Raw genomic sequence first — 487,487 nt, 5'->3', positions numbered from 1 at the left:
TTATTATTATCATCATTCTTATCATTATTAGGTGCGGCATGGTGGTGCAGTGGTTAGCACTGTTGCCTCACACCTCTGGGACCCGGGTTCGAGTCTCCGCCTGGGGCACACGTGTGTGGAGTTTGCATGTTCTCCCCCTGTCGTCGTGGGGTTTCCTCCGGGTACTCCGGTTTCCCCCCACAGTCCAAAGACATGCTGAGGCTAATTGGAGTTACTAAATAGGCCATAGGAGTGCGTGAGTGCATGGTGTGTGAGTGTGCCCTGTGATGGACTGGCCCCCCAACCTGGGTTGTTCCCTGCCTCGTGCCCATTGCTTCCGCATTAGGCTCTGGACCCCCCGCGACCCAGCAGGATAAGCGGTTTGGAAAATGGATGGATGTGTGGTTTTTCATGTCTGTATGACTTTATAAGTTGTTGAATGATTGTATCATTAGTTCGCTGAGTTGATAGGATTCAATAGGTAAACATGGAGGCTCTGCAAGGGATTAAACTCATTTACATCATTTCTTATGGGGAAATTTAACTTGGAACTCAACCAAATCCTAAGTCGACCAGCCTTCTGGAATGAAGTAAGTTTGTCTTCCAAGGTACCACTGTATAACTGAAGTTCTAAAGCTCCTGATGGCAATTAAATGTCAAAGAATTGTACTACTTGCCAACAGAGTTTTTTATTGTGATAGTATTAACCGGCTTCTACCGAATAAGTATCAGAATGTAATCACTGATAAGACTTCTACCCACTTATGCAAGTCGCTCTGGCTAAGGGCATCTGCCAAATGCAGTAAATGTAAATCCAAATTTTGGACACAAATTTGTCATCCATCCATCCATAACCCCCAATTCCAGGAAACAGAGGACCTGAGGAAGGAGACACCCAGGCCAGCATCCTGGTTTATGGAGGCGTGAGGCCACAGTGCTGCCCACAGGGTCATTTTGCTGCCTGAAAATATGTTTTAGAAAATAAAATTGAGATAAAGTTTTGTGAGCCATTGGAATATAATAAACCAAAGCTCAGACCCCCCAGGGCTGTGGGCTCGATCCCTGCCGCTGGTTGCATGTGTGACGTTTGCTTGTTCACTCTGTTTCCTCCTACAGCCGACATTCACCCAGATGAACTGCTATCTCTCACTTTTTCACTGTGTATGTGTCTGCTGCGAGCTTTTAGTACTGATTCTAGTGTTAGACCCTGAAACTCACCATATCCTTTATGTAGCAGCTGTGATACACCTTCTTCAAGTCCTTTTCCACATGCGGGCACGCTCTGTCCACATGGGTCAGTAGCACCAATAGAGGCACATCTAAAAACATCAACAGAAACGTCTCACTAGTGACATATTATATGTTCTATGGAATAAGCCATCATAGCAATCAGCACACTGTCTGTCTTACTCAGAAGCACCTGCCAGCATCACTCTGCCTTTCCTCAATCCACATGTGTTCAGCTCAGCTCATGTTCATACCCTAATCTTCAGTCCCAACCCTTTAAAAGTGGACCCTATGTGAAAGCCCTCCAGCTTCTCACAGATGGAGCGGCTCTGTGTGGAGGAGCATCCAGGAGCTCCTTCAGTTACAGCATGAGTACCGTTTCTGCCAAAGCCCCGGAAAACATGGTTTGCCATTTTCCATTCCAGAAAGCTGCTCTTGTTTTTACTTTGTCACGTTCCTGTATGATTATTCTGTGTTATTCATGTACCCCTGCCCAACAACACACACTCAATAACAGATGCCACATTCCTCCCCACTCACTAACCTTGAAAACTAGTTTTCTTTCGGATTTCATCAACTTTCTTCTTCATTTCTGTAGCCATAATTCCTAATGTTGAGCTGTCTATCATATACACCACACAGTGGATCCTGTCCTTAATTTGTAACTCTGTCTGACCAGCACCAGGTTGCCATGGTGATGCAGGGTTGAACTAAACAGACAAAACGTTGTTAATGACACATTACAAACAGACATGCACTGACTTTGAGATCATGAGAAATTGAAGCAAAATGTTGTGTATCTCATATGACATCTGTGTAATTCCTTATTTATGTGAGAACAAATCAATGGATAAGATTTAATTTTGTCAGAAGAGAATGTAGGGAGAAGACAACCAGTATCTGTAAACATGTGACTGTTATAAGCCATTAATGGGATCAGACATGCATGCATTCATATGGCAGCTGTTACTGAGGCCTGCTTAGATACACAGCTCTTACCCAGGACCTTTTTTTATGCAGCCCTTCAGGATGCTCACAATATCTTCAATGTTCACCCCTTCATTTGCTTTTCTGAGATTTAGTTTCCTGTATTCATATAGCAGTTGTTTTTGAGACATGGTTAGATACACAGCTCTTACCTGGTAATCGTCCGGTATGTAGCCATTCAGGATCCTCTCAATATCTTCAGTTTTCACCCCTCCATTCGCAGTTGCCTCCAATCCCATGGTGTCACACAGGAGGAATCCCAGAGGCTGTCCTTCTCGACCTGCCTTCACCTCGTAAGTGCGATACTGGAAGAAGACACATGATGTCATTCATCTTCTTGGTGCTAATACACTTCAGCAGGCATCTCAAGCTCAAATAACATGGGGGCACTGATGTGGAGGTCTTCAGCTCAGGCAGCCCACTCAGATTTGCTTAAGAAAAACACCAAATGCAGATAATCTACTAAACAGGCAGCATTAATATGGTCATGTGTTGTTCTGTGGGCCAGATTTAATGCTGATTAAAAATCCTGTCAGACCCCTAAAGTACATGTTATTGGAACGATAGATGTGAGAAATGTCATTTATGTCTATGCAGGGTCACAGAAGTCCGGAGCATATCCCACAAAGCAGGGAATAACCCAGGATGGGGAGTGACACACACCATTCCCACACACATTCACACCTATGGACAATTTAAAAACTCCACTTCACTCTAAAATGTGTTTGGGTGATGGGGGAGGGAAGCCAGAGAACCCAGAGGAATGATGGGTAATGGCAATAAGCACATGAGGGTAGGACAGTGACTTGGTGGATGGTTTGGGGGTTTGAATCCTGCCTCCTGTTCGCTCTGCATAGGGATTACATGTTCTCACTGTGTAATGATTCATTGTGTGGAATAAATTTAGCAACTGAAATAAACTAAAATTCCCACTGCCTTTCCAAACTGATTGGTGTGAGGACCAGTGACAGACATTCCAGACTGATGGGCCATTGACAGTATGCAAAGGTCTGGTGACTCCAAAGTCACTTCAAAGTTATAACACTTTAGTATCAAACCTCATACAATTCTTTGAATTTCTCATTCACCTTTGTGTAACCAGCCCCTATGTCTATAAGCTTCAGAGCTCAAACGTCTTGGCTAGAAATGTTTATAATGTGATGTTTTACAATTTGTCAGCACCACTGAAAATAGGTTTTTGAAAAGTATATGTTTAAAGTAGATTTTAACAAAAAAAAATAGAATAATCACATTCTAAATGATCTCAGATTATTGGTGCTGAGTTTGTGCTGAATAAAAGCATTTGTAGCACTTTGGGATAAATGTTGTTTACATAAGTGAAATATTTTACAGTTTTTCTGAATTGCTGAATTATTAAAAATCATTTTGGGAACAAAACTGCCAATTGCCAAAAGTCGTTTATTGAATCAGTCACTTGTTTGGCAAAACTTTAAACGATGTTCACCTAGTTAGAGACAATTTGCAGATCTCAGTCACCCTTTTTGCAAAACTCAAAACACATTCTCATTCATTAAAACACATTTTGCGCTATGGTGAACTTTGATGCAAAATAGAAAACACAGCTGAAATATGCCTCTCATTTGTTTACATTTTGGCTTTGTCCTTGACAGTAACTTTTCTGGAGTACTTTGTACGGCAAACGTTATATATTAGTGTCAGTCATAACTGTACAGTATACAAATATTTTTGGTAATCGACCATACTTTTGTTTTTACTATACTGTAGTTGTCACGCCCGGCTCATATCCTCGTGTGTGCCACGTCCCCTGATTATTGAGGGGGGGGTTAGGCTTCGTGCTAGACTTTGTCACACTAAGAAATGGGAACAAACTGGAACACAGGCAGGAAGTAAAGGGGGGCTTCAGCCCTTCTCATAATGCAAGTGAAATTAGGAAAGCAGAAGGTGCATTATCAGGGTCATGGTGACATTATGCTTATGCTTGACCGGCTTGGCTGCGGGGCCTAACAATGAAGGGGGTTGCTGAGGGTCGCTGACGCTGCAACTCTGCAACATAACAGGATAGGATAAAAGGAAAAGGGGGTGGGTACTAACGCACAGCATGATCAAAACAAGAGTTGTATGTCACGCAACTGGAAAGGTTTAGCAGACTCCCTAAACGGGTTATACAAACCAGACACAGACCATAGAGAGAGAGCTTCCTTCGGTATGTACTGTTTGTGCATCTGAGTGTGGCTCCCGGATCGCGATCTGTGCTGAGAATAAAGAGAGCTGACTTACAACCATCCTTCTCCTCACGTGTGCATCTTTTCCTCATCAACGGACTCGGTGGAGTTGAACTCCAACATTATCCACGTGTGCTTCCCCGATCTAGCCCAGCTGTGTCTGATTATTTTCGCCCAGTCCTGTCTATTTCAGTCCATGTCTTGCCTTAGTTTCTTGTCCGTCATTGATGTTAGTCGACGTCTGATGTTTCCTGCCTCTAGTTTCTCCAATAAATCCCCGTTTCCCCGTATTCCGCTTGCCTGCCTGCTTCTTGCCCGCTCGCCTGCCTGAACGATCACCCTCTTTCTACGGCGATCGTGACAATAGTCTTGCGGTTTCTAATTTACATGCTAACAACAGTTTTGACTGGTAGCGTTTTCATTTTTTTGTGAGTTTAGCTTGAATTTTAGGGTTTGTGCTTAGTGGTTTAATTAAAGGAGAGGAGATTTTAGGAAATGTGTTTTAGCAATTCAGAAAAACTGTAAAATGTCAAGGCATGTCAGACTACTTTGAAAGAGGGTGAGAGGCCTCAGACACCATAGGGTTACAGTAAATACTTATTATGCTATGTTTCTTTTATGTTCCTCTATCTATCTAATTCCCAATCTATCTATCCAGTGCCACTTCATCATTCAATCCTCTATGTGCAATGTAGTGATGTAAAGTGCTGTCAGCAAAACAGCATGATACTACCACCACCCTGCTTGACCATTGGTTCAGTGTTCTTAGGTTAAGAAAGCAACCTCACCTTGATCCCCTGCAAACATATCTCTTTTCATTGTGGCCAAGCAGAGAAGTTACAGTTTTTTACGATTGTTTACACTGTAAAATAAAAATTTCCACACAATTTGCAAAAGTCTACTCCAAGGAGCAAAACACCGCCACAGATTTGCACAACATTACACACAATGTCTGCTTCACTCTTTTTGCAAAACATTACACACAGTGATTTGTAAAACTCTACACACATTTCGACAGCTTAGACACAGATAAGGATTGTGAGGTTACTTCCTTGTCATTACAAAGCCCCAGATTGCCAATGACCACACTAATGACCTAATTGGATAAGCACATCCACAAGGTGTGGAAGCACACATGTGCTAATTAGAAAACGCAGCACTCAGGTGTGCTATAAAAGGCAGCAGGTGAGTTCACCTGTATTCATCAAAAATGGAAGGAGCTAGAGGAAGAGTGAGAATGAGAGGGGGAGCTCAAAGAGGAGAAGAAGAAGGTAGAGGAAGAGGCCTAGGTAGAGGAAGAGGAGAAGGAGGAGATAGAGGAAGAGGCCTAGGTAGAGGAAGAGGAGAAGAAGAAGGTAGAGGAAGAGGCCTAGGTAGAGGAAGAGGAGAAGGAGGAGATAGAGGAAGAGGCCTAGGTAGAGGAAGAGGAGAAGAAGAAGGTAGAGGAAGAGGCCTAGGTAGAGGAAGAGGAGAAGGAGGAGATAGAGGAAGAGGCCTAGGTAGAGGAAGAGGAGAAGAAGAAGGTAGAGGAAGAGGCCTAGGTAGAGGAAGAGGAGAAGGAGGAGATAGAGGAAGAGGCCTAGGTAGAGGAAGAGGAGAAGAAGAAGGTAGAGGAAGAGGCCTAGGTAGAGGAAGAGGTAGAGAAGAACTTGAAGAGTTGACAGAACCTGAACAAAGAAGACGAGGACCAAATTTGACTCAAGAAATCCGTGCAACACTTATTGACCATGTTCTCAACCATGGACTGACACTGATGGAAGCTGGACAAAGAGTTCAACCAAATCTCAGCAGAAATACTGTTGCGTCAGTAATTCGGACATTTCATCGAGAAAACAGGTAAGCTAACCACACAGTACATTGAAACTTAAGCTTGCTGTACTTGTCATCAATATTGTTTACTGTGACATTTGAGGCTGCATGTGTATTTTTTTATATATACAGTATATTTTTCACATAGGATTGAGGGTCGAGGACACCAAGGTGGAAGGGGCCCTATGTTCACCCGTGCACAAGAGGCCGCCATAGTGAACATGGTTGTGGCCAATAATTGTATCAGGCTGCGAGAAATCCAAGCCAATATCATCAACGATGACCGTATTTTCAATAACATCCACCGAGTCTCTCTGTCAACATTAGCTCGAATCCTCAAGAAAAAGCAAGTACACATGAAGCAACTATATCGGGTACCATTTGACAGAAATTCAGAGAGAGTGAAACATCTGCGCTCTGAATATGTGGAGGTATGTATTGTTCATTTTACTGCTATGGTGTGGTATTGTGCACTGCTCATAATGTTCTGGCACAAAAAAAATGTGCAATAGATATTGAATAGCATCCTATTGTCTTTTACTGTGTTTCAGAGAGTCTTGCAAATGGATGCAGAACAAATTCAGCATGAATTTATATATGTGGATGAGGCTGGATTTAACCTTGCAAAAACACGAAGACGAGGGAGAAATGTAATTGGACACAGGGCAATCACCAATGTGCCAGGGCAGCGAGGGGGTAACATCACCCTCTGCGCTGCTATCACACAAAATGGGGTCCTCCACCACCATGCAAATCTGGGACCCTATAATGCAAATCTAATACTTGCATTTCTTGACAGATTGCACGAGATTGTCACAGCATTACACAAAGTGGACCAGATGCGGTACATTGTCGTTTGGGACAATGTCTCCTTCCATCGGGCTGCTCTGGTCCAGAATTGGTTCCATGGTCACCCTGATTTTGAAGTGTTATACCTTCCCCCATACTCCCCCTTCCTGAATCCAATCGTAGAGTTTTTTTCAGCGTGGCGGTGGAAGGTATACGACCTGCGGCCCTATGACCGTTTGCCCCTCATTCAGGCCATGGAGCAGGCATGTGATCAAATCGACGCAGCTTCTGTGCAGGGGTGGATTCGTCACTCAAGGCGATTCTTCCAACGGTGCCTTGCCAATGAAGACATAGCCTGTGATGTGGATGAAATCTTATGGCCTGATCCAGCCGGACGGAGAGATGAGGAATAGTTACAGTATTTGTGTTGCTTTTTTTTCCAGAGTCAAACTGTATGTACTTCAGGCAGTAATTTTTATTTGTCTACAGATTTTATTTGTTTCATTGATTTCATTGTTGGTTGATTACTGTAACTGATTATGGTAAGAAATACTGTATTTCTTGAATTGAAATAAATACCGGTACTTGAAATATTCAGTCTGCAGCATCAGTGTTGTGCAGTGCTTGGTAAGTTTATAGTAGGCCTATTTGTGTACATTCTCCCTATATCTCAAACTAATCATGAAGAATGTTGTGGGTTTGTCACTATTTTTTGTCATCGAAATGATCCCTTACATAACATCTGCCCAAAAATCTAGCACATGCTATTTCCTAAAATTAGTTTTTCTACACATGTGTTTTTTATTTATCACAGCAGTGTGAAACTGTCTGAAATAGTGTCTGATCATTGAGGACTGTGTTGGTTAAATGAAAACTAATAGCATTTTCACAAATATGTGTATATGTTTTGACTGATATGTGTATGTTTTGACTGAAGTGTGTCATTTTGCAAACAATCTAGGAATTCTGCAAATTGAGTGTGGTGTTTGGATAATTGTGATTAGGTTTTGACAAAAAGAACCTGCTTTTCAAAATTGTGTGTAAACAATCGTAAAAAACTGTAATGACACATTCACACGTCATTGTGACTGCCCCCCACCCCCACCCCGTGAATATGCAGCCATCAGCAGCCTTTCAGACTGTTAGCCAGACAGAACACACTAAGGAATGTGTCATTTTCCACTCTGTCCACCTTTATTCTCCACAATCAATCTTATTACTTTGTTTAGGCCTGTAATTAGTCTGTTACACATATCTTGGGTCACTCTCCTCTCCCATAATAACTCTATTGCTTGGACACGCTGCTGCTTTGTACCTGGCTTGGCCTCCTTGCGGATCAAGTCAAGTAGTCAAGTCAAGTAGGTTTTATTGTCATTTCAACCATACACACAGTATATAGAGAAATGAGTTACCGTTCCTCCAGGACAATGATGCAACACAGAGTAGGACAAAGACCGAGCAACATCATAAGCGCCGAATTAATGGTGGTATCAGTCTGGATACAGTATTTGAGTTACTGTATGGTAGCAGCGAGGGTTATTTGTGCAAAAATGCTGTGCAAAAATGCCGTGGTATAGAAGAATAAGGAGTTGAGTGGCAATAAATAACAATAAATAGAATATACAGATGTACATGTAATGATCCTTACTGGGGAGCACCCTAAGCTCCCAACCCAGGAGAGGCCTGCACCATGCCTGGGCCAGGAGAAGTTGCTACTGCACTAGATGCAGGAGAGGCCTTTGTCGCTCCACTAGCCCCCAGCCCAGGAGAGGCCTGCCCACTCTGTTAGCACCTGGCCCAAGGCTTCCAGCCCCGAGAGGGCTGCCCACCTTGCACCCGCAGTGGCCACCACAGATGAGCTTTCTGCTGCTCCCGGCTCCAAGGGCGCCACTTTGCCCATGCTCCCAACATGCCAGGTCATCTGCCTTGCCCATTTCTGGAAGGCCTGGTTCTACCCCGCTCACTGCATGGTGTCCTGTTGGATATAGCTTCACTCTCAGCTGCCAGGCCAGTGAGAGCTGTTCTGTTCTGCCCATATCTGGACGTCCTGGATCCGTTCTGCCTGTGTCTAGGCCTCCAGGTTCCCTCCAGCATGTCCTGCTCATCTTCAGCTGTCCCAGTCGTCATGCCCTTCAAGCTCCTCAATGCCCTCCTGTCCCTCCATCTCTCACCCTGCAGGTCCCTTATCCTCCTGTTCCTATCCTGTCTCCTAAGTGCCCCCCTGGTCTGGTTCCACTGTCTCTGCAGCACCATCTGACCCTGGCCCTGCTGTCTTCTTGGTGCCACCTAGCCACTCTGACCCCTCAGTGCCACCTGGTCCCACAAGTTCTCCAACCCCAGGAGGCTCTGCGTCCTTTAGTCTGCCCCCCACATCACAGGGTCTGGATGATCCCCTGCCAAGCCCTGTTCCCTTCTGCTCTGCCCTGCTTTTGCCCTGTTGCCCCTTCCCAACCGTGCTCTTCCCTAATCTGTGTCCCTTGTGGTCCTTTTTGTCTGCTCTGTGTTCCTAATGGTGTCTGGTCCTGTGTCCCTGATCTTGTCCTTGTATCTGGGGACTTTGTATGTCTATCCTGGTTGTAGACTCCACGGTCAAAGCCCTAGGGTGGTGTGTTCCTGTCCAGTCCTGTTTTGTCCATGGGTTCCGCGCCTCTAAAGTGTAGTAAAATCTGTCCTGTCCAGGTGTGACCTGTTTTATTTGCCCCCATCTCTTTCCTGGGTCTCCTTGGTCATTTTCAGTCCATTCCTGGCCTGGTCCCTACCTGGTCTGTGCCCCTGTCAGTGTTTGTCCTGTCCCATCCCGATTCTGGGGAGGGGTGGGGTACAGTCCTTCCCTGCCCATGATGTCTGCCTGATCCTCCAGTTTCCTCCCTGCCACTGCTCTAACAAACCACAACTGGTGCACGTTTTTCACCTCTTGTTCTTGCCCTCAGGTTAGCAATTCCCAACTGCCTCTTGTCTGGGCCCTCATTAACTCAGTATTTAAGTGCTTCCCAGTCTTGTGGTCCCCAGTTCCATCATTAACGTTGTTTGCCTGTTGTCCATATCCACACCTCCCCGTTTCTTCCCCTGTGATCCTGTTTGCCAGTTCCATTTCTATTAGTCAACCACCTTTTCTTTGCCCCTCCCCACCTGCTCCCCAAGTCTTTTGCCCTGGTGTACAACACAAGGAATTGAACTTAGCAAAGAAAAGAAAGAATGACTGGAATACTTATGGAGAGTAGACCATTTATATATAGCTTGTCCCAATGTATAAATTAGAACATTGCACCTCCTTTTCATTGAAGCTGTCTGTGATCATCTCTTGTGTATCACTCTGCTTCCCTTTTGCAAGAAGAAATAATTTCCCATCACTTCAGAACTATGTCTCTGGGTAAAATTTTTGTGACAATGGGCTCAAACTAAATTTCATACAAGGGATTCAGTACTGGGGGCGGCATGGTGGTGCAGTGGTTAGCACTGTCGCCTCACACCTCTGGGACCCGGGTTCGAGTCTCCGCCTGGGTCACATGTGTGCGGAGTTTGCATGTTCTCCCCGTGTCGTCGTGGGGTTTCCTCCGGGTACTCCGGTTTCCCCCCACAGTCCAAAAACATGCTGAGGCTAATTGGAGTTGCTGAATTGCCCGTAGGTGTGCATGTGTGAGTGAATGGTGTGTGAGTGTGCCCTGCGATGGGCTGGCCCCCCATCCTGGGTTGTTCCCTGCCTCGTGCCCATTGATTCCGGGATAGGCTCCGGACCCCCCGCGACCCAATAGGATAAGCGGTTTGGAAAATGGATGGATGGATGGATTCAGTACTGTCCTAAATGAGGGCAACAAAGAGCAACGAGTAACAAACTGCAAATAAACATAGCAGATGTGGAACAAACACTGACCAGAATGGTGGACAGCTGTATAAGCTAGTCTTTCATGTGAAATGAAGACTCGCATAATCACATTACCTTCAAGGTCAGGCTTGTTCCTACAAATCCTACGTCAGCTTGGCTTGTTATGTTGCCACGGAAGATAGAGTTGATGGAGTTGAAGAAGCTTGATTTTCCAGCTGTAATCTGACCAATGAGAAGAATCCGAGCCTGAGGCACTGAATCAATAAGGGGCTTGTAATCCTGTATGTATTTCACAAGGTCCTTTCTTGTGCTATAGGAATGGAAATGGGAATTAGTCAAAATTTATAAGAAACACAAATAGTCCTTCCTATATCTAATATACAACAGTTAGTTTCGACCAAGAAATCTGATTTGACAAAATGTTTTTATGAGTGCTGTTAGAGTATAACCACACTTGGACATTTCACAGAAGATGTATCATTCCGCTTTACAGGTGTATCTAAAAACCATTAAGCAATAACATATGAGAAGGAATGTGGTTGTACTCCAATATATCATCGCTGTGATTCGGTCATGCAGCCGAGTGCTGAAGATAATCACAGCCGTCATATAATGTAGTACTAACACACAACTTTGAGTATGATATTGCTTTTATACAACATTCCAAGTGGCATTTGTAGGTTAACACCAATAAGCCATAACGAATAATACTTGCTTGATTATTTATTTAAACCATGGAGTGTTTATCCTGGATCATTTGAAACAATATGACATGCTGCATGGAAATATAAAATGCATTCAGGCCGGCTTTGTTGTGACTCAAGACAATTCCTGAAAATAAGCCTACTGGATCCTCATGGAACGCAACTCTGGTGCTGGAATCATCTTCAGAGATGTTTGTATTAGAATATAGGTCCAAACTTTTTATGGCATGTGGAATCATAAACCTGAATGCTTTTTTGATGCATCAGCTTATGTCCATGAAGTATGCCGTACTGTTTCAAGTGATTGGTTTCAAAACAGAAAATATTACTCAGAAAAACAGGATGGTTATCTCATTATTTCAGAAAAACTGAAAATTTTACTTATAAAAACAGGGTTCTTATGTCCTTATTTTGGAAAAACAGATCTTTTTTTCCAAGAATAATGTAATATGCTTCCAGAACTAAAACTTTAAATCTCATTAAGATTTTTTTGCACATTTACAAATCTCATTACACACACAAATGTACTCTCCACACGCATTTGCAAATAATTTTGCTACAATAATAGCCATACTCATGGGCCCACTGGTGAAATCACTACCAGCCATGGGATTACAACTAGTGAACGTTTTATCATGGGTGCAGAGACCTAACCTGCAGTGCCACACACCACCATATGCAGGCTGTATGTGTGTCTGGGTGTGTTTGATAGCAGAAGGTTTACAGTATATTACTCATGAATATTTTAAAAATACAGGTATATAATAATAATAATAATAATAATAATAATAATAATAATACATTTTATTTATAAGCGCCTTCCTGGACACTCAAGGACACTGTACAGTGAATGCAAAAAACAATATAAATCATAAAACCATAAAATACAAAAAAATACAAGAATATAAAATATAGGTTAAATTAGACAAAGCAGAGAGAGAAAGCCAGCTTGAACAGATGGGTTTTAAGTTTCGATTTGAAGAGTGGAAGTGAGTCAGTGTTTCTGAGCTCTGATGGTAATGAGTTCCAGAGCCGAGGAGCTGAGCGACTGAAAGCTCTGCTCCCCATGGTGGGAAGACGGGCGAGGAGGACAGTGAAATGGATGGAGGATGAGGATCTGAGGGTGCGAGGGGGAGTGGCAATTTGTAGGAGGTCAGACAGATATGGAGGAGCAAGGTTGTGGATGGCCTTAAATGTTAACAGCAAGATCTTAAAGTTAATACGGAACTCAACTGGCAGCCAGTGAAGCTGCTGCAGAACGGGAGTGATGAGGTGGATGGAGGAGGTTCGGGTGATAATACGGGCAGCTGAACCAATTGAAGCTTATAAAGGGATTTCTTAGAGAGACCAAAGAGGAGAGAGTTGCAGTAATCTAAGTGAGTAGTAACAAGACTGTTAACAAGAATAGCAGTGGTATGTGGAGTAAGGGAAGGACGTAGATGATTAATATTACGTAGGTGGAAATATGAAGGAAATATGAGTGATGTTATTGATGTGAGACTGGAAGGGTAAGGTACTGTAGAGGATGACACCCAATTTGTTTAATTTGAGAAAGTTTAAAGAGAACCAGGACTTAATTTCTGCTAAACAATCAATGAGGGAGGAAGGTAAAATGGAAGAGTTGGGTTTGCTACTGAAGTAGAGCTGGGTGTCATCTGCATAACAGTGGAAATTGATATTGTACTTGTGAAAGATTTTGCCTAGAGGAAGGAGGTAGATAATGAAGAGGAGGGGCCTCAGGACAGAGCCCTGGGGCACACCTGAAGTGACAGTGGAGGGCTGAGATGTGAAAGATTTTGCCTAGAGGAAGGAGGTAGATAATGAAGAGGAGGGGCCTCAGGACAGAGCCCTGGGGCACACCTGAAGTGACAGTGGAGGGCTGAGATGTGAAAGATTTTGCCTAGGGGAAGGAGGTAGATAATGAAGAGAAGGGGCCTCAGGACAGAGCCCTGGGGCACACCTGAAGTGACAGTGGAGGGCTGAGATGTGAAAGATTTGAGCTGAATGAACTGAGTGCGGCCAGAGAGATAAGATTTGATCCAGTGTAATGGAGTGTTTCTGATACCAGTGGAAGATAATCTATTTACAAGGGTGTTGTGACAAATAGTATCAAAGGCTGCACTCAGGTCAAGAAGAATGAGAATAGTTAGTAAACCAGAGTCAGCAGCCATAAGTAGGTCGTTAGTGATTTTTATAAGTGTGATTTCTGTGCTATGAAGACGGCGAAAACCAGACTGGAACTGTTCATACAAATTATTGTGAGGTAAGTGGGAATGAAGTTGAATAGCTACTGTTTTTTCAAGAATTTTAGAGATAAAAGGTAAGTTAGAAATTGGACGGAAGTTACTGAAGTCAGTAGGCTCAGCACCAGGTCGTCAGTATTGGAGTTATGACAGAAGTTTTGAACGATGGAGGAACAGTCCCAGTGGTGAGAGAAGAGTAAATGAGAGACGAAATGAGGGGAACCAGAGAAGGGAGACAGGCCTTAACCAAATCTGAGGGCAGAGGGTCTAACTGACAGGTGGGTGACTTGGACTTACAGAGAATATCTGAAATTTCTGAAAGGGTGGGAAGCTGAAAGGATGAAAATGTCAGAGTAGGGGAGTGGAGCTCAAATGAGTTCAAATGAGGTTGATCCAATGGATCCTCTGTATTTTTTCATTAAAGAAGGACATAAGGGAATTACAGCGATTAGCTGAATAAAGATGGGATGGTAGAAAATCTGGGGGTTGGATAATATTGTTGAGTATCGAAAACAATGCCTTAGTATTACCCTTATCGGATGAAATTATATGGGAATAATAATTGGATTTGGTTTAAGCATTTGAATCCCTGTAGTATGATATATGGTCTTTGAACATCTCTTTGTGAACAGTGAGTCCAGTCTTTCTGTAAAGCCTCTCTAGTTGGCGACCTTTGGCTTTCAAAAGCCGAAGTTCAGATGTAAACCAGGGAGCAGAAATACAAAAAGAGATAGATCTGGTTTTTAATGGGGCAACAGAGTTAAGAATGTCGTGAAGCCCAGAGTTATAATAGGAAACTAACTCTTCTGGGGTGGATATATTGGGAATGTCCATAAGGGAGTTAATGCTAGAAAAAAGTAAATCCATGCCATTCTCCTACATAGGCTTGAACATGGGAGTGACACTCTCTTGGTTTAAATCTTACCTGTCAGATCGCTATCAGTATGTGAATCTAAATAGTGATTCCTCAGAACATGTCATGGTCAGATACGGAGTGTCACAAGGTTCAGTTCTAACTCCCCTACTATTTTCACTATATGTTACCCTTAGGCTTAGTTATTCGTAAGCATGGAATTAGCTTTCATTGCTTTGCAGATGATATACAATTATATATATCAGCCAAACCAGAAGATAGACAGCAACTTCAGAGAATGGAAGAATGTTTAATGCATATCAAAAAGTGGATCTCAGACAACTTCCTCCAGCTGAACTTAGACAAGACTGAGGTTCTTCTTACTGGCACTAAAGCCACCAGAAGTAAACTATCGGACATCACAGTCAATCTGGATGGACTACCTATTACACCAAGTACTGTTGTTAAAAACCTTGGTGTTATTCTAGACTCTGATCTTTTGTTCGATGTACATGCTTCTAACATTAGCCGTACCGCCTACTTTCACCTGCGTAATATTGCCAAGTTAAGAAACACGCTCTCCTTTCAAGGTGCAGAGAAATTGGTTCATGTGTTTATTACCTCCAGGCTCGATTACTTTAATGTCTTATTCTCCGGCTGTCCAAAGAGGTCATTAAATAAACTCCAGCTAGTCCAGAATGCAGCAACCAGAGTCCTCACCAAAACTAAAAAATGTGATCATATTACCCCAAATTTATCTTCACTGCACTGGCTGCCAGTTAGATTTCGTGTTAATTACAAAATACTGCTCTTAACCTAGCTTTAAATGGTCTTGCACTGCTGTATGTGAGTGACCTCATTTGCAACTACATTCTGAATCGTACGCTTAGATCACAAGATGCAGGTCTTCTATCCATACCCAGAATAAAGAACTTTACTTTTGGGGGAAGAGCATTTGCTCATAAAGCACCACAGCTATGGAATAAACTTCCTATTAGTGTTCGGAACTCAGACACAATCTCTGCATTTAAGTCAAGGCTTAAGACGTACCTCTTTAGCCAGTCTTTTGAATAGTTAAATCCCCTTTTCTAAGGTGAAGGGAAATCTGGAGATTCATAGTCATTTGATATTAAAGGTGAAAGGGGGGATTGGTGCTGTCGTCCTGCCACTCTCGCCGATCACTTAAGCTGTGGACGGCGGGTTGGCTTGACGCCAAAACCCCTGGAAACCCTCATGTCTGTGCTTCCTTCCAGGTCTCTCTTTTAGCCAGGCTGCCATAGTTACTCTAGTCCTGCCGGAGGTTAGGTTAGGTGTAGGGCAATAACTCTTCTCCATCTTCTCTTTTTCTGAGCTGATACCGAGCCGACTCTACACCATGTGATCCCGCACCTGGACTCCTGGAGAGAACAACATGAAACCAACTGGGACTTCATAACTATATGAACTCTAATGAATCTCAGTATAAATGCAGTTCCATGTTCCCCGGTGGCCCAGAGGAGGATGGGGTCTCCTTCTGAGCCTAGGTTCCTCTCAAGGTTTCTTCCTGCTAGAGGGAGTTTTTCCTTGCCACTGTCGTCTCAGGTTTGCTTGGTGGGGTTCTGGCCGGTTAAATGTAGTACTAAGTTAAGTGCTTCGTGACAATGACTGTTGTTAAAAGCACTATATAAATAAAATTGAATGGATGAATTGAATCTTGTAAAAGGATTATTATTATTGTCCATGTGTATATTAAAATCCCCCAACAACTATTTTATTATTATATTTGATGATAATGTAGATAAGTGAGTTATAAAAATAGCAAAGTCATTTAAAAAGTCAGCATTTGATTTAGGGGACGGTAAACAGTTGCAGTGATGGTAGGAGTAGTTCCAGACACTTGGCATACAGTGGATTCAAAAGAGCCGAATGCCTGAACAGACACCGGCGAGACTCTCCATTTCTCATGCTAAATTATCGTGAGACCTCCTCCACGGCCGGAGCCACGGGGTTCAGAGATGTAAGCAAACCCCACAGGAGTAGATTCATTAAGCTGAGAAAAGTCATCAGGCAGTTGGCATGTTTCAGTTAGACACAACTGAGTGTCGATCAAGAGCTACTGGATGAGATGTCCCTTGCTCTTAAGTGAGTGGATGTTTAACAGACCGAAGTTGACAGTTGAAGTTTCACGTAGAGTAGAAGTGTCAGTCGACCGAGCTTGGCTTGCTAGCACACTGTGGTCGACAGTCCTGCTGGAGTTATGTGGAGGACGACGGGAGCTGGATCACATGGAGTTTATTGTTTTCGAGGTGTCAGTCTGGAAACCCCTGCGGGATCCACAGTGAATGTATTTCCGGCGAGAGCAGAAAGCGATGTCCGGATAAAGCTGCAGTATAGTCAGCGAATGCTCAGACAGGTGGAAACGCAGTTGGAGGAGCTCAGCCGCTGAATACTGGAGCAGACCCGTCGCAGCTTGGAAAACAAGCGACAGTGGAGTCCAGATAAACACAAACCAAGCAAAAATGCAACTGATCCACATTGTGGGCGAGGACTCGGGCAACTTAAATGTCCAGTGGGTAGATCTAGATCTAGGGAAGACTCAATAGCCCAAACAGAACAGGAGGGCTAAAACATCGGTCTTGCAAAAAAGTAAGATCAGTAAAAGCAGAAAAATAACTCTTCCAGTCGAGACCAAATGCACATAAAACAAATTACCAGAGTTTGAATTAGAAATCAAAGGTTAGAATTTACCGGCGAGCAGTGGCAGTCAGTTCGCGCCAGCGTTCACACAAACAAGTCAGACTCATGCATAAAATTATGTGATACAAGTAAAAAAACAAATCAGTTGATTATATTGAACAAAAACGGGCTTCATACCTAGAGTTACACTCAACATTCCTCCATGGTTCGTTAAGGAGCTCTGGTCTCCTCTCCTGTTCCACCACAAGTTCAGTACTGCTGCCGACTCCCATTTTCCAAACACCAACTTCCAGACCTGTTCAATGAATGCATTGTATTTTCCTCATCCATTTAAACGCAAATTACATTTAACAACAAATTATAAATGACATTTCTTTACCAGATGGTTTAATCCAAAGTGACACAGTTTAGAAAGCATGATCAGCCACTCCTTGGTGAAACTAGGGTTAAGACTATTGCTTAAGGCTCCAGTGCGGAAAAACACTTAACCCATCACAGGATCGGCAACCGGCCAATTACAGGCACAGAGTCCTAACTGGTGAGTCACACACAGCCGCATTATCCATTGACATTGACCATTTCTACCATCCATCCATTTTCCAAACCGCTTATCCTACTGGGTCGCGGGGGGGGGGGGGGGGGGGGGGGGGTCTGGAGCCTATCCCGGAAGTAAAGGGCACAAGGCAGGGAACAACCCAGGATGGGGGGCCAGCCCATCACAGGGCACACTCACACAATTTAGGAACTCCAATTAGCCTTAGCATGTCTTTGGACTGTGGGGGGAAACCGGAGTACCCAGAGGAAACCCCACGACGACATGGGGAGAACATGCAAACTCCACACACATGTGATCCAGGCGGAGACTCGAACCCAGATCTCAGAGGTGTGAGGCAACAGTGCTAACCACTGCACCACCATGCCACCCCCCAGTTCTACCAATGTACAAATTTTCAAGAAGTGGTAGTACCAGGGGTGCTGCTAGAGAAAGCATATAATTTCAGCTGCTCAACACAGACCAATCCAATTATGTTTGAAGATTTTCAGGGCCCCTGTCAGTCAGGGGAACTTGGAAATCCACCCCCCCAAGGCACCCCTGGCCGGTATGGTGAGGACCAGTCTGCTTCTGTTACTTCTTCAGGTGAATTTTGCCAAGCTTTCTGGCACATATTAGTTGAATGATATTTTTTATTTTATTTACAGCAACATGTTCTTTCTTTGGGCTACTTACAATATATTACTACCAACCCCAATGGTTTGAGAAAATCGTAAACTTACATTTCTAAACTCACAGGCCTCATACACCATCATTCAGCTGAACTTTTCACAAAAAGACTAAACGTGAACAAGTCATAATACTACTTCATAAATATAAATGTATTAAAAAAGACAGGTATCTGTCGCCTTATGTCTGATCGAGTAACGACTGATTGCATTTACGTCCAAGGTTCATAGTAAATTATATACACCAATCGAAAGACGACTAAATGAGGATGTAGCAGGATGTTAATGGATGTATCACTTTTTATTATAAACTGTTATGATTTTATATTTACATTATTATTTGCTGTAGAGTACTGGGTGTGTATTATAGTACAGTAGCTACTGTCCTGGGTTTGACGTTAACCTGCATCCGGACCTGCGAGTGGATCTTCAACTTGCAGGGAAAAATTTTCTGAGGTTGGTGGTGGGACTGGCACTCCAGTCATCATAAAGCACTTCACAGCAGCTCAGTCTAAACAGACACGACTCCCTTCTGCTCTCCACAGGAGTAGCTCCGCTGCAGCCGCCCACAGTTAGGCTGCATGCATCATAAAGTGGATGGGGGAGCAAAGCCCTCGTGAGCCTCATCCCCGGGCGAGTCGAAACCTTCGGAGAGCTAATAGTGTCAGGCCTGTTGGGGATTGGGGCTGGTGTGGTGCTGGGGCGTCACCTGCTGCATGGCAGTACTTGGGTCCCAATTTGAGGCGGCCCATCCGGGTAGGTATGTAGAACGTCTTCTCAGATAGCAAAATGATTCAGTACTAGATAATTAAAATTCATAGATAAATTGCAACCCCACATACAAATTAGATTTAAGTAGACTGAACATGAGTGCTATTGAATTCATTTAAAATAATTAATCCCAGTCTTCTAAAATTTGTTCAGTTTATATAACATAAAATTGAACTGTGAACTCAAAATGTACATCCGTTCTTAGATAATTTAACTTTGTGTACTTACATCCAACAATATATTTTTAGTGTAGGTAGGTAGATAGGTGGAGAGGATGAAATAAATATTAATTAGAAATCACAAATAATTATTAATTAATATATTTATATAATGTAAGATTCCACGACCTTAAAAAATAGGCTTGATTTGATTAATGTAAGTTTTATTTAATACATACAACAAACATTACGTAAGACCAGAAGGTAATTATTAAATTTCCTTATATTTAACATGTTATTTGTAAGGCTGGGTGAACTATGATACTGGCAAATATGGGTAGAGTCTGGCCTGGATCCAGTGATCTTTAACTGTTTTGGATCCGTCCTGCTGTGCAAGTGGACTCCGATCCAGGCCAGTTATGCGGATCTGTTCCAGATCCTCCTGCTGGATCCGGCACCGAATCATTTCGCTATCTGGGTTGTCTCTCTGGCAAGATGTCCATCTTTCTCTACTGTCGGGGAAGCGTCGTAAAGTCCACATTTCAGTGGTGGCACTCTGAAGTATGCAGACCAGGAAGTGGCCAGATCTCTGCACGTGCGGATACCTGCTGTTGGTCTGGTCATTCTGAATGCTGCCATACTCAGGGTGTTGCTATTGCTAACGGCTCTTCCCTATGGTGTCTGACGTCACTCCTTTCAAGGAGCGTATCATGAGACTCAGGCTAAGGCCCTCCTTGGGTGTCTTATCAGTGTTTGCTCTGACTGCGGTGAGTGATGTCTTGTTGAGGGGGACATTTTACTCACAGCTTTGCTCGGTGGTTGATGGGTGAAATCTACAGGTTTGTCATATATGTGTTTCCCGAAACATTTTTAATTAAGTATATCTTCCGTGAAGATGGTCTGAGTCTCTCTTAGCTGTCTCTTATCACTGTTATTGACTCATATTGCTCATTTAAAATAAGACTGAAATCATTAAGGGTACAGTTTCATAACCAAACATCACTTAATTAAAAAATGACTGGTCTATATGGTAACATTACTTTGTCTGATACATGACTACAATCTTCGTTAGATTTCATCCTTGCGCTCTTTAGAGTCTTTGTAAGATGCTAAGAGTCACCGATATCAAGAAAGTGGGCCCTGGTCTTTGGCATAAAAATTCTGGGCTGAAAATTAGTCCCACTCCGTGTCTGTATATCTTTGTGAACAAACTCACTTTTTCCAAATGGCCCACAAAACCTGCATCTTTACAGACAATTGTGAAAGTGAATTTAGGAGTTGATAGGTTTTTTTTACATCAGAATTTTTTAATCAAACAGATTACTGTGGCCACACCACAGCAAATATTGCAACAAATCTAATTTTAGAGTTGTCATACAGTCGTTGACTTAAAACGCTGTGTTATGAACATGAAGGCATATACACATTATCTTATAAACTGCCTTAAAGTAAAACACTTGACAAGTGGATTCTCCTGTTTTTGTATCTGGTATATTAAAATGAACTCTTTTTTCTTTCTTTTTACAAAGGAACAATATAAGTGTCACGCCCAGCTCGTCCGATCCCCGTGTGTGCCATGCCCCCTGATCATCCACGTGTGCTTCCCCGATCATGCCCAGCTGTTTCCTGTTATTTTCGGCTTGTCTTGTGTATTTAGTCCGCGTCTGAGTCCATCTTCCCCAGACTTGTCATTAATGTTAGTTGATGTTAGTTGATGTTAGTTGATGTCAGTTTGTCGCCGTCTGCCCTGGCTCTCCCGTTCCCAAATAAACCCACGTTTTCCCGAAGATCCTGCCTGCCTGCCTGCCTGGTCTTTCCCCGCTTCCTGCTCGCCCGTCCAATCCCCAAACCTAACAATAGGTACAGTGGATATTTAATAGTTAAAGAATTTCTAGAATTGAGCCTAAATTATAATATTGATACAGCTGCTGAAATCTTACTTCACATTTATGAGTTCCCTAGGAAGATCCCCTGAGAAGGTCGGTTACTGTTCATTCTAGCCTAAGGTGTTTCAATACACATTGTTGACTAGGACTTTTCACAAACCCAGTAAATTAACTATTTATGGAGTTTTTTTGCACGCTACTGAGATATATTTTATAGATATTTCAGTGTTTCCCCTACCATTATATTAGGGGGCGCCCTGTCCCCCCAAAGGCACCTCCCGCCTCCCTTGAAGGTCAAGTTAATTTTATTTTATTTTCTATACAGTGCCAGATCACAACAGAAGTCATTTAAGGTTACCTTTCCTATAGAACAGGCCTATGCATTGTCACACACAGATGAGCACACTCTCTGGACCTGAATTACCCAACTCTGGTAATAATCCACAGAGAATTAAGAAAGGATAGGAGGAAGGGAGGCTGCAGCATTCCGATGGCTAAAATGACCTGCTCATCTTCTATCTCAGACTTGTGAAATGCGAAATGCTATTTGGTACACCTGGCGCTTTTGTTTCATTTTCGGGATACTTTGAGCCCCTTTTTGAATAGAGAGCTCCATCTAGTGTTGACAGAAAAAAATAGCAAAATGGTCCGAAAGCGTCATTTTGTCCATCACTACGGTTTGGCACATACGTGTTTGTTAAGTTCTGAAGATAAAGTATAGCCAGACGTCTCTGACTTCTCATATCAAGAGGCTCTAGAAATGTTCTTCCAGAAGCCCAGGAAGATGCACTGCAGTGACAAAAGCTGCACACTTTGTGGGTAACTGTCATAAAAAGAAATGTTCTGATGTTTAGTTCAGTTGTTATATTGACTGCTGTCATTAAAAAAAACATATGAACCCATGTCCGTTTGCCCCCCCCCCCAAGCTGTAAACCTAGGGAAAACACTGTATTTGTCAGACAAAATCACTTTTTTCAGTTCTTATAGACGATTGTGAAAGTGAAAGAAGTTCAAAAGCATTTTAGTCACACAGACAACAGTGATAAACGGTAAAATATGAATACATTTGTGATTTACCAGTTATATAATTACTAGAATAAGTTCTTATATATTAATACAGAAATTGACATCTTCTGTACATCTGCATGAGTCTCCTGGGAATAACATGATTCGAGAACAAGAGTAACTAACAGTTAAAAATATATTAAAATATTTCCACAGACGGACAAACTGAACGAGTTATTAGGATTACTAGCCTACGGTTTGTACGGTATATTTGCCTTTTTCATTAAACAAACTCACCTTTTCCAAATGACCTTCGAAAGCTTCAGTTCTACAGACAATTGTAAAAATGAAAGTATGAGCTCACAGCGTTTTATATAGTCACAGATATTGGTGGCCACACCACAGTTCATGAATATTGAATATTGCAGCAATTCTCATTTCCGGCTTGCCGTACAATTATTGACTTAAAATGCTGTACAACAGCCTAATGTAAACAGAAAAGCACTTACATGTCGTATAAATTGCTTAAAAGTGAAAAAAATGTCAAATGGAATCTTCTTTTTGTAGTTGACATTTTAAAATAAACCGGTTTACGTTATGTAACCATAGTTAATGTACACATTATTCCACTGATTTTTGTTATATAGGACTGTTATACATTTTAATATAAAACTAATATATATATTAGTTTCATATTAAAACAGATCGTCCATCTGCTTCCCAGCCCCCCTCTTTTTATTCTCGTTGGCCCTCTGTCTAGCCTCCCCCACCTGCAACTTCAGCAAATGGGTTTGGAGCTCTTTAAGGTCACTCTCCTCCTTCCCTGCCTCGTCCTTGGCCCTCTGTAGGTGGTGTATCACATGCCTATCCCACATGTGGGAGTCCGCACCTGGTAAGTCTGGGTTGTCCAGGATCGCAGCCCACACCCCCTCTGGAACCCCCTCCATTCTCGGTGCACCCCCTCCTGTCCGGGGTGACACCCGGTTTGCCGTCCAATCCTCCTTACACTTATCCAGGTATTCCCTAGGGTGCAGGGTTTTATCCCACGCCAGCTTTGGGACGCCTGCTCCAGTTGGAGGAGGAAACATTTCTCTCATGGCGTTCCCAATGCGCAGTACTACGGCTGTCAAGCTAACGTCATCAGGATGCGTCAGTGTTCCTGCCCTCTCTTCCACCTCCAGCAAAGAGTGTTTAGTCAGACATCTGGCTGCCTCTGCCCAGAAATCTCCCAGTGCCAACATCGTCCCCTGAGTGAGCTGGTCTAGCTTATCCATCCACGGTCCCCCTCCTTCTGCTGGGGGCGGCATTTTATCAGCCAGTGCCTGCACGTCTCCTATCGGGAAAGGTCTATATTTATCCTGCGTCTGGCCCGTCCCTCTTAGCAGAGGTAGTTGATGCTTTGGGGGCCTTGAGACCTTGTAATGACACTCCCCCTCGCTCTCTCCCTCTTCATCGAGGGCAAAGCCCTGAGCCCTCACCCTTTCCTCTAAGAGTGAGGTTTCCCGTTGTAGTGCTGCCTCTATTTCGGCCATCCGCTCCTCTACCTGGTCTGCGAGGGCCCTACGAGCCCTGTCCTCTGGGTCGTCCTTCCATACCCCCGAAACGTGACCCCACATTTCCACCTTTTTACCCTCCTCTAGTTTCCCTGTGTTGGTCCCTGCCCGCTGACCAGGCGAATCTACTCCCCCTTGTTCCTCTAACTGCTCCCTCCTTACTCGAGCTGCAAACGCCACCTGGTCCTGTCTGCCTTCCGCCCCCGCCGCTTTTTGCTTTTTCCTTTTCTCCTCCCTGCTTGCCTGTCTCTCCTTGGGTTCCCTACACTCTGTATCTATGTTCGAGTCCGCCTCCGATCTCCCACCTAATCCGGCGTCTGAGGGAGTCGAGGTCTCCCCCCCAGCCGGATGCCCCCCTTGTACATTTATCGCCCCGGACGTAACTGTGATCATAGGGCACATATGGGCAGGCGGGGCAGAAGGGGCGACCTTTTTACACGTATAGGCAGAGGGCCTGTCTCCCTCTCTCGGTTCCCCCTTCTCGGGTTCCGGCTGGCCCTCTCCTCTGCTCTGACCCTCACGATGTAAATGATCTGTTCCCTGCCTAAACAGGGCCAATTTCGCCCTCGGTCCCCGGACCTCTAACCCAAAATAATTACCTCAGAATCCAGGGTCCCTGACCCCTGGGCCTCTAACCCAAAATAATAAACTTCAGAATCCAAGGTCCCTGACCCCTCGTCCTCTGACTCAACCTTTACCTCAGAATCCGGGGTCCCTGACCCTGGGCCTCTGACCCAACCTTTATCTCAGAATCCGGGGTCCCTGACCCCTGGGCCTCTGACCCAAAATAGTAAACTTCAGAATCCGTGGTCCCTGACCCCTGGGCCTTTAACCCAAAATAATTACCTCAGAATCCGGGGTCCCTGACCCCTGGGTCTCTAACCCAAAATAATAAACTTCAGAATCTGGGGTCCCTGACCCCTCGGCCTCTAACCCAAAATAATAACCTCAGAATCCGGGGTCCCTGACCCCTGGGCCTCTGACCCAACCTTTACCGGGACTCCCACCCGGTAACCTGTAGAATTCGAGGGTCCTGAATTCCCCGGGACTCTAACCCAGCTCACTGGGACTCTAACCCAGTGCTTCTATTTGCTCGTCAGTGAATAGTGGGGCTGCCACACCAAGGACACCACAGTGGGACTCCAACCCAGCCTTAATATTCTTTTACCTACCCTCATTCGCCGCCTCAATGTACTGACGGCCCTGATGGACACTTCGGACTACTTTATTTAGTATAGCCATATATGCAGATTTTGATATAACAGGCTCTGCTTACCTTTTGTTAGTGGCGCCTGCAGCCTTCCGTGCCCATTCAGGTCTCGTCTGGTATTTGCCGAATGCCGACCTCTATCTGGATCCCGAGCCCCCAGATTGTTGGAGTTCGCCGTCTCCACCGGGTCCGTGGATGAGAAGAGATCACCCGGGGGCATTCTACAAGCAGCCCCCGCCCCTGTCCATACTTTTCCACTTTCAGGCAATTTCGTCTTATCTGGTGCAACATGTTGTTCTGTATGTTCCTAGTTATTGCGTCACCCCTATATCATTTGCCTAGCGACTGTCACCACAGCCTGCGTGAATAGATTACCCTTATTGCACAGAGCTTCCCTATATGTCCTTAGTCCCCTGCAGATATCGCTCTCCACAGAGGTGTGTCAAGAACTCATTTTAATAAATTAAGCAAGATCATATATATTTATTATCATGTCATATACATGCACTGTTAATTGTAGCTATTTTGTTTGTCTGGTACAGAAAACATCTGTGTATTACATGCTGTTGATCTTTGAATAAAAATACATACATGTCATGCCCCGATCGTCCGCTCCTCCCGTGTGCCACGCCCCCTCATTAACCCCGTGTGGACTCCCCGTGCCCACCCGCTGTTTCCTGTTGCCGTCCTTAGTCCAATGTATTTAGTCCGCGTTCCAGTTAGTTTCCCCAGTCCGGTCATTAACATTGTCCTACTGTGTGGTGTTCATCTTGCAATACACCCCGTCTTTTTGATTTCCGTGAGCCCGTTCCTGATTTCCTCGCTTCCCGCTCACTCATCCCGCACACGGTACATAACAATACAAGTATCACGGCATCCAGTTTTATTCTATTATATGGATGGATAGATGAAAATGGAATGTATGGATAAATGTAGGAAGACAATAATAAAAAACTATATGAACCTGAAGCAAGCAGTCCCCCAATGCCACATATGGGAATGATGTGGGCACATTAGATGGTATACTGCATTATGTGCAGTATGAGCCCTGCACCCCATTTTTGGGTTTTTCATCATTTAACTCACTTGATCTATGGTGTCAACTGAACACTAAAATAGCTAATAAATTTAAAACTATACAACAACACTCATTGTACTCTGTAAAGTGTTAAATGCTCCAGTCAGTGAAAGTGTGTCCCCTACCCTTAGACCCCAGAGGATTAAAATGGGGCAGATATGTGGAGGTGGAGACTCATTGACTTAACACCCTATGGTGTAAATTTAACACTATTAGAGTTAATAAAGATAACTGCTGTAAAAACAACACACTCAAGGCACACTGTAAAGTGTTAAAGGTAACACCGTATGCTGTGGACCCATATAAACACTCCAATATATAAACAGTGTTAATTTAACACTGGCACATTTTCTGTGTAGTCTTACTTCACTTAACTTTTTATGTCACTTTTTAACTCAGTCAAACTGTACTAACAACTTATGATTAACTGATTTCATTAAAAAAGTATTTTATGAGTGGAAGGTTAAAAAATATTAGGTGGTACATTGGGAGGAGCTTAATTCTCTCCCCGTCTATGATGTCATAAGCGGGAGGGGGACATATCCCTTTTTCGCGGGCGATCCTTGTTAAAATAACTGTCGCTCTCTCGCCATGTCGCACTTGTGCGTAGAGCCACGATCCCCACACACCACTGTCTTTTATTGAAAACAGCTGAGGCAAGTCGTTTTCTGAACTTTAAAGTGTGTATACAATAAGTAAACATGTAAAATAAGTATAAAATGTGTTATAAAGCATATAGCCAACGACAATTAATAAAGAATTTAAGCAAAATATCCCAGACGTACCATGGCCTATAGCTGGTAGAAATGGAGCTATCCTACGGCCTACAAGATAAAAGCATATGGCACCAAATTGGAATCAGTAGTCTTTAAAAGAATAAAATACATTACATGGATTTATTAATGCGATATTTTAAATATGTTTTAAGGCATAATACAATTTTTAACAATAATTTTTACGGGGTCACCGGATGCATCAAGCTTTTCTAGCTAGAGAGGAAAGAGGGTCTGGCAGTTTTGAATGGTAAAAGCAGTAGTTGTGTTTTGCTAACGGGGTATTTTTTTAAACAAAATGCACTATTTTATATCGGTAAAAACACTGCCATCCTATTTTTAGGGGGATTTATGCATATTGCATGTCTAGACATGTCGGTCTGCTAATGTCCGTGGCCTTGGGGAACAGGGCGTCGGCGCAAGAGCTTTTGGAGCCGTGAGCGATAAGCCTATGAGAAGGAAGCGTCAATGAAACAAAATGGCTGCGGGGTGTCTACAGAGTGACTGTAACATCTCGTTTAACCGATGGTCCTGGGTGTGAGAAGCACACAGCCAGCACCCCCAAACAGTCAGAAAGCACATTACCACTATCAATCTGTCTTATTTGTAAATATTATAACATAATATATTTCAAATTTAAATAAAGGTCAATCTCTAACACCACAGCTCTGGGGCTCTGGCATGGGCCCGGACGCCCCGCTGCAGGCCTGGGGCGTTGGATGAAGTATCTAACTACAATTGTTTAATCGGAGGGATAAAGTCCAATAACTTAAACGGTTGTATGACAATTTAGTATAAATTTTAAACCAATATGATCTAAGGAATATAACAATTTAGTTGTAGTTTGTTAGTTTTATTTTAAATAAGATGCTCCCAGTTTCTTATTGATTTAGTAGCTGTAGGAACTAGTGAGCAGTATTTAGCAACATTCATCAAAAATATCTTCAACATTCCAATATGGAAGGTAACCGACAACCGTCAGGGGGCTTTAGAGTTCAACTTTAGGTTGGTGATCGCGATGTGTGACCAAACCCAAAAGCACCCTAACTTAGTCATCCACTATGCAGTGAGACCAGACAGTGACTATATGCCCGATTTAACCGCTGGTCTTTATTTATTTATTTATTTTTTTTTTTTTAAACTTTGACAGAATAAAGACTTAGATATTTTGATAAACACACTTTTTTTTCAGTAAATGTTTGTTTACGCTCATGTGCACAAACACACACATACCGGTGGCCTGGGGGGCTTTAGAATTTAACTTAGGTCTGTGAAAGTATAGGACTGCGATGTGTATTCAGACATTTAACATACACTACTGTCTATTGATGAAGAAATTATTTAATTCTGGCCTGATCATTCATGTTGGCTGACTTTTTAAATTTAGTGCACAGAGGTTGAAATAAGTGCATGGTATGCAAGTATTATGACATGCACATAGTAAACCTTTAAATTGTATGAACGTTTTCAGTCTTAATAGCCAAAACCATAACTATTCTACACGTCACGTAACAAAATTGGACATCTAACACGTACTACTTTAGAACACTACTGTTTTTGCTAGCATCATTATTATTATTATTGTTGTTGTTGTTTTTAGGGTTATTGTACAATAACAATATAGCCACCTCTTGTGCATTATGGGATGGGATTACTTTGTAACAAACCATTTGCAACCGTACCTGTAATGAGCTCTGAGGTTGAATAACGTTGACTGTTCTGTGATACTGCTGTCACAGAAGTCATTGGTGGCTCAGTTACTGCTGGCTGAGGAGACTCTGAACATGCAGCAGTAGGAGAAGAAGGAGGTTGTTCAGAAGAGGATGAAGCGTGTTCGGGCGTAGAGGTGAATGCTGGACGAGGAGGAGGTTTGGGTGGGGATGGACATGTTTACAGCTACGCTGCCGCAGCCAAGGCCCAGCTCCTCCAATCTCTTGTTTGGTCTATTAAAAAAAATGTGTTTAATAGGGTGATCATTTTTTCAACCCTGTCAATCAACTCAAAAAAAAAAAGATGTGCAAAAATTTATTGAGTTCAGTTGACATTTAGGGTGTGCTGAAGCATTCTGAAATATTCATTTTTTTCCCAAAAACCCGATTAATAGGCTATGATTGGCATTAAGCGGTAAATTCGAAAGTCACTAACAAACAACTGTTCCGTAATGTCATTGCTACATTGTGCAATTTATTATGTCAGGCTACATTTCTATTCAGAAATCTGAGGTAGCTAGTGTTAACTAAAGTAATCGACGTTATAATTGTCATTCATGAAAGGGTTGATGGTTTACTCGTAGACGCAGAAAATCCCTGAAGTACAGACATCTTGTTACTGTCTGGGAAAAGCTTTCCATGCTCAGCAAACAAACTGTGTTTGTTCTTCACTATTTGTCAGTAAATCACTGTACTCCTGTATCATAGACATGCCTCTCTCTGCAGTGTCATTTGTCACCCACAGCACCCATACAGTTTCCTCAGCCTTCAAATAGTCGTCGTTGGTTATCCAAGTCTCAGGAGCACTTTGAACAAAATGAGTCTGGAACTGACAACACGTCGAAAAACTTCTTTGAATTCACAAAGTCATGTAACTGCATGGGGCAGCATGGTGGTGCAGTGGTTAGCACTGCTGCCTCACACCTCTGGGACCCGGGGTTGAGTCTCCGCCTGGGTCACATGTGTGCGGAGTTTGCATGTGCTCCCCATGTCATCGTGGGGTTTCCTCCGGGTACTCCGGTTTCCCCCCACAGTCCAAAAACATGCTGAGGCTAATTGGACTTGCTAAACTGCCCGTAGGTGTGCATGTGTGAGTGAATGGTGTGTGAGTGTACCCTGCGATGGATTGGCCCCCCATCCTGGGTTGTTCCCTGCCTCGTGCCCATTGCTTCCGGGGTAGGCTCCAGACCCCCCACGACCCAGTAGGATAAGCAGTTTGGAAAATGTATGGATGGATGTAACTGCATTTCATTGATCTGGGTGAAATTAACTGTTATTCATTTTGGTGGATCTTCAGATGCTGGTTTCTGAAGCACTGAAAGCATAAAGTTTTTCCTCTATGACATAAATATCTCTGTTAAAGAATGACAGTGTAATCAACTCATCACTAAAGTACCAGAGACAGACACAGAGCTTTGTTAGGGCACTTCTTGCTGCTTGTGAATGAAGTGAAAAACAGTATTTTCAGCAGATGCAGCTCATTTGCTGGAGCAATGATTGGCAGCCAAAACAAGAACCGCAATTGCAGGTAGACCTGAAGGCCAAATATGCAGAGATCTGCCAAGCCTTTTTGTTCATGGTTGGTAAGCTTGAAGTTAGAATATCGAAACAAGAATATTTTGTATGCATATATCAGCTTGGCCATGAAGCGAGCTTGATGCAATGCACCAGGTTTGGTAATATGAACACCATGGGGAGGCACAGCACCCAGAAACACAATGGCTAGTTCAGGTCGTTCTCTGTAGTCATGACAGGGTTATGCAGTCTGCAACTGAGAAACGTGTGACTTCTGCTCGGAAGTCGGGCACTGCTGCAGCTACTTGTGAGTCGCCAATTCCTGCCTTGTAGTCATTGTGAACTGAACTAGGCCAAAATGACTTGCAACGTTTTAACAGTCCAATTAATGGACCACTTGTTGGACCCATAACTCCTACAAATACTTCGTCTAGCATTAGTTAGTGAATGTGATGACGGTAAGCCAAATACAGCAGGTCTGAATTAATCTTGCCTTCAAACGACACACAGGCACTATTTTTTCGCCCAGTATTGCTCGCTGTGGTATCAAGACTGAGTGCTTTTATACGATCCTTAATTCCCCATGACTCAACCTCTTCCAGCATTGCATTAGCCATTGCTTCACCAGTGCTAGTGCTGTTTGGCAATGCAAAGAAGTCGATCAACTCCAGACCCAGACACAGTGATTGGAAGGTGGTCCACTGTTTGCCTTCAGTTCACTTGCTCTGAGAAAATTATGCTTTTGCATGCATGTTAAATGGAAGAGTGGTTGATATTGATATCGTTGACTTTCTGCCCAGAAGCATGAACAGCAGGGGAGAGTGTGTGCACTGCACTGCGAAAACTTGTTTTGGTGCAGCCAAGTGATTCTACAACATCAGCAGTCAGTAAGTTCCTTCCTCTCTTTCAGCTTATTTTGTTTTCTACAGCCGCACGTCCAAACACTCTTTATGTTGAATCAGAAGATTCAGAGTGACTTGAGGAGAGCGCAATACTTTGGTTCAACAAATCTAGTTCTGCTTTCTGTTTTTCTTCCCACTTACAGCGTTTATCCGGTTAATGAACAGTTCTGCATTTTTATTTAATAAAACTAAAGTGACTGTTGGTGGTAAAGCATTCTGCTACAGGGACCCTATACTGTGGAATGGCTTACCAGCCTATGTCCGGGATGCTGAATCGGTCTCAGTCTTTAAATCTCGACTGAAGACCTATTACTTTAGTTTAGCTTACCCACAAGTTAGCACTTAACACCGTAATTATGGCTTCTGATGCTGCTGTACGTGTCATTTTTACCTACCGTGCTTGTCCATTAATGTATCAGTGCACTCTTTGACACCTGCACTCTCTGCCTTCCTTCCCACATGTCTGGAGGGTGCCCGAGGGGGCACCTTCTGAGCTGCCATCAGGGTCTACAGAAGGGTGCCATCACAGATGTGACCTGCGATCTATGATGATGTCGGTGCAGCTTCCATCCTGCCACCCAACACAGGCCTATGTGGAGGACTGTCTCACTGATGGACTTTAACTAGGACCGGATCACAGTTTACACCTTGCTCTTAGCAAACAATCTGGCTACTTCTCTACCTTTATCCAGTAATGTTAGCATGCCCAGGGGGGTGGGGCTGCCAGTTGACCTTGGACCCCCAGAGGTTTTTTTCTCCCCACTTGGGAGTTTTTGGTTCCTCTCCTCCACTGTCATCTGACTTTCTCTTTCATTTTTCCATTTTCACTGTTTCTGTGTTCTGTCGTTATCTCTGTTAAGGATGTTCCGCAACACACTCCTGTAAAGTGCATTGGGGCAACTTTGTTGTAAAAACTGCTATATAAAAATAAATTAAATTGAATTGAATTGAATTGAATTTACCAATGAAATGTTACATGAGTTTGGACATATCACACAGCCATAATAGAAAATTACAATCTTTAGACAACATACACACAAACCACAGATGCTAATGGACTAAACTGCAGAGAATATACATTTTGATTCTATAATGCAGAAACTGGCCAAAAAGATTCAGAGTGACTTGAGGAGAGCGCAATACTTTGGTTCATCAAATCTAGTTCCACTTTCTGTTTTTCTTCCCACTTACAGCGTTTATCCGGTTAATGTTCAGTTCTGCTTTTTTCTTTACCGGCGATGCATCCACGCCTGCCATGACACCCTTTCGGCCTTGTTCACGTTGTGCAAGCAGAAAGGCTTTGTCTTCTTCAGCAGTAATTAATGACAATGCATCTGGTGAGCAATGTCAAATAAATCAGAGAATGTCTCTGTGAAGCCTTCTTCTGCTGTCTGCGATTCAGTCCGACGTCCTTGGTTATTCTTTAGCCTTTTTCCATTTTTAAGGGCCACCCTAGTGCATAATATAATCATAAATAGGGCTGTCCAAAATGAAGATGTATATTATGTGACGACAGAAAAATGATAACTGTTTTATTAAATATTCTGTCATTTATTACATTGTGTTGCAAATCACAGTTAGTGGTAGTACATTTTAAGCTATTTGATACATTTGAATGATAGACTAGACAAATAAAAGTTAACAAGACATAAGGCTATCCTTGCGGTCATTTTACATAAACTATGCTTTGAACCTACAGAAAATGTGCTATATCCTGGTATGTATCAACGAGATATGAAATGACCTAAAATGTCACATGAGTTTGGACATATCACACAGCCATAATAGAAAATTACAATCTTTAGACAACATACACAGAAAACACAGATGCTAATTAGATAAACTGCAGAGAGTATAAAATTTGATTGTATAATGCAGAAATTCTAAGCCTGAAATCTGCGCTTAATTCATTGCAATGAAATGGTGCAGGAAAATGACTGTACCTTCTACAACGATCTCCCCTTTGCAGCTGTCATTCTGGATCACTGGAAAACGAAGAGTCCTCTTCTATCGCCTTGGCATTTTTCTTGGCTTTCTCATAACTTTCTACGTACAAAATTTGCAGAGAAAAACAAATACAATCAGTGAATGAAATACAAAAACTTTTTTGGAGCTGAGTGGGTGATATGCCTCAATATAATGGTGCTGTATACTAACAAATTGGTGTTAACAAATGGTCAAGGTTAATTCACTGACACACAAACTTACCTGTTGAATAGGCAATTTCACCTGCATAACACTGCCAGGAAATGTCAGGTTTTACCTGATTGGTTGCAGCTTTTCTTATTTTGTCTGGCGAAACAAATGTTGGCCACGGACACTTCTTCTCCCCCTTCATCCAGTGTTTGCTCACCACTGCTACTTCTTCCCGCTCAGGAAATTCCACCACATAAAATTCTGCCATCTACATGATTAGAAAAAGTGAACTCTAACTGCAACAGCATATTAAACTATCCATCCATCCATCCATTTTCCAAACCGCTTATCCTACTGGGTCACGGGGGGTCCGGAGCCTATCCCAGAAGCAATGGGCATGAGGCAGGGAACAATGCAGGATGGGGGACCAGCCCTTCACAGGGCACACTCACACACCATTCACTCACACATGCACACCTACGGGCAATTTAGCAACTCCACTTAGCCTTAGCATGTTTTTGGACTGTGGGGGGAAACCGGAGTACCCGGAGGAAACCCCACGATGACATGGGGAGAACATGCAAATTCCACACACATGTGACTGCAGAGACTCGAACCCAGGTCCCAGAGGGGTGAGGCAACAGTGCTAACCACTGCACCACCAAGCTGCCCCATGCTGTGATTCATTTTCAATAAATGGTAATGCTGACCCTACGCTATTTATTGCAAAAGCTTACACTTCCACACAGCTTTCTGGACAAAAATCCATTGCGACATACATTGTTTTTACAAAATGAAATGCATATTTATTCATTAACAAGCTGTGCCTGCATTTTTCTATTATATGTATGGAATTAGTTTCAGCTAAGACTCATAATAGAGGGTAGTAGGCTACTCGTGATATGAATTAGTTTCAGCTGAGACTCATAATAGAGGGCGGTAGGCTACTCGTGATATGAATTAGTTTCAGCTGAGACTCATAATAGAGGGCGGTAGGCTACTCGTGATATGAATTAGTTTCAGCTGAGACTCATAATAGAGGGTGGTAGGCTACTCGTGATATGAATTAGTTTCAGCTGAGACTCATAATAAAGGGTAGTAGGCTACTCGTGATATGAATTAGTTTCAGCTGAGACTCATAATAAAGGGTAGTAGGCTACTCGTGATATGAATTAGTTTCAGCTGAGACTCATAATAAAGGGTAGTAGGCTACTCGTGATATGAATTAGTTCCAGCTGAGACTCATAATAAAGGGTAGTAGGCTACTCGTGATATGAATTAGTTTCAGCTGAGACTCATAATAAAGGGTGGTAGGCTACTCGTGATATGAATTAGTTTCAGCCAAATCATCTAACAATGAACTGTGTTACTCTGTGAGGGGGTTGGGAGGTGTTGCATCTTGGATATTTGTGCCCTTGAGAGGTAAAGTGGGCTATCCCACATTTTTGACCCCTACCCCCTTTTTATTGAATATTTTCAATTGAATAAGTTGTTATTATCTAAGTCATACCTCTGTGCTACCTATGATATATATCAATTGTAGGGTATAGACACACTGATTTTTAGAAAAAAATTCAACTTTGGAGCTCATTTTCTCAAAACCTTGTTTTTGTGGGATAGCCCACTTTACCTCTCAAGGGCACATTAGCAGGCTAGGTGCTGAGCTTTGATTATACCTTCTGCATCCATGAGTATAACGCTACACTGCAAGGGCATCAACTTCACAAGCACTGAGAAAGCTGTTATCGAACTGTTAGCTTCTGTCCTGTTCTCACCGAGCGGCCACACGCCACTTTCTTTCTTTCCACACTTTTAATGCTTTAATGTTAACGTTTTAACATTGTCAGAATGAACGAACAAACGAACGAATCGATGTCTATGGAATATAATCATATATAATCAGTCTTTCCTTTGCAGCTGCTTAAAATGGTTAGCGTTGTGATTTATTGTGCTGTGTAATTTTCTCATACTGTTAAATAGAATGCAAAGTCTTCATATATTATAGACCATAAATTTTCCAAATCCAAGTTCTCTGAAGTGGGTGAATCTGAATACAAAAGAAAGTCAAATGGGAAAGTCAAATGGTAACAAACCTTCACATTATCCAAGACATAAGGTAAAGATTAAAAACAAATCAAATAAAAATGAAACTAGTCTTTTTCAGATGATTTTCTCAGTCGAGTCAGTCAGAAACTATCAACATGGAAACGAATGACTCATTGGCCAAACGCACCCTGATCTTATAACCAAACTATTTCTTTGGTGCAAAAAGCGCCATCTAGCGGTCATTATGTGTCAGTGACAGTGTCCTTATCGAAAGACTTAGTGTTCTTATGACCGCCTGGCCGCACTATAAGTAGGTAAAACCAACACGGCGCTTCTAGTGTTAACTGTTTATTTGTGTTACTATTTGTGAGGAGTCTGCAGTAGATTGAGTTTCGGTGGGTTGTCGGATGGACAGGGTTGTGATAGGGTCACTTTTATGACTGCATGAAGTGCTCTTTTACCATGGTCCACAAAATGACAGGTAATTTATTCAATAGTGACACTTCAAATGTGGCATTTATTATGAGTGCGCAGGCTTCATCATTCACAGGCTTTTCAGACAGGTGCTCAAACAGGGGGGCATGGCCGATGGGTACTTTTTGCCGCTGAAAATATTCGTGATCGCGTGGTGGGGGATATGGGCAGGATTCAGTGTAGTGTAGCACCGGGGTGATCCGCGCATCCCAGCATGCCTTGCGAGCACTCGTGTATGTAGCCCTGTGTCTGTGTAATTGTAAATAGCCCTTGTATTGTTGTTGTTATGGTCAGTCGTTTTCCTGATCGTGGCGTGTATGTTTACCCATAACCAACATGTCTTGTGTGTGCCCTGTCCAGTCCTCACATGTTCCTAGCTTGTAGAACCATCCCATCATGTGTGCACCTTACAGTTTGCCGTCTGACTGTAGAAATTGATTATATTGACATTGAATTACTGGAAATATTTGCTTGTCCTTTGATTAATGATTGACACATTGACATATTGTCATTGAATCACTGTAAATACTGTATATGGTTAACATATGATTAATATGATTAACATAAGAACTACTCCTACATTTGTACTACCGTGTAAGATATTGTGTACGGCCTACTGCGACTGCTTCATAACTACAGGTCTTTGTGCACCAGTTGGGGCAGCTTCTAATCCCTTCATCCCCCTCCTTACTCTGCTGTTCGTCTCTCCAAAGTCTGATCTCTCTTCAGGGTCTGCGAAACCAACCGCAGGCAGCTCTAATGAGGCAAAGACACTTAGTATTTAAAATAATCTCTTCTTGCTTAAGGCCTAAGACATAACATATCATTGAACTATATCTACTATGAAAGTTACTGAAGGAACATGTAACAAATAACACAAGTGAAATACTGATGTCAACAAACATGACTTTCACCTCAAGTAGCAACTATATTTGTTAATGACTTGTACTTCAGTGGTAACGGTGTTACTACTAAGTATCTGTGTCCCCTCAAGCAAAGTGTGATCTCAGTTTCTTTAATTTGTGATTATGAGTTTATCATACTACCTATTCAATTATTTAATTATCATAAACAGGTGTCACAATATTATAAAATGTTGTATTCACATCATTTCCTCGCAATAGTCCTCTTTGGAATAATAGATATTTTTACGGAGGACTGAAATTATATTCAATAATCATTGGATAGAAAGGGATAGCTGGCCTATTTTTCATTTAATGGATCATAATTATGATTTGTTATATCACAGTCAATTTGTTCTAAAATAGGGGGCGGCATGGTGGTGCAGTGGTTAGCACTGTTGCCTCACACACATGTGTGCAGAGTTTGCATGTTCTCCCCATGTTGTCGTGGGGTTTCCTCCGGGTACTCCGGTTTCCCCCCACAGTCCAAAAACATGCTGAGGCTAATTGGACTTGCTAAATTGCCCATAGGAGTGCGTGTGTGAGTGCATGGTGTGTGAGTGTGCCCTGCAATGGGCTGGCCCCCCATCCTGGGTTGTTCCCTGCCTCGTGCCCATTGCTTCCGGGATAGGCCCCGGACCCCCCGCGACCCAGTAGGATAAGCGGTTTGAAAAATGGATCTTCTAAAATATAACATTACTTGTTCAGTTAAAAGATTTTTTTCCCCTCCCCCCTCTGCGGAGGACTGCTTTATTTCTATTAATTTATTTAGTTTTATTTATTTCCTCAGGAGAGGGAGGGAAAGAAGGAAGAAAACAGAAAAGAGGGGAGATAGAGATAGAGGGAGAGAAAAGAGAAAAAAAACACAGATAATCTGCTTTAATACCTGCTGATGAGAGAAAACAACAACCAACATCTGTACGAATCACAATGAACAGAAGCAACAGCAGAACAAGACAGTGTGTGTCTGTGACAACCTGCGTGTGTCTGTGAGAACCTGTGTGTACACCTGTATGTGTCTGTGAGAACCTGTTTGTACACCTGTGTGTGTCTGTGAGAACCTGTTTGTACTCCTGTGTGTGTCTGTGAGAACCTGTTTGTACACCTGTGTGTGTCTGTGAGAACCTGTTTGTACTCCTGTGTGTGTCTGTGAGAACCTGTTTGTACACCTGTGTGTGTCTGTGAGAACCTGTTTGTACACCTGTGTGTGTCTGTGAGAACCTGTTTGTACACCTGAGTGTGTCTGTGAGAACCTGTTTGTACACCTGTGTGTGTCTGTGAGAACCTGTTTGTACACCTGTGTGTGTCTGTGAGAACCTGTTTGTACACCTGTGTGTGTCTGTGAGTACCTGTGTGTACACCTGTATGTGTCTGTGAGAACCTGTGTGTACACCTGTATGTGTCTGTGAGAACCTGTTTGTACACCTGTATGTGTCTGTGAGAACCTGTGTGTACACCTGTATGTGTCTGTGAGAACCTGTTTGTACACCTGTGTGTGTCTGTGAGAACCTGTTTGTACACCTGTGTGTGTCTGTGAGAACCTGTTTGTACACCTGTGTGTGTCTGTGAGTACCTGTGTGTACACCTGTGTGTGTCTGTGAGAACCTGTTTGTACACCTGTGTGTGTCTGTGAGTACCTGTGTGTACACCTGTGTGTGTCTGTGAGAACCTGTTTGTACACCTGTATGTGTCTGTGAGTACCTGTGTGTACACCTGTATGTGTCTGTGAGAACCTGTTTGTACACCTGTTTGTGTCTGTGAGAACCTGTTTGTACACCTGTATGTGTCTGTGAGAACCTGTTTGTACACCTGTTTGTGTCTGTGAGAACCTGTTTGTACACCTGTATGTGTCTGTAAGAACCTGTGTGTACACCTGTATGTGTCTGTGAGAACCTGTTTGTACACCTGTATGTGTCTGTGAGTACCTGTGTGTACACCTGTATGTGTCTGTAAGAACCTGTGTGTACACCTGTATGTGTCTGTGAGAACCTGTTTGTACACCTGTATGTGTCTGTGAGAACCTGTTTGTAGACCTGTATGTGTCTGTGAGATCCTGTTTGTACTCCTGTATGTGTCTGTGAGAACCTGTTTGTACTCCTGAGTGTGAACCCGGACCCCAGACATCCAGAGGCCCCCCAGGGCATGGGAGCCCCCAGAGGACCACCGCAGGGAGAATAGCAGCCCCTCACCCAGAAAAGGGCAGAGGAGAGCTCCGGAGGGAGGCCATCCGGCAGCCACAGTGCAGGAGCCCCAGGGGGCCGTGGCGGCGAGCCCGCAGGCTCTGCCGGCAGCCGGCCCCACCAGGGCAGACCGGGCCCCGGGCCCAGAGATCCAAGGGCCCCCCCACCCCCCAGCAAGGGCTCGACAGAGCCAGGAGGGCCGGACCCCGTCAGGCAACTGTCGAGGGTGAGCCAGCACCCACCCGAGCATCCAGCCCCGGACATCGAGAACCACCAACGCACCAGCGGCCGGTGGCCCCATCCACCGGCAGGGAGTGTGGCGGGGGGGAATGGAGCCCGAGATGTTCTCAGGTGGAGTCTAGGACCCAATCTGACACGTGTGTATAGACAAACAGGCACACACATATACAAGCATACGTTCCCACATAAACAAATATTCACACATTCACCAAACACAGAGACACACAGAAATGAACGCTGTACACATACTCTCACTCCCCATGTATACTCTATGTGGACCCCTATTTTTCCTCTGGCGAGGAGACCAGAAGATCACCCCGGACCCCGCAGCCGAGAAGCCCACCAGCCCAGACCCCGACCAGACGGCCAGCTCTTCCTCTCAGCCCCCAGCTCCAAATGGCAAACAGAGAACAGGGGTGTGAAAAGACCCCATGCCCCCCTTCGCCCGCTCAGATGTGGTGTTGGTGTGTGTTGTTCTAAAGTGCTTTTAAAACAGGTGAAGGGCATGGCACTAACCACCCCCTGCCGACCAACAGCTGGTGTTAGCTCGGCCTCTCCCCAGAGCCCTCAATGTCTATGTGTGATTAAAATTGAGATGTGGGCCCTGGCACCAGAGGTAAGGCTGAATGAACAGACCGCCCTCTGGATGCCATTCTGTGTGCCCATCCCCAACGCCCTAAATGTATGTGTCATGAGAGAGTAAGTAATGAGAGTGTCTACGTTGTAGTGTATGAATGAGGTACAGGTGGTCGCGAGGGGACAGAGGAGGAATACCTACCCTGCATCCCAGCAACGCACCTACACCTCAAAGCCCTACATGTGTGGTGGTGTGATGGAGCGGGAGGAGGGAAGCATTTAGGGATGGGGAGGAAAGGAATGGGGGGGGGGCAAAGTACCTCCCCCCCCGGAGCCAGCTCCCCCCGCTGACCCCCATAGGCACCCCCATTCCCTGAAATCCACCCAGGGCGGGGGGCCCAGGCCCATCCAGACTGTGGCCCAAGGCAGCGGCACCACCGGGCCCCACAGAGCCCAAGGAGCCCAAGGCAGCTCACCAGAACCCACCACAGAGGAAAAACTACCCCCGCCCCAACAGTCTGTTAACTCCCAGATTGCATAAGACAAAAGACATCCAGGTTGAGTCCATCCTCCTCCTCTATTGGATTCCCCCCCCCCCCCCCCCCCCGCAGAGTGGATACCCCAAAAGCAGGGACCCCCTGCGGACAGATGCCCCCGTGCACGCACCAACCCACACCCCAGCAACACACCCACCAGGACCCAAGCCCCCCCAGCCCAGCCGGAACCCCAGCCCGGAGGCAGAGCGCCCCCAGAACCCCAAGCCCGCCCCGGATCTACCCAGCAGCAGCACGGCCACCAGGCCGGTAACCTACGTCCGCCGGCACAGGCTCCCCCAGCAGCGCCGCCTGCAGCTGCCAGAAGGACCCCACCCAAGAGCCACCAAAGCCCCATCCAGGCCAGGACCACAGACCCAGCACCGAACCCCCCCAGCAACCCACCCCCAGGGAACCCCCAGACGCCCCAAGCCAATATGCCCCCCCCCCACGCCAACAGCAATGACCAGAGCGGGACAAAACCGTGACCCCCCCACCCCCACTAGGTGATGGAGCTGATCAAAGGAGCCCAGAGAGATTGATCTAATGTGGCGGCAGAAGCTGTATCAAGACTAATATGGTTCAAACAAACTGTCTCTATATTGGTTGATATTAAGATTATTTTTATTTTTCCAGTTCATAAGGACAGTCAGGGGCGGCATGGTGGTGCAGTGGTTAGCACTGTTGCCTAACACCTCTGGGACATGGGTTCGAGTCTCCGCCTGGGTCACATGTGTGTGGAGTTTGCATGTTCTCCCCATGTCGTCATGGAGTTTCCTCCGGGTACTCCGGTTTCCCCCCACAGTCCAAGAACATGCTGAGGCTAATTGAACTTGCTAAATTGCCCATAGGTGTGCATGTGTGTGTGAATGGTGTGTGAGTGTGCCCTGCAATGGGCTGGCCCCATCCTGGGTTGTTCCCTGCCTCGTGCCCATTGCTTCCAGGATAGGCTCCGGACCCCCCGCAACCCAGTAGGATAAGCGGTTTGGAAAATGGATGGATGGATGGATAAGGACAGTCTTCTTAGCAATGCATAAGGTGGTGAAAGCCATGTGGGTTGTGTTAATCTCTGTAGTGACACGATCTAGGTCGCCCATGACTGAAGGAGAGGCTGGAATGGTACATTTCAGAAAGTGTCCTGTATATTTTAGGCAGTAATTTGGGGGTTTTCAGATTAAGGAATTCTGCCACACTTGGTGGTATTTGTAATTTGATTTGATTAGACCTTAATTTCTTTTTTACTATAGATTTAACTTTTTGATATTCTAAAAATCTATTCTTGTTAATCCCATATTGTTTAACTAATATGTCAAAGGGAATAAAGTCTATTCCTTCGAATATATGTTCCAAGTATTTAATACCTTTACAACTCCAATCTGGGAAGTTTATCATATTATTATTTAGTAGTACATCAGGGTTGTTCCAGATGGGAGTACGTTTGCATGGGATTAATGAAGACTCAGTCGCTTTTAGAAACTCCCACCACGCTGTCAGAGAAGAGCTGATACTGATGCTTTTGAAGTATTCGTGTCGTTTAATGTTTGAGCTAATGAATGGTAGATCCGAAATCTTTATATTATTGCATAGTGCTTGTTCTACGTCTAGCCAAGGCTCATCTAGGAGGGTATGTTTTAACCACCCTGAGATGTTTTGGAGGCTGTTGGCTAAGAAATAGTGGTGAAAGTTAGGCAGATCTAGTCCTCCTTTGTCCTTAGTCCTTTGCAGTGTTTTTACGCTAATACGTGGGGGTTTATCTTTCTAGAGGAATTTAGAGATGGCGTAGTCCAGAGATCTAAACCAGTCAGGTGGTGGTTTGCTCGGGATCATTGCAAATAAATAATTAATTCTTGGCAAAACCATCATTTTTATTGAGGCGACCCTTCCCATAAGTGATATGGGTAGGGACTTCCACCTAACCAGATCATCCTCTACTTTTTTAAAAGTGGGGTATGGTTTAGTTTAGTTAAATCTGCCAGCCTAGGTGAAACGTTAATACCTAAATATTTAATATCTCCAGAGTGGGAGAATTATTCTGGAAGGAGCAATTAATTGGAGAACTGTAGATTTTAACCAATTTATCGAATAATCTGAGACTCTTGAGAAAGAGTTTATTAATGTAATTACCTCAGAAAGAGTGGTTTGTGAATGCTAGAGAAAAAGTAACACATCATCCGCATAAAGACTTACCTTATGTTCTACATTCCTGCGTTTAATGCCTTTGATCACTATAGCCTGTCTAATTGCTGCTGCTAGTGGTTCAATAAAAGTTGCAAATAGTGAGGGGGAGAGAGGGCATCCCTGTCGGGTGCCCCTCTTGAGACAGAAACTGGAGGATGTTTGGTTATTCGTCCTGACATATGCTGTTGGGGAACTATATAATATTTTTAACCAGTTTATGAAAGAATTTCCGAAACCAAATTTGCGTAAAGCTGCAAATAACAGAGAATGGTTAACTCTATCAAATGCTTTTTCTGCATCTAGAGACAATATTGTAATTTGAAGGTTTTTATTGCATGAATAGTCTATCAGATTAAGTAATCTTTGTGTATTTGTTGATGAGTGCCTCCCTTTTATGAAACCAGTCTGGTCAGGATGAATTATGAGAGGGGTTATCTTCTCTATTCTTTTTGAGAGAGCTTTGCAGATTATTTTAAGGTCAACGTTAATAAGGGATATTGGACGATAGCTGGTAGGCAATGTAGGGTCTTTGCCTGGTTTTAGCAAGAGACTAATGTTAGCAGAATTCATATTTGGTGGTAGCCTATCATTTTCCCTGGTTTCTTGCAACATTCTGTAGAATGTTGGTGCCAGATTTGTCCAGAATTCTTTATAGAATTCTGCTGGAAATCCATCTGGACCTGGAGCCTTTTTATTGGGCATACCGTTCAGGGCTTCCTGGAGTTCACCTGGAGTCAGCGGAGAGTCCAGTGCCATCGCTTGATTGTCTGATAATTTCGGAAGGGTTATACTATTGTAATCGTAGTTATTGTGCACATGATATTTTGGATTATTTCAATTAAGTGTGTCACTGATTTATGTTATATTTGATCATTATGCTTTACAGTAATTTTATTTAATGTTAATATTTATTTACAATGTTGTGTTGAATGATTAGATTTAATTATTATCTTATTTATTCTCAGTTACAGTACTGTATTATTTCATGTATTACATTATCGTTCAGTATGTTCCCTTAGTTAATTGTAATATTAGTTCCTACTTGCCCTGGTACACGGGGGACAGTTTAGGGTGTAGCGCGGAGTGGAGACGGAGAGTGGAGCGCGGCTGGAAGGTTGTCAGTACTGTATTGCCGAGTGGTGCTTATTAAAGAGAATTGTAATAAGGAACTGTAGCCCGCTCATTACCCACAGCCCACAGAAGAGACTGGCACACGCTACCCAGTGTCAAGAAATAAGGGTTACAGGCTGGTGGCAGCGGTGTTTCTGTAATTCAGAATAATTCGCCAAGGCATTCAACTCTTTTTTTTTTTTGGCGCGGAAAATGGCCGCGGTGTACGCGCGTATTTTGTGAGTCGTTTGTGTAGTGACACGGACTCTTGCGCAGTTAATCGGGCACCGCCTGTAGTACAAAAAAGTGGAACGTATTCTTTTTCCCGTTAATCTTGAGTTGCGTAGTACTGAACTATGTCGCTGCAGTCGTTGGTTAATGATCTCGAGGACGACGATATGCTTCAAACCGACGGCGCGCACAGAGCGGCCCAGCGAGGCGCCACACCGAAGGCTGCGATACATTGCAGGGTGGAGCTGCCGCCATGTTTTCATGGAGACGGTAAGGACAAGGACAGTTTTTCTCTGTGGAAGACTAGGCTGGAGCTAGCCGTTAAAGCTTGCGCAGACGGACAACCCCTAGATATTGCCACTATTCTTCCCACTCGTCTTAGTGGGGACGCATTAGCCTACTGGCTATCTTTGCCACCACACGTACAGCAGGACTATGAGGAGTGTGCAGCTAAGCTGAATGAGGTTTTTGGCCGGAAGGAATTTTTGCTTCACTTCCAGACCTTTGTGAATGCCCGACAGCATGCGCCTAAGGAGCCTTTAGAGGTCTACGCGGCAGAAATCACAAGGCTGGTGTTGGAAGCATTTCCTAATTACGGTAAGCCAGCTGTTACTATGGAACGTTTTAGAAGATTTGTCGCTGGTCTGGATCCGGTCCTTCAAGCTAAATGCCATGAACATGGTGCTGCTACTCTGGAAGAGGCGTTAGCTGTGGCATGTAAGTGGGAACGTGCACAGGAAGCTTTAAAACTCCTTCCTCCACCAATGGTTTCACAAACGCCTTCATCTCCTACCACCTCCCTTGCATCTCAAGGGGAACCACTCTCAGCTATGGTACATACCAAACATGACCATCGTCAGTCAGACCAATCTGCAGACCTTTTTAATGTTGTTAAACAACTTTCAGATGATGTCCGTGCACTTAAATTGGAAGTCACTCAGCTTGGGAGATATCGTCCCTTCTCGGCCAGTCCTTGTGGTCCCCATGCTGATTTTCCCAGACACAAGTACGATCTGGCATCTGAACTGAGGCATGAGCGTGGAAGAGAACGTTCTCGACGCTCCCCATCTGTGTCTCCTGAACGGGGTATCTACTCCTCTGCATCTAACTACCATAGATCCAGTGGATCATACGGCGAACATCGCAACCCCAGGTACTCGCGCCGTGATGGACATCGCTCTCCTACACCCCCACCTTCCCCATATCATCAATATGACGATCGCTCTACCAACAGCCATAGTTATTACAGAAAGTACAGCACATATAGGCATCGCTCTCCTGACCCCTACAGGGAAAGGGAAGCACCCCGAGGCGATTCCTCTAGATATGCCTCTTATTCTCCTCCACGTTACGCTAGGAAACCCAGATATGACTCACCCCAGGCACGCTCATCTAGAGAACGATACCTTGTGAATGGGGAAAGGAGCCGTCGTGTGAGTTTCACGGAAGATCCCTCTGAGTCGGGAAAAGACTGGTAGCAGGTACTGAGGGCCAAGTGGCTGCTACTACGGGTGTTAAGGCCCAACATCAGGTGTTGCCTTCCGAATGCAGGACTCCAACACGTTATGTGATGACGGTTATTGAGAACGTTGCCACTAGAGTATACCTGGACACAGGTTCAGACATATCACTGATTAGTGAGGCCTTTAGAATGTCTATTCCATCTCTCCGAACAAAGCCCATGCAGCGCTCTCAACTCTTTCCCCGGTCGGTGACTGGTGACTATTTAGACAACCTTGGCACGCTTTCCATCACGATCAGACTCTGTAATGAGGTTTTCACCCACTCAGTCCAAGTAATCAGAAACATTACACAGCCGGTAATCTTAGGGTGGGACTTCCTACTCCTGCACCATGCTGTTATTGACTTGCGTACAGCTGTTTTTAAGGTAGGGAATCGCACTAGTGTCCCCCTCCTGTGCGATACAGAGACAGCTCTTCTGAGCTGCAGTGCTGTCACCCTAGCTCCTGTCTTAGTTTCCGCCATGTCACAGATGACCGTTCTAGCTAAGGTTCGGCCAGCTGTTGGCATGTCTGATGTTGAAGCCGATTATACGGGTATTCTAGAGCCAGAACCACCAGGCTACCAAGGTCTGTTGGTGGCACGTACGCTTGCTCCTGTACAGGCAGGACTGATTTACGTCAGAGTGATGAATCCAACTAATACTGACCTTCAGATTCCAGGTGAAACTAGGCTAGGAGATTTCCATCCGCTGGGAACAGACAGTGATCATGACTACTGTGTAGTAGAAGCTAAAGTAGCCACAGTTACTTCAAAAACAGGACCCTCCCTTCAGCAGTCAGTGCCAAATGTCGACCTGAATCAGACAGAACTTACTCCTGAGCAGAGACAACAGCTTGACGCTTTGCTGCTGACTTACAGTGACATTTTCAGTGTTGATGATCATGACTATGGACGCACTGACGTAGTCCAACATCGCATCAAAACCGCGGAGGTTCCACCTATCAAACAAAGAGCATACAGAACCTCTCCAAACATGAGAACAGAGATAGACAGGCAAGTGCAGCTGCTCCTTTCACAGGACATCATTGAGGAAAGTTGTAGCCCTTGGTCCTCGCCAGTTGTTCTTGTCCGGAAGAAGGATGGCAGCTACAGATTCTGTATTGATTACAGAAAATTGAATGCAGTGACCATTAAAGATTCATACCCCCTGCCACGCCCGGCAGATGCACTTGACAGCCTGTCCGGCGCATGCTGGTTCAGCACAATGGACTTATCAAGTGGGTATTAGCAGGTCAAGCTTGATCCACATGACAAGGAGAAAACTGCATTCAACACAGGAAGTGGCCTATATCAATTTAAAGTTATGCCCATGGGTCTTACTAATGCCCCACCTACTTTCCAAAGACTGATGGAGTTAGTGCTTCAGGGTCTGCATTGGAAAGAATGTTTAATTTACCTGGACGATGTCCTTGTGTTCAGTCGTTCCTTTGTGGACCATCTACACAGCCTTGGAGAGGTGTTCAGCCGGTTCCGTGCTGCTGGTCTCAAGTTGAAAGCCAGGAAGTGCCAAATAGCACGATCACAAGTCACCTTCCTGGGACACGTGGTCTCCAGCTGTGGACTCCAGCCGGATGCAAGGAACCTTGAAAAGGTTTGTGGATGGCCTACACCCAGAACAACTACAGAGGTGAGAGCATTTATTGGATTGTGTTCCTATTACCGTAGATTTGTCAGGAACTTCTCTTCCATTGCTGCCCCACTACATGCTCTCACCCAAAAAGGGGCAATATTCAACTGGACTGTCGAATGTGACGATGCTTTTCAGTCGCTGAAACATGCTCTCACTCAACCGCCTATTGTAGCACACCCCATATTCACTCAGCCCTTCTTGCTGTACACTGATGCTTCACAGGACAATATTGGCTCAGTGCTGGCTTAAAGACAAGACAATAAGGAACGTGTTATAGCCTATGCAAGTCACACGCTCAGCTCTTCTGAAAGAAGATGGTCTACTTTTGACCGTGAACTTTGGGCAGTTGTTTGGTCTGTGAGGCATTTTAAACACTTTTTGTCCGGTAGCTCTTTCACAGTGGTCACGGATCATAAACCCCTCCTGAGTCTGAAGAAAGCTTCAGTGGATAATGATCCGACTGGCAGACGCAGTCGATGGATACTCGAGCTGGACGTATATGACTACAACATTGTACACCGGGAAGGTAAACAACACGCCAATGCAGATGCCATGTCCCGGCGTCCCAACACTGAAACTCAAAGCAAAGCTGTTCAGTGTGTCATCTCCACTATCACCTCCACAGACAGGATTATTCCCCCTGTTCAGAGTGACAGGAATGACAACACTGCCTCAGTTTTCTCTGAAGTGCGTCACACCTTTTCAGTGGACTTCGCAGAGTTGCGGGACCAGCAAAGGGAGGATAGATGTCTCATGGAAGTTATTGCATGGTTAGAGGGAAGTGAGTCCAAACCACCGATAGGCCATTTGAGACACTCCTCTCCCACCTTGCGGAAACTTTGGCATGAGTTCCCTAGATTGGTACTTCAGCATGGGATCCTGTGCAGGAAGTTTAAAACAGGCCCATACGCACCTGCTTCTTTCCAAGTTGTTCTGCCTGCTACTCTCATCCCCACAGCTCTCGCAACGTTGCATGGTAACCCATTTAGTGGTCACCAGGGTGCAGAGCGTACACTGTTGAGGGCCAGACGCCTCTGCTACTGGCCATATATGTCCCGTGACATCCAAAAGTTTTGCACAGAATGCTTGCCATGCCAAAAACGAGGATCTCCTGTTCCACGTGAAAGAGCCCCACTACAGCCCATTCAAGTGGAGCGACCCTTCCAGAAGGTTGCTGCAGACATCACTGAGCTGCCTGTCACCACACAAGGTAACAGGTATGTGCTGGCAGTAATGGACTATTTCACACGATATGTTAACCTCTTCCCATTAAAGGATCAGCGTGCAACTACCGTGGCAAAGTGCATTTTTGAGGACTACATAAGACAACATGGCTTGCCGCAGTCTATCCACACAGACCAAGGACGGCAGTTTGAATCAGACCTCATTAAGCATCTCTGTTCCTTACTGGGTATTACCAAAACACGCACATCTCCATATCATGCGCAGTCCGATGGTATGGTAGAGAGACTGAACCGGACACTGAAAGATCAGCTTGCAAAGTATATATCGCATTCTGGTGGTGAATGGGATCAGTATTTGCCACAAGCTGAACTCGCTTACAACTCAAGTGTTCATACAAGCACCGGATTTTCCCCCTTCTTCCTAGTTCATGGCAGAGAACCAAATTTGCCTCTCGATATTGTGTTGAACTGTAGTCCAGCTGTGACTTCCCCCACACCTGGTTCACCAGCAGAATATGCCAAGCTGATTGCTGTGCGGTTGTCATGTGCTTTCAAGGAGGCAGCCCTGAACAGTGATGCGAACAAACAGCACCAAAAGACTCAGTATGACAGGAAAGTGGTGTTTCATCCTCATCAGCCGGGTGACCTGGTTCTCTTGGATGACCCAGCGCAGAAGATGAACAAGCTTGCTCCCAGGTGGAAGGGGCCATTTGTGGTCCAGCGTCGGTTGAGCAGAAACAGACACCCCGGTGTCACCTATGAGATCACCAACCCGGGGAACGCTTGCTCCCGGACATGGATTGTTCATCATAATCGGCTAAAAGCCTACAAAGGGACTTTGCCAACCCCTCCTACCGGTACTCTGGCACCCTCTGTGCCAACTGATGGGGACAGGGCAGTGATCTCAGCTCCTCCTCTTACTGCTTTGTCAGGTGCCCTGCCTTTTTGCCCCCCTGTTTCCCCACAGGTTTCTGCTTCGGCCAGAAGGCAGCCAGTGTCCAATCTACCCAGGGCTGCTCCTCTGAACCATGTCCCCTCCTGTTCGCAACCCCCCAGTCCTTGCCCCTCTGTCCCGGCATCATCGGTTGCCCCAATGGATGGTAGTACGCCCAGTTCATCACCTCAGGTGCCCCTGCGCGTCACGTCCCGCTGTGGACGCTGGATTCGACGAACAGCTAAATACAAGGCCTTTGTTACTTAGAAGGTTTTGGTGGGACACGTATGGTCCCTACATGTTTTTTTGTGTTGTGGTTACATATTGTACCGTCTGCACATGCCGGAAATATTTGCGTGTGTTTCAGGCCGTGGATTATTATTATTTTTTTCCTCCAGCGCAGATGCTCTGTTTTCGTTATCAATGTTTTCTGTAGTGTTGTGTTAGACAACCAAGACCTACTTTAATGAAGTCCACGGAATGTATGTATGTTGAGTTGTTAGGTACGGGATAGTTAGTCGTTGATGGCTGTATATAGGGTTTATCTTTCATTGTTCTGTTTGTACGTGTTGTGTTGAAATGAGGACATTTCTAGCCCAGCAGGGAAATACTGTAATCGTAGTTATTGTGCACATGATATTTTGGATTATTTCAATTAAGTGTGTCACTGATTTATGTTATATATGATTATTATGCTTTACAGTAATTTTATTTAATGTTAATATTTATTTACAATGTTGTGTTGAATGATTAGATTTAATTATTATCTTATTTATTCTCAGTTACAGTACTGTATTATTTCATGTATTACATTATCGTTCAGTATGTTCCCTTAGTTAATTGTAATATTAGTTCCTACTTGCCCTGGTACACGGGGGACAGTTTAGGGTGTAGCGCGGAGTGGAGACGGAGAGTGGAGCGCGGCTGGAAGGTTGTCAGTACTGTATTGCCGAGTGGTGCTTATTAAAGAGAATTGTAAGAAGGAACTGTAGCCCGCTCATTACCCACAGCCCACAGAAGAGACTGGCACACGCTACCCAGTGTCAAGAAATAAGGGTTACACTATCAAGAAACTGATCAATTTCGTCTTTAGATGGGTTTATCTGTGGTGAATATAAAGATTTGTAAAAGTCCCTGAAAGTGTTGCTTATTCTGTCAGGATCATATACTGTATCCCCATTTGAGTCTTTAACAGCACATATAGCTGTTTTTTCTTATTTATTTTTAACTGATTAGCTAAAAATTTACCTGATTTGTTACCATGTTCATAATTTTGTCAGCGAAGCCTTTGTGCTAAGAATTGAGTTTTTTTATTAATAATTTCATTTAATTCTAGTTTTGCTTTACGTATTTTATTCAGCATTTCCTGTTCCTGGGATGATACGTAGGCTTCTTCTAAGGATTTGATGGTTTGTTATTATTCCTGGATACACTTGTTTTCTTTTTTCTTTTTATGTGATGAGAATGAGATTATTTTACCTCTCATCACAGCTTTGCCTGCTTCCCAGAGAACAGATGCTGATGTTCCAGGCAGGTCATTATAGTCTAAATATAAAGCCCACTCTTTTTTAAAATAGTTAATAAAGTCTCCATCTTTAAGCAATGATGTATTAAATCTCCAGTTTCTACTTGGTGGAGTGGCCTTCCTATTTATTAGGGTTAAAGAAACAGGAGCATGATCGCTGACAGCTATAGGGTGTATCTCTGAGTCTGAAATGTCACTCAGCAGTGAGCTACTGACTAGGAAATAATCCAGACGAGAGTAAAAATGATGGACATGTGAGAAGAAAGTATATTCCCTACGGGTGGGATGAAGAGAATGCCATGCATCGCAAAGTCCGTAGTCGCTCATGTACTGTTTAACTATATTTATGGATTCCCAATTGCGCTGAGCAGCTGTACTGAGCCTGTCCATTTCTTTATCTAGTCCGAAGTTGAGGTCGCCCCCCAGAACAAGTGTGCAATCTTGGTATTCAGAGAGTTTGGTAAAGAAAATGTGGAAGAATGAGGGGTTATCAACATTTGGACCATATATACTAACAATACATAACTTTTTGTTAAGTATAGATAATTTAATGATTATAAATCTACCCTCTGGATCTATAATTGTGAAACTGACATTTGCACATGCAAATGAATGAGGTATAAGCGAGCGTGTACACGCTTGTGTGTGTGTGTGTCCTATGTGTCTGTGTGCGCTATGAGGTCGGAGTGGTTGTGTTGACGCTGACTGCATATGTACGTGGTCGTGCCGTGCAGATGCGTAACGACTGAAGGTATTGTGTGTGACAGAGTAGAAAAGCAGGTGATTGGTGTAGTGAAAGAAGGGGGAAGTGAGAGAGACATACAAAGGGGTAAGAGAGACATACAAAGGGGCAAGTTGGTGAGGGTATACATGGGGACAAGAGAAAAGCGTAAACATCGCTAGTACTATAGTGCTGCGGAGACTGACGGGAATGTATTCAGTATGACATCACGTTAAATTAGCAGATTGACATGTATAAGCTAGAGAGATGTTAATGGAAGAGGATTAGAGGAAATAAGAAAAATATATAACGGGTTCTTATCTGGACTGGCATTAATATAACCAGGGAGTGGTACTGGGGTCGCGGTACAGCTGCCCATCCACGTAGAGCCGGTCTACGGCGATGACAGCTCGGGAGCCCTTCTGAATGAAGTTACGTCGGATTGGGAACAGAACTCTGCGTCGCTCCAGGATCTCTTTGGGGAACTGGTCGTTTACGCCAAAGTCCGTTCCTTTCAGCTCCCTGCCGCGGCTCTTCACCTGCTCCTTCTGCTTAAAATGTCCAAATTTAGCCACAATAGGACGCGGTCTCAGTGCACCAGGCCTCTTGGCTCCCAGCCGATGGACTCTCTCAAAGCAGATGTTTTTCAGGTGGGTCTTCATAAAGGTTTTAACAGTAACTTCTGCGTCCTCTTCGGCAAATTCCGAGATGCCTGAAAACACCAGGTTATCACTCATGTTACAGGCCTGTAGATCAATGACAGTCTCTTTCGTTTTTTATTTTCTTCATTTAGATGGGTCACATTTTCAGTTAGAGACTTAACCGTTTTCAGCAGAGAGTTTCCACCTGCTGCTGGCTGAACTCCAAAGATTCCCTCAGGGATTTGAATTCCTGATGTAGAATCTCGACCAGAGCCAACCTCGCGTCGAAGCTGGACAATCGCTTGTCGATTGAATCCAGGATGTCGGCAAAGTCTTTACCAGTCGGCGATGCTGTGCCGGGGGAGTCTGCCGGGCGACTTCTTTTGGAGGACGGCGTCTCACTTTTGGCTGGAGAAGATGCATTTGCGTTCTTCTTCATGACTATAATGTCGAAGTACCAGTCGATGTATTCCTGAAGAGATTCCAAATTCCCCTTGCTGTCCTCGCTGTTCATTCCGATTTTCCGCCAAGTCTCCGGCGTCTGACGTCACCTACAGCATTTCTTTTTGCTTTAACAAAATGATCCTTATACATATTAAGAAAAAATTTTAACTACAGTACATTGTATATATGCCTGGTGATTTTTGATTGAGTTTGATTATCAAACTCTAAAGGTCAGTCCTTGGGGTGTGCACTTGTGTGCGTGTCTGGGGTTTTGTGTGTGTGTGTGTGTGCGTGTATGTCTGTGTGTGTCTGTGTGTGTGTGTGTGCGTGTGTGTCTGTGTGTGTGCGTGTGTGTCTGTGTGTGTGTGTCTGTGTGTGTGCGTGTGTGTCTGTATGTGTGTGTCTGTGTGTGTGTCTGTGTGTGCGTGTGTGTCTGTGAGTGTGTGCGTGTGTGTGTCTGTGTGTGTCTGTGTGTGTGTCTGTGTGTCTGTGTGTGTGTCTGTGTGTGTGTGTCTGTATGTGTGTGTCTGTGTGTGTGTGCGTGTGTCTGTGTGTGTGTCTGTGTCTGTGTGTCTGTGTGTGTGTGTGTGTGTCTGTGTGTGTGCGTGTGTGTCTGTGCCTGTGTCCTGGGGGTCAGACTGGAGAAGCTGGCGGAGGTGTCTGAGAGGAGATGCTGAAAAAGCTTCTCAGCATCATGGACAACCCCTCCCACCCCATGTACGCAGCCATGATGGGTCATCAGAGCTCCCACAGCAAAAGACTAACTGCCTCCAAATGCAGAACCGAACGACACAGGAAATCCTTTCTACCTGTGGCAGTAAGACTGTATAACTCTTCCTCATTCTGTAGGTGATTTTTTCATAACTGTCATTAATCCTTATTTGGATTGTGCAATATTACACATCTGTTTGGTATTGAATGTTTGTTCTATCCCATCATCACATGCTGCTATCTCAATTATTCAAGGCACAACACTAAGACACTTTTCATTACCACATGCACTAATAATCTGTTATTTTATATTTGTTATAGCTTAGTTACAGTTTTTTTTTTTTTTTTTACTTTGTACAGAGTATGAGTATTTATATAGTTATAATACAAAGTATTACTCATAGTTATTTGCACTATTATTTTCTTTACCTTTATTCCTATTGTTGCACTGAGCATGTAAAGGACAAAAGAATTTCCCTCGGGATGAATAAAGTTTTTTCTTATCTTATCTTATCTTATCTGTGCGTGTGTGTGTGTGTGCGTGTGTGTCTGTGTGTGTGCGTGTGTGTGTGTGCGTGTGTGTGTGTGCATGCGCTCGCATGAGTGTGAACAAACATTTACTGAAAAAGCTTGTTTATTAAAATAACTAAGGCATTATTCTACCAAAGTTTTAAAATGTTTTTAATGTATGTCACTACTGTAAATACCGGGCACTAGTTCCTATAGCTAATACATGTAATTAAATAAACCGGGGGCGACTTATTTAAAATAAACTAACAAAATACAGCTAAAATGTTTTTGATGCTGGTTGCTAAATGCCGCTCACTACACAGCAAATGTGCCAGTGTTACATTAACACTGCATGGTGTTTATATGGGTCCAGTGTTATCTTTCACACTTTACAGAGTGCCTTGAGTGTTATTTTTACAGTGTTAAACTTTATTAACTCAAATAGTGTTCAATTTACACCATAGGGTGTTACTGTAAGTCACCGAGTCTCCACCTCCACATATCTGCCCCATTTTAATATGCGCACAAGAAGTCATGAGGACCAGAAGAGCCGTCCCACATTTACCCACCATCATGAGAGAGACTCTGACCAAACAGGACCTTACAGCTGTTTCTTGGTTTATATTGAAGGTTTGCTGGCTCAGTTCTGGCTGATCCTGAAGGTTAGAGAGCTGTGGTGCTGGTGGGTTTATAGTATGTTGGTGTGAAGTCAGCAAAAATCTCTTGGAAACCGACAGCACACGTCTCCAGAGTGGTATATGTTTTAATGGGGTGGGGGTGTATTTGATTGCCAGTCCTGCTCTTGAATGTTTAGCATATGTGGAAAGGTGTTAGGACAGTTGTGATGCCCTTTTCTGTGCAGCTCCTGGTATGGTGTGAACCCATATAGACACCATGCAGTGTTAATTTAACACTGGCACATTTGCTGTGTACTTTTAATAAGTCAACTATTTAGCAGAGCTGGGCAGCTTTATAGCTATTCAGAGTTTCTGTCAGTTTTTGAAATCCCAATAAGCGCTAAAGTTTGCCATTGTTTTTGATACAATCCCTGATGGAGTAGTTATGTTGTTGAAGAATTTTGTTCCATCTATGGATCCTGTTGAATCTGCTGTTGGTAAGGTGTGTTTTTCTATACATGCTTTTCAAGAAATAATAATTAAAAAATCAGGACATTCTTTACCCAAAACTACACCTTCGTTCCATATGTTGTTTCATACTGGAATGGCATAGTGGATAATATACCTTGGAAAAAGGTGTGGACTTTACCATGTAAGTTTTTATTAACAAATAATGTAGAAGAAGTCACCTTTAAATTGTCACATAAAGTTTATCCGTCCAAATATTTTCAATCTAAAAGGATGAGAGAGATTGACACCAGCTGTTCTTTCTGTGAATGTGACTGCAAAACTAATGCTCGTTTATTTTGGTCTTGCCCTTTTTCTGAAAAATTCTACTCTGATATGCTTAACATGATACAAACAAATGTATGTCATAATTTTCAGTTTTCTTGTAAAGATGTTTTTGCGGGTTTTTGTGACTGGAAGAATACATGTCACGATCGTCGTCGGGCGAGCAGGGAGCGGAGAATCAGGAACTCCGGCTTATTAGGTAGAACAAACAGACGAGGCAAAACACGGAGCACGACGTCTATGACAGAACTGGGGATACATACTCTGACATGGACTTAAATACACAGGACTGAATGAAACAAGAAACATCTGATAACGTCGGGGTTCCACGTGAGGTTAACGAGGGGGGCGTGGCACACAGGAGGATCGTACGACCCGAGCGTGACAATGCAGATAAATTTAATACTACTAATTTTATATTCATAAATGTAAATACAATAAATCTAACCTATTTTTCCTTGTTCACAAATTAGACCTAATAAATTATATTAATCTAATCAGAAAGTCTAAAAATAAAAAACAATCAGAACTGTATCCTGATTTGATGCGTTTTTACCTGATGTATAGACATAGTGCTAAAATGTTCTGTTATATTTGGTATTGAGATGGTATCTTTTACTTTGTAATAACTCTGTCTGAATATCATTTTTTGTTTTTGTTTTGTTTAATGTTCTGTCTGTAAAATATATTACCTGTACTTGTTGAGTATTGGAATTAAAAAAAAAAAATGTGATTCAAGTGTTTAGTTTGACCTTTACTTCGCTACACCAGTTAATATATTTTGATGAAATTATAAAATTACACAGTTTTGTCTTTGACCCCCCCCCCCCAAATACCTTGGATTCCTCCATTTCTAAATTTCTCAAATCGCCACTGTTAATGATTTAAGTGTTACTGCAGTACCGCTTTTTACACGCACGATCATCCTTAATCTGTGTTATAAGGCCACTTAAAAAAAAATTGGTTCTCGTCCTTTTTTTTGGAGGGGGTGGGTCGGGGTGGGGGGGGGGGTGGAGGGATTTTTTATTATTATTATTATTATTATTTTTTTACAAATTTTGATGGACTGTTTGGGCTTTCAAATATGTAAGAAAATACATATTTGAAAATACATACCGAAGAGAGCAGACCTACTTAGTACGCCTCCTCAGTTCTTCCAGTTTGTTGCGTTTCAAATATATTAAATGTAAGAAAATACAAGAATGTAAATTCCTTGATCCATGTGTATCTCATAAATGCCTTCCCAACTATTGATTTGGATACTTTATGCTGATGTTTCATTCGTGAATATAAAAATGATACTATTTGAAACCAATATTCTGTTTGTCATTCCCATTCTAAATGAACAACCAAGATTTTAAAATATATATCTAGAAAGAAAGTGTATTAGAACATGTTAAAACACGAGGAATTTACAAAATACAGGAACCTGAATGGTTGAACAAGGAAATGCAACTCTACAAACAAGTACTTAAGAACATGTACCACATCACTTTCCCAGATTTAAATCTTTGCACCAGCCCATCTCAGGTAGAGAAAAATTTAGGTTCATGAAACCATTCCAAGACTAGGATTACACAATGTGGATCAATCGTCGATGTGGAATGCGCAGGAAATTCAAATTTCGTCATTCTTGGGCATTTTCCATGCGATTTTTACGAAATAGAAAAAATTCGGGTCAGAGGCATTTCGGCGGGTCGGGAGGGAACGAGAACCATTTTTTTTTTAAGTGGCCTAACCGAATTACGGTTATTGTTACTAATAGATATGGACCCCTTGTTAGTTTCCCATATGATAAATATTGTGTTCAATGTTATTATTTTGCACTGTTATTTGCATTGTTCATCTCTTGTGATGAACATCTCTTGTGTATCCACATGGGCTGATGGGTTTAGGGCAGGGACAACTGTGGTGCGATTCAGGCAGGCAGGGTAACAGGAGCGGAGCACACACAGGCACTTTGGCCAGCTCGCGGGGGGGGTCCACTGAGTGGAGTGCAAAGAGCGCATGCGTCATGCAGAGCACTCGACAAGGATCGCCGCATACAGTCCTGTTTAACTAGCGGGTTTTTGTGCTTGTGTTTCAGGTGAGCGAAACTGTTCAAAAGAAGGGGCAAAGTGAAACTTACTGTGTGATACTTACGTAACTGTTTTAGGATAAATGTAAATCGATCAGAACAGTTACGAATGAGTAATACAGAAATATTGATGAATATCAGTAAGGGAAAACCTGTAGCTACTCAGACCATACAGTTGTACGAGCTCGCCCGAACATTATCAGTGTGCGTATTGAGGAAAGTAAATCGTGGGATTATTGATTGTTTATATGTATAAGAACGAATGTGTTTATCTCTGTGTTAAGTTGTTTCGAAGCGAATAAATGTTTAAATCGACATAAATGTTTAAAAGTAATTGTATGTGTAAAAATGGAATGAGCGCGAGTGGAGTGCAAAGAACGCATGCGTCATGCAGAACACTCGACAAGGATCGCCGCATACAGTCCTGTTTAACAAGCGGGGTTTTGTGCTTGTATTTCAGTGTTTTTCCGGTGAAGTAAAAATCATCACATTATTGAAAAAGAACCCTATGCATGCCTGTAATTTATTCACCTTGTCCAAGTGTGCAACATAGACACATAGATAATATCCCCCCAAAACCCTACGAAGTGCCGCTGAGTCCGTGTCCATTTTTTGCATGAGACGGAGATGATCATTTCCTGCCTGTAAACGAAAGTGAAATTAAGTGTCGGCATTTTAAAGGCAGAGTCGCCATTTTATCAAAAACATTTTATCAAGATTCTGGAGTAATGTAAAGATATTCTATGTTTCAAGGTAAGAATAAATTAATAATAAAATTGATATGTTTAACACAGCCTACATATACAGCGGAATTTAAAAATTTCAATATAATTAAACATTAAATATACGTCCGTACAGCACAGTAGGTACGTGTATCAGAAGATTTTTCAAAGATTTTGCCTGAAGAGTTTTCAAATTAACATCAATAATATTTAATTACTTACGCTCAGCCATGAGTTCGCCTAATATACTGTGCTGCGTAACTATGGACCGGGACGTAGGCTGTAATATTTTGAAGCTATATTAAGTTTTTCTTTTATTAAGTGTTGGGGATTAATGGCAGTGTGCCGAAACATCCGGGTTAAACTCTATGCTTAACATTTTATTAAATCAAAGGTTTTACTACGGATCTGTTCTGTGTTCTCCAATCTGAAATGTGCTGATCTTAATTGCAGTCATACTTTGCAGTCGTATTTAAACCGTTTAATGCAAATAGTTCGCAAGTCTGATTTTAATAATCGGTAAAGAATAAGTCAAACGCAACCCACAGCGCAGCTGAATGACAGAAGGTGGTGTCACTTACTCCGCCAAACCGTGAGTAGTGTAGCCGACCAATCACAACAAATCATTAACAGTAATAAGCTAGAAAGAGATATCTCAATGGAGGAAACTGATGATTTTATATCGTCCAAGGTGTTTAGAGATTTTTCAATACCATCGATACGAGCCAAAATCCGGGCCAGCACAGAATCGGCACCGCCCGTGATAGAATGGGAGTCGTCGTCTTCCTGACCAGCGGATACTTGTCGAGCTGATTAATTAATTTTTTTTCTTGTCAGTGTGAGAACGAGTTGAGGAAAAAATGGGAAAATCTTTGTGACTTCGACATGGTTAAATTATATTCGGAACTGTTGTAATAGCGATTTGGACTTGTCATACTTTTAGGTCCCTTGGAAATCAGAATCAGAATCGGGTTTATTGGCCAAGTATGTGAGCGAACACATACAAGGAATTAGATTCCGGTCGATGGTCTCAAGCACAACAGTGTAAAAACAACAATCTACAATATGAATATGTATTATGGATTTATATTTATAAATATAAAGGTAAATGTAAAAAAAATGTATAAAAGTGTTATTTGTATGTATATGTTTATAATATTTATAAATGTAAATATATTTATGGATACTGTGTGTATATATATATATATATATATATATATATATATATATATATATATATATATATATATATATATATATATAGTATATACAGTACATTTGTATATATATACATACATATATACATACACACACATATACACAAAGTGTGTAAATAAACAATACGATATAGTAAGCAACGTAAATCTTGTATACAGAAAATACAAAGATTACAGAAATATATCCCACAGACTGTACATACAGTGCAGTTGCAGTGCTGTAGGTGTCTAGCAGTGTGACAGATCAGCTGTTTAGGAGGGAGATGGCGAGGGGAGAGAAGCTGTTCCTGTGTCGGGTGTCCTGGTCTGCAGGCTTCTATATCGTCTGCCAGAGGGCAGCAGCTCAGAAAGTCTGTGTCCAGGGTGTGTGGGATCTGTGATGATTTTCCTGCCATTTTCCTGGATCTTAAGAGAGACAGGTCCTGGATGGAGGGCAGGGGGCACCGATGATCTTTTCTGCTGTCTGTACGGTCCGCTGCAGTCTCTTCCTGTCCTGTTTGGTGGCTGCTCCATACCAGACTGTGATGGAGGGCAGGGGGGCACCGATGATCTTTCTGCTGTCTGTACGGTCCGCTGCAGTCTCTTCCTGTCCTGTTTGGTGGCTGCTCCATACCAGACTGTGATGGAGGGCAGGGGGGCACCGATGATCTTTCTGCTTTCCCTACGGTCCGCTGCAGTCTCTTCCTGTCCTGTTTGGTGGCTGCTCCATACCAGACTGTGATGGAGGGCAGGGGGGCACCGATGATCTTTCTGCTGTCTGTACGGTCCGCTGCAGTCTCTTCCTGTCCTGTTTGGTGGCTGCTCCATACCAGACTGTGATGGAGGAGCAGAGGACAGACTCAGTGACTGCAGTGTAGAACTGGATCAGCAGCTCCTGTGGAAGACTGTACTTCCTCAGTTGTCTCAGGAAGTACATCCTCTGCTGGGCCTTTTTGAGGATGGAGGAGATGTTGGTCTCCCACTTCAGGTCCTGGGAGATGGTGGTACCCAGGAACTTGAAGAACTCCACAGTAGACACCGGGCTGTCTGATATGGTGAGGGGGAGCAGTGATGACGGACGTCTCCTGAAGTCCACTGTCATCTCTACAGTCTTGTGCGTGTTCAGCTCCAGGTTGTGCTGACTGCACCAGAGTACCAGCCGCTCAACTTCCTGCCGGTATGCAGACTCATCACCATCCTGAATGAGTCCAATGATGTCGTCTGCAAACAGATGTCGTCTGCAAACTTCAGGAGTTTTACAGCTGAGTTCCTGGAGGTGCAGTCATTGGTGTAGAGGGAGAAGAGCAGTGGGGAGAGGACACATCCTTCAGGGGCACCAATACTGAGGGACCGTGTTTCTGAAGTGACCCCCCAGCCTTACTTGCTGCTTCCTGTCTGTCAGGAAGCTGGTGATCCACTGGCAGGTAGCTGGTGACGCGCTGAGCTGGGAGAGTTTGGAGGAGAGGAGATTAGGCACAATGGTGTCGAAAGCCGAACTAAAGTCCACAAACAGGATCCTGGCATAAGTTCCTGGACGGTTGAGATGTTGCAGGATATAATGCAGCCCCATATTTACTGCATCATCCACCGACCTGTTTGCCCGGTAGGCAAACTGCAGGGGGTCCAGCTGGTGTCCTGTAATGTCCTTCAGATGGGCTAAAACCAGGCGTTCAAAGGATTTCATGACCACAGACGTCAAGGCGACAGGTCTGTAGTCATTCAGTCCTGTGATGGAGGGTTTCTTGGGGACCAGGATAATGGTGGAGCGTTTGAAGCAGGAGGGAACTTCACACAGCTTCAGGGATCTATTGAAGATGCGGGTGAAGATGGGAGCCAGCTGATCAGCACGGGTTCTGAGGCAGGAGGGGGAGACACCGTCTGGTCTGGGGGCTTCTTGGATTTCTGTTTCTGGAACAGCCGGCTCACATCCGCTTCGTGTATTCTGAGTTCCAAGGGGGAGGGTAGGGGGCTGATAGCTGTGATGTAGGACGTGGTTTTTGTACTGTACTGTGTAGATGTACTTTGCTTAAGTCCATCTGCCCTCCCCTGCTCTGCTGGAATATCACTGCTGTATACAGTGTACATGCACCCACTGCAGTCATCTACGTTCACTGACAAATGTAGTATGACCAGAAGCTTCTGCGCACGACCGTCCACAACCCCAAAGCAAAAGTATGAATTTGCCCTGGGTTCCTGTGCAGTAAAGATGAATATTCTGGGATGGGTATTCTGGCATTGATTTTGGTGTTTTACAAGCCTGGATGGGTGTATAAAAAGGATAGATAGTATGGAAACATTACACTGCTCACAAACTAATGCAACAAATTGGCTAACTGTATTCTAAAACAAAATCCGAATTATTTATGTTTATGATTTAATCACCAACGATGATTTCATGATTAGCAATTTTTCTCCCGTTATTAATTATATTTTATATGTTTAAACATCCGTTCATCCATCTTCTACCACTTTTCCGGGTCGGGTCGCGGGGGCAGTAGTCTCAGCAGGGAAGCCCAGACTTCCCTCTCCCCAGCCACTTCATCCAGCTCCTCTGGGGGGATCCCGAGGCTTTCCCAGGCCAGCCAAGAGACAGTCCCACCAGCGTGTCCTGGGTCTTCCCCGGGGTCTCCTCCCAGTGGGACATGCCCGGAATACCTCCCCAGGGAGGCGTCCCGGAGGCATCCTGATCAGATGCCCGAGCCACCTCATCTGGTTCCTCTCGATGCAGAGGAGCAGCAGCTCTACTCCGAGTCCCTCCCGAATGACCGAGCTCCTCACCCTATCTCTAAGGGAGAGCCAGCCACCCTGCGGAGAAAACTCATTTCGGCCGCTTGCACTTGTTATCTTGTTCTTTTTGTCACTACCCACAGCTCATAACCATAGGTGAGGGTAGGAACGTAGATTGACTGGTAAATCGAGAGCTTTGCCTTTTGGCTCAGCTCCTTCTTCACCATGACAGACCGATGCAGCGCCCGCATTACTGCTGACGCCGCACCGATCCATCTTTGGATCTCCCACTCCATCCTTCCCTCACTCGTGAACAAGATTCCAAGATCCTTAAACTCCTCCACTTGGGGAAGGACCTCCTCCCCGACCCAGAGAGCACTCCACCCTTTTTCGGCTGAGGACCATGGTCTCAGATTTGGAGGTGCTATGCTCATTGCAGTGCTCCAGTGAGAGCTGAAGGTCACGTTCCGATGAAGCCAACAGAACCACATCCTCTGCAAAAAGCAGAGACCCAATCCTGAGGTCACCAAACCGGACACCCTCAACACCCTGGCTGTGCCTAGAAATTCCATCCATAAAAGTCTAGTCAGAACCTCACAGCCTCACTCACCAGCTCAGGCTCCTTCCCCACCAGAGACATTCCATGTCCCTAGAGCCAGCTTCTGCAGCTGAGGATCAGACCGCCAAGGTCTCTGCCTTTGCCCACCGCCCAACTCACACTGTACCCTACCCCTTTGGCCCCTCCTACAGGTGGTGAGCCCATTGGAGGGGGGGCCCACGTGCCTTCTTCAGCCTGTGCCCGACCAGGCCCCATGGGTAAAGGCCTGGCTCTGGGGGGGGGGGGGGACGGTGACCCGCATCCGGGGGAGGGAAAACGTGAATCCATGTTTTTACTCATCATAAGGGGTCTAATGAGCCACAGTTCATCTGGTTCCTCACCCAGGACCTGTTTGCCTTGGGTGACCCTACCAGGGGCATAATGCCCAGGCAACTTAGCTCCTGGGATCACTGGAACACGCAAACCCCTCCACCACGATAAGGTGTCGGCTCCAGGAGAGGATGGTTATACATATATTTATAAAAAATGTAGATTTGAAATTTTGCACTAAACCTCTTTACTGTGTAATTCTACACGTGGAATATAATAGAATGGAGACACAATTCATCAGTTTGATGTAAAAATGCTGAGTACTCAATATTGTTTGTTTATCAATGTATCTACTTACCCTTCATGTTCACAGAGGCCCCAGCAGGAATCATCTGGTCTGGATCAGCATAACAATGGATGAATCTGCTTCTGAAATGCGCCCCCCTGTGGGGTGTAACAGAAAGAGCCCTGAGAGGTAACAGTGTTACAGCCCACTAGCATGCATGTCTCTCTGGGTCTATAGTCAGGCCAGAACATAAAAGTAAACTGGGCTCCTAGCTAGGGCTGGTCAGTGGGCAGCACTTTAATATGTGTAGCTTCATAAAAAGACCTCGCCATCTTCTGTCTTCACCGTCTTCTTCCACAATCAGCCAGTTCTTTTATACTAGAGGCGAGTAACAGACCATCCCTCCTATACAAAATGGCCACATAACAAACTAAACAAACAAACAAAAACATATAAACAGGTAAAAAGGAACATCAGTCAAGTCTAGTTGTGGAGGTTTTTAACGGTCATACTAAAAGTTTCATATAATATCTAAATTTTAGATGAGACAATTTCCTTAACAGCTGACTGTAAATAAGTCTGTTTACATCAAGAGCTTCACAGCATATCAAAGTACATGAAGGCAGAGCAGAAGGCTAAACAGCAGTGTGATGCCGTCCCCATTGTATGAATTATATTTATACCATGAGGGTTTGTTTCCTCTCGCTGCCCACAGTGTCCTGATGAAGAGAGCAGACTCCCCTGTACCCAGCTGTGTTTCCATGAAGAGTGACAGGTCAATGGATCAACCAATCACCTTCAGAGAGGGAACTTTTCCTACAGATCAAAGGTAAATGTGCATTTAAACAAACACTGTTAATGACATTCAGACTCTCAGTCAAATGGCACAGAGACACATACAAGCTATGAGGGAAAAACATATTTATAATGAATGCACCAATTTTTACCTTTAACAGATTCTATCACCTTGAGAATTTAAACAAAAGTTTTGTCTGTATTCTATATAAATAACATCTGAGGTAAATGGATGAGGATTACTGTAAAACCTGACTTCCTGCGAGCTGGAATTGGAAGTTATTTAATCCCAAAGTGGATTTTAAATTTCAGTCCTCAACACAGAGCTGGAAAAAACTGGTTTGCCTGTTTCCCCCCCTGCATGTCCATTAAAGAATGACTCGACAATAGATTGTTGTCTTGTGAGACGGATGTTTCTGTTTTGATAACAAATAATTTCACTCCCATGAATTCATTAGATCATACTCAGACGAAGGCTTCAGTTTAACATGTTTAATCGAACTGTGTGGTTTAAACAATAAACTACTATCATCAGACAAAAATGAGAAAGACTATTGGTTTCTTTGCCAAAGGTGACGTTTAAATACTTGCTGATTCAGATCATAATTAATGTGACACTGCAGTGGTTCTCATCCCCTGAGTATAAAATAAGATGATTTGTTGATCCCAGGGTTAAATTCTCTTGCGTTCAGCAACAAAGTGCACAGATACAAACAAACAATGTAAAACAAAGACGACGTGCAAAGACAGCAGATATAGTGCAAGTGAGTAAACATTTTTAGTAATAAACAAAATTTCTGTAAGTTAACAAGTTTGAGAAGTACACAGTGCATTATGAAAAAGTCCTGAAAATACAATATTGTTCAAGAAATAAATAGAAATGTGTGTTATTTATATGATTAAAAACAGAGATCAGCTTTTACCACATTAAAATTGGACGTTACCGCTGGCTGTGGGGTCTGCACATCGACAGCAGGCATTGTGGTGTCTAACGGCAGCAGGCAGGAAAGATCCCCAGTAGCTTCTTAGCTCACGGTGGGGGAATGAGCCGGTGGCTGAAGGTGCCCCAAGATAGCGCCCCCTGGAGCCTTGGCTGGGTTATGGACCTGGCCAGTGGGGCCAGTGCCCTGGGGCCTCAGGACATTAGAAGCCGTGAGTCACAACATTTATAGTGCAAGCCATGAAATGCGCCCCCCTGTGGGGTATAACAGAAAGAGCCCTGAGAGGTAACAGTGTTACAGCCCACTAGCATGCATGTCTCTCTGGGTCTATAGTCAGGCCATAACATAAAAGTAAACATTGACTATGAGGGTTAACATTTGATGTTATTTATATAGAATACAGACAAAACTAAAGATAGCGCCCCCTGGAGCCTTGCCTGGGTCATGGACCAGACCAGCAGGGCAAATTAACCATGAGGGCCCCAGCAGATAGGGCTCATGCTGACCCCCTGGGCCCCTGGGGCCCTTTACACATACAGCGAGCATTAACTCCCAAGGCCCTCAGGCCTCCTGGCATGTAGAGTGGAAGCTGGCCCCCGGCGGCACTTGGTACAAGCTGGCCCCCGGCGGCACTTGGTAGACGCCGGCCACCTGGGGTACTTGGTAGACGCCGGCCACCTGGGGTACTTGGTAGACGCCGGCCACCTGGGGTACTTGGTAGACGCCGGCCACCTGGGGTACTTGGTAGACGCCGGCCACCTGGGGTACTTGGTAGACGCCGGCCATCTGGGGTACTTGGTAGACGTCGGCCACCTGGGGTACTTGGTAGACGCCGGCCCCCTGGGGTACTTGGTAGACGCCGGCCCCCTGGGGTACTTGGTAGACGCCGGCCACCTGGGGTACTTGGTAGACGCCGGCCACCTGGGGTACTTGGTAGACGCCGGCCACCTGGGGTCCTTGGTAGACGCCGGCCACCTGGGGTACTTGGTAGACGCCGGCCCCCTGGGGTACTTGGTAGACGCCGGCCCCCTGGGGTACTTGGTAGACGCCGGCCACCTGGGGTACTTGGTAGACGCCTTTCGTGGAACACCCCCCCCCCCAACAGGCCGCGGAGGGAGACCCAGAGTGTTCCGACTGAGACTGTGCTGGTGTTCACAAGCATCTGATCTAATTAAGCGGATGGAGGGGGCTGCATGAGTCGGAACTCTGACCTGGAGGTAGCCATCGAGCTCCTAAAGCGCACAACCCTGCCAGGCCCTGTCAGCTCTCAGGCTGCCTGCCCTGCATGCACAGCTTCCCTCACTGCTGCTGGCTGACAGACAAAAGGTGATCCCTGAAGCGGTTAGTATTCTGTAATACAGTAGGACATTTCAGAGGGAGTGGCGCACGCTGATGACATCATGCACATTATGTCCACTGGAATGGAGAACAGGTGCACGATCATGACACGTTTAATGTTTCTGCATTTTTGCCAGCAGTATCGCCCCGGCTAGTGGGGGTGTGGGGACCAGCTGGTACAGAAGCAGGGGGGCAGGGATGTGGGCAACAAGCTGATAGGTGCCCCCCCCCCCTCCCGGCTAACGCTACCTGCTCACCCGCAGGTCCCAGGCCGGCGTGGCCGTGGGCCAGTCGCTCACAAAGCAGGCGGCTCCATTGATAAGCAAAGCAGAGCCATATCGAGGGGTGGGGTAGTGGGGGGTGGGGTAGCGGGGGGGATTCACTGTTTGCTGGTTGCATACGAAGCTGTGTGCTCACTCTGGTGGGGGGGTCTAGCCCTGTACGTGCTGAAGGACAGATTCGGCCCATTAGTCCTGTAGGTGCTGAATTTAACCAACAAGCTATTTAACCAGTTTCTTGACTGAGGATTGTGAATCAGATGCTGGTATTTAGCTCTGCTAATCAAGTGAATGACTCTAAATGTCACTGGGTACAAAGGGCTGCATAGAAAACTGTCCTTCCTGCCTGCTGTGTCTCTGTGTGCTGGAGCCTGATGTCACTGGTTCTCTTCTGCTGTCATGAGAGAATCAGGAAGCCGCCCCAGTGAATAAAGCTTAACATGGCAGATACATCTTTCCAAACTACAACCCCGATTCCAAAAATGTTGGGACGTTCTGCAAATTGTAAATAAAATCAGAATGCAGTGATATGGAAATCTGATGAACCTGTATTTTATTCATAACAGAACAGAAAACATATCACATGTTCAAACTGAGAAAATGCATCATCGTAAGGAAAAATTTTGAATGTCGCAGCAGCAACACATCTCAAAAGTTGGGACAAGGCCATGTTTACCACAGTGTGGCATCTCCTCTTCTTTTATCAACAGTCTGTAAATGTCTGGGCACTGAGGAGATCAGTTGTTTGAGTTTTGGGAGAGGAATGTTGTCCCATTCTTGTCTGATACAGGATTCTAGTTGCTCAACTGTCCTAGATCCTCTGTGTCATATTTTTCATTTTATGGAGCATCCAAATGTTCTCAATGGCTGGAAGATCTGGACCACTAGCAGGCCAGGTCAGTACCCGGACCCTTCTTCTACGAATCCATCATGTTGTAATTGATGCAGTGTGTGGTTTGGCATTGTCATGTGGAAAATGCAAGGTCTTCACTGAAAGAGACGATGTATGGATGGGAGCATTTGTTGCTCTAGAACCTGGATATACCTTTAAGCACTGATGGTGCCTTTCCAGATATGCAGGCTGCCCCTGCCATATGTACTAATGCACCCCCACACCATCAGAGATGCTGGCTTTTGAACTGAGTGCTGATAACACGCTGGGTGGTCCTTCTCCTCTTTAGTCCGGATGACATGGTGTCCCTGGTTTCCAAAAAGAATCTCAAATGTAGATTCGACTGACCACAGAACAGTTTTCCACTCAGCCGCAGTCCATTTTAAATGAGCTTTGGCCCAGAGACGACATCGGTGATTCTGGATCATGTTCATATACGGCTTCTTCTTTGAATGATAGAGTTTTAACTGGCATCTGTGCATGGCAGCGCGAATTGTGTTCACTGACAGTGTTTGTGGGAAATATTCCTGAGCCTATTTAGTGATTCCATTACAGAATCATGCCTGTTTGTGATGCAGTGCTGCCTAAGGGCCAAAATTTCACAGGCATCTAGTCTGGTTTTCACAGAGATTTCTCCAGATTCTCAGAATCATTTGATTACATTATGTGCTGTAGATGATGAAATATTCAACCTCTTTGCAGTTTTATACTGAGGAACTTCTTTCTGAAATTGCTCCACTATTTGTCAGTGCAGTATTAGGGGGATTGTGACCCTCTGCCCATCTTTACTTCAGAGAGACACTGCAACTCTAAGATGTTCTTTTTATACCCAGTCATGTTACTGACCTGTTGCCAATTGACATCATTATTTGCAAATTGTTCCTCCAGCTGTTGGGTTTTTGTACCACTAACTTTTCCAGCCTCCTATTGCCCCCGTCCCAACGTTTTTGAGACGTGTTGCTGTCATGAAATTCAAAATCAGCCAGTATTTTTCATGAAATAGCAAAATGTCTCAGTTTAAACATTTGATATGTTTTCTATACTTTGTTATGAATATAATACAGGTTTATGAGATTTCCATATCATTGCATTCTGTTTTTATTTACAATTTGCACAATCTCCCAACTTTTTGGAATTGGTGTTGTAATATACCACAATATTATTCTTTATCTGCAGTAACAGCAATTTTAATGGGGAACTTTTCAGTCTTTCTGTTACATTTGTGTAGATGAATTGAGGACATTATGTTTCTGCCTAATTCACAGAGACCAAATGGAAGAATGCAGTTCAGATCTTCATGATAAATCGGGTTTATCATCCATATTGAAGGTTTGTATTTATTGCTGATATATCTTTTCTTGGCTGTTATGTCAATTAGCTTATATTTTATACAGCTGTATAATAAGAAATTCATCATGTTAAAGAAAATATGTTTTAAACTATGATTCACAAGTGAAATTCTGAAAAGGTTTGGTGTAAGTAGCAATAATAAACTGTCACTGTTTATTTTAGTCACTAGAGGAAAAAGCCATGAAGTTCCTAAAGGAGGAACTGAAGACGTTTGTGAGGTACCTAGATCAGAATTACCCAGAATGCTCTGAGCCTCAGCTGGAGGAGGACAATGACCTGGACTGTGATGGTCAGATGCAGAAGACCAGTGTTAGAGAGGTAGCTCTGAAGATCACACTGTACATCCTGAGGACCATGAAGCAAAATGATCTTGCTGACCTGCTGGACAAGAGTAAGAACTTTATAATATTATGTACATGTACAATATTGTGTAAACGTCTTAGGCAGCCAAAGAAAATGATGTTTAAATGGTCTTCATGTTGGTGTAGAACTACTATAATATGTATGTCAAAGTGTGTTTGCTATTTCAGAACCTCTCCCAACATCACCTTAATATTTCGTGCCGTATATCCATGTATTTTTTTACTTGACCACTAACACACCTCATGTGGCTGATCAATATCTCACTGAGTTTTAAACTAATTTAATTAATTCATGAAGTGAGCTGGTGGTGAAATTTAACAAATACATGGACTGGCTGTGGTGCCGCTGAGGAGAGGTTTGGGAAATGAAAAGGGGTTTTGTGTGTTTTTTGGTTGTGAGCAGATATACACTTACTACCCAGATAAATGGCTTTAAACATTTCCTTTGGCTGCCTAAGGCTTATTCACTGTCCTGTATGCGGTGTTCCAGTAAAATACGCATGATAAAACTTTCAGTTTCACATTCAGTCACAGGGAAATATCTGGATATGTATGTGTGAAGAAGTGTGTTTTTGGAAAATATTCTTCCTCATACTGCTCAGGATCTCGGTCAGAATTATTGCATTTTCCTCTCATTTCTTTTCAGGACAGCTCATGCTGCAACAGGAAATCAAAGGTAAACTTAAGAAGCAATTTGAGTGTGTATTTGAAGGGAAAGCTAAGGAAGGACAGCCAACACTTCTCAGTGAGATTTACACAGAACTCTACATAACTGAAGGTGGGACTGAAGCAGTCAATGATGAACATGAAGTGAGACAGATTGAAACAGCATCCAAGAAAAGTCGAACAGAAGTTACTACAGTCAAGTGCAAAGATATATTTAAGCCCTTATGTGGGCGTGTGACTCCTATCAGAACTGTACTCACTAAAGGGGTGGCAGGTATCGGGAAAACAGTCTCTGTGCAGAAATTTATTCTCGACTGGGCAGAAGGAAAAGCAAACCAGGATGTTCACTTCATATTTGCTCTTCCTTTCCGGGACTTGAACTTGATTAAGGGTGAATACAGTCTGATTGAACTGCTTCACCGCTTTGTCCCAGAACTGAAATCATTTCAATCCACTGAGCTGTTTAGGTACAAAGTCTTGTTCATGTTTGATGGTCTGGATGAGTGTCGCCTTCCTCTGGATTTTCAGAACAATGAGAGCTGGTTTGATGTAACAGAGAAAACGTCACTGGATGTGCTGTTGACTAACCTTATTAAGGGGAATCTGCTGCCATCCGCTCTCCTCTGGATAACCTCCCGGCCAGCAGCAGCCAATCAGATACCTCCTGAGTGTGTCCACCAGGTGACAGAGATACGAGGGTTCAGTGATGCACAGAAGGAGGAGTATTTCAAGAAGAGATTTAATGATCAGAGCCTGGCCAGCAGGATTATCACACATGTGAAATCATCAAAGAGCCTCTTCATCATGTGCCACATACCTGTGTTCTGCTGGATTTCAGCCACTGTGCTTAAGAGGCTTTTTAGTGAGACTGACAGGGGAGAAATTCCAAGGACTCTGACTGAAATGTACACACACTTCCTGATCTTTCAGACAAGTTTAAAAAATGACAAGTATATGAAAAACCAAGAAACTAAGCTTAAGGAATACAGCAAGGAATTCCTTTTAAAACTTGGTAAACTGGCTTTTGACAACCTGGAGAAAGGAAATCTCATATTTTATAAGCAAGATCTGACAGGGAATGACATTGATGTCACTGAAACTTCAGTTTACTCTGGAGTGTGCACAGAAGTCTTTAAGGAGGAATATGGGTTGTACCAGGAGAAGGTGTACTGCTTTGTGCATCTGAGCATCCAGGAGTATCTCGCTGCTTTATATGTGTTTCTGTCAAACTCATCAGCTGACCTGCTGAAGACTGCAGTGAATCAGGCATTAGAGAGCAAGAATGGACACTTGGACCTCTACCTCCGCTTCCTCCTGGGCCTCTCAACAGACTCCAGTAAGACTCTGTTACAAAAGCTACTGGGGCCGACAGAAACCAGCTCACATACCATTATGGAAACAGTTCAATACATCCATCCATCCATTTGCCAAACCGCTTATCCGTCAGGGTTGCGGGGAGTCTGGAGCCTATTCCGGAAGCAATGGGCACAAGGCAGGGAACAACCCAGGACGGGGGGCCAGTCCATCACAGTAACCCAATACATCAAGGAGAAAATACAGGAGAATTTATCTCCAGAAAGGACCATCAACCTGTTCCACTGTCTGACTGAACTGGGTGACAATTCCCTAGTAGAGGAAGTACAAAGATACCTGAATTCAGGAAACATTTCAGCAAATGACCTCTCACCTGCACAGTACTCAGCTCTGGCCTTTGTGATGCTGATGTCAGATGAGGAGCTGGATGTGTTTGACCTGAAGAAATACATCAGATCAGATGAAGAGCACTGCAGGCTGCTGCCTGTGGTCAAGAACTCCAGGACGGCTCTGTAAGTGACGTGGGGATGGGAAATCATGTCTGCTCTGGCAGTAATACATGAATATTGTTTGAAATGTGTAATATATATTATATATTTCTCCTCATGGATTAATAAGTGGGTTTTATTTTGATAATCACAGCTATAGCTGTTTGTATAGCAGTAGCTAATCTTGACCACAGCCTTTATAATGACTGAAGGTAGTGATGTCACTTTTTGTTTGTTACTACGTTTCCATTCCCATCCAGTCTGCCTCCTGATCACAGCACAGCATCCTAACCTGCAGTAGAAACAGTGAGGGCTCTTTATCCACAGGGTGTATCAGTGGTATGTGAGTGTTATTGTCAGCAGGCGTGTTCATGTGATGGAGCCCAGAGCTGGGAGCTTCCGTATGACTGCTGTCTCTGGCTGCTCACTGGCGCCCTCTGCTGGCCTCAGCTGCACCTGGCTGAGGATGTGACGACACATCTAGTCCGGCAGAGATAGATAAACATTGTTTAAAATATAAAATGAATATGTATATATGTAATTTATTTCCCCTCTTTTATCAACAAGGTTCCTTTTTAATCTAGTTTATATTAACTGAAGGTAGTGATGTAGTAAAAACAAAAAAGACAAGATTTACACGACCTTCCTTTGTGTAACAAATAACCAAAGATACAGCATCATACAGAATGGTCCAGTTTTCATTAATAGTGGGAAAACCACTCATATTTGTTTCAGTTCTGGATGCTGTAAGAAGCATTTCTGTAAATACTGGGTGTGGTGCGTGACTCTTTGGGTTTGGACTCTGTGTCCATGAGCGGACGGTCGCCGGTTCAGATCTTTTGACCGGCAGAGTGATGTCATCGCTGGGTCCTTGAGCTGCAGGGGCGCTGGATGCTGGCTGACCCTGCGCTGCGACCCCCAAACTTCCTCTCACCTGTATATGTGTCGCATGTCTCTTGGAGAGCAAGATGGGAGGGGCGAAAAGACAATTTCTCCTTTGGGGTGAATGAAGTATCGTTATTCATAAATCATTCAAACAAACATTTTTCCTAAAAGCCTATTTCACAGGACTGATAGCTCTCCGATTAGTGTATAGTTGATTAGGGCTAGGCGATAAGTAAAAAAATGTGTATGTGTCATTTAGTATAAAAATATCGCAATAAACAATCATTTTGAGTCTCCCCCCAAACACTGAGTGCAATTTCAGTTCAGTTCAGTTTTATTTGTATAGTGTGTTTTCACAACATTACATCATCTCAAAGCACTTTACAGCATCCCTGCCCAAAGCCCCCAGTGAGCAAGTCAGAGGGGACATTGGCAAGGAATAACTCCCTAGAAAGAAGAATCCTTGGGAGGAACCAGATACAAAGGGGGAGCCCATCCTCCAGGGGGCAGCAGAGGAAGCCCTAACCCTAACCAGACTGAAAGGGGGAGCCCATCCTCCAGGGGGCAGCAGAGGAAGCCCTAACCCTAACCAGATACAAAGGGGGAGCCCATCCTCCAGGGGGCAGCAGAGGAAGCCCTAACCCTAACCAGATACAAAGGGGGAGCCCATCCTCCAGGGGGCAGCAGAGGAAGCCCTAACCCTAACCAGATACAAAGGGGGAGCCCATCCTCCAGGGGGCAGCAGCAGGCCAGAAGGACGTCACAGATAGTGGAGACGTCACCGGCAGCAGGGTAGGCAGGATATCTTGAAAATGTGGGGTCTCCAGGCAGCACAGCCCAGGGGGAGCATAGAACAGGGCTAATATAATCAATTTTTTTAGTGTTTGTATGAACTCTGGCTGCTGCATTTTGTACCAGCTGACGTTTATGTGAGGATCCAGATGGGCACCCAGAAAGGAAGGCATTACAGTATCCAGCCTGGAAGTTATAAAGGTGTTACTGCATCACCAGGTAATGTAAACGATCGGTAGCGAAGCTCCCCTCACGGCCAATGAGAGGGAGTCTCACGATATTTCAGTCGAGTTTGAGGTTTTAGAGCTTAGTAGCCAAATCGCACAGAGGCAGGGACTATTGTGAGCACTCAATGAACAGAGACTGAAGTAGTGTAAAACTGGAATGATTTTACATCGGTTTGATACCAAACATGCCACACCAGCCTAGCGGTTCACACCGAATACCATCTGTAATGATTAATTAATGATTACTTATATTATGTCATTATGTTATATTACTCACACCAGTATATGGTACAGGTGGTTTAGGTTGTACCTCAACAGATATTACCCTTTATACAGACATTATATGACATATTCTCATGTCATAAGCACATCTTACCCTTAGGTAGGCATGGTAGAATACAAAGATCAGATAAGGGTTGCCGAGGAATGTGGAAAAGAAAAGGGGGGGGGGGGGAAGGTTTGTCAAACAAAGAAAAAGAATCTTTGAAAGTTAGGACACATTACAAACATAACCTATCTGTATATTGAGACTAGTAGTCATGGGTAAATAAATATACAGATATACAACAGCCAAACTTAAAAGAAACTTTCTTTAGGGTGTTGGTCTGTTGGGTGAGTGGTATGTAAGGCAGGATGTCTGGGGAGGGGGTTGTGTCCCAAGTCGAGGGACCCCTGTCCTTGAGGTCCACTCTGCTGTCTGTAGGTCGTTAAAACTTTGAGCAATAAAAGTTGGAGTGCTGGCCCCCCTTGTTATCTGTGTGTGTTTAAGTGTGTCTGCGTGTGTGGGGTCACGAACCCCCCTTTGAGGCCTAGGCCAATGTGTGCCTCTCGTACCAGGGTAGGCCTTGTCTCAGGCCACCTGGAATTTAAGCTTTGTGATATGTGCATGTGTGATCCTACACCAGATTTAAAATGGGTAACCTTAAAAGGGAAATACTGTTCTGCAAAGCAAGCACAGTTTGTGGAAACACGACCCTAAAGTCATAAAGCAGGTTAACAGAACTGCTTAGGTTGTTAAAAAGAAAGGAAGTTGGTTTACTTGTTTGCAGAGTGGAGGGGGTCTTGGCAGTATTAAATAATACCTGCTTTTGTTTCTAGTAGAATAAATTACTGTAATGCCCTCTTGTCTGTTTCACATCTACTGTTTCACATCTACAACGGGCCCAGAATGCCTCTGGCGGAGTGTTAACACGCACCAGTCACAGGGATCACATCTACAACGGGCCCAGAATGCCGCTGGCGGAGTGTTAACACGCACCAGTCACAGGGATCACATCTACAACGGGCCCAGAATGCCGCCGGCGGAGAGTTAACACGCACCAGTCGCAGGGATCACATCTACAACGGGCCCAGAATGCCGCTGGCGGAGTGTTAACACGCACCGGTCACAGGGATCACATCTACAACGGGCCCAGAATGCCGCTGGCGGAGTGTTAACACGCACCGGTCACAGGGATCACATCTACAACGGGCCCAGAATGCCGCTGGCGGAGTGTTAACACGCACCAGTCACAGGGATCACATCTACAACGGGCCCAGAATACCGCTGGCGGAGTGTTAACACGCACCGGTCACAGGGATCACATCTACAACGGGCCCAGAATGCCGCTGGCGGAGTGTTAACACGCACCAGTCACAGGGATCACATCTACAACGGGCCCAGAATACCGCTGGCGGAGTGTTAACACGCACCAGTCAGAGGGATCACATCTACAACGGGCCCAGAATGCCGCTGGCGGAGTGTTAACACGCACCAGTCACAGGGATCACATCTACAACGGGCCCAGGATGCCGCTGGCGGAGTGTTAACACGCACCAGTCAGAGGGATCACATCTACAACGGGCCCAGAATGCCGCTGGCGGAGTGTTAACACGCACCAGTCACAGGGATCACATCTACAACGGACCCAGAATGCCGCTGGCGGAGTGTTAACACGCACCAGGCACAGGGATCACATCTACAACGGGCCCAGAATGCCGCTGGCGGAGTGTTAACACGCACCAGTCACAGGGATCACATCACACCTGCTCTCACATCCCTGCACTGGCTTCCTCTGGCTTCTAGGATTGAGTTTAAAGTTCATTTGCTAATTTGTAAATATTTACGTGGTTTAGCTCTGTCCTGCCTCAGTAACATGACTGTAAGGTATGTCCCAGGCAGATCAGTCAGATCATCCGACAGTAATTTACTGATTATTCCTAAAACCCGGCTGGGGAGGGAGGGGGCAGCTTTTAGTCACTATGGGCCCAAACTCTGGAACTCTCTCCCAGAAAACCTGAGAGCTACTGAATGTCTCAGTACTTTCAAAACTAGGCTGAAAAAGCATCTTTTCACCAACGCATATAATAATCTATGATAATCAGTTTTATTATTTTATGCTTTTATTAATATCAGTAATTGTGGGGGGGCGGGCGGGCGGTCGCTTCCCCCAGAAGACATAGGGGCTAGAGGCCCCTTTGAGGAGGGGCCCTTAAAGAGGACATGGGTATTTAAAGTCCTTTATGATGGTTTTTAATTTTATTTTTTTAAAACATTTTTACTCTATTTTTATTTCTTTTGCGCTTATTGTTATTTATTCTGAGCTTATTTGAATTTCTTTTTCTTTTTAAATGTTTGCAAAATTCTTTATAAACGCTGTGGCTAAAATGCGCTATATAAATAATGATTGATTGATTCAGATAGATAGATGAGTGAGAGAGTTTACTTTTAACCACCTTTATTAAACAGTTAGCAACCAATCCTAATCACAGCCCTGGCGGGTCAGGGACACACTTAAAGCTGTGCCTGAGACTTAGACACAAAAAACTGAGCCGGGAAGCTCAAAATTCCCACCAGAAAGCTGCACTTGAATGACTGACATTCTGGCTGCTGACTCAGAGATAGAAGTTGGTGATGTGACAATACTGAACTTACAAGAATGGCGAACGCATGGTTACTGCAGGGACAATGCTTGTGAAATTCTGTGCAATGTTTCTTTTTAACTGCTTCAGAATCTTTGGCTAGAAAGCTGAACTGAAAGCAAATCATGAATCTTTCTGTTATCTTGCTTTGTATGTAGCCTAAGCGCGTTTCCCCAGCAAAGATATCGACACCGGGATACTTGTCTGATTACGCTCATTACCGATAATATCATCATATCACCCAGACGTAATTGGTGATTTGACATGTTCCCAGGTATAACAATACAGGGAGAAAAAGGATTTTACTCATGGGATCAGGAATCCAAGTGCCAGTTGCTGCTGCATTACATGCTGGGAATGTTCACATCTCCTCCTTTCAGTGATACGTGTCGAGTGTAGGGACACCTGGCAGAAAGATGGCTAAGGACTGCACTGGAAGCACTGGTCTGACTGTTATGGGAGGTTCACGTCCATCTTGCTGTTGATGTGTTCCTATGTATTCCTATAGCTTGTACTTAATGTTTTTACCTCTAGTTTTGAGCAAAGGTGCACTGACTCACAATTAGTGATCATGTGACTGCAGCAGATTGTCAGGACGCACAGAACACCCTGCAGACTATAATTCATTTTGAAGTGTAAGCTGTGCTGCTAATTATAATGAAAACAAATGCTTATTGTAATGCTTTGTATTTTACTAATGTGTAGGATGTGTATATGTCTGTGTCTTAAAGTGTTTTCTGTTTCAGGCTGAACAGCTGTGATCTCATAGATAAACACTGTGAAGTGCTGTCTTCAGCTCTCAGATCAAACTCCTCACCCCTGAGAGAGCTGGACCTGAGTGACAATGACCTGCAGGACTCAGGAGTGAAGCTGCTCTCTGCTGGACTGGGGGACTTACACTGCAACCTGGAGATACTGAGGTCAGTCTGACTGGGTATTCCACACTGTAAACTGGAGTTACTGAGGTCAGTCTGACTGGGTATTCCACACTGTAAACTGGAGATACTGAGGTCAGTCTGACTGGGTATTCCACACTGTAAACTGGAGTTACTGAGGTCAGTCTTACTGGGTATTCCACACTGTAAACTGGGGGTAGTGAGGTGAGTATTACTGGGTATTTCACACTGTACGCTGGAAATACTAAGGTAGAAAATAACGAATGATTTCAAAATAAAGCAGGAGTATCTAAGTCTAGGGGTTGACTTAAAAAATAACATTAGATTCGCTACAGTAAGTGGAATGTCGAAAGTAAGACTGCATTGGAGGTTAAGGATGACATTAAAAGTTTTTTCCAATATTTCAACTCCAAAAGAGCTCTAAAAGCTGAAATCACTCATCTGCAGGATAGTAAGGGCCTTCATTGAAAATGAAAATTGATATAGTAAATGAGTTTAATGATTATTTTACACGGGTGTTCACAGTAGAGGACATGATTAACTTACCACCATTTAGTACAAATACAGTGTCCTATATAAACAATATACAGTCCCTCCACAATTATTGGCCCCCTTGTAAAGATTTGTAAAAAGGGTTAGACAAAAATCCACCTTTTGGCGAAGCAGCTTCATCTCACACTGAAAAAGTGAGAAAAATCCAACCTTTCATTGAAATAAATTTATTCAAAGAAAAACAAATCCTTCATCAAGAAATAATTATTTTCAACAAAAACACATGTGCCACGATTATTGGCAGCCCTGCTTTTAATACTTTGTACAGCCTCCCTTTGCCAGTATAACAGCAGTGAGTCTCCTATAACATTTTATAAGGTTGGAGAATACAGACCAGGGCATCTGAGACCATTCCTCTTTACAGAATCTCCCCAGGTCACCCAGGGTCCTCGGCCCTCTCTTGTGCACTCTCCTCTTCAGCTCAGCCCACAGGTTTTCAGTGGGGTTCAGGTCAGGGGACTGAGATGGCCATGGCAGAAGCTTGATTCTGCGGTCAGCTGACCATTTTTATGTTGATTTGGACATGTGCTTAGGATCACCGTCCTGCTGGAAGATCCAATGAAGCCCCAGTTTTTGTTTCCTGGCAGCAGCAGCCAAATTTTGATATAAAATGTCCTGGTATTTCATGGACCCCATAGTGCCATGTACCCTAACAAGGTTTCCAGGGTTTTTCGAGGAAAAACATCTCCACAACATCACAGAACCTCCACCGTATTTTACAGTTAGAATAAGGTTCATTTCGTTATAGCCATCCTTCTTTTTACGCCAAACCCACCTTGAATGTTTATTGCTAAAAAGCATTTTTATTTCATCAGACAGTTGAATTTGATTCCAGTCAAAGTTGTATAATGTTTTGCAGACTCCTGGCACTAACATTTTAAGTAACTGACAGAAAAAGCTTCTTTCTGTCATAACTTTCAAAACGTCTGTTAGCATGAAGGGGGCATCTGATGGTTTTTTGGAGACGTGGTAACCCCAAGATTTTACTTTGTCTGGTAATTGACTAACAGTCATCCTTGGGGATTATTTGTCTCTCTTACGATCTTCCTCACTGTATGTGGGGGCAAAATAAACTTGGGTCCTCTTTCAGGCAAGTTTCTAACAGTTCCAGTTGATGTCCGCTTTTTAATTATTGCCCTAACAGTAGAAATGGGCATTTTAAGGCGAGTGGCTATTTTTAATACCCATTCCCTGACTTATGAAGGTCAGCACACTTCTCCCTCATTTGGTCTGTGTGTCTCTTATCTTTCCCATGTTGACGGATGACTAAGGGAATTTGGCCTCTGTGTCTCCTCATGTTTGTACCCCAGTTACTCAGGAAGTCATGGATTACAGCTTGAAGGTTCCTATTCACTCCAATCAACTCAAATATGTATAATTTACATAGGAAACATGCTTCAGTTACATTGTGTTCACTATAATTTGCAGGGCTGCCAATAATCGTGGCTCACGTGTTTTTGTTAAAAATAATTATTTATTGATGAAGGATTTGATTTTCCTTCAAATAAATTGATTTTAAGTAAAGGTTGGATTTTTCTCATTTTTTTCCGTGTGAGATGAAGCAACTTCACCAGAAGGTGGATTTTTTCTTACCCCTTGCACAAAGGGGTGCCAATAATTGTGGAGGGACTGTATGTATAACTGAGGCTGATGTGGTACAAAACCTAGCTAAGCTCAAAATAAATAAATCACAGGGTCCTGATGGCATCTTACCTATAGTTTTAAAATAGATGAGGGTTATTATTAGCCAACCTTTAACTTTACTGTTTCCGAAATCCTTATTTGCACGTGTGGTACCTTATGATTGGAAGTATGCTAATATAACACCCATATTCAAAAAAGGGGATAGATGTAATCCAGTAAACTATAGGCCAATTACTTTAACTTGCATAACTGGAAAAGTTATGGATACAAATAACCTGGATACAAACAACATTCTGAGGGGTAGCCAACCTGGATTTAGGAGAAGTAGATCCTGTTTAACTAATCTACTTGAGTTCTTTGAGGAAGCAAAAATAGAACTTGGTCACAAAAAGTACTTACATTTGCAGAAGACCTTTGATGTTGTCCCCCTCAAACAGCTCTTGCTTAAGCTCAAAGCTGCAGGGATTTTAGGAACTGTAGCATCTTGGATTGAAAACTGGTTAACAGACAGGAAGCAGCAGGTAGTTATTAGAGGCACAATGTCACAGTGGGCCTGCGTTCATAGTGGGGTACCGCAGGGTTCAATTTTAGGACCAATATTGTTCTTATTTTACATTAATGATATTGACACCAATACATACAGTAAACAAGTTAAATTTGCAGATGACACCAAGGTGGATGATGTAGCAAATACTGATCTAGCAGCGGAGAGGCTACAACGGGATCTTGATTTAATTAGCGACTGGGCTGATACCTGGCAGATCAAATTTAATGTAGATAAATGTAAGGTAATCCATGCAGGGAGCAGAAATATAAAGTACAGATTTTTTATGGGTTCCTCTGAAATAAAGGTAGCTGATTATGAGAAAGACCTCGGTGTGTATGTTGATGCTTCCATGTCCCACTCTCGCCAGTGTGGGGAAGCAATTAAAAAGGCCAATAGGATGTTGGGTTACATCTCTAGGTGTGTGGAGTTTAATTTAAATGAAGTGATGCTAAGATTATACAATTCCTTGGTAAGACCCCACCTAGAATATTGTTTTAATGTGAGAGGGGGATATAGGGATGTCGAAGGAACAATCAGGTTCGCTTTGGTCCGTTCAGAAATATTTCTTAAAATATACACAAAATTATGATATATTTCATAAGCATTGATAGGTAATCGGGGGCAGCATGGTGGTGCAGTGGTTAGCACGGTTACCTCACACCTCTGGGACCCGGGTTCGAGTCTCCGCCTGGGTCACATGTGTATGGAGATTGCATGTTCTCCCCATATCGTCGTGGGGTTTCCTCCGGGTACTCCGGTTTCCCCCCACAGTCCAAAAACATGCTGAGGCTAATTGGACTTGCTAAATTGCCCATAGGAATGCGTGTGTGAGTGCATGGTGTGTGAGTGTGCCCTGCGATGGGCTGGCCCCCCATCCTGGGTTGTTCCCTGCCTCGTGCCCATTGCTTCCGGGATAGGCTCCGGACCCCCCGCGACCCAGTAGGATAAGTGGTTTGGAAAATGGATGGATGGATGGATGATAGGTAATCCCACTAATTAATAAAATGAAAAAGTAGCCACAAGCCATCTACACTCGGACGTGCTATAATCACCCACCTTCACACACGGACTGGGGAGCCCCTTTCAGTCCTGGCAGGAGACCAACACATAATTCCTGAGAAGTTCCGGGCGATGCGCGCTCTATCCCACGGCTGATCTCCGGTCAGTGCTGAGCTCTCCCCCTTCCTTTATGCTAAATCTGGAGTGGTACGCGTGCGGGGAGGGGGTGAGCTGGCCAGGCTCACCCCCTTCCTCAGGGAATATGCTCTTTATTCTCCAATTCCTGTCCAGGTGAGGCTGTTTTGCGCTTGCGGTTATGAAGCATTTTGGGCAAGGCTTTCCCTTTTCCCCTGGGAGAGAAAAGATAAGCCTCCCTTTCCGCTGGGAAAGGCAAGATAGGTGTTCTAGCTCTTTCTGTGAGAAACAAGTTATATAAGTGATCAGTGAAATACATGTTTGTGCAGTTCACCTGTGGCACAACAATAATGTGGGTGAATCACGGTGGACGATGTATTTGAATCCCGGGGTGTTTAGTCCAAACACGATCAGAATCAATCCATACCTCAATCCCCTCATAGGTATGTCTGCTAGGTGGAGTTGGAGGTGCAGTATAATCCCATTATAACGAACTCGCTTATAACGGAATATCATCTGTAACAGACAAGGTCCGCTGGCCGTGCGCCTTTAAGAACCTGCAGAAAAAGCATCGCATATAGCGGACTACAATGGAATTTCGCTTATAACGGACAAACAGTTTGGTCCCATTTGTCATTTGCCGTTTGTCTGCGGCAGGATACATGTATGTGAGAGTGTCTGGCAGGGTATGTGTGTTTGAGAGTGTCTGTGACCGGGTACGCGTGTGTGTGAGTGTCTGCGGCAGGGTACGTGTGTTTGAGAGTGTCTGTGACAGAGTACGTGTGTATGAGAGTGTCTGTGACAGGGTACACGTGTCTGAGAGTGTCTGCGGCAGGGTACGTGTGTGTGAGAGTGTCTGTGACAGTGTACGCGTGTGTGAGAGTGTCTGTGACAGTGTACGCGTGTGTGACAGTGTCTGTGACAGTGTACGCGTGTCTGAGAGTGTCTGCGGCAGGATACGTGTGTGTGAGAGTGTCTGTCGCAGGATACGTGTGTGTGAGAGTGTCTGTGGCAGGATACGTGTGTGTGAGAGTGTCTGTGACAGAGTACGTGTGTATGAGAGTGTCTGCGACAGGGTACACGTGTCTGAGAGTGTCTGCGGCAGGATACGTGTGTGTGAGAGTGTCTGTGGCAGGGTACGTGTGTGTGAGAGTGTCTGTGGTAGGTTACGCGTGTGTGAGAGTGTCTGCGGCAGGGTACACGTGTCTGAGAGTGTCTGCGGCAGGATACGTGTGTGTGAGAGTGTCTGTGACAGAGTACGCGTGTGTGAGAGTGTCTGTGACAGTGTACGCATGTGTGACAGTGTCTGTGACAGTGTACGCGTGTCTGAGAGTGTCTGCGGCAGGATACGTGTGTGTGAGAGTGTCTGTGGCAGGATACGCGTGTGTGAGAGTGTCTGTGGCAGGGTACGCGTGTGTGAGAGTGTCTGTGACAGTGTACGCGTGTGTGACAGTGTCTGTGACAGTGTACGCGTGTCTGAGAGTGTCTGCGGCAGGATACGTGTGTGTGAGAGTGTCTGTGGCAGGATACGTGTGTGTGAGAGTTTCTGTGGCAGGATACGTGTGTGTGAGAGTGTCTGTGACAGAGTACGTGTGTATGAGAGTGTCTGCGACAGGGTACACGTGTCTGAGAGTGTCTGCGGCAGGATACGTGTGTGTGAGAGTGTCTGTGGCAGGGTACGTGTGTGTGAGAGTGTCTGTGGTAGGTTACGCGTGTGTGAGAGTGTCTGCGGCAGGGTACACGTGTCTGAGAGTGTCTGCGGCAGGATACGTGTGTGTGAGAGTGTCTGTGACAGAGTACGCGTGTGTGAGAGTGTCTGTGACAGTGTACGCGTGTCTGAGAGTGTCTGCGGCAGGATACGTGTGTGTGAGAGTGTCTGTGGCAGGATACGCGTGTGTGAGAGTGTCTGTGGCAAGGTACGCGTGTGTGAGAGTGTCTGTGACAGTGTACGCGTGTGTGACAGTGTCTGCGGCAGGGTACGCGTGTGTGAGAGTGTCTGTGACAGTGTACGCGTGTGTGAGAGTGTCTGTGACAGTGTACGCGTGTGTGACAGTGTCTGTGACAGTGTACGCGTGTCTGAGAGTGTCTGCGGCAGGATACGTGTGTGTGAGAGTGTCTGTGGCAGGATACGTGTGTGTGAGAGTGTCTGTGGCAGGATACGTGTGTGTGAGAGTGTCTGCGACAGTGTACGTGTGTATGAGAGTGTCTGCTACAGGGTACACGTGTCTGAGAGTGTCTGCGGCAGGATACGTGTGTGTGAGAGTGTCTGTGGCAGGGTACGTGTGTGTGAGAGTGTCTGTGGTAGGTTACGCGTGTGTGAGAGTGTCTGCGGCAGGGTACGCGTGTGTGAGAGTGTCTGTGACAGTGTACGCGTGTGTGAGAGTGTCTGTGACAGTGTACGCGTGTGTGACAGTGTCTGTGACAGTGTACGCGTGTCTGAGAGTGTCTGCGGCAGGATACGTGTGTGTGAGAGTGTCTGTGGCAGGGTACGTGCGTGTGAGAGTGTCTGTGGTAGGTTACGCGTGTGTGAGAGTGTCTGCGGCAGGATATGTGTGTGAGTGTCTGTGACAGTGTACGCGTGTGTGAGAGTGTCTGTGGCAGGGTATGTGTGTGTTAGTGTGTCTGTGGAATGGTACGTGTGTGCGAGAGTGTCTGCGGCAGGATACGTGTGTGCGAGAGTGTCTGTGGTAGGTTACACTTGTGTGAGAGTGTCTGCGACAGGGTACACGTGTCTGTGAGTGTCTGCGGCAGGATACGTGTGTGTGAGAGTGTCTGTGGTAGGTTACGCGTGTGTGAGAGTGTCTGTGACAGTGTACGCGTGTCTGAGAGTGTCTGCGGCAGGATACGTGTGTGTGAGAGTGTCTGTGGCAGGATACGCGTGTGTGAGAGTGTCTGTGGCAGGGTACGCGTGTGTGAGAGTGTCTGTGACAGTGTACGCGTGTGTGACAGTGTCTGTGACAGTGTACGCGTGTCTGAGAGTCTGCGGCAGGATACGTGTGTGTGAGAGTGTCTGTGGCAGGATACGTGTGTGTGAGAGTGTCTGTGACAGAGTACGTGTGTATGAGATTGTCTGTGACAGGGTACACGTGTCTGAGAGTGTCTGCGGCAGGGTACGCGTGTGTGAGAGTGTCTGTGACAGTGTACGCGTGTGTGAGAGTGTCTGTGACAGTGTACGCGTGTGTGAGAGTGTCTGCGACAGTGTACGTGTGTATGAGAGTGTCTGCTACAGGGTACACGTGTCTGAGAGTGTCTGCGGCAGGATACGTGTGTGTGAGAGTGTCTGTGGCAGGGTACGTGTGTGTGAGAGTGTCTGTGGTAGGTTACGCGTGTGTGAGAGTGTCTGCGGCAGGGTACGCGTGTGTGAGAGTGTCTGTGACAGTGTACGCGTGTGTGAGAGTGTCTGTGACAGTGTACGCGTGTGTGACAGTGTCTGTGACAGTGTACGCGTGTCTGAGAGTGTCTGCGGCAGGATACGCGTGTGTGACAGTGTCTGTGACAGTGTACGCGTGTCTGAGAGTGTCTGCGGCAGGATACGTGTGTGTGAGAGTGTCTGTGTCAGGATACGTGTGTGTGAGAGTGTCTGTGGAAGGATACGTGTGTGTGAGAGTGTCTGTGACAGAGTTCGTGTGTATGACAGTGTCTGCGACAGGGTACACGTGTCTGAGAGTGTCTGCGGCAGGATACGTGTGTGTGAGAGTGTCTGTGGCAGGGTACGTGCGTGTGAGAGTGTCTGTGGTAGGTTACGCGTGTGTGAGAGTGTCTGCGGCAGGATATGTGTGTGAGTGTCTGTGACAGTGTACGCGTGTGTGAGAGTGTCTGTGGCAGGGTATGTGTGTGTTAGTGTGTCTGTGGAATGGTACGTGTGTGCGAGAGTGTCTGCGGCAGGATACGTGTGTGCGAGAGTGTCTGTGGTAGGTTACACTTGTGTGAGAGTGTCTGCGGCAGGATATGTGTGTGAGTGTCTGTGACAGTGTACGCGTGTGTGAGAGTGTCTGTGGCAGGGTATGTGTGTGTTAGTGTGTCTGTGGAAGGGTACGTGTGTGTGAGAGTGTCTGCGGCAGGATACGCGTCTATGAGAGTGTCTGCGGCAGGATATGTGTGTGAGTGTCTGTGACAGGGTACGTGTGTGTGAGAGTGTCTGTGGCAGGGTACGTGTGTGCGAGAGTGTCTGTGGCAGGGTATGTGTGTGTTAGTGTGTCTGTGGAAGGGTACGTGTGTGTGAGAGTGTCTGAGGCAGGGTACGTGTGTGCGAGAGTGTCTGTGGTAGGTTACGCGTGTATGAGAGTGTCTGCGGCAGGGTATGTGTGTGTTAGTGTGTCTGTGACAGTGTACGCGTGTGTGAGAGTGTCTGTGACAGTGTACGCGTGTGTGACAGTGTCTGTGACAGTGTACGCGTGTCTGAGAGTGTCTGCGGCAGGATACGTGTGTGTGAGAGTGTCTGTGTCAGGATACGTGTGTGTGAGAGTGTCTGGCAGGATACGTGTGTGTGAGAGTGTCTGTGACAGAGTACGTGTGTATGAGAGTGTCTGCGACAGGGTACACGTGTCTGAGAGTGTCTGCGGCAGGATACGTGTGTGTGAGAGTGTCTGTGGCAGGGTACGTGTGTGTGAGAGTGTCTGTGGAAGGGTACGTGTGTTTGAGAGTGTCTGCGGCAGGATACGCGTCTATGAGAGTGTCTGCGGCAGGATACGTGTGTGTGAGAGTGTCTGTGGTAGGTTACGCGTGTATGAGAGTGTCTGCGGCAGGGTATGTGTGTGTTAGTGTGTCTGTGACAGTGTACGCGTGTGTGAGAGTGTCTGTGACAGTGTACGCGTGTGTGACAGTGTCTGTGACAGTGTACGCGTGTCTGAGAGTGTCTGCGGCAGGATACGTGTGTGTGAGAGTGTCTGTGTCAGGATACGTGTGTGTGAGAGTGTCTGTGGCAGGATACGTGTGTGTGAGAGTGTCTGCGACAGTGTACGTGTATGAGAGTGTCTGCTACAGGGTACACGTGTCTGAGAGTGTCTGCGGCAGGATACGTGTGTGTGAGAGTGTCTGTGGCAGGGTACGTGTGTGTGAGAGTGTCTGTGGTAGGTTACGCGTGTGTGAGAGTGTCTGCGGCAGGGTACGCGTGTGTGAGAGTGTCTGTGACAGTGTACGCGTGTGTGAGAGTGTCTGTGACAGTGTACGCGTGTGTGACAGTGTCTGTGACAGTGTACGCGTGTCTGAGAGTGTCTGCGGCAGGATACGCGTGTGTGACAGTGTCTGTGACAGTGTACGCGTGTCTGAGAGTGTCTGCGGCAGGATACGTGTGTGTGAGAGTGTCTGTGTCAGGATACGTGTGTGTGAGAGTGTCTGTGGAAGGATACGTGTGTGTGAGAGTGTCTGTGACAGAGTTCGTGTGTATGACAGTGTCTGCGACAGGGTTCACGTGTCTGAGAGTGTCTGCGGCAGGATACGTGTGTGTGAGAGTGTCTGTGGCAGTGTACGTGCGTGTGAGAGTGTCTGTGGTAGGTTACGCGTGTGTGAGAGTGTCTGCGGCAGGATATGTGTGTGAGTGTCTGTGACAGTGTACGCGTGTGTGAGAGTGTCTGTGGCAGGGTATGTGTGTGTTAGTGTGTCTGTGGAATGGTACGTGTGTGCGAGAGTGTCTGCGGCAGGATACGTGTGTGCGAGAGTGTCTGTGGTAGGTTACACTTGTGTGAGAGTGTCTGCGGCAGGATATGTGTGTGAGTGTCTGTGACAGTGTACGCGTGTGTGAGAGTGTCTGTGGCAGGGTATGTGTGTGTTAGTGTGTCTGTGGAAGGGTACGTGTGTGTGAGAGTGTCTGCGGCAGGATACGCGTCTATGAGAGTGTCTGCGGCAGGATATGTGTGTGAGTGTCTGTGACAGGGTACGTGTGTGTGAGAGTGTCTGTGGCAGGGTACGTGTGTGCGAGAGTGTCTGTGGCAGGGTATGTGTGTGTTAGTGTGTCTGTGGAAGGGTACGTGTGTGTGAGAGTGTCTGAGGCAGGGTACGTGTGCGCGAGAGTGTCTGTGGTAGGTTACGCGTGTATGAGAGTGTCTGCGGCAGGGTATGTGTGTGTTAGTGTGTCTGTGACAGTGTACGCGTGTGTGAGAGTGTCTGTGACAGTGTACGCGTGTGTGACAGTGTCTGTGACAGTGTACGCGTGTCTGAGAGTGTCTGCGGCAGGATACGTGTGTGTGAGAGTGTCTGTGTCAGGATACGTGTGTGTGAGAGTGTCTGGCAGGATACGTGTGTGTGAGAGTGTCTGTGACAGAGTACGTGTGTATGAGAGTGTCTGCGACAGGGTACACGTGTCTGAGAGTGTCTGCGGCAGGATACGTGTGTGTGAGAGTGTCTGTGGCAGGGTACGTGTGTGTGAGAGTGTCTGTGGAAGGGTACGTGTGTTTGAGAGTGTCTGCGGCAGGATACGCGTCTATGAGAGTGTCTGCGGCAGGATACGTGTGTGTGAGAGTGTCTGTGGTAGGTTACGCGTGTATGAGAGTGTCTGCGGCAGGGTATGTGTGTGTTAGTGTGTCTGTGACAGTGTACGCGTGTGTGAGAGTGTCTGTGACAGTGTACGCGTGTGTGACAGTGTCTGTGACAGTGTACGCGTGTCTGAGAGTGTCTGCGGCAGGATACGTGTGTGTGAGAGTGTCTGTGTCAGGATACGTGTGTGTGAGAGTGTCTGTGGCAGGATACGTGTGTGTGAGAGTGTCTGCGACAGTGTACGTGTATGAGAGTGTCTGCTACAGGGTACACGTGTCTGAGAGTGTCTGCGGCAGGATACGTGTGTGTGAGAGTGTCTGTGGCAGGGTACGTGTGTGTGAGAGTGTCTGTGGTAGGTTACGCGTGTGTGAGATTGTCTGCGGCAGGGTACGCGTGTGTGAGAGTGTCTGTGACAGTGTACGCGTGTGTGAGAGTGTCTGTGACAGTGTACGCGTGTGTGACAGTGTCTGTGACAGTGTACGCGTGTCTGAGAGTGTCTGCGGCAGGATACGCGTGTGTGACAGTGTCTGTGACAGTGTACGCGTGTCTGAGAGTGTCTGCGGCAGGATACGTGTGTGTGAGAGTGTCTGTGTCAGGATACGTGTGTGTGAGAGTGTCTGTGGAAGGATACGTGTGTGTGAGAGTGTCTGTGACAGAGTTCGTGTGTATGACAGTGTCTGCGACAGGGTACACGTGTCTGAGAGTGTCTGCGGCAGGATACGTGTGTGTGAGAGTGTCTGTGGCAGGGTACGTGCGTGTGAGAGTGTCTGTGGTAGGTTACGCGTGTGTGAGAGTGTCTGCGGCAGGATATGTGTGTGAGTGTCTGTGACAGTGTACGCGTGTGTGAGAGTGTCTGTGGCAGGGTATGTGTGTGTTAGTGTGTCTGTGGAATGGTACGTGTGTGCGAGAGTGTCTGCGGCAGGATACGTGTGTGCGAGAGTGTCTGTGGTAGGTTACACTTGTGTGAGAGTGTCTGCGGCAGGATATGTGTGTGAGTGTCTGTGACAGTGTACGCGTGTGTGAGAGTGTCTGTGGCAGGGTATGTGTGTGTTAGTGTGTCTGTGGAAGGGTACGTGTGTGTGAGAGTGTCTGCGGCAGGATACGCGTCTATGAGAGTGTCTGCGGCAGGATATGTGTGTGAGTGTCTGTGACAGGGTACGTGTGTGTGAGAGTGTCTGTGGCAGGGTACGTGTGTGCGAGAGTGTCTGTGGCAGGGTATGTGTGTGTTAGTGTGTCTGTGGAAGGGTACGTGTGTGTGAGAGTGTCTGAGGCAGGGTACGTGTGTGCGAGAGTGTCTGTGTCAGGATACGTGTGTGTGAGAGTGTCTGGCAGGATACGTGTGTGTGAGAGTGTCTGTGACAGAGTACGTGTGTATGAGAGTGTCTGCGACAGGGTACACGTGTCTGAGAGTGTCTGCGGCAGGATACGTGTGTGTGAGAGTGTCTGTGGCAGGGTACGTGTGTGTGAGAGTGTCTGTGGAAGGGTACGTGTGTTTGAGAGTGTCTGCGGCAGGATACGCGTCTATGAGAGTGTCTGCGGCAGGATACGTGTGTGTGAGAGTGTCTGTGGTAGGTTTCGCGTGTATGAGAGTGTCTGCGGCAGGGTATGTGTGTGTTAGTGTGTCTGTGACAGTGTACGCGTGTGTGAGAGTGTCTGTGACAGTGTACGCGTGTGTGACAGTGTCTGTGACAGTGTACGCGTGTCTGAGAGTGTCTGCGGCAGGATACGTGTGTGTGAGAGTGTCTGTGTCAGGATACGTGTGTGTGAGAGTGTCTGTGGCAGGATACGTGTGTGTGAGAGTGTCTGTGACAGAGTACGTGTGTATGAGAGTGTCTGCGACAGGGTACACGTGTCTGAGAGTGTCTGCGGCAGGATACGTGTGTGTGAGAGTGTCTGTGGCAGGGTACGTGTGTGTGAGAGTGTCTGTGGTAGGTTACGCGTGTGTGAGAGTGTCTGCGGCAGGATATGTGTGTGAGTGTCTGTGACAGTGTACGCGTGTGTGAGAGTGTCTGTGGCAGGGTATGTGTGTGTTAGTGTGTCTGTGGAAGGGTACGTGTGTGCGAGAGTGTCTGCGGCAGGATACGTGTGTGCGAGAGTGTCTGTGGTAGGTTACGCGTGTGTGAGAGTGTCTGCGGCAGGATATGTGTGTGAGTGTCTGTGACAGTGTACGCGTGTGTGAGAGTGTCTGTGGCAGGGTATGTGTGTGTTAGTGTGTCTGTGGAAGGGTACGTGTGTTTGAGAGTGTCTGCGGCAGGATACGCGTCTATGAGAGTGTCTGCGGCAGGATATGTGTGTGAGTGTCTGTGACAGGGTACGTGTGTGTGAGAGTGTCTGTGGCAGGGTATGTGTGTGTTAGTGTGTCTGTGGAAGGGTACGTGTGTGTGAGAGTGTCTGAGGCAGGGTACGTGTGTGCGAGAGTGTTTGTGGTAGGTTACGCGTGTATGAGAGTGTCTGCGGCAGGGTATGTGTGTGTTAGTGTGTCTGTGGAAGGGTACGCGTGTGTGAGAGTGTCTGCGGCAGGATACGTGTGTGTGAGAGTGTCTGTGGCAGGATACGTGTGTGTGAGAGTGTCTGTGACAGAGTACGCGTGTGTGAGAGTGTCTGCGGCAGGATACGTGTGTGTGAGAGTGTCTGCGGCAGGATACGTGTGTGTGAGAGTGTCTGTGACAGGGTACGTGTGTGTGAGAGTGTCTGCGGCAGGATACGTGTGTGTGAGAGTGTCTGTGGCAGGGTATGTGTGTGTTAGTGTGTCTGTGGAAGGGTACGTGTGTGCGAGAGTGTCTGCGGCAGGATACGTGTGTGCGAGAGTGTCTGTGGCAGGGTACGTATGTGTGAGAGTGTCTGTGGCAGGGTACATATGTGTGAGAGTGTCTGAGGCAGGGTACGTGTGTGTGAGAGTGTCTGCGGCAGGATACGTGTGTGTGAGAGTGTCTGTGGCTGGGTACGTGTGTGTGAGAGTGTCTGCGGCAGGGTACGTGTGTGTGAGAGTGTCTTTGACAGGGTATGTGTGTGTGACAGTGTCTGTGGCAGGGTACGCGTGTGTGAGATTGTCTGTGTCAGTGTATGTGTCTGTGAGAGTGTCTGTGACAGGGTATCTGTCTGTGAGAGTGTCTGCGACACCCCACCCCCAGTGCACTAGGTGACCTGCCCCACCCAGAAGCACAGGTGAAAAGAACCACTACCCCAAAGTAGAGGCTAGTTGAAGTGGCAGGAATGGGGGGGCGAATGAAGTCAGTATTTAATGTGAGGAGTCGTAGAGGGGAGAGGAAAAGAAAAGGAGATAAATGCAAAAAAGTAAAAAACGAAGGATTCTATTTATATATGATGATTGTGGATGATTGGAGCCGTAATTGTCAAAAAGAAATTAGTAAATAAAAAATTATCACACATATACACTCCTCAAAAAAATTAAAGGAACACTTTGAAAACACATCAGATATCAATGGGGGAAAAAAAATCACGCTGGATATCTATACTGATGTAGACTGGGTAATGTGTTAGGAACGAAAGGATGCCACATCGTTTGATGGAAATGAAATTATCAACCTACAGAGGGCTGAATTCAAAGACACCCCGAAAATCAAAGTGAAAAATGATGTGGCAGACTAGTCCATTTTGTTGAAATTTCATTACAGTAACTCAGTATCATACTCAGTAGTTTGTATGGTGCCCACGTGGTTATATGCATGCCTGACAATGTCGGGGCATGGTCCTAATGAGACCATGGATGATGTCCTGGGGGATCTCCTCTCACATCTGGACCAGGGTATCACTGAGCTTCTGGACAGTCTGAGGTGCAACCTGGTGGCATCGAATGGACGAAACATAATGTCCGTGGGGGGCAGTCAATGGTATCAATTCCTTCATCCTCCAGGAACTGCCTACATGCTCTTGCCACATGAGGCCGGGCATTGTCGTGCACCAGGAGGAACCCAGGACCCACCGCACCAGCATAGGGTCTGACAATGGGTTCAAGGATTTCATCCTGATACCTAATGGCAGTCAAGGTGCCGTTGTCTAGCCTGTAGAGGACTGTGCGTCCCTCCATGGATATGCCTCCCCAGACCATCACTGACCCACCACCAAACCGGTCATGCTGAACAATGCTGCAGGCAGCATAACGTTCTCCATGGCTTCTCCAGACCCTTTCACGTCTGTCACATGTGCTCAGGGTGAACCTGCTCTCATCTGTGAAAAGCACAGGGCACCAGTAGCAGACCTGCAAATTCTGGTAATCTATGGCAAATGCCAATCGAGCTCCATGGTGCTGGGCAGTGAGCACAGGGTCCACTAGAGGACATTGGGTCCTCAGGGCACCCTTATGATGTCTGTTTCTGATTGTTTGGTGAGAGACATTCACACCAGTGGCCTGCTGGAGGTCATTTTGTAGGGCTCCAGCAGTGTTCATCCTCTTCCTCCTTGCACAAAGGAGCAGATACCGGTCCTGCTGATGGGTTAAGGACCTTCTATGGCCCTGTCCAGCTCTCCTTGAATAACTGCCTGTCTCCTGGAATCTCCTCCATGCCCTTGAGATTGTGCTGGGAGACACAGCAAACCTTCTGGCAATGGCACGTATTGATGCGCCATCCTGGAGGAGTTGGACTACCTGTGCAACCTCTGTAGGGTCCAGGTATCGCCTCATGCTACCAGTAGTGACACTGACCGTCGCCAAATGCAAAACTAGTGAAAAAACTGTCAGAAAAGATGAGGGGGGAAAAATGCCAGTGGCCTCCACCTGTTAAACCATTCCTGGTTTGGGGGTCGTCTCATTGTTGCCCCTCTAGTTCACCTGTTGATAATTTCATTAACACCAAAGCAGCTGAAACTGATTAACAACCCCCTCCGCTACTTAACTGACCTGATCAATATCCCAGAAGTTTAATAGACTTGATGCTATACTCTGATTAAAAAGTGTTCCTTCAATTTTTTTGAGCAGTGTATATTAATACATAGATATGAATGTCCATACATACACAGACACACTTTCATACATATCTGTAATGACTGAAACATACAATACATGAATCAAACAGTAATAATAATAATTAATAAAAATAACAGCAAAAAAGTAAGGGGGCGGTGGGCGTTGAGGTAGCTTTTATTCACAAAATAGTTTGCTGCAAACATACATCCATCCATCCATTTTCCAAACCGCTTATCCTACTGGGTCGCTGGGGGTCCGGAGCCTATCCCGGAAGCAACAGGCAAAAGGTAGGGAACAACCCAGGATGGGGGGCCAACCCATCGCAGGGCACATTCACATACCAGTCGGGCAATTTAGCAACTCCAATTAGCCTCAGCATGTTTTTGGACTGTGGGGGAAAACCGGAGTACCTGGAGAAAATCCCACGACGACATGGGGAGAACATGCAAACTCCACACACATGTGACCCAGGCGGAGACTTGAACCCAGGTCCCAGAGGTGTTAGGCAGTAGTGCTAACCACTGCACCACCTTGCCACCCCCAGCAAACATTCAAACAACCAGAATTCTAGAAAAGTACTTTATATTTGAATGAAATAACAAATAAAACACTTTCAAATCACATGAGCCTATATTTTATTCACAACAGAACATAGATAATATTACAAATGTTCAAAGGCCGAAGACCTGTATTGGATGCCCGTGGTCTTCGGGCCCTCAGACGACTCTGCATCACTCATCGGCATGATTGTGTCAATGACATTACTAAATGGGCCCAGGAATACTTCCAGAAAGCACAGTCGGTAAACACAATCCGCCGTGCCATCTGCAGATGCCAGCTAAAGCTCTATCATGCAAAAAGGAAGCCATATCTGAACATGGTCCAGAAGCGCCGTCGTGTCCTGTGGGCCAAGACTCATTTGAAATGGACTGTTTCAAAGAGGGAAAGTGTTCTATGGTCAGACAAGTCCAAATGTGACATTCTTGTTGGTAATCAAGGGCGCCCTGTCCTCCGGGCTAAAGAGGAGGGAGACCTTCCAGCGTGTTATCAGCGTTCAGTTCAAAAGCCAGCATCTCTGATGGTATGGGGGTGCATAAGTGCATACGGTATGGGCAGCTTGCATGTTTTGGAAGGAACTATGAATGCTGAAAGGTATATAAAGGTTTTAGAGCAACACATGCTCCCCTCCAGAGGATGTCTGTTTGAGGGAAGGCCTTGTGTATTTCAGCAGGACAATGAAAAACCACATACTGCAGCTATTACAAGCACATGGCTTCGTCGGAGAAGAGCCCGGGTGCTGAATTGGCCTGTCTGCAGTCCTGATCTTTCACCTATAGAGAACATACAGTAATTACCTGTGACACCCATGGTGCACTGTGAGCAGGTATACAGGCCAACAGGGCATGCAGATAATTATCTGTCACACCCATGGTGCACTGTGAGCAGGTATACAGGCCCACAGAGCATGCAGATAATTACCTGTGACACCCATGGTGCACTGTGAGCAGGTATACAGTCCCACAGAGCATGCAGATAATTATCTGTGACACCTATAGTGCACTGTGAACAGGTATACAGGCCAACAGAGCATGCAGATAATTATCTGTGACACCCATGGTGCACTGTGAACAGGTATACAGGCCCACAGAGCATGCAGATAATTATCTGTCACACCCATGGTGCACTGTGAGCTGGTATACAATCCCACAGAGCATGCAGATAATTATCTGTGACACCTATAGTGCACTGTGAGCAGGTATACAGGCCAACAGAGCATGCAGATAATTATCTGTGACACCCATGGTGCACTGTGAGCTGGTATACAGTCCCACAGAGCATGCAGATAATTATCTGTGACACCTATAGTGCACTGTGAACAGGTATACAGTCCCACAGAGCATGCAGATAATTATCTGTGACACCTATAGTGCACTGTGAACAGGTATACAGGCCAACAGAGCATGCAGATAATTATCTGTGACACCCATGGTGCACTGTGAGCAGGTATACAGGCCCACAGAGCATGCAGATAATTATCTGTGACACCCATGGTGCACTGTGAGCAGGTATACAGGCCCACAGAGCATGCAGATAATTATCTGTGACACCCATGGTGCACTGTGAGCAGGTATACAGGCCAACAGAGCATGCAGATAATTATCTGTGACACCCATGGTGCACTGTGAGCAGGTATACAGGCCCACAGAGCATGCAGATAATTATCTGTGACACCCATGGTGCACTGTGAGCAGGTATGCAGGCCAACAGAGCATGCAGATAATTATCTGTGACACCCATGGTGCACTGTGAGCAGGTATACAGGCCAACAGAGCATGCAGATAATTATCTGTGACACCCATGGTGCACTGTGAGCTGGTATACAGGCCAACAGAGCATGCAGATAATTATCTGTGACACCTATAGTGCACTGTGAGCAGGTATACAGGCCCACAGAGTATGCAGATAATTATCTGTGACACCCCTTGTACACTGTGAGCAGGTATCAGTACTGACTACTTTTTATATTGAGTCACATGTTTTATGTGAATTACTTTGTACTGAACTGAAGGCCAGTATTTGTCACTGTGAATATGTTGTTGCAGATGTCCATCCAGAAATCAGAGCTGGGGGAAAAGATAAGGTCCTTATTCCAATAAATTTTTGGTACAAATATCAATGTGTCTGTCGCAGATGGAGGATTATATATTCTAGAGGTTTCTTTTTATTTTTAAGTTGCAGAATGTTGTCTCATCTGAGGAGGATTCAGTGTATTATGTGTGAGGTTCGTTTTGGTTTTGATGCTGGATTCAGTTAGTAAATATTAGAAAAATTGCTTATTCTCAACTCGTATTTATGGATTAAGTCTTCGAATGTCATGAAATGACTGTTACTGAAAAGGAGGTGGAGATGTGTAATCCCTTTCTGTCCCCGTGAGTGATAGTGAATAGTGATATTGTGAAGTAGGAAGGCCAGATTATTCCAGATTGGCATGTATTTACAGGGTCTGAGAGTACAGTTAGTGATTTTAATGGCTTTCCTCTGGGCTGTCAGTGCTGTGGAAATGGCAGCACTGTGTTGTTAAAGCAGTTTTGTTTCTTTAATTAAATTTTGAGTAAGTCTGCATGTCTGAGATTTTTACAGTACAGCTGCTCCTGCTGTAACCATGAGCTGCTGTTACTGCTGTAGTGTGACCATTTAGTTAAGTCTTGCAGTTGATTTGCTAAGTAATAATTAAGAAAAATGAGCTTGTAATCCAACTTGAGATTTACTTTTCTGTAATGTGGAATGTTTGATTTTGAGTTTTTGTTTTTCCAGCAAAAATGTGACATTAATGAGTTTGAAAGAATTTTTCTGAATTTATTCTGGACGAGTAATTTTATTTTTATTGATTTAAGTGGGAGACTCATCTATTGTTTTGAATAAGGGGGTGTAGTTGAGGGTAACCAAGTCAGACAGCCTGTGGGAGATGTAGATACCCAAGTACCGGATATTTCCAGTGTGAAATGGACCATCCTGATCGGCTGAATCCCAGGCATCTTCAGACAGTGAGAATATTTTGGGTTTTTTTCCAGTTTATTGTGTAGTTTGATAGATTTGAAAAGGTATTAATAAAATTAAAATTTCATATTTTGAGGGTTTCATAAAAACAGCAAGATATCATCTGCATAGAGATTAATTTTGTGTTGACTTATTAGTATGAATTCCATTTATTTCACTGTTCTGTCGTATTGCTGCCACAATTGTTTCTATGAAGATGGCAAACAGTGAAGGAGAGAGTGGGCATGCAGGCCGTCTTCCCCGTCGGAGTGTGAATGCAGGTGATGTGATCCCATCTGTGACACTGTAGCTTTGGCTGAGGTGTACAGTATTTTAACCCAGTGGGTGAACGATTCTCCGAAGCCAAATCTATGCAATATATTAAAGAGGAATGTCCAACTGACTGTCAGATGCCGTTTCTGCATCTAATGATGTAATCATGGTTTTAGTGTGGGTATGCTGAGCAGTACTGACTAAATTAAATAATCTATGGATGTTGTCCGAGGCATGTCTGGTCTTGATGAAATCTGTCTGATCAGGATGGATTATAGTAGTAATGACTGTCTGTAACTGAGTGGCGAGAGCTTTTGTAATGATTTTCAAGTTATTCATTAATGAGAGTGGCGGGTAACTGGAGGGTTGTGTTTAGTCTTTATCAGGTTTCAATAACACTGTAATGGTCGCTGCGCTCATATTTGATGGGATTTGTGATGCATGTTTAATTTCTCTTACCAGTCTATTGAAGAGTGGAGATAATATGTCCCAAAAATGTGTATAGATTTCTGCAGGGTAACCATCCGGTCTGGCGATTGGTTGTTAGGCATTTGCTTGAGGACCTTATGGAGTTCTTCTGATGTTAATGGTGCATCAAGCAGAGGTGGAGAGTTCAGGTGTAGGGAGTACAAATCCAGACCAAGATTTTGTTTCAACAAACCAGTTGAGTCTCTGTGACTGTGACTCTTTATATTCATCTGGTTGGTTGAAACAAAATCTTGGTCTGGATTTGTACTCTCTGGACCTGAAATCTCCACCTCTGGCATCAAGGGCATCTGCTGTTTCATTGGTTAATATGGGTAAGTCTAGATTATTTTTAAATGATTCTATATCGACTGGATCTGGTTCTGAGAAGTATAGGTTCTTATAAAATGTTCAAAAGATGTTAATTTTGTGTGATTATTGAAATATTTATTAGAGGAGTCACTTTTGCTTAAAAGTAATGCTTGTAATGGTCAGGTGATCTTATTTATTGTGGATTTTTTTCCCATGTTTCTGCAGACTGTCAGGCTGTAGAGTCACAGAAGAAGGCTGTTCTTCCCTGGCTTCAGCTCTGAGGTCAAACCCCTCACACCTGAGAGAGCTGGACCTGAGCTACAATCACCCAGGAGACTCAGGAGTGAAGCTGCTCTCTGCTGTACTGGAGGATCCCAGCTGTAAACTGGAGAAGCTGCAGTGAGTACAGAGTGTGTGTCTGACACGCTACAGATACTTATGCATGTATGTGAAGAAGAGGCACCAATAAATAAATGGATACAGCAGTACTATATCATTCTGCTTCTCCTGTAGTGTGGATTACGGTGGAGAGTGCAGGACCAGAGCAGGCTTACAGAAATGTAAGTGTCTTTGCATGTTTTTATTAATAATACCATGAATACTACTGTATGTTATGGTTGTATTCACACAATTGTTGTGATGAGTGGCTTTTTGCACTGTGTGTAGATGGATTTCCATGTTTGTGTTTAGGTGAGTTTCATGTCATTTTAGACAAACATCTAAACGCGAAACAAAAAATCAAAATCATCACCAAAACACTATCAATTAATTTAATCGGTTTTTAAAATATTTTTTGCAAATGCTTTATAGCTGCTTGTATTATCTTCGTGTTTGTGTGGGAGTGTAGGATGGTTAAATATATTCTGAATTAGTTATACATATTTAATTTCACAAAAAAAGAATCCTTTGCATTTGTTCTTTTTGCGGATGCCGTGAGTGTATGTGTTTTCTGTGAGAGATTCGTTAGTATTGTCCTAAGGAGGCACCTGTAGGCAGTGAGACCGGACTCTCTCCTCAAGTGCAAAATGTGAATTTGCATTTTTACAGGGTGGTTCTGGAACATCCTTAATATTCATGAGAGAATATTACTGATTAGTCACTGAATCCCTTAAACCAGGGGAGCCCAAATCCAGTCCTGGAGGGCCAGAGTCCTGCACATTTTTGGGTTTCCCCTCATTTAACACACCTGATTCATCTCCTTGTGCTAATAACCACACAGCTCTTGAGCTGAATTATTTATGGTGGAACAGGGAAAAAACTTTGGTACACAGGGCACCGCCCCCCAGGACTGGATTTGGACACCCCTGCTTTAGGTAGAAGAAACAGGCAGCACAAGTCGATGTTAACTGGCCAATGAGGTAGTACCCCTCTCATAAATATTAATCAGCCAGCCAATCGTGTAGGGCTTCGCTCATGAATATTAAAAAGTTCTCCTGATCCACGGTGCTAAAAGAAATTAGCGCCCAGGACACACTGGATGTGCGGCGGAAAATATCAAATTTCATTTCGGCGCCATGGTAACAGATTAGAGCGGCCGTGTGCGTGCGCGAGATGCGGGGCTCACGCCTCGCGGCAGCGGCGCAGCATCTACAGTCACGCGCGCGGTAAGCGGTTCTCTATGGAAGCGTATTGCATTCATCTGGGGGAAATTAATTCTGTTTTTCCGAATTAATGAGATAATAATCCCGTTTTTCAGAGCAATATTTTTCTGAATTAATGAAAACCTTTCTGTTTTTTATGATGCACGATCTGTGCCGGAATCATCGTTTATATCAGAATCCAGATCCAAATGTTTATTAAATATCACTTTAAACGTGTAATAATATTACTTAAATATTCTGTTATTGATGGCCATTTTCGAGCCGGATGCGCCGGAATTTACGGTTTGAAGGAAAGACACTGACTTTAGTATTGATCTCTGGTGCCGTTTTGTGGTAAATATGCTTGTGATGAATATGTCTGATGAATGTCGCTGCTTTGTCATTTTTTAATTAAATTAATTAAGCTGTTAGTTTAGCTCGTGCCCATTTTGGCGGCTCTTCCCGCCGCCGTCGCGCGCCCACTTTATGTTTCATAAACTTCAGTTCCCGCTTCGTTAGGGGAAGCTGTGCTGTTTTTATATCGTACAGAAACATAAAGTACAGGCGGCCTGATGGGATTAATAATTCTTCCTCCTGCCTACAGACTCCTGCCAGCTGACGCTGGACCCCAACACAGCACATAGACTCCTGTCTCTGTCAGGGGGGAACAGGAAGGTGACAGAGGGGGCAGAGCATCCATATCCTGATCATCCAGAGAGATTTGACTGCTGGCCCCAAGTTCTGTGCAGAGAGAGTCTGACTGGTCGCTGTTACTGGGAGGCTGAGTGGGATGGAGTTGCAGCCTGGATAGGAGTGACTTATAAAGGGATCGGGAGGAAAGGATGGAGTGACTGTGGGCTTGGATACAATGACAAGTCATGGGGTCTGAGCTGTAATACTGACAGTTACTCTGTCTGTCACAATAATAAAGAGACTCTCATACCCATACGGCCCTCAGGCTCCCGCAGAGTAGGAGTGTATCTGGACTGGGGGGCTGGTGCTCTGTCCTTCTACAGAGTCTCCTCTGATGGACTGACCCCCCTGCACAGATTCACCTCCTCATTCACTGAGTCCCTCTATCCAGGGTTTCGGGTTTATAGAAACTCCTCAGTGTCACTCTGACGTGTTGCTGGTTCTCCTGCAAAAAGGTAAAATCTCTGCTTTTTAAGCTTTATTATCCTTTTTACTCTGAAATGTACAGAACTGTGCAAAAGTCTGAGGCAGGCAAAGAAAATGATGTTTAGATTATCCTCCTGTTGGTGTAAAACTATGATATGATGCCTGTCAAAGTGTGTCAGCTTCGCCATTTCAGAACCTCTGCTAAAATCATCCCAGTATTTGCAGCGACCGTCCAGTGCAGCCATGTATTGTTTGACTTGACCACTAACAGACCTCATACAGCTAGTCAATCTCTCACTGACTTTTAAACCAATATATTTAATTATTTAATTGAGCTGTTGGTGAAATTTTAACAAAATCATGGAACGGCTGAGGTGCCCCTGAGGAGAAGTTTGGGAACTGAAGCGGTGTTCATCTAGCCATCCAACTAGATATCAGTAACTTTTTAGTAAACAGAAGAAATTATTACTAGTTTTTATTGTGTTACTCTTAATTTTCAGACGTTCTAATGTTAAATTTTGTTTTTTGTTCTAAGCCAAAGTACACTTGCTACCCAGATAAACAGCTTTAAACATTTCTTTGGACTGCCTAAGACTTTTGTGTTTGACAAAAAATAAATGACTGTCTTCAGTGAGCTGAATAACATGAAAAATATAGTTTTAATAGTTTATCTCTCTGACTAAAATGTAATTAAATGTAATCCTGATTGGGGGGGACTATCCCCTTCTCCTGTATATGTACATTTTATATATTGTATATTTATGTCCATTTACTGTATTTCCTCCCTGTACAGTGACAATAAAGGCTTTCTGTTCTGTCCTATTAATGTCCTGCTTCAGCGTCACCCAAAGCATAACTGAGTAACATAATGAAACCACAGTCTGCTGGATTAAGTTAAATTCACTGTATTACTGCAGCTGAACATAACTGACATAATGACTGTCAATCAATGTGTATAATAATCATTTAACTGTAGACATAACAGACCGAAAAAAAACTGGAAAATATAATTATGTCCTGGTTCAGTGGATTAAAGTAAATAAAATTATTATTAATATATTTCAATAAATAAAGAAATTTGTTTTGTTAAATAATTAACACCCTTGCCACCCCCACCCCCCAGTAATAAGTCTGGCTGCTCCCCCGTCAGACAACGGGCAGGTGCCCAGGATCCCTTACCCCCCACCCCACTGTAAAAGGTCTGGTTACTCCCCCGTAGGACAGAAGGGTCAGGTGCCCAGGCAGCCTTGCCACCCCCACCCCACTGTAAAAGGTCTGGTTATGCCCCCGTCATACAGAACGGGCAGGTGCCCAGGCAGCCTTGCCACCCCCACCCCACTGTAAAAGGTCTGGTTTTGCCCCCGTCAGACAGAACGGGCAGGTGCCCAAACACCCTTGCCACCCCCACCCGACTGTAAAAGGTCTGGTTTTGCCCCCGTCAGACAGAACGGGCATGTGCCCAGGGTCCCTTACCCCCCACCACACTGTAAAAGACCTGGTTGCCCCCCCGTCTGACAGAATGGGCAGGTGCTCAGGCAGCATTTCCACCCCCACCCCACTGAAAAGGTCTGGTTATGCCCCCGTCAGACAGAACGGGCAGGTGCCCAAACACCCTTGCCACCCCACCCCACTGTAAAAGGTCTGGTTTTGCCCCCGTCAGACAGAACGGGCAGGTGCCCAAACACCCTTGCCACCCCACCCCACTGTAAAAGGTCTGGTTTTGCCCCCGTCAGTCAGAACAGGCAGGCGCCCAGGCAGCCTTGCCACCCCCACCCCACTGAAAACGGTCTGGTTTTGCCCCCGTCAGACAGAACAGGCAGGTGCCCAGGTAGCCTTGCCACCCCCACCCCACTGTAAAAGGTCTGGTTTTGCCCCCGTCAGTCAGAACAGGCAGGCGCCCAGGCAGCCTTGCCACCCCCACCCCACTGAAAACGGTCTGGTTTTGCCCCCGTCAGACAGAACAGGCAGGTGCCCAGGCAGCCTTGCCACCCCCACCCCACTGTAAAAGGTCTGGTTCCTCCCCCGTTAGACAGAAAGGGCAGGTGCCCAGGCACCCTTGCCACCCCCACCCCACTGTAAAAGGTCTGGTTGCTCCCCCGTAGGATAGAAGGGGCACGTGCCCATGCACCCTTACTCCTCTGCCCCCACTTATCTGTCTGACTTATAAATTGATACACAGATAGATACTGAACCCCTCCCACGCCCGGCTGGCAAAAGCCACAAAATTTATCTGCATGCATTATTATTAACAAACGTGTAAAAATATGCACAGACATCCATTGACAATCCACCATTTGATTCATTATCTATTGCACATTCTATACAGTGACTGTAGTCAGTTATAATGTCTCTCTATCAAGCTGCTGCCATATTTCTTACATCCACTGGACACGTCAATTCACAGAAAAGCGATCATTCCGGAAACAATGTGTACTTTTCATGGACGCCACTAGGGGGAGACAAAACACAGATTACTAAATAAAATAGGATCAGAATTAAATTATAAGAAAGCGGATCTATGCGCGATATAAAATACCATGATTACTCCGTTTTAACGGAAAATTTCTTTTTATTCAAGTTTGTCATTAGCAGTCATTTGCGTTCTTTCATAATAAAAACAATTTTATGAGCCATAAATTATCAATATATTTTGCAGGAACAGATATCGCGCCGCTGAAGTTCAGCACTTTCCCGTTTGAGATGAACGTGATGTTGCCGTTTCCTGCGGGCGACCTTTAAAAATCCACGACAGCAGCGGTTAGATGCAGCGTGTGCAGCGACCATATTTACGGACAAAATCAAGCTGCTGACTAAGACTTAGTTTGTGGTTTATTAATTCATAAGTAACAGCGTAATACTACATTATTTGTGCTTATAAAGTGTTACCGATGAGAGAACACTTTGAAAATCAGTAAATAACATTTTCTCTTGCCTTGACTCTAAATCAGACCTAGACATGTTTGAGTAGATTACCAGGTTTCCTCTGGTTATTGCACTTACCGCACACAATATGAAGAAAATGTAAGTGAACCGAAATCTCCATGCAATGAATTAGCATCCTGTGAGTATCAAGTGCTGCAGGCCATACATTAGCAATGGCATCGGATCACTGTATTCAACAGGGTGAGGGGTTATTCAGGAAGGACGAGTGTATTATTATAAAACAGATTGATAAATCAGCTTGTTTAAGCAGTTATTACTGTACGTCTTGTTCAATAATCCAACATACTTTCCCAGCTGGCAGCTTTCAAAGAGGACTTACTCATTGTTTGTTAGGTTGAAGAAACTGTTATTAATCATTTGTTATCATTTCTGTATAATCAGCAATGAGTGTAAATATGTATATACATTATTTTGTTTTCCTTTACCTTCATAATTTAGATTATATTAGTTTACACGTATCCTGAGCACGTGTTTAAATAGTTGTCCACCTGAGTAAAACCAGAACTTCTTCTTACTCTCACAGTCCTTTCTTTGTTCTCACTCCAAGACCCCTGCCCCCCATTGACTATAAATAAAGGTGCCAAGGGGAACCACCCTTTGTAACACATTCCTTTGTAGCGCATCCTGCAGAGAGTGTGGTTACCCTTGTGCAAGTAAAACTCTAAGTGTGTTGTCTCGTAATTAATGGTGTGTGCAGAGTTGGAGTGGAAAGCCTGACGCTTTCTCCAACATTGTTCTTGCAAACCTCGACATTTATGAAGGCCTCTATACCTTAACAAGCTTACGGTTAAATGCAGCACGGCCCTTGATGTCCTGTCTGGATGTCTGGAGGTAATTTTCTGTACTGAGTTAGATGAAATGCATGAATCCATTTCCAAAAGCTGTTTATCTGGGTCCCCGCGATGGGGCCCCTTGGATATGGTGCCAGTATCTCACAGGCTTTGGACACCGAATCAATCAGGCATTTCTGAGTCGCATCTTACATAAGAACATAAGAACTATACAAACGAGAGGAGGCCATTCGGCCCATCAAGCTCACTTGGGGAGAACTAAACTAATAGCTCAGAGTCGTTAAAATCTTATCTAGCTCTGATTTAAAGGAACCCAAGGATTCAGCTTGCACTACATTATCAGGAAGGCTATTCCATACTCGGACTACACGCTGTGTAAAGAAGTGCTTCCTTAAATCCAGTTTGAAATGTTCTCCCGCTAATTTCCACCTATGGGCAAGAGTTTGTGTATTTAAACTAATGCTGAAGTAACTATTTGGTTGAACAGCATCTTTATTTGGCCTGATCTTTATTTTTTGTCTAGCAAATTTAACACAAACCAGTGTGTGGCCTGAATGACACACTAATGAAAGCTAATTCAGTGGCAGGAAAAGGTTTCCCGCTTATTTACATATATGTCAGAGGTTCACAGAGCTGCCAGCTTTGGTCTCCTGGCTGCTGTGACATTTTCAATTCGAGACAAATCTGCACACGCATTTACATGTGTCACAACTACGTCACGTGGGCCGAACACCACACTTAAGGTAACAGGGGCAATTGTTAGCACTATTTTAACCCAATGGTTAACCTAACCATAAAGCCCCCCAATAAACCTTATAAGCCCCGACTACGCCACCTGATGTTACCATAGGGCACCAGGACCCTCCAATTTTGGTTCAGACTGGTTGTGCTGGTATGAGTCGCTCCACAGACACCCAAACACCCGATGGTTTGTATTTTACCAATTTATTTTACAAAGAGTAAAAACACACTTTAAAATGCCGAGGCTAGCCGAGGGCATACAAAAACGTCATAAAAATTTAGTCCGTTCAGGGCCCACTATCAGATCAGCGGGGCCAGGCGATGTCCGTGCAAAAGATGATCCCCACAAGCCCGGTTCCGTCCGCCCCAGCCTATTGGGGCGACACAAAAACAAGGCAAGCAAACAGATTCTACCACAGCACGACCCACAATCGCCGCATAGGGATACCGAGGGTATCGCGACAAAGGCACACTACCGCACACTTATCACCCCCACAGGGCACCGCAATAATCACACACACAAATCGAAACACCCGTACACACCCACTACAAACGACACCATATCACGGTATCCACTACAGGGAGGATTGATAACCTGGTTTCGAACACCCGCCACTACATCAGCCTAAACCAGACCCCAGATCCGACGCCGACCCGATATTTGGCTCTGTCCAAGCGAACAGAGTTTTCACTTAACTCGCTGCGGGGGGGAATGCCCAGTTACTCTCCCCCGCTCCGGCGTCCCAGCGACTCCTTCCCCGACAGAGCGTCTCGAGACGCGATCGCCACTCGGGGTGCTCCGCTCTCCAGTATCGGCTCCCCTGTCCGCTCTCCAGTATCGGCTCCCCTGTCCGCTCTCCAGTATCGGCTCCCCTGTCCGCTCTCCAGTGTCGGCTCCCCTGTCCACTCTCCAGTATCGGCTCCCCTGTCCACTCTCCAGTATCGGCTCCCCTGTCCACTCTCCGGTGTCGGCTCCCCTGTCCACTCTCCAGTGTCGGCTCCCCTGTCCACTCTCCAGTATCGGCTCCCCTGTCCACTCTCCAGTATCGGCTCCCCTGTCCACTCTCCAGTGTCGGCTCCCCTGTCCACTCTCCAGTGTCGGCTCCCCTGTCCACTCTCCAGTGTCGGCTCCCCTGTCCACTCTCCAGTGTCGGCTCCCCTGTCCACTCTCCAGTGTCGGCTCCCCTGTCCGCTCTCCAGTATCGGCTCCCCTGTCCACTCTCCGGTGCGTCTTTTCCCGACGCCTCGTCCGGTGTCTCTTCTGTCCACTCCCTGGTGCGCCTTTTTCCGGTGTCTCCTCCGGTTCCCCCCTTTCCTTTCTTCCAGGGTGCCTTTTCTCTAATGCGATCCTCCCCCTTCACTTTCCCAACCAATCCCAAACATTGTTCCAGCGCCGCAATTGTCAAGGCAATTAATTAGTCCCGCGATCCCGGCTGACGTACCAAAGGCACCAGGATATAAACAAAACCCGCATGCCCATAATACCCACGTGACACATGTATGTAAGAGTTTTATTACCTTGTAAATAGTCTGTAGGGTTTGCAAGCTACCGAAATGCCTTTGATGTAACTAAGTATAAATTTATAATAGAATAATATAGAATTGCCTATCCAGGAACAATGGGCGCAGGTGGGAACGAACCCTGAGCAGAAACCAACCCTGGGCGGGAGCCAACCCTGGGGGGCACCAACTCACCACAGGGCGCACACACTCACACAGCCACACTCACACAAGTACTGGGCCAATTCAGAGACGCCAATCAGCCAACCCTGCACACCTTTGGACTGTGGGAGGAGACCGGAGCAGCACTGAAACACCTCGCTCCAAACGGGCTTCAGTGCAGGTAATATATTAAGGCAGTGTTATGGCGGGGCGTCTGTGATGGGGGGGTGAGAGGTGGTGTTCAGGCTTAATCCAAAGTAGATTAGTGGGTCTCATTAGGAACAGCGACGACCTGCCCTATAGAGAGGAGGTGAAGAGACTGGTGGGATGGTGCAGTGACAACAGCCTGATCCTGAATGTGGAGAAGACCAAGGGGATGATCATGGACTTTAGGAGGAAACAGCCCAGTCATTCAGCACTCGTCACTGACAACAGTGCTGTGGAGGTGGTCAGCAGCGTCAGATTCCTGGGGGTGCAGATAACTGACAGTCTGGACTGGTCACCAAACACAACATCACCGGTTAAATGGGCTCAGCAGCGTTTGCACTTCCTGCGCCGGATGAAGAGAGCTTTCCTCTCCCATCCTCAGCACCTTCTACCGAGGCACCATAGTGAGCGTGCTGACCAGCTGTATCTCCATCTGGTTTGGCAGCTCGAAAGCTTCAGACAGGAAATGGCTGCAGAGAGTGGTGAGGCCTGCAGAGAGGATCATCGGGACTTCTCTTCCATCCATCCAGGACATTGTGCACAAACACTGTCTCAGCAGAGCCTGTGACATCATCAGAGACTCCGCCCACCCCCACCACGGACTGTTCGCCCTGCTGCTCTCTGGGAAGAGGCTTTGCAGCATCAGGACCAGGACAGTCAGATTCTGTAATAGTTTCATTCCTCAAGCTATTAGACTCCTGAACTCTCAATACCTCATGGCAGCCCCCCTCCCCTCTCTCCATCCATCCACACGTCACTTTCAAGAGCTGCTTCTTTTTAATAGTTTAGTGCAATATGTCTGAAACGGCGATGTACACTGGTGTTTGCTGCTATAGTGCTGTTAATATATTTTTATGCATATTCTATGTTAATTCCACTTTATATTCTTTTTTAATTCACTCTGCTGGGCCGATGATGAGTCAATGCAACGTAATTATGCTCTGATGTGCACTAACCGGTGTATGTTCTGAATGACAATGAAGTAGCTATTCTATTCTATTCTATGTCTGGATAAGTATGGGCTGGAATACAGAGAGAAGCTGGTGGCCAAAGCAGTGACAGGTCATGAGTGGCAGATGCTCTGGGGTCCAAACAGGAGTTAGAGAGTGTGGTAGAAAAATTTTAAATATAACACTTAGAATAAAAGTCGGACCTCTCAGTTTGGTGAGTAAAGGAAATCTCTTTTATTCCAGCAACTCAGCAAAGCGCTCTCATCACACTCTGGCACTCGGTACCAAGTCACCCGAGCTTACAGAGCAACCAGCTAATAAACCATAACTCCCAATTCCCAATAAGGGTGTCTAAATCCTGATTGGTCACAAAACACCAACAAACTGAGCTCAAACATATAACAAACACAATTCTCCGGCTCTATTGGTTCACCTTGGCAACAAGGTAAAATCCACCCATTTTGCCAGAATTTTACCAGTTAGATGCAGCGTGTGCAGCGACCATATTTACGGACAAAATCAAGCTGCTGACTAAGACTTAGTTTGTGGTTTATTAATTCATAAGTAACAGCATAATACTACATTATTTGTGCTTCCTCGGGTAAAGTGTTACCGTGTTTACCAGAATATGTCTCAACTGCTAGACTCTACTTGAGATATGAATATAGATATTGATTATATGACACTGAATCACTATTAATGTTTGGGTGTTCCATTGATTAATGATTAACACATTGACGTATTGTCATTAAATCACTGCAAATACATGGTTAACATATGATTAATATGATTAACATGATTACTTATACATTTGCACTACCGCATAGCTTGCTATATATTGCCTGCCGCAACTATTCTATAAAGCTATAACTCGCTGTGCACCAGTTGAGGCAGCTTCGAATCTCTTCCTGCAAGTGGTTTCTCCCCCCCCTTTTGTTCTGCCGTCTGCCTCTCCAAGGCCCGAGCTTTCCTCAGGGTCTGCGGAACTTACTGCAGGCAGCTATCGCAAAGCCAGGTCACACAGTACTCAAAACAATCTCTTCTTGCCTAAGACATAACAGACCCAATATGCCTCCCCAGGGGCGCCGCTAAGGGGGGGAAAGTTGGGACAATTCTAAGGGCCCACGCCCTTTAGGGGCCCCCAGAGATCTGAATGGGTGTGGTAGGGGGGCCCAACCTCATATTTTGTCATAGGACCCAAAATTGCTAGCGGCGCCCCTGTGCCTCCCTCCCGGGCTACCAATGGCCAGTTTTACTTCCACATCTGTCTCAAGGTTAGAAAAAATAAAAATTTGACAGTGCGTGAAAACAATGAAACTATTACAAATACCTGTCCCACCATGTACTGTAATTCAATGGTATAGATGTAATAAATTATTATAGAGCCCAGCCTCTCAGTGACGAGATAACCATCAATTCATAGCAGTACTATCGAGAGCCAAGTTCATTTTGCCTTCTTTTCCCTCAAACATTGAAGAGCTCGGCAAAGCTTCAGTTAAAAGTCTTAAAAATTATCTTCTTGGTCCACAGCCTCTTCGTGAACTTGTGTGACAAGAGAAATTGTGTGACATGGATCATATGTTTTGCGATTAAAACCTCTGATGGCTCCATTCATGACTGAAGATCAGTTAATGTTAAACCTGCATTTCTTCAGATGGTTTATGTTGGTTGCAAGATCTTGCAAAATATCTCTTGCTGGCAGAGAACTTTGTGTTGTTCTTCAGGATCAAACAAAACACAGGTAGTTTAGCATGTGGCATTATGTGTTGTTAATGGTACAGATAATTGCACAGACAATGGCACAGAACTTCAGCACACAATTATATTTATTATATTATAAAGAGATTGTGATATATATACAATAAGCAGAATAAATTATCAAACTTCTGTAAGCTGTGTTACTAAGCTGTCATCTGTTATCCATTTAACCCCCTCCTCTCAGATTAAACATTTTATTGTTATTAGATTGTTATTTATTGTTATTAGAGTCATTGCACATTCCATGGATGAAGAAACGTGACAGCCAGCACCACCATTAAATATCTCAATACTGTACTAACCTTACGCTCTGGATGCTTGCCAGTGCGGCGTGATTCAGTTCCTCGTCATCAGAAGACACATCAGACAGTGCAGCCACTACTGAAAGGTAGTTATCATAGTTTGCTGGTTGATGAATCGTTGTGGTAGTTGAGGTAGAGGGTAGTACAGAACATGTACTTGGATAAAAATGCTTTGGAAGGGTGAGTTTGAGTTATTTTGACACATTAAGACAGTGGTTTTCAACCTGTGGGCTGCGACGGTATTGCAGGGGGGCCGCCAATTATTATTAATAGAAATTGTAATATTGTTAATATAATAAAAAATGTCTAGTCAAAATCAAATAAATCATAATTTGATATATAATTAAATAATGAGAAATTAAATAATAAACTGTTACTATGCGTTCACTATTCGAGCTCGCTGATTGGTTTAATAACAACCCGCCAACTTAGACTATCTAAAATAGTTTTGATTCATACATGCTGAAGCAGATTTAAAAATGGATAAATGGTTGACAACAGGATCGCTGAAAAGAAAAAATACAGACGTTTCTTCAGCAACAAGTAAGCCTGACACTGAAAAGCCTCAAAATAAACCTAAACGAAGAAAATATAGTAGCGACTACCTAGCGCTGGGTTTCACATATGTTGGAGCAGAGAACGAGCAGCTACCGCTCTGTGTTGTGTGCTCAGAAATACTGTCAAATGAAGCTTTAAAACCAATCAAACTACGACGGCACTTGGAAACAAAGCATAGTGAATATGCATCCAAGCCTATAGAATTTTTTGAGAACAAAGTTAAAGAGTACCAAAGCAGGAAAAAAACTCTTGAAACAGCGTTCTCTGGCAACGACAACAGTAAAGCAGTGGAGGCATCTTATCGTGTTGCAAAGCTCATTGCAAAGGCTGGAAAACCGCACACAAATGGTGAAACTTTGATTTTACCTGCTGCGAAAGAAATGGTTGGCGTGATGTGTGGAGAAAAGGCCCGCAAGCAGTTAAATTTGATTTCACTTTCAGATAATACAGTCAAGAGAAGAATCAATGAAATGGCAGATGATATAACTCAGAATTTGGTCAAAAATATTCGAGAGAGTCCCTTTTATGCCCTACAGTTGGATGAATCGACCGATATAGCAAACCTTTCCAACCTCCTTGCCTTTGTACGGTATGTAAATAATGGAGAATTACAAGAAGATTTCCTTTTCTGTAAGCCGCTGCCGGCGCAATCAACTGCCCAAGCCATATTTGATATTTTGAATGCGTTCATTGTTTCAAATGGAATGGACTGGTCTAAATGCGTGGGTCTGAGCACAGATGGAGCAAGAGCCATGGTGGGACATCGCAACGGAGTCGTTGCGCGCGTAAAAACAGCTGCGCCGCTCATGAGCTCTGTCCACTGCAGTTTACATCGGGAGGCGCTAGCTACCAAAAAGATGCCCACAGATCTCAGATGCGTCTTGGATGAGGCTGTTAAAATCGTCAATTTCATAAAGACTAGGCCCCTTCAGTCACGTCTGTTTCGACTACTCTGTGAAGAAATGGGAAGTGACCATGTTCAGCTTCTGTTACACACTGAGGTACGATGGCTTTCACGAGGCAGGGTGCTTACCCGTCTATTTGAATTACGCAACGAAGCACGGATTTTTTTATCTGACTCAAATTTTCCCCTTTCAGACCGCCTCAGTGATTTCGAGTGGCTTGCAAAATTGTCCTACCTTTCTGATATTTTCAATCACCTAAATGGTGTGAACTTGAGTCTTCAGGGCAAATCAGTGACAGCGTTTCAAGTCCAAAATAAAATCGAAGCCACAATAAAGAAACTGGACATTTGGGCCGGACGAATTCGCAAATCAAACTCTGAATCGTTTGAAAATTTGTCACATCTTTTGACAGAAGAAGCCATGAGCTTACCCATCTTGGTTAAAAAGCTGATTGAGGAGCATCTCCAAGGACTGAAGAGCCAGTTGCGTGACTACTTTCCATCTCCAGATGCTCAGGTTGCCTGGATGGAAAATCCTTTTGCAAACTTGTGTGAGGGAGCCGTCACAAGTTTAAGTGCAAAAGAGCACGACAGCCTCATTGACATGTCTTGTGACAGTGCTTTAAAATTGACGTTTTCTCAAAAAACATTGACGGATTTCTGGATTCATACATTCTCCGAGTATCCTGATCTTTCTGACAAAGCTCTTAAGTTTTTGATGCCATTTCCGACAACATACTTATGTGAAGCAGGATTTTCTGCATTGGTGGCACTCAAGACAAAATACCGGAATAAGCTTAACGTCGAGCCTGATCTCCGCTTGCAACTTTCTTCCCTTCAACCCGACATACAGCGCTTAGTAAATGCTAAACAACACCAACCTTCACATTAGGTGAGTGACAAAGATTGTTGTTTATAGTTTCATGTCTAATTGTCTTGTAAACAAGTTGAGATTTTCTTTGTGCATGTTATCCATTTAGCTAAATTTGATTCATGGTTGTTGTTTTAAATTTATTTACATATTGCAGTTCCGTTTCCCTTTAATGTGTCTTTTTTTATTTATTTATTTATTTATTTATTTATTTTTGCCTGCTCTCGATTTGCGCTTGTCACTTGAGTCTGACTCTAGTCTTGCTTTGTCCAGTGCTCCATTTCTCTGCCGGTTTTGACTGCTCGTTTCAACCCAGCTCTGCCTGTTCCCTCTGACGGCTCTTCGGCTCGCTGACGTTCTACCCGCTGCCAACCTCTGCCTGGATTTGGTTTTCCCGTTTTCGAAATGTCAACCCGAACCTGTGGGCGCTTGCTGATCCGTTATGTATATTTTCTGTTTATTCAATACATTACCAGTTTATTCAATAAAGACAAATAACAGCCTTGCTTCCGAGTACTTAGTTAACCCGACACAAAAAGCGGGATCGTTTAAATTCTTTTGCAGTGGGCCGCGGAAACATATGTGTTTGGCTGTGTGGGCCGTGAGTTAAAAAAGGTTGGAAACCACTGGTCTAGCCTTTGCCAAGTTTTATGCTTATTTCCCCTGGTTAAGTTAATCTGACTTGTGTGTTTAGGAGGGTCATACAGGCTTTTTGTTTGTAATGGAAGCACAGGGTCTGTACTTGCAGCTTATTTGCCATGCTAATGGAAGCATTTTACCTTCCTCTCTAATCTTTTTTTCTTGGCTCTCACTGCAGTCTCCTCTATGCTAGGGTTTCTCAACCCAGTCCTTGGACCCCACTGCAAAGATCCACAGTTTTGCTCTCTCCAAGCTCTCAGCACAGCAGTAAAAGGTGACTGTTTGGTTCATGCATGCAGGGATCTGGGACAGAGCAAAAACATGGAGCTGTCTGGTGGGCTGAGGAATAAGTTTAGAAATGCTGCTGTATGAAGTATTAAACAATTTGACCGGTTGGATAAATGTTAAAATGTTTTCTCAAAATATAAAAGGAGATAATCTTCTGTTTTGCATCTCATTACAAGCAAACTTGTTTTTTGTTTTTATGTCACTCTAGTATTTGATATCTAATTTTCAGTCTTCTGGCAATATAATCTGGTGAATGGGGAAAGACTTCCAGCAGGGGCTCCGGTTTCCTCCCACAGTCCAAAAGTGCGCAGGGTAGGTTAATTGGCAAATCTGAGTTGTGAGTGTTTGTGCCCTGCAGAGTGTTGACTCCTGCCCAGGGTTGGTTCCTGCCTACGCCTGTTGTTCCAAGGACAGGCTCCGGTCCCCCCCGCGACCTCAGTTTGGCTTGCTGTCTCCCCGCTTGGTTTTCTTTGGTTTACGTCTTCACTAGCCCCCTTGTTGCTTTGACTTGTGTGTAAGTTATGTATGTGTGATTGTATTGCTGTATAGGCAGTGACTGCTATTTTGTTTTGCAAGTGTGTGTTGGACTCTGTTTATTTGGTCAGGGAGTGAGGTGGAGTGTTTGTCTTTTGGTTTCCTTTTCTTTTGCACTTAGGTGAGATTAGCTGTGGGTCGCACTTGATAGTTGGGGATTTTGTTTGTTATTTTGGCTGTGGTCACTCCCAAAGTCTTTTGCACCGGGTTATTTGTTCAGTGTCAGTATTATACATGAAAAAAAAATGAAAATACAAAAAATATCCCTTTGTCCACTGGTGTTCCCTTCTTGCCCTCACCCCGTTTGTCCCTTTATCCCATTCCCCTTTCCCGTGAATACTGTTACACTCCAACCCTAGACAGGATATCAAAACAGCATCTTACCTATTGTTTTAAAAGAGATGAGGGATATTATTCATCGACCTTTATCTTTGCTATTTCAGAAATCCGTATCTGCCGGTGTGGTACCTTCTGACTGGAAGTATACACTGTAAAAAAAGGCAAATTCTGTCACAGTTTTTAACCATTTTATATCAGCCAATTTGACTGCAGTATAATTATTTGACATAATGTTAAATGACAGAAAGGTTTTATCAAAACTACATTGCATAAACATATTTTTACGCACAGTTTGTAAAATAACAGATAAACCCCTTCAGTGAAACTGGTCAATTTCTTTTCTGTATTTTTACAGAAATTACACTTATGGTCATATGCTTTATCTGTAAAATTTTAATGGTTTTATTGTATCAACATGTGCCTTCGTTTTACTAAAATGCAACAGTTGTTTTCTATAATTTTGCTTTCATTAACTTTAATTTTACATTCAGTGTACATAAAATCTACATTGTTTTACTGTCATAAACCAGATATCCACCATAATTGTACTGTGTTGTTGCATATATTTGAAATGGTTTGCATAGAGCTAAGGTTATAAACATAAAAAATGACTTAAAATTAGAAAATATAGACCCTATATTATAGGGAATATGCGAGTCATCGAATTGATATCAAGTACAATTATTTTATTGTATAATTAGTTACAGAATGCCTAATTCGGAGAAGTAAGTAGATAAAGCAGTTGCCATAGCTCAGTTGACAGCGTCTATATCTGAACATGAACAATCGTTTATAGTGTACGCCTAGTGATTTATAAATTCACAAAAAGTTTAGTTTGTGTTGGACTGCACGCCGCCGGTCGAAACTCGCAAATTCTGTGCATGTGCAGAAGACAGTGGAAAGTTTTTTCTATATAAAGACATAAAAATTTGCAGTTTAGAACTGATGGGATAATCTGAAAAATAATACTAATACAAGCAACTACAGAAAAGTACCAAAGAACATCAAGGTACGTATATTTAGACTTTTCAAAACCTAGTGGTCTATGCTTTGCTTGACAGTGCTGCTGTCAGTTGATACCGTGTCCTAAAACTGCGTGTGCACAGATGACAAAGGAAGAGGCCATTGGAAATCGTAGAAGTTATCAATCTGATAATTCGACGAAGAATAAAAGTACAACTAAACTCATAGGTCAGATAGGGACCGGGGAAAATTGGTCAATGTAAGTGTTAAGTTATTCTTTATAACTACCGGCTGGTTGCATTGCTTTATTTTGCAGTCATATAGATAATATGTGGCTGTGAATGAAAAAATTAGCTAACGTGTAATACTAGCGAATCATTTCTAATATTAACATGATATTGAAAATATTTCAATTTACACTGAACAAAAATATAAACGCAACACTTTTGTTTTTGCTCCCATTTTTCATGAGATGGACTTAAAGATCTACAATTCATTCCAGATACACAATATTACCATTTCTCTCAAACATTTCTCACAAATCAGTCTAAATGTGTGATAGTGAGCACTTCTGCTTTGCTGAGATAATCCATCCCACCTCACAGGTGTGCCACATCAAGATGCTGATCTGACATCATGGGTAGTGCACAGGTGTACCTTATACTGCCCACAATAAAAGGCCACCCTGGAATGTGCAGTTTTGTCTCACAGCAAAATGCCACAGATGCCACAAGCATTGAGGGAGCGTGCAATTGGCATGCTGACAGCAGGAATGTCAACCAGATCTGTTGCTCGTGCATTGAATGTTCATTTCTCAACCATAAGCCGTCTCCAAAGGCGTTTCAGAGAATATGGCAGTACATCCAACCGGCCTCACAACCGCAGACCACGTGTAACCACACCAGCCCAGGACCTCCACATCCAGCAGGTTCACCTCCAAGATCGTCTGAGACCAGCCACTCAGACAGATAATGCACGGCCCCATGTTGCAAGGATCTGTACACAGTTCTTGGAAGCTGAAAATGTCCCAGTTCTTGCATGGCCAGCATACTCACCGGACATGTCACCCGTTGAGCATGTTTGGGATGTGCTTGACCGGCGTATACGACAGCGTGTACCAGTTCCCACTAATATCCAACAACTTCGCACAGCCATTGAAGAGGAGTGGACCAACATTCCACAGGCCACAATTGACAATCTGATAAACTCTATGCGAAGAAGATGTGTTGCATTGCATGAGGCAAATGGTGGTCACACCAGATACTGACCGGTTCTGAGTCCCCAGACCCCCAATAAAGCAAAAAACTGCACATTCCAGGGTGGCCTTTTATTGTGGGCAGTATAAGGTACACCTGTGCACTACCCATGATGTCAGATCAGCATCTTGATGTGGCACACCTGTGAGGTGGGATGGATTATCTCAGCAAAGCAGAAGTGCTCACTATCACACATTTAGACTGATTTGTGAGAAATGTTTGAGAGAAATGGTAATATTGTGTATCTGGAATGAATTGTAGGTCTTTAAGTCCATCTCATGAAAAATGGGAGCAGAAACAAGAGTGTTGCGTTTATATTTTTGTTCAGTATAAGAAAGTAAGACCTACCGTTATCCTGTTACGAAATATTTGTTTATAGCTACAAATCATGCATTACGAAATTAAAAGCAACGTATGACTAAAATGAAAGACAATGTATGCCGCACAGTGTTGTGTATATTTTTGTTATATTTTCCTAAGTGTTTTGTCGAAATTAAATGATGAGAGACTTGAACTATATTTAAGAGGTCTGACATTTCTGAAAACCAATACATATTATTTATATTTGTAGATTCAGCTGAGAACAGAGGAGATTAAAGCACAGACTCACTTTCTTTTTAGAGATCATGGGAAATAGGGAAGGAACTGTTTGGCTCTTTTATTCAGTCTATTCTTAACCCAAGTGGACATCAACAAGTAGTGGAGGCTCTCCAGATATTAGGTGTTGAAGACCTTGAAGACATGAAGTATATACAATCAGGGATGTGGGTTGTGTGGGCCCCTGGGCAAAACATTCGCGAGCCCCACCACCACCAGCACCACCACCACAACCACCACAACTATAGGGTCAGGGGCCCTGGTAGGCAGAGGATCAAAGAATGTAGGCCCTCTAAAATAGGCAAACGAAAATACATTGTTGATAAGCGTTGCAAATTGTTTTGGGCTGGGGCCCCACGGGCCCCCTGCACCCCAAGGGCCCCTGGGCAGCGGCCCCGCTTGCCCGGTCCGTAATCCGTCCCTGCATACAATTAATGGATCTTCTTGGTGCCCTGAGGCCAGTAGAAGCAAGGAAGCTCATTGGTCGCATTACACCATGTAAGTACACCAATTTTTACCTGTCAGACTTTGCAGAGATGTTTGTACTTATTTCTAAACTGATTACCTTGACTTGTTTTGTTAAATTCCAGGGAATTCAGATAGAGCAATGAAGAACACTGAAGGAGCACTCAGTGACACTGGACTGGACAGCACCAGAGGCGGTTTCAGGGGTCCACAAAGCCCCTTAAGTGACCAATGCTCCTATGGTATGTTACATAAGTGTTTACTGCTGGTGTAGCATATTTGTTTTTAAATATTGGAATATTAACTGCATATTTCAGAGAGTAAAATCAACACTGTGAGTTTGAAGTGAAAACAGTTGGGCACACGAGTCCACTGTTATCTTGTGTTCGCCATAGAACAAAAGACAAAAATGTATTTATATGTTTTTTTTTTTCCCCACAATAGATGTGTTATCTAGATTAACCCAGAAAGGAGCTCCAAGGTGGAGAAAGGACCAAAAAGTCAAGCAGTGAATCCGAATATTCTGTCTCTTATTTCAAGAGTAGCTGACACTGAGTGGAGGAAGCAGCATAAGTTGCACTCAACATCACATGGTTCATCTCAGAACATTGGGGTTATGTATGTACTGTAAGAATGCACTGAGAATGTCATCCTAAACATTTATATTATGATTTACACTGTGTTTTGTCCCAGAGTAACTCTGCTGTCAAAACTCCTGTGTGTTCTCCTGTTTCAATGCTTCAGATAAGACCCTATCCGGGGCTGCATCTAAGCAGATCCACACCACCTTCACAGTGCCCACCCTTTACAGCTGGAGAAATAATTTTATTTCAACAGGTTCCTGTGATTAACTTACACAACCTGTCAGAGCTCAAAGAAAGATTAGCTTTCCAAACAATAAGATGAAGTATACAAATATAACATCCAAATTCAAAAAAGAGGATAGAAGTAATCCATCAAACTATAGACAATTAGTTTATCTTGCATTACTAGAAAAGTAATGGAAGCTGTAATCTGACCCAAAATGCTAGGCTACCCTTGGTGTGTATGTTGATCCTGCCATGTCCCACTCTTGCAAGCGTGGGTAAGCAATTGAAAAGGCCAGTAGGATGTTGGGTTACATCTCTAGGTGTGTGGAGTTTAGGTCAAGGGAGGTGATTTTTAGATTATACATTTCCTTGGTAAGAGCCCACCTAGAATATTGTGTGCAGGTTTGGTCACCTTACCTTAAAAAGGACATTGCTGCCTTTGAAAGGGTTCAATGTAGGGCTACAAGAATGATTCCTGGTCTTAGGGGAATGTTTTATGAGAGGCTCATGAGGAATCTATTCAGCCTCGAGCAAAGGAGACATGATCCAGGTATGCAAGATTCTAATAGGTTTATTTATTTTCCATTACTGCAATATGTCACAAATGATTATATAACAGAATAGATGAAATTCTACCTACATCTCACTTTCTCCCAGGGATTCACTATCCCAGTGAAATTCAATACAGTCAGTATCTACTGAGATGCTTGATATATTTTCTTTTTCATTGCATTTTTGATGGACACATAGGACATAATTTGGCTGAGACAATATTTGCTTGAAATTTTAATTTTATAATAAATACAGTTTAAAAATCCATAATTGTCATGACAGCGAAAAAGACTGCAGGTCATTACAGAAGCCCAGGATGATGTTTTCATCTATGGAGGTCTTTGGTGGCTGTCGCGACCAGTATCTCTGTCTAGGCCAGTGGTGGGTCTCATGATCAGGCAGGTAGAATGGGTCTTTATGCCTGTTGGACTCCCTGTGTTCCTGAGTAACAGGTTCCCTCCAAGATGACATGTTAGACAGAACTGCGGCTTCTTCCTCCCTGTCATTTACGTTCTGCGCCGCTTGTTGAGGCTGAGGCTGGACACACAGATGGAGTCTCATCCTCAAAACCAGTTTATTTTGCTGGCCTGTTGCACAGAAACATTTCTCTTTATTGTACATTGAAATATGATTACAGCAACTATTCTGCTGTTATTCAGTCAGTGAGAATCATTTTCATAGTGCCGACCAATTTTTTAAACTCCAATTAACATCAGACTGTCTCCAACTCATGTTAAAAAAAGCTCTGAAATACACACATTTGAATACTGGCTGCTGGTGATGTTCCACCCCAGCATCCACATCTCCAGTGCTGGTGCCAGCCTGGACAGAGGGAGGTGTTGTGGGTGAAGACCCTTCATCTCCCCAATCAATCACCTCATCCCACTTATTCCAGGCTGCCCAGTACTCATCATCAGTCCAGCTCACTGCTTTGTCCATTCTCCTAGTGCTAAGAGGAGAAAAAGGTATCGTCAGACAGGTTGCACTACAGAACACCAGACAACAGTAAAAACCTCTTAAAGAGCAAATACATAAGCCAGTTCAATCTAATAATTGTATTTAATAACAAAACAGTACTATCACCTAAGTTTTATCAATGTAGATGCCCAGAAAGTTTTACTGTCACGTATATATACACTTGTTATAGTGGCAGTACACATATGAACAATAATGCTAATATACTCACTGCAGCTACAGGATGTACATATACAGGGCATATGGCATACCGAGCATTCTCCTGTATGGTATTAATTCTAGTGGCGCCCCCCTCCCCCGGTTAACAAAATTTATCGCCATTAGTCTTAATGCCAACAAAGGGAAAGGTGAGTGCACTTGACCTTCTGAACATTATAACTGATATTTTTTGTATCTTATCATTTCACATAATGTCAAACGTTTAAATACAGTTTTGGATGTTCTTAGAAATCCATATTGCTCCCCCTCACGAGAGAGTAAAAGACTGCAGGGCATTACAAAGGCCCAGGATGGTGTTTTCGTCTATAGACATCTTCATTGGCTGCCACAACCAGTATTTCTGTCCGGACCAGCGGTGGGTCTCGTACTCAGGCACAGAGAATGGGTCCTTACACTCTGTGGGTCCCTTCTTCCCTGAGCAACTGGCTCCCTCCAAGCTGATGGTGTAGCTGTTGCCAGAAAATTGGTGGCTTATGCATATATTTAATATTTGTATTTCGTCCAGTAAATGTATTTTGTTTCATTTTGTTTCCAACATGTCATTATTTGCAATATTATTTGTAAAAGGTTTAATTTAGAGTGTTTCTGGTAACAGTGACTCCTACTGTTCAGCGGAAAGAGCCACATTTATGTGATCAAATGACCAAGCATAATGAGCAACAGAAAGGAGGCAAGGTTAGCTAGCAGATTGCAAAAATATCTAAGAAAAGAAAATAAAAAAGCATTGAAAGAAAGAGATGTTATAATGCAGTAATGTCTCCTAATTCTGGTCAGAAGGAGCACATAGTATGATACTGCTTTGCCTTTTCTTGTTTTTATATGTATGTTTGTGATTTTGTGCTGCATTAAATGCAGTAGAAACATGCAGATCATTGACTTAAGACCCACAAATGGTTAATGTATGGGTAATGGCGAAAGAATTTTCTAAAAATGGAGTTGTAATGGTAATATTCTTTTATTTCAGTTTTTCATAGTGTTTGATTTGTTACAAGCTGATGGTGGTGCAGTGGTTAGCACTGTTGCCTCACACCTCTGAGACCCGGGTTCAAGTCTCCGCCTGGGTCACATGTCTATGGAGTTTGCATGTTCTCCCCATGTCGTCGTGGGGTTTCCTCCGGGTACTCCGGTTTCCCCCCAGAGTCCAAAAACTAATTGGCTAATTGGACTTGCTAAATTGCCCGTAGGAGGGCATGTGTGAGTGAATGGTGTTTGTGCGTGCCCTGCAATGGGCTGGCCCCCCATCCTGGGTTGTTCCCTGCCTCGTGCCCACTGCTTCCGGGATAGGCCTCGGACCCCCCACGACCCAGTAGGATAAGCGGTTTGGAAAATGGATGGATGGATGATTTATCACGTCGATGGAAGGAAAAATGAAAATATCGTGCTGAACATCAGTTGAATCGTGATCTAATTTCTGACAGAAGAAAACATTAGGAGCAGTTATAGGTGGGGGGGAGTGTGGTTGCCAGAACTGGGGCTTCTTGTTCCCTGTCATGCACTTGGCTTTGCTGGACCACTTGCTGAGGCTTAAAATGAAGATTCATCCTCACTTTTATGCCTCTGGACATCCATTTCTTTTGCTGACCTGCTCACCTCATCCCATTTATCCCAGGCTGCCCAGTACTCGTCATCAGTCCAGCTCACTGCTTTCTCCATTCTCCTAGTGCTGAGAGGAGAAATAGGTTTCGGTCAGACAGGTTGCACTACAGCACACCAGACAACAGTAACAACCTCTTAAAGAACAAATACATAAGCCGGTTCAATCTAATAATTGTATTTAATAACAAAACAGTACTATCATATGATAATTACATTTATCAATGTAAATGCCTAGAATGTTTTAATGTTACATATATACATCCATTGTCTATTCATTTTGAGAGGAATTAGCACAAAAGTTTAGAATTTGTTTTCCCTTGCCAGGTAGCTAAATTTTTGTGTAGCAGTGCATGTTAGTCTTCCACAATAAATTTCTACCTATCTTGCAACCTTGTTCAGCAAATTTGGAAAAAGTTGGAATGTGCACAGGATATCTTTGGCTTGCCGAATGCAGAGCCTGGTTGGCCGCAGAGAGGTTTTCATTGAGTACTGTGCTGTAATCCTGCCTGGATCATGTCCGTCCAGTGCTTTTGACTACCAGCACATCTGCACATCTTTGGTAATATCAGTCTCTTCCTCTGCGAATTCCACTTCCGAAACCTCAACAGAGGTCTCACACCTACTTCAGTACTGTCCCTTTCTGTACTACTGCTTTCCAATTCCTGCAATACGAGATCTGCTGCTTCTTCAGGTGTATCGCTCCATGTCTCTTACAGAGCAGCACCTCAGATCATCCTCAGGTTTGGCACCAGTATAGGACAGTAAGCATCCTTTTCTTCTTTTATAAAAAAAATGTTTTTTTAACTGGTTGACTGAAGTGACAACTGTGTTTTCTTTGGCACACACAGAGTAAATCCCATTATAACAGAATTCAAGGGACCTGGAAAAACAGTCCGTTATGTCCAGAGTTGCTGTCTGCCCAGAACACAACTATAGGACACCTTTTACTCATGCCACCCTCCAGCAGACACACTTGTGGTATAGATTATCATATTGTACATGCAGTAATACAATTTTACCTGACCAGATGTGTGTCTATTAATAATCCCGACTTCTATCCTTTATCTTCGCTGGATATTTCCCATAGAAATGAATGGAGAGTCCCAGCAAATACAAAATTGTGTGTGTGTGTGTGGTGTAGTGCAAAATATGTATTTTGACAGTGGAAAATGTATTGCCTACTTAGAAAATACTTGCTATGATCACAAGGTATGAAATCTGTGTTACAAAGTACTGTCTGTCTGTGTGAGAGGCAGGGGCTGCTTGGCAGCGACCAGGAGGAAGGTCACACCGATAATTACAGAACTGCTTCTGATGTGTTCTGTGTGGTTGCACACAGAGAAGACAGTAACTGTGGTCCTTCTTTCTTATTACATACAATGACAAACATGAAGCAGAAGAATAAAGGAGCAGCGCAAAAAAAGAATTTTTGTCACTTCTTGTCTGTGGGCACGGTGTCCTGGCTCATTTGATGCATGAAATAACCAAATAGAAAAACTTTGCCGCCTTCATACCCTGTCTTTGGCTGTTTTTGCACCACAGTGTATGTGTGTGTGAAATTCTAATTATTACATTGTGAGGACCTTAATCAGTTGCTGCCATGCTCATTACATAAATTTTGCTTATTCTGAAATACTGCTAACCCACACTCCTGAAAACCCCAATAGTTATTTAACTGATAGTAGATGGTTACATGTAAAGCTCTTTTTGACGTAACAATGGTTTTTGAAAGTACTGGATAAGCTTCTATAGAACTAGATCCAGTATATTTGCCTTTTTCTTTCACTAGTTTCCTCAAAAGAAACAAGAAAAACTCGTCATCCCTGCACACAGCTTTCCTTCACACAAGCACACCCTATGGGCAACTTGGTTACTCCAATTAGCCTCAGCATATTTTTGGACTGTGGGGGGAAACCGGGGGACCCAGAAGAAACCCCACGACGACACAGGGAGAGCAAGCAAATGCCACAAACATGGAGCCATGGCTGAGACTCAAACCGAAGACCTAGAGGTGTGAGGTAACAATGCTGATCACAGTACCGCCATATACATACAAAGCTATGATAAGGTTTATAAATTTGGTAAATAAGAGATTGACAACAACATAACAAATGTTATGTGAATATGGTCTCTCTCTAAAAATATCTTATTGCACTGTTCCCACACTTCTTCATAAGTATTGTATTTTAAAATAAAGTCTTTTATTTTTTAAAAAAAGGCAGCTACTTGAACACAAGCATTGACATACGCCGACAGTATGACACCGATAAACGAGGCAGCAGTCTGACAGCAGGGACGTCTACTAAGTGACTAATGGGCAGGTTGCGTAGTGGATACGATAGACAAACGGATGATTGAAGGCTGGACGGTGCGAAATTTTATCATGGTTCTCAGAATGGTGTCCAATTTAAAACTTTCTGGAATTTTCCATTTAATATGTTTGGGCCATAGGTAACCAAAATCGTGAAAAGTGAAAGTGTTTGAGGACATTTATGACCTCAAAAGATTAAGATCTAGCAAACTGAAATTTAAGCTCAAATTGAAGACATTTTAAGAATTTTTATACACCCTGATATTGCATAAATAACAGTGATTATTTCACAGAAATAAAAAGATTAAATATTACAGTAATTTAACTCACCACTATATTATGCAGGGGGCTGAAAACTGGGCACCAGCTTCCTCTCAAAAACCTTTAGGTGTTTACAGACTGCACAAGGTCACCTGAGTGGCTCACAAGTGAGGCAGTCTTCACTGACAGGGATGCTGGTTCCATCTGTTCAGGCCTTCCAGGAGGCACAGCTGAAAATCCAGACTGTTTGCACTGGTACCTTAATGCAAAAACAAACAATATAGTCAGCAAAACCTTAAGCACAGTTTACTAGTTCTACAATGACTGCTGAAGTGTGTATGTTAAATAGCTTTGTGTTATATAACTGGGCATTAGTGAATAATATTTACATGAAATGAACCTGTCAGCCTGGCGCTCTTAGGATTAATTTTAAAGATCTCTGGCTAGTTTGTAAATGTTTACATGGTCTTGTCTGTCCCAGGCAGATCTCTCAGATCATCAGAGATAAATTTACTGATTATTCCTAAAATGCGGCTGAGGAGGGAGGAGTCAGCTTTAAGTCACTATGGTCCAAAATTCTGGAAAACTATCCCAGAACACCTGAAAACTACTGAATGTCTTAGTGCTTTGAAAACCAGGCTGAAAATGCATCCTTTTCACATTGCAAATAATGATCTACAATGATCAGCTGTTTTATTATTTTATGAATGCAATAAAGTCATCTACTTTTTAATGCTGATTATGTTATTTTCCTTCCATGTGTATGCTTAATACCTTTAAACGTATATAAAACACTTTGTAAACCCTGTGGTTAAAACAGTGCCATATAAATAGAAATTAATTTACTGAAGATTACTGTGAAATAACTCAAAGGAGGTGGAGCGCCTGGCACACCTGTAATCTACCAGGGTGGTCCTCAAAAGTGCACATAAACCAAAAAACAGACTTTCTTGGGGTGCTTGTTACTAAAATACTTCATTATTGTAGGAGTATGATTGGTGCCGAAAATGTTATCTATATGGCTTTATTAACCACCGTCACACTTGGGATGAAAATTACGATGTTGAAGTCTCACATAATTGTATTAATGCAACGGTGCAACTGCTCAACACTAAAACACAAACTAAAAAAGGCAGTTCACTATTAAACTTAAGGGATGCGTTTTAGAGGGGCTTTAGTGCTATCTATCCATCTAGGTTGATCTGCTGGGAGATGCCTAGTTTTTGGGATATCGGTCATAGGAATGTAGGTCTTCTCTCGAATATGAGAGTGAATGACATTCTTTCTGAGGTGATTAAAGCGCCAGAACAACGCATTTGAAAAATTCAACAGCAATATTTCTTACCAGAAATCAGGAACAGGTTAAGAAGATCCACAGACGTCGTAGCGAGCAGTTTAATGTACAAACTATTTCTACCCAACTCCACACACCAGTAACATTACTGCGCAGCAGATATCGCCAGGGAGCTCGTGCTTGTGTCTAATGCGCAGAGATACGAGTAGTGTACTTCGAAAGAAGCCCGACATTTCTACGACTGATATTTCCAAACCTGAACAACTCCCAGCAGAACTTTGATGGATAGATAGCATTAAGGCCCCTCTAAAATATCTTTTTATAGTTTTGGGGTGAACCTCCCATTTAAACGAAGTACATCGTGGTGCTCATGAATTTGAAAGCCTAGATGCCTCATCTCGCTTTTCCACAACGTGTCAGCAGCGCTAACCCTAACCCAAGCCCACCACTACTGCCCCCCCCCAAATTAATGTAGTACTGCTGATAGTATTGTCAACAAAAACTAATCATGCTACTATAACTGTCATCAGTTACTTTGATAGCATGAATTATATTTTGAATATACAGGCTACCTTTTTTGGTTATTTATTCGTTTTTGGTATTTGTTTGTATGCACATGTGGTATGCCTAGTTTGTATGGAGTATTGGAGCGGAACATTTGTTGGGAGTAACTTCCGGTAGGATATAATTTTGTGAGGGAACGGCGAGAAAACAAATTCTTCACTGTAACGGTGATAAAGGTGTTATTCTAAGCTGCTGTATGACGTTAATGTTTAAGATTTGTTCTGCAAATGCGTCGTGGAGGAAGCTGAAACTAGGAAGTGAAGAATTAGTTCCTTTGGTAATAAGCTGCCAGCGAGGTATGTGGTCTAATGTTTGTAATATTTAGCTAATGTAACCTGCTAGTTGGCTATGTTAATTTAGCGACATCTGTTCAATAAGATTAGCATGAGTTTGATTGTTGTTTTATTACCAGCTTTCACGGGACGAATCGAGCAACGAAGAAATAAAGGATTTCCCTGTATTTAAAACAAACTTCTTGTCTGCGTGTTACCGGGGAGCTACATGCTAGTATCCCGTCAGTGTCACAGGCTAGTAAACATGTTATATATGCATCGAGCGAACTTCGGGAAATATACATTTTATTGGACCATACCGCAGGTTTTTTTTTACCTGTGAAATGTGATTCCCTGTTTTCTAGTTTTAACATTCCTCATGTTGTTGCAGTTTCGAAAATAGTCGGTTCACTAAGAGATATCACTCTTCAATTTCACAATCGCCGCGCCAATATGGCGTATCGCCCAACGAGGCATCCAGGCTTTCAAATCTATGGCGATGCTGTCTACGCTACTACCCGTCACATGACACAGGAGCTACCGCTTACCCGCCAATCGGGAGCCGGCTACATTAACCACGCCCACCCGTCACATAAAACGAGGAGAGTGAGGCGAAAGAAGCGAATCAGTTTAAAAATGTCACCTTTAACGCAGTATTCAGTAGTTTGGAGATATTTTACACAAAATAAAGCTGTAGTATTTGTAATACAATTTGAAGATTAGCTATCCCCGAGGAGCTGACAGGAAAGCCAGGTACAGGTTTAGTCCTCATTAACCAGCTAGTCGGTTACTAAACGTCGCCAAATAAGCTTGCCTTTTTCTATGATTTTTTTTCAATTAAATTGACATTAAACGAAGTAATTTTGAGACCTGAGAAATAACATTAGCAACGATGGTCAGTTTTTACAATCATGGATATTTTAACATTGAGGACGTGTGTCTCGTGTCATTTTCACATAGAGGAAGTTTGTTTTTTCTGTGTCTGTGTGTCAACATATATCTATTTAGTTATGTCACTCAAATGTATGATTAGTATCGACATTTCGGTAGACTACTATGTTGTAATAAAACTGTATGGTCCTCTGGGAGTTGGGCAATAGAACGGAATTGTAAAGTATCAATAAGAAACTATTAATGAAGCAGCCGCCCTATCCTTTTACTTTGTATGGCGTGGGCATACAAGACACAAATAATGCAGTTGTACTGTTATGTATATAATTTAAAAGGTATACTTGCCAGCAAAAGATAGAGTTAATAAAATTAAATGAAAAGTATTAAGAGCCCTTGTCATTCATAGTATTATATACCTCTAAATTTTACAAAGACTTTTTTCTCTCATATTCAAGTTTTTGAAATTGATAATCTGGAAAACTATCCATTCTTGACACTTGGAATAGGAATTGAAGTAGAATCAAACAGCCTTACTCATAGCACCCTCTTGTGACATGCAGTAATATAGAAAACAGAACAATTACTAACTGAACGCAACATCCCCCCATTACTTATGTATTCTTCTTCCTGCAGCAGCACTGTATTCTATAAAAGACACGCCTTACCTGTAACATTTCTTCCTTTAAGGTCACTACACCAAAGACATAACCAATAATGTAAGTTCAACAAAATACATTGTGCTTGTGCCTTCCTGTAACTGCACAACCTTTTCACTATGAACTGCCTGTTTTGCTTCCAACAGAAATCAATTACAATTAGAAATGTTCCATTCACTGAGGACCACAGTAAGAGGATCTATGAACAGCATGAAAGGCTCACGAGTTGAAACTTCAAGAATAGGCACAGACACATCTTAAAACCAGCTTGGAAGGTGATGAAATTGTAACCTGGCTGTCTTCATCGCCTGATTTAATCCCCATCGTTAACTACGGGGCCTTAATGTAGCATAAGATTAACCACGATCACAAACATTACACTTCTCAGAGCGGCATCTGGGAGGTTGTCCTACCTGCTTGTGAGTGAGTGTGTGTGTGTGTGTGTGTGTGTGTGTGTGTGAACTGATAGCAGGCTCATGATGGTCATTAACAAGAAAGGGCATCAAACTTGGCAAAGGGGACCGTAAAGAATGGCAGATAGTTTGTTATTCTTTATATAAATTCAATAACTAAGTCCATCCATCATCTCCCGCTTAATCCGGAGTCGGGTCGCGGGGGCAGCAGCCTCAGCAGGGAGACCCAGACTTCCCTCTCCCCGGCCACTTCGTCCAGCTCCTCTGGGGGGATCCTGAGGCGTTCCCAGGCCAGCCGAGAGACATAGTCTCTCCAGCGTGTCCTGGGTCTTCCCCGGGGTCTCCTCCCAGTGGGACATGCCCGGAATACCTCCCCAGGGAGGCGTCCCGGAGGCATCCTGATCAGATGCCCGAGCCACCTCATCTGGCTCCTCTCGATGCGGAGGAGCAGCGGCTCTACTTTGAGTCCCTCCTGAATGACTGAGCTCCTCACCCTATCTCTAAGGGAGAGCCCAGCCACCCTGCGGAGGAAACTCATTTCGGCCGCTTGTACCTGCGATCTCGTTCTTTCGGTCACTACCTAAAGCTCATGACTATAGGTGAGGGTAGGAACGTAGATCGACTGGTAAATCGAGAGTTTCGCCTTTTGGCTCAGCTCTCTCTTCACCATGACAGACCGATGCAGCGCCCGCATGACTGCTGACGCCGCACCGATCCGCCTGTCGATCTCCCGCTCCATCGTTCCCCCACTCGTGAACAAGATCCCGAGATACTTAAACTCCTCCACTTGGGGGAGGACCCCATCACCAACCCGGAGAGAGCACTCTACCCTTTTCCGACTGAGAACCATGGTCTCGGATTTGGAGGTGCTGATTCTCATCCCAGCCGCTTCGCACTCGGCTGCGAACTGCTCCAGTGAGAGCTGAAGGTCACGGCTCGATGAGGCCAACAGAACCACATCATCCGCAAAAAGCAGAGACCTAATCCTGAGGTCACCGAACCGGACGCCCTCAACGCCCTGGCTGCGCCTAGAAATTCTGTCCATAAAAACTATGAACAGAATCGGTGACAAAGGGCAGCCCTGACGGAGTCCAACCCTCACCGGAAACGAGTCCGATTTATTGCCGCCCATGCGGACCAAACTCTGGCACCGGTCATACAGGGACCGAACCGCCCTTAAAAGGGAGCCCGGTACCCCATACTCCCGGAGCACTCCCCACAGGACCCCCCGAGGGACACGGTCGAATGCCTTCTCCAAGTCCACAAAACTCCTCCCACACCCGAGTTTTTGCCTCAGCGGCCGCCAAAGCCGCATTCCGCTTGGCCTGCCGGTAGCTGTCGGCTGCGTCTGGAGTCCCACAGGCCAGAAAGGCCCGATAAGACTCCTTCTTCAGCTTGACGGCATCCCTTACCCCCGCTGTCCACCAGCGGGTTCGGGGATTGCCGCCGCGATAGGCACCGACCACCTTACGGCCGCAGCTCCGGTCAGCCGCCTCCACAATGGAGGCACGGAACATGGCCCATTCGGACTCAATGTCCCCCGCCTCCCCCGGGATATGGGAGAAGTTCTGCTGGAGGTAGGAGTTGAAACTCTCCCTGACAGGGGATTCCGCCAGACGTTCCCAGCAGACCCTCACTATACGCTTGGGCCTGCCAGGCCTGGCCGGCTTCCTCCCCCACCAGCGGAGCCAACCCACCACCAGGTAGTGATCGGTTGACAGCTCCGCCCCTCTCTTCACCCGAGTGTCCAAAACATGCGGCCGCAAGTCCGACGACACGACTACAAAGTCGATCATCGAACTGCGGCCTAGGGTGTCCTGGTGCCAAGTGCACATATGGACACCCTTATGCTTGAACATGGTGTTCATTATGGACAGTCCGTGACGAGCACAGAAGTCCAATAACAAAACACCGCTCGGGTTCAAATCGGGGGGGCCGTTCCTCCCAATCACGCCCCTCCAGGTCTCACTGTCGCTGCCCACGTGAGCATTGAAGTCCCAGATCGCAGTGCAGTGCCGCCCAGATCGCCTCGCACCCGACCCCTATGGCCCCTCCCATGGGTGGTGAGCCCATTGGAGGGGGGACCCACGTGCCTTGTTCGGGCTGCGCCCGACCAGGCCCCATGGGTGTAGGCCTGGCCACCAAGCGCTCGCCATCGAGCCCCACCCCCAGGCCTGGCTCCAGGGGGGGGCCCCGGTGACCCGCGTCCGGGCAAGGGAAAACGTGGTTCCAATATTTTCATCATCATAAGGGGTTTTTGAGCCGCGCTTCGTCTGGTTCCTCACCCAGGACCTGTTTGCCTTGGGTGACCCTACCAGGGGCATAAAGCCCCAGACAACATAGCTCCTGGGATCATTGTAACACGCAAACCCCTCCACCACGATAAGGTGTCGGCTCCAGGAGGGGAATAACTAAGTCTGCTTTTATTATTGCTTCTCTTAATAGAAAAGAGAGAAAAATCCATCAGTTTCTTTTGTTTTCGTTTGTGACTAATTTTCTCTAAAAAAGAATTTACTTTTAGCAAGACAAAACTTCTGAATTCATTTTCCCAGTCTGTCAGTTTGCACACACAGACACACACACACACACACACACACAGTCAAACAATTCATAAATGTATATATATAGTCAGGAGTGGTACTTTCACCACGATATGTCACCCATGTGCACTGTCTTCGAGTAGTGAACCAGTTTTCAATACAATGGTTAAAAAGGCTCAAACCTTCAGTGCCTCGTTGTGCCATCTCTACCAGTGATTTTTTTCAACAGGGAAAATACAAGTTGTATGCTGGCCTTAGAAGCACAACTTAAAAGAATAGCTGCCATGCTTCTGCCTAGCATGGCAGAGGGAGTAAAATGGTATGGGACTGCATTGGTGCTGGTAAGGTGGGTGATTTACACAGAGTACAAGGTGCAATGAACCAGCAAGGTTACCGCTCTGTTTTACAACTCATGCCACCCCCTGTGGTCAGCACTTCTATCAAGCAGCAAGGCTGATTCAAAGCTCACTGGTGAAAGATGAGGAATCCAGAGAACTGTCCTGCTTGACTGGCCTACAGAATCATCACATCTCCAGCCTATCAAGCTCATGTGAGACCAGCTTCACCGTGAGGTCAGAGAAAATACCAAGCCAGTCCCACCTCTGGGAATAGCAGGATTGAAATTTCCCCTAATATTGTCATAAACGGACAGCTCTAATGGCAAAGGACTGCAAAGCTGTAATTGCTGCAAATATAGTTTTCATACAGTTTGATTAATTGAAAATGAAGATGAAACTTATTGCAATATTTATTATATCACAGAGTAGAAGGCAGCAGGGAAAAGAAAAAAAGAATCACCCCAGATGGGACTTAAAACCACGATATCCAGCTCAGAAAGTCAGGGCCGTGGGCGTTTGGCCAGTGGGGCAACCGGCAGACCTGAGCTTATGACCGGGACACTTGACTCACAATGGAAGCTCAGCAAATTATAAGCAAGCCTGCAAAAGTGACATGAATGGATTTGTGTAATCTATGGTAAAATGCATCTTGGGGCTGAGACATTAACACTCACAGTCCAGGAGAAGATGACATCCATCACTGGATCTCAGTCAAATGCGCTCATCGAGTTTCCGCTATGCCTTTGGCATTTAATGTTTTTACTTAGCTGAAGAGCTAACTGCAAACATTACTTGAATGGGAAATAAAAAAAAAAACATTTGCATTACAGCAATATGTCACACATGACTATGTAAGGGAATAGATGAAACCCTGAAATGCCGAACCTGAACAAGGTTTTCTGGATTACATTCATAATCCTTTGGATCATCGACGACTGTTCAGCAATAAAACCAATAGGTAATGGACACAATCCACTCACCTACAGTAGAGGGGAGCTTCTCCAACTGCGGTCGTCTATAACCTCATGGCCGGCAGTTGCTCTTCCTCCGGAGTTTCGCCTGAGTAAAAGAGGTAGGTGAGGAGGTGTACGCTCCAGACTGGGGAGGAGACCCTTCAGACCACCGCTACTCCCCATCATAATGGCCAATGTATGTTCACTCCAGAATAAAATGGACTTATTGCATGCCAAGTGTCGGGTGGAGCGGTATCACCTATGTTATTGCCCTGACTGAAACCTGGCTTGATGACACCATCTCAGACTCTGAGGTTAGTCTCTCTAATTTTATGATCTGGCGGACTGACAGGATGTCTCAGTCACGTAATAAGTGGGGTGGTAGGGTCGGCATATTTGTCAACGAGCGGTGGTACACGAATATTAAAGTACACCGCATTATTTTGGACACCTGACATGGAGATGCTGATTCTATCTGTACGCCCCTTCTACCTTCCGTGGGAATTCCCTACTGTAGTAATTAGCTGTGTCTACATTCCACCAAGCGCCAACACCAAGGCAGCGGCGGAGCTAGTGTGTGAGGACGCCAGCTCCATGACGGCAAGATATCGCGACGCCCCGGAGTTACTGCGAGTGATTTTAACAACTGAAATGTCAACGCTGTTTTGCCATCTTTTTATCAGTATGTGGATATTCCCACTAGGAAGCTTAATACTCTGGACTTATGTTACAGTAACATCTCTGATGCCTTCATCGCGCGTGTACATCCTCCACTTGGCCACTCTGACCACAATGTTGTCCTCCTGCTACCTCACTGCAAACCAGAACTGAAGTGCATTAAACCGCATGTGCACCTGGCCACCCTCTGGTCGGAGGAGGCAATTGAACGACTATAAGGTTCACTTGCATATACAGATTGGGACATTTTCCAGGGTGATCAAAACCATAAAGTTTCTGTAATTACAGACTACATCAAGTTTTGTATTTATTCCAATATTCCCACCAGAACTGTCTGGAGATATCCTACCTACAGACCCAGTATCACTTCCCATGTTAAGCACAGCTTGAAGGAAAAACACAAAGCATTTCTATCCAAGGACTGGTCTTCTGTCCAGTCACTCAGAGAATGAGATAATCAATGCCAAACTCAAATATAAGAATAGACTGGAGCAAGAGTTCAGTACAATGAACACCAAACAGGCCTTTTGGTTACTCACTGGTCAAATACCCTACCATGACCTTCATCCCATAGGCACTGATCTTACAACTTTTGCTGACTCCTTAAACTCCTTCTATACAATGTTCGATAAGCAGGACTACTCTGCTGACTGTGAGGAGCTGCTCAATGGCTTTCCCTCTGACGATCCTACAAACCCTCCCTTTACTGTAGAGGACATGAGGCAGCAGCTAAGCAGATGCAAAGCTGGCCAGGCCGCCGGGCCTGATCGTGTACCAGCTAAAGTTTTGAAGCTATTCGCCACAGAACAAGCTCCCATCCTTCATTCCATCCTCTGAAACTCATATAGATTGGTGATCATTCCTACAATTTGGAAAACTCCTACCATCGTCCCGGGTGCTAAGAAACCTCGTCCCTCTGAGCTAAATCATTACCGGCCAGTAGCACTCACATCGATAATAATGAAATGCCTAAAGAAAATTATACTCCGTATCATCCAGCCAGCTGTCAGACCGCAGCTGGACTCATACCAGTTTGCCTCCTGGGTGAAGAGCGGAACAGAGGGTACTGTAGTATGTCTCCTCCACTCCCTTCTCCAACACCTTGAATCTCCAGGCACCTTCGTTACTGTCCTCTTCATTAACTCCAGTTAAGCTTTTAATATCATTCAATGGCACCAGATGATCAAGAAGCTTCTTCAATTGAACATATCCCCATCTCTCATCCGTTGGGTCCATAATTTCCTCAGCAATAGACCACAGATTGTAAGGATAGGCACAGCCAAATCAGCAACTGTGATCAACAACACTGGACCCCCTCAAGGGTGTGTCCTCAGCCCCTTCCTCTTTACACTCTATACCAATGACTGCATTATTTTTCTAACTTTTTCAGTGTGAGATGAAGCTACTTCAGAAAAATGTACATTTTTTCTAACCCTTTTCACAAATATTTACAAGGGCTGCCAATAATTGTGGAGGGCGCTGTAGCTTCTCTAGCTATATTTTTATCAGTGAGCTCCCTTGCCTGCAAGTTTTCTTTTACATATTCTGCAGCACCACCTCCATTCTTGCTTATCTGGTCCCTACTATGTAAATGATTCTCACTGACTGAACAACATTGAAATAATTGCTGTAGTCATGTTACAGTTTACTATGAAATGTTTCTGTGCAACAGGTCAGCAAAAGAAATGGGTGTGCAGAGGCCTAACAGTGAGGATATGTAAAGACCACCATCCTCAGCCTCAGCAAGTGGTCCATCAATGTCAAGCGGATGACAGTGAACAGCAAACCCCAGTTCTGCCAACCATAGTTACCCCATCAGCTTGGAGGGAATCAGTGGCTGAGGGGATGAGGAAATCCACGGGGTGGAAGGACCCATTCTCTGTGCCTGAGTACGAGATCCACCACTGGTCCGGAGTGAGATACTGGTCACGAGAGGCAAAGAAGACATCTGTAAATGAAAAATCCATTCTGGACCTTTGTAATGCCCTGCAGTCGTTTACTCTCTCTTGAGGGGGAGCATTATAGATTTCTAAGGCTAACAAGATGTCCAACACCCAGAACTGTATTTAAACCTTTAAAATTATAAAATAAATTCAGTCTGATATTGTGTCAGCCAAATAGTGTCATCAATATGCATCATAAATATAACACTTAGCTGATGGTGGACCTAAATTTTCCAAATAAACCAGGAATCATACGAATCATGCCAGTGCACTTCGTACTGAATTGCACTAGTATAGTGATGTATGCAGGGTTTCATCTATTCCCTTACATAGTCATGTGTGACGTATTGCTGTAATGCAAATGAACTTCCCATTCATTTGTGTTCCTGCCACTCTATAGCTAAGTACAAACATTAAATGCCAAAGGCATAGCGGAAACTCGATGAGCGCATTTGAGTGAGATCCAGTGATGGATGTCATCTTCTCCTCGACTGTGAGTGTTAATGTCTCGGCCCCAAGATGCATTTTACCATACATTACACAGATCCATTCATGTCACTTTTGCAGGCTTGCTTATAATTTGCTGAGCTTCCATTGTGAGTCAAGTGTCCCGGTCATAAGCTCAGGTCTGCCGGTTGCCCCACTGGCCAAACGCCCACGGCCCTGACTTTCTGAGCTGGATATCGTGGTTTTAAGTCCCATCTGGGGTGATTCTTTTTTTACTTTTCCCTGCTGCCTTCTGCTTTGTGATATAATAAATATTGCAATAAGTTTCTTCTTCATATTCAATTAATCAAACTGTATGAAAACTATATTTGCAGCAATTACAGCTTTGCAGTCCTTTGCCATTAGAGCTGTCCGTTTATGACAATATTAGGGGAAATTTCAATCCTGCTATTCCCAGAGGTGGGACTGGCTTGGTATTTTCTCTGACCTCACGGTGAAGCTGGTCTCACATGAGCTTGATAGGCTGGAGATGTGATGATTCTGTAGGCCAGTCAAGCAGGACAGTTCTCTGGATTCCTCATCTTTCACCATTGTGCTTTGCATCAGCCTTGCTGCTTGATAGAAGTGCTGACCACAGGGGGTGGCATGAGTTGTAAAACAGAGCGGTAACCTTGCTGGTTCATTGCACCTTATACTCTGTGTAAATCACCCACCTTACCAGCACCAATGCAGTCCCATACCATTTTACTCCCTCTGCCATGCTAGGCAGAAGCATGGCAGCTATTCTTTGAAGTTGTGATTCTAAGGCCAGCATACAAGTTGTATTTTCCCTGTTGAAAAAAACACTGGTAGAGATGGTACAACGAGGCACTGAAGGTTTGAACCTTTTTAACCATTATATTGAAAACTGGTTCACTACTCGAAGACACAGTGCACATGGGTGACATTTTGTGGTGAAAGTATCACTCCTGATTATATATATATATATATATATATATATATATATATATATATATATATATATATACAGGTATGAATGCATTTGACTGTTCGTGTGTGTGTGTGTGTGTGTGTGTGTGTGTGTGCAAACTGACAGACAGTGTGCAAAGGCTCTTAATTTGGATATGTTTGTGAAACGTTCTGCTGCACAGCACAACAAAGAAAAACAACTGGTCAGTGATAATGAAAAGTACAATCAGCATTGTTTTAACCATGAGAGTCCAAATGCTTAGATAAATTGTCACTTTTTCAGTGTAAGTATGCTCCTGAGCTCCACGATTCTGAATGATAGTCGGTTTCTCACTGAACCTCCATGCCACTCTGTTAAAATCTCTTGCCACCCCATGTAAAATTTTCTAGATCCACCACTGTGCCAGAGTAAAGACTTACAGTAAGAATCTTGAGTATTATTTCAACATAAACTTTGCTTGGGTGCTTCATACTTTAAATTAAATATAAATTATGGCAACGTGCAAAACTATTAAGGAAAATGCAACGTATTTGTTTTTCATTTATATAATTATATATGTTGATTATGATTCTTTTTAGTTCCACAGTACATGCAGATACTACAATCCAAGCATGCACTCTTAGGTTAATTGCTATCAGTTTATATAAAGATTTATAGAAATTTCAGTCAGAGACTAGCTTCTGATATAGAAAGAATGTTTACATTTTTTTTGGCCATGGAATAGTTTTTCAGTGCTGCATGTAGTTTCTCTTTATTGTTTGAATAGGGCACACTTACACATCAACAAGTGTAGTGGCAGTTGTGATGTTCTCGCATATGAGAAAATACACGGACAACTTTTATTAAAGAAAACGAAAGGCTTTACTCTCCATACTCCAGTCAATTGCATGCATAGGCCTACTGCCGCATCTCACTTTGCCAACTTCCGCTTCCGTGCGGCTCAGGAGGATCTGGCTGCAGAACACTGGAAAGGGGTCCACAGCTCAAGGGGACCACCAGAGGACAGATGGAGTGGAACCGGGAACCAAGGGATTTGCCAGTGACTGGCACTCACTGTTGTTTTCGACTACAATAAAAACAGCTGTACTGGCTAAATAATGAGCATACAAAAGGAAAAAAAGACATGGATAGGAATAAAAAGGTAATTAAAAATAGAAAAACAACTGAAGAGTCATTCACACTGAACACGCGTCTCTGCTCTCAGGACGATGATCCTGCCAACTGTGCCAGACTGTGACAGACCGAACTACAAAACTGTAGACTCAGTGGACAGCTGACTACGCCACCCTAGGAATTTCATCCAGCTTTCCATTGAGAGTACAGTTTTGCAGTCTGTTCTGCCAAACAATGTATTAAAAAGTGCAGCGTTATACATGACACTGTAATTAGTTCAATTCAAGAGATGTACTATCAAGTTATAATAGTGTGATTATCATAATCACACAAATATATGAATTCCTCTGATACTGAATTAAACAACCCTTTATGCTGTCCCTTATGTGAATTAGTAAAAATTTCCACACCTTTTTCACTATAGCCAACCATTCTCTCCATAGTCATATGCAATTCCAATTCCCCCTTTTATTTATTTTATGGCAGACAGACAGCAGTGTTTCCCCTATCATTATATTAGGGTGCCCCCCCGCAGAAGGTCAAGTTCATCTTATTTAATTACATTTTCTATATAGCGTCAGATCACAGCAGAAGTCATTTACTGTAAGATTACTTTTACTATAGAAGAGCTCTATACATTGTCCTTTTAATAAACAGATTAAATAACCTTTTGTTATTATATCTTATTTGCACAAAAGCTTTTTCTCTCTATACCAGAGGTGCCCAATACATCAATCGCGATCTACTGGTCAATCGCAAAGACTGAGTAGATCGCATGACATAAAAAATAGAGGAAGGGTGACGCTATCAACCGCGCCAGCTGCTGCAAAACTCCAGTAAGCAACCGAGTCGCCTCCAATTTATTTCTACTAAACTTAAGAGAGGGTATAAAACTGAATGGGGGAGCAGGACCAAGTACCAAGCCAATAACCTACCACTTCCATACGGAATGAAAGGAGGAGTATTTTTCCCCACAAGGTCATATTCGAAGTGTGTTTGTTTCATCTGTCAGTCTACCATTGCTATTCCGAAGAAGGGAAATGTGGAGCGGCATTTTCGGACTGCTCATAAAAACTACGGCATTAACTTCCCTCCAAAAAGCGAGCTAGAAAGAGAAAGGTGAAGGAACTAAAATCCCAGTTCAATTAAAAAATAATGCATTTATGCCAAAGGGAAATTAATAATAATGATCAGAAAATATGTAGCGTCAGCCACCTGAAAAGCAGAGAAAAATATCTGCGTTTTTTAAAGGGTGATAAAGACGTTTCACAATGGAATTTTCTGCTTTAAACTATCACCATTTTATGCTATCAGCAATCGTTTTTAAAGCCTAACAGTTAATATATTTTCAGCTCGAGCCAAACATCCGCAATAGGTTGCCAGGAGACCATCTTGTAACTTGCATGCGGATCTCAATAAATAGGCCTGACGTTTCTGACTTCCCATATCAAGAGGCTCTAGAAATGTTATTTTTTTCCGCTTGTCCTGTCCGGCAGCTTTAGCAGAATCATGGTCTGAATGCACTGCTGTGCCAAACATGCTTGCTTTACCATGAGGGGATCTATAAACTCTGTATAGACCCCTCATGTTGATCTATTTCTTTTTATTTTAATTTTATTTATTTATTTCAGTTTTAACACATGTAAAAACATTGCAGTGGGTGAGCTGGCCGTAGTGGAGGGACATATTAGGAGGGGGAAAAAAGAAGGAAAAGGAGAAAAAAAAGACAGGAAAAAGAAAAAAAAGGAGTGATAGATTCAGAATGGAATAAACAAAATTATAGTGTGCAGAAAGTAACACAACTATACAAGCATATAAAATCTTAGTGTGTGCTTAGATGGGTGCGTGTGTAGGTGGGGATTGTGATGGTGATAAGGGTTAATAGGAAACACCTGTGAGGGGAAAGGAGGAACAACATAAATTGTCAGTGAAGGAGTAAGAAGGGGGGCCCCATATGCTCGGTGGTGCTTGGAGTCCATGCTGCAGCTGGCAGATGCGGAAGCGCGTGCGCTGGGGGGAAATTACTGCATTGTGGAACATACGGCGAGTTATTGGGGTGCGCGGAGTTGGGAAGCTAATGACGCCGGTCAGCGATTGGTGGCAGCGACATGGATTCCAGGCGCCACAGGAAAGGTTTGTGGTTCCTTCTAGGAGTTGGATTATGGTTTGTGTTGTGGGTTTTGTTTTCGGGGGATTGGGCTGTCTTCCCCCGACTAGTTACTTTAAATAATATTGTTTGATATAAATTGATTTTTTTTCCTTGTGTATTTATGTGTTATTTAGGAGGAATCACATGTGATTTTGGTGTTACTGGCCCTTGTGTTGATGTGAGCTGCCCAGGCCTTTTTATTGTACACGTGTGAACTTTAGCCGGGTGTTTTAGCTGAGTGTGAAGTGTTTTCCCAAATGTTTTAGAGATTGCTGTGCTGAGATCATTGTGTGGGGGGTTGTGGTGCTGCCTGGGTGCTCTATTCACTTATTGAGGCAGCGACACTGAATTGTGGAATCCTGGTAATAAAGGCTTATTGCTAGACTTCTGTTGTGAGCTGTTTCTTATGCCTGGTGCCCAGTTTAGCCGAGTTATAAACCTGCATCATTGGGGAAAAGTGATCCTCTTACAATTACATTGTGTTGATTACATTATAATGTTTACATTGTAATGATTACATCATGGATATTTGGCATACATTTTAATATCATAATACTTGTATTCTACGTTATATAGTGCTAAATAATATTCCATAAGAGCAGCTTCACTCCTGAGTCTCCTGCGTGATTGTAGCTCAGGTCCAGCTCTCTCAGTTGTGAGGGGTTTGACCTTAGAGCTGAAGCCAGGGAAGAACAGCCTTCTTCTGTGACTCTACAGCCTGCAGAGAGACAGACAAAAACACTCTGATAAATAAGATCACCAATACAATTATTACTTTTAAGTAAATGTAACTACTTTCCTATTGACAATGTGTTTCCTTTCAATAAATACAGTTTACTACGTGGACGAAATACTCAGTAATACTGGCCTCAGTTTCTCCAGTTTACAGTGTGGAATACCCAGTCCAGCAGAGAGCAGCTTCACTCCTGAATCCTGTAGGTCATTGTCACTCAGGTCCAGCTCTCTCAGATGTGAGTGGTTTGATCTGAGAGCTGAAGCCAGCGCCTCACAGCATTCCTCTGTGAGTTCACACCGGTTCACCTTTAGGAAAATGAAAGACTTTTAAGATTCAAGGTTCTTTATTTGTGACATGCGTAGTTATACAGGTACAACATGCAGTGAAATGTATCCTGAACTGCTCTTTTAACTGTGCAACATTAGAATAATTAAATTTTAAAACCACTTTTTGCATTGGTGCACTGTATATTACATCACAGTGAGCCGTTACATTCATCACAGAAGAGATTCTTTTAAACAATGAATTTATTGTACAGCTTTTAAGTGGCACATAAACACTCACCTCAGTTTTGACGAACATTATATTTTGTTAAACTCTGCATATTTATATTTAAAATTGCAACACAACCATCACTTTTCTTTGTCTATTAGCTGCTAACCAACACAGTGCTAACCATGACAGTTTGGTGTAAGATCAGTGGGTAACGCCTGAGTGAGGGTATCCATTTTACCATAAACGATGCTGAAAAATGGGCTGAGGAGGGATGTTGAATATCAAGAGCAGTTCTGTTAAAAGGATACAGCGACTGAATAGAGGGGAACATTACTGATATTAAAGGTAAGTTAAGGATTTTGACAGGCGTAGCCTAAGTGTCAATCTACTAGCTAATCAGCAAACATCAAAATATTCTTTGCAGCGTGAATAACTAACGTTAGTCATTAACAAGCTTGATTTATTTTCTGAGTTTACAATTTTCTGAGACAACAAGCACTATTATCCTGAGATAGGCTGAAAATGCTGGATACATATTACTAAACATATATGGTACATTACAGAGTTAATCAATGGGGTATGAATATATTTTAGGTCCAAGCAGAGTCAGGTACTTCACCTCAAATGGATCATGGGTTTTCACATAGAAAATAAAAATCTCCAGCCCCACTGTGAGGAATTATAGCAGGAGGCAGCTTGGTTATATGAAACATCCTCACTACTGTAAATCCATGATTCTGCAAAAGTGTGTTTTCTAAATTTGAACTTAGCTTCTAAGTGTCCCGGTTACAAGGAAATCAAGGGAAAGACAAACCTTGATCACATTCTTGTCTTTGATAAGATGTACATCCTAGTTCACAACAATATGCCACACTAGCAACAAAGAATTTTGTGGAATTCATCCCACCTCAGCCTTGTTTTCATTTTGAAAATGGTGACCTCTGTGAAATAAGCTAATAGCCCCCCCCCCCCAAATTCAGTGCCAGAACGTTGGAGTTCACCCCAGTGAGTGAGAGGGTTACCTCCCTTCCACTTCGAGTTGGCGGAGGGGGTCTGACTGTTTATGCGTATGCACCGAACACCAGCTCAGAGTACCTGGCCTGCTTGGAGACCTGGGAGGGGGGGCTGGGAGGTGCCCCCCGTGGGGACTGCAGTGTCCTGCTGGGAGACATTAACGCTGATGTGCGTAGCGACAGTGAAACCTGGAAGGGTGTGATTGGGAGGAACGGCCTGGCCGATCTGAATCCCTGTGCTGCCCACAGTGTGTCCATAACGAACAGCATGGTGGAACATAAGTGCTCCTGTGACCGGAGCACCCTGGGCCGCAGGTCGATGACCGATGGCCGTCTGATGGGACTGGCAATTTGCCACTTTTAATATCTCTCCTTAAATGTTTCATGTTTTTTTTTATTTAATTTTTTATTGTTATATTTAGTCCTACGATTTTACTTTGTGCATTAAGCATTTTATTTTTTATCATCTTTTCTGGAAAGCACTTTGAATGACCTTCTTGTATGAAGATGTGCTATACAAATAAACTTGACTGAAACCGACATAAAATATTCATTCTCTACTCATTTCAGCTTCTCCAGTTTACAGCTGGGATCCTCCAGTACAGCAGAGAGCAGCTTCACTCCTGAGTCTCCTGGGTGATTGTAGCTCAGATCCAGCTCTCTGAGGTTTGACTTCAGAGCTGAAGTCAGGGAAGAACAGCCTCTCTGTGACTCTACAGCCTGACAGTCTATAGAAAGGAAACCACAAAATTTCAGACAAAATACAGGCAGCAGTGACCTGTCAAAACACCAGTGCTGAAGTTGCCAGTGACTGGCCTGGACCCACCAGAGCAAACAGCCCTTCAGCCCCCCCCCCCCCCCCCCACCCTTCCCCCATCCCAGGTCTCCCTGTTGCTGATAAAAAGCTGCCATTCGGGGGTAATATTCTGCACTTGGGTTTGCCTGAGTGCCTCTGTTCCTGCAGCTGCCACACATTGTTCACTGAAGCTCACCTTTTAGCGTCACTGACTGTAATAACAGACATAAATGATCAGCTTCTAAATTAGACCATCCAGTGAGAGCGACCCACTGCATCAAAGAACTGGACTCTCTCATCCCCAGTCCTGCCAGAGGAAGAGCACTGAGGACAGAAAAATGATAGCAAACAACATTCAGCATTAGACTCTAAAACCGTCTGTAATGTCTGTGTTTATCCAGTGGACCATAAATTAAAATAAGCTTTCCTATTTCAGTTTCTTTTAGATGTTATAAAGTAATAAATAAACAATCATAATAATTAAACCATGTATTACTGACTATCAGACAACTTCAACAAGTTACCAAATGGATGCAAAATCAAAGATATTCATTTGCGCCTGGCACTAACCATGTATTCCTTCACAGTACTAAGCCATAGAAAGGGCCCCAATGAAACCCCTGCATTCCTACATCGCAGATACTCTAATCTCAGCATTTATAAGATTATATTTGTACTATCTGCCAATTTTTATATTAGATGAGACTAAAAAATTAGAAATATCTATATGCACAAGTAGTTTTTCCTGATAGGAAGGATGACATCAAGACTGTCAGCATTTACACATCGAATTATGACACATCTGAGTAGCCCAGACTGTCTGGAAAACAAAGCCATACAGCATATGTGGCTGACTAATGTACATACAGTGTAATAAGCTTATAATCAAATGGATAGAAAAACGCTCAATAATAGACAGGATTCAAAGGGTAAATAAGGTGCATCATGTGGAAGAGAAGTTAGGTGGCGTTGGGGTGCATTGTGAGTTTCATCTGGTAGCTAGAAAGGAACAAACAGGGCTTTGGGGGGGGGGGGGGGGGACTTCTCCGGGGGCTACATCGCTCTACCTTTTTGTAAAATTATTTATTTAAAAAAAATCTTTTCTCCTTACACTATAATGGCAGGTTTAGGACTAATACAGTACAGTCATAACCAGTGTCAGGGATTCTATGCATTGCTACACAGAGACAAGTCCAGATATTGAGCCCAAGGCTAAAATTGTGGTTTACTTACAAGTGCACTTTGCTGGGCAGTGGGGGTGTTTGTCCTTCTCTGCTCACATTTTCCCCTCTTATCCTGTCTTCTCCTCCGCAGCCCTTCCTCCTTCTCTCTGTTGCTCCTATATTCCCTCCCCTCCAGTCATCTATGTTCTCCTTCCTCTGCGGTCTCTCCTCTTCTCCCATTCTTCAGTTATACTGTCTTCTCCGCTCTCCCTATATCCCTCCTGTCTTCTGGTCCTGTCGTCTCTTCTCCAGTCATCCCCTGCTTCTCAGTCATCTCTGCATCTTTTCACTCTTTTGTTTGCTCATTGTTTGATTGTTTGTGTTATTTGTTAACCCACCACCCCATGCTGGATGAGTCTTGATGTTTTTTGTTCTTTTTAAAGTTAGGCTTCTTCCTGCGTTTTTGTGCCATATCTTCTGCCCTCTTCTGGTTGCGGCAGTGCATGACACGGGTGGAAAAATAGGGTTTATTACAACACACACATCAAAACCAAAAGGATCAGGATGGATCCAAAATAAACAGCAAATGACCAGGAATGAACTAAATGATGGAATAAACACAACTAGAGAACTATATACATACATACAACATACAGCTATAATGAACCATCAAACAACAGAAGCAGAACAGGCACTTAAATACAGAGCTAACAAGACACAGTGCAGGACAGTGAGAATCATAACCAATAACAAGGACTGAGGGCAACCCAGGAACAGGTGTTACAGTTAAACAGCACTGGTGAAATCAAAGTGACCTTTCAGCATGGTCAGCTCAGCAGCGCCCTCTGCTGTTTGCATTAGAAGCTGCTTGAAATTCCAACTCTCCTTACCAACACCTCGAAAAGCCAGGCCTTGCCGTGCCAAGTACTTAACTTCAGAAGATTTTTCCTCACTTGCTGCTGCTCTTTCCAGCTCATCTGAAGGTTGAATATTAACAGGATTGATCTTCTGAATCCATGTCATCAGTGCTAATCTGTGGCACTGCCTGTCTTTATGTGCACTGAATTTCCCCAGTGCCTTTTCCAGTTTCACATGCCAGTCTTCACAAGAGCTGAATGTGTCTTTCATGCCAGTTTAGACATTTGTGTTACAAATTATTTTGCACAGTAGAAACAAAGAACCCCCCTTAATACGAGGGGGGGCTGTAATGGAGTCCAGTGTGATCTTTAAACCATTTCTCCTGAAAGCAGGGTCTCCTGTTTGAAAGACGTGACATTTACATTTGGCTGATTTGGTGAAGGTCCAAGCTCCTCCCCCCTCCTCCCTAATACACCTTCATCTTCACCTGCCTGTCTGCTCTCTCTCTCTCTCTCTGCCATTGACTCACACTCAGTCCCCCTGCTTAAATGCTGTATCTGAAATACACACCACAGGCCAAACTAAGAAGCATATTAAACTAACATCAGGATCAGGCTGCTGTGACGTCATTATTCACTCTTAACCATCAATATTTGCTCCTTTTCTCACTCCCCTCCATGTCGCCTGCATTCTCTGCCGTCAGCAGCCTCTTGCTGTCTCTCCCTCTTCATCTTTACTCTCAGCACAGCAGAGTTTGCATGAAAGCAGTTATCAGTAAACAAGTGGTGTTTCTTGCCATGATGCTCAGGAATGGATCTCTCAGGATTTGTTATCTGAATGGGAATGATTAATATATGAAGAACCCTTGACTCACATACTGTATACGTCTATCATCTGACTGGCACTAATTATCTCACTGTCTCTACTTACTTTCCTGCTTTTCTGTGGTTGCCCAAAAACTCACGATTGTCACACTTCCTCTTCATGATGACAAGCTACTCACTGTGAATAAAAGCTGACTGTAATAAAACTACCTGCATTTAAATCATACATTAATGACACAAAATACCTTAAAGTATTACTTACTTACTTATTTTGCACAGTAGAAACAAAGAACCCCCTTTGGGGGGGGGGGGGGGCAAAGTGAAAGTGATGTGGAAAATCGCCTCTTACCACTGAAAGACATGGGGATGGGTGGTGCTAATAATGGTACTGCAGCCAGCCAGTAGGGGGCGCTTGACATTTAGGGTTTTCACCTATTAGAGATGTTATGGTCTCCTTGTTTTTTGCAGTCAATGCTTTGATCACAGAATAAATATTAAAGAAGTGAGCACTTCTGTCATGCTTTAGTAAGATTAGTAACACACTGCTTCAGATTTCAGTGACCTGATCTCTGCTTGCAAAGAGCCTGAGATGGACCTCAAAGGTTTAAATATACATTTGCAGATAAATGAAATGCTATGTGGCCCAGTGGGTGGCGCTGTCTGGGGATTTGAACCCCCATTACTGCATGTTCGTACCTTGTTTGTGCTGGTTTGCCTGCTGTTTCTGCCGCAGGTGAAAAAGCATACAGGCAGCTGAACCGGTGTCTCTAAACAAGCCATTGTGGGTGCGGGTCATAAGGCGATTTCCTACTGCACGAACTTGGCCCAATTGAAGGTCTTAGGAGGTAGTTCCTGAACCATGTTTTAGTTCCAAAAAGAACATAATTATTTCTCGACCAAGACTTACTGGGTGGGGCTTATAGTGATAAACTTTTCCTATTGGTTGACCACAAGCCCCAGCGCCAACTTGAAAGTTTCATGGAAATGCAGGAAAAGAAAAGTGGAGCAAAAATTGAGCAGATGTAATTTTTTGTAGCTCAGTTATACTAAAGGCATCAATGAGTAACTTTTTTGCTTCTGTCCCCATAGTTCTGCATCTGAAAATGCGATTGATAATGATTAGCGTAATGAAGAAGTGTATATTATGGACACTGGACTGGAGCATTGTCAGATAACCTCTCAGTTATCCTTGTGTGAGAAATATACACAGTCACATATTGAGATTATATTAGATGATGTGGTCTTGAGAGTGGGGCGGCATGGTGGTGCAGTGTTGCCTCACACCTCTGGGACCCGGGTTCGAGTCTCCGCCTGGGTCACATGTGTGCAGAGTTTGCATGTTCTCCCCATGTCGTCGTGGGGTTTCCTCCGGGTACTCCGGTTTCCTCCCACAGTCCAAAAATATGCTGAGGCTAATTGGACTTGCTAAATTGCCTGTAGGTGTGCATGTGTGAATGCATGGTGTGTGAGTGTGCCCTGCGATGGGCTGGTCCCACATCCCGGGTTGTTCCCTGCCTCGTGCCCATTGCTTCCGGGATAGGCTCCGGACCCCCCACGACCCAGTAGGATAAGCGGTTTGGAAAATGGATGGATAATAATAATAACAAATAATGATGATAATAATAATTGCACTATGTCCAATGACTGCCAGTTACTGTAAACAGTAAAGTACACGTAACTGGACATGTCTGTATTATTTTGGTTTATACTTATTAATCCATTTATTCTAACTTTTGTACTTTAAATGGACAGAGTACAGTTATTATTATTAGGAAAAGTATTGTGAGGGAACGCAAAACTATTGAGAGGAAACACAAAACAATTAAAAATATATTTTCTCGCCCTGACATCTAAGGGACTCCATATACTGCAGATGATCTATAGAAAACAAATCACAAATACATCACTATCAACAAATATGTGGTTTTATTTATGATGTATAAAATCAAAATTATTGGGATGCAAAAGAAAATGGCTCTTCGCAATTTTCTTTTAAACCGTAATCATAGGCTAATTGATTAAATATAAGTATTGATTTTATTTTGAAAGACCACTTTGTTATGGAAGGCCATTTGGGACTTAACGTCTACTTTGACGCCCATGTCAACACGTCAAACAAATTACGTCTTAACACGTATATTATTTACGTGTTAAGGCATTCGGACATCTTAACACGTCTTAAAACTGCATGTTAATGTGGCCAATTTGAACCTCTAAAGACGTTTGTACCTTTAATGCATCTATGCTATTGGTTGGCATAAACGTACACACCCCTTTTGACGTAAGGGCTATACGTATGCAGTACGTGCCCTGTACGTTGTAGTCACGTGGTCTCTACGTTCAGCCATGTGAGTCCTACGTTGTTAATACTTATAGGCAACATATGTATTACGTGTCAAACGTGACTGTGATGTTGTTTTCAGCACAGTCCATTTGTTGGAGGGGTGAATCACGGGTTTATTTAAACTGGCAGAACAGTTATCTTTAAATCTTTACAAAGTATAACTGGCAGTTTTAACATTTAATGAAACTGGAGCAAAAATGGTAATTCTGGCTAATACTGATTTAATTGCATTTCCACAGAATGCAGGACATAATTTAGGGTGCCAAACAAAACAGCGGAACTGCAGTATAGCCAATTATTTGTTTCAGTAGTTTTATAACAACTCGAACATAAAATGTTTGTTTTTCTTAGATAAAAGTCCAGTTGAAACAGACTTTATTTTTAAAAGTTAGATTGGATTTAAGAGATGGAACATGTTGCTTGTGTTAATACTGCTTTGATTTTGAGGATGAAGTCTGAAGTGTAGGTGACGTGTAACAGGTTGTTATTTTACTTTTAATTTATAATTATACAAGATTCTGTTTTCCTTCTTCTGTCTAACCTGATGGTTACAATATCCTTTAAACTTTCCCATGATGCTTTTGTCCTGCATCGCCCCTCCCTCTGTCTTTTCCCCTTTATAAGGGTCCCGACCTCATTTCCTCTTACCTTTGGTGTATTGCACACGCGGGAAGAGGTGAGGATCTAGTGGCAGGGTCCCCCGAGTTAGTAAATCAATTGTATAATTATGACCCATATATATTATATTTGATTTATTATTCATCATAAGCAGGGGATAGAAAACACGTCTATACATAAGTATATACATTGTTTTACTTTGTGCAGAGAGAGCGAGAGGGCCAGAGCATATGAAGTTTACCCCTTTCCTTATTGTTCCCAACAGGTTAAATAAAATCCAGGAACGACAACGGCGTCTGTAATATCCCTTCCTCCTGCACCCCACACACACCTGATAACACCCCAAAACACAATGCAGAGTATAGGCAGGGAATGACCGGTTACATAGGTACACTAGTGCGGCTTGTAAATATGCCCTTAATTTATGCCTGAATATCCCTCCCATATAGTGGCTGACCACATATCATGTGAAAGACCCGGAGAGAGTGAGTGTATATATATATATATGTATGATGTGCATGTGAGAGACACCATCGGAAGTCCGGTTCAGTTCCTCAGAGGCACTACTATGGAGGCGCTTACAGTAATAAACTAGCTGACCGCAAAAACTGGCACTATGATGGAAGTTATGCAGATGTGCAGAGTAGATGGAATAATTTTTGTACCTCCATAAGATTGTATGCCTTTTGCCTGTGTCTCCAGCCAGTGCCGGGGGTGAAACGCGCCTGCAATTATCAGCGGGATAACATTATCGTTCTTTTTATTCTGTGGAAAATGAAAGACCGATTTGCTGGCCAGATTTATTTATGAATCATAAACATGTTGTGGGCTATATAAGTAAAGTCAGGGCTCTCAAGTCTTATGCATTGACTGTGAGACACTTGCATTTCAACCAGTTCACATGTTCACGCGCCGCACCTTATGTTTGTCAAGCTGAGAAGTAAGGGTTAGGGTTATAATTATCAATAAATAATGTACTTCCCTGTGAAACAATGATGCTGGATGTTTATTTGCATATCATGATATGGTGCAGCCTTTTAATAGGTTTCTGTTTTTCTGTTAATCCATTCATGGTGTTGAATAAGTCAGCAAGCATAAGTGTAAGGCTAGTGAGTGACTGGTGTTTTCAGGGGAGACTCCCTAGAGCTGGAGAGAAATACCTTAAGGCACGGGATGAAAAATCCCAAATCTTCCAGGAAAAATGTCAGCATTATATGTATTTGCCACACAGAACAGAACAAAAATTCCTTAGGGAATCACACACCTACCATAGTCACTATACTACTCAGAACGCCTGGCAGCCACCAAATCAAACATAGGAATAGGAAAATTTATAGCTTTAGAATGTGGTAGAGACTAATATCCATAACGTACCATCCTAGAACACACTGTGTTCTAAAATTTAAGCCTAATTAAAATCTGAATATTAAATGAGGAAAATAATTTGATTTGTTCTTCTATCCCAAGTTGTGGTCTAAAAGCAATAAGACCACCATCCATTATACCTGCTTTGGGGAAAATGCACTCCTGTAGCCACTAGGGGAGCTCTCACCTCTTCTGGGCCCAGCTAAATAATTATGTTACGCATTCTAACAAGCTTTATTATCTGTGTCAATAAGCCCTGCTTTCACACTAACACTCCTGCTGAGAGGCTAGTTTGATTACCAGTCTTGCCCTTGTCATTAGGAACACATGAGAATTTGCGCAGTGCTGTTTCACAGTGGATTCTCACTGGTTTTCCCCAAGACTGGTACGATACATTTTATTTAGTTTCATACCACAGGTTATTGCAAGAGGGATCAATTGGTTTACTTTTATACTGGTGCAAGGAAACTATTATTATGATGGTTGGTTATCAAACACAGTAGCTGGCTACCTCAGACATAAGACGCCCATTACGTACCTGTGTATCACCTATATGGGCTTGGAATCTGTATATCAATTGAAATAATTATTCATAGCCCAGATAGCATCATGTTATTGTTTCAGCGTTGAAGTATAGTTAAATGCATTGAATTATGCTCAGTGATAAATTATCAGCATTGAAACTGAATAGATTTTTGGTCAGATGTTCAATATTGAAAAATTAATGGTGGCGAAACCTTGATATAAAGTGACTTTTTCAACATTGAAAATAAGATGCTGAGTTAACATCAATATTATTGAAAATAAAAATGGAAAAATGAATTTATGGGGGGCGGCATGATGGTGCAGTGGTCAGCACTGTTGCCTCACACCTCTAGGACCCGGGTTTGAGTCTCTGCCTGGGTAGCATGTGTGGAGTTTGCATGTTCTCCCCATGTCGTCGTGAGGTTTCCTCCGGGTACTCTGGTTTCCCCCCACAGTCCAAAAACATGCTGAGGCTAATTGCAGTTGCTAAATTGCCCGTAGGTGTGTGTGTGAGAGTCACTGGTGTGTGAGTGTGCCCTGCAATTGGCTGGCCCCCCATCCTGGGTTGTTCCCTGCCTCGTGCCCATTGCTTCCAGGATAGGCTCCGGACCCCCCACGACCCAGTAGGATAAGCGGTTTGGAAAATGGATGGATGTGCACCAAAGCACACACGTTTTTTTTCTGGTGGCTTAAACACATTTTTGTAACTACTGGCTATTTTGCAAAAACTCTGCACACAAATAAAAAAACCACCAAATCAGCAAAATGTTGTAGGTCTCTTGCAAAAGCTAATAAATCTTGCTTAACTCTTCAAACCTTTGGAAAAATTGTATTTTTGTACCAATCAGTTAACACAAACCATCATCTTAATAAGCACACAATGCACCAACTACACACTGATGGTAGGAATGGAAAACACATCTGGCTTTTGCTTTCTCTGTGCACGAGGTATGTCAATTTGAGGTCATACTTACAATTCAAGATTCAAATTTCAAGTATGAATGTTTATTCACATGCATCAAAACAAACACAAGACAACATACAATTTCACTGAGAGAGAGAAAAAAAATCATTCTTGTCGTCTCTTTGGGTCCGGCCACAGAATTTCATCAACATCACATGCAATGCTTTCTAGTCCAAGGCACCGGGGAAACTCTCCTGGAGTGCCTTATCCTGGCCTGACATGATGCCTGGTCAATATCCTCGCATGCCTCCTCCATTGCCTGTAAAAGAGCCATGCGTTGATGGGGATGACGATTATAGACCTTCCAGCACCAGGCAGAGAAGAATTCTTCAATCGGATTCAAGAATGGAGAGTAAGGCGGGAGGTTGAGTACAGTGAAGAGTGGGCGACTGTAAACCAGTTGCGAACTAAAGCAGTCCTATGGAAACTAATATTGTCCCATATGATGACATAACTGGTCTGTGAACATTAGTGAGCATATGATGTAGGCTGTCCAGGAATGTAATAATGTGTGCAGTGTTACATGGGCCCAGGGTTGCATGATGGTGAACAGCACCGTTCTGACTTATAGCTGCACACATAGTTATGTTACCACCACGCTGTCCTGGGACATTGGTTATGGCACTGTGTCCAATAATGTTCCTGCCATGCCAACGCGTTCACTGTTTCTTTCAAAAGGGACTCTGTAAATGTGCTTCATCCTGATTCTGTTGCATGCCAGTACACGAGATAATGCAGAGATGCTCACATTGTTCATGTTTTGGGAGATGGTGTCATCCTCTATTATACGCTGCTGTATTTCTCGTAGCCTAATGGATTTATTTGTGATCACCATATTAACTATATGGGTCTCTCGTTCTTCAGTGAACATTCTTCCTCTGCCCCCAGATTCTGGATGTCTAGCAGGTCTGTAGAGTAAGCTTTTCAGTTTTTACCTGTACAGCATTGTTGTGTTTCTCATTAGAGTATAGTACTATTACAAAACGTACTGTGAAGTAACTGTACTAACCGATTCTCATTTGGAACCGTCCTTATGATGCCTGCTACAGCGTAGCGGCTCAGGTCAGGCTGAACCCGTTGGCCAGCTTCCCTCAGGGTCATTCCATGGTTGATCACATGATCCACTGTTGTAGCTCTGATGACATCAGTTATTATATTTCTTCTTACCCTTCCTCCTTCCTCTTCACCTCCTCATCCTCTAAATTCACCTCCTAGTCTTCATCCTCTTCCGCGCCCTTCTCTAATTCTCACTCTTCTCAGTCTTCCTTCTCCCTCCATTGTTCTCCACACTGAAATCTTACTGTACCTGTGGCTTATTTATAGCGCTCATGCTGATTGCTAATTATCTAAAACCGTTTTCACATGTGGCAGTGTGGCCAGACAGTTGGCAAAATAGTGTAAACAATAGCCGTCAAATGTGTATAGTTTTACTAGGAGTGTGTTGGTCATTTGGAAATTGTGTAAAAAAGTGAGTTGTGTTTACAGTTCTGCAAAAAGAGTGCTGTGCAGTGGATTGTATTTACACATTTGCAAATTGTGTGTTACAAAAGTGCCAACTGAGTGCAAAACAGTGAGTAATTTTGCTATAACTATTAATAGTTTTATAAGAATCATTTTTAGTGTTTAAACATTCAGAAAAACTGTAAAAAAATTAAACGGGGGTAACTGTCCATTAAGCAAATCTGCAATCCTATTACACGTAGCATGACACAGTACTGTTTTTGACTTTTTCTTTTAATTCACCGCGATTGTGATGAATGGAGCAAGAGAACAAAAACCACAGAAATGGCTCTTTGCATGCTAGCCAATGACTACGTGAGATGGTATAGTCACTATGGTTTAACTAGAGAAGGCTTGGAGGAAAATGCTGTGGAAAACTGATTATTTTGTGTCTTCTCTATGCCTGGGCTCTCTAGGAAAAGCATAGAGACCATATGTATCTTTACAATTGTGGAGATTTCTGTGGGGTGCACATATATAATATATATCAAATTTATATTATATAGATTATATCTAAGCATCATTCATACTCGAGTGAGAAGACAATTATAAATCCATGTTATGAAAAGGTTTCTGTGTCGGAAAGGTACAGAAAGAGCCTAACGCAGGTTTACAGGAAACAAAGGTGTGGTGTAGAACACAAGGACATGGACAGAGAAAGGCAATGGCACAACCCCTCAATATGATCAATTCATCTACTCTGTGTCGTCCTCCCAGCTGTCAAAGTAATTGTCAGCAAATGATGTACTTGACACGTGCATTATTTACGTGTGAAGCCGTTCGGACGTTTTAACATGTCTTAAAACTACGTGTTAACGCGGCCAATCTGAACGTCTTAACACGTTTAAAATTGGGTGCTACCACTTTATCGGTTTTTGAGGGGAAGCCCTGCAGACAGTCATTGCAAGAAGAGAAAAATGTTCCTCGGTCACTAGATAATGACCTCAGGTGGCTGATTGACTGTCAGTGCCTGATCTGTTCCACGTTTTTACAGTTTTTTATTAGATTTGTTTAAAATACGTGGGAAAAAAATTAACAATGCAGTCACAGAATAATCATTTTGCATTTTAAAATAGTTTAATACTGTAGCACAGGAACAATACATGCAAAAGTATGGCAAGGCGTTTTAACATTTAATCGCTAGACTGGATATGTATTGCAGATATCTATCTTCCTAGTCAAAGAGAGCATTTCAGATATCCACAATGACATTCTTCCTATCCACAATTGTCATTTCAGATATCTAGAATGGCTATGCGACGTACATCCGGTAAAATATAAGGCAGCTAAATTATTGATGCCATTCATACTGTTGCTATGACCGTTCACTATAAACTCCTTATTACAAATAAATGAATAACTACATACGTTTCTTTGCTGAATATATAGTTTTTGCTGTTAATGCAGAACAGAAAGTGATCAAAATGATAAGTTTAGCTCATCTGCACTGTTCACCACAAAGACACCAGTGCAATTAAATCAGTATTAGCCAGATTTACCATTTTTGCTCCAGTTTCATTAAATGTTAAAACTGCCAGTTATACTTTGTAAAGATTTAAAGATAACTGTTCTGCCAGTTTAAATAAACCCGTGATTCACCCCTCCAACAAATGGACTATGCTGAAAACAACATCACAGTCACGTTTGACACGTAATACATATGTTGCCTATACGTATTAACAACGTAGGACTCACATGGCTGAACGTAGAGACCACGTGACTACAACGTACAGGGCACGTACTGCATACGTATAGCCCTTACGTCAAAAGGGGTGTGTACGTTTATGCCAACCAATAGCATAGATGCATTAAAGGTACAAACGTCTTTAGAGGTTCAAATTGGCCACATTAACATGCAGTTTTAAGACGTGTTAAGATGTCCGAATGCCTTAACACGTAAATAATATACGTGTTAAGACGTAATTTGTTTGACGTGTTGACATGGGCGTCAAAGTAGACGTTAAGTCCCAAATGGCCTTCCATAACAAAGTGGTCTTTCAAAATAAAATCAATACTTATATTTAATCAATTAGCCTATGATTACGGTTTAAAAGAAAATTGCGAAGAGCCATTTTCTTTTGCATCCCAATAATTTTGATTTTATACATCATAAATAAAACCACATATTTGTTGATAGTGATGTATTTGTGATTTGTTTTCTATAGATCATCTGCAGTATATGGAGTCCCTTAGATGTCAGGGCGAGAAAATATATTTTTAATTGTTTTGTGTTTCCTCTCAATAGTTTTGCGTTCCCTCACAATACTTTTCCTAATAATAATAACTGTACTCTGTCCATTTAAAGTACAAAAGTTAGAATTAATGGATTAATAAGTATAAACCAAAATAATACAGACATGTCCAGTTACGTGTAGTTTACTGTTTACAGTAACTGGCAGTCATTGGACATAGTGCAATTATTATTATCATCATTATTTGTTATTATTATTATCCATCCATTTTCCAAACCGCTTATCCTACTGGGTTGTGGGGGGTCCGGAGCCTATCCCGGAAGCAATGGGCACGAGGCAGGGAACAACCCGGGATGTGGGACCAGCCCATCGCAGGGCACACTCACACACCATGCATTCACACATGCACACCTACAGGCAATTTAGCAAGTCCAATTAGCCTCAGCATATTTTTGGACTGTGGGAGGAAACCGGAGTACCCGGAGGAAACCCCACGACGACATGGGGAGAACATGCAGTAATGGGGGTTCAAATCCCCAGACAGCGCCACCCACTGGGCCACATAGCATTTCATTTATCTGCAAATGTATATTTAAACCTTTAAGGTCCATCTCAGGCTCTTTGCAAGCAGAGATCAGGTCACTGAAATCTGAAGCAGTGTGTTACTAATCTTACTAAAGCATGACAGAAGTGCTCACTTCTTTAATATTTATTCTGTGATCAAAGCATTGACTGCAAAAAACAAGGAGACCATAACATCTCTAATAGGTGAAAACCCTAAATGTCAAGCGCCCCCTACTGGCTGGCTGCAGTACCATTATTAGCACCACCCATCCCCATGTCTTTCAGTGGTAAGAGGCGATTTTCCACATCACTTTCACTTTGCCCCCCCCCACCCCCAAAAGGGGGTTCTTTGTTTTTACTGTGCAAAATAAGTAAGTAAGTAATACTTTAAGGTATTTTGTGTCATTAATGTATGATTTAAATGCAGGTAGTTTTATTACAGTCAGCTTTTATTCACAGTGAGTAGCTTGTCATCATGAAGAGGAAATGTGACAATCGTGAGTTTTTGGGCAACCACAGAAAAGCAGGAAAGTAAAGACAGTGAGATAATTAGTGCCAGTCAGATGATAGACGTATACAGTATGTGAGTCAAGGGTTCTTCATATATTAATCATTCCCATTCAGATAACAAATCCTGAGAGATCCATTCCTGAGCATCATGCCAAGAAACACCACTTGTTTACTGATAACTGCTTTCATGTAAATTCTGCTGTGCTGAGAGTAAAGATGAAGAGGGAGAGACAGCAAGAGGCTGCTGACGGCAGAAAATGCAGGTGACATGGAGGGGAGTGGGGCGGCATGGTGGTGCAGTGGTTAGCACTGTCGCCTCACACCTCTGGGACCTGGGTTCGAGTCTCCGCCTGGGTCACATGTGTGCGGAGTTTGCATGTTCTCCCCGTGTCGTCGTGGGGTTTCCTCCGGGTACTCCGGTTTCCCCCCACAGTCCAAAAACATGCTGAGGCTAATTGGAGTTGCTGGATTGTGCATGTGTGAGTGAATGGTGTGTGAGTGTGCCCTGCGATGGGCTGGCCCCTCATCCTGGGTTGTTCCCTGCCTCGTGCCCATTGATTCCGGGATAGGCTCCGGACCCCCCGCGACCCAATAGGATAAGCGGTTTGGAAAATGGATGGATGGAGGGGAGTGAGAAAAGGAGCAAATATTGATGGTTAAGAGTGAATAATGACGTCACAGCAGCCTGATCCTGATGTTAGTTTAATATGCTTCTTAGTTTGGCCTGTGGTGTGTATTTCAGATACAGCATTTAAGCAGGGAGACTGAGTGTGAGACAGAGACAGCGACAGAGAGAGAGAGAGAGAGAGCAGACAGGCAGGTGAAGATGAAGGTGTATTAGGGAGGAGGGGAGAGGAGCTTGGACCTTCACCAAATCAGCCAAATGTAAATGTCATGTCTATCAAACAGGAGACTCTGCTTTCAGGAGAAATGGTTTAAAGATCACACTGGGCTCCATTACAGCCCCCCCTCGTCTTAAGGGGGGTTCTTTGTTTCTACTGTGCAAAATAATTTGTAACACAAATGTCTAAACTGGCATGAAAGACACATTCAGCTCTTGTGAAGACTGGCATGTGAAACTGGAAAAGGCACTGTGGAAATTCAGTGCACATAAAGACAGGCAGTGCCACAGATTAGCACTGATGACATGGATTCAGAAGATCAATCCTGTTAATATTCAACCTTCAGATGAGCTGGAAAGAGCAGCAGCAAGTGAGGAAAAATCTTCTGAAGTTAAGTACTTGGCACGGCAAGGCCTGGCTTTTCGAGGTGTTGGTAAGGAGAGTGGGAATTCTGATCCTTCCTGATCCTTTTGGTTTTGATGTGTGTTGGGGAAAGCGCCCGGCGTTTCCACCCCAACTCCACATTTATGAGACACACACAGGTTACAGTTTTACTTGCAAGGGTACCCACACTCTCTGCAATGCAAACTACAGCAGAATGTGTTACAAAGGGTGGTTCCCCTTGACTCCTTTATTTATAGTCAGTGGGAGGCGCAAGAGTCATGCAGAATAGGGAGGTGAGAGAAAGTTCTGGTTTTGCTAAGGTGGGAATGCTATTATTAATATAATCTAAAGTATGAGGCTAGGGGAAAACAAAATAATATATATACATATTTACATTCATTGCTGATCATACAGGAGTGATAACAAAATGATTAATAACAGTTTCTTCAACCTAACAGTCCCTCCTGTTTATCATGACAGTATGATCAAAAACATCAGTATTGTACAAGTTGCAAAAGCATTTCCAGTACAACTGTCATTTAGATCACATCATCATCATCCTAACTGTGGAGTACAGAAAACCATCAGGAGTCGTTCCTCCTGTTTATCATAGAAAAACATCTAATTCCGTTACTTCAGGTCCGAGCCCTGCACGGGTGCTTTCGGCTCAGCCGTCATTATGAATTACATGTCTTCTTCATCGCTATCGCTGGAAACAGGCTCTGTCTCCATATTCTGAGTAAGGGAGAGAAACATTGTACTGTGTGTCCGAAAAGCAGCATTAAGAGCTTGATTAATAAACATTTTCAAACATGGTATAACAGTTATAAAACAACAGAAAAACAAAATAAAAAACAAAACAAAAGGTAGGCACATTTTCATCAGTATGGACCACCATGTTCCTGTAACAAACCAGTCCAGCCAGGAGGACTGCGGTTGACTGTCCATGGTCATCACTTTTTGTAAGTCACGGAGGCGGTCGAGGGCAATTGTCATATTAGGTGAGTGCACGTTGTCAGGAATGTAAGTGCAGCACGTTTGATTCAGGAGGACACATACTCCTCCTTGTGCAGCTGTCAGTAGGTCTAATGCCATACGGTTCTGGATAACCATCTGTCTGGTTATGTCCAATTGTTCGTTTTGTTGTTGATCAATTAGTATCGAACTATTTATGAAAAGACCTAGTCTATAATTTAGAGTTTCTACTCGTAGCATGAGCTTTCCGACTCCTGCCCAGGGGAATAGGGACAGCGCAACTTTACTGCCTGTTCCCCACAGTTTATGTTCAGGGGGTACGTCTGTTCCCCACAAACTGTCATGGGGTTGTATTGATATCGAACGCTTCCTCCTGCTTCTGATGGAAACCTTACTTCCCTGTGCTATCAGGAAGGTGTGATCTGAAACAAAAATAGGAGCGCACACTCCAAACCAGTTCGGTGGTAGGACAAAGTATGCACGAGGTCCGCATAACCAAGCCACTCCGTCCACCCAATAAGTTCCATTACTGGGCCCCAAGAACGAGACAGGAGAGCCGTACATGCTGCTAACGAAGGTCGTATGACAATTCGTGGTATTGCCTCCGATCCACCTAGTACCATTATTCTGTTTGTAGCAGACTGAATGATTATATGTGGTTGGGTCTTGATATATTAGGACAGAAAAGGGGAATGATACATTGGTTTTAGTTACGTTGAAATCCACCCAAAAGTCTTGGAGACATGTGCCGTTTTGGAACCCAGGGTCATCTGGGTATATTCCTGTGGCATCTTGCACAACAGTTTTTACAGTAATATTAGCTGACCCATTAGTGGTGATATTAACATAGTCTCCATCTACGGAAAATATAAGTGAAACAATACTTTGGTACCCTATACCTGCAAAAGATGCAGCACATTTGGCCTGGGACATATTCATGGGTTTTCCATATACAGTGGGTCCTTCACTATGAGTAGGCATCACAGAACAAACATAGCAATTCGTCACATTTTTTGCTGTTACAGTGTCATGTACATATCGATACCAGTAGTTCTTCATGAACGGGTGTGAGTGGTCAGCAGGCAATGGGCGCAGATGGAAGTCGTCATGGGTCCATCGCCGTAGGTGTTGCAATGGAGCTAGTGGGAGCAAGGACAACCATACAAGTCCAACAACAAGAATGACCCCTAGAGTCACCTTACCACATCCCCACCCCGTCAGAGCCATCCTAATAGAGTGCAGCTCAGTTGTTTTCTTCACCGGGTTGAGACAGCAGCACCCTATTGGTTACTGTGCCTTTGTAGCGGACTTCCACTGCTACTCTGTCGCTGAGGCCTCTGATAAGGGCTTGATGGGTTTACAGTGACTTTTGTGTATCCAGGAAGGTCGTTCTGCTATTTTCACAGCTGTTGGTGTTGTGAGGAGGACTTGATAAGGACCGTCCCACCGGGGTGTGCTCCACTCCTTCCGCAACAGGACCTTGACCAGGATCCAATCCCCTGGCTGCAAGTTATCCTGTTGATTAGAAACAGAATTTACTGGCAGACTACTGGGGCTATGTTTTTGTTGTGATGATAGCAACTTTCGCATCCAATTAGCCAATGTATTTTCTCTGTCCGCTTTCCCTATATCACTCATTTCGGTTGCTAGAGGAAACGGCCTTCCGTACACTATCTCAAAAGGTGTTAATCCTGCAGGAATGGGAGTTATTCTCATCCACAATTTTACTAGAGACAAACATTCTGGCCACGGCCTTTTTGTCTCTTCCATTGTTTTTCTGAGCCTTGTTTTAATAGTGCCGTTAGTTCTCTCCACTAAGCCTGCACTCTGAGGGTGATAAGCACAATGATTCTTAAGCGTAAAACCTAATGCTTGTGAACAAAGGGACATGGTCTGATTTACAAAATGAGTCCCATTGTCTGATCTTATAATATGAGGTATGCCATAGGTAGGGAAATAATGGCCTACCAAACATTTTGCAACAGTCATTGCATCACAGTGCTTTACAGGGTATATTTCTACCCACTTAGAAAAGGTGTCTATAATGACTAGACAGTACTTCTTCCCTTGTGACCAAGATAATTCAATAAAATCCATATGTACAACTTGAAACGGGTACTCAGCTACAGGGAACTGGCCACGTTTTGGTCTCATGTTACCCTGTGCATTATGTTTACAGCAAATTAAGCATGTTCTACAAAATTTCTTTGCATAATCAGAAAAATTTATAGCATAAAAGTATTGCTGGATAATATGTACCATCCCTCCTGTTGAGACATGAGTATTTCCATGGCTCACTAAGGCAGCTGTTTTGTATAAGTTTTTTGGTAGGATGGGCTTGTCATTCATATAGTAAACTTTCCCTTGCTGTATTGCTCCTCTCTTGATCCAACTCTGTATTTCTGTTTTAGGAGCATGAATCTGTGCATCACACAGCACATCACTATCTATGAAAAGAATGTCTGCCACTGATAAGGTGGGCTGTTTCAGGGCCGCTTCTTTGGCAGTTTTATCTGCAAAGTTGTTTCCTTTAGCTATTGTGGAAGCATCGGTTTGGTGTGCTTTACATTTGCACAGTGCAAGGCGAGTCGGTAATTGTACAACATCTAATAATCTAAGTAGTAAGTTTGTGTGAGTTAGAGACGTTCCCTGCGATGTTTTAAAACCTCTATTTTTCCACACTCTTGCATGGTGATGAACAGCTCCAAACACATATTGACTATCAGTGTATATAGTAAGTGACTTATTTTTGAATAGCTCGCATGCCCTAATTACAGCATAGAGTTCAGCCGCTTGTGCTGAACAAGCAGGTGGGAGTGCATTGGCCTCTAACACTTCAGTGGACGTAACCACAGCATACCCGACCTTATTTTTTCCCATATCATTTTTTGATGCTGATCCATCTACATAAACAACCATTGAATCTGATATTGGGGTCTGTAAAATATCTGCTCTGGGTTTTGTTTGCTCTTCCACAACTGCTTTGCACGAATGTGGCTCTCCATCTTCCGTTGTCGGAAGAAGGGTGCTAGGGTTAAGAGGACCACATCGCTGTATAGTAATGTTTGACTGTGAAAGCAGGAGTGAGACTAAGGTCAGATGTCTAGCATGTGTGAGGAACGGAAGCGGCGTCTGCAGTAAAACTAATGAAACTGAATGTGGCACCTTCAGGGTGAGTGGGTGACACAACACTAATTCTGCTGATAATTTTACTGCTTCTGCAGCAGCTGCACATGCTTGCAAACATTGTGGAAAACCAGCTGCTACTGCATCTAATCGTTTAGAATAGAATGCTAGTGGTCTTTCCTTTGTCCCGAACGGCTGTGTTAATACCGCTTTCATATAACCTTGATTAGCATCAACACATAAGGTAAATGGTTGTTGATAATCTGGTAAGGCAAGTATCACATTTGTTTGTAGCATCATTTTTAAGTTTGTGAATGCCAATTCTCCTTCTTTTGTCCACTGAATTTTATCTTTTAAGGCCATGTCTTTCCCATAAATTAAGGTTTGCAGAGGTTGAACGAGTGCGGCATAATCAGGTAGCCATTCTCTGCAATAATTACAAAGTCCTAAGAAGGACATCATTTGCTGTTTAGTCTTTGGCTTTGGTGCCTCTTGTATTGCCTGTTTTCTAGTTTCTAATAATGATCGACCTTGTTGGGAGAGTTTATGTCCAAGATATATAACTTCCTCCCTGCAATATTGTAATTTTTGTTTTGATGCTTTATGTCCTGTATCATATAAATGCTGTAACACCAACAGTGTGGCTTCCTTACAATGCTGTTTTGTATCTGAAGCAATTAATATATCATCTACATACAGTAGCACTTGACTATGGGATGGTATTTTACAGGTACTCATAGAATATCTAAGGGCCATGGTATATACATGTGGACTTTCTGAAAACCCTTGAGGGAGTCTAGTATATGTGTATTTTTTTCCCTTATAGGTGAAACCAAATAAATGTTGAGAATCAGAGTGCAATGGTACTGAGAAAAATGCATTACTGAGATCAACTACTGAGAAGTAACTTTTATCAGGGGTTAATGAGTTGAGCAATAAGTGTGGGTTGGGCACGTCTGGTGCTGCGTGTTGCACTATGTTATTAACTGGTCTTAAATCCTGCACCATGCGCCATTTCCCTGTATGTCCCTTCTGGACAGGGAAGATAGGAGTATTGCAAGTGGCCTCAGGAGCCTCTCGCAATATTCCTGATGCCAACATATCCTGCACTACAGGGGCTATACCTTTCTCTGCCTCAGGTTTTAACGGGTATTGTCTAACTACCGGGCGGTGTTCTGATTTCACAATTACTTTGTATGGTGGGAACCCCTTTACCAGTCCTACATCAGTGGGGGAGGACGACCACAACCCTTCCGGGAGGCGATCTAGATCTGGACATGATCCCCCCTCCAGAACAGAAAAAATTTGTCAGGTTGGGTCCTGCAAGTGTGTGGTGAGAGTGGTTTGAACTCTCCATCCCAAAGGGAACCGCCACACATTGTGTTTTTTGTCATAGCTCCAACAGGAGCCAGGTACGGGTTGGTAGTCATTGTAACTGTGCATGGAATCTCGTAAGAACATCTCTACATCCCTCCACTGCATCTGAGGTGGTTTTGATAGAGATACGTGAGGTGTTTCCCCTCTGAACACAGCCTGTTGTTTATTAGATAAGATGACTGAGGCAGCAGAAAAGCCAGTAGTGGAGTTAACATACAAATGTTGTAAGGTAATACAAGTGTCTTGGAGGGCATGAAACGTTTTGTCATAGGCATAATCTGGTCCTGGGGTGCCTTTGTACCACATAGTGACGTGTAAGGCATCGTCAGGCATGAACTGGGTTTGTTTAGGGGACTGCTTTTCTCTAGTTTTTCGCAACAATTCTCGTGCCTGTGCAGTTCCCCCTAGGTCCAGTGACCAGTAATATTGTGGTGCTCCGGTTCCTTGCACAACATAGGCTTCCTCATTTATGATTGCTTTCATGCCAGAGTTTGTGGCAACTACACTAATGCCCATCTGTACCATAAGGTCACGGCCTAACAGATTGACAGGGCAAGAAGGGCTTATTAACACTTGTGCTTGACATTCAATCCCAGTTTCCTTATCTTTTACTGCAACTGGGTTTGTTAGCTGATGACTGTCTGTTTGGCCTCCTGCTGTTTTTATATTTATGACAGATGAGGAGTATGTGACTTCAGGAGGACTGGAGGTTAGGACAGTCCTACAGGCTCCAGTATCACACAGGCATTCGTATACTTTGCCATTTATGATTAATTTCCGACTTGGCAAAGTTCCCCACTGCCTTTCTGCTAATAGCTGACATACTGCTTGCAAATCTATTTCCTCATCCAGGAGGTCTTGTAAGGTAACCTCCGGTTCTTCCCTTAAAATGACCTCTGTTTCACCTCGGATAGTGTCGGCAACAGGGGTCTCCGAGGAGGGTCATTGGTCATTTTCGGTGGAGTTTGGATTAAATGGTCGCTTCCCTGACCTGCAGTCCCTGCTTAAATGTCCAGGTTTCCCGCATGTCCAACACTCTGTTTCCTGTGAAAACCCTCCTGTTTGTTTATTTCTAAATCTTCCTCGGCCTCTAAATCTTCCTCTTCCTCTACCTCTGAATCCCCCGCGTCCCCGAGGGATCGTTTGCACTAGCGCTACCACGTCAGAGGCGCTGAATATTGTATCTGTCTTTTGCTGTTTCTGCGCTTTCTGTGCGTGTTGGGCATATTCTAAGGCTTGTTGGACTGAGCCAGTATTCTGATGTACCCAATGTTTGTCGAGATATTTTCGCAATTCAGGCTTTAGGCCTGCGACAAAAGCTCGTTTTAATTGTTGCTGATACACTCCTCCGTCTTCCTCGTCGTGAGGAATTCCTGAATTTCCCCTGAACACCACTCGCATCCTATCCATAAAATCCTCAGGTTCCTCTCCATCTTTTTGTTTGCACTGCGCTATTCGCCCATAATCTGCGCGTCTTACGAAGGCTGTCTCTACCCTGTTTCGCAAGTCTCGTAATGCTTGTATGAGTTCCTGCGAGTCATGTGCTAAGACTTCATCATTATTGGCACCGTGTCCAGTGAAGTCGCCTGCCACACGTCCCCATTTATGGGTAAACAACTGTCTTAGGCATCGGTACATTTCCCTGCCGTTCAAATGAAAACTACTTTGTAATTCTAGGATGGCAGTCCAAAACTCGGGTACCCCTTCTTCAACCGGGGGTATTCCTTTTAAAGCCGCTGTTCTATCCTCAGCGGTCCAGGGTCTATATACTAACATAGTTTCGGGTCCTGCATTATTTGGCCCTCGATTTGGGTTTGCCACTTCTACGAGGGGACACTGCCATTCTACCTCCTCTTGTTCTGTGTTATTTTTTGGATGCCATTGTACTTTAGCTGTGGCCAAATCTTTTACAGGATATAGAGAGGGATCAGACCCTCGAGTTAACATGCGAGATGGTTCCACCCCCCCCCCTGCTTCTTGTCTATCTGTGGCTGGAACCAGCGCCGGTGCAGGCACCGGAATTTGTGGGGGCGGTGGAGGAGCTGGAGGGGCAGAAGGTCTTGCTGCCGTTTCTTCGTCTAGTGTGATTAAAGCCACCTGCAGTTTTTTCTCCTTATTTCCCTTTTTCTGTTGTCTCTTATTATCTCTTAGTTTACTCTGTTCTAACCATGCATCAGAGAAAACGTATTCCTTTTTTCTATCTTGGCCTTTTTTATTATTGGTAGTCTGTAACATCTCCAGTTTTAAGTTTCCCTGTAACTTTAATATGTCTGGAGTATGGAGTTTTCCTTCAAACCCATGTTTTTTCCTCCATCTCTGACTACTTATTTGTCCTGATCCTGGTTTATATCCTTCCATAAACTTCTCATCTCCCTCTAATTTGATTTGTTTACTCTGATTTTTTCCCATTGTTACCTTTTATTGAATACACTACAAAAAATAAAAAATCCTAAAAGCAAGTCCCTGGCATGAGACCTCAGGAGGACACCAACACGGCCTTCTACTGCTCACTATTAGAGCAGCGGTGTTAGTTTTCAGGGATGAAACCCGTCCTTTATCCTTCAGTCACCAGTATGTTGTTGCTTTTAGGGTGGATCGTGTAGGTTAATCTAAAACCTATAAAAACACATCCACATACATCAATATATATATTTCCAATAACGCCTACTTTCTCTCCCGGTTAATTTCGGCTAACCTCAACCACATGCATGTCTTGGCCACCTACTTATTTAGGTGCCGTATCTCTCACTTGGCCACCTATTCACTTAGGTGCCGTGTTTCTCACCTATGTAGTGTGCTCTCTGTTCCGTCACCGAGGTCCTTCAGACATCACCAGACGTCGAGCGCAGTTCTAACCACCGGCCTGATGACGAATTCACATCACAGGTCTTTCTTGCACCCGACTTCGAGTGGCTGTCGACAGACTTCGGTGTCGCTTCTCTCGGCGTACTGGAGACGTCTTCGGGGTTCCTCGGATCCGGCTCGAAGGACCAAATTCTATGTTGGGGAAAGCGCCCGGCGTTTCCACCCCAACTCCACATTTATGAGACACACACAGGTTACAGTTTTACTTGCAAGGGTACCCACACTCTCTGCAATGCAAACTACAGCAGAATGTGTTACAAAGGGTGGTTCCCCTTGACTCCTTTATTTATAGTCAGTGGGAGGCGCAAGAGTCATGCAGAATAGGGAGGTGAGAGAAAGTTCTGGTTTTGCTAAGGTGGGAATGCTATTATTAATATAATCTAAAGTATGAGGCTAGGGGAAAACAAAATAATATATATACATATTTACATTCATTGCTGATCATACAGGAGTGATAACAAAATGATTAATAACAGTTTCTTCAACCTAACAGTGTGTGTGTTGTAAAAAACCCTATTTTCCACCCGTGTCATGCACTGCCGCAACCAGAAGAGGGCAGAAGATATGGCACAAAAACAAAGGAAGAAGCCTAACTTTAAAAAAACTTCAAAAAACATCAAGACTCATCCAGCATGGGGTGGTGGGTTAACGAATAACACAAACAATCAAAGAATAAGCAAACAAATGAGAGAAAAGATGCAGAGATGACTGAGAAGCAGGGGATGACTGGAGAAAAGACGACAGGACAAGAAGACAGGAGGGATACAGGGAGAGCGGAGAAGACAGTATAACTGAAGAATGGGAGAAGAGGAGAGACTACAGAGAACATAGATGACTGGAGGGGAGGGAATATAGGAGCAACAGAGAGAAGGAGGAAGGGCTGCGGAGGAGAAGACAGGATAAGAGGGGAAAATGTGAGCAGAGAAGGACAAACACCCCCACTGCCCAGCAAAGTGCACTTGTAAGTAAACCACAATTTTAGCCTTGGGCTCAATATCTGGACTTGTCTCTGTGTAGCAATGCATAGAATCCCTGACACTGGTTATGACTGTACTGTATTAGTCCTAAACCTGCCATTATAGTGTAAGAAGAAAAGATTTTTTTTTTTAAATAAATCATTTTAAAAAAAGGTAGAGCGATGTAGCCCCCGGAGAAGTCCCCCCCCCCCCAAAGCCCTGTTTGTTCCCTTCTAGCTTCCAGATGAAACTCACAATGCACCCCAACGCCACCTAACTTCTCTTCCACATGATGCACCTTATTTACCCTTTGAATCCTGTCTATTATTGAGCGTTTTTCTATCCATTTGATTATCAGCTTATTACACTGTATGTACATTAGTCAGCCATTTTCCGGACAGTCTGGGCTACTCAGATATGTCATAATTCGATTTGTAAATGCTGACAGTCTTGATATTATCCTTCTTATCAGGAAAAACTACTTCTGCATATAGATATTTCTCAATTTTTAGTCTCATCTAATATAAAAATTGGCAGGTAGTACAAATATAATCTTATAAATGCTGAGATTAGAGTATCTGCGATGCAGGAATGCAGGGGTTTCATTGGGGCCCTTTCTATGGCTTAGTACTGTGAAGGAGTACATGGTTAGTGCCAGGCGCAAATGAATATCTTTGATTTTGCATCCATTTGGTAACTTGTTGAAGTTGTCTGATAGTCAGTAATAAATGGTTTAATTAATATGATTCTTTATTTACTACTTTATAACATCTGAAAGAAACTGAAATAGGAAAGCTTATTTTAATTTATGGTCCACTGGATAAACACAGACATTACAGACGGTTTTAGAGTATAATGCTGAATGTTTTTTGCTATCATTTTTCTGCCTGCATATGCTATGATTGGTGCAGTGAAATTTGAGAATGTGTTTGTGGTCAGTATCATAGCCTCAGACAACAAACCAACGCTGTAGCGTGTCACTGTGTTTACATGTGAGAGGGGTTCCAGTTACATAATGGACTCGTTCTAATTGTTTTGACGGAGCTCGACAAACCTAAAAAATAAATGCTGGTTTTATCAAAAACTATGTCATATAGCTATATTCCAGATTTATTACAGCCAAACACATCTCGGAGCTCCGAGGAACCTCCTTCTCCCTACATTTCCCTCCTTCTCACTCTTCCCTCAAATACTGTTACATTTGTCTTTTTTCCACACTCACACCCTGTCTTGATCATACTCTGACTGCATGGCATCCATATGCAGGGCAAACTATTTTACAGTCTTATCTAGTATAATAGGACATAAACATTGAATTTGATAGTTATCTTTTATTTACACATTAGAACACAACACATGAACATGAAGGGATCGTTTGCATTTGCAACCAACACCTCTGCAAACCCCCCTGCGGAATACTGGCCGCGGACAGGGGTGGGAATCCCCAAGCTGGAAGACTGTACTGCATCATGTTAACATTAGCTAGCTAGTTAGCATGGATACAGAGTGCACCGGACTACAACTATAAAGGACGTAAGGTGTGTGATATAGTAAAACACTTACTAACAGGTAATGCACGTTAGCATTACGTTAAATGACAACTTTACCTGTTACCAGAATAGCCTCCTACACGTTCGCCGAATGACAGCAGGCAGAAGGCGGTGCGTTTTTCAGAAACACACCGGAGTTAAACTTACACCGTGTTATTTACCAGCACTTGTAACACCAACATTTGCAGCCATTAACTCATATGTGGTAGTAACACTGAAATTACTTTCTCTGCGTCAAAATAAGGTAGCACTGTGATTTTGATACTTTATCATTTATACTTACCCGTACCTTCCTCCCATTCCTCCGTCTCTGCTTATTGACATTTAGGAGAGTCTCAGATATAAATTAACGATTCAAAATTATCAAACAAAGACAGACACAACACTGAAAAGATGACAAAGACACAGTTTGAAAAGTAAATATGTTTTATTGCAAATCTCTTATCTTAACATAGCCTACCTTATCATATGTTAACTTAGCCTATCATATTTTATCTTAGCCTATCTTGTCATATCTTAACTTAACCTATCTTATTATATTTTAACTTAGCCTATCTTATCATATAACTTAACCTATCTTATCTTATTATATTCCAACTTAGCTTATATTAATATATTTCGTCTTAGCCTATCTTATATTTTAACTCAGCATATCTTATCCTATCGTATCTTATAGCTACATTAACACTTAAACAGTATCTCTTTCCGTTGGGTCCCGTGGGATCCCAGTCCCAATGCAGGGCTCTAAGACGGGTATTCTAAGAAAAAGAAAATAAACACTTTACTTAACTTTACTTAAAGCAGTCACATAACTGCATTATACATACCCAATTAATGCCTTATAAATCATTTATAAAAGTATTAAAAACACGGCTGTAAATACTTATACAAAGGCATAACACATTATAGCTATCTTGATAATGCATTATGAATGCTCTGATCTATATATACACAATAAATATCTTCATAATACATTATATCGGCCATTAATCCATAATAAACATGGCTATAATGTGTTATGCTTTTTTTTCTTCAATATTTATACCCATGTCTATAATATATTTATGGATGCATTACAGTGCATTGTGAAGGTGTCAATAATGCAGTTATATTACTGCTTTAAGTCATTTGTAAACCTGAATTCACAACCTTATAATTACTGCCTCTTGCTACTTCTTCTGAAAGGCAGGGGACAGCAGAAGAAGCACCACTTCATCTTCTTCTTCTTCTTCTTGTGGCTCTTCTCAGTATCATCTTCAGAAAGATCTTCGGCATTCACATGGAATGATACTTCTTCTTCACTGTAGATCTTCTCGGCAGCATCAGCATCTTCTTTTGTTTTATCTGTCTTCATCACTTCAGTCTCATCCTCTTCCTCAGGTCCTTCTTCTGGTATAGTCAGTAGCTGTGATCTGTCTTCAGATGCCACCATACACTGAAACCTGACCAGTGTGGTAGCATCAGCATCTTCTGCCTGCTGGAATACCACATCAGCTTCTTCATTTTCCTCAGGTCCATCTTCCTGTAAAGTCTGCAGCCATATTCTGGCTACATATGCCGCCATGCACTGCCAACTGTCCACTGTGGCAGCATCAGTGTCTTCTGCTTCCTGAAGCTCCTCATCTGTTTCTTCATCTTCCTCAAGGTCTTCCTCCTGGATGGGTTCTAGCCAAGTTCTGCCTACTTGTGACACAACATATTCCACAACATTCCCTGTACTTTTCCCTCCTCCTCCCTTAACCTCCTCCACATTCACTCCCACCTCACATACATTCTCCTCACCTCCATTTAGCATATCCATCATACTAATACCAGCCTCTGTCCCCTCCATCACAACCCTGGAGGCCTTCCCCTCAAATGTTCCCCACTCTGGTACCTCCACATATTCCTCACTACTCTGCCCCCTTACCTCACCCTCCCCCCGGCTTGTCCGGTCCTTCCTGACTTTCTTTTTTTTGTTAAGGTAGCAAGTTTTATAAATTTCCCAGTCTTCAGATGAAAGGCCGTAATTACTCTGAAGACTTTGAGATGAAATACTAGTGCTGGCTAGCAGTCCATCCTTTCCCACACTCTCCCCTCCCTTACCCAAATCAGTAGACCCCCCCAATCCCCCCTTAACCCCCCCAGCCTGGACAGTGGGGAGTGTCACTGGTGAGAACTCCTCCACACCTTCTCCCCAGTTGATCACTTCATCCCACAGGTTCCAGGCTTCCCAGTGTTGGGTGTTGGTCCATCGATCAGCTCTCTCAATTCGCTCTCTGGGGAATAAATGAGAGATTAACCAGCACTTAAGAGAGATAATAAAATAAATAAAGAGCTGGAAATTCTTCAACCATACAGAAAATACAATTGTTATAATTATTATAATAAATAATTACAGGGTTCACATATATAAAAAAGAAAGAATAAAAGAAACAGCGAGCAATATTGCAAAAAAAATCTACTGTAAAATGCACGATACTGTAAGTGCAATAGCATATTAAACAGTAATGTCACCAAATTATAACTAGAATCAAATACGAAACAACTGTGCTCCACATCAAATGAATACCCAGATGAATACTACCAAGAACTGAGTTAACACTAACCAAGCTAAGAATATTTGAAAGTGTTAATCCTGTGTAACAATGTAAATAGATATAATGATAAACTTAGAAGCATCTAGCCTACTCCGAAAGTAATGCCCCAATTTTTTTTTAACAATTTACCTACCACCCTGTACAGTAGGGGGTCCCAACTTCCGGTCGGTGTTCCGGTACCGTCCGCGCGGAGTATTGCACCGGGCGGCAGACAACCGGGGGTAGAGGAGCCAGCCGTCCCGTTTATTAGGGGATCGCGCCGTTTTGGAAAGAAAGCTGCCCGTATTGATGTACGGAAATACGCCATTAGCCTCGCATGTCCGTATACACCGTCAATCTCCCGCCGCTCGGCGTGAGAACCCCCAAATTATACCGCCGTCTTACCCATCCGTGACACTTTTCTACGACGGAAACCAATCCGCGGACATCGAAAGGTTGGGAAGCCCTACTAAACTAGCATGTTTGAGATGAATTTACTAACCAAATAGTCTGTCATTATTTAAATATTAGCAACCACAGTAGCAATAAAAACCACTGCACTTTAAATGACGTTAAAAATATGTAATATAAAAAAAATATGTAATGTTTTTTATTGTATTATAGACATTTACTATGTCATTATAGTATAAAAGGCTAAATAATCGAAGTAGCACAACATCAGTTGAAGAATTCAAAGACATTTTGGAGAGCTACCAAGCTACTCACCTCTGCGCCATTTTCACTCAGTTTGTTGTGCTTCAAACGGTAAAGTTTGTTTACGTTGTTTCTATGGAAACTGCTCTGACTCTCCGCTTGACCGTAATATAAAGGCATGTATGCAGTAATTTTCTGATTGCAGATTTGATCCCTATGCAGTAATTGACCACTGACCTCTTGGACCCTCTGGGCTGCCTTCACCTGCATTGAGGCAGCTGTTACGTTTGCTGTCATTACATTCAGCCCAAAATATCAAAGTACAGGATTTAAGATTTGAATTAGTAACAGGACCGTGGGAAACAAAACATATATGTTATTGATCCTTCGAAGAAAGTTTTCAATTTTCTCCTTCTTTCAGTTCTTAAATAACGTGTCAGTTTTTGCTCTGTTTGGTTGGGATTTACCATTTTAACATTGTAGCAGTTCCTAGGCAATACACAGACAAATTCTTTTTTTAGCGTGGAATTGTTATGCTGTAAACGATTACCTTCACGTTTCAACAAAGGTACTTGCTTTTGATATATAATTTTTTGTACATGTGTACTCTGGTCATACCCCTTGTACATATGGATGGCATGGAAGGACAGTCACTGCTGTCACCTATACTCTCCCTGTCTGCTTTTCTCATTTAAGTGTTGATACGGCAAAAGAAGATGGACCTTTTGTAGAAATTTCCAGCCAGAGACTTGGTTCCTATATGAAGAGAATATTTTATTTTAATTCAGGCTAAGAAACTACAGAAAACCAGCTCTGCATGTGATCTCCCCTTTACTGCACAAGGAGGGCACACACATCAACAATTAGCAATGCAGCAAAATACAGATGAACAATTTCTCACAGTTTCAGAATAAATCAGATTTCTCTGTAATTCAGAGATTGTCTAATACTTCTGCTAGATCATTTTCTGCACTTGAACCTAATTTCAAGATAAATGACACCTGGGTCTATTAAAAGAAGGTGATGCTGCCTGACCCACCAACCAAGGCTGGGAGGAAAGGGAGGAATACTAGTCAAAGGAAGGAAGAAAAGCAGCCCACCCTATCTCATGGTCATGGATACAAAAGTCAGGGAGTGTTACGAAGAAGACACCACACTTAAGACCATTGGTTTTATGCACTGAATTACACCAGATAGAGTTTTTGCATTCTAGCTGTGTTACGTAACATTCCTCAGCCTTCATTTGTTTCCACAGAATGCAGGACATAATTTAGGGTGCCGAACAAGACAGCGGAACTGCAGTATAGCCAATTATTTGTTTCAGTAGTTTTATAAAAACTCGAATGTGACACGCTCTCCGCCGCGCTCGCTCCCCCACGTCCCGTGACAGAATGACAGACCACAACAAGGCTGCATACATCTCCGAGGAGGAGTACTTCCTCCTCGGAGAACAGGTAGCGTACTGGAGATCCCAACCCGGTATCACTGAGGATCGTCCAGCGTGGAGCCTCGTCCGCTGGTGTGAGAGGACCCTCGGGGAGCTAGCCCTCGACCTAGAAGCCCGCTTGGCCGAGGTGCTGCGCAAGGGTCTCCTGCGGATAGCTCAGCTCCGGACCAAGCGCTCAGTTGCTCCCAGCGAGCGGGGACCAGTCCTTCCGCCGTCCGCATTGGCGGACGTAGCTCCACCTCCCGCTGCTACCAAAAGCCGGAGGAGGAGACGGAAGGAACCGGCGATCGCCCCGACGATCGCCTTGAGGGCAAGTGCCCTCATCCCGGCGGCCCTCCCGGAGGAGGATCGGGAGGTCTCCCCAATCGCCCGGAAGGTCCCTAGCTCTGCTAAGCTGTCTCCCCAGGCAGCTTTTCCTGTCCGGAGAGCACCGGTCCTGGCTACGCCGTCTGAACGGCCACCGTTGCCGGCGGACCCCGCTCCCGTGCAGCCGCCATTGCCGGCGGACCCAGCTCCCGTGCAGCCGCCATTGCCGGCGGACCCAGCTCCCGTGCAGCCGCCATTGCCGGCGGACCCAGCTCCCGTGCAGCCGCCATTGCCGGCGGACCCAGCTCCCGTGCAGCCGCCATTGCCGGCGGACCCCGCTCCCGTGCAGCCGCCGCCGCTTGCGCAGCTGCCTTCGCAGCCGCCTTCGCCGCTGCCGCCGCCTGCGCAGCTGCCTTCGCCGCCGCTGCCGCCTGCGCAGCCGCCTTCGCTGCCTGCTGCAGCTCCCGGGCCGGCGCCCCCACTGCAGCCACCTGCAGCTCCCGGGCCGGCGCCCCCACTGCAGCCACCTGCAGCTCCCGGGCCGGCGCCCCCACTGCAGCCACCTCCAGTTCCTGACCGTGCTCCAGTTCCTGCAGAGGCGCCCCCTCTGCAGCCGCCTGCTGCAGCTCCCGGGCCGGCGCCCCCACTGCAGCCGCCTGCTGCAGCTCCCGGGCAGGCGCCCCCACTGCAGCCAGCTCCTGTTCCTGACCGCGCTCCTGTTCCTGACCGCGCTCCTGTTCCTGACCGCGCTCCTGTTCCTGACCGCGCTCCTGTTCCTGACCGCGCTCTTGTTCCTGACCGCGCTCCTGTTCCTGACCGCGCTCCTGTTCCTGTCCCGGCGCCCCCTCTGCAGCCGCCTGCTGCAGCTCCCGGGCCGGCGCTCCCACAGCCAGACCGCGCTCCTGTCCCTGGCCCAGCTCCTGTCCCTGGCCCAGCTCCTGTCCCTTCTCCCCCAGTGACTTTTTCTCCCTCGCCCCGGCGAACTCGACCCCGACCGGGGGCCATCATGTCTGTGTCCCGTAAAGGGAGGGGACACAGACGCAGGGCTGGGGTCCCGCCCGCCCTGCCCCCTGGCTCGCCCTGCCTCGCCTGCGCTGGGGCTCGGTTGGCGCCTGCGGGTCCTGGCCCTCCGGGTCGGCTGTCGCCTGCGGGTCCCTCTCCGATGCCTCGTCGCCCTGCCTCGCTCCCCCCTCCGGTGCCTGGTCGGTCGCCTGGGGGTTCCCCGACGGCGGCTCCTCGGTTGCCTGCGGGGCCCCTACCTCCGGCCCTCCTCCAGATGTCGCCGCCTGCTGCGGCTCCCCCCTCTTCCGGACCTTCGCCCTGGCCCCTTCCAGCTCCCTCGTCCCCTTCCCTGGTGCTCCCTCCCTGGCCCCTCCGCGGGTCCCTCGCCCTGTCTCCTCGGCCCCTCCGGGGTCCCCTCCGGCTCCGGCCTCCCGGCCGCCTGCGGCCCCTCCGGCTGCCTCCTGTCGCCCGCTGGGGCTCCCTCGGGCTTCACCTAGTTCCCCCTCCTTGTCTCCCTACGCCCCTGCCTTTGTCCCGCCTGTCTCTGCCCCTCTGTTTTCTGCTCGCCCTTTCGTTCCGCCCGTCTCTGTTCCTTGTGCCCCGGTGTACCTGCCTTGCACTCCTGGCCCCTTTGTTCCTCCCGTTCCTTCTGTGTCTCCCTTCCTGGTTTGCCTGTCTGCCTTCCCGACCCTCTGTCAGGTTTTGTCTTTTGTCTTGTCCCTCGCTCTGTTTTGTGCCTCGGTCCTGTTCCCTGTCCTGCGTTGATTCTGTTCTTGTTTTTCAGGTCCTGTTTTGCCTCGTCCCGTCCGTCGCCCCCTTCCTAGGCGCGCCCGGTGTAGCGCGCCTTTGGGGGGGGGTTCTGTGACACGCTCTCCGCCGCGCTCGCTCCCCCACGTCCCGTGACATCGAACATAAAATGTTTGTTTTTCTTAGATAAAAGTCCAGTTGAAACAGACTTTATTTTTAAAAGTTAGATTGGATTTAAGAGATGGAACATGTTGCTTGTGTTAATACTGCTTTGATTTTGAGGATGAAGTCTGAAGTGTAGGTGACTTGTAACAGGTTGTTATTTTACTTTTAATTTATAATTATACAAGATTCTGTTTTCCTTCTTCTGTCTAACCTGATGGGTACAATATCCTTTAAACTTTCCCATGATGCTTTTGTCCTGCATCGCCCCTCCCTCTGTCTTTTCCCCTTCATAAGGGTCCCGACCTCATTTCCTCTTCCCTTTGGTGTATTGCACAAGCGGGAAGAGGTGAGGATCTAGTGGCAGGGTCCCCCGAGTTAGTAAATCAATTGTATAATTATGACCCATATATTATATATTATATTTGATTTATTATTCATCATAAGCAGGGGATAGAAAACACGTCTATACATAAGTATATACATTGTTTTACTTTGTGCAGAGAGAGCGAGAGGGCCAGAGCATATGAAGTTTACCCCTTTCCTTATTGTTCCCAACAGTTTCAATAAAATCCAGGAACGACAACGGCGTCTGTAATATCCCTTCCTCCTGCACCCCACACACACCTGATAACACCCCAAAACACAATGCAGAGTATAGGCAGGGAATGACCGGTTACATAGGTACACTGGTGCGGCTTGTAAATATGCCCTTAATTTATGCCTGAATATCCCTCCCATATAGTGGCTGACCACATATCATGTGAAAGACCCGGAGAGAGTGAGTGTATATATATATATATATATGTATGATGTGCATGTGAGAGACACCATCGGAAGTCCGGTTCAGTTCCTCAGAGGCACTACTATGGAGGCGCTTACAGTAATAAACTTGCTGACCGCAAAAACTGGCACTATGATGGAAGTTATGCTGAAGTGCAGAGTAGATGGAATAATTTTTGTACCTCAATAAGATTGTATGCCTTTTGCCTGTGTCTCCAGCCAGTGCCGGGGGTGAAACGCGCCTGCAATTATCAGCGGGATAACATTATCGTTCTTTTTATTCTGTGGAAAATGAAAGACCGATTTGCTGGCCAGATTTATTTATGAATCATAAGCATGTTGTGGGCTATATAAGTAAAGTCAGGGCTCTCAAGTCTTATGCATTGACTGTGAGACACTTGCATTTCAACCAGTTCACATGCTCACGCGCCGCACCTTATGTTTGTCAAGCTGAGAAGTAAGGGTTAGGGTTATAATTATCAATAAACAATGTACTTCCCTGTGAAACAATGATGCTGGATGTTTATTTGCATATCATGATATGGTGCAGCCTTTTAATAGGTTTCTGTTTTTCTGTTAATCCTTCATGGTGTTGAATAAGTCAGCAAGCATAAGTGTAAGGCTAGTGAGTGACTGGTGTTTTCGGGGGAGACTCCCTAGAGCTGGAGAGAAATACCTTAAGGCACGGGATGAAAAATCCCAAATCTTCCAGGAAAAATGTCAGCATTATATGTATTTGCCACACAGAACAGAACAAACGCCTACCATAGTCACTATACTACTCAGAACGCCTGGCAGCCACCAAATCAAACATAGGAAAAGGTCCGGATTTATAGCGTTAGAATGTGGTAGAGACTAATATCCATAACGTACCATCCTAGAACACACTGTGTTCTAATATTTAAGCCCAATTAAAATCTGAATATTAAATGAGGAAAATAATTTGATTTGTTCTTCTATCCCAAGTTGTGGTCTAAAAGCAATAAGACCACCATCCATTATATCTGCTTTGGGGAAAATGCACTCCTGTAGCCACTAGGGGAGCTCTCACCTCTTCTGGGCCCAGCTAAATAAGAACATAAGAACATAAGAACTATACAAACGAGAGGAGGCCATTCGGCCCATCAAGCTCGCTTGGGGAGAACTAAACTAATAGCTCAGAGTCGTTAAAATCTTATCTAGCTCTGATTTAAAGGAACCCAAGGATTCAGCTTGCACTACATTATCAGGAAGACTATTCCATACTCTGACTACACACTGTGTAAAGAAGTGCTTCCTTAAATCCAGCTTGAAATGTTCTCCCGCTAATTTCCACCTATGGCCACGAGTTCGTGTATTTAAACTAATGCTGAAGTAACTATTTGGTTGAACAGCATCCAAACCTGTTAGAATCTTATATACCTGGATCATGTCCCCCCTCAGTCTCCTTTGCTTGAGACTGAACAGATTTAGCTCAAGTAACCATTCCTCGTATGACATTCCTCTAAGACCAGGAATCATTTTTGTGGCCCTACGCTGCACCTTTTCTAAGGCCACAATGTCCTTTTTAAGATATGGTGACCAAACCTGCACACAATATTCTAGGTGAGGTCTCACCAAGGAATTGTATAATCTTAGCATTACCTCCCTTGACTTAAACTCCACACACCTGGAGATATACCCCAACATCCTATTGGCCTTTTTTATTGCTTCCCCACACTGGCGAGAATGGGACATGGAAGCATCAACATACACACCAAGGTCTTTCTCATGATCAGCTACCTTTATTTCAGTGACACCCATGAAATACCTGTACTTTATATTTCTGCTCCCTAGATGGAGTACCTTACATTTATCGACGTTAAATTTCATCTGCCAGGTATCGGCCCAGTCACTAATTAAATCAAGATCCCGCTGTAGCTGCTGAGCCACTAATTCAGTATCTGCTACACCACCCACCTTGGTGTCATCTGCAAATTTCACCAGTTTACTGTATATATTGGTATCCATATCATTTATGTAAATTAGGAACAATAGTGGTCCTAAAATCGAACCCTGCGGTACCCCACTATGAACGCAAGCCCACTGTGACATTGTGCCTCTTATAACTACTCGCTGTTTCCTATCTGTTAACCAGTTATCAATCCAGGTCGCTACGGTACCTAAAATACCTGTCGCTTTGAGTTTAAGTAGGAGCCTCTTGTGGGGGACAACATCAAAAGCCTTTTGGAAATCTAAGTAGATGACATCATAGGCCTTCTTATCATCAACTTCCTGAGTAGCTTCCTCAAAAAACTCCAACAGATTTGTTAAACAGGATCTACCTCTCCTAAATCCATGCTGGCTATCCCGCAAAATGTTATTGGAGTCCAGGTAATCTATCATTTTCTCTTTGATTATAGCCTCCATAACTTTACCATAACTTTACCAGTTATACAAGTTAGACTGATTGGCCTATAGTTAGACAAATTACTTCTATCCCCTTTTTTGAAAATAGGCGTTATGAAGGCGTGCTTCCAATCAGAAGGTACCACCCCTTCAAAAATAATTATGTTACGCATTCTAACAAGCTTTATTATCTGTGTCAATAAGCCCTGCTTTTAAACTAACACTCCTGCTGAGAGGCTAGTTTGATTACCAGTCTTGCCCTTGTCATTAGGAACACATGAGAATTTGCGCAGTGCTGTTTCACAGTGGATTCTCACTGGTTTTCCCCAAGACTGGTACGATACATTTTATTCAGTTTCATACCACAGGTTATTGCAAGAGGGATCAATTGGTTTACTTTTATACTGGTGCAAGGAAACTATTATTATGATGGTGGGTTATCAAACACAGTAGCTGGCTACCTCAGACATAAGACGCCCATTATGTACCTGTGTGTCACCTATATGGGCTTGGAATCTGTATATCAATTGAAATAATTATTCATAGCCCAGATAGCATCATATTATTGTTTCAGCGTTGAAGTATAGTTAAATGCATTGAATTATGGTCAGTGTTAAATTATCAGCATTGAAACTGAATTGATTTTTGGTCATTTTTTCAATATTGAAAAATTAATGGCGGCGAAACCTTGATATAAAGCGACTTTTTCAACATTGAAAATAAGATGCTGAGTTAACATCAATATTATTGAAAATAAAAATGGAAAAATGAATTTATGGGGGGCGGCATGATGGTGCAGTGGTCAGCACTGTTGCCTCACACCTCTGGGACCCGGGTTTGAGACTCTGCCTGGGTCACGTGTGTGGAGCTTGCATGTTCTCCCCATGTCGTCGTGGGGTTTCCTCCGGGTACTCTGGATTCCCCCCACAGCCCAAAAACATGCTGAGGCTAATTGGAATTGCTAAATTGCCCATAGGTGTGTGTGTGAGAGTCACTGGTGTGTGAGTGTGCCCTGCAATGGGCTGGCCCCCCATCCTGGGTTGTTCCCTGCCTCATGCCCATTGCTTCCGGGATAGGCTCCGGACCCCCCGCGACCCAGTTGGATAAGCGGTTTGGAAAATGGATGGATGGATGGATTACTCATACAAACACACACATCTGAAGGTTCTCAACTCTAGGTTTATATCAAACACATTAAAGCCAAACAAATGCAAAAAGTCCATGTATCGTTTGTCCTTGGGTTTTCCAGTCCAAAACGAAATCAGGAAAACTAAACAACAGCAGCGATTTTTGGTTTTTCTGTCAGAAGGGGAAAAAGCGAAAAGCAGAAAACAAAAAATCAGGCTTCATATTTTATCCGAAAATGTAGAAATTATTACAAAAATACACCATTCTAAGGGTGGGTGTTTCCAAGCTTATGACTGGGACTGTTAATGTTGTAAGATAAAGTTCACATTAGGCTGCATCTTACATCTCCGGTATCTGTTAGATCTGAATTTACTCATAGAAAAGAAACAAAAGAAGGTGATTTTACGGTTTTCCCATTTGGTTTTAAAACAGAAAAATAACAAATTTATTTTTGTATAGCGCGTTATCCCAACAATACATTGTCTCAAAGCGCTTTACAGCATCCCCACCCAAAGCCCCCAGTGAGTAAGACATAGGTGACAGTGGCAAGGAAAAACTCTCTAGAAGGAAGAAACCTTGGGAGGGACCAGACTCAAAGGGGGAGCCCAACCTCCAGGGGCCGGCAGGGAGAGTCGAATAGAAGAGATGGCTAAGTGCCAAGTCACATTGTCCAAATCACAGGATTTGAGGCACAACCGGGGAGCAGGGAGGTGATGACAAGCCCGTGCCGACTCTCCTTCCAATCGCCAGGCAACCAGAAGTAATTAGGCAGCGGGTCATGCATGGAAGATGGCACAGGCAGAACGCGAGCTGGATGCAAGGACGTCATGGGTACATGTCACATGTAGCAGGGTGTGCTGAAAATCTTGATAGATTGAGGTCTCCAGGCAGCACAACCCAGGAGGAGTTGGGGAAATAAAATGTGCAATTAGTCAAAGTATAGGGGAGACTATAGGCAGTGCTAACAGTTAGGTGAGTGCAATATGAAGTGCAAAGTGCAAGCTCCGGCAGATATGGCAATGGCAGCATAAGTAGGAGGGAGAGGCAAGTGGGAATGCAGGCATGGGGAGTCCCTGAATGTCAGCACTCCAGTTCCACAAGGGATGGTGAAGCTAGAGTGACAGCCCTGACAGTTCAGTTTATCTAAAGCCAATGGCACCGATACCCACCCAGCTCTACACCTCACACTGTAGGTCAGACTGGTGGCAGCGGTGGGATCATTTCTTTCCTTTGTGGTTTTTCCGTTTAGAAACCTAGAATTAGCTTTAACATATCGGAGGCGGAGGACAGTGTACAATCTCCTAATTATGAGGGCGCTGATTGTCCTGTTATACGTGTAGAGAGTGTTTTCTCAATCTCCCGGTGGCCCCCCCTGCTCACCCAATATTTATACCGGAAACTTTTAATGGTGTGGGGCGTGAGTGGTCTGACTGGTCGGAACAATTTTATCTGGCGCCTGAGGTAAACAGGTGGGATGAGTCTCTGAAAATTAAGTTTATGTCTTTGCTGTTGTCTGGCCGTGCTAGAGAGATGTATAGTGGGATGCCGAGTGAGGCTAAAAGTAATTATGGGTTGTTAAAAGCGGCTATGGCAAGGTGTTTTGAACCTGGTGATAGTAATGATTGGAATAGAGCTAGTTTTACCGCCCGTCGCCGCCTGCATAGCGAGACGGCAAGGGAATTTGGTAACGCCTTACGGAGATTAGCCGCTAGGGGTTATCCCACGGCTGATCATCGGATTTGTGATCTGTTGGCAAGAGACCAGTTTATTACGCATGTTGCTACCGTAAGCAAAAAGCATAAAACTTGGCAAAGACTAGACTATGAAAAGGGAAGGTGAACATCATACTTACACGAACTTCTGCTAAAGCAAATGGACAAACCCCTTTTAACTGAATCAAGTTACTTTAAAAAATTTATAATCCAAAAATAAATCAATAAAAATTAAGAAAAACACAATCATGCTTTGAACTAATACTGCAGTCAGTCCTAAATGTTCCCATGACATTCTTTTCGTCACGACGCACACTCGGTACATACTGGTTAAAAACCATTTATAATCCTTCATGTACCAGTCTATGATGGAGCACCCCAACCTGGGCCACCCATCCAACATGGCAGATTTCTGCCCCCTGGCCCTGGAGACTAACATACCAACCACTGGAAACAGGGAACCAGTGGGACATGGGCCGCTGACTGGATGGGTGGCTCCAGAATGAGGTGAAGCAGAAGGTAGACTCCACAGCAGAGGACCGAGGAATGTAGACCAAAACCAGGGAACCTGAAGTGGCAAGAACACAAACCAGGACAGACATATAAAATCAAAGCAAACGCATCAGTGGCACAGCCCACCAGCTTGTGAAAGATGGCTACCTGGCATCATGAATCCCTTAATCAAAAACCTTTGTGATGGCAACTTTGCCACCCAGGACTGATCCCTTCTAAAGACCTCAAGTTTCAATGCAAGGTTTCCGAAATGTTTTGAAACATCAGTCCATGTGACTGCTGTGGTATTGTTCCAGGCAGGGAAAACAACTTAGGAGAAAATTTCCGTGCATGTTGGGTGTTTGTGGTACTGTTGGGCTGAGGGGGTAATTGAGTGACTATTAACCTTTGAAATCCAATTATATTAATTAAACAGGTTAGTAGTTAGACAGTGTGATTTAGATGAGGATAAGGATGTTTTATTGTCATTACAAAACGTGTTCTACATGAAGGGAACAAAATGAGGCACTCAGATCCGGTGTATTAGCAATAATAAAATAGAAATAAAATCGAAAGAACAATACAATGAATAATATGGTAACAATTAAAATAAAATAGAATAAAGACATTAAGATAAATTCCATTAGGAGAATTTAACCATGGATGTAAAGTGAGCAGGTGTGAGTGTAGCAGAGATTACTGAGGTCTGTGTGTAACAAAGTATATGTGACACTGGCTGAGGAAGCAGCAACGTGTGTGTGTGCAAAGTCACAGTAATAACCTGCAGCTCTGAAGGATCTATTGCAGCGAAGCCCTGACATGTAACACTGGTGATGAATAGCAGTGTTAGATATAGGTATAGTGAGGTACTTATAATTATAGTAGGTAGATTTAGTGGATTAGATTTAGTTAGAAACATACAGGGCAAATCTAGATAACACATACACACACAGATTACATATAAATATAAATTTAGGGGCAGTGTGTAGCTCAGTGTGCTAAGCCTGTGATCAGAAAATAGCCGACTTTAGCCCAGCCTGGGCACATCTGTGGGTCCTTCAGCAAGGCCCTGGGTGCCACTATGACTGGCTGCCCGTCACGGCCAGCTCACTCTGAGCAAGTTGGGAGAGGCAAAACGAAAAAATCTTGATTGGGATCAATATAAAGTATTAATTCTTATCCTACGGTCTGAGCATTCGGTCAATCCAAGTACAGAGAGTGGTAATGTGGACAATGCTGCTTGCATTTCCGGCCCAGCAAGGCCTGCTGCTGCTCCACAGCTATATATATATATTCAGCACTGACCTTTTTCCATTCAGTGGTTGTTAAAAAACTTTGTGTAGCCTAGTAATGGTGTAGTGCAATATTCTTTGGTTTGTAATATAAGGGATTAAATAATATCCTCCAAGTGACATACAGGCCCTCCACATTTTCAGTGAAAGGAGACCAGACAGCATGAAAGCTCTTCCTACATCTGCTGTATCTCAGATTTTCAATAGGTAACATAGAAAACACATCTTTAACCTATTGTCTGAAGGCAGGGGGTCTGGAGGACTTCCCCTGCGTGAGAGTTGTTCTTCCACCCAGCAGAGAGGAGAAGGCTGTGGCTCTGGCCTGTGAGGCGGTGTATTGTTTTTCTGCGGGGAGATGTGAGCATCGGGTGAGACTCGACTCAAATGCAGCCGCTTTGAGACAGACGTGGACTTTAAGGAAACACAGACTACACATGGAACAGCAATGACTGAGCTGGGGAACGCAGTGAGGGCAGACATATTTATACACAGCACACTAATCAGCGACAAAACAGGTGTACAGGGTTAGGATGGAGAACTATAATGGGATACAGGAGAATTAGGAGGGTTACAAAGGGCCAGCAGCGACCTCTGCTGGCATGAGTGGGAGGAGACATGAAAAAATAAGAGATTACAGGTCATGACAGGAGCACCAAGCACAGCAACAGTGGGGTCATGCTCAATTATCACACCACATATATGAGAAAACATTATGAAAATCTGTTCCCAAAAAATGTTCAAACATCAGCATGACCGAAACATACGACTGGTTGGATCTAGGCTACACTGGCACTGACAGCAGAGTGTAACAAATTACCAGCTACGACACATATCCAATGATTCAGAAGAAAGACAATTTGAAGAAAGAAAGTGGTTAATTGACTATTATATAATAATCAAATCACTTCATAATCATGTAATACATAATATGTCACGATGGGAAGAGGGACAGTCCAAGGGCAGCCTTGTGGGTTTTATTGCTGAACCAAAAGACATGAATAGAAACCAAAAGGAGGAGGAGAGCGCAAATAGGAGGGAGGGAGAGAGGAATAAGCAGGAGGAGTCGGGGAGAACCTACTAACACGGGGAGCAAAGAGGGGTCCTCCTCATTTTTGGGTGAAACTAATTGCTTGTGACATGGTAAGAGGCAACTTCTTTCTTGAGAGAATTTCTTTAAAGGGCAAGACAACCAAAGCTGTTAATCCAACAGGAAAAAATAGCCTTTGTAGAATTCTATGTGAAGACCCTCTGGGCCAGGCGCCCTGCCGCTCTGCATTGTTTTCTTTGCATGTACAACTTTGTACATACATGTACATAATTTTAATATTTTATCACGAAGCCTGAAGAGCAATATGAACTATATCATGCTTTAAGTAAATTGTCTCATCCATTATTAGATTTAAACACAGTCATAATCCACAGCAAACTGTACTTACAGCCTTCATCCTGCTCTTCAGTCTCTGACGTGCTGCATCTAAATGGGGACTCGTCAAAAAGCCAAGTGGAGCTGTCATGAATGAAGGCCTTGTTCAAGCTTCCCCAGCCTGACAGCAGGTTAGTCTCTCATTTGACTAAAGTATATTTAACTTCTACAGAACTTTGCAGGCTCATCTAGGATGGAGAATTTCTGCTGCTGAGCGCCTTAGAAAAGATTCTCAGAGGGAGATACGAGTCCTAGGTGCCTGCTGGGTACATATTCAGGACAGAGTTAGGACCGACTCCAAAAATTCTGCACTGTCTCCCAGATTGGGGGAAAAATTTGTATTTTACTGAAAATTTCATTTCTAATAGATGGAATCTGATTTACCTTAGACTTGGTCAGGAGTCATGTGGATAAATTTCAGAACAACAGACGGCCTGTGGGCTGGGAGGGACAGGCAGGTTGGCAGGTGGGGGCACGCGGAATGCTCCTGGGGGTGTGGTGGGTGTGCTTATATGATTTACAGGAGCCGAAGCTAAGAGAGGCACTAAACTGCACAAACATCCTCATATACGAAGTTTTACATGAAAAGGGGCCATGGGCTTGTTGGCGCTATAATTCTTAGCACCCTGACTTGCTCTCTGGGGCTTTGGGTTTTTGAGACAATATGAGAAGGGCAGGTGCCCATTGGCGTGGAATTTCTCCGATTTGTGTTTTTCCTTCTTCCTCTTTTTGTTTTCTTCAATTGCCAACAAGAGAAATTAATATGACAATGCCAAAGCGTCTGTAATTGCAACAATTTTCTGGAAGAAGGGGTGTGTTTTTTGACATAAATGCAGGGGTGCCAATATTTTTGGCCATGACTGTAATAGTTATTTGTGATTTGTAATCATTATTTAATTTTATCGATCCATCTACCTACCTACACTAAAAAATGTACAGTTGGATGTAATTAATTTTAAGACAAATGGTTACATGAAATTACTATCCAAGAACATTTTATTTTGTAATTCAAATTTTTCTTATTTTTCAAACCAAAAAGTTACAGCACTTCAGCCATTCACATTTATAAAACAATATGACCAATCACTAGTTCAACCTCCCAGCCATTTATCCTTCAAAAACATGGCCCTAGAAACGTTCCCACATTTTCATCATATCTTGTTTCCCATTTAGTCTGTCCAACATTTTTTCATATGAAGCTGCCTTAATCATCTCATCGGTCCATTCCTTTATATTGGGGATTGTTGAGGACTTCAAATGCCTTAATATTACCCTCATGGCAGTTATGAGTCCCACCATCACAGCCTTAAACTGTTTATTATTCACCTTTGGCAATTCCACTCTATCTCCTAGCAGACAGAGTCGGGTTTGCAGGGAAAAGTAAAGCCTAGCCATTTGTCCAGGAGATCAAGCTCTCTACCCCAAAATGGATATACCTGAGAGCACTGCCACAGCTTGTGTAAATAAGCCCCCACCTGCCTTCTAAAATTCCAACACTGATCAGTATTAATTAGTCCAGTTCTATTTAGTCTAACTAGTGTCCAGTACTATCTGTGTATAATTTTATGCTGAATAAATTTACCTTTTACTTCCCTATATTTCCCCACTCTAGAAAGTATTCTTGACCATTCATCTTCTCTATTTTAACACTCGTGACTCAATGCCTCAGTTGCAAAAACTTCCAAAAACTCCCTCCTCCTCCTACATCATACTTACTCTTTACATCTGATTATGACATAAACATCCCATTTCCAAATAAATCCCAAAGAGTTTTCACCCCTTTGGGTTGCCATTGTTTCCATACTTTTTCCTATTTGTATTTCAGGATTGTGCCAAATTGAGGAATATGGCTGCATGTCATGTGATACTTTAAGCTTCTTATGTATTTTGATCCATACATTCCTCAAAAAAGATATTATCGGGTTTGTGTTTCTTATATTGTCCCCCCATTGTCACAGAATGTGCAGAGGTTGAAATAGTGAAGCCAAATCGCTCTCGATAGCTATCCAGTCCACATCAGAATTCACATTCTTCCAGTGATAGTAGAGTTTCGCTATTTCAAATGACACGCTATATAATCTAACATCTGGCAATCCTAGACCTCCCTTGTCTCTGGGCGAAGTAATTTTAATCCTAGGTTTTTTTCTTTCCCAACAAAAATCTTTTACTATACTCTCGTACTGTTCAAATATCCTTTCCGGAATATTAAATGGAAGCATCATAGAGAGATAATTAACTTGAGGCACCACAACCATTTTAGTAACATTAACTTTCCCCCCATAAGGATAATTTTAATGCTTTCCATTTGTCCATATTAAGTTTAATTTTGTTCAATGAGGGTTCAAAATTCAGAATTATTATTTTGTCAATATATAAACAACAGATTTAAATTTCATGTTTATAGTTCAATTTTATGTTATATAAACAAAATAATGTTTAATACAGAGCATTTTTTTATTAATTCAACAGCACCCATGTTCAATCCACTTAAGTTTGGAAGGTGTATTGGAAGGTAACGCAAATATTTCTTAAGTGGGCATCCAGAGATATCGTCCCCCCTCCAAGCACCCCTTTTCTCCACTAGTTCTGTATGGAGCTCGACAGGAGGAATGGAGAGGTAGAGAAAGGGGTTAGTCTCACACATAATGTAATACAAAATAAAGAGTAAATACAAGTGCCATGAAGCAGAATTGAGCTCCAGCAGGCCTCGACTTACAGTAATGGAATTGTAAGGCAGACATGCTAACAAAACAGTTTTACATTCCCAATTCCAAACCATTAATGGGCAACCTTAGAGTGACGACGGCTAAAAAAAACCTTCGCTATAAGCAGGAATGAAACATTGTGAAAAGCCAAGACTCCACATGAACATGTTCTCCCCTTGCAGAGTCAGATCACGCATTTGAAGTGTTCCCAAGTGTTTGTGTGTTTTAGGTTCCTGTGAGTGAGGGGTCCTTTGCCGTTCTGTCTGACATCCAACAGAAAGTCCACTGTGTCCCTGCAACTTAAGCTAAGTCAGTGTAAGCGTGTGGCTCAGTAGCTCAAGTATTTGGGCTTGTAATCCAAAGTTTGCTGGTTTAAATCCAGATTCAGATGGATAACTGTATGTTTATGGGCCATTGAGTTACGAAAAATAATCAATGTAGTGAATCACTATATTCTCAAATTACTTGTTGTATTTTTATGAACAACACCATTTATTAAACAAACAAATCTGCATTGGCAGAATGAAAAATTAAAAATTAAAATAAACTATCATTTAAGAAACTGTGGAAAACTGAATTTACAATATTTGTAAAATGAAGGAAGAGTCCATTAACTTAACGGAAAATGTGCTGGTAATTTTCTGCCAGTACATTTTCCGTTTTTTGGTGGATTTTTTTTTTTTACAGTGTATGATGCGCTTGAATTCACTGAGCTCAAGTGTATGTGAAAATTAATATATTTACATCTAGTATGTTTCATGGCTTCACTGTATTTCCCTCTGGAATGATCAGTTTCATCTAACTGCTGATGTTAAAGGCAGAGCTGAAATTTAGTTTAGTCATGACCTCAAAATTTAAATTGAGTAGGTATTCTGTACAACCAGACGGAACTGCTGGTTGGGCTGGTCATCACCTGCTTTTTCTAAGTGAGGTCAAAATGTAAAGTTTCAAATTGCACAATATATATTAATCTGTTTTTAATGTTTTTACAAAATATTTTTTATGTGTTTGCATCTTATATTTTGTATAATGGGCTTGTACATTTGATTCTTCCTTGATTTCGGTGTAATGAAGTGTAACTAGTGAAAAAGAGAGAAACGTTTGGGAAGCATTATTGAACTTATTGTCCAGAGTCACTTGGGTGACAATTAAGGTCAATATAAATCACCTATTACCCACTGTAACCCTTTGTATTCCCCCCGCACACTCTGTTAACAAAATAAAAGGGTTGAAGTTAAATCAGGTTAAAAAGGTAAATTTGATCCTCCGCCTATCGCGGAAGATGCGTTCCAGACCCATCAGCGATAGGTGAAAATCCACGATACAGAAGGATCATATAAATCTTTTTGAAGTTTAAGCCTTAAAATACCCCTCCCACATGCTTTAAACACATGTAAACTCATTAAAACACATATATCGGGCTATGATAAATGTCGGGCTAAGGATATGAGTAACATAATAATAATAATAATAATAATAATAATAATAATAATAATAATAATAATAATAATAATAATTTTTAATATATATATACACACACACAACTTTCTCTCTATATATGTAATGGAATATATAAAAAATAAAACATATATGGCTCTTACACATTCTTTTCATCCTTCTTCATGTAGCATACTGTTGATTCATTCAAGCCATAATGGCGAACGCCGTCCGCATAACGCTTTCCTTCCCGAAGCACATCCAGAAGTTTTACCTTCTCCTGAATGGTCAACGTCTTCCATCGTAGGGCTTAGAACAAAACGAAAACAATCGGACCACAAACAATGTACGGGATACGCAGAGAATTGTGAGGCGTCGGAGGAAAATCCGCGATATAGTGGGGGAATCGCTGTAATGTGAAATCTGCCAATCCTGGTTTTCAGCACCATGGACAGAAACCTGTCGTTTGTAGGGACCTATTATGCCCATTTTCACTGTTCATAATTGGATTTTTATGGTCTGCTAGAATAGATTCACCCTTTTAATAGGTGATATCCTAGAATCCAATATATTATTGCAGGGCTGTTTTCATTTGATGTTAACCAAATGTGATATATTTATTTTTACTTTTGATATCTCGTCCTTTTCCCCATAACTGATAAGAGCCGCTGTCCGCTGAGACAAGCTGGTGTGTTTTTACTGCTCACTGAAAAGTGGGTGGTGCGGACATTGTGTATTACATCACACTCTGAGACAGTCACTGATTGGTGGGCTCTGAGGGGGCGGTGTGACCTGAAAATCATCCATCAATCAACCCAGGATGGGGGGCCAGCCCATCGCAGGGCACACTCACACACGCTCTCCTACAGGCAATTTAGCAACTCCAATTAGCCTCAGCATGTCTTTGGAATGTGGGGGGAAACCGAAGTACCCAGAGGAAACCCCACGACGACATGGGGAGAACATGCAAACTCCGCACACATGTGACCCATGCGGAGACTCGAACCTGGAACCCAGACGTGTGAGGCAACAGTGCTAACCACTGTACCGCTCCTGAAAATCATGAACTATTTTAAATGTTGAAGTATTTTTGAAATATTTATTAATTTTAAATATTTATTAAATCAAAACATTTGGCAGTATACATGTTATAGCTACTTATTAATGAATAAGCAATATAATAAGATTCAATTTTGCTTTCACTACTTAAAGCACCAGAACAACGTATTTGAAAAATTCAACAGCAATATCTCTTACCAGAAATCAGGAACAGGTTAAGAAAATCCACAGACTTCGTCGCGAGCAGTTTAATATACGAACTATTTCCTTCTACCCAACTCCACACACCAATAATATCACTGCACAGCAGATATCGCCAGGGAGCTCGTGCTTGTGTCTAATGCGCAGAGATACGAGTAGTGTACTTCGATAGAAGCCCGACATTTCTACGGCTGATATTTCCAAACCTGAACAACTCCCAGCAGAACTTTGATGAATAGATAACATTAAGACCCCTCTAAAATATCTTTTTATAGTTTTGGGGTGAACCACCCATTTAAACGAATTACATCGTGGTGCTCATGAATTTCAAAGCCTAGATGCCTCACCTCGCTTTTCCACAACGTGTCAGCAGCGCCACCATCTTGGAGCGGTAATTAGACATCAACAAGCAACATGTCAGGGTGTAGATGGAAAGATCTTTTTGAGCCATAACTTCTTTACTAATTAACGTATTTATATCTTACAATTATGTAGAATAAGTAAACAAGCCCACCACTACTGCCCCCCCCCCCAAATTTATGTAGTACTGCTGATAGTATTCTCAACGAAAACTAATCATGCTATTATACATGTTATGTATCTTATTTGACCGTACCGCAGATTTTTTTACCTGTGAAATGTGGTTCCCTGTTTTCTAATTTTAACATTCCTCATGTTGTTGCTTTTTCGAAAATAGTCGGTTCACTAAATCATATCTTTGAATCCTCTATTTCACAATTACCGCGCCAACATCGTGTATTGCCCAACGAGGCACACAGGGTTTCAAATCTATGGCGGTGCTGCCTACGCTACTACCAGTCACATGACACAGGAGCTACCGAATACCCGCCAATCGGGAGCCGGCAAGATCAACCACGCCCACCCGTCACATAGAGAAGAGTGAGGCGAAAGAAGCGAATCAGTTTAAAAATGTCACCGTTAATGCGGTATTTAGTAGTCTGGAGATATTTTACTTTAAGCAAGGCACAAAATAAAGTTGTAGTATTTGTAATAAAATTTGAAGATTAGCCATCCCCAAGGAGCTGACAGGAAAGCCAGGTACAGGTTTAGTCCTCCTTAATCAGCTTGTCGGTTACTAAATGTCGGCAAATAAGCTTGCCTTTTTCTGTGATTTTTTTTTTCAGTTTAATTGACACTTAACGAAGTAATCTGAGACCTGAGATATAACATTAGCAACGATGGTCATTTTTTACAATCATGGATTTTAACATTGAGGACGTGTGTCTCATGTCATTTTCACATAGAGGGAGTTTAATTGTTTTTATCTGTGTCTGTGTGTCAACATATGTCTATTTAGTTATGTCACTGAAATGTATGATTAGTATTGACATTTCCGTAGACTACTATGTTTTAATAAAACTGTATGATCCTTTGGGAGTTGGGCAATAGAACGGAATTGTAAAGTATCAATAAGAAATACTATTAATGAAGTAGCCGCCATAACCTTTTGCTTTGTATGAAGTGTGCATACAAAACACAAATAATGCAGTTGTACTGTTATGTATATAATTTAAAAGGTATACTTGCCAGCAAAAGATTGAGTTAATAAAATTAAATGAAAAGTATTAAGACCCCTTGTCATTCATAGTATTATATACTTCTTAATTTTACAAAGACTTTTTTTCTCTCATATATTTAAGTTTTTGAAGTTGATAATCTGGAAAACTGCTGCTTGGGATCAACTATCCATTCTTGACTCTTGGAATAGGAATTGAAGTCGAATCAAACAGCCTTACAGCACCCTCTTGTGACATACAGTAATATGGAAAACAGAACAATTACTAACTGAACACAACATCCCCCCTTTACTTATGTATTCTTCTTCCTGCAGCAGCACTGTATTCTATAAAAGACACGCCTTACCTGTAACATTTCTTCCTTTAAGGTCACTACACCCCAGACAAAACAATAATGTAAGTTCAACAAAAAACATTGTGCTTGTGCCTTCCTGTAAGTGCACAACCTTTTCACTATGAACTGCCTGTTTTGCTTCCAACAGAAATCAATTACAATTAGAAATGTTCCATTCACTGAGGACCACAGTAAGAGGATCTATGAACAACTGTTAAATATTTTATACTGAATCTCTCTTTTCCTTTAAGGTATCTCTTTCTAACCAGAAAATCACGGTCAGAACATGCATTTCATTTCTTTGTTTAATTCTGTGAAGTTCCATAGTCCTTGAGCCGATGATGGTTTGTGTGCCCTGGCTGCACAGCTTCCAGTTCCTTAGGCCATTCCAAGCTCAACTGTTCTTTCAGGACCAGTCTTTGGCAGGGCTGGAAATTTGGGAAGTCCACTGGGTACTGAGGCCAAATGGGCAGCATGCCATGCTTTCCCGTCAGCCAGGATGGGTCTCGATGGGTGCAGAGAATTTCTGATGCCCTTTTTGCACATGCGCTGGTTTCCACAGCCGCACTCTGTGCCCATCTCTGAATGAGGGACTGCGAGCTCCCTGTCTTGCATCACAGTACTGTTTCATGTGAGATTGGCAAAGAGACACCCAGCAATGCACTTTATTATCATGTCACTTAATTATCACTTATGCCCCTTCAGTATCAGGCCAAGTACAAACACTACACAAGCAGAGTATTCTGTGGGGAAAAATTAATGTCCTCAACTGCTGAGAGCAGCGTGCTGGTGATGCTCTGTGCTCATTACATCTGTGAGCTCATTACTCTGTAGTGCTTTTCAATGCTGCATTGAGCAGCTGCCAGGATGTTATGCTGCCTCTGAGGATAACTGTTTGTTTAGAAGTAGAATAATTCAGAATAATTCAGAAGATGGATACAGATTTTCTCTTATGAAACAAGACACTGGCTCACTCATAATTGTCCAATAAAAGGTAAGGAGCATTCCTATTGAACAATCATGACTTCTAGCTTAAGTTAACTCCGCTAACTGAGAAATCCTGCTTAGTGGAACACCTCCCAGGTCAGAAGAGAACAACTACAACAACCAAGAGTCACTACCTGGCTTCTGGTTATTGTGCATTAGCTCACAGCTCAGACTGGGAGTCATTTCATAATGAATTGACTCCTCAAGACCAAGCCTTGCAGTGGACTGCAAAGCATCCAGGGACACTGCGCAGCACGTTAAAGGACAGCTCTTATGGAGTGACCACTAAACGTAAAAGTGGAAAAATAAATCATTTAAAAAATTTTAAATGAATAGTTAAGGAAGATGTAGCATTTGATTATGTCCATGCATTTTATAATCTATTCAGTACAGGATCATAGGGGAGTCACAATAGGACATACTGTAAGGAAGGGGAATATTCTGCCAAGAAGGTCAGTGCATCATAGGACTCACTGACAGACACAGACACACACAGGCACAAGGAAACAAGCAGCAGAACATGCATATCACATGCAGAGCTCAGCCATGATGTTAAGAGCACGACACCCTGAGCCAACAAGCCTGTAGGACCTAAGAACAAACTTAGATTTGGGTTTAAAGTGTTCTATCTGGGATTTTCTTGCTGTTGGTACTACAGCCAGACACACAACAGTCTGTAGTCATGATCCTCGTTCCCCAGTAAAATACTCTTATTTTCTTTCATGCGTACTTTGACAAAGACATCAGCTTAATACAATGCACAAGGCTCACAAGTTGAAACTTCAAGAATAGGCACAGACCATGACATCACCTTAAAACCAGCTTGGAAGGTGATGAAATTGTAACCTGGCTGTCTTCATCGCCTGATTTAATCCCCATCGTTAACTATGGGGCCTTAATGTAGCATAAGATTAACCACGATCACAAACATTACACTTCTCAGAGCGGCGTCTAGGAGGCTGTCCTGCCTGCTTGTGAGTGTGTGTGTGTGTGTGTGTGTTTGTGTGTGTGTGTGTGAACTGATACCAGGCTCATGATGGTCATTGACAAGAAAGGGCATTAAACTTGGCAAAAGGGACCGCAAAGAATGGCAGATTGTTATTCTTTATATAAATTCAATAACTAACTAAGTCTTCTTTTATTATTGCTTCTCTTAAAAGAAAAGAGAGAAAAATCCATCAGTTTCTTTTGTTTTCGTTTGTGACTAATTTTCTCTAAAAAAGAATTTACTTTTAGCAAAACAAAACTTCTGAATTCATTTTCTCAGTCTGTCAGTTTGCACGCACACACACACACACACACACAGTCAAATGCATTCATAAATGTATATATATAATCAGGAGTGGTACTTTCACCACGATATGTCACCCATGTCTTCGAGTAGTGAACCAGTTTTCAATACAATGGTTAAAAAGGCTCAAACCTTCAGTGCCTCGTTGTGCCATCTCTACCAGTGTTTTTTTTCAACAGGGAAAATACAAGTTGTATGCTGGCCTTAGAAGCACAACTTAAAAGAATAGCTGCCATGCTTCTGTCTAGCATGGCAGAGGGAGTAAAATGGTATGGGACTGCATTGGTGCTGGTAAGGTGGGTGATTTACACAGAGTACAAGGTGCAATGAACCAGCAAGGTTACCGCTCTGTTTTACAACTCATGCCACCCCCTGTGGTCAGCACTTCTATCAAGCAGCAAGGCTGATTCAAAGCACACTGGTGAAAGATGAGGAATCCAGAGAACTGTCCTGCTTGACTGGCCTACGGAATCATCACATCTCCAGCCTATCAAGCTCATGTGAGACCAGCTTCACCGTGAGGTCAGAGAAAATACCAAGCCAGTCCCACCTCTGGGAATAGCAGGATTGAAATTTCCCCTAATATTGTCATAAACGGACAGCTCTAATGGCAAAGGACTGCAAAGCTGTAATTGCTGCAAATATAGTTTTCATACAGTTTGATTAATTAAAAATGAAGATGAAACTTATTGCAATATTTATTATATCACAAAGCAGAAGGCAGCAGGGAAAAGTAAAATAAGAATCACCCCAGATGGGACTTAAAACCACGATATCCAGCTCAGAAAGTCAGGGCCGTGGGCATTTGGCCAGTGGGGCAACCGGCAGACCTGAGCTTATGACCGGGACACTTAACTCACAATGGAAGCTCAGCAAATTATAAGCAAGCCTGCAAAAGTGACATGAATGGATCTGTGTAATCTATGGTAAAATGCATCTTGGGGCTGAGACATTAACACTCACAGTCCAGGAGAAGATGACATCCATCACTGGATCTCAGTCAAATGCGCTCATCGAGTTTCCGCTATGCCTTTGGTATTTAATGTTTGTACTTAGCTATAGAGTGGCAGGAACACAAATGAATGGGAAGTTCATTTGCATTACAGCAATACGTCACACATGACTATGTAAGGGAATAGATGAAACCCTGAAATGCCGAACCTGAACAAGGTTTTCTGGATTACATTCATAATCCTTTGGATCATCGACGACTGTTCAGCAATAAAACCAATAGGTAATGGACACAATCCACTCACCTACAGTAGAGGGGAGCTTCTCCAACTGCGGTCGGCTATCACCTCAAGGCCGGCAGTTGCTCTTCCTCTGGAGTTTCGCCTGAGTAAAAGAGGTAGGCGAGGAGGTGTACGCTCCAGGTTGAGGAGGCGACCCTTCAGACCACCGCTACACCCCATCATACTGGCCAATGTATGTTCACTCCAGAATAAAATGGACTTATTGCATGCCAATTGTCGGGTGGATCGGTATCACCTATGTTATTGTCCTGACTGAAACCTGGCTTGATGACACCATCTCAGACTCTGAGGTTAGTCTCTCTAATTTTATGATCTGGCAGACTGACAGGATGTCTCAGTCAGGTAAGAAGTGGGGTGGTAGGGTCGGCATATTTGTCAACGAGCGGTGGTACACGAATATTAAAGTACACCGCATTATTTTGGACACCTGACATGGAGATGCTGATTCTATCTGTACGCCCCTTCTACCTTCTGCGGGAATTCCCTACTGTAGTAATTAGCTGTGTCTACATTCCATCAAGCACCAACACCAAGGCAGTGGCGGAGCTAGTGTGTGAGGACGCCAGCTCCATGACGGCAAGATATCTCGACGCCCCGGAGTTACTGCGAGTGATTTTAACAACTATAATCTCAACGCTGTTTTGTCATCTTTTTATCAGTATGTGGATATTCCCACTAGGAAACTTAATACTCTGGACTTATGTTACAGTAACATCTCTGATGCCTTCATCGCGCGTGTACATCCTCCACTTGGCCACTCTGACAACAATGTTGTCTTCCTGCTACCTCACTGCAAACCAGAACTGAAGCGCATTAAACCGCATGTGCACCTGGCCACCCTCTGGTCGGGGGAGGCAATTGAACGACTATAAGGTTCACTTGCATGTACAGATTGGGACATTTTCCAGGGTGATCAGGACCATAAAGTTTCTGTAATTACAGACTACATCAAGTTTTGTATTTATTCCAATATTCCCACCAGAACTGTCTGGGGATATCCTACCTACAGACACAGTATTACTTCCCATGTTAAGCACAGCTTGAAGGAAAACACAAAGCATTTCTATGCAAGGACTGGTCTTCTGTCCAGTCACTCAGTAGACAAGTAAAGAATGAGATAATCAATGCCAAACTCAAATATAAGAATAGACTGGAGCAAGAGTTCAGTACAATGAACACCAAACAGGCCTTTTGGTTACTCACTGGTCAAATACCCTACCATGACCTTCATCCCATAGGCACTGATCTTACAACTTTTGCTGACTCCTTAAACTCCTTCTATACAATGTTTGATAAGCAGGACTACTCTGCTGTCTGTGAGGAGCTGCTCAATGACCTTCCCTCTGACGATCCTACAAACCCTCCCTTTACTGTAGAGGACATGAGGCAGCAGCTAAGCAGATGCAAAGCTGGCCAGGCCGCCGGGCCTGATCGTGTACCAGCTAAAGTTTTGAAGCTATTCGCCACAGAACAAGCTCCCATCCTTCATTCCATCTTCTGAAACTCATATAGATTGGTGACCATTCCTACAATTTGGAAAACTCCTACCATAGTCCCGGGTGCTAAGAAACCTCGTCCCTCTGAGCTAAATCATTACCGGCCAGTAGCACTCACATCGATAATAATGAAATGCCTAAAGAAAATTATACTCCATATCATCCAGCCAGCTGTCAGACCGCAGCTGGACTCATACCAGTTTGCCTCCTGGGTGAAGAGCAGAACAGAGGGTACTGTAGTATGTCTCCTCCACTCCCTTCTCCAACACCTTGAATCTCCAGGCACCTTCACTACTGTCCTATTCATTAACTCCAGTTCCGCTTTTATTATCATTCAACGGCACCAGATGATCAAGAAGCTTCTTCAATTGAACATATCCGCATCTCTCATCCGTTGGGTCCATAATTTCCTCAGCAATAGACCACAGATTGTAAGGATAGGCACAGCCAGATCAGCAACTGTGATCAACAACACTGGACCCCCTCAAGGGTGTGTCCTCAGCCCCTTCCTCTTTACACTCTATACCAATGACTGCATTATTTTTCTAACTTTTTCAGTGTAAGATGAAGTTACTTCAGAAAATGTACATTTTTTCTAACCCTTTTCACAAATATTTACAAGGGCTGCCAATAATTGTGGAGGGCGCTGTAGCTTCTCTAGCTATATTTTTATCAGTGAGCTCCCTTGCCTGCAAGTTTTCTTTTACATATTCTGCAACACCACCTCCCTTCCTGCTTATCTGGTCCCTACTATGTAAATGATTCTCACTGACTGAACAACATTGAAATAATTGCTGTAGTCATGTTACAGTTTACTATGAAATGTTTCTGTGCAACAGGTCAGCAAAAGAAATGGGTGTGCAGAGGCCTAACAGTGGGGATACGTAAAGACCACCATCCTCAGCCTCAGCAAGTGGTCCATCAACGTCAAGCGGATGACAGTGAACAGCAAACCCCACTTCTGCCAACCATAGTTACCCCATCAGCTTGGAGGGAATCTGTGGCTGAGGGGATGAGGAAATCCACGGGGCGGAAGGACCCATTCTCTGTGCCTGAGTACGAGATCCACCACTGGTCCGGAGTGAGATACTGGTCACGAGAGGCAAAGAAGACACCTGTAAATGAAAAATCCATTCTGGACCTTTGTAATGCCCTGCAGTCGTTTACTCTCTCTTGAGGGGGAGCATTATAGATTTCTAAGGCTAACAGGATGTCCAACACCCAGAATTGTATTTAAACCTTTAAAATTATAAAATAAGTTCAGTCTGATATTGTGTCAGCCAAATAGTGTCATCAATGTGCATCATAAATAAAACACATAGCTTATGGTGGACCTAAATTTTCCAAACAAACCAGAAATCATATGAATCATGTCAGTGCACTTTGTACTGAATTGCTCAGGTATAGTGATGTATGCAGGGTTTCATCTATTCCCTTACATAGTCATGTGTGACGTATTGCTGTAATGCAAATGTTTTTTTTTTTTTTTTTAAACTCCCCATTCATTTGTGTTCCTGCCACTCTATAGCTAAGTACAAACATTAAATGCCAAAGGCATAGCGGAAACTCAATTGCCGCATTTGACTGAGATCCAGTGATGGATGTCATCTTCTCCTGGACTGTGAGTGTTAATGTCTCAGCCCCAAGATGCATTTTACCATAGATAACACAGATCCATTCATGTCACTTTTGCAGGCTTGCTTATAATTTGCTGAGCTTCCATTGTGAGTCAAGTGTCCCGGTCATAAGCTCAGGTCTGCCGGTTGCCCCACTGGCCAAACGCCCACGGCTCTGACTTTCTGAGCTGGATATCGTGGTTTTAAGTCCCATCTGGGGTGATTCTTTTTTTACTTTTCCCTGCTGCCTTCTGCTTTGTGATATAATAAATATTGCAATAAGTTTCATCTTCATTTTCAATTAATCAAACTTTATGAAAACTATATTTGCAGCAATTACAGCTTTGCAGTCCTTTGCCATTAGAGCTGTCCGTTTATGACAATATTAGGGGAAATTTCAATCCTGCTATTCCCAGAGGTGGGACTGGCTTGGTATTTTCTCTGACCTCATGGTGAAGCTGGTCTCACATGAGCTTGATAGGCTGGAGATGTGATGATTCTGTAGGCCAGTCAAGCAGGACAGTTCTCTGGATTCCTCATCTTTCACCAGTGTGCTTTGAATCAGCCTTGCTGCTTGATAGAAGTGCTGACCACAGGGGGTGGCATGAGTTGTAAAACAGAGCGGTAACCTTGCTGGTTCATTGCACCTTGTACTCTGTGTAAATCACCCACCTTACCAGCACCAAAGCAGTCCCATACCATTTTACTCCCTCTGCCATGCTAGACAGAAGCATGGCAGCTATTCTTTTAAGTTGTGCTTCCAAGGCCAGCATACAAGTTGTATTTTCCCTGTTGAAAAAAACACTGGTAGAGATGGCACAACGAGGCACTGAAGGTTTGAGCCTTGTTACGTGCCGTAAGGTTTGGGGGGGGATTGTCCTGATCGTTGTCCGGCTGCCTTCGTCTCCGCCTCCCGGACCTGGCCACGCCCCGAGCTATACGCTACTTCCGCATTTATGATTTAAAAGGCCGTGGCGGGAGAGTAGCAGCAGCTCTGCTCACAGTTGGTTGTTGCGTTATTGGTTTGCTTGTGTTCTTTTGATTGATCGTGTATGACAGTTTTGGTTTTCTGGTTTTCGTCTCTTGCCTTATCCCTCTGTACCTTTGCCTTTGGTTTTGACTGCTTTCTGGTTTGTGATCTATTGCCTTCCTCCTGACTCCTCTCTTGCTTCGCCCCTCGGATACTGTGTTTCGGCTTTGGTGTTCTGTATGTTGGTTTCTGTTAAGTGCGTAGGGAGTGACGGCTGTTTTGTTTTGCGTACGTGTTGCTTATTCTGTGTTTTGGTTAGGGAGTTAGGATTAGTCTGTGTCATTTTCTTTTCGTTTAGAGTTAGCTTAGTTTGGGACGTGTTCGTTAGTGGTGTTTTGTTTATTGTTTTGCCGGTGTCACTCCCAAAGTCTGTTGCCCTATTGTGTGTGAAAGTCTTTGTGAATAAACATAAAAAAATACAAAAATAGATCCCTTTGTGTCCCGTGTTCCCTTTTCCCATACCCTGGTTGTCTCGTTTTCCCCTCTCCTTTCCCTTTACCTTTCTGGCGGTCCTCAACCCTAGACTGAGGATCGTAACAGCCTTTTTAACCATTGTATTGAAAACTGGTTCACTACTCGAAGACAGTGTACATGGGTGACATATCGTGGTGAAAGTACCACTCCTGACTATATATATACATTTATGAATGTATTTGACTGTGTGTGTGTGTGTGTGTGTGTGTATGTGTGTGTGTGTTTGTGCGTGTGTGTGTGTGTGTGTGTGTGTGCGTGCAAACTGACAGACTGAGAAAATGAATTCAGAAGTTTTGTCTTGCTAAAAGTAAATTCTTTTTTAGAGAAAATTAGTTACAAACGAAAACAAAAGAAACTGATGGATTTTTCTCTCTTTTCTATTAAGAGAAGCAATAATAAAAGAAGACTTAGTTAGTTATTGAATTTATATAAAGAATAACAATCTGCCATTCTTTGCGGTCCGTTTTGCCAAGTTTAATGCCCTTTCTTGTCAATGACCATCATGAGCCTGGTATCAGTTCACGCACACACACACACACACACACACACACACAGACACACACACACACACACACACACAAGCAACTAGGACAACCTCCTAGACGCCGCTCTGAGAAGTGTAATGTTTGTGATCGTGGTTAATCTTATGCTACATTAAGGCCCCATAGTTAACGATGGGGATTAAATCAGGCGATGAAGACAGCCAGGTTACAATTTCATCACCTTCCAAGCTGGTTTTAAGGTGATGTCATGGTCTGTGCCTATTCTTGAAGTTTCAACTTGTGAGCCTTGTGCATTGTATTAAGCTGATGTCTTTGTCAAAGTACGCATGAAAGAAAATAATAGTATTTTACTGGGGAACGAGGATCATGACTACAGACTGTTGTGTCTGGCTGTAGTACCAACAGCAAGAAAATCCCAGATAGAACACTTTAAACCCAAATCTAAGTTTGTTCTTAGGTCCTACAGGCTTGTTGGCTCTGCATGTAATATGTATGTTCTGCTGCTTGTTTCCTTGTGCCTGTGTGTGTCTGTGTCTGTCAGTGAGTCCTATGATGTACTGACCTTCTTGGCATAATATTCCCCTTCCTTACAGTATGTCCTATTGTGACTCCCCTATGATCCTGTACTGAATAGATTATAAAATGCATGGACATAATCAAATGCTACATCTTCCTTAACTATTCATTTAACATTTTTTAAATGATTTATTTTTCCACTTTTACGTTTAGTGGTCACTCCATAAGAGCTGTCCTTTAACGTGCTGCGCAGTGTCCCTGGATGCTTTGCAGTCCACTGCAAGGCTTGGACTTGGGGAGTCGATTCATTATGAAATGACTCCCAGTCTGAGCTGTGAGCTAATGCACAATAACCAGAAGCCAGGTAGTGACTCTTGGTTGTTGTAGTTGTTCTCTTCTGACCTGGGAGGTGTTCCACTAAGCAGGATTTCTCAGTTAGCGGAGTTAACTTAAGCTAGAAGTCATGATTGTTCAATAGGAATGCTCCTTATCTCTTATTGGACAATTATGAGTGAGCCAGTGTCTTGTTTAATAAGAGAAAATCTGTATCCATCTTCTGAATTATTCTGAATTATTCTACTTCAAAACAAACAGTTATCCTCAGAGGCAGCATAACATCCTGGCAACTGCTCAATGCAGCATTGAAAAGCACTACAGAGAGTAATGAACTCACAGATGTAATGAGCACAGAGCATCACCAGCACGCTGCTCTCAGCAGTTGAGGACATTAATCTTTCCCCACAGAATACTCTGCTTGTGTAGTGTTTGTACTTGGCCTGATACTGAAGGGGCATAAGTGATAATTAAGTGACATGATAATAAAGTGCATTGCTGGGTGTCTCTTTGCCAATCTCGCATGAAACAGTACTGTGATGCAAGACAGGGAGCTCGCACTCCCTCATTCAGAGAAGGGCACAGAGTGCGGCTGTGGAAACCAGCGCATGTGCAAAAAGGGCATCAGAAATTCTCTGCACCCATCGAGACCCATCCTGGCTGACGGGAAAGCATGGCATGCTGCCCATTTGGCCTCAGTACCCAGTGGACTTCCAAAATTTCCAGCCCTGCCAAAGACTGGTCCTGAAAGAACAGTTGAGCTTGGAATGGCCTAAGGAACTGGAAGCTGTGCAGCCAGGGCACACAAACCATCATCGGCTCAAGGACTATGGAACTTCACAGAATTAAACAAAGAAATGAAATGCATGTTCTGACCGTGATTTTCTGGTTAGAAAGAGATACCTTAAAGGAAAAGAGAGATTCAGTATAAAATATTTAACAGTTGTTCATAGATCCTCTTACTGTGGTCCTCAGTGAATGGAACATTTCTAATTGTAATTGATTTCTGTTGGAAGCAAAACAGGCAGTTCATAGTGAAAAGGTTGTGCACTTACAGGAAGGCACAAGCACAATGTGTTTTGTTGAACTTACATTATTGTTTTGTCTGGGGTGTAGTGACCTTAAAGGAAGAAATGTTACAGGTAAGGTGTGTCTTTTATAGAATACAGTGCTGCTGCAGGAAGAAGAATACATAAGTAAAGGGGGGATGTTGCGTTCTGTTAGTAATTGTTCTGTTTTCCATATTACTGTATGTCACAAGAGGGTGCTGTAAGGCTGTTTTATTCAACTTCAATTCCTATTCCAAGAGTCAAGAATGGATAGTTGATCCCAGGCAGCAGTTTTCCAGATTATCAACTTCAAAAACTTAAAAATATGATAGGAAAAAAGTCTTTGTAAAATTAAGAAGTATATAATACTATGAATGACAAGGGGTCTTAATACTTTTCATTTAATTTTATTAACTCAATCTTTTGCTGGCAAGTATACCTTTTAAATTATATACATAACAGTACAACTGCATTAGTTGTGTCTTGTATGCACACTCCATACAAAGTAAAAGGATAGGGCGGCTACTTCATTAATAGTATTTCTTATTGATACTTTACATTTCCTTTCTACTGCCCAACTTCCAGAGGACCATACAGTTTTATTACAACATAGTAGTCTACCGAAATGTCGATACTAATCATACATTTGAGTGACATAACGAAATAGATATATGTTGACACACAGACATAGATAAAAACAATTAAACTCCCGCTATGTGAAAATGACATGAGACACACGTCCTCAATGTTAAAATATCCATGATTGTAAAAAATGACCATAGTTGCCAATGTTATATCTCAGGTCTCAGATTACTTTGTTTAATGTCAATTTAACTGAAAAAAAACATCACAGAAAAAGGCAACCTTATTTGGTGACGTTTAGTAACCGACTAGCTGGTTAATGAGGACTATATCTGTACCTGACTTTCCTGTCAGCTCCTCGGGGATGGCTAATCTTCAAATTTTATTACAAATACTACAACTTTATTTTGTGCCTTGCTTAAAGTAAAATATCTCCGGACTACTAAATACCGCATTAATGGTGACATTTTTAAACTGATTGGCTTCTTTCGCCTCACTCTTCTCTATGTGACGGGTGGGCGTGGTTGATCTAGACGGCTCCCGATTGGCGGGTATTCGGTAGCTCCTGTGTCATGTGACGAGTAGTAGCGTAGGCAGCATCGCCAAAGATTTGAAAGCCTGGATGCCTCGTTGGGCGATACGCCATATTGGCGCGGCAATTGTGAAATAGAAGAGTGATATCTCTTAGTGAACCGACTATTTTCGAAACTGCAACAACATGAGGAATGTTAAAACTAGAAAACAGGGAACCACATTTCACAGGTAAAAAAATCTGCGGTACGGTCAAATAAAATACATAAAATGTTTACTAGCCTGTGACACTGACGGGATACTAGCATGATTAGTTTTCGTTGAGAGTACTATCAGGAGTACTACATAAATTGGGAGTGGTGGGCTTTTTTATTTATTCTACATAATTGTAAGATATAAATGCGTTAATTAGTAAAGAAGTTATGGCCAAAAGATCTTTCCATCTTCACCCTGACATGTTGCTTGTTTATGCCTAATTACCGCTCCAAGATGGTGGCGCTGCTGACACGTTGTGGAAAAGCGAGATGAGGCATCTAGGCTTTCAAATTCATGAGCACCACGATGTACTTCGTTTAAATGGGAGGTTCACCCCAAAACTATAAAAAGATATTTTAGAGTGGCCTTAATGCTATCTATCCATCAAAGTTGTGCTGGGAGTTGTTCAGGTTTGGAAATATCAGCCGTAGAAATGTCGTGCTTCTATCGAAGTACAGTACTCCTATCTCTGCGCATTAGACACAAGCACGAGCTCCCTGGCGATATCTGCTGCGCAGTGATATTATTGATGTGTGGAGTTGGGTAGAAGGAAATAGTTCGTATATTAAACTGCTCGCGACGAAGTCTGTGGATTTTCTTAACCTGTTCCTGATTTCTGGTAAGAGATATAGCTGCTGATTTTTTCAAATGCGTTGTTCTGGCGCTTTAAGTAGTGAAAGCAAAATTGAATCTTATTATATTGCTTATTCATTAATGAGTCACTATATCATGTATACTGCTCAATGTTTTGATTTAATAAATATTTAAATTTAATAAATATTTCAAAAATACTTCAACATTTAAAATGGTTCATGATTTTCAGGAGCGGTGCAGTGGTTAGCACTGTTGCCTTACACTTGCCTGTCCCCCCATCCTGGGTTGATTGATAGATGATTTTCAGGTCACACCGCCCCCTCAGAGCCCACCAATCAGTGACTGTCTCAGAGTGTGATGTAATACACAAAGTCCACACCACCCACTTTTCAATGAGCAGTAAAAATACACCAGCTTGTCTCAGCAGACAGCGGCTCTTATCAGATAAGGGGAAAAGGATGAGATATCAAAAGTAAAAATAAATATATCACATTTGGTTAATATCAAATGAAAACAGCCCTGCAATAATATATTGGATTCTTGGATATCATCTATTAAAAGGGTGAATCTATTCTAGCAGACCATAAAAATCCAATTATGAACAGTGAAAATGGGCATAATAGGTCCCTATAAATGACAGGTTTCTGTCCATGGTGCTGAAAACCAGGATTGGCAGATTTCACATTACAGCGATTCCCCACTATATCGCGGATTTTCCTCCGACGCCTCACAATTCTCTGCGTATCCCGTACATTGTTTGTGGTCCGATTGTTTTCGTTTTGTTCTAAGCCCTACGATGGAAGACGTTGACCATTCAGGAGAAGGTAAAACTTCTGGATGTGCTTCGGGAAGGAAAGCGTTATGCGGACGGCGTTCGCCATTATGGCTTGAATGAATCAACAGTATGCTACATGAAGAAGGATGAAAAGAATGTGTAAGAGCCATATATGTTTTTATTTTTATATATTCCATTACATATATAGAGAGAAAGTTGTGTGTGTGTGTATATATAAAAAATTATTATTATTATTATTATTATTATTATTATTATTATGTTACTCATATCCTTAGCCCGACATTTATCATAGCCCGATATATGTGTTTTAATGAGTTTACATGTGTTTAAAGCATGTGGGAGGGGTATTTTAAGGCTTAAACTTCAAAAAAACTTCTGTATCGTGGATTTTCACCTATCGCTGATGGGTCTGGAACGCATCTTCCGCGATAGGGGGAGGATCAAATTTACCTTTTTAACCTGATTTAACTTCAACCCTCTTATTTTGTTAACAGAGTGTGCGGGGGGAATACAAAGGGTTACAGTGGGTAATAGGTGATTTATATTGACCTTAATTGTCACCCAAGTGACTCTGGACAATAAGTTCAATAATGCTTCCCAAAAGCTTCTCTCTTTTTCACTAGTTACACTTCATTACACCGAAATCAAGGAAGAATCAAATGTACAAGCCCATTATACAAAATATAAGATGCAAACACATAAAAAATATTTTGTAAAAACATTAAAAACAGATTAATATATATTGTGCAATTTGAAACTTTACATTTTGACCTCACTTAGAAAAAGCAGGTGATGACCAGCCCAACCAGCAGTTCCGTCTGGTTGTACAGAATACCTACTCAATTTAAATTTTGAGGTCATGACTAAACTAAATTTCAGCTCTGCCTTTAACATCAGCAGTTAGATGAAACTGATCATTGCACAGGGAAATACAGTGAAGCCATGAAACATACTAGATGTAAATATATTAATTTTCACATACACTTGAGCTCAGTGAATTCAAGCGCGTCATACACTGTAAAAAAAAAAGAATCCATCAAAAAACGGTTTTAAGTTAATGGACTCTTCCTTCAATTTACAAATATTGTAAATTCAGTTTTCCACAGTTTCTTAAATGATAGTTTATTTTCATTTTTAATTTTTCATTCTGCCAATGTAGATTTGTTTGTTTAATAAATGGTGTTGTTCATAAAAGTACAAGTAATTTGAGAATATAGTGATTCACTACATTGATTATTTTTCATAACTCAATGGCCCATAAACATACAGTTATCCATCTGAAGCTGGATTTAAACCAGCAAACTTTGGATTACAAGCCCAAATACTTGAGCTACTGAGCCACACACTTACACTGACTCAGCTTAAGTTGCAGAGACACAGTGGACTTTCTGTTGGATGTCAGACAGAACGGCAAAGGACCCCTCACTAACAGGAACCTAAAACACACAAACACTTGGGAACACTTCAAATGCGTGATCTGACTCTGCAAGGGGAGAACATGTTCATGTGGAGTCTTGGCTTTTCACAACGTTTCATTCCTGCTTATAGCTAAGGTTTCTTTTAGCCATTGTCACTCTAAGGTTGCCCATTAATGGTTTGGAATTGGGAATGTAAAGCTGTTTTGTTAGCATGTCTGCCTTACAATTCCTTTACTGTATGTCGAGGCCTGCTGGAGTTCAATTCTACTTCATGGCACTTGTATTTACTCTTTATTTTGCATTACATTATGTGTGAGACTAACCCCTTTCTCTACCTCTCCATTCCTCCTGTCAAGCTCCATACAGAACTAGTGGAGAAAAGGGGTGCTTGGAGGGGGGACGATATCTCTGGATGCCCACTTAAAAAAGATCTGCGTTACCTTCCAATACACCTTCCAAACTTAAGTGGATTGAACATGGGTGCTGTTGAATTAATAAAAAAATGCACTGTATTAAAAATTATTTTGTTTATATAACATAAAATTGAACTATAAACATGAAATTTAAATCTGTCGTGCAAAAATAGTCATGCAAAGTCATTGATTTATTTTTAATACAATTGCACTGTGATACATTTAACGTCATATTTTCAGTTCTGCCTAACAGAACTAACAATTTTACAGGCTTTTGTTGAAATTACCTTAAAAATTCATCTGGAATGTATCGATTTTTGCTGTAATTAATGATGCAAATTAACGCAGATGGGGCCATTTTGACCCAAAACAGCTAGTTGGAGGGTAGCAATCCTCCAGATTGTAAAGGTCAAGATACTGGAGCAAAAAAGAAAAACAGTGAAAGCTGTCAGAAACAGGCAGGAAACTCTGCATGGATGTTTTTGAAGAGGTAGACGGGTCCAGTTGGCTGTATTAGTCAGAGTGCTAAGAAACATAGTGCCAACAAGCCCATGGCCCCTTTTCATGTAAAACTTCATACAGGAGGCTGTTTGTGCAGTTTAGTGCCTTTGTTAGCCTCGGCTCCTGTAAATCATATAAGCACACCCACCACACCCCTAGGAGCATTCAGTGTGCCCCCACCTGCCAACCTGCCTGTCCCCCCAACCCACAGACCGTCTGTAGTTCTGAAATTTATCCACATGGCTGCTGACCAAGTCTAAGGTAAAATTCCATAAATGAAATTTTCAGTAAAATACAATTTTTTCCTCTAATCTGGGAGACAGTGCAGAATTATTGAAGTCGGTCCTAACTCTGTCTTGAATATGTACCCAGCAGGCACCTAGGACTCGTATCTCCCTCTGAGAATCTCTTCTAAGGCGCTCAGCAGCAGAAATTCTCCATCCTAGATGAGCCTGCAAAGTTCTGTAGAAGTTAAATATACTTTAGTCAAATGAGAGACTAACCTGCTGTCAGGCTGGGGAAGCTTGAACAAGGCCTTCATTCATGACAGCTCCACTTGGCTTTTTGACGAGTCCCCATTTAGATGCAGCACGTCAGAGACTGAAGAGCAGGATGAAGGCTGTAAGTGCAGTTTGCTGTGGATTATGACTGTGTTTAAATCTAATAATGGATGAGACAATTTACTTAAAGCAAGATATAGTTCATATTGCTCTTCAGGCTTCGTGATAAAATGTTAAAATTATGGAGTACAAAGTTGTAAATGCAAATAAAACAATGCAGAGCGGCAGGGCGCCTGGCCCAGAGGGTCTTCACATAGAATTCTACAAAGGCTATTTTTTCCTGTTGGATTAACAGCTTTGGTTGTCTTGCCCTTTAAAGAAATTCTCTCAAGAAAGAAGTTGCCTCTTACCATGTCACAAGCAATTAGTTTCACCCAAAAAGGAGGAGGACCCCTCTCTGCTCCCCGTGTTAGTAGGTTCTCCCCGACTCCTCCTGCTTATTCCTTCCTCCCTCCCTCCTATTTGCGCTCTCCTCCTCCTCTTGGGTTCTATTCATGTCTTTTGGTTCAGCAATAAAACCCACAAGGCTGCCCTCGGATTGTCCCTCTTCCCATCGTGACATATTATGTATTACATGATTATGAAGTGATTTGATTATTATACAATAGTCAATTAACCACTTTGTTTCTTCAACTTGTCTTTCTTCTGAATAATCAGATATATGTCGTAGCTGGTAATTTGTTACACTCTGCTGTCAGTGCCAGTGTAGCCTAGATACAACCAGTCGTACGTTTCGTTCATGCTGATGTTTGAACAATTTTTGGGAACAGATTTTCATAATGTTTTCTAATATATGTGGTGTGATAATTGAGCATGACCCCACTGTTGCTGTGCTTGGTGCTCCTGTCATGATCTGTAATCTCTTATTTTTTCATGTCTCCTCCCACTCATGCCAGCAGAGGTCGCTGCTGGCCCTTTGTAACCCTCCTAATTCTCCTGTATCCCATTATAGTTCTCCATCCTAACCCTGTACACCTGTTTTGTCGCTGATTAGTGTGCTGTGTATAAATATGTCTGCCCTCACTGCGTTCCCCAGCTCAGTCATTGCTGTTCCATGTGTAGTCTGTGTTTCCTTAAAGTCCACGTCTGTCTCAAAGTGGCTGCATTTGAGTCGAGTCTCACCCGATGCTCACATCTCCCCGCAGAAAAACAATACACCGCCTCACAGGCCAGAGCCACAGCCTTCTCCTCTCTGCTGGGTGGAAGAACAACTCTCACACAGTGGAAGTCCTCCAGACCCCCTGCCTTCAGACAATAGGTTAAAGATGTGTTTTCTATGTTACCTTTTGAAAATCTGAGATACAGCAGAGGCAACTGTAGGAAGAGCTTTCATGCTGTCTGGTCTCCTTTCACTGAAAATGTGGAGGGCCTGTATCTCACTTGGAAGATATTATTTAATCCCTTATATTACAAACCAAAGAATATTACACTACACCATTACTAGGCTACACAAAGTTATTTTAACAACCACTGAATGGAAAAAGGTCAGTGCTGAATATATATAACTGTGGAGCAGCAGCAGGCCTTGCTGGGCCGGAAATGCAAGCAGCATTGTCCACATTACCACTCTCTGTACTTGGATTGACCGAATGCTCAGACCGTAGGATAAGAATTAATACTTTTTATTGATCCCAATCAAGATATTTTCGTTTTGCCTCCCCCAACTTGCTCAGAGTGAGCTGGCCGTGACGGGCAGCCAGTCATAGTGGCACCCAGGGAGCTGGGGGCCTTGCTGAAGGTTAATAGTCACTCAATTACCCCCTCAGCCCAACAGTACCACAAACACCCAACATGCACGGAAATTTTCTCCTAAGTTGTTTTCCCTGCCTGGAACAATACCACAGCAGTCACATGGACTAATGTTTCAAAACATTTCAGAAACCTTGCATTGAAACTTGAGGTCTTTAGAAGGGATCAGTCCTGGGTGGCAAAGTTGCCATCACAAAGGTTTTTGATTAAGGGATTCATGATGCCAGGTAGCCATCTTTCACAAGCTGGTGGGCTGTGCCACTGATGCGTTTGCTTTGGTTTTATATGTCTGTCCTGGTTTGTGGTTCTTGCCACTTCAGGTTCCCTGGTTTTGGTCTACATTCCTCGGTCCTCTGCTGTGGAGTCTACCTTCTGCTTCACCTCATTCTGGAGTCGCCCATCCAGTCAGCGGCCCATGTCCCCCTGGTTCCCTGTTTCCTGAGGTTAGTCTGCTAGTCTCCGGGGCCAGGGGGCAGAAATCTGCCATGTTGGATGGGCGGCCCAGGTTGGGGTGCTCCATCATAGACTGATACATGAAGGATTATAAATGGTTTTTAACCAGTATGTACCGAGTGTGCGTCGTGACGAAAAGAATGTCATGGGAACATTTAGGACTGACTGCAGTATTAGTTCAACGCATGATTGTGTTTTTCTTAATTTTTATTGATTTATTTTTGAATTATAAATTTTTTAAAGTACCTTGATTCAGTTAAAAGGGGTTTGTCCATTTGCTTTAGCAGAAGTTTGTGTAAGTATGATGTTCACCTTCCCTTTTCATTGTCTAGTCTTTGCCAAGTTTTATGCTTATTTCCCCTGGTTAAGTTAATCTGACTTGTGTGTTTAGGAGGGTCATACAGGCTTTTTGTTTGTAATGGAAGCACAGGGTCTGTACTTGCAGCTTATTTGCCATGCTAATGGAAGCATTTTACCTTCCTCTCTAATCTCTTTTTTTCTTGGCTCTCACTGCAGTCTCCTCTATGCCAGGGTTTCTCAACCCAGTCCTTGGACCCCACTGCAAAGATCCACAGTTTTGCTCTGTCCAAGCTCTCAGCACAGCAGTAAAAGGTGACTGTTTGGTTCATGCATGCAGGGATCTGGGACAGAGAATATTGAAGTATTCAAGTATTGAGAATTTTATTTAAAAATTGTATTTATTCAGCTTTTTCAGTTATTTCTTGGTTTTATTTTTGTAATTTATTTTAGTTATTTTTGATAAAACCAAAAGTTCCTTGCCATACTGTTCTTGTAATAAATGAGAAGCAAATTACATTTGACTCCTCCCCTTTTTGCTGATCCGAAAATTGATCCGATCCGTGACTCAAAATCCGTGATATGATCCGAACCGTTAGTTTTGTGATCCGTTGCACCACTAAAAATACTAATGAAGACTAGGAGGTGAATTTAGAGGATGAAGAGGTGAAGAGGAAGGAGGAAGGGTAAGAAGAAATAGAATAACTGATGTCATCAGAGCTACAACAGTGGATCATGTGATCAACCATGGAATGACCCTGAGGGAAGCTGGCCAATGGGTTCAGCCTGACCTGAGCCGCTATGCTGTAGCAGGCATCATAAGGACGGTTCCAAATGAGAATCGGTTAGTACAGTTACTTCACAGTACGTTTTGTAGTGGTACCATACTGTAATGAGAATCGGTTAGTACAGTTACTTCACAGTACGTTTTGTAGTGGTACAATACTGTAATGAGAATCGGTTAGTACAGTTACTTCACAGTACGTTTTGTAATAGTACTATACTCTAATGAGAAACACAACAATGCTGTACAGGTAAAAACTGAAATGGTTACTCTACAGACCTGCTAGACATCCAGAATCTGGGGGCAGAGGAAGAATGTTCACTGAAGAACGAGAGACCCATATAGTTAATATGGTGATCACAAATAATTCCATTAGGCTACGAGAAATACAGCAGCGTATAATAGAGGATGACACCACCTCCCAAAACATGAACAATGTGAGCATCTCTGCATTATCTCGTGTACTGGCATGCAACAGAATCAGGATGAAGCACATTTACAGAGTCCCTTTTGAAAGAAACAGTGAACGCGTTGGCATGGCAGGAACATTACTGGACACGGTGCCATAACCAATGTCCCAGGACAGCGTGGTGGTAACATAACTATGTGCGCAGCTATAAGTCAGAACGGTGCTGTTCACCATCATGCAACCCTGGGCCCATGTAACACTGCACACATTATTACATTCCTGGACAGCCTACATCATATGCTCACTAATGTTCACAGACCAGTTATGTCATCATCCATCCATCCATTTTCCAAACCGCTTATCCTACTGGGTCGCGGGGGGTCCGGAGCCTATCCCGGAAGCAATGGGCATGAGGCAGGGAACAACCCAGGATGGGGGGCCAGCCCATTGCAGGGCACACTCACACACCAGTGACTCTCACACACACACCTACGGGCAATTTAGCAACTGCAATTAGCCTCAACATGTTTTTTGACTGTGGGGGGAAACCAGAGTACCCGGAGGAAACCTCACGACGACATGGGGAGAACATGCAAACTCCACACATGTGACCCAGGCAGAGACTCAAACCCGGGTCCCAGAGGTGTGAGGCAACAGTGCTAACCACTGCACCATCATGCCGCACCCCATAAATTCATTTTTCCATTTTTATTTTCAATAATATTGATGTTAACTCAGCATCTTATTTTCAATGTTGAAAAAGTCACTTTATATCAAGGTTTCGCCACCATTAATTTTTCAATATTGAACATCTGACCAAAAATCAATTCAGTTTCAATGCTGATAATTTATCACTGACCATAATTCAATGCATTTAACTATACTTCAACGCTGAAACAATAACATGATGCTACCTGGGCTGTGAATAATTATTTCAATTGATATACAGATTCCAAGCCCATATAGGTGATACACAGGTACGTAATGGGCGTCTTATGTCTGAGGTAGCCAGCTACTGTGTTTGATAACCCACCATCATAATAATAGTTTCCTTGCACCAGTATAAAAGTAAACCAATTGATCCCTCTTGCAATAACCTGTGGTATGAAACTGAATAAAATGTATCGTACCAGTCTTGGGGAAAACCAGTGAGAATCCACTGTGAAACAGCACTGCGCAAATTCTCATGTGTTCCTAATGACAAGGGCAAGACTGGTAATCAAACTAGCCTCTCAGCAGGAGTGTTAGTGTAAAAGCAGGGCTTATTGACACAGATAATAAAGCTTGTTAGAATGCGTAACATAATTATTTAGCTGGGCCCAGAAGAGGTGAGAGCTCCCCTAGTGGCTACAGGAGTGTTAGTGTAAAAGCAGGGCTTATTGACACAGATAATAAAGCTTGTTAGAATGCGTAACATAATTATTTAGCTGGGCCCAGAAGAGGTGAGAGCTCCCCTAGTGGCTACAGGAGTGCATTTTCCCCAAAGCAGGTATAATGGATGGTGGTCTTATTGCTTTTAGACCACAACTTTGGATAGAAGAACAAATCAAATTATTTTCCTCATTTAATATTCAGATTTTAATTGGGCTTAAATTTTAGAACACAGTGTGTTCTAGGATGGTACGTTATGGATATTAGTCTCTACCACATTCTAAAGCTATAAATTTTCCTTTTCCTATGTTTGATTTGGTGGCTGCCAGGCGTTCTGAGTAGTATAGTGACTATGGTAGGCGAGTGATTCCCTAAGGAATTTTTTGTTCTGTTCTGTGTGGCAAATACATATAATGCTGACATTTTTCCTGGAAGATTTGGGATTTTTCATCCCGTGCCTTAAGGTATTTCTCTCCAGCTCTAGGGAGTCTCCCCCGAAAACACCAGTCACTCACTAGCCTTAGACTTATGCTTGCTGACTTATTCAAGACCATGAATGGATTAACAGAAAAACAGAAACCTATTAAAAGGCTGCACCATATCATGATATGCAAATAAACATCCAGCATCATTGTTTCACAGGGAAGTACATTATTTATTGATAATTATAACCCTAACCCTTACTTCTCAGCTTGACAAACATAAGGTGCGGTGTGTGAACATGTGAACTGGTTGAAATGCAAGTATCTCACAGTCAATGCATAAGACTTGAGAGCCCTGACTTTACTTATATAGCCCACAACATGTTTATGATTCATAAATAAATCTGGCCAGCAAATCGGTCTTTCATTTTCCACAGAATAAAAAGAATGATAATGTTATCCCGCTGATAATTGCAGGCGCGTTTCACCCCCGGCACTGGCTGGAGACACAGGCAAAAGGCATACAATCTTATTGAGGTACAAAAATTATTCCATCTACTCTGCACTTCTGCATAACTTCCATCATAGTGCCAGTTTTTGCGGTCAGCAAGTTTATTACTGTAAGCGCCTCCATAGTAGTGCCTCTGAGGAACTGAACCGGACTTCCGATGGTGTCTCTCACATGCACATCATACATATATATATATATATATACACTCACTCTCTCCGGGTCTTTCACATGATATGTGGTCAGCCACTATATGGGAGGGATATTCAGGCATAAATTAAGGGCATATTTACAAGCCGCACTAGTGTACCTATGTAACCGGTCATTCCCTGCCTATACTCTGCATTGTGTTTTGGGGTGTTATCAGGTGTGTGTGGGGTGCAGGAGGAAGGGATATTACAGATGTCGTTGTCGTTCCCGGATTTTATTGAACCTGTTGGGAACAATAAGGAAAGGGGTAAACTTCATATGCTCTGGCCCTCTTGCTCTCTCTGCTCAAAGTAAAACAATGTATATACTTATGTATAGATGTGTTTTCTATCCCCTGCTTATGATGAATAATAAATCAAATATAATATATAATATATGTGTCATAATTATACAATTGATTTACTAACTCGGGGGACCCTGCCACTAGATCCTCACCTCTTCCCGCGTGTGCAATACACCAAAGGGAAGAGGAAATGAGGTCGGGACCCTTATAAAGGGGAAAAGACAGAGGGAGGGGCGATGCAGGACAAAAGCATCATGGGAAAGTTTAAAGGATATTGTACCCATCAGGTTAGACAGAAGAAGGAAAACAGAATCTTGTATAATTATAAATTAAAAGTAAAATAACAACCTGTTACACGTCACCTACACTTCAGACTTCATCCTCAAAATCAAAGCAGTATTAACACAAGCAACATGTTCCATCTCTTAAATCCAATCTAACATTTTAAAAATAAGGTCTGTTTCAACTGGACTTTTATCTAAGAAAAACAAACATTTTATGTTCGAGTTGTTATAAAACTACTGAAACAAATAATTGGCTATACAGCAGTTCCGCTGTTTTGTTTGGCACCCTAAATTATGTCCTGCATTCTGTGGAAACCAATGAAGGCTGAGGAATGTTAGGTAACACAGCTAGAATGCAAAAACTCTATCTGGTGTAATTCAGTGCATAAAACCAATGGTCTTAAGTGTGGTGTCTTCTTCGTAACACTCCCTGACTTTTGTATCCATGACCATGAGATAGGGTGGGCTGCTTTTCTTCCTTCCTTTGACTAGTATTCCTCCCTTTCCTCCCAGCCTTGGTTGGTGGGTCAGGCAGCATCACCTTCTTTTAATAGACCCAGGTGTCATTTATCTTGAAATTAGGTTCAAGTGCAGAAAATGATCTAGCAGAAGTCTTAGACAATCTCTGAATTACAGAGAAATCTGATTTATTCTGAAACTGTGAGAAATTGTTCATCTGTATTTTGCTGCATTGCTAATTGTTGATGTGTGTGCCCTCCTTGTGCAGTAAAGGGGAGATCACATGCAGAGCTGGTTTTCCGTAGTTTCTTAGCCTGAATTAAAATTAAATATTCTCTTCATATAGGAACCAAGTCTCTGGCTGGAAATTTTTACAAAAGGTCCATCTTCTTTTGCCGTATTAACACTTAAATGAGAAACGCAGACAGGGAGAGTATAGGTGACTGCAGTGACTGTCCTTCCATGCAATCCATATGTACAAGGGGTATGACCAGAGTACACATGTACAAAAAATTATATATCAAAAGCAAGTACCTTTGTTGAAACGTGAAGGTAATCGTTTACAGCATAACAATTCCATCCTAAAAAAAAGAATTTGTCTGTGTATTGCCTAGGAACTGCTACAATGTTAAAATCATAAATACCAACCAACCAGAGCAAGAACTGACACGTTATTTAAGAACTGAAAGAAGGAGAAAATTGAAAACTTTCTTCGTGGGATCAATAACATATATGTTTTGTTTCCCACAATCCTGTTACTAATTCAAATCTTAAATCCTGTACTTTGATATTTTGGGCTGAATGTAATGACAGCAAACATAACAGCTGCCTCAATGCAGGTGAAGGCAGCCCAGAGGGTCCAAGAGGTCAGTGGTCAATTACTGCATAGGGATCAAATCTGCAATCAGAAAATTACTGCATACATGCCTTTATATTACGGTCAAGCGGAGAGTCAGAGCAGTTTCCATAGAAACAACATAAACCAACTTTACCGTTTGAAGCACAACAAACTCTGAGAGAAAATGGCGCAGAGGTGAGTAGCTTGTTAGCTCTCCAAAATGTCTTTGAATTCTTCAACTGATGTTGTGCTACTTCGATTATTTAGCCTTTTATACTATAATGACATAGTAAATGTCTATAATACAATAAAAAACATTACATATTTTTTCAATATTACATATTTTTTAACGTCATTTAAAGTGCGGTGGTTTTTATTGCTACTGTGGTTGCTAATATTTAAATAATGACAGAATATTTGGTTAGTAAATTCATCTCAAACATCCTAGTTTAGTAGGGCTTCCCAACCTTTCGATGTCCGCGGATCGGTTTCCGTCGTAGAAAAGTGTCACGGATCGGTAAGACGGCGGTATAATTTGGGGGTTCCCACGCCGAGCGGCGGGAGATTGACGGTGTATACGGACATGCGGGGCTAATGGCGTATTTCCGTACATCAATACGGGCAGCTTTCTTTCCAAAACGGCGCGATCCCCTAATAAACGGGACGGCTGGCTCTTCTACCCCCGGTTGTCTGCCGCCCGGTGCAATACTCCGCGCGGACGGTACCGGAACACCGACCGGAAGTTGGGACCCCCTACTGTACAGGGTGGTAGGTAAATTGTTAAAAAAAATTGGGGCATTACTTTCGGAGTAGGCTAGATGCTTCTAAGTTTATCATTACATCTATTTACATTGTTACACAGGATTAACACTTTCAAATATTCTTAGCTTGGTTAGTGTTAACTCAGTTCTTGGTAGTATTCATCTGGGTATTCATTTGATGTGGAGCACAGTTGTTTCGTATTTGATTCTAGTTATAATTTGGTGACATTACTGTTTAATATGCTATTGCACTTACAGTATCGTGCATTTTACAGTAGATTTTTTTTGCAATCTTGCTCGCTGTTTCTTTTATTCTTTCTTTTTTATATATGTGAACCCTGTAATTATTTATTATAATAATTATAACAATTGTATTTTCTGTATGGCTGAAGAATTTCCAGCTCTTTATTTATTTTATTATCTCTCTTAAGTGCTGGTTAATCTCTCATTTATTCCCCAGAGAGCGAATTGAGAGAGCTGATCGATGGACCAACACCCAACACTGGGAAGCCTGGAACCTGTGGGATGAAGTGATCAACTGGGGAGAAGGTGTGGAGGAGTTCTCACCAGTGACACTCCCCACTGTCCAGGCTGGGGGGGGTTAAGGGGGGATTGGGGGGGTCTACTGATTTGGGTAAGGGAGGGGTTAGTAAGGGAGGGGAGAGTGTGGAAAACGATGGACTGCTAGCCAGCACTAGTATTTCATCTCAAAGTCTTCAGAGTAATTACGGCCTTTCATCTGAAGACTGGGAAATTTATAAAACTTGCTACCTTAACAAAAAAAAGAAAGTCAGGAAGGACCGGACAAGCCGGGGGGAGGGTGAGGTAAGGGGGCAGAGTAGTGAGGAATATGTGGAGGTACCAGAGTGGGGAACATTTGAGGGGAAGGCCTCCAGGGTTGTGATGGAGGGGACAGAGGCTGGTATTAGTATGATGGATATGCTAAATGGAGGTGAGGAGAATGTATGTGAGGTGGGAGTGAATGTGGAGGAGGTTAAGGGAGGAGGAGGGAAAAGTACAGGGAATGCTGTGGAATATGTGGTGTCACAAGTAGGCAGAACTTGGCTAGAACCCATCCAGGAGGAAGACCTTGAGGAAGATGAAGAAAGAGATGAGGAGCTTCAGGAAGCAGAAGACACTGATGCTGCCACAGTGGACAGTTGGCAGTGCATGGCGGCATATGTAGCCAGAATATGGCTGCAGACTTTACAGGAAGATGGACCTGAGGAAAATGAAGAAGCTGATGTGGTATTCCAGCAGGCAGAAGATGCTGATGCTACCACACTGGTCAGGTTTCAGTGTATGGTGGCATCTGAAGACAGATCACAGCTACTGACTATACCAGAAGAAGGACCTGAGGAAGAGGACGAGACTGAAGTGATGAAGACAGATAAAACAAAAGAAGATGCTGATGCTGCCGAGAAGATCTACAGTGAAGAAGAAGTATCATTCCATGTGAATGCCGAAGATCTTTCTGAAGATGATACTGAGAAGAGCCACAAGAAGAAGAAGAAGAAGATGAAGTGGTGCTTCTTCTGCTGTCCCCTGCCTTTCAGAAGAAGTAGCAAGAGGCAGTAATTATAAGGTTGTGAATTCAGGTTTACAAATGACTTAAAGCAGTAATATAACTGCATTATTGACACCTTCACAATGCACTGTAATGCATCCATAAATATATTATAGACATGGGTATAAATATTGAAGAAAAAAAAGCATAACACATTATAGCCATGTTTATTATGGATTAATGGCCGATATAATGTATTATGAAGATATTTATTGTGTATATATAGATCAGAGCATTCATAATGCATTATCAAGATAGCTATAATGTGTTATGCCTTTGTATAAGTATTTACAGCCGTGTTTTTAATACTTTTATAAATGATTTATAAGGCATTAATTGGGTATTTATTTATTTATTTATTAGTTATATGACTGCTTTAAGTAAAGTTAAGTAAAGTGTTTATTTTCTTTTTCTTAGAATACCCGTGTTAGAGCCCTGCATTGGGACTGGGATCCCGCGGGACCCAACGGAAAGTGATACTGTTTAAGTGTTAATGTAGCTATAAGATACGATAGGATAAGATATGCTGAGTTAAAATATAAGATAGGCTAAGACGAAATATATTAATATAAGCTAAGTTGAAATATAATAAGATAAGATAGCCTATCTTATCATATAACTTAACCTATCTTATTATATTTTAACTTAGGTTAAGTTAAGATATGACAAGATAGCCTACCATATTTTATCTTAGCCTACCATATTTTATCTTAGCCTAAGATAAAATATGGTAGGCTAAGTTAACATATGATAAGGTAGGCTATGTTAAGATAAGAGATTTGCAATAAAACATATTTACTTTTCAAACTGTGTCTTTGTCATCTTTTCAGTGTTGTGTCTGTCTTTGTTTGATAATTTCGAATCGTTAATTTATATCTGAGACTCTCCTAAATGTCAATAAGCAGAGACGGAGGAATGGGAGGAAGGTACTGTTAAGTATAAATGATAAAGTATCAAAATCACAGTGCTACCTTATTTTGACGCAGAGAAAGTAATTTCAGTGTTACTACCACATATGAGTTAATGGCTGCAAATGTTGGTGTTACAAGTGCTGGTAAATAACGCGGCGTAAGTTTAACTCCGGTGTGTTTCTGAAAAACGCACCGCCTTCTGCCTGCTGTCATTCGGCGAACGTGTAGGAGGCTATTCTGGTAACAGGTAAAGTTGTCATTTAACGTAATGCTAACGTGCATTACCTGTTAGTAAGTGTTTTACTATATCACACATCTTACGTCCTTTATAGTTGTAGTCCGGTGCACTCTGTATCCATGCTAACTAGCTAGCTAATGTTAACATGACGCAGTACAGTCTTCCAGCTTGGGGATTCCCACCCCTGTCCGCGGCCAGTATTCCGCAGGGGGGTTTGCGGAGGGGTTGGTTGCAAATGCAAACGATCCCTTCATGTTCATGCGTTGTGTTCTAATGTGTAAATAAAAGATAACTATCAAATTCAATGTTTATGTCCTATTATACTAGATAAGACTGTAAAATAGTTTGCCCTGCATATGGATGCCATGCAGTCAGAGTATGATCAAGACAGGGTGTGAGTGTGGAAAAAAGACAAATGTAACAGTATTTGAGGGAAGAGTGAGAAGGAGGGAAATGTAGGGAGAAGGAGGTTCCTCGGAGCTCCGAGATGTGTTTGGCTGTAATAAATCTGGAATATAGCTATATGACATAGTTTTTGATAACACTAGCATTTATTTTTTAAGTTTGTCGAGCTCCGTCAAAACAATTAGAACGAGTTCATTATGTAACTGGAACCCCTCTCACATGTAAACACAGTGACACACTACAGCATTGGTTTGTTGTCTGAGGCTATGATACTGACCACAAACACATTCTCAAATTTCACTGCACCAATCACAGCATATGCAGGCAGAAAAATGATAGCAAACAACATTCAGCATTAGACTCTAAAACCGTCTGTAATGTCTGTGTTCATCCAGTGGACCATAAATTAAAATAAGCTTTCCTATTTCAGTTTCTTTTAGATGTTATAAAGTAATAAATAAACAATCATAATAATTAAACCATGTATTACTGACTATCAGACAACTTCAACAAGTTACCACATGGATGCAAAATCAAAGATATTCATTTGCGCCTGGCACTAACCATGTACTCCTTCACAGTACTAAGCCATAGAAAGGGCCCCAATGAAACCCCTGCATTCCTGCATCGCAGATACTCTAATCTCAGCATTTATAAGATTATATTTGTACTGCCTGCCAATTTTTATATTAGATGAGACTAAAAATTGAGAAATATCTATATGCAGAAGTAGTTTTTCCTGATAAGAAGAATAATATCAAGACTGTCAGCATTTACACATCGAATTATGACATATCTGAGTAGCCCAGACTGTCCGGAAAACAAAGCCGTACAGCATATGTGGCTGACTAATGTACATACAGTGTAATAAGCTTATAATCAAATGGATAGAAAAACGCTCAATAATAGACAGGATTCAAAGGGTAAATAAGGTGCATCATGTGGAAGAGAAGTTAGGTGGCGTTGGGGTGCATTGTGAGTTTCATCTGGTAGCTAGAAGGGAACAAACAGGGCTTTTGGGGGGGGGGGGGGGGGGGGGGGGGGACTTCTCCGGGGGCTACATCGCTCTACCTTTTTGTAAAATTATTTATTTAAAAAAAATCTTTTCTTCTTACACTATAATGGCAGGTTTAGGACTAATACAGTACAGTCATAACCAGTGTCAGGGATTCTATGCATTGCTACACAGAGACAAGTCCAGATATTGAGCCCAAGGCTAAAATTGTGGTTTACTTACAAGTGCACTTTGGTGGGCAGTGGGGGTGTTTGTCCTTCTCTGCTCACATTTTCCCCTCTTATCCTGTCTTCTCCTCCGCAGCCCTTCCTCCTTCTCTCTGTTGCTCCTATATTCCCTCCCCTCCAGTCATCTATGTTCTCCTTCCTCTGCGGTCTCTCCTCTTCTCCCATTCTTCAGTTATACTGTCTTCTCTGCTCTCCCTGTATCCCTCCTGTCTTCTGGTCCTGTCGTCTTTTCTCCAGTCATCCCCTGCTTCTCAGTCATCTCTGCATCTTTTCTCTCATTTGTTTGCTTATTCTTTGATTGTTTGTGTTATTCGTTAACCCACCACCCCATGCTGGATGAGTCTTGATGTTTTTTGAAGTTTTTTTAAAGTTAGGCTTCTTCCTTTGTTTTTGTGCCATATCTTCTGCCCTCTTCTGGTTGCGGCAGTGCATGACACGGGTGGAAAATAGGGTTTTTTACAACACACACATCAAAACCAAAAGGATCAGGAAGGATCAGAATTCCCACTCTCCTTACCAACACCTCGAAAAGCCAGGCCTTGCCGTGCCAAGTACTTAACTTCAGAAGATTTTTCCTCACTTGCTGCTGCTCTTTCCAGCTCATCTGAAGGTTGAATATTAACAGGATTGATCTTCTGAATCCATGTCATCAGTGCTAATCTGTGGCACTGCCTGTCTTTATGTGCACTGAATTTCCCCAGTGCCTTTTCCAGTTTCACATGCCAGTCTTCACAAGAGCTGAATGTGTCTTTCATGCCAGTTTAGACATTTGTGTTACAAATTATTTTGCACAGTAGAAACAAAGAACCCCCCTTAATACGAGGGGGGGCTGTAAGGGAGCCCAGTGTGATCTTTAAACCATTTCTCCTGAAAGCAGGGTCTCCTGTTTGATAGACGTGACATTTACATTTGGCTGATTTGGTGAAGGTCCAAGCTCCTCCCCCCTCCTCCCTAATACACCTTCATCTTCACCTGCCTGTCTGCTCTCTCTCTCTCTCTCTCTCTCTCTCTCTCTCTCTCTCTCTCTCTGTCATTGACTCACACTCAGTCTCCCTGATTAAATGCTGTATCTGAAATACACACCACAGGCCAAACTAAGAAGCATATTAAACTAACATCAGGATCAGGCTGCTGTGACGTCATTATTCACTCTTAACCATCAATATTTGCTCCTTTTCTCACTCCCCTCCATGTCGCCTGCATTCTCTGCCGTCAGCAGCCTCTTGCTGTCTCTCCCTCTTCATCTTTACTCTCAGCACAGCAGAGTTTACATGAAAGCAGTTATCAGTAAACAAGTGGTGCTTCTTGGCATGATGCTCAGGAATGGATTTCTAAGGATTTGTTACCTGAATGGGAATGATTAATATATGAAGAACCTTTGACTCACATACTGTATACGTCTATCATCTGACTGGCACTAATTATCTCACTGTCTGTACTTACTTTCCTGCTTTTCTGTGGTTGCCCAAAAACTCACGATTGTCACACTTCCTCTTCATGATGACAAGCTACTCACTGTGAATAAATGCTGACTGTAATAAAACTACCTGCATTTAAATCACACATTAATAACGCAAAATACCTTAAGTAAGCAAGTATAGCTTTCTACAGTAATGGAATATAAAATTAATTAAACCTATTACTGTCTACAAAATAACACATTCAGCACTATATCAGACTTTACATCAGCTTTCTGACCATTATAAATATACCTGAGTGAGCACCGTTGTTAGTTTCTAGGAGAATGTGCAGTTAATAACATTTCCAGGTAATTTAACCAGCGTAACTGCACATGAGGCAATTATTATAATTATAATCGTAGTAGGGGTAGGGGGCGCTATAGAGCGAAAGGGTGACTACGCCACTCTGTAACTGTCGCTAAGACGGTTATTTTATAATCACCTTTTGCTGGTTTGATTTAATATAGAATGTATACTGTGAAATGTATGCCAGTGCCCTCTGCTGACTATTTAATTGATCCGTGTTAACCCTTGAATACATGGTCAGGTGACGGAATAGGGTAGGAGTAAATGCATGCTGGGAGATTCATGGAGTCAACTTGTGGTTTGTCGGCTTGTCACGGCAGGATCTGTAATAACTCCTAAGCATTTGGTCAGAAGGCGCACACGGTAATTTATATTTATTGTATTTACTTGTTGTCTTGTATTGAAAAGTGGAATTGCGGTGATGTATGAGCCGCTGTTTAGCGGTAATATCATGGATCTTTTAGAATGTCTTGTAAGATTAAATGTAATGCAGGAATTTAATAATATGTTTATTTTATAGTTTTTCACGGTGTCTAGAAGAATAAAGACGGAATAAACTTCAACATCTGTCAGGCGTATGTTTTCTGTACCAGATGAAGAACTTTGGGAGCTGTTATATCTTATATAGTAAAGGTAACCTTACAGTAAATGACGTCTGCTGTCATCTGACGCTATATAGAAAATGTAATTAAATAAGATTAAATTTACCTTCTGCGAGGGGCACCCTAATATAATGATATATATAATAATTATAATATAATATAATTATATAATTATAATAAATATAATATAATTATAATATAATAATACACTGCTGTCTGTCTGCCATAAAATAAATAAAAGGGGGAATTGGAATTGCATATGACTATGGAGAGAATGGTTGTCTATGGTGAAAGAGGTGTGGAAATGTTTACTAATTCACATAAGGGACAGCATGAAGGGTTGTTTAATTCAGTATCAGAGGAATTCATATATTTGTGTGATTATGATAATCACACTATTATAACTTGATAGTACATCTCTTGAATTGAACTAATTACAGTGTCATGTATAACACTGCACTTTTTAATACATTGTTTGGCAGAACAGACTGCAAAACTGTAGTCTCAATGGAAAGCTGGATGAAATTCCTAGGGTGGCGTAGTCAGCTGTCCACTGAGTCTACAGTTTTGTAGTTCGGTCTGTCGCAGTCTGGCGCAGTTGGCAGGATCATCGTCCTGAGAGCAGAGACGCGTGTTCAGTGTGAATGACTCTTCAGTTGTTTTTCTATTTTTAATTACCTTTTTATTCCTATCCATGCCTTTTTTTCCTTTTGTATGCTCATTATTTAGCCAGTACAGCTGTTTTTATTGTAGTCGAAAACAACAGTGAGTGCCAGTCACTGGCAAATCCCTTGGTTCCCGGTTCCACTCCATCTGTCCTCTGGTGGTCCCCTTGAGCTGTGGACCCCTTTCCAGTGTTCTGCAGCCTGATCCTCCTGAGCCGCACGGAAGCGGAAGTTGGCAAAGTGAGACGCGGCAGTAGGCCTATGCATGCAATTGACTGGAGTATGGGGAGTAAAGCCTTTCGTTTTCTTTAATAAAAGTTGTCCTTGTATTTTCTCATATGCGAGAACATCACAACTGCCACTGCACTTGTTGATGTGTAAGTGTGCCCTATTCAAACAATAAAGAGAAACTACATGCAGCACTGAAAAACTATTCCACGGCCAAAAAAAATGTAAACATTCTTTCTATATCAGAAGCTAGTCTCTGACTGAAATTTCTATAAATCTTTATATAAACTGATAGCAATTAACCTAAGAGTGCATGCTTGGATTTTAGTATCTGCATGTACTGTGGAACTAAAAAGAATCATAATCAACATATATAATTATGTAAATGAAAAACAAATACGTTGCATTTTCCTTAATAGTTTTGCACGTTGCCATAATTTATATTTAATTTAAAGTATGAAGCACCCAAGCAAAGTTTATGTTGAAATAATACTCAAGATTCTTACTGTAAGTCTTTACTCTGGCACAGTGGTGGATCTAGAAAATTTTACATGGGGTGGCAAGAGATTTTAACAGAGTGGCATGGAGGTTCAGTGAGAAACCGACTATCATTCAGAATCGTGGAGCTCAGGAGCAAACTTACACTGAAAAAGTGACAATTTATCTAAGCATTTGGACTCTCATGGTTAAAACAATGCTGATTGTACTTTTCATTATCACTGACCAGTTGTTTTTCTTTGTTGTGCTGTGCAGCAGAACATTTCACAAACATATCCAAATTAACACTGATTAACACAAAGAAACGCTGATTCTCAATGCTCAGCAGAGTTTCCAGGTCCGCGGTGTTCATGCCCAATTGTGCTATTTTGAAAACATAGTTTCGGGTAAATATTAGGAGGTCATGGGTTGCGGATTTTTGGGCTGATTTCATAATGTTATACAGCAGCAGACTGCAAGGGGAAAAATAAACTAATTATTATCAGTGCAAGTGGCTCCTAATCCTGAGTAATGCTGGATCTCTAGCCACCTAAAGTAAGAGACAGATGCACACGGAAAGCAGGGCTGCCGACTACCATGCATCTGGCATGACTTTCACGCTCTCAGACACTCACGCAAGGAATCTTCCACTATATTATTCCACTATAAGCCTAAATGTAGCTACATCAGAAGCGTTGGTGTAGTTTGCATACCCTACATACCATTTAGAACAGGGGTCACCAACATGGTGCCCACTGGCACCAGGATGCCCCCAAGGACCACATGAGTCACCCACGGACCTGTTCTAAAAATACCACAACTCACCAGTGGGCAGCGACTAAAATTTAATTTTATCTTGTTGCTATTCTTCTTTAATCACATTTGTATTTATATAGATTTGAAAATGACAATATCCAAAAAAGCATTTAAAACGTGTTTATTCTACATGAAGTTTAGATAAGTTTAGGTAAAGTCTGTTCTGGTAGCCTTTGTATGGCTCAGTACCCGTGAAGTAGCTCTCAGTTTCAAAAAGGTTGCTGACCCTTGATATATAGTATACCCCAATCTTGGGTGATATATCCTAATCAGTAAAATAACAGTCGGCTAAATTCCGCATAGTGATCTCATTAACTGCGTGTTGTTGCTGAAATACATCACACAGACGTCGGGGGAATGTCGAATCATCAGAATATGTAAGATTTATACATTTGGTTAAGTTGAACGCATTTGCTGTTGAATGCAATTCCTATCACATTAACAATTACTGGTTGAAAACTTGCTGTTAGTGTCTTAAATCATACTGCTGTAAAAGTAAAATTTACAACAGAAATCAATATGCTTAGAATATGGGTTAAGATGGAAAATAATTTTTCCATCCCAATCCTAATCATGTTAATGCAAATTTACAGCAGTGTGGATTCTCAGAAAAAAAGGTACTCTGACATAAAGATCAGCAATACAGTGCAAATAACATTTAATTTCACATTTATACAAAAAAAAGACAGGGCATTTCGATGATAAAATCTGTAGTGAACAATAAGTCGCATCAAAACAAAACCTGGAATTCGGTCATGCTACCTTAAGGTTAAACATTACTTTGTGCAAAGTTCCTTGTTCTGAAATAAATACTTTCTGCAATAGCACATCCAACCATATTCACACAGTCTTTATCGTTATTTATTTATTCAGCCGTTTTTTTCTTACTGCCAGCATCTCATAAAAAGGGTCAGTGCTCACAGTAGCAGTGATGCTCTGTATCCACTTGTCCTTCTCCTCAGGGGTTGGCGCCGAGATGCGGTACACCACATGATTGCCCTCTACCAGGCGGCCGTCCGCCTCCGTTTTGCAGGCTTTCATCAGCTGTCTGCTGTTGTTAGGGATTTACAGTTCAAAGCAGTTAGGCTTCCTGAGATCCTTCACCTCACGGATGCTCAGATTCTCCAGCGGAATGATCACCCTGGGTTTCTTATCCGTAGTATGTTTAAAGTAGTAAAGGCAGTTATCCATCAGGATGAACCACCGCCTTTTCCATGTTTTCACCCGTCCTCCTCCCATTTTGAAGAGCCAACCCTCTCTGTCAGGGTTGAAGAAGGCATTGTTCCCATTGTCTTCAGGAATCTTGAATGGCTCATTCTTTATGCTCTTATAAAGATTTCGGAGGAGATCATCTGGCAGGTTGCCTCCATCATTGATTCCTCGATTCATGGAGATGAACCTGTCCACACTGGGCTTGTCTCACACATTTGGATTATGAAGGCTAGTCTTTAGCATGATTATGGAAAATGAAAGTACATAGCAGGTGTCAATGTTTTGGAAGACTTTTGGAAGGATTACGTTGACAGTACCTCTGCGCAAAGGCCTCCATCATCCTGTCAATCTTTTGTGCTTCTCCTGGCAGACGGAAACTCCAGAGGAACTGCCTGAGAGCCTGTACCAGGTTGAACCCTGCGAATTCATGAAGCCCAAGAAATGTTTGGAGGACTTGGATATTGAAGTCGTCTCTCTCACCCAGGTAATCCCCAATGGCTGTTTTGTTCAGCCCCTCTCCCTTGTATAGGAGCTGGGCGATGTCCTCAGATGTGTGCCGGAGAAGATTGTTTTGTACCATGAACAGGATACCCTTCTTAGGGTCCATGTTGAATTTCTTTCTTCCCATGGCGACATGCCTATTCTTTTCTAAGATTTGGCTGCGTTTGGTGCTGGATTCAAGGCCCTCCACTTCCATGAGGGCCTCTCTCAGCGCCTCCCGCAGCCTCTGGATCTCCAGCAGAAGGGCTCCTTTCCTCAGCCGGATGTCCTCAAGTTCAGAGTGCTTCTCTGGACTCAGGTCCATGGAGACTGCAGCAGACAGGAAAAGGAGATCGTCAGCGGGTGTGGAGCTCAGCAGGTTGGCCATCTCTGCCAGTTTGGTTGTTGGTTCAACTCCCATGGCAGAGTAATCGTAACATTGTTAAGCCCTTGAGCAAGTCCCTTAGACCCAAGTGCTCTGACCCCAAACTCTCATCACTTCGGACAAAAGCATATGCTGAATATATGTAATCCCAAAGGGCAGTTACAGAAGACCCCAGGACCGGAGTAACGTGGGAAGCAATTACTGATGCCTGGAAGCTTTGGGGCATGCAAATAAACTGCATCCAAAGGCAAATGGCTAATAAAGAATGCTCTGAATGCCAGGCATTCGTCCAGCAGTGAGATTGTAGAGATAATGAATAAAGATAGAAAGTGTGAATAAAGATAAAACATTTTGATTGTATTTGCGAAGCGATGCTGGATGTGCTGAGCTCGCCGGGAAGGTCATGTGGTCCGCATTCCCTCCCCATACACACGTGATCAGCTCAATCACACCGAAATTGTCGGTTTGCTGCCCTTCAGGGAAACAATCTAAAGGGTGTTACGGGAAAAGTAATCGATGCAAAAGCCAATGATGTTCTCCTGGTGCCTACCCTTGTTTATGTTATCGTTACTGACACAAACAATGATGAACGATAATAAGCATTTATAAGCCATGATGACCGCACCATTAACGTGGAGTTGCACTAACATCTGTTTTTATAGCTAACCAGCAAGTCAACCTCTCACCCTGGTAATGCAACAGCGCCGGTTAAACAATATGTTTACACAGAGTGCTTGTGATCAGTGGCCTATACTACGAATCAGGGTTACTGGCTTATCGAGGTAACTTGACGGATTTAAGGTACCACAGTTTAAATGAACTTCATATTTGTTCATCGGGATGTCTGAATCGGTGCTGATCAGTACTACGATGCCAGTTATGCAATGTAGTTTTGATAAAACTTTTCTGTCATTTAACATAAGAGGAAAAAAATAATTATACTGTAGTCAAATTGGCTGATATAAAATCGTTTAAAACTGTGACAAATTTTGCCTTTTTTTACAGTGTATACTTCCAGTCACAAGGTAGCAGATACGGATTTCTGAAATAGCAAAGGTAAAGGTCAATGATTAATATCCCTCATCTCTTTTAAAACTATAGGTAAGATGCTGTTTTGATATCCTGTCTAGGGTTGGAGTGTAACAGTATTCACAGGAAAGGGGAATGGGATAAAGGGACAAACAGGGTGAGGGCAAGAAGGGAACACCAGTGGACAAAGGGATATTTTTTGTATTTTCATTTTTTTCATGTATAATACTGACACTGAACAAATAACCCGGTGCAAAAGACTTTGGGAGTGACCACAGCCAAAATAACAAACAAAATCCCCAACTATCAAGTGCGACCCACAGCTAATCTCACCTAAGTGCAAAAGAAAAGGAAACCAAAAGACAAACACTCCACCTCACTCCCTGACCAAATAAACAGAGTCTAACACACACTTGCAAAACAAAATAGCTAGGGGTGCAACGGATCGCGGTTGATCCGTGATCCGTACGGATTACAACCCACGGTTCGGAACGCACGTGATCCGCGGATTAACTCGTTTTTTAAACTTTTAGATAAATAAAAAAAAAATAACTGCAGATAAAACAGTGTTTTCTGCTGATATTGCTTAAATAATAAATAATTAATTACACAGAAGTCGTGTTTACGTCAGCGGAACATGTGACTCAGTCAACAACGATGGCTAGCGGCGGAACAGAGGAACTCGAAAAGCCTCCCGCATCATTCAAATCTTTTGTATGGGAGCATTTTGGCTTTCCTGTAAAATATAATGATGACGGAAGAAGGGTGGTGGACAAAACAGTTACAGTGTGTAGACACTGTGGCACGAGAAAGCCGTATGAAAGTGGCAATACATCGAGTATGGCCACGCATCTGAAGCGACATCACCCCGGTGTGCAGACAGGATGCAAACCGAAGCAACCACAGCAACAGCTGCTCACCGCTGCATTTAAGCAGCACTTTGCACCAGAATCAGAGCGGGCTAAAGCTATTACCAAATCTATCGGGATGTTTATCGCGGCAGACATGAGGCCATACTCTGTTGTTGAAAACAAGGGTTTTAAAAACCTCCTAAAAGTGCTTGAGCCACGGTACGAAATACCCTCGCGCACACATTTCAGCATGAAGGTCATGCCTGTACTTTACGAACAGGAAAAAAGCAAAATCGTCGCAGACTTATCAGATGCATCCTCTATTTCGATCACCACAGACGGGTGGACATCAAGGGCTACCGAAAGCTACGTGACTGTGACTGCCCATTATATAACAGCGGGATGGGAGATGCAAAGTCCGGTGCTACAGACATGCCCCCTCTATGAGACTCACACAAGCACAAATCTAGCGCAAATCCTGATAGAAGCAGTAGCTGAGTGGAAGTTAAAGAGACACAATGCATGTAGCAATATCCCAGTCACCACAGATAATGCCAGAAACCAAGTAAATGCAGTGACAGAAGCTGGACTAGGGCCACAGATATCTTGCTTTGCACATGTGATAAATTTAGCATGCCAAAGAGGAATCTCAGTTAACCAGATGGATCGCCTTCTTGGGAGGATTAGGAAGGTGGTTTCTTTTTTCCACAGAAGTACAACAGCAGCTCATGTCCTTAAAACAAAGCAAGAAATGCTACAGCTACCAGCCCACAAGCTCATACACGACGTCACTACAAGATGGAATTCCACATATGACATGTTGGAGCGCTATCTTGAGCAGCAGGCAGCAGTATACTCTGCACTGACAGAAAAGACACTGAAAAAAAATATCAGAGACATTGTCACCTTGTCTGATGATGATGTGAAAGTAGCAGAGGAGGTCCTTCAGCTCCTCAAACCTCTCAAAACAGTCACAACCCTATTGAGTACTGAAAATGCACCATCTGTGTCCATGATCCTACCTCTGAAAACCAGAATTATACAATCCATGTGTGCAAATGAGGAAGACACCAGCATTACCAGAGATGTTAAGGCTGCCATAAGAGGGGACCTGATTTCCAGATACACCAACCCCCCTGAAATACAAGATTATCTTCACAGATCTACTGCACTTGATCCAAGGTTCAAGTCCCTGACTCACATAGAACCAGCCCTACGCGAGAAGACATACACTGATCTCACAACTGAGATTGTGGCTACTGAAGAGGTAAAAAATAATACAGTTATTCATATTATTTAATATTAATATAATTAAGTTATAAAATATTTTAACTATTATTTATGTGAATATTTGATCTTAATTTTGAAAATTACCAGCATATGTTATTGATTGCCTATGAAATATATAACAAGAAATATAGTTAAATAACTCAGTAATTTTTTCTGCAGGGTCAAGCCACAGAGCCAACACCCTCTGAAGAAGACACAGGGCCAAATGCATCTCCTCCACAAAAGAAGTCTGCCATAGAAGAGCTTTTTGGGGATACATTTGTGAAAGAGTCACACACAAAGAAAACTTTTTACAACACAATCAAAGAGGAGGTAGAATCATACAGGGCAGCAAGCAGTTTGCCAGTGGATGGTGATAATCCGCTGGCGTGGTGGAAACACAATGAGTGTAAATACCCTCACATTGCAAAAATGGCAAGACACTACCTTGCTGTGCCTGGCACTTCAGTTCCTAGTGAGAGGGTATTCTCCACAGCAGGTGACATAGTGACAGCTAAGAGGTCTACTCTCTCCCCAGAGAATGTAGACATCCTCATCTTTTTGAAAAAAAATTTGTCATTATAAGGTTTGGCCTGTTTTCAGTTCTCAGGTTGTTTTTCAATTGTTGCATTGAAGTATTCAAGTATTGAGAACTTTATTTAAAAATTGTATTTATTCAGCTTTTTCAGTTATGTCTTGGTTTTATTTTTGTAATTTATTTTAGTTATTTTTGATAAAACCAAAAGTTCCTTGCCATACTGTTCTTGTAATAAATGAGAAGCAAATTACATTTGACTCCTCCCCTTTTTGCTGATCCGAAAATTGATCCGATCCGTGACTCAAAATCCGTGATATGATCCGAACCGTTAGTTTTGTGATCCGTTGCACCACTAAAAATAGCAGTCACTCCCTATGCAGCAATACAATCACACATACATAACATACACACAAGTCAAAGCAACAAGGGGGCTAGTGAAGACGTAAACCAAAGAAAACCAAGCGGGGAGACAGCAAGCCAAACTGAGGTCGCGGGGGGGACCGGAGCCTGTCCTTGGAACAACAGGCGTAGGCAGGAACCAACCCTGGGCAGGAGTCAACACTCTGCAGGGCGCAAACACTCACAACTCAGATTTGCCAATTAACCTACCCTGCGCACTTTTGGACTGTGGGAGGAAACCGGAGCCCCTGCTGGAAGTCTTTCCCCATTCACCAGATTATATTGCCAGAAGACTGAAAATTAGATATCAAATACTAGAGTGACATAAAAACAAAAAACAAGTTTGCTTGTAATGAGACGCAAAACAGAAGATTATCTCTTTTTATATTTTGAGAAAACATTTTAACATTTATCCAACCGGTCAAATGGTTTAATACTTCATGCAGCAGCATTTCTAAACTCATTCCTCAGCCCACCAGACAGCTCCACGTTTTTGCTCTGTCCCAGATCCCTGCATGCATGAACCAAACAGTCACCTTTTACTGCTGTGCTGAGAGCTTGGACAGAGCAAAACTGTGGATCTTTGCAGTGGGGTCCAAGGACTGGGTTGAGAAACCCTGGCATAGAGGAGACTGCAGTGAGAGCCAAGAAAAAAAGAGATTAGAGAGGAAGGTAAAATGCTTCCATTAGCATGGCAAATAAGCTGCAAGTACAGACCCTGTGCTTCCATTACAAACAAAAAGCCTGTATGACCCTCCTGAACACACAAGTCAGATTAACTTAACCAGGGGAAATAAGCATAAAACTTGGCAAAGACTAGACTATGAAAAGGGAAGGTGAACATCATACTTACACGAACTTCTGCTAAAGCAAATGGACAAACCCCTTTTAACTGAATCAAGTTACTTTAGAAAATTAATAATTCAAAAATAAATCAATAAAAATTAAGAAAAACACAATCATGCTTTGAACTAATACTGCAGTCAGTCCTAAATGTTCCCATGACATTCTTTTCGTCACGACGCACACTCGGTACATACTGGTTAAAAACCATTTATAATCCTTCATGTACCAGTCTATGATGGAGCACCCCAACCTGGGCCGCCCATCCAACATGGCAGATTTCTGCCCCCTGGCCCCGGAGACTAACAGACTAACCTCAGGAAACAGGGAACCAGGGGGACATGGGCCGCTGACTGGATGGGCGACTCCAGAATGAGGTGAAGCAGAAGGTAGACTCCACAGCAGAGGACCGAGGAATGTAGAGCAAAACTAGGGAACCTGAAGTGGCAAGAACACAAACCAGGACAGACATATAAAACCAAAGCAAACGCATCAGTGGCACAGCCCACCAGCTTGTGAAAGATGGCTACCTGGCATCATGAATCCCTAAATCAAAAACCTTTGTGATGGCAACTTTACCACCCAGGACTGATCCCTTCTAAAGACCTCAAGTTTCAATGCAAGGTTTCTGAAGTGTTTTGAAACATTAGTCCATGTGACTGCTGTGGTATTGTTCCAGGCAGGGAAAACAACTTAGGAGAAAATTTCCGTGCATGTTGGGTGTTTGTGGTACTGTTGGGCTGAGGGGGTAATTGAGTGACTATTAACCTTTGAAATCCAATTATATTATTTAAACAGGTTAGTAGTTAGACAGTGTGATTTAGATGAGGATAAGGATGTTTTATTGTTATTACAAAACGTGTTCTACATGAAGGGAACAAAATGAGGCACTCAGATCCGGTGTATTAGCAATAATAAAATAAAAATAAAATCGAAAGAACAATACAATGAATAATATGGTAACAATTAAAATTAAATATAATAAAGACATTAAGATAGATTCCATTAGGAGAATTTAACCATGGATGTAAAGTGAGCAGGTGTGAGTGTAGCAGAGATTACTGAGGTCTGTGTGTAATAAAGTATATGTGACACTGGCTGAGGAAGCAGCAACGTGTGTGTGTGCAAAGTCACAGTAATAACCTGCAGCACTGAGGGATCTATTGCAGCAAAGCCCTGACATGTAACACTGGTGATGAATAGCAGTGTTAGATATAGGTATAGTGAGGTACTTATAATTATAGTAGGTGTAGGATCAAGGTCTGGATTAGATTTAGTTAGAAACATACAGGGCAAATCTAGATAACACACACACACACAGATTACATATAAATATAAATTTGGGGGCAGTGTGTAGCTCAGTGTGCTAAGCCTGTGATCAGAAAATAGCCGACTTTAGCCCAGCCTGGGCACATCTGTGGGTCCTTCAGCAAGGCCCCCAGCTCCCTGGGTGCCACTATGACTGGCTGCCCGTCACGGCCAGCTCACTCTGAGCAAGTTGGGGGAGGCAAAACGAAAATATCTTGATTGGGATCAATAAAAAGTATTAATTCTTATCCTACGGTCTGAGCATTCGGTCAATCCAAGTACAGAGAGTGGTAATGTGGACAATGCTGCTTGCATTTCCGGCCCAGCAAGGCCTGCTGCTGCTCCACAGCTATATATATATTCAGCACTGACCTTTTTCCATTCAGTGGTTGTTAAAATAACTTTGTGTAGCCTAGTAATGGTGTAGTGCAATATTCTTTGGTTTGTAATATAAGGGATTAAATAATATCTTCCAAGTGAGATACAGGCCCTCCACATTTTCAGTGAAAGGAGACCAGACAGCATGAAAGCTCTTCCTACAGTTGCCTCTGCTGTATCTCAGATTTTCAAAAGGTAACATAGAAAACACATCTTTAACCTATTGTCTGAAGGCAGGGGGTCTGGAGGACTTCCACTGTGTGAGAGTTGTTCTTCCACCCAGCAGAGAGGAGAAGGCTGTGGCTCTGGCCTGTGAGGCGGTGTATTGTTTTTCTGCGGGGAGATGTGAGCATCGGGTGAGACTCGACTCAAATGCAGCCACTTTGAGACAGACGTGGACTTTAAGGAAACACAGACTACACATGGAACAGCAATGACTGAGCTGGGGAACGCAGTGAGGGCAGACATATTTATACACAGCACACTAATCAGCGACAAAACAGGTGTACAGGGTTAGGATGGAGAACTATAATGGGATACAGGAGAATTAGGAGGGTTACAAAGGGCCAGCAGCGACCCCTGCTGGCATGAGTGGGAGGAGACATGAAAAAATAAGAGATTACAGATCATGACAGGAGCACCAAGCACAGCAACAGTGGGGTCATGCTCAATTATCACACCACATATATTAGAAAACATTATGAAAAACTGTTCCCAAAAATTGTTCAAACATCAGCATGAACGAAACATACGACTGGTTGTACCTAGGCTACACTGGCACTGACAGCAGAGTGTAACAAATTACCAGCTACGACATATATCTGATGATTCAGAAGAAAGACAAGTTGAAGAAACAAAGTGGTTAATTGACTATTGTATAATAATCAAATCACTTCATAATCATGTAATACACAATATGTCACGATGGGAAGAGGGACAATCCAAGGGCAGCCTTGTGGGTTTTATTGCTGAACCAAAAGACATGAATAGAACCCAAGAGGAGGAGGAGAGCACAAGTAGGAGGGAGGGAGGAAGGAATAAGCAGGAGGAGTCGGGGAGAACCTACTAACACGGGGAGCAGAGAGGGGTCCTCCTCCTTTTTGGGTAAAACTAATTGCTTGTGACATGGTAAGAGGCAACTTCTTTCTTGAGAGAATTTCTTTAAAGGGCAAGACAACCAAAGCTGTAAATCTAACAGGAAAAAACAGCCTTTGTAGAATTCTATGTGAAGACCCTCTGGGCCAGGCGCCCTGCCGCTCTGCATTGTTTTCTTTGCATGTACAACTTTGTACTCCATAATTTTAATATTTTATCACGAAGCCTGAAGAGCAATATGAACTATATCATGCTTTAAGTAAATTGTCTCATCCTTTATTAGATTTAAACACAAACACAATCCACAGCAAACTGTACTTACAGCCTTCATCCTGCTCTTCAGTCTCTGACGTGCTGCATCTAAATGGGGACTCGTCAAAAAGCCAAGTGGAGCTGTCATGAATGAAGGCCTTATTGAAGCTTCCCCTGCCTGACAGCAGGTTAGTCTCTCATTTGACTAAAGTATATTTAACTTCTACAGAACTTTGCAGGCTCATCTAGGATGGAGAATTTCTGCTGCTGAGCGCATTTTGACCTTGAGGAGCAACTGGCTCTCATCCAATGCAACAGTGAGTTAAAGGAGCAAGTTAATACGCCTTTTAGGGAGAAGGTGTGTACGCCACTAGCCGGGAGGGGGGAGAATGAAGAGCAGAGAGGTCGAGAGAGCTGGGTGACCGTAGGTCAAAGACGCAGGAAAGGGCGTACACACGTTGCAGAGGCGGCATCACCTGAGGTGACTGTGTCGAACAGGTTTCAGGTTCTTCCAGCTTTAGAGCCGGAACGGACTGGGGAGGCAGGTGGGCCCTTGGGCACTGAGGAGCCCCCTCCCCCCAGGAAGAGGGAGGTTGTGGTAGTGGGGGATTCCATTATTAGGGGAGTAGACAGTTATGTGTGCACGCGTGATAGAGGGTCCCGTACGGTGTCTTGCCTGCCTGGTGCCCAGGTAGGAGACCTTCCAGATCGTGTGGATAAGCTTTTGGCCCCAGCTGGGGTGGATCCAGTTGTCGTGGTGCATGTTGGCACCAACGACATAGGCAAGGGTAGAAGGGCTGTTCTGCAGGATAAATTTATAGAAGTCACCAATAAGCTTAGAAGCAGAACGTCCACGGTGGTATTCTCCGAAATACTCCCCGTGCCACGTGCAAGTCAGGCTAAGTTAGCTGAGATAAGGAAATTAAATGCATGGCTAAAAGGATGGTGTAGGAAAGAGGGGTTTAGGTTTATGGGGCATTGGAGGACCTTCTGGAACAGGTGGGACCTGTTCAAGCCGGATGGGTTGCACCTGAACCAGAGGGGAACCAGTGTATTGGGGAGGCGTATGTGTAGAGTAGTTGAGGAATGTTTAAACTAGGGACTGGGGGGGCAGGGAGGTTAGTTAACTATGTCAGTGGGGGGAAACGGAAAGCCCCAAATAATCATATTGTAAGTGGGCACCGTAATAGGCCTACCCTTTGTTGTCTGTATTTAAACGCCAGAAGTATTAGGAATAAAATTCATGATTTAGAGGCTTTTATCTCATCGGACTCTTATGATATTATAGGAATAACTGAAACGTGGTTGAGTGAAAAGGATGGACAAGAATATAATATGGATGGTTACACGTTGTTCCGTAAGGATCGTATAGGAAAAAAGGGAGGTGGTGTTGCAGTATATGTAAAGGAAAACTTGCAGGCAAGGGAACTTACTGATATAAATAAAACTACGGAAGCAATATGGGTAAAATTAGATGCTAAAAACTCAAATAGCCTAATTGTCGGTGTTTGTTACAGAACACCTAATATAGCTGCTGAGGAAAGCAGATTGTTATACAGTGATATTAGGACTATGAGCAATAAAAATGATGTGGTAGTTATGGGTGATTTTAATCTACCAGGAATGCAGTGGGACATTGTCACTGGCTCTTCAGAAAATGAACTGGAGATGGTGGAATTAGTACAGGATTGTTTTTTTACTCAGTTTGTTAACACCCCTACCAGGGGAGATGCCATTCTTGATCTTGTTCTCTCTAATAACCAGGACAGGATTGGTAAATTAGACGTTTTAGAACCACTTGACAGTAGCGATCATAACATGGTCAAATTTGAGGTTAAGTTTAGTGTTCGAAGAGCTAAGTCCAAATCAAAAATATATAATGTTAGGAAGGCTGACTTTAAGTGTATGAGACTAAAACTAGAAACTGTGAACTGGATGGAGTTAAATAACAAAACTGTTGAAGAGGCCTGGGAATTTTTTAAAAGCACATTATTGCAAGTGCAAGAGGACTTCATACCTGTTTCCAGCAAGAATAAATCTAGGAAATTGAAACCTAGGTGGTTTACTAGGGAAATAAAGTATAAAGTAAGGAGGAAAAGGGCTTTGTTCCAGCAATGGAAAATAACTGATGATGACAGAATTAAGCAGGAATATCTAAGTCTACAGGCTGAGTTAAAAAATGATATTAGACGAGCTAAAAGAAATGTCGAAAGGATGGTTGCATTGGAAGCTAAGGATGACGTTAAAAGTTTCTTCCAGTATTTTAACTCTAAAAGAGCTCTAAAACCTGAAATTACTAATCTGCAGGATAGTAAGGGTCTTATAATAGTAAACGACATTGATATAGTAAATGAGTTCAATGATAGTTTTGCACGGGTATTCACTGTTGAGGACCTTAGTAATTTACCAGTTATTACCTATCCAGCATTGTCTATAGCTAATATATATATAACTGAAGCAGATGTTTTGCAAAGCCTAGCTAAGCTCAAAATAAATAAATCACAGGGCCCTGATGGCATCTTACCTATAGTGTTAAAAGAGATGAGGGATATTATTTGCCGACCCTTAACTTTACTGTTTCAAAAATCCTTATCTGAAGGTGTGGTACCTTCTGATTGGAAGCACGCCTTCATAACGCCTATTTTCAAAAAAGGGGATAGAAGTAATTTGTCTAACTATAGGCCAATCAGTCTAACTTGTATAAATGGTAAAGTTATGGAGGCTATAATCAAAGAGAAAATGGTAGATTACCTGGACTCCAATAACATTTTGCGGGATAGCCAGCATGGATTTAGGAGAGGTAGATCCTGTTTAACAAATCTGTTGGAGTTTTTTGAGGAAGCTACTCAGGAAGTTGATGATAAGAAGGCCTATGATGTCATCTACTTAGATTTCCAAAAGGCTTTTGATGTTGTCCCCCACAAGAGGCTCCTACTTAAACTCAAAGCGACAGGTATTTTAGGTACCGTAGCGACCTGGATTGATAACTGGTTAACAGATAGGAAACAGCGAGTAGTTATAAGAGGCACAATGTCGCAGTGGGCTTGCGTTCATAGTGGGGTACCGCAGGGTTCGATTTTAGGACCACTATTGTTCCTAATTTACATAAATGATATGGATACCAATATATACAGTAAACTGGTGAAATTTGCAGATGACACCAAGGTGGGTGGTGTAGCAGATACTGAATTAGTGGCTCAGCAGCTACAGCGGGATCTTGATTTAATTAGTGACTGGGCCGATACCTGGCAGATGAAATTTAACGTCGATAAATGTAAGGTACTCCATCAAACACTTAGTCACTTTTCATTAAACATGCACTAATAATCTGTTATTTTATTATGTTTGTTATAGCTTAGTTATAGTTTTTTTTTTCTTTTTTAACTTTCTACAGAGTATGAGTATTTATGTGTATTTACAATACAGTATCACTCATAGCTATTTTGCACTATTATTTTCTTCACCTTACCTTTACTCCTATTGTTGCACTGAGCATGTAAAGGACAAAAGAATTTCCCTCGGGATAAATAAAGTTTTTTCTTATCTTATCTTATCTTATCTTATCTAGGGAGCAGAAATATAAAGTACAGGTATTTCATGGGTGTCACTGAAATAAAGGTAGCTGATCATGAGAAAGACCTTGGTGTGTATGTTGATGCTTCCATGCCCCATTCTCGCCAGTGTGGGGAAGCAATAAAAAAGGCCAATAGGATGTTGGGGTATATCTCCAGGTGTGTGGAGTTTAAGTCAAGGGAGGTAATGCTAAGATTATACAATTCCTTGGTGAGACCTCACCTAGAATATTGTGTGCAGGTTTGGTCACCATATCTTAAAAAGGACATTGTGGCCTTAGAAAAGGTGCAGCGTAGGGCCACAAAAATGATTCCTGGTCTTAGAGGAATGTCATACGAGGAACAGTTACTTGAGCTAAATCTGTTCAGTCTCAAGCAAAGGAGACTGAGGGGGGACATGATCCAGGTATATAAGATTCTAACAGGTTTGGATGCTGTTCAACCAAATAGTTACTTCAGCATTAGTTTAAATACACGAACTCGTGGCCATAGGTGGAAATTAGCGGGAGAACATTTCAAGCTGGATTTAAGGAAACACTTCTTTACACAGCGTGTAGTCAGAGTATGGAATAGCCTTCCTGATAATGTAGTGCAAGCTGAATCCTTGAGTTCCTTTAAATCAGAGCTAGATAAGATTTTAACGACTCTGAGCTATTAGTTTAGTTCTCCCCAAGCGAGCTTGATGGGCCGAATGGCCTCCTCTCGTTTGTATAGTTCTTATGTTCTTATGTTCTTATTAGAAGAAATTCTCAGAGGGAGATACGAGTCCTAGGTGCCTGCTGGGTACATATTGAAGACAGAGTTAGGACCGACTCCAATAATTCTGCACTGTCTCCCAGATTAGGGGAAAAATTGTATTTTACTGAATATTTCATTTATGGAATTTTACCTTAGACTTGGTCAGCAGCCATGTGGATAGATTTCAGAACTACAGACGGTCTGTGGGTTGGGGGGGACAGGCAGGTTGGCCGGTGGGGGCACGCGGAATGCTCCTGGGGGTGTGGTGGGTGTGCTTATATGATTTACAGGAGCCGAGGCTAACAAAGGCACTAAACTGCACAAACAGCCTCCTGTACGAAGTTTTACATGAAAAGGGGCCATGGGCTTGTTGGCACTGTGTTTCTTAGCAGACTGACTAATACAGCCAACTGGACCCGTCTACCTCTTCAAAAACATCCATGCAGAGTTTCCTGCCTGTTTCTGACAGCTTTCACTGTTATTATTTTGCTCCAGTCCTTTGCGATTTTCCAGGTTTTATTATCTTGACCTTTAAAATCTGGAGGATTGCTACCCTCCAACTAGCTGTTTTGGGTCAAAATGGCCCCATTTGTGTTAATTTGCATCATTAATTACAGCATAAATCAATACATTCCAGATGAATTTTAAGGAATTTCAACAAAAGCCTGTAATATCATTTTCGACCACCATGTGACACCACAAGCCGTTGGAAAATCACTAAGCTGTCAATAAGAGATTTGGCAGAACAGAAAAAATGATGTTAAATGTATCACAGTGCAATAGTTTTAAAAATAAATCAATGACTTTGCACGACTATTTTATGTGTTTTGTCAAATAAAAAACCTGAAGTATTTGAACTTGAACTGATACTGAGCAAAATATTACCTCTTACTTATATGAAGGTTCGCATTATCTATGATACTGGTGCCAAACCTGAGGATGATCTGAGGTGCTGCTCTGTAAGAGACATGGAGCGATACACCTGAAGAAGCAGCAGATCTCGTATTGCAGGAATTGGAAAGCAGTAGTACAGAAAGGGACAGTACTGAAGTAGGTGTGAGACTTCTGTTGAGGTTTCGGAAGTGGAATTCGCAGAGGAAGAGACTGATATTACCAAAGATGTGCAGATGTGCTGGTAGTGAAAAGCACTGGACGGACATGGTCCAGGCAGGATTACAGCACAGTACTCAATGAAAACCTCTCTGCGGCCAACCAGGCTCTGCATTCGGCAAGCCAAAGATATCCTGTCCAACTTTTTATTCCAAGATCAATGGAAAAATCAACATGAGCAACCTGGAGGTAAGAAGGAAATTCATCAAGGACTAGAAAGAAATAACAGCAAGGGCTTTTAATATTGGCTGAGGTTTTCAAATCCAATTAAGAATCAATCAAAAGTTTATGAAGTGCGAAAATGAGACCGGTGATTTTTCCAGCAACGATGCCCAAACAAAGCTTTTGTGACGTGTTGCTGGTTATCTGCTCTGACGATCGTCAGTCCAGAGCACTCAGGAAATCCAGCGACAAGATGGTGGCGATCTGCAAAGTATGAGAGCTCTGGGAAACATCATTCTGCTGATGCATATCACCATTGTCACACCGGGTTCTGTTCATGGGTAACTAATATCTTCTTTATTACTGCTTCACATCGATCTACATTGTCACAACAGTTTATCAAAGTTTACAGTTTATCAAAAATCATATTTTTACGAACATGTTGCCAATACGTATGTAGTGAGTATTAATTTCATGTTCGTGTTCAATGAATCATAATGGATCATTTATTTTAGTTACTATATTTACTCACGATTTGTACCTGAGTAGTGACTGTGTTATTAAATCAGTAATGAATAATATTGTAAAGTGCTATGAAAAATGTATAACGTTTATATCTGATTCCTGTATTTGGCATCGGATAAGTATTCTCTCCGTCTGCTGTTGCAGTCTGCTGCCCATTTTGACAGCATATGCTCCGAAAACCGGGCAGATATGGAATTAAATTTTGGGCAGCCTGCGACTCCAAATTGAATTACTCCAGGAGAATCGAAGTGTATATCGGGAAGTCTTCGGGGGGGGGGACCCTCCTAGGCCCCTTTCCAGGTGAGGCTGAACTCTGCCGAATCACAGGACCAGAGGGTCTGGGAGGGCCAGCAGGGCAGGAGGACATGAGCGGTTGGTGGGCGATGAGAGAACCGCAGAGCAGTAGAGCAGCAAGGAGACAACAGGAGAGGAACATGAAGATGACAAGGGACATACAGGGCAAGAGCAGATACTGGCAAACCCTCTCTGGGAGACAGACATTCTGCCTGCCGCTTTCTTGGGCTCCTGTTGATACTGGTGACCAGAAACTGGGACCAGAGTAACCGGAGTCTGGGATGAAGGAGGGACCCACGTATCAGGACCCAGGGCACTCTAGCAGGACATCCTCTGGATCCATCTTCTCTGGGCTGGTGGCAGCCTGCAGGCATGTGCCCATGGGACGTCAGGATAGAAAGTGGGCACCAGCAGGCCGTCAGGAGATGAGGTGGGCACCGGCTGGACGTCTGGGGACATTGAGGTGGGTGCTGGCCAGGCATCAGGGGACAGAGAGGTGGACGCTGGCCTGACATTATGGAGCAGTGTGGCAGGTGTCGGCTGGTTACCAGGGAACCGTGTCAGATTCTATGAGAAGCCTAGAGGCAACCAAGCCTCACCTGTGTTGGACACTGTGGGTGCGGCCTGAGCGGCCCTCTGGGCCGGGAGCCTTAAGTGCGGATGTAACGACTGCAACGGCCGGCTCTCCTGGGCCATATGCTGTAGATGCAGTGTCTTTCAATCACGAGTGCGCTTCCCTAACCATTACGTCACCACTGCTCACTACTATGTGTACTATTAAAAGAGGCAGTAGGGTCTTGTCCAGCCAGCTGACAAAACGTTTCCACATTTAATTGGAACGAAGGACGGTAGGAAACATCTGTATTGTGTGCAGACTTCCAATAAAACCATGTTGAAGCAAAGTCCGACCTCTACTGTGGTCCAGCACTCTGACAACCATAGAACTAGGAGTGAAGCCTGTTCTTCTGTGCTGGAGAGCTTTGGGGAGCATGTTTTGGCGAACAGGGGGATCACAGTAAATCCCAGAGAAGCATCATCGTCAGACTTCAAGTGACAATGAGGACGCAGGTCGCCCTATGGCAAACGACATGGAGACGGCGGGCTCCTTTTCTCCAGAGCACCCCACCTCTGCGGGGTTCAGCACACTCACTCCATTCCAGAGGGCCCTGAGGATCTCCGCTATAGCTGTCACACCCTCCACTTGGGAGTCCGGGGAGAGGGCGGCTATGCCCTCCGTCAGAGATGGGTCATTCTCTCTGGGGAAAGATGTACTGCGGCCTGAACCAGCGACATTAGGTATGCTTGACACAAGCAGCAGTGATCGGCTGTAGGGACCTGGGGAACCTACTGGGGCTTGTCGAGTTCCTTCAGTCTGTTGGGTGCCAGGATGAACGACTCTGGGAGCAGGTGTTGTCAGACAATAAACTGGGATTTACTGGGATCAAGATGGGAGGCTAGGGAACGAGCAACATGGAGGGCACCACATCAATGGGGAACACAGGGCCAGGAAGCACTTATACAGGAATAACAAGGGAACAGACTGGAGGTAGCTGGGAGTGTTTAACATGAGGGATGGAACGAGACGCGAGACCAACGAGCAGCAGGCATGGCTTATTAGAGCCACGTCAGGGAGGTGGCAGGACATGACGTTTGGGGCTATGGTTAGGGTTAGGATTAGGCTTAGGTTTAGGGTAAAGTGTTTGTGGCAGAGAGCGGTCAGTAGTACAAGGACACGACTACGCCACCTGGGGTATTTCACCACAGGAAAAATTACTCTAAATTAAGAGCACACAAGTTCATTTACCGAATGGAGCTAGAGACGTGTTTGTACTATTAACAGGTTGTTGAAAATATAAAACAAAGAAACAAGACAAGCGCTTTAGCATCAACAACCTTAAAAAATAAACCAGCAACCAGCCTTTGGCCACTGGCTGACTAAACTCAAGCAGGAGACAGGTGTCCGGGGAAGTTGATCAAAAGGGGGAATAGAGTCCCTTAAACTAACACACACACACACACACATACACACACACACACACACACATACACACGCACACACACACCTGTGCTCCACCACACTGATCCCCACACAAATATACTGCACAAGGTGAAAGTGTGAACACCACCACCCCAGACCAATCAAATCTTAGTCAGCCAGATCAATCGAGGCAGCCACTGCTCACAGTCTCCCAGAAAATACCCCAATCTAACCAAGAATCTGAGTGTTGAAAACTATGAAGAGTGCAAACAATGAGTAGCAGAATACAGGCTGTCCCTCTGTATCAGTCCCATACAGAAAGAAAGGGCGGCCCAAAGTCTGTTAAGTTGCAGAACTAGGGAATGAAACAGCTCCAAATGCAGGAAAAGGTGCGACGATCCTTAGCACGTTCCAAGGCTCCCAGCACATCGCCGATGTCCCACCGAGGATCAGGAGCTTCAAGCAGCAGTTGTTGGGCGACATCGGACCGGCTGAGGACAAGACAAGACTGACGGAAAAGAAAAACTGACGTAGGAAACACAGCAGCCACAGTGCAGGTTCAAACTATTATTGTCTGACAAACCTGCTGGAAGAGGTTATAAACTGAAGCTGACGAGCAACTGAAACTGTAATCCTGGCAACAACCGTAACTACAATTAAAACACATCAAGTAAAGCAACTGACAAGTAGCTATAGGCCTAGTCACCAGAATAACTTGCAACCACTGGAGCTGCAACACAGACACAAGAGAAACACTGCAATATAAAATATTACCATTAGCCATTTAAATCAAGCAGAGGATTAACGCTAATTAAAACAGCAAAACCTCCCACCAAGACACAGAATAAGTGTGAACCTCAGCCAGCATGCCAGCGTACCGTGGCAGACCAGTGCGGTGCGGAAGGGGAGTTACCGGACCGGGAAACGCCAATGACGCCTCCACACACTAGGGGTCCCCACACACACTTACCGGAAATAATCAACAAGTCCTACCCGCAAAATTCCACACTGCTACAGTTGGATGGCCCTGGGATTTTTCTCCAGAACCCCAAGGCTCAATGGAAGTACCGCGAGATTCTTAAACCCTTACCTGAGGGAGGAGGCTTCCAGCGTAAGGAGAGGTTCACCAGAATCCCTGGGCTGGATGGACATCGTTCATCCTTTACCTGGGGAATGAGGCTCCCAACTCGTGGTGACTTACCCAAGCCCTGGTGCTGGATCATCATTAAATGCTTACATGGGGAAAGAGAGACCTTACCCTTGGCCTCCAAGCCTGGAAGTACCCTGAGCTCTAGACCCAAGCTTAACCCTAACCCATAAGCATAGGTTCGCAGCATGAACGGTTCTCAAATGATACCAGAAAACCATACATGTTCTTAATCTGAAAATCAGTTCATCGTTTTCCCAGAAGGTGGCAGCACATCAACACTGCAAGCTTGGCACATCCCTTTGGATACAATGAGCTATCCTTACATTTTGAAATTTTTTAAAACTTATTTAAATCAGTAAAACAAATTACTTCCAAAAAGGATAGAATCATGTCTACCCAATACCACTTGGCACCATGTTAGTGTGAATGGAGTTTTCACTCCAGCCCTGAGGGATTCAGAGCAGACACAAAAGATTGTGAAGCCATGTGTGATTTACAGTGAAAGGTGACTGAACACAACGCACAGCCTCTGTTATGACTCCACTGTTCACCATGGTTCAGCACCATCTATATTTCTATTATTTTTAAGGTATTTTACTTGTGGTTTTACACTTAACATGGTATCGACAGGCTTGCTCCAAAGAGATCTCATTGTATTTACACAGTGACAGTAACGCTGCCTTATCTTGCGAGAGGAAGTAGCATATGGGTGCGCTGCTAACGTTAGCATTAGCAAACCTAGCTGCCTGGCAGTGTTGGTAGTAACTCGTCAGTGTAATTCCACTACTTTTGTTTGCACCATGTATTTCAACATCGACGCGATGTTAATGTGATCACTATGCAACCTTTAGCCCACTGTTATTTTCCTTGATTATGTAATTATACAGGGCAGGTCAGGCAGAGGGAGCAGACGCTGATGCAGCACATTGCCGCACCAACCACACGTCCAAACTGCTGGCGATCCTGGCCGGCGACCCCCCAGGCAGACACACGGTCGAATCCCACCCTTATTATAATTACTTTTATATACAGTAATTGGTAATTAGTAATTTTCAGTAGCTTGCACAAGGCTGCTGACTAGCAACGTTATTCGTTGGCTGAATCCGAAATAGCTGTAGTGCTACGATGCTGGATTGTTACAGGGACAGTGATAAATGCAGACCCCTTTATTCTGATTGCGTTAAAAATCAAATGTTTTTACTCAGATTTCATCCATTTGGTGGTGTGCTCTCTATAATGTGCCATGTTTTCCTAAAAGCAGATTTTTTAAAAAGAATGGCAAAATAGAGCAGCGATCTGAATTGTAATGCGTGTATCTTGAAACGTAGCGTGTTGTCAGACTCTCCGATACACAGCTCTATGGTCCATACAGAGGAGATGAGGAACATGCAGTCTGCTAAGTCACGTGGTCACCTTTCGTTAGGTGGCTACGTTTACATGCCTTAACGCAATTAAGATGTTTTCATGTAAACAGATTAATCGGGGAGCTCATTTATAAAGGCTTCGTGTGACTGAAAAAGACGAGAAGCATTCATACATACATTTATAGGAAGATTTTGGGATTTACAAAGAAAAACGTTTTGTGAAAAAGACACAAATCTTGTGAACGAGGTTGAGAGATGCTGTTTCGACAGAATCCTGTAGAGGGCACTGTGTATGCTAAATCGAAGGCTCCAGGAATGTATTCGGCATTTATAATCCATCCATCCATCCATCCATTTTCCAAACCGCTTATCCTATTGGGTCGCGGGGGGTCCGGAGCCTATCCCGGAATCAATGGGCACGAGGCAGGGAACAACCCAGGATGGGGGGCCAGCCCATCGCAGGGCACACTCACACACCATTCACTCACACATGCACACCTATGGGCAATTCAGCAACTCCAATTAGCCTCAGCATGTTTTTGGACTGTGGGGGGAAACCGGAGTACCCGGAGGAAACCCCACGACGACACGGGGAGAACATGCAAACTCCGCACACATGTGACCCAGGCGGAGACTCGAACCCGGGTCCCAGAGGTGTGAGGCGACAGTGCTAACCACTGCACCACCATGCCGCCCGCATTTATAATCATAAACACTAATAATTGAAATATTTGTGGGCACATGGCAATTGGCTCTGAGATTAAAGTTTTTTAAAATGAATTTGTTTAAATTTTTGGGCCGGCATGGTGGTGCAGTGGTTAGCACTGTTGCCTTACACCTCTGGGACCCAGGTTCGAGTCTCCGCCTGGATTACATGTGTGTGGAGTTTGCATGTTCTCCCCATGTCGTCGTGGGGTTTCCTCCGGGTACTCCGGTTTCCCCCCACAGTCCAAAAACATGCTGAGGCTAATTGGAGTTGCTAAAAAATTGCCTGTAGGTGTGAATGGTGTGTGAGTGTGCCCTGCGATGGGCTGGCCCCCCCATCCTGGGTTGTTCCCTGCCTTGTGCCCATTGCTTCCGGGATAGGCTCCGGACCCCCCGCGACGCAGTAGGATTAGCGGTTTGGAAAATGGATGGATAGATGTATGATAGAATGATTAAGCTGTAGCACATTTCAAATAATATTTCATTTGTAACACATTTGTTCTCCAAACTTCTACATTTTTAACCTTTGGCCACAAGATCATCTTCTTCCTGCCAGTATCTTTTCTTTTCCTTTGATCCTCGGTTGTTGGAATCTGCTCTGCTGCTTGGAAGTTCCCTGGGGAGTTAGTGTTGGGGGGTTCTGGTGGAATGTGACCATCGGCAGCCATGGGCTGGATAGCGCTGTGGTGCTCAGCCTGGCTCTGTGCCCTTCTAGGGGCTCTGTGTCCTTTGTTAGCACAAACATTTTGCACACCTGACATTACCATGCATACAGTATTTCTCGTATTTTACAAAATACAAAAACACTGATCTGTAGAAAAAAACATTTTATTTCATGAACTAAGTCAAATATGAATCATAAAACACAATTAAAATACTTTTTTTGAATACATGCCTCAGAAATTGCACATCCCTGATTGTGCGTTACCTTCATGCTGCCTTGAAATTTTTGATTTCTTCACTGTAGCCCTATGTTATACAATCTTATCTTAACCTTCTGAATTAATCCTATTTTTATTTCTTAAATATTCCCTCCACCACCCCCCCTCTAAGGAGGACTGCTTTATTTATAATTAATCTAATCCTATGTTATACAATCTTATCTTTACCTTATGTTAACTGATCCTATTTTTATTTCTTAAATATTCCCTCCACCACCCCCCCTCTAAGGAGGACTGCTTTATTTACAATTAATCTAATCCTATGTTATACAATCTTATCTTAACCTTATCTTAATTAATCTTATTTTTATTTCTTAAATATTCCCTCCACCACCCCCCCCTCTAAGGAGGACTGCTTTATTTATAATTAATCTAATCCTATGTTATACAATCTTATCTTAACCTTCTTAATTAATCCTATTTTTATTTCTTAAATATTCCCTCCACCACCCCCCCTCTAAGGAGGACTGCTTTATTTACAATTAATCTAATCCTATGTTATACAATCTTATCTTAACCTTCTGAATTAATCCTATTTTTATTTCTTAAATATTCCCTCCACCACCCCCCTCTGAGGAGGACTGCTTTATTTACAATTAATCTAATCCTATGTTATACAATCTTATCTTAACCTTCTGAATTAATCCTATTTTTATTTCTTAAATATTCCCTCCACCACCCCCCCTCTGAGGAGGACTGCTTTATTTATAATTAATCTAATCCTATGTTATACAATCTTATCTTAATTAATCCTATTTTTATTTCTTAAATATTCCCTCCACCACCCCCCCTCTAAGGAGGACTGCTTTATTTATAATTAATCTAATCCTATGTTATACAATCTTATCTTTACCTTATGTTAACTAACCCTATTTTTATTTTTTTAATATTCCCTCCACCACCCCCCCCTCTAAGGAGGACTGCTTTATTTATAATTAATCTAATCCTATGTTATACAATCTTAAGCTTACCGTAACCTATCCTATCTTAATTTTATTCTATGTTATCTTATCCTATCTTTCTTATCTTATGCTATGCAATCCTATCTTATTCTTATACTATGTTATCTTATATAATCTTATCCTAAACTTATGGTAATTTATCATGTCTTTGTAAAACATAAAATGGCATACAAGTTAAGACTATCTTAACTTGTCCTATCTTATTATATACAATCTTAACCTTATCCTATCTTAATCTTATCCTATAGTACCTTATGCTATAGAACTACATGGTATTTTATCTTATCCTAAGTATGTATGACAACTCTTGTGTAATTATGTGCTGAATCTACAGGGAAATGTAGCTATGTGCATCTGACTGATAGCCCATTTCCACACCCATCTCCTGAGCCCTGGGCATGGTACTTAGCTGCTCCAGTGCATCAATAGGAAAGATGAACTCATCTTCATCAATCCTACGCCTCTTGGTTGAATGAGTACCCTCATTATCCTCATTCTTCCCCTGTTTCGCTAAGTTAATTTCATTTAAATGTCTGTTCCAAAACTCCTGACACCAGTACTCAGTAAAGCACTTGGCGTCATAGGTCATTTTAGAGTACTTTGTTACATAATAGTTATACAACCAATAGAATTTTTCCAGGTGAGATGAGGCGGCTACAGCCTGTGCTGGAGCCTGAAGCAGAGGGGTCAGATGAACCAGGCCTGGAGCTGAATATGGATGTGGAGCTGGGCTAACAGGTGTGACTAAGTGTGGCAATAAAACAGAGGAGCCCATAAAAAGAAATGGGGATGAAACAAAAGGGGAGGGGGCTGAAGACGGAAATAAAAATGAAGAGGAGGAGAAGGTTGGTGAGCTGGGCTTAGGCTCTAACCCCTTCTGTTGGTCATACCTCCTTCTTCGCCCTGACCGGCCTCCCGCCGTATTTCTACGGCGGCCTGTGCCCTGCTGACCCCTGCTGGTTGCCACCGGGATGGCAGCAGATCCAGGAGAGGCAGACGTGGTCAGGGAGCTGGCTGCCGGCGGCCTGGTGCGGCACTTCTTCCGACGGCCAGCATCACTGGAACTGGTTTGTCCTTTGGGATTATAAAGACAGGGGACAGCATATTTAATTTAAATGAAACATTATGTCACTGTACAACAACACTACATCACAACCATCACAGATATCACACTTGGCAGTCGGTATTGCACACTAAGAAAAATTCTGCCGTCTTTATTGGATACAGGAAACACACGCTTGGGAAACTTATGCGCTGGTCTTGACTTGGGCCGTCTGCGTTTCAGCAGGGGAACCTGACCTATAAAAACAAGCCAGTTTGTGCACAGATTCCCTGATACGCAGAACAACAGCGAAAAACAACACTGGAAAGGTTCATGTGCATCAAATATAGCAGCCTACTCAATCCAAATGCTTGGCATCAACAACTGACTATTAAGTCAAATCCTTTACATATCTTACACTTTCCATAAGTTGCATTATTTATTCACTCTCAAGGTACCAAACTAAGATTTATGCTTTTTCTGATTACTACCGCGTTTCCCCGCAAATAAGCCCTAACATGATTTTTCAAGAAGCTCGTAATATAAGCCCTAGTTATTGTCCCATGGATTGTACGGTAACTAGAATGAGATGCGGTTATACTACGAGAAGGCTACATGGACAAGAGGCGCTCATTTAAGGACAGAGTTATTGCTAAACATGAGAGATTGGGGACACTGGTTCTACAGGAAATTGAGTTGCGAGATATTCAGGACGGAATTTGGAACTTGGAGATTTACGATGATGTTCCAGAAGAACATGACATTACGACTATATTTGAATAAACATATGCAGTATACAGCAGAATTTTGTTCATGAATAAATTCACCGTCAAATTGTTTACATGGAAAGATACTGTTAGAAGATGACATGATGTCTGTGTTTGAATAAATGTGGATTTTTTTCATGAATACCGGTAAATATACTGTAGCATGTTATACTTGGGAAAATACTACCTTAATATAAGCCGTAACGCGTCATTTGGAGCAAAAATTAATATAAGACCCTGTCTTATTTTCGGGGAAACACCGTATATTAGGACATATTCAGCTGTTACTTTACCACTTCATGATGATTTTCTCTGATGTTTAAACACAGCACAGCCACAGATTTTACTGATTTCATTATATAATGCAGTAGACATGCAAAAAGACTCCCGTATATTAAAGCTAAAGGTGAACTACTTTATTATTTAGACATGTACTTCTAAAACAAGATAATAGAACAGAAGATTCAAGAAGACTAGTCAAGCATATTCTGACTTTAACTCTTTAAGTGCTGAGTTAGTCTGGGCATCATTTTGCCATCCTTACCTCGGCCAACTGGACCGGGGATGTATTCCGGGGCGATCCGCACACTGACTGCACCTTTCGGCAGCAGCCAGTCAATCCTCTGGAGATTCACGGTGGTTTTCACGATGGACATCTTTCGCGTCTTCTCTCTTGCTGATAAACTGCAAGTCTGAGCTGCTTTAAATGTTCAAATGAAAACTCTAAACGGAAAAGAATTGTTATGATTCGGTTGCTAAGCTACGGTGGCCGATTGGTGTCAGCGCGCTGCAAAGTCTTCAAACGCTTTAATCAAATGACGAAACATACGATCTACATTTACAAAAGCGCAGAAACGTAGAAGTACCACAAAATTTTAAGACAAGTTTAAAAACATATAAGCGCTGAAAATCCGCTCACAACACAGTTGTAAAGTTTCTGGGTGACAAAGAAACAAGACGGACCAATTATGGTTTAATTGTATATCGAATGTTTACGAAATGTCGATATCTTATCAAAACAGGATATAGAATGAAACACTACATTATATCAATCAATCATTCGGTCGCCATTAAAAATATAGAATAATATTCCTTCCTTGTTATAATTAACACGAGAGCTGCGGTCTTGAAGTTGCACAGACTCCCAGAATTCATAGCGATAATTACGCGACCCATTCAATTAGTGGGTTTTTTGATAATTGGGAATGGGGAGGAGCCATTGGGTGCGTTCGACTTCACTTAGGTCTGACTGCAGCTGACGTGAGGGGGAGCGCCATCTGCCGGCGGCTGCAGGAGTGTAATATAATAATATAAACTGTAATATAAACTTGTAATATAAACTGACAGCAGCCAAACTAGACAACTTCTACTCCTCGTAGTGCGAGACCTGACTGAGATGGCCGCACTTCCAAAAGGGTGTAGATACATCTATACAAATATCACCTGCATGCACATTACCTCTTCTACAATAACCAACTCCTGATACAAAGTGCTAGCAGTGAAAAGATAGCTGCCAGGAAAAAGATCAAATACATTTATTTTAAGGATTCAAAGTTTTTATTGTCATGCACAGAATACAATGCAATTCTTTCTTGAATGCCTTCTTCACAGACTAGACGATTAAACACATAAAGCAGCGCAACATTACAGTAACTAACAATAAATAAATGATTAACTTATGTGTACTATTAGAGCATTTATTGAAACTTTACTTCTTTACAGGCTTTTCGGGAGAAATAGCAGATAACGTATCGGAACTTCCAGAGATACAAACGTCATGCGTGTGACTAAAATTGTTCAGCCAATAAGGGCAAAGTCGTGTCACGGAGGCAGTTCCAGTTTGTGCAGCCGGCTGAGAGGTTTTTTTTATTATTTTTGTTATTGAAGCTTTAAATTACAACAGAAGTAATAGCTGACCAGTGACCATTAAGATTAACAAAACAAACAAGAACATTTACGAGACATTTACAAAATAAGCCAGGGGCACATAGTAGCGACATTTACAGTTACGCCGGCTGAAAGGTGCTGCACGATCTTACTTGCTCTCTGCACGTGCTGCACGATCTGTCACGATCGTCTTGTAGGTTTTTGTACCATGTGACTTGGTGACGTTAGGTGACGTTTTGCAGGGCCGGCTTTATGTCGGACAAAAGAAATCTAACCATGATGCAGTAATTCTAGAGGCAGCAAAGCAGACTAACCAAAGATCTCATAGTAAACAAAGGAATGTGATACTGCAGTTAAGTCTCGGAACAAAGCTTTTACAATGTTAAAAAGTACTCACAACTTTCAGAATTTGATTGAGTACAAAAAGTTGCAGGCTAACGTAAGGAGGGTAGTTAAATGAGCAAAGAGGGAGTTTTGGAGGTCCTTCTGTAATTCAGTAGGACGGGAAACTGACATTAGTAAAGTCTGGGGAATGATAAAAAAGATGCATGAGATTAAAAGGGAGTATGGATATTCAGTTCTAAATGATAATAACATAATAACAGTTACAGATGGGGAAAAAGGCAAAATGTTAGTTTTGTGGTTTTTCATTCCCTGCTAAATCAGAAGTCAGAAGCCGCTGGTGTAGATCCAAATTCAGTCTTTATTGCAACAATTAAGTTACAACCAAGGCCGGACACTTAAAGTGTGTCCAGTACTGTTTTATACCTATTTTTATACAAGTTCTTATCATTTAACAATATCTCGTCACTTAAGCATCATCATTCCTTCAACCATTCACAATCATTGTTTTTTACATCAATCCACACCCCTAGGTGATAAGTTTGTCCATCAATTCTTTTACTGTTTGGTCCCTCAGCCGAACGTAATGGTGGTGCGACCATCTCCACTTGGTTTTTTAAAAATGCTCAGCCGTGAACTTTTGGTGAGTCTGTTGCACATTGTCTAATTAGAGGGTTGATAATATATTTGTCCTTCAACATAATGATAAGGCATAACACTAATAAAGGTGGATATTCATACATTCAGGGCTAACATAAAGTAGCTAACAGAACATTTGAGGCTAATACAAGGTGCAAATACATACTCAATTGATTACATTGTGTTGATTACATTATAATGATTACATTGCAATGATTACATCACGGGTATTTGGCATGCTTTTTAATAATACCGTAATGATTATATTCTACATTGTATAGTGCTAAATAATATCCCATATATTTCCCCCCTTTGGGATTCTAAAGAGTCCCACACACAATTCTGTCCATCCAGCCTAGGAGGGAGGGCTAAAACCCTAAGATCTAGGGAAATTCCACTCCCAGCCCGCCACAGGCGCGGCCCCCCTTCGGGGTCCATGGCTGACATGGCTCACAAACTATCAACACTCAGAATCAACCAACAGCAATGAACTCCCCAGGATACATTGCATATATTATCAGGAATACATAATCTACCAGGAGTACATCACCTACCACAAGCTCATTACATAAACATATACGGCTAATGCAAAGATAACTGAAAGGTTAACTGATAACACTGTAGATTACTATAACAGGCACTCTGTCATGAGCAGGAAAGTCCCAGGTGTCGTGGGCGGCAGGCAGGCTGCAGCGTTTCCAACATGGAGTATTCACAGGCAGTACGGCCGAACTTCAGCTATGGGCAGGAGCGTATCCAAGGTGTCTATGTCGCCATCCGTTTCCGTGTTGGTCCAGGAGGTTGCCGCTCCAAACGGTCCTCCCACCATTCTAAACATTGCAGCTATAGTCGCCTGCTGAGACAGCGCTTTTCCCACTAGGGAGCGAACAAGAGGAACTACACAAAAAAAGATTAGTAGCAAAGCAAGAATGAACACAGCACGCACACAGAGTGCTTTCATAAGGGCTTACTGCCAACTACCCCACATATTATAGCACCAGTCAAACAACCCGTCATGTTGTCCCGAATTTCTCGCCATCTCATCCTGTAACCCCTGCAACTTTCTCATACCCTCAGTAAATGAAACATCCAGGGCTGTATTGTTGGGAATAAATGTACAGCACTGATCCCCGAACAGCACACACACTCCCCCTTTTTCTGCCAGGAGCCAATCCAGGGCCATCCTGTTCTGTCATGCCATCAGACTAGTGGCCTGAAGCTGCTCCCCCAGAGATGCGAGTGCCTCCTGAGTATAGTTGATAAACCTCTGCTGATTATAGTACAAATAATGTATCCATTCCACATTTTTGTTAACAGTAGGCCAAATTAATATTGATTCAAACCCTGCAGCTATCACACTTCTCACCTTACATTTCTCTGGAATGCCCCTCGGCTGGCATATGGCATCTATATACACACTGGGATCATCTTCGCAGCTCGTAACAAACCTGTGGGACCTAGAGGGCTGTTTGTCAGAGTAAATATCCACCTGGCTAGCTAACATCCCCCTAGTGCAGAGGCCTCCACAATTATTGGGGAGAGGAGGCCTCAATCCTCCCTCCTGACCACACAGCCACCAGGTATCTGCCAGAGGTACGCTCTGGTTCTCTAATGCATCCAGCGGAATGACATCTGAGTCCTCTATAGGCCTGTGTGGGGGGCCGACGTCTGAGTCCTCTATAGGCCTGTGTGGGGGGCCGACGTCTGAGTCCTCTATAGGCCCGTGTGAGGGGCTGACGTCTGAGTCCTCTATAGGCCTGTGTGGGGGGCTGACGTCTGAGTCCTCTATAGGCCTGTGTGGGGGGCTGACGTCTGAGTCCTCTATAGGCCTGTGTGAGGGGCCGACGTCTGAGTCCTCTATAGGCCTGTGTGGGGGGCTGACGTCTGAGTCCTCTATAGGCCTGTGTGAGGAGCTGACGTCTGAGTCCTCTATAGGCCTGTGTGAGGGGCTGACGTCTGAGTCCTCTATAGGCCTGTGTGGGGGGCTGACGTCTGAGTCCTCTATAGGCCCGTGTGAGGGGCCGACGTCTGAGTCCTCTATAGGCCTGTGTGAGGGGCTGACGTCTGAGTCCTCTATAGGCCTGTGTGGGGGCTGACGTCTGAGTCCTCTATAGGCCTGTGTGAGGGGCTGACGTCTGAGTCCTCTATAGGCCTGTGTGGGGGGCTGACGTCTGAGTCCTCTATAGGCCTGTGTGAGGAGCTGACGTCTGAGTCCTCTATAGGCCTGTGTGAGGGGCTGACGTCTGAGTCCTCTATAGGCCTGTGTGAGGGGCTGACGTCTGAGTCCTCTATAGGCCTGTGTGGGGGGCTGACGTCTGAGTCCTCTATAGGCCTGTGTGAGGAGCTGACGTCTGAGTCCTCTATAGGCCTGTGTGAGGGGCTGACGTCTGAGTCCTCTATAGGCCTGTGTGGGGGCTGACGTCTGAGTCCTCTATAGGCCCGTGTGAGGGGCCGACGTCTGAGTCCTCTATAGGCCTGTGTGAGGGGCTGACGTCTGAGTCCTTTATAGGCCTGTGTGAGGGGACCGACGTCTGAATCCCCTATAGGCCTGTGTGAGGGGCTGACGTCTGAGTCCTTTATAGGCCTGTGTGAGGGGCCGACGTCTGAGTCCTCTATAGGCCAGTGTGGGGGGCTGACGTCTGAGTCCTCTATAGGCCTGTGTGAGGGGCCGACATCTGAGTCCTCTATAGGCCTGTGTGGGGGGCCGACGTCTGAGTCCTCTATAGGCCTGTGTGGGGGGCTGACGTCTGAGTCCTCTATAGGCCCGTGTGAGGGACCGACATCTGAGTCCTCTATAGGCCTGTGCGAGGGATTGACGTCTGAGTCCACAATAGGCCTGTGTATACATCAAATATCATATATATCCATCCATCCATCCATCCATTTTCCAAATCACTTATCCTACTGGGTTGCGGGGGGTCCGGAGCCTATCCCGGAAGCAATGGGCACGAGGCAGGGAACAACCCAGGATGGGGGGCCAGCCCATCGCAGGGCACATTCACACATCATTCAAATATCATATATATGATTTATTAAATTTAGATTTAAGTTTGCAGTCAATTCAATTTCCACGTTTCTCAATTTTCACGTTGCCTTTTTAAACGCAATTATGTGAATTTTAAGTAAAAATGTAGAATAAAATTATGTCGTGATAATTATCAATATCATTTCCTATGAAAAAAACTTTACTATTGTACAATATTGCCCAGCCATAGGCTGATTTCAAAATTGATTTACATATTGTCTGTCTGTCATTATACATAAGAACATAAGAACATAAGAACTATACAAACGAGAGGAGGCCATTCGGCCCATCAAGCTCGCTTGGGGAGAACTAAACTAATAGCTCAGAGTCGTTAAAATCTTATCTAGCTCTGATTTAAAGGAACCCAAGGATTCAGCTTGCACTACATTATCAGGAAGGCTATTCCATACTCTGACTACACGCTGTGTAAAGAAGTGCTTCCTTAAATCCAGCTTGAAATGTTCTCCCGCTAATTTCCACCTATGGCCACGAGTTCGTGTATTTAAACTAATGCTGAAGTAACTATTTGGTTGAACAGCATCCAAACCTGTTAGAATCTTATATACCTGGATCATGTCCCCCCTCAGTCTCCTTTGCTTGAGACTGAACAGATTTAGCTCAAGTAACCGTTCCTCGTATGACATTCCTCTAAGACCAGGAATCATTTTTGTGGCCCTACGCTGCACCTTTTCTAAGGCCACAATGTCCTTTTTAAGATATGGTGACCAAACCTGCACACAATATTCTAGGTGAGGTCTCACCAAGGAATTGTATAATCTTAGCATTACCTCCCTTGACTTAAACTCCACACACCTGGAGATATACCCCAACATCCTATTGGCCTTTTTTATTGCTTCCCCACACTGGCGAGAATGGGACATGGAAGCATCAACATATACACCAAGGTCTTTCTCATGATCAGCTACCTTTATTTCAGTGACACCCATGAAATACCTGTACTTTATATTTCTGCTCCCTAGATGGAGTACCTTACATTTATCGACGTTAAATGTCATCTGCCAGGTATCGGCCCAGTCACTAATTAAATCAAGATCCCGCTGTAGCTGCTGAGCCACTAATTCAGTATCTGCTACACCACCCACCTTGGTGTCATCTGCAAATTTCACCAGTTTACTGTATATATTGGTATCCATATCATTTATGTAAATTAGGAACAATAGTGGTCCTAAAATCGAACCCTGCGGTACCCCACTATGAACGCAAGCCCACTGTGACATTGTGCCTCTTATAACTACTCGCTGTTTCCTATCTGTTAACCAGTTATCAATCCAGGTCGCTACGGTACCTAAAATACCTGTCGCTTTGAGTTTAAGTAGGAGCCTCTTGTGGGGGACAACATCAAAAGCCTTTTGGAAATCTAAGTAGATGACATCATAGGCCTTCTTATCATCAACTTCCTGAGTAGCTTCCTCAAAAAACTCCAACAGATTTGTTAAACAGGATCTACCTCTCCTAAATCCATGCTGGCTATCCCGCAAAATGTTATTGGAGTCCAGGTAATCTACCATTTTCTCTTTGATTATAGCCTCCATAACTTTACCAGTTATACAAGTTAGACTGATTGGCCTATAGTTAGACAAATTACTTCTATCCCCTTTTTTGAAAATATGCGTTATGAAGGCGTGCTTCCAATCAGAAGGTACCACACCTTCAGATAAGGATTTTTGAAACAGTAAAGTTAAGGGTCGGCAAATAATATCCCTCATCTCTTTTAACACTATAGGTAAGATGCCATCAGGGCCCTGTGATTTATTTATTTTGAGCTTAGCTAGGCTTTGCAAAACATCTGCTTCAGTTATATATATATATTAGCTATAGACAATGCTGGATAGGTAATAACTGGTAAATTACTAAGGTCCTCAACAGTGAATACCCGTGCAAAACTATCATTGAACTAATTTACTATATCAATGTCGTTTACTATTATAAGACCCTTACTATCCTGCAGATTAGTAATTTCAGGTTTTAGAGCTCTTTTAGAGTTAAAATACTGGAAGAAACTTTTAACGTCATCCTTAGCTTCCAATGCAACCATCCTTTCGACATTTCTTTTAGCTCGTCTAATATCATTTTTTAACTCAGCCTGTAGACTTAGATATTCCTGCTTAATTCTGTCATCATCAGTTATTTTCCATTGCTGGAACAAAGCCCTTTTCCTCCTTACTTTATACTTTATTTCCCTAGTAAACCACCTAGGTTTCAATTTCCTAGATTTATTCTTGCTGGAAACAGGTATGAAGTCCTCTTGCACTTGCAATAATGTGCTTTTAAAAAATTCCCAGGCCTCTTCAACAGTTTTGTTATTTAACTCCATCCAGTTCACAGTTTCTAGTTTTAGTCTCATACACTTAAAGTCAGCCTTCCTAACATTATATATTTTTGATTTGGACTTAGCTCTTCGAACACTAAACTTAACCTCAAATTTGACCATGTTATGATCGCTACTGTCAAGTGGTTCTAAAACGTCTAATTTACCAATCCTGTCCTGGTTATTAGAGAGAACAAGATCAAGAATGGCATCTCCCCTGGTAGGGGTGTTAACAAACTGAGTAAAAAAACAATCCTGTACTAATTCCACCATCTCCAGTTCATTTTCTGAAGAGCCAGTGACAATGTCCCACTGCATTCCTGGTAGATTAAAATCACCCATAACTACCACATCATTTTTATTGCTCATAGTCCTAATATCACTGTATAACAATCTGCTTTCCTCAGCAGCTATATTAGGTGTTCTGTAACAAACACCGACAATTAGGCTATTTGAGTTTTTAGCATCTAATTTTACCCATATTGCTTCCGTAGTTTTATTTATATCAGTAAGTTCCCTTGCCTGCAAGTTTTCCTTTACATATACTGCAACACCACCTCCCTTTTTTCCTATACGATCCTTACGGAACAACGTGTAACCATCCATATTATATTCTTGTCCATCCTTTTCACTCAACCACGTTTCAGTTATTCCTATAATATCATAAGAGTCCGATGAGATAAAAGCCTCTAAATCATGAATTTTATTCCTAATACTTCTGGCGTTTAAATACAGACAACAAAGGGTAGGCCTATTACGGTGCCCACTTACAATATGATTATTTGGGGCTTTCCGTTTCCCCCCACTGACATAGTTAACTAACCTCCCTGCCCCCCCAGTCCCTAGTTTAAACATTCCTCAACTACTCTACACATACGCCTCCCCAATACACTGGTTCCCCTCTGGTTCAGGTGCAACCCATCCGGCTTGAACAAGTCCCACCTGTTCCAGAAGGTCCTCCAATGCCCCATAAACCTAAACCCCTCTTTCCTACACCATCCTTTTAGCCACGCATTTAATTTCCTTATCTCAGCTAACTTAGCCTGACTTGCACGTGGCATGGGGAGTATTTTGGAGAATACCACCGTGGACGTTCTGCTTCTAAGCTTATTGGCGACTTCTATAAATTTATCCTGCAGAACAGCCCTTCTACCCTTGCCTATGTCGTTGGTGCCAACATGCACCACGACAACTGGATCCACCCCAGCTGGGGCCAAAAGCTTATCCACACGATCTGGAAGGTCTCCTACCTGGGCACCAGGCAGGCAAGACACCGTACGGGACCCTCTATCACGCGTGCACACATAACTGTCTACTCCCCTAATAATGGAATCCCCCACTACCACAACCTCCCTCTTCCTGGGGGGAGGGGGCTCCTCAGTGCCCAAGGGCCCACCTGCCTCCCCAGTCCGTTCCGGCTCTAAAGCTGGAAGAACCTGAAACCTGTTCGACACAGTCACCTCAGGTGATGCCGCCTCTGCAACGTGTGTACGCCCTTTCCTGCGTCTACGACCTACGGTCACCCAGCTCTCTCGACCTCTCTGCTCTTCATTCTCCCCCCTCCCGGCTAGTGGCGTACACACCTTCTCCCTAAAAGGCGTATTAACTTGCTCCTCTAACTCACTGTTGCATTGGATGAGAGCCGGTTGCTCCTCAAGGTCGCGAACCTTGACCATGAGCGAGTCCACTAGCTTACATCGCTCGCAGATGAAGTCCGACTGGACACTAACGTCCAGAAGGGCAAACATGTTGCAAACGCAACACTGAGCCGGCCCCATAATTAACTAACTCACTATGACCCCGTACTCCCAGCCCAGTAAATTTATATAGCGTATTTAACTTTAAAGATTAATTAGCGTACCGTTAAATGCAATAAAGTGCCGAGTACACTAAAATAAGTTACTTGGGTTGAAACGGAACTTAATTATTATTTTTATTAAAAATTTTAAATCCGATAAATTTACTACTACTTACCAAAAGAAGTTCTGCCTGAACCAAGTATGAACTAAAAACAAAACGAAGTCGAAGTTGCTCTTGGGAGGTCGAAAAACCACAAAAACCTTGCAGAATTAATCAGGATAAAACATATAAAACGATAAACAATAAAAACTATACGATTAGGAAGCAATCAGTCCCGTGTACATGATCAGCCAGAAAATACTTGCATTCATCTAAACTTTTATAAACTTTAAACTGCCTTTGCTTGCTGGCCTGTGGGCTGATGGACAAACTTGAATGCCTTACAGGATAGGATAGGATGCACACTCTTTATTGTCCATTAAATCCCTCTATCAAGTGTCAATAGGCTCCAAACAACCAAATGTAATTAAAGAAAATTTAAAAAAAGGGGAAAAAATACAGAAATAACCCAAAATAAAAAAATAATAAATAAATAAAGACTAACCAAAGTAACTTAACTGTCCCCCTCAGTTATCAGTCATCAGTCAGTCATCACCCTGACTAAACTGTATAATGAGCAGATGGGACTGTCAGTACATGGTTAGATCATGTTTAATACAACAACTGGAATACTGCATACAAGGCACAAAAGCACTGTGGGGAATAGAGCATTATGGGAACAGTAGTTCTATTATTACACCTCCTCCTTTTAGCTTAAGTCAAATGTGCTGTGTACCTTTTGACATTAATTTCTATTACTGCTATCAACAACCTCCTTCTCTCTCTCTCTTCTACTGAACTTCCCTCTTTGTTCACAAGTCCATTCTGTCAGGTGGTTTTCCAGTCAACTTGACCTAGTAACAGTCCCTGTAGGCCAAAGATGACCTTTATCAGTCTCTACCACATATGGTCTAGGAGTATCTGCAGGTCTGACGACTCCCAGCAGTCCCTTCTGTGCTAATCCAAACTGTCTGACCAGATGTCAGTTCTGCGAGAGGTCTGGAGCAGAGTCTGCGGTTGTAGTGTTTTGCCTGCTGACGCCTTCTCTCCTCATCCTGCTTGCGAAAAACTTGCAGATCTGGCCATTTAGGACCCAGCTGTCCACCATCTGGCTAATCTGTGCTGTGATACCGGGCCACCATACTGACAGTGTATCTTTGGCTCGGCATTTTGTAATTCCCTGATAGCCTTCATGCAGACGCTGAAGAACATCCGCTCTCAAGGGGGGAGGTATCACAAGTCCTTCTCCCTTCATGAGAAGGTCGTGAGCAAGGTGAAAATCCATTGTGCGCTACCAGTATGGTTTAATGTCTGGATCTAACTTACATCTCTCTGGCCATTCTGTGAAACAGTGGTTTGTCACTTGTCTGCATACGTCGTCTTCTTTCTGCGCTGTCTTTATCTCCTCCAGCCTTTTGTCTCCACGTCTTTCTCTAGCTGAAGATGCCGTTCAATCAAAATGAATATTTTACTCACTTGTCTTTTGGTCTTTTATGATTCCATGTGTACCACCTCCAAATTATTTTGAAGATTTGAATTTCATTGTATCCAAATTAATTTGGAACGGCAGACAACCCAGGAAACGCTTCTCAGTTTTACAGCGCACCAAATCAGACGGTGGCCTCGCCCTCCCTGATTTTAAGCTCTAGCATTGGGCATTTCAAATTAGGGCTATGCGCACTTGGACAGACGCAGGCAGTGTAGTGTCGTGGAGAGGTATTGAATCGGCTATAGTGCATCCCCACGGACTCCAGGACTTACCTTTCCCAGGGGTAGGTCTTCGTAAATCACGACACAAACTTGGTTGTATCTTTTCATCCACCTTAGCTGCATGGTACAACGCCGAAAAAGTAATAAGTCAACAATCTCCTTTATGGAACAATTTCCACTTTCTGTCAGACTATAAAGCTTTTGTTTGTCCCCCCTGGTCATCCAAGGGGGTTTTCACATTTTATAATACGTTTGATGCGAATGTTGTGCGCACATTCCAGGACAAGAATACAGTCTGCCTGGCTTCTCATTTTTCTTCGACCTCAGGCTACGATCCACAATGAAGACCTATGCTGTGCCATGGAATTCTGTCTTAGATGATCACCCAATGTTTAGCTGGATCGATCCTGTCGAGGCATCTAAAGGCACAGTCACAATCATTTACAACAATTTACTCCTTAACGTTCATAAGCCTTTGAAGATTCTGCCAAAATGGGATTTAGAACTTTCTAGGTTAGGATTCCACCCGGTTTGGGAAACAGTGCGGTCGAATCTTTGCCTTACTTCCAAAAACCTTAGTTATGTACGTATTCACTTTAAAACTATCCATCGTTTCTATTGTAACCCTACAAACGGTATCTCATCAAACCTGCTCCCCATCCATACTGCAGCATTTGCAACACTGACACTACCGGTACGTTTCTACATGTTCTGGGACTGTCCAGTGACCCAACATTTATGGAAGCTTGTCACTCGTGTGTAATGTGATCTTACTGGACTATACTTTGACATGGAGCCTTGCTTACTATTGCTTAACGATGACTTGATGTACCAGTTCTCATTACGTGATAAAAAACTGTTAAAGGCAGGCTTTACAGCTGCTAAGAAAACCACACTACAGCGATGGATACACCTTGATACAAACCTGAAGCAATTCTGGATTGTCTCATTCCATTACATTGTCTGTTTAGAGTATACAACTGCAAAGATTAACAAGGCAAAGCAATCACTGTAAATACCTGGAGGAATATGGCTGCTGCTCTTAAAGAGCTTCTTTGAAGTTTATATGAGTCTAATTTATATGAGTTTGCTGCCAACATGTCAAGTGTGAAAAGTTGTTCTGTGTTTGCTTTTCTTTTTTTCTTTTCTTTTTTCTCCTTTCTCTTGCTGCTTTTTTTGTCATTTATTCTTGTGGTATCTCTGTCCTGTATGTGCCTTCTGATAAATTAACGGAATGACAATAAAATTATAATCACAAAAAAAAACAGCCTCAACTACAACATTATACATTTTTGCTGTACACAGTATCTTGTCACGGTTGATCAAAACATGATTCACCCCTGTACTCCCATAAAGTGTCCTGTAGGGGCTGGATTAGGTCCACAGCTCTAGCTAGATCAAGGGAAGGTGCTTGAAGCATGTCTGACAGATATTTGGCTTCCCCAAGAATCTTCCTAAGAACTGCTAGAATTCCAATAAAGGTAAGGTCTACTTGTGAAAGCAGGCCCCGTGCATCCACTGATCTCTCCGCACTGCTCTCTCCATCTATCTCATGTAGTACACGCAATACAGCTAGCAGTCTGTCCATCAGATTTTTACATGCATAGTACCTGCATGCCCCTCTGGTATCACTGACTTTCTGTAGCTCTCTTGGTGCATCCTGATACATGTCTTGTTGAACTGACAACCATTTCTGGTGAACATAAGACCCTGACATGTACCAATGAAAAAAAACATGAGTTCCATGTGCGATCTTTTCAGGTATCGTGATTTTGTTGAATTGATAGATTAATTGTTGTGGCCAGCGTGCGTATATAAGATCCGGTTGTAGTTGCGTGTGGGACCACCCTGTAACCGGAGACGTGACTCTCCATGTGCCAGTATCTCCTTTTTGGGTCACCCCGTTCAACAGCAGGGCCATATTTAATCTCCTCCTTAGCTTCCGCTTCTAAATGGTCAAAAAGAAAAAATGCTTGATCAGCAGACGACAGAAGCCGGGCCCGCATACAAACTCGCACCTCTTCCTCCCACTCCTCAAAGCTCACACCAGACCTGCCCCCAAACATTGGACACTTCCGGTCTCTAGAAATAAAAGTAAAACGTTCAGTATAGACACGAGGCTCGACCGAAACAGGTGGAGGTGCGGGGGAGGATTGGGTGGCAGTAGAGGAACCTGGAACTTCTGCTCGTTCCTGGTGCAAACGATCATTATCAGGCTGGAGCTGCCCCAACAAATTCCTGAGCAGCTGCACTTCGTCGTCCATAATGACAATAGGACAATAAAACTAGACGGCACAAACGAAGCCCGGCAAACTAAATTTACTCAAGATAGTAGCGGCTCCTGGGAAACTAATGCTGCTGTTTTACTTTGCCTTTCCACTATGACAAATTAAACACCAAAAAATAAAAAACCAAAAAAAAATCTCACCTAACCTCCTCAGGGAGCGATCAGGGAGTCACATCTGCACCATGTACTGGTGAAATCCTGCCGACTACGCCCACTCCGATATAAAAGCACACAAATTCATAATCACCGCCTGGGGGACGTGAAGACCATGAACACTGCCTTTATTATTCTGCGTTCAGTTAACACTCCAAAGGAAAAACCAAACAGCAAAGCAATTACTTTAAAAATTACCCACAAATGGTACAAATCAGATCATGTTAGAATAACACTCCAATCACACAAAGAAACCCAAACCCGGCAGCTATTACCTTGGGGTGGGGGGGGGGACACTGTCAGAAGGTACTCCACGGGGTCACCACATCACATGGCGTAGATACACACACCAGGGGGGTGGGCTAAGAAGGCAGAGCGACCACACAGCGCTATATCGCCAGGACCTACCCCCCCCCCAAACCAGATCCTCACCACCCAACACCAAGCCTCCCCAACGGCGCCCCACGGTTTACGTACAACAAACTAAACAAAACACATAAATACTTAATACTAATTAAACAGGAAACCCGAAAACAAAATAAACGAAACAAAAGCAGAAAACAGCAGCAATTGCAGTGGCTCAGTATCCCGCCGGCTGCCTGGCTCACGCCGGTCCGGGACACTCCACCAAATCGCCATCCACTGACTGATTACAAGCGGTATTAAAAGGGAACCTTAAAACGGGAACAACTGCAAGTGGCTAGGTTACCAAGCCCTCGCAAACTGCAGTGATGGAGATGCCCACAACTAGGCTAATTTAGTGAGGAACCTCCTTCAAAGGTACAACGGCGAACACCCGCCTGCTTCAGATCACAAGCCCATGCTCTGAATCACTATTCTACCAACACACAGGTAGAAGATGAAGAACTCTCCTCAAAGTAGTGCTGTCAGTTGGACCTTGTAACATGAATAATCATAGTGGAGAGTTACAATTATTATTTTAATGGGAAGACGTGAGATTTTTATTGGGGGAGGGTCCCACCTTCAGAAACAGCCAGTGAGACTCGTTTACCTCAAACCTTCTGACCATGTGAGTCTCATTAATGAAACCGTATCTTAAGCCCAGCCGGAGCCCACCTCCCCAAGGGTACACTCTACTTTCCCAGAAAATGCCAAGATGGATTCAAATTCAACTCCCAAACCTACTGTCAGTTTTTAGAAGACACTTTCTTCAAGCAGCAGTACAGGATAAAGTCAGCATCTTTCAGGAGGACCATGATTTTTACGCAGGACAATGCTCCATCGCATGCATTGAAGTACTCCACTGCATGGCTAGCCAGTAAAGGCCTTAAGGATGACAAAATAATGACATGCCTCCCTTCCTCACCTGACATAATCCCTATTGAGAACTTGTGGGCCCTGCTTATATGGGAGATTTACAGTGAAGGAAAGCAGTACAGCTCTCTGAACAGTGTCTGGGAGGCTGTGGTTGCTGCTGCACAAAAAGTTAATCGTCAACAGAACAAGAAAATAACAGATTCCATGGATGGAAGACTTATTGCTGTTCAGCAGCCGGACTGCTTGGGGGAAGAAGCTATTGCACAGTCGTGCAGACCTGCTCCTGATGCTGCAGAATCTTCTTCCAGATGGAAGAGGGGTAGTAGACAGTTGGTGGGTGGGATGGTACCGGTCAGTCACAATGCTGGTGCCCTTACGGATGCAGCGGGAAGTGTAAGTGTCCTGCAGGCTGGGGAGAGAGCTGCTGATGATGCACTCAGCAGTCTGCACAGTCTTCTGAAGGGTCTGGACCGCTGAGCGCGTCATCAGCAGCTCTCTCTCCAGCCTGCAGGACACTCACACTTCCTGCTGCGTCCGTAAGGAGGTGGCTATATTGCTCACTACTTGATATTTCATGTCAGAAATGTTTATTTGGAAATTATGTGATGTTTGTTTATTATTCGCACTTTGAAAGATGATAATAAACAAGGGAGATGGGAAAATGTAGGTTTTTCATTTAGTTGCATAATAATTGTGCACACTAATAGTTGTGTAATAATTGTGCACACTAATAGTTGTGTAATAATTGTGCACACACGTGTTTTCCCCTGATAATGTTCACACTCACATTTCCTTTGCATAACATTCAGGCTTCAGGTTCATTAAGATTTTGGACTGACTGATGACACTATATTTGTTTTTTATTGAAATTAATCCCAAAAATACAACTCGCCTAATAATTGTGAACACAGTGTATTACATTGTGGGAACCAAATGTCCCCCATGATGAGATAAAAACCTTTTGCCATATAAGGACATTTTCACTCCCCACACCCCACAAACATAACCTCAATTTCATAAAAAATCTGTGAATAGAATCACAAAACTGGAAATACCTAAAATCTTGTATTTTGTTTGCTTACTTGTGGTTAAGGTTGGGGCTGGGTAGACTGTCATTGTTGGGATTAGAGTTTTCACAATCGAAACAAATGGAGAGTCCCCACAAAGATATAATTACAAACCTCTGTGTGTGTGCGTGCGTGTTTATGTGCGCATGTGTGTTTGTGTGTGTGCGCGTTAGCGTGCGTGTGTGCGTCTGTGTGTGTGTGCGTCTGTGTGTGTGCGCCTCTGTGTGTGTGTGCGTCTGTGTGTGTGTGCGCGTGTTAGCGTGCATGTGTGCGCCTCTGTGTGTGTGCGTCTGTGTGTGTGCGCGTTAGCGTGTGTGTGTGCGTCTGTGTGTGTTTGCGCGTGTTAGCGTGCATGTGTGCGCCTCTGTGTGTGTGCGTCTGTGTGTGTGTGCGCGTGTTAGCGTGCATGTGTGCGCCTCTGTGTGTGTGCGTCTGTGTGTGTGTGCGCATGTTAGCGTGCATGTGTGTGCCTGTGTGTGTGCGTGTGTGTATACCTGGCTACAGAAGATGGATGGATGGACAGATGGAATTTGCAACCTTACTAAAGAGTAGCAGAAGCACTTCTGACATTTGAACCCTGATGATAAGTACAATTTTTTATGTAATAGTGCATCAGTTTTGTACTTAGTGGCATTTGCCAAACATGCTTGTAAAGGTGAATTCTGCCAGAGGTCAGTGCTGCTCAGTGGCTTATATCACTATGCTCGTGTGACTAAGGCCCTTAACCCCAAACGCACCAGTGACTGCCTGCGTCTGCCTTCTCAAAGAAACAATTTTAAATTGTTTGACTGTGGAATTTGAGCTTCATGGGTCCAAACCTGCTTAGTCACACCGCCTTAAGTTTGCTGCTCAACTCGCCGCTTTCTGAATTGTAAGTCGCTTTGCAAAAAAATATCTCCAAAATAAAAGTAAATGCTCTTTTTTGCAGGAGAAAAAATGATCAACATGTGTTTTAAACGGTACAAAAGTGGGTCTGACCTTCATGCAGTTTCAACAAAACGTGGGTGGGGACAAGGGACGTCGCAATATAATGTGATCATACGATTACGTTTGCAGCAAAATAAAAGGACAGCGATAATGGTTCCCAGCAGCACAAACCAAAGACAATCGGATGAAAGCAGAGTGGAATATGGGAGTATGGTAGACGATCCTTTCATAGCCAGATTTCTTAATGTTTCTTAATGTTTGCTAGGCTGAGTTTGTTTATATGGCGAGGAGCCCAGCACCAAGTTACACAAGAAAATAAGCTGGAGGAAAGCGGCAGGCAAAAGCCTGACCCAGACGCAGCCCCGGTGCACGCCGGTTGGCGGCTGGGGAAACTTGCCGTGTATCGCCCCTACGGCGGCTGTTTCAGCTCACGGTAGGAAGCCGCCATCTAGTGGTGCGCTTTGGGAATTGCATGTAGCGCCAAAGTTCCTCGAAATTGTTACAGTATCATGGACCTAAAGACTCATTGAGGTTTCACTCAAAACACAATATTGTGCAGTTTGGGGATTTGCGTTGGTGTTTTTGTGCTCATCATCACAGGTCTTGAGGGCCCATGAATGCTGGTGCTGAGCTCTGTTACTGATATTCTTAAGTATTATTTTTAATAATTGATGCACTTACACTCGATCTTTTATACAATGTTTTGTCGCTTTTAATCTTTCCAAGCACTTTGCATACCGGGGCGACGCCCAGCACCGTACAGTGTCAATCTGCTTCCTCATTTGTATGTCGTTTTGATAAAAGCTTCTGATAAATAAGTAAAATGTAAGTTAGTATAAATGTATATACAACAGTAACTATGGTAGATTTCTCTCTGGTAGGTCTCTCTGACCTTACTGCCCTGGGAGAAAAGCCCAGTGTAACATGGGCTAAAATGTAAACGTGTAGTTTTTTAGATGTTAATCTGAAAATCCGTTCTTCGTTTTCCCAGAAGGTGGCAGCACATGAACACTGCAAAACTGCAAGCTTGGCTTGTCGCTTTGTATACAATAGTGCGCTATCCGTATATTAGAAATACTACATAATTACATACATCAATCAATATCAAGAATAGAAAGATGCCCACACAATATACCAAAATCTTAAAATCCCCCTTGGCTGCATGTTACGCTGTAGTTTGGTTTGTCTAAGCTCCACACTTTCCCAGAATTACCCTGGACTGCTTCCAGTACGGAAGCCCAAAGAATCAGACACGAAGCTCACATAACTTGGCAAGAGGCCCCTGAATTACCTAAAGTGGATGGAGTTTTCACCTCGGCCCATGGGGATTCAGAGCAGACACAAATGAGCGTGAACCCATGTGTGATTTACAGTAAAAGGTGACTGAACACAATACACAGCCTCTGTAGTGTCTCCACTGTCCAGCAGGGGGTGCCACATGAAAGCTGCCCAGCAGGAGTAAACAGGTTTCCGGAGATGATGCATTGCAGTCCCACAGTCCTCTAGTCTTAAGTGCTCAAATTTTGTGGTCCCTCTATACCTTAGTCTCATAGTCCATGGTGCCCAATTCCCCTTTGCCCCACTTCCATGATCCACAAGTCCCTAGTCTCCTTGTTTCTTAGTCTCATAGTCCCTAACACTGTAGCCCCTTTTCCCCTGGTCCCCTATTCCCTTAGTCCCATAGTCTCCTAGTCCTGTGGCCCCTAATCCCATAGTCCTTAGTCCCCTAGTTCCTACTCCCTATTCACCTTGTATTAAGCAGGGAGCAGGATTCTGAGGCCATCTGATATGCTTTACAATGAAGCTGTGCTAAAACCAGTATATGCATGAGGGTGTTTGCGCTGCCCTGCACTAGACTGGATGTTCCTGTAAATCACTTATATGGAAGTGCCTGTGGAACACAGATAAAATCCACATGTCTGAGGTGGCTGGCATCTGGTCTTTCTCATGTGTCAGGCCTGCGATGCAGCATTCAAACACATGGTCTCCTTTTACAGCCAGCAGGTTACGCAAACGTACCGCTCAATCGGGGCCATGTGGACAGCTGTCTGCCATCTCTGATTGGCCGTCGAGTCCACGGACCCCAAAGGTTAAACTGGACACTGGCAGGCGTGTCTGATTCATCAGATTCCCGTCTGCTGGGTTGGGCAGCATCACATTGAGGAAGAACCTCACTGTGTTTTCAGCTACCTGGCATTAGGAGCTGATTACTTCAAGTCATTAGGACTTTTTTCATAGAGTGTTGCATTTATGATGCATTGGTCATGGGTTCAAATCCCTCAAGAATATGCATAAAACATAACCCTTCCCACTGCTGTAAGTCACTTTGGGTAAACAAGTCTGGTAAATGCAAAAGTGTTTCTACAAGTGGTACAACAGCATGCCCTACTGGTCAGATTAAAATGCTGTTTGGATATATTCCATTTCATAATGTGGCTTCTGATTATAACATCAATGTGTAATAGGAATTGATTGGAAACGTATTCACTACTTCTTTTACAAATGTATTTATCTGGACGAATTGGTCCAATTGGTCTCTCTTACCTTAGACCCCTGGGAGAAAAGCTTAGTGTCCATGGAGTTAAATGTAAATGGATATTCTATGTGATGAGTAATATAATCTGGGTTAAGGACGACTCAGATGCAGTAGTTCTGGGAAAGACACAGGATTTATTAAGGGAATACAGCAAACAACACTTGGAAGAATGATGATGGAGCTGAGGAACCATGAGAGCAGGAACATTTATACACAGTAATCACCGACGGGAGAGAGGTGTAGGAGGCTAACAGATCAGGGTGGAGAACGTCAACGATGGGATACAGCTGGGGAGAATTAGGAGAGTTATGGAGGGCCATTAGTGACCCACTGAGCCGCCCCTCACAGGATTCTCACGGTTAAAACAGGACAACATGCCCAATACATTCAAAATGCACATGTGGAGGATTTCAGCCATATGGTTTTGAGTAACTTCTACACCCACGTACCATGTGTGAGATGGAGCCGGCCAGTTCCTCTTATGGTCCAATTCTGCTCATGGGTTACTAAGATTATGGTACTTAGGTCCTCCATCCATCAGATCCTCTTCTCACTGTGGTCATGCTCATCCACTCTGGACACTGTACGCTTGGTAAAAGACTCTCATCTCTGTATCCTTGGTAGCGAAACAAAAAGGGGGTTTGCTGAACTAGATGGGCTGAGACTGGAAACAAAGAGGATCGTGAGGGATCACAAATGGGAGGACTGGCAACCGGGAAGGTCACAGGCAGCAGGAAGGTTTAACATCAATGACCGAGACAAATAGATACTTAAATGCAAAGACTAATGAGGGGCAACAACCAACAGGCATGAATCATGAGGGTCGCGCTAGTGAGGAGACAGGAGGGTCAGGCAGGTGTGATGGGTAGGACATGACAGTGGTCATGTGACACGGGCTGTTACTGTCACCATGAGGAAGCGCAGGAATGTAAACAGCTTGGAAAAGGCAGCTAGTGTTTTTCTCCTTTATTTCTGTGTGAGCCTATAGTGGGTCCCGTGTTGGATGGGATCCTGTCTCTACTGCGTGTCAGTCGTAAGCGGATCACACTTCTTACCGTTAGGGTGATGCCTGTGGTTTACAGTGGCTTGCAAAAGTATTCGGCCCCCTTGAACTTTTCCACATTTTGTCACATTACAGCCACAAACATGAATCAATTTTATTGGAATTCCACGTGAAAGACCAATACAAAGTGGTGACACGTGAGAAGTGGAACGAAAATCATACATGATTCCAAACATTTTTTACAAATAAATAACTGCAAAGTGGGGTGTGCGTAATTATTCAGCCCCCTTTGGTCTGAGTGCAGTCAGTTGCCCATAGACATTGCCTGATGAGTGCTAATGACTAAATAGAGTGCACCTGTGTGTAATCTAATGTCAGTACAAATACAGCTGCTCTGTGACGGCCTCAGAGGTTGTCTAAGAGAATATTGGGAGCAACAACATCATGAATTCCAAAGAACACACCAGACAGGCCAGGGATAAAGTTATTGAGAAATTTAAAGCAGGCTTAGGCTACAAAAAGATTTCCAAAGCCTTGAACATCCCACGGAGCACTGTTCAAGCGATCATTCAGAAATGGAAGGAGTATGGCACAACTGTAAACCTACCAAGACAAGGCCGTCCACCTGAACTCACAGGCCGAACAAGGAGAGCGCTGATCAGAAATGCAGCCAAGAGGCCCATGGTGACTCTGGACGAGCTGCAGAGATCTACAGCTCAGGTGGGGGAATCTGTCCATAGGACAACTATTAGTCGTGCACTGCACAAAGTTGGCCTTTATGGAAGAGTGGACAAAATGTGGAAAAGTTCAATGGGGCTGAATACTTTTGCAAGCCACAGTATGTCATTGCCCAGAGTTACTTGAATTTGCTGGAAACTTGACTGTGACACAAACACAACAACCTGTAGCAGGACTTGTAGTCTTTCAGGCACTCGGCCCCAGATTTTTAATTACTTTGACTTTATATCTGAATCCGAATGTGGCCATTAGCAATTTCATATATATATATATGTCACGGGCGATCGCGGGCAGAGCGGCGATCGTGCGGGCAAGCGGGGAATCAGGAAGCAAGCAGGCAGGATTCGGGGCAAACGGGGATTTATTAACAGGAATCGGGGAAGGAGACATCAGACACTGACTAACATCAATGACGGACAAAGGACTCGGGTAAGACACGGACTGAAATACACAGGACTGATTGAAAATAAGCAGACACAGCTGGGTACAATCCGGGAAACACACGTGGGTAAGCAGGGGGCGTGGAACACAGGAGGAGCCGACGAGCAGGGCATGACAGAACCCCCCCCCAAAGGCGCGCTTCACCGGGCGCGCCAGGGAGGAGGCGACAGATGGGACACGGGAACCGGGACCTGGAGCAAAAAAAAAAAACAGAACCATCAACGAGAGACGGGAAACAGGACCGAGGCACAAAACAGGGCAAGCGACAGGACGTGAGACAGGAGCTGACACAGGACAGGGAAAGCAGAAAGACAAACCAGGAAAGGGGACACAGCGGGAACAGGAGGAACAAAAGGACCAGGAGTGAACGAAGGGAACAGAGGAGGACAAGGAGCAGAGACGGGAGGAACAAAGCGAGGGGGAGCAGAGACAGGCGGGACCAAAAAAGGGGAAGCAAACGAAGGAGGGACCAGGGCAGGAGAGAAGGGAGAGAAGGCGGGGGAACAAAGGGGAGCCCGTGGGAGCCCCAGCGGGCGACGGGAGGCAGCCGGAGGGGCCGCAGACGGCCGGGAGGCCGGAGCCGGAGGGGACCTCGGAGGGGCAGAGGAGACAGGGCGAGGGACCCGCGGAGGGGCCAGGGAGGGAGCAGGAGGGAGCACCAGGGAAGGGGACGAGGGAGCTGGAAGGGGCCAGGGCGAAGGCAAGGTGAGGGGGGGAGCCGCTGCAGGCGGCGACGTCCTCCGACGAGCCGAAGGTGGGGGCCCCGCAGGCGACCGAGGAGCCGCCGTCGGGGAGCCCCCAGGCGACGGACCAGGCACCGGAGGGGGGAGCGAGGCAGGGTGACGAGGCACCGGAGAGGGACCCGTAGGCGACAGCCGACCCGGAGGGCCAGGACCCGCGGGCGCCAACCGAGCCCCAGCGCAGGCGAGGGAGGGCGAGCCAGGGGGCAGGGCGGGCGGGACCCCAGCCCTGCGTCTGTGTCCCCTTCCCCTGCGGGACACAGACAGGCCGAACCTAGGTCGGGGTCGAGTTCGCCGGGGCGAGGGAGAAACAGTCACAAGAGTGATCCCCGAGGGGTCCCATTCCAGCTCCTCCACCTCCGAAGAGGGAGGAGCCAAGATGGAATCGTCCGGGACCACCTCGGGGACTAGGGTGAAAGGGACAGGAGCTGGGGCTGCAGCAGGACTTGGAGCGCGGTCAGGACTTGGATGTGGCTGCAGTGGGGGCGCCGGCCCGGGAGCTGCAGGTGGCTGCAGTGGGGGCGTCGGCCCGGGAGCTGCAGGAGGCGAAGGCGGCTGCGCAGGCAGCGGCGGCTGCACGGGAGCGGGGTCCGCCGGCAGCAACGGAGGGAGGTCCTCTGTACCGGCGATCGCCGGTTTCCTTCGTCTCCCTCACTGGCGCCTGGCGGTGGCGGGAGGCGGCGCGACGTCCGTAAAAACGGACGGCGGAAGAAAGGCTTCCGGCTCCGGGTAGTGGAAGGGCTCCTCGTCCTCGTCCTCACTAGAGAGCCAGTACTTCCACACGGGATCGGGGTCGCGTGTGGTCGGCCCCCGGGCTGGAGGTAGGGCGGGTACTTCCCTCTCGTCCTCCGTCGGGAGCCAAAGCCTGGAGAGCGAGCAGGCGCCGAGACGGATCGTCTCCTGCGGGACTCTCCTCCGTCTCCGCGTCTTCTTTGGGTCCGTCATTCTGTCACGGGCGATCGCGGGCAGAGCGGCGATCGTGCGGGCAAGCGGGGAATCAGGAAGCAAGCAGGCAGGATTCGGGGCAAACGGGGATTTATTAACAGGAATCGGGGAAGGAGACATCACACACTGACTAACATCAATGACGGACACAGGACTCGGGTAAGACACGGACTGAAATACACAGGACTGATTGAAAATAAGCAGACACAGCTGGGTACAATCCGGGAAACACACGTGGGTAAGCAGGGGGTGTGGCACACAGGAGGAGCCGACGAGCAGGTCATGACAATATATATATATATATATATATATATATATATATATATATATATATATATTTAGGACGCTAATTGTCGCACTGCCTTTATTGTTATTTATTCTATTCTACTGCCTTTATTGGCCCTACTACCCCGTTTCGTTGTGCTCATACACAATGACAGTAAAGTTGACTTTGACTTATGAAGTGAGAAGGCCATGGATAGAAAAGTTGTGCTAATGCTAACTGGGACTACGGCAGTCAGATTTATTGGACCCAGCTGATGGGTTCCACAAGTCCCCACGTGATCTGAGCCACAGGTACAGCTAAACTGTCTGACAACAAGCCAGTGAAGTCAAACAGCCTGCAGGGCCAGTCACCCCATCTGGGCGCAGGAGCCCAAAACAGAACAAAGGCTTTTGTTTTCTGACTTTGACTCACAATTGGGCAAATAGTGATAAATCAGCATCCCCCCTGAGAGTTGCCCCAAAACACATGTTAGGTTGAAGAAACTGTTATTAATCATTTGTTATCATTTCTGTATAATCAGCAATGAGTGTAAATATGTATATACATTATTTTGTTTTTCTTTACCTTCATAATTTAGATTATATTAGTTTACACGTATCCTGAGCACGTGTTTAAATAGTTGTCCACCTGAGGAAAACCAGAACTTCTTCTTACTCTTACAGTCCTTTCTTTGTTCTCACTCCAAGACCCCTGCCTCCCATTGACTATAAATAAAGGTGCCAAGGGGAACCACCCTTTGTAACACATTCCTTTGTAGCCTAGCATGCAGAGAGTGTGGTTACCCTTGTGCAAGTAAAACTCTAAGTGTGTTGTCTCGTAATTAATGGTGTGTACAGAGTTGGAGTGGAAAGCCTGTCGCTTTCTCCAACATATACTGTATTGTAGTTTGGTCCTGTGTGCAGAGTTGGAGTGGAAAGCCTGACGCTTTCTCCAACATATAATTTGGTCCTTCGAGCCGGATCCGAGGACACCTGACGACATCGCCAGCCCACCGAGAGGAGCGACACCGAAGTCTGTCGACAGCCACTCGGAGACGGGTGCAAGAAAGACCTGTGACGTGAATTCGTCATCAGGCCGGTGGTTAGAACTGCGCTCGACGTCTGGTGATGTCTGACGGACCTCGGTGGCGGAACACAGGCACACAGGACAGGTGAGACAACAAAGGTTATTCAGTGAAATAACCGGGTCAATTGACGTCGGTTAGGCTTAACCGTAATTAAGCAGAAAAGGGGTTAGGCTTAGCTGTAATTAAGCAGAAAAAGGGTTAGGCTTAGCCGTAATTAAGCGAAATATGAACATGCATGTATTGTGTGAATGACTGGACTAAGACTATTATAGAGGCTTAGAGTTGCTTTGGTCAGTCCATTTCTTATTTTGCCTGGTGGGAAAGAAGTACTGGTGATTGAAGGATCAAGGACGGGTTTCATCCCTGAAAACCGATACCGCTGCACGAACAGCGTGCAGTAGAAGGACATGGCACTGAAAGATAAAATTCAGTGGACAAAAGAAGGAGAATTGGCATTCACAAACTTAAAAATGATGTTACAAACTAATGTGACACTTGCTCTGCCAGATTATCAACAACCATTTACCCTATGTGTTGATGCAAATCAAGGGTATATGAAGGCAGTATTAACACAGCCATTCGGCGCAAAAGAGAGGCCATTAGCGTTCTATTCTAAACGATTACATGCAGTGGCAGCTGGTTTTCCGCAGTGTTTGCAGGCATGTGCAGCTGCTGCAGAAGCAGTGAAATTATCAGCAGAATTAGTGTTGTGTCACCCACTCACTTTGAAGGTGCCACATTCAGTTTCTTTAGTTTTACTGCAGACGCCACTGCCATTCCTCACACATGTTAGACATCTGACCCTAGTCTCACTCCTGCTTTCACAGTCAAACATCACGATACAGCGATGTGGTCCTCTCAACCCTAGCACCCTTCTTCCGACAGCGGAAGATGGAGAACCACATTCGTGCAAAGCAGTTGTGGAAGAACAAACCAAACCAAGAGCAGATATTTTACAGACCGCAATACCAGATTCAACGGTTGTTTTTGTAGATGGATCAGCATCAAAAAATGACATGGGGAAGAACAAGGTCGGATATGCTGTAGTTACATCTACTGAAGTGTTAGAGGCCAATGCACTCCCCCCTGCTTGTTCAGCACAAGCGGCTGAACTCTATGCTGTAATTAGGGCATGCGAGCTCTTCAAAAACAAGCCACTTACAATATACACTGATAGTCAATATGTGTTTGGAGCTGTTCATCACCATGCAAGAGTGTGGAAAAATAGAGGATTCAAGACATCGCAAGGAACATCTTTAACTCATACGAACTTATTACTCAGGTTGTTAGATGTTGTGCAATTACCAAATTGCCTTGCGATATGCAAATGTAAGGCACACCAAGCTGATGCTTCCGCAATAGCTAAAGGAAACAGTTTTGCGGACATGACGGCAAAAAGTGCTGCACAAAAACAACCTGCGTTAAATGTTACAGATGTCTTGTTGATAGATAGTGGTGTACTATGTGATGCACAGACTCATGCACCTAAAACAGAAATACAGAGCTGGATTAAGAGAGGAGCAATACAGCAAGGAAAAACTTATTATATGAATGACAAGCCCATCCTACCAAAAAATTTATACAAGACAGCTGCCTTAGTGAGCCATGGAAACACCCATGTCTCAACAGGAGGGATGGTACATATTATTCAACAATACTTTTATACTATAAATTTTTCTGATTATGCAAAACAATTTTGTCGAGCGTGCTTAATTTGCTGTAAACACAATGCACAAGGCAACATAAGGCCAAAACGTGGCCAGTTTCCCGCAGCTGAGTATCCATTTCAAATTGTACATATGGATTTCATTGAATTATCTTGGTCACAAGGGAAGAAGTACTGTCTAGTCATTATAGACACCTTTTCTAAGTGGGTAGAAATATACCCTGTAAAACACTGTGATGCAATGACCGTTGCAAAATGTTTGGTAGGCCATTATTTCCCTACCTATGGCATACCTCATATTATAAGATCGGACAATGGGACTCATTTTGTGAATCAAACCATGTCCCTTTGCTCACAAGCATTAGGTTTTACGCTTAAGAATCATTGTGCTTATCACCCCCAGAGCGCAGGCTTGGTGGAGAGAACTAATGGCACCATTAAAACAAGGCTCAGAAAGACAGTGGAAGAGACAAAAAGACCGTGGCCAGAATGTTTGTCTCTAGTAAAATTATGGATGAGAATAACTCCCACTCCTGCAGGATTGACACCTTTTGAAATAGTGTATGGTAGACCGTTTCCCTTAGCAACCGAAATGAGTGATATAGGAAAAGCAGACAGAGAAAATACGTTAGCCTATTGGATGCGTAAACTACTAACAACACAACAAAAACATAGCCCCAGTAGTCTGCCAGTAAATTCTGTGTCTGTTCAACAGGATAATCTGCAGCTAGGAGATTGGATCCTGGTCAAGGTCCTGTTGCGAAAGGATTGGAGCACGCCTCGGTGGGACGGACCTTATCAAGTCCTCCTCACAACACCAACAGCGGTGAAGATAGTAGAGCGACCTTCCTGGATACATAAGAGTCACTGTAAGCCCATCAAGCCCGTATCAGAGACCTCTGTACCTTCGGAGTAGCAGTGGAAGTTCGCTACAAAGGCGCAGCAATCAATAGGATACTGACGTCTCAACCCGGTGAAGAAAACAGCTGATCTGCACTCCATTTAGAATGGCTCTGATTGGGTGGGGATGTGGTAAGGTAACTCTCGGTGTAATTCTCTTTATGGGAATTGTTGGTCTGCTTCTGCACTCACCAGAGCAGGTGTTTCGCCCACCTAGATGGACACATGACGGCTCCCACCTGAGACCTATCTCCACAAATGAGACCCATCCTTTCCTACAAAACTACTGGTACCGTTATGTTTATGATTCAGCAAAGAAAGACAATTTAACTAATTGTTATGTCTGTACCCACATGCCATCTCATGCCGACGGATTAACTATATATGGGAAACCTATGAATAAGTCACAAGCAAAGTGTGCTGCCTCTTTTGCAGGTGTAGGCTATCAGCATGATAATATAAAAATAAATGACACAGATCCATATACTGCTGGTTTGGATAATGGCGTATGTGCACAGCAGTTTTAGATCGATTTTGCTATAAAAGTGTCAAATATATCCTTACCTTTATCTGTCCACCTGAACATGGACCCTAAAACATTTAATCACTCCCCATTCTTGTTACATTATTATTTGTATGTTGTTGTTTCATTTGTATTATACCCTGCCTCCGTTCCATGATACAACATACTTTTAGTTCTGTTTTTCTGCTATACACTGCAGAAGAACGAATGGATTTACTAACCTTGTCTAGCCCTCTTAATAATGATGATGATGTGATCTGAATGACGGTTGTGCTGAAAGTGTTTTTGCAATTTGTACAATACTGATGCTTCTGATCATACTGTCATGATAAACAGGAGGGACTGTTAGGTTGAAGAAACTGTTATTAATCATTTGTTATTCTTTACCTTCATAATTTAGATTATATTAGTTTACACGTATCCTGAGCACGTGTTTAAATAGTTGTCCACCTGAGTAAAACCAGAACTTCTTCTTACTCTCACAGTCTTTTCTTTGTTCTCACTCCAAGACCCCTGCCCCCCATTGACTATAAATAAAGGTGCCAAGGGGAACCACCCTTTGTAACACATTCCTTTGTAGCCTAGCATGCAGAGAGTGTGGTTACCCTTGTGCAAGTAAAACTCTAAGTGTGTTGTCTCGTAATTAATGGTGTGTACAGAGTTGGAGTGGAAAGCCTGTCGCTTTCTCCAACATATACTGTATTGTAGTTTGGTCCTGTGTGCAGAGTTGGAGTGGAAAGCCTGACGCTTTCTCCAACAACACATCATTTTAGTTCACTGTCTTTCACACGTTGTTCTGTTGATCATGTCCCCAAGAGGGAAGCCAGACTTTCCCAGAATGGCAGCTGCTCACTGTAACATGCATTAAGAGACTGAAAAGTGCTGGTGAACATCCTGCCTGGACGCTGGCCACTGCGATGGTGTACATGAATAGGGTGAATGGAACAATATATGTGGACTTTCATGGAATATAAACTGTGAATCGCCCATTTATCCAGCAAACCCCACTATAACCCAACCCAAACCCCATCCTGGGTTGTTCCCTGTCTCGTGCCCATTGCTTCCGGGATAGGCTCCGGACCCCCCGCGACCCAGTAGGATAAGCGGTTTGGACAATGGATGAATGGATGGATGGATATATATATATATATATTAGGCAGTCACATAAACTTTTAAAATGATCTCCATGTTGATTTAAACCTATGATATTATGTATTATGTCAAACTGTTTGCCCTTAACCATTTCAAAATCTCTCCTAAAGTCATCCCAGTATTGGCAGTATTTTCAATATTTCAAAAATATTTTCAAAAATACTCATGTATTTTTTGACATGACCACTAGCTCACCTCATATAGCTAATCAGTACCTCAGTGACTTTATAAAACTAGTTTCATTAATTAATTAAGTGAGCTGGTCGTGAAATTTAACAAATACATGAAATGGCCGAGGTGAGGTGAGGAGAGGTTTAGAAACCATATTGGTGTTCATCTAGCCATCCAACAAGATATCAGTAACTTTTTGGAGAACATAAGAAATTCCTTTTAGTTTTTTTTTGTTTTACTCATAATTTGCACATGTTCTAACATTAAATTTTGTTTTTAATACTGAGAAAATATAAATTTACTACCCAGATAAATAGCTTTAAACATTTCCTATGACTCCCTAAGACTTTTGCACAGTACTGTATATATCTCAGGATTCCTAATGAAACAGGATTTATGTGTTTTTTTTCTGGTAATTGGTAATCACCTACACTACTTCATTGATGATCAGGTGCCTTTCTGTTGTTGTTGTACTAACGTGCCTTATTAAGATTTTATGTTATTTATGTTTACTTAGTTAATATATGATTAATTTGATTATATCATTATCTTTACTAAGTTACCTCAGGACCGCTGTAGGTTTTGAGTTAATAAACTGTCTGCCGTCTGCCGCCCCCTGCTGGCCAAAGCGTCGCCGCTGCGATATCAGGCTGCTGCGCTCAGTGAGCAGAGAGCGCGGATTAAGTCTGTTACTCAGTTACGTTCTGGGCAGCGCGGAACCGGGACATTAATGGGATAGAATAGGAAGCCTTCATTGTCAGTGTACAGGTAGCAAATACAATATATAGACAGAAATATAAAATATACATATAGAGGGGAGGGGAAAAGCTCCCCCACTCATCAGGCTTAGATTTCATTACATTTTATTTTATTCAGAATCAGAATTCACTCCATTGGTACAACTGCATGTACTATGAATTTGTTTTCGCAGTTTTGGTGCATTAACAGCCAACATAGAACATAAGTCAGAGAAATTTTTTATGTTTGTTCAGCTTACAGAACCCAATTACTTGTTTTATTAACATACATCACACTTCAGACAGAGTAAAAAGGGTTATACTGGTTATAAAGCAGAGATTTTACCTTTTTGCCACGGAGAAGCAGCGACATGTGAGACTCTGATACGGCAAAAATGATTCCTCCAGCACACAGTGAGCTATCCCAGCATGCACAGCGACACGAGGGAGTTTGCCCCCCCCCCATGTCACCTTCCTGTCCCCCCCGACAGAGACATTTCTCTGTTTGCTGTGTTGGGGTCCAGCGTCAGCTGGCAGGAGTCTGTAGGCAGGAGGAAGAGCGATTGATCCCATGACGAAGCCCAGCATCTCCATCATTATCACTGTCACACCTCACACACTCACTCACACAGAACTCGCTCCAATACACACATTTTATTCCCAATATACTCATGTAGCCGCCCGAGTCTGCGGCGCTCCGGCTGCCCCCTGCGCTGTGAGACACGCTGCGCTGAGAGACTCGCTGGGGCCGAACTGCACTTTAGCCTGCGCTCTATTATTCTGTACGATACATAAAATATAAAAAGTCAAATATGTGAAATACCTCAGGAAATGTTGGTCGCCCGCGCGACGCCGGTGGGAAGACGCGCCGAAATGACGCGGGTGTTAAACTAATAGGCTTAATTACAGGTAAATAAAATTACAAACAGCATTCATCAAACATATTAACCATAAAATTACACAACAAAGATTACCACTAAAAGTGAGTTTGTCTTTAGGTCACAATATGAACGTCTTTTAATCCACTTTGGACACACACCTCTCTCCAGCAGCGCGCCGACGCGACGCTCCCAACGCGGACGCATCTAGGCTGGTTCTCCGCAAAGCGCAGCACTCGCGTATTACACCGCGTATGCGTACATGGAAACGTTCATGTTTCTCTGGTCAAGCTGTGTACTTTACACATGCGCACGTGCCCTATTTAAGTATTATTAGTAGTAATTCTGATATTCCCTGCACACGTACCACAGCCGCGAGGTCTGTGTATGTTTCCCTACGTTTTACAAATTCAGAGCGGCAGTTCACGGGGCTGCCAACTTTGATCAACTGGCTGGCGTGAGATTTTTAATTTGGGACAAGTCTGCACACATATGCATACGCATTTATATGTATGTAACAGTTCTATTACCTTGAAAATTGGCTGTAGGGTTTGCAAACTACCCCAATCCTCATCAAAATCATCTATGTTGGCGTTTAAAGACAAATTTGGAGTGCGGCAGGCGGTCGTCCGCGGAGGAGTAAAATGCATCATAAAAGTCTATACAAACACGTCCGCTTATACGCGCGCGGAGAGGTATCAGTCTGGCGGCCACGGGTTTTCTGTGTTGATTCCGTCTGTGCACTTACATGAGGATAACAAGACGCATGCGCGACGTGCAGTGCTACCAGAAATTGGCGTGGCAGTATGGTCACGTTTTGTCACGGAACATTGTCTTTACTAGCGGTACAGATAGTATTAAAGTAGAATCTGATTTTTTTAAGAATGAGTGTCCAGAAGAGCTGTATATTTTCACAGACAAGAAAAAAATATTCCGAACACTATTGTGTTCTTTGTACAGCGTCTTCAAAATTTAATGGCAGTATAAGTTTCTAAGAAAGCAGTGTCATGCGTACAAGGTACAATGAAATTCTAACCTGAAATTCTTACTTGCCTACTTTCATAAGCAGCATTATTTTTCATACAGTTCCATCCATCCATCGATTTTTCTGCCACTTATCTAATATATAACATATAATCTATTTGTGTGTGTGTGCGGTGACTCGAACCTGGGTCCCAGAGGTAACAGTGCTAATCACTGCACCACCATGCCACCCACCAGAAAACCATACATGTTCTTAATCTCAAAATCAGTTCATCGTTTTCCCAGAAGGTGGCAGCACATCAACACTGCAACCTTGGACAAGGATCGCCGCACCTTTTCCTGCATTTGGAGCTGTTTCATTCCCTAATTTTGCGACTTAGCAGACTTTAGGCCGCCCTTTTTTTCTGTATGGGACTGCTGCAGAGTGACGGCCTGTATTCTGTTACTCATTGTTTGCACTCTTCATAGATTTCAACACTCAGATTCTTGGTTAGATTGGGGTATTTTCTTTTTGTTTTCCGTTTATTTGTATACCAGTGGCTGCCTCTATTGATCTGGCTGACTAAGATTTGATTGGTCTGGAGTGGTGGTGTTCACACTTTCACCTCGTGCAGTATAGTAGTGTGGGGATCAGTGTGGTGGGGCAGTTGTGTGTGTGTGTGTGTGTGTTTAGGGGACTCCATTCCCCTTTTTGATCAACTTCACCGGACACCTGTTTCTTGCTTGGGTTTTGTCAGCCAGTGGCCAAAGGCTGGTTGCTGGTTAATTTTTTAAGGTCGTTGATGCTAAAGCGCTTGTCTTGTTTCTTGGTTTTATATTTTCAACAAACTGTCAATAGTACAAACATGTCCAGCTCCATTCGGTAAATGAACTTGTGTGTTCTTAATTTAGAGTAATTTTTCCTGTGGTGAAATTCCCCAGGTGGTGTAGTCGTGTCCTTGTACTACTGAGTACTACTTTGGAGAATTGTTATTGTTGACAGATATTAAAAGTGGCAAATTGCCAGTCCCATCAGACGGCCATCGACCTACGGCCCAGGGTGCTCCGGTGACAGGAGCACTTATGTTCCACCATGCTGTTCGTTATGGACAAACTGTGGGCAGCACAGGGATTCAGATCGGCCAGGCCGTTCCTCCCAATCACACCCTTCCAGGTTTCACTGTCGCTACGCACATCAGCGTTAATGTCGCCCAGCAGGACACTGCAGTCCCCACGGGGGGCACCTCCCAGCCCCCCCTCCCAGGTCTCCAAGCAGTCCAGGTACTCTGAGCTGGTGTTCGGTGCATACGCATAAACAGTCAGACCCTATCCCCCAACTCGAAGGACAAGGGAGGTAACCCTCTCACTCACTGGGGTGAACTCCAACGTTCTGGCACTGAATTGGGGGGCTATTAGCTTATTTCGCAGAGGTCACCATTGTCAAAATGAAAACGAGGCTGAGGTGGGATGAATTCCACAAAATTCGTTGATGCTAGTGTGGCATATTGTTGTGAACCAGGATGTACATCTTATCAAAGACGAGAATGTGATCAAGGTTTGTCTTTCCCTTGATTTCCTTGTAACCGGGACACTTAGAAGCTAAGTTCAAATTTTGAAAACACACTTTTGCAGAATCATGGATTTACAGTAGTGAGGATGTTTCATATAACCAAGCTGCCTCCTGCTATAATTCCTCACAGTGGGGCTGAAGATTTTTATTTTCTATGTGAAAACCCATGATCCATTGGAGGTGAAGTACCTGACTCTGCTTGGACCTAAAATATATTCATACCCCATTGATTAACTCTGTAATGTACTATATATGTTTAGTAATATGTATCCAGCATTTTCAGCCTCTCTCAGGATAATAGTGCTTGTTGTCTCAGAAAATTGTAAACTCAGAAAATAAATCAAGCTTGTTGACTTGTTGACTAACGTTAGTTATTCACGCTGCAAAGAATATTTTGATGTTTGCTGATTAGCTAGTACATTGACACTTAGGCTACGCCTGTCAAAATCCTTAACTTACCTTTAATATCAGTAATGTTCCCCTCTATTCAGTCGCTGTATCCTTTTAACAGAACTGCTCTTGATATTCAACATCCCTCCTCAGCCCATTTTTCAGCATCGTTTATGGTAAAATGTGGCACCAGCCAAAGTTTACGGTCCAAGCCGTTGTTATGTGACTGTACTTCCAGGCTTCCACTTGGGGTGACTCCCTCCTCTGCCTCGCTTTCCATTCAAAATGGCGGCCGTGTGAAATCAGCACATAAGTAGACCCACACCTGCCCAGCACCTCTCACCAGGGGCAAGTCAAGAGTGGAATAGAGGGGAGTCCAGCCCCTCTCACCAGGGGCAAGTCAAGAGTGGAATAGAGGGGAGTCCAGCGCCTCTCACCAGGGGCAAGTCAAGAGTGAAATAGAGGGGAGTCCAGCCCCTCTCAAGCCCAACCTGTGCATATATTTAGTCGGTATCTCTCTACCTCCCCAATCAGCTCAGGTTCCTTTCCCACCAGAGAGGTTACGTTCCATGTTCCTAGAACCAGAACTGGTAGCCGATGATGGGTCCGCCTAGGCCCCTGCATACACTGCCACCTGATCCACATTGCACCCAACCCCCAAGGCTCGCCCTGCAGATGGTGGATACACAGGAGGGGGGGCCCATGTAAATTAGGCGCTCACCTGCTCCAGGGAAGGGTCCAGGTCTCCCCAACCTGGGCAGGGTCACATGATCCTTAGTGTTAGTGACTCACACTTTGTCTGGCTGCTCACCCAGGAACAATTTGCCTTGAGAGACCCAAACAGGGGCAGCTCCCCCGACAACATAGCTGCTAACCTCACAGAGGGACACGAACCCTTCCAGCACAATAGTGTCAATAAATGGAAGGGCCCAAACGTCACCCTCGACCTACCAACATACTGTCCTGGCTGACCTCCCTCAAGCGTTACCTACTGATCTAATACCATACTGACAAGGATAACCTCCCTCAAGCGTTACCTACTGATCTAATACCATACTGACAAGGACAACCTCACTCAAATGTTACCCACTGATCCAATACCATACTGTCATGGACAACCTCACTCAAATGTTACCCACTGATCCAATACCACACTATCAAGGATAACCTCCCTCAAGCATTACCCAATGATCTAATACCATACATTCATGGATAACCTCACTCAGGCATTACACACTGATCTAATACCATACTGTTATAGATAACCTCGCACAAGCATTACTCACTGATCCAGTACCATACAGTCATGGATAACCTCACTCAGGCATTACACACTGATCTAATACCATACTGTCATAGATAACCTCACTCAGGCATTACCCACTGATCCAATACCATACTGTCATGAATATCCTCCATGACGTGTGACCCACTGATCTAATACCATACTGTCCTGGATAACCTCGCACAAGCATTACCCACTGATCTAATACCATGCTGTCCTGGATAACCTCGCACAAGCATTACCCACTGCTCCAATACCGTATTGTCATGGATATACTCCGTCACATGTGACCCACTGATCTAATACCATACTGTCCTGGCTGACCTCCCTCAAGCGTTACCCACTGATCTAATACCATACAGTCATGGATAACCTCACTCAGGCGGTACCCACTGATCCAATACCATACTGTCATGAACAACCTCCCACAAGCATTACCCACTGATCTAATACTATACAGTCATGGATAACCTCACTCAGGCGTTACACACTGATCTAAAACCATACTGTCATAGATAACCTCACTCAGGCATTACCCACTGATCCAATACCATACTGTCATAGATATTCTCCATGACGTGTGACCCACTGATCTAATACCATACTGTCATGGATAACCTCACTCAAGCGTTACCCACTGATCTAATACCATATTGTCATGGATAACCTCGCATAAGCATTACCAACTGATCTAATACCATACTCTCATGGAAAACCTCACTCAGGCGTTACGCACTGATCCAATACCATTCTGTCCTGGATAACCTCGCACAAGCATTACCCACTGATCTAATACCATACTGTTATGGATAACCTCACTCAGGCGTTACCCACTGATCCAATACCAAACTGTCATGGATAACCTCCCATAAGCATTACCCACTGATCTAATACCATACAGTCATGGATAACCTCCCACAGGCATTACCCACTGATCCAGTACCATACTGTCATGGATAACCTCGCACAAGCATTACCCACTGATCTAATACCATACTGTCATGGATAATCTCACTCAGGCATTACCCACTGATCCAATATCATACTGTCATGGATAACCTCACTCAGGCGTTACACACTGATCTAATACCAAACTGACATGGATAACCTCACTCAGCCGTTACCTACTGATCCAATACCATACTGTCATGGATAACCTCGCACAAGCATTACCCACTGATCTAATATCATGCTGTCATGGATAACCTCGCACAAGCGTTACCTACTGATCTAATACCATACTGTCATAGATAACCTCACTCAAGCATTACTCACTGATCTAATACCATACTGACATGGATAACGTAACTCAAGCGTTACCCACTGATCTAATACCATACTGACATGGATAACATCACTCAGGCGTTACCCACCGATCAAATACCATGCTGTCAAGGATAACCTCCCACAAGCATTACCCAATGATCTAATACCATACATTCATGGATAACCTCACTCAGGCATTACACACTGATCTAATACCATACTGTTATAGATAACCTCGCACAAGCATTACTCACTGATCCAGTACCATACAGTCATATATAACCTCACTCAGGCATTACACACTGATCTAATACCATACTGTCATAGATAACCTTACTCAGGCATTACCCACTGATCCAATACCATACTGTCATGAATATCCTCCATGACGTGTGACCCACTGATCTAATACCATGCTGTCCTGGATAACCTCCCACAAGCATTACCCACTGCTCCAATACCGTATTGTCATGGATATACTCTGTCACATGTGACCCACTGATCTAATACCATACTGTCCTGGCTGACCTCCCTCAAGCGTTACCCACTGATCTAATACCATATTGTTATGGATAACCTCGCACAAGCATTACCCACTGATCCAGTACCATACTGTCATGGATAACCTCGCACAAGCATTACCCACTGATCTAATACCATTCTGTCATGGATAACCTCACTCAGGCGTTACCCACTGATCCAATACCATACTGTCATAGATAACCTTACTCAAGCATTACTCACTGATCTAATACCATACTGACATGGATAACGTAACTCAAGCGTTACCCACTGATCAAATACCATACTGTCATGGATAACCTCTCAGAGCATTACCCACTGATCTAATACCATACAGTCATGGATAACCTCCCAGAGCATTACTCACTGATCTAATACCATACAGTCATGGATAACCTCACTCAGGCGTTACACACTGATCTAATACCATACTGTCATGGATAACCTCACTCAGGCGTTACCCACTGATCTAATACCATACTGTTATGGATAACCTCACTCAGGCGTTACACACTGATCTAATACCATACTGACATGGATAACCTCTGTATTAGGATGAATTCACGGACGATTACGTCTACCACGTGGTATGGAATTAATCCTTTTACGGTAATATTCGTAACAGGGGATTGATTCTGATCGGGTGGGCACTGATCGTCCTGAATTCAGATTAGTCGTCCATAATTCACCCCAAGTGAACTGCACGAACATCATGTGTATATTGTATGTATCTTCATACAATGAAATCTATTTCGGCGTAAAGAACTTCGGCTCATAAAAGAAACCAGAATGCTTATCTTGGTTTCGGGAGACAGAGGGGGGTCGTTATCTAGCACCCTATGTTGTCGGTAGGGGGGACAGGGAGGCGTTGCGCAAACACCCGGCACCAGGACGCCTATTGTATTTTATTATCACAAGCAGCAACACTCGGACAAAAGGGGGAATTGGATAACACCTTGCCCTGGGGGGAAGGGGTGAGTCTGGCCAGCTCGCCCCCTGCCCACAGGTAGCACCCAATTTAGTATAAAGGACAGGGAAAACTCAGTACTGACCGGAGCTCAGCCGTGGGATAGAGCGCGCATCGCCCGGCATTTCTCGGAACTCACGTGTTGGTCTCCTGCCAGGACTGAAAAGGGCTCCCCAGTCCGTGTGTGAAGGTGGGTGATGAGGGCACGTCCGAGTGTAAATAGTTTAGCAGCTGCTTTTGCGTTCGATTGATTAAGGGGATTAATTATCACCGCTTGTGATAATAGTTCGCCTTACCTATATTTTTATTGTTGCTTCCTATATATTATATATATATATATAATCATATATTCGTATGATTCGTATGATTTATACTATTCTATATCTCTGGTGGTATAAGGTTGTCTTGCATTGTTTTTAATTGATATTGATTTTAATGCGAGGTTATCTTGTATTATTTGTATTGAAGTGTTTTTTTGAGTGAACCTAAGCGTGCCTGTTTGTTCCTTCGAGAGCCCTATATCCCTCTCTCATGCATTTTAAGACATTTTGACGTAGTCGGCAGGATCTGAAAAAGAGGAAAAAGATATAGGACTAAGGAACAAACATGTTTAGGAGAAAGATAGCAGAGCCCGAGCCTGAAGTCCTCCCTGAGTGGGATGAGACACAGTTTGCCGCGTTAGCTCAGGAGATCAGGAAAGGTGGAGGGCCTGTTGATTCCTGGACTGCAGCGTTGAGAAAAGCCGAGCCTGAGCAGGTATTGTCATGCCTCAGAAAGGTTCCGGTTGTAAAGGGTCCCGTGCGTGCTCTACAGAGACGCCTATGGATCGTGTTGGCTGCATACAGAATGCAGTATGAGCGTGCAGACCAAGCGGAAAGGGAGAAAGAGGGACAAATGAGAGAGTTAGCGGAGATATTAGGTCGGATGACCCTGGCACAGGGTCAGGTGGATATTTTACACCAACGCTTGCAACAAGTAACGGGGGTTGCAGAGTGAGCGGCGATGCATGTAGCAAAAGCCAATGCTAGGAAAAAACGGACACTATGTCCGCGGAAAATCAGAGCATTTGTAGCTACTGCAACTGCTGCTAATTGGGATCCCGAGCGGTGGGATGGCAATATCTGGGACTCGGGCGTTGATGATGATATTGACGTCTGGAACCCAGATAAAGTCGGGGATCCTGATCGGGGATCTGTTACTGATCGCCCTCCGTTAACGACTTCTGCACTCCCTATTTCGCGGAGAAGGGAGGTGCAAGATGCTGCTGGTCAGAGACCACGGCAGTCTGAAATCCTTATAGAGGATTTCACACAGAAGGACATCAGCGATATACGGGAGTGGGATAAGCCAGACCGAGCTGATGTGGATAGGCAGCCCAGGGAACAAACTTTGTACTCTGATGATAGTGATTACACGTGGAACCCAGGAGGGGGGAGGACAATTTAAATGCAGAAGTACGGTGACAGTGCGACCGGTATGGGTGGGGGAGGTGAAAATGCAACCTTTCCCCATACCTCTACAAGGCAGTGAGATTAAAGCAGCACCGGATTGGTGGAACGTAAGAAGCATGGGTTTTAAAATGGAAATGGTATGTAGCTGACAGGGCTATGAGCAAGTGACGGATGTTCTAGAGAAAGGGGAAGAGATTGTGATATTGACGGTGTTGGAGGAGTCCTCTATATTGTGGGGAGTGAGGAACAGAAAGAGTGTGCGTGGTTTATGGAGGGGGCAACTAAGTATGTAGGTGGTAAGCGAAAGGGGAAAGCTGCGGCATATAACCCATGTACGCAGCAGATGGTGGGGATGACAGGAGATGGCAAAGGTAGCCAATGGGCTGAGTTATGAGCAGTAGTGATGGTTCTGGAAGAGTGAAAACACAGGTATGTGGGTATGTATACTTTTGAATCACAAGTACTTATCTTCTCAAACTTCTTCCGATCATCTGAGCGACAGTTTGTATTTTGAAAAGTCACAGCATTTAAATAATGGACACCCAAGAAATTAAAGTTGTTAAGATTAAAATTAAAATCAAAGTTAAAATAACATATAAGGAAGGGGGAACTTTTCCCGAAAAAAATGAGGCAGTAAAGAGGAACACCGGCGAGAGGGTGGACATGGTGAAGGTCATTAAGAAGAAGGATGACACTGACGAGCCCGGATCGACACGGAGGGTGTCTTACATACCGAAGGTAAAGCACTGGCTTAAGAGACCTTATTAGAGCACTTTTATTAGAGCATAAAATGTGTTATATCAATCATCTTTGCTTGTTTTAACAACCGGCTGTCCCAGACTGGAACCGAAGAAAATCACCGTGGCCAGAGGAGTCGTCCATGGAGCGGGAGGGACAGGCCACCCCCCCTGGAGGAAGCAGGAGCGACCAGGAAGAGGCCCCAGCTGAAGTTCCTCCATCGGACAGACAGCAACGGCTCCTGCGATCAACGAGCAGAGAGAGGCCAGGGGCAGCGTCAGCATTCGGCGGAACAGCAACTCATGCAGCAGATTCACGGACTTATGGGTTATGGTGGGAGACGGAGGACTGACAGAGACATTGTTCCTGACGGACTTGTGGGTTATGGCCGGGGACGGAGGGATATTAGAGATACGGTTTAAGTGTTAATGTAAATATAAGATAGGATGAGATAAGTTAAGTTAACATATGATAAGATAAGCTAAGTTAAAATATAATAAGATAGGTTAAGTTAACACATGATAAAATAAGCTGTTTCAATATAATAATTAAGATAGGCTAAGTTAACATGATAAGATAAGCTAAGTTCAAATATAAGATAGCCTAACTTAAAATATCATAAGATAGGCTAAGTTAAGATAAGAGCTTTATAATAAAACATAAACTTAATATTCAAACGGTGTCTTTGTCATCTCTTCAGTGTTGTGTCTGTCTTGGTTTGACAATTTTGCATCTTTAATTTATATCTGAGACTCTCCTAAATATCAATAAGCAGAGACGGAGGAATGGGAGGAAGGTACGGTTAAGTAAAAAAAAAAAATAAAGAATCAAAATCACAGTGTTACCTTATTCTGACGCAGAAAGAGACATTTCAGTGTTACTACCACCTGCAATGGCTGCAAATGTTGGTGTTAGAAGTGCCGGTAAATAACGCGGCATAAGTTTAACTCCGGTGTATTTCTGAAAAACGCGCCGCCTTCTGCCTGCTGTCATTCGGCGAAAGTATAGGAGACGATTGTGGTAAGTAACAGGTAAAGTTGTCATTTAACGTAATGCTAACGTCCATTACCAGTTAGTAAGTGTTTTACTGTATCACGCACCTTACACTACGAAATCAAGCCCCTTAATTTTTACTTCTTAAAATTACCCTAATTTTGACCTTAATTATTGCTATATGTGAAATTAAGGGAAATGGTGCAATGATTAAGGCCAATTAAGGGGTAAAACTACTGAATTTCCCCCCTTAATTTTTCAAAATTACCTCTTAAATTTACACTCAAAAAATCCTTATTTCACCCCTTATTTTTTTATGAATTAAGGGGCAATTTAAGATTGTTTGACGTTCTGTAATTACATAATATTGCCCTTTAATTCTGATTAATTAAGGGGCAGTTTAAGAGTATTGTAAGGTTTCTTTACTATTTAAAATTACTTACATTTGCCCTCAATTCCAATAAAGGGAGTTTAATATTATTATAAGGGTCCGTAGACCCTTAAAATTCTTTATTTCACCCATTAATTTTTATTAATTAATGGATTATTTAGGGGGTGGCATTGCAGTGGTTAGCACTGTTGCCTCACACCTCTGGGACCCGGGTTCGAGTCTCCGCCTGGGTCACATGTCTGTGGAGTTTGCATGTTCTCCCCATGTCGTCGTGGGGTTGCCTCCGGGTACTCCGGTTTCCCCCCACAGTCCAAAAACATGCTGAGGCTAATTGGGGTTACTAAATTACGCATAGGTGTGTGTGTGTGAGTGACTGGTGTGTGAGTGTGCCCTGCGATGGGCTGGCCCCCCATCCTGGGTTATTCCCTGCCTCGTGCCCATTGCTTCCAGGATATGCTCCGGACCCCCCACGACCCAGTAGTAGGATAAGCGATTTGGAAAATGGATGGATGGATGGATAATAATAATAATAATAACAAATAATGATGAAAATAATAATTGCACTATGTCCAATGACTGCCAGTTACTGTAAACAGTAAAGTACCATTAACTGGACATGTCTGTATTGTTTTGGTTTATACTTATTAATCCATTAATTCTAACTTTTGTTCTTTAAATGGACAGAGTACAGTTATTATTATTAGGAAAAGTATTGTGAGGGAACACAAAACTATTGACAGGAAACGCAAAACAATTGTAAATTGTAACAATTCAATTGTAACAATTGAAAAATATATTTTTTCTTAGGGACTCAATATACTGCAGATGATCTGTAGAAAAAAATCACAAATACATCACTATCAACAATATGTGGTTTTATTTATGATGTATGAAATCAAAATCATTAGGACACAAAGGAAAATGGCTCTTCGCAATTTTCTTTTAAACCATAATCATAGGCTAATTGATTAAACATAAGTATTGATTTATTTCCATGACAATATTGTATATACAGTAATACTTATTTTGCCACCCTGGTCTATTTCATTACACATAAGGAAAGTCACAGAGAATAATAACCAAAGGGTGAAGAATTTGATTGTGATTTTATTTTGAAAGACCACTTTGTTATGGAAGGCCATTTGGAACTTAACGTCTACTTTGACGCCCATGTCAACACGTCAAACAAATTACGTCTTAACACGTATATTACTTACGTGTTAAGCCATTCGGACATCTTAACACGTCTTAAAACTGCATGTTAATGCGGCCAATTTGAACCTCTTAAGATGTTTATACCTTTAATGCATCTATGCTATTGGTTGGCATAAACGTACACACCCCTTTTGACATGAGGGCTATACGTATGCAGTACATGCCCTGTACGTTGTAGTCACGTGGTCTCTACATTCAGCCATGTGAGTCCTACGTTGTTATTACGTATAGGCAACGTATGTATTACGTGTCAAACGTGACTGTGATGTTGTATTCGGCACAGTCCATTTGTTGGAGGGGTGAATCACGGGCTTATTTAAACTGGCAGAACAGATATCTTTAAATCTTTACAAAGTATAACTGGCAGTTTTAACATTTAATGAAACTGGAGCAAAAATGGTACATCTGGCTAATATTGATTTAATTGCACTGGTGTTTGTCTTTGTGCTGAACAGTGCAGATGAGCTAAACTTATCATTTTGATCACTTTCTGTTCTGCATTAACAGCAAAAACTATATTCAGCAACGAAACGTATGTAGTTATTAATTTATTTGTAATAAGGAGTTTATAGTGAACGGTCATAGCAACAGTATGAATGGCATCAATAATTTAGCTGCCTTATATTTTACCGGATGTACGTCGCATAGCCATTCTAGATATCTGAAATGACAATTGTGGATAGGAAGAATGTCATTGTGGATATCTGAAATGCTCTCTTTGACTAGGAAGAATTGAATTACAGATATCTGCAATACATATCCAGTCTAGCGATTAAATGTTAAAACGCCTTGCCATACTTTTGCATGTATTGTTCCTGTGCTGCAGTATTAAACTATTTTAAAATGCAAAATGATTATTCTGTGACTGCATTGTTAATTTTTTTCCCACGTATTTTAAACAAATCTAATAAAAAACTGTAAAAACATGGAACAGATCAGGCAGTGAGAGAAAATCAGCCACCTGAGGTAATTATCTAGTGACCGAGGAACATTTTTCTCTTCTTGCAATGACTGTCTGCAGGGCTTCCCCTCAAAACCGATAAAGTGGTAGCACCCAATTTTAAACATGTTAAGACGTTCAGATTGGCCGCGTTAACACGTAGTTTTAAGACGTTTTAAAACGTCCGAACGGCTTGACACGTAAATAATGTACGTGTCAAGTACATTATTTGCTGACAATTACTTTGCCAGCTGGGAGGACGTCACAGAGTAGATGAATTGATCATATTGAGGGGTTGTGCCATTGCCTTTCTCTGTCCATGTCCTTGTGTTCTACACCACACCTTTGTTTCCTGTAAACCTGCGTTAGGCTCTTTCTGTACCTTTCCAACACAGAAACCTTTTCATAACATGGATTTATACTTGTCTTCTCACTCGAGTATGAATGATGCTTAGATATAATCTATATAATATAAATTTGATATATACTATATATTTGCACCCCACAGAAATCTCCACAATTGTAGAGATACATATGGTCTCTATGCTTTTCCTAGAGAGCCCAGGCATAGAGAAGACACAAAATAATCAGTTTTCCACAGCATTTTCCTCCAAGCCTTCTCTAGTTAAACCATAGAGACTATACCATCTCGCGTAGTCACTGGCTAGCATGCAAAGAGCACTGTCACATGTGAAAACGGTTTTAGATAATTAGTTCACTTTGCAATCAGCATGAGCGCTATAAATAAGCCACAGGTACAGTAAGCTTTCAGTGTGGAGAACAATGGAGGGAGAAGGAATACTGAGAAGAGTGAGAATTAGAGAAGGGCCAGGAAGAGGATGAAGACTAGGATGTGAATTTAGAGGATGAGGAGGTGAAGAGGAAGGAGGAAGGGTAAGAAGAAATAGAATAACTGATGTCATCAGAGCTACAACAGTGGATCATGTGATCAACCATGGAATGACCCTGAGGGAAGCTGGCCAATGGGTTCAGTCTGACCTGAGCCGCTACGCTGTAGCAGGCATCATGAGGACGGTTCCAAATGAGAATCGGTTAGTACAGTTACTTCACAGTACGTTTTGTAATAGTACCATACTCTAATGAGAAACACAACAATGCTGTACAGGTAAAAACTGAAATGGTTACTCTACAGACCTGCTAGACATCCAGAATCTGGGGGCAGAGGAAGAATGTTCACTGAAGAACGAGAGACCCATATAGTTAATATGGTGATCACAAATAATTCCATTAGGCTACGAGAAATACAGCAGCGTATAACAGAGGATGACACCACCTCCCAAAACATGAACAATGTGAGCATCTCTGCATTATCTCGTGTACTGGCATGCAACAGAATCAGGATGAAGCACATTTACAGAGTCCCTTTTGAAAGGAACAGTGAACGCGTTGGCATGGCAGGAACATTATTGGACACAGTGCCATAACCAATGTCCCAGGACAGCGTGGTGGTAACATAACTATGTGTGCAGCTATAAGTCAGAACGGTGCTGTTCACCATCATGCAACCCTGGGCCCATGTAACACTGCACACATTATTACATTCCTGGACAGCCTACATCATATGCTCACTAATGTTCACAGACCAGTTATGTCATCATATGGGAAAATATTAGTTTCCATAGGACTGCTTTAGTTCGCAACTGGTTTACAGTCGCCCACTCTTCACTGTACTCAACCTCCCGCCTTACTCTCCATTCTTGAATCCGATTGAAGAATTCTTCTCTACCTGGTGCTGGAAGGTCTATGATCGTCATCCCCATCAACGAATGGCTCTTTTACAGGTAATAGAGGAGGCATGCGAGGATATTGACCAGGCATCATGTCAGGCCAGGATGAGGCACTCCAGGAGAGTTGATGCCTTGAACTAGAAAGCATTGCATGTGATATTGATGAAATTCTGTGGCCGGACCCAAAGAGACGACAAGAATGATTTTTTTTCTCTCTCTCAGTGAAATTGTATGTTGTCTTGTGTTTGTTTTGATGCATGTGAATAAACATTCATACTTGAAATTTGAATCTTGAATTGTGTTTACAGAACTATTTATGACAAAAGTATGACCTCAAATTGACATACCTCGTGCACAGAGAAAGCAAAAGCCAGATGTGTTTTCCATTCCTACCATCAGTGTGTAGTTGGCACATTGTTTGCTTATTAAGATGATGGTTTGTGTTAACTGATTGGTACAAAAATACCATTTTTACAAAGGTTTGAAGAGTTAAGCAAGATTAATTAGCTTTTGCAAGAGACCTACAATGTTTTGCTGATTTGGTGGTTTTTTTATTTGTGTGCAGAGTTTTTGCAAAATAGCCAGTAGTTACAAAAATGTGTTTAAGCCATCAGAAAAAAATGTGTGTGCTTTGGTGCCCATCTATCCATCCATCCATTTTCCAAACCGCTTATCCTACTGGGTCGCGGGGGGTTCCGGAGCCTATACTGGAAGCAATGGGCACGAGGCAGGGAACAACCCAGGATGGGGGGCCAGCCCATTGCAGGGCACACTCACACACCAGTCACTCTCACACACACACACACACACACACACCTACGGGCAATTTAGCAACTCCAATTAGCCTCAGCATGTTTTTGGACTGTGGGGGGAAACCAGAGTACCTGGAGGAAACCTCACGACGACATGGGGAGAACATGCAAACTCCACACACGTGACCCAGGCAGAGACTCAAACCCGGGTCCCAGAGGTGTGAGGCAACAGTGCTAACCACTGCACCATCATGCCGCCCCCCATAAATTCACTTTTCCATTTTTATTTTCAATAATATTGATGTTAACTCAGCATCTTATTTTCAATGTTGAAAAAGTGACTTTATATCAAGGTTTCGCCACCATTAATTTTTCAATATTGAAAATCTGACCAAAAATCAATTCAGTTTCAATGCTGATAATTTATCACTGACCATAATTCAATGCATTTAACTATACTTCAACGCGGAAACAATAACATGATGCTATCTGGGCTATGAATAATTATTTCAATTGATATACAGATTCCAAGCCCATATAGGTGACACACAGGTACATAATGGGCGTCTTATGTCTGAGGTAGCCAGCTACTGTGTTTGATAACCCACCATCATAATAATAGTTTCCTTGTACCAGTATAAAAGTAAACCAATTGATCCCTCTTGCAATAACCTGTGGTATGAAACTGAATAAAATGTATCGTACCAGTCTTGGGGAAAACCAGTGAGAATCCACTGTGAAACAGCACTGTGCAAATTCTCATGTGTTCCTAATGACAAGGGCAAGACTGGTAATCAAACTAGCCTCTCAGCAGGAGTGTTAGTGTAAAAGCAGGGCTTATTGACACAGATAATAAAGCTTGTTAGAATGCGTAACAATTATTTAGCTGGGCCCAGAAGAGGTGAGAGCTCCCCTAGTGGCTACAGGAGTGCATTTTCCCCAAAGCAGATATAATGGATGGTGGTCTTATTGATTTTAGACCACAACTTGGGATAGAAGAACAAATCAAATTATTTTCCTCATTTAATATTCAGATTTTAATTGGGCTTAAATTTTAGAACACAGTGTGTTCTAGGATGGTACGTTATGGATATTAGTCTCTACCACATTCTAAAGCTATAAATCCGGACCTTTTCCTATGTTTGATTTGGTGGCTGCCAGGCGTTCTGAGTAGTATAGTGACTATGGTAGGCGTGTGATTCCCTAAGGAATTTTTTGTTCTGTTCTGTGTGGCAAATAAATATAATGCTGACATTTTTCCTGGAAGATTTGGGATTTTTCATCCCGTGCCTTAAGGTATTTCTCTCCAGCTCTAGGGAGTCTCCTCCGAAAACACCAGTCACTCACTAGCCTTACACTTATGCTTGCTGACTTATTCAACACCATGAATGGATTAACAGAAAAACAGAAACCTATTAAAAGGCTGCACCATATCATGATATGCAAATGAACATCCAGCATCATTGTTTCACAGGGAAGTACATTATTTATTGATAATTATAACCCTAACCCTTACTTCTCAGCTTGACAAACATAAGGTGCGGTGTGTGAACATGTGAACTGGTTGAAATGCAAGTGTCTCACAGTCAATGCATAAGACTTGAGAGCCCTGACTTTACTTATATAGCCCACAACATGTTTATGTTTCATAAATAAATCTGGCCAGCAAATCGGTCTTTCATTTTCCACAGAATAAAAAAAACGATAATGTTATCCTGCTGATAATTGCAGGCACGTTTCACCCCCGGCACTGGCTGGAGACACAGGCAAAAGGCATACAATCTTATTGAGGTACAAAAATTATTCCATCTACTCTGCACTTCTGCATAACTTCCATCATAGTGCCAGTTTTTGCGGTCAGCAAGTTTATTACTGTAAGCGTCTCCATAGTCGTACCTCTGAGGAACTGAATCGGACTTCCGATGGTGTCTCTCACATACACATCATACATATATACATATACACTCACTCTCTCCGGGTCTTTCACCATTTTGACCATGATATGTGGTCAGCCACTATATGGGAGGCATATTCAGGCATAAATTAAGGGCATATTTACAAGTCGCACTAGTGTACCTATGTAACCGGTTATTCCCTGCCTATACTCTGCATTGTGTTTTGGGGTGTTATCAGGTGTATGTGGGGTGCAGGAGGAAGGGATATATACTTATGTATAGACGTGTTTTCTATCCCCTGCTTATGATGAATAATAAATCAAATATAATATATAATATATGGGTCATAATTATACAATTGATTTGCTAACTCGGGGGACCCTGCCACTAGATCCTCACCTCTTCCCGCGTGTGCAATACACCAAAGGGAAGAGGAAATGAGGTCGGGACCCTTATAAAGGGGAAAAGACAGAGGGAGGGGCGATGCAGGACAAAAGCATCATGGGAAAGTTTAAAGGATATTATACCCATCAGGTTAGACAGAAGAAGGAAAACAGAATCTTGTATAATTATAAATTAAAAGTAAAATAACAACCTGTTACACGTCACCTACACTGTCAATAATTGTCAATTATTAAAAAAATAAATAAATAAATAAAAATGGTTCAAACCCAGCCTCAGCCTGTGGGTTCTTGAGCAAGACCCTTAACCCCCAGCTCCCTGGGCGCCGCTACGGGTGGCAGCCCTTCGCAGACAACTTCCTCTATGAAAAAAGAGCAAGTTGTGGGAGGCGTAAAAGACAATTTCCCTACTGGGATCAATAAAAGTGTCAATTATTATTAATTACACTTCAGACTTCATCCTCAAAATCAAAGCAGTATTAACACAAGCAACATGTTCCATCTCTTAAATCCAATCTAACATTTAAAAATAAAGTCTGTTTCAACTGGACTTTTATCTAAGAAAAACAAACATTTTATGTTCGAGTTGTTATAAAACTACTGAAACAAATAATTGGCTATACTGCAGTTCCGCTGTCTTGTTTGGCACCCTAAATTATGTCCTGCATTCTGTGGAAACAAATGAAGGCTGAGGAATGTTACGTAACACAGCTAGAACGCAAAAACTCTATCTGGTGTAATTCAGTGCATAAAACCAATGGTCTTAAGTGTGGTGTCTTCTTCGTAACACTCCCTGACTTTTGTATTCATGACCATGAGATAGGGTGGGCTGCTTTTCTTCCTTCCTTTGACTAGTATTCCTCCCTTTCCTCCCAGCCTTGGTTGGTGGGTCAGGCAGCATCACCTTCTTTTAATAGACCCAGGTGTCATTTATCTTGAAATTAGGTTCAAGTGCAGAAAATGATCTAGCAGAAGTCTTAGACAATCTCTGAATTACAGAGAAATCTGATTTATTCTGAAACTGTGAGAAATTGTTCATCTGTATTTTGCTGCATTGCTAATTGTTGATGTGTGTGCCCTCCTTGTGCAGTAAAGGGGAGATCACATGCAGAGCTGGTTTTCTGTAGTTTCTTAGCCTGAATTAAAATTAAATATTCTCTTCATATAGGAACCAAGTCTCTGGCTGGAAATTTCTACAAAAGATCCATCTTCTTTTGCCGTATCAACACTTAAATGAGAAAAGCAGACAGGGAGAGTATAGGTGACTGCAGTGACTATCCTTCCATGCCATCCATATGTACAAGGGGTATGACCAGAGTACACATGTACAAAAAATTATATATCAAAAGCAAGTACCTTTGTTGAAACGTGAAGGTAATCGTTTACAGCATAATAATTCCATCCTAAAAAAAAGAATTTGTCTGTGTATTGCCTAGGAACTGCCACAATGTTAAAATGGTAAAAAAACTGACACGTTATTTAAGAACTGAAAGAAGGAGAAAATTGAAGACTTTCTTCGTAGGATCAATAACATATATGTTTTGTTTCCCACGGTCCTGTTACTAATTCAAATCTTAAATCCTGTACTTTGATATTTTGGGCTCAATGTAATGACAGCAAACGTAACAGCTGCCTCAATGCAGGTGACGGCAGCACTGAGGGTCCAAGAGGTCAGTGGTCAATTACTGCATAGGGATCAAATCTGCAATCAGCCAATTACTGCATACATGCCTTTATATTACGGTCAAGCGGAGGTCAGAGCAGTTTCCATAGAAACAACGTAAACAAACTTTACCGTTTAAAGCGCAACAAACTTTCTGAGTGAAAATGGCGCAGAGGTGAGTAGCTTGTTAGCTCTCCAAAATGTCTTTGAATTCTTCAACTGATGTTGTGCTACTTTGATTATTTAGCCTTTTATACTATAATGACATAGTAAATGTCTATAATACGATAAAAAAATATTACATATTTTTAACGTCATTTAAAGTGCAGTGGTTTTTATTGCTACTGTGGTTGCTAATATTTAAATAATGACAGACTATTTGGTTAGTAAATTCATCTCAAACATGCTAGTTTAGTAGGGCTTCCCAACCTTTCGATGTCCGCCGATCGGTTTCCGTCGTAGAAAAGTGTCACGGATGGGTAAGACGGCGGTATAATTTGGGGGTTCCCACGCCGAGCGGCGGGAGATTGACGGTGTATACGGACATGCGGGGCTAATGGCGTATTTCCATACATCAATACGGGCAGCTTTCTTTCCAAAACGGCGTGATCCCCTAATAAACGGGACGGCTGGCTCCTCTACCCCCGGTTGTCTGCCGCCCGGTGCAATACTCCGCGCGGACGGTACCGGAAAACCGACCGGAAGTTGGGACCCCCTACTGTTCAGGGTGGTAGGTAAATTGTTAAAAAAAATTGGGGCATTACTTTCGGAGTAGGCTAGATGCTTCTACGTTTATCATTACATCTATTTACATTGTTACACAGGATTAACACTTTCAAATATTCTTAGCTTGATTAGTGTTAACTCAGTTCTTGGTAGTATTCATCTGGGTATTAAGAACATAAGAACATAAGAACTATACAAACGAGAGGAGGCCATTCGGCCCATCAAGCTCGCTTGGGGAGAACTAAACTAATAGCTCAGAGTCGTTAAAATCTTATCTAGCTCTGATTTAAAGGAACCCAAGGATTCAGCTTGCACTACATTATCAGGAAGGGTATTCCATACTCTGACTACACGCTGTGTAAAGAAGTGCTTCCTTAAATCCAGCTTGAAGTGTTCTCCCGCTAATTTCCACCTATGGCCACGAGTTTGTGTATTTAAACTAATGCTGAAGTAACTATTTGCTTGAACAGCATCCAAACCTGTTAGAATCTTATATACCTGGATCATGTCCCCCCTCAGTCTCCTTTGCTTGAGACTGAACAGATTTAGCTCAAGTAACCGTTCCTCGTATGACATTCCTCTAAGACTAGGAATCATTTTTGTGGCCCTACGCTGCACCTTTTCTAAGGCCACAATGTCCTTTTTAAGATATGGTGACCAAACCTGCACACAATATTCTAGGTGAGGTCTCACCAAGGAATTGTATAATCTTAGCATTACCTCCCTTGACTTAAACTCCACACACCTGGAGATATACCCCAACATCCTATTGGCCTTTTTAGCATTATTCATTTAATGTGGAGCACAGCTGTTTCCTATTTGATTCTAGTTATTAATTTGGTGACATTACTGTTTAATATGATATTGCACTTACAGTATCGTGAATTTTAGATTTTTTTTTGCAATCTTGCTCGCTGTTTCTATTATTCTTTCTTTTTTATATATGTGAACCCTGTGACCTCCCCTGGAGCCGACACCTTATCGTGGTGGAGGGGTTTGCGTGTTACAATGATCCCAGGAGCTACGTTGTCTGGGGCTTTATGCCCCTGGTAGGGTCACCCATGGCAAACAGGTCCTGGGTGAGGAACCAGACGAAGTGCGGCTCAAAAGACCCCTCATGATGAAGAAAATTTTGGACACATGATTTCCCTTGCCCGGACGCGGGTCACCGGGGCCCCCCCCTGGAGCCAGGCCTGGGGGTGGGGCTCGATGGCGAGCGCCTGGTGGCCAGGCCTACACCCATGGGGCCTGGTCGGGCGCAGCCCGAACAAGACACGTGGGTCCCCCCTCCAATGGGCTCACCACCCATGGGAGGGGCCATAGGGGTCGGGTGCAAGGTGATCTGGGCGGCAGCCAAAGGCGGGGACCTTGGTGGTCCGATCCTCGGCTGCAGAAGCTAGCTGTAGGGACATGGAATGTCACCTCTGATGGGGAAAGAGCCTGAGCTGGTGCGCGAGGTTGTGAAGTTCCGGCTAGATATAGTCGGACTAACCTCGACGCACGGCTTGGGCTCTGGAACCAGTCTCCTTGAGGGGGGTTGGACCCTTTTCCACTCTGGAGTTGCCCGCGGGGAGAGGCGCCGAGCGGGCGTGGGCATACTTATTGCCCCCAGGCTGGGCGCCTGTACATTGGGGTTTACCGCAGTGGACGAGAGGGTAGCCTCCCTCCGCCTTCGGGTGGGGGGACGGGTCCTGACTGTTGTTTGCGCTTATGCGCCAAACAGCAGTTCAGAATACCCACCCTTTTTGGAGTCCTTGGAGGGGGGGTTGGAGAGCGCTCCTCCTGGGGACTCCCTTGTTCTGCTGGGGGACTTCAATGCTCACGTGGGCAACGACAGTGAGACCTGGAGGGGCGTGATTGGAAGGAACGGCCCCCCCGATCTGAACCCGAGCAGTGTTTTGTTATTGGACTTCTGTGCTCGTCACGGACTGTCCATAATGAACACCATGTTCAAGCATAAGGGTGTCCATATGTGCACTTGGCACCAGGACACCCTAGGCCGCAGTTCGATGATCGACTTTGTAGTCGTGTCGTCGGACTTGCGGCCGCATGTTTTGGACATTCGGGTGAAGAGAGGGGCGGAGCTGTCAACCGATCACTACCTGGTGGTGGGTTGGCTCCGCTGGTGGGGGAGGAAGCCGGCCGGGCCTGGCAGGCCCAAGCGTATAGTGAGGGTCTGCTGGGAACGTCTGGCGGAATCCCCTGTCAGGGAGAGTTTCAACTCCTACCTCCAGCAGAACTTCTCCCATATCCCGGGGGAGGCGGGGGACATTGAGTCCGAATGGGCCATGTTCCGTGCCTCCATTGTGGAGGCGGCTGACCGGAGCTGCGGCCGTAAGGTGGTCGGTGCCTGTCGCGGCGGCAATCCCCGAACCCGCTGGTGGACACCGGTGGTAAGGGATGCCGTCAAGCTGAAGAAGGAGTCTTATCGGGCCTTTCTGGCCTGTGGGACTCCAGACGCAGCAGACGGCTACCGGCAGGCCAAGCGGGAAAAACTTGGGTGTGGGAGGAGTTTGGTGAGGCCATGGAGAACGACTTCCGGACGGCTTCGAGGAGATTCTGGTCCACCATCCGGCGGCTCTGGGCAGGAAAGCAGTGCAGCATCAGCACTATTTATGGTGGGGATGGTGCGCTGCTGACCTCATCTCGGGACGTTTTGGGTCGGTGGAGGGAGCCTTCCGATATGGAAGCAGAGTGTGGGGACTTGGGGGTGGACTCACCTATCTCGGGGGTGGAGGCCCCTCCTCGGTGGCCGGGCCCCAGGGGTGGACGAGATTCGCCCAGAGTTCCTCAAGGCTCTGGATGCTGCGGGGCTGTCCTGGTTGACCCGCATTTGCAGCATCGCGTGGACATCGGAGGCAGTGCCTCTGGATTGGCAGACCGGGGTGGTGGTCCCCCTCTTTAAGAAGGGGGACCGGAGGGTGTGCTCCAACTACAGAGGGATCACACTCCTCAGCCTCCCTGGCAAGGTCTATTCGGGGGTCCTGGAAAGGAGGGTCCGCCGGATTGTCGAACCTCGGATTCAGGAGGAGCAGTGTGGTTTTCGCCCTGGCCGTGGAACAGTGGACCAGCTCTATACTCTCAGCAGGGTTCTGGAGAGTTCATGGGAGTTTGCCCGACCAGTCTACATGTATTTTGTGGACTTGGAGAAGGCATTCGACCGTGTCCCTCGGGGGGTCCTGTGGGGAATGCTCCGGGAGTATGGGGTACCGGGCTCCCTTTTAAGGGTGGTTCGGTCCCTGTATGACCGGTGCCAGAGTTTGGTCCGCAAGGGTGGCAATAAAAGTTGGACTCGTTTCCGGTGAGGGTTGGACTCCGTCAGGGCTGCCCTTTGTCACCGATTCTGTTCATAGTTTTTATGGACAGAATTTCTAGGCGCAGCCAGGGCGTTGAGGGCGTCCGGTTCGGTGACCTCAGGATTAGGTCTCTGCTTTTTGCGGATGATGTGGTTCTGTTGGCCTCATCGAGCCGTGACCTTCAGCTCTCACTGGAGCAGTTCGCAGCCGAGTGCGAAGCGGCTGGGATGAGAATCAGCACCTCCAAATCCGAAACCATGGTTCTCAGCAGGAAAAGGGTAGAATGCTTTCTCCGGGTTGGGGATTTTAAAGTGGAGGAGTTTAAGTATCTCGGGATCTTGTTCACGAGTGGGGGAACGATGGAGCAGGAGATCGACAGGCGGATCGGTGCGGCGTCAGCAGTCATGCGGGCGCTGCATCGGTCTGTCATAGTGAAGAGAGAGCTGAGCGAAGCTCTCAATTTACCAGTCGATCTACGTTCCTACCCTCACCTATGGTCATGAGCTATGGGTAGTGACCGAAAGAACGAGATCGCGGGTACAAGCGGCCGAAATGAGTTTCCTCCGCAGGGTGGCTGGGCTCTCCCTTAGAGATAGGGTGAGGAGCTCAGTCATTCGGGAGGGACTCAGAGTAGAGCCGCTGCTCCTCCGCATCGAGAGGAGCCAGATGAGGTGGCTCGGGCATCTGATCAGGATGCCTCTGGGACGCCTCCCTGGGGAGGTATTCCGGGCATGTCCCACTGGGAGGAGACCCCGGGGAAGACCCAGGACACGCTGGAGAGACTATGTCTCTCGGCTGGCCTGGGAACGCCTCGGGATCCCCTCAGAGGAGCTGGATGAAGTGGCCAGGGAGAGAGAAGTCTGGGTCTCCCTGCAGAGGCTGCTGCCCCCGCGACCCGACCCCGGATTAAGCGGGAGATGATGGATGGATGGATGGATGAACCCTGTGATTATTTATTATAATAATTATAACAATTGTATTTTCTGTATGATTGAAGAAATTCCAGCTCTTTATTTATTTTATTATCTCTGTTAAGTGCTGATTTATTCCCCAGAGAGTGAATTGAGAGAGCTGATCGATGGACCAACACCCAACACTGGGAAGCCTGGAACCTGTGGGATGAAGTGATCAACTGGGGAGAAGGTGTGGAGGAGTTCTCACCAGTGACACTCCCCACTGTCCAGGCTGGGGGGGTTAAGGGGGGATTGGGGGGGGTCTACTGATTTGGGTAAGGGAGGGGTTAGTAAGGGAGGGGAGAGTGTGGGAAAGGATGGACTGCTAGCCAGCACTAGTATTTCATCTCAAAGTCTTCAGAGTAATTACGGCCTTTCATCTGAAGACTGGGAAATTTATAAAGCTTGCTACCTTAGCAAAAAAAAGAAAGTCAGGAAGGAGCGGACAAGCCGGGAGGAAGGTGAGGTAAGGGGCAGCGTAGTGAGGAATATGTGGAGGTACCAGAGTGGGGAACATTTGAGGGGAAGGCCACCAGGGTTGTGACGGAGGGGACAGAGGCTGGTATTAGTATGATGGATATGCTAAATGGAGGTGAGGAGAATGGATGTGAGGTGGGAGTGAATGTGCAGGAGGTTAAGGGAGGAGGAGGGAAAAGTACAGGGAATGCTGTGGAATATGTGGTGTCACAAGTAGGCAGAACTTGGCTAGAACCCATCCAGGAGGAAGAACTTGAGGAAGATGAAGAAACAGATGAGGAGCTTCAGGAAGCAGAAGACACTGATGCTGCCACAGTGGACAGTTGGCAGTGCATGGCGGCATATGTAGCCAGAATATGGCTGCAGACTTTACAGGAAGATGGACCTGAGGAAAATGAAGAAGCTGATGTGGTATTCCAGCAGGCAGAAGATGCTGATGCTACCACACTGGTCAGGTTTCAGTGTATGGTGGCATCTGAAGACAGATCACAGCTACTGACTATACCAGAAGAAGGACCTGAGGAAGAGGACGAGACTGAAGTGATGAAGACAGATAAAACAAAAGAAGATGCTGATGCTGCCGAGAAGATCTACAGTGAAGAAGAAGTATCATTCCATGTGAATGCCGAAGATCTTTCTGAAGATGATACTGAGAAGAGCCACAAGAAGAAGAAGAAGAAGATGAAGTGGTGCTTCTTCTGCTGTCCCCTGCCTTTCAGAAGAAGTAGCAAGAGGCAGTAATTATAAGGCTGTGAATTCAGGTTTACAAATGACTTAAAGCAGTAATATAACTGCATTATTGACACCTTCACAATGCACTGTAATGCATCCATAAATATATTATAGACATGGGTATAAATATTTAAGAAAAAAAAGCATAACACATTATAGCCATGTTTATTATGGATTAATGGCCGATATAATGTATTATGAAGATATTTATTGTGTATATATAGATCAGAGCATTCATAATGCATTATCAACATTATCACGCTTGGCCGCGATCGCACTGTTTAAAAGCGGGCGATCTCTCGGGCAGGCGGGCAAAGAGCAGGCGGACAGGAATATATCGGGGCAAACTGGGGTTTAATAATCCAACAGGGAGCAGGAGACATGAAATGCCCACTAACATCAATGACAGACAATGGACTCAGGTAAGACACGGACTGAAATACACAGGACTGAGCAAATTAACTAGACACAGCTGGGTACAATCGGGAGAAAACACGTGGGTAATCAGGGGGCGTGGCACACAGGAGGAGCGGACGAGCCGGGCATGACAAACATAGCTATAATGTGTTATGCCTTCGTATAAATATTTACAGCCGTGTTTTTAATACTTTAATAAATGATTTATAAGACATTAATTGGGTATTTATAATGCAGTTATATGACTGCTTTAAGTAAAGTTAAGTAAAATGTTTATTTTCTTTTTCTTAGAATACCCGTGTTAGAGACCTGCATTGGGACTGCGATCCCGCGGGACCCAACGGAAAGAGATACTGTTTAAGTGTTAATGTAGCTATAAGATACGATAGGATAAGATGGCTTATTTTAATATATTTCGTCTTAGCCTAAGTTAAAATATAATAAGATAAGATAAAATATAATAAGATAAGATAGCCTCTTATCTTATTATATTTTAACTTAGCCTATCATCATATCTTAACTTAGGCTAAGTTAAAATACAAGATGGGTTAACATATGATAAGGTAGGCTACATTAAGATAAGAGATTTGCAATAAAACATATTTACTTTTCAAACTGTGTCTTTGTCATCTCTTCAGTGTTGTGTCTGTCTTTGTTTGATAATTTTCAATCGTTAATTTATATCTGACACTCTCCTAAATGTCAATAAGCAGAGACGGAGGAATGGGAGGAAGGTACAGTTAAGTATAAATGATAAAGTATCAAAATCACAGTGCTACCTTATTTTGAAGCAGAAAAAGTAATTTCATGTGTTACTGCCACCAATGAGTTAATGGCTGCAAATGTTCGTGTTAGAAGTGCCTGTATATAACGCGGCGTAAGTTTAACTCTGAAACTTTTCTTTCTGAAAAACGCGCCGCCTTCTGCCTGCTGTCATTCGGCGAACGCATAGGAGAATATTCTGGTAAAGGAACAGGTAAAGTGGTCATTTAACGTAATGCTAACGTGCATTACCTGTTAGTAAGTGTTTTACCCTATCACACACCTTACGTCCTTTATAGTTGTAGTCCGGTGCACTCTGTATCCATAACTAGCTAGCTAATGTTAACATGATGCAGTACAGTCTTCCAGCTTGGGGATTCCCACCCCTGTCCGCGGCCAGTATTCCGCTGGGGGGTTTGCGGAGGAGTTGGTTGCAAATGCAAACGATCCCTTCATGTTCATGCGTTGTGTTCTAATATGAAAATAAAACATAACTATCAAATTCAATGTTTATGTCCTATTATACTAGATAAGACTGTAAAATAGTTTGCCATGCATATGGATGCCAAGCATTCAGAGCATGATCAAGACAGGGTGTGAGTGTGGAAAAAAGACAAATGTAACAGTATTTGAGGGATAGAGGGATGAGAAGAGTGGGATGGAGGGAAATGTAAGGAGAAGGAGATTCCTCGGAGCTCCGAGATGTGTTTGGCTGTAATAAATCTGAAATATAGCTATATGACATAGTTTTTGATAACACCAGCATTTATTTTTTAGGTTTGTCGAGCTCCGTCAAAACAGTTGAATTAAAACGAGCCCATTATGTAACTGGAACCCCTCTCACATGTAAACACAGTGACGCGCTACAGCGTTGGTTTGTTGTCTGAGGCTATGATACTAACCACAAACACATTCACAAATTTCACTGCACTAATCACAGCATATGCAGGCAGAAAAATGATAGCAAAAACATTCAGCATTAGACTCTAAAACCGTCTGTAATGTCTGTGTTTATCCAGTGGACCATAAACTAACATAAGCTTTCCTATTTCAGTTTCTTTCAGATGTTATAAAGTAATAAATAAACAATCATAATAATTAAACCATGTATTACTGACTATCAGACAACTTCAACAAGTTACCACATGGATGCAAAATCAAAGATATTCATTTGCGCCTGGCACTAACCATGTACTCCTTCACAGTACTAAGCCATAGAAAGGGCCCCAATGAAACCCCTGCATTCCTGCATCGCAGATACTCTAATCTCAGCATTTATAAGATTATATTTGTACTACCTGCCAATTTTTATATTGGATGAAACTAAAAATTGAGAAATATCTATATGCACAAGTAGTTTTTCCTGATATGAAGGATAATATCAAGACTGTCAGCATTTACAAATTGAATTATGACACATCTGAGTAGCCCAGACTTTCCGGAAAACAAAGCCGTACAGCATATGTGGCTGACTAATGTACATACAGTGTAATAAGCTGATAATCAAATGGATAGAAAAACGCTCAATAATGGACAGGATTCAAAGTGTAAATTAGGTGCATCATGTGGAAGAGAAGTTAGGTGGCGTTGGGGTGCATTGTGAGTTTCATCTGGTAGCTAGAAGGGAACAAACAGGGCTTTTTTTGGGGGGGGGGGACTTCTCCGGGGGCTACATCGCTCTACCTTTTTTTTTTTAATGATTTATTTAAAAAAATATATATTTTCTCCTTACACTATAATGGCAGGTTTAGGACTAATACAGTACAGTCATAACCAGTGTCAGGGATTCTATGCATTGCTACACAGAGACAAGTCCATATATTGAGCCCAAGGCTAAAATTGTGGTTTACTTACAAGTGCACTTTGCTGGGCAGTGGGGGTGTTTGTCCTTCTCTGCTCACATTTTCCCCTCTTATCCTGTCTTCTCCTCCGCAGCCCTTCCTCCTTCTCTCTGTTGCTCCTATATTCCCTCCCCTCCAGTCATCTATGTTCTCCTTCCTCTGCGGTCTCTCCTCTTCTCCCATTCTTCAGTTATACTGTCTTCTCCGCTCTCCCTGTATCCCTCCTGTCTTCTGGTCCTGTCGTCTCTTCTCCAGTCATCCCCTGCTTCTCAGTCATCTCTGCATCTTTTCACTCTTTTGTTTGCTTATTCTTTGACTGTTTTTGTGTTATTTGTTAACCTACCGCCCCATGCTGGATGAGTCTTGATGTTTTTCTTGTTTTTAAAGTTAGGCTTCTTCCTTTGTTTTTTGTGCCATATCTTCTGCCCTCTTCTGGTTGCGGCAGTGCATGACATGCGTGGGAAAATAGGGTTTATTACAACACACACATCAAAACCAAAAGGATCAGGATGGATCCAAAATAAACAGCAAATGACCAGGAATGATCTAAATGATGGAATAAACACAACTAGAGAACTATATACATACATACAACATACAGCTATAATGAAGCATTAAAGAACAGAAGCAGAACAGGCACTTAAATACACAGCTAACAAGACACAATGCAGGACAGTGAGAATCATAACCAATAACAAGGACTGAGGGCAACCCAGGAACAGGTGTTTCAGTTAAACAGCACTGGTGAAATCAAAGTTACCTTTCAGCCACATGGTCAGTTCTGCAGCGCCCTCTGCTGTTTGCATTAGATGCTGGTTGAAATTCCCACTCTCCTTACAAACACCTCGAAAAGCCAGGCCTTGCCGTGCCAAGTACTTAACTCCAGAAGATTTTTCCTCACTTGCTGCTGCTCTTTCCAGCTCATCTGAAGGTTGAGTATCAACAGGATTGATCTTCCTGTTAATGACGCCAGTTAAGCTGCCTGTATGTTTTTCAGATGCAGCAGAAACAGCAGTGACTCAGGCAAACCAGCACAATCAAGGCTAGAACATGCAGTAATGGGGGTTCAAACCTCCCAGACAGCGGCATCTGATAACAGATGTGACAAGATTGATTCCAACAGCAGCATATAATCCATGGAGCTTGGCCAAGGATACATACTCTGAATTAATTCATTAATAAACCTAGCTGGATAAAAAAGTCAAAGAAAAATACAAAAATGTCACTTTGCATAAAATGAAAAAACGTAAGAAGCAGTAGAGCTGTTACACTTGCTCATTTAAACTCGAATATTAAAAGTCATTTTCCTTCTGGATTAGTCAGCGACATGGCAGGAGAAGATGGCACAGGGTCCGTCCCTCACGACACCGGCTAATCGCCTGGCAAGCGGCGCAGGCTCTCGGTCTGATAAGCGGAACACCGATCAGCTCTGTCTTTCAACAGCAGGGGGCAGTAGAGGTGCACCGTTCCCAGAAACACTGCAATACCGGGTCGATGCGTGGAGCGGACGGGGCAAGCCCCACTTCCGGCTCCCTGTTCCAAAAATCCGTTTAATATGTGGTCCCCTCCATGGGGGACGCATCAGATATTAAACTGATAAGAACAGATTTTTTTTTTTTTTTTTTTCTCCATGCTTTATTAAACAGTTCTGTACATTTTAAAGTCACACAATAAAACACCTTTAAAACAATATTAAACAAATATATTACAGAACCATTCCCTATAGGATAAGCAAAACATAACAATAAAAACAAGTAATACATATACACACTTTAAAATCTAATTACAATCATATGGCCATTAACATAATTAAAATGTCACCTCAAATGCAAGCCATTAAAATATTAAAACCTTAAAAAAGGAACAGACCCGTAGACCTCAGGCCTCGGCACAAGGGTCGGGTTAAAACAGGGTTATGCATCATCCTAAAACACATAAAATCAATGGCCTCAGGCTAAAAAACTGGTTAGTCACAGACATAGCACAGCATATAGAATAAAATGTTAATAAATACAGTTAATGTTAATACATAAAGGTGCTAAAAGTGACCAACCACTTGAGCTCTGCTCAAGTGAGATCTGAGTTACAGGGAAAGGTCCATAGACCTTGCTTATATGCTGCTGTTCCACAGACTTCCAGTAGGGGCTCCATGTGAGGAAAGAGCGAGGGCTATGCTCTCTCTCAAGTACACACAGAGTCACAGAGTAGGTCAAAGAAGCGAAAACAAAGTACCATACCTGAGTTGTTGTCACTGAACACGAAGTCCCGGTTTGCTCCAAACTACAGGTGAGAAAGGCCCTCCGCTAAATTGGCCTCTCTCATGCGGGACGGGGGCCGTAAGGTGGCGTGGACCTCAGGAGCAGCGTGCAGCAGTATGAGCAGCCATGCCTGTGCCAGCAGCACCACTGCCTGTACCCGGTTGTCCCATGTTGGGGACAGGCCAAGCGCCGCGTTGCCATACAGGCAGAAGGTGATCCAGGCCACCCACAGCAGGACTGAGGCCAGGCAGGTGATGAGCAGCCACATGGTCCTGCACCTCCACCGTGGCTGCTGCCTCCACAGACTGCAGGCCGCCCCCACCAGTGCTGCCAGGAGCAGGACCAGCACATACGTGGTGGCCAGCGCAAAGTCCAGCGGCTGGTATTCACAGGCTGGCTGGCACGTGGACATCGTGGCTAGAAGGATCCACTCCGGATCCAACATGGCCAAGGCCACCGCCAGCCCCATCAGTTGACCTGTGCTGGGGCTATGAGCACCTTGTCCCAACCGGCGCAGTCGCAGACCCTGGAACACTAGGCAGGTGTTGCAGATAGCAAGCAACACCCCCCTCAGGACACGCCGGGCGAAGCAGAGGCTCTCTTGCTGCTCAGCGATGTATCCCAGGCTGAGGCCACAGAGCCCAAATATGGCTGCGAGCAGCAGGAGTAGCGGCGCCACCCCGCTGCGCTCCTCAGCCTCTGTGATCTTCCGCAGGCGACACAGTACCACCAGGAGCAGGATCAGCGAGGCGAGGGCCGCCGCCGCTGCCGCCACCACCACCACCAAGCCCCACACCGCATCCAGCTCACACAAGGCCGTGTAGGGCCTTGTCAGGATGGAGCCGGATCCGCAAGGCGAAGCTTCGTCCCATGAAGAGCTGCCCCCCACCAGGGACAGGACGAGGAAGGTGAAGAGATTGATAGAGGGTGCCATCACTGGCAGGGAGAGAGAAAGGAATCATTTAATGGGTTGAAGAAGTATTAGTCCATTAAACGCAATGTAGCCTGCTGCTGTGCAGGACACATCACAGGCGACACGCTGAGCATGCTGACAACTGAGCAATGGACTTCTACAGTGTGAGACTACATGCACTTTCTTAAAAAGCAGTAATCAATGCCATGTCAACCAGCTGAACAACTTCACAAGCAAATCGACACATTATATAGGCCACCATCGTTATAAAAATTAATTATTATTTAAATTCAGGGGTCTCAAAGAAATGACTGTATCTGGCCGGCCGATATCAGAGAAAAATTAAAACCATGTAATGTCATTCCAGCGCAATTGACACCCGCCAGTCTGCACGTTTTGCGGTCGGTAGTTTAGCATCTCCCAGCGTTTTTTTAGTTCAAGACCTTTGATCTAAGTGAAGTATACATTTTGAAGGGGAGGCCTTACCTTCACTGTCAATGTCTTTCAGCTTCACTTGCTCTTACAACACGTACGATGCACTCACGAATCGTTTGTGTTTGCTTCTCCCTTATCAAACAGATTATTTATAAGCGGTGCATCATGACGTAGTACTGCATTTTTTACGTAATGTGGAACGCCTAACGTTCTAAATAGGGTGGGGGCAGGGAGGGGGCATTAAGTGTCATCCTTTTTGTGTTTACTTTTGAAAAATTGAGATATAACCTTTAAAAAGCACGGATATAATGTAAGAAACTTTTTAAAAAATAAATACAAATAAAAACGAGCTAATGCATTCAATCTCATTTCTTGTAGCTAGTGCTGGAAACTTTGGTGGACACCAATAACGATATATTTTTGTCCAGTAATATTACCAATACATGGGGCGGCATGGTGGTGCAGTGGTTAGCACTGTCGCCTCACACCTCTGGGACCCGGGTTCGAGTCTCCGCCTGGGTCACATGTGTGCGGAGTTTGCATGTTCTCCCCGTGTCGTCGTGGGGTTTCCTCCGGGTACTCCGGTTTCCCCCCACAGTCCAAAAACATGCTGAGGCTAATTGGAGTTGCTGAATTGCCCGTAGGTGTGCATGTGTGAGTGAATGGTGTGTGAGTGTGCCCTGCGATGGGCTGGCCCCCCATCCTGGGTTGTTCCCTGCCTCGTGCCCATTGATTCCGGGATAGGCTCCGGACCCCCCGCGACCCAATAGGATAAGCGGTTTGGAAAATGGATGGATGGATGGATATTACCAATACCTAATGTTTGTCCAAACCCATGCAGCGCTCTAAGAAACTCCAGCTTCTGCGATTCCCCCTGCAGACCGCTACGGCTGATACAAAAACAAATGCGCAAAAGATGCTAGTAAGATACAGAGATTGGTCATTGGTTAATATTATATAAATACGCAATTAATAATATGACAAGTGGCAGTATTGCTACACGATTAAATAAACGACAAAAACAATAATAATGACTGATAAGTCATAACGCGTTTTTTTCTTTGATGGTGATAACATGTACATGCAGTACACCGATACCGAAATAAGAGAATTAATGCTATTAGCAGAAAATTATTACTGGAGACATAATTGTTAGGACACCCTCGGCAGGGAAACGCGGACCCAGGAATGCGGAACAGAGCGATCTTTATTAGATGGAGCAGGTAACAGGCTTTCAATGGGCCAGGCAAGAAGAATGGTCGGGGACAGAAGGTAGATTCGGTAGCCGGGGAGATCCAGTCCAACAGGCAGGCACAGGACACGGAGACGAAGGGAAGGGGAGACGAGAGATCCTGGGGCTGGCAGGGAAGGCAGGACGGGAGGTTCAGGGACGAGGGCTGCTCTGGGAAAGGAAGGCAGGCAAGGTAAGGAACGAGGGAATGACACTGGACAAGCAAGCGCTCGATATAGAAATGAAACATTGGCAATACTTCGCAACCCCCGTTGCGTGTGCTGTCCCTTTGTAGTCTCCCATATGCAGGCTTAATTGATGACATCCGTCGGTGTACGTGACAATAGTTATGTTTCTTCACGTTTGCAATCAAAGTGTGAGCTTCGGGCGTGACGTTAAGCGGAATCCCAGACCGATTGTATAAAAACGCAACAGGCTTCATTTGAGACTGTATAGGCTTCTGAATTTTTCGTATAGGCTTAATTTGAGTCTGTTTTCAAAGTAAATTTAAAAAATATAGATAACTGATATGTTATCAGTTAATTTTTCAAATATTCTCATTAAAGTGCTTCTGTTGAGAGGGCTTAAATTATGAAAATGTTAACATTGTTCAGTTATTTTTATGTCCAGTGTTGTGGAGTAGCTAACTAAAATGAACGACACTACTAGCTTTACTTCTTTCAGTAGGTTATCGGTAGAGCAAATACTTTTAAAACGCTGTAGCTTTTCCAGTAACTATTTTTTTCTTTTTTTTTCTTTTTTACAAATAGCGATATCGCAGCGACATCGTTAAAAATATTATTTCAACGTTATTTTCCACGTTTTTTAATTCATTTGGTTTTTGATGTAGTTAGCATCTCCCTAGCACGGCCAGACAATAGCAAAGACATAAACTTAATTTTCAGAGACTCATCTCACCTGTTTACCTCAGCCGCCAGATCAAATTGTTCCGACCAGTCAGACCACTCACGCCCCACACCATTAAAAGTTTCCGGTATAAATATTGGGTGAGCAGGCGGGGCCACCGGGAGATTGAGAAAACACTCTCTAGACGTAACAGGACAATCAGCGCCCTCATAATTAGGAGATTGTACACTATCCTCGGCCTCCGACATGTTAAAGCTGATTCTAGATTTCTAAACGGGAAAACCACAAAGGAAAGAAATGATCCCACCGCTGCCACCAATGTAACGAACCCAAACTAGCGTCAGAGGCTGTGAAAGGAGAACAGATCACCACCAGACTGCAGCTACAATTACAAAGATACTTTTATTCAGTACAATTCATGCAGCGACCCGTTGGGTCGGATCTGGATTCACAAAGAGTTCGGTCCCGCTTTCTCCCCGTAGCACACCACCCCTTTTCAAGTGTGTGTTATTAACCCACGCTACCACACAGTAAATCCCGCACCACACAACATCCCTATTAGGGCACGGCACACCAATAGCACTGCAATGCACAGTAATCCCCACACTTCGGGCACAGGCAAGCGTTACAGGACCAGAACCGCCTACTGTATATAGTCCTGTCCCGACCCTAAGACATATATGTCCCAATAAAGACATAGTTAAAACAGACCACCCCCTCCCCCCCGGGGATCAGGACCCTCCCTCGGGGAAGGAACAATCACACCGGTCCGTCACCTAGAACGTCCCACGGAAAGGGAATTCCCCCCCCTCCAAAACGTCCCTATGAGGGTGCCGCTACTCCCATCTATCAACCACCCCGTCTAAGCAGTGGTCATAGAAGTTGTGCTTCTAAGGCCAGCATACAAGTTGTATTTTCCCTGTTGAAAAAAACACTGGTAGAGATGGCACAACGAGGCACTGAAGGTTTGAGTTTTTTTAACCATTGTATTGAAAACTGGTTCACTACTCGAAGACAGTGCACATGGGTGACATATCGTAGTGAAAGTACCACTCCTGATTATATATAAACATGTATGAATGCATTTGACTGTGTGTGTGTGTGTGTGTGTGTGTGTGTGTGCGTGCAAACTGACAGACTGAGAATATGAATTCAGAAGTTTTGTCTTGCTAAAAGTAAATTCTTTTTTAGAGAAAATTAGTCACAAACGAAATCAAAAGAAACTGATGGATTTTTCTCTCTTTTCTATTAAGAGAAGCAATAATAAAAGAAGACTTAGTTAGTTATTGAATTTATATAAAGAATAACAATCTGGCATTCTTTGTGGTCCCTTTTGTCAAGTTTAATGCTCTTTCTTGTCAATGACCATCATGAGCCTGCTATCAGTTCACACACACACACACACACTCACAAGCAACTAGGACAACCTCCTAGATGCCGCTCTGAGAAGTGTAATGTTTGTGATCGTGGTTAATCTTATGCTACATTAAGGCCCCATAGTTAACGATGGGGATTAAATCAGGCGATGAAGACAGCCAGGTTACAATTTCATCACCTTCCAAGCTGGTTTTAAGGTGATGTCATGGTCTGTGCCTATTCTTGAAGTTTCAACTTGTGAGCCTTATGCATTGTATTAAGCTGATGTCTTTGTCAAAGTACGCATGAAAGAAAATAAGAGTATTTTACTGGGGAACGAGGATCATGACTACAGACTGTTGTGTGTCTGGCTGTAGTACCAACAGCAAGAAAATCCCAGATAGAACACTTTAAACCCAAATCTAAGTTTGTTCTTAGGTCCTACAGGCTTGTTGGCTCAGGGTGTCGTGCTCTTAACATCATGGCTGAGCTCTGCTGCTTGTTTCCTTGTGCCTGTGTGTGTCTGTGTCTGTCAGTGAGTCCTATGATGCACTGACCTTCTTGGCAGAATATTCCCCTTCCTTACAGTATGTCCTATTGTGACTCCCCTATGATCCTGTACTGAATAGATTATAAAATACATGGACATAATCAAATGCCACATCTTCCTTAACTATTCATTTAAAATTTTTTTAATGATTTATTTTTCCACTTTTACGTTTAGTGGTCACTCCATAAGAGCTGTCCTTTAACGTGCTGCGCAGTGTCCCTGGATGCTTTGCAGTCCACTGCAAGGCTTGGACTTGAGGAGTCGATTCATTATGAAATGACTCCCAGTCTGAGCTGTGAGCTAATGCACAATAACCAGAAGCCAGGTAGTGACTCTTGGTTGTTGTAGTTGTTCTCTTCTGACCAGGGAGGTCTTCCACTAAGCAGGATTTCTCAGTTAGCGGAGTTAACTTAAGCTAGAAGTCATGATTGTTCAATAGGAATGCTCCTTACCTCTTATTGGACAATTATGAGTGAGTCAGTCTCTTGTTTAATAAGAGAAAATCTGTATCCATCTTCTGAATTATTCTGAATTATTCTACTTCTAAACAAACAGTTATCCTCAGAGGCAGCATAACATCCTGGCAACTGCTCAATGCAGCATTGAAAAGCACTACAGAGAGTAATGAGCTCACAGAGCATAACCAGCACGCTGCTCTCAGCAGTTGAGGACATTAATTTTTCCCCACAGAATACTCTGCTTGTGTAGTGTTTGTACTTGACCTGATACTGAAGGGGCATAAGTGATAATTAAGTGACATGATAATAAAGTGCATTGCTGGGTGTCTCTTTGCCAACCTCGCATGAAACAGTACTGTGATGCAAGACAGGGAGCTCGCACTCCCTCATTCAGAGAAGGGCACAGAGTGCGGCTGTGGAAACCAGCGCATGTGCAAAAAGGGCATTAGAAATTCTCTGCACCCATCGAGACCCATCCTGGCTGACGGGAAAGCATGGCATGCTGCCCATTTGGCCTCATTACCCAGTGGACTTCCCAAATTTCCAGTCCTGCCAAAGACTGGTCCTTTAAGAACAGTTGAGCTTGAAATGGCCTAAGGAACTGGAAGCTGTGCAGCCAGGGCACACAAACCATCATCGGCTCAAGGACTATGGAACTTCACAGAATTAAACAAAGAAATGAAATGGATGTTCTGAGCGTGATTTTCTGGTTAGAAAGAGATACCTTAAAGGAAAAGAGAGATTCAGTGTAAAATATATAACAGTTGTTCATAGAACCTCTTACTGTGGTCCTCAGTGAATGGAACATTTCTAATTGTAATTGATTTCTGTTGGAAGCAAAACAGGCAGTTCATAGTGAAAAGGTTGTGCACTTACAGGAAGGCACAAACAAAATGTTTTTTGTTGAACTTACATTATTGTTTTGTCTGGGGTGTAGTGACCTTAAAGGAAGAAATGTTACAGGTAAGGCATGTCTTTTATAGAATACAGTGCTGCTGCAGGAAGAAGAATACATAAGTAAAGGGGGGATGTTGCGTTCAGTTAGTAATTGTTCTGTTTCCCATATTACTGTATGTCACAAGAGGGTGCTGTAAGGCTGTTTTATTCGACTTCAATTCCTATTCCAAGAGTCAAGAATGGATAGTTGATCCCAGGCAGCAATTTTCCAGATTATCAACTTCAAAAACTTAAAAATATGATAGGAAAAAGTCTTTGTAAAATTAAGAAGTATATAATACTATGAAGGGGCGGCATGGTGGTGCAGTGGTTAGCACTGTTGCCTCACACCTCTGGGACCCGGGTTCGAGTCTCCGCCTGGGTCACATGTGTGTGGAGTTTGCATGTTCTCCCCATGTCATTGTGGGGTTTCCTCCGGGTACTCCGGTTTCCCCCCACAGTCCAAAAACATGCTGAGGCTAATTGGAGTCGCTAAATTGCCCGTAGGTGTGCATGCGTGAGTGAATGGTGTGTGAGTGTGCCCTGCGATGGGCTGGCCCCCCATCCTGGGTTGTTCCCTGCCTCGTGCCCGTTGATTCCGGGATAGGCTCCGGACCCCCCACGACCCAGTAGGATAAGCGGTTTGGAAAATGGATGGATGGATGGATAATGCTATGAATGACAAGGGGTATTAATATTTTTCATTTAATTTTATTAACTCAATCTTTTGCTGGCAAGTATACCTTTTAAATTATATACATAACAGTACAACTGCATTAGTTGTGTCTTGTATACACACTCCATACAAAGTAAAAGGATAGGGCGGCTACTTCATTAATAGTATTTCTTATTGATACTTTACATTTCCTTCCTACTGCCCAACTCCCAGAGGACCATACAGTTTTATTACAACATAGTAGTCTACCGAAATGTCGATACTAATCATACATTTGAGTGACATAACTTAATAGATATATGTTGACACACAGACATAGATAAAAACAATTAAACTCCCTCTATGTGAAAATGACATGAGACACACGTTCTCAATGTTAAAATATCCATGATTGTAAAAAATGACCATCGTTGCCAATGTTATATCTCAGGTCTCAGATTACTTTGTTTAATGTCAATTTTACTGAAAAAAAAAATCATAGGAAAAGGCAACCTTATTTGGCGACGTTTAGTAACTGACTAGCTGGTTAATGAGGACTATATCTGTACCTGACTTTCCTGTCAGCTCCTCGGGGATGGCTAATCTTCAAATTTTATTACAAATACTACAACTTTATTTTGTGCCTTGCTTAAAGTAAAATATCTCCAGACTACTAAATACCGCGTTAATGGTGACATTTTTCAACTGATTCGCTTCTTTCGCCTCACTCTTTTGTATGTGACGGGTGGGCGTGGTTGATCTAGCCGGCTCCCGATTGGCGGGTATTCGGTAGCTCCTGTGTCATGTGACGGGTAGTAGCGTAGGCAGCACCACCATAGATTTGAAAGCCTGGATGCCTCGTTGGGTGATACGCCCTATTGGCACGGTAATTGTGAAATAGAGGATTCATAGATATGACTTAGTGAACCGACTATTTTCGAAACTGCAACAACATGAGGAATGTTAAAACTAGAAAACAGGGAACCACATTTCACAGGTAAAAAAATTTGCAGTACGGTCAAATAAGATACATAACATGTTTACTAGCCTGTGACACTGACGGGATACTAGCATGATTAGTTTTTGTTGAGAATACTGTGAGCAGTACTACATAAATTTGGGGGGGGGCAGTAGTGGTGGGCTTGTTTATTTATTCTACATAATTGTAAGATATAAATGCGTTAATTAGTAAAGAAGTTATGGCCAAAAGATCTTTCCATCTACACCCTGACATGTTGCTTGTTTATGTCTAATTATCGCTCCAAGATGGTGGCGCTGCTGACACGTTGTGGAAAAGCGAGATGAGGCATCTAGGCTTTCAAATTCATGAGAACCACGATGTACTTCGTTTAAATGAGAGGTTCACAAAAAACTATTAAAAGATATTTTAGAGGGGCCTTAATGCTATCTATCCATCAAAGTTGTTCTGCTGGGAGTTGTTCAGGTTTGGAAATATCAGCCGTAGAAATGTCGTGCTTCTATCGAAGTACACTACTCGTATCTCTGCGCATTAGACACGAGCGCGAGCTCCCTGGCGATATCTGCTGCGCAGTGATATTATTGGTGTGTGGAGTTGGGTAGAAGGAAATAGTTCGTATATTAAACTGCTCGCGACGAAATCTGTGGATCTTCTTAACCTGTTCCTGATTTCTGGTAAGAGATATAGCTGTTGATTTTTTCAAATGCGTTGTTCTGGCGCTTTAAGTAGTGAAAGCAAAATTGAATCTTATTATATTGCGTATTCATTAATGAGTCGCTATATCATGTATACTGCTCAATGTTTATTTTTATAAATATTTCAAAAATATTTCAACATTTAAAATGTTTCATGATTTTCAGGAGCGGTGCAGTGGTTATCACTGTTGCCTTACACTTGCCTGTCCCCCCATCCTGGGTTGATTGATGGATGATTTTCAGGTCACACCGCCCCCTCAGAGCCCACCAATCAGTGACTGTCTCAGAGTGTGATGTAATACACAAAGTCCACACCACCCACTTTTCAATGAGCAGTAAAAATACACCAGCTTGTCTCAGCAGACAGCGGCTCTTATCAGATAAGGGGAAAAGGATGAGATATCAAAAGTAAAAATAAATATATCACGTTTGGTTAATATCAAATGAAAACAGCCCTGCAATAATATATTGGATTCTAGGATATCATCTATTAAAAGGGAGAATCTATTCTAGCAGACCATAAAAATCCAATTATGAACAGTGAAAATGGGCATAATAGGTCCATATAAACGACAGGTTTCTGTCCATGGTGCTGAAAACCAGGATTGGCAGATTTCACATTACAGCGATTCCCCCACTATATCGCGGCTTTTTCTCCGACGCCTCACAATTCTCTGCGTATCCCGTACATTGTTTGTGGTCCGATTGTTTTCGTTTTGTTCTAAGCCCTACGATGGAAGACGTTGACCATTCAGGAGAAGGTAAAACTTCTGGATGTGCTTCGGGAAGGAAAGCGTTAGGACGGCGTTCGCCATTATGGCTTGAATGAATCAACAGTACGCTACATGAAGAAGGATGAAAAGAATGTGTAAGAGCCATATATGTTTTTATATATTCCATTACATATATAGAGAGAAAGTTGTGTGTGTGTATATATCCATCCATCCATCCATTTTCCAAACCGCTTATCCAACTGGGTCGCGGGGGGTCCGGAGCCTATCCCGGAAGCAATGGGCACGAGGCTGGGAACAACCCAGGATGGGGGGCCAGCCCATCGCAGGGCACACTCACACACCATACACTCACACATACACACCTATGGGCAATTTTGCAACTCCAATTAGCCTCAGCATGTTTTTGGACTGTGGGGGGAAACCGGAGTACCCGGAGGAAACCCCACGACGACATGGGGAGAACACGCAAACTCCACACACATGTGACCCAGGCGGAGATTCGAACCCAGGTACCAGAGGTGTGAGGCAACAGTGCTAACCACTGCACCACCATGCCGCCCCGTGTGTATATATATATTACATATTATTATTTTTTTTATAATTATTATTATTATTATTATTATTATTATGTCACTCCTATCCTTAGCCCGACAAACAGATATATGTGTTGTTTTAATGAGTTTACATGTGTTTAAAGCATGTGGGATGGGTATGTTAAGGCTTAAACTTAAAAAAAATGTATATAGTCTTTCTGTATCGTGGATTTTCACTTATCGCTGATGGGTCTGGAACGCATCTTCCGCGATAGGCGGAGGATCAAATTTACCTTTTTAACCTGATTTGACTTCAACCCTCTTATTTTGTTAACAGAGTGTGCAGGGGGAATACAAAGGATTACAGTGGGTAATAGGTGATTTATATTGACCTTAATTGTCACCCAAGTGACTCTGGACAATAAGTTCAATAATGCTTCCCAAAAGCTTCTCTCTTTTTCACTAGTTAAAATTCATTACACCAAAATCAAGGAAGAATCAAATGTACAAGCCCATTATACAAAATATAAGATGCAAACACATAAAAAATATTTTGTAAAAACATTAAAAACAGATTAATATATATTGTGCAATTTGAAACTTTACATTTAGACCTCACTTAGAAAACGCAGGTGATGACCAGCCCAACCAGCAGTTCCGTCTGGTTGTACAGAATACCTACTTCAATTAAATTTTGAGGTCATGACTAAACTAAATTTCAGCTCTCTGCCTTTAACATCACCAGTTAGATGAAACTGATCATTGCAGAGGAAATACAGTGAATTCATGAAACATACTAGATGTAAATATATTAATTTTCACTTGAGCTCAGTGACTTCAAGCGTGTCATACACTGTAAAAAAAAAAATCCACCAAAAAATGGAAAATGTACTGGCAGAAAATTACCAGCACATTTTCCGTTAAGTTAATGGACTCTTCCTTCAATTTACAAATATTGTATATTCAGTTTTCCACAGTATCTTAAATGATAGTTTATTTTCATTTTTAATTCTTCATTCTGCCAATGCAGATTTGTTTGTTTAATAAACGGTGTTGTTCGTAAAAGTACAACAAGTAATTTGAGAATATAGTGATTCACTACATTGATTATTTTTCATAACTCAATGGCCCATAAACATACAGTTATCCATCTGAAGCTGGATTTAAACCAGCAAACTTTGGATTACAAGCCCAAATACTTGAGCTACTGAGCCACACACTTACACTGACTCAGCTTAAGTTGCAGAGACACAGTGGACTTTCTGTTGGATGTCAGACAGAACGGCAAAGGACCCCTCACTAACAGGAACCTAAAACACACAAACACTTGGGAACACTTCAAATGCGTGATCTGACTCTGCAAGGGGAGAACATGTTCATGTGGAGTCTTGGCTTTTCACAACGTTTCATTCCTGCTTATAGCTAAGGTTTTTTTTAGCCGTTGTCACTCTAAGGTTGCCCATTAATGGTTTGGAATTGGGAATGTAAAGCTGTTTTGTTAGCATGTCTGCCTTACAATTCCTTTACTGTAAGTCGAGGCCTGCTGGAGCTCAATTCTGCTTCATGGCACTTGTATTTACTCTTTATTTTGCATTACATTATGTGTGAGACTAACCCCTTTCTCTACCTCTCCATTCCTCCTGTCGAGCTCCATACTGAACTAGTGGAGAAAAGGGGTGCTTGGAGGGGGGACGATATCTCTGGATGCCCACTTAAGAAATATCTGCGTTACCTTCCAATACACCTTCCAAACTTAAGTGGATTGAACATGGGTGCTGTTGAATTAATAAAAAAATGTTCTGTATTAAAAATTATTTTGTTTATATAACATAAAATTGAACTATAAACATGAAATTTAAATCTGTTGAGTTTATATATTGACAAAATAATAATTCTGAATTTTGAACCCTCATTGAACAAAATTAAACTTAATATGGACAAATGGAAAGCAGAATTATCCTTATGGGGGGAAAGTTAATGTTACTAAAATGGTTGTGGTACCTCAAGTTAATTATCTCTCTATGATGCTTCCATTTAATATTCCGGAAAGGATATTTAAACAGTACGAGAGTATAGTAAAAGATTTTTGTTGTGAAAGAAAAAAACCTATAGGATTAAAATTACTTAGCCAAGGGAGGTCTAGGATTGCCAGATGTTAGATTATATAGCATGTCATTTGAAATAGCCAAACTCTACTATCACTGGAAGAATGTGAATTCTGATGTGGACTGGATAGCTATCGAGAGCGATTTGGCTTCACTATTTCAACCTCTGCACATTCTGTCACAATGGGGGGACAATATAAGAAACACAAACCCGATAATATCTTTTTCGAGGAATATATGGATCAAAATACATAAGAAGCTTAAAGTATCACATGACATGCAGCCATATTCCTCAATTTGGCACAATCCTGAAATACAAATAGGAAAAAGTATGGAAACAATGGCAACCCAAAGGGGTGAAAACTCCTTGGGATTTATTCGTAAATGGGATGTTTATGTCATAATCAGACTTAAAGAGTAAGTATGATGTAGGAGGAGGAGGGAGTTTTTGGAAGTTTTTGCAACTGAGGCATTGAGTCACGAGTGTTAAAATAGAGAAGATGAATGGTTAAGAATACTTTCTAGAGTGGGGAAATATTATAGGGAAGTAAAAGGTAAATTTATTCAGTATAAAATTATACACAGATAGTACTGGACACTAGTTAGACTAAATAGAACTGGACTAATTAATACTGATCAGTGTTGGAATTTTAGAAGGCAGGTGGGGGCTTATTTACACATGCTGTGGCAGTGCTCTCAGGTATATCCATTTTGGGGTAGAGTTCTTGATCTCCTGGACAAATGGCTAGGCTTTACTTTACCCCGAAAACCCGACTCTGTCTGCTAGGAGATAGAGTGGAATTGCCAAAGGGGAATAATAAACAGTTTAAGGCTGTGATGGTGGGACTCATAACTGCCATGAGGGTAATATTAAGGCATTTGAAATCCTCAATAATCCCCAATATATAGGAATGGACCGATGAGATGATTAAGGCAGCTTCATATGAAAAAATGTTGGACAGACTAAATGGGAAACAAGATATGATGAAAATGTGGGAACGTTTCTAGGGCCATGTTTTTGAAGGATAAATGGCTGGGAGGTTGAACTAGTGATTGGTCATATTGTTTTATAAATGTGAATGGCTGAAGTGCTGTAACTTTTTGGTTTGAAAAATAAGAAAAATAAGAAAAAAAAAGTTATGGCCAAAAATATTGGCACCCCTGCATTTATGTCAAAAAACACACCCCTTCTCCCAGAAAATTGTTGCAATTACAGATGCTTTGCTATTGTCATATTAATTTCTCTTGTTGGCACTTGAAGAAAACAAAAAGAGGAAGAAGGAATAACAGGAATGGGAGACATTCCACGCCAAAGGGCACCTGCCCTTCTCATATTGTCTCAAAAACCCAAAGCCCCAGAGAGCAAGTCAGAGTGCTAAGAATTATAGCGCCAACAAGCCCATGGCCCCTTTTCATGTAAAACTTCGTATATGAGGATGTTTGTGCAGTTTAGTGCCTCTCTTAGCCTCGGCTCCTGTAAATCATATAAGCACACCCACCACACCCCCAGGAGCATTCCGCGTGCCCCCACCTGCCAACCTGCCTGTCCCCCCCAGCCCCCAGGCCATCTGTTGTTCTGAAATTTATCCACATGACTGCTGACCAAGTCTAAGGTAAATCAGATTCCATCTATTAGAAATGAAATTTTCAGTAAAATACAAATTTTTCCCCCAATCTGGGAGACAGTGCAGAATTTTTGGAGTCGGTCCTAACTCTGTCTTGAATATAATAATAATAATAATAATAATACATTTTATTTAAAAGCGCCTTTCAAGACACTCAAGGGCACTGTACACAACAAATGATAAAACAAACATAAAAGGAGATAATTAACATAATTCTTTAGAAAACAATCCAAAATAAGAAGACAGATTCAAAAAATGGTTATATGGAATAAGCAGTTTTAAACAAGTGAGTTTTGAGTCTAGATTTAAACAGAGGAAGAGAAGTAATGTTAGTAATGTCGGGAGGAAGCGAATTCCAGAGCCGGGGAGCAGAGCAGCAGAAAGCCCTGCTCCCCATAGTGGCAAGACGGTGGGAAGGGACAGAGAGAAGAAGAGAGGAAGAGGATCTGAGGCAGCGAGATGGAATGGCGACCTGAACCAAATCAGACAAATATGGAGGGGAGAGGTGGTGTATGGCCTTAAATGTATACAGGAGGATTTTGAAATTGATGCGATATTTAACTGGTAGCCAGTGAAGCTGCTGCAGAACAGGAGTGATGTGGTGGATAGAAGGGGTCCTGGTGATAATGCGAGCAGCAGAGTTCTGGACAAGTTGGAGCTTATTGATGGATTTTTGAGTAAGACCAAATAAAAGTGAATTACAGTAATCGATACGGGAAGTGACAAGACTATGGACAAGAATGGCGGTGGCGTGTGGGGTGAGAGAAGAACGGAGACGATTAATGTTGCGCAGATGAAAATATGCAGACCGAGTGATATTATTGATATGTGAATTAAAAGATAAAGTGCTATCTAGTATGACACCAAGGCTTTTCACATATGGGGACGGGGAAACCAAAGAGTCATCTATGGCAATGGGAAAACAATTAGTTTTGGATATTGTTGATTTGGAGCCTACTAGAAGAAACTCTGTTTTAGTACTATTAAGTTTAAGAAAGTTTGAAGAAAACCATGATTTAAGTTCAGCTAAACAGAGGCTAAGGGAAGGTGGAGGAAGAGTGGAATCAGGTTTAGTAGACAAATAAAGCTGGGTGTCGTCGGCATAGCAGTGAAAATGAATATTATATTTACGGAAGATATGACCAAGAGGAAGAAGGTAAATAATGAAGAGGAGGGGCCCCAGAACAGATCCCTGGGGGACACCAGTGGCAACAGGGGAAGGCTGAGAAGTGAAAGATTTAAGCTGGATAAACTGAGTGCGGTCAGACAAATATGATTTAAACCAATCTAATGGTGTATGGGAGAGACCAATGGAGATTAACCTACTAAGGAGAACAGAGTGAGAGATAGTGTCAAAGGCTGCGCTCAGATCAAGGAGAATAAGAATGGTAAGAAACCCAGAGTCAGCTGCCATAAGAAGGTCATTGGTTATTTTTATGAGTGCTGTTTCAGTGCTATGGAGAGGGCGAAAACCGGACTGAAACTGTTCATATAAATTGTTATTAGTTAAGTGAGAATGAATCTGGGTTGCAACTATTTTTTCAAGAATTTTTGAAAGGAATGGTAAATTTGAGATAGGGCGGAAATTATCAAAATGATTAGGATCAAGACCTGTTTTTTTCAATACTGGGGTGATAGCAGAAGTTTTGAAAGAAACAGGAACGGTTCCAGTGGTTAGTGAAGAATGAATGATTGCAAAAATAAGGGGAAGCAGAGAGGGTAGACAGGCTTTGACTAGAGGTGTAGGAATGGGGTCTAACTGACAGGTGGAGGATTTTGACTTACAGATAAGATCTGAAATATCATAAACAGAGGGAAGCTGAAAAGCAGAAAAACAATGTAATGGCAACATAATTTCAGGAGAGGTACTACAAAAAACATCAGGAACCAAGTCTTGATGGATTTTGTGAATTTTGTTAATGAAAAATAACATTAGAGAGTCACAAAAGGAAGATGAATAGAGGTGAATAGGTAGAGAATCTGGTGGCTTGAAAGTAGAGTTAAGCAGTGAAAACAGTGATTTAGTAGAATCTTCATTTGAACAGACAATGTTAGTAAAATAAGTAGATTTGGTTTGATTAATGCATTCCTTATAATATGAAATATGATTATTATACATTTCTTTATGGATTGTGAGACCAGTTCTTTTATACAGACGTTCAAGCTGTCGACCCTTTGCTTTCATAAGCCTGAGTTCAGCTGTATACCAGGGTGCTGACTGAGAAAATAATACAGATTTGATTTTTATAGGAGCAACAGAATTTAAAATACTATTAAGACTACTGTTATAATGAGAAACCAGATCATCTAAAGTGAGCAAGTTATTGAAATGCAAAATACTTGAAAAAGCAACAGAAAGGGTGTCAGAATTAATTTGTTTGATGTTACGGTAAGAAATGGTGCGAGGATTCTTTAATACAGAAAGGGTCATTTTAACATTAAAAGAGAGTAACAGATGATCAGTGATTGGCAGTTCGTCAGCCTTACAGTTGAAAGGAGTTAATCCAGAGCAGCAAACTAAGTCCAAAGTATGGCCCTTAGTATGAGTGGGAAAGTTTATATATTGATTGAAACCAAAACTGTCGAGGCAGGATGAAAAGTTTATGGTGAGAGGATGATTACTGTTGTCCATATGTATGTTGAAATCACCCAGGAGTATTATATTAGGAGAAATAGTAGCCAAGTGGGTCAACAGATCGGCAAAGTCACTTATGAAATCAGAATTTGGCTTTGGAGGACGGTAGATAGCAACTACAACAGTTGGAACAGGTCCCGAGAGTTGACAAACAACGGATTCAAAAGAACTAAAGATAGGTACCGACAACGACCGAACTTTCCAATTCTCACGATAGATTACCGCAAGACCTCCACCACGGCCGGACTCCCGAGGTTGACAGGTGTAAACAAACCCCGGGGGAGTGGAGTCGTTGAGCTGGGAGAAATCTTTGGGCTGCTGCCACGTTTCAGTCAAACAGAAAAAATCAAACTTACGGTCGGTGAGGAGGTCTTGAACGAGATGTCCCTTGCTCGTAAGCGAGCGGATGTTAAGCAGACCGAAGTTGACACAGGTGCTATCAGATTTGGCGAAAGTGTTAGCCGACCTGGCCAGGCTGGCTAATACACTGTGGTTAACAGCCCGGTCAGAGATCAGTGGAGAACAACGAGAAGTGGACCAGAAAGATTGTATTGGCTTGGCGTTGTCATAATGAAAGTTCCGGCGAGAGCCCCGATGAATATACTTTCGGCGAGGGAAAAATGCGATGTCCGTGTAAGAATGAAGCACAGCCGGCGGTAGAGCAGCCAGGTGAAAGCGAAGTCGGAGGAGCGCATCAGCTGTATACTGGTAAAGGCCAAAACCAGGTCGGTGGACCAACGACATGAGAGTCCAGGCAAACACGAACAGTACACAGGTCCTACCAGACAACATCACAGGGGAAGACGCCGGAAAACCAGGCAGCCAGGTAAAATGAATCCGTCAGATATTGTAGTCCGTGGGAGACCGCAGCCAAAACAAACCGGTAGGTTAAACTAGGCCCAATACTCAAACTCTTGCAAAATCCGCCAGTAGTGTCAGAAAATATAAATAGATAAAAGGTGTTTACTAAAAATATTTAAAAATAAAATTAAAAATAAGAATAAGAATACCGGTGAGCAGCGGCAGCAAAAACGCGCCAGCGTTCACTCAACCGGAACCGGATGATGATCGGAGTGAATATGTACCCAGCAGGCACCTAGGACTCGTATCTCCCTCTGAGAATCTTTTCTAAGGCGCTCAGCAGCAGAAATTCTCCATCCTAGATGAGCCTGCAAAGTTCTGTAGAAGTTAAATATACTTTAGTCAAATGAGAGACTAACCTGCTGTCAGGCTGGGGAAGCTTGAACAAGGCCTTCATTCATGACAGCTCCACTTGGCTTTTTGACGAGTCCCCATTTAGATGCAGCACGTCAGAGACTGAAGAGCAGGATGAAGGCTGTAAGTACAGTTTGCTGTGGATTATGACTGTGTTTAAATCTAATAATGGATGAGACAATTTACTTAAAGCATGAAAAGTTTATATTGCTCTTCAGGCTTCGTGATAAAATATTAAAATTATGGAGTACAAAGTTGTACATGCAAAGAAAACAATGCAGAGCGGCAGGGCGCCTGGCCCAGAGGGTCTTCACATAGAATTCTACAAAGGCTATTTTTTCCTGTTGGATTAACAGCTTTGGTTTTCTTGCCCTTTAAAGAACTTCTCTCAAGAAAGAAGTTGCCTCTTACCATGTCACAAGCAATTAGTTTCACCCAAAAAGGAGGAGGACCCCTCTCTGCTCCCCGTGTTAGTAGGTTCTCCCCGACTCCTCCTGCTTATTCCTCTCTCCCTCCCTCCTATTTGCGCTCTCCTCCTCCTTTTGGTTTCTATTCATGTCTTTTGATTCAGCAATAAAACCCACAAGGCTGCCCTCGGATTGTCCCTCTTCCCATCGTGACATATTATGTATTACATGATTATGAAGTGATTTGATTATTATACAATAGTCAATTAACCACTTTGTTTCTTCAAATTGTCTTTCTTCTGAATCATTGGATATGTGTCGTAGCTGGTAATTTGTTACACTCTGCTGTCAGTGCCAGTGTAGCCTAGATCCAACCAGTCGTATGTTTCAGTCATGCTGATGTTTGAACAATTTTTGGGAACAGATTTTCATAATGTTTTCTCATATATGTGGTGTGATAATTGAGCATGACCCCACTGTTGCTGTGCTTGGTGCTCCTGTCATGATCTGTAATCTCTTATTTTTTCATGTCTCCTCCCACTCATGCCAGCAGAGGTCGCTGCTGGCCCTTTGTAACCCTCCTAATTCTCCTGTATCCCATTATAGTTCTCCATCCTAACCCTGTACACCTGTTTTGTCGCTGATTAGTGTGCTGTGTATAAATATGTCTGCCCTCACTGTGTTCCCCAGCACAGTCATTGCTGTTCCATGTGTAGTCTGTGTTTCCTTAAAGTCCACGTCTGTCTCAAAGTGGCTGCATTTGAGTCGAGTCTCACCCGATGCTCACATCTCCCCGCAGAAAAACAATACACCGCCTCACAGGCCAGAGCCACAGCCTTCTCCTCTCTGCTGGGTGGAAGAACAACTCTCACGCAGGGGAAGTCCTCCAGACCCCCTGCCTTCAGACAATAGGTTAAAGATGTGTTTTCTATGTTTCCTATTGAAAATCTGAGATACAGCAGATGTAGGAAGAGCTTTCATGCTCTCTGGTCTCCTTTCACTGAAAATGTGGAGGGCCTGTATCTCACTTGGAGGATATTATTTAATCCCTTATATTACAAACCAAAGAATATTGCACTACACCATTACTAGGCTACACAAAGTTACTTTAACAACCACTGAATGGAAAAAGGTCAGTGCTGAATATATATAGCTGTGGAGCAGCAGCAGGCCTTGCTGGGCCGGAAATGCAAGCAGCATTGTCCACATTACCACTCTCTGTACTTGGATTGACCGAATGCTCAGACCGTAGGATAAGAATTAATACTTTTTATTGATCCCAATCAAGATATTTTCGTTTTGCCTCCCCCAACTTGCTCAGAGTGAGCTGGCCGTGACGGGCAGCCAGTCATAGTGGCACCCAGGGAGCTGGGGGCCTTGCTGAAGGACCCACAGATGTGCCCATGCTGGGCTAAAGTGGGCTATTTTCTGATCACAGGCTTAGCACACTGAGCTACACACTGCCCCCAAATTTATATTTATATGTAATCTGTGTGTGTATGTGTTATCTAGATTTGCCCTGTATGTTTCTAACTAAATCTAATCCAGACCTTGATCCTACACCTACTATAATTATAAGTACCTCACTATACCTATATCTAACACTGCCATTCATCACCAGTGTTACATGTCAGGGCATCGCTGCAATAGATCCCTCAGTGCTGCAGGTTATTACTGTGACTTTGCACACACACACGTTGCTGCTTCCTCAGCCAGTGTCACATATACTTTATTACACACAGACCTCAGTAATCTCTGCTACACTCACACCTGCTCACTTTACATCCATGGTTAAATTCTCCTAATGGAATTTATCTTAATGTCTTTATTCTATTTTATTTTAATTGTTGCCATATTATTCATTGTATTGTTCTTTCGATTTTATTTCTATTTTATTATTGCTAATACACCGGATCTGAGTGCCTCATTTTGTTCCCTTCATGTAGAACACGTTTTGTAATGACAATAAAACATCCTTATCCTCATCTAAATCACACTGTCTAACTACTAATCTGTTTAAATAATATAATTGGATTTCAAAGGTTAATAGTCACTCAATTACCCCCTCAGCCCTACAGTACCACAAACACCCAACATGCACGGAAATTTTCTCCTAAGTTGTTTTTCCTGCCTGGAACAATACCACTGTCACGGGACGCGGTCGGGCAAAGCGGCGATCGTGCGGATCGGCAGGCAGGAACGAGCAGACAAGCCGAATTCAGGGCTGACAAGGGGTTTATTAAGTGATCCGGGGCAGGGAACATTGAACGGCAACTGACATCAGGTAACATCAATGACGGACAAAGGACTCGGGTAAGACACGGACTGAAATACACAGGACTGATTGAAAATAAGCAGACACAGCTGGGTACAATCCGGGAAACACGTGGGTAAGCAGGGGGCGTGGCACACAGGAGGAGCCGATGAGCAGGTTATGACAACCACAGCAGTCACATGGACTAATGTTTCAAAACATTTTGGAAACCTTGCATTGAAACTTGAGGTCTTTAGAAGGGATCAGTCCTGGGTGGCAAAGTTGCCATCACAAAGGTTTTTGATTAAGGGATTCATGATGCCAGGTAGCCATCTTTCACAAGCTGGTGGGCTGTGCCACTGATGCGTTTGCTTGGGTTTTATATGTCTGTCCTGGTTTGTGTTCTTGCCACTTCAGGTTCCCTGGTTTTGGTCTACATTCCTCGGTCCTCAGCTGTGGAGTCTACCTTCTGCTTCACCTCAGTCTGGAGCCGCCCATCCAGTCAGCGACCCATGTCCCCCTGGTTCCCTGTTTCCAGAGGTTGGTCTGCTAGTCTCCGGGGCCAGGGGGCAGAAATCTGCCATGTTGGATGGGTGGCCCAGGTTGGGGTGCTCCATCATAGACTGGTACATGAAGGATTATAAATGGTTTTTAACCAGTATGTACCGAGTGTGCGTCGTGACGAAAAGAATGTCATGGGAACATTTAGGACTGACTGCAGTATTAGTTCAAAGCATGATTGTGTTTTTCTTAATTTTTATTGATTTATTTTTGGATTATTAATTTTTTTAAGTAACTTGATTCAGTTAAAAGGGGTTTGTCCATTTGCTTTAGCAGAAGTTCTTGTAAGTATGATGTTCACCTTCCCTTTTCATAGTCTAGTCTTTGCCAAGTTTTATGCTTATTTCCCCTGGTTAAGTTAATCTGACTTGTGTGTTTAGGAGGGTCAAACAGGCTTTTTGTTTGTAATGGAAGCACAGGGTCTGTACTTGCAGCTTATTTGCCATGCTAATAGAAGCATTTTACCTTCCTCTCTAATCTCTTTTTTTCTTGGCTCTCACTGCAGTCTCCTCTATGCCAGGGTTTCTCAAGCCAGTCCTTGGACCCCACTGCAAGGATCCACAGTTTTGCTCTGTCCAAGCTCTCAGCACAGCAGTAAAAGTTCATGCATGCAGGGATCTGGGACAGAGCAAAAACGTGGAGCTGTCTGGTGGGCTGAGGAATGAGTTTAGAAATGCTGCTGTATGAAGTATTAAACCATTTGACCGGTTGGATAAATGTTAAAATGTTTTCTCAAAATATAAAAAGAGAGACTCTTCTGTTTTGCGTCTCATTACATGCAAACTTGTTTTTTGTTTTTATGTCACTCTAGTATTTGATATCTAATTTTCAGTCTTCTGGCAATATAATCTGGTGAATGGGGAAAGACTTCCAGCAGGGGCTCCGGTTTCCTCCCACAGTCCAAAAGTGCGCAGGGTAGGTTAATTGGCAAATCTAAGTTGTGAGTGTTTGCGCCGTGCAGAGTGTTGACTCCTGCCCAGGGTTGGTTCCTGCCTACGCCTGTTGTTCCAAGGACAGGCTCCGGTCCCCCCCGCGACCTCAGTTTGGCTTGCTGTCTCCCCGCTTGGTTTTCTTTGGTTTAGGTCTTCACTAGCCCCCTTGTTGCTTTGACTTGTGTGTAAGTTATGTATGTGTGATTGTATTGCTGCATAGGGAGTGACTGCTGTTTTGTTTTGCAAGTGTGTGTTGGACTCTGTTTATTTGGTTAGGGAGTGAGGTGGAGTGTTTGTCTTTTGGTTTCCTTTTCTTTTGCACTTAGGTGAGATTAGCTGTGGGTCGCACTTGATAGTTGGGGATTTTGTTTGTTATTTTGGCTGTGGTCACTCCCAAAGTCTTTTGCACAGGGCTATTTGTTCAGTGTCAATATTATACATGAAAAAAAAATGAAAATACAAAAAATATCCCTTTGCCCACTGGTGTTCCCTTCTTGCCCTCACCCTGTTTGTCCCTTTGTCCCATTCCCCTTTCCTGTGAATACTGTTACACTCCAACCCTAGACAGGATATCAAAACAGCATCTTACCTATTGTTTTAAAAGAGATGAGGAATATTATTCATTGACCTTTATCTTTGCTATTTCAGAAATCCGTATCTGCCGGTGTGGTACCTTCTGACTGGAAGTATACACTGTAAAAAAAGGCAATTTTTTTTCACATTTTTAAACCATTTTATATCAGCCATTTTGACTACGGTATAATTATTTTTTTCCTCTTATGTTAAATGACAGTAAAGGTTTATCAAAACTACATTGCATAAACATATTTTTATGCACAGTTTGTAAAATAAAAGAAACCCCTTCAGTGAAACTGGTCAATTTCTTTTCTGTATTTTTATAGAAATTAATCTTATGGTCATATGCTTTATTTGTAAAATTTTAATGGTTTTACTGTACCAACATGTGCCTTCGTTTTACTAAAACACAACAGCTGTTTTCTATGATTTTGCTTTCATTAACTTTAATTTTACGTTCAGTATACATAAAATCTACATTGTTTTACTGTCATAAACCAGATGACCACCATAATTGTACTGTGTTGTTGGATATATACGAAATGGTTTGCATAGAGCTAAGGTTATAAACATTAAAAAAACTTAAAATTAGAAAATATAGACCCTATATTATAGGGAATATGCGAGTAATCGAATTGATATTGTAACGAACCCAAACTACAGTAGCGTCAGAGGCTGTAAACGGAGAACAGATCACCACCAGACTGCAGCTACAATTACAAAGATAATTTTATTCAGTACAATTCATGCAGCGACCCATCGGGTCAGATCTGGATTCACAAAGAGTTCGGTCCCGCTTTCTCCCCGTAGCACACCACCCCTTTTTAAGCGTGTGTTAACCCACGCTACCGCACAGTAAATCCCGCACCACACAACATCCCTATTAGGGCACGGCACACCAATAGCACTGCAATGCACAGTAATCCCCACACTTCGGGCACAGGCAAGCGTTACGGGACCAGAACCGCCTACTGTATATAGTCCTGTCCCGACCCTAAGCGGTTACACTGCGCATTTAAACCACACGTAACACACATACAATAAAGACATAGTTAAAACAGAACACCCCCTCCCCCCCAGGGATCAGGACCCTCCCCCGGGGAAGGAACAATCACACCGGTCCGTCACCTAGAATGTCCCACGGAAAGGGAATTTCCCCCCCACCGCCAATCCGTCCCTATGAGGGTGCCGCTACTCCCGTCTATCAACCACCCCGTCTAAGCAGTGGTCATAGCCTCCTACCCCCACTGTCCTGACTGTCCTCGCCCTACCGCACTGGGAACTGTCCCTACCAGCCACTCTCTGCCCTAAACGGCATATGAGCGGCACCTCCCTCCCGGACCCAACGCCTACGGTGCCTACCAGACCAAATCTCCCTAACGCGCCTCCCACTCCCTCTCTTAACCCCAGATCCCTCACAAGTGGTGTAGCCACTTAATTAACTATTACCTTCCACGCCCATCCCTCACCCCCCATACATCATCATTACACTCCCCCCACCCTTAGGGCAGACTCGTCCTCGAGTCACAACATTTCATAGTCCTTGGACCATGTTGGTGGCCTCCTCTGACGTCCCAGACGAGTCTTCTGAACTGGAGCCCCCTCCCTCCGTTCATGTTCCTTGGCCCCATGCAGAGCAGCAGGCCCATCGCTGTGTGGCTCTGGAGGGACCTTACGGGCTCGGCTCCGCCAGGTTCAGGTAGGCTGGTCCCCTTCCCCCTGCTGCCCTGGTCCAATTGCACTTGCCTCTTCTGGCCGATTTGCTGCCATTGCCCACACTTCTAGCCCTGGCACCCCCCCTCCATCTCGCCACCCTTTTCTACTAAGGGCCGTGGTTGCGGATAGCCACCACCAGGGGGGGAATCTTTTAGCTCAGGCAGGGTACCAACAGGCATCACTTGGTCTCTGCCCTCCTGATTGGCAGCCTCTGTTACAGTAGAGAGAAATGGTTTAAGTCGATTAAAATGCACCACCACCTCACTTCCCCCTTCCACTGGTACCACTCGATACAATACCTCCGTTATCCTTTCCACCACCTTATATGGACCCTTAAACCTCCTCTGTAACTTTGGACATAACCCCCGTCTTCTAGCCTTCCTCCAAACCCATACCAGTTCCCCTCTGAATAGTACTTGACTTGCGCTCTAAAGTCATACGCTTGCTTCTGCTTACCCGAAGCTCTTGCCTGATGACATTTCACTGCTCCCACCACTGTGGACAATATGTCCCCTAGTCTAGCCACATATTCCGTTACAAAGGAAAATTTTTCCCCCTCGTTGAGATTCAACATAACATCCACTGGCAACACTATCTCTTGCCCAAAAACAACCTTGTACGGTGTAACCCCAGTACTAGAGTGAATACTACTCCTGTAAGCCATCATCACATAAGGCAACAAAACATCCCAATTGGACTGATTTTCCTCCACAAAGAGAGAAAACATTGCCAACAATGTCCTGTTAAACCTCTCAATCATCCCATCTGACTGGGGGTGATAAGCTGATGTCTTAGTCTTTTGAATGTTCAACAATTGACACACCTCGTTGAATAGATTTGATTCAAAATTTCGGCCCTGATCTGTATGGATAGAGCGAGGGGCCCCCAAGCGACAGACCCACTGCTCCGCCAAGACCTGGGCCACAGTGGAAGCTTCCTGATTAGGGAGAGGGAATGCCTCAGTCCATTTTGAGAAATAATCCCCAATGACCACAATGTACATATTCATCCCTGGAGTTACTGGTAATGGCCATAAAATGTCCAATGCTACCCGTTCGTATGGCCTAGCGGTTACAACAGACTGCAGCGGGGCACCTCCCTGTTTCCCCCCGACTTTCCAGGAACCACAATCCACACACTCCCGACACAAGTGCTTAACACCCCCAAACCATCCCAGCCAATAATAGCGATCTTTCACCTTTGCTTGCAACTTTTGTATTCCCAAATGACCCCTAGTGGTAGCATTATGCAACTGCCTCAAAATTTCTGGCACCAAAGACTTGTCGATAACAACCTGGACTTGGTTTGCTGCATCAGAATGCAAAGGTGGATATCGTACCAACCTAGAACCCTGCAACTGATCCCACACTGATGCATATTTACACAACTCATTTGGAGGCTGACTACCTGCCCTCCCTCCCTTCCTTTAAAGCAAAAATCTCCCGCAGCTCAGCATCTCCTTGCTGATCCTGCCCCAGCTCATCACACTCCTCCTGACATGCCACTGCCTCCTGACACACCTCTCTCACAGCACATATCACCTCTCCCCCTTTTTCCTGGGTAGCTGGCGGTGAGTCTGAGGTTACTGGCAGAAAAGCGGGCACTCTAGAGAGGGCGTCCGCATTAGCGTGTCCCCGACCCGGCCGATGCACTCTCTTATATTGGAAGCTGGCCAGCTGCTCCACCCACCTAGCCAACTGCCCCTCTAAACCTTGGAAATTATGCAACCATCTTAAGGAGTTATGATCTGTCCGTAAGATGAACTCCTTCCCCAACATGTAGTATTTAAAATGTTTTATGAAGGTAACCATACTTAACTCCTTCTTGGTTGTTGCATATTTCCTTTCTTGTTTAGTCAAAGCCCTACTAGCATATGCTATCACCTGTTCCCGTCCCCCTTCTACCTGGGACAATACTGCCCCAATACCTGCATCACTCGCATCCGTATCTAATATAAAGGTTTTATTAGGGTCGGGGTAAGACAGGACTGGTACAGACATCAAACTAAGTTTGAGCTGTTCAAATGCTGCCTGACAAGCTTCTGTCCATGTAAACCGTCTGCCCTTCTCGGTCAGCTGGAGCAGAGGACGAGCAAGTTCAGCAAAACCCCGAATAAACTTCCTATAATAAGAGGCAAGGCCCACAAAACTCCTCCCCTCTGTCTGATTTTTAGGCACCGGCCACTGGAGCACAGCTTCCACTTTAGCCGGATCAGCTTTCACACCCCTAGCCGATATTATATGGCCCAAATACTGCACTTCTGTGGCAAACAAGTTACAGTTCGCCGGTTTAACCTTCAGATTAGCCTGACGCAATTTCGTTATAACCTCATCCACATGGTCCAGATGTTCTTGAAAGGTACGGCCAAATATTATTGTATCGTCTAAGTACACCAAACAAGTAGTCCACTGAAGACTCGCCAACTCTAAATCCATGAAACGCTGAAAAGTTCTCAGACTGTTACACAGGCCAAAACTCAGCACATTAAATTGGAAAAGGCCTGACGAGTGATAAACGCCGTCTTATGCTTATCTTTTGGATCCACCTCGACTTGCCAGTACCCACTGGCTAAATCCAATATAGAAAACCAGCAAGCCTTGCTCAAACTACCCAACGCATCATCAATTCGGGGTAAGGGGTACGTGTCTTTACGGGTAACATCATTCAATTTGCGATAATCAACGCAAAACCAAAGGCCACCATCTCGCTTCCGTACCAGAACCACCGGCGCTGCCCAAGGGCTATTCGAGGGCTGAATGATGTTATTCTCCAGCATCTGCTTTAAGTGACCAGATACTTCCTCCTGCAAATGGAGGGGGACACGGCGGGGAGGCAACTTTACCGGCTTCGCCTCACCAGTATCAATGTTATACAACATCAGGCGAGTTCTCCCCAAATCTCCCTCTCCGGCACTAAATACAGACAAATTCTTCTGCAACACGGTATAAATACCAGTCATATCGGATGAGGCAAACCCCTTCTGGTGCAATCAAAATATGTTACAAGCCTATCGACTGTCCAGGGCACAACAGAATCCTCCTCATCCTCACCCAGGTCTACATTCTCTGCTTTCCGACTCACCTCAATACCCGTATGCAAGGTACCTACCCTCATCCCCCCATCATTATATTACACTGGCTAGATGCCGAATCCAAAGGCTCCAACATACCCTCAAAAGCAGCCCCACCTGTATTCTCCACCTTACCAGCAATGATTGCCTCACTTCGAGGGGGGGGGGGATTACAGTATCTTCTGGAACCATGACGACCCGAGGCTTGTCCACATCTGCTGGCACAAGGAGAGGTAATAATTGACCCATAACCCGACACTCCTTCCTACCAAAATCCAACACCACCCCATATTTACTTAGAAAGCTTTTCATCCCCTCTTGCATCTTAGACACCGTGGTACGAAGCGATTTTACCTCCTGCCTTAACTCCTCTACCACCCCCAACAACACCTCCATTTGTTCATCCCTTTCTAATTTATGCTCCACCACTCCCCTCACTTTAACGTCAGGTGGCAAAGAAGTCTGCTCCAAACTTCTCAGCAACTCCATTTCAGAAGCAAGTTCAATGACATCTTCCAGCGTATTAGGCTTGGCACTACACAGGCTAACCCGAAAATCACCGGTAGCAAAATGCGTAATAAACTGGTCTCTTGCCAACAGATCACAAATCCGATGATCAGCCGTGGGATAAGCCCTAGTGGCTAATCTCCGTAAGGCGTTACCAAATTCCCTTGCCGTCTCGCTATGCAGGCGGCGACGGGTGGTAAAACTAGCTCTATTCCAATCACTACTATCACCAGGTTCAAAACACCTTGCAATAGCCGCTTTTAACAACCCATAATTAGTTTTAGCCTCACTCGGCATCCCACTATACATCTCTCTAGCACGGCCAGACACCAGCAAAGACTTAAACTTAATTTTCAGAGACTCATCCCACCTGTTTACCTCAGGCGAATAAAATTATTCCGACCAGTCAGACCACTCACGCCCCACACCATTAAAAGTTTCCGGTATAAATATTGGGTGAGCAGGGGGGGCCACCGGGAGATTGAGAAAACACTCTCTACACGTATAACAGGACAATCAGCGCCCTCATAATTAGGAGATTGTACACTATCCTCCACCTCCGATATGTTAAAGCTAATTCTAGGTTTCTAAACGGAAAAACCACAAAGGAAAGAAATGATCCCACCGCTGCCACCAGTCAGACCTACAGTGTGAGGTGTAGAGCTGGGTGGCGTTCGATGCCATTGGCTTTAGATAAACTGAACTGTCAGGGCTGTCACTCTAGCTTCACCATCCCTTGTGGAACTGGAGTGCTGACATTTCAGGGACTCCCCATGCCTGCATTCCCACTTGCCTCTCCCTCCTACTTATGCTGCCATTGCCATATCTGCCGGAGCTTGCACTTTGCACTTCATATTGCACTCACCTAACTGTTAGCACTGCCTATAGTCTCCCCTATACTTTGACTAATTGCACATTTTATTTCCCCAACTCCTCCTGGGGTGTGCTGCCTGGAGACCTCAATCTATCAAGATTTTCAGCACACCCTGCTACATGTGACATGTACCCATGACGTCCTTGCATCCAGCTCGCGTTCTGCCTGTGCCATCTTCCATGTATGACCCGCTGCCTAATTACTTCTGGTTGCCTGGCGATTGGAAGGAGAGTCGGCACGGGCTTGTCATCACCTCCCTGCTCCCCGGTTGTGCCTCAAATCCTATGATTTGGACAATGTGACTTGGCACTTAGCCATCTCTTCTATTTGACTCTCCCTGCCGGCCCCTGGAGGTTGGGCTCCCCCTTTGAGTCTGGTCCCTCCCAAGGTTTCTTCCTTCTAGAGAGTTTTTCCTTGCCACTGTCACCTATGTCTTACTCACTGGGGGCTTTGGGTGGGGATGCTGTAAAGCGCTTTGAGACAATGTATTGTTGGGATAACGCGTCATACAAAAATAAATTTGTTGTTTTTCTGTTTTAAAACCAAATGGGAAAACCGTAAAATCACCTTTTTTTGTTTCTTTTCTATGAGTAAATTCAGATCTAACAGATACCAGAGATGTAAGATACAGCCTAATGTGAACTTTATCTTAATTTTACAACATTAACAGTCCCAGTCATAAGCTTGGAAACACCCACCCTTAGAATGGTGTATTTTTGTAATATTTTCTACATTTTAGGATAAAATATGAAGCCTGATTTTTTGTTTTCTGCTTTTCGCTTTTTCCCCTTCTAACAGAAAAACCAAAAAACGCTGCTGTTGCTTAGTTTTCCTGATTTCGTTTTGGACTGGAAAACCCAAGGACAAACGATACATGGACTTTTTGCATTTGTTTGGCTTTAATGTGTTTGATATAAACCTAGAGTTGAGAACCTACAGATGTGTGTGTTTGTATGAGTAATCCATCCATCCATTTTCCAAACCGCTTATCCTACTGGGTCGCGGGGGGTCCGGAGCCTATCCCGGAAGCAATGGGCACGAGGCAAGGAACAACCCAGGATGTGGGACCAGCCCATCGCAGGGCACATTCACATACCAGTCGGGCAATTTACCAACTCCAATTAGCCTCAGCATGTTTTTGGGCTGTGGGGGGAAACCGGAGTACCCGGAGGAAACCCCACGACGACATGGGGAGAACATGCAAACTCCACACACATGTGACCCAGGCGGAGACTCGAACCCGGGTCCCAGAGGTGTGAGGCAACAGTGCTAACCACTGCACCACCATGTCGCCTGTTGTATGAGTAATATAATGTAAAATTTAAATTATATTTTATGTCCAGTACAAAAGGGAAGCATATCACACAGGTAAAACACCCACATTTAAAAAATGTTTTCATGAAAGTCTGTAACAGTAGAGTGAAGGAACTGACCAGTGGCTGGGCTACTGATATATGGTATGATGATGACCATTGAATGTTTCTCAACTTTTTAACCCTAAAAAAACACACCACTTCCAGAGATGATGATATATATATTATTTATTTAAAATGTAATGTTTCCTGGGGGCTGGGGAGGACACCTGCAGGAGAGAGACAGATATTGATCATGTAAACATCCTTCAGCAGTGCAGTAGTCATACTTCACATTTTTTTTTGGGATTGTTGGGGGGGGGGGGGGCACATGCAGCCATGGTACCTAAGCTCTGCTCAAGTGAGATCTGAGTTACAGGGAAAGGTCCATAGACCTTGTTTATATGCTGCTGTTCCACAGACTTCCAGTAGGGGCTCCATGTGAGGAAAGAGCGAGGGCTATGCTCTCTCTCAAGTACACACAGAGTCACAGAGTAGGTCAAAGAAGCGAAAACAAAGTACCATACCTGAGTTGTTGTCACTGAACACGAAGTCCCGGTTTGCTCCAAACTACAGGTGAGAAAGGCCCTCCTCTAAATTGGCCTCTCTCATGCGGGACGGGGGCCGTAAGGTGGCGTGGACCTCAGGAGCAGCGTGCAGCAGTATGAGCAGCCATGCCTGTGCCAGCAGCACCACTGCCTGTACCCGGTTGTCCCATGTTGGGGACAGGCCAAGCGCCGCGTTGCCATACAGGCAGAAGGTGATCCAGGCCACCCACAGCAGGACTGAGGCCAGGCAGGTGATGAGCAGCCACGCGGTCCTGCACCTCCACCGAGGCTGCTGCCTCCACAGACTGCAGGCCGCCCCCACCAGTGCTGCCAGGAGCAGGACCAGCACATAAGTGGTGGCCAGCGCAAAGTCCAGCGGCTGGTATTCACAGGCTGGCTGGCATGTGGACATCGTGGCTAGAAGGATCCACTCCGGATCCAACACGGCCAAGGCCACCGCCAGCCCCATCAGTTGACCTGTGCTGGGGCTATGAGCACCTTGTCCCAACCGGCGCAGTCGCAGACCATGAAACACGAGGCATGTGTTGCAGATAGCAAGCAACACCCCCCTCAGGACACGCCGGGCGAAGCAGAGGCTCTCTTGCTGCTCAGCGATGTATCCCAGGCTGAGGCCACAGAGCCCAAATATGGCTGCGAGCAGCAGGAGTAGCGGCGCCACCCCGCTGCGCTCCTCAGCCTCTGTGATCTTCTGCAGGCGACACAGTACCACCAGGAGCAGGATCAGCGAGGCGAGGGCCGCCGCCGCTGCCGCCACCACCACCACCAAGCCCCACACCGCATCCAGCTCACACAAGGCCGTGTAGGGCCTTGTCAGGATGGAGCCGGATCCGCAAGGCGAAGCTTCGTCCCATGAAGAGCTGCCCCCCACCAGGGACAGGACGAGGAAGGTGAAGAGATTGATAGAGGGTGCCATCACTGGCAGGGAGAGAGAAAGGAATCATTTAATGGGTTGAAGAAGTATTAGTCCATTAAACGCAATGTAGCCTGCTGCTGTGCAGGACACATCACAGGCGACACGCTGAGCATGCTGACAACTGAGCAATGGACTTCTGCAGTGTGAGACTACATGCACTTTCTTAAAAAGCAGTAATCAATGCCATGTCAACCAGCTGAACAACTTCACAAGTAAATCGGCACATTATATAGGCCACCATCGTTATAAAAAATAATTATTATTTAAATTCAGGGGTCTCAAACAAATTACTGTATATGGCCGGCCGATATCAGAGAAAAATTAAAACCATGTAAAGTCATTCCAGCGCAATTGACACCCGCCAGTCTGCACGTTTTGCGGTCGGTAGTTTAGCATATCACAGCGTTTTTTTTTAGTTTAATACCTTTGATCTAAGTGAAGTATACATTTTGAAGGGGAGGCCTTACCTTCACTGTCAATGTCTTTCAGCTTCACTTGCTCTTACAACACGTACGATGCACTCACGAATCGTTTGTGTTTGCTTCTCCCTTATCAAACAGATTATTTATAAGCGGTGCATCATGACGTAGTACTGCATTTTTTACGTAATGGAACGCTAACGTTCTAAATAGGGTGGGGGCAGGGAGGGGGCATTAAGTGTCATCCTTTTTGTGTTTACTTTTGAAAAATTGAGATATAACCTTTAAAAAGCACGGATATAATGTAAGAAACTTTTTAAAAAATAAATACAAATAAAAACGAGCAAATGCATTCAATCTCATTTCTTGTAGCTAGTGCTGGAAACTTTGGTGGACACCAATAACGATATATTTTTGTCCAGTAATATTACCAATACCTAATGTTTGTCCAAACCCATGCAGCGCTCTAAGAAACTCCAGCTTCTGCGATTCCCCCTGCAGACCGCTACGGCTGATACAAAGACAAATGCGCAAAAGATGCTAGTAAGATACAGAGATTGGTCATTGGTTAATATTATATAAATACGCAATTAATAATATGACAAGTGGCAGTATTGCTACACGATTAAATAAACGACAAAAACAATAATAATGACTGATAAGTCATAACGCGTTTTTTTCTTTGATGGTGATAACATGTACATGCAGTACACCGATACCGAAATAAGAGAATTAGTGCTATTAGCAGAAAATTATTACTGGAGACATAATTGTTAGGACACCCTCGGCAGGGAAACGCGGACCCAGGAATGCGGAACAGCGCGATCTTTATTAGATCGAGCAGGTAACAGGCTTTCAATGGGCCAGGCAAGAAGAATGGTCGGGGACAGAAGGTAGATTCGGTAGCCGGGGAGATCCAGTCCAACAGGCAGGCACAGGACACGGAGACGAAGGGAAGGGGAGACGAGAGATCCTGGGGCTGGCAGGGAAGGCAGGACGGGAGGTTCAGGGACGAGGGCTGCTCTGGGAAAGGAAGGCAGGCAAGGTAAGGAACGAGGGAATGACACTGGACAAGCAAGCGCTCGATATAGAAATGAAACATTGGCAATACTTCGCAACCCCCGTTGCATGTGCTGTCCCTTTGTAGTCTCCAGTATGCAGGCTTAATTGATGACATCCGCCGGTGTACGTGACAATAGTTATGTTTCTTCCCGTTTGCAATCAAAGTGTGAGCTTCGGGCGTGACGTTAAGCGGAATCCCAGACTGATTGTATAAAAACGCAACAGGCTTCATTTGAGACTGTATAGGCTTCTGAATTTTTCGTATAGGCTTAATTTGAGTCATTAATTGAGTAAATTAAAAAAATATAGATAACTGATATGTTATCAGTTAATTTTTCAAATATTCTCATTAAAGTGCTTCTGTTGAGAGGGCTTAAATTACGAAAATGTTAACATTGTTCAGTTATTTTTATGTCCAGTGTTGTGGAGTAGCTAACTAAAATAATCGACGCTACTAACTTTACTTCTTTCAGTAGCTTATCGGTAGAGCAAATACTTTTAAAACGCTGTAGCTTTTCCAGTAACTATTTTTTTCCTTTTTTTACAAATAGCGATATAGCAGCGACATCGTCAAAAATATTACAGGTCGTCGATCGCTGTCAAAAAATATATTTTCATTTCAACATTATTTTCCGCGTTTTTTAATTCATTTGGTTTTTGATGTAGTTAGCATCTCCCTAGCACGGCCACACAATAGCAAAGACATAAACTTAATTTTCAGAGAATCATCTCACCTGTTTATCTCACCTGCCAGATCAAATTGTTCCGACCAGTCAGACCACTCACGCCCCACACCATTAAAAGTTTCCGGTATAAATATTGGGTGAGCAGGGGGGCCACCGGGAGATTGAGAAAACACTCTCTAGACGTAACAGGACAATCAGCGCCCTCATAATTAGGAGATTGTACACTATCCTCGGCCTCCGACATGTTAAAGCTGATTCTAGATTTCTAAACGGGAAAACCACAAAGGAAAGAAATGATCCTACCGCTGCCACCAGTACAACTAACCTGAACTAGCGTCAGAGGCTGTGAAAGGAGAACAGATCACCACCAGACTGCAGCTAAAAGTACAAAGATACTTTTATTCAGTACAATTCATGCAGCGACCCATTGGGTCGGATCTGGATTCACAAAGAGTTCGGTCCCGCTTTCTCCCCGTAGCACACCACCCCTTTTTAAGTGTGTGTTAACCCACGCTACCACACAGTAAATCCCGCACCACACAACATCCCTATTAGGGCACGGCACACCAATAGCACTGCAATGCACAGTAATCCCCACACTTCGGGCACAGGCAAGCGTTACGGGACCAGAACCGCCTACTGTATATAGTCCTGTCCCGACCCTAAGCGGTTACACTGCGCATTTAAAACACACAGAACACTCACACAATAAAGACATAGTTAAAACAGAACACCCCCCCCCCCCCAGGGATCAGGACCCTCCCCCGGGGAAGGAACAATCACACCGGTCCGTCACCTAGAACGTCCCACGGAAAGGGAATTTCCCTCCCCCCACCGCCAATCCGTCCCTATGAGGGTGCCGCTACTCCCGTCTATCAACCACCCCGTCTAAGCAGTGGTCATAGCCTCCTACCCCCACTGTCCTGACTGTCCTCGCCCTACCGCACCGGGAACTGTCCCTACAGCCCACTCTCTGGCTTCACAGCCAGCAGCCCTAAACGGCATACGAGCGGCACCTCCCTCCCGGACCCCACCCGTACGGTGCCTACCAGACCAAATCTCCCCAACGCGCCTCCTACTCCCTCTCTTAACCCCAGATCCCTCACAACCCAGGAGTAGCCACTTAATTAACTATTACCTTCCACGCCCATCCCTCACACCCCACACACACACACATATCATCATTACACAGTATTTGAGGGATGGAGGGATGAGAAGAGTGGGATAGAGGGAAATATAAGGAGAAGGAGGTTCCTCGGAGCTCCGAGATGTGTTTGGCTGTAATAAATCTGGAATATAGCTATATGACAGTTTTTGATAACACCAGCATTTATTTTTTAGGTTTGTCGAGCTCCGTCAAAACAATTAGAACGAGTCCCTTATGTAACTGGAACCCCTCTCACATGTAAACACAGTGACGCGCTACAGCGTTGGTTTGTTGTCTGAGGCTATGATACTGACCACAAACACATTCTCAAATTTCACTGCACCAATCACAGCATATGCAGGCAGAAAAATGAAAGCAAAAAACATTCAGCATTAGACTCTAAAACCGTCTGTAATGTCTGTGTTTATCCAGTGGACCATAAATTAAAATAAGCTTTCCTATTTCAGTTTCTTTCAGATGTTATAAAGTAGTAAATAAAGAATCATATTAATTAAACCATGTATTACTGACTATCAGACAACTTCAACAAGTTACCAAATGGATGCAAAATCAAAGATATTCATTTGCGCCTGGCACTAACCATGTACTCCTTCACAGTACTAAGTCATAGAAAGGGCCCCAATGAAACCCCTGCATTCCTGTATCGCAGATACTCTAATCTCAGCATTTATAAGATTATATTTGTACTACCTGCCAATTTTTATATTAGATGAGACTAAAAATTGAGAAATATCTATATGCAGAAGTAGTTTTTCCTGATAAGAAGGATAATATCAAGACTGTCAGCATTTACAAATCGAATTATGACATATCTGAGTAGCCCAGACTGTCCGGAAAATGGCTGACTAATGTACATACAGTGTAATAAACTTATAATCAAATGGATAGAAAAACGCTCAATAATGGACAGGATTCAAAGGGTAAATAAGGTGCATCATGTGGAAGAGAAGTTAGGTGGCGTTGGGGTGCATTGTGAGTTTCATCTGGTAGCTAGAAGGGAACAAACAGGGCTTTGGGGGGGGGGGGGGACTTCTCCGGGGGCTACATCGCTCTACCTTTTTTTAAAATGATTTATTAAAAAAAAATCTTTTCTTCTTACACTATAATGGCAGGTTTAGGACTAATACAGTACAGTCATAACCAGTGTCAAGGATTCTATGCATCGCTACACAGAGACAAGTCCAGATATTGAGCCCAAGGCTAAAATTGTGGTTTACTTACAAGTGCACTTTGGTGGGCAGTGGGGGTGTTTGTCCTTCTCTGCTCACATTTTCCCCTCTTATCCTGTCTTCTCCTCCACAGCCCTTCCTCCTTCTCTCTGTTGGTCCTATATTCCCTCCCCTCCAGTCATCTATGTTCTCTGTAGTCTCTCCTCTCCTCCCATTCTTCAGTTATACTGTCTTCTCCGCTCTCCCTGTATCCCTCCTGTCTTCTGGTCCTGTCGTATCTGAATAAGCAGTCATCCCCTGCTTCTCAGTCATCTCTGCATCTTTTCTCTCATTTGTTTGCTTATTCTTTGATTGTTTGTGTTATTCGTTAACCCACCACCCCATGCTGGATGAGTCTTGATGTTTTTTGTTCTTTTTAAAGTTAGGCTTCTTCCTTTGTTTTTGTGCCATATCTTCTGCCCTCTTCTGGTTGCGGCAGTACATGACACGGATGGAAAAATAGGGTTTATTACAACTCACACATCAAAACCAAAAGGATCAGGATGGATCCAAAATAAACAGCAAATGACCAGAAATGAACTAAATGATGGAATAAACACAACTGGAGAACTATATACATACATACAGCTATAATGAACCATGAAACAACAGAAGCAGAACAGGCACTTAAATACACAGCTAACAAGACACAGTGCAGGACAGTGAGAATCATAACCAATAACAAGGACTGAGGGCAACCCAGGAACAGGTGTTACAGTTAAACAGCACTGGTGAAATCAAAGTGGCCTTTCAGCCACATGGTCAGCTCTGCATCGCCCTCTGCTGTTTGCATTAGAAGCTGCTTGAAATTCCCACTCTCCTTACCAACACCTCGAAAAGCCAGGCCTTGCCGTGCCAAGTACTTAACTCCAGAAGATTTTTCCTCACTTGCTGCTGCTCTTTCCAGCTCATCTGAAGGTTGAATATTAACAGGATTGATCTTCTGAATCCATGTCATCAGTGCTAATCTGTGGCACTGCCTGTCTTTATGTGCACTGAATTTCCCCAGTGCCTTTTCCAGTTTCGCATGTCAGTCTTCACAAGAGCTGAATCTGTCTTTCATGCCAGTTTAGACATTTGTGTTACAAATTATTTTGCACAGTAGAAACAAAGAACCCCCCTTAAGAAGAGGGGGAGCTGTAATGGAGCCCAGTGTGATCTTTAAACCATTTCTCATGAAAGCAGGGTCTCCTGTTTGATAGACGTGACATTTACATTTGGCTGATTTGGTGAAGGTCCAAGCTCTTTCCCCCCCCTCCTCCCTAATACACCTTCATCTTCACCTGCCTGTCTGCTCTCTCTCTCTCTGTCATTGACTCACACTCAGTCTCCCTGATTAAATGCTGTATCTTAAATACACACCACAGGCCAAACTAAGAAGCATATTAAACTAACATCAGGATCAGGCTGCTGTGACGTCATTATTCACTCATAACCATCAATATTTGCTCCTTTTCTCACTCCCCTCCATGTCGCCTGCATTCTCTGCCGTCAGCAGCCTCTTGCTGTCTCTCCCTCTTCATCTTTACTCTCAGCACAGCAGAGTTTACATGAAAGCAGTTATCAGTAAACAAGTGGTGCTTCTTGGCATGATGCTCAGGAATGGATTTCTAAGGATTTGTTACCTGAATGGGAATGATTAATATATGAAGAATATTTGACTCACATACTGTATACGTCTATCATCTGACTGGCACTAATTATCTCACTGTCTCTACTTACTTTTCTGCTTTTCTGTGGTTGCCCAAAAACTCACGATTGTCACACTTCCTCTTCAGGATTACAGACTTTCATGAAAACATTTTTTAAATGTGGGTGTTTCACCTGCGTGATATGCTTGCCTTTTGTACTTTATGAAGGACATAAAATAGAATTTAATTTTTACATTATATTACTCATACAACAGGAGGCATGGTCCTGCAGTGGTTAGCACTGTTGCCTCACACCTCTGGGACCTGGGTTCGAATCTCCGCCTGGGTCACATGTGTGTGGAGTTTGCATGTTCTCCCCATGTTGTCGTGGGGTTTCCTCCGGGTACTCCGGTTTGCCCCCACAGTCCAAAAATATGCTGAGGCTAATTGGACTTGCTAAATTGCCCATAGGTGTGCATGTGTGAGTGAATGGTGTGTGAGTGTGCCCTGCGATAGGCTGGCCCCACATCCTGGGTAGTTCCCTGCCTCGTGCCCATTGCTTCCGGGATAGGCTCCGGACCCCCCCGCGACCCAGTAGGATAAGTGGTTTGGAAAATGGATGGATAATAATAATAATAACAAATAATGATGATAATAATAATTGCACTGTGTCCAATGACTGCGAGTTACTGTAAACAGTAAAGTACACGTAACTGGACATGTCTGTATTATTTTGGTTTATACTTATTAATCCATTAATTCTAACTTTTGTACTTTAAATGGACAGAGTACAGTTATTATTATTAGGACAAGTATTGTGAGGGAACGCAAAACTATTGAGAGGAAACACAAAACAATTAAAAATATATTTTCTCACCCTGACATCTAAGGGACTCCATATACTGCAGATGATCTATAGAAAAAAATCACAAATACATCACTATCAACAAATATGTGGTTTTATTTAAATTATTGGGACTCAAAGGAAAATGGCTCTTCGCAATTTTCTTTTGAACCATAATCATAGGCTAATTGATTAAACATAAGTATTGATTTATTTCCATGACAACATTGTATATAATACTTATTTTGTCACCCTGGTCTATTTCATTACATATAAGAGAAGGCACACAGAATAATAACCAAAGGGTGAAGAATTTGATTGTGATTTTATTTTGAAAGATCACTTTGTTATGGAAGGCCATTTGGGACTTAACATCTACTTTGACGCCCATGTCAACACGTCAAACAAATTATGTCTTAACACGTATATTACTTACGTGTTAAGCCATTCGGACATCTTAACACGTCTTAAAACTGCATGTTAATGCGGCCAATTTGAACCTCTTAAGACGTTTGTACCTTTAATGCATCTATGCTATTGGTTGGCATAAACGTACACACCCCTTTTGACGTAAGGGCTATACGTATGCAGTACATGCCCTGTACGTTGTAGTCATGTGGTCTCTACGTTCAGCCATGTGAGTCCTACGTTGTTATTACGTATAGGCAACGTATGTATTACGTGTCAAACGTGACTGTGATGTTGTTTTCGGCACAGTCCATTTGTTGGAGGGGTGAATCACGGGTTTATTTAAACTGGCAGAACAGTTATCTTTAAATCTTTACAAAGTATAACTGGCAGTTTTAACATTTAATGAAACTGGAGCAAAAATGGTAAATCTGGCTAATATTGATTTAATTGCACTGGTGTCTTTGTGGTGAACAGTGCAGATGAGCTAAACTTATCATTTTGATCACTTTCTGTTCTGCATTAACAGCAAAAACTATATATTCAGCAAAGAAACGTATGTAGTTATTCATTTATTTGTAATAAGGAGTTTATAGTGAACGGTCATAGCAAAAGTATGAATGGCATCAATAATTTAGCTGCCTTATATTTTACCAGATGTACGTCGCATAGCCATTCTAGATATCTGAAATGACAATTGTGGATAGGAAGAATGTCATTGTGGATATCTGAAATGCTCTCTTTGACTAGGAAGAATTGAATTAGAGATATCTGCAATACGTATCCAGTCTAGCGATTAAATGTTAAAACGCCTTGCCATACTTTTGCATATATTGTTCCTGTGCTGCAGTATTAAACTATTTTAAAATGCAAAATAATTATTCTGTGACTGCATTGTTAATTTTTTTCCCACGTATTTTAAACAAATCTAATAAAAAACTGTAAAAACATGGAACAGATCAGGCACTGACAGTCAATCAGCCACCTGAGGTCATTATCTAGTGACCGAGGAACATTTTTCTTTTCTTGCAATGACTGTCTGCAAGGCTTCCCCATAAAACCGATAAAGTGGTAGCACCCAATTTTAAACATGTTAAGACGTTCAGATTGGCCGCGTTAACACGTAGTTTTAAGACGTGTTAAAACGTCCGAACGGCTTGACACGTAAATAATGTAAGTGTCAAGTACATCATTTGCTGACAATTACTTTGACAGCTGGGAGGACGACACAGAGTAGATGAATTGATCATATTGAGGGGTTGTGCCATTGCCTTTCTCTGTCCATGTCCTTGTGTTCTACACCACACCTTTGTTTCCTGTAAACCTGCGTTAGGCTCTTTCTGTACCTTTCCGACACAGAAACCTTTTCATAACATGAATTTATAATTGTCTTCTCACTTGAGTATGAATGATGCTTAGATATAATCTATATAATATAAATTTGATATATACTATATACGTGCACCCCACAGAAATCTCCACAATTGTAGAGGTACATATGGTCTCTATGCTTTTCCTAGAGAGCCCAGGCATAGAGAAGACACAAAATAATCAGTTTTCCACAGCATTTTCCTCCAAGCCTTCTCTAGTAAAACCAGAGACTATACCATCTCGCGTAGTCACTGGCTAGCATGCAAAGAGCCATTTCTGTGGTTTTTGTTCTCTTGCCCCATTCATCACAATCGCGGTGGATTAAAAGAAAAAGTCAAAAACAGTACTGTGTCATGCTATGTGTCTATGTGTAATAGGATTGCAGATTAGCTTAATGGACAGTCACCCCTGTTTAATTTTTTTACAGATTTTCTGAATGCTTAAACACTAAAAATGATTCTTATAAAACTATTAATAGTTATAGCAAAATTACTCACTGTTTTGCACTCAGTTTGCACTTTTGTAACACACAATTTGCAAATGTGTAAATACAATCCACTGCACAGCACTCTTTTTGTGGAACTGTAAACACAACTCACTGTTTTACACACAATTTCCAAATGATCAACACATTCCTAGTAAAACTATACACATTTATGGTTATTGTTTACACTATTTTGCCAACTGTCTGGCCACACTGGCACATGTGAAAACGGTTTTAGATAATTAGTTCACTTTGCAATCAGCATGAGAGCTATAAATAAGCCACAGGTACAGTAAGCTTTCAGTGTGGAGAACAATGGAGGGAGAAGGAAGACTGAGAAGAGTGAGAATTAGAGAAGGGCGAGGAAAAGGATGAAGACTAGGAGGTGAATTTAGAGGATGAGGAGGTGAAGAGGAAGGAGGAAGGGTAAGAAGAAATATAATAACTGATGTCATCAGAGCTACAACAGTGGATCATGTGATCAACCATGGAATGACCCTGAGGGAAGCTGGCCAATGGGTTCAGCCTGACCTGAGCCGCTACGCTGTAGCAGGCATCATAAGGACGGTTCCAAATGAGAATCGGTTAGTACAGTTACTTCACAGTACGTTTTGTAGTGGTACCATACTGTAATGAGAATCGGTTAGTACAGTTACTTCACAGTACGTTTTGTAGTGGTACAATACTGTAATGAGAATCGGTTAGTACAGTTACTTCACAGTACGTTTTGTAATAGTACTATACTCTAATGAGAAACACAACAATGCTGTACAGGTAAAAACTGAAATGGTTACTCTACAGACCTGCTAGACATCCAGAACCTGGGGGCAGAGGAAGAATGTTCACTGAAGAACGAGAGACCCATATAGTTAATATGGTGATCACAAATAATTCCATTAGGCTACGAGAAATACAGCAGCGTATAATAGAGGATGACACCATCTCCCAAAACATGAACAATGTGAGCATCTCTGCATTATCTCGTGTACTGGCATGCAACAGAATCAGGATGAAGCACATTTACAGAGTCCCTTTTGAAAGAAACAGTGAACGCGTTGGCATGGCAGGAACATTATTGGACACGGTGCCATAACCAATGTCCCAGGACAGCGTGGTGGTAACATAACTATGTGTGCAGCTATAAGTCAGAACGGTGCTGTTCACCATCATGCAACCCTGGGCCCATGTAACACTGCACACATTATTACATTCCTGGACAGCCTACATCATATGCTCACTAATGTTCACAGACCAGTTATGTCATCATATGGGACAATATTAGTTTCCATAGGACTGCTTTAGTTCGCAACTGGTTTACAGTCGCCCACTCTTCACTGTGCTCAACCTCCCGCCTTACTCTCCATTCTTGAATCCGATTGAAGAATTCTTCTCTGCCTGGTGCTGGAAGGTCTATGACCGTCATCCCCATCAACGCATGGCTCTTTTACAGGCAATGGAGGAGGCATGCGAGGATATTGACCAGGCATCATGTCAGGCCAGGATAAGGCACTCCAGGAGAGTTTCCCCGGTGCCTTGGACTAGAAAGCATTGCATGTGATGTTGATGAAATTCTGTGGCCGGACCCAAAGAGACGACAAGAATGATTTTTTTTCTCTCTCTCAGTGAAATTGTATGTTGTCTTGTGTTTGTTTTGATGCATGTGAATAAACATTCATACTTGAAATTTGAATCTTGAATTGTGTTTACATAACTATTTATGACAAAAGTATGACCTCAAATTGACATACCTCGTGCACAGAGAAAGCAAAAGCCAGATGTGTTTTCCATTCCTACCATCAGTGTGTAGTTGGTGCATTGTGTGCTTATTAAGATGATGGTTTGTGTTAACTGATTGGTACAAAAATAAAATTTTTCCAAAGGTTTGAAGAGTTAAGCAAGATTTATTAGCTTTTGCAAGAGACCTACAACATTTTGCTGATTTGGTGGTTTTTTTATTTGTGTGCAGAGTTTTTGCAAAATAGCCAGTAGTTACAAAAATGTGTTTAAGCCACCAGAAAAAAAACGTGTGTGCTTTGGTGCACATCCATCCATTTTCCAAACCGCTTATCCTACTGGGTCGTGGGGGGGTCCGGAGCCTATCCTGGAAGCAATGGGCACGAGGCAGGGAACAACCCAGGATGGGGGGCCAGCCAATTGCAGGGCACACTCACACACCAGTGACTCTCACACACACACACCTACGGGCAATTTAGCAACTGCAATTAGCCTCAGCATGTTTTTGGACTGTGGGGGGAAACCAGAGTACCCGGAGGAAACCTCACGACGACATGGGGAGAACATGCAAACTCCACACACGTGACCCAGGCAGAGACTCAAACCCAGGTCCCAGAGGTGTGAGGTAACAGTGCTAACCACTGCACCATCATGCCGCCCCCCATAAATTCATTTTTCCATTTTTATTTTCAATAATATTGATGTTAACTCAGCATCTTATTTTCAATGTTGAAAAAGTCACTTTATATCAAGGTTTCGCCACCATTAATTTTTCAATTTTGAACATCTGACCAAAAATCTATTCAGTTTCAATGCTGATAATTTATCACTGAGCATAATTCAATGCATTTAACTATACTTCAACGCTGAAACAATAACATGATGCTATCTGGGCTATGAATAATTATTTCAATTGATATACAGATTCCAAGCCCATATAGGTGACACACAGGTACATAATGGGCGTCTTATGTCTGAGGTAGCCAGCTACTGTGTTTGATAACCCACCATTATAATAATAGTTTCCTTGCACCAGTATAAAAGTAAACCAATTGATCCCTCTTACAATAACCTGTGGTATGAAACTAAATAAAATGTATTGTACCAGTCTTGGGGAAAACCAGTGAGAATCCACTGTGAAACAGCACTGCGCAAATTCTCATGTGTTCCTAATGACAAGGGCAAGACTGGTAATCAAACTAGCCTCTCAGCAGGAGTGTTAGTGTAAAAGCAGGGCTTATTGACACAGATAATAAAGCTTGTTAGAATGCGTAACATAATTATTTAGCTGGACCCAGAGGAGGTGAGAGCTCCCCTAGTGGCTACAGGAGTGTATTTTCCCCAAAGCAGATATAATGGATGGTGGTCTTATTGCTTTTAGACCACAACTTGGGATAGAAGAACAAATCAAATTATTTTCCTCATTTAATATTCAGATTTTAATTGGGCTTAAATTTTAGAACACAGTGTGTTCTAGGATGGTACGTTATGGATATTAGTCTCTACCACATTCTAACGCTATAAATCCGGACCTTTTCCTATGTTTGATTTGGTGGCTGCCAAGCGTTCTGAGTAGTATGGTGACTATGGTAGGCGTTTGTTCTGTTCTGTGTGGCAAATACATATAATGCTGACATTTTTCCTGGAAGATTTGGGATTTTTCATCCCGTGCCTTAAGGTATTTCTCTCCAGCTCTAGGGAGTCTCCCCCGAAAACACCAGTCACTCACTAGCCTTACACTTATGCTTGCTGACTTATTCAACACCATGAAGGATTAACAGAAAAACAGAAACCTATTAAAAGGCTGCACCATATCATGATATGCAAATAAACATCCAGCATCATTGTTTCACAGGGAAGTACATTATTTATTGATAATTATAACCCTAACCCTTACTTCTCAGCTTGACAAACATAAGGTGCGGCGCGTGAGCATGTGAACTGGTTGAAATGCAAGTGTCTCACAGTCAATGCATAAGACTTGAGAGCCCTGACTTTACTTATATAGCCCACAACATGTTTATGATTCATAAATAAATCTGGCCAGCAAATCGGTCTTTCATTTTCCACAGAATAAAAAGAACGATAATGTTATCCCGCTGATAATTGCAGGCGCGTTTCACCCCCGGCACTGGCTGGAGACACAGGCAAAAGGCATACAATCTTATTGAGGTACAAAAATTATTCCATCTACTCTGCACTTCTGCATAACTTCCATCATAGTGCCAGTTTTTGCGGTCAGCAAGTTTATTACTGTAAGCGCCTCCATAGTAGTGCCTCTGAGGAACTGAACCGGACTTCCGATGGTGTCTCTCACATGCACATCATACATATATATATATATATACACTCACTCTCTCCGGGTCTTTCACATGATATGTGGTCAGCCACTATATGGGAGGGATATTCCTGGATTTTATTGAAACTGTTGGGAACAATAAGGAAAGGGGTAAAATTCATATGCTCTGGCCCTCTCTGCACAAAGTAAAACAATGTATATACTTATGTATAGACGTGTTTTCTATCCCCTGCTTATAATGAATAATAAATAAAATATAATATATAATATATGGGTCATAATTATACAATTGATTTACTAACTCGGGGGACCCTGCCACTAGATCCTCACCTCTTCCCGCGTGTGCAATACACCAAAGGGAAGAGGAAATGAGGTCGGGACCCTTATAAAGGGGAAAAGACAGAGGGAGGGGCGATGCAGGACAAAAGCATCATGGGAAAGTTTAAAGGATATTGTACCCATCAGGTTAGACAGAAGAAGGAAAACAGAATCTTGCATAATTATAAATTAAAAGTAAAATAACAACCTGTTACAAGTCACCTACACTTCAGACTTCATCCTCAAAATCAAAGCAGTATTAACACAAGCAACATGTTCCATCTCTTAAATCCAATCTAACTTTTAAAAATAAAGTCTGTTTCAACTGGACTTTTATCTAAGAAAAACAAACATTTTATGTTCGAGTTGTTATAAAACTACTGAAACAAATAATTGGCTATACTGCAGTTCCGCTGTCTTGTTTGGCACCCTAAATTATGTCCTGCATTCTGTGGAAACAAATGAAGGCTGAGGAATGTTACGTAACACAGCTAGAATGCAAAAACTCTATCTGGTGTAATTCAGTGCATAAAACCAATGGTCTTAAGTGTGGTGTCTTCTTCGTAACACTCCCTGACTTTTCTATCCATGACCATGAGATAGGGTGGGCTGCTTTTCTTCCTTCCTTTGACTAGTATTCCTCCCTTTCCTCCCAGCCTTGGTTGGTGGGTCAGGCAGCATCACCTTCTTTTAATAGACCCAGGTGTCATTTATCTTGAAATTAGGTTCAAGTGCAGAAAATGATCTAGCAGAAGTCTTAGACAATCTCTGAATTACAGAGAAATCTGATTTATTCTGAAACTGTGAGAAATTGTTCATCTGTATTTTGCTGCATTGCTAATTGTTGATGTGTGTGCCCTCCTTGTGCAGTAAAGGGGAGATCACATGCAGAGCTGGTTTTCTGTAGTTTCTTAGCCTGAATTAAAATAAAATATTCTCTTCATATAGGAACCAAGTCTCTGGCTGGAAATTTCTACAAAAGGCCCATCTTCTTTTGCCGTATCAACACTTAAATGAGAAAAGCAGACAGGGAGAGTATAGGTGACTGCAGTGACTGTCCTTCCATGCAATCCATATGTACAAGGGGTATGACCAGAGTACACATGTACAAAAAATTATATATCAAAAGCAAGTACCTTTGTTGAAACGTGAAGGTAATCGTTTACAGCATAACAATTCCATCCTAAAAAAAAGAATTTGTCTGTGTATTGCCTAGGAACTGCTACAATGTTAAAATGGTAAATCCCAACCAACCAGAGCAAGAACTGACACGTTATTTAAGAACTGAAAGAAGGAGAAAATTGAAAACTTTCTTCGAGGGATCAATAACATATATGTTTTGTTTCCCACGGTCCTGTTACTAATTCAAATCTTAAATCCTGTACTTTGATATTTTGGGCTGAATGTAATGACAGCAAACGTAACAGCTGCCTCAATGCAGGTGAAGGCAGCCCAGAGGGTCCAAGAGGTCAGTGGTCAATTACTGCATAGGGATCAAATCTGCAATCAGAAAATTACTGCATACATGCCTTTATATTACGGTCAAGCGGAGAGTCAGAGCAGTTTCCATAGAAACAACGTAAACAAACTTTACCGTTTGAAGCACAACAAACTCTGAGTGAAAATGGCGCAGAGGTGAGTAGCTTGTTAGCTCTCCAAAATGTCTTTGAATTCTTCAACTGATGTTGTGCTACTTCGATTATTTAGCCTTTTATACTATAATGACATAGTAAATGTCTATAATACAATAAAAAACATTACATTTTTTTTAATATTACATATTTTTTAACGTCATTTAAAGTGCAGTGGTTTTTATTGCTACTGTGGTTGCTAATATTTAAATAATGACAGACTATTTGGTTAGTAAATTCATCTCAAACATGCTAGTTTAGTAGGGCTTCCCAACCTTTCGATGTCCGCGGATCGGTTTCCGTCGTAGAAAAGTGTCACGGATGGGTAAGACGGCGGTATAATTTGGGGGTTCCCACGCCGAGCGGCGGGAGATTGACGGTGTATACGGACATGCGGGGCTAATGGCGTATTTCCGTACATCAATACGGGCAGCTTTCTTTCCAAAACGGCGCGATCCCCTAATAAACGGGACGGCTGGCTCCTCTACCCCCGGTTGTCTGCCGCCCGGTGCAATACTCCGCGCGGACGGTACCGGAACACCGACCGGAAGTTGGGACCCCCTACTGTACAGGGTGGTAGGTAAATTGTTAAAAAAAAATTGGGGCATTACTTTCGGAGTAGGCTAGATGCTTCTAAGTTTATTATTACATCTATTTACATTGTTACACAGGATTAACACTTTCAAATATTCTTAGCTTGGTTAGTGTTAACTCAGTTCTTGGTAGTATTCATCTGGGTATTCATTTGATGTGGAGCACAGTTGTTTCGTATTTGATTCTAGTTATAATTTGGTGACATTACTGTTTAATATGCTATTGCACTTACAGTATCGTGCATTTTACAGTAGATTTTTTTTGCAATCTTGCTCGCTGTTTCTTTTATTCTTTCTTTTTTATATATGTGAACCCTGTAATTATTTATTATAATAATTATAACAATTGTATTTTCTGTATGGTTGAAGAATTTCCAGCTCTTTATTTATTTTATTATCTCTCTTAAGTGCTGGTTAATCTCTCATTTATTCCCCAGAGAGCGAATTGAGAGAGCTGATCGATGGACCAACACCCAACACTGGGAAGCCTGGAACCTGTGGGATGAAGTGATCAACTGGGGAGAAGGTGTTGAGGACTTCTCACCAGTGACACTCCCCACTGTCCAGGCTGGGGGGGTTAAGGGGGGATTGGGGGGGTCTACTGATTTGGGTAAGGGAGGGGAGAGTGTGGGAAAGGATGGACTGCTAGCCAGCACTAGTATTTCATCTCAAAGTCTTCAGAGTAATTACGGCCTTTCATCTGAAGACTGGGAAATTTATAAAACTTGCTACCTTAACAAAAAAAAGAAAGTCAGGAAGGACCGGACAAGCCGGGGGGAGGGTGAGGTAAGGGGGCAGAGTAGTGAGGAATATGTGGAGGTACCAGAGTGGGGAACATTTGAGGGGAAGGCCTCCAGGGTTGTGATGGAGGGGACAGAGGCTGGTATTAGTATGATGGATATGCTAAATGGAGGTGAGGAGAATGTATGTGAGGTGGGAGTGAATGTGGAGGAGGTTAAGGGAGGAGGAGGGAAAAGTACAGGGAATGCTGTGGAATATGTGGTGTCACAAGTAGGCAGAACTTGGCTAGAACCCATCCAGGAGGAAGACCTTGAGGAAGATGAAGAAACAGATGAGGAGCTTCAGGAAGCAGAAGACACTGATGCTGCCACAGTGGACAGTTGGCAGTGCATGGCGGCATATGTAGCCAGAATATGGCTGCAGACTTTACAGGAAGATGGACCTGAGGAAAATGAAGAAGCTGATGTGGTATTCCAGCAGGCAGAAGATGCTGATGCTACCACACTGGTCAGGTTTCAGTGTATGGTGGCATCTGAAGACAGATCACAGCTACTGACTATACCAGAAGAAGGACCTGAGGAAGAGGACGAGACTGAAGTGATGAAGACAGATAAAACAAAAGAAGATGCTGATGCTGCCGAGAAGATCTACAGTGAAGAAGAAGTATCATTCCATGTGAATGCCGAAGATCTTTCTGAAGATGATACTGAGAAGAGCCACAAGAAGAAGAAGAAGATGAAGTGGTGCTTCTTCTGCTGTCCCCTGCCTTTCAGAAGAATTAGCAAGAGGCAGTAATTATAAGGCTGTGAATTCAGGTTTACAAATGACTTAAAGCAGTAATATAACTGCATTATTGACACCTTCACAATGCACTGTAATGCATCCATAAATATATTATAGACATGGGTATAAATATTGAAGAAAAAAAAGCATAACACATTATAGCCATGTTTATTATGGATTAATGGCCGATATAATGTATTATGAAGATATTTATTGTGTATATATAGATCAGAGCATTCATAATGCATTATCAAGATAGCTATAATGTGTTATGCCTTTGTATAAGTATTTACAGCCGTGTTTTTTATACTTTTATAAATGATTTATAAGGCATTCATTGGGTATGTATAATGCAGTTATATGACTGCTTTAAGTAAAGTTAAGTAAAGTGTTTATTTTCTTTTTCTTAGAATACCCGTGTTAGAGCCCTGCATTGGGACTGGGATCCCGCGGGACCCAACGGAAAGAGATACTGTTTAAGTGTTAATGTAGCTATGAGATACGATAGGATAAGATATGCTGAGTTAAAATATAAGATAGGCTAAGACGAAATATATTAATATAAGCTAAGTTGAAATATAATAAGATAAGATAGGTTAAGTTATATGATAAGATAGGCTAAGTTAAAATATAATAAGATAGGTTAAGTTAAGATATGACAAGATAGGCTTATATAAAATATGATAGGCTAAGTTAACATATGATAAGATAGGCTAAGTTAAAATATGATGATAGGCTAAGTTAAAATATAAGATGGGTTAAGTTAACATATGATAAGGTAGGCTATGTTAAGATAAGATATTTGCAATAAAACATATTTACTTTTCAAACTGTGTCTTTGTCATCTTTTCAGTGTTGTGTCTGTCTTTGTTTGATAATTTTGAATTGTTAATTTGTATCTGACACTCTCCTAAATGTTAATAAGCAGAGACGGAGGAATGGGAGGAAGGTACAGTTAAGTATAAATGATAAAGTATCAAAATCACAGTGTTGCCTTATTTTGACGCAGAGAAAGTAATTTCAGTGTTACTACCACATATGAGTTAACGGCTGCAAATGTTGGTGTTAGAAGTGCCGGTAAATAACGCGGCGTAAGTTTAACTCCGGTGTATTTCTGAAAAACGCGCCGCCTTCTGCCTGCTGTCATTCGGCGAACATATAGGAGATCTGGTATCTGGTAAGTAACTGGTAAAGTTGTCATTTAACGTAATGCTAACGTGCATTACCAGTTAGTAAGTGTTTTACTATATCACACACCTTACGTCCTTTATAGTTTTAGCCCGGTGCACTCTGTATCCATGCTAACTAGCTAGCTAATGTTAACATGACGCAGTACAGTCTTCCAGCTTGGGGATTCCCACCCCTGTCCGCGGCCAGTATTCCGCAGGGGGGTTTGCGGAGGTGTTGGTTGCAAATGCAAACGATCCCTTCATGTTCATGCGTTGTGTTCTAATGTGTAAATAAAAGATAACTATCAAATTCAATGTTTATGTCCTATTATACTAGATAAGACTGTAAAATAGTTTGCCCTGCATATGGATGCCATGTAGTCAGAGTATGATCAAGATAGGGTGTGAGTGTGGAAAAAAGACAAATGTAACAGTATTTGAGGGAAGAGTGTGAAGGAGGGAAATGTAGGGAGAAGGAGGTTCCTCGGAGCTCCGAGATGTGTTTGGCTGTAATAAATCTGGAATATAGCTATATGACATAGTTTTTGATAAAACCAGCATTTATTTTTTAAGTTTGTTGAGCTCCGTCAAAACAATTAGAACGAGTTCATTATGTAACTGGAACCCCTCTCACATGTAAACACAGTGACACACTACAGCATTGGTTTGTTGTCTGAGGCTATGATACTGACCACAAACACATTCTCAAATTTCACTGCACCAATCACAGCATATGCAGGCAGAAAAATGATCGCAAAAAACATTCAGCATTAGACTCTAAAACCGTCTGTAATGTCTGTGTTTATCCAGTGGACCATAAATTAAAATAAGCTTTCCTATTTCAGTTTCTTTTAGATGTTATAAAGTAATAAATAAACAATCATAATAATTAAACCATGTATTACTGACTATCAGACAACTTCAACAAGTTACCACATGGATGCAAAATCAAAGATATTCATTTGCGCCTGGCACTAACCATGTACTCCTTCACAGTACTAAGCCATAGAAAGGTCCCCAATGAAACCCCTGCATTCCTGCATCGCAGATACCCTAATCTCAGCATTTATAAGGTTATATTTGTACTACCTGCCAATTTTTATATTAGATGAGACTAAAAATTGAGAAATATCTATATACAGAAGTAGTTTTTCCTGATAAGAAGGATAATATCAAGACTGTCAGCATTTACAAATCGAATTATGACACATCTGAGTAGCCCAGACTGTCCGGAAAACAAAGCCGTACAGCATATGTGGCTGACTAATGTACATACAGTGTAATAAGCTTATAATCAAATGGATAGAAAAACGCTCAATAATAGACAGGATTCAGAGGGTAAATAAGGTGCATCATGTGGAAGAGAAGTTAGGTGGCGTTGGGGTGCATTGTGAGTTTCATCTGGTAGCTAGAAGGGAACAAACAGGGCTTTGGGGGGGGGGGGGGGGGGGGGTGGACTTCTCCGGGGGCTACATCGCTCTACCTTTTTGTAAAATGATTTATTTAAAAAAAATCTTTTCTCCTTACACTATAATGGCAGGTTTAGGACTAATACAGTACAGTCATAACCAGTGTCAGGGATTCTATGCATCGCTACACAGAGACAAGTCCAGATATTGAGCCCAAGGCTAAAATTGTGGTTTACTTACAAGTGCACTTTGCTGGGCAGTGGGGGTGTTTGTCCTTCTCTGCTCACATTTTCCCCTCTTATCCTGTCTTCTCCTCCGCAGCCCTTCCTCCTTCTCTCTGTTGCTCCTATATTCCCTCCCCTCCAGTCATCTATGTTCTCCTTCCTCTGCAGTCTCTCCTCTTCTCCCATTCTTCAGTTATACTGTCTTCTCCGCTCTTCCTGTATCCCTCCTGTCTTCTGCTCCTGTCATCTCTTCTCCAGTCATCCCCTGCTTCTCAGTCATCTCTGCATCTTTTCTCTCATTTGTTTGCTTATTCTTTGATTGTTTGTGTTATTCGTTAACCCACCACCCAATGCTGGATGAGTCTTGATGTTTTTTGTCCTTTTTAAAGTTAGGCTTCTTCCTTTGTTTTTGTGCCATATCTTCTGCCCTCTTCTGGTTGCGGCAGTGCATGACACGGCTGGAAAAATAGGGTTTTTTACAACACACACATCAAAACCAAAAGGATCAGGATGGATCCAAAATAAACAGCAAATGACCAGGAATGAACTAAATGATGGAATAAACACAACTAGAGAACTATATACATACATACAACATACAGCTATAATGAACCATCAAAGAACAGAAGCAGAACAGGCACTTAAATACACAGCTAACAAGACACAATGCAGGACAGTGAGAATCATAACCAATAACAAGGACTGATGGCAACCCAGGAACAGGTGTTACAGTTAAACAGCACTGGTGAAATCAAAGTGACCTTTCAGCCACATGGTCAGCTCTGCATCGCCCTCTGCTGTTTGCATTAGAAGCTGCTTGAAATTCCCACTCTCCTTACCAACACCTCGAAAAGCCAGGCCTTGCCGTGCCAAGTACTTAACTTCAGAAGATTTTTCCTCACTTGCTGCTGCTCTTTCCAGCTCATCTGAAGGTTGAATATTAACAGGATGGATCTTCTGAATCCATGTCATCAGTGCTAATCTGTGGCACTGCCTGTCTTTATGTGCACTGAATTTCCACAGTGCCTTTTCCAGTTTCACATGCCAGTCTTCACAAGAGCTGAATGTGTCTTTCATGCCAGTTTAGACATTTGTGTTACAAATTATTTTGCACAGTAGAAACAAAGAACCCCCCTTAAGACGAGGGGGGGCTGTAAGGGAGCCCAGTGTGATCTTTAAACCATTTCTCCTGAAAGCAGGGTCTCCTGTTTGATAGACGTGACATTTACATTTGGCTGATTTGGTGAAGGTCCAAGCTCCTCCCCCCTCCTCCCTAATACACCTTCATCTTCACCTGCCTGTCTGCTCTCTCTCTCTCTGTCATTGACTCACACTCAGTCTCCCTGATTAAATGCTGTATCTGAAATACACACCACAGGCCAAACTAAGAAGCATATTAAACTAACATCAGGATCAGGCTGCTGTGACGTCATTATTCACTCTTAACCATCAATATTTGCTCCTTTTCTCACTCCCCTCCATGTCGCCTGCATTCTCTGCCGTCAGCAGCCTCTTGCTGTCTCTCCCTCTTCATCTTTACTCTCAGCACAGCAGAGTTTACATGAAAGCAGTTATCAGTAAACAAGTGGTGCTTCTTGGCATGATGCTCAGGAATGGATCTCTCAGGATTTGTTACCTGAATGGGAATGATTAATATATGAAGAACCTTTGACTCACATACTGTATATGTCTATCATCTGACTGGCACTAATTATCTCACTGTCTGTACTTACTTTCCTGCTTTTCTGTGGTTGCCCAAAAACTCACGATTGTCACACTTCCTCTTCATGATGACAAGCTACTCACTGTGAATAAATGCTGACTGTAATAAAACTATTTGCATTTAAATCACACATTAATAACGCAAAATACCTTAAGTAAGCAAGTATAGCTTTCTACAGTAATGGAATATAAAATTAATTAAACCTATTACTGTCTACAAAATAACACATTCAGCACTATATCAGACTTTACATCAGCTTTCTGACCATTATAAATATACCTGAGTGAGCACCGTTGTTAGTTTCTAGGAGAATGTGCAGTTAATAACATTTCCAGGTAATTTAACCAGCGTAACTGCACATGAGGCAATTATTATAATTATAAACGTAGTAGGAGTAGGGGGCGCTATGGAGCGAAAGGGTGACTACGCCACTCTGTAACTGTCGCTAAGACGGTTATTTTATAATCACCTTTTGCTGGTTTGATTTAATATAGAATGTATACTGTGAAATGTATGCCAGTGCCCTCTGCTGACTATTTAATTGATCCGTGTTAACCCTTGAATACATGGTCAGGTGACGGAATAGGTTAGGAGTAAATGCATGCTGGGAGATTCATGGAGTCAACTTGTGGTTTGTCGGCTTGTCACGGCAGGATCTGTAATAACTCCTAAGCATTTGGTCAGAAGGCGCACACGGTAATTTATATTTATTGTATTTACTTGTTGTCTTGTATTGAAAAGTGGAATTGCGGTGATGTATGAGCCGCTGTTTAGCGGTAATATCATGGATCTTTTAGAATGTCTTGTAAGATTAAATGTAATGCAGGAATTTAATAATATGTTTATTTTATAGTTTTTCACGGTGTCTAGAAGAATAAAGACGGAATAAACTTCAACATCTGTCAGGCGTATGTTTTCTGTACCAGATGAAGAACTTTGGGAGCTGTTATATCTTATATAGTAAAGGTAACCTTACAGTAAATGACGTCTGCTGTCATCTGACGCTATATAGAAAATGTAATTAAATAAGATTAAATTTACCTTCTGCGAGGGGCACCCTAATATAATGATATATATAATAATTATAATATAATATAATTATATAATTATAATAAATATAATATAATTATAATATAATAATACACTGCTGTCTGTCTGCCATAAAATAAATAAAAGGGGGAATTGGAATTGCATATGACTATGGAGAGAATGGTTGTCTATGGTGAAAGAGGTGTGGAAATGTTTACTAATTCACATAAGGGACAGCATAAAGGGTTGTTTAATTCAGTATCAGAGGAATTCATATATTTGTGTGATTATGATAATCACACTATTATTACTTGATAGTACATCTCTTGAATTGAACTAATTACAGTGTCATGTATAACACTGCACTTTTTAATACATTGTTTGGCAGAACAGACTGCAAAACTGTAGTCTCAATGGAAAGCTGGATGAAATTCCTAGGGTGGCGTAGTCAGCTGTCCACTGAGTCTACAGTTTTGTAGTTCGGTCTGTCGCAGTCTGGCGCAGTTGGCAGGATCGTCGTCCTGAGAGCAGAGACGCGTGTTCAGTGTGAATGACTCTTCAGTTGTTTTTCTATTTTTAATTACTTTTTTATTCCTATCCATGTCTTTTTTTCCTTTTGTATGCTTATTATTCAGCCAGTACAGCTGTTTTTATTGTAGTCGAAAACAACAGTGAGTGCCAGTCACTGGCAAATCCCTTGGTTCCCGGTTCCACTCCATCTGTCCTCTGGTGGTCCCCTTGAGCTGTGGACCCCTTTCCAGTGTTCTGCAGCCAGATCCTCCTGAGCCGCACGGAAGCGGAAGTTGGCAAAGTGAGATGCGGCAGTAGGCCTATGCATGCAATTCACTGGAGTATGGAGAGTAAAGCCTTTCGTTTTCTTTAATAAAAGTTGTCCTTGTATTTTCTCATATGCGAGAACATCACAACTGCCACTGCACTTGTTGATGTGTAAGTGTGCCCTATTCAAACAATAAAGAGAAACTACATGCAGCACTGAAAAACTATTCCACGGCCAAAAAAATGTAAACATTCTTTCTATATCAGAAGCTAGTCTCTGACTGAAATTTCTATAAATCTTTATATAAACTGATAGCAATTAACCTAAGAGTGCATGCTTGAATTTTAGTATCTGCATGTACTGTGGAACTAAAAAGAATCATAATCAACATATATAATTATGTAAATGAAAAACAAATATGTTGCATTTTGCTTAATAGTTTTGCACGTTGCCATAATTTATATTTAATTAAAAATATGAAGCACCCAAGCAAAGTTTATGTTGAAATAATACTCAAGATTCTTAAGTCTTAGCTCTGGCACAGTGGTGGATCTAGAAAATTTTACATGGGGTGGCAAGAGATTTTAACAGAGTGGCATGGAGGTTCAATGAGAAACCGACAATCATTCAGAATCGTGGCGCTCAGGAGCATACTTACACTGAAAAAGTGACAATTTATCTAAGCATTTGGACTCTCATGGTTAAAACAATGCTGATTGTACTTTTCATTATCACTGACCAGTTGTTTTTCTTTGTTGTGCTGTGCAGCAGAACATTTCACAAACATATCCAAATTAAGAGCCTTTGCACGCTGATTCTCAATGCTCAGCAGAGTTTCCAGGTCCGCGGTGTTCATGCCCAATTGTGCTATTTTGAAAACATAGTTTCGGGTAAATATTAGGAGGTCATGGGTTGCGGATTTTTGGGCTGATTTCATAATGTTATACAGCAGCAGACTGCAAGGGGAAAAAGAAACTAATTATTATCAGTGCAAGTGGCTCCTAATCCTGAGTAATGCTGGATCTCTAGCCACCTAAAGTAAGAGACAGATGCACACGGAAAGCAGGGCTGCCGACTACCATGCATCTGGCATGACTTTCACGCTCTCAGACACTCACGCAAGGAATCTTCCACTATATTATTCCACTATAAGCCTAAATGTAGCTACATCAGAAGCGTTGGTGTAGTTTGCAAACCCTACATACCATTTAGAACAGGGGTCACCAACATGGTGCCCACTGGCACCAGGATGCCCCCAAGGACCACATGAGTTGTCCACGGACCTGTTCTAAAAATACCACAACTCACCAGTGGGCAGCGACTAAAATTTCATTTTATCTTGTTGCTATTCTTCTTTAATCACATTTGTATTTATATAGATTTGAAAATGACAATATCCAAAAAAGCATTTAAAACGTGTTTATTCTACGTGAAGTTTAGATAAGTTTAGGTAAAGTCTGTTCTGGTAGCCTTTGTATGGCTCAGTACCCGTGAAGTAGCTCTCAGTTTCAAAAAGGTTGCTGACCCTTGATATATAGTATACCCCAATCTTGGGTGATATATCCTAATCAGTAAAATAACAGTCGGCTAAATTCCGCATAGTGATCTCATTAACTGCGTGTTGTTGCTGAAATACATCACACAGACGTCGGGGGAATGTCAAATCATCAGAATATGTAAGATTTATACATTTGGTTAAGTTGAACGCATTTGCTGTTGAATGCAATTCCTATCACATTAACAATTACTGGTTGAAAAATGAATTGCTGTTAGTGTCTTAAATCATACTGCTGTAAAAGTAAAATAAAAAAAAAAAAAGTAAAAAAAAACAGAAATCAATATGCTTAGAATATGGGTTAAGATGGAAAATAATTTTTCCATCCCAATCCTAATCATGTTAATGCAAATTTACAGCAGTGTGGATTCTCAGAAAAAAGGTACTCTGACATAAAGATCAGCAATACAGTGCAAATAACATTTAATTTCACATTTATACAAAAAAAGGACAGGGCATTTCGATGATAAAATCTGTAGTGAACAATAAGTCGCATCAAAACAAAACCTGGAATTCGGTCATGCTACCTTAAGGTTAAACATTACTTTGTGCAAAGTTCCTTGTTCTGAAATAAATACTTTCTGCAATAGCACATCCAACCATATTCACACAGTCTTTATCGTTATTTATTTATTCAGCCGTTTTTTTCTTACTGCCAGCATCTCATAAAAAGGGTCAGTGCTCACAGCAGCAGTGATGCTCTGTATCCACTTGTCCGTCTCCTCAGGGGTTGGCGCCGAGATGCGGTACACCACATGATTGCCCTCTACCAGGCGGCCGTCCGCCTCCGTTTTGCAGGCTTTCATCAGCTGTCTGCTGTTGTTAGGGATGTACAGTTCAAAGCAGTTAGGCTTCCTGAGATCCTTCACCTCACGGATGCTCAGATTCTCCAGCGGAATGATCACCCTGGGTTTCTTATCCGTAGTATGTTTAAAGTAGTAAAGGCAGTTGTCCATCAGGATGAACCACCGCCTTTTCCATGTTTTCACCCGTCCTCCTCCCAGTTTGAAGAACCAACCCTCTCTGTCAGGGTTGAAGAAGGCATTGTTCCCATTGTCTTCAGGAATCTTGAATGGCTCATTCTTTATGCTCTTATAAAGATTTCGGAGGAGTTCATCTGGCAGGTTGCCTCCATCATTGATTCCTCGATTCATGGAGATGAACCTGTCCACACTGGGCTTGTCTCTCACATTTGGATTATGAAGGCTAGTGTTTAGCATGATTATGGAAAATGAAAGTACATAGCAGGTGTCAATGTTCTGGAAGACTCCAGGATTACATTGACAGTACCTCTGTGCAAAGGCCTCCATCATCCTGTCAATCTTTTGTGCTTCTCCTGGCAGACGGAAACTCCAGAGGAACTGCCTGAGAGCCTGTACCAGGTTGAACCCTGCGAATTCATGAAGCCCAAGAAATGTTTGGAGGACTTGGATATTGAAGTTGTCTCTCTCACCCAGGTAATCCCCAATGGCTGTTTTGTTCAGCCCCTCTCCCTTGTATAGGAGCTGGGCGATGTCCTCAGACGTGTGCCGGAGAAGATTGTTTTGTACCATGAACAGGATACCCTTCTTAGGGTCCATGTTGCATTTCTTTCTTCCCATGGCGACATGCCTATTCTTTTCTAAGATTTGGCTGCGTTTGGTGCTGGATTCAAGGCCCTCCACTTCCATGAGGGCCTCTCTCAGCGCCTCCCGCAGCCTCTGGATCTCCAGCAGAAGGGCTCCTTTCCTCAAGTTCAGAGTGCTTCTCTGGACTCAGGTCCATGGAGACTGCAGCAGACAGGAAAAGGAGATCGTCAGCGGGTGTGGAGCTCAGCAGGTTGGCCATCTCTGCCAGTTTGGTTGTTGGTTCAACTCCCATGGCAGAGTAATCGTAACATTGTTAAGCCCTTGAGCAAGTCCCTTAGACCCAAGTGCTCTGACCCCAAACTCTCCTCACTTCGGACAAAAGCATATGCTGAATATATGTAATCCCAAAGGGCAGTTACAGAAGACCCCAGGACCGGAGTAACGTGGGAAGCAATTACTGATGCCTGGACGCTTTGGGGCATGCTAATAAACTGCATCCAAAGGCAAATGGCTAATAAAGAATGCTCTGAATGCCAGGCATTCGTCCAGCAGTGAGATCGTAGAGATAATGAATAAAGATAGAAAGTGTGAATAAAGATAAAACATTTTGATTGTATTTGCGAAGCGATGCTGGATGTGCTGAGCTCGCCGGGAAGGTCATGTGGTCCGCATTCCCTCCCTATGCACACGTGATCAGCTCAATCACACCGAAATTGTCGGTTTGCTGCCCTTCAGGGAAACAATCTAAAGGGTGTTACAGGAAAAGTAATCGATGCAAGAGCCAATGATGTTCTCCTGGTGCCTACCCCTGTTTATGTTATCGTTACTGAAACAAACAATGATGAACTATAATAAGCATTTATAAGCCATGATGACGAATCTTGTTTTATGAATATAGATTTTCCCAACAATATAATTTTATTGAGTAAAAGATAAAGCGTATCATCATTTAGGACAACACCAAAGATAATATCATTACAAGTAAAGGAAGTCAAGAAATGAAATTTTGTACTTGTTGAGAAGCAACAAGAGAAGAACAAGTGGTCCAAAGTTTCTATGTCATTATTTTAAAAGGTGCAAATATTATTATCAAAGTTAAACTTAGCATGAAGAAATTCATTACAGGGATATATAGCATTGAATACTTTAAAGTGTAACTCTGACTTTGAGGGGTATTAGATAATAAATATATTTAGTGCAAATGTGTTTACTGGTTAATTTGAACTTTTATTGGAAAGGTGACAAAATAGTTCATAAGTAATGTCTAATAATATTATGTCTAATAATTTTATTTAGGAATTTACCCTCCTTAAAAATAATACCATTGTATTGGAGAGGAGGGAGCCTATGAAATAGGTCAAGGGGAGAATTGTTTAAAAGGTTCCTGACCAACATTAAATGTGCAGCTGGAATAGCTTTTAGAACAATATCAAATTCTTTTTTAATAAACTATTATGTTTTAAACAAAAGTTTTCAAAAAACAGAACATTTCCTGTGATGTCCAATAGATGCAAAGCTGACCAGATGTTTTTCTCTACCCAACGTTCATGGTACGGGGACTGATTTCGGTGGGTAATATATCTATTATTCCAAATAGGTACCAAGTTTGGACTGAAAAATAATAAGAGCATAAGAAATTTACAAACGAGAGGAGGCCATTCAGCTCATCAAGCACGTTTGGGGAGAACTTGACTAATAGTTCAGAATTTTTTAAATCTTATCTAGCTCTGATTTAAAGGAACCCAGGGGTTTAGCTTGCACTACATGAACAGGAAGACTGTTCCATACTCTAACTACACGCTGTGTAAAAGTGTTTTCTCAAGTTCAGTTTAAAATGTTCTCCCATTAATTTCCACCTATGGCCATGAGTTCTAGTATTTAAACTAATATTGAAGCAGCCATTTGGCTGAACAGCATCTCGACCTGTTAGACTCTTATATACTTGCAGGCTCATGATGGTCATTGACAAGATAGGGCATTAAACTTGGCAAAGGGGACCGTAAAGAATGGCAGATAGTTTGTTATTCTTTATATAAATTCAATAACTAAGTCTGCTTTTATTATTGTTTCTATTGATAGGAAAGAGAGAAAAATCCATCAGTTTCTTTTGTTTTCGTTTGTGACTAATTTTCTCTAAAAATGAATTTACTATTAGCAAGACAAAACTTCTGAATTCATTTTCTCAGTCTGTCACTTTGCACACACACACACACACACACACACAGTCAAATGCATTCATAAATGTATATATATAGTCAGGAGTGATACTTTCACCACGATATGTCACCCATGTGCACTGTGTCTTCAAGTAGTGAACCAGAGTACAAGGTGCAATGAACCAGCAAGGTTACCGCTCTGTTTTACAACTCATGCCACCCCCTGTGGTCAGCACTTCTATCAAGCAGCAAGGCTGATTCAAAGCACACTGGTGAAAGATGAGGAATCCAGAGAACTGTCCTGCTTGACTGGTCTACAGAATCATCACATCTCCAGCCTATCAAGCTCATGTGAGACCAGCTTCACCGTGAGGTCAGAGAAAATACCAAGCCAGTCCCACCTCTGGGAATAGCAGGATTGAAATTTCCCCTAATATTGTCATAAACGGACAGCTCTAATGGCAAAGGACTGCAAAGCTGTAATTGCTGCAAATATAGTTTTCATACAGTTTGATTAATTGAAAATGAAGATGAAACTTATTGCAATATTTATTATATCACAAAGCAGAAGGCAGCAGGGAAAAGTAAAAAAAGAATCACCCCAGATGGGACTTAAAACCACGATATCCAGCTCAGAAAGTCAGGGCCGTGGGCGTTTGGCCAGTGGGGCAACCGGCAGACCTGAGCTTATGACCGGGACACTTGACTCACAATGGAAGCTCAGCAAATTATAAGCAAGCCTGCAAAAGTGACATGAATGGAATTGTGTAATCTATGGTAAAATGCATCTTGGGGCCGAGACATTAACACTCACAGTCCATGAGAAGATGACATCCATCACTGGATCTCACTCAAATGCGCTCATCGAGTTTCCGCTATGCCTTTGGCATTTAATGTTTGTACTTAGCTATAGAGTGGCAGGAACACAAATGAATGGGGAGTTTAAAAAAAAAAAAACATTTGCATTACAGCAATACATCACACATGACTATGTAAGGGAATAGATGAAACCCTGCATACATCACTATACCTGAGCAATTCAGTACAAAGTGCACTGACATGATTTCTGGTTTGTTTGGAAAATTTAGGTCCACCATAAGCTATGTGTTTTATTTATGATGCATATTGATGACACTATTTGGCTGACACAATATCAGACTGAATTTATTTTATAATTTTAAAGGTTTAAATACAGTTCTGGGTGTTGGACATCTTGTTAGCCTTAGAAATCTATAATGTTCCCCCTCAAGAGAGAGTAAACGACTGCAGGGCATTACAAAGGTCCAGAATGGATTTTTCATTTACAGATGTCTTCTTTGCCTCTCGTGACCAGTATCTCACTCCGGACCAGTGGTGGATCTCGTACTCAGGCACAGAGAATGGGTCCTTCCGCCCCGTGGATTTCCTCATCCCCTCAGCCACAGATTCCCTCCAAGCTGATGGGGTAACTATGGTTGGCAGAACTGGGGTTTGCTGTTCACTGTCATCCGCTTGACGTTGATGGACCACTTGCTGAGGCTGAGGATGGTGGTCTTTACGTATCCTCACTGTTAGGCCTCTGCACACCCATTTCTTTTGCTGACCTGTTGCACAGAAACATTTCATAGTAAACTGTAACATGATTACAGCAATTATTTCAATGTTGTTCAGTCAGTGAGAATCATTTACATAGTAGGGAGCAGATAAGCAGGAAGGGAGGTGGTGCTGCAGAATATGTAAAAGAGAACTTGCAGGCAAGGGAGCTCACTGATAAAAATATAGCTAGAGAAGCTACAGCGCCCTCCACAATTATTGGCAGCCCTTGTAAATATTTGTGAAAAGGGTTAGAAAAAATGTACATTTTCTGAAGTAACTTCATCTTACACTGAAAAAGTTAGAAAAATAATGCAGTCATTGGTATAGAGTGTAAAGAGGAAGGGGCTGAGGACACACCCTTGAGGGGGTCCAGTGTTGTTGATCACAGTTGCTGATCTGGCTGTGCCTATCCTTACAATCTGTGGTCTATTGCTGAGGAAATTATGGACCCAACGGATGAGAGATGGGGATATGTTCAATTGAAGAAGCTTCTTGATCATCTGGTGCCATTGAATGATATTAAAAGCTTAACTGGAGTTAATGAAGAGGACAGTAGCGAAGGTGCCCGGAGATTCAAGGTGTTGGAGAAGGGAGTGGAGGAGACATACTACAGTACCCTCTGTTCCGCTCTTCACCCAGGAGGCAAACTGGTATGAGTCCAGCTGCGGTCTGACAGCTGGCTGGATGATATGGAGTATAATTTTCTTTAGGCATTTCATTATTATCGATGTGAGTGCTACTGGCCGGTAATGATTTAGCTCAGAGGGACGAGGTTTCTTAGCACCCGGGACGATGGTAGAAGTTTTCCAAATTGTAGGAATGGTCACCAATCTATATGAGTTTCAGAAGATGGAATGAAGGATGGGAGTTTGTTCTGTGGCGAATAGCTTCAAAACTTTAGCTGGTACACGATCAGGCCCGGCGGCCTGGCCAGCTTTGCATCTGCTTAGCTGCTGCCTCATGTCCTCTACAGTAAAGGGAGGGTTTGTAGGATCGTCAGAGGGAAAGCCATTGAGCAGCTCCTCACAGATAGCAGAGTACTCCTAGTTATCGAACATTGTATAGAAGGAGTTTAAGGAGTCAGCAAAAGTTGTAAGATCAGTGCCTATGGGATGAAGGTCATAGTAGGGTATTTGACCAGTGAGTAACCAAAAGGCCTGTTTGGTGTTCATTGTACTGAACTCTTGCTCCAGTCTATTCTTATATTTGAGTTTGGCATTGATTATCTCATTCTTTACTTGTCTACTGAGTGACTGGACAGAAGACCAGTCCTTGCATAGAAATGCTTTGTGTTTTTCCTTCAAGCTGTGCTTAACATGGGAAGTGATACTGGGTCTGTAGGTAGGATATCCCCAGACAGTTCTGGTGGGAATAGTGGAATATATACAAAACTTGATGTAGTCTGTAATTACAGAAACTTTATGGTTTTGATCACCCTGGAAAATGTCCCAATCTGTACATGCAAGTGAACCTTATAGTCGTTCAATTGCCTCCTCCGACCAGAGGGTGGCCAGGTGCACATGCGGTTTAATGCGCTTCAGTTCTGGTTTGCAGTGAGGTAGCAGGAAGACAACATTGTGGTCAGAGTGGCCAAGTGGAGGATGTACACACGCGATGAAGGCGTCAGAGATGTTACTGTAACATAAGTCCAGAGTATTAAGCTTCCTAGTGGGAAGATCCACATACTGATAAAAAGATGGCAAAACAGCGTTGACATTACAGTTGTTAAAATCACTCGCAGTAAACTCCGGGGCGTCGCGATATCTTGCCGTCATGGAGCTGGCGTCCTCACACACTAGCTCCGCCGCTGCCTTGGTGTTGGCGCTTGGTGGAATGTAGACACAGCTAATTACTACAGTAGGGAATTCCCACGGAAGGTAGAAGGGGCGTACAGATAGAATCAGCATCTCCATGTCAGGTGTCCAAAACAATGCGGTGTACTTTAATATTCGTGTACCACCGCTCGTTGACAAATATGCCGACCCTACCACCCCACTTATTACCTGACTGAGACATCCTGTCAGTCCGCCAGATCATAAAATTAGAGAGACTAACCTCAGAGATGGTGTCATCAAGCCAGGTTTCAGTCAGGACAATAACATAGGTGATACCGCTCCACCCGACAATTGGCATGCAATAAGTCCATTTTATTCTGGAGTGAACATACATTGGCCAGTATGATGGGCAGTAGCGGTGGTCTGAAGGGTCTCCTCCTCAGCTTGGAGCGTACACCTCCTCACCTACCTCTTTTACTCAGGCGAAACTCCAGAGGAAGAGCAACTGCCGGCCTTGAGGTGATAGCCGACTGCAGTTGGAGAAGCTCCCCTCTACTGTAGGTGAGTGGATTGTGTCCATTACCTATTGGTTTTATTGCTGAACAGTCGTCGATGATCCAAAGGATTATGAATGTAATCCAGAAAACCTTGTTCAGGTTCGGCATTTCAGGGTTTCATCTATTCCCTTACATAGTCATGTGTGACGTATTGCTGTAATGCAAATGTTTTTTTTTTTTATTTCCCATTCAAGTAATGTTTGCAGTTAGCTCTTCAGCTAAGTACAAACATTAAATGCCAAAGGCATAGCGGAAATTCGATGAGCGCATTTGACTGAGATCCAGTGATGGATGTCATCTTCTCATGGACTGTGAGTGTTAATGTCTCAGCCCCAAGATGCATTTTACCATAAATTACACAGATCCATTCATGTCACTTTTGCAGGCTTGCTTATAATTTGCTGAGCTTCCATTGTGAGTCAAGTGTCCTGGTCGTAAGCTCAGGTCTGCCGGTTGCCCCACTGGCCAAACGCCCACGGCCCTGACTTTCTGAGCTGGATATCGTGGTTTTAAGTCCCATCTGGGGTGATTCTTTTTTTACTTTTCCCTGCTGCCTTCTGCTTTGTGATATAATAAATATTGCAATAAGTTTCATCTTCATTTTCAATTAATCAAACTGTATGAAAACTATATTTGCAGCAATTACAGCTTTGCAGTCCTTTGCCATTAGAGCTGTCCGTATATGACAATATTAGGGGAAATTTCAATCCTGCTATTCCCAGAGGTGGGACTGGCTTGGTATTTTCTCTGACCTCATGGTGAAGCTGGTCTCACATGAGCTTGATAGGCTGGAGATGTGATGATTCTGTAGGCCAGTCAAGCAGGACAGTTCTCTGGATTCCTCATCTTTCACCAGTGTGCTTTGAATCAGCCTTGCTGCTTGATAGAAGTGCTGACCACAGGGGGTGGCATGAGTTGTAAAACAGAGCGGTAACCTTGCTGGTTCATTGCACCTTGTACTCTGTGTAAATCACCCACCTTACCAGCACCAATGCAGTCCCATACCATTTTACTCCCTCTGCCATGCTAGACAGAAGCATGGCAGCTATTCTTTGAAGTTGTGCTTCTAAGGCCAGCATACAAGTTGTATTTTCCCTGTTGAAAAAAACACTGGTAGAGATGGCACAACGAGGCACTGAAGGTTTGAGCCTTGTTACGTGCCGTAAGGTTTGGGGGGGGATTGTCCTGATCGTTGTCCGGCTGCCTTCGTCTCCGCCTCCCGGACCTGGCCACGCCCCGAGCTATACGCTACTTCCGCATTTATGATTTAAAAGGCCGTGGCGGGAGAGTAGCGGCAGCTCTGCTCATAGTTGGTTTTTGCGGTATTGGTTTGCTTGTGTTCTTTTGATTGATCGTGTATGACAGTTTTTGGTTTTCCGGTTTTCGTCTCTTTCCTTATCCCTCTGTACCTTTGCCTTTGGTTTTGACTGCTTTCTGGTTTGTGATCTATTGCCTTCCTCCTGACTCCTCTCTTGCTTCGCCCCTCGGATACTGTGTTTCGGCTTTGGTGTTCTGTATGTTGGTTTCTGTTAAGTACGTAGGGAGTGACTGCTGTTTTGTTTTGCGTACGTGTTGCTTATTCTGTGTTTTGGTTAGGGAGTTAGGATTAGTCTGTGTCATTTTCTTTTCGTTTAGAGTTAGCTTAGTTTGGGACGTGTTCGTTAGTGGTGTTTTGTTTATTGTTTTGCCGGTGTCACTCCCGAAGTCTGTTGCCCTATTGTGTATGAAAGTCTTTGTGAATAAACATTAAAAAAATACAAAAATAGATCCCTTTGTGTCCCGTGTTCCCTTTTCCCATACCCTGGTTCTCTCGTTTTCCCCTCTCCTTTCCCTTTACCTTTCTGGCGGTCCTCAACCCTAGACTGAGGATCGTAACAGCCTTTTTAACCATTGTATTGAAAACTGGTTCACTACTCGAAGACAGTGCACATGGGTGACATATCGTGGTGAAAGTACCACTCCTGACTATATATATACATTTATGAATGCATTTGACTGTGTGTGTGTGTGTGTGTGTGTGTATGTGTGTGTGTGTTTGTGCGTGTGTGTGTGTGTGTGTGTGTGTGTGTGTGCGTGCAAACTGACAGACTGAGAAAATGAATTCAGAAGTTTTGTCTTGCTAAAAGTAAATTCTTTTTTAGAGAAAATTAGTTACAAACGAAAACAAAAGAAACTGATGGATTTTTCTCTCTTTTCTTTTAAGAGAAGCAATAATAAAAGAAGACTTAGTTAGTTATTGAATTTATATAAAGAATAACAATCTGCCATTCTTTGCGGTCCCTTTTGCCAAGTTTAATGCCCTTTCTTGTCAATGACCATCATGAGCCTGGTATCACTTCACACACGCACACACACACACACACACACACACACACACACAAGCAACTAGGACAACCTCCTAGACGCCGCTCTGAGAAGTGTAATGTTTGTGATCGTGGTTAATCTTATGCTACATTAAGGCCCCATAGTTAACGATGGGGATTAAATCAGGCGATGAAGACAGCCAGGTTACAGTTTCATCACCTTCCAAGCTGGTTTTAAGGTGATGTCATGGTCTGTGCCTATTCTTGAAGTTTCAACTTGTGAGCCTTGTGCATTGTATTAAGCTGATGTCTTTGTCAAAGTACGCATGAAAGAAAATAATTGTATTTTACTGGGGAACGAGGATCATGACTACAGACTGTTGTGTGTCTGGCTGTAGTACCAACAGCAAGAAAATCCCAGATAGAACACTTTAAACCCAAATCTAAGTTTGTTCTTAGGTCCTACAGGCTTGTTGGCTCTGCATGTAATATGCATGTTCTGCTGCTTGTTTCCTTGTGCCTGTGTGTGTCTGTGTCTGTCAGTGAGTCCTATGATGCACTGACCTTCTTGGCAGAATATTCCCCTTCCTTACAGTATGTCCTATTGTGACTCCCCTATGATCCTGTACTGAATAGATTATAAAATGCATGGACATAATCAAATGCCACATCTTCCTTAACTATTCATTTAACATTTTTAAAATGATTTATTTTTCCACTTTTACGTTTAGTGGTCACTCCATAAGAGCTATCTTTTAACGTGCTGCGCAGTGTCCCTGGATGCTTTGCAGTCCACTGCAAGGCTTGGACTTGAGGAGTCGATTCATTATGAAATGACTCCCAGTCTGAGCTGTGAGCTAATGCACAATAACCAGAAGCCAGGTAGTGACTCTTGGTTGTTGTAGTTGTTCTCTTCTGACCTGGGAGGTGTTCCACTAAGCAGGATTTCTCAGTTAGCGGAGTTAACTTAAGCTAGAAGTCATGATTGTTCAATAGTAATGCTCCTTATCTCTTATTGGACAATTATGAGTGAGCCAGTGTCTTGTTTAATAAGAGAAAATCTGTATCCATCTTCTGAATTATTCTGAATTATTCTACTTCAAAACAAACAGTTATCCTCAGAGGCAGCATAACATCCTGGCAACTGCTCAATGCAGCATTGAAAAGCACTACAGAGAGTAATGAGCTCACAGATGTAATGAGCACAGAGCATCACCAGCACGCTGCTCTCAGCAGTTGAGGACATTAATCTTTCCCCACAGAATACTCTGCTTGTGTAGTGTTTGTACTTGGCCTGATACTGAAGGGGCATAAGTGATAATTAAGTGACATGATAATAAAGTGCATTGCTGGGTGTCTCTTTGCCAATCTCGCATGAAACAGGACTGTGATGCAAGACAGGGAGCTCGCACTCCCTCATTCAGAGAAGGGCACAGAGTGCGGCTGTGGAAACCATCGCATGTGCAAAAATGGCATTAGAAATTCTCTGCACCCATCGAGACCCATCCTGGCTGACGGGAAAGCATGGCATGCTGCCCATTTGGCCTCAGTACCCAGTGGACTTCCCAAATTTCCAGCCCTGCCAAAGACTGGTCCTTTAAGAACAGTTGAGCTTGGAATGGCCTAAGGAACTGGAAGCTGTGCAGCCAGGGCACACAAACCATCATCAGCTCAAGGACTATGGAACTTCACAGAATTAAACAAAGAAATGAAATGCATGTTCTGACCGTGATTTTCTGGTTAGAAAGAGATACCTTAAAGGAAAAGAGAGATTCAGTGTAAAATATATAACAGTTGTTCATAGATCCTCTTACTGTGGTCCTCAGTGAATGGAACATTTCTAATTGTAATTGATTTTTGTTGGAAGCAAAACAGGCAGTTCATAGTGAAAAGGTTGTGAACTTACAGGAAGGCACAAGCAGAATGTGTTTTGTTGAACTTACGTTATTGTTTTGTCTGGGGTGTAGTGACCTTAAAGGAAGAAATGTTACAGGTAAGGTGTGTCTTTTATAGAATACAGTGCTGCTGCAGGAAGAAGAATACATAAGTAAAGGGGGGATGTTGCGTTCTGTTAGTAATTGTTCTGTTTTCCATATTACTGTATGTCACAAGAGGGTGCTGTAAGGCTGTTTTATTCAACTTCAATTCCTATTCCAAGAGTCAAGAATGGATAGTTGATCCCAGGCAGCAGTTTTCCAGATTATCAACTTCAAAAACTTAAAAATATGATAGGAAAAAAGTCTTTGTAAAATTAAGAAGTATATAATACTATGAATGACAAGGGGTCTTAATACTTTTCATTTAATTTTATTAACTCAATCTTTTGCTGGCAAGTATACCTTTTAAATTATATACATAACAGTACAACTGCATTAGTTGTGTCTTGTATGCACACTCCATACAAAGTAAAAGGATAGGGCGGCTACTTCATTAATAGTATTTCTTATTGATACTTTACATTTCCTTTCTACTGCCCAACTCCCAGAGGACCATACAGTTTTATTACAACATAGTAGTCTACCGAAATGTCGATACTAATCATACATTTGAGTGACATAACGAAATAGATATATGTTGACACACAGACATAGATAAAAACAATTAAACTCCCGCTATGTGAAAATGACATGAGACACACGTCCTCAATGTTAAAATATCCATGATTGTAAAAAATGACCATAGTTGCCAATGTTATATCTCAGGTCTCAGATTACTTTGTTTAATGTCAATTTAACTGAAAAAAAACATCATAGAAAAAGGCAACCTTATTTGGCGACGTTTAGTAACCGACTAGCTGGTTAATGAGGACTATATCTGTACCTGACTTTCCTGTCAGCTCCTCGGGGATGGCTAATCTTCAAATTTTATTACAAATACTACAAATTTATTTTGTGCCTTGCTTAAAGTAAAATATCTCCGGACTACTAAATACCGCGTTAATGGTGACATTTTTAAACTGATTGGCTTCTTTCGCCTCACTCTTCTCTATGTGACGGGTGGGCGTGGTTGATCTAGCCGGCTCCCGATTGGCGGGTATTCGGTAGCTCCTGTGTCATGTGACGGGTAGTAGCGTAGGCAGCATCGCCATAGATTTGAAAGCCTGGATGCCTCGTTGGGCGATACGCCATATTGGCGCGGCAATTGTGAAATAGAAGACTGATATCTCTTAGTGAACCGACTATTTTCGAAACTGCAACAACATGAGGAATGTTAAAACTAGAAAACAGGGAACCACATTTCACAGGTAAAAAAATCTGCGGTACGGTCAAATAAAATACATAAAATGTTTACTAGCCTGTGACACTGACGGGATACTAGCATGATTAGTTTTCGTTGAGAGTACTATCAGGAGTACTACATAAATTGGGAGTGGTGGGCTTTTTTATTTATTCTACATAATTGTAAGATATAAATGCGTTAATTAGTAAAGAAGTTATGGCCAAAAGATCTTTCCATCTACACCCTGACATGTTGCTTGTTTATGCCTAATTACCGCTCCAAGATGGTGGCGCTGCTGACACGTTGTGGAAAAGCGAGATGAGGCATCTAGGCTTTCAAATTCATGAGCACCACGATGTACTTCGTTTAAATGGGAGGTTCACCCCAAAACTATAAAAAGATATTTTAGAGGGGCCTTAATGCTATCTATCCATCAAAGTTGTGCTGGGAGTTGTTCAGGTTTGGAAATATCAGCCGTAGAAATGTCGTGCTTCTATCGAAGTACACTACTCCTATCTCTGCGCATTAGACACAAGCACGAGCTCCCTGGCGATATCTGCTGCGCAGTGATATTATTGCTGTGTGGAGTTGGGTAGAAGGAAATAGATCGTATATTAAACTGCTCGCGACGAAGTCTGTGGATTTTCTTAACCTGTTACTGATTTCTGGTAAGAGATATAGCTGTTGATTTTTTCAAATGCGTTGTTCTGGCGCTTTAAATAGTGAAAGCAAAATTGAATCTTATTATATTGCTTATTCATTAATGAGTCGCTATATCATGTATACTGCTCAATGTTTTGATTTAATAAATATTTAAATTTAATAAATATTTCAAAAATACTTCAACATTTAAAATGGTTCATGATTTTCAGGAGCGGTGCAGTGGTTAGCACTGTTGCCTTACACTTGCCTGTCCCCCCATCCTGGGTTGATTGATAGATGATTTCAGGTCACACCGCCCCCTCAGATCCCACCAATCAGTGACTGTCTCAGAGTGTGATGTAATACACAAAGTCCGCACCACCCACTTTTCAATGAGCAGTAAAAACACACCAGCTTGTCTCATCGGACAGCGGCTCTTATCAGATAAGGGGAAAAGGATGAGATATCAAAAGTAAAAATAAATATATCACATTTGATTAACATCAAATGAAAACAGCCCTGCAATAATATATTGGATTCTAGGATATCACCTATTAAAAGGGTGAATCTATTCTAGCAGAAGATAAAAATCCAATTATGAACAGTGAAAATGGGCATAATAGGTCCCTATAAATGACAGGTTTCTGTCCATGGTGCTGAAAACCAGGATTGGCAGATTTCACATTACAGCGATTCCCCCACTATATCACGGATTTTTCTCCGACGCCTCACGATTCTCTGCGTATCCCGTACATTGTTTGTGGTCCGATTGTTTTCGTTTTGTTCTAAGCCCTACGATGGAAGACGTTGACCATTCAGGAGAAGGTAAAACTTCTGGATGTGCTTCGGGAAGGAAAGCGTTATGCGGACGGCGTTCGCCATTATGGCTTGAATGAATCAACAGTACGCTACATGAAGAAGGATGAAAAGAATGTGTAAGAGCCATATATGTTTTTATTTTTATATATTCCATTACATATATAGAGAGAAAGTTGTGTGTGTGTGTATATATATATATTACATATTATTATTTATTTTTATTATTATTATTATTATTATGTCACTCATATCCTTAGCCCGACAAACAGATATATGTGTTGTTTTAATGAGTTTACATGTGTTTAAAGCATGTGGGAGGGGTATTTTAAGGCTTAAACTTAAAAAATAATTTATATGGTCTTTCTGTATCGTGGATTTTCACCTATCGCTGATGGGTCTGGAACGCATCTTCCGCGATGGGCGGAGGATCAAATTTACATTTTTAACCTGATTTGACTTCAACCCTCTTATTTTGTTAACAGAGTGTGCAGGGGGAATACAAAGGATTACAGTGGGTAATAGGTGATTTATATTGACCTTAATTGTCACTTACTTAATTGACTCTGGACAATCAGCTCAATAATGCTTCCCAAACGTTTCTCTCTTTTTCACTAGTTACACTTCATTACACCGAAATCAAGGAAGAATCAAATGTACAAGCCCATTATACAAAATATAAGATGCAAACACATAAAAAATATTTTGTAAAAACATTAAAAACAGATTAATATATATTGTGCAATTTGAAACTTTACATTTAGACATCACTTAGAAAATGCAGGTGATGACCAGCCCAACCAGCAGTTCCGTCTGGTTGTACAGAATACCTACTTCAATTAAATTTTGAGGTCATGACTAAACTAAATTTCAGCTCTGCCTTTAACATCAGCAGTTAGATGAAACTGATCATTGCAGTGGGAAATACAGTGAAGCCATGAAACATACTAGATGTAAATATATTAATTTTCACATACACTTGAGCTCAGTGAATTCAAGCTTGTCATACACTGTAAAAAAAAATCCACCAAAAAACGGAAAATGTACTGGCAGAAAATTACCAGCACATTTTCCGTTAAGTTAATGGACTCTTCCTTCAATTTACAAATATTGTAAATTCAGTTTTCCACAATTTCTTAAATGATAGTTTATTTTCGTTTTTAATTCTTCATTCTGCCAATGCAAATTTGTTTCTTTAATAAATGGTGTTGTTCGTAAAAGTACAACAAGTAATTTGAGAATATAGTGATTCACTACATTGATTATTTTTCATAACTCAATGGCCCATAAACATACAGTTATCCATCTGAAGCTGGATTTAAACCAGCAAACTTTGGATTACAAGCCCAAATACTTGAGCTACTGAGCCACACACTTACACTGACTCAGCTTAAGTTGCAGAGACACAGTGGACTTTCTGTTGGATGTCAGACAGAACGGCAAAGGACCCCTCACTAACAGGAACCTAAAACACACAAACACTTGGGAACACTTCAAATGCGTGATCTGACTCTGCAAGGGGAGAACATGTTCATGTGGAGTCTTGGCTTTTCACAATGTTTCATTCCAACTTATAGCTAAGGTTTTTTTTAGCCGTTGTCACTCTAAGGTTGCCCATTAATGGTTTGGAAATGGGAATGTAAAGCTGTTTTGTTAGCATGTCTGCCTTACAATTCCTTTACTGTAAGTCGAGGCCTGCTGGAGCTCAATTCTGCTTCATGGCACTTGTATTTACTCTTTATTTTGCATTACATTTTGTGTGAGACTAACCCCTTTCTCTACCTCTCCATTCCTCCTGTCGAGCTCCGTACAGAACTGGTGGAGAAAAGGGGTACTTGGAGGGGGGACGATATCTCTGGATGCCCACTTAAGAAATATCTGCGTTACCTTCCAATACACCTTCCAAACTTAAGTGGATTGAACATGGGTGCTGTTGAATTAATAAAAAAATGCACTGTATTAAAAATTATTTTGTTTATATAACATAAAATTGAACTATAAACATGAAATTTAAATCTGTTGAGTTTATATATTGACAAAATAATAATTCAGAATTTTGAACCCTCATTGAACAAAATTAAACTTAATATGGACAAATGGAAAGCATTGAAATTATCCTTATGGGGGGAAAGTTAATGTTACTAAAATGGTTGTGGTGCCTCAAGTTAATTATCTCTCTATGATGCTTCCATTTAATATTCCGCAAAGGATATTTAAGCAGTACGAGAGTATAGTAAAAGATTTTTGTTGGGAAAGAAAAAACCTAGGATTAAAATTACTTTGCCCAGAGACAAGGGAGGTCTAGGATTGCCAGATGTTAGATTATATAGCATGTCATTTGAAATAGCCAAACTCTACTATCACTGGAAGAATGTGAATTCTGATGTGGACTGGATAGCTATCGAGAGCGATTTGGCTTCACTATTTCAACCTCTGCACATTCTGTGACAATGGGGGGACAATATAAGAAACACAAACCCGATAATATCTTTTTTGAGGAATGTATGGATCAAAATGTCATGCCCGGCTCGTCCGCTCCTCGTGTGTGCCACGCCCCCTGATTACCCACGTGTATTTCCCTGATCGTCTCCAGCTTTGTCTAGTTACTTTGATTAGTCCTGTGTATTTAAGTCCTGGTCTCCCCGGTTTCCCTTGTCTGTCATTAATGTCGTTTGATGTAAGTCAGTGTCCGATGCTCCCTGTTCCCCGAAACCTTATTAAACCCTCGTTCTGCCCCGTATTTGCCTGTCCGCTTGTTCCTGTTCGCTCGCCTGCCCGCCGATCGCCCGCTTTGCCAGCGAGATCGTGACACAAAATACATAAGAAGCTTAAAGTATCACATTACATGCAGCCATATTCCTCAATTTGGCACAATCCTGAAATACGAATAGGAAAAAGTATGGAAACAATGGCAACCCAAAGGAGTGAAAACTCTTTATTCGTAAATGGGATGTTTATGTCATAATCAGACGTAAAGAGTAAGTATGATGTAGAAGGAGGAGGGAGTTTTTGGAAGTTTTTGCAACTGAGGCATTGAGTCACGAGTGTTAAAATAGAGAAGGTCAAGAATACTTTCTAGAGTGGGGAAATATAGGGAAGTAAAAGGTAAATTTATTCAGTATAAAATTATACACAGATAGTACTGGACACTAGTTAGACTAAATAGAACTGGACTAATTAATACTGATCAGTGTTGGAATTTTAGAAGGCAGGTGGGGGCTTATTTACACATGCTGTGGCAGTGCTCTCAGGTATATCCATTTTGGGGTAGAGTTCTTGGTCTCCTGGACAAATGGCTAGGCTTTACTTTACCCCGCAAACCCGACTCTGTCTGCTAGGAGATAGAGTGGAATTGCCAAAGGTGAATAATAAACAGTTTAAGGCTGTGATGGTGGGACTCATAACTGCCATGAGGGTAATATTAAGGCATTTGAAATCCTCAACAATCCCCAATATAAAGGAATGGACCGATGAGATGATTAAGGCAGCTTCATATGAAAAAATGTTGGACAGACTAAATGGGAAACAAGATATGATGAAAATGTGGGAACGTTTCTAGGGCCATGTTTTTGAAGGATAAATGGCTGGGAGGTTGAACTAGTGATTGGTCATATTGTTTTATAAATGTGAATGGCTGAAGTGCTGTAACTTTTTGGTTTGAAAAATAAGAAAAATTTGAATTACAAAATAAAATGTTCTTGGATAGTAATTTCATGTAACCATTTGTCTTAAAATTAATTACATCCAACTGTACATTTTTTAGTGTAGGTAGGTAGATGGATCGATAAAATTAAATAATGATTACAAATCACAAATAACTATTACAGTCATGGCCAAAAATATTGGCACCCCTGCATTTATGTCAAAAAACACACCCCTTCTCCTAGAAAATTGTTGCAATTACAGATGCTTTGGCATTGTCATATTCATTTCTCTTGTTGGCACTTGAAGAAAACAAAAAGAGGAAGAAGGAAAAACAGGGATGGGAGACATTCCACGCAAAAGGGCACCTGCCCTTCTCATATTGTCTCAAAAACCCAAAGCCCCAGAGAGCAAGTCAGAGTGCTAAGAATTATAGCGCCAACAAGCCCATGGCCCCTTTTTATGTAAAACTTCGTACATGAGGATGTTTGTGCAGTTTAGTGCCTTTCTTAGCCTCGGCTCCTGTAAATCATATAAGCACACCCACCACACCCCCAGGAGCATTCCGCGTGCCCCCACCTGCCAACCTGCCTGTCCCCCCCAGCCCACAGGCCGTCTGTTGTTCTGAAATTTATCCACATGACTGCTGACCAAGTCTAAGGTAAATCAGATTCCATCTATTAGAAATGAAATTTTCAGTAAAATACAATTTTTTCCTCTAATCTGGGAGACAGTGCAGAATTTTTGGAGTCGGTCCTAACTCTGTCTTGAATATGTACCCAGCAGGCACCTAGGACTCGTATCTCCCTCTGAGAATCTTTTCTAAGGCGCTCAGCAGCAGAAATTCTCCATCCTAGATGAGCCTGCAAAGTTCTGTAGAAGTTAAATATACTTTAGTCTAATGAGAGACTAACCTGCTGTCAGGCAGGGGAAGCTTGAACAAGGCCTTCATTCATGACAGCTCCACTTGGCTTTTTGACGAGTCCCCATTTAGATGCAGCACCTCAGAGACTGAAGAGCAGGATGAAGGCTGTAAGTACAGTTTGCTGTGAATTATTTACTGTGTTTAAATCTAATAATGGATGAGACAATTTACTTAAAGCATGATATAGTTCATATTGCTCTTCAGGCTTCGTGATAAAATATTAAAATTATGGAGTACAAAGTTGTACATGCAAAGAAAACAATGCAGAGCGGCAGGGCGCCTGGCCCAGAGGGTCTTCACATAGAATTCTACAAAGGGTATTTTTTCCTGTTGGATTAACAGCTTTGGTTGTCTTGCCCTTTAAAGAAATTCTCTCAAGAAAGAAGTTGCCTCTTACCATGTCACAAGCAATTAGTTTTACCCAAAAAGGAGGAGGACCCCTCTCTGCTCCCCGTGTTAGTAGGTTCTCCCCGACTCCTCCTGCTTATTCCTTCCTCCCTCCCTCCTACTTGTGCTCTCCTCCTCCTCTTGGGTTCTATTCATGTCTTTTGGTTCAGCAATAAAACCCACAAGGCTGCCCTTGGATTGTCCATCTTCCCATCGTAACATATTATGTATTACATGATTATGAAGTGATTTGATTATTATACAATAGTCAATTAACCACTTTGTTTCTTCAACTTGTCTTTCTTCTGAATCATCAGATATATGTCGTAGCTGGTAATTTGTTGCACTCTGCTGTCAGTGCCAGTGTAGCCTAGATACAACCAGTCGTATGTTTCGGTCATGCTGATGTTTCAACAATTTTTGGGAACAGATTTTCATAATGTTTACTCATATATGTGGTGTGATAATTGAGCATGACCCCACTGTTGCTGTGCTTGGTGCTCCTGTCATGATCTGTAATCTCTTATTTTTTCATGTCTCCTCCCACTCATGCCAGCAGAGGGCGCTGCTGGCCCTTTGTAACCCTCCTAATTCTCCTGTATCCCATTATAGTTCTCCATCCTAACCCTGTACACCTGTTTTGTCGCTGATTAGTGTGCTGTGTATAAATATGCCTGCCCTCACTGCGTTCCCCAGCTCAGTCATTGCTGTTCCATGTGTAGTCTGTGTTTCCTTAAAGTCCACGTCTGTCTCAAAGCGGCTGCATTTGAGTCGAGTCTCACCCGATGCTCACGTCTCCCCGCAGAAAAACAATACACCGCCTCACAGGCCAGAGCCACAGCCTTCTCCTCTCTGCTGGGTGGAAGAACAACTCTCACGCAGTGGAAGTCCTCCAGACCTCCTGCCTTCAGACAATAGGTTAAAGATGTGTTTTCTATGTTACCTATTGAAAATCTGAGATACAGCAGAGGCAAATGTAGGAAGAGCTTTCATGCTGTCTGGCCTCCTTTCACTGAAAATGTGGAGGGCCTGTATCTCACTTGGAAGATATTATTTAATCCCTTATATTACAAACCAAAGAATATTGCACTACACCATTACTAGGCTACACAAAGTTATTTTAACAACCACTGAATGGAAAATGGTCAGTGCTGAATATATATAGCTGTGGAGCAGCAGCAGGCCTTGCTGGGCCGGAAATGCAAGCAGCATTGTCCACATTACCACTCTCTGTACTTGGATTGACCGAATGCTCAGACCGTAGGATAAGAATTAATACTTTTTATTGATCCCAATCAAGATATTTTCGTTTTGCCTCCCCCAACTTGCTCAGAGTGAGCTGGCCGTGACGGGCAGCCAGTCATAGTGGCACCCAGGGAGCTGGGGGCCTTGCTGAAGGACCCACAGATGTGCCCAGGCTGGGCTAAAGTGGGCTATTTTCTGATCACAGGCTTAGCACACTGAGCTACACACTGCCCCTAAATTTATATTTATATGTAATCTGTGTGTGTGTGTGTTATCTAGATTTGCCCTGTATGTTTCTAACTAAATCTAATCCAGGCCTTGATCCTACACCTACTATAATTATAAGTACCTCACTATACCTATATCTAACACTGCTATTCATCACCAGTGTTACATGTCAGGGCTTCGCTGCAATAGATCCCTCAGTGCTGCAGGTTATTACTGTGACTTTGCACACACACACGTTGCTGCTTCCTCAGCCAGTGTCACATATACTTTATTACACACAGACCTCAGTAATCTCTGCTACACTCACACCTGCTCACTTTACATCCATGGTTAAATTCTCCTAATGGAATCTATCTTAATGTCTTTATTCTATTTTATTTTAATTGTTACTGTCACGGGAGACCGCGGGCAGAGCGGCGATCGTGCGGGCAGGCGTGGAAGGAGCAGGCAGGCAAGCGGGATACGGGAAAACGGGGGTTTATTTGGAGCAATCCGGGGCAGGGAATACAGGACGGCAACAGACATCAATGACGGACAAAGGACTCGGGTAAGACACGGACTGAAATACACAGGACTGATTGAAAATAAGCAGACACAGCTGGGTACAATCCGGGAAACACACGTGGGTAAGCAGGGGGCGTGGCACACAGGAGGAGCCGACGAGCAGGGCATGACAGTTACCATATTATTCATTGTATTGTTCTTTCGATTTTATTGCTAATACACCGGATCTGAGTGCCTCATTTTGTTCCCTTCATGTAGAACACGTTTTGTAATGACAATAAAACATCCTTATCCTCATCTAAATCACACTGTCTAACTACTAACCTGTTTAAATAATATAATTGGATTTCAAAGGTTAATAGTCACTCAATTACCCCCTCAGCCCAACAGTACCACAAACACCCAACATGCACGGAAATTTTCTCCTAAGTTGTTTTCCCTGCCTGGAACAATACCACAGCAGTCACATGGACTAATGTTTCAAAACATTTCAGAAACCTTGCATTGAAACTTGAGGTCTTTAGAAGGGATCAGTCCTGGGTGGCAAAGTTGCCATCACAAAGGTTTTTGATTAAGGGATTCATGATGCCAGGTAGCCATCTTTCACAAGCTGGTGGCCTGTGCCACTGATGCGTTTGCTTTGGTTTTATATGTCTGTCCTGGTTTGTGTTCTTGCCACTTCAGGTTCCCTGGTTTTGGTCTACATTCCTCGGTCCTCTGCTGTGGAGTCTACCTTCTGCTTCACCTCATTCTGGAGTCGCCCATCCAGTCAGCGGCCCATGTCCCCCTGGTTCCCTGTTTCCAGAGGTTGGTCTGCTAGTCTCCGGGGCCAGGGGGCAGAAATCTGCCATGTTGGATGGGTGGCCCAGGTTGGGGTGCTCCATCATAGACTGGAACATGAAGGATTATAAATGGTTTTTAACCAGTATGTACCGAGTGTGCGTCGTGACGAAAAGAATGTCATGGGAACATTTAGGACTGACTGCAGTATTAGTTCAAAGCATGATTGTGTTTTTCTTAATTTTTATTGATTTATTTTTGGATTATTATTTTTTTTTTAAGTAACTTGATTCCGTTAAAAGGGATTTGTCCGTTTGCTTTAGCAGAAGTTCTTGTAAGTATGATGTTCACCTTCCCTTTTCATAGTCTAGTCTTTGCCAAGTTTTATGCTTATTTCCCCTGGTTAAGTTAATCTGACTTGTGTGTTTAGGAGGGTCATACAGGCTTTTTGTTTGTAATGGAAGCACAGGGTCTGTACTTGAAGCTTATTTGCCATGTTAATGGAAGCATTTTACCTTCCTCTCTAATCTCTTTTTTTCTTGGCTCTCACTGCAGTCTCCTCTATGCCAGGGTTTCTCAACCCAGTCCTTGGACCCCACTGCAAAGATCCACAGTTTTGCTCTGTCCAAGCTCTCAGCACAGCAGTAAAAGGTGACTGTTTGGTTCATGCATGCAGGGATCTGGGACAGAGCAAAAACGTGGAGCTGTCTGGTGGGCTGAGGAATGAGTTTAGAAATGCTGCTGTATGAAGTATTAAACCATTTGACCGGTTGGATAAATGTTAAAATGTTTTCTCAAAATATAAAAAGAGAGAATCTTCTGTTTTGCGTCTCATTACAAGCAAACTTGTTTTTTGTTTTTATGTCACTCTAGTATTTGATATCTAATTTTCAGTCTTCTGGCAATATAATCTGGTGAATGGGGAAAGACTTCCAGCAGGGGCTCCGGTTTCCTCCCACAGTCCAAAAGTGCGCAGGGTAGGTTAATTGGCAAATCTGAGTTGTGAGTGTTTGCGCCCTGCAGAGTGTTGACTCCTGCCCAGGGTTGGTTCCTGCCTACGCCTGTTGTTCCAAGAACAGGCTCCGGTCCCCCCCGCGACCTCAGTTTGGCTTGCTGTCTCCCCGCTTGGTTTTCTTTGGTTTACGTCTTCACTAGCCCCCTTGTTGCTTTGACTTGTGTGTATGTTATGTATGTGTGATTGTATTGCTGCATAGGGAGTGACTGCTGTTTTGTTTTGCAAGTGTGTGTTGGACTCTGTTTATTTGGTTAGGGAGTGAGGTGGAGTGTTTGCCTTTTGGTTTCCTTTTCTTTTGCACTTAGGTGAGATTAGCTGTGGGTCGCACTTGATAGTTGGGGATTTTGTTTGTTATTTTGGCTGTGGTCACTCCCAAAGTCTTTTGCACAGGGTTATTTGTTCAGTGTCATTATACATGAAAAAAAATTAAAATACAAAAAATATCCCTTTGTCCACTGGTGTTCCCTTCTTTCCCTCACCCTGTTTGTCCCTTTATCCCATTCCCCTTTCCCGTGAATACTGTTACACTCCAACCCTAGACAGGATATCATAACAGCATCTTACCTCTTGTTTTAAAAGAGATGAGGGATATTATTCGTCGACCTTTAACTTTGCTATTTCAGAAATCCGTATCTGCCGGTGTGGTACCTTCTGACTGGAAGTATACACTGTAAAAAAAGGCAATTTTTTTTCACAGTTTTAAACCATTTTATATCAGCCATTTTGACTACAGTATAATTATTTTTTTCCACTTAGGTTAAATGACAGCAAAGGTTTATCAAAACTACATTGCATAAACATATTTTTACGCACAGTTTGTAAAATAAAAGAAACCCCTTCAGTGAAACTGGTCAATTTCTTTTCTGTATTTTTACATAAATTAAACTTATGGTCATATGCTTTATCTGTAAAATTTTAATGGTTTTATTGCACCAACATGTGTTTTAGTAAATCGAAGGCACAACAGCTGTTTCCTATAATTTTGCTTTCATTAACTTTAATTTTACATTCAGTGTACATAAAATCTACATTGTTTTACTGTCATAAACCAGATATCCACCATAATTGTACTGTGTTGTTGGATATATACGAAATGATTTGCACAGAGCTAAGGTTATGAACATAAAAAAATGACTTAAAATTAGAAAATATAGACCCTATATTATAGGGAATATGCGAGTCATCGAACTGATATTGTAACGAACTCAAACTACAGTAGCGTTAGAGGCTGTAAACGGAGAACAGATCACCACCAGACTGCAGCTACAGTTACAAAGATAATTTTATTCAGTACAATTCATGCAGCGACCCGTTGGGTCGGATCTGGATTCACAAAGAGTTCGGTCCCGCTTTCTCCCCGTAGCACACCACCCCTTTTTAAGCGTGTGTTAACCCACGCTACCGCACAGTAAATCCCGCACCACACAACATCCCCATTAGGGCACGGCACACCAATAGCACTGCAATGCACAGTAATCCCCACACTTCGGGCACAGGCAAGCGTTACGGGACCCGAACCGCCTCTATAGTCCTGTCCCGACCCTAAGCGGTTACACTGCGCATTTAAACCACACGAAACACTCACACAATAAAGACATAGTTAAAACATAACACCCCCTCCCCCCCCGGGGATCCGGACCCTCCCCCGGGGAAGGAATAATCACACCGGTCCGTCACCTAGAACGTCCCTCCCTATGAAGGTGCCGCTACTCCCGTCTATCAACCACCCCGTCTAAGCAGTGGTCATAGCCTCCTACCCCCACTGTCCTGACTGTCCTCGCCCTACCGCACCGGGAACTGTCCCTACCGCCCACTCTCTGGCTTCACCGCCGGCCGCCCTAAACGGCATGCGAGCGGCACCTCCCTCCCGGGACCCAACGCGTACGGTGCCTACCAGACCAAATCTCCCTAACGCGCCTCCCACTCCCTCTCTTAACCCCAGATCCCTCACAACCCAAGTGTAGCCACTTAATTAACTATTACCTTCCACGCCCATCCGTCACCCCCCACACATCAAAATTACACTCCCCCCACCCTTAGGGCAGACTCGTCCTTGAGTCACAACATTTCATAGCCCTTGGACCATGTTGGTGGCCTCCTCTGACGTCGCAGACGAGTCTTCTGAACTGGAGCCCCTTCCCTCCGTTCTTGTTCCTTGGCCCCATGCACAGCAGCAGGCCCATCGCTGTGTGGCTCTGGAGGGACCTTACGGGCTCGGCTCCGCCAGGTTCAGGTAGGCTGGTCCCCTTCCCCCTGCTGCCCTGGTCCAATTGCACTTGCCTCTTCTGGCCGATTGGCTGCCATTGCCCACACTTCTAGCCCTGGCACCCCCCCCTCCATCTCGCCACCCTTTTCTACTAAGGGCCGTGGTTGCGGATAGCCACCACCAGGGGGGGAATCTTTTAGCTCAGGCAGGGTACCAACAGGCATCACTTGGTCTCTGCCCTCCTGATTGGCAGCCTCTGTTACAGTAGAGAGAAATGGTTTAAGTCGATTAAAATGCACCACCACCTCACTTCCCCCTTCCACTGGTACCACTCGATACAATACCTCCGTTGCCCTTTCCACCACCTTATATGGACCCTTGAACCTCCTCTGTAACTTTGGACATAACCCCCGTCTTCTAGCCTTCCTCCAAACCCATACCAGTTCCCCTCTGAATAGTACTTGACTTGCGCTCTAAAGTCATACGCTTGCTTCTGCTTACCCGAAGCTCTTGCCTGATGACATTTCACTGCTCCCACCACTGTGGACAATATGTCCCCTAGTCTAGCCACATATTCCGTTACAAAGGAAAATCTTTCCCCCTCGTTGAGATTCAACATAACATCCACTGGCAACACTATCTCTTGCCCAAAAACAACAAAACATCCCAACTGGACTGATTTTCCTCCACAAAGAGAGACAACATTGCCAACAATGTCCTGTTAAACCTCTCAATCATCCCATCTGACTGGGGGTGATAAGCTGATGTCTTAGTCTTTTGAATGTTCAACAATTGACACACCTCGTTGAATAGATTTGATTCAAAATTGCGACCCTGATCTGTATGGATAGAGCGACAGACCCACTGCTCCGCCAAGACCTTGGCCACAGTGGAAGCTTACTGATTAGGGAGAGGGAATGCCTCAGTCCATTTTGAGAAATAATCCCCAATGACCACAATGTACATATTCATCCCTGGAGTTACCGGTAATGGCCCTAAAATGTCCAGTGCTACCCGTTCATATGGCCTAGCGGTTACAACAGACTGCAGCAGGGCACCTCCCTGTTTCCCCACTACTTTCCGGGAACCACAATCCACACACTCCCGACACAAGTGCTTAACATCCCCAAACCATCCCAGCCAATAATAGCGATCTTTCACCTTTGCTTGCAACTTTTGTATTCCCAAATGACCCCTAGTGGTAGCATCATGCAACTGCCTCAAAATTTCTGGCACCAAAGACTTGTCGATAACAACCTGGACTTGGTTTGCTGCATCAGAATGCAAAGGTGGATATCGTACCAACCTAGAACCCTGCACCTGATCCCACACTGATGCATATTTCCACAACTCATTTGGAGGCTGACTACCTGCCCTCCCTCCCTTCTTTTAAAGCAAAAATCTCCCGCAGCTCAGCATCTCCTTGCTGATCCTGCCCCAGCTCATCACACTCCTCCTGACATGCCACTGCCTCCTGACACACCTCTCTCACAGCACATATCACCTCTCCCCCTTTTTCCTGGGTAGCTGGCGGTGAGTCTGAGGTTACTGGCAGAAAAGCGGGCACTATAGAGAGGGCGTCCGCATTAGCGTGTCCCCGACCCGGCCGATGCACTCTCTTATATTGGGAGCTGGCCAGCTGCTCCACCCACCTAGCCAACTGTCCCTCTAAACCTTGGAAATTATGCAACCATCTTAAGTTGGAGGAGTTATGATCTGTCCGTAAGATGAACTCCTTCCCCAACAAGTAGTATTTAAAATGTTTTATGAAGGTAACCATACTTAACTCCTTCTTGGTTGTTGCATATTTCCTTTCTTGTTTAGTCAAAGCCCTACTAGCATATGCTATCACCTGTTCCCGTTCCCCTTCTACCTGGGACAATACTGCCCCAATACCTGCATCACTCGCATCCGTATCTAATATAAAGGTTTTATTAGGGTCGGGGTAAGACATGACTGGTACAGACATCAAACTAAGTTTGAGCTGTTCAAATGCTGCCTGACAAGCTTCTGTCCATGTAAACCGTCTGCCCTTCTCGGTCAGCTGGAGCAGAGGACGAGCAAGTTCAGCAAAACCCCGAATAAACCTCCTACAATAAGAGGCAAGGCCCACAAAACTCCTCCCCTCTGTCTGATTTTTAGGCACCGGCCACTGGCGCACAGCTTCCACTTTAGCCGGATCAGCTTTCACACCCCTAGCCGATATTATATGGCCCAAATACTGCACTTCTGTGGCAAACAAGTTACAGTTCGCCGGTTTAACCTTCAGATTAGCCTGACGCAATTTCGTTATAACCTCATCCACATGGTCCAGATGTTCTTGAAAGGTACGGCCAAATATTATTGTATCGTCTAAGTACACCAAACAAGTAGTCCACTGAAGACTCGCCAACTCTAAATCCATGAGACGCTGAAAAGTTCTCAGACTGTTACACAGGCCAAAACTCAGCACATTAAATTGGAAAAGGCCTGACGAGTGATAAACGCCGTCTTATGCTTATCTTTTGGATCCACCTCGACTTGCCAGTACCCACTGGCTAAATCCAATGTAGAAAACCAGCAAGCCTTCCTCAAACTATCCAACGCATCATCAATTCGGGGTAAGGGGTACGTGTCTTTACGGGTAACATCATTCAATTTGCGATAATCAACGCAAAACCGAAGGCCACCATCTCGCTTCCGTACCAGAACCACCGGCGCTGCCCAAGGGCTATTCGAGGGCTGAATGATGTTATTCTCCAGCATCTGCTTTAAGTGACCAGATACTTCCTCCTGCAAATGGAGGGGGACACGGCGGGGAGGCAACTTTACCGGCTTCGCCTCACCAGTATCAATGTTATACAACATCAGGCGAGTTCTCCCCAAATCTCCCTCTCCGGCACTAAATACAGACAAATTCTTCTGCAACGCGGTATAAATACCAGTCATATCGGATGAGGCAAACCCCTTCTGGTGCAATCAAAATATGTTACAAGCCTATCGACTGTCCAGGGCACAACAGAATCCTCCTCATCCTCACCCAGGTCTACATTCTCTGCTTTCCGACTCACCTCAATACCCGTATGCAAGGTACCTACCCTCATCCCCCCATCATTATATTACACTGGCTAGATGCCGAATCCAAAGGCTCCAACATACCCTCAAAAGCAGCCCCACCTGTATTCTCCACCTTACCAGCAATGATTGCCTCACTTCGAGGGGGGGGGGGGATTACAGTATCTTCTGGAACCATGACGACCCGAGGCTTGTCCACATCTGCTGGCACAAGGAGAGGTAATAATTGACCCATAACCCGACACTCCTTCCTACCAAAATCCAACACCACCCCATATTTACTTAGAAAGCTTTTCATCCCCTCTTGCATCTTAGACACCGTGGTACGAAGCGATTTTACCTCCTGCCTTAACTCCTCTACCACCCCCAACAACACCTCCATTTGTTCATCCCTTTCTAATTTATGCTCCACCACTCCCCTCACTTTAACGTCAGGTGGCAAAGACGTCTGCTCCAAACTTCTCAGCAACTCCATTTCAGAAGCAAGTTCAATGACATCTTCCAGCGTATTAGGCTTGGCACTACACAGGCTAACCCGAAAATCACCGGTAGCAAAATGCGTAATAAATTGGTCTCTTGCCAACAGATCACAAATCCGATGATCAGCCGTGGGATAAGCCCTAGCGGCTAATCTCCGTAAGGCGTTACCAAATTCCCTTGCCGTCTCGCTATGCAGGCGGGCGACGGGCAGTAAAACTAGCTCTATTCCAATCACTACTATCACCAGGTTCAAAACACCTTGCCATAGCCGCTTTTAACAACCCATAATTACTTTTAGCCTCACTCGGCATCCCACTATACATCTCTCTAGCACGGCCAGACAACAGCAAAGACATAAACTTAATTTTCAGAGACTCATCCCACCTGTTTACCTCAGGCGCCAGATAAAATTGTTCCGACCAGTCAGACCACTCACGCCCCACACCATTAAAAGTTTCCGGTATAAATATTGGGTGAGCAGGGGGGGCCACCGGGAGATTGAGAAAACACTCACTACACGTATAACAGGACAATCAGCGCCCTCATAATTAGGAGATTGTACACTATCCTCCGCCTCCGATATGTTAAAGCTAATTCTAGGTTTCTAAACGGAAAAACCACAAAGGAAAGAAATGATCCCACCGCTGCCACCAGTCAGACCTACAGTGTGAGGTGTAGAGCTGGGTGGGGATCGGTGCCATTGGCTTTAGATAAACTGAACTGTCAGCGCTGTCACTCTAGCTTCACCATCCCTTGTGGAACTGGAGTGCTGACATTTCAGGGACTCCCCATGCCTGCATTCCCACTTGCCTCTCCCTCCTACTTATGCTGCCATTGCCATATCTACCAGAGCTTGCACTTTGCACTTCATATTGCACTCACCTAACTGTTAGCACTGCCTATAGTCTCCCCTATACTTTGACTAATTGCACATTTTATTTCCCCAACTCCTCCTGGGGTGTGCTGCCTGGAGACCTCAATCTATCAAGATTTTCAGCACACCCTGCTACATGTGACATGTACCCATGACGTCCTTGCATCCAGCTCGCGTTCTGCCTGTGCCATCTTCCATGTATGACCCGCTGCCTAATTACTTCTGGTTGCCTGGCGATTGGAAGGAGAGTCGGCACGGGCTTGTCATCACCTCCCTGCTCCCCGGTTGTGCCTCAAATCCTATGATTTGGACAATGTGACTTGGCACTTAGCCATCTCTTCTATTCGACTCTCCCTACCGGCCCCTGGAGGTTGGGCTCCCCCTTTGAGTCTGGTCCCTCCCAAGGTTTCTTCCTTCTAGAGAGTTTTTCCTTGCCACTGTCACCTATGTCTTACTCACTGGGGGCTTTGGGTGGGGATGCTGTAAAGCGCTTTGAGACAATGTATTGTTGGGATAACGCGCTATACAAAAATAAATTTGTTGTTTTTCTGTTTTAAAACCAAATGGGAAAACCGTAAAATCACCTTCTTTTGTTTCTTTTCTATGAGTAAATTCAGATCTAACAGATACCGGAGATGTAAGATACAGCCTAATGTGAACTTTATCTTAATTTTACAACATTAACAGTCCCAGTCATAAGCTTGGAAACACCCACCCTTAGAATGGTGTATTTTTGTAATATTTTCTACATTTTAGGATAAAATATGAAGCCTGATTTTTTGTTTTCTGCTTTTCGCTTTTTCTCCTTCTGACAGAAAAACCAAAAAACGCTGCTGTTGTTTAGTTTTCCTGATTTCGTTTTGGACTGGAAAACCCAAGGACAAACGATACATGGACTTTTTGCATTTGTTTGGCTTTAATGTGTTTGATATAAACCTAGAGTTGAGAACCTACAGATGTGTGTGTTTGTATGAGTAATCCATCCATCCATCCATCCATCCATTTTCCAAACCGCTTATCCTACTGGGTCGCGGGGGGTCCGGAGCCTATCCCGGAAGCAATGGGCACGAGGCAAGGAACAACCCAGGATGTGGGACCAGCCCATCGCAGGGCACATTCACATACCAGTCGGGCAATTTACCAACTCCAATTAGCCTCAGCATGTTTTTGGGCTGTGGGGGGAAACCGGAGTACCCGGAGGAAACCCCACGACGACATGGGGAGAACATGCAAACTCCACACACATGTGACCCAGGCGGAGACTCGAACCCGTGTCCCAGAGGTGTGAGGCAACAGTGCTAACCACTGCACCACCATGTCGCCTGTTGTATGAGTAATATAATGTAAAAATTAAATTCTATTTTATGTCCAGTACAAAAGGCAAGCATATCATACAGGTAAAACACCCACATTTAAAAAATGTTTTCATGAAAGTCTGTAACAGTAGAGTGAAGGAACTGACCAGTGCCTGGGCTACTGATATATGGTATGATGATGACCATTGAATGTTTCTCAAGTTTTTAACCCTAAAAAAACACACCACTTCCAGAGATGATGATATATATATTATTTATTTAAAATGTAATGTTTCCTGGGGGCTGGGGAGGACACCTGCAGGAGAGAGACAGATATTGATCATGTAAACATCCTTCAGCAGTGCAGTAGTCATACTTCACATTTTTTTTTTGGGATTGTTGGGGGGGGGGGGGGGGGGGCACATGCAGCCATGGTACCTAAGCTCTGCTCAAGTGAGATCTGTGTTACAGGGAAAGGTCCATAGACCTTGTTTATATGCTGCTGTTCCACAGACTTCCAGTAGGGGCTCCATGTGAGGAAAGAGCGAGGGCTATGCTCTCTCTCAAGTACACACAGAGTCACAGAGTAGGTCAAAGAAGCGAAAACAAAGTACCATACCTGAGTTGTTGTCACTGAACACGAAGTCCCGGTTTGCTCCAAACTACAGGTGAGAAAGGCCCTCCTCTAAATTGGCCTCTCTCATGCGGGACGGGGGCCGTAAGGTGGCGTGGACCTCAGGAGCAGCGTGCAGCAGTATGAGCAGCCATGCCTGTGCCAGCAGCACCACTGCCTGTACCCGGTTGTCCCATGTTGGGGACAGGCCAAGCGCCGCGTTGCCATACAGGCAGAAGGTGATCCAGGCCACCCACAGCAGGACTGAGGCCAGGCAGGTGATGAGCAGCCACGCGGTCCTGCACCTCCACCGTGGCTGCTGCCTCCACAGACTGCAGGCCGCCCCCACCAGTGCTGCCAGGAGCAGGACCAGCACATACGTGGTGGCCAGCGCAAAGTCCAGCAGCTGGTATTTACAGGCTGGCTGGCACGTGGACATCGTGGCTAGAAGGATCCACTCCGGATCCAACACGGCCAAGGCCACCGCCAGCCCCATCAGTTGACCTGTGCTGGGGCTATGAGCACCTTGTCCCAACCGGCGCAGTCGCAGACCCTGGAACACTAGGCAGGTGTTGCAGACAGCAAGCAACACCCCCCTCAGGACACGCCGGGCGAAGCAGAGGCTCTCTTGCTGCTCAGCGATGTATCCCAGGCTGAGGCCACAGAGCCCAAATATGGCAGCGAGCAGCAGGAGTAGCGGCGCCACCCCGCTGCGCTCCTCAGCCTCTGTGATCTTCCGCAGGCGACACAGTACCACCAGGAGCAGGATCAGCGAGGCGAGGGCCGCCGCCGCTGCCGCCACCACCACTACCAAGCCCCACACCGCATCCAGCTCACACAAGGCCGTGTAGGGCCTTGTCAGGATGGAGCCGGATCCGCAAGGCGAAGCTTCGTCCCATGAAGAGCTGCCCCCCACCAGGGACAGGACGAGGAAGGTGAAGAGATTGATAGAGGGAGCCATCACTGGCAGGGAGAGAGAAAGGAATCATTTAATGGGTTGAAGAAGTATTAGTCCATTAAACGCAATGTAGCCTGCTGCTGTGCAGGACACATCACAGGCGACACGCTGAGCATGCTGACAACTGAGCAATGGACTTCTACAGTGTGAGACTACATGCACTTTCTTAAAAAGCAGTAATCAATGCCATGCCAACCAGCTGAACAACTTCACAAGTAAATCGGCACATTATATAGGTCACCATCATTGTAAAAATTAATTATTATTTAAATTCAGGGGTCTCAAAGAAATTACTGTATCTGGCCGGCCGATATCAGAGAAAAATTAAAACCTTGTAATGTCATTCCAGCGCAATTGACATCCGCCAGTCTGCATGTTTTGCGGTCGGGAGTTTAGCATCTCCCAGCGTTTTTTTTACTTTAAGACCTTTGATCTAAGTGAAGTATACATTTTGAAGGGGAGGCCTTACCTTAACTGTCAATGTCTTTCAGCTTCACTTGCTCTTACAACACGTACGATGCACTCACGAATCGTTTGTGTTTGCTTCTCCCTTATCAAACAGATTATTTATAAGCCGTGCATCATGACGTAGTACTGCATTTTTACGTAATGGAACGCCTAACGTTCTAAATAGGGTGGGGGCATTAAGTGTAATCCTTTTTGTGTTTACTTTTGAAAAATTGAGATATAACCTTTAAAAAGCACGGATATAATGTAAGAAACTTTTTAAGAAATAAATACAAATAAAAACGAGCAAATGCATTCAATCCCATTTCTTGTAGCTAGTGCTGGAAACTTTGGTGGACACCAATAACGATATATTTTTGTCCAGTAATATTACCAATACCTATGGTTTGTCCAAACCCATGCAGCGCTCTAAGAAACTCCAGCTTCTGCGATTCCCCCTGCAGACCGCTACGGCTGATACAAAGACAAATGCGCAAAAGATGCTAGTAAGATACAGAGATTGGTCATTGGTTAATATTATATAAATACGCAATTAATAATATGACAAGTGGCAGTATTGCTACACGATTAAATAAACGACAAAAACAATAATAATGACTGATAAGTCATAACGCGTTTTTTTCTTTGATGGTGATAACATGTACATGCAGTACACCGATACCGAAATAAGAGAATTAATGCTATTAGCAGAAAATTATTACTGGAGACATAATTGTTAGGACACCCTCGGCAGGGAAACGCGGACCCAGGAATGCGGAACAGAGCGATCTTTATTAGATCGAGCAGGTAACAGGCTTTCAATGGGCCAGGCAAGAAGAATGGTCGGGGACAGAAGGTAGATTCGGTAGCCGGGGAGATCCAGTCCAACAGGCAGGCACAGGACATGGAGACGAAGGGAAGGGGAGACGAGAGATCCTGGGGCTGGCAGGGAAGGCAGGACGGGAGGTTCAGGGACGAGGGCTGCTCTGGGAAAGATAATAAGATTCTATTTGTACTGCCTGCCAATTTTTATATTAGATGAAACTAAAAATTGAGAAATATCTATATACACAAGTAGTTTTTCCTGATAAGAAGGATAATATCAAGACTGTCAGCATTTACAAATCGAATTATGACACATCTGAGTAGCCCAGACTGTCCGGAAAACAAAGCCATACAGCATATGTGGCTGACTAATGTACATACAGTGTAATAAGCTTATAATCAAATGGATTGAAAAACGCTCAATAATGGACAGGATTCAAAGGGTAAATAAGGTGCATCATGTGGAAGAGAAGTTAGGTGGCGTGGGGTGCATTGTGAGTTTCATCTGGTAGCTAGAAGGGAACAAACAGGGCTTTTGGGGGGGGGGGGACTTCTCCTGGGGCTACATCGCTCTACCTGTTTGTAAAATGATTTATTTTTTTAAAATCTTTTCTCCTTACACTATAATGGCAGGTTTAGGACTAATACAGTACAGTCATAACCAGTGTCAAGGATTCTATGCATTGCTACACAGAGACAAGTCCAGATATTGAGCCCAAGGCTAAAATTGTGGTTTACTTACAAGTGCACTTTGCTGGGCAGTGGGGGTGTTTGTCCTTCTCTGCTCACATTTTGCCCTCTTATCCTGTCTTCTCCTCCGCAGCCCTTCCTCCTTCTCTCTGTTGCTCCTATATTCCCTCCCCTCCAGTCATCTATGTTCTCCTTCCTCTGTGGTCTCTCCTCTTCTCCCATTCTTCAGTTATACTGTCTTCTCCGCTCTCCCTGTATCCCTCCTGTCTTCTGGTCCTGTCGTCTCTTCTCCAGTCATCCCCTGCTTCTCAGTCATCTCTGCATCTTTTCTCTCATTTGTTTGCTTATTCTTTGATTGTTTGTGTTATTCGTTAACCCACCACCCCATGCTGGATGAGTCTTGATGTTTTTTGTTCTTTTTAAAGTTAGGCTTCTTCCGTTTTTGTGCCATATCTTCTGCCCTTTTCTGGTTGCGGCAGTGCATGACACGGGTGGAAAATAGGGTTTTTTACAACACACACATCAAAACCAAAAGGATCAGGATGGATCCAAAATAAACAGCAAATGACCAGGAATGAACTAAATGGTGGAATAAACACAACTAGAGAACTATATACATACATACAACATACAGCTATAATGAAGCATCAAAGAACAGAAGCAGAACAGGCACTTAAATTCACAGCTAACAAGACACAATGCAGGACAGTGAGAATCATAACTAATAACAAGGACTGAGGGCAACCCAGGAACAGTCGTTACAGTTAAACAGCACTGGTGAAATCAAAGTGGCCTTTCAGCCACATGGTCAGCTCTGCATGGCCCTCTGCTGTTTGCATTAGAAGCTGCTTGAAATTCCCACTCTCCTTACCAACACCTCGAAAAGCCAGGCCTTGCCGTGCCAAGTACTTAACTTCAGAAGATTTTTCCTCACTTGCTGCTGCTCTTTCCAGCTCATCTGAAGGTTGAGTATTAACAGGATTGATCTTCTGAATCCATGTCATCAGTGCTAATCTGTGGCACTGCCTGTCTTTATGTGCACTGAATTTATCCAGTGCCTGTTCCAGTTTCACATGCCAGTCTTCACAAGAGCTGAATCTGTCTCTCATGCCAGTTTAGACATTTGTGTTACAAATAATTTTGCACAGTAGAAACAAATAGAATCTTATAAATGCTGAGATTAGAGTATCTACGATGCAGGAATGCAGGGGTTTCATTGGGGACCTTTCTATGGCTTAGTACTGTGAAGGAATACATGGTTAGTGCCAGGCGCAAAGGAATATCTTTGATTTTGCATCCATTTGGTAACTTGTTGAAGTTGTCTGATAGTCAGTAATGCATGGTTTAATTATTATGATTTTTTTATTTATTATTTTAAAACATCTGAAAGAATCTGAAATAGAAAAGCATATTTTAGTTTATGGTCCACTGGATAAACACAGACATTACAGACGGTTTTAGAATCTAATGCTGAATGTTTTTTGCTATCATTATTCTGCCTGGATATGCTGTGATTGGTACAGTGAAATCTGAGAATGTGTTTGTGGTCAGTATCATAGCCTCAGACAACAAACCAACGCTGTAGCGCGTCACTGTGTTTACATGTGGGAGGGGTTCCAGTTACATAATGGGCTCGTTCTAATTCAACTGTTTTGACGGAGTTCGACAAACCTAAAAAATAAATGCTGGTGTTATGAAAAACTATGTCATATAGCTATATTTGAGATTTATTATAGCCAAACACATCTCGGAGCTCCGAGGAACCTCCTTCTCCTTACATTTGGGGAAGATGGTGGCGCAGGAGGTAGTGCTATCTTTTAGCAACCGGAGAGTTGCAGGTTCGAGTCCTGGTTTCTCCTGACCCCATCAAATTGTCCTTGAGCAAGACACTGAACCCCAAATTGCTCCCGGCGTGCAGGTTGGCGCCTTGCATGGCAGCCTCCGCCCCCGGTGTGTGGATGGGTGAAGGTGAGGCATGAACTGTAAAGCGCTTTCAGTTCTCATAAAAGTATCCATAAAAGCACATCTCATAAAAGCACATTTACCATGTGTGTTTTGGATTTGGATTGTATTGGTGTGTAGTCAGTCGCTCATGTACATGCTCAATCGCAGTAACATTTTCACAGGAATTTGGGAGATTGAAATGCTAATTCTATGGGGGTGTATTCAGAGGGAAAGGTATGTATGTAGGACATGTCCCCCCCCCCCCCCCCCCCCTTCGTCGTGTTAGATATTCTGTTTCCCCCACTGTGTGTTAAGTAGTGGGTTTGCTCTTTTGCATGTTTAATAAAAGATTGTACTACACTGCTTGTCCTGGCATATTGCCTGTGGTTTGGGGGGAGGTTAATCTGTGTGTGTGACCATGAGTGACGCGACATGTGTGCTACAGTATACATCCAGTGTGTAACTGTATAAAGTAAAACTCACTGTGTAATATAAAATGCAAATGGATACTGTAATATGAAGCATTGCAGTAAGAGGACAATATTACAGTACAGGGCACATTGTTGGATTACATACCTGATGGCTCTATGAAATGTTTGAATGGTTGAGGACATGGTTGTTCTCCCATCATTCGGCCGACCAGCCTCAGCCATTGTAAGGCCATGATTGAGGACCTAAATATATATATACAGTACTGTGCAAAAGTCTTAGGCAGGCAAAGAAAATGATGTTTAGATTATCCTCGTGTTGGTATAAAACTATGATATGATGCCTGTCAAAGTGTGTCAGCTTCACCATTTCAGAACCTCTGCTAAAATCATCCTAGTATTTGCAGCGACCGTCCAGTGCAGCCATGTATTTTTTGACTTGACCACTAGCAGACCTCATACAGTTAGTCAATCTCTCACTGACTTTTTAAACCAATATATCTAATTATTTAATTGAGCTGTTGGGGAAATTTAACAAAATCATGGAACGACTGAGGTGCCCCTGAGGAGAAGTTTGGGAACTGAAGCGGTGTTCATCTAGCCATCCAACTAGATATCAGTAACTTTTTAGAAAACATAAGAAATTATTACTAGTTTTTATTGTGTTACTCTTAATTTGCACACATTCTAATATTAAATTGTATTTTTTGTTCTAAGCCAAAGTGCACTTGCTACCCAGATAAACAGCTTTAAACATTTCTTTGGACTGCCTAAGACTTTTGCACAGTACTGTACTGTATATGGTAATGCTAAATTGATAACTCCTATCAGTGTTGTGTTTTTGGTAAATATGCTACATTTGCTGATGCAGTCTTCTCAGTTGCCCCTTTGTCCGCCTTACTTACTGTTGCTATGCCGGCTATGTGCTCACTCTGCGTGCCTTAATTATATTATGGTGTTTTATTATTAATTTATTTATAATCATTGTTATTTTTTCAACCTCTGTGTGGCCATAATATTTTGGGTTTTATAGTTACAGTTATGTGGATTAATCTATTTTCTCTGTGTTTTACCATGAAGAACAAGGTGTGACAGGGGATGATTTTGTGGACATTGGGGAACAAGATGTTTACCTTTTGTTCCCCAAAAACCTCAGACTGAGGAAATCCCTAATTTCCATTTTAAAACTAAAGGCAAGTAAACTGTCTGTTTGATAGCAAGCTCTGTGTTTTTTGTGGTTTCACAGACATACTGCTGTCAGTTCATGCTTACTGAATATATCATATTTAGTTTCATGATCTTTCCCTCAATCAGTCTGGAGTGGAAGCAGAAGACTTCCTAAAAAATAAGCAGGGAAGTCAGCGGCAACACCTGAACAAAAGAGATTCAGTGTAAGTATCACACAGTCCTGGAAATAGAAACTAAAGTGGACAGAGCTGTTAGAACACAGACAGTGCAGGTGGAAGTAGAATCAGCAGAATAAGTGGTTATCACATCAGAAATACTGCTACCATTCATTCTGCTCATTCTATGTCCACCTGCACTCCTCTCTATTCTAACGTTTTTGGTGCAAAACTGATATCTGTCACGCCCGGCTCGTACGATCCTCTTGTGTGCCACGCCCCCTGATTATCCACGTGTGCTTCCCTGATTGTACTCAGCTGTGTGTGATTATTTTCGCCCAGTCTTGTGTACTTAAGTCCAAGTCTTGCCTGTGTCCCTGGTCCGTCATTGATGTTTGTCGATGCCTGTGTTCCGTCCTGCCCTTACCCCGAATAAACCCCTACTTTGCCCCATATTCCGCCTTCCCGCCTGGTCCTTCTACCTGCCTGCCTTCTTTTTGCCCGCTCGCTCGCCAGCCCGCTCGATGGCCCACTTTCCACGGTGATCGTGACAATATCTTTCTTTTTTCTACACATCTCCACCAGGCTGTTATAAGGTCATCCCTGGGTGCATCAAAAATGTGGACCATTGCCTGCAAGGGAGCGGAAATTGACTGGAACCCTGTCATAAGCAAAGTTTGTGCCTCATAAAATTGTTTAGAATCAATGTCTCTAATCAAATAGTTTAATTTCTCTATTTTATTTTTTTACCACATGAAGCACAATGAGTGCTTAAAATTTCAATTCACAAGGTAAAACGTCAAATAAAGTGTTTTAACAGAATATTTAATGTAATTTCAAGGTCACAGCAGAGTTGCCCTGCAGCCTCGTCGGCAAAGAGCAGGAAATTCGGGAAAAAGCCTTAAAAATGCTCCGAAACAGGAGGGAGGACCTCCGAAGGTCAGGAAAGGTAATACATACTGTACATAGGGAACCTGCAAGCAAGTTAAAATTATTCAAGCCCCCTGCAGTCAAATTAAATCATGAATGTAATGTCTGGAATACAGACCTAGTCAGCCAAGGCTGAATAATGTTCCTGTTCATGTTCTGCTTCACTTTCCTGGCTTCTCATGTCGTGGCAAAACTTAATTTCTACTGATTCCATTGTCTAGAAGAGAGAAGGACTTCAGCTTCACTCCAACGGTATGTAGCGTATCTGTATTTATACCTTATCATTGTGTAATATATATAGTCATACATTTCATAATTTACCTTCTAAAATATTGTGCAGTCACCAGCCCAATTGATATTTTTGCCATCTTAATCCTCCCAGGATCAGTACAGTATATGTGCAAACATATTTTATGTGTTTACAGACGTGTAAGACTGCTGAAAAAAGGTGGGAGAACAGTGGCCCTTGGAGGTAAAATGTGTTTTTACATTTTCCCAGTGCAGCTGCATAATTCACTGTACTGCAGTGTCAGGTTTCCCATTGCCCAGCACACCTAATTTGGCTAAAGAACTTGATGATGTTACAATGATCAGTGTGTTGGCCAGTGAAACTGACAATGTGCTGAATTTTGGGAAATTTTGAAATGTATTATAAACACAGTATATTAATCTGCACAATGTAGCAAAACAGTCTGAAACGTAACTGAGATACAGAGGTTATACACTGATCAGCCATAACATGTGAAGTGAATAACATTGATTATTTGGTTACAGTGGCATCTGGCTGTGGGGGGGTTATACAGGTCCTTCTCAAAACATTAGCATATTGTGAAAAAGTTCATTATTTTCTGTAATGTACTGATAAACATTATACTTTCATATATTTTAGATTCATTACACACAACTGAAGTAGTTCAAGCCTTTTATTGTTTTAATATTGATGACTTTGGCATACAGCTCATGAAAACCCAAAATCTCAAAAAATTAGCATATTTCATCCGACCAATAAAAGAAAAGTGTTTTTAATACCAAAAAAGTCAACCTTCAAATAATTATGTTCAGTTATGCACTCAATACTTGGTCGGGAATCCTTTTGCAGAAATGACTACTTCAATGCGGCGTGGCATGGAGGCAATCAGCCTGTGGCACTGCTGAGGTGTTATGGAGGTCCAGGATGCTTCAATAGCGGCCTTAAGCTCATCCAGAGTGTTGGGTCTTGCGTCTCTCAACTTTCTCTTCACAATATCCCACAGATTCTCTATGGGGTTCAGGTCAGGAGAGTTGGCAGGCCAATTGAGCACAGTAATACCATGGTCAGTAAACCATTTACCAGTGGTTTTGGCACTGTGAGCAGGTGCCAGGTCGTGCTGAAAAATGAAATCTTCATCTCCATAAAGCTTTTCAGCAGATGGAAGCATGAAGTGCTCCAAAATTTTGATTTCCGAATGACAGAAGCGCCTGACCTGGGCTACAGAGAAGCAGCACTGGACTGTTGCTCAGTGGTCCAAAGTACTTTTTTCGGATGAAAGCAAATTTTGCATGTCATTCGGAAATCAAGTACCCACAGTCAGTGATGGTCTGGGGTGCCATGTCAGCTGCTGGTGTTGGTCCACTGTGTTTTATCAAGGGCAGGGTCAATGCAGCTAGCTATCAGGAGATTTTGGAGCACTTTTTCATGAGCTGTTTGCCGAAATCATCATTATTAAAACAATAAAAGGTTTGAACTACTTCAGTTGTGTGTAATGAATCTAAAATATATGAAAGTCTAATGTTTATCAGTACATTACAGAAAATAATGAACTTTTTCACAATATGCTAATTTTTTGAGAAGGACCTGTACAGTATATAATGTTATATATCAGGCTTCCCCAATTCCAGTCCTGGAGAACCAGTTTGCAAGGACCTGTCAAATACACCTACTAAACCTGGCAATTGGCTGGTGAGCTGAATAAGGTGTTTGAGTATTAACCATCATGTAGTGATTGAAAGTGATTCAGTCTCAGCCATGGCAAATGTAATCTTATGCATAGCTATTTAACAACAATAGTATTCCCAGATTGAGGTGAGTACGAGGACAATCTTTTCATAGCTATTTCCTAGCATGGAGTATGGCGTAAGAGGCAAGTTTATGCATGCAGACAATTGCATATTTCAACTGATATGGGAATGCCACTTTGGGGCCAATAACATGCTGACCTCAGTAAAATTCCAGAAGATATTTTTCAGCCTGGATACTTCTCTCCCGTGTAGTAGTTCTCCGCTTAACAGCAACAAGAACTTAACATACATGATGGTACATAAATGTGATCTGCTGATTTCAGATCTGTAAGCATAAATTACCTTTGTTGTATTCCCTGGCCTTCAGGCTAATTGGAGTTGCTAAATTGCCCGTAGGAGTGCATGTGTGCGTGAATGGTGTGTGAGTGTGCCCTGTGATGGGCTGGCCCCCCATCCTGGGTTGTTCCCTGCCTCGTGCCCATTGATTCCGGGATAGGCTCCGGACCCCCCGCGACCCAGTAGGATAAGCGGTTTAGAAAATGGATGGATGGATGGTATTCCCTGGCCTTCAGGGAATACTTTTGGTTTTAGCACTGTTCCCCTGTCGCTGCAGATACTTTGGCATGCAAGCCAATAACTCAAAAACCGTTCGACGAATCCTTTTCAAACTTTGTACAGGTATTGGTGAGGAACTAGAACTGATTTAATTTTGAAACAGTCCCAAAATGGAAGCAGCGCCACATAGTGATAATGAAAAAAGCAGCAGTTTTGATGCTTGACCCTGCTAAGACCATAATTCAATAACCGTTTGATGGATCTTTTTCAGTCTTTGCAGAGGTATTATAGGGGGCTGGAATAGAACTGATAAAATTTTGAGACAGCTCGCCAGCAAATATGAAATATGGCTCTCAGGAAATATGAAAGAGCTTTGTGCGTGGAGATGTGATCTTTCCACATGATTTCAAGTGAAAACATGAAAAGTCATCTTTAAAACGAAGGCTTTCGCTATTGCAAATGTCACACTATTTAAGGTCTCAGGAAGTCTAGGGGAAGCACAAATATACAGTACATATAGCTGTGTCTCACATAAAAAGGTTGTGCATACTCTGCTCATATTGTTCAAAATGGAGTAACACTTTGCCATGAATTTAAAATTTTAGTATGAGCCCATATAGTTAAGTCTTGACTGTTTACACGTAAACACTTAAAAAAGATATAGCTGAGGTCCTGGATTCAGTCTCCTGCATTTTCTCTCTAACCCCCTCAAAGAATTTCTTGCAGGGATTAATTCAGTATGTTTTAACAACATATAAAAAGACCAGATGAGTTAGGAGCAACACTTTACTTGAGGGGGCACAAATAATGTAGTAGTACATCCATCCATCTATTTTCCAAACCGCTTATCCTACTGGGTCGCAGGGGGTCCGGAGCCTATCCTGGAAGCAATGTGCACAAGGCAGGGAACAACCCAGGATGAGGGGCCAGCCCGTCGCAGGGTACACTCACACCATTCACTCTCACACACACCCCTAAGGGCAATTTAGCAACTCCAGTTAGCATCAGCATGTTTTTGGACTGTGGGGGGAAACCCCACGACGACATGGGGAGAACATGCAAACTCCACACACATGTGACCCAGGCGGAGACTCGAACCTGGGACCCAGAGGTGTGAGGCAACAGTGCTAACCAGTGCAGCTGTCAGAGTTCGCTGGTTAAAGCGGGTAGTGCGCACAGGCTGACAAGCGGGCAGGAAGCAGGCAAGCAGGCGGAGTACGGGGAAAACGGGGATTTATTCGGGATCGGGACGGAGCAGACAGCACTAAGACTAACTAACATCAATGACGGACCAGAAACTAAGGCAAGTCATGGACTGAAATAGACGAGACTGGGCGAAAATAAGTGGACACAGCTGGGCAAGATCAGGGAAGCACACGTGGGTAATCAGGGGGCGTGGCACACACGAGGATCGTACGAGCCGGGCATGACAGCACCACCATGCCGCCCCTGAAGTAGTACACTCTTACTTAATTCATTAATTAACCAGAAAGTATTAGTTATATACTGATCCCACGTTCGTTCATTCTTAATCATAACAGTTACTGTATTTGTTCATCATTTGTACTTGAGTAGTTACTGAGTTATTACTGAGTAATGTATACTTGAATAATATAAAATATAATAATACATGTGCTATAAATCAACAAACCATTGTCCTTTCCTTTTATCCACTGCAGGGCTGCAGGAAGCAGCATACAGAGGAAATGCCTTGGGCGGGATGGTAGCCCGGATCAGGGCTCACATACTGGCTCACATGTGGGCAATGAAGAAGTAGCACTTCACGTGTACGGGAGAAAAACAGCAGCCAGAGGAATCCTATGCAATCTCAGTGAGAATAAACTCCCCAGACCTAGGACTGGGGCAGGAATTGCAGGATTCTCCTCTAGCATTTATTTTGGCATACTGTATTTATTGCTATTATCCTTGATACATGTTTATATTTGTCAATAATTGAAATTGAAATAAACATGATTATTATTCATCCATCCTCGTACCACATATCCTGGAGACGAGGGCCTGGAGCTTATCCCAGGTAGCATAGGACACAATGGTATACTTTTGGATGGGATGCCAGTCCATTGCAAGGAATGCACTCACTCACACACTGTGGGCAATTTAGAGATGACAGTCTATTATTATTAGGATATGTTAGGTTGAAGAAACTGTTATTAATCATTTGTTGTGCCAGATGTGCCAAACCCACACCTTTTGCTAAATTCCTTGTCCCCTGATAAGAAGTATTTTTCAGTAGTGGATCTGAGTAATGCCTTTTTCTCAGTACCACTACATCCTGATTCACAACACTTATTTGGTTTCACTTATAAAGGACATAAATACACATACACTAGACTCCCTCAAGGGTTTTCAGAAAATCCACATGTATATACAATGGCTCTTAGATACTCAATGAGTTCCTGTAAAATAACGCCCCATAGTCAAGTGCTATTGTATGTAGATGATATATTAATTGCCTCAGATACAAAACAACATTGCAAAGAAGCCACGCTGTTAGTGTTACAGCATTTGTATGATACAGGACATAAAGCATCAAAACAAAAATTACAGTATTGCAGAGAGGAAGTTATATATCTTGGACATAAACTCTGCCAACAAGGTCGATCGTTATTAGAAACTAGAAAACAGGCAATACAAGAGGCACCAAAACCAAAGACTAAACAGCAAATGATGTCCTTCTTAGGACTTTGCAATTATTGCAGAGAATGGCTACCTGATTATGCTGCACTCGTCCAACCTTTACAAACCCTGATTTATGGGAAGGACATGGCACTGAAAGATAAAATTCAGTGGACAAAAGAAGGAGAATTGGCATTCACAAACTTAAAAATGATGTTACAAACTAATGTGACACTTGCTCTGCCAGATTATCAACAACCATTTACCCTATGTGTTGATGCAAATCAAGGGTATATGAAGGCAGTATTAACACAGCCATTCGGCGCAAAAGAGAGGCCATTAGCGTTCTATTCTAAACGATTAGATGCAGTGGCAGCTGGTTTTCCGCAGTGTTTGCAGGCATGTGCAGCTGCTGCAGAAGCAGTGAAATTATCAGCAGAATTAGTGTTGTGTCACCCACTCACTTTGAAGGTGCCACATTCAGTTTCTTTGGTTTTACTGCAGACGCCACTGCCATTCCTCACACATGTTAGACATCTGACCCTAGTCTCACTCCTGCTTTCACAGTCAAACATCACGATACAGCGATGTGGTCCTCTCAACCCTAGCACCCTTCTTCCGACAGCGGAAGATGGAGAGCCACATTCGTGCAAAGCAGTTGTGGAAGAACAAACCAAACCAAGAGCAGATATTTTACAGACCCCAATACCAGATTCAACGGTTGTTTTTGTAGATGGATCAGCATCAAAAAATGACATGGGGAAGAACAAGGTCGGATATGCTGTAGTTACATCTACTGAAGTGTTGGAGGCCAATGCACTCCCCCCTGCTTGTTCAGCACAAGCGGCTGAACTCTATGCTGTAATTAGGGCATGCGAGCTCTTCAAAAACAAGCCACTTACAATATACACTGATAGTCAATATGTGTTTGGAGCTGTTCATCACCATGCAAGAGTGTGAAAAAATAGAGGATTCAAGACATCTTTAACTCATACGAATCTATTACTCAGGTTGTTAGATGTTGTGCAATTACCAAATTGCCTTGCGATATGCAAATGTAAGGCACACCAAACTGATGCTTCCGCAATAGCTAAAGGAAACAGTTTTGCGGACATGACGGCAAAAAGTGCTGCACAAAAACAACCTGCCTTAAATGTTACAGATGTCTTGTTGATAGATAGTGATGTACTATGTGATGCACAGACTCATGCACCTAAAACAGAAATACAGAGCTGGATTAAGAGAGGAGCAATACAGCAAGGGAAAACTTATTATATGAATGACAAGCCCATCCTACCAAAAAATTTATACAAGACAGCTGCCTTAGTGAGCCATGGAAACACCCATGTCTCAACAGGAGGGATGGTACATATTATTCAACAATACTTTTATACTATAAATTTTTCTGATTATGCAAAACAATTTTGTCGAGCGTGCTTAATTTGCTGTAAACACAATGCACAAGGCAACATAAGGCCAAAACGTGGCCAGTTTCCCGCAGCTGAGTATCCATTTCAAATTGTACATATGGATTTCATTGAATTATCTTGGTCACAAGGGAAGAAGTACTGTCTAGTCATTATATACACCTTTTCTACCGTTGCAAAATGTTTGGTAGGCCATTATTTCCCTACCTATGGCATACCTCATATTATAAGATCGGACAATGGGACTCATTTTGTGAATCAAACCATGTCCCTTTGCTCACAAGCACTCGGGTTTACGATAAAAAATCATTGCGCTTATCACCCCCAGAGCGCAGGCTTAGTGGAGAGAACTAACGGCACCATTAAAACAAGGCTCAGAAAGACAATGGAAGAGACAAAAAGGCCGTGGCCAGAATGTTTGTCTCTAGTAAAATTATGGATGAGAATAACTCCCACTCCTGCAGGATTGACACCATTTGAAATAGTGTATGGTAGACCGTTTCCCTTAGCAACCGAAATGAGTGATATAGGAAAAGCAGACAGAGAAAATACGTTAGCCGATTGGATGCGTAAACTACTAACATCGCAACAAAAACATAACCCCAGTAGTCTGCCAGTAAATTCTGTTTCTGTTCAACAGGATAATCTGCAGCCAGGAGATTGGATCCTGGTCAAGGTCCTGTTGCGAAAGGATTGGAGCACACCTCGGTGGGACGGACCTTATCAAGTCCTCCTCACAACACCAACAGCTGTCAAAATAGCAGAGCGACCTTCCTGGATACATAAGAGTCACTGTAAGCCCATCAAGCCCGTATCAGAGACCTCTGTACCTTCGGAGTAGCAGTGGAAGTCCGCTACAAAGGCGCAGCAATCAATAGGATACTGACGTCTCAACCCGGTGAAGAAAACAGCTGATCTGCACTCCATTTAGAATGGCTCTGATTGGGTGGGGATGTGGTAAGGTAACTCTCGGTGTAATTCTCTTTATGGGAATTGTTGGTCTGCTTCTGCACTCACCAGAGCAGGTGTTTCATCCACCTAGATGGACACATGATGGTTCCTACCTGAGACCTATCTCCACAAATGAGACCCATCCTTTCCTACAAAATTACTGGTATCGTTATGTTTATGATTCAGCAAAGAAAGACAATTTAACTAACTGTTATGTCTGTACACATATGTCCCTGGATCCCCAAGCCAGTCCCTCATGGTTGGACTGGCTTCTCACTGGGTCCTGGTGGCAGTTACTGCTAAAGTTCTTACTCCCCATTCTTGTTACATTATTATTTGTATGTTGTTGTTTCATTTGTATTATACCCTGCCTCCGTTCCATGATACAAAACACTTTTAGTTCTGTTTTTCTGCTATACACTGCTGAAGAACGAATGGATTTACTAACCTTGTCTAGCCCTCTTAATAATGATGATGATGTGATCTAAATGACAGTTGTGCTCAAAGTGCTTTTGCAATTTGTACAATACTGATGCTTCTGATCATACTGTCATGATAAACAGGAGGGACTGTTAGGTTGAAGAAACTGTTATTAATCATTTGTTATCATTTCTGTATAATCAGCAATGAGTGTAAATATGTATATACATTATTTTGTTTTTCTTTACCTTCATACTCTAGATTATATTAGTTTACACGTATCCTGAGCACGTGTTTAAATAGTTGTCCACCTGAGTAAAACCAGAACTTCTTCTTACTCTCACAGTCTTTTCTTTGTTCTCACTCCAAGACCCCTGCCCCCCATTGACTATAAATAAAGGTGCCAAGGGGAACCACCCTTTGTAACACATTCCTTTGTAGCCTAGCATGCAGAGAGTGTGGTTACCCTTGTGCAAGTAAAACTCTAAGTGTGTTGTCTCGTAATTAATGGTGTGTACAGAGTTGGAGTGGAAAGCCTGTCGCTTTCTCCAACATATACTGTACTGTAGTTTGGTCCTGTGTGCAGAGTTGGAGTGGAAAGCCTGACGCTTTCTCCAACACTTTTATTCTAAGTATTTAAAATTTTTCTACCACACTCTCTAACTCCTGTTTGGACCCCAGAGCATCTGCCACTCATGACCCGTCACTGCTTTGGCCACCAGCTTCTCTCTGTATTCCAGCCCATACTTATCCAGAAATAGAATAGGATAGAATAGAATAGAATAGCTACTTCATTGTCATTCAGAACATACACCGGTTAGTGCACATCAGAGCATAATTACGTTGCATTGACTCATCATTGGCCCAGCAGAGTGAATTAAAAAAGAATATAAAGTGGAATTAACATAGAATATGCATAAAAATATATTAACAGCACTATAGCAGCAAACACCAGTGTACATCGCCGTTTCAGACATATTGCACTAGATTATTAAAAAGAAGCAGCTCTTGAAAGTGACGTGTGGATGGATGGAGAGAGACGGAGTGTGTGTGTGGGGGGAGGGGGGCTGCCATGAGGTATTGAGAGTTCAGGAGTCTAATAGCTTGAGGAATGAAACTATTACAGAATCTGACTGTCCTGGTCCTGATGCTGCAAAGCCTCTTCCCAGAGGGCAGCAGGGCGAACAGTCCCTGGTGGGGGTGGGCGGAGTCTCTGATGATGTCACAGGCTCTGCTGAGACAGTGTTTGTGCGCAACGTCCTGGATGGATGGAAGAGAAGTCCCGATGATCCTCTCTGCAGGCCTCACCACTCTCTGCAGCCATTTCCTGTCTGAAGCTTTCGAGCTGCCAAACCAGATGGAGATACAGCTGGTCAGCACGCTCTCTATGGTGCCTCGGTAGAAGGTGCTGAGGATGGGAGAGGAAAGCTCTCTTCATCTGGCGCAGGAAGTGCAAACGCTGCTGAGCCCATTTAACCGGTGATGTTGTGTTTGGTGACCAGTCCAGACTGTCAGTTATCTGCACCCCCAGGAATCTGACACTGCTGACCACCTCCACAGCACTGTTGTCAGTGACGAGTGCTGAATGACTGGGCTGTTTCCTCCTGAAGTCCATGATCATCTCCCTGGTCTTCCCCACATTCAGGATCAGGCTGTTGTCACTGCACCAACCCACCAGTCTCTTCACCTTCTCTCTACAGGGCAGGTTGTCGCTGTTCCTAATGAGACCCACTAATCTACTTTGGATTAAGCCTGAACACCACCTCTCACCCCCCCATCACAGACGCCCCGCCATAACACTGCCTTAATATATTACCTGCACTGAAGCCCGTTTGGAGTGAGGTGTTTCAGTGCTGCACCGGTCTCCTCCCACAGTCCAAAGGTGTGCAGGGTTGGCTGATTGGCGTCTCTGAATTAGCCCAGTACTTGTGTGAGTGTGGCTGTGTGAGTGTGTGTGCGCCCTGTGGTGTGTTGGTGCCCCCCAGGGTTGGCTCCCGCCCAGGGTTGGTTCCCGCCCAGGGTTGGTTTCTGCTCAGGGTTCGTTCCCACCTGCGCCCATTGTTCCTGGATAGGCAATTCTATATTATTCTATTATAAATTTATACTTAGTTACATCAAAGGCATTTCGGTAGCTTGCAAACTCTACAGACTATTTACAAGGTAATAAAACTCTTACATACATGTGTCACGTGGGTATTATGGGCATGCGGGTTTTGTTTATATCCTGGTGCCTTTGGTACGTCAGCCGGGATCGTGGGACTAATTAATTGCCTTGACAATTGCAATGTTTGGGATTGGTTGGCAAAGTGAAGGGGGAGGATCGCATTAGAGAAAAGGCACCCTGGAAGAAAGGAAAGGGGGGAACCGGAGGAGACACCGGGAGAAGACGCACCGGAGAGTGGACAGGGGAGCCGATACTGGAGAGCGGACAGGGGAGCCGACACTGGAGAGTGGACAGGGGAGCCGACACTGGAGAGTGGACAGGGGAGCCGACACTGGAGAGTGGACAGGGGAGCCGATACTGGAGAGTGGACAGGGGAGCCGATACTGGAGAGTGGACAGGGGAGCCGATACTGGAGAGTGGACAGGGGAGCCGATACTGGAGAGTGGACAGGGGAGCCGATACTGGAGAGTGGACAGGGGAGCCGATACTGGAGAGTGGACAGGGGAGCCGATACTGGAGAGTGGACAGGGGAGCCGATACTGGAGAGTGGACAGGGGAGCCGATACTGGAGAGCGGACAGGGGAGCCGACACTGGAGAGTGGACAGGGGAGCCGATACTGGAGAGCGGACAGGGGAGCCGATACTGGAGAGCGGAGCACCCCGAGTGGCGATCGCGTCTCGAGACGCTCTGTCGGGGAAGGAGTCGCTGGGACGCCGGAGCGGGGGAGAGTAACTGGGCATTCCCCCCCGCAGCGAGTTAAGTGAAAACTCTGCTCGCTTGGACAGAGCCAAATATCGGGTCGGCGTCGGATCTGGGGTCTGGTTTAGGCTGATGTAGTGGCGGGTGTTCGAAACCAGGTTACCAATCCTCCCTGTAGTGGATACCGTGATATGGTGTCGTTTGTAGTGGGTGTGTACGGGTGTTTCGATTTGTGTGTGTGATTATTGCGGTGCCCTGTGGGGGTGATAAGTGTGCGGTAGTGTGCCTTTGCCGCGATACCCTCGGTATTCCTATACGGCGATTGTGGGTCGTGCTGTGGTAGAATCTGTTTGCTCGCCTTGTGTTTGTCACCCTTATAGGCTGGGGCGGACGGAACCGGGCTTGTGGGGATCATCTTTTGCACGGACATCGCCTGGCCCCGCTGATCTGATAGTGGGCCCTGGACGGACTAAATTTTTATGACGTTTTTGTATGCCATCGGCTAGCCTTGGCATTTTAAAGTGTGTTTTTATTCTTTGTAAAATAAATTGGTAAAATACAAACCATCGGGTGTTTGGGTGTTAAAACAGTGCTAATAATTGCCCCTGTTGCCTTAAGTGTGGCGTTTGGCCCACGTGACGTATTTGTGACACATGTAAATGCGTGTGCAGATTTGTCTCGAATTGAAAATGTCACAGCAGCCAGGAGACCGAAGCTGGCAGCTCTGTGAACCTCTGAAATATTTGTAAATAAGCGGGAAACCTTTTCCTGCCACTGAATTAGCTTTCATTAGTGTGTCACTCAGGCCACACACTGGTTTGTGTTAAATTTGCTAGACAAAAAATAAAGATCAGGCTAAATAAAGATGCTGTTCAACCAAATAGTTACTTCAGCATTAGTTTAAATACACAAACTCGTGGCCATAGGTGGAAATTAGCGGGAGAACATTTCAAACTGGATTTAAGGAAGCACTTCTTTACACAGCGTGTAGTCAGAGTATGGAATAGCCTTCCTGATAATGTAGTGCAAGCTGAATCCTTGGGTTCCTTTAAATCAGAGCTAGATAAGATTTTAACGACTCTGAGCTATTAGTTTAGTTCTCCCCAAGTGAGCTTGATGGGCCGAATGGCCTCCTCTCGTTTGTATAGTTCTTATGTTCTTATGTAAGATGCGACTCAGAAATGTATGATTGATTCGGTGTCCAAAGCCTGTGAGATACTGGCACCATATCCAAGGGGCCCCATCGCGGGGACCCAGATAAACAGCTTTTGGAAATGGATTCATGCATTTCATCTAACTCAGTACAGAAAATTACCTCCAGACAGGACATCAAGGGCCGTGCTGCATTTAACCGTAAGCTTGTTAAGGTATAGAGGCCTTCATAAATGTCGAGGTTTGCAAGAACAATGAGTAAGTCCTCTTTGAAAGCTGCCAGCTGGGAAAGTATGTTGGATTATTGAACAAGACGTACAGTAATAACTGCTTAAACAAGCTGATTTATCAATCTGTTTTATAATAATACACTCGTCCTTTCTGAATAACCCCTCATCCTGTTGAATACAGTGATCTGATGCCCATTGCTAATGTATGGCCTGCGGCACTTGATACTCACAGGATGCTAATTCATTGCATGGAGATTTCGGTTCACTTACATTTTCTTCATATTGTGTGCGGTAAGTGCAATAACCAGAGGAAACCTGGTAATCTACTCAAACACGTCTAGGTCTGATTTAGAGTCAAGGCAAGAGAAAATGTTATTTAGTGATTTTCAAAGTGTTCTCTCATCGGTAACACTTTATAAGCACAAATAATGTAGTATTATGCTGTTACTTATGAATTAATAAACCACGAACTAAGTCTTAGTCAGCAGCTTGATTTTGTCCGTAAATATGGTCGCTGCACACGCTGCATCTAACCGCTGCTGTCGTGGATTTTTAAAGGTCGCCCGCAGGAAACGGCAACATCACGTTCATCTCAAACGGGAAAGTGCTGAACTTCAGCGGCGCGATATCTGTTCCTGCAAAATATATTGATAATTTATGGCTCATAAAATTGTTTTTATTATGAAAGAGCGCAAATGACTGCTAATGACAAACTTGAATAAAAAGAAATTTTCCGTTAAAACGGAGTAATCATGGTATTTTATATCGCGCATAGATCCGCTTTCTTATAATTTAATTCTGATCCTATTTTATTTAGTAATCTGTGTTTTGTCTCCCCCTAGTGGCGTCCATGAAAAGTACACATTGTTTCCGAAATGATCGCTTTTCTGTGAATTGACGTGTCCAGTAGATGTAAGAAATATGGCAACAGCTTGATAGAGAGACATTATAACTGACTACAGTCACTGTATAGAATGTGCAATAGATAATGAATCAAATGGTGGATTGTCAATGGATGTCTGTGCATATTTTTACACGTTTGTTAATAATAATGCATGCAGATAAATTTTGTGGCTTTTGCCAGCCGGGCGTGGGAGGGGTTCAGTATCTATCTGTGTATCAATTTATAAGTCAGACAGATAAGTGGGGGCAGAGGAGTAAGGGTGCATGGGCACGTGCCCCTTCTATCCTACGGGGGAGCAATCAGACCTTTTACAGTGGGGTGGGGGTGGCAAGGGTGCCTGGGCACCTGCCCGTTCTGTCCGACGGGGGAGCAGCCAGACCTTTTACAGTGGGGTGGGGGTGGCAAGGCTGCCTGGGCACCTGCCCCTTCTGTATGACGGGGGAGCAACCAGACCTTTTACAGTGGGGTGGGGGTGGCAAGGCTACCTGGGCACCTGCCCTTTCTGTCTAACGGGGGAGGAACCAGACCTTTTACAAGTGGGGTGGGGGTGGCAAGGCTGCCTGGGCACCTGCCCCTTCAGTACGATGGGGGAGCAACCAGACCGTTTTCAGTGGGGTGGGGGTGGCAAGGCTGCCTGGGCACCTGCCCGTTCTGTCTGACGGGGGCAAAACCAGACCTTTTACAGTGGGGTGGGGTGGCAAGGGTGTTTGGGCACCTGCCCGTTCTGTCTGACGGGGGCATAACCAGACCTTTTCAGTGGGGTGGGGGTGGAAATGCTGCCTGAGCACCTGCCCATTCTGTCAGACGGGGGGGCAACCAGGTCTTTTACAGTGTGGTGGGGGGTAAGGGACCCTGGGCACATGCCTGTTCTGTCTGACGGGGGCAAAACCAGACCTTTTACAGTGGGGTGGGGGTGGCAAGGGTGTTTGGACACCTGCCCGTTCTGTCTGACGGGGGCAAAACCAGACCTTTTACAGTGGGGTGGGGGTGGCAAGGCTGCCTGGGCACCTGCCCGTTCTGTATGACGGGGGCATAACCAGACCTTTTACAGTGGGGTGGGGGTGGCAAGGCTGCCTGGGCACCTGACCCTTCTGTCCTACGGGGGAGTAACCAGACCTTTTACAGTGGGGTGGGGGGGGATAAGGGATCCTGGGCACCTGCCCGTTGTCTGACGGGGGAGCAGCCAGACTTATTACTGGGGGGTGGGGGTGGCAAGGGTGTTAATTATTTAACAAAACAAATTTCTTTATTTATTGAAATATATTAATAATAATTTTATTTACTTTAATCCACTGAACCAGGACATAATTATATTTTCCAGTTTTTTTTCGGTCTGTTATGTCTCTAGTTAAATGATTATTATACATTGATTGATTGTCATTGTGTTCGTTATGTTCAGCTGCAGTAATACAGTGAATTTAACTTAATCCAACAGACTGTGGTTTCATTATGTTACTCAGTTATGCTTTGGGTGACGCTGAAGCAGGACATTAATAAGACAGAACAGAAAGCCTTTATTGTCACTGTACAGGGAGGGAATACAGTAAATGGACATAAATATATAATATCTAAAATGTACATATACAGGGGAGAGGGAAAGCCCCCCCCCCCAATCAGGATTACATTTAATTACATTTTAGTCAGAGAGATAAACTATTAAAACTATATTTTTCATGTTATTTAGCTCACTGAAGACAGTCATTTATTTTTTGTCAAACACACAGTACTGTGTAAAAGTCTTAGTCCAAAGAAATGTTTACAGCTGTTTATCTGGGTAGCAAGTGCACTTTGGCTTAGAACAAAATACACAATTTAACATTAGAACGTGTGCAAATTAAAAGTAACACAATAAAAACTAGTAATAATTTCTTCTGTTTCCTAAAAAGTTACTGATATCTAGTTGGATGGCTAGATGAACACCGCTTCAGTTCCCAAACTTCTCCCCAGGGGCAACTCAGCCGTTCCATGATTTTGTTAAATTTCACCAACAGCTGAATTAAATAATTAAATATATTGGTTTAAAAAGTCAGTGAGAGATTGACTAGCTGTATGAGGTCTGTTAGTGGCCAAGTCAAAAATGCATGGCTGCACTGGACGGTCACTGCAAATACTGGGATGATTTTAGCAGAGGTTCTGAAATGGCGAAGCTGACACACTTTGACAGGCATCATATCATAGTTTTACACCAACAGGAGGATAATCTAAACATCATTTTCTTTGGCTGCCTAAGACTTTTGCACAGTACTGTACATTTCAGAGTAAAAAGGATTATAAAGGTTAAGAAGCAGAGATTTTACCTTTTTGCCAGGAGAACCAGCAACACGTCACAGTGACACTGAGGAGTTTCTATAAACCCCAAACCCTGGATAGAGGGACTCAGTGAATGAGGAGGTGAATCTGTGCAGGGGGGTCAGTCCATCAGAGGAGACTCTGTAGAAGGACAGAGCACCAGCCCCCCAGTCCAGATACACTCCTACTCTGTGGGAGTCTGAGGGCTGTATGGGTATGAGAGTCTGTTTATTATTGTGCCAGACAGAGTAACTGTTAGTATTACAGTACAGACACCATGACTTGTTATTGGCTCCAAGCCCACAGCCCCTCCCTGCTTCCCTCCTGATCCCTTTATAAGTCACTCCTATCCAGGCTGCATCTCCATCCCACTGAGCCTCCCAGTAACAGCGGCCAGTCAGACTCTCTCTGCACAGAACTTGGCTCCAGCTGTCAAATCTCTCTGGATGATCAGGATATGGCTGCTCTGCCCCCCCTGTCACCTTCCTGTTCCCCCCTGACAGAGACAGGAGTCTGTTTGCTGTGTTGGGGTCCAGCGTCAGCTGGCAGGAGTCTGTAGGCAGGAGGAAGAATTATTAATCCCATCAGGCCGCCTGTACTTTATGTTTCTGTACGATATAAAAACAGCACAGCTTCCCCTAACGAAGCGGGAACTGAAGTTTATGAAACATAAAGTGGGCGCGCGGCGGCGGCGGGAAGAGCCGCCAAAATGGGGCGCGAGCTAAACTAACAGCTTAATTAATTTAATTAAAAAATGACAAAGCAGCGACATTCATCAGACATATTCATCACAAGCATATTTACCACAAAACGGCACCAGAGATCAATACTAAAGTCAGTGTCTTTCCTTCAAACCGCTAATTCCGGCGCGTCCGGCTCGAAAATGGCCATCAATAACAGAATATTTAAGTAATATTATTACACGTTTAAAGTGATATTTAATAAACATTTGGATCTGGATTCTGATATAAACGATAATTCCGGCACAGATCGTGCGCGCATCATAAAAAACAGGAAGGTTTTCATTAATTCAGAAAAATATTGCTCTGAAAAACGGGATTATTATCTCATTAATTCGGAAAAACAGAATTAATTTTTCCCAGATGAATGCAATACGCTTCCATAGAGAACCGCTTACCGCGCGCGTGACTGTAGTTGCTGCGCCGCTGCCGCGAGGCGTGAGCCCCGCATCTCGCGCACGCACGCGGCCGCTCTAATCTGTTAACATGGGCGCCGAAATGTAATTTGATATTTTCCGCCGCACATCCAGTGTGTCCCGGGCGCTAATTTCTTTTAGCACCGTGGATCAGGAGAACTTTTTAATATTCATGAGTGAAGCCCTACACGATTGGCTGGCTGATTAATATTTATGAGAGGGGCACTACCTCATTGGCCAGTTAACATCGACTTGTGCTGCCTGTTTCTTCTACCTAAAGCAGGGGTGTCCAAATCCAGTCCTGGGGGGCCGGTGCCCTGTGTAGCAAAGTTCTTTCCCTGTTCCACCATAAATAATTCAGCTCAAGAGCTGTGTGGTTATTAGCACAAGGAGATGAATCAGGTGTGTTAAATGAGGGGAAACCCAAAAATGTGCAGGACTCTGGCCCTCCAGGACTGGATTTGGGCTCCCCTGGTTTAAGGGATTCAGTGACCAATCAGTAATATTCTCTCATGAATTTTAAGGAATGTTCCAGAACCACCCTGTAAAAACGCAAATTCACATTTTGCACTTGAGGAGAGAGTCCGGTCTCACTGCCTACAGGTGCCTCCTTAGGACAATACTAATGAATCTCTCACAGAAAACACATACACTCACGGCATCCGCAAAAAGAACAAATGCAAAGGATTCTTTTTTTGTGAAATTAAAGATGTATAACTAATTCATAATATATTTAACCATCCTACACTCCCACACAAACACCAAGATAATACAAGCAACTATAAAGCATTTGTAAAAAATATTTTTAAAAACGATTAAATGAATTGATAGTGTTTTTGGTGATGATTCTGATTTTTTGTTTCGCGTTTGGATGTTGTCTAAAATGACATGAAACTCACCTAAACACAAACATGGAAATCCATCTACACACAGTGCAAAAAGCCACACTCATCACAACAATTGTGTGAATACAACCATAACATACAGTAGTATTCATGGTATTATTAATAAAAACATGCAAAGACACTTACATTTCTGTAAGCCTGGTCTGGTCCTGCACTCTCCACCGTAATCCACACTACAGGAGAAGCAGAATGACATAGTACTGCTGTATCCATTTATTTATTGGTGCCTCTTCTTCACATACATGCATAAGTATCTGTAGCGTGTCAGACACACACTCTGTACTCACTTCAGCTTCTCCAGTTTACAGCTGGGATCCTCCAGTACAGCAGAGAGCAGCTTCACTCCTGAGTCTCCTGGGTGATTGTAGCTCAGGTCCAGCTCTCTCAGGTGTGAGGGGTTTGACCTCAGAGCTGAAGCCAGGGAAGAACAGCCTTCTTCTGTGACTCTACAGCCTGACAGTCTGCAGAAAGATGGGAAAAAAATCTACAATAAATAAGATCACCTGACCATTACAAGCATTACTTTTAAGCAAAAGTGACTCCTCTAATAAATATTTCAATAATCACGCAAAATTAACATCTTTTGAACATCTTTTGAACATAAGAACCTATACTTCTCAGAACCAGATCCAGTTGATATAGAATCATTTAAAAATAATCTAGACTTACCCATATTAACCAATGAAACAGCAGATGCCTTTGATGCCAGAGGTGGAGATTTCAGGTCCAGAGTACAAATCCAGACCAAGATTTTGTTTCAACCAACCTGATGAATATAAAGAGTCACAGTCACAGAGACTCAACTGGTTTGTTGAAACAAAATCTTGGTCTGGATTTGTACTCCCTGGACCTGAAATCTCCACCTCTGCTTGATGCACCATTAACATCAGAAGAACTCCATAAGGTCCTCAACCAAATGCCTAACAACCAATCGCCAGACCGGATGGTTACCCTGCAGAAATCTATAGGCCATTACAGTGTTATTGAAACCTGATAAAGACCAAACACAGCCCTCCAGTTACCGGCCATTACAGTGTTATTGAGACCTGATAAAGACCCAACACAGCCCTCCAGTTACCCGCCACTCTCATTAATGAATAACTTGATGAAATCTGTCTGATCAGGATGGATTATAGTAGGAATGACTGTCTGTAACTGAGTGGCGAGAGCTTTTGTAATGATTTTCAAGACAAGACATGCCTCGGACAACATCTATAGATTATTTAATTTAGTCTAGACTGCTCAGCATACCCATACTAAAACCATGATTACATCATTAGATGCAGAAACGGCATCTGACAGTCAGTTGGACATTCCTCTTTAATACACTGCATAGATTTGGCTTCGGAGAGTCGTTCACCCACTGGGTTAAAATACTGTACACCTCAGCCAAAGCTACAGTGTCACAGATGGGATCACATCACCTGCATTCACACTTCGACGGGGAAGACGGCCTGCATGCCCACTCTCTCCTTCACTGTTTGCCATCTTCATAGAAACAATTGTGGCAGCAATACGACAGAACAGTGAAATAAATGGAATTCATACTAATAACAACACAAAATTAGTCTCAATGCAGATGATATCTTGCTGTTTTTATGAAACCCTCAAAATATGAAATTTTTATTTTATTAATACCTTTTCAAATCTATCAAACTACACAATAAACTGGAAAAAAACACATAATATTCTCACTGTCTGACGATGCCTGGGATTCAGCTGATCAGGATGGTCCATTTCACACTGGAAATATCCGGTACTTGGGTATCTACATCTCCCACAGGCTACCCTCAACTATGCCCCCTTATTCAAAACAATAGATGAGTCTCCCACTTAAATCAATAAAAATCAAATTACTCGTCCAGAATAAATTCAGAAAAATTCTTTCAAACTCATTAATGTCACATTTTTGCTGGAAAAACAAAAACTCAAAATCAAACATTCCACATTACAGAAAAATAAATCTCAAGTTGGATTACAAGCTCATTTTTCTTAATTATTACTTAGCAAATCAACTGCAAGACTTAACTAAATGGTCACACTACAGCAGAAACAGCAGCTCATGGTTACAGCAGGAGCAGCTGTACTGTAAAAATCTCAGACATGCAGACTTACTCAAAATGTCATTAAAGAAACAAAACTGCTTTAACAACACAGTGCTGCCATTTCCACAGCACTGACAGCCCAGTGGAAAGGAAATAAAATCACTAACTGTACTCTCAGACCCTGTAAATACACGCCAATCTGGAATAATCTGGACTTCCTACTTACAATATCACTATTCACTATCACTCACGGGGACAGAAAGGGATTACACATCTCCACATCCTTTTCAGTAACAGTCATTTCATGACATTCGAAGACTTAATCCATAAATACGAGTTGAGAATAAGCAATTTTTCTAATATTCACTAACTGAATCCAGCATCAAAACCAAAATGAACCTCACACATAATACACTGAATCCTCCTCAGATGAGACAACATTCTGCAACTTAAAAATAAAAAGAAACCTCTAGAATATATAATCCTCCATCTGCGACAGACACATTGATATTTGTACCAAAAATTAATTGGAATAAGGACCTTATCTTTTCCCCCAGCTCTGATTTCTGGATGGACGTCTGCAACAACATATTCACAGTGACAAATACTGGCCTTCAGTTCAGTACAAAGTAATTCACATAAAACATGTGACTCAATATAAAAAGTAGTCAGTACTGATACCTGCTCACAGTGTACAAGGGGTGTCACAGATAATTATCTGCATACTCTGTGGGCCTGTATACCTGTTCACAGTGCACTATAGGTGTCACAGATAATTATCTGCATGCTCTGTGGGACTGTATACCAGCTCACAGTGCACCATGGGTGTCACAGGTAATTATCTGCATGCTCTGTTGGCCTGTATATCTGCTCACAGTGTACAGTGGGTGTCACAGGTAATTACTGTATGTTCTCTATAGGTGAAAGATCTGGACTGCAGGCAGGCCAATTCAGCACCCGGACTCTTCTCTGACGAAGCCATGCTGTTGTAATATCTGCAGTATGTAGTTTTACATTGTCCTGCTGAAATACACAAGGCCTTCCCTCAAACAGACATCCTCTGGAGGGGAGCATGTGTTATTCTAAAACCTTTATATACCTTTCCGCATTCATAGTTCCTTCCAAAACATGCAAGCTGCCCATACCGTATGCACTTATGCACCCCCATACCATCAGAGATGCTGGCTTTTGAACTGAACGCTGATAACACGCTGGAAGGTCTCCCTCCTCTTTAGCCCGGAGGACACGGCGCCCTTGATTATCAACAAGAATGTCGGATTTGGACTCGTCTGACCATAGGACACTTTCCCACTCTGAAACAGTCCATTTCAAATGAGTCTTGGCCCACAGGACACGACGGCGCTTCTGGACCATGTTCAGATATGGCTTCCTTTTTGCATGATAGAGCTTTAGCTGGCATCTGCAGATGGCACGGCGGATTGTGTTTACCGACTGTGCTTTATGGAAGTATTCCTGGGCCCATTTAGTAATGTCATTGACACAATCATGCCGATGAGTGATGCAGAGTCGTCTGAGGGCCCGAAGACCACGGGCATCCAATACAGGTCTTCGGCCTTTGAACATTTGTAATATTATCTATGTTCTGTTGTGAATAAAATATAGGCTCATGTGACTTGAAAGTGTTTAATTTGTTATTTCATTCAAATATAAAGAACTTTTCTAGAATTCTGGTTGTTTATATGTTTGCTGGGAGTGGCAAGGTGGTGCAGTGGTTAGCACTATTGCCTCACACCTCTGGGACCCGGGTTCAAGTCTCCACCTGGGTCACATGTGTGTGGAGTTTGCATGTTCTCCCCATGTCGTCGTGGGATTTTCTCCGGGTACTCCGGTTTCCCCCACAGTCCAAAAACATGCTGAGGCTAATTGGAGTTGCTAAATTGCCCGACTGGTATGTGAATGTGCCCTGTGATGGGTTGGCCCCCCATCCTGGGTTGTTCCCTGCCTATTGCTTCCGGGATAGGCTCCGGACCCCCAGCGACCCAGTAGGATAAGCGGTTTGGAAAATGGATGGATGGATGTATGTTTGCTGATGTTTGCAGCAAACTATTTTGTGAATAAAAGCTACATCAACGCCCACCGCCCCCTTACTTTTTTGCTGTTATTTTTATTAATTATTATTATTACTGTTTGATTCATGTATTGTATGTTTCAATCATTACAGATATGTATGAAAGTGTGTCTGTGTATGTATGGACATTCATATCTATGTATTAATATACACTGCTCAAAAAAATTGAAGGAACACTTTTTAATCAGAGTATAGCATCAAGTCTATTAAACTTCTGGGATATTGATCAGGTCAGTTAAGTAGCGGAGGGGGTTGTTAATCAGTTTCAGCCGCTTTAGTGTTAATGAAATTATCAACAGGTGAACTAGAGGGGCAACGATGAGACGACCCCCAAAGCAGGAATGGTTTAACAGGTGGAGGCCACTGGCATTTTTCCCTCCTCATCTTTTCTGACAGTTTTTTCACTAGTTTTGCATTTGGTGACAGTCAGTGTCACTACTGGTAGCATGAGGCGATACCTGGACCCTACAGAGGTTGCACAGGTAGTCCAACTCCTCCAGGATGGCGCATCAATACGTGCCATTGCCAGAAGGTTTGCTGTGTCTCCCAGCACAATCTCAAGGGCATGGAGGAGATTCCAGGAGACAGGCAGTTATTCAAGGAGAGCTGAACAGGGCCATAGAAGGTCCTTAACCCATCAGCAGGACTGGTATCTGCTCCTTTGTGCAAGGAGGAACAGGATGAACATTGCTGGAGCCCTACAAAATGACCTCCAGCAGGCCACTGGTGTGAATTTTTCTGATTGTGTTCTCAGAGACAGACTTCATGAGGGTGCCCTGAGGACCCAATGTCCTCTAGTGGGCCCTGTGCTCACTGCCCAGCACCATGGAGCTCGATTGGCATTTGCCATAGAATACCAGAATTTGCAGGTCGGCCACTGGCACCCTGTGCTTTTCACAGATGAGAGCAGGTTCACCATGAGCACATGTGACAGACATGAAAGGGTCTGGAGAAGCCATGGAGAACGTTATGCTGCCTGCAGCATTGTTCAGCATGACTGGTTTGGTGGTGGGTCAGTGATTGTCTGGGGAGGCATATCCATGGAGGGACGCACAGTCCTCTACAGACTAGACAACGGCACCTTGACTGCCATTAGATATCAGGATGAAATTCTTGAACCCATTGTCAGACCCTATGCTGGTGCAGTGAGTCCTGGGTTCCTCCTGGTGCACGACAATGCCCGGCCTCATGTGGCAAGAGCATGTAGGCAGTTCCTGGAGGATGAAGGAATTGATAGCGTTGACTGCCCCGCACGCTCGCCTGACCTAAATCCAATAGAACACTTCTGGGACACTCTCACACGCGTACCCTGCGGCAGACACTCTCACACACACGTACCCTGCGGCAGACAATCTCACACACGCGTACCCTGTCACACACTCTCACACACACGTACCCTGTCACACACTCTCACACACGCGTACCCTGTCACACACTCTCACACACGCATACCCTGTCGCAGACACTCTCACACACACGTATTCTGCCTCAGACACTCTCACACACACGTATCCTGCCGCAGAGACTCTCACACACACGTATCCGGTCACAGACACGCTCACACACACGTACCCTGTCGCAGACACTCTCACACACGCGAACCCTGTCACAGACACTCTCTCACACATGTATTCTGCCGCAGACACTCTCACAGACGCGAACCATGTCACAGACACTCTCACACACACGTATTCTGCCTCAGACACTCTCACACACGCGTATCCTGCCGCAGACACGCTCACACACACGTACCCTGCGGCAGACAATCTCACACACGCGTACCCTGTCACAGACCCTCTCACACACACGTATCCTGCCTCGGACACTCTCACACACGCGTACCCTGTCACAGACACTCTCACACACACGTACCCTGTCGCAGACACTCTCACACACACGTACCCTGCCACAGACACTCTCACACACACGTACCCTGTCGCAGACACTCTCACACACGCGTACCCTGTCACAGACACTCTCACACACGCGTACCCTGTCGCAGACACTCTCACACACACGTACCCTGTCACAGACACTCTCACACACGCGTACCCTGCCACAGACACTCTCACACACGCGTACCCTGCCACAGACACTCTCACACACGCGTACCCTGTCACAGACACTCATACACACACGTACCCTGTCGCAGACACTCTCACACACGTACCCTGCCACAGACACTCACACACGCGTACCCTGTCACAGACACTCTCACACACGCGTACCCTGCCACAGACACTCTCACACACGCGTACCCTGTCACAGACACTCTCACACACACGTACACTGTCACAGACACTCTCACACACACTCCATTATATGCGAGTCCGCTATATCCGATGCTTTATCTGCATGTTATTAAAGGTGCACAACCGGCAGTCCTCGTTTGTTATAGACGATATTCCGTTATAAGCGAGTTCATTATAACAGGATTATGATGCACCTTCGACTCCACCTAGCAGACATACTTATGAGGGGATTGAGGTATGGACGCTTTGAAAGGTATGACAGAAAGAAGCTTTTTCTGTCAGTTACTTAAAATGTTAGTGCCAGGAGTTTTCAAAACATTATACAACTTTGACTGGAATCAAATTCAACTATCTGATGAAACAAAAATGCTTTTTGGCAATAAACATTCAAGGGGGGTTTGGTGTAAAAAGAAGGATGGTTAGAATGAAATTAACCTTATCCCAACTGTAAAATATGGTGGAGGTTCTGTGATGTTGTGGAGCTGTTTTTCCTCCAAAAACCTTGGAAACCTCGTTAGGGTACATGGCACTATGGGGTCCATGAAATACCAGGACATTTTATATCAAAATTTGGCTGCTGCTGCCAGGAAACAAAAACTGGGGCTTCATTGGATCTTCCAGCAGGATGGTGATCCTAAGCACATGTCCAAATCAACATTAAATTGGTCAGCTGACCGCAGAATCAAGCTTCTGCCATGGCCATCTCAGTCCCCTGACCTGAACCCCACTGAAAACCTGTGGGCTGAGCTGAAGAGGAGACGCACAAGAGAGGGCCGAGGACCCTGGGTGATCTGGGGAGATTCTGTAAAGAGGAATGGTCTCAGATGCCCTGCTCTGTATTCTCCAACCTTATAAAATGTTATAGGAGACTCAGTGCTGTTATACTGGCAAAGGGAGGCTGTACAGAGTATTAAAAGCAGGGCTGCCAATAATCGTGGCTCATGTGTTTTTGTTGAAAATAATAATTTCTTGATGAAGGATTTGTTTTTCTTTGAATAAATTTATTTCAATGAAAGGTTGGATTTTTCTATTTTTTTTCAGTGTGAGATGAAGCTGCTTCGCCAAAATGTGGATTTTTTTCTAACCCTTTTTACAAATCTTTACAAAGGGGCCAATAATTGTGGAGGGACTGTATATTGTTTATATACGACACTGTATTTGAACTAAATGGTGGTAAGTTAATCATGTCCTCTACTGTGAACACCCGTGTATAATAATCATTAAACTCATTTACTATATAAATTTTCATTTTCAATTATAAGGCCCTTACTATCCTGCAGATGAGTGATTTCAGCTTTTGCAGCTCTTTTGGAGTTAAAATATTGGAAGAAACTTTTAATTTTATCCTTAACCTCCAATGCAATCTTCCTTTCGATATTCCACTTACTGTAGCGAGTCTAATGCTATTTTTTAAGTCAACCTGCAGACTTTGATACTCCTGCTTTATTTTGAAATCACTAGCTATGTTCCGCCTTTTTATCTCCAGCGTACAGTGTGAAATACCCAGTAATACTCACCTCACTACCCACAGTTTACAGTGTGGAATACCCAGTAAGACTGACCTCAGTAACTCCAGTTTACAGTGTGGAATACCCAGTAAGACTGACCTCAGTAACTCCAGTTTACAATGTGGAATACCCAGTCAGACTGACCTCAGTATCTTCAGTTTACAGTTTGAAATACCCAGTCAGACTGACCTCAGTATCTCCAGTTTACAGTGTAAGTCCTCCAGTCCAACAGAGAGCAGCTTCACTCCTGAGTCCTGCAGGTCATTGTTACTCAGGTCCAGCTCTCTCAGGGGTAAGGAGTTTGATCTGAGAGCTGAAGCCAGTGCCTCACAGCATTTCTCTGTGAGTTCACACCGGCCCACCCTTAAAAAGATTAAACACTTTTAAATCCACTTTTTACACTGCAGCACTGTATTCAAATGAGGAGAATAGGGACCATGACATAATGGATTTTCAGAAAAGAATTAAATTATTAAAAATCATTTTAACAATCATTCCGATTCTGTTTGGTGTCCATTATTTTTTTGTCCATAACACGTTAAAGTCAACATGTTTATCTGTAACAGTGCCGTTAAGTTTGCTAACCAACACAAATGTTTTGCATGGATTATATGGTTGAATGGATGTTTCCTGCTTCCCTGCTTAATTATTTCTAGCATGGATCGAGGGCTGATAAGATTGTGGGATATAAGGAAGTAGGAGAAGAAAACAGAAGCGTTTTGTGTATGTTTACTATGTAACTGCTGAAAGGCATTGTGGGTTTTCTTGCTGTCCAGTTACTTTTGTGCAAAATGCATATTCTGTACTCACTGCAGCTTCTCCAGTTTACAGCTGAGATCCTACAGTACAGCAGAGAGCAGCCACCACACAATACTGACCTCAGTATCCCCAGTTTACAGTGTAGAATATCCAGTAATACTGGCCTCAGTATCCCCAGTTTACAGTGTGGAATATCTAGTAGTACTGACCTCAGTATCTCTAGTTTACAGTGTGGAATACCCAGCAGTACTGGCCTCAGTATCTCCAGTTTAGAGTGTAGAATACCCAGTAATACTGACCTCAATATCTCCAGTTTACAGTGTAAATCTTCCAGTGCAGCAGAGAGCAGCTTCATTCCTGAATCTTTCAGGTTATTATCACTCAGGTCCAGCTCTCTCAGGGGGGGAGAGTTTGATCTTAGGGCTGAAGACAGCACTTCACAGTGTTTATCTATGAGATCACAGCTGTTCAGCCTGAAACAGAAAACACTTTAAGAGACAGACATATACACATCCTACACATTAGTAAAATACAAAGCAGTACAATAAGCATTTGTTTTCAGTATAATTAGCAGCACAGCTTACACTTCAAAATGAATTATAGTCTGCAGAGTGTTCTGTGCGTCCTGACAATCTGCTGCAGTCACATGATCACTAATTGTGAGTCAGTGCACCTTTGCTCAAAACTAGAGGTAAAAACATTAAGTACAAGCTATAGGAATACATAGGAACACATCAACAGCAAGATGGACGTGAACCTCCCATAACAGTCAGACCAGTGCTTCCAGTGCAGTCCTTAGCCATCTTTCTGCCAGGTGTCCTTACACTCGACACGTATCACTGAAAGGAGGAGATGTGAACATTCCCAGCAGCTAATGCAGCAGCAACTGGCACTTGGATTCCTGATCCCATGAGTAAAATCCTTTTTCTCCCTGTATTGTTATACCTGGGAACATGTCAAATCACCAATTACATCTGGGTGATATGACGATATTATCAGTAATGAGCGTAATCAGACAAGTATCCCGGTGTCGATATCTGACAGTGACTAACCGGCGATTATCGTCTTTGCTGGGGAAACGAGCTTAGGCTACATACAAAGCAAGATAACAGAAGGATTCATGATTTGCTTTCAGTTCAGCTTTATAACCTAAGATTCTGAGGCAGTTAAAAAGAAACATTGCACAGAATTTCACAAGCATTGTCCCCTGCAGTAACCATGCGTTCGCCATTCTTGTAAGTTCAGTATTGTCACATCACCAACTTCTATCTCTGAGTCAGCAGCCAGAATGTCAGCCATTCAAGTGCAGCTTTCTGGTGGGAATTTTGAGCTTCCCATTTTTTGCCTAGTTTAGAAAGTACTGAGACATTCAGTAGCTCTCAGGTTTTCTGGGAGAGAGTTCCAGAGTTTGGGCCCATAGTGACTAAAAGCTGCCCCCTCCCTCCCCAGCCGGGTTTTAGGAATAATCAGTAAATTACTGCCGGATGATCTGCCTGATCTGCCTGGGACATTCCTTACAGTCATGTTACTGAGGCAGGACAGAGCTAAACCCTGTAAATATTTAAAATTAGCAAATGACCTTTAAAATCATAGATTATCATAGATTAAATCATAGATTAAAATTCGTAGTAGATGTGAAACAGACAATCTATTCTACTAGAAACAAAAGCAGGTATTATTTTTCGCCAGCCAGCATATAACAGCAGACCCCATAACTTATGTGGAGGGATGAACAAGACAAGCACTTACGAATGTTAATTTCTGTACAAAGTAAGAAAATTGCAGACAGCCTTGATAATCCAGCTATGAATCCCAGCCCGAGTTAAAATATAAAAAACCATTAACAGTTTTTAAATGAACTCAGCCTGACTATTAATTAGCTTTAAAAGCTTGTCCGTTGTCTGTTCCTACCCCTGAGCTCGGCAAAATATATTATAGGTCACCCCCCCCTTTGGCAAGTTTCATAGTGAAGGAACCGACATTACACCCCAACACCTACTTAGACACCTACTGCTTCAGGTCCAAAGTACAGTATCAGACGTTCCATTGCCTCATTAACTACAACAGTGTTTCTCAACCAACTTCCACAGTCCTTCACCCTTACATCTGAAGCCCTGTGTGAAAATGAACTTGAACGGGTAACTGTGCACATGGAGAAATCGCTTCACAGCACCTAGATCTTGTATCTCCGCTTAAGAAGATAAAGCATAGAGATAAGAAACCTGTCCCCTGGTGCTCTGATCATACGCGTAACTTAAACAGGCTTCACACAAGCTAGAGCGCAAATGGGGCTTAACTAAACTAGAAGTTTTCAGATCTACCTGGAAGGAGCCTCTCTAAGTACAGACTGCGAGGTCTGTGTACCTCTCCAGACTCATTGAAGAGAACAAAAATACTCCTAAATTCCTGTTTGAATCTCTGTCTAGATTAACACAGAATTCTTCAACATTAAACTCACAAGTCTCACAAGCTTTTATGAGTGATGACTTTATTACATTTGTAACGGTAAAATAAAGATTAGACAGACCATCCAGTGCACGTCTGTAGCTACATACAGCTGCCAGCCTCCTGCTAGTCCTATGCCTACTGATAATGACACCTTTGAATCTTTCCTTCTTATGAAACAATCAGAACTTTTGAGCTTAGTTTCCTCCTGAAAATCCTCTACTAGCCTCGTAGACCAAATTCCTACAAAATTCCTGAAGGAGATTCGACCACTGATTAGCACCACCCTGTTAAATGTGTTAGACTCGTCTCTTAGGCTTGGATATGATCCAAAACCTTTTAACTAGCTGTTATTAGACCTGAACTAAAGAAACCAAATCTTGAACCTAGTGATTTAGGAAATTATAGGTTAATCTCCATTCATTTCAAAGATCCTGGAAAAGCTGTTGCTCACCAGCTGTCTTCTTTCCTACAGAGAAATAATGCGAATGAATTATATCAGTCTGGCTTTAGACCAAACCACAGCACAGAAACAGCCAAAGTCAAAGTAGTGAATGATTTGCTTATGGCTTCTGACAGTGGCTGTATATCTGTGTTGGTATTACTAGACTTAACTGCAGCATTCGATACTGTGGACCATAATATCCTCTTGGAGTGGCTAGAATCTGTGGTTGGCATTAAGGACACAGCCCTCTCTTGGTTTGGCTCCTGTTTAACTGATCATTATAAGTTTGTCCACATGAACAATGAATCTTCCAAGATCACTAAAGTCAAATAAGGTGTAGTATCACACACACACACACATACGACAGGGCTGAGATTCCAGGCTGCCTGAGACAAGGCCTAGTCTGGTATGAGAGGTGTTCGCTGGCCTGGGCACAAAAGGGGGGTCAGTGACCCCACACACACACACACACACACTCACACATACTCACCCATACACACACACAGATAACAAGGGAGGCCAGCATTCCATCTTTTATGGCCCAAAGATTTAGGGACCTACGGACAGCAGAGTGGACCTCAAGGATAGGGGCCCCTCAACTTGGCACGTAACCCCCTCCCCATACATCCTGCCTTACATACCACAGATTCACCCAACACCCTAAAGAAAGTTTTTTTTTTTAAGTTCCGCCTTTGTATTCCCTATATATTGATTTACTCATGGCTACTAGTCTCGATACCCAGATAGGTTATGTTTGTGTGAGTCCTCAGACAATCTTAGTGTTCAGCTCCCCCTGCATACATGCTCTCATGATTATCCCAGAGGAATCTTGAAGATTAAATAATGTAACCAGGTATCTTAGTGTGGCTCCTAACTATCAGAGGTTCTTTCTTTCTTTCTTTAACAACCACCCCTTTTCCACATCCCTCTGTGGCCCTTATCTGATCTTTGTGGTCCGTTAGCACTTCTTTGTCCTCTACTGTTCTGCATTAAAAGATGGAATTAATGTGTATATTATCAATTCTGGAGAGCAGATAATTGGGATAAGCCACACCAACCAAAATATGTTGTTCCCAGATGTGCAATTTAAATTGGTATGACCACAAACTAACGGCCACATCTATCTAAGGGTAAGATGTGCTGTTTAAATGTGAATATGTAATGTAATGTCTGTAGAAATGATCCAAAGTAGCAACCTTTGTTGATGTATATGGATGGGATTTATTAACATACATAATATCAGAAATTGTTAATTAATTAATACAGATGGTATGAGGTGTGACCCCCCCCAGGCTGGTATGGCATGTTTGGTATTAATCTGATGGAAAATCACTCCTGATTCCAAATCTGGTCAGTGGTTACCATTCAACTGTATGTATCAAAAGTTACACCAGTTTAATGAAAATCATCGGTAAAGTGGTACCAATCTAGTCATAAATCCCAAAAGGACTGACACAGACACCCCTCCGAAAGCCTGCCAAATACTGTACATGATCAGCCATTGCTTCAGGTGTTGAAATCCTGCTCATCCCTATTCATGAACTTTAGACCATAAAACATGGCACCTCAGAACAGAGCAGGGGGAAGAAGAGAGAGGAGCAGAGGAGAACATCAGACCAGCAGAGGGAGGAGAAGAGAAGCCCCGGGAGAAGAGGAGCCCATGAGAAGCCCTCCTGAAGCCTGCCGGTGAAGGTCTGCTACCCAACAGAGAACTGCAACCAAGACAGAGCCTTTCACCTTAAAGCTTCACAAGGAGAGAGAATCCAAGGGGCTCCACTCCAACAACCGCTCCAGACGCCGCGCCTTCTTGGGTGCTACCATTCCCTCAGCTCATCACCTCTGCAACCTACTGCCAAGACCCCCTCCACTCTGCAAACAAGTAAACCAGCTTCCTTTCATTCTAACAACATAAGCAGTTCTGTTAGCCTGCTTTATGACTTTAGGGTCGTGTTTCCGCAAACTGTGCTTGCTTTGCAGAACAGTATTTCCCTTTTAAGGTTACTCATTTAAATCTGGTCACTGCATTTTCATGTTACATTCTGTTTGGTTCTATTCCGTTATTTTGTGTTTCTTATTGTTTGTGTTAAGCGTAATGTCTGTCTTATGTTAGTTGTAGTGTTAGTTAGGAATAAATGCATGTCTTTTACACCACTTCAGCCTCCGTTCATTGAGTGCTCACAATAGTCCCTGCCTCTGTGCGATCTGGCTACTAAGCTCTGAAACCTCAAACTCGCCTGAAATATCGCGAGACTCTCTCTCATTCGCCATGAGGGGAGCTTCATTACCGATCGTTTACATTACCTGCTGATGCAGCTCGCTGGACGAACCTTCTAACCCAGGCTACTAAGCGATACTGGTAACTAGTGAATCCCATGTAAGTCTCACATTAAGCGACTCACAGGGATTCGCAATGGAGTTTGGAGGAACCAACCATTCGGCATAACAATTAGTTAATAAACATCATTAAAGAATAATTAATTCAAATGTAATTAATTTCAAAACATATTGGTGGAGATATTAAAATTTACCTGAGCTAAATATTCCTATAATGGTGTCCCACAGGGATCAGTGCTGGGCCGCTACTGTACACTGTATATATTGGTCACATTATCAGAAATCATGGTGTTGGGTTTCATTGTTTTGCTGATGATACACAGTTATATCTATCTGTTAAGCCGGATGATGCATCACAGCTCTCGGTTAGAAGACTGTCGACTAGATATCCGGTGCTGGATGGCAAATAATTTCTTTATGTTAAACACAGAAAAACAGAAGTACTGTAATCTGGTCCGAAGGCGACTCAAAATAAGTCTGACAACCTCAACCTTGGTGGTCTTCCTACCCAACCTGACACAGTGGTCAGAGATCTTGGTCTTCTGGTTGATTCAGATTTATGTTTCGATGCTCACATAAAAAACATCACTAAAGCTGTGTTCTATCATGTACGGAACCTTGCCAAGCTTCGGAAGATGCTCTCCTTTCATGAAGCGGAAACACTAACACCTTTATAACTTCCAGGCTGGATACTGTAATGCCTTCCTTTCTGGGTGCCCATCTGGATCCTCACATAAACTTCAGCTGGAACAAAATGCAGCAGCCAGAGTTCTTACAAACACTAATAAATGTGATTATATTAGCCCTGTTCTATGCTCCCTTCACTGGCTTCCAGTTAAGTCTCGGATTAACTACAAAATACTGCTATTGACTTATAAAACACTGAATAGCCTTGCACCAGAATACCTTAGTAACCTGCTGGCCTTATACAACCCTGCTTTCTTCCATCTCAAGGAGCAGGATATCTGTTAGTACCCAGGGTAGAAAGAGCTACGGCAGGCTGCAGAGCTTTTTCTTATTGAGCTCTTCAGCTGTGGAATGGTCTTCCAGCGGATGTGCGGGATTCAGGCTGACTCTCAATATTCAAGTCTAGACTAAAAACACTCCTGTTTAGTTTAGCTTATAGGGACACTAGTTCTAGCTCTAGCTAACTGCTCACTCCCAGTCAGACCTATAGTATGAGGTGTAGAGCTGGGTGGGGATCGGTGCCATTGGCTTTGGATAAACTGAACTGTCAGTCTGTCACTTTAGCTTCACACCCCCTTGTGGAATTGGAGTGCTGACATTCAGGGACTCCCCATGCCTGCGTTCCCACCTGCCTCTCCCTCCTACTTATGCTGCCATAGTCATATCTGCCGGAGCTTACATACTGCACTCACCTAACTGTTTGTACTGCCTCTAGTCTCCCCTACTTTGGCTAACTGCACATTTTATTTCTCCTACGTCCTTCTTCTCCCCCTGGCTGTGCTGCCTGGAGACCCCAAGTTTTAAGGATATCCTGCCTACCCTGCTGCCTGCGACGTCTCCACTACCTGTGAGTCCTTCCGGCCTGCTCACCCTTCTGCCTGTGACATCTTCCCTGTTTACCCTGCTGCCGTACTACTGTTCTCCCTCCATCTGAAGCAGCTCCAGCACTTGCCTGTCATCACCTCCCTGCCTCCCGCTTTGTAATGATAATGTGATAATGTGAATTAGGACTTTGCCATCTTGATCATTTGACTTCCTCTGCTGCCCCCTGGAGGATGGGCTCCCCCTTTGAGTCTGGTTAGGGTTAGGGCTTCCTCTGCTGCCCCCTGGAGGATGGGCTCCCCCTTTCAGTCTGGTTAGGGTTAGGGCTTCCTCTGCTGCCCCCTGGAGGATGGGCTCTCCCTTTGTATCTGGTTCCTCCCAAGGATTCTTCTTTCTAGGGAGTTTTTCCTTGCCACTATCCCCTCTGACTTGCTCACTGGGGGCTTTGGGCAGGGATGCTGTAAAGTGCTTTGAGATGATGTAATGTTGTGAAAACACACTATACAAATAAAACTGAACTGAACTGAAATTGCATTCATTGTTTTGTGGGGGAGGGGGGGGCTCAAAATGATATCTGAACCAGCAACCTTCTGCTCATGGACACAGAGTCTGAACCCAAAGAGTCACGCACATCCAGAACTGAAACGAATATGAGTGGTTTTCCCACTATTAATGAAAACTGTACCATTCTGTATGATGCTGTATCTTTGGTTATTTGTTACACAAAGGATGGTCGTGGAAATCTTGTCTTTTTTGTTTTTACTACATCACTACCTTCAGTTAATATAAACTAGATTAAAAAGGAACCTTGTTGATAAAAGAGGGGAAATAAATTACATGTATACATATTAATTTTATATTTTAAACAATGTTGATCTATGTCTGCTGGACTAGATGTGTCGTCACATCCTCAGCCAGGTGCAGCTGAGGCCAGCAGAGGGCGCCAGTGAGCAGCCAGAGACAGCAGTCATACGGAAGCTCCCAGCTCTGGGCTCCATCACATGAACATGCCTGCTGACAATAACACTCACATACCACTTATACACCCTGTGGATAAAGAGCCCTCACTGTTTCTATAGCAGGTTAAGATGCTGTGCTGTGATCAGAAGGTAGACTGGATGGGAATGGAAACGTAGTAACAAACAAAAAGTGACATCACTACCTTCAGTTATTATAAAGGCTGTGGTCAAGATTAGCTACTGCTACACAAACAGCTATAGCTGTGATTATCAAAATAAAACTCACTTATTGATCCATGAGGAGAAATATATAATAAATATTATACATTTCAAACAATATTCATGTATTACTGCCAGAGCAGACATGATTTCCCATCCCCACGTCACTTACAGAGCCGTCCTGGAGTTCTTGACCACAGGCAGCAGCCTGCAGTGCTCTTCATCTGATCTGATGTATTTCTTCAGGTCAAACACATCCAGCTCCTCATCTGACATCAGCATCACAAAGGCCAGAGCTGAGTACTGTGCAGGTGAGAGGTCATCTGCTGAAATGTTTCCTGAATTCAGGTATCTTTGTACTTCCTCTACTAGAGAATTGTCACCCAGCTCAGTCAGACAGTGGAACAGGTTGATGGTCCTTTCTGGAGATAAATTCTCCTTTATTTTCTCCTTGATGTATTGGGTTGCTGTGATGGGCTGGCCCCCCATCCTGTGTTGTTCCCTGCCTTGTGCCCATGGCTTCCGGAATAGGCTCTGGACCTCCTGCGACCCTGATGGATAAGTGGTTTGGAAATTAAATGGATGGATGTATTGGGCGGCTGTGATGGGCTGGCCCCCCGTCCTGGGTTGTTCCCTGCCTTGTGCCCATGGCTTCCAGAATAGGCTCTGGACCTCCTGCAACCCTGATGGATAAGTGGTTTGGAAATTAAATGGATGGATGTATTGGGCGGCTGTGATGGGCTGGCCCCGCATCCTGTGTTGTTCCATGCCTTGTGCCCATGGCTTCCGGAATAGGCTCTGGACCTCCTGCGACCCTGATGGATAAGAGGTTTGGAAATTGCATGGATGGATGTATTGGGCGGCTGTGATGGGCTGGCCCCCCATCCTGTGTTGTTCCCTGCCTTGTGCCCATGGCTTCCGGAATAGGCTCTGGACCTCCTGCGACCCTGATGGATAAGAGGTTTGGAAATTGCATGGATGGATGTATTGGGCGGCTGTGATGGGCTGGCCCCCCATCCTGTGTTGTTCCCTGCCTTGTGCCCATGGCTTCCGGAATAGGCTCTGGACCTCCTGCGACCCTGATGGATAAGTGATTTGGAAAATGGATGGATGGATGTATTGGTCTGTTTCCTTAATGGTATGTGAGCTGGTTTCTGTCGGCCCCAGTAGCCTTTGTAACAGAGTCTTACTGGAGTCTGTTGAGAGGCCCAGGAGGAAGCGGAGGTAGAGGTCCAAGTGTCCATTCTTGCTCTCTAATGCCTGATCCACTGCAGTCTTCAGGAGGTCAGCTGATGAGTTTGACAGAAACATATATAAAGCAGCGAAATACTCCTGGATGCTCAGATGCACAAAGCAGTACACCTTCTCCTGGTACAACCCATACTCCTCTTTAAAGACTTCTGTGCACACTCCAGAGTAAACTGAAGCTTCACTGACATCAATGCCATTCCTTGTCAGATCTTGCTCATAAAATATGAGATGGCCTTTCTCAAGATTGTCAAAAGCAAGTTTACCAAGTTTTAAAAGGAATTCCTTGCTGTATTCCATAATCTTAGTTTCATGGTTTTTCATATACTTGTCATTTTTTAAACTTGTCTGAAAGATCAGGAAGTGTGTGTACATTTCAGTCAGAGTCCTTGGAATTTCTCCCCTATCAGTCTCACTAAAAAGCCTCTTAAGCACAGTGGCTGAAATCCAGCAGAACACAGGTATGTGGCACATGATGAAGAGGCTCCTTGATGATTTCACATGTGTGGTAATCCTGCTGGCCAAGCTCTGATCACTAAATCTCTTCCTGAAATACTCCTCCTTCTGGGCATCACTGAACCCTCGTATCTCTGTCACCTGATGGACACACTTAGCAGGTATCTGATTGGCTGCTGCTGGCCGGGAGGTTATCCAGAGGAGAGTCGATGGGAGCAGATTCCCCTTAATGAGGTTAGTCAACAGCACATCCAGTGACGTTTTCTTTGTTGCATCAAACCAGCTCTCATTGTTCTGAAAATCCAGAGGAAGGCGACACTCATCAAGACCATCAAAGATGAACAAGACTTTGTACCTAAACAGCTCAGTGGATTGAAATGATTTCAGTTCTGGGACAAAGTGGTGAAGCAGTTCAATCAGACTGTATTCACCCTTAATCAAATTCAGGTCCCGGAAAGGAAGAGCAAATATGAAGTGAACATCCTGGTTTGCTTTTCCTTCTGCCCAGTCGAGAATAAATTTCTGCACAGAGACTGTTTTCCCGATACCTGCCACCCCTTTAGTGAGTACAGTTCTGATAGGTGCCTCACGCCCACATAAGGGTTTAAATATATCATTGCACTTGACTGTAGTATCTTCTGTTCGCCTTTTCCTGGATGCTGTTTCAATCTGTCTCACTTCATGTTCATCATTGACTGCTCCAGTCCCACCTTCAGTTATGTAGAGTTCTGTGTAAATCTCACTGAGAAGTGTTGGCTGTCCTTCCTTAGCTTTCCCTTCAAATACACACTCAAATTGCTTCTTAAGTTTACATTTGATTTCCTGCTGATGTTGCAGCATGAGCTGTCCTGAAAAGGAATGAGAGGAAAATGCATTAATTCTGACCGAGATCCTGACCAGTATGAGAGGAAGAATATTTTCCAAAAACACACTTTTTCACACATACATATCCAGATATTTCCATGTGACCGTGAATGTGAAATTTACTATTTTTACGTATTTACGTATTTTACTGGAACACCACATACAGGACCGTGAATAAGCCTTAGGCAGCCAAAGGAAATGTTTAAAGCCATTTATCTGGGTAGTAAGTGTATATCTGCTCAGAACCAAAAAAAAACACAAAACCCCTTTTCATTTCCCAAACCTCTCCTCAGGGGCACCACAGCCAGTCCATGTGTTTGTTAAATTTCACCACCGGCTCACTTAATTAATTAATTTAATTAAATAATTAAATAAATTTAAAAAAACTTAAAAATGAGATATTGATCAGCCACATGAGGTGTGTTAGTGGTCAAGTAAAAAAATACGTGGATATACTGCACGATTTCTGCAAATATTGGGGTGATTTTGGGAGAGGTTCTGAAATGGCAAACACACATTGACATACATAATATAGTAGTTCTACACCAACATGAAGACCATTTAAACATCCTTTTCTCTGCCTGCCTAAGATTTTTTCACAATATTGTACACGTACATAATGTTATAAAGCTCTTACTCTTCTCCAGCATGTCAGCAAGATCATTTTGCTTCATGGTCCTCAGGATGTACAGTGTGATCTTCAGAGCTCCCTCTCTACCACAGGTCTTCTGCATCTGACCATCACAGTCCAGGTCATTGTCCTCCTCCAGCTGAGGCCCAGAGGATTCTGGGTAATTCTGATCTAGGTACCTCATGATCTTCTTCAGCTCATCCTTCAGGAACCTCACAGCATTTTCCTCTAGTGACTAAAATTCACAGTCACCAAACCTTTTCATAGTTTCATTTGAGAATTGTAGGTTTGAATTAGTTTCCTCTTGTACAGCCGTATAAAATGTAAGCCAATTCACACGATACTTAAGAAAATATATATCAGCAATAAATACAAACCTTCAATATGAATGATAAACCCAGTTTATCCTGTAGATCTGATCTGCATTCAGCCATTTGGTCTCTGTCAATGAGGCAGAAAAATACTAAAACCTCAAATCATCTATACGAATATAACAGAAAGTCTGTAATGGTCCCCATTAAAAGTGCCCTTGCTGCCGACAAAGAAGAGAACCAGTGACATCCTGTTGTGATCGGCGATAGCAGGTAAGGAGCACGGACAGGGCGACGGGCAGAGAAGCAGGCGATCAGGCATAAGCAGGGAAAACAGGGATTTATTTGGGTTATGGGGATTGGGAAACATCTCACGCAGACTAACATCAATGACAGACAAAGGCATCAGGCAAGACGTGGACTTAAAAAGACAGAACTGGTTGAAAATAATCAGACACAGCTGGGCACGATCGGGAAAGCACACGTGGATAATCAGGGGGCGTGGCACACATGAGGATCGGACGAGCTGGGCGTGACACATCCTGCTCCATCATGGAGAGACACACAGCAGGCAGGACAGACAGTTTACTATTCAGCCCTTTTGACCAAGTGACATTTAGACAGTTTAACTTAATTTTGAAACAGATTTCAGCTTAATTAGCAGAGCTAACTAACAGCATTTGATTCACTATCCATAGTTAAACTCTGTAAACAGCCTAAGAATTTATGATGGTCTTTGACAGGAAGCTCAACATCAGCATTTTAACAAACACATTTTGACACTGAGGTACACACCAGCCTTGAGGATCAGAGCAATGACAATAGACCTTAAAAAGGTGCTAAATATGTCTCATTTCCACCAACAGGGAGTCGATGCTTAGACCAGTGCTGGGCTGGTTCTGGCTTGGTGCTTTATGAGAACCTGCCAGTGTTTCCAGGAGTTTCAGTTTTATCCTGTTTTATTATTATTATTATTATTATTATTATTATTATTTACCTTCAAAAATGTAGGCTAAACCTCTGTGTGCTGGGAACCGGTATAACACAAATGTAAGCATTTTTTGATGGCCTCTTAACGTGGGTATGCTGGGGGGTGCGAGACGCTTCAGGTGGTGAAAAGCAAAGTTAAAAACTGACAAAATAATCAGGTTCATTGAAGCAAAACAGTCTAATTAAGAAATCAGAACGAGTTACATATTTATAAACAATGTAAAATGTGACTGCAAAGCACTGCATAAATAATGTCCGTTATTGACATCGTCTGTAGCTTCTAAATGCTGGTAATCTAGTGTAAGTAAATACTGCAGGACATTATGGTCAAATGCATCTGCCCCCCCTAACAGAACAACTGGCACTAGTCTGGCCCCCGGTCTAGAACTGCCACTGTCATTATCTCTTCGCCACTCAAGCAGCACAATATTTTATGTATTAGACCTGAAAAATGTTTATAATTCCTTATTAAATCTGGCCAGCAGATCCATCTTTTGTTTATCACATGTAATGCTGATAAACAAATAATAAGCTGAGAGCATGTATCACTGCTGCTGTTGTGCACAACTCCGGCTCTGCTGATGTTAGACAAAACTATACCAGTTATGGGCTGAATGTTCTGGGAAGGCTGCAGGTTTGGACATGATAGTCTGCCCCACTTTCACTGATATTACGGGTCCAAATTCGGAACCAATTCTGGATCAGTAAAAAGTCCGGAACCGGCACCACGTTGGTGGAAAGGAGACAATAGTGTTTATCTTCTGTCCATAGTTCAATTATGGATTCAATGTAAAAATATTCCAATTAAAAACTCAGGTAACTGATTAAAACAGCATGTTTGAGTTTGCCCAGCATATTGACTAACTGTAGTAATCACATCTAAATGAGAAGGAAATACTGTACTATAAAAATCAACTGGCACAACTGAAATCAGTCTCCAATGATTAATGAGTGTAATATTAATTATACAGATATGTCAGGACCATGTGTAACTGTCACACGTAAACAACTATACTGAACATCTAACAACTAAAACAGAAACACCCCTCCCCCCCAGAAGAAGATGATTTATTGTCCAGTCTTTCTTAATGGAAATCCAGCAGTGTGCAGGTCAGCATGATTTTTTAAGCTTTATAGTGAGAATTTAAATTTTTAATCCAATTTTTAATTATTGAACTTCCGATCCTGGCTCACAGGAAGTCAATCTTTACAGTAATCCTCTTCCTTTTACCTCTGATGTACTTTATATACTGTATAGAATACAAACTAAGCTTACATTCTCAAAGATGATAGGATTTGTAAAAGTTAAAATTATTTTTATCACAGCTTGAATGTGCCTCTGTGCCTTTTAAGTGAGAGTCTGGGTGTTTTAAACAGTGTTTGTTTAAATGCACTTTTACCTTTGATCTGAAGGTAAAGGTCCCTCTCTGAAGTTGAGTGGGGGGGGCATTGACCTGTCACTCTTCATGGAAACACAGCTGGGTACAGGGGAGTCTGCTCTCTCCATCAGGACACTGTGGGCAGCGAGAGGAAACAAACCCTCATGGTATAAATATGATTCATATACTGTGAGCAGCATCACATTAAATCTTCAGTTGATCAGTCTTCAGCTTAACCTGCCATGAAGCTCTTCATGCAAACAGGCTTCTTTACAGTTAGATTTCATGTGAAATAAACTATGTGACCTAAAAATAAGTTTCCTATATGAAAGGTTTGGTTATCACTGTTACAGCAAACAACACTTTTACACTGAACTAGACGCTGTTGGAATGACAACAATGTATTTCCTGCCTCATTTCTGCCATAGAATTGTCTGAAACTTTATGTGTACATGTGGCAGGTCTAGCAGAATAAGACCAAGCTGGAATGGGAGACATATTATATGTAAGCAAAACTTTTGTGTGCTGGGAACAGGCAGAACACACATGTAAGCACATGTTTTTGATGGCCTCTTAACGTGGGTATGCTGGGGGGGGGGAGACGCTTCAGGTGGTGAAAAGCAAAGTTAAAAACAGACAAAATATTCAAGTTCATTGAAGCAAAACAGTCTAAGAAATCAGAATGAGTTACATATTTATTAACAACGTACAATGTGACTGCGAAGCACTGCATAAATAACGTCCGTTATTGACATCGTCTGTAGCTTCTAAATGCTGGTAATCTAGTGTAAGTAAATACTGCAGGACATTATGGTCAAATGCATCTGTCGCCCCAACAGGACATCTGGCACTAACCTGGCCCTCCGTGTAGAACTGGCACTAACCTGGCGCTCCGTGTAGAACTGGCACTAACCTGGCGCTCCGTGTAGAACTGGCACTAACCTGGCCCTCCGTGTAGAACTGGCACTAACCTGGCCCTCCGTGTAGAACTGGCACTAACCTGGCCCTCCGTGTAGAACTGGCACTAACCTGGCCCTCCGTGTAGAACTGGCACTAACCTGGCGCTCCGTGTAGAACTGGCACTAACCTGGCGCTCCGTGTAGAACTGGCACTAACCTGGCGCTCCGTGTAGAACTGGCACTAACCTGGCCCTCCGTGTAGAACTGGCACTAACCTGGCCCTCCGTGTAGAACTGGCACTAACCTGGCGCTCCGTGTAGAACTGGCACTAACCTGGCCCTCCGTGTAGAACTGGCACTAACCTGGCCCTCCGTGTAGAACTGGCACTAACCTGGCGCTCCGTGTAGAACTGGCACTAACCTGGCCCTCCGTGTAGAACTGGCACTAACCTGGCGCTCCGTGTAGAACTGGCACTAACCTGGCCCTCCGTGTAGAACTACCACTGTCATTATCTCTTCATCACGCAACAGCTACAATATTTTATTTATTAGACCTGCAACATTTATAATTAAGAGGCCAAAGCACATAGAGATTTATAAAATCAAACTGGTACAACTAAAATCAGCCTCCAAGGACAGTTTATGGGTGTAATATTAATTATACAAATATGTCAGGACCATGTGTAACTGTCACACGTAAACAACTATACTGAACAACCAACAACTAAAATAGAAACACCCCCCCCCCCAGAAGAAGATGATTTATTGTCCAGTCTTTCTTAATGGACACCCAGCAGTGTGCAGGTCAGCCTGATTTTTTGAGGTTTATACTGAGAATTTAAATTTTTAATCGAACTTCCAATTATCGAACTTCCAATTCCTGCTCATAGGAAGTCAGTCTTTACAGTAATCCTCTTCCTTTTACCTCTGATGTAATTTATATACTGTATAGAATACAGACTAACCTTAAATTCTCAAAGATGATAGGATTTCTAAAAGTTACAATTATTTTTATCATAGCTTGAATGTGCCTCTGTGCCTTTTAAGTGAGAGTCTGGGTGTTTTAAACAATGTTTGTTAAAATGCACATTTACCTTTGATCTGAAGGTAAAGCTCCCTCTCTGAATTTGATTGGTTGCTCCATTGACCTGTCACTCTTCATGGAAACACAGCTGGGTACAGGGGAGTCTGCTCTCTCCATCAGGACACTGTGGGCAGCGAGAGGAAACAAACCCTCATGGTATAAATATGATTCATATACTGTGAGCAGCATCACATTAAATCTTCAGTTGATCAGTCTTCAGCTTAACCTGCCATGAAGCTCTTCATGCAAACAGGCTTGTTTTCAGTTAGATTTCATGTGAAATAAACTATGTGACCTAAAAATAAGTTTCCTATATGAAAGGTTTGGTTATCACTGTTACAGCAAACAACACTTTTACACTGAACTAGATGCTGTTGGAATGACAACAATGTATTTCCTGCCTCATTTCTGCCATAGAATTGTCTGAAACTTTATGTGTACATGTGGCAGGTCTAGCAGAATAAGACCAAGCTGGAATGGGAGACATATTATATGTAAGCAAAACCTCTGTGTGCTGGGAACAGGCAGAACACAAATGTAAGCACATTTTTTGATGGCCTCTTAACGTGGGTATGCTGGGGGGGGGAGACGCTTCAGGTGGTGAAAAGCAAAGTTAAAAACAGAAAAAATAATCAAGTTCATTGACGCAAGACAGTCTAATTAAGAAATCAGAACGAGTTACATATTTATAAACAATGTAAAATGTGACTGCAAAGCACTGCATAAATAATGTCCGTTATTGACATCGTCTGTAGCTTCTAAATGCTGGTAATCTATTGTAAGTAAATACTGCAGGACATTATGGTCAAATGCATCTGCCCCCCCTAACAGAACAACTGGCACTAGTCTTGCCCCCGGTCTAGAACTGCCACTGTCATTATCTCTTCGCCACTCAAGCAGCACAATATTTTATGTATTAGACCTGAAAAATGTTTATAATTCCTTATTAAATCTGGCCAGCAGATCCATCTTTTGTTCATCACATGTAATGCTGATAAACAAATAATAAGCTGACAGCATGTATCACTGCTGCTGTTGTGCACAACTCCGGCTCTGCTGATGTTAGACAAAACTATACCAGTTATGGGCTGAATGTTCTGGGAAGGCTGCAGGTTTGGACATGATAGTCTGCCCCACTTTCACTGATATTACGGGTCCAAATTCGGAACCAATTCTGGATCAGTAAAAAGTCCGGAACCTGCACCACGTTGGTGGAAAGGAGACAATAGTGTTTATCTTCTGTCCATAGTTCAATTATGGATTCAATGTAAAAATATTCCAATTAAAAACTCAGGTAACTGATTAAAACAGCATGTTTGAGTTTGCCCAGCATATTGACTAACTGTAGTAATCACATCTAAATGAGAAGGAAATACTGTACTATAAAAATCAACTGGCACAACTGAAATCAGTCTCCAATGATTAATGAGTGTAATATTAATTATACAGATATGTCAGGACCATGTGTAACTGTCACACGTAAACAACTATACTGAACATCTAACAACTAAAACAGAAACACCCCTCCCCCCCAGAAGAAGATGATTTATTGTCCAGTCTTTCTTAATGGAAATCCAGCAGTGTGCAGGTCAGCATGATTTTTTAAGCTTTATAGTGAGAATTTAAATTTTTAATCCAATTTTTAATTATTGAACTTCCGATCCTGGCTCACAGGAAGTCAATCTTTACAGTAATCCTCTTCCTTTTACCTCTGATGTACTTTATATACTGTATAGAATACAAACTAAGCTTACATTCTCAAAGATGATAGGATTTGTAAAAGTTAAAATTATTTTTATCACAGCTTGAATGTGCCTCTGTGCCTTTTAAGTGAGAGTCTGGGTGTTTTAAACAGTGTTTGTTTAAATGCACTTTTACCTTTGATCTGAAGGTAAAGGTCCCTCTCTGAAGTTGAGTGGGGGGGGCATTGACCTGTCACTCTTCATGGAAACACAGCTGGGTACAGGGGAGTCTGCTCTCTCCATCAGGACACTGTGGGCAGCGAGAGGAAACAAACCCTCATGGTATAAATATGATTCATATACTGTGAGCAGCATCACATTAAATCTTCAGTTGATCAGTCTTCAGCTTAACCTGCCATGAAGCTCTTCATGCAAACAGGCTTCTTTACAGTTAGATTTCATGTGAAATAAACTATGTGACCTAAAAATAAGTTTCCTATATGAAAGGTTTGGTTATCACTGTTACAGCAAACAACACTTTTACACTGAACTAGACGCTGTTGGAATGACAACAATGTATTTCCTGCCTCATTTCTGCCATAGAATTGTCTGAAACTTTATGTGTACATGTGGCAGGTCTAGCAGAATAAGACCAAGCTGGAATGGGAGACATATTATATGTAAGCAAAACCTCTGTGTGCTGGGAACAGGCAGAACACAAATGTAAGCACATTTTTTGATGGCCTCTTAACGTGGGTATGCTGGGGGGGCGAGACGCTTCAGGTGGTGAAAAGCAAAGTTAAAAACAGAAAAAATAATCAAGTTCATTGACGCAAGACAGTCTAAGAAATCAAAACGAGTTACATATTTATAAACAACGTAAAATGTGACTGCAAAGCACTGCATAAATAACCTCGGTTATTGAGATCATCTTTTTCTTCTAAATGCTGGTAATCTATTGTAAGTAAATACTGCAGGACATTATGGTCAAATGCATCTGCCCCCCCTAACAGAACAGCTGGCACTAACCTGGCCCTCCGGGTAGAACTGGCACTAACCTGGCCCTCCGTGTAGAACTGGCACTAACCTAGCCCTCCGTGTAGAACTACCACTGTCATTATCTCTTCATCACGCAACTGATACAATATTTTATTTATTAGCCTTGCAACATTTATAATTAAGAGTCCAAAGCACATAGAGATTTATAAAATCAAACTGGTACAACTAAAATCAGCCTCCAAGGACAGTTTATGGGTGTAATATTAATTATACAGATACGTCAGGACCATGTGTAACTGTCACACGTAAACAACTATACTGAACATCTAACAACTAAAATAGAAACACCTCCCCCTCAGAAGAAGAGGATTTATTGTCCTGTCTTTAGTAATGGATACCCAGCACTGTGCAGGTCAGCCTGATTTTTTAAGCTTCATACTGAGAATTAAAATTTTCACTTCCAATTCCGGCTCACAGGAAATCAGTCCCAATCCGGAACCCGGCAGGGTTCACCCCGGACATCACCGTCGCTGCGCTCCTGCAGGTGCCCAAAGCCCGCATCGCCCTCAGAACTGCCGCCGCTAGCAGCTTACCACTTCCGGGAGGTACGTCTGGCTAATTAGGGGGCCAGGGCAGTATGGGATACTATCCTGCAGGTGCCCAAAGCCGGCATCGCCCTCACAGAGCTGCTGCCGCTAGCAGCTTACCACTTCCGGGAGGTACGTCTGGCTAATTAGGGGGCCAGGGCAGTATGGGATACTACCCTGCAGGGGCCCAAAGCCCACATTGTCCTTACAGAGCTGTCACCGCTAGCAGCTTACCACTTCCGGGAGGCAGGCCTGGCTAATTAGGGGGCCAGGGCAGTATAGGATACTACCCTGCAGGGGCCCAAAGCCGGCATCGCCCTCACAGAGCTGCCGCCGCTAGCAGCTTACCACTTCCGGGAGGCAGGCCTGGCTAATTAGGGGGCCAGGGCAGTATGGGATACTATCCTGCAGGTGCCCAATGTCCGCATCGCCCTCACAGAGCTGCCGCCGCTAGCAGCTTACCACTTACGGGAGGCAGGCCTGGTTAATTAGGGGGCCAGGGCAGTATGGGATACTATCCTGCAGGTGCCCAATGTCCGCATCGCCCTCACAGAGCTGCCGCCGCTAGCAGCTTACCACTTCCGGGAGGCAGGCCTGGCTAATTAGGGGGCCAGGGCAGTATGGGATACTATCCTGCAGGTGTCCAAAGCCCACATCGCCCTCACAGAGCTGCCGCCGCTAGCAGCTTACCACTTCCGGGGGGCAGGCCTGGCTAATTAGGGGGCCAGGGCAGTATGGGATACTATCCTGCAGGTGCCCAAAGCCCGCATCGCCCTCACAGAGCTGCCGCCGCTAGCAGCTTACCACTTCCGGGAGGCAAGTTTGGCTAATTATGGGGCCAGGGCAGTATGGGATACTATCCTGCAGGTGCCCAAAGCCCGCATCGCCCTCACAGAGCTGCCGCCGCTAGCAGCTTACCACTTCCGGGGGGCAGGCCTGGCTAATTAGGGGGCCAGGGCAGTATGGGATACTATCCTGCAGGTGCCCAAAGCCCACATCGCCCTCACAGAGCTGCCGCCGCTAGCAGCTTACCACTTCCGGGAGGCAGGCCTGGTTAATTAGGGGGCCAGGGCAGTATGAGATACTATCCTGCAGGTGCCCAAAGCCGGCATCGCCCTCACAGAGCTGCCGCCGCTAGCAGCTTACCACTTCCGGGAGGTACGTCTGGCTAATTAGGGGGCCAGGACAGTATGGGATACTATCCTGCAGGTGCCCAAAGCCCGCATCGCCCTCACAGAGCTGCCGCCGCTAGCAGCTTACCACTTCCGGGAGGCAGGCCTGGCTAATTAGGGGGCCGGGGCAGTATGGGATACTATCCTGCAGGTGCCCAAAGCCCGCATCGCCCTCACAGAGCTGCCGCCGCTAGCAGCTTACCACTTCCGGGAGGCAGGCCTGGCTAATTAGGGGGCCGGGGCAGTATGGGATACTATCCTGCAGGTGCCCAAAGCCCGCATCGCCCTCACAGAGCTGCCGCCGCTAGCAGCTTACCACTTCCGGGAGGCAGGCCTGGCTAATTAGGGGGCCGGGGCAGTATGGGATACTATCCTGCAGGTGCCCAAAGCCCACATCGCCTCACAGAGCTGCCGCCGCTAGCAGCTTACCACTTCCGGGAGGCAGGCCTGGCTAATTAGGGGGCCGGGGCAGTATGGGATACTATCCTGCAGGTGCCCAAAGCCCACATCGCCTCACAGAGCTGCCGCCGCTAGCAGCTTACCACTTCCGGGAGGCAGGCCTGGCTAATTAGGGGGCCAGGGCAGTATGGGATACTATCCTGCGGGTCCCGATGGCTCTAAAAGGGGCAGCACCTACTCTTACGGTGCCAACTCTGGAGGCAATAGTTGATGTCCCAGCACAACAAGTTTTCCAGTGTTAAATTAACACTGCATGGTGTTTATATCATTCTCACCAAATCAGTGTTATATTTAACATTTTACAGAGTGGAATAGTGTTGTTGTATAGTGTTAAGTTTTATTAGCTCTTATAGTGTTCAATTGACACCATAGAGTGTCAATTTAACACTGGCAAATTTTCTGTGTGACTTGCCTGTTCAATCCGTTCCTGACCTGCCTGTCCTACCAGTTTCTAAAGTTCCTGACCTGCTAGGCCTGGCGGCTAACACACCACCCAGTGAGGCTCCAACCCCGGCAGCTTAAGCGCCGCCCCAACGGAGTTCCAGTCACAGCTGCTGCAACGGTACTCTCAGAGGCCCATGCTGCGCCATCCGACGGAGTTCCAGTCCTGGTGGCCGACGTTCTGCCCCCCGCGGTTCCTAGCCTGCCTGACCTGCCCACAGAGGCTCCAGTCCCAGCAGCTCATGCCCCGCCCACAGAGGCTCCGGCCTCGCTGGCTGACACGCCTCCCACCGAAGCTCCGGCCCCGGCAGCTGATACGCCTCCCACAGAGGCTCCGGCCCCGCCTACTGACACGCCTCCCACAGAGGCTCCGGCCCCGCCTGCTGACACGCCTCCCACAGAGGCTCCAGCCCACCTGCTGACACGCCTCCCACAGAGGCTCCGGCCCCGCCTGCTGACACGCCTCCCACAGAGGCTCCGGCCCCGCCTGCTGACACGCCTCCCACAGAGGCTCCGGCCCCGCCTACTGACACGCCTCCCACAGAGGCTCCGGCCCCGCCTGCTGACACGCCTCCCACAGAGGCTCCGGCCCCTCCGGCTGACACGCCGCCCACAGAGGCTCCGGCCCCGCCTGCTGACACGCCTCCCACAGAGGCTCCGGCCCCGCCGGCTGACACGCCTCCCACAGAGGCTCCGGCCCCGGCGGCTGACACGCCTCCCACAGAGGCTCCGGCCCCGCCTGCTGACACGCCTCCCACAGAGGCTCCGGCCCCAGTAGCTGACACGCCTCCCATAGAGGCTCCGGCCCCAGTAGCTGACACGCCTCCCACAGAGGCTCCGGCCCCGGTAGCTGACACGCCTCCCACAGAGGCTCCGGCCCCGCCTACTGACACGCCTCCCACAGAGGCTCCGGCCCGCCTGCTGACACGCCTCCCATAGAGGCTCTGGCCCCAGTAGCTGACGTCCTTGCTCCACTCGTGCCTGATCCACCCATTGTACCTCCTGCTCCAGTCTCCCCAGTTCCTGACCCAGCTCCGGCACCACCAGCTCCTAGGACTCCAGTCCCTGTCCCCAAAGAGGTCCCAGGCTGCCTGACCATTGCTCCTTCTTCCTTGATGGAGGGAGAGGAGGAGCTCGAATGGAACCGCTTGGGGATTTTCTTGATGGCCCCAATGAACCCCTCCAGGGGAACGACTCCTTCACCATCACCCCAGCACGGTGGATCCCGGCCAGTTCTCCATCTTTCAGTGTCCCGAAAGGGAAGAGGACACGCCCACCCTGCCCCTGACTCGCTCTCACTCGTCTTGTCTGGGGCTCAGGCGGCGTCAACGGGTGCTCTGGTTCCTGTTTAGCGGTCGCCTGCGGGTCTCCCTCCAAAGACTTGTCGGCAGCCTTTGGTTCCGCCTTCGAACCTTGTTGGTCGCCGGTGGGTTCCCCTGCATCGACTCCTCGGTCGCCTGTGGTTCCCACCACTCCAGCTCGTTGGTGGATGGCGCCTTCGCCTCCTTGCCTGCCCCGTGGTCCCCTCTATCTCCCTCCTCGCCTCCCCTGGTGCCCCACTCTGACTTCCTCCTCACCTTTCCGCCTGTCCCTTCACCTATCTCCTCTCCCCTTGCAGGGTCCCCTTCGGCTCCGGCCTTATGGTCGCCTGCGGCCCCTTTGGCTACAAACCCTCGCCCGCTGCTGTTCCCTTGGACTCCCCATTTTCCCCCATCCTCTGCCGTCCTGCCTCCTTGTTTTGTGCCTCCTGTGTCTGTTCCTCATCCTCTTGTGTCTCCGGTGTTCCCCCTTGGTCCCTGGGTTCCTCTGGTCAGTGTTTCCCTGGTGTGTCCTTTTATCGTGCGCTTGTGTCAGGTATTATCCTGACTTCTGCCGTTGTGTCTGTTCTTTGTGTCCGTCCTGTTTCCAGTGTCTCGTTGATAGTTTTGCTTTTGTTTTCCAGGTCCCGTATCCCTGGCCCCGTCTCGTCCGTCACTTGGGGGGGGTTCTGTCATGACCTGCTCGTTCGATCCTCTCATGTGCCACGCCCCCTCATTAACCTCGTGTGATTTCCTAATTGTTATCAGTTGTCTCCTGTTATTTCGACTTGTCCTGTGTATAAGTTCACGTCTGAGTCTGTATCCCCAGTTCCGTCATTGAAGTCTTCACCATGTTTTATTTTGTCTGCCTGTTTGTCCTGAATAAACCCCGTTTCCTGCACCTCTGCTGCCTAATCCTGACTCCTTGCTCACTCGCCCAGAACACAGATGTGACAATTACAGCCTCTGTTACTAGACTTGGCTGCTGTTGCTTTTTTCCAGTTTTTTTGTTTGTATATTTTAGGGCTATCAATAGATTACAATATTTAATCGTGATTAATTGCACAACTGTCCATAGATAATAACAAATTAATCACAAATTAATCACAAATTAAATCATGAATTTATTTAACATTTACCGTAAAGGGATTTTTTCAGGTGTTAATATTCTTATCAATATTATAGTTGGTAAGGCATGATTGCATTATGCAAATGTATGCATGTATTATTGGAAATCAATTACCAACAATAAGCAACAACAAAATTGGCCAAAGGTCATCAGAGACACTTCATCACTTAAGAAAAACCCAACAACAGATCGGCACATTGACCTAGTAAATATTACATATTACTTAGTCATATAACTAAGTATAGATCAGAGATAGCAAGCTTTTTAAATCGAAAAGCCATTTTATCCTAAATGTCTGACCAAAGATTAACCCTCAGCCAAGTTGGTTTGGCTCTGCAGTTGTCTGCCTTTCACTCTCCACTTCCCTACTTATAACTGTGCTGACTGAACAATGCAAAATGTCCTCAGCACTCCGAATGCGATTTACTACAAAAAGTATATTATTAGGAAGAATTAGGAATCCCAATAAACTTAATAAGCCTACATCCAATCTTGGACACTGAGGAAAACTCCGGAAACCACATCATTTGACCAGAGACATACTCTCATAGAGAATGACTTTGAGGAAGATGAATTAGGCAGTTAAGACATCACAGAAGCGCGCGACGGAGCGCCTCACTCATATATAGCTAAATAAATACCTAAATAAAAAATAACATTAACCCATAAATAAATTACTTATATTTATGAAAGTATTATCATAATATAGTAAGACATGAAAATGCATCTATCGTCCTGAGAAGAGCCGCAACCTGGTATGGTATTTAAGACCAGATGTACTTTGGTGGTAACTCATTTCACATCTACAGTGACTGCAAATAACTTTGGTCTTGTCGATGGACCCATCTGACATAGTTTTGAAGCTGAACCTGCCATTCAAAATACCTTTTTCTCTCTTCATTATTTTTCCCGAGCTGCCATCTGACACGCGTTAATGGCATCAAAAAAGTTAGTCACGTTATAATGAATTCGCGTTGACGCACTATTTGTTCTCTACCACCTTACAATATGTGGTTGTTTTGGGCAGGAGGGATGATGTGATGGTTGCCTCTAGAATAGAAGAACTGGCTGATGTTGGAGGAAAGGGAAACTATGGCCTGACTATAGACCCACAGAGCCATGCATGCTAATGGGCTGTAACACTGCTACCTCTCAGTCCCCTTTGTTTTACGCTCCATAGAGGGGCTCATTTCCGAAGCAGGTTCCTCCATTTTGTTGCTGATCCAGAGCAGATGATTCTTGCCGAGGTCTCTGTAAACATGAAAGGTAAATAAACACATAAAAATACAATATCTAATAATCAACACTTTTACATAGACCTAGACGCTGTTGGAATGACAATAGTGTATTTCCCGCCTCATTTCTGCTACAGAATTGTCTGAAACGTTATGTGTACATGTGGCAGGTCTAGTAGAATAAGACAAAGATGAAATGGGAGACATATTATGCATTATCTGCGACGGGCTGCCCCCCCATCCTGGGTTGTTCCCTGCTTCGTGCCCATTGCTTCCGGGATAGGCTCCGGACCCCCCCCCACGACCCAGTAGGATAAGCGGTTTGGAAAATGGATGTATGGATTGATTATGCATTATTATGCAAATATTGGCTCAGTGGTATGTACAGGTAGTTAATTATCATGCACAAAATATAGGTTTGCTTGACCATAACCTTGTCCTTGGTTCTCGTCCTTTTTTTTGGAGGGGGTGGGTCGGGCGGGCGGGATTTTTTTTTTATTATTTTTTATTTTTTTACAAATTTTGATTGACTGTTTGGACTTTCAAATATGTAAGAAAATACATATTTGAAAATACATACCGAAGAGAGCAGACCTACTTAGTACGCCTCAGTTCTTCGTTTGTTGCATTTCAAATATATTAAATGTAAGAAAATACAAGAATGTAATTATACAGATATTGGCTCAGTAGTATGTACAGGTAGTTAATTAACATGCACAAAATATAGGTTTTATTGACTATAACCCCATCTTTCCACCATGGAGCTGAATGCAGCTTTGTGTGGCTACTTGCAGGGGAGTTTCTAGCTACTGAAAAAATCAGGGGCTAAGTCAAGTTTACTGGGGCTTGAGTGTTTTTGTTTTTGAAGGAATATCGACATTGAGGCTAAAATACTCTGTGTTCAGCTTAAAATACTATATGCCTGAGTGATCGGACCTAACAACGCCCACGGCACATTGTCAGATATGAAAGAGCATTTTCAGGTTTGAATATAACATATATTATGCTTTATTACAGAGATTTGAGCAAATAAATTTATTACTGCAAAACCCTAGTATTCACACACATGCAAACTCATTCCGACAGCATCTTACGGAGCCCTGTACCACAGACCCTGTGCCACAAACCCTGTGCCACAGACGGTCACAGACAGGGTTTGTTTTTCATGCACACGATGTACTACATCATACACTCAATTTAATTTATCATGCCCAGGAAATACTAAATCAAGCATGGTTTACTTTTCCTCACTGTTCGTGCCCCCTACAGGCTCCGTAGCATCTAGTTATCTGACCTGCTACTACGTAAATGACTGATTAAATACAGAGCCCAGCCTGGGATTTAAAACGGCGATCTTTCGGTCACAGGCACTGACCTGCTACTACGTAAATGACTGATTAAATACAGAGCCCAGCCTGGGATTTAAAACGGCGATCTTTCGGTCACAGGTACTGACCTGCTACTGCGTAAATGACTGATTAAATACAGAGCCCAACCTGGGATTTAAAATGGCGATCTTTCGGTCACAGGTACTGACCTGCTACTACGAAATTGACTGATTAAATACAGAGCCCAGCCTGGGATTTAAAACGGCGATCTTTCGGTCACAGGTACTGACCTGCTACTGCGTAAATGACTGATTAAATACAGAGCCCAACCTGGGATTTAAAACGGCGATCTTTCGGTCACAGGTACTGACCTGCTACTGCGTAAATGACTGATTAAATACAGAGCCCAACCTGGGATTTAAAACGGCGATCTTTCGGTCACAGGTACTGACCTGCTACTACGAAATTGACTGATTAAATACAGAGACCAGTCTGGGATTTATAACGGCGATCTTTCGGTCACAGGTACTGACCTGCTACTCCGTAAATGACTGATTAAATACAGAGCCCAGCCTGGGATTTAAAACGCCGATCTTTCGGTCACAGGTACTGACCTGCTACTCCGTAAATGACTGATTAAATACAGAGCCCAGCCTGGGATTTAAAACGGCAATCTTTCGGTCACAGGTACTGACCTGCTACTACGTAAATTACTGATTAAATACAGAGCCCAGCCTGGGATTTAAAACGGCGATCTTTCGGTCACAGGTACTGACCTGCTACTCCGTAAATGACTGATTAAATACAGAGCCCAGCCTGGGATTTAAAACGGCGATCTTTCGGTCACAGGTACTGACCTGCTACTACATAAATTACTGATTAAATACAGAGCCCAGCCTGGGATTTAAAACGGCGATCTTTCGGTCACAGGTACTGACCTGCTACTACGTAAATGACTGATTAAATACAGAGACCCACCTGGGATTTAAAACGGCGATCTTTCGGTCACAGGTACTGACCTGCTACTCCGTAAATGACTGATTAAATACAGAGCCCAGCCTGGGATTTAAAACGGCGATCTTTCGGTCACAGGTACTGACCTGCTACTACGTAAATGACAGATTAAATACAGAGCCCAGCCTGGGATTTAAAACGGCGATCTTTCGGTCACAGGTACTGACCTGCTACTACGTAAATGGCTGATTAAATACAGAGCCCAGCCTGGGATTTAAAACGGCGATCTTTCGGTCACAGGTACTGACCTGCTACTACGTAAATGGCTGATTAAATACAGAGCCCAGCCTGGGATTTAAAACGGCGATCTTTCGGTCACAGGTACTGACCTGCTACTACGTAAATGGCTGATTAAATACAGAGCCCAGCCTGGGATTTAAAACGGCAATCTTTCGGTCACAGGTACTGACCTGCTACTACGTAAATGACTGATTAAATACAGAGACCCACCTGGGATTTAAAACGGCGATCTTACGGTCACAGGTACTGACCTGCTACTACGTAAATGACTGATTAAATACAGAGCCCAACCTGGGATTTAAAACGGCGATCTTTCGGTCACAGGTACTGACCTGCTACTACGTAAATGACTGATTAAATACAGAGCCCAACCTGGGATTTAAAACGGCGATCTTTCGGTCACAGGCACTGACCTGTTGAGTCACACACCTCACACAAACCAGCTACTCTAAAGGTCTCCAGCTCCAGTCCCAGAGAGCTACTATCCGATAGGTTTCTGTCTTACTTGGCTTCTGATGAGCCACAAGTTCTCAGGTACATTCCAGGAACAGGTATTTCAGGTATAACAGGTTTGGTGGAATTTACCTGAGAATAGTCACAGCAAGGCATTGCATGGTCACGTCATTAAATAATGCTTTTATGGCACAGAATGTATTTTGTGCATGAAAATGAGCACTTCACACTTGGTGCCCCATACAAGAGAAGCAAGAATTTCATTGCATTACATTCCAATGTGAAAATAAGACTCGATTAGATGAATTCTGCCAATTATATGGTGTCTGTGTGTATCTGAAGTCCTTAGAGATGCATACAAATTTATAACAAATGATCTTATTCCAGGAAGGTAAATAGGCGTAACTTGTGTGGAAAAGTCACCCTATGGGACTTTAGGGCTCCTTACCGTAAAGTTTCAAAATACTGTCTAGTTTATTCCCGTAGGGTCCCGCGCTCCATGTTTAGGTAACATTGTATTTAAGACAAACTCATTTACTCCATGCAATCACTTACAGTGTATCGAATTATAATAAGCGTCTAATTCTGCTGTTATATCCCAGTATGTGTGTTAAACAGGGGCGGATTTAAGAGGCCACCACCCCACATCAAAATAATAAAAAAAAAAACTGTATTTTATTTTCAAAGCGGAAGCACAGAACAGACACGGTGAGGTGCAGCCGCCCCCATAAATATAACTGGCCCCTGATGGCCACCCAATCAAAATTTTCACCAGAGCCGCAGGTTAAACATACTTATTTTATTAGTTGAATCTGTTGATTATATTCTTACCTTGCAATGCAAATGCCTTTGTATTATTCCAGAATCTTATTCGTGTTTCTTGGTGAATCTGGCTTGAAATCCCTTTCACTTTCATTTACAGAAAAGGAATTATCAGCTTCGTCCTGTGGTGCGGGTGTGGAGAATACCTGCCCTCCGGTAACTGACTAGCTGGACTTGGTGGGGGCGGGGGAATGTCTACTGAGTATCTCAGGATCTCAGTATCTCAGGGACGGGGTGCCGGACCGGTGCGCAATAAGAAGTGCGGCTGTTTAACACAGCGACCCCTTTTTCACTGGCTGCCGATTGCCGGGGGGCGTAAGTGTGTCGGGAAGATGGGGCTCCGTGTTGTCGATTGTACTGGCAGCGGGGCGGGTCGAGCTTTGAAGCCGGGGCTTGTGGTCGGTGTGTCACAGCGGGGCGGATCCTCTCCCGGGGAGGCTGGTGTTACTTCATTCCAGGGCAAGTTAACGTCCTTTAAAAAGCTGAACTTCATGTGAATGTGTATGTGGCTGTGTGTTGATGAGGTTTTTAGGCTGCGGCAGTACGTGTGTTGAGGGCGAGGAAGGATAGTTACGGGGGGTAACTTTTTACAGAAGTCTGTAGAGGACATGCATTTTTTTTCTTTTCATTTTCTCGAAATCACAACTTATTTTTTTTCTTGTGATCTCGACATAACCCGTGTCACTTTCCCATGATCTCGAGGTTCAGTATTATCCTCATGAACGAATGCAGCAGATTTTACTTAGATCGTGGACTGTCCCAATCAGAATCATAATCATTAGACTTTATTAATCCCGGAGGAAATTGCTCACATTGCGACTGCACAATCACATATAAACACGCAGACAAGAACAATACAATATAAGTATAAAAATAGGAATTAAGTATAAAACAAATCACTGCACTGCTAAACATTAGAATAATTAAATTATTAATTTTTTAAATAAAATAAGATATAAAATCTCTGAGGGGCAGCATGGTGGTGCAGTGGTTAGCACTGTTGCCTCACACCTCTGGGACCCGGGTTCTCGTCTCCGCCTGGGGTCACATGTGTGTGGAGTTTGCATGTTCTCCCCATGTCGTCGTGGGGTTTCCTCCGGGTACTCCGGTTTCCCCCCACAGTCCAGAAACATGCTGAGGCTAATTGGAGTTGCTAAATTGCCATAGGTGTGCATGTGTGAGTGCATGGTGTGTGAGTGTGCCCTGCGATGGGCTGGCCCCAAATCCTGGGTTGTTTCCAGCCTCGTGCCCATTGCTTCCGGGATAGCCTCCGGACAAAATCTCTGGATAAAATCTCTGCACAGGAATCTAAAGTGCCTTTGTCCAAAGGTTACAGGAAAAGTGTATATTGCCCAGTAAAGTAAAAGCATTTTGCACTTGTTTGTAAAACCAAGTTAGACTTCAAACTGTGGGAAATATCGAGGTATATTGCACCAAATCATGGACACGAGGAAATAACACTGTCTGTCGGTGCTAGAAAAATGTCATATTAGGCTACTAACTAATTGGGCTGTAACACTGCTACCTCTCAGTCCCCTTTGTTTTACGCTCCATAGAGGGGCTCATTTCCGAAGCAGGTTCCTCCATTTTGTTGCTGATCCAGAGCAGATGATTCTTGCCGAGGTCTCTGTAAATATGAAAGGTAAATAAACACATAAAAATACAATATACAATAATCAACACTTTTACATAGACCTAGACGCTGTTGGAATGACAATAGTGTATTTCCCGCCTCATTTCTGCTACAGAATTGTCTGAAACGTTATGTGTACATGTGGCAGGTCTAGTAGAATAAGACAAAGATGAAATGGGAGACATATTATGCATTATCTGCGACGGGCTGCCCCCCCATCCTGGGTTGTTCCCTGCTTCGTGCCCATTGCTTCCAGGATAGGCTCCGGACCCCCCCCCACGACCCAGTAGGATAAGCGGGTTGGAAAATGGATGGATGGTATGGATTGATTATGCATTATTATACAGATATTGGCTCAGTAGTATGTACAGGTAGTTAATTATCATGCACAAAATATAGGTTTGCTTGACCATAACCTCGTCCTTGGTTCTCGTCCTTTTTTTTGGAGGGGGTAGGTCGGGCGGGCGGGATTTTTTTTTTATTATTTTTTATTTTTTTACAAATTTTGATTGACTGTTTGGACTTTCAAATATGTAAGAAAATACATATTTGAAAATACATACCGAAGAGAGCAGACCTACTTAGTACGCCTCCTCAGTTCTTCGTTTGTTGCATTTCAAATATATTAAATGTAAGATAATACAATAATGTAAATTCCTTGATCCATGTGTATCTCATAAATGCCTTCCCAACTATAGATTTGGATACTTTATGCTGATGTTTCATTCGTGAATATAAAAATGATACTATTTCCCATTCATTCCCATTCTAAATGAACAACCAAGATTTTAAAATATATATCTAGAAAGAAAGTGTATTTAAACATGTTAAAACACGAGGAATTTACAAAATACAGGAACCTGAATGGTTGAACAAGGAAATGCAACTCTACAAACAAGTACTTAAGAACATGTACCACATCACTTCCCCAGATTTAAATCTTTGCACCAGCCCATCTGTGACGCCCGCTCCGTCCGCTCCTCGTGTGTGCCACGCCCCCTAATTACCCACGTGTGATTTCCTGATCGTGCCCAGTCGTGTCTTGTTTCCTGCTGCCTTGTTTCATGTATTTAAGTTCCTGATTTGTACTAACCCGTGTCTGTCATTGATGTTAGTCGGCGTGCCATGTTCCCGAGTCCTCGTCCGTCTAATAAATCCCCGTTTGCACTGATTCTGCCTGCTCGCCTGCTTCCTGCCCGCTCGCCCCGTCCGTGCGCCTCACCCGCAGACGCCGAGCGTGACACCATCTCAGGTAGAGACAAATTTAGGTTCATGAAACCATTCCAAGACTAGGATTACACAATGTGGATCAATCGTCGATGTGGAATGCGCAGGAAATTCAAATTTCATCATTCTTGGGCATTTTCCATGCGATTTTTACTAAATAAAAAAAATTTTTAAATTCGGGTCGGAGGCATTTCGGTGGGTCAGGCGGGGACAAGAACCAATTTTTTCTTTAAGTGGCCTTAGTGTTCGTCATTTGAGAAGGAGGATCAGAAATGTGCTGTTATACCGTCGGAGAAATTATAGTGAGCCTGAGCGAGTAGTCAGTTTCATTACCAACCAACCGGAGAATATGGGACCTCTCCATGGCTACCGGCTTAAAAAAATATATTTTCCGGTCCACCTTAAATGCTGCGCAGCCGAATGCAATGACGTGATGGCGCCTGACTCATTTACCGAGACTTACCTTCAGAACTTCATTTGGCTTTCGATTAATAATAATTGGATTGACTTGTTACCACTTTGAGGAAAGTACATATCTGGGCATTTTCAGTAATAGTTTGTGTGTACTTTATTAAAAAAAAAGAGAGAGAGACAGAGAAACGCAAACTCTGAGAAACACAATTCTGAATTATCTGTCCGTCTCTGTAGCTTATAATTCTACTAATGAACAAAAATGTTTATCCTTAGACGCAATATACCATTGTACTGAAATGTTTTATTATATACATTTTATTATGTTCATTTCTGTATTACATATAAAACTGATGTGATTTCTTTTGATGCATGGCCCACAATTCATGGAGCAAAGGCCTTAAATGCTGTAATGTAAACACTTCCAGGCAGAGGCCAGTATGATGATGATGATGAAAACCCTTTATTGCTGTTGCAATATACCATGTCACTAGTCACGAGTACCAGCGAAAAACAGGCCATCAACCGACCATACATATACACAAACATCACAGTAGGGGGTAGACAGGCCGGGAGACAGGGGCAAACAGAGAGAAGAAGAGAAACAGAATAACATGAAGAGAGAGGAGGAGAATAAAAAAACAGCCCCCAGACTGTACTCCAGTGGGGAGGACAGGGGAGGAACCGAATAAAACACCTCAGCAACATAAGCACATGGTCACTACGCCTTACAACATAAAAATGACACGACTTCCAACGGGTGGGGGAAAGGGGTGGTGGAGGTAGTCCAGCAGAGACAGACAGCCATCCGGTCCTGCAGCCATGGAGGCGCTGGTCACAGACCCGCCTGTTCACGCTGGGGGTATGAAGCGGCGAAGGCGTGGGATGGGAGGAGGGTGCGGGCAGTCCTTGGGATTGGGGGAGAGGAATGCAAGAGAGTCTCACTGCCTTGTTCTCCTGGGGGGGTTGTTAGTGCAGCAGCGGCCTTGGCCGAGGCCAGTGCTGATTGGGGGGAGCCAAAACCTGATAGAATAGGGTTGTTTGGGTTTCCGTGCGAAAAGCTGTAATTTCCAGCTCCACTAATGTCCACGCTGGTCTCCGCCATCCAATAATTTTTGCAAAGCTGTGAGCTTCTCCATGATGTTATCCAGTTTCACAGTCTGAGTGCTAACAGCTCTGCCCACTCCATCAATCATTCCGGCCAGCCTAGTGGGGCTTTGAGCGGCTGTCACTGGATAGGAATAACTGGAGAAACACAGGAAAAGCAAGACCTTTCACCCCTGGAGTGGCCGGAGTTCCACAGTCAATCCACAGAACAACAGCTGTCAGTCTCCATACACTGACACCTTTTCCACTATAAACAGGATAACTCACCACACATAGATGTTAGGGACAAATACACGCGTGTTTGGTCTTGTTTGAATAGGCATGAGACGGCGAGTATTACACTCTCAGATTTAAGGCAGTATAACTTTCCCTAAGAGAAATATAGAAACTTTGGCTAAACCTACCAAACTGAGAGAGCCTCTCACATGGTAGAACAAGAGAACTTTGACCACCTCCTAAAGTGATCTGATTGGCTGGGGACCTGAGAACCAAGGCCAACAATGCCCCTAAAATTAACCATTGACCGAAATTGGTCAGTCTTCAGAGACATGCTATCACCTGGGTTGGATACTTAAGGAAGGGCCTCAGAAGAAGTAGGGGAGTCACTCTGTAATCAGAGCTCCCACAGAGAACTGTGCGAAAGTCCATCTGTAGTCAGATACTTGTGCACTCTCAGCTGAGGAATGTGATTGTTTAATATTGTATTTGTCCAAATGTATTTACAAGTATGTGGCCACATGTCAATAATTGTATATTGTAATATGTTTAATAAATGTTGTCTTGATTACTTCATGACTGTCTGATTTGCTAACCTTTTATAAACTTTCCAGATTGGGCTTCGATCCTGATTAGGACTAAAGTGGTAAATACTATCTTGCAGCCTCTGGGTTAAATCCCCTTTATCCGGGTCCCAAACTCGACTGCCCAAGTTAAGTTAGGTGGATACCAAAACTACACCTCTGGAGTTCGCACACGCTCAGTTACGGGCTGACTTAACCTCTGAGGTCAACACACGCTGATGAAAGGTACCGGTCTACCCTCTGAGGGGCGTACACACTATGTTCCTAGGCACCGGGCATAGTCCCTGAGACGCTCACATGGTAAGACAATGGGCGGCATCGGCGGAGTCCCTGAGACGAGCCCAAAGTAAGCCTCGTACAAACTACCGCAACAAAAGGTGCGCCGTCACAGCCGCTGAGGTTGACACATGTTATGATATGGGCTGCCCCCGGCTGAGCCTCTGAGGTGGACGTACGTGAGGTTTGGGTAAACATCGGCTTAATCTCCGAGGCACCCACATGCTCAGTAATTGGCAGACACTGAGCCTTTGGGGAATTATATAGGTGGAGGGACCCGAATAACCAGAGGCTGACATTGTCTTAAATGGTGGCGATTTCCGTACCTTTAAGACAAACCCTGTGGAACAAGCCCACGGATCGCCCTGTCGGCCGAGGCGAATCTGGCGGACTCCTTCGTCAGGGGTAAACTAGAGTTGGTAATCTAAAGGAGAGTCTCGAAGTAATCCGAACAACATAGACGTCATGACTACAATATACTGAAATAAGATCATTAATAAAATGGAGTCAGATATGTGTCTAAAAGAATATTTTGTATATTAAAAAGGGTAAGTAATTCCCAGGAGCGCTCGGAAGGACCAACACGCATTCACAGCCTTCGGCTGCGCCATTGGATTCCGCCATTGGGCCAGTGGGCGGCTCCCTACATGACCATCAGCAAACAGCTTGATGAGAAGATTACAACTGTTGATGCAATTACTTGCAAATGGAAGAATGACAATATAACTGTCAATCACCCTCGGTCAGGGACCCCAAGGAAGATCTCATCTTGAGTAGTATCAGTGATCTTAAGAATGGTGAGGGCTAACCCCAGAGCTACATAGGAGGAGCTTGTTAATTATCTCAAAGCAGTAGGGACCACAGTCACCATGAAAACCATCAGTTACACATTATGCCGTTAGTTTGAAATCCTGCAGTGCTCGCAAAGTACCGCTGTTCATGAGGGCCCATGTTCAGGCCCGTATGAAGTATGCCAGTGGGCACCTGGATAATTCCAGTGAGGCTTAGAAAAATGTGGTCAAATGAGACCAAAATCAAGCTTTTTGGCTTTAACTCTACTCACCGTATTTGGAGGGAAAATAATCCTTACTCTTACCCCAGGAACACCATCCGTACTGCCAAACATGGAGGTGGAAGCATTATGCTTTGGGGGTGTTTTTCTGCCATGGATACAGGATGGCTGTACCACATCGAAGGAAAGATGGACAGGGCCATGTACCATAAAATCTTGGATGAGTACATCCTTCCTTCAGCCAGGGCCTTGAAAATGCAGGAGGGTCTTCCAGCAAGACAATAACCCTAAACATACGGCTAAGATAACAAAGGAGTGGTTTAAGAAGAAGCACATTAAGGTCATGGAGTAGCCAGTCTCTGGACCATAATCCCATAGAAAACCAGAGAGCGGCAACCTAACATCCTTAAAGATTTCAGAGATCTGCAAAGAGCAGTGGATGAGAATTCCTGCTGAGCTGTGTGCAAACCTGGTGACCAACTACAAGAGACTCTGACAGCTGTGCTTGCCGACAATAGTTACTCTGCCATGTACTAAAGCCTGTGTTACAAGGGATCAAATACTTATTTCCCTAGATAAATGGCAAATTGGTTTGTAAGTGTTACCTAATTATTTTTTCTTGTTTCTTTTGTTAATAATCTACCTTTTGCTGTTTAAATAAACATACCAGTGAAATTAGACTTCTCATTTCTTTATTAATGGGTCAACTTAAGAATTCAGCAGGGGGTCAAATAATTATTTCCCTCACTGTACATCATTTTTTTTATTCTGTGGAAATTGTAAGAACAATGTGCAGCCCAGATGAAATGATGAATTAACAGAACCCTGAATGGGACAAGCAAATACAGAAAATGGATGCTTTTTCGATAATGTTTTAACATCAGCCGGTAATATCAGCCAAGTCTAACATACCCGATCGATGCTGATATCGTGATTTGTAATGACTATCGGACAATGACTATGGTATCAAAAGAGAATCCATTCATTGTCCTATTCAGGATTGCAGGGGGTCTGGAGCCTATTCCAGAGGCTATGGGTGCTAGTCAGGGAACAACCCAGTATGGGACGCTGGCCCATCGCAGGGCACCCTCATGCACTATTCACACACACATGCACACCTGTGGGCAGTTCGGTAACTCCAAGCCTCAGCATGTTTTTGGACTATGGGGGGAAACCGGAGTACTCAGAGGAAACCCCACGACGACATGGGGGGAAACCGGAGTACTCAGAGGAAACCCCACGACGACAATGGGGGAACCTGCAAACTCCGCACACATGGAGCCATGAAGAAGAAGCATTTACATAAGAATTGTACCAAGATGACAGATAGTTGAGGACTTTGCAAAAATTGTGGTGGTCGTGATAAGGATCGACAACTATTACACTGCAAAAAAGACCCATTTTACAGCAACTGTAAATGTAATGTTTTTAAGATGTTTTTATTTATGAATTAATCTTCAGTTGTTTTTATATCTCCTACACACAGACACCTGCTGTGCTTTGTCCCAACAAAGTGAAGGGGGGAATAAAATTTATACTATTGCATAAACACCTTTTTAGAGCAAATTTTTGATCTTCCATTTAATGTCATTGGAGTGCAATAATGTGCAAACTTGTTTATATGTATATCAACATTTAGAAAAGCACAAATGCCTTAATATTGATTATAACTATTTGTACTGAATTGTGCGGGAGTGTATTGGGTGGGACTGAGCTTTTTTTAAAGCGTGTATTTTCAAGTTTTTGGTGAAGTATAAACAAGTTATGTGGAGCCATGTGCACACACAGTTTTATAAATATGTACTTGTTTTCTTAAATGCAGTTTCATTAGACACCCCAGGGTTTAAAGCAGAGTTCAGCCTTTAGAATCACTTATTTAAAGTCTTCATTTGTTTCAGATTGGAAGGTAAGCGAGCCATTAAGTTTTACACTGTGGTCCTTGTCTGACTGGTCTAAGCCCAGCTGTTGTCCACATTGTGAGTGGTGGAAGCCTGAAAAGGTCTCCACTGACACGGAAGGCTGCTGCGATACAGGAGACAGGGAGGCAGTCGCTCTGCTACAGACTTGCTATTTACCAAGAATTGCACAGTTCAGTAGTTTTTCTCTCTTTGCTGAGTTGTAACTTTATGATTGACAGTTGAAAGGGTCCATAGAGTTGACAGAGGACCGGAAGAAGTTAACACAGAGCTTGGCCCTTCGAGATTGTGATTTCCATCAATGTGCTATAAGCTGTGTAGAGCAGGGACCCTGTACTGCATGGAAAATTGCCTCACTAGGATGCCCTCAGGATCCACTCTGAGCAGTTCTGCAGATGAGGTGCCCCTGAGGTGGATGTACGTGTGGTTTGGGTAAACATTGGCTTAATCTCCGAGGCACCCACAAGCTCAGTGATTGGCAGACACTGAGCCTTTGGGAAGTTATATAGGTTGAGGGACCCGAATAATCAGAGGCTGACATTGTCTTAAATGGTGGCGATTTCCGTACCTCCAAGACAAACCCTGTGTAGCAGGCCCGCGGATCGCCCTATCGGCCGAGGCGAATCTGGCGGACTCCTTCATCAGGGGTAAATTAGAGTTGGTAATATAAAGGAGAATCCCGAAGTAATCCAAACAACATAAATGTCATGACTACAATATACTGAAATAAGGTCTTTAATAAAATGGAGTCAGATATGTGCCTAAAAGAATACTTTATATATTAAAAAGGGTAAGTAATTCCCAGGAGCGCTCGGAAGGACCAACACGCATTCAAAGCCTTCGGTTGCGGCATTGGGCCAGTGGGCGGCTCCCTACAACCATTTCACCCGTCTGCCATTATCCAACCATCTTCTTTAGGCGCCGCTCTGATGTCAACGTAACATCTCCCAAACTAAGACCCGCCCACCAAGGCTACTCATTGGCTATACATGACAACAAAATCCACTGAGCCCAAAGATTAATAACAGATTTTAATAAAGGACTACAGGTGTTTATACCCATTACACATACTTAAAGAGTGTTAGCCTGTGAAATGTTCATTGTTGATTGGTTACTGATATTTCAGATGGTTGAGCTTTTACTCTTGCATTTCAATTCTTATTTTACTTGTGATACTGTTGAGTATTAAATGCTCTATTTGCTATTCCATGTACATTTCTAGTAACAAAGGATATGGTGCATACTACTGTTGATCTTTCGAGTGTATGCTAAAGTTATGCAGTATTTCTAATGATCGGTTCTATAGAACTGCTGTCCTGTTGTCCACCGCATTCTTATAATTGATACTCTGATTATGTGAAGGGAAAATCTTGTGTTCTATTCATTAACAAGTAGGTAGCAAGAATGCATTAATGACAGGTATGCAGAAGAGTAGAAGAAGAGTACAAAGAGAGACATTTGAGACTGATAGTGCTGTGCAGCAAAGAGCACAGCAGTGCTACAAAAAAAACTAAAAATGCGGAAGCAGCAAAGTTCGTGTCATGACCTGCTGGTACGGTGCTCCTGTGTGCCACGCCCCTCAGCACCCTCCTGTGTGCCACGCCCCTCAGCACCCTCCTGTGTGCCACGCCCCTCAGCAACCTCCTGTGTGCCACGCCCCTCAGCACCCTCCTGTGTGCCACGCCCCTCAGCAACCTCCTGTGTGCCACGCCCCCTCAGCACCCTCCTGTGTGCCACGCCCCTCAGCAACCTCCTGTGTGCCACACCCCCTCAGCAACCTCATGTGAATTGCTGATCCTTTTCAGTTGTTCTGCTTTTCCCTCCCTCAGCTTTGTGTATTTAGGCTGTGTGCTAGTCTGTTTCCCCAGATCAGTCATTAACGTTTGTCCTGTGCTGCTCCCCGCTTTGTCAACAAACCCCGCTTTTGTAATCCTCGTCTCCTGAATCTGCTTCCCCGCTTCCTGCTCGTGCAACTGGACGCAAGAGTTTGCAAAACACATCATTTGTGTCACTGCCAAAACTTTTGGCCATAACCGTTGGTCTGTGTATATGACGGCCAATGGAATTTTATTTTATAGTAGAAAAACCAGAATCGGGAAACAACCTGTTTTTTGATTTGATGATAAGATTGTGAAAATCTTACAGTAGTACGATAGTAAAGGGGCGGCATAGTGGTGCAATGGTTATCACTTATCATCTCCTACCGCTAGGATCCGGGTTTGAGTTTCCACCAGTGTCCCATGTGTGTGGAGTTTGCATGATCTGCCAACTTTGTTGTGAGGTTTCCACCAGGTACTCCAGTTTTGCTTCACAGACCAATGGCGCAGAAGTTAGCAGTCTAATGGGGAGCCGAACAACCTGTTTTTGCACAAGTTCAATTTTTTATTCTGGACAAAATCAGAAATGAAGGATCATGTGCTGAAATTGCATTGGTGTTATACACTCATTTTGGGAGGAGACGTGGGTTTTCAGAGAGGAATGTACAGGGGCGGTGTGCTGACCAGAGTCTTGGAAGGGACTTGTGCCCTGATGGCCAATTGAAGGTGTAAGTGGCTAAAGGTACAGCTAGTGGCTGCGGTAAATTATACTATCTGTCTGATACTACTAGTGATGTTGTTAAAATTCAATGCGGTGCTAATTTTAAAATGAATATTAATCTGCTTACTTATGAACAAAGTAAGGCATTAAATTAACACTTAGGAAATTGCAGTTTGTAGATGCATTTCCTTGAACAGTGTAAACCTAAAAACATGTTGGTTTGTCAACAGAGTACATTACAGCATTTCTTAATGCATGCCTTCATTACATAATTACTAAACAAAACACAAAGGAAGTTGTATTTTTTTCCACATTTGCAGTGATTTCTAAATTACACATTAACTGCACTAATTCACAAATACACACACACTGTCCTTTATATGTATAATTAAACATTATTAGTGTTGTCCCAGACTGCATCGTCCTTTGGTCGATAAATAACGACGGGCTATCTGTCCACAAAGAGGATTAAGGCCCCTGAGAGTAAAGTGGCCAAAGAATTAAGAAGCATCCATCATCCCTAGCACAATGCAAGTTGTTCACCTGTTCCTTGTTGTCCCGAGTCCTTTTTGATTTGTTACTTTGATTATACTTTGCACCTCTTCCTTGTTTGCCCTGGTGTTTCTCCGTATTTAAGTGCCTGTGTTCAGTTCCTCAGTGAGTCATTGAATTTTTATTACTGTATGTCATAGTTTGCCTTGTTTCCTAGTCCTGCTCCCTGTATTGTCTGGTTTCCCTAATGGTTTTACTTTGTCCTTTATTTTTTCTGTTTGTTCTCACCCCTTGTGGTCTCTTTATTTTGTAGTTATCCCTGGTTGTATTCAGTTATGTTAATAAATCCCATTTGTCTGGGAACGTTCAGTGGATTGTCACCCTCATTTCCTTGCCAGCTTCATGTCCCGCATCTGTGGTACAGTACAGTACAATAGAAATTCTTCTCCACAGGTATCAGTAAAGTTTTCATTTTTATTACTCTATCTCTAGTTTGAATTGGAGCTGTGAAGTGTGGATAAATGGGTTAGAATGATGTGTCTCTGTGGAAAGTCACCGGTTAAAATCTATCCCTGTTGGGCTCCTGGGCCATACACTTACCCTCCTAATCATTCCAGGGAATGTCTGACCCTGTTTTATCAAACATGCAACTCAATTTAGATAAAAGTACCTACTAAATGAATTCAGATTGAATTGTTTGATTAATTTGAATGATTTTCAAGAATCTGTTTGTACCATAACTCTTGGGGGGGGGGGGTGTGCATTCTGTCACCTCACACCATCAGGGTTGAGGGTTTGTACCAAACAACCGTGAGAAGGATGATCCTGCAAAATACTGAAGACAGATGTGATGGTTTTTGTGCCCTTTTGTGTCCATAGTAAACCAGCCTTGACTCTGTTCTCTCTTATGGTTATCTGTCTATCCATACATTTCCTGAAACTCCTTGTCCTAGTCAGGGTTGCAGGGGGGGCCAGTGCCTATTGTGGAGGCTGCAGGTGCAACGCAGGGAACAACCCAGGATGGGGCCAACCATTGCAGGGCACACTTCCTCCTACGGGCAATTTGGTTAGCCTCACCATGTTTTTGGACTGGGGGAGGAAACTGGAGTACCTAGAGGAAACCCCAGAACAACACAGGTAGGAGATACAAACTCCACCCACATGGAATCCTATTAGAAACTCAAAACCTGGTCCCAGAGGTGTGAGGCAACAGTGCTAATCACTGCACCTGTCATGCCCGGCTCGTACGATCCTCATGTGTGCCACGCCCCCTGATTATCCACGTGTGCTTTCCCGATCTTGCCCAGCTGTGTCCTATTATTTTCGCCCAGTCTTGTCTATTTCAGTCTGTGTCTTACCCTGGTTTCTGGTCGGTCATTGACGTTGTGTTCCTGTTACCATGTTCCCTTGTTGTTTCCTCAATAAATCCCCGGTTTTCCCCGTCTTTTGCCTGCCTGCGTCGTCCTTCCCTACCTCCAGCCTGCCTACCTGCCCGTCTTCACCTGCGGTTCATAACAGAATGACTGACCTGACAACGAAAGCATCCCCCGTGACCGAGGAATGTTACCTCGGTCTCGTCGAAGAGGTGCTGTACTGGATCACCCAGCCCGACGTCCGGGAAGATCCCCAGGCGTGGAACCTGGCAAGCCAGAGCCGGGACATCCTGAAGGGACATCCTTTTCGGGACATCCCGAAAATCTCCGGCGGCTGACCCAGTGCATAACAGAGCGGAGGTTTGTGCTGGCCACGCCGCACGTCCCTGAGGCGGTTTCCCCGCCGTCAGACCTGGAGCAGCCTCCCGCAGCGACCGCGAGCAAGAGGAGGAAGAAGAGAAAGCCGGCGCCAGTCCCGACGCTCGTCCTGGGAGCTGCTTCCCTCTCCCCGACTTCGCTCGCTACCGGTAACCGGGGAAGACCCCCGATCACCCTGGACGTTGCCACCACCGCCGGACGTTTGCCTGCGGCTCCAGCGCAGTCCGAGCAGCCGCCTCCGCTGTCGCCAGCGCAGCCCAAGGAGGCGCTCCCTCTGCCTGCAGCTCCCGCGCCCACACCCAAGGTGCTCCCTCCGCCTCAAGTGACCCTCAAGGGGCTCTTGTTCCTGGCCCCACTCCTGTCCCTGACCCAGCTCCAGTCTTTCCTGCCCTAGTCCCCGAGGAGGTCCCGGACAGTCCGACCACCGCTCCTCACTCCTCCCTCCTGCCTGCCTACCTGCCCGTCTTCACCCGTGGTTCATAACAGCACCCCTCTCATGTGGTTATATTTTTATCTTTTTCTTTTACAGTTTTTCTGTGACTCATGTTCTCTGTAACATGAAAAGCGAAACTCCATGCAAAACTTACTTTGCAGATTTTAATGATTTACATTATGTATGTATGCCTTACTTTTAGCAAGAGCGCACAAAATCAAATCCGAGTTTCTAGCTTGCTTCAGAATAATGAACACAAAAATATATTGTTATGAAGGCAAACTGGTTTTATATTTTATTTTTAGTGTATTGGTTTGTGTTGAGGAGGAAGAAATTCTTTACTGTAACACAATATGGGCGTGACAAAACCAGTGTATCTACATTTATCTTTTAATGAAAATTAAAGTACAGGGAACACTTAATTCATCGCTCTGAAGGAACTGACTTAAGTGGATTTTCAGTCGAAGAGGTAAGTGTGAAACCCCAAAATATAATTCACTCTTCATTGATTATAATACACCATAAAGTGAGCATCAGTATGACAAAAAAATAATTTAAATAAATGTATAGCAAGATCATATAATTATGTTTATTATCATGTCATGTACCAGCACTGTTAATTGTAACTATTTTGTAGGTCTGGTACAGAAAACATCAGTGTATTACTCCAGAAGCAAAGGGACTAGTTGGCAGAAGAAAGTATGGCAAACTTTAATGATGACTTTGGTGCACCATTTGAATCCCATTTGGAGCGTGACATAAGGAGAGGTAGGAGGAGGTACATCATGTACCATGGTACCACCCTGACAGCTGCATATAATATTCAAAAACACGGATTTCAGCGGTCCAGTGGCGGCATGCTTGGACCTGGAGTCTATGTCAGTCGGAGCTTTCAGAAGGCCAGAGTCTACCCAAAAAATCTACCCTACAATGAGAGGCGAGCTGTACTCAAGCTGAGGATTCGAGTAGGAAAAGTAAAGAAGATCGACCGGCAGGGACACCCCCTCCAAAAATCCTGGCATCAGCATGGGTATGACACAGCCTGGGTGCCCCCCAACTGCGGAATGGTTCCCAGTGGTTTGGAGGAAGATTGTGTTTGGGATCCCAGCAGGATTGAAGTTTTATCTATAATCCCAGTATAGTTCTTTATAATCTTCAATGTCATTTTGGAATTGTTAATATAATTGTATTACTCATATTTATTCTCGGTCACTTCCTTCTTTTTAACAGTTTAGGGAATGCATTGTTCTTTAAAACTCAGTACATAAATGTTTATTTTGATCAAATACAATAATCTTCTATGGAGGTTGATTTCTTTAGTAAGACGCTGTTGATCTTTGATTAATCATAGGAAAAATCCATACAAGTATTACAGCATCCAGTTTTATTCGATTATATGGATGGATGGATGAAAATGGAATATATGTTTGAATGTAGGAAGACAATAATAAAAAACACAATATGAACGACTTCTTTTTGTGTACCGCAGTGAAACTCCAGATGTAAACCTGACGCAACCTCTCCACCAATGCCATATATGGGAATGATGTGGGTACATTAGATGGTATATTATCTACTGCACCTACATCTCAGATAAAGGATATTCATTATGGCACTAGTATCTAAATTTGTTTACTTGAAAATAGCTTTAGTCTTTAGTGCTGCAACTTATCATTGTCTTTGTTTTGCTTATTTTTTGTATTCAGTTTCTGTTTCAGTAAAACTTGAGTGACTGTCGGACTCGTTGCTCTGTTTCAGCATAACAATATAATCCAAGGTCTCCCATTCGTAACCTGACAGTGTCACTCGATGCTGGACAGATATCAGGGTTTCTGTTTCACCACTGACAAGCTCTCACTCCCGTTTGCTGCCTTCAAAGATGCAGGCCACTTCCCCATTGTCACGTTGCTCTGTTTCAGCATAACAATATAATCCAAGGTCTCCCATTCGTAGCCTGACAGTGTCACTCGATGCTGGACAGATATCAGGGTTTCTGTTTCACCACTGACAAGCTCCCACTCCTGTTTGCTGCCTTCAAAGATGCAGGCCACTTCCCCATTGTCACGTTGCTCTCAGATCTTCCAACAATGGAATCACAGCTGGAATCCACATGGTCTTGAGTAACATTTATCTTCTTGTATGTATTAAACAGAACTAACCAAACTGAATGTGCACTGAAAAAGGATCCAATGGCTTAATAAAATGAGGCACCACCTACTTTCTATCCATTGTCTGTTCCTGCTTCTCCTGTACAAGGATAAGGGGGCACATTCATACACCATTTACAACAATGCACAGTTTGGTGACTCCAGTTCACCACTGCATGATTGTGTGGGGAGACTGGAATACCCAGAGGAAAGCCCATGACGACACAGAGAGGGCATGCACACTCCACACACAGGGAATCCTGGGGGAGACTGGAATACCCAGAGGAAAGCCCATGACGACACAGGGAGGGCATGCACACTCCACACACAGGGAATCCTGGGGGAGACTGGAATACCCAGAGGAAAGCCCATGACGACACAGGGAGGGCATGCACACTCCACACACAGGGAATCCTGGGGGAGACTGGAATACCCAGAGGAAAGCCCATGACGACACAGGGAGGGCATGCACACTCCACACACAGGGAATCCTGGGGGAGACTTGAATACCCAGAGGAAAGCCCATGACGACACAGGGAGGGCATGCACACTCCACACACAGGGAATCCTGGGGGAGACTGGAATACCCAGAGGAAAGCCCATGACGACACAGGGAGGGCATGCACACTCCACACACAGGGAATCCTGGGGGAGACTTGAACCCGGGTCCCCACAGTATGAGCTGATTGTGTGGGGAGACTGGAATACCCAGAGGAAAGCCCATGACGACACAGGGAGGGCATGCACACTCCACACACAGGGAATCCTGGGGGAGACTGGAATACCCAGAGGAAAGCCCATGACGACACAGGGAGGGCATGCACACTCCACACACAGGGAATCCTGGGGGAGACTGGAATACCCAGAGGAAAGCCCATGACGACACAGGGAGGGCATGCACACTCCACACACAGGGAATCCTGGGGGAGACTTGAATACCCAGAGGAAAGCCCATGACGACACAGGGAGGGCATGCACACTCCACACACAGGGAATCCTGGGGGAGACTTGAACCCGGGTCCCCACAGTATGAGCTGATTGTGTGGGGAGACTGGAATACCCAGAGGAAAGCCCATGACGACACAGGGAGGGCATGCACACTCCACACACAGGGAATCCTGGGGGAGACTGGAATACCCAGAGGAAAGCCCATGACGACACAGGGAGGGCATGCACACTCCACACACAGGGAATCCTGGGGGAGACTGGAATACCCAGAGGAAAGCCCATGACGACACAGGGAGGGCATGCACACTCCACACACAGGGAATCCTGGGGGAGACTGGAATACCCAGAGGAAAGCCCATGACGACACAGGGAGGGCATGCACACTCCACACACAGGGAATCCTGGGGGAGACTGGAATACCCAGAGGAAAGCCCATGACGACACAGGGAGGGCATGCACACTCCACACACAGGGAATCCTGGGGGAGACTTGAATACCCAGAGGAAAGCCCATGACGACACAGGGAGGGCATGCACACTCCACACACAGGGAATCCTGGGGGAGACTTGAACCCGGGTCCCCACAGTATGAGCTGATTGTGTGGGGAGACTGGAATACCCAGAGGAAAGCCCATGACGACACAGGGAGGGCATGCACACTCCACACACAGGGAATCCTGGGGGAGACTGGAATACCCAGAGGAAAGCCCATGACGACACAGGGAGGGCATGCACACTCCACACACAGGGAATCCTGGGGGAGACTGGAATACCCAGAGGAAAGCCCATGACGACACAGGGAGGGCATGCACACTCCACACACAGGGAATCCTGGGGGAGACTTGAATACCCAGAGGAAAGCCCATGGCGACACAGGGAGGGCATGCACACTCCACACACAGGGAATCCTGGGGGAGACTTGAACCCGGGTCCCCACAGTATGAGCTGACAGTGTTACCCACCGTGCCACCCCCCACGGAAACACTACAAAGCTGAATTTGGATATCAAAATACGTATATTTCACGTTAGCTTGTAATGGTTAATATCAAGCATTCCTTTCATTTTTATCCTTATATATGATTACATCCATCCATCCATTTTCCAAACCGCTTATCCTACTGGGTCGCGGGGGTCCGGAGCCTATCCCGGAAGCAATGGGCACGAGGCAGGGAACAACCCAGGATGGGGGGCCAGCCTATCGCAGGGCACACTCACACACCATTCACTCACACATGCACACCTATGGGCAATTTAGCAACTCCAATTAGCCTCAGCATGTTTTTGGACTGTGGGGGGAAACCGGAGTACCCGGAGGAAACCCCACGACGACATGGGGAGAACATGCAAACTCCGCACACATGTGACCCAGGCGGAGACTCGAACCCGGGTCCCAGAGGTGTGAGGCGACAGTGCTAACCACTGCACCACCATGCCGCCCCATATATGATTACAAATAATCTTAAATTACATGCTTCATACCCATAATATTTTACTGCTATGTAATGTTCTTATGATATAGACCTACATTCATTCAGTAAGGCACAATCATATAACAGCTCGACCTAACTTTCTGTAACCTAAACTATCAATTAATTGATACTCACACACCATTCACACACACCCAAGCACACCAACACACCACAATATGGTAACTCCAATTAACCTCATCGTGTTTTTGGACTGTGGGGGGGAAACCGGAGTAGTTGGAGGAAACCCTACGATGACATGGGGAGAACATGCAGACTCCACACTCATGCAACCATGGGGGAGACTTGAGGCAACAAAAATCACGTCCAAAGTCAGTGGCATATTGTTACACGGTATTTAGGCGGCGCGTTTTATAAATGTGCAGGTGCATGATGCTTGTAATTGACACAGATACGTGCTGGAAGTGCACTAATGGTATTTTGTTCTTTTATTTCATTTATATGCAATTTATTATAGAATACAAGGAGGAGCAAGGAGGGCCAGCTGGCAGAAGAGCTGAATCATCTGTAGCTTCGTAAGGAATCTAAATTGTGAGATGTAGAAAAATAAAATTTTTGTCTTTTATTGGTAGAATTTAAAACACCTTAAAAACTGTAGGTTGTGCTTTGTTTGAACAAAGATTGCACTTTTATTTACATTTTACAAGCTGCAGACCCAAAATTAAAAACACCAAGCATGATTAAGTCCACATTGCCAGCTGCTGCTCTCATTCAGCAGCGAGCTTCTATTTTCCTCGCCTCCTGACATCATTATAATGCCTTTGGTACTGTGTGGATGATCTGGTAAGGCTAGAAAATAAGGACACACTCACTGCTACCTCATGCCATGCCTGTTTCACGCAGAGAGGGTTAGGTGGGCACCCTGTGCCGTCCCAATCAAGATGCTGCCCAGGGTGGCTGCTCATGTCACCCATACCATCTGCCAATGGATCACCAGGCACAGTACCAAGCTTTGGAGGGAGTGGGGTACAGCACTCTGCCAATGGACTCTGGAGCAGTGGAAGCATTCTGGGGAGTGACAATTCATGCTTCTCTGTATGGCAATTTGATGGATGCATATGGATTAGGCAGATGGCAGGAGAATGTTACCTGCCTGACTGAATTGTGTCAGCTATAAAGTTTGGTGGAGGAGAGATAATGGTATGGGGGTGTTTATCAGGGGTTGGCATAGACCCCTTAGTTCCAGTGAAGGGAACTCTTAATGCTTCACCATATGTTTTTGACAGGCCTAGGTTGGGGAATGCCCTTTTCTGTTCCAGCATGACAAAAAACATGACTGAGTGAGTTTGGTGTGGAACAAATAGACTGGCCCAGACGGAGCTCTGACGTCAACCCCATCACACTCCTTTGGGATGAACTAGAATAGGGATTACGAGTCAGGCCTTCATATCCAACATCAGTGCCGAACCTCGTAAATTCTCTTGCAGATTAATGGGCTTATTTTCACAGACACACAAAATCTTTTGAAAAGCCTTCCTTGATGAGTGGCAGCAGTTATATCTCCAAAGGGGGCTCAATATTGATGCCTAATGATTTAGAATGGGATGTCAACCTAGCAAGCAAAACAGCCTGACATCAATAAACACACCACCCACAGGGAAGAACTTCTTGAACAACCACAACTGTTCCATGTTGGTTACAAACAGAGAACATCCTGTAAGGTCAGTTTTTGAGGATGAGGGATAATCTTTGTGTAGTTCTTTATAATCTTCTCTTACTAATAATAAAAGAGAGGGGGGACATTATATTTTAAGTAGGGATGTATTTTGGAGGGGGTGTCCCTGGTAGTGAATCTTCTTTACCTTCTTTACTTTACCCTCAGCCTGAGTACAGCTTTCCGCTCATTGGAGGGTAGATATATTGCGTAGGCTTTGGTCTTCTGAAAGTTCTGACTGACATAGACTCCAGGTCCAAGCAAGCCATCTCTGGACGGCTGAATTCTGTGCTTTGGAACATGTAATGCAGCTCTTAGGGTGGTACCATGGTACATGATGTGTGTCCTCCTACCTCTCCTTATGTCATGCTCCAAACGGGATTCGCAAAAGTCATCTAAAAATATGGCCAAGCTTCCCTGTGCAAACCAGTAAATGTACTTGTGCCTTAATAAACTGAGAGATCTGAGCAGCCCAGAATGTCCAGAAAACAAACATATACAGCATATGTGGGTAACTCATATACATGCCATGTAATATGCCTGAAATCAAAGGGATAAAAAACACTCAAAATGGACAGGCTTCAAAGGGTTAAAACCTTTTGGCTAAAATTGTGTAATATTGTGCCTCCCAAGCAGGTGTGACTCATCAAGGTATGGGCTCCACAAGACTTCTGCATTAGCCTTAAATAAATGATTGAATATTTACATGGACACACTTACTTTGTCATTTACATATTTTACTTGCACAGTTTCCATGAGGTAAAAATGTTAATACATACTTTCTTATGTTATTATGTGAGCTAACTGGTTTGTACCAATTGGCTATTTGTCTTTTGTACTGAAGTAGTACTCAGTGCGTAACAGCCGTGGAATATTGAATGGCTGGTGACATCAGGGTTGGTACGAACTGGTCCTGACATGATAGTGGGGGAGGAGGAATGTCTACTGCTATATACAGAGTATGTATAAAAAACTAGCTGAAAAGGTCAGGAGGACTGCTGATTCATTTTATTATTATTGTTTTCATAGGTATTAAGATACATAAACATACTGTATCCCAGCAGGTTTGAGAGGCTTCCATGTCTGCAGTAAAGCAGACTGCTGCCTGCTTATTGATACAGTGCAGCAGGCTAAACAGCATTACTTTGTCAGAAGGGCAGGGAAAGGAAGTAAACCGGTACATTTACTTGTGCATTAATAAACAGATGTTTTCTGTACAAGCAACAAGTTTGTATCAATTTTATTACTGGACAGAAAACTAAATTTGATTACAGTCCATGTTAATTCAGATATTAACATTAAGTTTAGTTTTAATGATGTTTCATTATAAAAACACTGAGTTATTTTCTAAACAGAATGAGTGAGAATGAGGTCATGGAGTTCAGACCAATAAATCAAGTTTTGCTGTAGTTTCAGTTTCACTTTCATTGAAAGATAGTTACATTGTTGTGTTTTGTCACACTTTTTTGCATCATAGAAAGAATGACTTGTACAGATGAGGAGGCAGACAAACTAAAATGACACACAGAGTTGGGGGGGGGGCAGATGGACACCAACAGAATTCATGGTGTTCTTTTAATGACAACAGTCTTTTAATGACAACAGTCAATATAACAAGAGGCTGAACTGAACATCACAACATTTCTTTTTATGACAGTTACCCACAAAGTGTGCAGCTTTTGTCACTGCAGTGTATCTTTCTGGGCTTCTGGAAGAACATTTCTAGAGCCTCTTGATATGCAAAGTCAGAGACATCTGGCCCATTTATTGAGATCCGCATGCAGGCTGCAAGATGGTCTCATTGGAGCCTATTGTGGATGTTTGTCTTGAGCTGCAAATTAATAATAAAAAAAACATATTTTTTTGTCTGCTTTTCAAGTGGTTGATGCGACATATTTTCCGACGCGCGCTCTCTGTCCGCTGGTGGGAGTGTGCTCACCTGTGTGTGCGCATGGGGCGGAACTCCGCCATGCGTGATACAGAGAGCAGAGGAGAATTGCAAACATGTGACCGTGTAGAGACAAAAATGTTGTGCAAATAAGATAAATAACATAAGGCTATTTAGTTTGTTTAATAAAAGGACAATGTATAGACCTGTTCTACAGGAAAGGTAACCTTAAATAACTTCTGCTGTAATCTGGCGCTATATAGAAAATAAATTTAAATAAAACTTACTTGACCTTCAAGGGGGGACAAACGCACACACACTATCATTGCGGCGTTCGCAGATGCAGCGGCCCAGAGCTCCCCATGTAGATGCCACTTTTTCATTTATTTTGTGTATTTTTTTTTTTCCAACAATATGTTTATTTGTCTTTTTTTTTTTTTTTTTTTTTTACATACAACAGAACATCCTCTCAGACACAAAATACAATTATACCATATATAACCTCAATAATGCCCTTTGACACAAGATATCAGGTATCAACCAGCTCATATCGAGCTGTTCCGTGAATGAGTAATGTTTCCTAACCATCTTCCTCCTCTTGATCTTCAGTTAAGTCTGTGCCTTCTGCAAAAAGCATGAAAGGCCTCCAAATACTTTCAAACAAGTCCTTTTTTCTTTTTAACAAGTATGTAATGCGTTCCAATGGAAGAGTAGCCAACATCTGTTTAACCCATTGTCCAATACTTGGTCGTTTTTTACATTTCCAATGCAGTGCAATCAACATTTTAGCTTGTAATAAGCAAATATCAATAAACAACTTCTCATTTTTTGCATATACTGTGTGCTTGGGGTATAAACCTAAAATTATAAAGGAAGGTTCCAAAGGAAGGTCTTTAGAAATAATAGACTTCACCGTTTCCTTTATTTCACCCCAAAATGTTTTAATTTCTCTACATTCCCAAACACAGTGAAACAGTGTACCCTTTTCGTCCCCACACTTTGTACATATGTCTGGGATATTCGGATTGTATTGGTTTAGTCTAACAGGGGTGACATAAACACGCATAAGCCACTTGTACTGTAACAATCTCAACCGAGAGTTTATAGTTTGCTTATATGCCTTACGGCAAACCACTTGCCACTCATCTAGTGACAAATTTATTTTCAGATCTTTCTTCCAAGCTTCTAATTTCAAGGTTGAATTATCTGGGGAGTGTGATAACAATAATTTATAAAATTGTGAGATTGCTCCTCTTTTAAGGCTACTTTCACTTATCATTTCTTCTAATTTAGATTTGGGTGGTTTCAATAGGTTTTTTTGTTTTGTTCCTATATAACTTCTAAGTTGGAGATACTTGAAAAAATATTTTCTTTGAATGTTATATTTGTGTCTAAGCATGTCAAATGACATCATGTTATCAGAGCCAGTGGGATATAGATCTTGAATTTTCTCCAATCCATTTAAAGCCCATTGTTTAAACACTGCATCGGCTCTCCCCGGGGGGAAGTTCTGATTTCCCCAAATTGGGGTTAGCCGTGATAAAATAACTGGTTCTTTAATGTGCCTTTTAACATTATACCACACTTTAACCATGTTTTTAACTATTGGGTTTTTAGTTTTCTTCATCAAATTAACTTCTGTATCAGAAAGAAGGTACAAAGGTAATGGAGGGCTCAAGATGTCACTTTCCATTTCTGTCCACTGGGGAGGGTCCTTTTTACAAAAATAGCACCCTATAGATCTGAGCTGAGCTGCCCAATAGTACCATTCTATGTTTGGGCACATCAAGCCTCCTTCATCGTAGGGTAAATGGAGTAGTGACAGTCTTATTTTAGCACGTTTGTTTGACCATATAAAATCAAGAAGCAGTTTCTTAAATGCTTTAAACCAATCAGCAGGGGGTGGCAAGGGAATATTCTGAAAAACATACAACAATTTTGGAAGTATATTCATTTTGTAAATATTAATTCGACCTATAAGGGACATGGGGAGAAGACTCCATCTATTGACACTATCTTTAATTTTGTTATTTATCGATTCGTAATTATGTTGAACAATTAAATCTAAATTTGGAAGGATAAGTATTCCTAAGTAAGTAAATTTAGAAACTGATTTGAATTGTGAAACGGCTACTGGTGGATTTTCTCCTTTATCTAGCAATAAGATTGATGATTTTAATCTGTTAATTACATATCCTGAAATATGACCAAACCCATCAATTAGTTTTAACAAAGCTGGGATTGATGAATTTAGTTGTGAAAGGAATAAAATGATATCATCTGCATATAGCGACAACTTGTGTTCTACCTGACCAACCATGATTCCGGTTATGTGTGAATGTGACCGTACAGCTATAGCCAAGGGCTCCATTGCTAAAGTAAAGAGCAACGGGGATAACGGACATCCCTGTCGACAACCACGTTTAACTAAAATTGGTTTAGACACGTTCTTATTTGTTAGAATCTCTGCAGTTGGGTGTAAATATAATAGTTGTATCCACTTTCGAAATTTTGGTCCCAATCCAAATCGTTTTAACACGTCAAAAAGATAGGCCCATTCTATCCTATCAAACGCTTTTTCAGCATCCAGGGATAGGAGGGCCGTATCCTTAGTGTTATCTAATGCTTGAATAACATTAAGAACCCTCCTAACATTGTATAGACCTTGCCGACCTGACACAAAGCCATTTTGATCCCTATGTATAATCAATGGAAGGGTTTAGGCAAGGGTTTAGGTTGTAGAGAGCAGGCTCGAACGTGACCGTCTAGCTTGCGGCCATACCGGAAGTCCCGAATTGCATTTCTTATTAAAGTTTCTATGCCTTCACAAAATAATTTGCCTATTGAATCTCAGATGATATCTATAGGAAAACTTTAATGATGAAATGAATAATTACAACTAGAACATTAAGTTAAGTTCCTACATTATATCCCATTTCATGCCCACTTGACATCAGCAAGGTCTGTTTCATAATCTGTGTAGGTACAGTGCATTACATGTGTTGTCATGAGGCAGCATATTCATTTTTTGCATTCAAGATCATTGGCGTTCAAACTGTAATTTTAACTGTTAATCATGATGCAAACTTCGTAGCAAAACATACATGACAAGTTTAGCAACTGATATTTACATTACTTGAAAAAAGAATCCTGACATACGGGCGGCATGGTGGTGCAGTGGTTAGCACTGTTGCCTCACACCTGCCGACAGTTGGGGCAGAGACTGGAGTGAAGACACATAACTACATGGTCACACGATCAGAATGTGTCACATGATCAGGTCTGAGGCCGATTCTTACCTTCTTCTTTTCCTCATAGGGCAAATGCAGAACAAAACTGCCATCGCTT

The 487,487-nt window shown here is 43.5% G+C and overlaps 10 protein-coding genes, 4 long non-coding RNA genes and 1 other non-coding gene across 39 annotated transcripts in view; 5 read left to right on the top strand and 10 right to left on the bottom strand.

The window, feature by feature from the left end:
• The window catches only part of LOC125721546 (interferon-induced protein 44-like), a 183,762-nt gene extending 154,917 nt beyond the window's left edge, over positions 1-28,845 (bottom strand). For 11 of the 15 annotated variants that reach the window (XM_048997503.1, XM_048997504.1, XM_048997496.1 and 8 more), the window contains exons 1-5: positions 17,472-17,589; positions 10,933-11,128; positions 2,346-2,498; positions 1,751-1,916; positions 1,198-1,298 (exon numbers count right to left, since the gene is read on the bottom strand). In XM_048997503.1, the coding sequence (XP_048853460.1) occupies positions 1,198-1,298; positions 1,751-1,916; positions 2,346-2,498; positions 10,933-11,128; positions 17,472-17,566 (711 nt within the window). In that variant the 5' untranslated portion in view covers positions 17,567-17,589. Of the gene's footprint in view, positions 1-1,197; positions 1,299-1,750; positions 1,917-2,345; positions 2,499-10,932; positions 11,129-17,471; positions 17,590-22,632; positions 22,664-25,164; positions 25,301-28,631 lie in introns of those variants that run through there. The other 4 variants (XM_048997505.1, XM_048997500.1, XM_048997498.1 and 1 more) reach the window with 4 other exon arrangements.
• LOC125721564 (uncharacterized) lies at positions 5,770-7,061 on the top strand. Of its 2 annotated transcripts, none has more exons than XR_007385823.1 (3): positions 5,770-5,896; positions 6,023-6,637; positions 6,758-7,061. It is a non-coding gene; the product is annotated as an uncharacterized LOC125721564 (long non-coding RNA). The 2 variants fall into 2 exon arrangements; XR_007385824.1 differs by having other exon boundaries at positions 5,854-5,980.
• An 8,773-nt stretch (positions 28,846-37,618) lies between the features above and the next one.
• Positions 37,619-38,684, bottom strand: LOC125721563 (uncharacterized). Of its 3 annotated transcripts, none has more exons than XR_007385821.1 (3): positions 38,495-38,684; positions 37,963-38,366; positions 37,619-37,674 (listed from the first exon to the last, which is right to left on the bottom strand). It is a non-coding gene; the product is annotated as an uncharacterized LOC125721563 (long non-coding RNA). The 3 variants fall into 3 exon arrangements; XR_007385822.1 differs by lacking the exon at positions 37,619-37,674 and having other exon boundaries at positions 37,888-38,218; positions 38,251-38,366; XR_007385820.1 differs by lacking the exon at positions 37,619-37,674 and having other exon boundaries at positions 37,888-38,366; positions 38,495-38,570; positions 38,603-38,684.
• Positions 38,685-56,931: 18,247 nt separating this feature from the next.
• On the top strand, positions 56,932-406,108 carry LOC125721543 (NLR family CARD domain-containing protein 3-like). Of its 5 annotated transcripts, none has more exons than XM_048997485.1 (11): positions 56,936-57,000; positions 62,387-62,452; positions 62,878-62,979; positions 63,506-63,619; positions 68,300-68,363; positions 68,547-68,775; positions 69,393-71,238; positions 76,766-76,939; positions 97,000-97,173; positions 97,288-97,334; positions 98,959-100,292. In XM_048997485.1, the coding sequence occupies exons 3-11, from the start codon at positions 62,918-62,920 to the stop codon at positions 99,474-99,476; spliced, it is 3,228 nt and encodes a 1,075-aa protein (XP_048853442.1). In that variant the 5' UTR covers positions 56,936-57,000; positions 62,387-62,452; positions 62,878-62,917; the 3' UTR covers positions 99,477-100,292. The 5 variants fall into 5 exon arrangements, 4 of the variants coding, with proteins under 4 accessions (XP_048853441.1, XP_048853442.1, XP_048853438.1 ...); XR_007385814.1 differs by lacking the exons at positions 56,936-57,000; positions 62,387-62,452 and adding exons at positions 57,018-57,744; positions 405,931-406,108 and having other exon boundaries at positions 98,959-99,847; XM_048997481.1 differs by lacking the exon at positions 56,936-57,000 and adding an exon at positions 57,018-57,744.
• On the bottom strand, positions 64,824-66,051 carry LOC125721559 (translation initiation factor IF-2-like). Of its 2 annotated transcripts, none has more exons than XM_048997531.1 (2): positions 65,340-66,051; positions 64,824-65,285 (listed from the first exon to the last, which is right to left on the bottom strand). In XM_048997531.1, exons 1-2 carry the CDS (start codon positions 65,686-65,688, stop codon positions 65,023-65,025), a joined length of 612 nt encoding a protein of 203 aa, XP_048853488.1. In that variant the 5' UTR covers positions 65,689-66,051; the 3' UTR covers positions 64,824-65,022. The 2 variants fall into 2 exon arrangements, with proteins under 2 accessions (XP_048853488.1, XP_048853489.1); XM_048997532.1 differs by having other exon boundaries at positions 64,824-65,258.
• Positions 88,543-92,575, top strand: LOC125721550 (uncharacterized). The gene is made up of 2 exons (XM_048997519.1): positions 88,543-89,195; positions 89,994-92,575. The coding sequence occupies exons 1-2, from the start codon at positions 88,637-88,639 to the stop codon at positions 90,404-90,406; spliced, it is 972 nt and encodes a 323-aa protein (XP_048853476.1). The 5' UTR covers positions 88,543-88,636; the 3' UTR covers positions 90,407-92,575.
• Positions 215,773-360,972, top strand: LOC125721558 (uncharacterized). Its single transcript, XM_048997530.1, has 2 exons — positions 215,773-216,685; positions 360,356-360,972. Exon 1 carries the CDS (start codon positions 216,004-216,006, stop codon positions 216,676-216,678), a length of 675 nt encoding a protein of 224 aa, XP_048853487.1. The 5' UTR covers positions 215,773-216,003; the 3' UTR covers positions 216,679-216,685; positions 360,356-360,972.
• LOC125721554 (uncharacterized) lies at positions 247,489-250,572 on the bottom strand. Its single transcript, XM_048997525.1, has 2 exons — positions 249,911-250,572; positions 247,489-248,631 (listed from the first exon to the last, which is right to left on the bottom strand). Exons 1-2 carry the CDS (start codon positions 250,020-250,022, stop codon positions 247,886-247,888), a joined length of 858 nt encoding a protein of 285 aa, XP_048853482.1. The 5' UTR covers positions 250,023-250,572; the 3' UTR covers positions 247,489-247,885.
• On the bottom strand, positions 310,499-310,695 carry LOC125721658 (U2 spliceosomal RNA). Its single transcript, XR_007385898.1, has one exon. It is a non-coding gene; the product is annotated as a U2 spliceosomal RNA (small nuclear RNA).
• LOC125721552 (G-protein coupled receptor family C group 5 member B-like) lies at positions 311,150-313,730 on the bottom strand. Of its 2 annotated transcripts, XM_048997523.1 has the most exons (3): positions 313,468-313,730; positions 312,703-312,783; positions 311,150-312,239 (listed from the first exon to the last, which is right to left on the bottom strand). In XM_048997523.1, the coding sequence occupies exon 3, from the start codon at positions 312,235-312,237 to the stop codon at positions 311,326-311,328; it is 912 nt and encodes a 303-aa protein (XP_048853480.1). In that variant the 5' UTR covers positions 312,238-312,239; positions 312,703-312,783; positions 313,468-313,730; the 3' UTR covers positions 311,150-311,325. The 2 variants fall into 2 exon arrangements, with proteins under 2 accessions (XP_048853480.1, XP_048853479.1); XM_048997522.1 differs by lacking the exon at positions 313,468-313,730 and having other exon boundaries at positions 312,703-312,828.
• Positions 341,646-344,442, bottom strand: LOC125721551 (G-protein coupled receptor family C group 5 member B-like). 2 transcript variants are annotated; one of them, XM_048997520.1, is made up of 4 exons: positions 344,135-344,442; positions 343,424-343,886; positions 342,002-342,958; positions 341,646-341,704 (listed from the first exon to the last, which is right to left on the bottom strand). In XM_048997520.1, the coding sequence occupies exon 3, from the start codon at positions 342,954-342,956 to the stop codon at positions 342,045-342,047; it is 912 nt and encodes a 303-aa protein (XP_048853477.1). In that variant the 5' UTR covers positions 342,957-342,958; positions 343,424-343,886; positions 344,135-344,442; the 3' UTR covers positions 341,646-341,704; positions 342,002-342,044. The 2 variants fall into 2 exon arrangements, with proteins under 2 accessions (XP_048853477.1, XP_048853478.1); XM_048997521.1 differs by lacking the exon at positions 344,135-344,442 and having other exon boundaries at positions 343,424-343,504; positions 343,813-343,993.
• On the bottom strand, positions 399,727-400,428 carry LOC125721565 (uncharacterized). The gene is made up of 2 exons (XR_007385825.1): positions 400,089-400,428; positions 399,727-399,785 (listed from the first exon to the last, which is right to left on the bottom strand). It is a non-coding gene; the product is annotated as an uncharacterized LOC125721565 (long non-coding RNA).
• LOC125721579 (G-protein coupled receptor family C group 5 member B-like) lies at positions 400,496-401,583 on the bottom strand. Its single transcript, XM_048997537.1, has 3 exons — positions 401,510-401,583; positions 400,553-401,045; positions 400,496-400,502 (listed from the first exon to the last, which is right to left on the bottom strand). The coding sequence occupies exons 2-3, from the start codon at positions 401,041-401,043 to the stop codon at positions 400,496-400,498; spliced, it is 498 nt and encodes a 165-aa protein (XP_048853494.1). The 5' UTR covers positions 401,044-401,045; positions 401,510-401,583.
• Positions 406,109-422,388: 16,280 nt separating the features above from the next.
• Positions 422,389-460,452, bottom strand: LOC125721542 (NACHT, LRR and PYD domains-containing protein 3-like). The gene is made up of 12 exons (XM_048997479.1): positions 460,424-460,452; positions 458,477-458,578; positions 447,600-447,713; positions 445,276-445,339; positions 444,905-445,133; positions 442,504-444,251; positions 441,872-442,371; positions 434,088-434,261; positions 433,219-433,392; positions 425,423-425,596; positions 425,262-425,308; positions 422,389-423,627 (listed from the first exon to the last, which is right to left on the bottom strand). Exons 2-12 carry the CDS (start codon positions 458,536-458,538, stop codon positions 423,110-423,112), a joined length of 3,804 nt encoding a protein of 1,267 aa, XP_048853436.1. The 5' UTR covers positions 458,539-458,578; positions 460,424-460,452; the 3' UTR covers positions 422,389-423,109.
• On the top strand, positions 453,373-454,685 carry LOC125721566 (uncharacterized). The gene is made up of 3 exons (XR_007385826.1): positions 453,373-453,467; positions 453,696-453,923; positions 454,038-454,685. It is a non-coding gene; the product is annotated as an uncharacterized LOC125721566 (long non-coding RNA).
• Positions 460,453-487,487: the final 27,035 nt, after the last annotated feature.

This window comes from Brienomyrus brachyistius, unplaced genomic scaffold (assembly GCF_023856365.1).
Source record: "Brienomyrus brachyistius isolate T26 unplaced genomic scaffold, BBRACH_0.4 scaffold34, whole genome shotgun sequence".
Lineage (NCBI taxonomy): Eukaryota > Metazoa > Chordata > Actinopteri > Osteoglossiformes > Mormyridae > Brienomyrus > Brienomyrus brachyistius.
The sequence above is the reverse complement of the archived record's forward strand: the minus strand, read 5'-3'. Positions and strand labels throughout refer to the sequence as shown.

Excerpts from the sequence above, each read along its gene's own strand:
- LOC125721543 (XM_048997484.1), top strand. The coding sequence starts at position 62,918 with ATGGATGAATCTGCTTCTGAAATGCGCCCCCCTGTGGGGTGTAACAGA. Across the intron at positions 68,364-68,546 it reads GTTTATCATCCATATTGAAG|TCACTAGAGGAAAAAGCCAT; the intron begins GTTTGTATTTAT and ends TGTTTATTTTAG. Across the intron at positions 97,335-98,958 it reads CAGAGCAGGCTTACAGAAAT|ACTCCTGCCAGCTGACGCTG; the intron begins GTAAGTGTCTTT and ends TCCTGCCTACAG.
- LOC125721559 (XM_048997531.1), bottom strand. The coding sequence starts at position 65,688 with ATGCTTGTGAACACCAGCACAGTCTCAGTCGGAACACTCTGGGTCTCC. Across the intron at positions 65,286-65,339 it reads GCGTCTACCAAGTACCCCAG|GTGGCCGGCGTCTACCAAGT; the intron begins GTGGCCGACGTC and ends CAAGTACCCCAG.
- LOC125721550 (XM_048997519.1), top strand. The coding sequence starts at position 88,637 with ATGAGAGTGTCTGCGACAGGGTACACGTGTCTGAGAGTGTCTGCGGCA. Across the intron at positions 89,196-89,993 it reads TGTGAGAGTGTCTGTGGTAG|GGTATGTGTGTGTTAGTGTG; the intron begins GTTACGCGTGTG and ends TGTCTGTGGCAG.
- LOC125721558 (XM_048997530.1), top strand. The coding sequence starts at position 216,004 with ATGGAGGGGACAGAGGCTGGTATTAGTATGATGGATATGCTAAATGGA.
- LOC125721554 (XM_048997525.1), bottom strand. The coding sequence starts at position 250,022 with ATGTCCATCGTGAAAACCACCGTGAATCTCCAGAGGATTGACTGGCTG. Across the intron at positions 248,632-249,910 it reads CCCCGGTCCAGTTGGCCGAG|GACAAACCAGTTCCAGTGAT; the intron begins GTAAGGATGGCA and ends ATAATCCCAAAG.
- LOC125721552 (XM_048997523.1), bottom strand. The coding sequence starts at position 312,237 with ATGGCACCCTCTATCAATCTCTTCACCTTCCTCGTCCTGTCCCTGGTG.
- LOC125721551 (XM_048997520.1), bottom strand. The coding sequence starts at position 342,956 with ATGGCACCCTCTATCAATCTCTTCACCTTCCTCGTCCTGTCCCTGGTG.
- LOC125721579 (XM_048997537.1), bottom strand. The coding sequence starts at position 401,043 with ATGGCTCCCTCTATCAATCTCTTCACCTTCCTCGTCCTGTCCCTGGTG.
- LOC125721542 (XM_048997479.1), bottom strand. The coding sequence starts at position 458,538 with ATGGAGGAACCTGCTTCGGAAATGAGCCCCTCTATGGAGCGTAAAACA. Across the intron at positions 434,262-441,871 it reads AAGAACTCCAGGACGGCTCT|GCTGAACAGCTGTGATCTCA; the intron begins GTAAGTGACGTG and ends TTTCTGTTTCAG. Across the intron at positions 425,309-425,422 it reads TGTAAACTGGAGAAGCTGAA|TGTGGATTACGGTGGAGAGT; the intron begins GTGAGTACAGAG and ends CTTCTCCTGTAG.